At 38.9% G+C, this 495,228-nt stretch overlaps 16 protein-coding genes across 21 annotated transcripts; 9 read left to right on the top strand and 7 right to left on the bottom strand.

The window, feature by feature from the left end:
- Positions 1-4,602: 4,602 nt before the first annotated feature.
- Positions 4,603-9,836, bottom strand: zbtb42 (zinc finger and BTB domain containing 42). Of its 2 annotated transcripts, none has more exons than XM_063007626.1 (2): positions 9,678-9,836; positions 4,603-6,341 (listed from the first exon to the last, which is right to left on the bottom strand). In XM_063007626.1, the coding sequence occupies exon 2, from the start codon at positions 6,325-6,327 to the stop codon at positions 4,792-4,794; it is 1,536 nt and encodes a 511-aa protein (XP_062863696.1). In that variant the 5' UTR covers positions 6,328-6,341; positions 9,678-9,836; the 3' UTR covers positions 4,603-4,791. The 2 variants fall into 2 exon arrangements, with proteins under 2 accessions (XP_062863696.1, XP_062863697.1); XM_063007627.1 differs by lacking the exon at positions 9,678-9,836 and adding an exon at positions 8,920-8,989.
- Positions 9,837-33,251: 23,415 nt separating this feature from the next.
- akt1 (v-akt murine thymoma viral oncogene homolog 1) lies at positions 33,252-109,093 on the top strand. Of its 2 annotated transcripts, XM_063006959.1 has the most exons (14): positions 33,252-33,398; positions 46,303-46,441; positions 81,541-81,669; positions 86,783-86,894; positions 87,189-87,318; positions 89,442-89,573; positions 89,814-89,879; positions 91,334-91,402; positions 91,501-91,626; positions 94,310-94,438; positions 102,438-102,652; positions 104,104-104,191; positions 105,217-105,319; positions 107,597-109,093. In XM_063006959.1, exons 2-14 carry the CDS (start codon positions 46,396-46,398, stop codon positions 107,674-107,676), a joined length of 1,425 nt encoding a protein of 474 aa, XP_062863029.1. In that variant the 5' UTR covers positions 33,252-33,398; positions 46,303-46,395; the 3' UTR covers positions 107,677-109,093. The 2 variants fall into 2 exon arrangements, with proteins under 2 accessions (XP_062863029.1, XP_062863030.1); XM_063006960.1 differs by lacking the exons at positions 33,252-33,398; positions 46,303-46,441 and having other exon boundaries at positions 81,548-81,669; positions 86,785-86,894.
- An 11,787-nt stretch (positions 109,094-120,880) lies between these two features.
- cep170ba (centrosomal protein 170Ba) lies at positions 120,881-152,101 on the top strand. The gene is made up of 18 exons (XM_063007781.1): positions 120,881-120,985; positions 125,977-126,066; positions 127,853-127,931; positions 129,416-129,474; positions 129,655-129,793; positions 135,999-136,109; positions 136,704-137,177; positions 137,991-138,532; positions 138,617-138,787; positions 143,905-144,028; positions 144,115-145,635; positions 146,550-146,784; positions 148,093-148,222; positions 149,533-149,658; positions 149,756-149,844; positions 150,351-150,444; positions 150,528-150,579; positions 150,686-152,101. The coding sequence occupies exons 1-18, from the start codon at positions 120,881-120,883 to the stop codon at positions 150,856-150,858; spliced, it is 4,314 nt and encodes a 1,437-aa protein (XP_062863851.1). The 3' UTR covers positions 150,859-152,101.
- Positions 152,102-153,622: 1,521 nt separating this feature from the next.
- LOC134325337 (5'-3' exonuclease PLD4) lies at positions 153,623-161,283 on the top strand. The gene is made up of 11 exons (XM_063007499.1): positions 153,623-153,640; positions 153,768-153,828; positions 153,943-154,118; positions 154,306-154,489; positions 156,497-156,617; positions 156,701-156,828; positions 157,959-158,159; positions 158,815-158,954; positions 159,038-159,203; positions 159,318-159,414; positions 160,564-161,283. Exons 1-11 carry the CDS (start codon positions 153,633-153,635, stop codon positions 160,764-160,766), a joined length of 1,485 nt encoding a protein of 494 aa, XP_062863569.1. The 5' UTR covers positions 153,623-153,632; the 3' UTR covers positions 160,767-161,283.
- Positions 161,284-163,228: 1,945 nt separating this feature from the next.
- srp14 (signal recognition particle 14) lies at positions 163,229-169,410 on the top strand. Its single transcript, XM_063007827.1, has 5 exons — positions 163,229-163,316; positions 165,764-165,836; positions 166,595-166,707; positions 167,356-167,388; positions 168,065-169,410. The coding sequence occupies exons 1-5, from the start codon at positions 163,293-163,295 to the stop codon at positions 168,152-168,154; spliced, it is 333 nt and encodes a 110-aa protein (XP_062863897.1). The 5' UTR covers positions 163,229-163,292; the 3' UTR covers positions 168,155-169,410.
- Positions 168,952-180,900, bottom strand: xgb (x globin). Its single transcript, XM_063007826.1, has 5 exons — positions 180,731-180,900; positions 173,637-173,744; positions 171,363-171,483; positions 171,137-171,217; positions 168,952-169,145 (listed from the first exon to the last, which is right to left on the bottom strand). The coding sequence occupies exons 1-5, from the start codon at positions 180,898-180,900 to the stop codon at positions 169,023-169,025; spliced, it is 603 nt and encodes a 200-aa protein (XP_062863896.1). The 3' UTR covers positions 168,952-169,022.
- Positions 180,901-184,727: 3,827 nt separating this feature from the next.
- On the bottom strand, positions 184,728-256,823 carry LOC134325453 (pleckstrin homology domain-containing family G member 3). The gene is made up of 19 exons (XM_063007651.1): positions 256,737-256,823; positions 235,168-235,238; positions 209,862-210,280; positions 205,271-205,371; positions 202,839-202,908; positions 202,696-202,742; positions 201,011-201,161; positions 200,521-200,652; positions 198,687-198,869; positions 197,527-197,619; positions 197,344-197,430; positions 196,557-196,590; positions 196,365-196,466; positions 196,181-196,222; positions 192,036-192,046; positions 191,483-191,854; positions 188,666-188,770; positions 185,820-187,305; positions 184,728-185,704 (listed from the first exon to the last, which is right to left on the bottom strand). Exons 2-19 carry the CDS (start codon positions 235,217-235,219, stop codon positions 185,055-185,057), a joined length of 4,137 nt encoding a protein of 1,378 aa, XP_062863721.1. The 5' UTR covers positions 235,220-235,238; positions 256,737-256,823; the 3' UTR covers positions 184,728-185,054.
- Positions 256,824-262,196: 5,373 nt separating this feature from the next.
- On the bottom strand, positions 262,197-283,386 carry spint1a (serine peptidase inhibitor, Kunitz type 1 a). Its single transcript, XM_063007272.1, has 11 exons — positions 282,990-283,386; positions 279,516-279,676; positions 278,421-278,562; positions 270,238-270,408; positions 270,065-270,075; positions 268,587-268,623; positions 266,735-266,866; positions 264,763-264,813; positions 263,257-263,439; positions 262,879-262,938; positions 262,197-262,731 (listed from the first exon to the last, which is right to left on the bottom strand). The coding sequence occupies exons 1-11, from the start codon at positions 283,384-283,386 to the stop codon at positions 262,544-262,546; spliced, it is 1,533 nt and encodes a 510-aa protein (XP_062863342.1). The 3' UTR covers positions 262,197-262,543.
- A 10,595-nt stretch (positions 283,387-293,981) lies between these two features.
- On the top strand, positions 293,982-313,789 carry ppp1r14d (protein phosphatase 1 regulatory inhibitor subunit 14D). The gene is made up of 4 exons (XM_063007273.1): positions 293,982-294,294; positions 307,305-307,385; positions 311,956-311,988; positions 313,382-313,789. Exons 1-4 carry the CDS (start codon positions 294,121-294,123, stop codon positions 313,448-313,450), a joined length of 357 nt encoding a protein of 118 aa, XP_062863343.1. The 5' UTR covers positions 293,982-294,120; the 3' UTR covers positions 313,451-313,789.
- Positions 313,790-317,391: 3,602 nt separating this feature from the next.
- On the bottom strand, positions 317,392-327,501 carry zfyve19 (zinc finger, FYVE domain containing 19). 2 transcript variants are annotated; one of them, XM_063007814.1, is made up of 12 exons: positions 327,439-327,501; positions 326,766-326,831; positions 325,383-325,504; positions 325,239-325,292; positions 323,469-323,629; positions 323,237-323,379; positions 322,209-322,311; positions 321,798-322,025; positions 320,666-320,742; positions 320,355-320,462; positions 318,691-318,848; positions 317,392-317,746 (listed from the first exon to the last, which is right to left on the bottom strand). In XM_063007814.1, the coding sequence occupies exons 2-12, from the start codon at positions 326,817-326,819 to the stop codon at positions 317,665-317,667; spliced, it is 1,290 nt and encodes a 429-aa protein (XP_062863884.1). In that variant the 5' UTR covers positions 326,820-326,831; positions 327,439-327,501; the 3' UTR covers positions 317,392-317,664. The 2 variants fall into 2 exon arrangements, with proteins under 2 accessions (XP_062863884.1, XP_062863883.1); XM_063007813.1 differs by lacking the exon at positions 327,439-327,501 and adding an exon at positions 327,416-327,430.
- Positions 327,502-327,826: 325 nt separating this feature from the next.
- Positions 327,827-335,020, top strand: bub1bb (BUB1 mitotic checkpoint serine/threonine kinase Bb). Its single transcript, XM_063007678.1, has 9 exons — positions 327,827-327,889; positions 329,956-330,130; positions 330,346-330,405; positions 330,493-330,637; positions 330,743-330,939; positions 331,612-331,766; positions 332,981-333,162; positions 333,643-333,743; positions 334,266-335,020. Exons 2-9 carry the CDS (start codon positions 329,991-329,993, stop codon positions 334,570-334,572), a joined length of 1,287 nt encoding a protein of 428 aa, XP_062863748.1. The 5' UTR covers positions 327,827-327,889; positions 329,956-329,990; the 3' UTR covers positions 334,573-335,020.
- A 5,465-nt stretch (positions 335,021-340,485) lies between these two features.
- Positions 340,486-372,036, top strand: LOC134325342 (serine/threonine-protein kinase PAK 4). Its single transcript, XM_063007505.1, has 9 exons — positions 340,486-340,816; positions 357,811-358,039; positions 359,382-360,035; positions 364,100-364,636; positions 364,880-365,013; positions 366,522-366,648; positions 366,809-366,934; positions 367,625-367,759; positions 371,686-372,036. The coding sequence occupies exons 2-9, from the start codon at positions 357,836-357,838 to the stop codon at positions 371,851-371,853; spliced, it is 2,085 nt and encodes a 694-aa protein (XP_062863575.1). The 5' UTR covers positions 340,486-340,816; positions 357,811-357,835; the 3' UTR covers positions 371,854-372,036.
- Positions 372,037-397,635: 25,599 nt separating this feature from the next.
- On the bottom strand, positions 397,636-415,810 carry plcb2 (phospholipase C, beta 2). Its single transcript, XM_063007190.1, has 25 exons — positions 415,727-415,810; positions 412,118-412,195; positions 411,353-411,421; positions 409,345-409,485; positions 407,682-407,761; positions 407,202-407,255; positions 407,037-407,112; positions 406,795-406,895; positions 405,871-406,031; positions 405,610-405,756; positions 405,258-405,415; positions 404,828-404,910; positions 404,623-404,707; positions 404,291-404,453; positions 403,278-403,399; positions 403,065-403,161; positions 402,774-402,858; positions 402,409-402,533; positions 401,836-401,987; positions 400,975-401,139; positions 400,789-400,888; positions 400,045-400,149; positions 399,892-399,947; positions 398,455-398,518; positions 397,636-398,336 (listed from the first exon to the last, which is right to left on the bottom strand). Exons 1-25 carry the CDS (start codon positions 415,808-415,810, stop codon positions 397,828-397,830), a joined length of 3,060 nt encoding a protein of 1,019 aa, XP_062863260.1. The 3' UTR covers positions 397,636-397,827.
- Positions 415,811-425,151: 9,341 nt separating this feature from the next.
- On the top strand, positions 425,152-425,972 carry LOC134325768 (putative transmembrane protein INAFM2). The gene has a single exon (XM_063008003.1). The coding sequence runs from the start codon at positions 425,373-425,375 to the stop codon at positions 425,916-425,918; it is 546 nt and encodes a 181-aa protein (XP_062864073.1). The 5' UTR covers positions 425,152-425,372; the 3' UTR covers positions 425,919-425,972.
- Positions 425,973-459,666: 33,694 nt separating this feature from the next.
- On the bottom strand, positions 459,667-479,617 carry LOC134325541 (coiled-coil domain-containing protein 9-like). 3 transcript variants are annotated; one of them, XM_063007778.1, is made up of 8 exons: positions 479,439-479,617; positions 479,151-479,281; positions 469,801-469,908; positions 469,123-469,224; positions 468,401-468,544; positions 466,541-466,687; positions 462,612-462,689; positions 459,667-460,012 (listed from the first exon to the last, which is right to left on the bottom strand). In XM_063007778.1, exons 1-8 carry the CDS (start codon positions 479,455-479,457, stop codon positions 459,824-459,826), a joined length of 918 nt encoding a protein of 305 aa, XP_062863848.1. In that variant the 5' UTR covers positions 479,458-479,617; the 3' UTR covers positions 459,667-459,823. The 3 variants fall into 3 exon arrangements, with proteins under 3 accessions (XP_062863848.1, XP_062863849.1, XP_062863850.1); XM_063007779.1 differs by having other exon boundaries at positions 459,667-460,009; XM_063007780.1 differs by lacking the exons at positions 479,151-479,281; positions 479,439-479,617 and adding an exon at positions 474,744-474,912.
- Positions 479,618-491,427: 11,810 nt separating this feature from the next.
- On the top strand, positions 491,428-492,406 carry si:dkey-248g15.3 (holotricin-3). The gene is made up of 3 exons (XM_063007976.1): positions 491,428-491,475; positions 491,568-491,578; positions 492,043-492,406. The coding sequence occupies exons 1-3, from the start codon at positions 491,463-491,465 to the stop codon at positions 492,265-492,267; spliced, it is 249 nt and encodes an 82-aa protein (XP_062864046.1). The 5' UTR covers positions 491,428-491,462; the 3' UTR covers positions 492,268-492,406.
- The last annotated feature ends 2,822 nt before the right edge of the window (positions 492,407-495,228 follow it).

Below are 495,228 nucleotides of genomic sequence, written 5' to 3'. Positions count from 1 at the left end.
ATACTTCTTCTAAACACAAACGTCCTTGAACAGACTTTCTAGAGCAGCGGTTGTCAATGTTGTGGTCAAACTTCACATAAGGGTTGCCTAAATTTCAGATGGGTAAAACTTAATATGGCACTTGTGGAATCCTACAAGGATTTTTCATATAATATTGAAATGTTGATCATGTTGATTTACTGAACTTAAGGCCAAGAATGCCCTGTTTTGTTTTTCTCTTTTTTGATCATGTGCTGAAATACAGGATGTGTGACAAGTATTAATCACGCTGATTTGTTAATATAACCAGTTTTAATCCTTAAATGATTAATAATGCTATTACTAAGCTATTTATTGTGGATTATGCCATTGTTTACTTTAATACTAATAATACTAATGATAAATAATAGTAAACTATACTAATAATAATAAATAATAAACTATACTGATAATAATAATAAACTATACTGATAATAATAAACTATACTAATAATTAATAATAATAAACTACACTAATAATTAATAATAATAAACTATACTAATAATGAATAATAATAAACTATACTAATAATAATAAATAATAAACTATACTAATAATAAATAATAAACTATAATACTACTACTAATAAACTACTAATAATAATTAACTATACTACTGCTAATAAAAACTATACTAATAATAAATAATAAAAAACAATACTACTACTACTACTAATAAACTATACTAATAATAAATAATAATAAACTATAATAATAATAACAATAATAATAAACTATAATAAATAATAAACTATACTAATAATTAATAATAATAAACTATACTAAGAATTAATAATACTAAACTATACTAATAATAAATAATAATAAACTATACTAATAATAATAAATAATAAACTATACTGATAATAATAATAAACTATACTTATAATAATAATAAACGATACCAATAATTAATAATAATAAACTACACTAATAATTAATAATAATAAACTATACTAATAATAAATAATAATAAACTATACTAATAATAATAAACTTTACTAATAATAAATAATAAACTATAATACTACTACTACTAAACTCTACTAATAATAATAAACTATACTACTAATAATAATAAATGATACTAATAATAAATAATAATAAACTATAGTAATAATAATACATAATGAATAATAAACTATACTAATAATTAATAATAATAAACTATACTAATAATTTATAATATAATAAACGTTACTAATAATAAATAATAATAAACTATACTATAATAAATAATAATAATATATACTAATAATAAATAATAATAAACTATACTATTAATAATAAATAATAACTGTACTAATAATAAATAATAATAAACTACACTAATATTTAATAAGAACAAACTATACTAATAATAAATAATAATAAAGTATACTAATAATAAACGATACTAATAATAAATAATAATAAACTATACTAACAATAAATAATAATAAACTATAATCCCAAAAAGTCAAACAAAAACACACACACTCAGTCTTCTCATAAAATTTTCTATTTATTCTATACAGAATTGAAATGAAGTTCTAGCTCAAGATTGTCACGTTTTCACAGCACACACAAGTACATACCAAAAAGGGCCAAAAAAAACATACAATTAAAAATCAAAATGAACCGAAAAACGTTTCAAATTAAAGATTGTCACCTACGTTGACTACAACACTAATATCAAAGCATTTGTTTCCTATAAAATATACGATTGTTATCAAAAAATTATATTAAATCTAATAGCACTTCTACAAAGTCTATTTAAATGTTCTGTTTAGTAGCATTTCATACCTAAGCCAAAGTCTTTGCACAAGAAAGAAATCAATAAATATTATAATGATTATACAGTTTCACAGTCTGAACCTTAACAGTATTCCAATATTCATGTTTACATCTGGCTTAATGCTTTTGTAGTGTTTAAACTATTTGTGCCTGTATGTAGTAACTTGATTTGTTTTATTACTATTGCAATATCAATACCATTATTATTTCATCTATAGTGTTTAACACTGGCTCACTGCTGGTGATATGGCTGCAGCTTAACAGTTTACTTCATATTATTTTAAGCCTAATGCCAGTAATTCCCAGTAATTTATATCTACAGGGCTGGAACAGGTATAAGTTTAATACAGTAATTACTACGTTGTTTGTGCAACAGACAGCCCACATTTCATACACTGAAAACCACTAATATACAGTTCTGGATCATAAGATGTGTAGAAAGAGTATTCTAATAATGGCCAATAATTTATTACTGTATTAACAAGGCACATACTTCAACATATGAATCCCAGTTGAGTTAGATTCACCTCTTCAATAGTTTAATGCACATATTTCAAGTAGAGCACCTACAATTCAAAAGCGATAGCTGCATTAAATAGGAAATCGTCCACACTTCAGTGAAAAACCTACATTCCCATCCGAAATAACGAAATCATGACATTGTACGAAATTCTGAAAGAAGGGCAGTTCAAATTTCCAGCAATTTCCAGTGTTTCACAAAGCATTTTACAGAAAACCCTTGAACTTACAGCAAGCTGGATAAAAAATAAATTCTAATATGTTTCTCTTAAACAGCTGCCCGACACATGTGCAACATAGATGAAATGATTAGAGATCGTGGTCAGTACACTTAACTCACTCCACCATCTTAAAAGTCTTTAGTTGTTTTTTTTTTTCACGTTCATGCATGTTGTGACCAACATCCCGAGTCTGAAACCCTCCACGCCTCAGTAGTTCAGGATTGAGTGATTTGTGATGCTTTATTCCTTAAAAGAAAACCTGGGAACAATATTTTATTGTAGTTCTTAACCAGCGTTTAACAGTTTAGAGTCTTTGTGATAATGTGCTATTGAACTCTGCTGGCTTAAAAACAGACCAAGCCGAGAAAAAACAGGGAAGACTTCATCTTCACAGGTCAGATTAATGGGAAAAAACTGGATAAATAAAATGCATATATACAATAAATATACAGTTAGAAATAGCAGCCTACAGAATATCAGTGTTGTATCTACAGCACAAAGCAAGTGCATCTCAGCTCTTCTGGAGTCAGTTTTTAACAAACAGTAATAATAAACATGGCTTCTCTGTACGAGTTACAGCAATTGATTTTACAATCAATTCATTGTCCAGTATAACCGAAAACGTACCGACGTCAGGGACTCGACACACTTCGTACATACTTCATTTATCTAGACTAGAGTAAACCCTGAACCAAAGAAACTAATAAATAATTCTAATCAAGTTTCCTCAGGAAAAATAACACATACAGTAGTATAGTGCTTCCCACAGATCTGAAATGTACCTGGGAAGGATTACCTGGGTACTAGACTTTTACAGCTGTTATAGATTTTAGTGAAAGCAGAAGTGTTTTCTCTGAAAGGACTAATAAATACAATTTGGGAGGAAATTAATTGGAGCAAAATACACTTCCCAGCGATAATCAATGTGTGGGAAACACTGCCGTAGTAAATGGACTTTGTCCTTTTGCGTTACAACCGAACAATCAAAACATGAGACTTAAATGTTAACAAAAAGTAAAAAGAATAAAGTTAAAGAAAAGAAATAAAGAATTTTCCAGCAGTCATGTTAATTGTTAGTGTGTCCAGTTTCACAAAATCGATTCAAAACAATGACCCACAGAAAACAATGTTTGCTAATGAACAAAATGAGTCATTTGAGGTCCACCTACAACCTGGCCTTCATTTCAAATTGTTCAGAAGTTGTTTGTTAAAGAAAGAAAACAGACAATTCAGTTCATTGTTTGAAGAACTACCTTAAAATAAATATTATAAATGCATCAGTGATAGGGTGACCTAAATGTTTAAGTGAAGGAAAACAAAAGAAAAACAAAGCTGCATTTTTGCCCCTTCTTGTGTTTACTGGTTTATACTTTCCGGTCACTTTTATTTGTTTACCAAAACTAGTTTTTTTTTTTTGCTGTTGTTAGGTCCTAGGTCCTTCTAGGGACAGTAGTAGCCTAGTGGGTAGAGCTTTGAAAGGTTGGTAGTTCGAATCACAGCTCTGCCATGCAGCCACTGTTGGGTCTTTGAGCAAGGCCCTTAACCCTCTCTGCTTCAGGGGAACCGTACAATACCTGACCCTGCGCTCTGACCCCAACTTCCAAAGAAGCTGGGATATGTGAAGAAAGAATTTCGTTGTACTGTACATCTGTATATGTATATATGACAAATAAAGGTATTCGTCATCTTCTTCTCTTTCTAGAATGTGATGGGAACTTTATCAGTATAAAAAAAATTATTTCTTTTCGCCGACCCTTCATATACCATTGTCTATTATACAGATTGCACTTTTGTTGCTTTTAATTTTTTTTATTTTTGATGCCCGTTAATTAAAGAAAACAATGACCCCTGATTCCCAGAACTAATAAAGAAAAAAAATGCATCTACTTATCCTTTAGGAACCTTCAAACTCATGTTAACCAGCACTACTGGTGTTATAGCTTAGCCTATTCAAAGTGTTTAAATGACTTATTTCAATACAGTGTTTTAACCATTCAGTACAAAGCACACAGGACTTCACTCATATGAACTGCCAGTGACTGACCAAGTGCATCAAAAACCTTCTATCCACACCAATCCACTGTGTGACGGGGCCTCTCGGGCCCTTCAATCTTTAAAAAAACAAACAAAATAAAAACATCATCCAGTCAAGTGCATATTTACCAAACCCACTCACTGAAACCTCACTGACTTGAATACTTTCTATCTGCAAGTAGGAAGCAGCCTTTGGGTGGAAAAAGCGAGTGGTTTAGGAGGCTTATCCGATAGCGAGGGTCTTAACGAGGGCGCAGTGGAACTTTCGGATGTGGCGGTACAAGTCCCCCGACTGCGTAAAGCGCCGCTCGCACCACTTGCAGGCGTGCGGCTTCTCGCGAGTATGCACCACAGCATGCCGGCTGAGGTTGTGCGAGTACTGGAAGCTCTTGCCACAAGTAGCGCAAGTGTAGGGCTTTTCGCCCGAGTGCGTGCGCTCGTGTCGCTTTAGCGTGTACGCACACGAGAAGGTCTTGCCACACTGTGCACAGGTGGGCACTGAGGCATCGGGCGAGAGCTTTGTACGTGCTCCCTCCCGCTCACGGAAGTGCGAGCTCAGATGTGGCTGTAGCGCATGTGGAGATGGGAATGCCTTGCTGCACAGCGGACACACACAGACCGGCAGGGTGTCCGTCGGGGGCAGGAGCCTGCTGATGTCCGAGGAGACCAGTTCTTCATCTTCCTCCTCCTCTTCGCTGTTAACCCTCCCTCTTCTCTGAGCCTCCTTGCTCCCCTGGCGGCTGAGACCACATTCTTTTTGTCCCGACAACACCCCCATTGTTCTTCGCATTCCCTCCTCCTCTTCTTCATCCAAGCCAACCACATCCTCCTCCTCTTCATCGTCCATCATGAGGTGATCCTCCGGGGGCAGCAGAGTGCCATTCTTACCCCGAAAGAGGGCATCGAACTCTGTCATGGGCACGTTATTCCCAAAGCACGCACCCCCACCCTCCTCCTTCACTGACAGCGCATCGTGTTCATCTCGAGCAAGCATCTCCATGCCCTGCTGCTGCCTGTCGAGGGCCAGCTGTCCCACATCTCTGCTCGACAGTGCCTTCAAAGATAAGTCCAGCGCACTGTCCGTGTCGTCAGGCACCCGGGACCTCTGGGAGGCACCGCTGACGTCCGCGTTAGTTTTTCCAGCTGTTCGCACACGGGCCTTGGCCTCGGCCGACACATAATTGACACCTACAAGATCTGGGGACCCACCGAGGTGACCATTCGCCCTCTGCCTCACCAGTGTCAGTCTATTGCAATCTGTGATGTCATACATGTCATCTGCCACTTGGCCTCTTAGGGGCATTTTGCTGGGCTGCATCTCACAGTCAGACAAACTCCCCCTGTCCAGGCAACTTAAACTCACGCTGTCAACAAGTTTCTCTTCCAGAGAGCACAGCTCCTTTTCCTTCAGTCGGCCCTTGCACACTTTGACAATGTCGTACATGTGCAGGTAGCTTGCCGCGGCCAGAACGTCCTCCACAGGTAGCGTGCTGAACTCCAGCTTGCCCTCGTACATGAACTCTAGGAGCAGGCCGAACGCCGGCGCCGTTACGATGTCGCTGTTCAGACGCACTATGTCTCGCGTGTCCAGCTGGTCCCGGTAGAACAGGTGGAAGTACATGCTGCACGAGGCCAGCACGGCACGGTGCGCGCGGAACCGGGCCGGACCGACCAGGATGGTGCAGTCACACAGAAAGCCCTGGTGACGCTGCTGACTCAGGCACTGAAGCAACTGGCGGCTGTGGTCCGGGAACTCCATGCTTCTCTCATAACCTGTAGAGAGAAACAGGAAAAACCGGATGTTAAATAAATGCAGGGCGAGGCATTCAAACTCCAAAGACGAAACAGGCTTGGCAACGGGCTAGAGACCACTAGGGACAAACAAAAATGAACCTTACCTCACCCTGAATGGTTTTTAAAATGCAAAAACACTGATCATTTTAAACCTTAGTTTATCAACATAATGTGCTTTAATCAATGGGGCATTTCTGCCAAATTTGCTGTACTAAATGAAAACTTCCACTTGGGATGCTTAAGTATTAAATAATTATATAAGTCCAAGTAGAATGCTTATGTATTATATAAACAGTTTACTGCTTTGGGTACTACTTCTAGACATTAAAAAAGGTAAAATAGTTCCACATAGACCAGTTTAAAAATCCATCCCTGGAAACACTTGGTGCAAGGCAGGAATGCATCCTTGACAGTGATTTAGTTCATCACCGGTTCATTGCAGGTCAAAGATAATTTAGAGTAGCACATCCACCTACTGGTGTTCAACATAACAGTTTAAATCAACTAAATCAGAATTAAGCTAAGTCTATGACCAACATAACTAACCCTGGTGAGTACATTCTCTATAATAATGGATTACATTTAGCTTGGGTGTACAGAAAACAGTCATTGCTGAGTAAAACTATTTCATAGCAAATATATTTAGTGTAGTGACATGAAAAACAGGACCTCCTAAAACATGCAGAAGGTGGGCTGGCCACTTTGCATTAGGGGCTGCCTACTTTTGCATAAAGGTGCAAATGAGTGAGTAAATGTGCAACTTTGTAAATTTGCTCTGTCCAGGGTGTATTCCTGCCTTGCGTATAGTGTTTTGAGGTGGTGTGGACAAACCCCACCCTCACAAACCCTGACCTTGATGGAGCGGTTAGTGAAATAAAACAAATGAATAAATAATTTTTACTATACAAGCACAAATATTGCATTTATTCCATCAAATTAATCAATTAATTAAATTTAACACCACTTAAATAAGAATTTGTGCTAATTTGTTCATGTAATGTTGCTCAGTATAGAGAACGCATGTATTAAAAGGTGAAAAGTGGAGGAATTTTAATAACGGATTAATAGTCTTAACTAAGACTACATTAATTCCAATTAACACTGCCAGAGTTACAGTATACCAACCGCCAGTGTATGTTGAACTGGTCAGATTTGCAGAAATGCATGTATTAAATAAGTGAGTAATGTATTTCATACAATACAATCACTGTTAGGTAAAAGATGCATTTTAAAGGTGCAAAGATGTACCCCTGGAGGGCACTACTCAACCACTGTTAGTACCATTTCCTCTGACTATAGGACCTGTAAAAGGAATCGGTCATGCCTGGCGGTACATGGATTTCCGAATGTCTCTCACTTAAACACTATTACATTGTAGAGAGTGATTTGAAACGCAGCCCTTCAGCTCAATGGTTGCAGCAGCGCCTCTCCTTCCTGCTTTAAATGTGCTTTATTATGATGTATATTATAATAAACCAGAATATATTTTTTGCTGAATTAATAAATGCCTATTTATATTTATTTGTTATTTAATTTAATTATAATTAATAATTAATAATAATATAAATAATAACAAATAACAAACAATTATAATTAATTAAAATACTTGTTTATTTGTGGACTCTGTTCGTGCATTAGACATGCACTATTATTTGAAAATAAGACAGTCAAGACTTAGAAAGCCAAATCACTGTATGTCAGAAATAATCCATCAATCTGGGCTGTTTTAGCTGTATAAACGTATACTACTGTTTTGTTACAATTTTAGAAATCCACATACAATGTCCCAGTGTTGTAAAAGTACTTCTGCTAGGTGGATCTTCCCTCCTACTTGAGGCTGGATCCTGGATGTCATAGAAAGTTGTACTGACTGCAACCACATTCAGATAATGTCCAGAAACTCATCACTAGACTCAATTTTCTAACTGTTCTACAACTGTCGCCCTAGTCTTGCTCTTTAGAAGTTTGTGTTTGTTTGTTGGTTTGTTCATTGAGATTTTAACGTCATGTTTTACACTTTGGTTACATTCACGACAGGAACGGTAGTCACTCATTACACAAGATTCTTCAGTTCCCAAGGTTATATAGAACACAGTCATGGACAATTTGGTATCTCCAATTCACCTCACTTGCACGTCTTTGGACTGTGGGAGGAAACCGGAGCATCCGGAGGAAACCCACGCGGACACGGGGAGAACATGCAAACTCCACACGGAAAGGACCCGGACCGGACCGCCCCACCTGGGGATCGAACCCGGGACCTTCTTGCTGTGAGGCCACTGTGCCACCAGAAGTTTGTGTAAAGCTGCTTCTAGTAAAATGGCTTAGAATTAAAATGTGAAAAGCTACATTAAAGCATGTACAGTACTTGAGTGCTACTTGACAGAAAGTTACTAAAAGATTACTAAAAGAAGTACAGTATATGTGTCTAAATAAGCCTGAACTAGTATGTTAAACATATTTGGTCACTGTAAAGCTTTCACATCATATTAAAGACACGTAACAGAACAGCTTAGTTTAGTCTGTGGTACTGACAGGCAGGAGAACAGTAGCGTACCTGTGTTGCGCCGGTTAGAAAAGTCGCAGTCGCAGTCGCAGTGTAGTCGGTGCGCTTCTCGGGTTTCTCGGTTCGCGTCCGCGGAAACAAGCGACTGAACTGAGCGAGGTGACTGCACGAAGTGAGTGAATGAAAGGAGTGAAGTAAACCGGTGGCCCTGTGCGCTAATTATCCCACAAGCTGTGGAGTCAGCTGCTCTGACATCAGCTCAGTGCAAACGCAACCTCCAGCTGTGCTCGCCTTTCCGCCATATGTTACTCCCGATCCGGAGAGTGTGCAGAACAAGCACACGGGTTCGAACCAACTTCACTGAGACGCACTGAGAGCACAGAGCTGATTCTGTCTGAGTCAAGAGGAAAGAGCAAGGTTTATCGCGCTTAAAACGAACTTTTAAAAGAAGGAAAAAGTTTGTGGAGTCGATGTGCGGCTTTTATGAGCGAAAGATCCAAAAGCAGACGCGTTTCTTACGAGTCAGAATCGTTTTTATTAACCGATTCGCGTTTAAATTGATCGACACACGTAAAACAGTGGAAAAGACACGAAGGGACACACATTCTTACCCTAATATAAAGGATCTTAATTAGTAACACCTAAAAAACGTTCACATTTTGGTCAATAAATACACACAGTGCATTGCAGCGAGTGTGTGGGACTTCGACTCCGAACCAACTCGACAACCGAACCGCACCGCGCTGCACCGGCGGACCCGCACACAACTTTAAACCCGGGCGATCCCTCGCTCCCGAACGCGTACTCACATTTACCGATCCGCGTTCCTGCTTGCTCAGATGTTCCGTCCTGGTTTCATGATGTGTATACAGATGTCGGTGTGTCCCCGGTGCGGTTTGTTGTACTTCTCTGTGTAGTTCAGCTGCACTCTGTGCGCGAGTATCAGCGGCAGCGGCGGCGGCAGCGGCGGCCAGCAGCGCTGCACTGCTCTGTTCCAGTCAGTCGGGTCTCTCACTCCGCTAATCTCGCGATAACGAGACTTCACAAGCTGTATTTCTGCTTCAGCTCACAGCGCGGCAGCAAGCAGCTAGCGTTCAGTGCGTTTCTAATGTGTTCGTTTTCAGAGGCGAGGAGAGTCACCAAACACCTTCTTATGTACAATATGGTCACGTTAAAAGTATTACTGAGGTAAATGTACAAATAGTGGTCAAAATAACGACTCTAATAAGTACAGCTGCGGCCGAAAGTTAACATACACTTGTGAGGGACATGTTAGCCATGGCAGTCCTGGAATTTCAAACATTCCTGCAACTGTTACTTTATGTTTGTTTGTTTGTCATGTTTTACACTTTTGGTTACATTCATGACAGGAAACGGTAGTTTATCTTCACACAAGGTTCATCAGTTCACAAGGTCATATCAAACACAGTCGTGGACAATTTAGTGCAGTTGTGGCTGCTGGTCTTTCAAAGAGGGGAAGCTCATTGTCGGCTTACATCATAAAATTTGTCAATTTATTTACACATAAATTCTGCCGTCTGTTCCTTTTACAAGACAATGGCCTGAAATGGGTTGCAGTTTGTCTTTCGACTTCACTCGCAAAATCCGCGATGGGACTCAAGCTCCCAGTCATTAAGTGACTAATGAAGTGTATCGCTTTGGCAATACGAATGTCCCTATTTGTCATGCCAATAAAGCTTCGTTTGAGTTTCGAGCTGTCAATCAAAACGGGATTCAGCCTTTCCACTGATCCTCCGATCATCTTGCAGAAGCTCAGCGTCCAGACCCGCCCACAGCCCCATTCACCCCCAGAGACGCTCAGTGTCCGGGGGCGGGACAAAATCGAGGCATTTATCCAATGACCGGCGAGTTTCGGAGCATTAAAAAAAAACCTCAACGCAGTCCCATAGAAGTGAAGAGACGCTCAGCTTCTGCGGGCAAATGCATTGACGCTACGGGAATGTATGAGTTAAGTTAAGAAAATCGATTCGATTTGTGATAAGTAGCTGATTCTGAACGAACCCGTCTTCGAGATGAACGCGTTCTAACGCATTTGTAGTCGATGAAATGTTAATACAACTGTACATATTTGACCATTTAATTTTGGACATTTTAGGGGAAGCTGAGCTTCCCTTGCAGTCTTAGAGAAATCGCCACTGATTTAGTGTCTCCAATTTACCTCACTTGCATGTTTTTGGACTGTGGGAGGAAACCCACGCAGACACGGGGAGAACATGCAAACTCCACACAGAAAGGACCCAGACCGCCCCACCTGGGGATCGAACCCAGGACCTTCTTGCTGTGAGGCGACAGCGCTACCCACTTAGCCACCGTTACTTACCAAAGTATACCCTTACTGTAATTTGAGTTTTGTAAAATTATATTTAAATTTCCTGGGTCACACATACAGCACGAAAAGTCAGTTAAATAGTAATTTGTTGGTGTGGGAAGTTATCTAATGTTACTTAACTTTGTGACATTACCTCCTAATTTATCATTTGATATTAGGAAAAGCTACAACTGATGCGTTCATTCTATGTGCCTAATTAAACAGCCCTTGTTTGCACCTCTACGTGTCTCAAAAAGCAGATCATACACTTTCAGGAATGTCACAAATGCCAGTTCAGGTCCTTTGATTATATAGTAAGAACAAATCACAAAGTACACCAAACAGTGGTCCTTTATGGTCAAACTGAAAAACCAAACCAGACCCAAACCAGAAAGGAAATTTGTTAGCATGGTCAGACACAGGTCTTTTCAAAACCAAAAGTTGTGGGAACACAGGTGATACTGTAGACAGCGGACTAGCTTTTTGTGGCCATGGGCAAAGTAGCAGGAAAGAAACCTCTGTTCTAAAACCAGCCCCTCAAAGCCTGTTTGAATTTGTTGCTTATCAATTAAACACCATATGACAGACTTTTTGTAGTCAATTAAAACAAAGACTTGTATGTTTTGGCCACAATGACTAGAAATATGTTTAAAGGAGAAAAGATAACATTTAAACCCAACAACACTGTACCTACTGTCTAGTATTGTGGGGTTAGTGTTATGCTCTAGGGGTGTTTTGCTGAGAGTGGAACTGGTACACTGCAGAAAGTGGACACAATAACGATGATGGAAGATTACCTAATATTTTTTTCCACACAACCAGGGGGTTGAATCTTATTTCATGGTATAGTAAACTTTTTGAAATGTCTAAAGTTTTTCTTTTGGAAAAGCCTTTTTAAAGTTTTACCTGATAAGTATAATTCTTTTTTTCCCTCTGTTTTATGTATGCATTTTTCTCCCAATTTCTCCCAATTTAGCATAGTCAATTTGTCTTCTGCTGCTGGGGGATCCCTGATTGCAGTCGAGCGACCCCTTAGCAGAACCCTTTTTCACCTATGCATTCTGCACAGGCGCCTCTCTATCTGCTAATCAGGGTCCTTACACAACGTTTAAAGACCCCACCCACATAGTTGGTCATCCTGCCCTAGCAGAAACGTGTCTGCCACCGGCACTGCCAATTATGCCCGCTAGACGGCACCCAGCTAAACGGTTCGAACCGAGGAGTTCAAAATCTCGGCGCTGGTGTGCTAGTGGAATATCACGCTGCGCCACCTGGGCACCTGATTAGTATAATTAATGTCAGAAAACCAATAAATCCCAAATACAGTGGTACCTCTAGATACGAGCTGCTCCACATACAAGCTTTTCGAGATCCGAGCCGAGGCTCGGACAAAATTTCTGCTCTGGATACGAGCCCAGATCCAAGATACGAGCCGGGCTGGAGCTTCTGGGACGCTACCACTAGTTTGCGCGTCGGCGCAAGGGAGTCGTTTCAAAGGAATTTCCCAACTACTACTACTACTAGTACAGTACTCGCTCCCACAATCCTCGGTCCCACAATCCTCTAGCATCCCCTCATCCCGTTCTTCTCATGGGTCCCAAGAAAGTAAGTGCAAGTGACAATGGCGAGAAGAAGAAAAGGATGATGTCGATTGAGTTAAAGCAAGAGATAATAGAAAAGCATGAGTAAGGCGTGCTTTTTATAATAATACTGATTATTACGTATTTTATACATTTTTCTTACTGTTCTTTATAAATTTTTCTTTTATTTATTTATTTTGTTATGTTTTATATGTTTATACATGTGTTTTTCTTAATTAAAAACGTGTATTTTTTCATAATTTACGATATTTTGGGGACTTGTCAGAGGGCTGGAACGGATTAATTCTATTTCCTTTATTTTAAATGGGGAAAATTAGTTCGAGATACGAGCTGCTCTACTTACGAGCTCGACTCTGGAACGAATTAAACTCGTATCTAGAGGTACCACTGTATTGCCATTTAGCAAACTCTAAGCATGCTGTCATATGCCTTTCACCCAGCCGTGGTTTTTAGTCTGATTCAGTGCTCCAGAGATGGTTGTGTAACCAACAGATTCTCCTATCTCTGCACATGACTTTTGGAGCTCTTTCAAGTGACCATTTCCTTCTTACTTCCGTGGAAACATCTAAAACCCTAGATGTGTTTTATGTCCTTGCCACAATTTAATAACGGAGCTTCAAAGACTGTTTCTTTGGACTTTATGGCTTGGTTTTTTGTCATGTCAATGCAGTGTACATTACCTTTATAAACCCAGATGTGTGCCTTTCAAATTTATGTCCAATCTTTTTAACAGGTGCATTTCATTTCAATTAAGTTCTACACTGATCTTGAAGATTAAAGCAAGCAAGATGAACCTGATCACAATTCAGAGTGCCACAGCAAAGAATAGAAATATATAAAATATATATAGAAGTAAGTAAGTTATTGATTTTTGACTTGTTTTATTATTGTATGTGATCAAGTGTTTAATCCACATATTTTACAACGAAACTTAAATGTTTTAATGTTTTCAGAATGTGTTTACTGTGCAAATGTGTAGCAGTCACTCCAATTATGTCGTTGTACCAAAATACATTATGATCAGGGATCATTCTCAATTATCTTCTACTAATTAACAAAAAAAAAAAAAAAAAAAAATATATATATATATATATATATATATATATATATATATATATGCACAGCCTATTCAAAGTATAGGCTCAGTGTATGTTATGCTCCAAGCTTACATGAATTAAGGTAATTTAATCCCCTGCCCTGGTCAAACAGGGGCCCCAAGCAATGGATGTCAAACTGAGACTGCTGTACATGAATGACTTTATTCACAGAGACTTGCTTGCCTTTCCTCACCAAAAAGGTTTAAGGAGGGCTCAGTGAGAGAATAACACAAACCATACTGTTACATACTGGCAACTCTAGCTCATACTACACTATAATTAAGCACCCATTAAACTTTAGTTTAGCAAATAAAATAAAATTGGACAACCGCTAAGACAGACCACAATGAGGCCTAGTTTTCCTACATACATGCAGGTGTCATGACCTATGCTAAAGTGTATAGGTCTGTATATTGTAGAAAGCTCCCAACAGCTGGAAACAAATTCCTTGTATATGCAAACATGTTTGGCAAATAAATCTGATTCTGATAAGTGAATGGAAAGACAAAATTGTGAACAAAGAGAATTGGAGGGGAGTGGAAATACCCGAAAAGAGTAAGTACAAGTCAAATTCAGTTCTTTTAGAGTTTATTGTGTTAATGTTAAATGTTCTTGACAGGATCTGAAATAATACTATAAATACTATAATACTATAAATAATAATGTTATTAATAATATAATAATAGATAGCCATAATAATAATACCATTGTAAACAAATGCTTTACAAAAGATATTCATTTGAATGTAAAATAAGATTAACAGAAGATGAAGAAGAAGAGGAGTAGTACACTTATAGTTTGTTTGCTGTTCATATAGCCTGTTTTCTTCAAACATCTGTAACCCTTAGATTTTGCGCTAGTTTCAGCTTTCGAAGGGGGAATTTAGATAGCTATTGGACTAGATATTTCTGCTGGACCTGGCAACCCTGTGTGTCGTTATTTACAGCAAGGATAAGAATTGCTGTGTTTAGTTGAAATTGTTGTGTTTGTTGATTGCTGCTAATAAAGCAACAAATTAAACATATATATATACAGTGTATCACAAAAGTAAGTACACCCCTCACATTTCTGCAGATATTTAAGTATATCTTTTCATGGGACAACACTGACAAAATGACACTTTGACACAATGAAAAGTAGTCTGTGTGCAGCTTATATAACAGTGTAAATTTATTCTTCCCTCAAAATAACTCAATATACAGCCATTAATGTCTAAACCACCGGCAACAAAAGTGAGTACACCCCTAAGAGACTACACCCCTAAATGTCCAAATTGAGCACTGCTTGTCATTTTCCCTCCAAAATGTCATGTGATTTGTTAGTGTTACTAGGTCTCAGGTGTGCATAGGGAGCAGGTGTGTTCAATTTAGTAGTACAGCTCTCACACTCTCTCATACTGGTCACTGAAAGTTCCAACATGGCACCTCATGGCAAAGAACTCTCAGAGGATCTTAAAAGACGAATTGTTGCGCTACATGAAGATGGCAAAGGCTATAAGAAGATTGCCAACACCCTGAAACTGAGCTGCAGCACAGTGGCCAAGATCATCCAGCGTTTTAAAAGAGCAGGGTCCACTCAGAACAGACCTCGCGTTGGTCGTCCAAAGAAGCTGAGTGCACGTGCTCAGCGTCACATCCAACTGCTGTCTTTGAAAGATAGGCGCAGGAGTGCTGTCAGCATTGCTGCAGAGATTGAAAAGGTGGGGGGTCAGCCTGTCAGTGCTCAGACCATACGCCGCACACTACATCAAATTGGTCTGCATGGCTGTCACCCCAGAAGGAAGCCTCTTCTGAAGTCTCTACACAAGAAAGCCCGCTAACAGTTTGCTGAAGACATGTCAACAAAGGACATGGATTACTGGAACCATGTCCTATGGTCTGATGAGACCAAGATTAATTTGTTTGGTTCAGATGGTCTCAATCATGTGTGGCGGCAATCAGGTGAGGAGTACAAAGATAAGTGTGTCATGCCTACAGTCAAGCATGGTGGTGGGAATGCCATGGTCTGGGGCTGCATGAGTGCAGCAGGTGTTGGGGAGTTACATTTCATTGAGGGACAAATGAACTCCAATATGTACTGTGAAATACTGAAGCAGAGCATGATCCCCTCCCTCCGGAAACTAGGTCGCAGGGCAGTGTTCCAGCATGATAATGACCCCAAACACACCTCTAAGACGACCACTGCTTTATTGAAGAGGCTGAGGGTAAAGGTGATGGACTGGCCAAGCATGTCTCCAGACCTAAACCCAATAGAACATCTTTGGGGCATCCTCAAGCGGAAGGTGGAGGAGCGCAAAGTCTCGAATATCCGCCAGCTCCGTGATGTCGTCATGGAGGAGTGGAAAAGCATTCCAGTGGCAACCTGTGAAGCTCTGGTAAACTCCATGCCCAGGAGAGTTAAGGCAGTTCTGGGAAATAATGGTGGCCACACAAAATATTGACACTTCAGGAACTTTCACTAAGGGGTGTACTCACTTTTGTTGCCGGTGGTTTAGACATTAATGGCTGTATATTGAGTTATTTTGAGGGAAGAATAAATTTACACTGTTATATAAGCTGCACACAGACTACTTTTCATTGTGTCAAAGTGTCATTTTGTCAGTGTTGTCCCATGAAAAGATATACTTAAATATCTGCAGAAATGTGAGGGGTGTACTCACTTTTGTGATACACTGTATATATACATCAGGCATAACATTATAACCACTTTCCTAATATTATGTTGGTCCCGCTTTTGCTGCCAAAACAGCCCTGACCCGTCGAGGCATGGACTCCACTAGACCCCTGAAGGTGTGCTGTGGTATCTGGCACCAAGATGTTAGCAGCAGATCCTTTAATTCCTGTGAGTTGTGAGGTGGGGCCTCCATGGATCGGACTTGTTTGTCCAGCACATCCAACAGATGCTCGATTGGATTGAGATCTGGGGAATTTGAAGGCCAAATTAACCCCTAACCCTAACCCAGATTCATTTACACAGTATATGATCATGTGAAAGACAGGAGACAACTGTCATTCTTACCCAGGCTATACACTATGTAGTTCTGTGTTGAGACCATCCCCTTTGAAAATGTAAGCACAACAGTGCCGAGCACATCCCCAAAAGCCACCAATCACAATGCTAGCAAGCTTTAATCAGTGATTGCTTACTGTACTGCTCATGTATTTTGTTTATATTTTAGATTTATAGCTCACCAATTAAAGACCAAATCTTTTTACTGCTGCTTTTAAATGTATTTGGGTTTTGCACGCCTGCATATGCCCTGGCTAACACCTCCCCAAGACTGACCTCCCCCCACCCCAATTCACCAAGCTTACCTTCCTTCCTCCCCTACTTTTACAATCACTAGCCACCACTGTCATGGTGGAAATGTATCCGGTCTTCTTCAGTCCAGGCTTTGTCAGCTGTCATTGGTGTCTTATATCAGTTAATTACGCCTGAACTGTTTTCTATTCACGCTATTTACATTGTTGTAACATCCTGACCCTATCACTGAGGGAGGTTTTTATAACATTTGGCAAAATTACATGTTATCACACTCATACATTCTTTTTTTTTTGCTGTTTTATTTATGCATTTTCTCCCTTTTTCTTCTAGTTTAGTGTAGCCAATTTGTCTTCCGCTGCTGGGGAACTCGATCGTGCCCGAGGAGGGTATATTTGCCTGACACTTGCTCCTTGTGACGCATGCGCAGTACACGACCCCTTCTTATTCCCCCGTACATCTGTGGATTCGCGCGTGAAGCCAATTTCCGTGCACAGAGAGTCACTGATCTCCACGTTCCTCCACTTCTGTACAGGCGCCTCGGGCTTCTAACCAGGGTCCTTACACAGCATTGAAAACCCCGTCCCCTTTTAAGCCCGGTCTTTTCCCACCCAGCAGACCAATTTTAGTCTGCTGCAGGCACTGCCAATTGTGCCCGCTAGGGGGCGCCCAGCTGGCTGGTAACAGAGCTGAGATTCAAACTCAAGGAGGTCAAAATCCCGGCACTGGTTTGCTAGCAAAATATCCCGGAATATCCCAGGTGACATTCTTTATGTAATATGCCAATTATGTTGATTTCCTTCGGGTACTCTCAAAACATGCCAATAGTTGCATTGGCCACTTTAAATTGCAACAATTTGCAACACTAGCTATTAAATATTAGTAATGGACACGGGTGGGCAGCACAGCGGTCTTTTACTGTTGGGATCCAGGGTTTTTAATCCCCTGATATTTATTTCATCTTTTACATTATTAACATTATTGATTTTGCAAATATGGATCATCCACCACCCAAATAGTACCTGCTCTGTGTTGGTCCTGTGGGGGTCCTGACCATTGAAGAACAGCATGAAAGGGGGGTAACAAAGCATGCAGAGAAACAGATGGACTACAGTCAGTAATTGTAGAACTACAAAGTGCTTCTGTATGGTAAGTAGAGCTGATAAAATGGACAGTGAGTGTAGAAACAAAGAGGTGGTTTTAATGTTATGGCTGATCAGTGTATTTTGGGCCATTGTATAATAGCCTAGACCTGGTCACACCTCTGTTCCCACACTATCCAAGTTAAACCAATCTCCCTAATCTACTTGACCCAAAGCCAGGTGCCACCCTTTAATAGTTACTGAGCGTAGTTTTGCACAAAAAAAACCAGTGTCACAAACCAGTGCATATTAAAGTGGTACACATCTTCACATAGACCACTCAAGCAAGACTGAGTGGCGACTCGAGAGAACCAAAATAAGAGCAGTCTCAGTCTCGAGCAAATCAAGTGCCCACTTAAAGGAGGTACTAGATGTTTAGCAGTGAAGAACTTGCCTAAACTGTTTTTAATGCACTAAATTGTAGCTACCATCAAACAAACCTAGCCAAATGCATTCCTCTCTTTTTAGTACATCTAAGTGTATAATTAGAGGCTTTTTGGAGAAGTTCTCCACCTCCTTTTCTGTACATTGTTGTGAGGGAGTGAAGTGCTGTGTGTGTAGGGAGCGCTGGGATCTCATGGAGGACGGTGGGGGCTAATCCCGATCAGAGCCGGAATGCTTTGGCACTGACTCACTCCTCAGTGACGCCAGTGTTGTCCCACGCTACACACACAACAGTTCATATTTCAAAATTGTCAAGAAGACTTTCTCTATGACAGGTAAAAACATGTAAGCCAGAGGTCTGATATTCTTCTTCTGCATTTATGTGTTTAGTTTGTCTATGGGGAAAAGTGAGGTCAGTGGGAAAGTTCTCATACGCTCAGGCTTAGAAATGAATTTTGATTTATTTATTTTCCGACACTTTGGTTGCTCAGTGGTTAAGGTAGTGGACTAGTGATCAACAGATTAATGATACACACCCACTACTGCCAAGTTACCACTGTTGGGCCCTTGAGTAAGCCCCTTAACTCTTAGTATAAAGTGTACATCGCTTTGGATAAAAAATGTCTGCTTAATCCCGTCAATATAAATCTGCACTGGATTCAGAACATGGGCATGCACTATTAATGCACTATTAATGTAATTCTTAAGCAGTTTGTGCAATGGTAGCAGTTCCAGAATGCAGTGTTTGTGTCAAGACTAAGATAACTCAAGACTTAGATTTTTAATGATCGAGATCTAGACAAGACCGAGACTAGAGTATAAAACCAGAACTAAGATCACTCACAGTTTACTGTTTAGTTAAAAAGTAGATATTTTGGATTTAGAAGAATAGATTTAGAAGAATATTCTCACTGTTGTAGTAGAAAATACTACAACCCCAAATCAGAAAAAGTTGGGACAGCATGGAAAATTCAGAGTTTCTTACATTTACTTGGACTTTTATTTAATTGCAGACAGGATGAACCTGAGATATTTCATGTTTTGTCTGGTCAACTTCATTTCATTTATTAATAAACATCCATTCCTGCATTTCAGGTCTGCAACACATTCCAAAAAAAACTAAAAAAAAGTTGGGACAGTAAAGCATTTACCACTTTGTAATGTTGCCATTCCTTTTCACCACACTTAAAAGACATTTTGGCACCGAGGAGACCAAGTGATTTAGTGTTTCAGCTTTTATTTTGTCTCATTCTTCTTGCAAACACGTCTTAAGATGTGCAACAGTACGGGGTCGTCATTGTCACATTTTTCGTTTCAAAATTCTCCACACATTCTCTATTGGGGACAGGTCAGGACTGCAGGCAGGCCAGTCCAGTACCCGTACCCTCTTCTTCCGCAGCCATGCCTTTGTAATGTGTGCAGCATGTGGTTTTGCATCGTCTTGTTAAAAAATGCATGGACGTCCCTGGAAAATCTCAATGTACTTTTCTGCATTAATGCTGCCATCACAGAGGTGTAAATGACTTTTGCCAAGGGCACTGACACACCCCCATACCATGACAGACCCTGACTATTGTTGAGTGGCGGTTCTTGATGCAGTGCCGTCTGAGGGATTGAAGATCACGGGTGTTCAGCTTAAGCTTGCGCCCTTGGCCTTTACGCACTGAAATTCCTCCTGATTCCCTGAATTGTTTAATGATATTATGCACTGTAGACGATGAAATATGCAAATCCCTACCAATCCTTCTTTGAGGTTCATTGTTTTCAAACATTTCAATCATTTTCTCACGCTTTTGTTGCCAAACTGGAGATCCTCCGATCATCTTTGCTCACCAAAGATTTTCCTGGATGCCTTTCCTGGATCACCTGTTTGGAATCACATCATTATTTAGTTTTTTCACCTCATTACTAGCCCTAAATTGCCCCAGTCCCAACTTTTCTTGGAATGTGTTGCAGGCCTGAAATGCAGAAATGGAGGTATATTAATAAATGAAATGAAGTTGAGCAGACAAAACATGAAATATATTGGGTTTAAACTGTTAGCAATCAAATAAAAGTCAAAGTAAATGTAAGGAACACTGCATTTTTATTTTATTTGCATTTTCCATTCTGTCCCAACTTTTTCTGATTTGGCGTTGTGCTATTAAGTTTTTTTTAATGAAAATTAGCTAAATCTACTAGGTCAAAAATATATATTTAGGAAAATTAATATTTAATCCTTAACGGTCAATTTACGTTCAGGGTATGGTTTTATCAAGCTCAGTCTCACAAACTGCCCCTACCATGTACCAGTATTATAAAAAATAAACATGAGAGAAATATTTTTTGGGAATTACACACTTACAGTATGAATATTTATGAGATTTTTGGCTGCCTTCCACATTCTTGGACAAATTTATTCTGGGAAAGCACAGGGGAAAACAAAAATAAATGCTGGTTTGTAAAAATAAACATATTTTAACAGAACTCTTGGCTAACTCAAGATTTATTCATATTTAAAGCTGCATGAATTGAGTAGTAAAATTATTATAAATGTATTTCTGAATTGGAATTACTTACAAAATTCAAATATTAAGCAACTCTTTATTTTTCATTTTCATCAACCCCTTTATCCTGATCAGGGTCGTGGTTCTACCGGGAAACACTGGACACAAGGCAGGAATGGCCTAAACAGGGTGCCAATCCAGTCCATCCAGCCCAGCCAATAGCACAGGTGAGATTTAAACCCAGATCTAAGTATTGGTGGTTCTGCATAATTGGCCGCTGCACCACCCGAGCGCCATTAAGTGAATCTGTCATGTGAAAATGCCACAAAGAGAGCAAGTATTGCCAGTAGCACTATACAATTTGTTTGTAAAGCACTAAATGTAAAATTGTTTATCATTATAATAAACTGAATTTGTTAGCATAAATACGTATTTTTCTCAGTATTTAGCTACATCTTTGGACTAATGGCTATTCACATGAAACCCCATCCTGTGTAAAACTTCCACTGATTTTCTCTTCACTTTAAACATTCACTATACTGGGTAGAATACCATGATGCAGGTATGTATTTCTCCCCTCTATTTGATATTTTGTTGAGCCACCTTTGGAAGTTTTTGCATTAATGTGCTTTGTAAACAGACTCTAACATACTGATAGGACTTACACAGAGGATTACTGTTTATACACGTTTTAACCGGCAACAAAATTAAGGTAATAAAGTGGATTCAAAAAGTATTCTAACCCTTTTACTTTCTTGTGTTGTGGATTTGATTTTGAATGTAAATTATTGGCATTTTTACCCAGCATCTGTAAAGATAAAAGGTAAAAATCTGTAGAGATTCTGTAGAATCTCTTATTAACATCCTTGTTTAATACTTTATAGCCCCTTTCACAGCAATAACAGCTGCAAGTCTTTGCCTGATTTAGGCAGTTTATCTCATTCTTCATTGTAATTCCTTTCAAGATCCATCAGATTATATAGTGAGCATATGTGAACTGCCAGATTCAGGTCTCTCCACAGATATTTGATGGGGTCTGGGCTTTGGCTGGGCCACTCAAAGCCACTTCGTTGTTGTTTTGCTTCAGTCTGAGTTTGCCTGTGCACTGGAGGAGATGTTTTCAAGAATGTTCCAAAAATTGGCTTCTTTATCTGTCCCTCAATTCTTCCTAGTATCCCTGTCCCTCCATGCCACCACCATGTTTCACTGTAGTTAGCTAGGTGATGTGCAGTGACTGTTCTTCACCAGATGTGTGTTGCAGGCATCAAATTCTAAATGTGTTTATATATACAAAATACAATGAAGTTGATCAGTGGAAATCTTTTCTTTCTACTTCTATCAGTTAAATCAATATTCAAGAGAATTAACAAATTACAGATTGTTCTTTTTTATTGTGAAAATGACCTAACTTTTCTGGAAATGGGGTTTGTAACTTGTAAAATAAGTATTAAACACTGTGGCCAGTTTCCTCTACAAAGGTTATTGGTATACCTGTATGTCAGTGTACCATGATAGGAAAATGTGAAATATGCTCTGAGATCAGCATATCATACTGGGAAACTTTTTAGAGAACAATTATATCAGATAAAAATAAAGAGAAACCTGTATTTCCACCATGTTATGAAAGACTATTGAAAACGGAACGCTATTTCATTAAAATGTTGTCTTGCTAAACTGTTGTATTTAACTGCTTTATCATTTATTGTAACAAGATAAAATGTACATAGATATTCCTAGACTATTAAAGTATTGTTAAAAATGTAAACCAAAATTAGCTGTACTGCAGGTTAGTTATTTTAAAAGTCTATTGGTCTTAAAACTCAAAAAGGTCCATTAATAGAAAGGCCAGCAGCTTGGACTTACTGTGTCCTGATTGTGTAGCAGGCTGATCAGCATGGGTGTGACGATTTCCTGAGGACGACGTTGTTCTAAGGGATGTAAATGAACCTCCGATGGTGGGTCAGGCCCCTGGCTTTCCCAACCGGAGAGAGGGAGGTTGATTGTGATCGGTGGGGTGTGTGTTTATGTACGAAACAAAGCAGTTGTTGTGCACCCTGGGACCGGAGCTCCTGAGAGAGTCTATGACTGGGAGAGGTTCTCACAGAACAGAGAGACAGAGAGCTTCCAGGAGACTCACTCTTTCACTCTGCACTCATCAATGGCATTCCCCAACCCTCTCTTCACTTGGACAATAGCAGCACATTCCTTCGCAGACCTTTGCTCATCCCAGCCAAAGTTTCACCGTGTCATTCGTTCCCAGCTTCAGAACACACAGGAAATCGGATGCTCCGCACACTCACAGGCGACATTTGGGCAGCACTGAATGTCTTAATATATTCAGAATGAACAAAGCCAGGGGGAAATAACATACTCTTTGCATAATAATAAAGAGAAACTTGGGTTATATGTGTATATCACATAAATACAAGTGTTTGAGAGCTTCAGGTTGTAATTTTCTCCTGTTCCTTTGGTTGCTGCTGTTGAGCACTTTAAGAAAATATGTACAACCTATTTGATCAAGGGTTACTACCAGCATGGACCCTCTGTATCTGTATTTGAACCTTCTAGAAAACAGTTTCAGAAATGTGAACTCTTGAGACATGCTTATACTGGAGAGAGCAGATCTGATTTTGTAGTTTTCAATGCAGAATGCTGCTCAAATATAAGCTTTAGAGGAATAGAACTTTATATCATTTTTATATCTTGTGAAACCTTTAGTATTTAGCTTTTGAGTGGTTCCTAAAGTAATAATGCAAGTGTATGTTCTGTTCCTTCATTATCGATGTTCAAAATGACCTCCAGTATTTAAGACTATATGGCTTCAAAGCTATTACACAACTAATAGCTATTATACTATTATACAAGAAAAGCCAAACTAGTACTGGATCTTATCCTTATTGATGTCCTAACAGCTTTTATAAGATTCTTTTGTCCATCCTCAACTCTATTGAACATATTTTGGATACATTTGGACTGAAAGAGCAAATACCTACAGATTCATTTTGGTGGAAAGCTGTTATAGAAGCAAAAGGGGGACAAAGGCCAAAGGTTTTACAACCCCAAATCAGAAAAAGTTGAGAAAATATAATATGGAAAATGCAAATAAAATAAAAATGCTGTGTTCCTTACATTTATTTTGACTTTAATTTGATTGCAGACAGATTGAACCTGAGATATTTCATGTTTTATCTGCTCAACTTCATTTCATTTGTTAATATACCTCCATTCCTGCATTTCAGTCCTGCAACACATTCCAAAAAAAAGTTGGGACAGGGGAAATTTAGGGCAAGTGATGAGGTTAAAAAACTAAATAATGATGTGATTCCAAACAGGTGATGTCAACAGGTGATTGTAATCATGGTTTGGTACAAAAGCAGCATCCAGGAAAGGCGTTAATGAGAAAAGATGATCAGAGGATCTCCAGTTTGTCAACAAATGTGTGAGAAAATTATTGAACAATGTACCTTAAAAAAAGATTAGAATGGATTTGCATATTTCTCCCTCTACAGTGAGTAATATCATTAAACCATGTAAGGAATCAGGGGGAATTTCAGTGCGTAAAGCCCAAGGGAGCAAGCTTAAGCTGAAGGCTCATGATTTTCGATCCCTCAGACGGCACTGCATCAAGAACCGCCACTCAACAACAGCTGATATAACCACATGGGCAAGGGATTGTCACTTTGGCAAACCTTTATCAAGCACTACAGTACAGAGTTACATGCACATCTAGGCATCTAGGATGGACCATCACATCGCATTTACTTTTGCCAAGGGCACTGACACAGCCCCATACCATGACAGACCCTGGCTTTTGGACTTGTTGCTGATAACAGTCTGGATGGTCCTTTTCGTCTTTGGTCCGAAGCACACGGCATCCATTTTTTCCTATAAAGACCTGGAATGCTGATTCATCTGACCACAAGACACGTTTCCACTGTGTGATGGTCCATCCTAGATACCTTTGAGCCCAGAGAAATAGACGCCGCTTCTGGACATGGTTAACGTAAGTCTTCTTTTTTGCACAGTGAAGTTTTAAGTAGCATTTGTGCATGTAACTCTGTACTGTAGTGCTTGACAAAGGTTTGCTAAAGTAATTCCTCACCCATGTGGTTATATCAGCTATTGTTAAATAATGCAGTGCTGTCTGAGAGATCAGAGATCACAGGTGTTTAGTGTAGGTCTGTGTCCTTGCCCGTTACACACTGAAATTGTTCTAGATTTTTTGAATTTTTTTCACACATTTGTTTACAAACTAGAGATCTTCTGCCCATCTTTGCTCTCCAAATACACCTGATTGAAATTTTTTTTTTAAACCTAATTACTAGCTTTAAATTGCCCCTGTCCCAACTTTTTTTTACAATGTGTTGCAGGCCTGAAATGCAGGAATGGAGATATATTAACAAATAAAATGAAGTTGACCAAACAAAATATGAAATTTCTTGGGTTCAATCTGTCTGCAATCAAATAAAAGTCAGTAAATGTAAGAAGCACTGTATTTCTTTTTTATTTTATTTGCATTTTCCACTGTCCCAACTTTTTCTAATGCACCCTGCCAAAAGAAATCAAGCTAGTTTTCTACCGTTCTTGTCTGTTTCTCTGTTCCTGTATTTTGTCTTACATAGTGCTACATAAATGTTACTAGACCTAAAGACACTGATTTGGTCCCCTCATTGGTTGCAAAATGCTATAGATAGGACCCTAATAAATTCACGGGAAAATTTGCTTAATTTTATGGACCTCATTTTTCAATGTGCCACATTTTCACGGCAGTCATTAAATACCACTCATAAACTGACTGATAGAATAAATGGAAGCTACAATACACAGCACAACCTACCTTAACGGTTTAATGTAAACCTAAAACATTCAGTGACAGTGTGAGTCTCCGTCTCAAATATGAAAATTCTTGTTTGTGTTTTGACACCCCCCTCTGCGTCCACAAAATTGGTTGGGAGTTTTCCAAACTCAGTTACCTGAGTAGTGTTTTCAGACATTTTGACTAACCGATTGCTAACTGAATTGCCGTAGGATTGCTAGGACCGCCTCATAGTGCAAATTATCCAGTAAACGTGAGCCACTTGAACGTTACACAAATGAGAAATCGCTAAACACAATCCTTACATTTTGAATTTCACAGCAGAAAAGGCTCATTTTGCAGTTGGTGACACGATATTCACTCCTTGAATTACAACCCTAAATCAGAAAAAGTTGGGACAGCATGGAAAATGCAAATAATAAAAAACACAGAGTTTCTTACATTTACTTTGACTTTTATTTAATTGCAGACAGGATGAAGCTGAGATATTTCAGTTATGGGATAGTTTTATGTAGAAATTGTACATGTTCTTAAATGTGTATAAAGATGTGTCAATCCTGTAACACTGGAACACAAAATAGAGAATGTGATGTAATTAAAACCAACCAATTGTTGGCCGCTCACGTGGCGCAGCAGTGAAAACACACACTGTTCACCAGAGCCGGGATCTCGAATACATCGTATTGAATCTTGGCTCTGCCTTGCCGGCTGAGGATGTAACTCTAATTCGTTCTGGTATGTTGCTCCATTCATGTGCTCCATTCATTGCTCCTGTAATGGTATGTAATCCTCGCAGGGCAGAGCACTGTGTCCCTAATACTGTTTGCAGACAAGCAATATCATGTGATCATGTTCCAACCTACATACTTCATTGTTGGTGTGTTGTTGTTGGGATCATATGCACAACTCTTCTTTCCTTAAACACAATTAGCTGCATTATTGCCAGTTTTAGGTGCAAATATTGAGATTGTTGTCCCTGCTGTTTTCAGGTTGTCATGCAAGTCTTTTTAAGTGATTGTGGCTTTTCTCCTTACTTCCTTATTTTAAGTCTAGGAGCATTTTTGTGAAATGTTGAATGACATACCTGTCTGTGGACAATTTGTGGTTCCATAAACATTCTACTTGCAGCTTATCAAACCAGTTGTTGTGACAGGGATGTTTAAGGTGTTTGCTAATACTCTTTAGCTTTTTCTATTTAAGTGTTCTTTCTGAGAATTTTAGAAAACTCCATGAACATGATCTCTCTGAACATGATTATTTACCCTCTACTGCACACAAAATTATCCCATCATGGAAATTTTTTTACAGTGTTTTGTATCACTTAAAATGAACCTAGATTTATATATTTAATTTTTGTTTTTTTTTAAGGTTTTTTTTGGTACAGTGCCATATGGTAACTGTGCAACAATGGAAATGGTATATTCATATATTTTTTATGTAAAACATGACATTTTATAGATCATACAACTTTTATGGATTTAGATAGATAAATAGATAGATAGATAGATAGATAGATAGATAGATAGATAGATAGATAGATAGATAGATAGGTAGGTAGGTAGGTAGGTAGGTAGGTAGGTAGGTAGGTAGATAGATAGATAGATAGATAGATAGATAGATAGATAGATAGATAGATAGATAGATAGATAGATAGATAGATAGATAGATAGATAGATCGCTGTCCGACTAACAGCTCATGAAGTGGGTGTGATGGGTTGTCCAATATGGTTTTGAGTTTATTCAGTGACCTCCTTCCAACCACCAACTTGAAACTGTCCAGTGAGCAGCCCAACACTGAGCCAGCCTTCCTGATCAGTTTATTGAGTTTCTTTACATCTTCTGCTCTGAGGCTGCTTTAATTATTTTTAAAATAATTAAAAATAATTTAATTATTTTTGTTCACTGGAAAAATGTTAAAACCATCAGAAACTGTCTGTGTACAGTGTGAGAATAACAATTTTATTAAAAAATGAACTGATTGTCTTTATTGAAAATATACCAAAAAGGTGCATGCATGCATATGTCACTCAGTGTGAAAGCTCTTGAAGTAGTTTTTCCTCCTTGGTAGGGCAGAGGTACACTCTACATTTAGAGCAATTCACCCTGATGATGCCTTGGCAGCCAGGATTTCTCCCTCTTGCTGTGACCATCTCTGGCCAGTGGTCAGTACAGTCCAGGCCCATGCTTGTTTGTTTGTTTGTTTGTTTATTATGATTTTAACGTCATGTTTTACAGGAACGGTAGTTACTCATTACACAAGGTTCATCAGTACACAAGGTTATATCAACACAGTCATGGACAATTTAGTATCTCCAGTTCACCTCACTTGCATGTCTTTGGACTGTGGGAGGAAACCGGAGCACCCGGAAGAAACCCACATGGACACGGGGAGCACATGCAAACTCCTTACAGAAAGGACTGCCCCACCTGGGGATCGAACCCAAGACCTTCTTGCTGTGAGGCGACAGTGCTACCCACTAAGCCACCGTGCCGCCCCCAGGCACATGCTGCTTTGTGGAATAGGCGCAGCAAGTCACCTGTGACACTTCTACTTAAGACAGAACTCAACACTTTGAGATGGTCTCCCTTACACTTATCTTGAAGCCAAGCAATCTAGACTCACTCATCAGGTGGAATAGCCACTTGTGCCCTATTTTCAGCCCTGTTTCCAGCCTTCTTTTTAGCCTTGCCATAGAACATTGATGGGTTTATGTTCTAAACAAAAGAATACATTTATAATTATATATATATAATTACAAGTGTAATCATTAATGCATTTTCTCCCCTTTTCTCCCCCTTTAGCACGTCCAATTGCCCAATTGCATCATGCTTCCTCTCCGCCTATGCCGATCCCTGCTCTGACCAAGGAGATCGAAGCTAACCCATGGCCCCTCTAACACGTGGGCAGCAAGCCGTATGCATCTTATCACCCACACATTGACGAGTGTTGTGCCACCTAGCGTTGTGTACGGAGAGACACACCCTAAGAGCACTCTTTCCTCATCTCTGTGTAGGCGCCTCTAATCAGTTAGCAGAGGTCATAATTGCACCAGTCTGACAGAGAGAGACTCATATCCGGCTTAGTCCCACCCATCTGAACAACAGGCCTATCGTTGTTCATGTGACTGCTCATCCTCCGCTGAGATCCGATACTATGTATTCGAGATCCCAGCTCTGGTTGCAGCGTGTGTTTTTACCACTGCGCCACCTGAGCGGCACCAACATACCTAATTTTTTGAATAAAAAGCCAGTCAATTACTTTAAACTAGATTTGCAAGATCAAAACAGGCCATAACTTACCACAGATTATTTAAGTATTTTTAAATGCTGCAAAAATATGCATAATTGGTAGAAATCTTTGCAGTTTCAGGAGCCCTTCAGCAGGTGACTTAAACTCATCAGAAGTGTGGGAAAGAGTAAGATTTTGGGGTGTATAAATGTCAAGTGATGCCATCCAGGTACATAACTGGTTAAAACAATGCCCCACCTTCATGTAAAGGCAAATCAAGGTTTAAGTTTATTTTTAAATATCGGAAAGTTGCAAAGAAATGGTATGTTGCCATATGGCAACACCGTGCAGTAGAGGGTTAATAATAAAATCAGGTATTTGGACACTTGGGTGGCAGTGGTCTATTATGCTAGCACAGCAACAATGAGATCTGAGTTTGAATCCTAGTGATGCTATTAGCTAGCTGGGCATCTACATAGCCATGATTGGCTGGAGGTGTGTGTGGGAGGGAGTTGATTGATATATTGGCGCCCTGTCCAAGTTATTCTGCCTTAAACTAGTGAAACCAGACATGCTGCAACCATGACCAGGATAAAGCGGTTGATTAAATGAATTGCAAAATGATATTTTTGTTGCATTCACATATAGAACTTGGTTTATTTTTTACATACCCTCATATACAGTTGAGACAAAACATTAGAACCACCCAATATGATGTCAAAACAGCTCTGACCCAGCCAGACGTGGACTTCACAAGACATTACCAGCACGTCCTTCAACTTGTATAGGTTGTGGGGTTGAATTGTCCTACTGTGCATTCTGGTGCCACTTCCTTTGCTGGTAATCGATGCACATGTACCTGACAGTCCTAATTATCTTGGAGCCAACCCAGTTGTTCTTCTTTCACTGCTGTGATGTTCAGTTCCAATGCCAGTGTGCTCAGTGTAGGTGTTTTCCAATGGCGGAAAGGAATTAGCATGACTACTTTGACTGGCCTGCAGCTACGCAGGGTTCAATGAACTATTTATTGTAGCACACCCACCTCAACACCATTTGAGCCACAGTAACCCTTCTGTTAGTCAGTACCAGACGCTATAGCCTTCATGTCCTCTGGAATCAGTGAGGTGCCCAACAACTCGTCCACAGTTTGTAGTTTATCTGTGAGCACTGCTTGCTTATTCAACACAGTCATCATGGCCATAACAATTCAGCTATTTTAAAGTCATTCATATTTGCTGCATCCAACACGTGACTACAAGTAATCATTAGTCTAAAATTCAATATATTCTTGACCGTTACATCCACAATTTCTATGAAATAATCACCGCCACACACATTTTAGCAAGGTGGTCCTACAATGTATATACAACTATGTTTATGCTTATAAATACATTTTTAAATGTCCAAAAGACCTTTTGTCTTGTTCTTAGGGTAGTATTGGCACTTCGTACTTGTGCATGTCTTTGACTGTGTTGGAAAAATATTTAATATATGGCCAAAAGTATGTGTACACTCCCATTTTAAAAACATGGACAGCAATATGCCCCCTCTCCTTTTGAAACATATAGTTAACTGCATTACACGCTACACATCTAAAGTAGCTACACCAAAGCAGCATTTATTACCGATGTTACTACTTCTCCCAATACAAATTATTAAATAAAGCTATAGGGGGACAAAATATACATTTTATATTATTGAATAATAATAGTTTCTTCTTTTCATGGTTTCTGCAATAACATAAATGGTTAAATAACTATATTTGGTATCAAATCATCTTATTCAGCAAAAAAACAGTGAAGTAAATGATTAACTTTCTGATACTGGTATGCAGTGATTGGTATGCAATCATTGTACTCTAAACTGGATGTACATCACTGCTGTAGAAAGAGTTACTAGGGTAACTTGGCAATGTGTTGGGCATAAACTGATAACTGATACCACATATGTTATCAGTGTCAGTCGCCTTAAAATAATTTTACCATTCAGTGCACTATTTTTACTTTTGCCGGCTCACTGCTTCTTATAAAACCAGTCTTACGCTGCACAGCTGGCACATGTCCAGGTGAATACTGGATGGTATCTATTCACGTCAATCTGTTAACTGTTTATTTTTAGAACTACTGAATGCTAAATTGTTTTAGCTGAATGCTATCTTTACTAAAACCAGTTTAGTGTCAACTGTGTCAACTTTTGATTTCCAAAATCTTTTATTTCATTTTCATCAACCACTTTCTCTGGACTTGAGACTGGTCTCAGGTACTCCAGTCCTACCCTGCTGCCCAACACTGACTATCTGTTCTGATTGATCTATTACATATGTACATTCAGTATTTATAAGTTTATAATGTATATATACGGTATATATATATATATATTGCAATTTAGTGTTTCAGGTTTTATTTTGTCCCATTCTTCCTGCAAACACGTCTTAAGATGTGCAACATTACGGGGTCATCGTTGTCACATTTTTTGTTTTAAAATTCTCCACACATTCTCTATTGGGGACAGGTCAGGACTGCAGACAGGCCAATCTAGTACCCGTACCCTCTTCTTCCGCAGCCATGCCTTTGTAATGTGTGCAGCATGTGGTTTTGCATCGTCCTGTTAAAAATGCATGGACGTCCCTGGAAAAGATGACGTCTTGAAGGCAGCATATGTTGCTCTAAGATCTCAATGTACTTCTGTGCATTAATGCTGCCATCACAGAAGTGTAAATGACCTTTGCCGTTTATCGTTTAATGATATTATGCACTGTGGAGGGAGAAATATGCAAATTCCTTCCAATCTTTCTTTGAAGTACATTGTTTTTAATCATTTCAATAATTTTGTCACACATTGGTTGACAAACTGGAGAGCCTCTGATCATCTTTGCTCATCAAAGGCTCAGCCTTTCCTGAATGCTTTCCTGGATCACCTGTTTGATATCACATCATTATTTAGGCTGTAATCACAATACATATTCAAGGGGACAAATCCCAACAACACTTGAATATTCCAAAAATCCCCCCACCCTATACTGATGTAAAAATGATAACAACTTTTCACTCACTTGCTTTGCATAGTTAGGATTAGTCATTTTTCCCATCAGTTGTGTTTTAGAATGGCAGGAAAACTTGTACCCCCCCACCCCCCTTACCAATATTCAATGAATGGCTACAGCCTTGTACCAGAATCAGTGGCGGTTCTAGACCATGTGAGGTGGGGGGGCAGGCAGGGGCCAGAGGCTATGTTAGAGGGGCCAGTTACTTTCTGCCCAAATGTGCATTGTGGGCATTAAGAGGAAACAGTCGATATTCAACAGAATTCAACATTTTATTTATGCAGTTTTCAGTCTACATTTTCTTCAGTTTGATGTAAACAGATCAACAAAGAATCACCATTTAAGGCATTTGCTCTGCTTAAATGTCATTTATTCAGTCCTTTTCTTTTTCACATTCAATTTGAGTTACATGTACTGTATTCCAGGGCACCGCCGTGCCGGTGGCTGAGTGGGTAGCACTGTCGCCTCACAGCAAGAAGGTCCTGAGTTGATCCCCAGGTGGGGCGGTCCGGGTCCTTCCTGTGCGGAGTTTGCATGCTCTCCCCGTGTCCGCGTGGGTTTCCTCCGGGTGCTCCGGTTTCCTCCCACAGTCCAAAGACGTGCAAGTGAGGTGAATTGGAGATACAAAATTGTCCATGAGTGTGTTCGATATGACCTTGTGTAATGAGTAACTACGGTTCCTGTCATGAATGTAACCAAAGTGTGAAAACATGACGTTAAAATCCTAATAAACAAACAAACAAACTGTATTCCAAGTAGGGCCAAGCTGGTTGTCAAAGGGGCACTGGCCTCAAAGAACCGCCACTGACCAGAATATAATCCCTTGTACCTGAATAAAATCATGTAGATTCAGAAGTTCTGCTGTTCATGTAAACCGAGTCATCGAGTTCATTGGGTCAGTGAGGCCTGTAAGAGATACAGGGTCGGCGCTAGGACCGTGGTGTGTGTTTGTGTGTGAATGAGTAGCAGCAGCGGTGCAGACTCAGAGCCGTTTGGAAGGCGTAGTGGAGCAAAGGCGAAAGAGAAGCGTGGTGAATGAAAACACTTTACCTGCCCTTATTCTGTGGGATTTAACTAGCAGCAGAAAGCGCCTGACGCTACCTTAAGCAATGCTCCGGGGACATTTTTGATCTTTGGTTCAGGTAAGGTCTCATTTGTGTTGTTTTCGCGCCGACTACACGTCCGACTGTTAGACAGAGGGAAGGTCTGGTGGTGTTGTTGTATAGGATGCGCTTGTGCTCACACTGCCCGTCTACAGGCCTCTGCTTCTGTCTTTCACTGCTGCTTATATTCATGTGTTCCGAACAGCTTCGGGTTTCATTAAAGAGTCGGGTTATCTATATGGACGCTTAATTTAGTGAAAGAATGAAGGCTGACATGTGTAAAGCGGAACCGTGTTTGTGTAGGGCTGAACCGATCCGGATGCTCTATTGATCTGTCATTCAACTATATCGTGTCTTGTCGGCTCGAGCTGACCGCCGCGTGGACGCTTCAGGCCTACTCTCTGTTCACCTGAAACTTTTCATTTAAAACGAGAATTTGTTTAAAAATAATGTCAGGAAAGATGTAAACGTGAGTCGGCCGTATTTGCTTGCTAGCTGCTGAGTTTTCCTCCTCGGCTAGGCGGGCACACCCGTGAGAAACAGTGGTCATTTAAGGTGATTTATCTTCCGCTTTTGGGTTGCTCACAAACTGCTACATGTGTGATGTGTAGGGCACTAAGAAGCGACGTGCATGTCACAATTAGTCATTTACATGTAGTGCGCTTGTATGGGAAATGGGAAGGTATTTGGGACTGGGTTTACTCCCACGTTGTTACTTTGAACCTTGTCTGTTTTGACTGTAGGAGGAGCACAACCTGGGCATAACGTTTTTTTTTTGTACATTATTTACTATGATTTCCCCTCCTACAATAATAAGCTGTACCTTTTAGTTCTGGTATTTTAGACAAATATTGGGGAGATGCATTGTAGCATTTTATTTATGCATAGGTAATGTACCTATTAGAAGGTAAACACGTTTAAAATCTAAATATTACGTTGTTTTTAATAGTACAAAAGGGGGCGGCAAGGTGGCTCAGTGGGCAGCACTGTCGCCTCACAGCAAGAAGGTCCTGGGTTCGATCCCCAGGTGGGGCGGTCCGGGTCCTTTCTGTGTGGAGTTTGCATGTTCTCCCCGTGTCTGTGTGGGTTTCCTCCGGGTGCTCCGGTTTTCTTCCTACAGCCTAAAGACATGCAAGTGAGGTAAATTGGAGATTGGATCTTGTGTAATGAGTGACTACCGTTCCTGTCATGAATGTAACCAAAGTGTAAAACATGACGTTAAAATCCCAACAAACAAACAAATAATAGTACAAAAGGGGGTTTGGAATGTCACACCATGACACATGCTGAAAATCACTCTCTGGTAGTATTTAAAAAGGTTAAAGGTGTTTCTTAAAATTCATGTTTGAGAAAAATGGTTTTAAATAAAGAACACATCTGCAAACATGCCAAGCACTTCATTAGATACACTCATCTTGTGCTTATATTCATTGATTTTTTTTTTAAACCACAACACAGATGAAATTTGTGTGTATACAATTACTGACTGTCACTAATCTTTTGCTATGTTCATTTTAAACATGTACCCCGTTTATGAATTAAAATGACCCCCAGGACCCCAATGACCAGTGCAATCACACTAACATGGTAGTGTGTCTTGCTCTTGTATGAATGTAGCAGGTGCAGCAATGTTGTTGGGGTTTTAAAATACTGGTTAAACTCTTTGTAAGGAACACATACGCAGTTACCATTGCTCGTAGCTGTACAGCCAGAGACTAGAGCTGTGTCCTTTATTAGCGGACACCTTAACACACTGATGACAGGACGCTGTTGGCTTCGTATTTCTAGCCGCAGCACTATTCTCCACCCGGCACTGACAAAACATCCCAACAACACTGCTGCACCTGCTTCACTTGTACAGGTAAAACACACACTACAATGTTATTACCATGTTGGTCATTGCAGTGTTGAGAATGGTCCATCACCCAAATAACATCAGGTTCCTTTGGATTTCTAAATGGGGTAGAGGGGTGACAGTGTCAGAGCATCAGATGGGCTACAGTCAGTAATTGTCCTAGTATTGTGTAGTCTTTGAGCATGCGTTCTCAGCCATAGGCGCAGTAATTAAAGGAGTAAAAACACCCTCTGAACTTTTAATGCAGACTTAATTAAAACTTACAAACATGGTGGCTTTGCATCACACAGTGACAACCATTCCCAAGTTCAATAAGGTGGAATATATATGGAATAGGATGAAACACAACTGTCAAAATGATTAGTGGAGAGCTCCAGTCCCATCTTTACTCCCCACAATGGACTCGTAAGATCTCAAGATACCTTGTACCCACTAGAGCTGACCTTTTACCCCATGTACCTTTAAACTAAGGAATTTAGGGCAACGCCTTTTCAGGCAGTGTAGTTAGCTATTTACTGTCGTTTGTGCTGTTTCAGATACTTTTGTGCTTCAAAGACTTTTCCAAAATTTGAAGACTGTATTGTAAACTGTTTATTGGAAATGGCCAAAGAACTCTGCGGTGGGCTGCATGTGTTTGTACTGACCGCTTTCATTTATGAGTTGAAAATGCTATGGTACTTTTTCTTTCTTCACCCTTTGTTCTGTCTTCTTATCCATTACTATGCGAAAGGTCTACAAGTTCCTCCTGGTCCTGTTGACGCAAATGGCTCGTCAGTGACATGCAGAATCCCAGGAATGCTGCTTGAAATATGCCCACACACAGTTGGGTTTATTGTGTGTGTAGATGCCCTCAGGAATTAGTTTTAAAAATCTACCAAAAAAAGACCCCAGTGCTGCTGATCTTGTGATATGACTGGCCTCGTCTTGCGTTAGGGTTTTCCTTTTTTTAATTAGCCTTGGGTTTTTTTGAAGGGGGGGGCATGTAGCATTTCCCATGCTGCCTGTCTCAAGTGCAGTGATGCCATTTAAGCATAATGTAATGCAGCTGTATATTTCAGCTTTTATTTTTTATTAACTAGTTTTTATAGATCTAAAAGACTGACATGGATCACACTTACTTGTCAGTCTACCAGTGTTTTTTTAGTCTGTGGGTGACAATGTGACTGAAGGCTGTTCTCTGTCCAGAATATTATTTAACACTCTTAAAACAAGCACAACAAAGCTCTCCACACACCTCGATGATTTGCTGAAAATTGGTTTGATTGAGGGCACAAGTGACCCTATAATGTTGTGTGTGAACTAGATAACTCGGAGAATAAAATTAGGTTAATTGCCTCATACTAAACCCGACATTCTCTGCAAGCTCAAACATGCACAGGCTTATTACACCTCGTTCAGCGTATGTGCATCCAGACTAATAATCTGATCACCATCAAAGGTTTTTAGTTATCTTATTATTTAAGTAATGTAGACAGAATACTAACAACTGAAACTTAGCAGTGAGGTGCTATTTCTAGTATCAAGTCCAGTTTTTCTGCATGTATGTACTAAAATATTTGTATAAACAATTTGAATTGGTTTATGCTTTTACTTTTTTCTATAATATACTAGATGTGCATAATAGTATATACATTCACACCATATTGATTAAAACAAGGCAATCTAACTAATAACCTAAGATATGAAATCTTCAATTGAAATGCACAGATGTTGAGCATATACTCCAACACACACAGATGCATTAAATAACTACATGGGACTACTGGGAAATGTTGTACAATGCAATAAAAACGAAACTTTGAACCATTAATTCAATGACAAAGGTACAAATAAATGACTTAATGTTTCAGCTGACCAACTTGATTGTGTTTTGTAAATATAGACATATTTTGGTGTTAATGCCGTCAACATATTTAAAAAGTTAAGTGGACAAACTAAGTTACAGCATATTACAACTGTACAGAATATGCAGGTGAATCTGTAACAGGTGAGGGTATCGTGTTTGGGTTTAGCTTTTATTCATATAAAACATTTCTCAACACAGGATTGCAAATCATTTAGCTCTGTCACCACCTACCGTACATAATATTTGGAAGGATGCAGAGAATCTTTAAATATGTCAGTCTGTGTAAAGCAAGGCCAGAAAGCGCTGTTGAATGTGTTTGACCCTTGAGCCTTCGGACAGCATGAGAAACCGTCATGCTACTGCGATAAATATAGCCACATGGGCTTGGTGGTACATCGAAAAACCGTGGTCATTTAACCCAGTCCGTCGCTGCATGAAGAAATGCAACCGGATGCACTGTTGGACAAAAAGTTCTGTGTTCTGAGTTCTCTGCTTTCTCTGACTTGCTTACGTGTGAAGGTACCATTGATGCGGAAGTCCGTTGGAATTTTAGAGAGACATGCTGCCACCAGGGCAACACATTTCTAGAAAATGATGTGATCAGAATAAGAATTCCCCTTCTGTTTTGTTTATGCAGACAGCTGTGCAGTACAGGAATCATGTGTGCATCTGTTGATGTTTATCCTGCACTGTTGTTTTCTTTTGCTTTGACTACGGACTATACATCACCACCTCCAAACTAGATAACTGTTGTGATGTCAGCCCAGATCATGGTTTAAAGAGGCTGCTTGAGTGTAATGTACTGTATAATGTGATAAAAACTGGTCTAGAAACGCTCCAGTGTTGCACATCTGATTCACTGAACTAAATATAAGGTCGACATTTAGTAACAGTGGTGCTATCCGTTTCAGCCAGTGCAGTAGTAATACCGTGCGCAAGTAAATCCAGTCTTTCCCCAGCTGTAACCCACATCTACTTCAGCACATTGCACTACTGATGACTCACTTTTGCCTTAAAACTTCTTCCATGTTGTAGCGGTGGCTGATGACTGTTCCACGAGGACGTGGTCGGCTTCTCGGCCATGAGGCTCCGATTCGCATCGGATGGGGTCGGCCCTGCAGCCAGAGCTGGAATGATGAATGATTGGAGAGAGGGCGAGTGGGCGGAGGCCCCGGCGCTGCACAAACCATGTGACCCCAAGTTAAGGCATCGAGTTCATTCAGTTGTTGCTGGCTGGCTGCCAGCTATGCAGGCATTTCTCCCCAGTTCTGAGGAGCTGCCCGTAGTGCAGAGACTGCTCACGTTTATCAGTAGCACTGTTTTGGTTTCAGGTCCATCGTGGACTGATGTCATTGCTGCTTACTCTTTTTATCCAGCTTTTTCTTTTTATTTCATTTCGTGTCCTCAGTGACCTTGTGTGAATGTGTTATTTTGGCTACATTTTTTCTGATGCACCAGAATGGAAGCTGTGTGAATATTCCAGTTTTCATTCTAACTAAAGGTATCTGGGTGGTGCTGAACTTACTTGCTGCCCTGACCTGAATAAAGTAGTAAGTTTATAATAAATAAATTAAATACTTTATTGCTGCATATGGCATGGGAGTGCAGAATTGTCAGTAAATTCCACCTGCTAAGTGACTGTTTTTTGTTTGTTTATTAGGATTTTAACATCATGTTTTACACTTTTGGTTACATTCATGACAGGATCGGTAGTTACTCATTACACAAGATTCATCAGTTCACAAGGTTCATTAAACACAGTCATGGACAATTTAGTGTCTCCAATTCACCTCACTTGCACGTCTTTGGACTGTGGGAGGAAACCGGAGCACCCGGAGGAACCCCACGAGGACACGGGGAGAACATGCAAACTCCACACAGAAAGGACCCGGACCGCCCCACCTGGGGATCGAACCCAGGACCTCCTTGCTGTGAGGCGACGGTGCTACCGACTGAGCCACCGTGTCGCCCCGAGTGATTGTAATGTGGGCAATAATTCAGTGTTATCAGGCTAATCGGTGTATAAAACACAAACTATACTGTTATAAGTACATAAAATATAAAACATTTTCATTTTCATATTTGATGAAATGTTGCAATAAATACAATTCGTATTGCTTAAATAATATTTAAGTATTGTACAATTTCCCTTAGCTCTCCCTTAAACAAATAAAACGACGTTTGCAAACTCCGCTTGACCACAGGTCTGTTGTAGAAAAGTGTTCCAGTTCACTTATAACGTTGGTTTAGCAACTGACCTGAAGTATTTTCGCCCAGTAAGACAAACCTGGAATCCACTGTTTTAATTATTGCTCTGAAAGCTTCTTTCTTGACTGTCTATAGAGCAATCGTTTCCTTGCATATTCGTAATACCGTTGTTTGCAACAGCCGTGGCTTGACAAACTGTTTAGTATGTAGTGTTTTAGTCTGTTCTGAACTGTCGACACAGCTTATTTCTTTGGCAGGTTCTTCCGGTGCATATTTGGTCTTCCTCTCTTCATCCTCCATCTGTTTTTGGTTTATTTTCTTTCACCATATCAAGGAAGCCTTTCATCTGTTAACTACCTGGCTAACTCGTGAGCCGTATCTAATCTGCACAACAGAGCTATGGCATGGTGGTATTTGAAAAATCCATTCAGTATGAGGAATCCAAGAAGGTATACCTAATGTACCGTCATACCGCCCAGCGCTAGTCTCCTGCTCAACTGCAAATACTGATGCTGTGAAGGCCAGATCTTTCCCTTCATTCATTTATTTGTTTATTCATTTTCAGTAAATGCTCTTGAGTGTTTTGTTCAATTAAATTGTGCAGTTCCGATGTATGATGTGCAGTTGTGCATAACAAATAGTACAATGTGCTGTGTTATTATCAGTTCAGAGGACATGTTTCCTCTCACTACACAAGAGTGAGACTTTATAAATTGCCACTGCAGTGGGCAGGAATGACCTCCTGTAGCGGATCCCTGTTACAGTGGAGTTGGTGGACCAGTAGACCAGTACTGTCTGGTATATTTGTACTATATTTGCCCCTTTGTTGGCTAAATGAAGGTTAAAGAGTGAACAAATAACAGATTTTTGTGTTCATTGCATTTACAACATGTCCCAACTTTTGTGAAATGGGGTTTGTAATACTGATGTACTTAAGAGTGTGTAAAAGTTGTATATTTGCAATGATGGTGTGACTTTTTACACACTATTTAGTAATGACAGGAATGATTAGAAACACAGCAGCTGTTACTGAAATTCCTCAATAATGGCTGCAGAGACCAAAGCAGAACAGTAAGATGAGCATAAACATTGTGAGCAAAACCAGTTCAGCATTCACAAGTTGGTGATTATTAGAGATTCAGTCAGTATGTTAAAGCTCTTCCTGACTGATTATTAGTGTAGATATTAAGATGATAAACAGAATTTTACCTTCACACTAGAACATAATGCAACATTTCTACATTGTTTATGTTACACACAGATTTGTATGTGCAGTTTAACATTTAGTCGGACTCAATACAGACTTTATACACGATCAGGCATCAACCTGTTAGTGGGTGGGATATATAACATTTTATCCTCAAAGTTGATGTGTTAGAAGCAGGAAAAATGGGTGAGGATTTGAGCGAGTTTAACAAGGGCCAAATTGTGATGGCTAGACGACTGGGTCAGAGCATCTCAAAAACTGCAGCTCTTGTGGGGGGTTCCCGGTCTGCAGTGGTCAGTATCTATCAAAAGTGGTCCAAGGATGGATCAGTGGTAAACCGGCGACAGGGTCATGGGCGGCCAAGGCTCATTGATGCACGTGGGGAGCGAAGGCTGGTGTGTGTGTGGTCCGATCCAACAGACGAGCTACTGTAGCTCAAACTGCTGAAGAAGTTAATGCTGGTTCTGATAGAAAGGTGTCAGAATACACAGAGCATCACAGTTTGTTGTGTATGGGGCTGCATAACCGCAGACCAGTCAGGGTGCCCATTTTTGGGCAATGTTCTGCTGGGAAACCTTGGGTCCTGCCATCCATGTGGATGCTACTTTGACACGTACCACCTACCTAAGCATTGTTGCAGACCATGTACGAAACGGTATTCCCTGATGGCTGTGGCCTCTTTCAGCAGGATAATGCACCCTGCCACAAAGCAAAAATGGTTCAGGAATGGTTTGATGAGCACAACAACGAGTTTGAGGTGTTGACTTGGCCTCCAAATTCCCCAGATCTCAATCCAATGGGTGTCTCTCAGCAACATGGTTTCTGGGGAACTGGGTTTTATTCTCACCTTTGGCTCCTTTTTGTGAGAAGTTTTGTATGTTCTCTCTGTGCTAGTTTCCCTCGAGTTTCTGCCTAAAGTCAGATTGGATGCTATAAATTGTCTCTTGGTGTTTGGGTGTAATTAAACGTGATTGGATGCTTCCCCTCAGGGTGTGTTTCTGAACTGAAGGTTTCTGGGTGGTGCTGAACTTACTTGCTGCCCTGACCTGAATAAAGTAGTACGTTTATGATAAATAAATGAAATACTTTATTACTGCACATGTCCTAATATCTGGCATGGAAGTGCAGACTTGTCAGTAAATTCCACTTGCTGAGTGTTTGTAATGTGGAAAATTCCTGCACAGAAATGGTGGTTCTAATCAGTGTCATCAGACTAATATGTGTATAAAACACAAACTATACTTATTTAGTACATTTTTTTGAGTGTATTCGTGTGTAAGTGGAGACACAGTTTGTTTGTTTATTAGGATTTTAACGTCATGTTTTACACTTTGGTTACATTCATGACAGGAACGGTAGTCACTCATTACACAAGATTCATCAGTTCACACAAGGTCATATCGAACGCACTAATGGACAACTTTGTATCTCCAATTCACCTCACTTGCATGTTTTCGGACTGTAGGAGGAAACCGGAGCACCCGGAGTAAACCCACGCAGACACGGGGAGAACATGCAAACTCCACACAGAAAGGACCCGGACCGCCTTGCCGTGAGGCGACAGTGCTACCCACCGAGCCACAGTGCCGCCCAAATGGAGACAGCGTTATATCTTGTTAGCTTATTGGTCAGATGCTTTGGCACCAGTTTGTGCGTTTTTAAGTACTCTCCTTGTGTCATTGGTGTTCCATTTAATTCATAGAGGAGTGTACAGTGGTACTCGATGTCCCCTAAACTCGAAATCTTTGAAACTCGACGCCCTTAGTCAAGAAATCTGTACCCTTAAACTCGACGCGTGTGCGCCTGTCCAAACTGCGTTTGTGCACCTAACTAACGAAAACTGAATCTGAATTGGAAAGCTCTGATTGGTTTATACAGCTGTTTTTCAAGGCTTGAACCACGACTGAATCTGAAACAAATGCACTGATCCATGGAGTCGTTGACACACGGCACCATAAGGGAATAGAGTGAGCAAAACAAATGAATCTTGAACCACAGATAAGAGCACAGCTTTCTGATTCAATTCCTGATTCATTGGAGACCAACATGGATTCTTTTTACTCCAACTTCAATAACTCCAGATCAGAATTAGTTAGAAGCGAAATTTTGTATGGTGGTAGTAAACAACATTTGCCCCAGGAATAAATTAAATATGTTATATTTATGTATAATATGTTATAATGTTATAATATTATTATTAATATATATCATAAAATGAAATGTATGCAGTTCCTCTGGACCATTAAAACGAAGGTTTCCCATACATCCTTATGGGAAAACAGATCTTGAAACTCAACAACTTTTAAACTCAACGCAACTCCCAGAACTAACTGATGTTGAGTTTCAAGGTACCACTGTGTTATGGTCTGAGTGTTTGGTAATGGTGTGAATGTGTCATGGTGAAAGTGTTTGGTGCTGATGTGAATGTGTCGTGGTGAAAGTACATATTCCTCCCATCTTGTACATTCCCCCCAGTCATGTATACTATGCACATGAGAACAGGAATGTCTAGATATCAGAATGGGATGATTTTCAGCTCTGATTCGCGTCCAGCTGTCGGGTGATATTTTGCGACAGGGTATGTGTGCTGCTCTTCTATGATCACAAAAAGAAATCATGTGGTGTGAGGAGGACGGTTATTTATTGTCTAGTGTGCACAAGTTCACAGAGAACCAGAAGTTTTTTTGTAGAGAGATGAATTGTTTACGTGTGTAAAAGCTGAAGTTGCGGGCTGACGTGAGTAAAACTAGCCAGTAGTGTAAGACTGTGGAGAGTTGGTGGTTTCTCAGGAAGTCCAGTTTGTTCAGTGACACAGTAAGGATGAAAGCCTTATTGTGCATTTTTCACTGTTCATTAGCTCCTCTTGAATCTTTGCCATTCCTGATAAAATATTGAAATACATTGTAATTTTGAACTTTAAAAACCTTCCGATCGTCCGACGGCTGCTTTGGACGGACACAGCAAAAATTCTCCTCTAAAGCAGAAGCACCTGTAACTATTTGGCCGGCAGGTGAAGAGTATGCACAGATTTGAAAAGGTCTGTCCTTGAGATAATTGACGAGCTCCTCCCGTGTAATTCTGGACTGACCTCACCTTTCTCAGAATCATTTTTACCCCACCAGGTGAGATCTTGCATGGAGCTCCAGAGCGAGGGTGATTGACTGTGATCTTGTATTTCTTCCATTTTCGAATGATCGCACCAACAGTGGTCTCTTTCTCACCAAGCTTCTTGCTGATGGTCTTGTAGCCCATTCCAGCCTTGTGCAGGTCTACAATCTTGTCCCTGACGTCCTTTGATAGCTCTTTGGTCTTGCCCATGGTGGTCGAGAGATTTGAACGGAAGAAACTGATTCTGTGACAGGAGACTTTTATACAGGGACAGGACTAATTTGTGTGCCTCATGGGCACATAACCGGTCTGTGGGGGTCAGAATTCTTGCTGGTTGGTAGGGGATCAAATACTTATTTCCCTTAATTAAATACAAATAAATTTATAACTTTTATTTACTGTTTTTTTCTGGGTTTTTTGTTGATATTCTGTCTCTCTCTGTTAAAATAAACCTTCCATAAAAAATATAGACTGTTCAAGTCTTTGTAAGGGGGTAAACTTACAAAATCAGCAGGGGATCAAATACTTATTTCCCCCACTGTAGGTACACGGAGGGGCATACGATGTATTCAAAATCCCAGCTCTGGTGTGCTAGCGTATTTTACTGCGGCGCCACCTGAGTGGCATATCAGTTATTGTATTTAATGCATCACCTCATTTCACTCCATTAATTGGTTAAATTTTCACAAAGAAATCCATCATACAAATTATATTCATCATTTCAGGCAAATTCACAATGACATATTTTGTATGTTTTTAAATATTCAGTGATAAATATGAAATATATTCAAATAAATAAAGGAGGATTCTGCACTGCTGAGCATGTCAGGGTCACGGTGGGTCTGGTTCCACCAGGAAACACTAGGCGCAGGGCAAGAACACCCTGGTCAGCATGCGGTTCATTGTAGAGAATGTTAAGGCCTCAGTGTGTGTATCACAAGTGGAACCTCGGCATGGTGCAGGCTCTGCCCATTTCAGAGTAATGACTTCCTTTTAGGGAGCAGCCACTCAACACGTCTGTGTTTTTGCTCGTCAGCCGTTAAAGTTTTCTTCCTTCATCAAAGGAAATTGTATGTCATGGAGTGCCGCTCTGTCCACACCACTACACTACTGACTACTGCCAAAAATGAAAGCCATGTCTAAATACGTAATTTGGATGATTCTACCAAAAATGTTAAATATAGTAACGTTATTGTGCTGCTCTTATTATTGCTTTTTTTATTTCATTTTAATTCACCACTATTTTATCCTGGTCAGGGTACACTGAGTCCAGCTTCCCTGTAATAGAATAAAGTTTAATAAAATACAACAAATGTAAGCTGCATGAATATTACATTAGAAATGACATGATTGTTCCGCCGTTCATTGTAATTATGTGGTTCAGTTTCCCCAGAATTTAGGAGGCTCAATGCAGTGACACATCTCAGGACACCAATCTACACATCTATTGCTGGGCCTCGGCCAGACCCTTTCTCCCCATACATAGCCAGTCATGTCTGTTTGCAGATGCCTGTCCGGCTGATAGCGCTGCTGTGTTCTGAACCTTGGAACCCTGTTAGTTTATACACCGATCAGCCATAACATTAAAACCACCTTCTGGTTTCTACACTCACTGTCCATTTTATCAGCTCCACTTACCATATAGAAGCACTTTGTAGTTCTACAATTACTGACTGTAGTCCATCTGTTTCTCTGCATGCTTTGTTAGCCCCCTTTCATGCTGTTCTTCAATGGTCAGGACTCTCCCAGGACCACTACAGAGTAGGTATTATTTAGGTGGTGGATCATTCTCAGCACTGCAGTGGCACTGACATGGTGGTGGTGTGTTAGTGTGTGTTGTGCTGGTATGAATGGATCAGACACAGCAGCGCTGCTGGAGTTTTTAAACACCTCACTGTCACTGCTGGACTGAGAATAGTCCACCAACCAAAAATATCCAGCCAACAGCGCCCCGTGGGCAGCATCCTGTGACCACTGATGAAGGTCTCGAGGATGACCGACTCAAACAGCAGCAATAGATGAGCGATCGTCTCTGACTTTACATCTACAAGGTGGACCGACTAGGTAGGAGTGTCTAATAGAGTGGACAGTGAGTGGACACGGTATTTAAAAACTCCATCAGCGCTGCTGTGTCTGATCCACTCATACCAGCACAACACACACTAACACACCACCACCATGTCAGTGTCACTGCAGTGCTTAGAATGATCCACCACCTAAATAATACCTGCTCTGTGGTGGTCCTGTGGGGGTCCTGACCATTTAAGAACAGGGTGAAAGCAGGTTCAGAAGATATGTAGAGAAACAGATGTACTACAGTCAGTAATTGTAGAACTACAAAGTGCTTCTATATGGTAAGTGGAGCTGATAGAATGGACAGTGAGTGTAGAAACAAGGAGGTGGTTTTAATGTTATGGCTGATCGGTGTATATATTTATCAGTTTATATATTTAGTTCATATATCTGTTTTAAATTTACTTGAAAATTAATTACTGTGCAATTTTAGCTCCTTCTTTACTGTGTCTGTTGTTCTTGCTGCTTTTGGGTCATCGTATATCTGCAGGTTTTAAAGTCAAAAGGACTTTGTGTATATGTGAATTGTGTTTATGCTCACAATGTGTATTCAAACAGAAAGACAATGAGGTGAATAACTTGTTTTCCTTCACTCTGTAGAATGAGACTGATGAGGTTAACATGTCTTCTTCTCGTGGTTTTACAGGTACCTTTGAGGAGAAGCTCCTTGCCCAGGTGAAGAAGATTGTGGGCGTCGGAGCTGCTGCTCTCACTCTGAGACTGTCTCTATCTTCCCAGCATGACCGACGTGGTGATTGTGAAGGAAGGATGGCTCCACAAACGAGGTGGGTGTTGCCTTGTTTGATTTTCTGATGACCACCCACCCCAATTGAAAACGACGTCATAACCCGGGGGGCTCCGGGGTTCGAATCTCGACTCTGCTACCGGTCGGCTGAGCACCCTCTAGCAGGCACAATTGGCTAATACCTGCAGCAGACAAAATTGCCTTCCAGTCTGCTGGGTGGGAAAAACCGGACCAAAGGGTGGGGTTATCAATGCTGTGTAAGGACCTTGGTTGCCCAGGTCTGGCTGCCAGTACAGAAAGTGAAGGAGCATAGAGATCAGGGGGGCGTGGCGCTCTGCAAAGCTGACCTCGCGTGCGAATCCACCAAAGGATGGGTGAATAAGAATAACCACTAGCGACGTTGTAGCCTAGTGGTAAAGTGACTGGACTAGTAATCAGAAGGTTGCTGGTTCAAGCCCCACACACTGCCCTTAACTCTCAATTGCTTAAACTGTATAATGTCACAGTAATGTAAGTCGCTCAGAAGTGTGTGAGGACAATTCAGTGTGTCTTTCATGGAGATCAGAACATCACTGCCCAAACTCAGACTGACGTACACTCTTAACGAAAGGAATCGAAGATGGGATCATGTGTTGGAACACCATGTTGCATCCTTTTTGACTGCTGCTTGTTTAAACCTTGTTCTTTATACTCTGTAATGTATTGGCAGAGTTGGGTCATCGTTGCAGCATGGTCAGTGGATTTTAGAACAAACGAAGCTGGGAAAAGAACTCGTGGGCTGACTGGTCCGCTCTCAGATCAGCTTCCGTTAACGGTTCACTCTTTGCATTTCTTTCGGTTTGTTTTTCCTGTGTGCTAATCGATTGGCTTTGATAACGCGAGTCAGACGGCTAGCGTTTCATTCGGTCGAGGGAAGAGACAGAGGAAGTGAGCACAGACGATGTGTGAGAGAGTGCAGGCAGAGAATAGAGCAGCTCAATAGATCTCTGTAACAAACACAAGCCTGTTTACAACACAGTCACATCCTGTGCAATAAAAAACTGGGGGGAGGCTTTATTACAGTAAACTGATTCTCTTACACAAACACACTTGGCCTCAGTTCAAATTAAGTGGGTCAGATGAAATGCACCAAGTGATGTATTGCTACACTTGCATTTCTATTCAAATTAACCAGTATTTGCCAAGTACCAAAAGTGTTGATATGAAAACATCTTTTCTCATTTATACATGTGTTGTAGCTTGCACTGAAACAAAGCCAAAAAATTTATTTGAAATCTTGCCCCTTTTACAAAGACTAAAAATTATTAGGACCCTTTTAAAGTTGTAAGAACTAATTGCGAACACGGGGAAAAGGGCAAACAGAAGGAAAAAGTCCAAAAATTAAAAAGATGCCTACTGTGAAACATGGAGGATGCTCTGTGATGTTTTGGGGTTGCTTTGCTGCCTCAGGCGCCTTGAATCTGTGCAAGGCACATTGACTCAGACTCCCAGCAGAGAAGTGCAGAAATCTTATTTAGTAATACACATGCTGGATTGCATCCCAATGCTTTCAAGGGCTGTTCCTCAAAACAAGTTAATGCTATTTTTGGGGGCAGCTCAGTGGGTAGCACGGTCACCTCACAGCAAGAAGGTAGTGGGTTCGCTTCCCAGGTGGAGCGGTCTGGGTCCTTTCTGTGTGGAGTTTGCATGTTCTGCGTGGGTTTCCTCCGGGAGCTCCGGTTTCCTTCCACAGTCCAAAGATATTCATGTGAGGTGAGTTGGGGATACAAAATTGTCCATGACTGTTTGACATTAATGACTTAAACTGATGAATCTTGTGTAACCAGTAATTATCTGTCCTGTCATGAATGTAACCAAAGTTAAAATGTAACATGACGTTAAAATCATAAATAAATAAATAAATAAATGCTATTTTTGGTTTTAATTTTTATTTTAATGCAGTGTTTAAATGTCAGACAATGGACAGTGGTAGCCTAGTGGGTAGAGTTTTGGGCCTTAAACCTTTCTGCTCCAGGGACGCCATACAATAGCTGACCCTGCGTTCTGACCCCAGCTTCCAAACAAGCTGGGATATGTACTATACAACTGTATATGTATACAGTGCCTATATAAAATCTTCATACCCTATCAAAATCCTTGCCTTTTGTCACATTATACCCTGAAAATGAAAATAAATGATGTCTAACTTTTTCCAGCTGTATTTACACATTATAACCCTCTTCATCAACGTGAAAATTACACTTTAAAAAAATCTGATAAATTATTATAATTTAATTAGTAAAATACCTGGTTTGGATAAGTAACCAGCCCCTTAGAGTGAACATTATAAACTTGCTCAGGTACAACCAATCACCTTCCAGATCATACACCAGGCTAATTGGCCCACACCTGACATCAATTGTACTGGTTTTGCTTACTTCAGAATAAAACCAGCTGTTCCACTAGTAGTAGTGCATGGTAACACCATGGTTGGAAAGGTGCTTTCAAAAGAGCTCAGTGATAGAGTTGTGGAAAGGCACAAGTTAGGAGAAGGATACAAAAAAATTTCAGCAGCTTTAACAATCCATCTGAGTACTGTTCAGAGCATTATCAAGAAGTGGAAAGTGTATGGCACCACCAACACCTTGCCAAGACCAGGCAGTCCCTCCAAACTGGATGACCGAGCCAGGAGGGCATTGATCAGGGAAGCTACCAAGAGGCCAATTGCAACTTTGAAGGACCTACAAGGCTGTATGGCTGAGGTTGGTCGGCCTGTGCATGTGACAACAATCTCGCACGACGCTTTACACAAAGCCATGCTGAGTCTCGTTTGCGCTTTGCCAAAAAAGACTTGGAAGATTCTAATGACATGTGGCAAAAGGTTTTATGGTCAGATGAGACCAAGATTGAACTTTTTGGACTGAACTTCAAGCGGTATGTTTGGCGAAAACCAAACACAGCACACCACCAACAATACACCATACACCAACATACCTACTGTGAAGCACGGTGGTGGCAACATTATGTTATGGGGGTGTTTCTCTTCAGCAGGAACTGGGCAATTGGTCAGGATTGAAGGGAAAATGAATTCTTCCAAGTACATCCAAATTCTTGAGGAACACATGCAGCCCTCTGCTAGACAGCTGAAGATGGGTAGGAGATTCATCGTCCAGCACGACAATGACCCTAAACACACTGCCAAAAAAACAAAGCAGTGGCTTAAGGATAGGAAGGTAAATGTCCTTCAGTGGCCAAGTCAGAGCCCTGACCTAAATCCAATAGAAAATCTGTGGATGGACTTGAAGAGAGCAGTGCATTGCCGGTCCCCACAAAATTTGATTGAACTCGAACAATTGCAAGGAAGAATGGGCAAATATTCCCCAATCCAGATGTGCAAAGCTGGTAGAGACATATCCAAACAGACTCATGGCTGTAATTAAAGCAAAAGGTGGCTCTACAAAGTACTGAATCAGGGGACTGATGACTTTTCTAACCCTGTTATTTTACTTTTAAATTTTTTGTTATTAATTTTCAGTTTTATTTTTTCTCATTGCTTGAATGTTGTAAGGCAAAATATGTAAATAAAGCTGGAGAAAGATTTCTTTGTTGTGATTTTTGATTTCAGGCTGTAAGACGTATGAAGGGGTATGAAGATTTTCTATAGGCACTGTATATGACAAATAAAGGCATTCTTCTTATTCTGCTTCTTAAAAGTAAAATGTTGGTTCTATTCAATGTGGAATGAAGAATAATGGATATAATACACTTTTGCACATTTCACCTTACTTTAGAAAAAAACTTTTTTGGATGAAGGGTACCACATCTGTATGTATATGCAGGAGGTTGGACACTGAAAGAACATTTCAGTTGTTCCACAAAAATTGTCTATGCTATGCCTATGATTGTGGGGGGACAGGTGGGCTAAAGATCTGCGATGCATGGGCACCCTGTCCTATTCCTGCTTTGCGGCTAGTCTTTCCCATTTGAACTGGACCTGCCGCAACACTGACCAAAATAGTGCAGCTGTGGACAATGAAATAAAGTGAAAAAAAAAAACAAGTGCATTGTATTAAGTATTAAAAGATGCTGTTAAAGACTTCTTTGTCACCAAAGTTGGCATACTATTATATGTCTAATCAATCTGATCTATTAGGTTATTAAATAACTCGCCTGAAATTGTTCCTGATGTGTTTTAACCCAAGTACTGGGTGGCACGGTGGCTAAGTGGGTGGCACTGTCGCCTCACAGCAAGAAGGTCCTGGGTTTAATCCCCAGGTGGGGCGGTCTGGGTCCTTTCTGTGTGGAGTTTGCATGTTCTCCCTGTGTCTGTGTGGGTTTCCTCCAGATGCTCCAGTTTCCTCCCACAGTCCAAAGACATGCAAGTGAGATGAATTGGAGACACTAAATTGTCCATGACCGTGTTTGATATAACCTTGTGTAATGAGGAGCTACCGTTCCTGTCATGAATGTAACCAAAGTGTAAAACATGACGTTAAAATCCTAATAAACAAACAAACAAACCCAAGTACAAGTTATTCCATCATTAGCCACTCTCAGTTGGGTTGCCAGATTTCATCCCTGGCAAATCTGGACAGGATGTTTCAGAATTTTTAATTTCAAACCGTCCAACGAATTAGCATAAGTAACCAGACAATTTGGTCGGTAAAGTGTGTAAACCTTCCGATCTGTCTCAGGATAAAATAATACATATTTACATGTCTAAAAACACCCTGAATATGAAGTAAAATAAAATTACGTCATACATGTTGCATTCAACATACTGTACTAGGTGGAGAGACAAAAAATGTGGCATGAGCAAAAGTGGTGGCACATTTGACCCTATCCCCAATTTAGCAAATATAAAGTAACTTTCAGCTAAAGAGAACTTGACAGCGAAGAAAAGAGAACTTGACAGTGATGTGACCACCTCTCACTGCGCAGGAGGCCAGTTCAGTGTGACGTTGTTTTTTTTATGGTCACTTTAGTCTACAGCAGAAAACCTTTTACCAGATCATTTGTAGTGGTAAATTTCCTCAAGGCAAATTAGTAAACTATATTAATTATTAAAAAAATCTTTTATCATAGAGTATAAAGATTCATTATCATGGCTTCTCTTTAGAATGATGGTCCATGTACTTTTGGCCATGTAGGGTAAATATATACGTTACTACATACACAGCTTTTCTCCAGGTTTAGTTATTTATATTAAATTTGCTGTCGGTGGAATACATGAGCTTTTTAAAAATCCACAACAGATTTGAATTTGACCTGAGGGTTCCACACAATTGAATTGCAATTGAATTTCTTAAAATAAAAATAAAATAAAAAAACTAAAGCTGAAAACTTCCAGTTAATAACACTTATTCATCAACCTTGTGTCATGCCTGCCCCTAAAACAATGTTTTAAACCCGTTTGAATCTAATACTCATCCTCGTTGCGATTTGAGACAGCTTTTGCTTGTGTGGTTAGAGCAAACTCTAATGTGACCATGGCTAGTTTTTTGGTTATGCAGAGCAGGAAATATTGGGCAGGGCTGAGAAGAAGGAGGTTTGTTTGTTTGCATGCTATTGGTAGTCAGCAGATCTTTCTATTCATGTTTTTACTCAGCAGGAAACAACCTTGATCTTTCAATCTACAGTTGCAATCAAAATGATTTAACCCCCAGTGCAAAATGTACAAACTTTCAGCAGAAAGTTGGCTTAAAAAAAACTCCTGAAGGTGCCATTCTAAATTGCACATTGGTATAAGACTGTCTGTGTGTCATACCCTGGCACCCTGTACAAGTTACATTACTTCCTTGCGATGAGCATTTTTAGGGGAACTTCTGGATCTGATACTGAACGTAAAGATAAAGTGGTTTCTGAAGATTAACAAATGCAATTTGTTAAAAAAAAAAAAATACGGCATGCTTCACTGGTTGTAATTCTTTTAGGACATACTCATGCCCTCACCAACCAGTCCTTAATGTGTACAGCTGCTGCAGAGAACACAACACTGAGATGTCACCAGGCATTGGTGGGCATGATTGGAGGGCAAAAGGCCTCGCAGCAAGTGTCGCGTCACTGTCAAGTTCTCTTTTCCTCAGTCTCCCACTGCGCAGGGGGCCAGTGTGCATGACATTGTTTTTCCATGGTCACTTTGATCCAAGGCATAAACAAAAGCAAACTTCTCTCAAAATCTGTGCTTTTAACAGTGGTTTTCCTGTTTTACATTTGCTTGAGAGAAATAAGAAGACTATATGATAAAAGATGATGGAGACTGAAGTTTGGGATTTTTAAGAAATAAATGATTATCAAAATTTATTTTTAGTTCATGACTTCTTGATTATAATGATTGATTATTATGACGATCAAGATTCTCATGGCTTCTCTTTAGAATACAATGGACAAGTCCACATACTTTTGGCCATGTAGGGTAAATACATACCTACCTACATACAACTTTTCTCCAAGTTTAGTCATTTATTTTCATATCCACTAATGCCAAGTTCACACTACACGACTTTCAAGTTGTTCAGGTCGCTGTACAGTTACGCTGTACACTACACAACTGGGATCTCTTGTAATCTGGAGTCTTTTCAGTCGGTGTGTATTTCACACTACACGACTGATCGGCGATAGGGGGTTTCACACCACACCATCTACCATCATGGGGAATCGCAGGCGAGTCCATCTGGTCTCCCAAACTACGTTTTGTCACAAAAACACACACGAGAGGTGACGAGGGGTTTAATGATACCATGTCCATAAATGCACGCCAGCAGAAGCGAGTGATCAAAGTTGTTTGTGTGGTGATGTGCAGCGTAAAGTCAAGGAGAAAAAATAAATGAATCCGAGTGGATTGGGCAACGCGATCAGCAGGGATTGTGTGTTCTGTAGTGAGTTGGAGGTTAATAAATATTTTTTGCAATGCAGCGTTGGTATTATGTGTTGGTATGTGCCGATGTATTCCGATAGAAACTATATTATCCCCGTCCCACGTTTTTACAACTCCTCCCCCGGGTTTCCCCTCACCCTGTATCTTGTGTTCTCATTGGCTGTAGTTCGACACCGCACTCATTGCCAGTCGCCCGACTGATCCAGATATTTAGCCTGCTAGATATTTTTCTCGAGTCTGCGAGTGCTCAGCGAGCCGCTGTGAGTCGTTGAACAGTTCACACATACCGATCGAGTTTCGATCCCTGAGCGAACGCCGAGTTGCTTCCGAGCTGCCACATCTAGCAGTGACCAGTCGTGTGAACTTGGCACAAGTCTTAACTATTCTGCCCTGCTAACAACTTTTAAAGGCACAGGCTATCATGTGCTTTCTCTGAGACACATGTAGCCAGGAGGCACCCTGTTTCACTTGCTTCAGGCCAGCTTGTGGAGAGTGTCACCTTTCTGATTCCACTGTTATTAAAACCATCACCCCTTCACCCATTATATATATATATATATATATATATTAGGGTTGGGCGATATTGCCGATTTTCATACCTTTAAAATATGAATGTAAATGTTCATGTTGCGATGACTGTGATGTAAAATAATGTTAAAATAATTCAAAGTCCAAACATTTGAGTGGTTAACGAGAACGCTACCTTACATGTCACACAAGCTCAGTGCAAAACAACACGAGCACAGAAACGGTACAAATCCGATCTCTTCCCTACACACTCGCTCCCTACGCCCTATAGTGCGCTTCACTTTCATAAAGGGCCAGACAATATATTTTATAATTCACATTACACGACAGGTGAGACGTTCTTTTTCTCCTAATATAGCGCTTTTATTTAGGAAAAAATAGTTCTTACATAGGCAGGAAAATCTATGGCAGACACAAGAGTCAGAACAGCGCATTGGGCGTAACGTTATTATTACTGTTTGCTCCTTTTTCTCAACACTCGATTTACACTAAAGATATATTTAGTAAATAAGTACATGTCCGCGCATGCACGCGCTTGTGTTCATTTCCGGTTGAACTGATAAAAAATGTTGATTTTGAAAAATTACAAGACGAGCCGTTTTTCAGTTTCTGCTTGTTAGCTCACAGCTAACGCTAGCCAGTGTGGCTCTTCACTCGTCTCTCTGTGTTATCACCAGTGAGCACCCCACAGCCAATCAGTGAGCTCCAACCGCCTACCCCTCCCACCCCTCCCTCACTGTGGATGCGCGCATGTCCTAAAGTCTCAGTTTTCAAGGTAAACCTGAAGCAGAAATTCGGCGCTTCACATTTAAAAAATACCGTCACCATTTTTAAATACCGCGGTATACGGTAATATCGTCATACCGCCCAACCCTAATATATATATATTTATATTTATATAAATTCTTTTTAAACCATCATACACTTACTGTATTTGTTCAGGGCTTGTTCACAAAAAGGTCACTAGTGTCTGGATTTAACTTGTGACCCCTCTTAAGGTTGAACCTCTAGGTTTCTGCAGGAATTTGTGCCCATTCAGTTAAAAGAATAATACTGAGGTTAGACACTGATGTTTGATAAGAAGGCCCAGTTTAAAATCAGCATGCCAATTTTGCACAAGTGTGTGTAGTGGGGTTGAAGTCAGGGATTTGTGCAGGCACAGGAGTTCCTTTGCGCCAAACTTTTTTTTGAAAGCAGCTTTATGTGCTGATTTTTAGACATCTAAATGGATGTCAACAGTACAGTACTTTACAGTAGTTTGATCCCAAAAAACTTGATGTTTTTGTAAAATGTACAGTGTTTAGCAGCGTTTAACTGCTCATCTACAACCCTGGACTGTATTTTGGGCAGTTTTTGTTGATGACTTTGAATTAAATGGTTGGCTGAATGTGGTTGGAGCCAATTATATTAATGCTATATTTCAGTTCATGGGCAGTTCTTACATGTTGGAAAATATCCCGTGTCCATATAAGCCTAATGAATATCAAGGACATGAGCCTGGAAGAAACGACACCGAATCCCACAGGAAACATTAAAACTAAGAACCATGTAGTTCACCGCGGTGCTATACTTCGAGCCTGCGCTGACTTTCGGCGGATTCTGTGCCAGGTGATAAATGATGCTGAGTCTGTGGGAACGTTTCTGGGAGTTTCGTTTAGTCCTCCTCTTAGTTGTTTTTACTTAATGAGGACAGTGGTTTCCTCTGGTTCCTCTGTGTTTTGGCTGAGTGCTGATGTCACACACATACCTAAGCAATGCCGACATGAAGAGACGAGGTGTCTTTCCACAGACAAAAATATGATGCCACATTATCCAAGCAGCACAACGGCTGAGAACTTCTTTAAATCTTCAAATCATTTCGTATTTATTGAGGAGCTAATTGGATAAGGAATGGACAGATTTATCACTAAGTTCAACACTTTTTTGCATTTACTCTCTAATAAACATGCACCACTCCTCCTCTTCACTTAGTCTTCTTTTCTCTTTCACTTTTTTTATTACATCCACAGCACCGTCCCGTGGTGACACTGTTCCATGCAGCTGTCAGTGCCGCGGCCAGGACAGACCCTCTCTTTACTTGCTTCTGCTCATTCATTAGTAAACCCACAACCTTCAGTTATGGGATGCTCTTTAGGAGAACACACAGTGGATTTTTTATAGTCCCTGTAATCAGATTTCTTATTGTCACAGTTATCAGATTCCTTATAAACCCAGTAATTAGATTCCTTATAGTCTCAGTCATTTTATTTCTCCTAGTCTCAGCCATCGGATTCCTTATAGACCGAGTTATCGGATTTCTCTCAGTCCCAGTCATCAGATTTCTTATAAACCCAGGCATCAGATTTCTTATAAACTTAGGCATCAGATTTCTTATAAACTTAGGCATCAGGTTTCTTATAAACCCAGTAATCAGATTTCTTATAGTCCCAGTAATTACATTTCTTATAGTCCCAGTAATCAGATTTCTTATAGTCCCAGTAATCAGATTTCTTATAGTCCCAGTAATCAGATTTCTTATAGTCCCAGGCATCAGATCTTATAAACTCAGTAATCAGATTTCATATAGTCCCAAGTATTAGGCTTCTTATAGTCCCAGGCATCAGATCTTATAAACTCAGTAATCAGATTTCCTATAGTCCCAAGTATTAGGCTTCTTATAGTCCCAGGCATCAGATCTTATAAACTCAGTAATCAGATTTCATATAGTCCCAAGTATTAGGCTTCTTATAGTCCCAGGGATCAGATCTTATAAACTCAGTAATCAGATTTCATATAGTCCCAAGTATTAGGCTTCTTATAGTCCCAGGCATCAGATCTTATAAACTCAGTAATCAGATTTCATATAGTCCCAAGTATTAGGCTTCTTATAGTCCCAGGCATCAGATCTTATAAACTCAGTAATCAGATTTCTTATAGTCCCAATTATTAGGCTTCTTATAGTCCCAGGCATCAGATCTTATAAACTCAGTAATCAGATTTCCTATAGTCCCAATTATTAGGCTTCTTATAGTCCCAGGCATCAGATCTTATAAACTCAGTAATCAGATTTCATATAGTCCCAATTATTAGGCTTCTTATAGTCCCAGGCATCAGATCTTATAAACTCAGTAATCAGATTTCCTATAGTCCCAATTATTAGGCTTCTTATAGTCCCAGGCATCAGATCTTATAAACTCAGTAATCAGATTTCTTCTAGTCCCATATATTAGATTTTTTATAAACCCAGGCATCAGAATTTTTTTAGTCCTAGGTATCAGATCTTATAAACCCAGTAATCAGATTTTTTTTTATAAACCCAGTAATCAGATTTCTTACAGTCCCAAGTATTAGGTTTCTTATAAACCCAGTAATCAGATTTCTTACAGTCCCAAATATTAGGTTTCTTATAAACCCAGTAATCAGATTTCTTACAGTCCCAAGTATTAGGTTTCTTATAAACCCAGTAATCAGATTTCTTACAGTCCCAAGTATTAGGTTTCTTATAAACCCAGTAATCAGATTTCTTACAGTCCCAAATATTAGGTTTCTTATAAACCCAGTAATCAGATTTCTTACAGTCCCAAGTATTAGGTTTCTTATAAACCCAGTAATCAGATTTCTTACAGTCCCAAATATTAGGTTTCTTATAAACCCAGTAATCAGATTTCTTACAGTCCCAAATATTAGGTTTCTTATAAACCCAGTAATCAGATTTCTTACAGTCCCAAGTATTAGGTTTCTTATAAACCCAGTAATCAGATTTCTTACAGTCCCAAATATTAGGTTTCTTATAAACCCAATAATTAGATTCATTATGAACCCAGTAATCAGATTTCTTATAAACCCAGTAATTAGATTTCTTATAAACCCAATAATTAGATTCATTATGAACCCAGTAATCAGATTTTCTTATAAACTCAGTAAACAGATTTCATACAGTACCAAGGATTAGATTTCTTATAAACCCAGTAATCAGATTTCTTATAGTTTTATACTGTTGTATTTTTTAAGTCACTTTACTATGAGACTATAGTAGCACATATTCCTTATAGTCTGTCATTTTATTTCTCCTAGTCTCAGCCATCGGATTCCTTATAGACCGAGTTATCGGATTTCTCTCAGTCCCAGTCATCAGATCTCTTATAAACCCAGGCATCAGATTTCTTATAAACTTAGGCATCAGATTTCTTATAAACTTAGGCATCAGGTTTCTTATAAACCCAGTAATCAGATTTCTTATAGTCCCAGTAATTACATTTCTTATAGTCCCAGTAATCAGATTTCTTATAGTCCCAGTAATCAGATTTCTTATAGTCCCAGGCATCAGATCTTATAAACTCAGTAATCAGATTTCATATAGTCCCAAGTATTAGGCTTCTTATAGTCCCAGGCATCAGATCTTATAAACTCAGTAATCAGATTTCCTATAGTCCCAAGTATTAGGCTTCTTATAGTCCCAGGGATCAGATCTTATAAACTCAGTAATCAGATTTCCTATAGTCCCAAGTATTAGGCTTCTTATAGTCCCAGGGATCAGATCTTATAAACTCAGTAATCAGATTTCCTATAGTCCCAAGTATTAGGCTTCTTATAGTCCCAGGGATCAGATCTTATAAACTCAGTAATCAGATTTCATATAGTCCCAAGTATTAGGCTTCTTATAGTCCCAGGGATCAGATCTTATAAACTCAGTAATCAGATTTCATATAGTCCCAATTATTAGGCTTCTTATAGTCCCAGGCATCAGATCTTATAAACTCAGTAATCAGATTTCCTATAGTCCCAATTATTAGGCTTCTTATAGTCCCAGGCATCAGATCTTATAAACTCAGTAATCAGATTTCTTCTAGTCCCATATATTAGATTTTTTATAAACCCAGGCATCAGAATTTTTTTAGTCCTAGGTATCAGATCTTATAAACCCAGTAATCAGATTTTTTTTTTATAAACCCAGTAATCAGATTTCTTACAGTCCCAAGTATTAGGTTTCTTATAAACCCAGTAATCAGATTTCTTACAGTCCCAAATATTAGGTTTCTTATAAACCCAGTAATCAGATTTCTTACAGTCCCAAGTATTAGGTTTCTTATAAACCCAGTAATCAGATTTCTTACAGTCCCAAATATTAGGTTTCTTATAAACCCAGTAATCAGATTTCTTACAGTCCCAAATATTAGGTTTCTTATAAACCCAGTAATCAGATTTCTTACAGTCCCAAGTATTAGGTTTCTTATAAACCCAGTAATCAGATTTCTTACAGTCCCAAATATTAGGTTTCTTATAAACCCAGTAATCAGATTTCTTACAGTCCCAAATATTAGGTTTCTTATAAACCCAGTAATCAGATTTCTTACAGTCCCAAGTATTAGGTTTCTTATAAACCCAGTAATCAGATTTCTTACAGTCCCAAATATTAGGTTTCTTATAAACCCAGTAATCAGATTTCTTACAGTCCCAAGTATTAGGTTTCTTATAAACCCAGTAATCAGATTTCTTACAGTCCCAAATATTAGGTTTCTTATAAACCCAATAATTAGATTCATTATGAACCCAGTAATCAGATTTCTTATAAACCCAGTAATTAGATTTCTTATAAACCCAATAATTAGATTAATTATGAACCCAGTAATCAGATTTTCTTATAAACTCAGTAATTAGATTTCATACAGTACCAAGGATTAGATTTCTTATAAACCCAGTAATCAGATTTCTTATAGTTTTATACTGTTGTATTTTTTAAGTCACTTTACTATGAGACTATAGTAGCACATATCTGGCCAAAAAGATATTATCATTAATACAATGAAACTTAAATTCACACCTATTTTGTCAGTTTTTTTTCCATCCGCATGAATATCCTGTTCAAATTGAAAATGACGTGTGTACATCTGGGAAAGCTGAGAGTGAAAAGGAAGTTCAATTAAAGTGCAACGTTTCCATTCTTATTTCATCTACTCTTAATAAATATACGTTTACATGTTGAACCCACATCCTTTTCTTTCAAATTCTCCTCACGTCTCCAAATGACGACAGTATCATGTTCTTTTTTTAAACTAAAATACATTTCACACAAATGTATATGTGAATAAACCAGCAATACTGTCGGTCATTGTTATGTATTGTTTCTAAGCTCTCAGCTCAGCAGAAAGCCACTTTGTATTGCCGTGTATCACGCGAAAGGTGTAAACACTACAGTAAGCAGCAGTATGCACCGTGGTGAACAAAGCACGAAACGCTTCTCAAACACTTAATCGTGCACCTTAATTTAACACGGAAGGAACGTCATTAGGGAACAGTAGCGGCTCCACTCAGAAAGTGCTGACTGTTGTTTTTATTTTCCAAATCTCTCCAGAGGAAGAAGAACTCCCTGTGATGAGAGCACTCTGTCTGCTGTCTGGAGGCCAGCGGGGCCTTGAGCGAGAGCAGACGGGCTCATGCTAAATGTGCTGGAGAGATGTAAATTGCCGGGGTGTAGCTGTAGAGAGGGGGAGTCTGGGGATGAATTGTGTGCTCGTCTATGTGAACGCCAGCGAGTTCCACCGCTGTCGCAGCCGTCCTGCTGTGTGCTTACTTTTCTGTGCAGAAACCTCCTGCTCTGCAACTGTGCTGCAACTCAGGGCCATTTTTCTTTGCGCTTCCTTTTGTTGCTAATGTTGCCACTTCATTATTTTACCCGCTGACAGGCTTTCTCTCACTTCTGGTCTGTAATGTGCCTCTTTTATTCATCTGCTACTTTTACTCTCTTCCATCAGTTCTCTCCACCGATCCTCCCGATCTCTCCTTTTGCAGTTTGTAAGATTCGCTAACTTTACATGAGTTTTCATGAGATCTGCTAACTTTCCATTCAAGCCTGCTTTCATTTCTCTTTACCTGATTAAAAAAGCAATTTCTGATTAGCCGATATTTCTTAGGCAGATACATAAGGGCTTCCATATATATATATATATGAGGGATCTTCAAAAAGTTTCCACACTTTTATAACAGTGAGGGCGGGAGGAGTAGTAATTGGTCGTGTCTGAGAGACTGAGAGAGAGCTTATAGTCTGGATTTAGTGCCATCTAATTTCCTCCTTTTTAGAAGCCCAAAGAAGCTTTAAGTGGAAAAAGATTTTCGAGTGATGATGTGAAAGCAGCGGTGCATCAGTGACTATGTGCTTAACCAAAAACATTTTTTGCTGATGCATTAATAAGTTGGCACGACGCTGGGAAAATGCTTCGGAAGATGACTGTAGAAAAGTGATGTAATTTGTCTTTGAAATTCTTAATAAATAGAGTTAAAAAAGTGTGGAAACAGGCCGCTTTCACGACGCAGTGGTAAAAACACACGCTGGAACCAGAGCTGGGATCTTGATTACATCGCATTGAATCTCAGCTCTGCCTTGCCGGCTAAGGCTGAGCGGCCACATGAAAAACGATTGGCCTGCAATCTACAGGCTTCAGTCTTATGTGGGTGAAAAGCTTCACGTCAGAACCATGAGTAAAAACAGAATGTGTAGATAAAATATGGAATAAAAACATTAATAATTAATACGATTTTTGTGCATAATGTAGCACGAGATTCCAACATCTTTACTACAGCATAAGCAAAAGGAAGAACTATGATGTTCCACAGGTATGAGAGCTTTCACAGGAGTGGGAGCGTTTATCTTCCCCACTTTTAACAGCATCTCTGATCACTGCAAATCACTATGACCATGAGCCTCCAAGCTATGCTCCTTTGTCCAAAGCCAAAATTGACAGTCCCGGTCCTAGAGGGTCAAATCCCAGCACAGCCAGATGACCCAACGTAACACATTAAACCAGGTCAGTAGGTAGGACAGACCATGAGTGCACTAAACTTCCCAGACCCCAAGGACAGGGGCCACACTTACCTACTAATCTGGATTTAAAGATTGAGACTTCGTCTGGGACCCAAATGGAGACGGAGATTATTCTAAAGTTTTGGGGCTCTTGTCTTTATTTATTCATTTTAGCACCAGCAATCCAATTGGTTGTGTATGTAACTCATAAAAAATAAACTAGTTAGATGTTTGTTTTAATGGAAACCATGGAAATTAAAAACCAATGCCTGATTTAATGATTTTTTTAAAATCCATTTTGCAAATATTTTTGTCTATTTACATTTTTTTTTGACCATTTGTGGTTTATTTGGTCCTGTGTTCCTCAATAAGTCCTTCAAGAGCAAGGCTAGCCTTCAAGCAAAATACCCAGCAAGCAGTGATTACGGAATTCCGTTTCCCTCCTGTTTGTTTATTTGTTTCCTGCGCAGTAGCCCATTTAACTAATCCGCCAAGTGCTTGTTTACCAAAAGAAAAAAAGGTGGGGGGGGTAAAACCAGAGGGGGAGATGATGAAGGAGGGCTGGGACTTCACACAGCGTCGCTATGGTAATCAGCAGGTGCCTCTGGCCGACGAGAAGAAGCGAGGGCTTTCTTACGAGCGTGAGAAACAGGGGCCGACTCCTCTCTTCATCCTCCTTCCCCCCGTTTTCTTCTTTCCTGTAGCGGTGGCAGCGCCCACCCCAGTGGCAGTGGCAGTGGCAAAAAAAAAAAAAAAGGATGGGGGGGTGAGAGAACGGGGCTAAGTGCCAAAGGTTCTGTCTCATCCAGCTGCAGGGAAGAAAGAAAAGAGGCCAACAAAAGAGGGGGAGAAAGGAAGGACATAGGAGGGGAAAAAGAGAGAGATGGAGGCGGAGGCCGAGCGTGCCATACGTCCGTGGGTCGCCCAGACCGGCGTATCATAGGCGCGATGGGGGGATGGCATGGACAGGGATCGCTGGTGAGCGACTGCTCATTGAGATGCTGGGAGCAGTGGTGGCTGGCACAGCTGCAGGATGCCAGCGCTGAGAATACAGAAAGAGAGTGAGAAATTAAAGTGGGGGGAGACCAAGAAAAAAGGCAACAAAAGCCCCCCACGTCCCATTCCCACTTTTTAGAATTTAATTCCCTAAATCCTCTACCTTACTGGCTGCCTCCCCCCCAGCCCTAGCACACTCTCTCTTTCTATCCATCTTTTTCACACAGTGTTACCATTGCCTCAGTCCTCTCGCTTGTCTTCAGAGATGAATGAATGGGACAGAATGCAGCGGCTTCCCCCTCAGGAAGTTCTTTCCTCTGGGCGTGGGTGGTGCACTAAAAAGAATCTCTTACTACTCTGGCTTCTCTCTCGACCTTCTTCTTTTTATTTTAATACAGTTGATTTGATTACTAAAAAAAACACTGCAGTTCTTGACCGACTGTAGATATCATCTATCTATCAGTTTATCTGTCTGTCTGTCTGTCTGTCCATCTGTCCGTCTATCTATCTATCTATCTATCTATCTATCTATCTATCTATCTATCTATCTATCTATCTATCTATCTATCGATCTATCTATCTATCTATCTATCTATCTATCTACCTACCTACCTACCTACCTACAGTAGTGTTCAAAAAAATAGCAGTGATTTTAAAAAAGTGAATAAAGCACAAAATCATTATAATAACTTTTATTTCCATAAATGCAAATGCACTGAAAATACTACACTTTTAATTCTAAATCAAAACATTAACAACATTTAGCCAGTTTGTGTTCATCCTTTACAGAAGGTTAAGAAAAATGAATATTAGGCTGTTCAAAAAAAAATAGCAGTGCCAGCATTTTTCTTTAAAAACTCAAAAAATGTATCTATAAACTGAAAATGTTTGAGGTTTTACTTTACTTTAAATTACTGAACTAATATTTAGTGGCAGAACAATTGTTTCCGAGATCTGTGTTGCATGGAGTCGACCAACTTCTGGCACCTCTGAACAGGTATTCCAGTCCAGCATGATTAGACGACATTCCACAGTTCTTCTGCAATTTTGGGTTTTGCCTCAAGAAAACGTGTTTCAGACGTCAGCCCACAAGTTCTCTCTGGGATTGAAGTCAGGGGATTGGGCTGGTCACTCTATTACCTCAATCTTGTTTGTCTGTAACCAAGATGTTTTGGGTTATTGTCATGTTAAAACACCCATTTTAAGGACATTTCTTCTTCGACATAGGGCAACATGATCTCCTCAAGTATTCTGATATATTTAAACTGATCCATGATCCCTCGTATGTGATAAATAGATGTAACACCATGGTATGAGAAACATCCTCATATCATCATTTTGTACCACCATGCTTTACTGTCTTCACAGTGTACTTGGGCTTGAATTCAGTGCTCGAGGGTCATCTGACATACTGTCTACAGCCACTAGACCCAAAAAGAACAATTTTGCTTTCACCAGTCCACAAAATGTTCAGCCATTTCTCTTTGGACCAGTCAATGTGTTCTTTGGGAAATTTGAACCCATTCAGGTCGTGTCTTTTTCTTAACAACGGGACTTTGCAAGGAGTTCTTGCTGGTAAATTGGCTTCACTTAATCATCTTCTGTACTCACTGGGAACTTCAGATGTTCCTTGATCTTTCTGGAGGTGATCACTGGCTGAACCTTTGCCATTTTGGCTATTCTTTGATCCATTCAAACAGTAGTTCCACGCTTCCTTCTGCATCTTTCAGGTTTTGGTTGTCACTTTAAGGCATTTGAGATCATTTTAGCTGAGCAGCCTATCATTTGCTGCACTTCTCTGTATGTTTTTTCCCTCTAAAAATCAACTTTTTAATCAAAGTACGCTGTTCATCAGAACAATGTCTGGAACAACCCATTTTACCCAGTATTTCAGAAGGAAATGCGCTATGACCAACCTGTGCAACATTTGCCACCCTCCTACCTTAAATAAGGGCCAAAATTGACACCCGTTCTTCTGCAGAATGAATGACTTCACCATCTGAACTCCTCACTGCTATTATTTTGAACAACCCCCTTTCATTCAATGCTTCAATTACTCAGAATGAACGGCATGCATGTCCTAATTGTTGGGTTTGTTTTGTTTTCAATACTCTACTACACTTTCAAGTAAATTTTTTGCTATGTAGAAATAGCATTTCTACTAAAAACTTTGATTTATCAAGTTAATGGTGTTGGACTGCTATTTTTTTTAACACCACTGTATATGTCTGTCTGTTTATCTATCTATCATACACTTACTGTTACACTCACTGAAGTAAATTATCACAACAAAAAAGTTGTTCTTTCTTCAGAATGTAGCACTTGCGCTCCCAAATAATCCACTGTGCCGAAACATCTCTGTTAATGGCAACTGACTGCAGTCAGGGTGGCCAAATTTCAGCCGTCCGACCACTCTGTGGCGACTGATGCCTTGGATTCCTTAACCCCCAACCCCAAATCCACAATAACCTAACCTACCGTGGTTTTAAAGCCATGGTCCTACACCTGTCAGTGGCCAGTGTAGTTCAAACCCTTAAAAACCACATAACGCCAAAAAGAACATTTGGTTAAGAATGCAGCAGATTAATGAAACAGTTCAATGCTTCAGCTGAAGCCTGTAGTGTATTACAGCTGCCAGCTTTACACAGTACATATAGCTGGGGCAGGAGTAGCTCAGCGGTTAAGGTACAAGACTAGTAATCGGAAGGTCACTGGTTTAAGCCCCTGTCAGCTTGCAACTGTTGCCCCCTTAAGCAAGCCACAGTGAAATTGGTCCAGCACGACTGTGACCAGGATAAAGCATTAGGAAAGCATTTCTCTGACTATTCTGTGGTCTAAATTAGAGTTGGCAGTAGAGTCGGCAAAATGACCTGGCCGGGCGTCTACACGAACACAGTTGGTCCGGGTGCCTATGTGAGTGCTGGTGGATAACAGACCGGGGTTGTGCAAGCGGCAGCAGGTTAGCAATTGGGAACTGGAAATTACGAGATTGGGTGATAAAGTGGGGAAAGTCCAGAGAGAAGATAAGTTTGGATATTCAGACATTTAAAAACTCCTGACTAGCCTTAGTCTGGTTTGTACTCTTCTCACTTCCTTACACATTTCTTCCACTGGTTTGTTTTTACTTTTCATGTGGTTGAAATTTTGATTAATGAAATAATGTTTACTGAATGTGTAGCATTGTCTCGGAAAGACCAACCTATCCCCAGACTCCAGTCTCCCTTCCTCGTGAGGGGTTCCTTCCTTTTTTAATCCGCTCAGACAACCCGGGCCTCTTGAGATGGCCACATAGTAGAAACCCTCAAACAGTCATAAGTTCCTCCTAATCCATAGCAAGCTTCTTGTGCCCTGGTATTTGGCTATAATGAGACGCCAGTCTCTGGTTGGGAGCTAAAAGGCTGGTTGTATCCAAGACCAGCTGCACTGTTCGCTTTTCTTTACAGCCAAACACAGAACACCTTCATGCTAATTCACCCGGCTTCCAGTAGATCCGCTGGCAGTAGCAACAAAGTGACACATCTGTACTCAGCAAATCGAGCCACCTGATAGTTGAACAGTTTGGATTTTCACGCGGTCCGCCAGTCCAGTTTGAGGACAGTGTGTTTCGAGTGCTGCGCAAGCATTTCTGTCTGAAAGATGTTTTCATATCTAGCTGACTCTGCTCGTGTGGCTTTACTTTTTTTCGACTTTTCGGTGTCACACTTGGATGTTGGGGCTGGATGCTGCCGCCTGCGCTGAATGTAGATCCGCGGTGAGACTTTTCTCGCGACTGTGCCGTTGTAGGAAAGATGCTTTAAGTTAGCTCTGAAGCAATTTGCTAACCCAAACACTTTGCTTCTTTTTTTAATTTGTACACACGCTAAGGAAGTAAGGCGTAATTCTAAACACATTCGTCCCTCAATAGGGGGATTAAGTCTCTACGCTTCACAGTGGGTGGCAACATTTCAGCGCCGGATCACACAGACGCAGCCGGACGCCGCTGCTAATAGAATGCGCACTTTAAGCATGTCTACATAGGGCTGTTTTGTGTCATAATGCTAACAGTATAGAAAATAACTTGTTTCTCGCTAGTCCTTTTCCTTTTTTGGATGGCTAGCCGAAACAAATCCATCTTTCTCCGCTGTGGCAGGCTAGCTATGTAATTCACAAGCCAGTCGCACATTTGAGAAGTCATTTACATCACTATAGGGCCGTGCCTCGCGGCCTGTGTTAAAAATGTTTGCTCTAGTATTAGGGGTCACCGCCACAGATCATTCTGGACGGTATATTTTATTTTATTTTCACATTTTAGCATCGCTTTCTCCTGGTCAGGGTCAGAGTGGCTCCAGTTTTCCCAGGATCACTGGGAACAGAACGGCAATCCATTGTAGGGTCTCGTTCAGCCAGTGTCGTGGATGCTCTGCAGGAACTTTTTAGTGAGCTTTTAGATTTGTAGGCTGAACACGTTTTCTCTTAATATTTTAAGTTACGTGACACGTAAATAAGAATCCAAATGGGATGCATTATTCATTGTGGTGCAATTAAGGGTTATCTAACAGTTATTACACCTTTACAGTGGAGTGATACATACTGTAATTAGTCCCAGTGATATTATACTGTATATCAGCACTCCTCGGATGCTTCTTGTCCAATCAAATTACATGGTCAGAACAAACTAGTGCCTAATAGTCATTTTTAAGTGTATAAAACTACACTACAATATCATTTCATCAAAAGAATAAAAAAGGAACACCATACAGTAAACATTCTCATGCTGTACCATCACTTTATCCTGGTTGTGGTGGGCCCGGTTACTCAGGAATAAACACTCCTGGACAGGACGCCGATCACGGGGGTGTTGGAGTGGGCGCCTGGCTTTCTAAGGCCCTCCTCAGTCTGAGGTGTGTGCAAGGAACTGGATATGACTAGATTTGGGTGAAAAGGGGTGAAAATTAATAAATTAAAAATTAAAACAACAGAAATTACTTCTGTAATAAGGTTTAATCGATTTGTTGTGTTTAAACACAGTTGTGGTTTTAACACACTTTTTAGTGCAGCGAAGACAGTATTCCAGTTGTCAGATTGTCAGAGATGAATTACATATAAAACAGTAGGTGGGTGTGTGTGTGTGTGTGTGTGTGTGTGTGTGTGTGTGTGTGAGAGAGAGAGAGAGAGAGAGAGAGAGCAGTGATATGTCAGATAGAGATGAATTCTCTTTTGAGTGTTAGTATTGTGTTCTTCATTATATTCCACTTTAGCATCCCTGAGCTTTGCAGCTGTTCTGCATGTATTAGCACTCTATCAGGCCTGACAGATCCACACACTCACACTCTCTCTCACACACACACACACACACACACACACACACACACACACACACACACACACACCGGTGCACACACCCCACACAGTCATTTAACTGTAATTTATCTCTATCTGACAACAGCTGCAGTACCTAAGAAACAGCACAACTCCACTTTATACTGATAAATATACACACAGAAACACACATCCTTCCTCATAACTGCATCTGTCCTTCCAAACTTAACTCCACATGCACTCTAACTACACTTCCATTCACCACTTCATCTTTTGCCTCTATATACACTCTAACTACACTCCCATTCACCACTTCATCACTTTCCATCACCTTGATGAAGTGGTGAATGGGAGTGTATATAGAGGTGAATGATGAAGTGGTGAATGGGAGTGTATATAGAGGTGAATGATGAAGTGGTGAATGGGAGTGTATATAGAGTTATATAGAGGTGAATGATGAAGTGGTGAATGGGAGTGTATATAGAGTTATATAGAGGTGAATGATGAAGTGGTGAATGGAAGTGTAGTTAGAGTGTATATAGAGGTAATTGATGAAGTGGTGAATGGAAGTGTATATAGAGTGTATATAGAGGTGAATGATGAAGTGGTGAATGGGAGTGTATATAGAGTGTATATAGAGTGTATATAGAGGTAATTGATGAAGTGGTGAATGGGAGTGTATATAGAGTGTATGTAGAGGTAATTGATGAAGTGGTGAAAGGGAGTGTATATAGATTGTATATAGAGGTGAATGATGAAGTGGTGAATGGAAGTGTAGTTAGAGTGTATATAGAGGTGAATGATGAAGTGGTGAATGGAAGTGTATATAGAGTGTATATAGAGGTGAATGATGAAGTGGTGAATGGGAGTGTATATAGAGTGTATATAGAGGTAATTGATGAAGTGGTGAATGGGAGTGTATATAGAGTGTATGTAGAGGTAATTGATGAAGTGGTGAATGGGAGTGTATATAGATTGTATATAGAGGTGAATGATGAAGTGGTGAATGGAAGTGTAGTTAGAGTGTATATAGAGGTGAATGATGAAGTGGTGAATGGGAGTGTATATAGAGTTATATAGAGGTGAATGATGAAGTGGTGAATGGGAGTGTATATAGAGGTGAATGATGAAGTGGTGAATGGAAGTGTAGTTAGAGTGTATATAGAGGTAATTGATGAAGTGGTGAATGGAAGTGTATATAGAGTGTATATAGAGTGTATATAGAGGTGAATGATGAAGTGGTAAATGGGAGTGTATATAGAGTGTATATAGAGGTGAATGATGAAGTGGTGAATGGGAGTGTATATAGAGGTGAATTATGAAGTGGTGAATGGGAGTGTATATAGAGTGTATATAGAGGTAATTGATGAAGTAGTGAATGAGAGTGTATATAGAGGTAAATGATGAAGTGGTGAATGGGAGTGTATATAGAGGTGAATGATGAAGTGGTGAATGGGAGTGTAGTTAGAGTGTATATAGAGGTAATTGATGAAGTGGTGAATGGGAGTGTATATAGAGGTGAATGATGAAAGAGTGTATATAGAGTGTATATAGAGGTGAATAATGAAGTGGTGAATGGAAGTGTAGTTAGAGTGTATATAGAGGTAATTGATGAAGTAGTGAAAGAGTGTATATAGAGTGTATATAGAGGTGAATGATGAAGTGGTGAATGTGAGTGTATATAGAGGTGAATGATGAAGAGGTGAATGGAAGTGTAGTTAGAGTGTATGTAGAGGTGAATGATGAAGTGGTGAATGGGAGTGTATATAGAGGTGAATGATGAAGTGGTGAATTGGAGTGTAGTTAGAGTGTATATAGAGGTGAATGATGATGTGGTGAATGGGAGTTTAGTTAGTGTATATAGAGGTAATTGATGAAGTGGTGAATGGAAGTGTAGTTAGAGTGTATATAGAGGTGAATGATGAAGTTGTGAATGGAAGTGTAGTTAGAGTGTATATAGAGGTGAATGATGAAGTGGTGAATGGGAGTGTAGTTAGAGTGTATGTAGAGGTGAATGATGAAGTGGTGAATGGGAGTGTATATAGAGTGTATATAGAGGTGAATGATGAAGTGGTGAATGGGAGTGTAGTTAGAGGTGAATGATGAAGTGATGAATGGAAGTGTAGTTAGAGTGTATATAGAGGTGAATGATGAAGTGGTGAATGGGAGTGTATATAGAGTGTATATAGAGGTGAATGATGAAGTGGTGAATGTGAGTGTATATAGAGGTGAATGATGAAGTGATGAATGGAAGTGTAGTTAGAGTGTATATAGAGGTGAATGATGAAGTGGTGAATGGGAGTGTATATAGAGTGTATATAGAGGTGAATGATGAAGTGGTGAATGTGAGTGTATATAGAGGTGAATGATGAAGTGGTGAATGTGAGTGTATATACAGGTAAATGATGAAGTGGTGAATGGAAGTGTAGTTAGAGTGTATTATTTATCACTTCATCCTTCACCTCTATACACACTCCCATTCACCACTTCATCATTCACCTCTATACACACTCTAAACACACTTTCATTCACCACCTCATCATTCACCTCTATGGTAAGTGCTGAATGTGTATATAGAGGTAAATAATGAAGTGGTGAGTTGAAGTGTATTTATGTAGTGTACATAGAGGTGAATTATAAACTCTACACTCCCATTCAGCACTTCATTTACCTTTATGTACCTTGATCCGTGGTTATGTATAAAATTGTGACTCGGACTGTGTTCACTTTGTGAAATACTGGGAGTAGTCAGACTCTCAACACTGCTTCCTGTTTGTGAGAATCTTGCTCATATACCACACTGTATTGAAACTGTACTGTGGTGGACTAGCTTGATCGTGGCCACTGTCATGATCACTGTATGCAATCAGCAATGGGGAAGTTCTTTCTTTAGTTAGGCTGATACATAGGAGCATTTCAACACACACACACACACAACATGCATGTTTTATTTGTTTATATATTTATCTCCAGACCAGACCAAGTCATGTTTAGCAAGGGGAAACAATTACAGTAGCACATGAACCGAAAATCAGGGAGAATCATACATGACAAGTAAGCTTTGACGTAACTGTGTCCAGCCAAATGTTGCCAGTTTCTTTTAACTGATAACCATCTGTCAGACTTACAGCATCCAGTCAAAATAAAAATACATCACAGAGCTTTATATTAGCAAATCTTCCTGCTTTATTAATGAATAAATACCATTCCATTGTGAACATGGCAGTAATGTAGGACGGTCAGATGAACATAAACAATGTACATAGAACCAGTTCAGCATCATGTATATGGATTTTATTTTAGTTGGTAGTGAACAATTCATTACAAGCACTGACCAAACATGCTAGTCATAATGAAGAGAGATGCAGTTGGTATCTTAAAGCTCTTTCTGACATTATTAGTTTAGTAATTAGATGATAAGCAACGTTGTACCTTTATACTGGAGCTGGAGCATGATGCAAAATATCCACATTATTTTTGTAAATGCATAACAGTTTACACAGATCATCATGTGGAGAGATGGAGTCTGACTCCATACAGACACCAAACAGCTTCTGTTTGTCATTTTAGTGTGTAAAAGCTTTGTTCATGATTGAAATAATATAAAAGTATGTGTGACGAGAAGTTTGGATTAGAACGGCAGTGCTCTTTCTGGGAATTAGTATGTCAACATGTTAACTGGGGCGTGTGGGTGAGGGGCGAGTCTCAAATCAGCAGCCTGAACTCTCAGTACTGCATGTGTAAAGGTCTGTACCTTCAAGCGTCAGCTGTTGGATATGAAATGATTTTTATTTTTTTTTAACCGGCAGCATTAAATAAACACAGATCAGTTCACTCTAAGTGCTGGTCCCAAGCCTAGATTAGTAGGAGGGTTGCACCAAAAAGCGCATCTGGCATAAAAACTGCGTCCAATCGAGTATTCAGTTGAGTGATCCACTGTGCCAACCCTTAGCTGGAGCAGCTGAAGGAAATCACATACTGTCAGTTATAACAATTGTGTCAAGTTGTGCTTTGGGGCTTTTTTATATCCTACACAACTAGCAGTAATCATGCACAGTGTGAAGCTAACTAAACAGACCTCATACTTTCATGAGTGAGTGCAAATGATTTTTTTCCTGCATTATTTTGCAGCTTTCCGGTTGCTCACGCTGCACAGCTTGAAACCTTCAATTTATACCATGCAAAATGTAATGAATACAAAATACAATGCTGCATCTCATGAACCTGGTGTTAAGAAACCAATTAAAATAGGTTTTTTCGCCTGTTAAGCAACAAGATTTCATCACAACCTCCCCGTCCAGAAATCGAAACCAGTGATCGATTGATCTTTCTAAAGGATGATTGACAGTCTGAGTCAGCCTCAAAAAAAGCTAGTCGGTCCAGCTCTGTCCACCACCTTAACCCTTGAGCAACCACTGCCCACCACTATAGGCCACTTAAATATGCTGCACTATTGTGACCTGATCCTGAAACCCATGGCCAAATAGAGTCAAGTTGCAGCCTATCTCTGCACATCGTTCCTTGTTTACAGTCTTCAGTCCGAGAAACAGGAGCTGAATGTAGAAAAGTGGAAGCGATGTGGGTGAAAAAGAGGAAGAGTTGTTGAAAAAACAGGAAACGTGGGTGGATGTGGTGGCTGTGTGTGTAAGGGGAGAATTCACAGAACTGATTTTATTAGAAACTGGCTGATGTGAAAGGGAGGGTGAACAGCACAAGCAGACAGTCAGACGGATGTGGTTGACACAGTACAGCACTCGGCTCACTCACTCGGTAGTAAACATGATTTGCCAGTGGTGTTGTTCTTACAAAGTGCGATAGGTGATGATGGTACTGTAGTATATGCTGCAGCTCAGCTGGGGAACACCAGCAGCAGCAGTAAATTATAGGGAACAGTTTAGGGGAGATAAACCAAGTGCTGTCTAATGTCATTGGTGTTTCTGGTGTTAATGTTGACTGATCACAGATCATCTTTGTAAACACAGGACAATTTCACATAGTTCTGCTTTGCCACTGAGAAGATATTGCTGTTGGTAACAGCTACTATAATGTATCATAAAAAAGCATCTGAAAATTACAAACATTTTCTTTTCTTTTTTTATTTATTTATTACATTTTCCCTCTTTTCTCCCCCTTTAGCGCATCCAATTGTTCAATTTGCATCATGCTTCCTCTCTGTCTATGCCGAACCCTGCCCTGACCGAGGAGATCGAAGCTAACCCATATCCCCTCCGAAACATGGGCAGTAGCCGGATGCATTTTTGCCACCCACGCATTGATGAGTGTGGCGCCACCTAGCGTTGCATGCGGAGAGACACACCCTAAGGGCACTCTTCCTCATCTCTGTGCAGGCGCCTCTAATCAGCCGGCAGAGGTCGTGATCGCACATCCGACCCACATCCGTTTCTTTGTCCCGCCTCCCAACTGAGCAACCGGCCAATCGTTGCTCATACAGCCACTCAACTTCGAACCGGTGAAGCAGAGCTGGATTCGATACGAGGTACTCAGAATCCAGCCCTGGTTGCAGCGAGTCTTTTTACCACTGCGCCACCTGAGCGGCTGAAAATTACAAACTTTATTTTCAAAAAAGTTGGGACATTTTGTAAAATACAACAAAACCCAATCTGTGAGTTGTAAATTTTCTTGAACCTTAATTTAACTGACAGAAGTACAAAGAAAAGATGTTCGTCCAATGTTTTTACTGACCAGCTTTATTATATTTTGCAAATAGAAACACTTTTAGAATTTGATGCCTGCAACACACTAAAAAACTTGAAAAAGCTTGAAAACCATGTTTACCATGGTTCTAATTGTTGCAGTTTTGCAAGTAATTATTTTTGCTGCTCATCAGTCTGTGGTCAATGTTGTCTGATCTTCCTCTCCATCTTCAATAGGAGACAAATCTGGACTTCCAGCAGACCAGTCGAGCACAAGCACTCTTTGTTACTATGAAGACATTGTTGTACTGTGTGCAGAATGAGGTCTGGCATTGTCTTGCTGAAATAATCATGGACTTCCTGGGATAAGACATCTTAATGGCAACTGTAACAGGCTTAGTCTGTACAAGCAATGATGGGTCTTGGCTCACCGCTTTGTATCAAACTTTATTGAAAATATTTCTAAATGCAAGATTGCAAATCATTTTTTACCATCTACTGTACATAATGTTGTGAAAACATTTAGGGAATCCAGTAAAACAAGGTCAGAAACGACTGTTGAAAGTGTGTGACCTTTGAACTCTCATACGACACGGCATGAGAAACCATCAATGCTGCTATGCTTCATATATGGACTCAGGTGTATTTTGTAAAACCATCGTTACTTAACTTAGTCCATCATTGCCACCTGAACTCTTATTACACAAGGATAAATCCAAATATCAGGTCTGCATATATCAGTTCAAAAGCTGAAGAGTTCTCTGGGCCCAGCTTCATCTCAGATGGACCAAAAGACCATCTAAGATGTGTCCAAATTTCATCCAGACGTAAAGTTCGCCATTCCAAAGACTAAAACAGCCGATTAGTTTATCATAGAAAGATGCAAAAGCCAGCAACTGTCATGGTATGGGAGTGCATCAGTGCCCTCAGCATGGGTGACTTGCAGTACTGTATGTGTGAAGGTACCATTAATGCATGGTACATATATTAGGATTTTAGAAAGACACATACCATCAAGGTTAAGTTCAAGGTCTCAACAGCGAGGCTTCGTAGACACAGAGTGCGTGTGCTTGATTGGTCTGACTGCAGTCTATTTATCTGGGATTGGGACTCACACAAAAAAGTGCACTGATGTGTGTTCCCTCAATGGCCAAGTTTGTGTAACGCCCCAGATTCGAACCCCCAGAAGTCGGGCACTGCTGTTCTGTTACCAGCATAGTAGATTTATCATACAGTAATGCGTACTTCTGTTATGAGAACGAACTAGATCAGGAACGAGTTTATTAAATCACAGGTAGGATGTTTTAAGACAGAGTTAGGGAGGAGAGATTGAGACGGTTTGGGCATGTGCTGAGGAGGTGCTGAGGATTGAGCCACCAGGTCGGGGGAGGTTGATGTGGGATGGATGTGGTGAGGGAGAACATGCAGGTAATTGGGGTGACAGAGGAGGATGTTCAAGACTGGGCAAGATGGGGACGAATGAGTTGCTGTGGCGACCTCTAGCGGGAGGAGAGGAAGAATACATATACTTCTGTTACTCAGGGGTTCAGGTTTTGTGCTTCTTACATCAGGTTTAGTCACTTCAAGGTTTCTGAATGGCAGCCTTGAGATATTTGGGAAGTTTTGCAATTGCCCTGTAAAATGCTCCCAGTCCCTGTTGCAACCACTGTTCCTCTTTGCTAATAATCGATGTGTAATAAACTCTATGATGACTTGTCAGACATTCGTTTGCCTTAAAAAACAGAAGTAGTATCTGGTTTATTTTGATTATTGCTCCTGCATTGTTATTGTGTTAGTTGCCTCGTTTTCTTTCAAATCTCACGTATCAAGTTACTACTTGTTAGAACTGATTTGTAGCTGAAACGTGCTTCTAATAAGCGATCTGATAGAAGAAGTCACCTGTGCAGCTTTCATTGTATCCCTGACTGAATTACTTCAAAGTCAAGCTTCTTTTTCATGTGGTGTTCACCAATACAGAGGCTACTGGGTAGATACTGTACTATAATTTTTTCCCCCTGTTAGCTGATACCATATTTAGAGCTGGCCACGGTAAATCATTTTGGTCCGTATACCTGATTCAGCACAGTTTTTATGACAGATTCACTTCCTGAAGCTGCCCTCTTTATTTTAACTGGGCTTGGGACCAGCACTGAGAGTGCACTGATGGCCCTTAATGACAAGCCTGTTCAGTCGCCCTCTCAGACATAGCCAGTCATGCATGTGAAGACGAATGATCAGCCGATAGCAGTGCTGAGATTCGAAGCCCACATCCCAGCAGAGCACCCAGGGGACTGTTATATACTACATCCACTAAAACCCATGAATTGTCATGTATTTCTTTCAGAGTAAGGATTTATTTCATTCTAAATCAATTTATGTCCTTTTTTATGCTGTTTCTTATGAAATAGTAATACGTGTTATCAAAGTAGATGCACACGTCACTCACTTTCTTAACCGCTTATCCAATCAGGGGGTGCTGGAGCCTATCCCAGCTTTTCAATGGGCGCAAGGCACACAGTAACACCCTGGACAGGGTGCCAATCCATCGCAGGGCAGACACATACCCACACATAGACACACTTATTCACCCATAGGGCAATTCAGTGTCTCCAATTAACCTGACTGCATGTTTTTGGACTGTGGGAGGAAACCCACGGGGAGAACATGCAAACTCCACACAGAAAGGACCTGGCCCGTCCCGCCTGGGGATCGAACCCAGGACCTTCTTCTGTGAGGCGACAGTGCTAGCCACTGTACCGCCCACGGGGGGGTCACTCGGTACATTTCAATCCATAAGTTTGTTGGCCATCCTACTTCAAAACTTTTCCACCAAATTTTGGAGTGTGGAGATTCCTGGCTAGCAGTTGACTTTGCCGGAGGTGTTTCATGAAGTTGAAGTCAAGGCTTTGTGCTGGCCACTGGAGTTCCTCCACACCCAACTCGTCAACCCATGTCTTAATGGAGCTCACTTTGCGCTCACGGGCACAGTCATGCTTCAACAGGGCCCCAAACTGTTGCCTGAAGGTCTGGTGGTGGTGTGTTAGTGTGTTGTGTTGGTAAGAGTGGATAACACACAGCAATGCTGATGCACCAACCAAAAATTTCCAGCCAACAGCGCCCCGTGGGCAGTGGCCTGTGACCACAGATGAAGGTCTAGAAGATGACCGACTCTGACAAACAGCAGCAATAGATGAGCGCTCGTCTCTGACTTTACATCTACAAGGTGGACCAACTAGGTAGGAGTGTCTAATAGAGTGGACAGTGAGTGGACACGGTATTTAAAAACTCCAGCAGCGCTGCTGTGTCTGATCCACTCATACCAGCACAACACACCACCACCATGTCATTGTTACTGCAGTGCTGAGAATCATCCACCCCCTAAATAATACCTGCTCTGTGGTGGCCCTGTTAGGGTCCTGACCTTTGAAGAACAGGGTGAAAGCAGGCTAAAAAAGTATGTAGAGAAACAGATGGACTACAGTCAGTAATTGTAGAACTACAAAGTGCTTCTATATGGTAAGTGGAGCTGATAAAATGAACAGTGTGTGTAGAAACAAGGAGGCGGTTTTAATGTTATGGCTGATCGGTGTATGTCCACAAGTATGTGGACACCCCTTACTGTTATACTGTTACATTATTCTGCTCTGTACCTGAGATTCGAAATCCACCCATATATAATTCAAGGCTATTTGGGCTAGTTTTTTTTCCTTTTGGTGATTCAGATAAACACCAATATTACACAACAGAAGGTTTATTTTGGAATTGTGGAGTGAAATCTGTACTGGTACATATTTTCCTACCGCTAGATTTTATATACCATCATAACCCAACTTAGATTCCAACTAGGGCTGGAGGCTAAGTGTTGGCGCATGGACAGAGCGAGAGATTGTTTACTGACGGTGCTATTACAGTCTTAGTGGGTGGCATTGCTCGTCATCACAGGCAACGTGGCCAATGCATGCCAACTGAGGTGGTCACTGTGCGTCAGCCAGACCGGCATGCAATATCCAAACACTCTGTACCCCTCAGGAGAGGTCAAGCTTCCGGCACTGACGAGCTGCCTTGTACAAACTTGTGTATACACACAAATATAGCTTTATAGTTCTGCACTTGTGCATGCACACACTACATTACATACACACAAGAACACACACACTCATCCAGGCTATTATTATATTACAATCACTCGACTCTTTAAGCAGCTGAGAGCACTTGCACTTGGCGGCCACACAACCAGATGTTTGTTGTGATCGAGATGGTTTATAGAGTTAAACGAGTAGTGCAAGACGACTGCGTGCACTTGTTTTTGTAATCACTGTTGTGGGTCCTCTCACTACCTCTCTTCTTTCTCTTTCATTCTGATGTCACCATCACACTGACCATGACGGGGCTACGTGGTGTACATACTGTTCTCGGGTTCTGTTGGCAGTCGAACAGCTTTGGAACACAGACAGGGATTACAGAGTACGGTAGTTTGGGGGGGGTCATTCAGTCGGAGGTCTGTTGGGCTCCTGTGTAAAACTGTTACATATAGCTGGGCTTCTAATAAGGCCCAAAATTTCCATCATATAGTATATGGCAAAATATGTGCAAACTTGAAATTTGCCTGTTGAATGACATGTTCCAAAAGGGGCTTTCCACAAGCCATTTGGAAATTCTGCGCCCATTTAGTAAAAAGAGCATTTGTGAGGTCAGGCACTTACATTGGAGCAAAAGACCTGACTTGCATGTCAAACTGGGTCCTTATAGGCATTTCTTTGTACACAGGGGGTCATTTTGGGCAAATATTAAATTCCTTTATAAGCAATGAAGTTGTTAGAATGAAGAGATTTACTGAAAAATACCCCTTTACCACCCCACACTTCCCCCCACAACCTAGTCCAAATTCCTACTATAATCCCTCTGCTGCTTAATCCACCCTGTGTGACCAGGAAGGGACATAGACCTCTACATCAACCAGCACCAGGTTCCCACACAGAGCAGTATTGTGCTTGGAGAGTCGTGCTATGGTTTATATAAATCCCCCCACCACTTGTATTGGTACCTCCACCAGTCCCAGAGATCACATATCACAGCAGGATCCCATTGACCTTCCATCGCTCAGGCATGTCCAGTTGTATCTTTAGGTCACCCAGGCAGGTTGGTAGATCTGCTGAGATACACCACAGTGATGTCCTACTGTATTAGACTGATGCGCTTACTGAATCTGACAGCTGGTGTTTAATTGATTGCATGCATAATACATTAAGAGCTTCACTCTCAAACACACTTTACATGCCTTATCATGGGACAGACTTGCTTTACTTTTATATATATGAATTTTTTTCTTTATCTCCCAATGTCATCATGTTTCCGATCTGTAAATGCTTCTTATCACCTGCTAGTGTTGTATCGCATATGGAGAACCAGACCAAGCACTATGTGACTCCCCCTAACTTGTACAGGCACTCGTCCTAGGCAACTAGTCCTGAAGATCGCATATTGAAGTGGAGCTAGAAGAAACCCCGTCCGACCCTCCCCCTCTCAAACAAAGCCAGCTGTGTTTGTGTGGTCCAAAATCGCATACTTAAACAGTATGTACTGAATTTGAGGCAGTGCGCACTACTTGGCTGGTAAAGCAGTACGCCCTTTCAGTGTGCAAGTGTGCAGTATGCACGCAACCTCGGACGTACTACGCCATCTAACCAACGTCACGTGAAGCCCCACTATTCATTAAAAGCCCCACTCACCAAAATTTTAGGTATTTTTTGTCTTTTTTGTGCCACTTACACTTGTAAACAGCCGCTTCCGCCATCTTTCCTCGCCCGCTTCGAATGCCTTTGCAGCTCCAGTTGATTATAGATTATTATATATGGACCGCAGTGTGCTGTGTTTGCGTGCTCAAGAATAGCTGCCCATGCAGTAGGTCATCCGGGTACTGTTTAATGAATACTACGTATTCAGACATACTACCTGCTTTTGCGTACTGTTCAGTATGGAAGTATGCGATTTCGGGTGCAGCACTGCTCAGGTCAGTGCTAGCACGTTAGACCACTGCACCACCCGAGCTCCTTCATGGGGCAAGCTAGGAGGAAAATTCGAAATTCAATGGCAAACCCTTTGTTACCTTGGTGTGCTTAATTGAAATGATGTTTTGAAATGATTAAACGTCTTGGATGGTTGATTTTGATTGCCGTACTCTACGAACATTTTATAATCATTTAAAACCGACACTTTCAGAACAGTTTGCCAGTTGGGAGTTGTGACAGCATCAGTTCTTATAACAAAGTGTCTTTTGATTGTAGAACCTCCTTACTTTGCAAAATAGCTAGCTGTGTGGGAGTCCTCCTCCCCTTGATGCTATGATGAAAAATGATAACAGTCGTGATAACACATTGGACATCTGGTGCAGAATTGAAACTGGTTAAGTGTGCAGAGCTGACAAGAGGATGTTTTCTCGTACGCACTAGTTCACCCCCAGTTGTGAGTCAGGTGGATTATACTTGGCGTGGAACAGTGTTTGTATAGAGGACTGCTGTAAAATCTTTCTAGAGGAATTTTGACCATCTGTGAGGAATAATTCATTTATTGATTGATTACATTGACGCTAAGAGACGTGTGCTGATTTAAAGCCAGGGATGTAGACGGAGTAAATGCTGCCTCTTGAAATGTAAAAATCTTACAGGGATAGTTTAGAGAAATTCAGTTTCAGCCTCTTTGGACAATCTATGTCTGTCATTATGGCCAAATCCATATTTTCCTCTTATTCAATGTATTCATCAAAAGGTTTATGTGTTATCCCTACAGAACCTTGCCTTCATCATACTGTGAATATTTAATATAAATAAAGTCCCTTATTTATTTCCTTATTGATGGAAATGATGAGTTTTACTTGCTGATTTATAAAGAAATGGGACAGAGCTCAGGTTCTGATCTTTAGCTAAGTTCACTGACAGGTCTGTTACTATAAGAACAAGGCAGATCTCAGTTTATAGCAGCAAAGCCGTAGTTAGTTCTGTCATCCTGACTGATTCTGCAAGTGCCAGGAGGAAATGGGCCAATTAGGGACAGCTTGCTCAGCCACTGCATGGGGTTAATACCCCTCTGCCGTAATTAAAAATGAATTCAGATCCTCTGTCCTGTAAAACCATTCCATTCCATCTTCTTCCTCGGTCCCAGCTTCTCCCTGAGATCTTCTTCAGGTGCTTCAGTTAGACCCTTTTCTAACGTGTAAGCTTTTTTTGTTTTGTAACATCTGCACATGTGCTCATTCTGGTCCTCAGCAGAATAGAAATGTGCTGTAAATGGTAAAGGTGGTCAGGTATGGCTTGATGAGAAGCAGTTATGTGTGTATGGAGATGAATCCACACTCTCTGCTTAATCAGGTAGCTGCTTTTGTAAGGTCTGTGGATGTGGGTTTTGTAAATGAGATTCATTGCATCAGTAGTGGGCGGTTGGCCAACGACTGGAAAACACTTTGTACATTTAAACGTCTTTTTTTGTCATTAACATTAATTTCAACCAATAAATTACTGGCAAGTATCTTAACAGAATCCAACTCAATTCGTGTGTACTGATGTATGAGGAATAAAAAAAAAGACATTGACTTTAACTTTGTCCTAGTCAGGTTTGTATCCAGTCTGGTTCCACTGGGAAACACAGGGTGCAGCCAATCATGTCTGTGTAGCCGGGCCGGCCTATAGCACCACTGACGTTCGAACCCGACTGCTGCACTGGCTGAGCACCTAGTTGACTTTAATGAGAATGGAAAATTGGTTTTATCAGAACAGACATAAAACATGAAGGACGGTGGCGCAGCGGTAAAACACGCCAGCACATCCGAGCTGACATTTCGAACTTAGTTTAAAACTCGGCTCTGTCATCTGCTGTTCATGCAAGCAAGAAAGCAAGAAAAGCAAAGATTCCACTTGCAAAACTGCAACGATTAGTGTCATTTATTTGTAATAGAATTAAACCTGTACAAGACTATAAGAAATAAGTATTTCATATAAATAATAACGGGTCTGTTTATTTTCCTCTCGGTTCTGCAGGAGAGTACATTAAGACATGGAGACCACGATATTTCCTGCTGAAGAAAGACGGTACGTTTATTGGTTACAAGGAGCGGCCACAGGATGTGGACCAACTGGAGACGCCGCTTAATAACTTCTCTGTGGCACGTGAGTATCTTCCTTTTTCTTGAATTAATCAGTGGGTCTGTTCGAAAACCTATCAAGCATGTCATCCTACATGCGCTCCCAAGAAGAAGACTGCCTACTAAAATGCTGCCTACTGAGGTGCCTTATTTCGAACAATAATCTGACTGAATATCGAGGGAGCATCCGATGCTTCCTTAGCGGTGAGGCAATCCCAGCATTCAGTGCGGTACTTTTCTCCCAAAAAAATTACAAATATGGTGTATAAATGTGGAGCAACAAACGAGTTCTTTTCAAATGTAAATAAATTCTCATTGATTTTTATTTTGTGTCAGGGTGTACAAGTGCATTTATTTGTAAATTCGGGCCTGTCAGTGACAGTTTAACTGTTTTCGGTACACGGAGGTAGATGTTAGCTGGCATGCTAGCGGGTTGTTCCGCCTCAGCCCATTGGTTTGAGTGGCCTGAGGCTAACTAATAAAAAACCTCCAAACTTTTCCCGTTTGTGAAGTAAAGCCTGTTAGAAAGCCAATTAAGCGTTTCATTGACACATCATCTGTGTGACGCAAACACATTAAATGCAAATAACAGCATTTTTACTAAAAATTAAAATCTGATTGGTTCAGAAAGCGGTCTTTCAACCATTCGTGCCAATTCTGTAGGAGCGTTCCATTCACCCCAGTTGTTTCTGTGAAGTGCACTATGTAGACTGTAAACATGACTCGAGTCCCCATCTCTAAATCTATTGTCTTATTTGTTGTCTTATTAGAATGTTCTCTACTCAGGCAGCTGCCTAGGTAGGCAGTAGGCAGCAAGGCGGCTCACTAGGTTTTTGAACAGACACATTGATGAATGGAGGAAGTCTCTCACTGTCTTTAAAAGATGATTAAAGACCCACATCTTTACTAAGCACTTAGGCTGAGCAATAACATGCACTTTCTAACCTTCTATAGCATCTTATTTAAAAGGTTTTCAGCAGATTTGTATGTTTACTGTGGAAGCACTTCTGTAAGTGGCTCTGGATAAGAGCGTCTGCTAAATTCCGGAAATGTAAATATAAATATAAAGATGCATAAAGATTTGCAGATTGCACTTTGTCTAAAGCATTAATGGGTCAGATAAGGAGGCTTGTGTTATTTAATTAGCATAACAGCAATATATGCAAATAACATGCATAAAAACAAGATTGCTTTTAAGATTTATACCTTCTTTTATAATTGTTAACCACTTTATTATGGTCAGGTTTGTGGTGAGCCCATCACAGGTCCACTGGGTGCAAGGCAGGAATACCCTGGGCAGGGCTTTGGGCATTCCTCATTGTCAGACATAGCCAGTCATATCTGTGTAGACACTCTGGCAGACAATAGTACTGCTGATATTCAAACCCAGATCCCAGTGGTGGTGGGTTAGCCCTTGTATAATCGATTAAAATAGTGTGTTGTAATGAATCTGTAAATGTAATGTGAGCTCATCCAGACACATCTACTGCTTTTCTCATAGACTGTGGGTGTGTGCACACTGATAGGATTTTGCTATTGGCCCGACATCTAAAGAAATAATTGCCCACCACATTTGTAGGCTCATCGAATTCACCTGTATCAGCTTTTAGCTGATCCGTAGCATTTCCATCGCCTCTCTCTTAATTCAGCGGAACATCTCTCAGTCACTGCCAGAAAGCCTTTGAGTGATTGAACAGGCCAATTAGACAGCCATATTGTTTGTTAAAGGAAATGCTTCCACCCTGACACTCGTGAGTTATAACGGTTATTAAGTGCCTTATTCTCATTATTTATCTCGGCTCTGCTCTGAAGCGGCAGCAGCAGCGGCACCAGCAGTTGTCCCCGGCGTCAGATGCAGTCAGTCGTATAACAGCTATAATGTCGTCGTACGCCGATGACACGGTGCTAAGCATCCCGGGCTGTTGATGAGCCCTGCTGGAGCGCAGTGGTGGCCTCCGCTCGAGTCCTCCATCTCTTCGACAGGTCTCTTATGTCAACCCTCGCCCCCCCTCTCCTGCCACAAATGGCTCTGTGATGCAGCTTCCTCTTCCACATATGGCTCCTGATGCGACTGCAACTGTGGTCGACCGTTTTGTGCTTCGTGGCTTCAAAAAACACAAGTCATGTTTTTTTGTCAAGTTGCTGCTGCTGATTTTTTTTTTTTTCATTTTCAGAAAAGAGATGAGTGTTAAATTATTAAATGCTGATGTTATAGCATTTTTGCCACTGCTGGACTTTGCAGTCTAAGCACAGGTAACAAAAAAAAGTGACGATTCGTGCGAGAAGAATCACCATGATTCATTACTTTGATCTTATGAATGTTAACCCTGAATATGCAAATCAGGTAGCTCAGCAGTTAAGGTACCTTACCAGTAATCGGAAGGTTTGTGATTCAAGCCCTACTACTGCCTGATAGCCACCGTTGGGCCCTTTAATAAAGCACTTAATCCTCAATTGCTTAGATACATGTACAAGACATGTCAGTCACTTTGGATAAAAACGTCTGCTAAATGCTATAAATCATACTATCAGCTGCTAATAGGATGATTTTTACAGGTAGTGGTGCTTTCCTGTTGCTAAGAGGCATTTCTCAAGCTACCTGATCCAATTTTAAAAAAGCAAACTTAAAAGTATTAGCCCATTAATTAGAGATGGACCGATCGGGGTTTTTGGCACCGATTCTGATCTCCGATCTCCTTTCAGGGACATCGGCCGATAGCCGATTCCGATCGGGGGGGGGGGGGGGGGGGATTAGCAGTAAATAAACTTAAAAAGAGCCTCACAGTAAAGATACACCGGAGCAGTGTGTGTGTGTTTGTGCCTTTGGAAGAGACGCTTTGTTCACAGTATCGCTATAAGTGATTCATTGATTCATGAGTTGATTCGTTTTTATGTGAAGCGTAAGTTTCTCTTCTCAGTTATCTCTCCGTGTTTACTGTTATTAATTAAATGTCGTGGTTTTAAATAAACACCAGCTACTACAGAACATTTTGTGTGACTCTCTTACATTAAAAAGCTTCATTAAAAAGCTTAATTAAACTGCTATTACCACAGATCTGTAACCGACCGTCAGACTCGTTCCGTCTAAGGAGCTAAAAGTTTTCTAAAAGTTCAGCAGATGATCCTGAACTAACGAATTTGGTAATGAATAAACTTTTGCCTCGGATTGGCTCTGTAACGTTTTCTGTTCTCATCTACATCACAAGTAAGAACCGCTTACGATTTACCAAAGTGAACCAGGAGTTTATATAACGTGCTGATAGAATCGACTCAGATGTGACCGGGTTGAATTATCTTTTTAAAGTAAATATTACAATCAGCAAAATTACATCGTAAGAGCTTTCACGATGGTTTCTGTACGATTGTTGATGAATGGTGATGCGATGGTTGGTGCTTCGTAGCTCAAAGTCTGGATCAATCCACTGAGCTGTTAACTTAACATGGTCTTTATATATCACACGATCGGATCGGCTACTTTTAGGAAATATCGCCGATAGCATATTTTGATAAAAAATCGGCCGATACCGATTCGTAGCCGATCGATCGTCCCATCTCTACCATTAATACTATCTGAGATTATTTAAAGACACATTTAAAACCACCATATGGCCATCCTTAAAATATTGTGGCTTTTTGTCTTTTACAATCAGATTACTGCAAAATAGTATTACATAGGTGCCCAGGTGGTGCAAGGGGATATTCCACTAAACACCCTGGTTCGAATCTCAGCTCTGCTACCGGTTTGCTGGGCGCAATCTAGCAGGCACAATTGGCAGTGCCTGCAGCAGACAAAATTGGCCATCAAGTCTGCTGGGTGGGAAAAAACGGACTAAGTGGGTGGGGTCTTCAAACGGTGTGCAAGGTCCCTGGTTAGCAGGTGCCTGTGTAGAAGTGGAGGAGCCCCATGTGCAAATCCACCAAGACATGAGCAAAAAAGTAGGGGTCGAGGGAGGGAACGTAATCAGGGATCCCCAGCAGCGGAAGACTAATTGACTCCACTAAATCAGAAGAAAAAGGGCGAAAATGCATAAATAAATCAGAAAAAAATAGTATTACATGCATTATTTATATATGATTAAAGTATGGGGATTGTAGCTGACCATCTTATGTAGCATGTGAGGTTTCCTGTCATTTATTTAAATGAATTGTGTCCACACTGTTGCCTTAGTAGTTTAGCTAGAATTAGGACTAAAAGCAAAAATTTTTACTATTATTACTTTTTGCAGTTGGTAAATATTAGTGTTTTAGCTCAGGTCGTGTGCCGTTCTAGCAGACCCCTTCTTATATGCCTTATTTGCCTCAGTCTGCTAACCAGGATCCTTGCACAGCGTTTTAAAGACCCCACCCACTTAGTCAGACACAGTGGCCAATTTTTGTCCGCTGCAGGCTCTGCCAATTGTGCTAGCTAGATGCCACCCAGCCAACCCGTAGCAGAGCCGAAATTCGAACCGGCTTGTTCAGAATCTCTGCACTGGTGTGCTAGCAGAATATCCCGCTGCACCTCCTGGGCACCAGGTAACATTTTTTGATATGTTTGGTAACCAAAGATAACTAATATAGATGTATGCTAATTAACCACATTATTGGGCTAAGTTTTAAGTCCAGCAATTGCTTTAATTTCGAACATTTACCCAACTATTGGCAAAATGATACAGAAAAAAAAGGTCTAAGTATATTGAGGCTCTGTCATGAAGAAATGACAGTTCAGAAGAGCTTGAGACTAGGTTGTTCATGCAGCTTTGAGAGGTTCTGAATATGGAAACCATGATTTAATGGACTCATGTTTTACCAGTATTATTTTTTCATTTGCTGGTACACAATGTTCATTGTTCACCAAACACTATGACATTATACAATATTTTCCACTACCGAAAATATCAAACCCCAACATTTCTCTTTAAATAGAATTTCTGGACCAGAGTGTACTGAATGTTAAGTGTGTACAATGCAAGCTGGGCTGAATACGCTCGCTGGCCCACAGTGCACCTGTTCAGCCGCAGCCGCACTGGGGAGCTTCCCCGCCATGTGTGTTTAATGTAGTGCAGGAGATAAATGCAGATAAAGATAAATGGCTGACTTACTTTTTCTTTCTCTCTCTCTTTCCCTCTCCCTGTGGGCATCCTCCTGGTCGTGTCCAGAGTGTCAGCTGATGAATACAGAGCGACCAAAGCCCAACACATTCATCATCCGCTGCCTGCAGTGGACCACTGTCATTGAGCGCACCTTCCATGTGGATACTCCAGAGGAACGGTCAGACTCCCCAGCTTTCTAAGTTGATCAGTGAATTTTATGTTTTCCTTATCATAAAAATACATTTTTAAAATGGTAACAGTTGAGAGTTTGATGCTCAAGTGTCTCAATATCCAAACAAATCTTAGTTTTGGTACATTTGATCTATTTTTCATTTATAGCATTAATAATTTGCATTGGTTTGATAAAACTTAATCAGTAGAGCACAACTATTAGATACTGTGACGTCAAGGTCATACTTTGTTGTGGAAGCAGACTTTTGAATGCTGTTGTACGTTACTTTAACTATTACAGGGAGGAGTGGACCAAAGCCATCCAGGCTGTGTCTGAAAGTCTTCAGAAACAAGAAGAGGACATGATGATGGACTCATCTTCCGACCACATGGATATGGAAATGTATCTGACCAAACCTCGGCTCAAAGTGGTACGCTACTCTGTTTCAAATATCAGACTTTTATTCTGATCAGATTTAAGTTTTTAGTATATGTGTTTTGTGTTAAAGGTGAGTGGGCACAAACATTCTTTAGGAAGAAAACCAACTCTGTTTAAATCGTATAAGCTGATCAGTGCCTTCTAAAGACATTTAAAGCAGCTGGATTGCATATTGCATAGTACTGTACTAAACTGCATGTGTAATTAGTGCACTTTAAATGGTTTAGTTTCACACTATGTAGGACATAGCATGAGGTTTGGAATACAGTCTGGAATTTCACTGGTAAATCGAATCAAAGTCCACTTTATTAAAAATCCCCAGATATATCGATTATATGTAAAGTTCAGTCTTGCAAGTAAAATTGATGCCGTTAAAATAAATACAAACTGCAGACCATTCAAACCCTGAATATTTAATGCTTTCTTTTTGGAGAAATGCCTCTTTCTCACCTCCTCCACTGTCAACAAACCTGAGTGATCGTATGTGAGAGACAGAATGACAGCAGCCCAACATCTCTGATCACCACAAGTCTATTTGTCTGACTCTATGTCTAACCAAGCTCTGCGCCTTTGTATAAGGTCAGGGTGGACAGACCCGATCCTTGAGGGCCGAAACTCAGCACAACCAGATGTTGGGGCAGTTGGGACAGACCATAAATGCACCAGACAGCTCAGACCCCCAAAATATCATGAGATAATGAAATGTCTAAATATGCAGATATCAGGCTAAGCAAAAAAAAAAAAAAAAAAAAAAGTCATGTCCTCTAAAGACATGAGGTCATTCATGATCTTGTACATAAATATTATTCATGCACAGTAATTTATTGACCCTTAACCTCTTTACAGAAATCTGTCAAGTAGGAAAGTGTGTGTAGCTTAGCAGCCCTTGGCAGCTTTCTTTGTTTTAATATCAGATAGCCGCCCCCCCTTCTCTCTCTCTCTCTCTCTCTCTCTCTCTCTCTCTCTCTCTCTCTCTCTCTCTCTCTCTCTCTCACACACACACACACACACACACACAGACACACACACACACACACACACACACACACACCTACACACACACAATTCTTTACTTGATTTGGTAGTAGTGCTGGTGCTGTAACTGCTGCTTGTCAAATAAACTGTCAGATATTTTAGGAACAATGAGTTTCTGCTGAATCATGAGAATAAGAGTGAGATGTTTAATATAATTGTCAAGTTACACAGTTTTGAAACATTCCTCAATAAGCAGGTGAATTAGTAAGAGGTGAGGGAATCATGAGTATGACAGGAGGATCCATCAAAAACTCAGTCTTTGCAAGCAAAAATTGTGCCAAACTTTGAGATTACCTAAATATTTTCACAATAATATTAATGGCACAGAAAAGACCTACATTTTACTCAGTCTGTCTAGGGCATGGTCAGAAACCACTGTTACTTGTAAGCCCTTAGATGGCATTGTTTAAAAAAAAAACCATCATGCTGTTGTGATAAATCTAGCTACAAGAACTTTGTCACTTAACCTAGTCCACTGCTACATCAAGCATTGCAACCTTAGTCTCTGTTACGCAATGAGAAAGCCATATATAAGATCTATGCTGAATCACTGCCAGTGTATCTGTGACCAAGCTTATCTTAGATGGATGGGAAGACAGTAGAAATGTATTCTGTGGTCAGATAATTCAGCGTTTCAGCATATTTCCTGTAAAAACGTGTATCATTATCCAAGACATGGGTGATTTGCAAATGTGTGAAGGTAACATTGACGCAAAAGTAGTATATTGAGATTTCAGAGAGACACGTTCTGCCATCAAGACAACATCTGACTGCAGACAAGGGTGCGCCTTTCTTACCCACATGCAGTCACCGGTCAAGGGTGCACTCTTTCAGAAAGTTGCATCGTGTCTGGAGAGCCACGCTATGTTTCCTGCGAACCATCTATTACTTGTGCAGGCACCTCAACCAGCCAGCGAAGGTTAAATTTCCAGCAGCAATAAGAAACTCTGTTGACCCTCCTTCCCTAGGCATTGCTTGTTGTTGTGCTGTGCCACCTTGTAGCACATTGACACGGTAGTGCTTCCGTTCTGTGTTCATTTGTAAAAGTTTGTTAACACAGTTTCTTTCTGTACTCTTCAGACTATGCATGACTTTGAATACCTCAAACTCCTTGGGAAAGGCACTTTCGGCAAAGTCATCTTGGTGAAGGAAAAGGCCACTGGGAAATACTATGCCATGAAAATCCTCAAGAAGGAAGTGATAGTAGCAAAAGTAAGTAAGAGGGGAAGTAATGCAGTATGAATGGAACAGTGATCAGTAATGAAGGGTGATCTGGAAACAACGTTCCAGTTACTGTGCGTGAGAGGGTATGGAGTGTTTGTGTGTGGTTTTGGCTGTCTGTGGATTTATATAGCTGAGAGTTGTGAGTGAACTATTTTCAAAGCTGTGTGTGTGAGAGGGAGCTCATATAATCAAAGTACACTACAGCTCTTTGTGTGTTGTGTCTCTCAGGATGAAGTGGCTCACACACTCACTGAAAACAGGGTCCTCCAGAACTCTAAGCACCCCTTCTTGACGGTAAGGGAATCTACACACGCACACACCCTCTTACACAACGTTCCCAGATTTGTTGTTTTTGGGAAGACAAATGTGTGCAGCCCTGTACGCTGTGTGAACATGAACCCATAGTATATAAAACACCACAGGAAAAAGATACTTGCCTTTAAAGTGATTATCACTATTACAAACACAGCTGCACGAGTGTGTCTATGTCTATATCAGTCTCAACAAAAACTGTTGGTTAAAGCTTTACACAGCTGGAATTTACGTCAGGGCAGCATTTCCGAAACCTTTTGTATCAAGTCCTAATGTGCACACAGGTTAGTGTACCCCTAATCAAACATCACATGTTTCAACATCTTATATTTTCTAGTCTAAATGATAGCTGCTACCAGCTAGCTGTTCAGTATAACAGAATATTTCATACCAGTATAGGCATCATCATCTGGTCAAATGGCTGTCAATTATCCCAACCATGCCAACCAATATGAAGCTGTTTACAAGGCCAGGTGCACCCTGTGGTGCAAACACTTTTCCCTGATGTTTCCAGAATAATACTGGCCCCATACATGCTAAAATCAGCATTTGACTAACACCAGAGTAATGAAAGGTTGTTTTCATGGCCTTTCTAATCCCCAGATTTACACATTACAGAAGCTTAATGGAAAGTATACCAATTAGATCCTCTCATCCTTCAATAGAACCAGATGTTTTTGATCCAACATCCCACCACAAACCAATCAGGACTTTTTAGATAACAGTTAAAGCTGTTTTAGAGGCAAGATCCATGTGGATCAGCCAAAGCTTCAAAACTGATTGACTCCCTTTTTTTTACCATCCAAGAAGTCAATTACCTACTACCATGTTTGGTACCAGCAGGACCTACGAGTTCTTTTGAGTGGAACGAGTGGCACAATGTTTTGTTAATTGATTAAAAATACCACATCAATAAAGTGGACACCATACACAAAAAATGCTGATTTTTTGTTGGTGCTTGGTTGCTACCATTATAGACTTAATTGTTCTGTTTAATGTGCAGATTCTACACACAAAAAAAAGTAAAATAAATAAATGTCCCTTGCAATATGTTTCTTTTAAAATAGAGTTGGATTTTGACAGATGAAACAAATTGCAAAAACTCTGTAACTTAAGCTTATCAAGTGTGAAAAATACAGGAGGCGCAGTAATGTTTTGGGGTTGCTTTGATGCCTCAGGCTTTAGTTGCTACCATTTTAGACTTAATTGTTCTGTTTACAAAAAAAAAAAAGTAAAATAAATTAATGTCCCTTGCAATATGTTTTTTATTTTATTTCATGTTTTGGATGCACTAAGCTAAAATAAAAGTAAAATCATAGTTTCATTATAATAACGTTATTTGATTGTCACTACAGTTTATAGAATGTGTGCATTTATTTAAATTAAACATCTGTGTTGGCTGATTGTTAATACATTTGTGTGTGTTCCACTGTCAGGGGCTGAAATACTCATTCCAAACACATGACCGCTTGTGCTTCGTCATGGAATACGCAAACGGAGGAGAGGTGAGAATGAGTTTTAAGCCATTGAAACCAGCTAGTCCATATTAACAATACAATGGTTGAAAGTTCTTCATGCTTGAAATCTGTTGTCCTTTTATTAGCTTTTCTTCCACTTGTCCCGGGACCGCGTCTTCACTGAGGATCGAGCGCGATTCTATGGAGCAGAAATTGTATCAGCTCTGGACTACCTGCACTCGGAGAGGAACGTGGTGTACCGTGACCTAAAGGTAATCAGGTTTTTGAGTTACATGATGTCGTATTATGTTTAATAACTTATGCGTAAGAGTTTTGTATTTGAGCTTGATCTGAAAGTAGTAGGTGTTTGGATTTTGTGTTTGCTCATTTTTTGCATTTATCACTGACTCCACCTTTAAGTCATGGTTCTGAGCCTACACAGACTGCATTTTTAAATAATGTCTGGACTTCCCCTGGTAGTGAAATTACTCTATTTGCAGTGTAGATGCCCCATACACTATTTCAAATCATTTTAGGTGTTCTGTCTGACTTCAAATGGGCCAATAGGGACCACATTTCTACAAGCAGAACATACAAAAGCCAAACTGGACTTGTCCAAAATTCATGTTGACAAGCCACAGTACTACTAGGAGAATTGGATTTTGACAGATAAGTTACACTTATGAAGTGTGAAGAATAGAGGAGGCTCAGTAATGTTTTGGGGTTGCTTTGATGCCTCAGGCACTGTTTTAAATATGATGAACGATAAGCTATTCTGAATCATATTAGGGAATATTTCATTCATGTGTATCTTAGGAACAACTGACAGACCGTATGGTTTTATCAGCTCGCAGCAAGAGAAGACAGGTCACCTGACCACACTTTCTTTCAAGCATTCATTATTTATTTCTGTTAATATTGTTCTCTCCTATGCTTTCTTTGTCCTTCTCGTTTTGTCTATCGTTTGTCTCGGTTGCTCCCCCCTCTTCCCTGCCCTGGTTTCTCCCACTCAGAGGTGTGCTAAGGTTCCTCTGAAAATGCCAGAGTAGCAGGATAGGGCAGTTTGTGCTGACTGGTGTGCCTGAGCCTGTGGCCACGTGTGAGCTACAGCTGCCAGGTGACTTTTAGCAGCCCCAGAGACAGAGAGAGGACATGCTGATATCAACCCCCTGCAGCGCCCACACACACACACACACACACACACACACACACACACACACACACACACACACACACAGAGTGCTTACATGCCCTGTGCTGAATATTTAGGTAGTGTTTTACTAAAAGGGGTTGTAAATTGGGTGTGGAATACACCACACCCACAGACCTATTAAACACTTAAAGGTTTTAATTGTCCAACCTTTGTGAACTTGATAAAGGACAAGAGTCAGAAAGAGAGGCTTTGAAGAGATACAGTGAGGACTTTACCTTGAAACTCGATGTCAGTTGGTTCTGGGATTGGCATTGAGTTTAAAAGGCGTTGAGTTTCGAGGTATTTCATTAGTGGAGAGAACTTCGGAGCAGTAATAATTAAGAGAGGTTTAGTGTTTCTATGTTGTTTTTTTTAATACATGAAGTCACATTAAGCTTTTCTTTTTTTAATGATACGCGTTTTAGACTCTCTGGAAAGCTGATTCTCACCATTTCTCCGAACCCTAAGCATTAACACAAGTTTAAAAGTGAAACAGGAGACAAATCCAGCTAAACATAGATGTACAGTATATGAATGCTGGGAGTGGATTTGACGGTTATTCCACACAAATGCAGATTCGTCTTAGGGGACGTTGAGTTACAAGGTACCATTGTACTTTACTTCAATCCCTTTACAGTACAGGAGAAGAATCAGTGCTGTTAGGTTGGCAAAGCTTGAAGTGGGAATCATTTCAGGGCTGACTGTATTTTTCTTTTTGCATGGCTTGTCTATTGTGTAGCAAGAAGATAAGTGACCATCTCAGTCGTTGGATTTCAGTGCTTTAATAGGTTTGTGGGTTTAAAAAAAAAAAAATAGGCTGTTTCCTGTACAGTAGCGTAGTAGGGCAGTAGACTAATGAAAAGTTTTTGACCGGACATCATTTAAAAAAAAATCTTTTTTCTTAGATTACACTTGACCATCTGGGGCATATTTTGTCTCAGCATAAGCTGACAGTCTAGGGTTTCTTCGGTTAGGATGGAATGTGAGGTTAATGTTATTATCATCACCAGTGTGATTATCAAAAGTAGAATCTCAGATGTTGCTCAGATATTTTTTTGTGATTAGAAAGACATTGACTCTAAAGGATCATTGACCATGGCTCTTTGCTGACATTATGTAGTGATAGATAAAGAACAGGGTCATTTGGGATTTTGTCTAAAATAGTGCTACAGGATGTGCTACACTGTAAAAAATGTGGTGCTTTTTTCCCCTCTATTTTCTTCCCAATCTAGTCGTATCCAATTACCAGATTGCATTATGCTTCCTCTCTACTGATGCTGATCTCCACTTCTGATTGAGTAGAGCGAGACTGACACACGCCCCTCCGACACGTGTGCAGTAGCCGACTGCATCTTTTCACCTGCATGAGTCGAGTTCATATGCGGATCAGCTTTGTGTACGGAGAGCCACACCCTTATCAATGCATTATTCCTCAACTCTGTGCAGGCGCCATCAATCAGCCGGCAGAGGTCACAATTACATCAGTTATGAGGTCCCTATCCGGCTCCCTCCCTGTATGAACAACAGTCAGTTGTTGTTTAAAGATGAGTTTGAAATGTCAGCCGTCTTGTGCTAGCGTGTGTTTTACCGCTGCGCCACTTGAGTGCTTTTTTTAACCAGTTACTTCTGCCTCCAAGCTTAAAAGAAAACTGTTCTGAATGTAAAACATTTTGAAATGCTTGTTTTCCAGTCACGCTTCCTCTGTTGTGTCTGACAGTCACAGTTTCACAATACATGTCCTTGTCTCCTTCTTTCCTTCTCAGCTGGAAAATCTGATGCTGGACAAAGACGGCCACATAAAGATCACCGACTTCGGACTCTGTAAAGAGGGCATTACAGATGGAGCCACAATGAAGACTTTCTGTGGCACCCCAGAGTATCTGGCTCCTGAGGTAAAGCTCCCACACATCTTCTCCACAGAGGTGTCAGAATAAGACAGTTACTTCCTTTCAGGCCGAATTGTTCAGTTATAACTAAATTATTTCACTAAATAGCCAGCCACAACTTGAGGGCAAAAACAAGTCCATCTTGCGTTGTAGTGCATGTTGGTGTTGCTCGGCTCTTTAAGAGTGAATACATGACCCTGGCTGGGAAACTGAGCTAAAGAGCAACTGGATGTGGGTACAGGTGCTCATGTATATAGTGGCTGTTGGGGTGTAGCACTCATCGTTGTGTGTGGGTGTGATCGTGTTATTGCCTTGACCCTCAGTGTTTGTAGCCCACCAGTTTGGTATTTCCTGGAGGATCAAAATGCCACGTGAGCCAAGCACAAAGCAGCGTAAATCACCTTAGCTGACTCACTTATGCAACCAAGTGAAAACAAGATTGGCTGTTTATAACAATGTTCTTTTTTTATATTAAGCAGACACTTTTATCTACAGGATCCAACTGTTGTGATGTAATACAACTCAAGCATCAGGGTTGGGTTCCTTACTTAGTGGACCAACCATTGCAATCTGACATTGGTAAGGCATGAACCAGCAACCTTCTGGTTACTGGTCCATTACCTTAACCGCTAAGCTACCACTGCACCCACAGTGAGTAGAAAATAACAAGTTGGTTGGCTGGAGATAAGTAAATAATTAAATATAAATTGCGTAGTCAGTAGTGACAGTAGGGCTGCACGATGGCTCGGTGGGTAGCACTGTTGCCCTAGAAGGTCCTGGGTTCGATCCCCAGGTGGAGAGGTCCGGGTCCTTTCCGTGTGGTTTGCATGTTCTCCCCGTGTCTGCGTGGGTTTCATCGGGAGCTCCGGTTTCCTCCCAAAGTCCAAAGACATGCGGTCAGGTTAATTGGAGATACTGAATTGTCCATGACTGTGGTGTTTGATATTGAATTTGTGAACTGATTAATCCTGTCCTGATGTCATGAATGTAACCAAAGTGTGTAAAACATGACATTAAAGTAAAAGTAATGGCAATTTTGGGATTGTCTAGGAAATCTGGGATTGGTCCATCTGTAAAGGATTGTGATTTTACCAGCAACTACCAACCTACATTTTTGGGCCACTTCCGCAGTACCACCGGTGCAGATCCCGACCCATGTGTGGTTCATCCCTGTGTTAACCTGTGAAACTTATTTTGTGTAACTGAGACGTGTCCCGAAAGCCTTCATCAGAACAGAGCTGCAATGTTTGTAACCTGCATTCCCCTTTTACCCCTGTTCCTCAACTCGCTTGTACGCTCCCCCCACATCGGCATGGCAACACAGCACCAGCTCAGGAGACTTTTGGAAAGGGGGTATCTCCGTGGAAACCGAGCGGCCCCTCCGGTGGGCAGTGTTACAGGTTGTTCCGCTGTAAACAATGAGCTCGTTGTTTGTGTGCGGGGCTATGGAATGCTTTCCCGTCTGGGAATATTCTGCCCGGCTGGAGAGAGCGAGAGAGGCTCGGGGGAAGAGAAATGGCCAGTCAGGATACACTCACAGACTCACTGTTAGTAACGGTTTGCTTTGAAAAATCATGTGGGGGTGTGCGGCTCATCATGGATATTTATTTTTAACCAATTGGTTTTGATCATTTATTTAAAAAAACACTCAACTGGCTTGGTTGCCCTGTGTTTGATCATTTAGAGTGGGTTGTATGCTTGCAATTAAACATGTGCATGTACACCTGATAATTAGCCTTTTGGACAACCACGGGCATTGATCCAGAGTTGATTCCCGCTCTTGTGGATATACCAGCCTCCACTTTTCTTGGAATTCCTGACAAAATATTAGAGGAGTGTGCCTGTTCAATCAAAAGGTCAGGCACTGATCTTGGATGCCAGGGCCTGGCTGGCAATTGACATTCCAGTTTATCCCAGAAGTGGTTCAAAGAAGTCAAATCTGTCAAAGCCCTAGAATCACTGGGCAAAGACAGGAGTGCTTGGGTGGCACAGTGCTAAATCACTACTGCTGGGATCCAGGGTTCCAATCCCCAGCTGTGCTATCGGCCGGTCAGGCGTCTACATACAGACATGATTGGCTGTGTCTGAGGGTGGGTTGTAAGGAGGCTGAGGCCCCGTGATGGATTGGCATCCTGTCTGTGGTATTAAACAAGTTTAATACCCTCACTGCAGTACTCATTGCCCATCACCAGTGTTCAAGTATTCCTAGACAAGTTTGCCTTTTGGTCTGCCTTGTAGCCCCTCCCACCACACCGCAGCCTACCACCCTTCCCGGGGGCAGTTGCTGTAACCGTGTAAGCTTGGTGTGGTTTGGGCTTGTGTATGTGAGGGATGCATTTTGGCTCCTGGACTTCTGGCAGCTCCACAGCTGTGCTTCTTTTCTACATATATGGGGCAGCTGCACACCCAGCTGTCTGTCTCCCTCTCCACATGAGTCACACGACAGCAGTGCTGGAAATAGAGAGCAGTCAGTAATCCAAGCGGCACACCGGCTTCACCTTACCACCAGTGGCCTGGCCAACCCCCTCTGAGGGTACAGTGTTTGCCCTGCCCTGCTTACTCAACCACAAGATTCAGCATACTGGCATATGCATTCTCGGATGTACACTCACCCACTGTACACACACCCTCACTGTGGAACTACAGCCGCTCAGCTGGACTCCCGCATAGAACAACATACAGTAGTGATGTGTGATTTGTCAACAGGTTCAGCTGAATTGAAGACTTTGTAGCTTCCACTGAAATGTTATCTTCTAAAACCTATTTGGCTTTCTTTTTATTATGTACACCTCAATCCACTTGTGATTGCACAGTGGCTCAGTGGGTAGCACTGTTGTTCTCATGTAGTTTGCATGTTCTCCCCGTGTCTGTTTTCCTCCCACAGTCCAAACACATGCAAGTGAGGTGAATTGAAGATACAAAATTGTCCATGACTGTGTTTGACATTAAACTTGAACTGATGAATCTTGTGTAACCAGTAATTAACTGTCCTGTCATGAAGGTAATCAAAAGTGTGCAAAACATGACGTTAAAATACTGATAAAATAAATAAAAAATAATCCACTTGGCACCTCTTTGTATTTAAAGTGATTCTGACATTGTTGGTAAAGTTTAAATCAGTCCAGACTAGTTCAAACTGACTCATCAGAACAACTCACTGACTTGGACCTCATGGTTAAGGTACTTGAAACTCGGATCAGTGCAAACCAGTTTTAAACCAGTTACGTCCAACTAAACACCAGGAGCCAGTCCAATCAACATCTGTGACGGAACTTTGTTGCAAATTGCTTAGAGTAGTATAGTCACAGCAATTTTTTATATCTTTGGCTTTTTTTCATACCTTGAATGCCAGCAACAAAAATAAATGTAAAAAATTTAATTGCGTTTTTTAATAATACAATACACAGTGGGCACTTAGGTGGTGGAGCAGTTTAATGCACTAACCCATATTCAAGTTTGAATGTCAGCTATGCTATCAACTCCAGTTAGATGATGTATTTATGCTAGCTGTTAAACAGACAGTTTTAAACAGACAGTTTGGGCGCTTGGGGTGACATATCTATCAACATTATGACCACATTCCTAATACTGTGTTGGTCCCCCTTTTGCTGTCAAAACAGCCCTACAACTGTGATGCACTGTGTATTCTGACACCTTTCTATCAGAACCAGCATTACCTTCTTCAGCAGTTTGAGCTACAGTAGCTCGTCTGTTGGATCGGACCACACCGGCCAGCCTTCGCTCCCCACGTGCATTAACGAGCCTTGGCCGCCCATGACCCTGTCGCCGGTTTACCACTGTTCCTTCACTTGCTGCCTAATATATCCCACCCACTAACAGGTTCCGCGATGTAGAGATAGTCAGTGTTATTTACTTCACCTGTCAGTGGTCATAATGTTATGCCTCGTCGGTGTATATATATCATCTTATGAAATCTCATAAAGCATAGCGTGGATCACCATATACAATACGTCTCTGTGTGGAAACCCAACACTGGCAGGTGATAAGAAGCGGCCACAGACTGGACACATGTCGAGAGGATGTGTGGTGATCCAGCTCTCCTTGGTCATATCGGGAATTGTGCGACGTTGCATTCACAGTCAGGAACGGGAAACGCCTAGATTAAGGAAGATGAAGAAGGAAAATCCAGAAAAATGCAATGTTTTTCAATAAATATTTAAATATTAATATGTATTTATTTTCCAAGTAAAATTCTGGTGGTGTGTCCGGTCAGGTATGTATCGGGGGCGGCACGGTGGCTAAGTGGGTAGCACTGTCGCCTCACAGCAAGAAGGTCCTGGGTTCGATCCCCGGGTGGGGCGGTCCGGGTCCTTTCTCTGTGGAGTTTGCATGTTCTCCCCGTGTCTGCGTGGGTTTCCTCCAGTGCAAGTGAGGTGAATTGGAGACACTAAATTGTCCATGACTGTGTTCAATATAACCTTGTGAACTGATGAATCCTGTTAGATGGTATGACCTAGCAGAACTTTATTTATTTAAATGCAAGCCAACCATGAAGTGTAGGCTAATAATCACAATGAAGGAGAAGTGTTATTTTTTTTCCCCACAAGTCATATATTCAAATTTTGTTCCTCACTAAAACACGTGTAACACTGGTGGTTGTCTTTTAGCGTACTGAGGGTGAACATTTGTGGAAGTAAGGTTCTTCACCTTAAATGAAAGCTTTTTTTGGTTTTCACACCAAAGTGTGCTTCCTTTTTTAATCTACTCAGAGTACACTAAGGTTCTAGTTCAGGATGTAAATAAATGTCAGCTGTCTTTTTGTGCAGTCAAAAACTGAATTAGAATAGTACTGTGTAGTTGTTTAACCCATTATACTGCTACTTGTTTCCACTGGTTTCCACTGGTTTCCACTGTTAGTTTTCTGAATGAAATCTAGCTTAAATCAAGACATTTCAATAATAAATGTAATAATACTGGACAAAGTGGTTTAGATATGTATATGCTCAGTGCTTGAAGTGGGGCGGTACTCACTGTACTAGTGTCCTGGATTTTTCCCCCCCTTTCACTTCCAATCTAATTATGTCCAATTCTTGATTGTGAATCCACTGCTTCTCGCAGCACCCCTGATCTAATAAAGGGGAGCTGAATTGCCACACGTCTTCCCCAACATGTGTCCAATCTGCGGCCGCTTCTCGTCACCTGCCATTGCTGTGTTCCCAATTTATCGTCATGTTTTACACACTTTGGTTACATTAATGACATGACAGGTAGTTACTGGTTACAAAGATTCATCAGGTCAAGTTCTTTTTAAAATGGGGAGAACTCCACACTGAAAAAACCCTGACCGCCCCACTTGGGACCTTTTTGCCGAGCCACTGTGCCCCCCGACCCCAAAACACACAGAGAACGTGGTGTGCTAGCACGTTAGACCTCTGTGCCACCCAAGTGCATTTTACTCTATGGCGTATCGTCATTTTTTCTTGGTCCACTGGCACTTCGCACAAGATGCTGATATATTTTTTGCTGTCCCCATATAGGGTTGTAGACGATTCATAATAACCGTATGTAAACCATATTACCCAGGGGACACTATTTAATGCTCACCTGTTCTCCTTTTCTCCAAAAGTTTGTAATGTTAGTACAGAATGTAAAACTTAATGATTTGCTGATAGTAGCTGATACACATGCCAACATATGAATAAGGGGAGTACCAGCACATCTTTTTCCCACTTCAAGCACTGCATATGCTTGATCCAGAACTACTTAGCATTATCCAGCTTAGTTAAACAGTCTAGCCTTGCTTAGACAAAGAAATAAAACCCAACTCTTCCCAACCCAACCAGTTAGTCCTGCCAAATTTGGGTACAACTGTCAGCTTATATCTGAATGACACTGTGGGCTCCTGAGAGAAATATTATCTCCTGCCCCTGGTGCCTGTTGGGAGTTTAGTCCCACCGTATGTACTGTACTCTGGGAGCTGGAATGGAGCTACCTTAAGCAAATTAAATCCAATGTCTGTAAGAGCTGTTAACCTCTCGCATTATTGTACTGGAGTGATTCTCCTAAAGACTTCTTATACTGGTTAAGTTTTGCTAAGAGTTTATAATTGTGTTTATATATTAGTGCTTGTAAAAGAAGTGCATGTCAACATGTCTTGTATTTATCACAACGAAAAAGCAAAACGTCATATAATTAATATTAGAGGTTTATTAGAGGGACTGTGAAGGTAGTAGGTTTGGGAGAGAAGTTAGGGAGGCAAGATTGAGACAGTTTGGGCATGTGCAGACAAGGGAGGGTGGGGATGAAGCCACCAGACAAAAGAGGGAGAGGAAGGTCAAAGAGGTTTAGGGATGCAGTGATCATGCAGGACATGCAGGTGGTTGAGGTGACAGAGGAGGATGTTCAGGACAGGGCATGATTGGACGAATGTTTCACTGTCGAAAAAAGGAAATAGGGTTTATTGAGCATGTGACAGAACAGTATCTGAATAACACAGGTCCAGGATGGACTCCTTGTTTTGTTTACATCTCTGTTATCATTCAGATAAGAAGTTTGCAGCCTCCCCGGTTTGAAGTGTGTGCTTGTTTTAATTTTATTTAGGTTGTACTGTGCATGTGTCAGTGTGCAACAATAAATCACATTTTATTAAACTTGAGTGAGTAGGAATATCTTTAAATAAATGATCAGTGTGTCATTGATATGTTTAGCGTCTCCGTGTTCTCGTACATCATGAATACAGGTGCCATGCCAGTGTTGTTTAGAGAGCAAAACATTTGAAGCTTAAAAATTTAAGTAATCATGCATTAAAGGTTGTATGCCCAGTAAATCTATCGTTCAGTATGCAATAGCATGAGCGTTCAGATCTGGCACGTATCACAGTGCCCCCCAAGGACCCTGCATTGATGGGGTTAGCAGGGAAACCCATTACCTATTATCGATCTCTCCAGTGATTCCAGTGACCTTTAAAGAAGCATTTGTAGACACCTTCATGACGAGAGTGATGTTTTACTTTGAATGAAGAAATTGTATGAATTAGTTTATCAATCACTAAGACAGCATTTTATCATTTGTGCAATATTTCCTGCTCCCACCCTCTGCTCAGCCACAATGATGCCAAAATGCTAGTAAATGACTATTTTCTCCTGCTTGGATTATTTCAACCCCCTTGGGGTTTTTTTAAGCAGTCTTCTTGCTAAATTGCTCGACCGGCTTCAGTTCATTCATAAATCAGCAGCCAGAGTCCACCTTTTTACCAAGTACTCTGCACACATCACTTCCATCCTCCATACGCTTTACTTTGAGCCTTTCATGGACTCGCCTCTACATAGCTTAGTGCAGGACTGTTCAAACCCTGGGTCACAACCCTTGGGTGGGTCGCAAACCCAAATTAAATGAACTAATTTTAACAGGCACATAAACACAAAATGAACTTGTACACGACCGCCCCCTTGTGGCTGTACATTACATTTTGTAAACCACAGTGGGACCAGATTGCCACCATTCTTAATTAAGTATATTTTGTTTTGTGTTTCGTTTTGATGCATTGTTTGTGTTGCCTGGGTCATGATAAAAATCATGGACAAAATGATTCCTCTCCCCTATTGCTGTTTTTTTATTATTATTTTTTTTTTTATGCATTACATTAGACACGTGATACAATTTCATTGTTAATTCTAGTAAAGTGTTGTGTTTTGTTGTTGATATGCTCATGGCCAGCTTAATATTTCTTCAGTGTAAAGTGTACAGGCTGAGAAATTTGAAACTTGTGTGGTAAAGACTGATTCTAACTGCCCGAAACTGTAGGACCTTTTTGGCTGAGCAGTGGTGGGCACTGAATTCGTGTAACCACGTATTACAGCGCCCCCAAGTGGTGCAGTTAGTCATTTCACATTGGTAGAGCTTGCAATATGAGATCAAATTAAGTCGAACTTAATAAGAATAAAATCTCATTAGACATGAGTGTTTGAAAATTTGACCAACATGGTTACAAAATACATTTCTGGTGGGCACAAATGTATTAAATGCATGTGGTTGTATATTGCAGGTGCTGGAGGACAACGATTACTGCCGCGCTGTAGACTGGTGGGGTTTGGGAGTGGTCATGTACGAGATGATGTGTGGACGCCTGCCGTTCTATAACCAAGACCATGAGCGGCTGTTCGAGCTCATCCTTATGGAGGACATCCGCTTCCCTCGTACTCTCTCGCCTGAAGCCAAGTCGCTCCTCTCCGGCCTCCTTAAAAAAGACCCCAAACAACGGTGAGGACACTCTGTTTGCTTTTGCTATTACCTGTTCATGCGTAAATTACATATCATGTTCCTACAATAAGTGTGTAGTTATCATCATGCACTTCATCACATGTATATCACATCATTAAAAAATGTCCAAATATCTAAATAGTATGATCTGGTTTGACTACATGTGTGTGCACACCCTTGTTTGGGTGCACAACCATTTGGAGCAGCACTACCTTGCATACCTTTTGTGCATCAGGAGGGGCAGCATAATAAATAGCCAATTTAACAACAGTGACATTACCATTTGATGTGAAGTTTTTTAGTAAGTTTTATGTGGTTTGGCATTATTTTAATGACTGCATGTATGTTGACAGGTCTGTTGTTGGATGTATTTGGATATGTTATTAAAATATTCTAATGGTACAAGTTGGTACAAATCCATTTATTTCAGAACATATCAGCTTTTTGTACTGAACAATCAATGGTGCCAATTACGTTAAACGCATCTGCATTAGCACATAAAGAACATCTGTGTTTGTAAATGTTGTGCTTTTATGAAACATTACCCACTTGGTGGGAAAATTACATAATAAAACATGTGCAGGGGCGGCACGGTGGCTCAGTGGGTAGCACTGTCGCCTCACAGCAAGAAGGTCCTGGGTTCGATCCCCTGGTAGGGCGGTCTGGGTCCTTTCTGTGTGGAGTTTGCATGTTCTCCCCGTGTCTGTGTGGGTTTTCTCCAGGAGCTCCAGTTTCCTCCCACAGTCTAAAGACATGCAAGTGAGGTGAATTGGAGATACAAAATTGTCAATGACTGCGAAATTAAACTTGTGAAGTGATGAATCTTGTGTAACGAGTAACTACCGTTTCTGTCGTGAATGTAACCAAAGTGTGTAAAACATGACATTAAAATCCTAATGAATAAATATGTATGATATGCACAATAGTTAGGGGGCACTGACTCTTGGCTGTTATTCCAATTCCAATCGTCTTGCAATGCTGGTACTCCTGAGGCACCTGACCGTCGGGCGGCTTATCACGGATGGCAGTGGCTGGTTCTCCACACTCAATACTGTACTGTGGCAGGAGAAAAGAAGCATGTACATGTTCTGAAGGTAGCAGGTGACAACCACAGTCCTCCACAATCTGGGGTGGGGGTGCCGGCAGCAACAAGAGAAAGAGAGAAAGGCTCCAAACTGACATGACTGGTTTGGGTGAAACAGTGAAAATGAATAAACAGAAGATAAAGAAACAGCTGTTTTTAGAAATTTCCAAAGCTATTAAACTCTGGATTTTAATGGATTTGGTCCTTTAAAAGTGCAACAGGTCAGAATGCTTACTTCGGATAGTACCTAATCTCTTATTTGGATGTTTCCAAGTACTTGATTACAAAATGTCTCAAAATGTTACTCAACTGTTGCTTTAATTTCATTATTTTCTAAATCGTTTGTTTGTATGTTTGTGTTTTTTAGGTTAGGCGGTGGTCCTGATGACGCAAAGGAGATCATGCAGCACAAGTTTTTCGCTGGAATTGTGTGGCAGGACGTTTATGAGAAAAAGGTAAATAAAGTTCTGTAATAGTAGGCACACTTTATTTCAAAGCAGTGCTGCAGCCATTTCATCAGTGACATCTAGAAATTGGTATATCTTGGGTTAAAGGTAGTTTTTGTATTTTAGTACTTTGGTGCAGTAGTGTGTGCATATTTTAGTGTACAAATGTGTTCACGTGTGTATAATTTTAAATTTAATGTGTTTTTACAACAAGGACGTAGTCATAAATTGAACATGGGGGGACCGAAGCTAATGGGATTTGCATTCTCAAACATTCCTGCCATATTAACAACTGATAAACTCTTGACAGATCCCAACATTACACAAAGCTAGTTAGTGGAATATGTTCATATGTTTACTATGTTTCTAATGTTTAAATCATTATATTGGCAGGGGGGCATTTTGAGTATTTAGAATATTGCGGGGTTAGGCCTCCTCTCATATATATTCTGATTACGGCTTTGATTTGCATATTGTGAGGAACTGCTCACCTAAGATTTTTACTCATCTGTACACTTGTTTTAATGTGATGTGACTAATTAAATTTAGGTTACCAATCAAACAAAGTATTCAGACCCTTGACTTTTTGCACACTTTATTGTATTGTGGGTTCGATTTTAAATGAATAGAATTGCCATTTCTACACATCAGTGTACACTTAAACATCAAAAACTAAAATATTTTATTCATGTCTGTATACAGACATTTCGGCAGCAGTTACACTTGCAGGTCTTCTAAGATACGTCTGTACAAACTTTGCACCACACAGAACATTTTAAGGTCTACCAAATTATATTCCTAACACAGTGGCCCAAATGTTTTTGTCAATCAAAATAGTTAACTTGTATTTATCAAGAAATGTGGTCTGTCTAAGTGCACAGTCATGAGAAATAGATTCCACTTAATGTTTGTATTGGGTTTCTATTGGCTTATTTTAACATTCATTCTGGTACAGAAAACAAACACAAAGTGAGCAGTTTAGCTTAAGTCTAAGATTTTAATTTATTATTTCTGTCCTTCTCTTTCTGTTTTAGCTGATCCCTCCTTTTAAGCCCCAGGTTACCTCAGAAACTGACACAAGGTATTTTGATGAGGAGTTTACTGCACAGACCATTACCATCACACCTCCTGGAGAAGGTACTTGCCTAAAGAATGAAATGTGATGTTCCTTATTATTATTATTATTATTATTAATAATATATGTGTTGTCATGGTGACCACATGGATGGTGATTTTCAAGAACATCCTGACTTCTGTTTGGGTCATCAGGCTTCTGAGTGGCTTGTTCGTATATATTTTTGCTGGCCGTCCTCTTCATCTTTTACCTTTAACTCTTCTCTGCATTGCCTGCATTCTTCCTTTTGTTCTCTTTGTTTTTTTGGCTGCTCTTGTTAAGGGTCACCACAGCGAATCATTCGTCTTAATCTTTCTCTGTCCTGAACATTCTCCTCTGTCACCCCAACCACCTGCATGCTCTTCCTCACCACATCCATAAACCTTTTCTTTGGCCTTCCTCTCCTTTACCTGTCTGAGGGCTCCATCCCCTCTCTGTGCATGCCCAAACCATCTCAATCTTTCCTTTGTAAATTTATCTCCCAAACATCCTACCTGCGCTTATAATGTACCTAATCTTATCCAACCTTATCACTCCTAATGAGAGTCATAAACTGTGCAAATTATCAGCTACACTTGTCAAAGCCTTATATTTTATATATTTTTTTTCTGATCCATAACGATCCCTTAGAAACTTTCATCTCCCAGTATACCATTAAAGTTTTTAAAACTTCGATATAAAAAAAAAAGTCTGCCCCCTGCTGGACTGCTAATTCCAGTACATTCCTGTAGGTTCAGTACGACCACTTCTAATGCCAAGTGTTGTGAAAGATCACAGACATGATGTCAACTTGCTTTGAAACAATTACATAATTGCACATTGTCAAATCCAGAGAAAAAGGCAGAAGCCTTTAAACAGTTTAATAAAAACGACGAGCTTCTGTCTTATGCATGCTGGGTGCATTTAAAGAATGAACGCTTCCTGTAGCACTTTTTACCCAGACACAAAAATTGTGTGTACAACATGCACACTGCTGGTTTTACAGCAGATTTATTTGCTATTCATCTGCTGGGCATTTCTTGGTAGCACAACTGGACAGGATCTTTACCATTTGCCATTATATGCTTAATAATGCATAATAACTGTCCTATACGGCAGGCAGGCAGCCTGGTCTAACACTTGCACTTTATTTGTACCAAGTGAAAAAAGGTGGCATTCTAGAACGATTTATTTGATTTAATGGTGCAAATATGTAGTTTCACCAGGCCTTTGATGCCCTTTTAATGCCCTAACCCACCACCACTTAGATCCCCAGCTCTATATCGGTCAAGTTAGAATCGACCTGGCTGGGTGTCATTGCCGCTGTGACCTCTGCTGTCTGATCAAGGCACTTGCACCCAAAATACCTGCTGTGCCACTATGTCACCCATCACTGTAAACATAATGCTTTAGTGCAGGGTTTTTCAAACTTTTTTCAAGCGACCCACATTATGTCCATGATTTTCTACATGGCCCAGGCAACACAAACAATGAATCTGGTTTCACTGTGGTTTACAGGATGTATCGTAGAGGCTCCACGAGAGGGTGTTCATGTACAAGTGTATTTAATTTTTTTTTTTTTTCTACAACCCACTTTGTCAACTCACGACAAAAATAAAGGCTCCACAAGGGGGAGATCACGTTCAAGTGTATTAAATTTACATTTTCAGCATTTAGCAGACGCCTTTATCCAAAGCGACTTACATTACAGTTACAGTATATAGTCTGAGCAATTGAGGGTTAAGGGCTTTGCTCAAGGGCCCAACAGCAGCAACCCTCTGATCACTGGTCCAGTACCATAACCACTAGGCTACAGCTGGCCTACAAACTTTTATGACATTTACATTTTTGGCATTTAGCAGACACTTTTATCCTCTGACAGTATACTGTTTAAGCAATTGAGGGTTAAGGGCCTTGCTCAAGGGCTCAACAGTGACAGCCTTGCCGTGGTGGGGCTTGAACCAGTGACCTTTTGGTTACTAGTCCTGTACCTTAACCACTAGGCTACAACTGTCAGATGTAATTATTATAATTTTTCTCTACAACCCATTTTTTGTCAACTCACGAACTTTAGGGTTTGAAAAACCGTGCTTTAGTGCCCCACTGGTGCTACATTTCTGACTATTCAGTATATTCAGTATGTGCAGTAGTGGTATGCAGATAGTCTGCTGGTAAAACTGGTGAGCATCTGATTTCTGTTTGTTTGGATATTTCTTGCAGTTTTGAAAAGCTGAGTATGAACGAGACACCAACAGATATTAACAGAAATAACAGAAATAATCTTCTCTTCTCTTATTTTCTTTTCTGTTTTTTCCCCCCAGATGAAAACATGGAGCCATTCGACAGCGAGAGGAGGCCTTACTTTCCTAAGTTCTCCTATTCAGCTAGTGGAACCTGTTAGACTTTTCCTATTTCTGCCTCTGTGCCACTGAGTCCAGCGCCCCTGCTGGGTGCTTCGGGTAGCTGTTGCTCTTTTGCACCACTGACCTAGGACACGTTTTCCTTTACAAACACCTCAACAACCAAAAAACCGGCAAACGAGGAGTTTACCCACCTGGACTTCACACTCTTATTCAAAGTCTTTTTTAACTATTTGATTTGCCTTAAATGTCATGTATCTGTCACAAGGCAGACCTTTTTTTATTTTATAACATTTTGCAAAAACACCAAGCCCATTCTTTAATGGTTTGATGTTGGTGCATTTAAGGCGTTTTAGTAATTGATTGTTTTTCTGAGGCTGTGAGAGGAGACACTACACCACATTCTCTCCCGAACAAATGAACATATGAAACCATACAGCTCACAAGTTGACAAAAGTCAAGAAAGTATTTATAAATTTTATAGCACTTCATCAATCCAGCCAGGTATTTGTTCTAGCTAAACTAATAAAATGCCAAATACTCTAATTTAACCTAGGTTTAAAAAGACCAATCATTCGGACCAACTGAAACTTTATACCAGAATTTTCTACACTTAAAGACTGAAATCAAGAAAATGGTGATAAAATAAAATATAATATTATTATTGTAACATTTCAATTGAGCAGGACCCAGCCTGTATAAAACCAGTTGACCTTTTTTGACTGGATATGCTTTGCTCTTGGGCACAATAATACCCTGAATTTGTCTTTTTTTTATTATTTTTTGTACTGAATGTGCAATACTGTAGCAAAGACAAGGCGTGTAGATTTATTTTAGTTTGAAAAAGGACCAATTCAGTTTTCTCAGAACTGGAACTGTTTCTTCTTCAGTCCTCACAGCAGTGTGGAGGAGTTCTCATTTCAAATAACTTATAAGGCGCAGAAATGAAGCCATCCTGGACTTGTTGCACCACAGATGATGCATTTTAAAAAACCATTTCAATATCCGGGTACTCCTCCTTCATCCGCTTTCACTTTGTTTTCTGTGTTTTCTGCATTGAGTGCATTTCTTTCAGTGCACTTTGCACAGCCTCAGTGAGGTACTACAGCTAGATTTAAATTAACAACTTTAGGGATGGTCTTAGTAATATAGCGTTGAATTTAAAGGACTCGAGTGGCAGAACCAGCTTGTAATCTTTTGAAAGGGTTTTCTTTTTTACCTTGGGGTTGGTTTAATATTTATGTAAAATAACAACATCCGATCAATGTTGCAAGATAAGGCATCTTCCAGCCTTGAACATTTATGGCAATACTCATGCCATAGAGGAGCGACATGTAAAATTACATCAATTATGGTGCTTTAGCTTGCAAAGTTGCCAGTGTTTACAAACTAAAGCCATTGAGAGTATTTGAGTCCATGTCATAACTGTGTTTTATTACTGCGCTTTAGACACAACAGCATTCTTCATGGTTTTACCAACTCGTGCTTAAAATGCTCATTCAAAAACAATGGCCTTTATTTGTCAAAGTTGCATATCACACACCGAGCTTGTTTCATTAATACTAATTGCAGAATCCTGAGCGGGATCTGTAAAGTCAGTGCCTACTGGAAACATTGGCACAAAGCAGGAATATACCTTGGACAGTGTGCCAATCCACTGGAGGGCAACACACACTCACACATTTACTTACACCTAGGAGCAATTTAGACAAGCCCGTTCACCTTCTGCATGTTTGGGAGGACACGTGAACACACAAAATGTATTACAGACAGTGACCAAAGGAGAGGATTATCGATGACCTTCTTATTCAATATGGCCGTATTTATTCATTTTCTTTTAGTATCTGTTTAGTATCTGGTCAGATTCAAGAAAGTTAATGAGCTGAATGATATAACCAGCACATACTAAAACTAAATGGTAGGAAATTTAATCCATTCATTCGTTTAACTTCACTTATGCTTGATCAGCATTGGCATACAGTCTGGAGCCTAACTGGAAACACTGGAAACACAAATAATGCCAGTTATAGATAAAAGGTACTGTAAAAAAAAGATCCTCTAGGTCTCCTTTTCTGTCATGGTGCTGTGTTGACAGCTGACTAATTTATCCCACGTGTTTACCAACAAATACATATCGACTAGCAACCGCAGACACAAGCAGCTACACTGATCAGCCATAACATTAAAACCACCTCCTTGTTTCTACACTCACTGTCCATTTTATCAGCTCCACTTACCATATAGAAGCACTTTGTAGTTCTACAATTACTGACTGTAGTCCATCTATGTCTCTACATATTTTTTAGCCTGCTTTCACCCTGTTCTTCAATGGTCAGGACCCCCACAGAGCAGGTATTGTTTAGGTGGTGGATCATTCTCAGCACTGTAGTGACACTGTGTGTTGTGCTGGTATGAGTGGATCAGACACAGCAGCGCTGCTGGAGTTTTTAAATTCTGTGTCCACTCACTGTCCACTTTATTAGACACTCCTACCTAGTTGGTCCACCTTGTAGATGTAAAGTCAGAGACGATCGCTCATCTATTGCTGCTGTTTGAGTTGGTCATCTTCTAGACCTTCATCAGTGTTCACAGGGCGCTGTTGGCTGGATATTTGTGGTTGAAGGACTATTCTCAGTCTAGCAGTGATAGGGATGTGTTTAAAAACTCCAGCAGCATTGCTGTGTCTTATCCACCACCACCATGTCAGTGTCACTGCAGTGCTGAGAATGATCCACCACCCAAATAATACCTGCTCTGTAGTGGTCCTGAACATTGAAGAACAGCATGAAAGGGGCTAACAAAGCATGCAGAGAGACAGATGGACTACAGTCAGTAATTGTAGAACTACAAAGTGCTTCTATATGGTAAGTGAAGCTGATAAAATGGACAGTGAGTGTAGAAACAAGGAGGTGGTTTTAATGTTATTGCTGATCAGTGTATAACTCTTTACTAAATATTACTTTCTTTACTTGTACTTCCATCTTGGGTGACCATCGTATCAGGGTCTAGTCATAAGCTCTAATGCGGGATGTCACTGGATAAGTTAGCTTTGTGACTTTCTTAAACCCGCCCCTGTTTAGCACCTATAGCACAGTAGAACTTCAGTTTCAGTCTTCCATGACTGCAACCAACTGCATGGTCTAAATAGTACTTCACAGAAACAGGCTGCACCATTACTTACTTTTATGTGATCTGGTGCTTTTGAACCATGCAAACTTGGACTACAGAATGTTGAACTATGTTATTAGTGTTGCGCTTATTGGATGTACATTTTAAAATGCAAGGGCACATTTGGTTTAAAGGTGCTGCTGTATTTCACCTTCACCTTCATGAGGCAGAGATTGGCTTTAAGTTTTGTTCCCACCTATGTTTAAGAAAAATGGTACACAAGTTTCTCCAGAATGTCTCTGAAACTAGGACATACTAGCATAACCCCTACCTCCATATATTAGGGTTTCATGTAAACAGAGTAAAATAAATGTGTTTGTTCCAAAGCATTGTAAATAATAGGCAAGTGTTTCTCACGTAGCTGAAGCTGATTCACCAGTTGCACTTTTATTGCTGATTATCGGTGCTGTTAGACAGTTTTCTGAGTTAGGCTTGGAGTACCTGGTACTTCATTCTGGGCAACTTTGACTAGTAAAGGCCACTAAGAAAAGGTAAGCACACACATGCAGTCGTTTAAAAGTAATTTATTGTTTAATTTATGATGAAAACTGTTACCTGGAGCTCTTTTCCTGGTAAATGAACCAGCATTCCTTTTCATTCATGTGTTAAGCTGTAAATACCATAAAATATAATCCAGTCCAGTGTGTTTATAAATACCGCACCATCAATATGCTTTTGAAATGGACTTTTTTTATAGTCAGTTATTTTTAAGTGCATTACTTTGCTCAGTGTTCAGATTTAACATAGTAATCACCATGCAAACCAATGAATGTAAATGCTTTTTGCCCTGTTCACTTTTTTACCTTAATATCTTAACTTTTGTATCTTTTCAGTTTAAAGAAGCAATAAGTACATTTTCTTTTTGTTGCATGCAAGTCCTCACATGTTTGACTTGCCGTGACATTTTAATAGAAAGTAACCGTCATTGACTGGATCGCTGTCTAAAAAAAATACCATTGCTTCAGCTCATTGCTACGGTGTATCATTTCATATTTTATACATCTTCTCCCTAAAAGTCTACTTATTGCTTCTTTGAAACCAAATTGTTACATATGAATAGGTTTTCTCATACTTTCCTGTTCTCTTTTTAAAATGGGGCGCGATTTAGCTGTTTTATCTACCTTTTCTCAACTCAAGACGAACTTTAGTATTCGAATATTATGAACTTTGTACACACGTCTGTTTATATCGCTTCATTTTTTCTGTGGAACTCAGCAAATAAAAAGGTTTGGCTAAACACTGCGGCTATGGGTTTTATTTTAGGACGCGTGGTATCTATAAAGCCTGGGTTCAGCTTTTATATGAACGTAGTTAGTCTGCAGGTGGTTGGAGAGGCACTTTGTATTGATGCTTGAGGCAGCTAAATCATTTTCCAAAACAAGCATCAGAACTGGCAGTCTGACTCCACAGTGACTGGCTACTTGAGCCTGGAGAACTTGAGTGGGTAAAGTTTGACCCTGCAAAGAAGAGATGTGTGTGTTTATGGCAGTTTTACATACAACAAAACTACTTACTCAACTGCAGTCGTCTTAGTCAAGACCAAACCAGGACCGTGATTTTAATGAGACCTAGACCACTTACAGATCTTAAAGTAGAGTCTAGTCTGTTTTCATTGCACTTTCGAATACTGTCAGTGTGAAATCTATCACTGAAAATGCAACACTACAAACAAAAAATTACCAAAATATAGGATGCATTCCAAACAAGACAATTAAGCAAGTTCATCAGACATCTGTTTATAAATGAAAGTTGCCAATGATTTAACCTTATTATTAGATACCTTGTTTTTCAAAATTCACAGATTTCACGGATTTTTTAAGAAAAGTGCCAGATTTCACAGCAGTCATTAAATTACACTCATAAATTGAATAATAGAATAAATGGAAGCTACAATACACAGCACAACCTACCTTATTAGCTGAATGTAAACCTAGAAAATCCAGTTACCTGAGTAGTTTTTAGCTGCTTTAGACTTCAACATCTTGGACATTTTGACTAACCGATTGCTAACTGAATTGCCGTAGGATTGCTAGGACCGCCTCATAGTGCAGATTAACCAGTAAACGTAAGGCACTTTTGATTGATACGCAAATTGTTAAATTGCTTAACACAAACTTTAAATTTCGAATTTCACAGCATAATACACGAGAAACGGCTCATTTCAGGGTTCATGGCGTAATTTTCATGGCCATGAATTAGGTAGGGCCTTAATTATTATCTATGCTTTTGAGTGAAAGCTGTCTAAGAACTGTTAGTTTAAGGGACAAAATACAAAGTAATTACTTTTAAAATTTTGGCTGATCAACTCAATTAAAAACTGTAAAAATATAGTAGTTGCTTTCACCATCTACCTTACATAATATTGTGGAAAGATTCAGGGAATGTGATAAATATAGTCAAATGGGCGTCAGGGTACTCTAGAAAACTGTTGTTACATCGTCCGTCACTGCATCAAGAAACGGACCCTGAAACAATTACGCAATAAGAAAGCCATACATCAATTTACAGAAACACTTGAGTTCTCTGGGCCTGAGCTCATCTTGGCTGGACCAAAAGTCACTGAAACTGTGCTGTAGTAAACTTCTCTATGCCAAAGACAAAGGGGACCATCCAGGCTGTTATCAGCAAAACATCTTAAGGTATGGGGGTGCATCAGTACCCACAGCATGGCTGACTTCATGGGTGACATCAAGGTAATATGTTTTCCTGGAAAGTCCATGGTTATTTCAGCAAACCAATGCGGACCTTATTTTGATCACTGCCTTTATAGTCCAGAAATTATTAAAGTGTCTAGCATACTCTACAGTGGAGCTACTCACCCAGGAGACCACCACTTGGAAAAGACACCTGGCTAAACAAACACCAAACAGGCAGCTTCATCCATTAAAAGTCCTGGGCCTCATTACAAACAAAAGCCTGTTCTGGTCTTTTCTGTGCAGTCTGTTATAAAGGTAGACACCCAGGTACCTGCATGACAAGTTACAAAGATTCCCCATCATGCTTGGTTCTTTAGGTGCACCTCAAGACAACAAATATTCTCTATGGTATGTTAATTTCTGCATTATTATGTTCCATATGGTCAAGGAAAAAGTAAAAAAATAATAATATATTAATTACTGATTGTGTACTTTTAGTAACCCTTTAACATCTTTTTAATCTAGAATTTTCAAAGGGTTGTGACTGTTTCTGTAACCAATTTAAAATGATTTCTTGACGTGTTCAATTAGCTCAATAAATTTAAATACATTTGGCAAACTGTTTGGGCAGAATGTGGCTTATTTAGACTTCCAGACCATGTTTAAAGTAATTAATACAACAACAATAATTCTAATAACATTTTTCTTGCAACTATACCTCTTTAACTTTGTATACTGTACTTAGAATCCACCAGGACAACACAGCTCCAATGTTCTGGGATCGATCCCCAACTCTGGTCACCTTCTGGTACCACAGTACTCTATTGTTCTTTCAGTTCACAAAAACCTGTCTATAGGTAAAGTACCTACTTTAGATAGCTGCTTAAGTAAGTAACAGTGTGTGTGAGAGTGAGAGATGAATTGGTGCCCCGGTCCACTGTGTATTCCTCCTGCCTTGTGGCTTGTGGGATCCTAATGAGGATATATGGGAATGAATTCATGTTGAGGATAAGTGATACGAATAGAAGGACATATGGGAATGAATGAATCATGTAAATAAAAAAAAAAGTGCAATGGCGCAGCTTTAGGTTTTATCCTGGCCTCAGGTTACTGTTTGTATAGAGTTTGGCATGTTCTCACAGTGGCCACAAGGGTTTTGTTTCAAACATGTCTGTGAATTTGACATACATACCTGAGCTGAATTTGTTACATTTAAGGTGTGAATGACTAAATGTGTTTATTTTAAACAGGATAAAACAGTTAATAAAAGAATAAATTAATGAGTGGCATAAATATATAAAAGAATATACTTTTATTATGTTTTATTTTATATGATAATGTGTCGTGTGTATATTCTTAGTTATTTTGTCATAGCTTTTAGCATTATGAATAGCCTCGTCTATACTATACTATACTATCGTACTAAATAGTGTCCTGTTATAGGTTACCGCTTGATCAAACTCAGGATTTATTCATACTATGTAGTAGAGTAGTATGCAGTTTAATGAGCCGCAGTCTAACCATGAAATCTGGCTTTTCCTGCTAGTGACAGTCAGACAGGTACCTCCGCCTTTCACTCGCTTACGTCATCAGGTCACAGAGACCCACCTAAACCTGACGCATGTTGCCAGATTGGTGATTTATATGCGTGTAGAATATCATTCATTCGAGCTATTAAAACATAAGCTACCTTTTACTAACAGATACTATTTGGCCAGAAGTACATAAACACCAACGTTAGCGTGTTAGATTTCCCATTCTAAAACTATATTAATATAGTTTAATTAATATAGAGTTTCTTCTTGTTTGTTTGTTTTTTAGGATTTAAACGTCATGTCATGACAGGAACGGTATCATTACACAAGATTCATCAGTTCACAAGGTTATATCAAACACAGTCATGGACAATTTTGTATCTCCAGTTCAACTCACTTGCATGTCTTTGGACTGTGGGAGGAAACCGGAGCACCCGCAGGAAACCCACGTGGACACGGGGAGAACATGCAAACTCCACACAGAAAGAAAGATTTTGGACTGTCTCTGATGAAACTGATGTCAATTCAGTCAAAAAAAGCCATTTGTAGGGCTAGACACTGATGTTGAACAAGAAGACTCACAATCAACTTTCCAATTCATCCCGAAGGTGTTCCGCAAGATTAAGGTCAAGGCTTTGTGCAAGCCATTGAAGCTAATACACACCAAAATCACCAAACTGCCTTTTCATTGATCTTTGCTTTGTGCACCACTGCACAGTCATGCTGGAACAGGTAAGAGCCATAATTCTCATTCAAGAGAATTATTCTGTCTGATTTTCTGTTTCTAGTGTTTAGTATTAAATAAATGAGTTTGGATTATTTGTCGTGGGTGGCTTAGGTACAAATGTTTAGGGTTATGACAAAAGGTTTCATTATGGAACAAGTAAATTGAATACACAAATACAGCTGTTCTGTAGCAGTTGAAGTAAACATTGAAAAAGCATTGAAAGCTGACAATTCCCAGAAATGTCTGAAAGTTTACTGATTACTTACAAAAGCTGTAACAACACCCTCTGGGTCAGTATTTTGACACGACCGCTCTGCAAGATATAGGACACAAACAAATAAGAGAATTAGACCATTCTAACCTTTAAAGGTTTCAGTCTTTCCTATGGAGAAATTGCAGGTGTCAGTAAGTACAGTGTCCTACAACGTCAAAAGACACCTAGAAACTAAAGGAATCCATAATTGCATCAGACTTCAAGCTGCAGGTTTGTCAGGTTCAGTCATTGCTAAGATGGCGAAATAAGAAAAAAGTGCCTTGCATAAGCCATGCAGTATAACCAGTGGATGACTGTGGATTGAAAGAAGGTTTAATGAATGATGATTGAAAAATTGAAATCTTCAGTTTATTTGTTGTTACAAAGTTTAACAGATAATACTGACTAAATAGATATTTAGACTAGATAGTTACACATGTTAAGAATTGAGAAATAATACATTTTTAAGTTTTGGCTTTTCTGTAGATGAAAAATTATTTTCTATGATTTGTCTAGAACCCAAGTGGGTAGCACTGTCCCCTCAGTATGAAGTTCCTGGGTTCGATCCCCAGGTGGAGCGGTCCGGGTCCTTTCTGTGTGGAGTTTGCATGTTCTCCCCGTGTCTGCGTGGGTTTCCTCCAGGAGCTCCGGTTTCCTCCCACAGTCCAAAGACATGCAAGTGAGGTAAATTGGAGATACAAAATTGTCCATGACCGTGTTTGACGTTAAACTTGTGAACTGATAAATCTTGTGTAATGAATAACTACAGTTTCTGTCACGAATGTAACCAAACCGTCAAGTCAACATGACGTTAAAATCCTAATAAACAAATAAATTAATTAATTTAGAACTTAAGCAGGGTAAGTCACATGTCCAATGTTTATACTTAGGACAAGAAGGCTCTAAACGCTATACAGCAATTTGCAAACTTGTACTCATGTTAAGGACAATCTAACCCTCATCTAAAAATAAAATGCTATAAAAGTTTAAACTTGTAAAACGTTTGTACATTTTTGGATTAAATTCAGAAAAAAAATCACTCAAAATGCCACTGAGTCATTGATTTAATCACAAAAACTGAGGCAGCAGTATTTATCCAGTTCATTTAAATGAAGCACGGGAGCTACCTTAAAAACAGTAGGTTAGCTTGAACAATCTGGCAACCCCTGCAGTTGAAGTGAAGTTGGCTGAGTGAATGAGTGGCTGACTGGAATATCTGGGAGTGAGAGTTTGTGTTATTTTCATCCACCTGAATGATTCTGTTCGCTCTGAATATTAAACGTTTTCAGCTCTCGGTTGTAAATGAAGCAGAGTTCAGTATCAGGACTGTATGAGAGGGAGAATGGAGGCTCGGTGCTGTAGTAGTAGTAGTAGTAGTAGTTGTTGAACATGTTGTAGTTGGGAATGTCACATTCGTCCTGTACTTGGAGACGCGGTTGCTAATTTCCTGTTGCTGAGAGCTGAGCTGGACATTTTAAATCTAAGTTCTTGATTTTGGGTAAGTCTGAGACTCTTGTATGATTAAATTATTACAGAACAAATTCCTTAAACTTGTGAAGTGGTTAAACGAGGTGGAATTTTTATTGTATTGTATTGTTTAATTTGTATACATACGCTGCTTCAGCGTGTTATTTAGCTAAGCTAGCTTACACAGACAAGCTGTTTGATTATCTGTACTGTTGATAATCGTACTGAGTTCTACTTTATACGACGTGGCTTTTATATTAAACTAATGCTCATGTGTACTACAGTATATTTCCTCAGATAAAAGGCTTTGTGTCAGGGATGAACTTCCTCTGGATTCAAAGTAGAAAAGCAGATAATCAAATTAAAGAGCAGGATGTTCTCACAGTTTCTTAACACGCACTACTATACTAAGTACCATGGTCAAATAGTGCTCAGACTGGTTCTAACTGGTACCAATTTTTAACTTGTTGGATAACTGGTCTAAAACTGTTGGTGAAAACGAGAATATTTTTATTTACTTGTCTATGAATTGACTAGAACCCAGTCAAGTCGAGTCACATGTTCAATGTTTATTCTTTGGACAAGAAGATTCTAAATACTATAGTAAAACAATGTAAAATTGTTCTCATGTTAAGGACAGTCTACCCCCTTATCTAAAAATGACATGTTTTACAGCTGTAGTAACAAATTTGTACATATTTGCATTCACAAATTGTGGTTTGATCACCCAATTGTCAAACGTTCTCAAAAGTTGGGAGAATTTTGTAAAATGCACTAAAACTCAGTAAATTTTTCATTCTCTTGAACCTTTTTTAACTTATTATTATTTAACTTAAAAGTACAAAGAAATGACTAATGTTAAATGTTGGGATGACAGCAAAATTTGATTGAAATGTTCTTAGAATATTCACGTTTAGCAGTTTTATGACATTCTACTATAGACGGTTTAACTGGTAACAGGTAAGAAATCATGCTTGGTTTAATATGAGGATACACCAAAATCTTTACAAGTGAAGATGGGTCATGACTCCCCACTTGGTGTCAAACCTTTATCAGTGGTACCTTGTAACTCAACATCCCCTAAACTCAAAATCTTTGAAGCTCCACACTCTTCGTTGAAAAATGTGTACCCTTAAACTCAACGTTTACCTTAAACTTAATGTGTTCAATTTGAAAAAAAAAAAAAGATTTAATCTCAAATTAACAATGAACAGCAGCTTTGTTCAGCGTTTCACTTGAGCTGTGCTGTAAAACGTCATCAAAGTGTGAATATGAGATGAATCTGCGTTTGTGTGGAATAACCGTCAAATTCACTCTGAAAACTCCGCATGTATCTGTGTTTATCTGGATTTTTTTCACTGTTTCACTTTTAAACTTGTGTTACAGCTCGGAGTTCTGAGAAATTATGAGAATCAGCTTTTCCGAGAGAGTCTAAAACGCTTGTCGTTAAAAAAAAAAGCTTAATGTGGTTTAATGTATTAAAAGAACGACACAGGAACACTAAACTTATCTTAATTATTACTGCTCATAAATTCTCTCCACTAATGAAATTCCGTCACGTGAAGCTTTGTGCATCGTCACACTCCATTAAAAAATAATGGCACAGCCAGCACAAAAGCTATTGTGCCACTTTTCACATGAACGCGCCTTTACTGAATGGAATATGGTATTCCAGGACCAAGCATTTCCACGATTAAGAAGTATAAGGAAACAATAAAGAAGTAAAGGTGAATTGCAGGTTTTCTTGTACTGATTTTTGATTTTTAACTGTTTTCAATTGTATTTCCGTGTTTTTATATTATATTTGTGTTATTTTTAGTGTATAAGTATCAGAAACAACCCCATTATTTTACATTAGCCTAAAATATATGCAGTTCCACTGGACCATGGAACACATTAACAGGTTTCCCATACATCCTTATGGGAAAAAATACCTTGAAACTCAACGTCTTTTAAACTCGATGCCACTCCCAGAACCAATAGATGTTGAGTTTCAAGGTACCACCGTATTGCAAATAATTTGGGTCATTCACCATCTGTCAAACATAGTATTGTAAAAAGATTCAGGGAATACAAAGAAATTCTTAGTTCATGTAGGGAAAGGTCACAAACCACTATTGAACCTTCAAGCCCTTAGATGACAGTGCATGAGAAACCATCATGGTACTGTGATGAATATAGCCACATGGGCTCAGGAGTACTTTGTATAACCATTAGTAATTAACACAGTCCGCCACTGCATCAGAAGAAGCAACATGAAACCCTGATAGGTAAAGAGAAAAACACACATCCATGCTGTGCAGAAATGCTGTAGAGTTTTCTGGAAGAAACACAGCAAGACAGTGGAAAAGAATGTTGTGCTTGGATTAGTTCACATTTCAGCTTGATTTGGGGAAAAACGAATGTTGAGCTCTCTACGCTAGCACACCAGAGCTAGGATTTCGAATACATCGTATCGAATCTCGGCTATATGAACAACGTTTGACTGTTGTTCATCCAGGGAGGGAGACGTATAGGGACCTCATAACTGATGCAATTACGGCCTCTGCTGGCTGATTGATGGCGAGAAATAATGCAATCAGCGTGTGGTTCTCCGTGCACAGTATGATGCGCATATGAACTCACCTCGTGCAGGTGAAAAGATGCAGTTGGCTACTGCACAGGTGTCGGAGGGGGCGTGTGTCAGTTCGCTCTCCTTAATCGGGGCGGTGGTCAGCACCAGTAAAGAGGAAGCATAACGCAATTGGGTAATAATTGGACACGACCAAAATGAAAAGTAAGAAAAACCAGTTTTGTTTGTGCTAGTAATTTCTTGTGTTTAGCCAAATTCATTCTAATTCATTTCACATTGTTTGCCATGATCTAAAACATGCTGTATAAGAAGAAAGATTAATCACATGCATACAAGGTTAAGTAATTTCACTTGTATTGCCGATACTGGGCTAGAGATGTGCATGTAATTCACTTTTCTTTGCTGAAGGCAAATGTACACAAGGTCGTAAAGAACATATTTGCATTGATATATCTGTTAGAAGAGTTTGCAGACTGCCTTTCTATTCTGTACAGAAGTGGGCTGTTTAGGACTCAGACTCATAGTTTTGACTGCATTTATCTCAGTCTGAATTTGACCACTGATAAGTGGTGCCAGTTTTCTGTTTTGCTCTGCCTTTGATATGTAGATGTTGACTAGTTAGCTAGTTCTATTTTGGTTGTGACACAGGCTTTGTTTTGCCTCTCTTTTGACATCAGATTATCTAGATTGATTGAGAGGCACTGTTGATCCGTTGATACATCTTAAGAACTGGACTTTGTGCAGTTTGAGCAGGATCCTAAACTGTGTTTTGTAGTTGATGTTAAAGCTGAGCTTTTTTTTTTATCTTTTTCTGCGAAAGTCAAAACGTCTGTCACTTTGTTGCTTCTCTCTAGGATGCCACGAAGGATTTAACAAAGCGTGTGAAAATGAGTGTGACCTCATGGTTCTTGGTGAGCAGCTCGGGCACTCGCCACCGCCTGCCACGCGAGATGATCTTTGTCGGTCGAGAGGACTGCGAGCTGATGCTGCAGGTGAGATCTCTCTCTTTTTTCCCCCCCTTGATTCTCAATCTAGTCACTTCCCATTCCCGATTGTGAATTTTGCTGCTGCTGATCAAGGAGAGCCGGATCACCACACCCCCCTCTGACACGTGTCTTAGCACCTGCCAGTGTTGGGTTTCCACACAAAGCTGCATCACATATGGAAAGCCACACTAAGCTCCATGTGAAAACCCCCCACTCGCACAGGCACTTGGATACACTGCTTCTTTGGGATACGTCTGTGTCATGTGAATCAAAGCATTTTTAAACATGTACTTGTATGTCTACTGAAGTTGCTAATGAGTATATTCCGTATAACACACAACACATGACCCAGGTCCTGCTGAGGTACACATTAAAATAAAACAAAAGTCGTTGGAGCTTTAACATTAACGACATATCACAATACAAGAATTTCATTAGGACACATAGATTAAAACAATGAAGTACTTTAAACATTTGATGAGTTTCAGAGGTTTTGACACTAAGCTGCAGTTACATGCTCCAAAATGGAAACTTTTTGTATTTATAGCTTTTAATTGAATTAATAAACATTGGCCAATTTGGATATAAATAAATGGAATCATTATCAACCCTGAATATTATTTTTTTTATCCAGATTTTTTTCCCCCTTTATCTCACAGTCTAGTCATTTCCAGTTACCGAATGAATCCACTGCCACTTGCACTACCCTGATCTGGTCGACGAGAGTCAGATAACCACTCGCCCCCACTGAAACATGTCCAAATCTGTGGCCGTTTCTTACCACCTGACAGTATTGCGTACAGAGAGCCACGCTAAGCTCTACTTAGGCAAGACACTGTCTGCCCAACACACAGTCTTGCCAGTGTTACTTTATTAATTACCAGTGATACTTAATTCATTGTTTCATTGTGCTTGTACACTGTAATTGCGCACTATTGGGTTTATTAGAATACTAATTTAATTGCCCGGTTGTGAGTGGTTCAGCCTTTTAGTGTTTACCAATAGTAGTACAGTGTTTCATGTGTGTTTCATGTGCTTGTATTGTAATTTAGTGGAAATATGGGGGCCGAAGCCTGTGACGTTTTATATACCATTGCATCTTTAATTCACTTAATTTAATTTCTGCACAAAATGAACAAATAAATTGGAAGTAGACTGGAAAACTTAATCGAAAGTGTCAAACATTCATTGTGCTTAAGTGATTTTTAAATGAGAATTTAAAACTCATTTAGAACTGTGTCCACCACCAGGTTCTTACTTCATCTCCTCTTACTCCTCTGTCTGTAAAGGTCACTGTAAAAACAATCTGCCCTTTAACACCGTCTTTTTCACTTTGCCCTGTAGTGTAGTGTATAATGCTTCTGTAATCACCTGTCGGCTTAACTCAAAAGCTCACCATCCGTATCTATACACACTGTTACCCTAACCTCAACTTCTTTTCTTTCTCAAAATGAGCCAGCCTCTGATCTGTCTGGCTAAATACATGCTCGTTCTGTCTGTTTACGTGAACACTGATATTTCTATAGCGCTTCTCACTGAATTGAATCGTTCTAAATAATGTCAACACAGGAAACCGTGCAACCAAATCTCTAACAGTAACTGTGGCTTTCAGACCCCCCCCCCCCCCCCCCCCCCCCCCCCCTTTTCTCCCAGTCTAGTCATTTCTGAGTCCCAATTGTAACTCTGCTGTTTGCAGTACCTCTGTTCTGGCCAAGGAGAACTGTAGACCATCACATGCCCAGCCACCAGCTGCTTCTTGTCACCTGCCAGTGTTAGAGCTGTGTTGCATGCTCTATATGACCCTGCCACCCTCTAGCGCTGTGCTATTGACTTGCAGTGTAAAGCAAGTTGCTTTTGATTATTGAGCTACTGTGTTATCTGTGCCGTTAGATTTGAGAGCTAATGAGCAGCATTTCAACGTGACTGAATCAAAGTTGGACTTTAAATGAACTGCACTTTCAAACCTGTGCTTATGCGTATGTTGTGATGTAGCACAATGAAGCTGCTAATGAGAGCATATTCCATTCTACACATAACACACGACTCAGGAAGTCCTGCTGAGCTAACTTTAAAATTAAACAAGTCAACAGAGTTTTAACAAGAAGGTCCTGGGTTCGATCCCCAGGTGGGGCGGTCCGGGTCCTTTCTATGTGGAGTATGCATGTTCTCCCCGTGTCTGCGTGGGTTTCCTCCGGGTGCTCCGGTTTCCTCCCACAGTCCAAAGACATGCAAGCAGAGTGAATTGGAGATACAAAATTGTCCAAGACTGTGTTTGATATAACCTTGTGAACTGATGAATCTTGTGTAATGATACCGTTCCTGTCATGAATGTAACCAAAGTGGAAAACATGACGTTAAAATCCTAATAAACAAAAAAACAAACCAGAATTGAATATCATGTTGCATGCTCTATGTGACCCCCACCACTCGTGGAGGCCCCCAAACCTCAGTCTTGGAGATTCCATATTGCAGCGGAAGCATGAAGGGACCCTGTCTGTCTTTCTCTCCCTCAAACACGGCCATTTGTGTTTGTGCGGACACCCGGCCTGTATCCTAGATTGTATTTGCTGATTTCCATGATGTGGTTGCCAAGAAACCAAATGATCTATGCTTAACACTGGACATCCTTGGCACCCCCCCACAAATCCAAAATAACAAAACAAATGGTAATGGAATTTAATCCATCTGCATGGTGTGTTTTTCTATTGCAAAATATGTGGGGTTTAAAATGTACATCAACTCCTAATTAATGACAGATTGACATCTATCTATTCCAAGTTTCCTTTAGTGCAAAATTGACAGTTTGTGTTTTGTTTTCCCTGATATTGACAAAGATCTTTGTTGTTCTTTTTACAAGGAAGGTCTTTGCAGGCAAACAACTGCGTATGGGCACAGAGATGTAACTAGCTGTAGTTCATTATTATTGCTACAGAGAAATTTAAAGACTAAGCTACAGTGAACTGACGTTATAGAACTATCAACCTCACCGAAGGAATAATCTCATTTGGCAGGGAAAATGAACACATTGCAGCTAGTGCAGATAAACTTACCTGTTTTAGAACCAGTGGAGTCACTGTTGCAGCTACATGGGGCCTGAACTTTTTCCAGCCTTCCCTTTGTCAGACACAGGCAACTGTGTCTGTAGAGCGCTAAACCAGACCAGTGACACCACTAAGATTCAACTAATGGTGGGCTAGCACATTAAACTGGAAAAAGAGGTAAAACCACAATTTAAATAAATGAATCTACTGTAGTCTTGTAGGGTGGTGTTTATTCACTTTAAAATACAAAATACTCCCACATTCTGGTCCTGCCCCTCTCTATTCCCGTTTTGGTCAGAGATCTTTAAATCTTTATCAAAGATGATAAAAAACCTCTTGAGCCCAATGCTCTTACAGCTTTGTTTGGGGTACCTCCTATATCAGCCCCGGTTTCATCTACAGAGGCCTATTTGATATCTTTTGTCACTCTCCTTGCCAGGAGATTGTTATTGCTCAAGTGGAAATCACCTATACCTCCTTCACATACTATGTAGATTGTTTAGAGAGATTGTTTATGTAATGAAGCTGGAAAAAATTAGGCATCTTAGGAATGGCTCAGTAAGCAAATATTACAAAGTTTGGGACCCTTTCTTAGATCATATTAGAAATATATCTACATTAGACTGTTCTTAATTAGCTGAGCTGGTTGTTCATTCACCCCTCCCCCCTTTTTTGTGATTTCTCTGTAATTATTTAGATTCTGACTGTAAAATTTGTATTTGGACTACATGCTTCGCTCTGTTTTAGGTGTGACTGTCCCACTCCTTTTCTATATTTGGTTTATTTATGTTTATTTTTATTATTTTACTCTTTTTTTACTATTTTTTCCCCTGGTATTGCTTTGTAATTTGTTTCGACTATGTACACTTTGATATCCAGAATGTTTTGCTGTTATTTAAAAGTTAAAATAAAAAATATATATATATATAAAAAAAAAAAAAATACAAAATACTTCCACACACAAAAAGAAGCAAGCTGTTATGATTAGGATAAAACACCAAAAAGCTTTTAGTAATGATGGTGTTGTGTCGTGAGCTGAGCTTTTCAGTATAGTAATTGGGGCATAGCAAGCAGAAGCTTGTAGAAGAACCTCTGATGAGCTCTAATGAGGCTGCAAATGAACCTGGCTCCAGAGCCCTGCTTTTTAAAGTGTGGGTATTAAAATTAGTTTTAAAAGTTTTTTTCTTTTTTTCTTTTGTAATTTCTGCAACTTAAAGTCTCATGCCTTTGTTTGTATCTGCCTCACAGTCTTCATGTAGTTGCATGCATGTACTTGCACAGTGCCTCTTCTAGTTCATTCTGATTCATTTGGAATAAATCCACTCTCTGTGTCGAACTAATGCCTGGGCACCAGACAGTTCCACAGTTTTAAAAATGGGAAAGACAGATTCTCTGGATTTTGGTACCTAAATCATTTACCCCATCATATGACAAGATTTACAAAAAAATACACATCACTCAATGTATGGTCTTAAATTGAACACTCAACCAGGCAGTCATTGTGGCCATTGTCATTAAAAAAGAAGCTGCTCGTGTTTTTCGACTGTAACAGCCCCCACTCCTTTGGAAAGGCTTTCCACAAGATAGAATAGAGACAGTTTAGAGTGGAAATTTGTGTCCATGTAGTCAAAGAAGCATTTCTGACCTCAGGCACTGATGTTGGATGAAAAGGCATAGCTCACAATTGCATAAGGTGTTCATTGGGATTAGTGTGTCTCCACAACAAACATCTCGATAAACCGTGTCTTAATGAACCTCGTTTTTGCACTAGGAGCCTAGTCATGCTGGAACAGGAAAGAGCCTTCCTCAAACTGTTGGATACATATTTCTGTTGTAAAAACTGATTTTGTTAACCTCTTAGCAATGGATGTGTGTTAAACCCTGGAACCTGTTTTTTAAATGCACCTCGTTTCTGATTTTGTTTCTTTCTTTTGATTGGCATGGTTCTTTTTCCAGTCTCGTAGTGTGGACAAACAGCATGCCGTGATCAACTATGACCCGGCTACAGATGAGCACCTTGTTAAAGATCTGGGGAGCCTTAATGGGGTAAGTAATATTAACACATGATGTTCGTTAATATTTGTTAATATTATTATTTGCTGATATTTTTTGAAAACTGTTGGTGTTACCTTGGCTGCTATTGTCTAAACTCAGTATGAAATGTTAGTGCTGGGTCAGTAGGCCTATAGTCTCATAAGACCAGTCGGTGTCTCTTACTGAGATGCGATGTCTTTGAAAGTTGGCTCGATTGGCACCAATATCAAACTCGTCTATGGCCACACCAATATTCGAATGAGTAGCCCCAAAACATTAACTGACCCGGTCATATCTAATACAGCTTTTTAAGGAAGGTTTTCAAGAGCCTTAAATTAACTTTGCTTTTACTTGATAGAAGGGAGCAGCAATTGAAAGCTGTCATTCTGCCACCACCTTTCACCTCCAACTACGCCATTTCAGACTGAGTAGGACAGTGTCACCAGATGCACCTCCATACCTGGCTTCAGGAATGGGTCCTGGTAACCCTAATCCAGGCATAGTACAAGTACCTTTTATAGAGGTTTTCTGGATCATACTTTGCATGTGCTGACCTTCTCAGCCGGTTGCCACCTTGACCCCCACCAGGAAAAGCGGATTAAATCTAAACTGCCATGTGTTTTTACCACCTCTCTCCTGAACACATAAGCTGCGTCCGGAATCGCATACTTACAGAGTACGTACTAGTTTGTAAGAAGTATGCACTACTCGGCCGGTAAAAAAGTACATACATTACAGTACAGAAGTGTGCAGTATGCACACGACACCGCTACGTACTACATCCGCCATCTTACCAACGTCAAGTGATGACGTGGGAACGTGATGACGTAATATCACCATAGTTACAGACTCCTTACAAACTCCACTCGCCAATATTTTGGATATTTATCGTCTTTTTGTTATTTATTCGTCTTTAAAAAATGTATTTTATTTATCTTACTTACACCTGTAAACAAAGGACTCTCCGTTTTCCGCTATCTTTCTTGTTTCTTATTCCGCTTTGAACGCCTACACAGCTCCAGTTGCATTATGGGATACATTAGCGGCACACAAGTGTGAATCGCTTGCATACTCAAACATGGCTGCCCAATAAGTAGGTCATCCGGGTACTTCTCGCGTACCTCTTTGTGTATACTATGTATTCGGACATACTAACTGCTCTCGCGTCCTCATTTCGCGTACTATTGAGTATGGAAGTATGCGATTCCGGACGCAGCCATAGTTAACAGCAAGTATTGTTTCTTATAAATGTTTTTCCCCTTGTTTTTGACAATTGACAAAGAGTATTCGGGTGCTTTTTGTAACAGACAAAAATACTTTCTAATTCCTTATATATATAGGAATATATTAAAAAAATTTTTTTTGTAATTTTATCTTGAAACACATAGAAGGTTTTTAAGTATAACTGCAGCAATACAAGATAAGTAGTTTTCTCCTCAGAAACCTCTTTCAGCTTCTCTGGTACCAGAATCCCATTGTGTACCTGCCAGAGTCTTATTAATGTCTGAACTTGTAAAACAATGTTCACTGTTGCTAAAGCAACTTCAACAATCCCTACACGCCCCACTCTTAACGTGATTAAATGCTACTTCATTCAAAGACTTGATTAACCTTTAGCTCATCTCCTCGTATGCATCTACTTGCTGTTCACCTAAACAAAAAAATAGAACGCTTTGAAAAACGTACACTGTATGGGTAGGTTTATATGGATGGACTGTATTATTGATCTTGAATAATATTTGCATATTTATGAACAGCTTTCTGCATGCTTTAATATGTTTCTGTCATCTATCCACAGACGTTTGTAAATGACCTCCGTATCCCTGACCAGACCTATATTACCCTGAAGCTCTCTGATGTTGTTCGCTTCGGATACGATATCCTTTTGACTACCAGAAGAATACAGCTGTTATACATAAACTCTGTCCTTAATGTTAAGCTTTTTTTTTGTTTGTTTAATCAGGCATTTAAGGTTATTATTATTATTGAGGGTGATTAGATGGAAAAGCCCAGTAGCTTCCCATCTGATAGCACTTTTTCACCAGCATGGTGCCAGTGCTGGTGCCAAATTCTCAAACGCAAAATCACAGGCTTCAGACGATGGGCGAGTAAAGTTTTTGTTTATGAAATAGTATGGGCAATTGTACCACTCACAGCTTCCTAGGTATACAAGAACTATAATGTACAACAACCCCACTCCAAAACTCCTTGATTTATCTTGAGTGCAGCCCTAAAACTTGTTTTGTTTCTGTTGTTAATTTGGTAAATGATGTTTTTCTAGTATCTTTGAGAGAATTGAGTGCATCTGTACACATTTTATCATGGCTGACCTTTGTTACTTGTTTTAGAATTGTGCAGTGTTGGCCTGGTAAGCCGTTCAGCACAGAAGTAGGAGACAGTGGCTGCTGGAGGAGGGTAGCCAGCAACCTTCATTTCTTGATAAGCTGGTCAGGTGTTGTTGATACTTGGTGATACTTTAGTCAGCTGTTGATGAGGCACACCAAACAGGCTACATTTAGACAGACAGTTTAATTGGATTTAAGCACAGATATTAGACTTGCAGCTCAGTCTGACCATGAAGATCTGATTTCATGGTGGTTTTTTACAGGATCAGAGATGTGCAACCACACTAGCAGCAGCATATGCCATTTTTATCCATTTTTTATCCATTTTAAACTGTGTGCCTCACTTCTGTGCATGACTGTGACTAGAAACTGCCCTCATGTAAAACACAATCCACTGTGGAATGTCCATGGTGGGAACAAGCCTCCATCTCTCACTATTTGTTGTTACCATAACAACCAAGCTTTGGGAAAGACATCCGATTTGGCCTGCAGCTCGAGCATAAAGAAATAAACATTCATTCATTGTCTGTTTTACAACCACTTTATTCTATTTAGGGTCGCAGTGGGTCCAATTCACTGGACAAAAGGCAGGAAACACCCTGGACAGGTCGTCAGTCCATCATAGGGCAGAGAAACACACACACACACACACACACACACACACACACACACACACACACTTATACCTAGGGAGACTTTAGTATCTCCAATTAACCTGACTGTAAGTCTTTGGACTGTGGGAGGAAACCAGAGCACCCGAAGGAAACCAACACAGACACAGGGAGAACATGCAAACCCCACACAGAAAGGTCTCGGACCTCTCCACCTGGGAATCGAACCCAGAACCTTCTTGCTGTGAGGTGACACTTCTACCCACCAAGCCATTGTGTCACCCAAGAAATAAACAGTGAAATAAAAAGGTTCTTGAAAGAAAACTGGCATGTTATTGATTGTTGAATATTAACTACAAACATTAATGTTCTTCAGTGATCTTTTTTTTCTTTGACTCTTCTCACATTCTCACGTTTATATCATGGAGCAGAGTCAACACAAAGTCCCAGAAGAGGCTCTTAAGGTATCTGTATGAATTTGCTTGTTTCTAAGTGATGATGTTAAGTAATTCTGGCTAGTCTAGTTTTCGTCTGTTTTGCTGTTTTGATATTTAATGAGCGTCTGTGTACTGGTATGTATCTGTTTCTACCCAAAAAGAATGACATGTATACTCTGGCTGTTACATGTGTTTCTTTGTTTTTAGCATGAAAAGTACACCAGTCAGCTGCAGATGGGTATGAACTCTGTGGAAATCAGGAAGCAGGAGCAGCTGGATGAGAAGAGCCGTCCTGGCGAATCGGCTCACTCAAAGCAGGAAAAGAACGAGCGTAAATCCAACACAGGTAATGTAAAGTGTTTTGCATGTGTCCTCTGATTGTATCTGAGCTGCTGAATACTGGGAGTTAAGAATGTGCCATCGTTACATTTTACAAGAGATAATTACAAGACATTTACATTTTCAGCATTTAGCAGACGCCTTTATCCAAAGCGACTTACATTACAGTTACAGTATATAGTCTGAGCAATTGAGGGTTAAGGGCCTTGCACAAGGGCCTAACAGCAGCAACCTGGCAGTGGTGGGGCTTGAACCAGCAACCTTCTGGTTACTAATCCAGTATTTTACCACTAGGCTGCTGCTTGCCAGACATACAGTTTATGAGCAAAAGTATGTAGATGCTCCGCATAATTATTTTTAGTTCAGGTGTAGGTCACACTCATGAGCTTGTGCAGGGTAATGGTATAACAGCCATGCTGCTTGAGTTCTGGCGGTTTGAATCCTGGCCATTAAGTGGTTACACATCAGTGCTCCCTTAGTGCCAGACCCAAGCATGGATTAAATAGCAGGGTTGTGCCAGACAGGTCCTCCAGTGTAAAAACTGTGTCAAATATGTTGTCCCCTAATGGCAGCAGCCCAAAGGATTTATTCATTCAGGTGTTTGCCATGCCTGTTGCTAACACATGTACAAAATCAATCATTTAAAATAAATTGTATGCTTCCAATAAAGTGAGACCCCACTAAACACCTTTGTGATAAATTGGAATCAATTGCAAGCCAGGCCTTTTTGTCCAGCATCACACTGAAAGTCAAAAATCTAATGGAACGCCTCATTAAAGAGCTGCTAACTCTACATTAATGTCTATGTTTTTGGAGTAAGATGTCCAATAAGCTAAAGGTCAGGTGTCCACAAACTTTTTGCAATGTAGTGTTTTAACAAAGGTAAAATTTGGTAGTTAATAGAATTGAATCCAAAGCAGCTGGTTCCTCATCCATTGGTTTCATAACATTTGCTTTGCATTCTCATCTGCCCTCTGGTTCTTAGGTAATACTAGCCTGCTTCATTTGCATGTGGCTAGTTGTCAGGGAATGGCTTTATGGTTTTATTGCTGCTCAGTGCACAGATGCTGGTACCTGTGTAGGTTTGTCACTGGTCAAAAGAACATCAGCAAGGCAAGGCAAGGCAAGGCAAGTTTATTTGTATAGCACCTTTCATACACAGTGGCAATTCAAAGTGCTTTACATAAGGAAGAAAAAATTAATTAAAAGCATTAAAACATTCCTGAGATCTAAAACCTCAGAAAGACTTCTTGCAAACATTTAGTTACAATTAAGAACATGAAATTCAAACAAGAGAGATAAAAAAAATAAAGGACATGAAAAATTAAAAGAAATTATTGTAAAGTATAACCTACAATTTAGGGAATATGAAATTAAAACAAGAGAGATAAAAAATTAAGAACATGAAAACTAAAAGAAAATATAGTAAAATATACACTACAATTTAGAAGAGCATGAAAAACTAAAAGAAATATGATAAAATGAGCTCAATCATAGGCACAAGAAAAAAGAAAAAATGTTTAACCTGGATTTTTTTAAAGATTTCTACATTTGAGGAACATCTAATATCTCCTGGCAGTCTGTTCCAGTTATATGCAGCCCAACAGCTAAATGCTGCTTCACCGTGTTTAGTTTGGACTCTGGGCTCAACTAGCTGACCTGAGTCCATGGATCTAAGAGATCTACTGGGTTTATATTCTCTAAACATTTCTGAGATGTATTCTGGGCCGAACCCATTCAGTGATTTATAGACCAGTAGCAGCACTTTAAATTCTATTCTGTAACTAACCGGAAGCCAGTGTAGAGATTTTAGAACTGGAGTGATGTGCTCAGTTCTCTTCGTCTTAGTTAAAACTCTAGCAGCAGCGTTCTGAATGAGCTGTAACTGTTTAATGGTCTTTTTGGGAAGTCCAGTTAAGACACCATTACAATAGTCCACCCTACTGGAGATAAAAGCATGGATCAGCTTCTCTAGGTCTTGTTGGCACACTAGACCCTTGATTTTGGCTATATTTCTAAGATGGTAGAAGGCTGTTTTGGTGATGGTTTTAATATGGCTGGTGAATGTGAGATCTGAGTCTATTAGAACGCCAAGATTTCGGACTTGGTCTTTGGTTTTTGGTTTTGGTCTTTGTGTCATCTGCATAACTATAGTAATCAATGGTTTTACCCTGTAGCATTTGGCCGAATTGCAGCATATAAAGATTGAACAGAAGAGGTCCGAGAACTGATCCCTGGGGGATTCCACATGTCCTAGCCATCCTGTCAGATTCACAGCTGCCAATAGTGACGAAGTAACTCCGGTCTTCTAAATAAGACCTGAACCAATTAAGGACTTTTCCGGAAAGTCCAACCCAGTTTTCCAACCTGTCCAGCAGTATTCTATGATCTACAGTGTCGAAGGCTGCACTAAGATCCAGTAAAACCAGAACTGATATTTTACCCGAGTCAGTATTCAGCCGTAGATCATTTAACACTTTTATGAGAGCCGTTTCAGTGCTGTGGTGAGCTCGAAAGCCTGACTGAAATTTGTCAAAATAACCACTGGAATTAAAAAAACTGCTGACTTGATTGTAAACAACTTTCTCAATGATCTTGGCTATGAAAGGAAGATTTGAGGCCGGCCTGTAGTTGTTTAACACAGACGCATCCAGAGTTCTCTTTTTTAGGAATGGCTTAATGGCAGCTGTTTTCAGTGACTTTGGGAAAACGCCTGATTCTAGTGAGCCATTAACTATTTGTTGCAAATCAGTTTTTACAGAGTTAAAAATAATTTAAAAAAATTCAGATGGCAGTATGTCGAGACAACATATCGATGATTTAAGATGCTGAACTGTTCTCTCCAGTGTTTTTTGGTCTATTGTATTAAATTGTGACATAATAGTCATGTTATTTCTAAGTGTCTGTAGGGGCAGCATGGTTTCATCATTTGACTGAGTGGCGTTGATGGTCAGTCTAATAGTTTTGATTTTTTCACAGAAGAAATGAGCAAACTCATTACATTTCTCTGTGGACAGAAGTACTGGTGTGATCCGTTTTGGAGGATTTGTAAGCTTGTCGACCACGTTGAATAGAGTGCGGGTGTTGTTGATGTTCCTGTTAATGATCTTAGAGAAGTGCAGCTGTCTAGCCCTGCATAACTCAGAGTTAAAACTACAAAGGCTTTGCTTATAGAGATCATAGTGGATTTGAAGTTTAGTTTTCCTCCACTTACGTTCAGCTCTCCGCTAATGTGGGCGTTGTTGGATAAGAAACGTGTAATATCTTGAGAATGACAAGGCAGAATTCATTAGGATTAGTATGAGTCTGTCATTATGTGTTTAATCTTACTGAAATTGTGGGCTGGTGCTGGTATATTGGCATCGACACGATTCTGGCATGTGGGCTGGTGCGAGTGTGGCCTTAATGACTCGCTCTCACTAGAATTGGGGTCGGTGCCAGTCTGCCAGTTACCACTAGGATTGGGGTAATAAACCAAAAAATGTAAGTTTTGATGCTCCATTGGATTGTACTTTTGATCTCTAGAGCTATACTATATGTCCAAAAGTATTTGGACACCTGACCATGAGCTTGTTGGACATTCCATTTTAAGTATAAAGCCAATTAAGCAACCAGAAATAAAATGTGTCTAAAATTATGCTATTATGAATTATGGCGTTTGTAAAAATTAGTGGTATTTAGCCACTGTATAATAATAATTCATGTACTTTTTCATCATGTAAGGTGGACTAAAAATATTAAGAAAAGAAAGTATAAACAGACTCGATCATAATACCCAGATAATGCCATAAATTACAGGGAACATGACATTAGATCCAAGTAAAGTTAATAATCTTCATGAAAGGTGTAAGGTCATTACACTTGGGTCTCTCTCTTCAACTTCCACTTCGATTTGTTATTTCATAAGTATAAGTCATAATTCTAGGCATTGTCCAGTAGCATTAGTGACAAACGTGTGGAAAAATAATCCTTTCCGAATAGCATCTGTGTTACTCATTCAGCATCTTAGCCTGTTCTATGAGCATTCACCAAAGACAATAACCTCAAGATGAATTTTTCCTCTGATTGAATGAACAAGGTGTGGTTTTGGGCAAGTCTTTTGCTCATAAAGAATATTCAGAGCTTGCGTGCACTCAGTGCACATTTGTTTCCCGAGCTTAACGCATTCATCCTTCCTCTTAAACCATGCATATTTAAATGTTCTATTTTAGTGTTCTGCACCTTAGCTACCCACCTAGCTTTGTCTAGTCTAGCTTATAATTTAATAGCACTCCCCCCACACCCCCTTTTAATTTTTTTAGTATTTTAGTTAGGTAATCTAACAACTTCCTGTTACTTGTGCTCTAAAACACAGATCTGATTCATTAAAATACCATTTGTGTATTATGTGTATAAACAAGTCACTTTGACACAGTGCAGCTACATCACCGCCTAGGGTTGTTAATAAGATTGCCATTTGTGTTGATATTGTGTTGATTAATAACAATTGCTGAAGGAGAACCCTAATAAATTCTTATTTACATTTAAAATAATGCATAGTTTGCACTTGGTTTGTGTGTCTATTTTAGGCTTTTTAAGCTTTATTTGTCTCACATTTAAAATGTGAGACCTTTGCACAACAGACTATAAAATGGTAGATTTGTTGGTAATAAACATTTTATAAAAGACCTCTAGGCATTCGATTCTATATAACATTTTAATTCAGTACACAAACAGCCAATAATAAAGTGCAAAACTACAACCAATTAAACTAATTCTTGAAGAGATTTTGCCCCTCAAACCATCCTCCTCACTGCATATGGCCTAGAAAATACATGTTTTATCTTCCAGGCAGGTTTATTACATTTCTGGTTGTTGTAACCTTTTTAATTAATGCCATAATAACAGTCTTAGTGTCATCTCATCTATACCTTGCTAAAAGTATCATTCTTAAATGCGTGAAGATTTTTCAAACATTCTTTTTATTTCTTTACATAGAGCTGAACTAATAAAACACTAGCATACATGTGCAGCTTTCAGTGAGCTCAGATATACTTCCAGGCCCTCTAAAAGACTGGTGGTGTATAAAGCCGAGGTATTAATGACGGGGTTTTGCCTGGTCCTGCCCAGCTGCTAGCACTGGACTAGATTAAAACCTGGATTAGTAAATAGCAGTTGGCAGTTGTCTCTTGTGTATCCAACATGCTTCACTGGAATGACTCATAACAGAAAATGAAACAGAAACACCAAATTGCCACTGTTATATATACACTAATCAGGCATAACATTAAAACCACCTCTTTGTTTCTACACTCACTGTCCATTTTATCAGCTCCACTTACCATATAGAAGCACTTTGTAGCTCTACAATTACTGACTGTAGTCCATCTGTTTCTCTGCATGCTTAGTTAGCCCCCTTTCACCCTGTTCTTCAATGGTCAGGACTCTCCCAGGACCACTACAGATTAGGTATTATTTGGGTGGTGGATCATTCTCAGCACTGCAGTGACACTGACCAGCACAACACACACTAACACACCACCACCATGTCAGTGTCACTGCAGTGCTGAGAATGATCCACCACCTAAATTATACCCACTCTGTAGTGGTCCAGGGTGAAAGCAGGCTAAAAAAAAGCATGCAGAGAAACAGCTGGACTACAGTCAGTAATTGTAGAACTATAAAGTGCTTCTATATGGTAAGAGGAGCTGATAAAATGAACAGTATGTGTAGAAACAAGGAGGTGGTTTTAATGTTATGGCTGATCTGTATATAATTGCATATACTGTTTCAATAAATAAATATCCTTGTCATTGTTGGTAAGCAATTGTTTTATTTTTATAATGACCATGCTTTGGCGTATTAGCTATGAGTGCCTGCACTCTCAAAGCCATGCTGTTTTAACACGTGCAGAATGTAGCTTGGCTTTGTCCTACTTAGACAAGCAAAGACGACACTGAACAACATGTCGCTTGAATGGCAGCATACGTTGCTCCAAAATGTGCATGTAGTCACTGCCAGTAATGGTGCCTTCACAAATATGCAAGTTACCTATGCCATTGGGAGCAACACACCCCCATACCATGAGTTCCTGACTTTGCATTGGTAACAGCACGGATTGTACTTTTTCCTATTTGTTCTAGAGAACATCATGTCCTTTATTTGCAAAAACAAATGTGAAAGTTGTAGGTACAGTTTATTTTAATCTTTTTTGTCTCTCTCTTCTGCTACAGAGGCTCCAGTTTTTAAGCCCACCCCTTTGTATGGCAAACCTTCATGGTGGGGTGATGCTGATGAGGACAAGGGTAAATCCAGCGAATCAACAGCCAATCACACAGCAACAGGTATCTACAAACTGTAAAAAATAAAATAGTAATATTGTCTTTGATGTAATAAAGAAATAAATCTCCTTGTTGGTAAAATGAGTAGTAAAAAGGGGTCATTAAGTACAGAAAGTTCTGCTTTTTAAAGGCCAAACAGAAATGACTCGGGATGGATTACGAGCTCACTAAGCTGAAATAAGTGGGTCTATTGTTCTTTTCTCTGTGGTAGACCAAAATCTCCCTCCTCTGGCTCAGCGGATTAAATCTGATCCAACTTTGTGTTCCAACTTAAACTTTAAGTGCAGTGAGCTCTCGGTCCTCTCACTATGGGCTTAATAGAATAAGATTTAAGGTTAAGCAGCAGATAAGGTGCTCGGGTGATGCAGGGGTAAAACTCTTAACATGCACAGTCATCTACAGACAACACATACCAAGGGTGATATGAGTGTATAGTAACTAAATAAATACTGTACAAATATATTCTAGCAAGTTAATATGTAATACGTTCAATAATGTCAAATAATTTATTGCAAAAATCTGAATGTGGGCGATTACTTTTACAGTTTTTTGATATAGAGATATCACACCAATTTTATGTTCTATATCTTGTCACAGAAAAACAGAGGGAGGATTCAGTGCAAGAGAACATCATCCCCTCCTCTGAACATCAAGAAATATCAGCCTTTCCCAGTCGAAAGGATGCAAGTTACTTTGAGATTAGCACTAAGGAACTGCAGTCCAGACCCAAAAACTCAGAGCAAGAGATTCAAGTCATTCCCACGAAAGACACTGACAACAAAGCCCCCCCTACCCCTCCTGTAGTGCAGAGTCATGCCTCATTCACCATAGAGTTTGACGATTGCACTCCAGGAAAGATTAAAATCAAAGACCACGTCACAAAATTCTCCATCCGCCAGCACAAGAATCCCAGCAAGGACTCGGTGGCCACTCCGACAGAGGTGCTATCAGCCGAGAGCAAGGTAGCTGATTGGCTTGTACAGAGTGACACAAGCATGATGGGAGTGAAGTCCAGGTCTGGGGATCTTTACAGCACCGAAAGTGACCTTTGCACTAACAACAATCTAAGAGGTAAAAATCAATGCAGATCTGCATTAAACAAATCTGAGTGGTAAAATATAATAGAAAAGATTTTACAGTAGTAATGTGGTTTAGAAAAATACATTTGTATGTGAAGGTCAATTCATATTCATATAAATTCATTCACAGGCAAAGTGCCTTCATAAGAGATCGTTGAATCAGTAAAACACGCTAGCACACCAGAGCTGACATCTCTAACTTGTTAGTTAGAATCTCAGCTCTGCCCCATGCAGACTGGGCGCCTACACGAACAACGATTGGCTGGTTGTTCAAGGGCAGGATGCCAAAGGAGATTCCTCATTATGACCTCTCCTGGTTGATCGATGGCACCTGCACAGAGACGGGGAATAATGTGATCAGGGTGTCACACAAAGCTGATCCACATATGAACTCGCCTTGTGCAGGTGAAAAGATGCAGTTGGCTATTACACATGTGTCGGAGGGGGCATGTGTTAGGCACAGTTTTCTTCAGTCAGAGTAGGGTTCAACATCAGTAGTAATGCAATTGGGTAACTGGATACAGCTAGATTGAATGAAAATGTAATGTAATGAAAAAATTGTAGTGTGTGACAAAAGAAGTGGTCTGCGACTGTATGCTTGTCAGACGGGGTGTGTGGTAGTCTGCGGGTTTGCTCGGTCAAAGTGTGGCTCTGCAGCATATGAGGATGTTACAACTGGGGAATTGGATATGGCAGGGAATGGGGAGAAAATGCAAAAATAAAATAAAAAATAGAGACTTTAAAGGAAATCATTTACTTGGTCATAACATTTAGTGTTAATGCACTACTTTACTGTCTTTGTTAGATGGACTACAGAGTGACTTGGAGAATCCTGCCTCTCATTCTGAAGAGCTTTTAACAGAGCCCATCCCACTTCGAATTTTGACTCCCCCCGAGAGAGAAGAACCTCCTATGAGCTCAACACCACGCCAGAGTCAAGCCAAAAAGGAGCCCCAGCAGGCTTATGTAATCGAGTTCCTCGATGAAGATATGAGCATGAAGCATTCACAACCTTTTTCCAATCACACGTCTCCTCCAGAATCTCATGCTGTCTCCAGGCGGAGGTCGGAAAAGGCTAGAAGTTTAGTCCAGTCTGGAGAACAGTCGGTCTCATCATACCACACTCCCACTCACCGGTACACTAGAGGTTTGGATGGTCCTCAGAGAGCTACATCTCTGAGAAGGGAGAAGAGTGACCTTGAAGCCAGCACCTTAAACTTTTCCTCCCGCTCAGCTACCTCCAAACCGTTCGGTAGCGTGGGTCGCAAGTCCAGACTGGCAATGGACTTTGTAGCCGAGTTCCTCAAAAACAATCCCACTGCCACCTCAGAGAAGCCCTCCAGCTCAGTATGTATGCCAGCAAGTAGTCCTCCTTCTTTGTCTCAACCTCATGCCATGGATCAGACTCATGTATTGTCACCTTCTCAACAGCAGGGGTCCCTAGAACTTTTGCTTACATCCACACCTGCCGGCAGCACAGACATCAAGACTCATAGCTCCAGGCAGGAAGAAGAGGACAGTTTGAGTGATGCTGGAACCTACACGATCGAGACAGAGGGTCTTGATAAAGAAGTTGATGAGGCGCGTAAGATGATTGATCAGGTATGTTTCATTTTTTTGCTGTGTAGGCCTGTCCACCTTACCAGACAGCTTTTAGGTTTTTTCTAATGCAAAACATGTTAGAACAACATTGACTCATTTGAGAGATGTTGTTTCACAGGGTGCTTTTTTGTAGTCATAGTCCTAGTGGCTGCTGGCTTGGGTTCTAGTTTTCTCTCTGCTTTATAGAAGTTGGGCATTTATCCCTGTCCTCAGGAATTATTTTTAACAGTGCTTTTTCGTAGCAGCCTATCAAGCGAGCTGCTTTGTCTGACAAGCTTGCACAACTTTAGGCAAAAAGCTGTAGCTTTGCATCTTAAGCTCTCAAGTTTGAATCTCAGCTTACTATCTACACAGATACACAATTGGCTGTGTCTCTGTAAGGGAAAGGACAATGCCTAAAACAGGGTTCCTCAATGTTGGGGCAATTACGATCTCTGCTGACCAGCACAAAAACATGCACAGCTCACAACAGAGAATGTGGAACGAACAGGGATAGCGCAGAAATAATAACTGGTTGTCACAATATGACACGCTGCTCAGAGCGCCTGTGATAACCCAGTTCTTAGAAAATGAGGAAAGAAACTTAAAACAAGCCAGGGACAGTAATGTGTGATCGGCGTCCCACCCCACCAACTGACACAGCTATTTCCCAGAAAAGGGCAGCAGCACCTGCTGAGTTCCAAGTGTGCTGGTCACATGCACCAGCAAAAAAATACTGACCAGATTGAACCCAGCATCACGGTTTCAATAAAGAGGCAGGTTGCCAAATGAGACACTTAGACCTCAACAGGATGAATGTGGGACCCCAGTCATCGGTGCCTCTATGCTTTCTGCCAGACATATTTGTCAAAGCAAAAATACCCGATTCTGTAACCAAGCCATCCCACTGATCTCCATGGCAGGTGGGCTTATTATAGAACGTCTCTTAAATTGTCTGACATGCAAATAGGAATACAAGTCACATGTTTGGGTTTGGACTTCCCTTTCAATGAAAATGTAAACCAGTAAAAGTTTACATTCATCCTTTCAATCCCCCCAGACTAACACTAGTGCAAGGTGATTTTTTTTTTACTCCAGTCAGCAGTGGATTCTTACACCCATATTGCACACAGACGCTTACACCACGCTGTGGGTCTGTTTGAAAACCTAGTGAGCTGCCTTGCTGCCCACTGCCTACCTAGGCAGTTGCCTAAGTAGGGATGATTCTAATAAAACATCAAACTTATAAGGCAGGTTATTTGGACACACAACTTAGACAGCAATTACATCACTGCAGTTTTTGCTTACTAAGCTAACACAGTTTGCTTCAGGACATTCAAACCAATGAGCTGAGGCGTCACAACCCACTAGCATGCCAGCTAACAACTCCCTCTGTACCCAAAATGGTTAAATTGTCACTGACAAGCCTGAATTTGCAAATAAACGACACTTGTATACCTTTACCCCATTTGAAAAGAACTCCCTTCGTCTGCATGCATCAGCCACATTTGTAACTTTTTGTAAGAAAAGTTGTGCCACATTGAATGCTGGGATTGCCTTCACCATTAAGAACGCATCAGCTGCTCCCTCATTATTCAGCCAGATTATTGCTTCAAAATAAGGCACCTTAGTAGGCAGCATTTTATGGCATCTAAGAATCCAACAAGTCGTCTTCTCAGGAGCATGCAGAGGTTGACACAAAATGCTGTCTATGTAGAGAGCTCAGTAGGTTTTCAGACAGACCCCGTATGTTCCTCCATTACTGAGTTAGCTTAACTATTAGCTGATGGGCTAACATATTAGACTGCTGTGCTACCTGTGTGCTCCCAACCCCTGCTCGGGTGTGTTTAGGTGATCATGATGACTTGTTGGTTTCAAAAAAAGTAATAGTGGTGGTGTTTTACTGTGGGTGGTGTGAATGTATAAAGCAGTCTGTACATTTATTTAAATGCCTTTTCATGTATGTTTTCCTTTTTATTCCTGATTTCAGCAAACATTTGCTAGCAATCTCGCTGCAGCATTGAAACCTGATTGATTATGCAAATCATGCAGGTTGCTCTCAGCTCCCAAAGCTTTCTGCTAAACCCAGCCATGCATGCTTTGTTCCTGACAGGTGTTTGGTGTTGGTGAGTGTTCAGAGTACAGCAGTCAGCCTTCCGCAGCAACAGTGTATAAGCCTGTGGAGGGTGACAGGCAGGACCATGATAGACTCACATTAACTGAGAGTAGTCCTGTCCCAGCAGTGGGCCATAATCCAGGCTTAAACGACCCAAGCACGGGTCCGGCACAGGTAACATTACACCTGGGCCCTAAATTTTGGTAGTATGGGTCTGTCTCTGTAAACTAACCAATCAACCACTGGCTCAAATGCCTGATGATTTTTCCATTAAAAGTCAAGCGTGTATTAGAAATGTCGGTGTCTGTTTACATGAAGACAACAGGTCATTCTGCATTTTTGCTTAAATTGTGGTTGATCTGAACTGTATGGTACCGTGACTGACTCTAATCTTAGTCTTTAAGACAGTCTGAATGTAATGTCATCCATACACAAAACGTCTAGGGATTATAAATGTTAATCTGTCCAGAACCAAGACTTGTGCATTCCGACATGGTCTGAAATCCCCTCAATTTGTATATAATGGTACGTTATTAGTCTTAAATCTTAGGCTATATTCAAATAAGCAAAAATTAGACTTATTTTAAGAGAGCATCTGATGAGATCTGATAACACACGAGTGTTTAACAGGAGGTAACATGCAGAGTAAGAGGCACAAACATTATGCAAATTTCAATCCTATTTTTTGGCTAGTTTTCACAGATGTTTTGGCTTCTGCCAGTCGCCCTAGAGCAAATAATTATTTTTTATTAATTCACATTTTTAATTTAGTTTTCAGTAACACAGTTTATGTTCATAAAACATAATGGTATACAACAACAACAACAAAAAAATCATATAATAATATATCATTTTCCTAAAAAAGAATATTCAAATGCTTGCATTTTAAATAAAATGTGGTTGCTTCAGCAGCTGAAGCTCTACTCTAGTGTTGGCACTGTTGTTGCACCAAAATTACAAGATAATGGTGGAGCACATGAGATGTATGATCTAATCTCTGCTAAAAATGCAAAACTGTAATTTTCTTAGTGCTGTGCAATGTAATATAATATAATGTGGTTACAATCTACCAATTTCTTTATCAGTATTAATACTGTATTGCAAAAGCTTTTTTGTTCTCGGGTGCTTGGCTTTCGTTTTTGCTTTTTGCAGCAGCATTTCCTTAACGCTCCTAACACTGAAAGCTGTTTCTGGTATCTATAGTAGACCTTTACCTTTTTTCCTTTGGGATCTTTGGTGATGGGTAAAGAAAATTAGTTCAAGAAGAATCAGGAATAAGGATTTCTTGTTTAGGTTGGCATTTGTTTTTGAAAGTGACCACACAGGGCACACAAGGCTCACTTAAAATTTTTTTGTTAAAAGAAGATCTGTCAAACCAGGCTAACAGTAGAGCATAATATCTTACATTGCCCCAATTCGGCAGACCAAATTGTGGGCAGACCAAATGAGAGACTTTTTTAAATGCATTTTCTCTCTTTTTCTCCTGATCTTTAGCACGTCCAATTTTTACCCAATTGCGTTATGCTTCCTCTCTACTGGTGCTGACCGCCGCCCTGATTGAGGAGAGCGAACTGACACAAGCTCCCTCTGAAACGTGCGCAGTAGCCGACTGCATCTTTTCACCTGCACGAGGCGAGTTCATATGCGGATCAGCCTTGTGCACGGAGAGCCACACCCTGATCAGTATTATTCCTCTACTCTGTGCAGACGCCATCAATCAGCCAGCAGAGGTTGTAATTGCATGAGTTATGAGGTCCCTGTCTGGCATTTTCCTTCCCTGGATGTACAACAGCCAAACGTTGTTCATATAGCCGCCCAGCCCAGCCAGATGGCAATACGATGTATTTGTATACGATTCCATATGATGTATTTGAAAGCCCAGCTCTGGTGTGCTAGCGTATTTTCCCACGGCGCCACATGAGCGGCCATGAAATCATTAAATCTAAATCTATTTTTTCTGCAATTTTATCTTATCTTATGGGAGACATTTTTGAAAAAGTTGAACCTAATAAAGCATTGGGGTTTGTAGATGCAGCAAACAGAAAACCACTCATGTAGAAAATGAACACTGCATTGGCATTTCTCAAGACAGATCAAATGCATGGCTATTTAGGTGCTATAGAAATTGTAAATAGACTTTTTGAAGAACCATGTGCATGTCATATAAACAGCCATAACTGCTAACATTACATAAAATATAACAAAACAAAATCCAAAACATGCCAGCCTAAAGCTGAATTCTTTAACATTGGCTAGGCCTTTTTACTTTGATTCAGCTTGTGTTCACACCGGCAGTGACACAGTGTGGTAAGCCGCAAGTTGTTCTTTTCAGAAAACGTCAGTGATTTACATTGCCAGGAGACTGAACGACTGTGGGCAGTGCAGTGTGGCCAGAATTGGATGCTCTTAGCAAAGATAAAGTGGAAGTTTCTAGACTGTAAAACATACTTGGCTTGTTTTATTCCAGATGAAACACCAAACGCCATGGTAACTGTGGTGATTGTACCGTCTCTAATACATTGAGGCAGTTCAAGAGATCTTGAGAAAAAACATTTATAAAATGTTTGATTGGCACTGTAATGTGTAAACTTTGCTTCTGTGGAAGCAGAAACTATCTGTTTCCACATTCTTTTGCTTTAAATAGTCAAATTGGAACTGTGTACATACTGTATGTACATAGTATGAATTTTGAAACGCAGCTTTTGTTAGCACGCATTGCTGCAAAGTATTACCAAATATTTTTACTGTTAAAGAATCAATTTGCTTACGAATAGTTAATTTGGTTTATTCATTGTTTTGAATGTGGTCGTAAATTTCAGACAGTACCACCTGCTTGCGACCAGCAAAGCAGGACAAAAATCGCTGCTGTTGTGAACACAAGATCAAAATGAATATGCCTGCCTGATATAAAAAATGACTGATATAGTATATAAATATGTATCAGCTACAACTGACCTGGTTGTACTTGCAAAACTGAATGTTCTTGGGCATCTGTGCAGTTCTTGACCTCTGCACTCTACAGGTACAGTCAACATCACTGACTACTGGTAGCACCAAGTGGGTATCTCGCTGGGCTAGTCTGGCTGACGGCTATTCAGATTCAAAGTCGGGACTCACTGACAACCCAGGACAGACGGATCTTTCAGGTAATAGCAAGATTTCTACATGATGTTTTGCATTTATGTGCTGTGTTTGAAGCAGAGTCATATTTATTCAACCTCTCATTCTTCAGTCCCTCAGTCTACCTTAAATCAAAACCACAATAGCACAGAATTGGAGAGTGACCAGATGTCCAGAGCAAGGCGAATTCTACCCCAGTTGCCCTCACGAGAGAACACGATGGAAAATCCACCTAGCATTCACATCCAGTCAGACTCTTACTTGACTTATGATGATGTAAATAAGAACATGCATGGTTCACTGCAGAAGGAGGATCGTCAGAAGCTGTATGTTCAGGCTGATCTAGATCCAGACAGTCTGAGTGATGCCAGCCGGTCAGACGACGGATCGGTCATTGAGCGGAGTAGAAAGTCTGGTACTGGAAGAACTGAGAATGCTCATTCTGAAGTTAAAACTAAGACAATATCCAAACAAGAAGTCCAGTCGGCCTATCATGAAGATGTCACTGATTCAGACCAAGGTTTTACCACAAAGTTCTCTACTTCAACCTTAACCAGACAGTATGGCAGACACAAGTCGGGCCGTTCAGACCGAGATGACTCTGCAGGCATGGAGAATTCAGCCTCACTTATCAGACAAGAAAGCTATACCAAACCTCGATCTAGTGATGACATCCATTATATGAAATTGCCCCATATTTCAGGTTCAGAATCCAGCAATAATGCAAAAGCATTCGAAGGTGTGGGCAACCACGACACCCAGTCTTACCTTAAAGAGACTGAGAATGTGCTTGCTGCTTTGGAGTCCAAGCTTCAAGAACAGAAATATGACCAATCCCCTTGTCCTCGGGAGGAATCAATTTCTGGGGAATCTGATGTAGACACATCCAGTACAGTCAGTCAGCCTAGTGGTAAAAATGTCTCTAAGAAGCCTACGATCCACACTGACCTGCTGAAGGAGAAGAAAACTGCTAGTCAGCGTGCTCAAGTTCCAAACTCTTTTCAGTCACCTGGCGATTCTGGCAGGTCCTGCCAGCTACGTCTTTTTACAGGAAAACAGGAATCGCAGGACAATGAACCTCCGAACTCCAGGATTCATCACTGGTCTGGAGGTATGTCGGACCAGGAGTCAAGTTCCAGACCTGTTACGAGAAAGTACACCATCCCCCTTCAGAAAGATGGCTCCAGCAGGTCCACCAAAAGCTCTGTCTCTCAAGCATTAGCCCGCTCTAACAGCCTTTCTGCACCAAAGCCTACTAGGACATCCATGCTGCGCCGCGCTCGCCTTGGCGATGCATCTGACAATGATGGTACGGAGACAGACCGCACCTCACAGAACTCTGATGGAAACCCTTCCTCCAACAGACCACAGGAAACCAAGGGACTTTCTCGACTGGACAGGTTGGCTCTGCCAAGAAGGAGAACTGGCTCATTCACTACGCCCAGTGACTCTGAGTCCTCGGCTGTGAAGACTGGGTATTCTAATCGCAGCAGCGCCGAATCTGGTTTCCCAGTGAGGAAGTCTTCAGTGTCAGAAATTAAGACTGGTGTACAGAAGGGTCCGGGGATGACAGGCAGACAACCGATTATTCGTGGACGGTCCAGCAGTGCAAAATATGCAAGCAGTACAGCCAGTAAGTGACACGTTTCGTTTTATTTTTTATAGCATTTCTGTAAGTAAAGTGTACTTTGACTTCTTGCTCATCATACAAAGATTTTGTATAGAGGACATATGTAAAAAAAAGTTGGTTCTACATTTGGTGGATGAATATAATTTACAGTGCCCTGAAAAGTATTCAGCTTCCAAATTGCACATGTTGTAAATGCTAAATTTTTTCTCAGTATAAATCAGTGTGCATTATGTCAAATCAAAAGCCTTTTATATGCTAAAATTAAAAACAATGGTGATGGTCAATGTTTAAAAACATTTATACGTTTTGTACTTGGGGGATAAACTTAAGGTCAAGTAAAGAAAACTACTGCCATGGTCAGGCCATCTTTTTAACTGGGTTGCAAAGGTCAGTGGCTGCGACTGAAGACATAGCCATTCATGATTTAAACTAGTGGGGTGTGTGGGGCAAATCTATGAAAGCATCTTCAGCCAGGCAACAATAATCAGGCAGACAGGATCAATAATAATAAAATAATAATGGATAAAATTTGATTTCGTTTTTCAAGGCACTGTATGCTTTTTTTTCTTCTGTACCTGACCTAATGATTACTGTGCAATGAGTGGTTTGGTACAGCTAGACCAGGGACTTGAGCTAACAGACCAGTTACTAGTGTTCTAGTTTTCTGATTAAACGGATCATGGTTATGGTTAACTAAAATCCTTTAACATATGTTTACCAGCTAAAGTGCTCATTTAGTAAAATGTTGTGTGACTATGTGAGTACTTTGTGGTCACCTTTATCCCTGTATACTAATGGGACTTGGTATCCTGACTTGGGTGTCTTCTCATATTTGGTCTCTATTTTCCTTTTTCATTGGTGCGCTTTCCTTTCCACTGATTATCTTGGGGCTCTGCAAACTCACCTTCTGGGGTAAGGCTCCAGGAGACGTCAAAAGAGCTCAGACTACGCTTCCACGTCAGACGAGGACTATGAGTCTAACTATAGCACTGCTAAACATAAACGCTCCCACCATTCAGGAGTCTTGAACACCTCTAAAACCCACACTTCTGACCTGGGACGACCACCATCCAGAGCCAGAGACTCTGAAGGAGAAGGACATGAGAGTGACACCTTTCAGAACTGGACGAGCCACAGTGCTGAGATTGCCAGGTAACGCCAAGCAAAGTTATACATGATATCAGACAGCTTTACTCGAAATAGCTTCTTTAATGTGATCATACGCATGAACATTTGGTTTACAGATGAGTGCATGTGTGATCAAGTAATTAATGTAGGTTTACGCTTGATCATGCAAACGTTGTGTCAGGAGTTTTGTTAGCATGAGTTTTGTTAGAATTAGCTTTTTTTTTTGCATTTTCCCCCCTTTTTACTGATGTTGACCTCCACTTTTGTCCGAGTAAAGCTGTGACTAACACACACCCCCTCAGACACGTGTGCAGTAGCCGACTGCATCTTTTCACCTGCACAAGGCGAGTTCAGATGTGGATCAACTTTGTGAACAGAGAGACACGCTCTGATCCACATTATTCCCCGACTCTGTGCAGGTGCCATCAATCAGCCAGTAGAATTGTGTATATGTACAGAGAAGGAGAAGTAATACCAAAAACTGAATACCTCACTGTACGTTCAGGTTTACCTTTATCGACCAGTAATCGCAACAGCCCTATGTACAATATAAACCCCTTTTCCAGAAAAGTTGGGACACTATATAAAAATGCAGTAAAAATTAAACACTGTAGTTTGTTAAATCCCTTGAACTTTTATTTGACTCATAAAAGTACAGAGAACACATTTTCAGTGTTTTCACTGACAAGCCTAATTGTATTTTGTAAATATAAAAAAATATAGAATGGGATATCTGTAACACTTTCAAAAAGGTAATAGCAAAAGTAATTCTGTCTCAGAAAAGACAGAAGCAATATAAGAATAATGTTATACAGGTAACACTCTATAGGCTTGTTTTGGTATTTTTGAGTGCTGCTGTCAAGATGATGTCTTTTCCTAGAAACTCTTTATTTAAGCAGGACAGGCAAAATTCTGCATGAGTTACAACAGCACGGGTTTGTTTGTGTGTGTGTTTGACTGGCCTGCAGTCCACATCTGTCTCTTATTGAAAATGTATGGTGCATCATGGAGAGGAGAATAAGATGACAGCGACCACAGACTTTTGAGCAGCTCAGATCTTGTATACAGCAAGAATGGAGAAGAATTCTACTTGCAAAACTTTTTTAATGTGTTGAATTTCTAAATTAGTGTATTTTTTAGTGTGTCATTAATTTCTAAATAAGTTTATATTTAACAGATTAAAACACTAAAACATTTAGTCTGGTCAATTAATGTGAATTAACAAATTACAGATTTCAGTTTTTACTGCATTTTTACAAAGTGTCCCAGCTGTTATGGAAACTGTGTTTGTGATGCTTGCGTTTTAGCTGATTATGTTTTATTCTCTGGTAGGTTGAGTCAGGATCTGGCTAAAGACTTGGCCATCCTGGCCCAGGAGATTCATAATGTAGCTGGTGATGCTGAAACTCCAAATTCTTCATCTGCCGATGCTATAAAACCAGCTACATCTGCCTGTGAGGAGGTATGATCATTTTTAGCATAATCCCCATTTTTTTCTTCTTCCTACAGTTGGAGACTGTAAGTAAGAAAGTACACAATGTGGCCAAAAATTGCAAACTCCCCAGAGAAAGCTATATTTTGCTTTAAATAAAGTTTTATTAGGTAAATAATACTGCAAATAGACAAAGAAAATGAATGAGTAGCAGGATATATTGTTAATGCTGCCATGTCGCAATTATTCAACCCTTACATAATGTTGCTGGTCTTAAAATCTACTGCTAGTCTGTATGACTTATAGTTGAGTTACAACATGATCAAACCATTGGAAACTCAATAACAACCCTTAATTTGCTTCAACTGTGATTTGCTATATAAGCACCACCCAGAGACTCTAGTGTTTAAGGTGGGTTGCAACCATGGTGAAAACTAAGTCACTGTTACAAAAGCTTAGAGGAATCATTTCATTGCACAACTGGGCAGTGAGTGTAGGATGACTTCCACTCCTAGAACACCACTGGTAGTATTGTCCAGAAGTTCCAAAATTATAGTGCAGCTGCAAACCTGCCTGGCTTTGGGAGAAAGCCCAAAATGTCATCCAGAGGTCTGAATGAACGAGAAATGAAGAAAGACTGAACATGACTTACAGGGTGACCTGATGAAAGCAGGGATAAATGTGTTGGTGGCAACCATAAGATGATCACTTACTGGCTGCTTGTGTAACAACTGTGCCAAATCAAACATGCAGACGAAAGATCTGATGTGGTGACCTCTAACAGGAGCAGCCGAAAGGAATTATGCCTTCATTTATTCAATAATACAGTATTATATATACTACAGTAACATCCTACAATTTGCAGTGCACTGTATGCTTAATATGTCAAACATTAAAATGTGAATTAAAACTACTATTACACATTTTTTAATTCAGAGAGTTGTTTGTGTAAACTGGTGAATGTTTTTGAGAATGGTAGATGTTCCTGAGCATGTACACTTTACATAATAATGTGGGTAATCAGTGACTGTCTGTAGCCCATTTGTTAATCTTTACAATTTGTCACCCCATGTACCACATTGTTAAATCAGTGGGAACCCCATAGGACCCCCACTGACCAGATATTATTTGGGTCTTGGTTTGTCTTCAGCATTGCATTGTACTGGTATGAGTGTATCAGGTGCAGCATTGGTTGTGCTAAACCTAATTCTTAGACCTGTGCATATTGTTTAATATAAGAAATGATGACGAGTTTTTATTTGGCCTCATGGCCTTGAAACGTCATGTGCATTACACACGATTAATTCTGAGTGATGCATCACACTGTTACTGGCTTTTAGGTACAGCATCAGATTCCTGAAACAAACAGCTACCTGAAAGTTTCCCAAAGTTCAACTATGCCCAGGGGTCCAGACCAGATGATTCATGATCACAGCCTTAGACAACAGATTAGAAACCAGGACCAGGTATTGTACTGTTCTTAGTTTTCTTCTTTTTCTTACTGCTGTTCCACAGTAGATGTCTGAATGCCTGTTGTTATTATTTTCTGTTTTTTCTCCTCAGGCTGCTCTGGATAATTCCATGCTCAATCCTGTGTCCCAGCTTTCCATGGCTATCAAAGACAATGCGGAGCAACTGACTGAGAAAATAAAGTAAGTTCCTAAGTGTGACTGAATACAATTCAAGCAATTAAGGAAAAAGGGCTTTGCTCAGAGGCCCAATATGGCAGTTTGGTGGCGGTGGGACTTGAACACACACTGGACAGGAAGGCAGTCTTGGTTATCCCCCTCAGACATAGCCAATTATGTCCATCCATTTATGTCCATCCATTAGCCTTGCAAGGAGTTCAAACCCTAGATCTGAACGGTCATGGGTTAGCTGATTTACCTTTGTGCCATCTGAGCACCTTCATTTAAGATATTTGCATCTAACCTTTGACAAAAAACCTACTTACACTTACAGCATTTAGCAGATGCTTTTATTCTATGTGACTGTAAGGACCTTGCTCAAGTGCCCAACAGTGGCAATCTGTCGGTAGTGTGGATTGAATCAGTAGGCTTTTCACTAGTCTGGTACCTTAACCACTGAGCTACCACTGCTACTTGAGTATTGATAGCTTTTTTCATTTAAGCATTTGTTACTGTTTTTGTGCCTTTAGGCTTTTGTTTCATAATAAGGCAGAGTCACTGGATGAGATTGAGGCAATGATTAATGCTGCTGATGACTCTCCACCGTTGGAAAGTCCAAGCAAGGTTTGCTTATGTTTTTATCTACTTCTTGTAAAGTAGTTTCTTATATTCATCTTAATTTTTAACCCAATACGTCTCTGCTTTAGGAAATAATGACAATCATGCGGAACCTTAAAGGAATTCAGAAACGGCTAGATGGTGAGTGAGATCATATGACGGCTCATATAATGGCTTGGCATGTAATTAAAGGATATGTATGAAGCAGTAATGTCAATATAAAAAATTCTGTGTGTTTCATCTGCAGTCATCAACACTATTATTGAACCCAGTGGAAACCAAAATCCGACCAGGTCTGTCCCTGCATCTGCTAGCTCTTCAGTGGGTGTAAGCAGCTTAAGATCTTCGCTCAGGAACTGGCGAGTCTCCTCCTCCCAGCGCAGTGTAGGACCTTCAGCCAGCAGTCGGCGGGTTCGGTAGGGTGTTTGAGAGGCAGGGTTTTTGATGGTTTGAAAGAGATGACATCATTTCCTACCTCATGATGTGTCATGTTAAATGAAGCTGCTTATTTAAACACTGGTGACCAAACGTTAGGGCATGTAGATCTAGAGCATTAAGGCTTAGGTTTGGTATTATTAGACCCATTTGCACTGTGTGTGTGTGTGTATGTGTATATATAAGAATATAAGAATGAGTATTAAAGCAGATAAATGATTCACATAGCATTACAAGAATAATGCCTGGTCCAGACTAATGCAAATACATTTGAAATATCTGGTCTTATCTGTTGCATTTTCAGTCACACAATAATGGTTTAGTTCAGATTAGTTATGTTCATTCTATGAGCGAATTCTATTTAACAACACTATGGTCTGCTTGGGATCATGGGGTACATTTTGGTGTAATTGCAAAGGCCAGGCATCGAGTTGTCCTCCACTTCCACTTTTTTCTAGAATAGAGGAGCACGAAGTAAGCATGCATCAGGTGAATAATTATTGTAAAGAACAATCAAGGTTTACCTTTATGTCCCTGTATAGCAGACATGATGTCAAAACTGCACAATCAACAAATTAAATAGCATTTTTCTGTCTGAAAACAGACGTTTTGATGACGCCCCAGAAAACTGACTCAGATAGTGTGAGAATAGTTACCACATAACCAGGCCTACATGTTATTGCCTAATAATACAGGCAGAATAGAATAAATATTTACGCCTATTGAAGTTCCCTGTTCACATGATCTGTGCAGTGTCCATCACATGCATTCACAGCAGAAAATGGCTCAGTGAATCAGATCTGAACATAATTTTTATTCCAATATATTATAGATTCAGTGTTTTGGGCTAGATCCAGCCTTAATAGCAACATTCAGTTTGGGATTAGTGCGGTTCTAAATACAGTAGAGCTCGTTGGGTGCCTTACTTGTACTGTAACTTATTTATGATGAAATGACTGCTTTGATTTTTGCAAAATAATGACTTATATAATGAAATATGTGGAGAAACAGTATATAATTATTAATAATTCCTGGGGTGTTTGTGGTTACATTCTTTTATATGTGGTGATTAAAGAATGTGTAAATCAGTTGAATTTTTTTCTTATTTCACAAATGCCAATGTATGCACTTTAATTTCTTTTGATTTATTTGATGGTGTTGTTTTCTGTTTATACTTTAGTTTGTGTAAATACATGGATATATTTAGCAGAGTAATTATTCTGTCTGTATGCATAAATTGATATTTGTTTAAAAACAGAACTAAAATTTCATGTTATTGAAATATGGCATAAAATCAATAAATATTCCTATTAAAAATGTTTACACATCTTTGTCACGAGCAATTTCTAAAAGCAGCAGTGTATTGCAGTTTGGAAAACATATTTTTAGAGGCTATTTATTTATAAGAAATAAAAAAACGTGTACACTCAACTTGGAGGTTCTTTACAAAAATTGCTGTAGTTGCATCCATTTGTATATTTCAATGTCAAATATCACACATGATGACAGATAATTGACAGCTGCTTAATTTCTCCAGATTGAAATGTTAATAGACAAAAACCGACTGTTCTTGTTGCTGCTTTTTTTTATTTTGCTTTCTTCAGAGGTGTAAGCAGGTTTCCTTTTGTCCATGCACATGTGATGACAATACAACCACCTATTTACAATTGAAGTAAATCGGTTTCAGTTTGGCATCAGCCGGTGTTGGGAAACAGAAACTTACAACTTAGGACAGAAAAGAAATTTGAGCCTTTCTCTTGCTTATACACTGATCAGCCAAAACATTAAAACCACTCCCTTGTTTCTACACTCACTGTCCATTTTATCAGCTCCACTTTCCATATAGAAGCACTTTGTGGTTCTACAATTACTGACTGTAGTCCATCTGTGTCTCTGCATGCTTTGTTACCCCCCTTTCACCCTGTTCTTCAATGGTCAGGACTCTCCCAGGATCACTACAGAGCAGGTATTATTTAGGTGGTGGATCATTCTCAGTCTTGCAGTGACAATGACATGGTGGTGGTGTGTTAGTGTGTGTTGTGCTGTTATGAGTGGATCAGACAGCAGCACTGCTGGAGTTTTTAAATACCATGTCCACTCACTGTCCACTCTATTAGACACTCCTACCTAGTTGGTCCACCTTGTAGATGTAAAGTCAGAGACGATCGCTCATCTATTGCTGCTGTTTGAGTTCAAGGTCATCTTCTAGACCTTCATCAGTGGTCACAGGACGCTGCCCACGGGGTGCTGTTGGTATATATCTTTGGTTGGTGGACTATATGTGAGTAAAAATAGACAAGCTGTTTAGAATAAAGGGCGTGGCTACGCAAATGTAAACACTAAAACTAACAAAAAAAAGGGGCATGATATGTGTATTATTAAACATTGCTGTGTAGATACATAATAATAGCAACACTGAGATTTGCCAGAGTAGCCGCTCCACCCGAGTGCCCTCATTTTATTATTATTCCTAATTCTGAACAGTGTTTTAATATAATTTGATCACCGCTCTGTGAATCAATCATTCGATAAGTTGTATTTTAATTTGTAAAATTCACAGAATTTTTAGGCATCATGTTTGCTAGCTTTTTTTAAATTGGCATCGAAAAATAACAGCTGTATGTTGAAACCAAGCCTATTAATAGTAGTTCAAATGTTTCGTTTTATAGAAAGAGGAACAGGAACCTAAAGCAGAGGCTTTAATAATTACTTTTGCAATGAACCGGCTCATTAGGCAACATCAGACACCTGCAGTCACCATGACCTTGTAAGTTTGGGTTACATCTTTCTTCTTACTTGAAGTAGTAACTAATAGAATTGGAATCAAGTTGGTTGTTTTTTTTACATTACAAATAAACTGTTTATCTACAGATCATGTTAATCTTTTTGTTTAGGGAGGTTAATGAGATCTCTCCATACAAAAGCTTACATGATAGTTATGTCTCCAACAGACGGGTAAGGACCCTATAATAGTTTTGTACTGCATTAGTTTCTGTGATATTTTATATTTATTTCTTGGTAATAGTTGCACACTGTCAAACTGCTGTTGACTTCTGAATAACTTTACAGGGCAGAACCAGCATAAAGACTTTGCTGCTGATCATGGGGTGCTTGACTATCCTGGGTTGCTTACTTGCCATTGCTTTGTTAGAGGACCTGAAAATGAAGAAAAAGATAAACTATGCTGTAAATGTAAACCAAACCACCATATCAGAGCCAGTGCATGTTCAAACTGAAGACAGCAGGTGAGGTAACTGACATTCCAAATGTATCACGGTCCATTTTAGTATTGAGAGTTTGCTGGAGGAGTTTAATTATTAGTCATGTAACAAAATCAAATCATAACTTCAAAAGTCACTGTACTTTTCAAGTTATTTTTCTGTGGTATTTTCCAAAACTATGAAAATGTGACCTGCTATTCCAAATGAACAGGGCTGTTTTGGTGGAGAGTATTCCTTTCTGGATAAACAATGGGACCAATGCCACTTTTGGAATATCTCTGTACAATTCATGGAAAGAGCTTCTCTCTACAGCGACTAAGCAAGTTGATATAGCATCATTTTATTGGTCTCTTACTGGTGAAGACATTGGTGTCAAGTCCTTTACTGACCAGCCTGTGAGTATTTACTGTATCTTTTTGGTACGCTATGTAGACATATGGACAAATCAAATCTCATAAATCAAATATCTTTCCATGCAGTCGGCCTTTACATATAAAAATCTGTCATTAAAAGAGCTCACATAATTAGACTATTGAACTGTAATTTGATGCCACTGTTGCAATAAGTCTGAAATTTCTTCCCTCCAACATATTCCACGATTAACTGTGAGTGGTATTATTGAAAGTGAAGGCATTTAGGAACCACAGCAACACATCCATGAAATTACAGAGTGGGGTTGCCTAGTGCTGAGCCAAAACTGTAGAGCTCTGGCATTAACATCAGCACAAGAAGTGCACTGGTAGCTTTATTGCCAGGTATCAGATGGACTCTGGAGTAATGGAAACATGTTCTGTGGAGTGATGAATCACGCTTCTCTATCTGATGGATGAATCTGGGTTTGGTGAATGCCAGGAGAACGTTACCTGCCCGACTGCATTGTGCCACTTGTAAAGTTTAGTTAAGGAGGGATAATGCTAAGGGGTTGGTTTTTTATGGAATTCCAGTAAAGGAAAATGTTATATTTTCTGTTCCAGCGCGACTGTGCCCCAGTGCATGGGCATTTTTGTTGTTGTTGTTGTTGTTGTTGTTGTTGTTGTCTTTTTCCACAATATAAAATTGTCTAGAAATGTGTGCCCATTCACCCAATGTAGCATTTGTAAGTTCAAGACTGAAAAGGCCAGTGCGCACAATTTGCATTCCTATTTATCCGACTGATGTTCAGTGGAGTTGAGGTTAGGGCTCGGGGAAGGCCACTAATGTTTCTCCATGCCATTTTTTTTTTTTTTTATATTGGGTCAAGTTCTATTACACCAAATGCAGCAAGCCATTCCTTATGGGTCTTCCACAATGCACAGGTCATTGTCATGACAAAACAGAAAATTCTGTATGGAATGGCAGTGTTGGTCTATGGAGTGAGCGTGGCAATTTGCTTTATGTACATTTTATCAATGAGTGTGGATTAAAACTCAACTAGATAGCATAGCATATTCCAAATAAGAATACTGTACATCAATTTTAGCTTCTTTTTAATTGGAGTTTAACTGAAATCAAGGTTTTGCTTTTCAGTTTTACTACCAGTTCTACATTTACTATGTTTCACTACCAGTGAAAATGTCTACATTGCACCCATTGTGTTAGCTTGCTCTTTTGGGGTGGAGAAAAATAACAGAAACCAAGAACAACAGTGATAATAATTAAAGCATTAGTATCATAATACATAAAAAATGTCATTGGAAAAGAATATTTGCACTGTATGGTGTACCCGTTGTTCTGTAAAACTGCCTTATAACTGTTATACAACAATGCAAGGCAATCAATGGACCCAGTGACTCACAGGATGATGGCCCATACCTTTAGTGATTCCCTAATGTAACATTTGGTCACACATTCAGGCTTTTCAACAGCTATTCCATGAGTCCATTCCATTTCTGTTAATGAACTTAGGCCACTGGTTGCCTATGCTCATGACTTTGTCCAATTGACTTGCATTATAATTCCCATACTTCTTCAAATATTTAATACATTTCTTTCAGGATTTTGCACTGATGTATCTGCAATTTAGTTACCTTGTATTTGGCAGCTTTGGTAGGTGAGACTACAAGGCTGTATTGGGCAACTAATTAGGTATTGGTGGCTTAGCACTCTTTAGGGCTCCAGGCTATCATTTGGAAAGTTGGCTCCACCAAGCTGCTACCGTTGGGTCCTTGAGTAAGGCCCTTAATCTTCTCTGCATTAGCGGCACTGTATCATGGCTGACTTTACACTCTGATCCCAACTTTCAAATACACAGACACAAAATAATTGAATTGTACTGTAATGTGTATATGTGTGTTTCAAATAGCTGATACATTTCACTATGCTATTAATGTGTGCACATGTTCATATATAACAAAGGTGCCATATATTCAGTTTGCACTATAATAATTAACATAATGTTGTGTTACCTTGTGTTTGTGTCACAGGGGAGGGACATTTTGGAACAATTAAAAACACTGCCAAAAAGAAATGTGTCTGTCCGAGTTGTGACCAGCATCCCATCTCTTGCCACCAACTCAACAGATCTGCAAACCCTGAGAGACAATGGTCATAAAGTTCATTTGTTAATCAGAACACTATATATCATTTAATTGTGGCTGTAATTGTATTTATATGTTTCCTTTATTCAGGAGTACAGGTCAGAAGAGTTAACTTTGGTCGTTTGACTCGAGGGATTCTTCATAGTAAATTCTGGATTGTGGACAGGAGGCATATTTACATTGGCAGTGCCAACATGGACTGGAGAGCTTTAACTCAGGTATAGCTATACCACAATTCAAATTTTAGCATTATGCATGTGCCTTTATGCGTTTCAAGTATTTGAAAAACCTTTCTGAACCCACTTTAAAGAAGGTTCCCTAAAATGTCACTGTAGGTTGCCTCTTGCAGATTTAAGGGAAATTTTGGTGATTTATGAGGCTGCTTTACATCTGCGTATACTAGTTTAGAATTAAACCTGGGTATTTTTAATCCACTGATGTGGTTTGTTCATGTAAACTGTGTTTAAAGACTGTAAAGCGCTCAGACTTTTCTATCACTGACTGTTAGTAAGTAATACACATTAACTAGGAACACTTCTCTTTCTGTGTGCGGAAAGTGAAATGGTGGTTAAATCCCATTATTATATGTGTAGACAATTGTTCAGTCTGCAAAGGTGGTCATTGGTAAACAGCCTTCTAAAACTAATGAGGGCAGTTTGTTGACTCAGTTGGTAGCACTGTCACCTCACAGCAAGAAAATCTGGGTCGTTTCTGTGTGAAGTTTGCATGTTCTTTCTGTGTCTGCGTGGGACATGCAAGTGAGGTGAATTGGAGATACAAAATTGTCTGTGACCGTGTTTGACATTAAACTTGTGAACTGATGAATTTTGTGTAACCAGTAACAACCTGTTCTGTCATGAATGTAACCAAAGTGTGTAAAACATGACATTAAAATCCTAATAAATAAATAAAACTGACGAATGACTAGCTTTTACATTTGCAGCTTTGCTCGATTACAAGTTTAGAAATTATATTATTAGAAATTATAAGTGAATATGTTTAATTTTGGGTAAGAACAAATTTTGTCCAAGCAAAACCATAAAAAACCCATTTTGTTTTATTCTGATTCTGAAAGTGGACTGTTTTATAAGAGACTTTTGGCTAAAGCTAAAAAAGTTAAATTTATTTATTTGTCAGCTTCAGAAATGTTAGGAGAACTTATAGAAAATATTTCTTTAACATTTTTTCTTGTTTGTTGATCATGCTTTGGGGAACTCTTTTATGGTTGGTATCAGTCTGTGTAGCTAATGCTCAGATTTTGCATATGTTTGTACAAATAGTACAAGCTGTAAATAACCCCAAATACATAATGTTGGTTGTCTTTAAATGTATGTCCTTTTAATTCAAGGTCAAAGAACTGGGAGTGGTGATTTACAACTGCACAAGTCTGGCTACAGATCTTCATAAAATTTACGAGTCATATTGGGTAATGGGTACACGCAATGCTACGATGCCAGATACCTGGCCTTCCTCTTACGACACTTCCATTAATAAAGAACAGCCTCTTCATATGAACCTAAGTGATGTGCCCAGTAAAGTGTACATCTCGGTAAAGTTACTATTCTGTTTTTATATCCAGAACGTTTCTTTACTTGTTGCTGCATTGTTATTGTTTTTAGATTACAATCATGTTACTAAGCTGCTTGATTCCATGTGGGGGACAGGCTACTTTTGTATTGAGTGAGTAATAATAATAGGGCAAATGTTTATACAAGAGAAAGATTCCTAAGGATTGACCAATACAAATTCATTGCTATGTTATAGACACATCTGTATTCATAAAAGTTAGCTTAGAATTAGCTCTTAGCATTATTTGTCCACTTTATTATACAGTTAGAGAAAACAAGTAATAACTTTGTTTTTATTTAGGATAAATTAGCCTTCCTTGCAGATGAAATTAAATACTTCTCTGGTATTTTTCCAGTTCATTGCTTAATACAAGTGAAATAAAGTATAACAGTATAATTAACTTGCACTAGTTACAAGCTACTGTTTTCTTTCTTAGTTTTTTTTTCCTTATAAGGTAGTCCAATTCACATTCTAACTGATTAAATGCCTGTTTAAACATTTCTAGATGTACGTATATTTACTCAATTATTTGGTATGTCTCTTATAGTAAAGCTTGAAATACACAAGAAAACCAGCAGACACTGTAAAATGTTTAGTCTCTCTTTTTGAATGTTCCTGTCTTTTACCTCACTTAGAGTTCCCCTCCTGTCTTCTGTCCGGATTCTCGAACCCAAGACCTGGATGCAATTCTGACCACAATTAGCCAGGCAGAGCAGTTCATTCATGTAGCAGTTATGGAGTATCTTCCTGCTTCCAAGTTCTTTTACAATCACAGGTAAATTAGATTTTTTTTTGTTACCTCAGCAGTTAAATAAATTTTAGTTTCTTTGGAAAACTGCTAGATCTTTGTTTGTTTAGGTTCTGGCCAGTTATTGAGAATGCACTAAAACAGTCAGCTTTCGAGAGAAATGTTACAGTACGTCTTCTGATCAGCTGCGGCCGTGACAGCGACCCCTCTGTACTGCCCTTCCTCAAATCACTCGATGCCCTAAACTATCCAGCTTACAATATCAGGATAGAAGTGGTGAGCTGCTAATTCAACTACAATTCACTTATATTTAGAATCCTTAATTAAATTTGACTTTTTATTATGGCTTTGCTTAAGACAGTGTAAATGTTATATATCCACTTTCTGCAGAAACTCCATGTTATTCCTGTGGGTAACCAGACTGACATTCCTTATACCAGAGTAAACCACAATAAATATATGGTTACTGATAAGGCAGCATACATAGGTAAGTTAGAGAATAAAAAAATACTTTGCACTTGTGAAATAAATACAGTGCTGACAAACTGAAAAAACAGCACAAGCCACGAAAACACACTTAGTGCATCTTGGGATTAATTCTACATGTTCTTGATACTGCACAATATGTTTCTCCATGTATTTTTAATTTGCCATTCGTCTGTAGTTTAAAAGCCAATGATATCTAATTTTAATCACTGCCAGTACAGGTCACCATCTTTTTTTCTTGGCTTATAGAATGACATACTGCATATACACTGATCAGCCATAACATTAAAACCACCTCCTTGTTTCTACACTCACTGTCCATTTTATCAGCTCCACTTACCATACAGAAGCACTTTGTAGTTCTACAATTACTGACTGTAGTCCATCCGTTTCTCTGCATGCTTTTTTAACCTGCTTTCACCCTGTTCTTCAATGGTCAGGAGCCCCACAGGACCACCACAGAGCAGGTATTATTTAGGGGGTGGATGATTCTCAGCACTGCAGTGACACCGACATGGTGGTGGTGTGTTAGTGTGTGTTGTGCTAGTATGAGTGGATCAGACACAGCAGCGCTGATGGAGTTTTTAAATACCGTGTCCACTCACTGTCCGCTCTGTTAGACACTCCTACCTAGTTGGTCCACCTTGTAGATGTAAAGTCAGAGACGATGGCTCATCTATTGCTGCTGTTTGAGTTGGTCATCTTCTAGACCTTCATCAGTGGTCACAGGATGCTGCCCACAGGGTGCTGTTGGCTGGATATTTTTGGTTGGTGGACTATTCTCAGTCCAGCAGTGACAGTGAGGTGATTAAAAACTCCAGCAGCGCTGCTGTGTCTTATCCAATCATGCCAGCACAACACACACAAACACACCACCACCATGTCAGTGTCACTGCAGTGCTGAGAATGATCCACCACCCAAATAATACCTGCTCTGTAGTGGTCCTGTGGGGCTCCTGACCACTGAAGAACAGCTTCTATATGTAAGTGGAGCTGATAAAATGTACAGTGAGTGTAAAAACAAGGAGGTGGTTTTAATGTTTTGCCTAATCGGTGTACATCTAACCTGTCATACAAAATAAGTCTTATAATAATGTTTACATAATAATGTAAAATCTAAATATACATTTAACAGATTTATTTTTCACAGGAACCTCTAACTGGTCAGCTGACTACTTTAACACCACTGCTGGAGTGGGGCTTGTGATTTCCCAGGATGCCTTACATTCTTCTCACATAGACACATTAGTGGGTCAGCTGAGTGCTGTATTCAACAGAGACTGGGAGTCTGGTTTTGCAGTGCCACTTGAAAAACTGGGTCAAAACCCTGATTGTGCCTTCTCCAAGAGATAGATTAACGATATCATCTCAATATTAAGGCAGTTTGTAAGAAATTTATGTAAATATAAATTATGCACATTCTATGCTGCTTATACTTAAATCTTGTGCTCTAAGGATTTGTTTTTTTTTAATCACATTGCATTTTTATAACAGTAAGAAAAAGGGAAGAGAACTATGAACACAGCTGGCACTGCATTGAAGTAAACATTAACCAGCCTGCAAGCCTACTCTCTGAATACACAAGTACATACCTGCTGATTATTACAAAATAGAATAATGATGCTTTAAATCTTCCACTGATGTTTGCTAACTTTAATGTTTGACATTACTAAACAAACAAAACCAAGAATAATGTGAGTGGGGACTAGAGAAAAGCTCAACCACAGATCACACTGATGGGAGAATTTTAACACATTAACCTATGTTAAAATCGTTCATTATAATGGGTTACTATGGAGAAAAAACATAAGAATGATCAACGTCTGTCTTATTATTCTAATCTGATTGAGTTTTACTAGCTGAAGTAGAGAGTGAAATAAAAATAAATGAAAAAAGTAACGTCTGCACATTCTTTGTAGTTTAATTTTAAGTTGTTTATTTTGTTCTATGATAATTTTCTGTTATTTAGCCAAGTTAGCATTAGGTGCTGACTAATACAAAATGATACCTATGGATTTGACAAAAAAGCAAATCAGTGAAATGAGGCTTGTAATCTTCAAATGCAATATATTTTGTTTAATAATTCACATAAAGCTTTGGCCGCTTCCTCACAGTTATTCATATTATTTTAGAAAAACAGTGCTGTAATGGAGATAAAAGAACTGAAAGTACATATTTCTAATCACTGTAACAAAACGGAGAAAAGGTCACACAGGTGGAGGCACACTTCTCATTTTTAAAGCAAACAGTTTCATCATTAAAGAAAAAAAGATCGGTTCTGTTTTTGACACTCTGCTGTTGAACTTAAACTTAAAAAGATATTTGTAGCCCCATGTTATGTTATTAAATGTAGCCATGGTTGTGTTTAACCACCTATATTTTTCCATAGTGAAAATAGAAGTGACTGACAAGGTTCCTTTCCATAATCAAAAGGTGTACAGCTAACCAAACTCCATCCAGTGCCAGAGTAGGTCACTGTCTCAGAAAGTCGTTCCTATGTGGGTTTCCACTGGGAAGTTTGGTTTTCTCACCCCTTCCAAAACTAGCAGAAGGGTCAATTGTAAAACCGAGGAGTTCAAAATCTCAGTGCTGGTGTGCTAGCGGAATATCCCACTGCGCCATCTGGGTGCCTCTCAGTATCAAATTTCAGCCCTGAGAGTTGATCAAAACCAAAAGTACGTTTTTCAAAAAAGGCAAATTGCCTCTGAAACTTTTTAGTTGATACGTTTAGTTGATTTTAGTCACCTCAAATTTACATTGAACATATTATACACAAAAGAACAGACATGTTTGAAACTTTTTAATATTAAAAGACTGCTTAATGCCAGAGCATTTAAAAAATATTTAAATGAACAAGAAAATAAAAACTTGGCCCATTACATCACTGTGGCTGTCTCGTGGAGGAAGAGATAGGGTGTCCATACGTCCAGTTTTAGGGTGGACTGAACGGTTTTTGTTCTGCCTGTCTGCAGTGCCTGGACAGACACGTATTTGTCCTTTTTGGGGGTCTGGTGTCCTCGTTTATGGGGTTATGGAAGTGTCCACCCTAGGGAGAAATACATTTATCTCCCAGAATCATTTCATTTTATCTATTTTTGAATCTATTTTCCCCTACTTTTCCCCCCAATTTTTCTCCCCTAATCTAGTCGTGTCCAATTACCTTGATTGCGTCCTCTATACTGATTCGACGCTTCGCCGCTGACTGAGGACGCCTCTCAACTGACTTTCGCCCCCTACGGCACCTACAGTCAGTACAGACTGCATTTTGCATTTTCGAGTCGAGTTCATACACTGACGAGCACTGTGTACGGAGGGCCACACCCCCATCAGCATTACTCCTCAGCCCTGTGCAGGCGCCATCAGTCAGCCAGGAGGGGCCGCAGTCGCACCAGTTATGAACCCTGAACAACAGCCAATCGTTGTTCATGCTGCCGCCCAGCCCAGTCGGCGTACTTTACCGCTGCGCCACCTGAGCGGCTGGAAAGAAGGTTTATAATTTATTAGGTGAGAGGCAGACTGGGAGTGTTTACACTGCTTAATACAGACATGGTGGTATAATTGATCTGGGTTTCACTATGACTCTGAGAAAAAGTACAAACTCATTAGATTAAAGCTCTGGCATCTTTTAATAATATTGAAAATATTGAAAATAAATATTTAAGCATGGCTTATGTTTCTAGTGAACAGGAGTGTCAGATGTAGATGTAATGCTTTGGTACCGGCAGCGGGCGCTAATGCTTAGCTTAGCTTAGCTTAGTTTAGCTTTATCTTTCGCTGATGATGGGGGCGGCGCTTCGAGCGGAAGTGCTGTAAGCGACGTGTGCTTTCCAGTGGAGCTTTTCAGCTGTTTGTAAGCTGCGTTACTTTTTCAATTAAACCATGGTGCTGCTAGAAAACGACGCGGTGAGAAAACATTATAACACGTTATTATATTTATTTAGCCTTAGATAATGTTTCTACTTAATGTTTTGGACGCACACGTGTCACATTCATTTGAAATGAGTGCAGTAGAGCTAAGCTAGAATGCTACATGTAGCTGACCGGCTGATTAGCGTTTGTGTGTTGGTTGAGCTTAAAGGTATTATTTATTTTATATAGTTTATTACGTGTAGGAGTCCGGATTTGGGGGGTTGTTTTGGAAAAGTAAGTGAAGTTTTTATTTATTTGATTGTTTTGTCTTCAGTTTCAGAATGTATAAGCACTTATGAAAGGTCTGAATTAGTATTTAGATAATGGTGACTAATGTGAGAGAATTCTATAAAATATCTAATAAAAACCCTGGCAAACATTTAACCATCTGAAACATTTAACCGTCTGAAAATTGTCCGGAATGGTTTGTGGTGGACAGAAAATCTTCGAGCTGTAGGGAAAACGGTTATTTTATTTTTATTATTTAAATACACAGGACATTTTCCATAACACGGGATGAAAATACTCTGTGTAGTGATACATCTAAATATTCCTATTACCGCTTGGTGTTCTAAGTTCGACTCCTGGCGTCCATATGGATAGTGTGTCTCCAGAACATCATGTCTTTATGTTTGGGTCTTCAGGCTTCTAAATGCCGCGTTCATTGTTTCTCTAATTTCATCCATCCATCTGGTTGCTGGCTGTCCTTTTCCAATCAACTGCTTATTCTCATAATGTGTCCAAAATAAGAGATCTTGAGTCTGGTTACCTGCACCTGAGAGGTTAAGTTCAGGTTGGTTGAGGATCCATTGGTTTGTCTTCGCCAGCACTAATGTTCAAAAGCATCAATATTCTTTCTGTCCAGCACAGAGAACATTGTACACTACCACACAGTAATAATTCTGCACAATCCTCACGTAATTTAAACAGATGATGTTCTTATGAGTGTGAACAATTATGCCACATCAAGTAAGCTTAAATACATGTTAAATGGTAAGAGAATTCTTAGTTATTTTAAATATGCATTATGGATATTCCTATATTGGATATTTAAATATCACTAAATGTTTTCTTCACTAGATGGTAGAGGAATTTAAAATGGCAATGGCCAGTAATGTAATACATGGTACATGTAAATGTAATAAAAGATCAGACACTGGACTGAGGTGAAAGGTTTCTGGTTGTGCCTTACAGATTGTCTGAGACTGCTCTCCACAACATAATGTAAAGATCAGTACATTTACAATTAATTATTCAATCAATCTCATGTATAAACTTTTTATGAAAATATTTGGGGTGTTTTGTATAATGTAGTAAAACATGAATCTGTGTTTTGTGAAAACTCAATTGTTTAGCTGACAAAGAGTACATGTTTTTACAGTTTTTTGTAAATATTAACGTTTACATTTACAAGGCATTTTTAGTACTGTTGCATCACTATTTTTATTGATTACCCTTTTTAATAGGAAATCGAAGATGCCATTTTTTGTGGTTTTGCATATAAAAATTTCGCCCACTTCTGCTTCGTGCAAGACTTTTGTCTATTGTCTGACTGTCAGCTTCACGATATGCCATACATTTTCTATAAGAGACAGATCTGGACTGCAGGCAGACCAGTCAAGCACAGACACTTTGCATCTACTAAGCCACATTGTAGCATGTGCATAGACCACAGTACATGTTTCCACTGTATTTTGGTTCATGCGAGAGAACTTAAATGGCTATTCTGCATATATTTCGCTTTGGTTCACTTGGTAGGAATTCTTGTGTCTTTATGACTAACAGCACCACGTGTTTACAGCTTGGATAAGGTTAAAATGAATTAATTAACACATTAAGCAAGACAGTCTGACACACTTAACACATTCAATATCTTTATTTGTATTACTTTAGTACTACAGCTGGCTGGTTTGCAATTTCATAAACCAGGCACACATTCACTCCTAAATGATACATAAAATACATTAAATACAGTGGTATTTAAATTATAAAACCTTTCCAAAGTGTATGGGTTTGTTCAAAACACAAGAAGTGCACAGCGGCCCTAGTCCTTTACAGACTTGGATCAAGCTGTCTGTTTTTTTGTTAATCTTGCCGAAAACACACCACTGTAATGCTGCACTCGTGGTTGTGTGTACTTCCTCACTACTGTGCTTAAACAAAAACAAAACTAAAAATATGAAATATTTAAGAACTATTTTATTACTAGGAAAGTTTCACAGCACTTTAGGGTGTCCACATGCTTCATCTCATTAAGTAAAATTAAAGCAGTGCAAGAAAGTCTTGGAAATGTAGTCTGTAATGCACCGTCGTGTGGTAGCTGTGAAACAGCAATATTTAAAATACACATTTATTTATTTTGTTGGTGAAACATTTTCTTAAATATAAGTATTAATGTTTTTTGGACAAACTTATTCTTATTCTGTGACTCTGTTTTGCAGTTTCTGACAGAGCTCACTCGCCTGTTCCAGAAATGCAGGACCAGCGGGAGTGTAGTGATCACCTTAAAGAAATGTAAGTACTGCACACAGTTACTATGTACCATGTACACTATAATGGTGGAACTGTGTCCACCAGTAGAAATGTAACCTCTCCACTGTTGCAAATATACTGCTAATGTCACAGAATTGCTTTCTACAGCTTTCATGTGAAAGAAAGCAACAGAGGACAAAAAGTCCATATTTGGGCATTTGCTTTATCTACACCAATACTTATTCATATTATTACAGTCATATCATACATGACACGTTCTATGTTATAAGAGCTCTAAGTGAAATAACAAAAATTATTTTGGTCATATAGAGACCATGCTTAAGAGAGGCTTGTAATGCCAACTTGATTTTATGAAAAATACCAGAACATAAAAAAGCAGTCTTATTTTAGAAAAAATACAAGCCCAGTTCTGATAAAATGCAAATAAAAGCAAAAATCATGAATCATGGGTTTGAAAAGTTTACGAGCAGGGATGAGTTGAGGTTTGCCACTTCGTTCCTACTGCTGGACAGTTTACTTAATTTGCAATGTTTTTGCATTATGCTTCATTTAACACAATGGATTTAGCTTGTTTATTTACTTTTTTGCTAAATGTTATTTTAAAGGTCAATACATTATGAGAAATATAATTAGTTCTTTTTTGAAAGGCTGTCTATTCAGTACCTAAAATCTTTTGTTCAGTATCCTATGCCCACTTAATTAAGCAATATTTAATGCATGTCTGGTCCTTAGTGACCAATAAGTGAAGTTATTCTAACATTTTTTTGGTTTATTATCAGATGATGGTAGGACAAAGCCAGTACCAAGGAAAGGCCAACCAGAGACGTTTGAACCAGCTGACAACAAATGTCTTGTCAGAGCATCAGACGGCAAGAAAAAAATTAGCACAGTGGTAAGTGCTCTCTGTTTAAACAAGAACTGGACATCAAATCAAAACAGACATACAATGTTGAACTCACAGTTCACACTCTAGTGGTGTTTCCTTTGCCAAGCAATGCTGAATCTGGTTCCCTTTATCAGACCTTTAATAGTCCCAAACAAAACATATGTGCAAACCATTAAAACTTAAAATCTCTCATTTATATATTTTGGAAACTGTTCAATGTGGTTTAGTGGCCACTTAAACTGGAACCCCTATACACCTGCCTATTCATGTAATTATGCTGTCAGTGGCAGTATCTAAAATCATGCAGACATTAATTCAAAAATGACCTGAAGCTCTTGACCAAACATAAACAGTTAAAACTGAAATGTGATCTGAGTGACTTGTGCTTGGCAGACTGATCCCTGACGTTTTCACACACAAAAACAGTAATCTGGGGCTACAGTGAGCACAAGCTCAGCAAAACTGGAGAGGTAAATTTTGAAATCCGAGTCTCTGAGCGCTTTAACAATAATTAAACTAAAATGGGTGCAGGACAAGGGTGGATTCACTGGTGGAAACCTAGCTGTACCATAGTACTGTCACATCACTACATTTCATGCTGCCAGAATGTTGATTGCCGCTTGAGTGTTTAAAAACCTATTTGTGCAATTTCAGGTCAGCACCAAAGAAGTAATAAAATTTCAGATGGTAAGTAAATAACCCTAGTTAATTTTCTCTTTTGCTTGTTATAGCGTTGCTCATTGGCGTTTATAGGGTGTATAGGTAGTTTAATAAAGGGTTCATTCGTGAGTTTACTAAATAGTGGTTTAGCTGTTCACTTGGATAATATATGACTTGTATAAAATCACATGCATTTATTACATGAAATATCAGTGGAGTGGTTTAAATATAGTTTAATGTTCAGATCAGAATATTTGTACGCAGTGAGGACATTTCTGTCCAGTGGAGAAAATCATTGTTATTGTGAGCCGTTTACAAAATGCTTTATGTTAGGTTTAACAACAATACTCAACCATCATCCAGTTACTGGATGCTTTTGCCGTTTTGTTTAATTTGCTGGAAAATGTACTAAATTAGCTTGTAAATAATTATTCTGAAATGTAATTAATTTTTTTAAACCCTCTTTCCAACATACTGGAAACTGGCCTGCCAGACTGTGTTTATTTTATTTAGACAGATGCGTAAATAAAGTAAATTTGGTTTTGTGGATGTTTAAGCAGTCCTGCTGTAGGATAATAATGTTGTCAAATACTTATTTCACACAACACTGTTTTAGTAAACAGTCTAAAATGTCAGCATCATGAAGGTGCTGGCATTTACTTTGGTTTCAGTAATCGTCTTAAAAATATGTTTTGTTTAACAGGCATACTCAAACTTGTTAAGAGCACACATGGACGGCCTGAAGAAGAAAGACAAGAAGAGTAAAAGCAAAAAGACTAAAGCTACACAGTAAGAGACACTAAAATCTTAAGAGAAAGGGAATGTTGATTAAGCAAGGCCACCTGCAGAGACATCCAAATACCCACCAATGCCCGACCTCTACAACAGCAGTAGGATACTATTATCAACTTTACCTTCCTGTAAGTGACACGTGGCACGTAATAACGGGAATGGAGGTTGATTATCCTGTTTAAGTATTACCTTGACGTCTCATTTTTGATAAAAAAAAAATCATGTCTGTGTGGATGGATATGGTTTTATGGATTTTGCCACCGGGCATAATTTGGTGAGGTGGTGCCATGTGATTTCACTGCCTTTGACTATGGCTTATTTTTAAACTGTATTTTGATTTCTGAAAGTTAAATGTGTTAAGATTAGTGAAATTTAAGCTATCCTTCTCTTCATAACAGAGGCTTCTGTAGATGTCCAGGCTTCTTATTTTCTGTTCATTTGTACAGACCAGGTTTTGTACTGTAAGTGTATTTTTATTTTGGACATTACTTCTTTAAACCAGAGCCAGACAAAATGAATACTGTCTGAAAATCTTCTTTCCATTTACTGTGCCTTGGACAGAACATCCTCTCCGGAATGGATTGCACATCTGTAGTTAGGTTTGTCATCCATTTGGCTTAAAAGGTATCACATTATTTTTGAAAAGGTTGTAATTTATTAAGTTTAAAATAAGATCTGTCTAGTATTTGCCATATGCGTATGTGCGTAATATTTAGTTAGTGTATATAATTTCAACAGAATATATTAGTTAGAATTTGGCTCTTTAACTTACAAAGAATGCAATGCAATGTAAACCCCTCAGTTGGAAGAAATAAATACATTATATACACAACTACATCATGTGGAAAGTGATTCTAAAGCTGATGTTTTTAAAGTACAGTGTTCCTCTTGTCCGGTTGCTCTCTGGTAGAGCCGAGTGTAGCGTTTCGTTTAGCCTCCTCTTCCATCGCGTAGCCCTGCTGCATCAGCCGAGTTACGTACTGGAATAGAGTCTGTAAAACATGTACAATGCTCAGAATTTACTGTAGTACTTTTAAAAAGCAATCAAAGCAACAAATCCCTTTTCTTTATAAAATATGTATGTGGTAGTTACAGTCCAGGCTTTAGTAAACCCATTTATTTAGTATGCACAGTTACACAGTTATTTATTAGAAATGTGTCTGACTAGTTCATTTGTAAGACAGGTATGTCTCGGCCCGTGCCAACTATTAACAATATCACGTTAATTTGCAATAAATTGTTGCCATTTTTAATTAACCCAACTAGTCTGTGTCAGTTTACATTTCATTTTTATACTTGTGACAAACAGCTGAATTATTTCATAACATTTAAATCACTGCGCTACATATTTCACTTTGGGTAAATGGGTAAAAGGATGTTAAAAAAAACTTGAACAATAATATATTTCAGTAACAGTTTATATACTTAAGATGATAATGTGGATGTTTTTTACAATACAAATGTGATTATTAAAATTCCTACCCTAGTGGATTATTAAGCTCAATAAATAATCAAAGCATTGATAGTGAAGTCCAGTTATATGTTAGGGTTTATAGTTTACCCCATGTTTTTCTTACATACACTGTACAGAACTGCTAGCAACCTCAAACAATAATAACAAGCTTCTATTCCAACGGATGTCATACAAATACAACAACTTACACTGTGGTATTTAGAAAAGGCTTTTCCTTTGAAGAATATGATAAAAGTGAATGCTAACAGGTAAACACAAGTGCATGGTTTTGGTTTTGAACAGGATGCCATGTTATGCATGTCGTACATATGTAAATCATGCATGGTGAACACAAGTTCGATTTTGAATATCTCAAAACTAAAGATACATCTTACCACTAGTTAGTAGTTCAGGGCTATAGAAATAAAGTGTTTTAAGCTCTTATTCTCCATGTCGCTGCAGTAGATACAAACCACAGAAAATAACAGCTGTTTCACTAAGCAATAGAAATAAGGTTTCTCAACACACTTTTATACTTACTACATATTACGCTACCAATGATCCTAAGTAGCTCTTTGATTCCTATGAAATCCACTATCATAAATCTAATGCCAACTTGGGCTCCTAATCAAGGCCCTTAATCCTTAGTTGCTTGCATTGAATTCAGTCACAATTGTAGGTCGCTTTGGATCAACACGTGTACTGAATACTCTTTATTTAATACTCTGTAGAAACCTCTTTGGCAACGACAACTTGGCTGTATGTTGTCTTGAAGGTCTATTGATTTGGGCAGTTTATCACATACTTTATTAAGAGCCTCTCAAACTCAGTCTGATCTGTATTAATTCTGTTCGTAATTGCAAATTGTAGACATTCTGATCTTATTCGGCAAATTCATACAATCTTCGGTAGTTTTCTTTTCTTGTGTACTTGGTGGTACTTTCTCCTGAACTGGTCCCTCCAGCTTAATTGTTGTACAGCTGCTATTTCACCTCCGTGGCTAAATAAGCTCTTTTTTTGAGTAATAAGCTTTAAGAACGGTGCTTGTTATTTAGCGTAAACAGGGCGACATCTGGTGGTACAGCATCAGAAACGGCATGTTGTAACAGCCAGTACACACTCGCAGTTTGGACATCCACAAACAGTTTTAGCCACAGAGCAAACAGTTTGCTAATTTTTGTATTAATAATTTATATATATATATATATATAAGGTGCTTATTACCTCAAAACTGTAGTGTAAGAGTTTGTTTTGCAAAGCAAATTTTATCTGAAGTTAGCTGCAGTTATTTTCAATGAGAACACAGATTCAAATTTTAATGTAACAATATCTACGATCTAAGCATCAACAAAGCTCTTGTGCTTTACATAACCATCTATTTATTAACCGCCTTGACTTGGTTTGATTTACCCCAAGAGTAAATTGAAACATGTCAAAACAATCATCTGTAGTGATCACAAAAGCTACATGTAAAAATAACAAGAGCTTGGTTTACAACGACTCATAATGCATTATTACACACATACTCACCTTCCATGCCGCCTCTAGTTCAGCAGTCCATTTATCTTTCAGGATGGGTCGAACTGCACATATGAACTCGGCTCCAACATACTGCAAATAAATAAAGCACAAGTGCATGAAACAGAGGAATCACCAGTTCTTTCTGATTTCTAAAGTGTGTGGTTAAAGGTGAATTCTGCAGTGAGAGTACTACTGAAATTCATTGGTAGTGTAGATTGCTGAGCAGGATTCTTACCCCGTAGTATTTGGGAGGTGCATTATAACGGTAATGGCTTCTTCCAAGCTCCACAGCCAGAGAGTCCAACCGCTCCAACTGATCAAGTCTGGCTACACTTTTCTCAATAAAAGACATCACTCTGCCCAACAACACAACACAGCACGGTAATGTTAACCAACAAAGTTTCATAACTTTCACATTTGTTTATATTACAGAAAAAATATTCAAAGGAAAATAAAATAAATTTTAACTGAATAAATAAGCTATTGTATGCACTGTTATTTGTTTTTTATAGCTTCTTAAAAATTGGTAGTTCATTTTTTTAATACTAAACTGCAACAACAAACGTGCCTAACGTGAACTAACCACTCTGAAAAGCAACTGACGCAACTGCAGTAATGGGCAGATCAAAGCATCGGGTAACAGCGCATCACTCATCTCACAATTAGTAAAACAAACTAGTAAACAAATTAAGAAAAAAAGACACAGTCGCTCAGGTGGCGCAGCTGTAAAAACACGCTGGAATCCTGAATGCATTGTGTCGAATCTCAGCTCTGCCTTGCCGGCTGAGGCTGAGCGGCCACATGAACAATGAATGGCCTGTTGTTCATATGGGCGGGACTAAGCCGGATAGGGTCTCTCTCTCTCAAGACTGGTGCAATTATGACCTCTGCACAGAGATTAGAAAAGAGTGCTCTTAGGGTGTGTCCCTCTGTACACGCAGCTAGGCTGCACTGCACTCGTCAAAGTGTAGGTAATAAGATGCATACGGCATGCTGCCCACGTGTCAGAGGGGGTGTGGGTTAGCTTCGTTCTCCTCAATCAGAGCAGAGATCGGCATTGAGAAAATGCGTAAAGAAAATATAAAAAAAAAAGGAAGCCACTATGTCTTAAAATCGGTAAAATAGAATGGTTACTGGTGAATAAATGGGTACTGGGAATGTTTAAGGCATGAAAACAGTCAAAACAACCTGGCAACCCTGCATAAAAGCATAAATGTTACAGCATAATTACTGAGACACAAAGAAAAATGAGGCAAAATGGCCTAATTCTCTGTTAGCCTTGATATATTTTTGGACAGTGTTCATGAGTGATGTTGGAGAGCTACTTGGCACTTGTTTGAGTGCACAGGGATTCCACTTTCTCTTCTCTCAACCGCTTCAACAAGACACATGAAGTGCTTCTTTCGTTTTTGGTAAAGAGATGCATTAAATTTCAAACCAAGTGGCAAAATGCTGTTAGAGTGGAGGTACAGAGCCACAAGCCCAGTGTCTGTTGCTAATCACAAAAGCTCTCATTTGCATCAGTAGCTATTTGGCATACTGGCACATTTGCCCATGGGAAAATTCCCATTTTCATGTTTAATTCTATGCCACAGCAAACAGTAAATTACAATAGTGATTTTTAGTCATGCCAGTGTGTTTTCACATTTCACGTTACATGGGTCGCATGAAATGGAATTCTAATATTTGTTTAATTCTAATATACAGTAAGTATAAGCTTGCCAAAAAGATAATAAAGTCTTAAGACAGGCTGAAGCATTTGCTTTCCACTACACTTCTAAAGTGTTTTAGTGGTGTGCACATGAAGGCCGTTAGAAGTGAGCTCTGTGATAGCGTGTTGATAATTTGAAGTAAGTAAAATAACACATTTATTTTGTGTGTTTAAACAGGCAACTGAGGCTTCTGCATACAAAAAATAATGTGTGGGTCAGATTTGTTTTATTTATCTGTATTTATAAAGCTGAGTTATCAAGCCTGAAAGTTATATTGAAAAGGAAGAATGCATCTTTACAGTAATACAACTGAATGGCAAATACTAATCTGCTGCATTTTTGCATCATGGCTACATTTACTGTTAGGTAAATGAGACTATATAAAAATTCACAGTTTTAAAAAATCTTGAACGTCCATTAGATACCAAAAGAATCATCAGATATGCCATACTTCCCCACCACTTTAAAGATTTATGTCTTATTTTTTCTCTTTCTGATCATTGTTGTATTTAGTTTATTTTATAGTTATAAAGCACGTACAGTACACATGCAGTCAATTAAAGAGCAAACACAAATGAACACTGTTAATCTGAGTTGTTATTAAATTAAGACTCTTTGTTAGACACAGCTCATTACAGTGCTGCACAAATGAATGTTTTCCTTATTCCAGTGAGCCTATTAAAACTCTTAACCAGACTAATTAGTCGCATCAGACCAGAGAACACTGAAGTGTGTAGTCGTGATTAGCAGGGCTGTAAAACTCTATTATACATTTACTTTATACCACTAGCACTGACCTGAGGCCATGGGCTCGTAGCTCCTTGCTGGTACGTAACCTCTCCAGGTCCGCTACGTCACGGAACAGGAAGAAGACATCTTTGCACTCTGGATGAGTCTCGAATAACCTGTTGCAAAGACAACATGCTTTTGTCAGGTTCCAGGTATGAAATTCAGAAATAAAGTATTATTTATTTAGCTGCAATGTATTTAAGTGAACTGTGAGTCAAGTGCTTTTTACACAGCTCATTAATGGACCTGATTAAATGTTACAATTCCATGATGAGTAACCTAATAGCCTGAAATAACCCACAAGAATTCCACTGTCTGATTTAGAAGACACCTGGACTGCAGGCAGGCCAGTCAAGCACACACGCTGTGTCTATAAAGCCACACTGTTGTAGCATGTACAGAATGAGGCCTGACACTGTCTTGTTGAAACAACCACAGACTTACTGGAATAAAGACAACTCCTTGATGGCAGAATGTCTCAAAAAAAACAAAAAAACACCAGTGCATCAATGGTACCTTCACACATATACAAGTAACCCATACAATTACAACTTTTGGCTTTTGCAGCTTCTGCTGATTTCAGTCCAATAGGAATTCTGTCTTTGTCATGGAGAACTCAATGTTTTTTTTTCCAGAAAACACGCTAAAACGTGGAATCATTAGATACAGAATATTTTTTCATTGTCTTTCTGTCCATCTGAGATGAGCTCAGGCCCAGAGATCTTGTGGTGTTTTTGCACAGAAGCATGTAGCATGTAGCATGTTTCTTACACAATGTTGTCTGAGGGCACATTCAGTAGTGGTTTCTGTTCTTGTCCTACAGATAATAGATGGTGAAAGACCTAAATGGTTTGCAATCATGCATTGAGAAATGTTCTATTTGAGCCGATTGACAATTTTCTCATGAAGTGGAACACGGTGGTGAGTCATGACCAATCATTGCTTGTACTGATCCTTTGGTGGATCCTTCTTTTATACCCAATTATGATTCCCTCACCTATTACCAATCCAGCTGCTTATTGTGTAATGTTTAACTCTGTACTACAATATTCCAAATGTGTTCCAAATTTTTTCTACTTCTGTTAATTCTCTTGAATCTTTATTTAACTGACAAACTAACAAATATTACAAAATGTCCCAACTTTTTTGGAAATATGGTTTGTATTATAGTGAAAAAAAAATCAGTGGCAGAAGAAAAAGTCATTGAAGATCAGATTAATGATATCTTGCTGGGAGAAGAATAGCCATCATGTACATTGGGGACTTGAAGTCAGTGCATCAACAGCATCAGTAATTAACAAATGCCATCTCATATAAGCACACACTAAAAAAGATAATAAAAAACTGAGATTATACAGTTGGGATTCATCTGTAAAACTCACTCACAGTTAGAAAGGTACTGAGCACATTCAGATCTGTTTTGAGATTGAAAGTTAATTAGGTTATTAGTCTTGACCTGGTTTGTTACCCTGGCATATTTAAATGCTAAAGATGCATTAGAACCACTGATGTCAGTAACGTGTTACTTAGTAACGCGTTACTCTAATCTGACCACATTTTTCAGTAACAAGTAAGCTAACGAGTTACTATTTCCAATACAGTAATCAGAAAGTTACTTATCCAAGTTACTGTGCGTTACTATTTTTGCAACTCGGAGAGTGACGTCTGGCCTATGTGACAATTAAGTCATGAGCTGCGTCCGAATTCGCATACTTACAGAGTATGCACTAGATTGGAGGAAGTATGCACTACTCGGCCGGTAAAGAAGTACATACTTTCAGTACAGAAGTGTGCAGTATGCACACAACACCGCTACGTACTACACGTGGGGACGTGATGATGTAATATCACCATAGTTACAGACTCATTACAAACCCCACTCGAATTTTGGATATTTATCGTCTTTTTGTTGTTAATTTGTCTTTAAAAAATTTATTTTATTTATCTTACTTACACTTGTGAACAGAGGACTCAGTTTTCCGCGTCTTTCTTGTTTCTTATTCCGCTTCAATCGCCTACGCAGCTCCAGTTGCATTACGGCAGCTGCTGAATGTAATTAATAAAGTAACTTGTAATCTAACTTAGTTACTTTTAAAATCAAGTAATCAATAAAGTAACTAAGTTACTTTTTAAAGGTAACTATGCCATCATTGATTAGAACATACTGTATATGTAACTAAGGTAAAGCAATCCTACACCCTACCATGCTCTGTGGTGCATATATAAATGCTCAGTAAACCCATGTCACTCAGATTTTAGATCAATATGACGAGGTGAAGACAGTGACAGTGAAAGATGGTTCATTAGTGAGACACGGATAAGAGGAGTTTAAATCAAACAGAATGCTCAGTGGTGTGTTCCAACAGAAACAACTGCATTTTTAGAAATGCTAAAATTAAAAGCACTGTTCTTAGGAGATGTAAAGAGGGTCATACGGCCGAATGAGTGGTGTAAATCAAAGGAATGGAACAGACTTGAATATTTGACAAAGAGTAGGGAAAGTGACATTGTTGTGATATTGAGCTAGCTTGATTTGGGATCACTTGTCGCCTTAGGGGAAAGGAACAATGTACATCAATACAAAATTGCTGTTATTGAGTAATCAACATGATGGAACATGTTTAAAGGGCTCACAAACTTTTAAGCAAAGGTTGTGAGAATTATCCAGGCACGTAATTAAGCCAAATGCTTAATTAGACATACATGATGAGCTAGTCCATTCTAATAGCAGAACGGCAAGAAGAAAACAAACTAGCAACATATTAACAGAGCCCATAAGGTTCAGCTTATAAGGTGTAAAAGGAAGGGTGACTTGACTGACACACACTCCCTCCAATGTGAGCGCAGTCTACTGATGCCTTCTTATACACCCACACCTCGGTGGATTTGTGCATGAGGCCGGCAGGTGTCCTGGGTAACCAGGATCCATACACGGCCCCACCCCTCTGTTAACTCCGGTCATTTCCCACCCTAGCAGACTGGAGGCCAATTTAGTCTGCTGCAGGCATTAGCCAATTATGCCTGCTAGAGGGCATCCAGCCGACCGGTAGCAGAGCCGAGACTCGAACCTGGGAGTTAAGAATCTTGGCGCTGGTGTGCTAGCGACTTATCACGCTGCACCACCTGAGCACCCCAACCCATTCATTTTTTAAATTAAAATCTGAAAATTAAGCCCTTTTTGTTGAAAAAAAAAATCAACAGGCAAGGCATTATTTGTCACTATGTTTGAGGCATGCATTCAGGGTTTATGTCTCTCATATTTTGGTTTATAATAACTTTTAATATTAAATATTATCTAACACGTTTAAAATTCGGTGCCTGCAATACACTCCAAAAAAGTTTGGACAGAGGCATGTTTACCCGTGTTCAATTACCTTGCTTATACAGACTGAGCCTTTGGTGGATCCTTCTTTTACACTCGGTCATGATTCCCTCACCTGTTACTAATTCACCTACTTATTGTGAAATGTTGTCCTTTATGTGTACAGTTTTTGGCCACTTGTTTCTACCCAGCAATGGCAGACTGATAATTAATTGCCATCATCTTGAATAATCATGATTAGCTAAAAATCAAATCATAACTGCAACTAGGTAATAATATAATAGTGACATCTAGCCTACCATGTCAAAAAAATAAAATGAAAATTAGGGAAGATTGTTACCAAGTGAAGAACGCAGTTTTCACATAGGCCTATTTTTATATAGGTAAATTAAATTGTATTTAATTAAATTGTGAGACGCTTGTGTTATAATAGTGGAATTCATGTACATTTTTGCTCAAAATTAATGTATGTCACTAATAATATTTATAATTAAAGCACTGTTTTAGTCTTAAAGAGAAATAAAGCAGTATTTTAAATTTGGCATGTATTTATGATTATGCATGTATTTATGATATTTGATTGCATAATGGTAGTGTTTAAATTGCACAATGCAGTCTTTTGCAAGGAATATTGCCTGGTGTGTTGCAGGATGATCTGTTTTACGAGAACCAATCATAACTCGTCATGACTTGATGACCAAAGAGTGAGTAAAGCAAGAACAAGACTTATGCAGGGTTTCTATGTAAACAGAGCATTATTTTAACTAGATCTCACTCCCACAATGGTGAAAGAGCTTTTGTCTAAGCTAATGTCAAAGCTACTGTTTAGAGCCATGGATATCCATGCAGACTCACAACTCTTCTGGCCTTTCAGGCAAAATGCTTTTGCAGAGCTGTCTGTCATGCATGCAAAGTATTATTCCAACGTTAAAATGTAGCACTTGTAGAAAATATGTAAGGTGATGGAGAAATGAAAAGAAAAACTCACTGTTTAAATTTACACACAATGTATTTTTAACTGTGTACTTAAACATGTAAACAAAGGTCCAGCAAAAAAAATGTTTGAGCAAAAAAACTAAAATAAATAAACAAATAAAACTACATATACAACTAATATTTAATATATACAAAAAAACAAATCTAGGCAACAACATATGAGGTCAGCAATAAATTGCACGAATATGATGTATTTTGGCACTAAGGGATGTTTTTTTTTTTTTTTTTTTTATGATTTTAGGTCATGTTTTACACACTTTGGTCACATTCAAGACAAGACAGGACAGGTTACTGGTAATTACTGGTTACACAAGATTCATCAGTTCAAGTCTTTAAAGACGAACACGATCATGGACAATTTTGTATCATCAATTCACCATACTTGCATGTCTTTGGACTGTTGGAGGAAACCCAGACAGACACAGGGAGAACATGCAAACTCCACACAGAAAGGACCTGGACCGCTCCACCTGGGTATCAAAACCCAGGAAATTCTTGCTGTGAGGTGACAGTGCTACATACTATGTCACCCAGCACAAAGGCAACCCTATATATGCATATTTAAATCTAAAAAAGTCTCTGCACCCCTGTGGCATTCTCAAAGCGGTAGCTATTCAGTTCTCATTTGTGTAATGTCTAATTCAACATTTAGGAATGACAGTTATAATCTAATTAGGGTTTTGTAAAAGGTTACTTTTATGTCTTCCATCCTGTTCCTTCATTAATTAAGGAAGGATTTCCTCCTATGATTACATTTTGTCCCAATGGCACCTGGGTGTGACCCTTTTCTGGACAATACAGACAGCTACTTGTCTGGCCATAAGAAAACTAATTTTCTTTCTCTCCCTGTCCTTTTTCCAATTTCATGACAATATCCCTGACGCCCCCAGATCACTGCTTGAAACACAAAGCCATACTGTTTAAAGGCATCTTATTCTTAAGGGACAATTTTAAAGCAGGGCTCCAAACAGAGAATGTGTTTTCCCCTTTCAGTATATCAAATTCATCTCACAGAGCCCCTGCTTATTATCTGGTGTATTATAGGATGAATAATAGGGGAGGACAATATTGCATGTGTGAACCTGGGTTCGATCCCCAGGTGGGGCGGTCTGGGTCCTTTCTGTGTGGAGTTTGCATGTTCTCCCCACGTCTGCATGGATTTCCTCCCACAGTCCAAAAACATGCAAGTGAGGTGAATTGGAGATACAAAATTGTTAATGACTGTGTTTGTTATTAAACTGGTGCACTGATGAATCTTGTGTAACGAGTAACTACCTGTTCTGTCTTGAATTTAACCAAAGTGTGTAAAACATACAGTGTTAAAACAGTGTGTTAAAATCTTGATAAATAAATAAACAATCATAACTATTAATAAGGAATTAGGAGGCCAGGCCACAAAGTTAAATGACATATTAGAACATAATAAAAATGACAAATCCAAGTCACTATAAGTAGATATTTTCACTTAGATTATCGGAAAACCACCAAAATCTTTTTATTTTAATAACTTGTAAATGTGTTCCATCATTCAGGTACAGGGAAGAAACAGTTGCAGAAATCTTAAAAATTCATACATGTACCTTACTGTAAAAAACTGTATCTAATGTAAACGTAAATATGTTTAATATAGTTTTTAAATAAAGAATAAAAGATTATGGATTTAATTGCATTAAAAGTATTTGTATAAATCATTGATACAAAAATCAGTTTTTATTTTGTCAAAATTATAGAATCTGATAATAAAACCTTTTTGTAAATTATCTAAGAATAAACACTATAGAGCCAAATGTTCGGACACCCTTCTAAATTATTAGGTTCAAGTCACTGATAACAAATGTATGAAATTATACCAGTTAAATCAAATGCATTTTTTGCTTCCAAGTAACAATTTAGGAAAGACCCATTTCTGTTTTCTGACTGCACAAAGCAAGGTCATTAAGACATAACTTTACAAGTGGCCTTTACAGAGGATGAACTAGATAAATTAATAAGTCAGTTGCAATCCAGGCCTTCTCGCCAAACATCAGTGCCTTGCCTGACAGATGGTCTTTTGACAGACACTCTAAAGCAAAAAATCTTGAGGAAAACCTTTTTAAAGTTGGATGCTACAGCCACAAAGAAAAGAGGCTGGGAAGGGGGATGACAGGCAATTCCATATAAATGCCCATGGCTTTGAAATGAAAAATGGGGTGTCTACTAAGCTTATGGTCAAATGTCTACATAGTTTATGTATATGACAAGTTAGACTCTTCTTGACAGATGATGCAAGTGTTTTCAATGCTTTTTTTAATGTTTTTAATTCAGCTGAGAGTCCATAAAACCCCTGATCAAACCAAAACCCCCAACTACCATGTGATTAGTTATTTCACTGGAAAATGTACACCACTCACACATTCCTGTAAGGGGTGTCTTATTGATAATTTTAGTCATCCCAGTCCTTTCGTCCAAGTCCTTAGACTGCAAGTCTTAGAAAAAAAAAAACATCTCAAAAGTACAAAGACTGGAAAACGGCACAGGTGATGAAAGGTAAAGTGTTTTACACGTTTTATGTAAATGGAAACATGAAAACATTTTCTCTAGTAAAGTAAATTTTCACTATTCGAGTAAAAAAACCAAACAAACTAAAACTCAGTAAAATGTCAAATGAGTTCTATTCTGTAAACACAACCGTATATTTTATGTGAGAATAAACTTAGAGCCCAAGTGTAGGCTATTTCACTATATTAATCGATTCAGTCCCATTACAAACTGCTAGTAAACTATCCGAAATAAGCAGCTTATTACCTGACAAACACGATGATTCCAACTTTAGCTATGTCCTCCTGAATAACTTTCCACGACTCTTTAATCATGTGGATTTGCTCAGTGGTGAGATGCTCTACAGAATCCTCTTCAGTAACAGCGTCTCCAGCTTTTCTTTGCGCCAAACCCAAACCTGAGAGAGCGCAACCCATTCTGAACCACAGACGCATCCGCACTTCCACAGGACTTCAATCTAACAGCCGCTTTGCTGCTTTTGTGTTATTCACACAGTGCTGAAGCCTTTTGTATAATCAAGTGTAGAGGCACTAGCGGCCGCTCTCAAACCCATCCATCCTCCCTCTCACTGCACACTTACAAGGTCTCAACACGAAACCTGCCAAAACATCAGCATGGCATGGGAGGAGACTGACCTAAAGTGGCAGATATCATGAACACTAGCAACAATACCCCCCCCCCCCCCCTATATCTATAATAAGATAAATATATCTTATTTATATTTAGTTGCAACCAATCATCAATTTAGACCCTCCTCACCGAATTAATTTACTTATTTGTATACAATAACATAGATGGCTAGCTGAGAGAATGGCTGCTACACATAAGCTGGGGTCACATTAAGAAGTTTTACACATTTTCCCTGTGTCTGTGTAAGTTTTCCCTGGGTATGCCATTAAGTGGACTGGCTGCCCCTAATTGAGTGAGTTAGCAGTGTTAGTAAAAGTGTGTTGTGCCCGGCAGATGATTGTGGCCAAAGTTTTTGTGTGGTGCCAGACGAGTTCATTCCTCAGTAAAACATCCTGATCAGGGCTGCAGTTGGCCTTATGCTTATCAAAGAAACACTGAGTGCAAGGTGGACATACAAACCTTCACCTGTACCCATCCAGGGCAGAGCATCACATATTTGCCAGTTTACATAACTCACTGACACACATAAGGCAGGCGTGGCACGGTGGCTAAGTGGGTAGCACTGTCGCCTCACGGCAAGAAGGATCTGGGTTCGATCCCCAGGTGGGGCGGTCTGGGTTCTCCCCGTGTCTGCGTGGGTTTACTCCGGGAGCTCCGGTTTCCTCCCACAGTCCAAAAACATGCAAGTGAGGTAAATTGGAGACACTAAATTGTCCATGACTGTGTTGATATATCCTTGTGAACTGATAAATCTTGTGTGAAGATAAACTACCGTTTCCTGTCATGAATGTAACCAAAAGTGTAAAACATGACGTTAAAATCCTAATAAACAAACACATAAGGCAATTCAAAATGTCAGTTCCACCAAATGACATGCTTTCAGGAGATATGTGGAAATCAATACCTAGTAAAAACAATTCCTCAGTAAAACATTCTGATCAGGGTTGCAGTTGGCCTTATGCTTATCAAAGAAACAGGGTGCAAAGTGGAAATACAAACCTTGACCAGTACCCATCCAGGGAAAAGCATCACATAATTGCCAGGAACAAAAACATGCCAAAACTTAACACAGAAAGTAACAATTTATGAATTTTAAAGATAAATGTTTAAAAAGAATTTTAGACATCAAATTGTTTTGACTTGAATCCCACTTTATCAGAAACATATGTGTAACCTCTTGTAGCATGGACCACACGTGCGGACATCTGATCAAAACTTGTTGGACATTCTTATTGGACCATGATCTCAATGTGCAATTGACAAACTCCCATCCACTCCAGCTACTAGAGTTTTCACTCTTTTGGAAAGTTTGCAAGGTTTATACGTGTTTTTTTCCCCAGTTTGTTTTAGTTTATTCGAGAGAACATTTGTGAGGTCAGTCACTGATGTTGGACGATGCATTTGATAGTTTAATTCATTCCAAAGATGTTTATTATTTATTATTAAGTTCTTTTAATTTACATGTCTCTGGTTAATAAATAGTGAAGTATGTCATGAATGCAGCAAAGTAGTGTAACAGTAAGCATTAGGATCTTGAGTTGATGGCATCAGCATTAATGTTGTCCTTACCTGTCCTTGACTGACTGTGGGGAGTTTCAATCTTTCTCTGTCCGAACTGTTTTTTATTTTCCTTCTCTTTAGTAACATGGCAATAGGTGGATCGGCTACTGTATGTGTTAATTAGTGGATGTTTATGAAATAGTTATGAAGATAAAAACTTAAATGTTGTTACATACTGCACATACACTAATTAGCCATGACATTAAAACCACCTCCTTGTAACTACTCTCACTGTCCATTTTATCAACTCCACTTACCATATAGAAGCACTTTGTAGTTCTACAATTACTGACTGTAGTTCATATATTTCTCTACATACCTTTTTAGCCTGCTTTCACCCTGTTCTTCAATGGTCAGGACCCCCACAGGACCACCACAGAGCAGGTAATATTTAGTGTGGTGGTGGTGGTATTCTCAGCACTGCAGTGACACCGACATGGTGGTGGTGTGTTAGTGTGTGTTGCACTGATATGAGTGGATCAGACACAGCAACGCTGCTGGAGTTTTTAAATACCGTGTCCACTCACTGTCCACTCTATTGTCCACACTCCTACCTAGTTGTTCCACCTTGTAGATAAAAAGTCAGAGATGAACCACTTATTTAATACCCCTTATATACACCAATAATGTATGTAGCCTGTGACACCCATTTGTAATTCACATTATATATTTCACATATACATTTTCAATCCCAAATCAATTTTATAGTTAGAAATAAAAGATTTTTTTTCATTTTCCATTGTTGTACACTATGTTTAATTTGGAATAATCCATTAGTCGAAACATTAGGCAACAACTTTACAAGTGTATGCTTTTTTTTGGTGCGTACATAGATACATACATCGCTTTGCACTTTAGCAGGTACACCCAATTGCAAGTATATGCATTGATGATTTCATAGCCTACACCTACCATACAGATGAACACTGCAGCCCATCTGTTGCTCTGAACGTTTTGTCACCCCCCATACCCCATTTATCAACCCTATAGGACTCCTAATGACAAGATGTTATTTGGATGGTGGACCACTCTCAGCACTGTAGTGACATGAACATGGTAATACCATGGTAGTGTGTATTGTATTAGTGTATAAATTCCACTGATAAGTCTAAAAGAACATGAACACTTTTTTAAAAAGAAAAAGTCCTAGTCTTTAACTGTACACCTACAATAAGTGGTAACAGGGTATATGTTCGTAATAAAGAGTCCAGTAGCTTTAACCAATGTTAAAAATCCTAACAACACTGCTACAGTCATACAAGAACTACACACAAAACCATGTGATCACCATGTTATGTGTCAGTGCTGAGAATAGTCCACCCCCCAAACATCAATTAGTCAGTGATGAGAGCAACAGATGGGCAACATTCAGTAACTGAATATCCAGAAATGTTTATGTAGAGGGCAAGTATGTACAGATAGTGAATGCAGACAGAGAGGCAATTCCCCAAAATATATACACATATTTCAGATTTACATGTTAAAAATAAGAATACTTTTACGTTCTACAGTACAATGTTTTGTACCACTGATAATGAATTTGAACTTGTATTGTATTGCACTTGGTTTAAGACAACATTCATAAGGCCCTATGCATTATATTTACAGTACCTTTAATATAAATGTCTTTGGATAATAAACAATGTAGTATGGAATGTAGGCAGTACAATGAGGCAATAGGTATCTGGTGCTTTCATTCTTACCTCTAATTATTGTCTGTATTGAGTTTGGCACATTTGTATCTCTTCCATAAAAATAGCAGTAGTTGGATTGGCCAATATTGTGTATTACCCTTATGTGATGAATCTAATGCCTTGCAATGTATTGCATGTGTTGACCTATATGGGTTATATTTTTAATATATGTGACCCATGTTTCAGTGACAGGCTGATCAGTATGAAACCTGAATTCCCAACAGAATGGCAAGCCATCATTATGGCCCCAGTACCCATAAAATACCTTAACTGTTGTGAAGGGTGAGCGAAATGACCTTTAAAAAAAAAAAAATCACTAATTTCCCAAAATAGCACACGAGAGGTAAAAGTATCCTGAGTAAACTTAGCAGTGTCACTTTATACAAATGCACTCGTACATAAAAATAGAGAAATGTAAGGAAATTCAAGAATACCTTTAAGTACACAACAAAGATCCATTTTATAAATATTTAAAGAAAGGTTAGCTTAATTTTCCCATTAAGCTCAGCTAGTGTAGCACAGATGTATGACTGGGACCAGGCACAGCATCCTTTACATACTGTACATACTAGCAAACCTGCATAAGCAAAATCTGGAGGGCATATTGCCACAGCCCCTTAAGACTTTGTACTTAGCTAACCTCTGCAATCCTGTGCAATAAGAAAGACCCCAATATAAATTTTACATTATGTGTATGAACTGAGGTTTTGAAATTTCTCCCGGAGATTTTTGACCAAACTTTGCTGGCTGTTCCTTGACTTTCTGTTCAACCCTAGTAGACAATCGGCATCACTGTCCATCCATGGCAGTTGATTCTTATTGAGTTGAGTCTCCTCTTTCCCTTCTTCTTGTACAGATATTGGACCATTCTCTGCTTTTGTCTCAGGAATCCTTTCCACCACAATGACTTTGTTGTCATTAGGCAGAGTGGCCTGACCAGAAATATAGTAGCTACTCTGAGCGCCTAGTTTAGCCAGTTCTTGGTCACATGGTCCCAAACATGTTGTGTCTTTGCTTGCTGTTGTGACTAGTACCAAGTTGTCTGTGTCGGAATCGGAGAAGCTGCATCGGTCTGTGGAATGACTGGGTCCAGGCTCTGGGACAGAGTTACTACGAATAATGGGATGTGGTTGAGGATTTTGTTGGGAGTATTTAGAACGAAGCACTCTTACATCTGGCCAGTGGAATGTCTCGTTGTAGACTGGGCTTTGGGGACCCTGAGCAGGCGATCTGGTTGTGGACTGTGTTCGGGAACTGACCGTGGAGCACGGGCTTAGTAATGGACTGTAGTCTATGTGCTCACATGAACCAGGTGACAGTGTTGGGTTCAGTATACCTGTGTGTAAATATAAACAAAAGTTGTTAAAAATGAGGTAAAAATAGCACTGGCTAGAAATATTTACACTGTATTTTTTGCTACTGATAGGAAGCTTTCAAAAAGCAGTACCTACCCCTCTCACTCACAGGAGAACTGACCTCCATGACGGAAGCCAACTGGTTGTGGCACTCTATCTCTTTCGCTCTTTGTCTCACTAGAGGTCTGTTCTTTTTAATCCGCTGACTGTATTGCCTAGCAAGATGAAACACTTTATTCTTCATCTTCTCCATATCTTGAAGAATCAGGTCTTCCTCTGAGCCTGACCTCAGGGAGATGATCTTGGGTAGAGGAACATGCCTGATATTGCATGTCTCTTTAAAGTTCTGATCACTGTTAGGGCTGATCTCCAGTTCATGCTTCTTGGCTCTAACACTGTTATCTGGTGAAGGTGTAAGGGACTCTTGTCCAGCATTGTCCAACTCCTCTAATATAAGCAGGGGTTCACCAGGGTCACCATAAGAACTCTTTGGTCCATTTTGTTCATGGCTGGGACTGGCATCATTGGACTGAAAACCTACAGCATTGTTACTATCACAATCATACTGAAGGTCCCTAGAAGGTCCATTGATATCGACTTCCATGTCTTGCCAAACTTTAATCATCTCAGATGAAGGTCGGAAGTCATTATCTTCACCAAGTGGCTTATCTACTACCTCAGTTCTATCCGTACCACATGTTTCAACTACAGTTTGTGAAATCTCTGTGTCAGAAACCTGGTTGGCGCATTTCTCTTTCTGCAGACCTGGGAGGTCAAACACATCCCAAGACGTTGGTCTTGTATTTAAGGAGTCCTTTCTGTGTACAGCTGCAGATTCTTCTGTGGAATGGTCATTGAGCTGTTGTCTCAGATTTCGGACTAGCCCTGCAGGGATATAGGAAAGGCTCTCCCTGCGTCTAATGCTAAAATTGACATCCTGGTCCTCAGCATGCTCATAGTACTGTTTAATCTTGTGGATAAGCATTCTGTCTTTTTTGGACAACGTATCTTGTTTTGGTTGTGGTCTTTGGTCTGGTTGGACAAGCCTGTCTGCAAGAGTGTTTGTGGTACACTGTTCAGGTACGAGTTGTAAAGGAGGTAACTCTGTGGAGGCACAGTTTAAGTCTTGAGATTTCTCATTCTCCACCGGTTCAGCATTCAGGCTGAGCACACTACTCCTCCTACTAGATAATGTGCAGCCAGTGGAAAACATATCATCGGTTGCTAAACTGCTTCTCCTGGAGAGGCTGCTGGTAAACTGCTCAGCTATAACACTGGCCTTGTCTAGCACAGATGTTGGCAAGATGCCTGTAGGTTCGGCTGAGGGCAAAAGTTCATCATCATCTTCATCTTCTATCTCGCCGTGGTCCTCTGCATCCTCAGACAGGTTCATGCTGGTGGAAGTAATCTCATCCTCCAACTGGATGCAATTGTGGGCTGAAGAAACTGACTCCACACTGTCCTCCATGATTTCTTCAGTCTCTTTGCTTTCATCCTGAGGTGAAATATTCCATTGTTCTTTTGCTTTGTCTGCTTCTCCAGGCAGAGAAAATGTCTGAGAACAATGATCCTCAGTTAAGTCCTAGAGGGCAGAGGGAAAATCTATTACCGTTCTAGGAAGTGACTCATCAAATTATGGTAAGCAGGATACAAATAGGACTTTAATCAATATCCATTAGTTTGATTAGCTTGACAAGGCCAACAGGATAAACATACACAAATCATTAGTGTTCTGTTCAATGTGGAAAAGCAATGACATACATTTAATTTGTTTCCATTGGGCATTAGTTTGAGATGTCCCTATGCGATTCCAAATATAGGTTTTGCGGCAAATCCAGGCATGTTGTAATAAAACTAGATATATTAAGCCATTCATATACTGGCTATATTAAGCCCAATTTGTTTCTGCTTTTACCATGTTGTGTCTGGACATCTGTTTATGCTAGTAACAGTATGGACATACACTGATCAGGCATAACATTAAAACCACCTCCTTGTTTCTACACTCACTGTCCTTTTGATCAGCTCCACCTACCATATAGGAGAACTTTGTAGTTCTACAATTACTGACTGTAGTTTATCTGTTTCTCTGCATGCTTTGTTAACTTGCTTTCACCCTGTTCTTCAATGGTCAGCAGGTATTATTTAGGTGGTGGATCATTCTCAGCACTGCAGTGACAATGACGTGGTATGTTAGTGTGTGTTGTGCTGGTATGAGTGGATCAGACACAGCAGCGCTGCTGGAGTTTTGAAATACCGTGTCCACTCACAGTCCACTCTATTAGACACTCCTACCTAGTTGGTCCACCTTGTAGATGTAAAGTCAGAGACTTTGCTCATCTATTGCCGCTGTTTGAGTTGGTCATCTTCTAGACCTTCATCAGTGGTCACATGACGCTGCCCACATGGTGCTGTTGGCTGGATATTTTTGGTTGGTGGACTGTTCTCAGTCCAGCAGGGACAGTGAGGTGTTTAAAAACTCCAGCAGCGCTGCTGTGTCTTATCCACTCGTACCAGCACAACACACACTAACACACCACCACCATGTCAGTGTCACTGCAGTGCTGAGAATGATCCACCACCCAAGTGGTCCTGGGAGAGTCCTGACCATTGAAGAACAGCCTGAAAGGGGGCTAACAAAGCATGCAGAGAAACAGATGGACTACAGTCAGTAATTGTAGAACTACAAAGTGCTTCTATATGGTCAGTGGAGCTGATAAAATGGACAGTGAGTGTAGAAACAGGGAGGTGGTTTTAATGTAATGGCTGATTGGTGTATGTTTAGCTGGTTAAGTAGTATGTACATTTGTTTACACTGGCATTTGAAAAACAAAGTCATGGACATTTAATGGAAAAGTATCGTCTTATCTTAAACCTGTCTATCATCACCATGCCTTTAATCAGTCTATACAATGAAGCATTATTGTCAAGGTCATTAATACTTGTTCATTTGGAGCCGATTCCTCTTCTTGCTCTTCAGAGGGATGTCGGATTCTCTTAGGCTCCACCAGTTCATTCTCCTCAACAGCCTCTTCCCTTTCTCTGTTCTTAAATAAGAAACACAAACAAACATTAAAGATTATAATGTGCCAACAAAATAAAAATGCACATATCTTTACTGACCAGAGTATAAACACTGGAAATACATATGAAAACTTCTTTGGTTTTGGCTTAGCTTTATATACTGTTTGGTGATTAGATACAATCAAACGAAGATCTCTGGAGAAACTGATTATAGAAAACAAAGAGCTAGTCTTTAAATACCACACTCCTCTTCTCCATCTCCCACCTCCAACATTTGACATTGAAATTTTCCTTTGAAGTCAAACTTCAATCACAGAATTCAATTCACATGTGCTGAAAAGCATAATTAATTATTCACTTTAAGGACAAAGATCAACACGGCACCAAGGACCCCTGTATTATTATTCTACTATACTCATGTATTATCAAATTACAAAGTTTCAAAAACAATGCAAATATTTATTATGTTTAAATCGTAAAATGATATAAATTGTATTTCTGTAAGAATAATTTTTTTTAGCAAGCATAACATTTAATTTGTACAAATTAACATTTTACTTTTTCATTCTGTTTTTGCATTTTCTCCTTTACTCCAAATCTAGTCATACCCAAATCCCAAATTGTAAGTTCCTTTTTTGCTGCAGACCCCAAACCTATCCAAACAGACTTTCACGCACCCCTTCTGAAACTGCGGCGTCAAATCGTGTACAGATAACCAAGCACTACTATTTGTCTAAGTTCTGTGCTGGTGCCTCAACCATCCTGCAGAAGCTGCAATTGCTGCAGCAATGAGGAACCTGTTCGTCCTTCCCCAACTCAGACACAGTCAACACTGTCTATGTACTGTAGGTGCCTGGCTGGCCGGTTCCATAGCTGATATTTGAAGTTGAGAGTTTGAAATCTCAACAATGGTGAGCTGATGCATTATACTGCTGCACTACCTGAGCACCCCACTTACACATCTCTTAACAGTTTATGTAATTTTGTTTTTACTTCAAGCACACAGTTAACATCCTTTTTAAGGCCCTACTGTTGCTGAAACCTTTAACAAGCCAGGAGTGCACCAACATATTGTAGCTGTTATTTAAAAAGTGACTACGTTTCTACAGTCAAAATCTACTCAAAAGTACAGTAGAACTACAAAAAGAAAAGAAAGTGTGATGCAGAGATCAGTAAATATGTAACATGAAATTTATTAGTGATTATTGCTCACATGGTGTTTCTCTTGCTTTGTATGATGGTAGCCTAGGTTTTGTGAGATGAATTGGAACTTCCTGACACAAACAGTATTTCTTTGCTCTTGAGAATTTAGTCCAAAACTTAATCCAAATAATGACTCCTACCATAGATTGAGCCCAGCTAGATATTTTAGTAGTGTAGTAAGCAGCAACTACTATGTTTTACAGTGATGTTTATTTCAGGTTTTGTGCCATTTACCTGCACATACTTCTAATAAAATAATAATAATACCAGTACTATAACTACTACTAATACTACTACTGCTACTACTATAATGCAGCTACAACAACAACTACTACTACTGTTAATAATAATAATAGTAGTAATACCGCTACTACAACTACTAATAACAATACACCTACTACTGCTACTATAATATTAATAATACAATTACTACAAGTACTACTAACAATACTCCTATTACTGCTACTATAATATTAATAATACCGCTACTACAACTATTACTAATAACAATACTCCTACTACTGCTACTATAATATTAATACAATTACTACAACTATTAATAATACCACTACTACGAATAACAATACTCCTACTACTGCTACTATTACTAATAATATTAATAATAAAGCTACTACAACTACTACTACTAATAATAGTAGTAATACCACTACTACAACTACTAATAACAATACTCCTACTACTGCTACTATAATATTAATAATACAATTACTACAACTACTACTAATAATATCGCTACAATGATAGGCATTTGTACTTGTTGTCTTTCCTTGATGTATTTGAGGCTTTCTAATAGGATGTGCTTTATCGTAACAGGTGTTTGGCAAATTTTGTTGGGGGTCTTTCTCCATTTATCAGGTGTTGGTGGGTTATTCTGGTGTGGCCAATTCTGCTCCCTGTGTGTATGACTTGGTCTATGCATTGTCTGTGGTGTGTTCTTGGTTTAACGCTATTGTTTGGGTATATTTCACAGAGTTTGTTGGAGGTCTGAGTGTTCCATTCAGTTTGCCATTTTCCTTGATGTAGATTTATAATTGGTTTTATATCTGTTAAAGGGATTCTGATGTTTGTTGTATTTTGTCTTGTTTTTTCTCTGGCTAGTTAATCCACTTTTTCGTTAAAATAAATAAAACACCCTCTTGGGTTACATGAGTCTAGGAATAGTGATTAAGCAGTTCATCATGTTTTATGAGCTCCTTTACACATATAGAAGACATCTGACCAGTGGTAGATTAAGATCATACCACATGTCATTTTCAAGCAACAAAAAGCAGGTGGGAAAGCAGGTGGGAAAGCAGCTGGTAAATCCCGGTAAATGCACATGCATAAGAGATGTAAACAATGCACTGATTCATGCAAGAAAGCAACACAGACCCCTTTCAGCACCATTGTTAAAAGACGTCAGAAGCATCATGCAACAGAGTAATTAAACTGACACAGTGCACAACATGGACAGTGGGGTAAAGAGACCTTGCACAGAAAAAAACAGAACAGATGGTGACAGTATGCCTCACCGTTGGGACCCAAGTGAAAAGCAAAGCCCTCGCCCTATAGCGCCAGCAGGAGATGGCAGCCATAACTGAGCTGGCAAAGTCAGCTACCTGCTCATTCTTCACCAGACTCTCCTCATCTTCCTCTACACCACTTCCACTAAATTCTTCCTCCACCTCAGTTCCTCTCTGGAATGCCGTCTGTAGCCGACAGACTTCCAGTCGGTCCAGGGAGTACGACCGGAGGCTGAGACGCTCAGACCTGCTCAGCTCCTCTGCAACGGTTCTCTCTGGCTCTGCTTCATCATGACTGGAGTTCAGGGTGGAGACGCTTGCTGTAGCTTGCAGGGAACACCGGTTGCTGTCCGACAACAATGCACCAACGCTGTCTGCATGCTGAAGCATAAAGTTATACAGAGTTATCAGAATGTTATCTAACACTGAAGCAAATTTCAGCTACTGCATATAAACTCAGATATGTTATTAAAGCCATTAGTTGATTCCTCCTAGTTACATACTAGGCACTAAAACAAAGTTGCTGTTATAGGCAAAAAAGTAATAATAGATCAGAGCTTACCTTGAGCATTTCTACAGGTTCATGTGAAAAGTGAGGAGAAGCAATAAAAAAGAAAGGGAAAAAAGTTAATCAGCAATTATGTTTGAGGACTTAAATTACAATTAGCAAGTCATAAATCGGATGTCATGTATGAACACAAACAGTTGTGGAATTCTTTGAGCTGCACTCACACGTCGCCTACATTACCAGCACGCAAACTTCAAGGGAAACAGTCTGTGTTTACATCACAGCTCTAGTGGTCTTAAAATATTGGGATATGATTTACACAGGTATTTTTATGACACAGTTTGCTAGGTTAGAACCATGGACTTTCCTGTTACAGTGTTTTCAGCTACTGCAGTATCTGTATCAGAGTTTTTATACTCTTTTTACATTCCCAAGCTCTTGATAGGTCTGCATCCTAACAACTTGACCAAGTGCTCAATTCTAGGGAATAGGGTGCTATTTGGGACATGGCCTTCTGTCAGGCAGTATGACATAACTGTAAAAGTGTGCTGGTTTGCTAGCTGCAGGAAACAATAAACACCAGGTACTTTTGCTTAGTGCTGATCACACAATGCCACCACAGTATTCGGTCAATTTAATCCAGTCATGCATCAACACACAGACTGTTGTACATACATACTGATTAAAGCATTGAACCTTTCCAAGAAGATCTGGAGCACCGATTGTAAAGTACCTCATTCATCCCCTTAAAAATGTAAAGATTTTTCAACAATTATAGCAGCAGAGTGTTTTATTTTCCCCCCGACCTATTTCTAAGCAAAGAACGAAAACAGCCAGGTACAATTAACTCCTTCATTTTCCGTTAGTCACAAAATCAATTACACATGTCAGAGTTAAAGACAGAAAGCGATGTTTCAGGGAGGGGAAATTAAAAATTGTGAACATAAAAAAGGAAAACATTTTTTTTCATTATCCACATATTAGAATGCATAATAGGGGAGCCAGTGATCAGAGGCCAAAAACAAGTCCACCGACTGAAAGAAAACCACGCATGACAAAGGCCCCTGCTGATGGGCTCCATAATTAACATTATTATGTGTGAGGGCGGAGAATAGGGGCTGCAGTCTTTGATCTAGCGCAGAGACCACTTGGATACTGTAAGGCTTTGAAGCAAAGCAAAGCAAGGGCAAGACAGTACGGGCCGAACACGCATCTCCTGTATGACCACAGACAAGCTGAAGGTCTTCTTATAGCTTTAAGCTAATAATGAAGATGAAGGACTTATTCTTTTGAACCTCTTATGTTTGCAATTCACGGCATCAGTTTGTCTCATTTAGGTGCTTTTTTAAACATGATCGGAACATTCTGGTCTTTGTACTGATGCATCAAGAAGCACTTAATATACACTGATCGGTCATAACATTAAAACCACCTCCTTGTTTCTACACTCACAGTCCATTTTATCAGCTCCATGTACCATACAGAAGCACTTTGTAGTTCTACAATTACTGACTGTAGTCCATCTGTTTCTCTGCATGCTTTGTTAGCCCCCTTTCATACTGTTCTTCAATGGTCAGGACCACTACAGAGTAGATATTATAAGAGCATGAAAGGGGGCTAACAAAGCATGCAGATAAACATATGGAGTACAGTCAGTAATTGTAAAATTACAAAGTGCTTCTATATGGTCAATGGAGCTGATAAAATGGACAGTGAGTGTAGAAACAAGGAGGTGGTTTTAAAGTTATGGTTAATCGGTGTAAGTGTGAAATAATCCTAAGCATTGATATTGACATGATTATTTTAATAAGTTACAAAAACTTTTTATAAAATGTCCATATCAACAAACTCTTACATTTGTTAAACATATGGGGCAGTTGTAGCCTAGTAGATATGGTACTGGACTAGTAAGCAGAAGGTTGCTGGTTCCAACCCCACCATTGCCAGATGGCCCTTAACCCTCAATAGCTTAGACTGTAAGTCGCTTTGGATAAAAGCGTCTGCTAAATGCCGAAAATGTAAATGTAAATATGGCCTGCTCATTAATGTAATTTATTTACTTACAGTAAGGAGAAACAAGTAAAAAATAAAATACATTTAAGTTGCGATGTGTTTTTTTTTAATTTAATTTGGTAATTCAATTTGGTTTAGTGACAACTGGGTATTCATGCTACTGATGTTTGCTCAGCCTGTGCCAGTCTAAAATTACAGGCTCCTGAATATTAAAATTCAGTCTGTGGCTGTTGTTATAGCTGAAAAGATCACATAGAGGTCACTGAGAGCATGTGCGGAGCAGCTGACTGGAATTTTTACGGACATCTTCAACCTGTCCCTCGCCCAGTCAACTGTACCAATATGCTTCAAATCCACCTCCATCGTACCAGTGCCGAAACACTCCAGCCCGACGTGCCTGAATGACTACCGCCCTGTAGCACTCACACCCATTGTTATGAAGTGCTTCGAGCGACTGGTCCTGGCACACCTTAAGAACTGCCTCCCACCCACTCTGGACCCACATCAGTTTGCATACCGCAGCAATAGGTGTACAGAGGATGCAGTTTCCATGGCGCTGCACTCTGTGCTCACACATCTGGACAACAGCAACACATACGCACGAATGCTGTTTGTTGACTTCAGCTCAGCATTTAATACTGTAATTCCCTCTAAGTTAGTCACTAAACTTGGAGATCTGGGTATTAACACCTCCCTCTGTCACTGGATCAAGGACTTTCTGACCAACAGACCTCAGCGTGTTAGGTCAGGCCACACCTACTCCATCACCATCTCACTCAATACAGGGGTACCACAGGGCTGTGTGCTGAGCCCATTCCTCTACTCCCTTTTCACCCACGACTGCAGGCCTGTGCATGGATCCAATTCCATCATTAAGTTTGCTGACGACACCACGGTGATTGGACTCATCAGTAACAACGATGAGACAGCCTACAGGGAGGAGGTACAGCATCTGGCCACATGGTGTGAGGACAACAACCTGCTCCTCAACAACAACAAAACTAAAGAGCTCATCGTGGACTTCAGGAGGGAAGGAGGAGGCACGCCCGACCTCATTCACATAGACGGAATAGCTGTTGAACGTGTCTCCAGCTTCAAGTTTTTGGGGACCCATATTTCGGAGGACCTGTCCTGGACCACCAACACCTCCAGCTTGGCCAAGAAGGCTCACCAGCGCCTCTTCTTCCTGAGGACACTCAGGAAACACCATCTGTCTTCGGCCATCCTGGTGAACTTTTACCACTGTGCAATAGAAAGTATCCTGACCAGCAGTATCACAGTCTGGTATGGAAACTGCACTGTTGCGAACCGCAAGGCACTGCAGCGAGTGATGAAAACGGCCCAGCGCATCACAGGGACTTCACTTCCACCCATTGAGGACGTCCAGAAGAAACGCTGTCTGCGTCGAGCTCGCAGCATTCTTAAGGACTCCTCCCATCCTGCACATGGACTGTTTGCCCTTCTGCCCTCTGGCAGGCGCTTCAGGAGCCTCCGGACAAGGACTACTCGATTAAGGAACAGCTTTTTCCCCAGAGCTGTCTCCATATTGAACTCTGTCCCCCGTTAACCCCCCTCACATCTCTCCTCCTAGCTAAATGCACTACAAACATTCTATCCTTTTTCCGCTTAGTATTTCATTGGTACATACCTCATTTGTACATAAATCCCATATATACTGTATACATCTGTTTACCATGTTTTTCACATATACATTCCTTAATCGTGTCCATAGCACCTTAATCACTTTAACCGGCATAGCACCTTAATATTAATCTTCACCTTAATATGTATATTGTTTTTAGCTACATATCCTGTTTATAGTATAGTTTATAGATCCTGTTCATACCACTGCTATTTACCCACTGTAAATAATGTATATCATAATACTGTATATCCTGCACTTTCTGCCTATTGCACTTCTGGTTAGATGCTAAACTGCATTTCGTTGCGCTGTACTTGTACATGTGTAATGACAATAAAGTTGAATCTAATCTAATCTATGCTTTAATACTATTGTTTTTTGAGGTAGGATGTCCAACAAGCTCATAGTCAGGTGTCCAAATACTTTTGACCATACTTTTGACCTAACTGTTAAAATGTCACTTTAAAGGCAGCAAGATAACTGTAGTTTTAGCTTTTGTTTGTTGTTTGTTATTGGTGTTGTGAATGTGTTAACAACTAATTACCTTTTGACGTCATCATGCCTGGTCCGTCTCTATTAAATGGCTCTATTAACAAAAAAAACAAGGTTTTGATTAACAGTAATTATAATAACAAAACTATAAAACTGTTGACATTATACAATCTACACCTTAATTATAACAGAATGAATTTGAACAGAACTGAATCTGTGTGCAGTTTAAAACTTACCTGATTGCCTTCGACCCTTTCGTCCTTTGAATTGGACGTCCTCACCCTTACAGGACACGGGCTTATTTTGTCTATCAGGACTGAAGCGATACTTCACTGGACCTATATCAGCGAGCAGATAGAAAGAGTGCATTAGAACAGAGCTAAATGAGTGTCTTCATTGCAATACTGTATAAAAAAAAACACACTTACAGGGAGAGCTCATGTCCAGAATGGCATCTTTGGCCTAAAAGTATTAAAACATCAAATTCAATGCTCTATATACACTTGTGAGACACATGTTTGTAACTGAGGTCTTGGGTTTCAATTACAGTTTTTTTACTTTTCATGACAAAATTTGCCAGGTCAAAAATATACATAAAGCTCACTTCACCTTCACCATTAGCAAGCTTTTGATACCCCTATTGTTGGATCTTTGTCCACTCGCCTTGTCAATTGTGATGTGTCGCTTTTCTGATCTTAGGTGACATTTCTGATATGCTCTGAAGTTAAATGACATCATAGAACGTTCTACACCACCAATAATCGAACTTGCAGTATGTATGTACACAGATGAGCCAGGACAACAGGACTGTCGAAACAGGACTGACCCGCAGTCTAACTTTTTCCATTGGTCTGATATTCATGTCCAATAGCTGCATGCCCATGGATTGCTTTTAACTGTGAGCATCACTTGCTGTTTCCTGAGACACTTCAACCCAGTCATTTGGCCATAAGGATTCAATCCTTATTAAAGTTATCCAGATCTTTATGCAGGATCATATCCGCTGCATTAAATATGTTTACTACAAGTACCCACTATCAACCCAACATGTAATATATCCCTAACCATGACATGCACATGTTTTAACTTATCAGTGTAGATAAAATTTTTGACCTGGTAAATTTTGTTGTATTAAAAAAAAAAAAAAAAAAAAAAAAAAAAAAAAAAAAAAAAAAAAAAAAAAAAAACTAAAATACAGAATAAAATACTGTGTACCGTCTGTGGTATAATGGCATGATGGTTTTCCAGTATAAGGCGCTTTATGTGATGAGCCCACAGTTTTCTCTCATCCACAGTTTTAGCCTGGTTTGAGGTCACACACACACACAAATATGCTGACATCAAAATACTGTTGAAAGTTAGATGCTTGGTTTGCACAGAGACCAGATTAACACATACCTGCATCGTGTGAGGTTGTTTGGGACGCTTGTAGTGGGTCACACTGAAGCGGAGTGAGTCCTTGGCACTTTCAATCAGCATTAGGGTGGAACACTGAAAATAATACAGAAAACAGTGGAAACAAGGCAAAACCTGTGAGGTAAAGAGGCAATTTTAGGATTTTCTCAGGTTTTTCGGTATTGTAAAGGCAAATGAACTCTGGCAAACTGACAAGTCAATTTTTCTAGGGGCAGAAAAGTAAACAAGTTTTTTCTCAAATTAGCAATAATAATAATGTTCTACATTAAATTACAATGAAGAAAAATACTGGACGCTGAAGATTTCTGTACCAGCCAGTCTGTTTTTTAGCTAAACTATCTAAGATCAGTTAAGACATGCTATGTTTTGGTTGGGGTTGTAACAACAAAGTAATTGAAGCATCAAAGTTCTGTCAAGTCCAGTTATCAAAGTTCAACTTCTTCCAAGTCTAGATTTATTATAACTAAGATCTGGCAACCCTTGTGACAGCGGCTATTAACAATACTAAAAAATATGGTAAAGCAAGCTCATATGGAGATCATGTATCACGCTTGGGGAGCCAAGCACCAATCTCTATTATCCCTCGTCTCTGTGCAGGCAACAGAGGTCGTAATTGCAGCAGTAATGAGAAATCCCCTCTGGCATTCCCACCCTCAGACAAGCCATTCATTGTCCGTATGTGCCGTAGGTGCCTGGTCTGCTGGTAGCAGAGCGGGTATTTGAATGTATTTGAGTGCTTTATTCTAATACCAAATGTAATAATATTCATATAATAATAATAATATCTGGAAGGGCTTTTCACAAGATATCTATGGTAATTTGTACCTATTCAATAACAAAAATAGAAAGTTGTACCTCTAACTCACTATTAACATTCTAATTTATTGCCAATTTATCTGGCCAAATTTGCCAAATTATCGTTCTATAGATTCTCCTTTGTGCACAGGGGCACAGTCATGCCTGAACAGGAAAGAGCCTTTTATAAACCGCTGCCACAAAGCTAAAAGCATATCACTTATTTTCTATGATTGATTTCAAACAACTGTTAGCAACGTGTGGCTAAAACAACTACATTTTAATAACTGGCCACATACTTTTAGAAAATAGTGTACGACTAAATCAAGGCATGAATTACTTAGTACCATTATATGGGTCTTATAGACGTAATGCTCTCCTCTTTTTTTGGTGATGAGAAGCATCTTCTCAAACAGGAACAGTGTTCTCTCATTCTTTGCCCGTTGGACATGAAAGGTTCCCTCGAGGACCAGTTCACCATATGTGGTGAGATCAGGTCCTTTCCAGTTGACGAGCAGAGACTGGATCTCCTGCAAAAACACACCACAAGTTCCTATTAGCTAGTACTGCAACCACAGGCAGAGACAGAAGTAAAATGTGTATCCAGTATCCGTTTTCACAAGAAGTTCCACAAAGATTTGGACTTTTTAGCAGCAACTGAGTTATGTAAAGCACTTGCTTCTAAATAAACAGGTATTATTTTGCCAACAAAAATCTGCACCACATTTTGGTAAAAACAGGAAGAAACAACAGAACACTGAGTCATAATAAAATATTTCATGATTATTTTTGCTAACTCTCCAAGTTAAAAGGAGTGTTCTTTATCTGGTATTCACCTCCCAAAACTGAAAGTGAGTGGTGCCCTAAATGTATTGGCACCCTGGCTGTCTTTTTGACCCACACCTAGTGTTTCCTTGTGGCACCAGACCCACTTAAGCTTTTATTAGAATAAAGCATTTTAAAGATGAATAAATATTTGATTATCGTAACGCACTATAATATAGGTCAAAAAGAATTGTAAAGCTGGTAAGGTGGGTGTTGTACATCAAGGACCTGGGTTCAAAACTTACCTTTAGTCTCTGTTTGTAAAGCTTAACATTTTTTTCTGTGCCCATGTGCTTTTCCTCTGAATAAATGGTATATAAGGTGAACTGGCTGCACTAATTTCCTTCCTAGGTGTAGTAAGTGAATGGGTGAGTGTGGATTAACACCCTGATGTATTGCTGCCTTGTGGTCAGTGTTTCCGAGAGTGACCGATCGTGACCCTGACCAGAATGAGCAATTATTGTAAATGAATTAATAAATAATAATATAATAATAGTTATATTATTACATTTGGCAGCCAAAGTAATAAAAAAAAAAAAAAAACAATCAGTACAATAAGTTTTTGAGCAATGAAACAAATTGTTATGGGTTAAGTAATACAAATAGCATAATCTTTCTTTTAGTAGCATAAATACTTATTATATTATTACTTATTTCATACTTATTTTATTTGTAATGATATAGCATGTTCTGTGCTAACCCAATTCCTAATAATAATTTGTATGCATTAACAATTAAATCCATGTACCAAAAACCATACATAAACCTTTGGCACTAGACCAGTGATCAGTGGAAAAGCATAGTTCTAGGCTTTGGGTGCTAAACAGTATGGCATTTAGTGCAGTGAACAACAAAACCCTCCTTTAGGTGTTCCATTCATAGCCAACACACTTACTACCCACAACTGCACCCCAATAAGAACACCCTACCCCCATATGTGAGTGATTTCGAAAAAAAGAGGAAGCCTGATATACTAGTGTAGACACAAAAATATTTTACATGTTGACCCAAATACAGTCAATACAGGGGGACAGTGGTAGCCTAGTTAGTAGAGATTTGGGCTATCAATTGGAAGACTGCCGGCTCAAATCCAGGCTCTGCTATGCAGCGACTGTTGGGACATTGAGCAAGGGTTTTAACCCTGTTTGCTCCAGGGGTGCTGTACAATGGCTGACCCTGACCGAAGCTGGAATATGCAGGAAAAACATTTTATTGTACTCTACACACGTTTATATGACAAATAAAGGCATTCTTCTTATTCTTCCTCTTCATACTGCTTCTTCCTCACTGAGTCTTTCAAAGTCAAATTTTATGTTTTGCTAAAACATAAAATTTAAAAGGCAGAGAGTTAATCACCTGTAGTCTCACAGCATGCTCATGCTTTCTCTTCATGTCATTGATGTACCAGGCCACCCCGGTCATGGTCTCAATAGCCTCTTCCACCAAATCATAACCTTCTTCCTCAGGATCAAAATGTTTTGCAATCTCCTACAAAAAAACAGAGCAGGAAAATACAGCCCGAGATCAAGGGAACATTAGTATTCAAGGACTCATCACATGTGACGTTGTCTAACAGACTTGCATATATACATTTTTTGTATTTGAAGCTTTTTTTTTTTTTAGACATGTTTACTTTAGATTGTAGTGTCTGGCACATTAAAAATGAGTTTCATTTTCCTCTGCTTTGTTTGAATAGACATCTATTCTCTTTTTGTCCTAGCAAATTCAGAAAATGGCTAAAAAGATTATTTTCATTTTTTAGCCATATAAATATATAAAAACTCCAGTTTGAGCACTCTGTTTTTTGTGTGCCTCGGCTCTGTGTGAAATGTGAGGTGGTACATGCCTGTAATAGAAGATGGTACTTCAGGATTCTCTGTACAGGCTTGAGCAGGTAGGCACCCAGAGGTAGGGAGTGCCGTAGAGATGCCTGCCGTTCCCGAAAAAACTTGGCCAACGTCTTGTTCCTCATACAATCAGTGAGTGTAGCTACTGAACTAAAAAAACCCCAGAAAAGTCAGAGATTGGCGGGAGCTTAAGAAAAATAAGTGTAAATAGACATCTGCGCTATTAGAGACATGTTGGCAGCCATTAGGGTTTGAAACTACCAGTAACATTCTGATACAAAAAACTAAAGGAAAACTAGACCAAGAGGACACATATGGGCATTAAAAAGCCAGCACTACGTGTGTTTACTTGTCTGCTTATTATCCAATTATTACTGAATTTCTGTGGATCTTGACTAGTTAAGTAACAGAGATGCATGACACTACAAAATTAAAATGACAACACAAGCCCTTTTGGCAGTAATTACACCTGCAGGTCCTCCAGAATACATCTCTACAAACTTTGCATGCTGGATTTGGTCAGATTATCCAACTTGTCATGGCAGATCCTTTCAAGCTCCATCAAATTGGACAGCAAATATATGTGAACTGCCATCTTCAGTTGTATCCACAGATAATCAGTGGGCAGCATGCCGTATCAGGCAGCATCTTGTCACCTACACTTTGACGAGTGCAATGCGGATCAGCACTGTGTACAGAGAGACACACCCTGACAGCACTCTTTTCCCATCTCTGTGCAGGCACCATCAATCAGCCAGCAGAGGTCGTAATTGCATTAGTTATGAGAGAGACCCTATCCGGCTTTTTAATATTCCACCCCTATCTGAACAATAGGCCAATCGTTGTTCACGTGGTTGCTCAGCCCAGCCGGCAGGCAGAGCTGAGACTCGATAAAATGTATTCGAGATCCCAGCTCTGGTTCCAGCGTGTGTTTTTACCGCTGCACCACCTAAGCGGCAGAGATGCTTTAATTCTTAATTGGTTTGACCAGTGCATAATATAAATTGTTTACTGATTGTTGAAATATTAGGTCACATATTAAAGAAACACTAAGAAAATCCTTGTTTGAAGTCTGACGAACCTAGCTTAGAGGATTTCCACAGTATGAAAAGCAAATTCATAGACATTTGTGTAGTGGGTTTTTGTAGTGAGTAGCAACGTTAATTGCATACTGTAATATCTTATTATATCAGTATAATGGAAATTATTAGGTAGTTTTCCGGTACAGTCTAAGTCTTTAAATCAAATAGATACAGCTAATAAAAAAGAATGATCATAAAAATATACAACAATGTTTACAACACATTTGATGCTACTTAAAAGCTAGTTAAAAAGTAGTAATGCTACCACCCTGGAAAATAATTCAACTATTAAATTGACCAACCAATTGGATTTTTAACGTCATGTTTTACACCCTTCGGTTACATCTACGACAGAAACGGTAGTAACTCGTTACACAAGAGTCACATGCAAACTCCACACAGAAAGGACCTGGACCGCCCCACCTGGGGACTGAACCCAGGACCTTCTTGCTGTGAGGTGACAGTGCTACCCACTGAGCCACCGTGCCGCCCGACCAAATACTTGTAGAGATACTGTTAAAATAAATCTAAAAAGACAGGTTTCTTATTATTATCAGATTATTCTTGTGCATGTAAATCAATGTATATGTGATTATACTTACTTGGGATAGTTTGTGCAGTACTGAGTGTAGATCTGAAAATATTCGCTCTGCTCATGGAATAAAACACAAGTAAGAAATGTGTAGAAGTAGCAACAAGTAAAATGTAGAATAAATTATTGTGTTCATTAAATTTTATTCTGCACCTTATCCACAAAGCAATCGGCGATGGCCACAGGATCATTGTCACACATTTCTAAAGACTGCAATAACTCACTGCAGAAAGACAGACAAAACCCAAACAACAGAACATCATTTTTAATCCAGCCTGCTACCCAAAACGATCTAACACCCATGCTCTAGGTTTACAACCCCCCCCCCCCCCCACAAACCCAAACAACCTTAAAAGAAACACTGAAGTTGAACCACTGAACATTATACATCACCAGCAGCTCAGTGCAGTGGTTTACAATCCCAGTTTAAAACATCCCAGACCAAAACATGTGTTTAAGTGAAAGGTCAAGCTGCAAGTTTAGTAATTGTGCAGCTTGATGATGATGACCCCAAGAATTACTTCTAAAGCCCATTTAATCTGCTGTAAATAGATCCCCGGCCAAATCAAACCTAACCAATCACTTGAAGTCCTGATAACTAAACTCAAGCTCTCTTATTTTGGACATATTATGAGAAGAACCAATTCCTTGGAAAAGACAATTATGTTTGAAGGAGTTGAAGGTAAAAGAGGAAGAGGATGGATACAATCAGAGGAACTTTGAACAAGCCATTAGAAAGCCTGAAGACCCAAGTGCTCAAGTGCTTCATGTGAGGAAGTACCTTTAAAGTGCAGTTAAATTGTTGGTGGTTAGCTGATGATTTGAGTGATTACATTAAAAACACAGACTACCACAGTTTAACTTAGATTACAGCTGTTAACCGATTCCATAAGACTCCTGCATTTTGTCCTAATAATAACATTACGCTACTTTTGATTTGATATATACAGCTCTGAATAATCTGCACAGTAATCTCACTCTTAAGTGCTATTCTATTGGTCATATTATGCACGACATACACAAGAATGGTGTTACATTTAAGCCTTTAAGCCAACATGTCCAGTGAGACATAGGAAGAAGGATTTGGTACTTTTAACAGATGTTCAGCAAAAAGTCTTTCATGTTAACGACTTAAATACAGAGAAGCAAAGTGTTTAAAGAATATGTTCATAAATGAGTATATGAGTTTACATGTGTAGCATTGTTTACACAGCTTGTATGAGTGATTCATTGAATGTTCCAAACTGCATTATGAGTTACAAAGTGTGTAATTATATAAGTGCGAGTGCACTATTTAGACATGCTACAGTTGCAACTGGAAATATTCATTATCCCAAATAAAATAAAAGATTTAAAACTTAAAACTTTTTTTACAGAGCAAGATTTTAATGTAGTATTTTAGAGTAGCGGGATATTTCATTAATACTGGAATGTCACAGTTATTTAACCTACACAATATTGCTGATCTTAAAACACCCTACTTGTTAATAAGACCTAAAGTTGGGTTACAACATGATTAAATCATAAGGAATTTAATAAGCACCTTTAATTTGCCATAGCTGTGATATGTTACATAAACACCACCCAGAGATTCAAGTGTTTAAGGTGTGTTGCAACCATGGTGAAAACAAAGGAGCTTTCACTAAAGCTGATAGAGGAGATAATTTCATTACACCAAAAAGGCAATAGGTATAAAAAGATTACCAAGATCTTAAGCATTCCTAGAGACACCATTGTCTGAATGTTCCAAACTTACAGCGTAGCAGCAAACCTGCTCGCCTTGGGGAAAAAGTCCAAAATTTCATCCAGATACCTTAACAATCTCACCAGGACATTATAGAAATCCTCTATATTACTAAAAAAGACTTACAGGATGAGCTGATGATAAATGTTTACGTGGCAACCATAAGATCATCACTTCACCAAGGACTTTATGGCCAGGATTTCATGACATGGTCCACTCTTAACCAAGAATCACAGACAGGATTGACTGGAATATGGCAGGAGGAATTTGGATAGGACTGCAAAGCTCTGGGACACAGTTGCGGTTTTGAATAGTCAATCTATAGAACTGTTTGGCCATATGGATCAGCCGTTTGTCTGGTGCAAGACAAGCAGGAATCTTGACCGTACGACTGACATCATGGATTGACAGAAACACCTAGGAGTTAAAGAATCAGTCCTGGAATATCATGAAGTGGCCATCAAACCTCAATGAGCAGGAAGGTTATCAAGGCAAAAGTACTGATGCTGGGGATTGAATAATAATGCATATGAAAATTTGTCATGGGAAGTAGATGCTCAAAATTGTGTCAAACTATATTAACAAAATTATTTGTATATATCAATAAATATTATTGCTATTAATATACAGCATCTTGCTGTATATATTAATGCAATTTTTTTACACATGACCATAATTTTAGGGTGAGGGGTTTTAAATATTTCTCATTGCAACTGTATGTGTGTACAAATATATAATGTACTTTATAAGGTAGGTGTACATGACAATAAATGCACATACAAGTGTATTCAGTAATGTATAAATATAACAATAAATAAATAATTTTAAAAAATATTCTTACCTGTTAAACTCATAGATGACTTCAATGTTCCCAAAAAGAGAAGACACCTGTTCAGGTTTAATGGGTAGGTCTCTGGTGTCTATGATGTGAGCTAGGTAGTCCTGAAAAACAGCAAACAGACATCGTTTCTTCTTTCAGCACTTTTAATAATGCAACTGTGCATAAATCTGGAAATTGAATACTAATACTAAGTATTGAAAATAAGTATTCAAAATCTATTTATACAAAGGCTTCAGTATCTATGTAAAACTGCATTCCCACAAGATGCGTCTGGTTTTTCCTTTATGAAGTGTAAAACTGCAGTTTCTTTAAAGTAGTGTTACACAAAAATATAATTTAACTGGCAAAAATGCTGTGGTACACATAACCACTGTGCATGTATGTTCAAAATACAATTTTTACTACACTTAAACCAAAAAGCACTTTATAGCCAGATTCAGCCAATTCATTAAAATCATGGTCCCCATTCTTTTAAAAAGGCTTTTCACCAGAATTTTGAAGTGTGTCTATAGTAATTGGTCCCCATTTAGTCAAAAGAGCATTTGTGAGGGCAGCTACAAGAAGGCCTGGCTTGCACTTGACATTCCAATTTATCACAAAGGTGTTTAGTGGGGTTGAGGGCAGGGCTCTGAGCATTCTTGAGAGCAAACCGTGCAATTATGGAGCTCACTTTGTGCACTGGGGAACAGATTGGATAGAAGAAAGATGTCCTTCTTAATTTGTTGGATGCATGTAAGTGAGTTTATACAATGGGTGTGTCTGAAACACCTGAACCTGAACGGAGCGTGCTTGCTAAACCTGTGTTTACTACAGAAACTACCCATAGAAAGTCAGAACTAGGATTTAGGAATCAGAACTTGCAATGCTGAAATCATGTCAACAGAGGGCAGTAATGTACTTCGTGAAATGAGACCAGTCCACTTGCATTGTTGCCCTGTTCTGTGGCTTCTTCTAAATAAATAATTGCTAATTAAATGATTAAATAATGTAATAATTTTTATTAAATCTCTGCCCTGTGGGATCCAATGTTCAGAAAACTACAAAAGCACAGTTACAGTCACTTGCTTTAATCTAAACTTTGAGGTATTTTTCTAGAAACTATTTTTCACTGATGTGTCTACAATATGGTACACAATATTCCTCTCATTAGCATACCTTTTTTGTATTTGTGTGAACGCCTAAGCTCAGCGAGAGAATTTTGTTCTCTAATAAGGAAACAGGACTACGGTGAAGCTTGTTTCATGTCACGTAGACTGCTAAAGCTAATATACTGTAGAGACTTACCATTATTTTACATTTTGAAAGTCAGTCGGGATGAGAGCCCTCTCTATACTGTCATATGTTTCAAATTCACAAAGTGCACACTCAAAACAAGCCTACTGAGAAAGTGAAAAGTAAGACATTTCCAGATTAGAGAACCTCTACTAATTTTTTATAAAACCATTTGAGGTTTTTTGATGTTAAAGGGTGTTAGAGGGTATCTGTGTAAAGCTGTGCGCTGGCTTAACAAAGCTGAGATTTAGGTTCGAATCTCAGCTATGTTAACGACCTGTCAGGTGCCTACACAGACATGTTTGGCTGTGTCTATCGAGAGGAATGATCAGTGGTTTTTGTCATTAATGCTGCATTTGTGGCCTCTGCTGGCTGAACATCAGCACGCGCACAGTGTGTATTGGATACAACTAGATAATAAGAAGTAGAATTTTAAAAAGGGGCATTAGCCAGCAGTCATTTCCAGGATAGTACCAGATAAGTCAAAGATTACAATTAAGGAGGGGTTCAGGGTTCCTCAGTGCTGGTCTAAGTGTGGCCATTGCCGGCTGCTCAAGGCGCCTGCACAGGGGATTTCTGCAACTCTTCTGTAAAACTGAGTTTTTCTCCCATTACACCACCTTTCACAGAGCTGCAACCCTGACCAGGATAAAGCCATTGACAAAAAATGTTAAAAATTAGATCAAAAGGTCAAAAAGAAACTGTCACAGTGTGATGACGGACAATTCCTTTGGATGTTCAGAACCACCTGAAACCAGATTTATGCTTTAAGGCTGCTAGAACATGGTTGACTGTCCACAGTCAGGTAAGATTTACACTGCCATGGGTTATGAGGCTAGACAGCAAGAAAAAAGCCCCTGCCCCTTAAGAAGAAAATACATTCACCTTATGCTTAGATGAAACTGAACCGGCCAAATGTAAGCAAAGAACTGCAAAAAAGTCTGCCATGAAATAGATGCTTCTAAAACATGTAAAACGTTTTGCATAAAACTGTAGCTGATGTATGTCACGTGACATTGTTCACATTCCCTTCAACACCAAATAAAACAAATCATAAGTTTTACTATAAGGTGGTTGCTCATAAAAGCTGTTGCAGACTAAGAAATAACATTGGTGAGTTCAGAAGTTCAGCCAAGCACCAGACATGATGATCTACAGAGTATATGGACCAGGGGAAAGTCCTGACAAGTGGATAAATATAGGTAGATTCTGTATGATAAAGAAGGCTTTAGATACATCGTATTGTTACCTTTTCCATCTGTGGTCCAGACCAAACAGGAAACAACACAGAGTTGCGGGGTGGAAAGCAATAATTTAGAGCAGCTGCAAAATTAGCAAGCATATGCACATTCCTTACAGGTCACCACACCTGCAGAAACCTAAATACCCACAAAATCAGCAGCAAAGTGCTCCTGCTGACACAGCCATCAATCACAGCTAATTCTCTGGTACTGAATAGAAGGACTGTTAGAAAATAACAGTGGAATAGAAGAATGTCTGGTTCGCTCTGAAATTAGCTCTTTTTGTGGGCAGAGCTGAAATGATGGGGTGAATTAAGAGACTACACTACACCTGTACACTTAGCATGATGTGTGCAACTAGCTGTGGTTAGACAAGGTGTATTCTTGGCTTTCAGGAACATAATAGGGCACAGCACAGGGCTTACAGACAAAGCCCTTATTAAACCTAGAACTACTTAAAATGTACCGAGCAGAATCACTTACGTATTTAGTACATTACATCAGACTTGAAGACTGCTATATTTATAAAAATTTCAATATTGTTACGCATTATTATTATTATTATTCAAAAGCAAAAAGCTGGACCACCAGCCAATCACTGCAGATTCACATACAGAGACGGCTTCTTTCTTAGCCGATTAGATTGTGGTCCGATTAGTGATTGCACTTGAAGGTTGTGTGATTCTGTGACATAGTAGCCACTAGTGTGAGCGTGTGTGACCCTTAATTCTCTGTGTTAGTTCTGTGTTCTTAAACATCTGTTAAACATAGCAATTGTAAATTTTTTCTCCACCACCTGTAAGTATCTTTTCACTTTATTATATAAACTGGTTCAGATATATTTTGTGAAGACTCATGTTGATGTTCATTTATTCATTCGTTTACCTTTCATATTACTCATCAAAGCATCTAAAACACTGGTCATCTCAACTAATTAATCCACCCCTCCCACACCCTGAAGTGTTACGGCTTTTCCCCTCTAGAATATATCGTAACAATATTCATTTCACTTGTGTACTATTTAACCGAGCCTTTTAAAGTATTACAGAGTTTTTCAACTAACTGCAGTTTAGAGTTGGGGAGCACTGGTAAAGTGGTGTTTAATGGGGTTAAGATCAAAACTCTAACTGGGCTACTAAACTGCTAAAAAAGCATCTCAATTACATGATGTTACCACCACCGAATTTTACACTGAATATGGTGTTCAACCCACACACACAAATAAAATTACAGCTGAAAAGTTTACCACCCCTACTTTTAACCACAGCTGTTGCTATAGTACAACATTTTATATTGAATAAATGATTTATAAAAGTTTATAAAACTGTTTATAAAACAGTTTATAAAAGCCGGAAACTGGGTCCAACATGACCAATCAAGGTCTGTTGATAAAAGTTTGCTATGGAGAAACTTGAGTCCTGACATTGATCCCACTAAACCACTGTAAGCCAGGCCTTCCATCCAACATCAGCACTGGACCCCACAAATGCCCCTTTGACCCTTTATGAAATCCCTTTGGATAAGATGGATCCATGATTATCACCTTCATTCACTGACTTCTGCAGCTCAGTCAGAGTGACAGTGATGCAGCTGATGCCCTTGATGTTTACTGAATACCTATAGAGGAGAAGCCCGATTTAGGCAGTATGGCTCTAATTTCACATTTTTTCCAGTTCTTTTTTATAGATTGACCTGAGCTACAAGATACAATCAGCACCTTTATGATGGTCTTGTATTCAAGCCAGGTCAGTTTTTTTTATTTTTTTTTTATGTAGACAGCCTGTACTATACCGATAGACCCCACAAAGAGATTAATATTTATTCTTGCAAATTAACAAAGAACCACTAATCCACAAATGTTCTACACAGGTTGTGTAACTATGGCCCCAATGCTTTACTACAGCACCACTTGTAAGCCAAACATTTTACCCCACCACCCCATCAATTACAAAAAGTAATGCACTTAAAAGCTGGCAGTATTTAAACAGCCTTGTGCTGTTATGTGGTTGACTTTTATTGACTTCTGTAAAATTAAGTCTTTAAAACTGAGCAGAACATGAATCATGGAACCTACTTACCTTGACAATGCTGTGCAGGTCGCTTACATACATCCTTTCAGTCTCGATGATCTCCATGACCACTCGATCCTTGTAAGTTAGTTGAGAATTGGGAGCCATCACCACAGAGGCCACAGGCGATGGTCCGTTCAGTCGTGTGGGTATGACTTCAGCGGTGCTAGCGTTATTGTTAAATTGGCACTCAGCAGGACTGAGCTCCAGACTAATATCAGTGCCTGTGGGTGGGTATGGCATTGAGTGGGCACAGTGAGAGGCACTGAACAGGCTGCACTGGCCCTCTCCAGAGGAGCCGGATGAGATGGTGGACACAGTACTCACTGGACGCTCGCCCTCAGTGTGCTCTGTGGACAGCGAGCAGTAGTCTGCAAGTGTGGGGTCATGGCTGCTTAGTGAGGAGTCCGTGCACAAGCGAGGAGATTCTGTAATAGTGAAAAGAAAAAGAAAAATCAGTTCTGTGTTTAGGTTTTAATATGATTACGTATTTTATGTGTTACACGTCAGAGAAAAGCATGCAAAATTGCACGGGTATTTAATGATTGCCACCGGTCGTCTGGGCACCATCTAGTGTGCATAATTGTCAGTGCATGCAGCAGACTTTAATTGGCTACCATGTCACATGTCGGAGGGGGCGTGTGTCAGTTGTGAAGCTCCTCAGTCAGCAGTGGAGGGTTGTATCAGTAGTAGGGATGTAACGATGCACCACAAGACAGTTAAATGCATATGTGCCACAATTCGAATCGGTTATTCATTTAAGATTAATCGATATTTACTTTAAACAGCAGAGGGCACTGGCGCTATTCACTTCGCCTGGTTGACGGCACTTCACAAAGTTGCCAGGTAGGGGATTTTCCAGCCAAATGTATTTATGTGAGGATACTTTCTTTATTTGTATTATTAATTTTATATATTGTGAACCCAGTATCGTGAATCATATCGCATCGTGGGTAGAGTGTATCATTACATCCCTAATCGGTAGAGGTGATGTGTAACGCAACCAGGGTAATTGGATACAGCTAGATAAGGGGAGAAAATTGGGGGGAAAAAAAGAAGACTGAGAAGGCCACTCCAGGAGATTCCAGGATTGATTCTTTACCTTTCCAGTTTTGATTCATCACTCCATAGAAATGTGTCCCAGAACTCTGCAGAACTATCCAAATTCCTTCTAGCATATTTCAGTCAACCTATTCTGTGCTTCTTTTTTAGGAGTGGTTTGCGTTGTGTAATCTGGCAATGAAGTCCTTGGTTGTTAAATGATCAGCTTATGGTTGCCACTGACACTTTTGTTGCAGCCTTTATCAGGTCTGTAAGTCTTTGGCAGTTTTTCTTTATTGTCCTGATAAAATTGCTCAGACCACAGGATAAAATTATTGGCTTTCTCTTGCAGCCAGAAATAGAAATCTTATCCACTTGCCCTTCTAGAACTTTTAAGGCAGATTCTTGGTTTTCACCCTGGTTGCAATACACCTAAAACACTTAGGTCTCTGGCTGGTGTTTTTATAACACATCATAGCAGAAGCAAATGAAGGTTGGTTATTAAGTTCACTAAAGCAAGTTCACTTGCTTTAAGGCTTCACTTAAAGCCAAAACAAGCTCTGCAAAAAAGTTTATAAATGCTTACTTTCATTTGGAGGTTAAATATGTCTGTATACTGTATATGGGTGAAGTTGATGTGTGCGCATACTTTTGGTCACACAGCATATACACTGTAAAAAATATTGTTTTTCACGAGTTTGCATGTGCCCAATGAAATAAGGCAATTTCTAATATAGTATATTTGCTTTCTTTGCTTAGATATTATAGTATACTTTGAATATCATATTCATCTCAGATTATTAATGATTTTGAATAACAAAGAAGGCTTTAATTGAGTAGGGAAAACCCAAAATGTGAAGCACAACGCCACCTTTCCAACATCAATTTCTCAGCTCCCATAAGCTAAAGAACCCATGACAGTTCACAGTGTAGTAGTTTTAAAAAATGATTACGGACAAACCCTAATAACAGTGCACTGCACTCTGCTAAAAAGTCCCGCTGTCATTTCCTCTTCACTCAGTAACTGATGCAAATTAAAAGTTGAGGGGGATTAAGGAAAGAGACTTGGGAACGTGTGGAGTGCTGGGATATTGGGGTCGTGTTTGAGTAAAAACCAGAGCTCATGTTTCTTATAAACAAAGTGAGATCATCTACTTGAGGCTGTGTGGAAAATATAAAGACCGGGACGTGTTCATTGCCATGAATTTCCGCATTCATTTCATCCTTCTTAGTTTCAACTTTCCCACAATACTAAACAGCTTATGGACCTGCAAGAACATCTGTCATGTAGTTACTGTTATGTCCAATTTTACATTTTAACTTGGTGGACTGATGGAATTTTAGACAGAAAAGATGAAAACATAAACCTGTTTAAAAAGAGCAGTTTTGATTAGTTAGGCAGATCTGTTGTAATTATTGTACCAAATTGCCTGACCAGATTTTTTATGTTTACACAAGCTCGAACAGAATTGAATCACAGCATTTGCAGTTATCTTTGAGTAAACAGAAAAAAAATTAATTTCAGCCATCTTTTAAAAAAAAATATTTTTGTTTATGCATTTTCTCCCCGTTTTCTCAATTTTTGCGTCCAATTGCCAGATTGCTTCATGCTTCCTCTCCACCAATGCCAATCCCTGCTCTGATTGAGGAGAACAAAGCTAACCCACGCCCCCTCCGACACACGTGCAGCAATTTTTTTCATTTGTTGAATGTTGAGGACTAAAAAGGATGTTCATACAGTAAAGTGTACCACTGTGCTCATTCTTCTGACTTTATATATATTAAATGTAACATTACACATTAATATGGAGCTGAGGTGGTGAAAGTGGATGTGTTTACATCCTGTGTGGGGACAGTGGTAGCCTAGTGGGTAGAGCTTTGGGCTATCAACCGGAAGATTGGTGGTTCAAATCCAGGCTCTGCTATGCAGCCACTGTTGGGTCCTTGAGCAAGACCCTTAACCCTCTCTGCTCCAGGGGCACCGTAAGATGGCTGACCCTGCGCTCTGACCCCAGCTTCCAAACAAGCCGGGATATGCGAAGAACGAATTTAATTGTACTGTATATGTATATATGACAAATAAAGTATATCTTCTTCTTCTTCTTGTTTAAATGCTTGGGGTCGAGTGTACAAAGTAATGGAGATTGTGTTAAAGAGATGAAGAAGAGAGTGCAGGCAGGGTGAAGTGGATGGCACAGAGTGGTGCGTTTGATTTGTGATAGTTAGATATCTTAAGAATGAAGGGAAAGTTTACAACAGTGAGGATTGCTATGTTGTACGACCTTGACGCGGTTTAACTGAGAGGGATCTAAAGGTGGCAGAGATTGGACAAGGTTAGGTACGAGTTCATTAGAGGGACAGCACAGGTAGAAGGTTTTGGAGAAAGAGTTAGGGAGGAGAGATTGAGATGGTCATGGCATGTGCAGAGGAAGCATGGAGTTCTATTGGGAAAAAGGTGCTGAGGAGAGCAAGGACAAAGAGGAGCAAAGTTGCCTCCAACCAAAGCAAGAAATATTTAAAATGAGAGATATAGGCTAGTAACATACATTAAATATCAAAAAGTATGTGGATAACTGACTATATTATTGTCTATGGTTTTTAAAATGGGATGTCAAATCATCCCATACAGTCCCAGATCACCTTTTCCAGCTACCCAAGATTTTAAAGTGTGCCTGTAATAATTTAAGCCCATTTAATCAATAGAGTATTTGTGAGGTCAGGCACACATATTGGACAAGTTTGCCTCAGTCGCATTTAACATTGCATTTTATCCTAAAGGTGTAAATAAAGGTGTTGTCAGGGTTGTGTACAGGTCACTGCAAATTCATCAGACTATGTCTCTATGGACGTCACAGTCATGCCAGAACTGGAAGCCTCCTTCATTAAATGGGTGTGGCTACAACACCTGAACTCATCAACATACATCCAGCCATATATTGTACTTGCACTTTATATTAGAATTGTAAAATAGTCATCAGTCTGCTGTGTAGGAAAGACCGGACTAATAAGTGGGTTGGGTCTTCAACACTGTGTAAGAACCCTGGTTAGCATGGATGCGTGGCTCTCCGTGCACGATATCCAGCCTCACGTGGAACTCCACCAAAGTGTAGGTGATTAAGACGGGGTTGAACGCGTCAGAGAGAGCGTGGGAAGGTGAATACACCATCCTCGGATCAAGGTCCACAGCAGCGGAAGACTAATTGGCTTCGCTAGAGAAAAAGGAAGAAAAAAAACCTCATGATGGTGCCCTGTATTGACTGCCGACCTGTCCGGAAGTTTCCTGTTTTTCACTTAATGAATCAGACCCACCACGACCCTGACAGAATACAGCGATGGTAAAACAAACAGTTAATGAATAAACATCATGATTGTGATAGCAGTTACTTTTGGTACCAAACAAAAGAAAGATCGCTTAGAAAACAGATCATTCCACCTAGCACACGCCTTGTTTTTAACAACCAACTGATTATCCAGGTAGCGGTGTACAGACATGTAGACAGAGGATGCCAGTGTAAAACCTGTATCTGTATAACAATGGCCAGGTTGGCAAGCTGACTCAAGTCTGCACCTGTCATCCACTCTAGCTATCCATGACTCAGATATGAGCTCACTGCCAGTTAGCTGGCACAGTCGTGTTCACAAAGCCTCCCTAGTATCTTCAAATTGTGTATTTTAAGTATGAAACAAGGTTAGGTTAGGATACAGGGTGAGACGTTGTGCTTGATGTTAGCAAGTTCCTTTTCTAATTTCCTTCCTGTCGTTAGCAATGTGCTGGCCAGGGTAAGGCATAAACACTCCTTAACAGTAAGGTGAAGAAATGCTGTCTCTCTCTCTCTCACACACACACACACACACACACACACACACACACACACACACACACACACACACACACACACACACACACACACAAACCATATGAGGGTAAACTGTGAGCTACAAGGGAAGTTTGAGGTGTGTGGTCCTGTCAGGCCCTGTGCAAAGTAAAACAATGTAAATATTTAGAGGTTTTACAACCAGGCCTGAGCCAAATTAGCAAGTGACCTTGCAAGACAACTGTTTTATATGAGTTCTTCGGATTACAAACCATCAGCAACATGCCAATGTATAATTCAGTGGATGCTGACTAGTGAAAAGGATTGTGCATACTACTGTAAAAATACTGATGGCTGCATACTGAATACAGAGTACTACGTGCTTTGTGGTATATTCTGTTAAAAACGGAATTAAAAAAATTTAAAGCATACCTAAATTTCATTAAGAGCAGGCACAAGTAGGACCTTTGGAGGGTATACTGGTGTAAAAGTATACTGGATTTTGCCAGATTATAAAGCCTAAATACAGTTAGCCATAAACACCCTATTTACAAAACATATAAAACACAAGATTAAGCAGATTACAAATTATACAACTTTAAAAGACAAACAAAGAATAGCATAACATGAGTGTTTGAGCTGAGCGGCCACATAAACGATTGGCCTGTTGTTCATATAGGTGTGGGGTATTAAGCCGGATAGGGATTCTCTCATACCTGATGAAATTACGACCTCTGCTGGCTGATTGATGGCGCCTGCACAGAGTCGGGGAAGAATGCGTTGATCAGGGTGTGTCTCTCCATACACAAAGCTGATCCGCATATGAACTCGCCTTGTACAGGTAAAAAGATGCAGTCGGCTACTGCACACGTGTCGGAGGGGGCATGTGTTAGTTTTGTTCTCCTCAATCAGGGTGGGGATCGGCATTAATAGAGAGGAAGCGTAATGCAATTGGGTAATTGGACGCGCTTAAAGGTCGGGAGGAAATGCATTAACAAAAACAACAACTACAATTTATACAACTATAAAAGACAACAAAGAATAGCGTAACATGAGTGTTCAACCTTTACGCAACTATTAAAGAACTAAGCACGCATTCACATGACAAGTGTCTTGCGCTTCGCTCACCGTGAGCCTCAGTGCAAACTTCCGCTTTGCTTGGCATGAGCGTTGTGGTAAAACATCATCTAAATGCGCATATGAGAATATTTTTTTATGCAATAACCGTTCAAATCCACTATGAAAGCATCCACATACATCTATGTTCAGCTGGATTTCCTCACTGTTTCACTTTTAAACTTGTGTTATAGCTCAGGGTGCTGAGAATTTGTAAAAATCAGAGTCAAAAGCGCTTATCGTACAAAAAAAAAAAAAAAAAAAAAAAATTAAAAAAACACTTTTTGTGGCTTAACATATTAAAAGAACGACATAAGAACCTTAAACCTGTCTATTAATGGTCATAAGTTCTCTTCACTAATAAAATTCGTTGTCGTTGTTTTAGTACAATAAGTCCAGTTATGCTTTGTTTACGTTAAGTGTTGTTTACATTAAGCTTTTAAGCACTGTGAAGTGTACATCCCAATATCTAGGCTGTTTGGCAACCCCCCTCCCAGGACATTAGCTAATTACGTCTATGTAGACACCCAACCAGCTGATAGCACTGCTGAGTCTAGAACCCTGCTTCTAAATGTGTGGCAACCATTTCCTAAGTAAGGTTCGTGTTGCTGCATACAGTTGTACAGAGGTGTGCTGGTATGTAGATGGACACAGTAAACAAACCAGTGTAGATAAGCTTGTTTGAGGGGGGAGAACATTTGCGTCAAAATGGGATAGTCTATAAAAGTCTGGATTTAATGGAAGTAGAATGAAGACAAGTAATAGAAGGTCAAATGTCAACACATATTCAAAACCATTCATAACAGGCATTATGCTATTAACAAAATATGTGGTAGTGATGACTTATGTAGATTTTAATCCCTTGTGTTTTGCATCTATTAGAAGCCACATGTTTGAATGAGTAAATTCTGCAACCAGGACACTTGGTTTCTTAGCACATTAAACCATATTAGGAGATTTTGCACCCTGCTACTTTTTATTTGTCTTTGTGAATTGTAGATGTAATTTCAACATTACTCACTGATTTCACAATGTGGCTGTTCAATAGATGAACACACTGTTCAAATGGCAAAATAATTGGCAAAGCAAAGAATTTAGACAAATATATAAAGTGGATGTTTATAGCTACTGAAGGTAAATGCATGTTTGTAGTATGCATAACCCAGTCAACAACCAGCTAACATTTTAGATAACTACCCAGACAGTGAACATCTCTACAGGGGCAAACAAAAAAAAACCCTAAGCACTAATAATGAAACAAAACTGTTAAAACAGTACAAAAACTGTGAAAAAAGCAACTTAATAATTAGACCATGGCCATAAGAAACCGCTAAAAAGCTAAAACAAAGATATGCACACCAGAGCTGGGATCTCGAATACATCGTATCAAATCTTAGCTCTGCCATCCGGCTGGGCTGAGCGGCCACATAAACAACGATTGGCCTGTTGTTCATATAGGGGTGGGGTATTAAGTCGGATAAGGACTCCTCGTAACTGATGCAACTACGACCTCTGCTGGCTGATTGATGTGCCTGCACAGAGGCGGGGAAACAGTGCATTGATCAGGATGTGTTTCTCCGTACACAAGGCCGATTCGCATATATGCTTTCGCCTAGTGTGGGTGACAAAATGCATACAGCTGCCCACGTTTCGGAGGGGGCATGGGATAGCTTTGTTCTCCTCAAATCAGAGCGGGGGTCGGCATTAGTGGGAGCATGACGCAATCGGGCAATTGGATGTGCTAAAAAAAATTGAATGTGGAAAACAAAAAAATAATAATAATAATTATAATATATATATATACACACACACACACACACACATATAGACACACATATAGACATACACATAAAGAGATTAATATTTTAGTCTTGCATCCAGGTTAACAATTTTGGCTGCTGGCAATTCCTTCCCAGGCACAGATTTGTTAATTGTCTTAAACCTTTAACTGACAAAAGTACAAAGAAAAGATGTCCAGTGTTTTCACTGACCAACTTTATTTTCTTTTGTAAATATAAACACATGTAGAATTGGATGTCTGCAACACAGGACATCTGTCCAACTAATCGTAGTTTTTAATTGTTTAGGAACTAAGGATGCTAATTGTTGCAATTTTGTAAGTGGAATCTTGCTTGATACGAGACATCAGATGCTGAACAGTTTGTGGCCACTGTTGTTGGATTCTCCACTTCATGATGCGCCATACATTTTCAATGGGAGACAGGTATATACCGCAGGCAGGCCAGTCAAGCACACATATGTATTTGCATCACTGTTGTAGTGTGTGCAGAATGAGGCCTGTCCCGGTGGAAAAAAAAAACAGACTTCCCGAGACAAGACGTCACCAGTGTTGTCATATGTCTCTAAAATCCGAGTCATCAGTGGTACCTTTACATATATGCAAGTCAACCTTGCTGTGGGCACAGACATTCCATAACATGACACCAAGGCTGAATTGTAACCTCATCTGTCCATAACACACGTTTCCACTGTCTCTTGTTCTGATATATGCTCTGGCCCAGAAAACTAAGCTGCATTTCTGTATGGAATCGATTGATGGTCACTTTGCATAATAGAGTATCAGTTTGATTTTTTGATGTGGTGGCTGATTGCTGAAAAACTGTTACCACTTAATTAACACAATGGCATCTGAGGGCTTGATGATCATGCACAATTAACAGTAGTTTCCACCCTTGCCCTACACAGACTGAGGTTTCTCTGGATTCCCTAAATCTTGTCACAATATTACGTACAGTAGATGGTGAAAGACCTTAATTATTTGCATTCTTGCATTGAGAAATGTTCTTTTTAAGCTGATTGTACCAAATGTCTTGAGATAATTGTCAAAGTGGTGGATCTTCCTTTTACACCCAATCATGATACTCTTACCTGTCACCAAATTACATAATAATTGTGGATTATTGTGTAGTCATCACAGCATGAACATTACAGGGATTAACCACTCTTCCAATGTCTTTTTGAATCAGTAATCTGAGAGTTGGAATGCTTTAGGAATCTAAGGCTATACTGGGCACAGGCTCACTTAAACAGGGCAGTTAAAAATGGAGAAGATTTCTGCTGTGGCAATAGTAGTGCAAATGGTAGGGCCATAATTAAAGTCAAGTGAAAACAGTATCAGTCTTTGCACCTAATTAACCCTGTTCCAACAGTCTAGGATAATTTTGTTACGTATAAGATTTAACTTATCTTATAAGTAGGCTATGGACCTTAAAGAGGAGTTTCCAGCACCTTGTGTGATCTATTCAAAAAAATTAAGATGTTCCAAGAGAAAATCTAGGCTACTGTGACAGTATTGGTAAGGTGTTCTTGATATTGTGGCAAGTAAAGAGGTTTTTGCATTGCAGAAGGACATAGGGTGTCTTAAATAGCACGGAGCTGGGATCTCGAATACATCGTATCGAATCTCAGCTCTGCCATCCGGCTGGGCTGAGCGGCCACATGAACAACAATTGGCCTGTTCAAAAAAAAAATCTCATGTTAAGATCAGTGTTTTAAGGAAGTACATTTTTATCTGAAGCTCTTAGCTAAACAACTTTGTGACTCTGTTTTGTAAAAATGCTTCAACTGGTGAAATAAACACATTGTCCTGCTCTGTTTCTTACTGGTATACAGAGCCTTCACTAAGTCCAGTTCTACTAAAAGTTTGTTCATTGTCAACTCCAAAAATGTGAGAATAGCTAGTATTAAAAAGCCAAAAATGCCTTCAAAAGCAGGAAAAATCCCAAAGCCATCCTGGAAAATAGCAAATAATCACTTTACTGTTAAAAGAAGCTAATTATTAGCCAACATGTTTTGAAAATGACCTTCCTTAGCAGGTGGGCACATTCCACCAGGATTCCAGTAACAAAATCCCTCATACCGGGACAGAAACAATTTACATTCTTTCACAACAAGAACCAATTCCAACGTTTTTCCTCATTCTTTTATTTGACAAATATGTAAAGTGAAACTGCAAGGTACAAGGATCAAGAACACTGTCCAGACCTCTGACTCAGACATGCATTGACGGGCAGAGCTGACACTTACTCAGATGAGAAACAAACACGTCAGAGAAGTGACTCAGTGAGGGTTGCGTTATTCCAGCCTACAGGTGTACAGCTAATAACGCAATGTTCTTCTAAAGCCAAGTAAGGTCACACCTTGATCACTTTCACACACTGATCCCGACCGTCTCTGTGCAGCCACTTGCAACCAGACCTGCAGGGGCAGCAGTTGCAGCAGCAATAAGGAATTTGTTCATCTACCCCACCCTCAGACATAGCCAATTATGTCTGTATATGTCTGTACATGCACTTATTAGACAGCCACACGAATACAAGAGTAGTCTGTATCTCTACTGGATCTTAAACACTGAAGCTGACAATTTACTTATAATATGTTAATGTAATTAATTTATATGAGCGTTCATTTATTTATTTATTTATTAGTATTTTAACTTCATGTTTTACACTTTGGCTACATTCATCACAGGACAGATAGTTACTCGTTACACAAGGTTCATCAGTTCACAAGTTTAATGTCAAACACAGTCATGGACAATTTTGTATCTCCAGTCCACCTCAATTGAACGTCTTTGGACTGTGGGAGGAAACTGGAGCTCCAGGAGGAAACCCATACAGACACGGGGAGAACATGCAAACTCCACACAGAAAGGACCCATGCCACTCCACCTAGGAATCGAACCCAGGGCTTTCTTGCTGTAAGGTGACAGTACAACCCACCGTGTCCCCCAATTTATTTGAGTGAAAATGAAGAGCTCTTTGCAGGGCTCTAGAGTGCGACCAATTTGGTCGCACATGCGACCTAATTTCTCAATGGTGCGACTAAAAAAAATCTCAGGTCGCACCGGTGCGACCAGGCGTCCGAGGGGAAAAAAACAAGACACACATTAGGCCAATATCATGGTCTAAACCAATCAGAGATAGCGAAGGGCGGGACAACATTGTAGCGGTGATATGTGAGCGACATTCAGCTCAGCCAATCAGAATGCAGCATCAGGTTTATACACGTGCGTTCGGACGTTCTGCAGTAAGTTTAGTTTTGTATATGAGACTTGCCGGATGTCCCCAGAATGGAAGTTCGGGTTCTGGAGCTTGACGGTGTAAAGTGCTGTAACGCTCACTTAAGTCCTGACTAAACAGTTAAAGTGACTCTACAATGTCGTGTGCCTTAATTCCCACACCTCCACCACCGCACAGCAAAAGACCCGCAGCATCCCCACCGGACAGCGGCTAGGTGAGCCGACCCTCTACAGTAGCAAGGGGCTAATGCTAGCGGTAAAGTGCGACGATAGTGAAAGTAAAAACACGACAATATTTTCGTTAAGTAAAATATAAAAATAACTAAAAGACCAAAATATATTACAATACATGTAGTCAAAATACACAGTGAGTGCACCGCAAGCGATTTTGGGAATCTGTGTAAAAGATCCAGTAAAGCCGATAATATAATGCACTGCATTTAAGATTACACTCTAACACTCTAGAGCCCCATACACACACACACACAAACATATACATATCATTTTAAATATACACACACACACATAAATAGATATACACACATACATACACATTTACTCTATTATTATTTTTATAATTTTTATAAGTGTGCTATAATTAGTCTATAATACTCTAATTAACTGTAAAGAGCATGGGAAGACAGTGGCCGGCAATAGTATATTTGTGACTGGTTCTAATACATTTCGAATTGAAAGGCTGAAAAAGCACAATGCATCTATAAAACACATTACATGCCTCGATAAATGCACTGCCCAAGTGTCCCCTCTCCCCGCTGCCTTTCAGTGGCAGGCAGCAACAAACAGATCATCAGACGAGGCCATGTTGACCAGATTGTTAGTTATTTACAAGTCAATATTGCCTGTATGGACAGTGATTTAAAAAAAAAAAAAAAAAGTGAACCTGTAAAACTGCGGTGTTAAATGTGATGCGGTCGAAAATTTGGGTGCACCTAACTTTTGTGCTGGTGCACCTAAGAAAAAAAGTTAGGCGCACCAGTGCAACCAGTGCAAAACGTTAGTCTAGAGCCCTGTCTTTGTGGTACCCAGTCCCTCTGGGCATGTGAACCCCATTTTCCCTGTAAACAGTATAACATGTTTTGGAAGTATCAGATTCTCTTATGTGCATGACCCAAAGACTGGGGTTTGTTTTATGCAGTTTTGGGTGTGGCGGTGCTGTGTGTGAAAGTAATGCTCACAGGGACGATAATAAAGCGATGTTCTTGGCTGAATGTGTTTTTGTTACTTTCTGTTTCTTGTAAAATTCTAGTAATCACCACTTCCAGGAGTGAATTACCCTTGTATGTAACAATCAGTTTGGACTAGTCTTCATTCCAATGGAGGATCAGGGCAAGTAAAGTAAAGGGACTACATAAATTCTCAATGCATTAAAAAAAATCAGTTATAATAAGAGAGTTTGTTTCCAAGTTGTGCAGTCGTGCCAGTGTTCAGAAGGGCTGTGTTTGAACACAATCCTGCAGTGATGGCACTCTCGCCCAAGCATTCCCAGATTAAATACTGAGATTAACATCCGTACCTAGAGTGAAAAAGACCACGGCAGTAACACATTTATAAAAAAAAAACCACATATTGCAAAGCTAAGGAGTAGCATTCTTTTGTAGCATTTGTGGATATACTATTTAGCCTGCAGTACAGTGTTTGAGACACACAATGAAGCAATACGGTTGCAAAACGGTTTTGCCTCATTTTCCGATAGAACAAGGCAGTAGCTTTGTTCTATCTTATATTTGCTAGTAAAAGGTAAACAATTATCGATTAAATTAGCAACCAAGTAGCAAAACAGTGCTGATATGCTAGCTCCTTCTTTTTTAAATATTTAAGTCAGTATTTACGACTATTGTGTAGTGTGTATTTAAAGCATTCCATCCAACACTGCTGCTAAAATTCCATCAAAAAAAGTGCTAAATCTTTATCTCTTTATATTTTATGTTAAAGTTTACTGGTATTTTGTTTCTGAATGAAACACCTGAATTAAATGATTAAGAGCACTGTCTCAATACTATATAGTGAATAACAGTTTGCAAACACTTTAGTCAGCTAGGAGTCTTTTATGTCCTTCTAAGGAGTTTTTACCTACACTTCCAGGCAGAGCTCTTGCATTCTAAAAAATACCTTGGCCACCATCCATGCACAGTACGTTTGAAATCAGTCACTCAAAATCTTTAGCATGAGTTGTCCTGTTATAGAAAAAGCCTTGTTTAGCTTTAGTTTTTTTGACTGAGTCACAATTTTACCGAAATCAGTTTTTTATTTAAAAATGCAATATTTCCTGTCTAACCATTGGCAAGGTGTTAATTTCATGATTATTTAATTTTAAATGGTTTTTACAGTTTTAGATTTATTGGATGTACCGTGTTTTTATTACTTCTATTAATATATTTACCAGACACCTGGCAGCCAGACAGAAAGTAAGATGGCGATGTCATAAAACTATATCTATATCCTTCTCTTGGGGTCTGTAAAAACCACCATTTCCTAATGACAACTCATACACTAAAAACTGCAAACTGGAAGCACTTTTCAGCAATTTCATTTAATTTCCTGCTTCATACAGATAAATAATCAATAAATCAAGTCCTGTACAATGAGGTCCAACACACAGGTTTAGGTCACTTAATTAAAAGTTGCAAAATATAGATTACTTTGGTCAGTGGTGTCGCAACTTTAGCAAACAACTTTACATAAGCATTCCTATTTAGTCTTTAAATGAATGTTTTTCCTGAAACAAAAAACAAAGCTTTATTTCCATGCTTAAATATTTAGGATTCCCCAATAATCTTTCCTGAGACCCCTTAAATCAATCAGTTAAAGATTAAAGAAGCTTCTGACCCTGAAAGGTTACAGCGAACAGCTTTTGCTTCTTATCACCAAAGCAGACATTCCAGCATGCTATCATTTGTAGCAGCCTTTTTTTTAAATTGTAAACACTGCGTTAAAATCTTTCACAGACCCCAAGAGAAGGATAGAGATATAGTTTCATGACTATTCTCCATCTTACTTACTGTCTTGCTGCCAGGTGTCTGGTGAATCTATGAATAGAAGTAACTACTCCCATTGTGCTCACTTTTGTCCAGCATAAATTATGATCAGACTAAGGAGGAGAATTTTTCATATGTATAAATCAGAAAGGCTGGAGAACTTACAGCAAAACAGGATTTTGTGAATGTTATATAGTAATTAATTGTCTAAAATGACAAATATTAGCTATAATATTAGCAAACTGATCATCCCATTATATGTAAAATTAACCTGAAAAGTCCTAATCAGTGTCTACTGGTCTTGACCCATTACATAAACATACACCAACAAGTCAAAACCTGACGATAACCCCCACCCCCAGTGACTTAGATAAGAGCCAAGTCAGTACAGACAGATGACTGGATTAAAGTATTACTGAAATTGCAAAAAAGTGCTCACAGACAGGCTTGCTGAGTACCTACAGACAGTGATCCAAGAAGTGACAACCCAAAGATGTGTGGTGATCGAGATTTATTAAGAACAGAAGATGTAAAGACTATGGAGCCTTGTACTGACCAACAAAAGGGCTACTGTGGCTCGAACTGCAGATCATTTTAATACTGGAGATGAGCTTAATGTGTCACAACACAGTGTATCAAACCCTTCTGTGTATGGGGCTGTGTAGTCGCAGGCCAATGCTAACTCCTGCACACTGTCAAAACCACCTCCAACAGGCATGCCAACGTCCAAAGTGGACATCAGAGCAATGAAAGAAGGTCGGCTGGTCTGACAAATCCTATTGTCTTTAATATGATGTAGACAGCTGGGCATATGCGGTCAGTTTACATCTGAAAGAGAAGGCACCCGGATATGCTGTAGAAAGATCCAGCTGGCAATGTACAGAGGTTGAAGGACCTGCTGGTAAGGTCCTTCAGATTTCTTGCAAACATGGCATAATAGATAGGTGGTCCGGATGTATTGGCTCACTGCTGTGTCTGTAAAGGCTCAGGGGAAGGATGGCCGATGCCCCGCAATGGATTGGCGTCTGGCCTAGGATGCGTTACTGCATCATGCCCAGTGATTCTAGGAAAACCGTACCCACTGTGACCCTGGGGTGACCCTGTTTTGGTTTTACATGTGATTTTGGGTATCAAAAAAAAAAAAACAGTTCAGCAAATATTAGCATGTCATATATGACCTTGCATGGATGTGTGCCTGTGGACAGGAGTATATTCCAATATTAGTGGACAAATGTTTTAGGTTTTAATCTCCACCTCAGGCACAAAAACACATCCAGAACAAACTAAAGACTCAGAAATGTCAATGTCTCCAGCTCGCTCCAGGATGTTTCATGTCTGGCTAGCTGTGAACACATTTCAGTCTCGGTGTAATGCAAATTTCAGCTACACCTGAAGGCTGGCTAAATTTTGTACCATGAAAACATGTCGGAATTTAAACATTAAATGTCCTCAATACAGGTTAAAACTACTTTTATTAGATTATTACATCAAGCTGGACCTAGAAAAAATAAAGTCAATTTCAGAATCCTGCCAGTAAGTGGAATGTTTTAAAATCCACTGCATAAAACCTTGTTTATTTGTAGATTAATATGGACACATTAAAGTGCAGAAAATCTGATGCACTGAATAAAAAGATAAACATACCTGGACAGTTATTTGACTGGAAAAGCTTTGTCTGTAAAATCCAGGTATTGCAAAATTCTCTCAGGATAACCACAGTAACACAAAGGGGAAAAAATTCTGTCAGGTTACAAGTTACCACCCAAACATTGTAGTAAAAGTCATCAGAGCCAATACAGTGACAAATGCCACTCCCATACAACCAGGACACTCCTTTGGCGAATTCACTCATTAATTCACACAATTATTCTCTAGAAGCAGATTGCGCAATTATGTTGTAAAAGTGAAATAAACCACCAAAAGATGAACTAGTAAATACTATTAATGTTTACCTTAGACTGAGAAGACTTCATTTTCTAGTTATGGTGAGTTAAATCTGGTAAATATAATCCACACACCAGCAAAACACAGTTCTTTTGAAGCTGCACCTTATAAACTTTTCACAAATGTTTCATACAGGAAGTTCACAGTAGCTCTTTCTCTACTGTCAAGATTAACATGTGTTTGCATGGAAATTCGAGGCCTGGGATTTGGCATTATGCAAAAGTCCTGTCGGTAGCTATTGTGGCACACGCCTCTATTCCATCTCTATGGCTTTGTAAGGAAACAGTTTACTTCCCTAATGTTCCCCATGATATCATTGCAAGGCCATTCGACTCAGTGCTGGTCTAGAACCTACGGCCAATTCCACCTCTGCTATGAGACTCGGTACAAAACTGATAGCATTTATGATTTTAAACCATCACAGGGCAACAAAAAAATCAGATGATTTGTTCTTTTTGTGTCCAAGTCAATACTGTCAATACTGAGCCTCAAACATGATCAGCCACACATCAGTAAACCCTCTGAAAAACAGGGTTAACCTAATGTCAGCAATTTCAAAGTTCTGAGACTTTAGACTTTAGAATCTAGAAGTACATCACTGACACATTCACAGTTTTGCAGTTTTTTTACTTTATAATATAATGCATGCAAATAATGCATGACTCTTACTGGTTAACTGTCGACTCATGGCAGTCGGTTGTTGGTTAAAAGAAACTGGCAACAGCTGCAACCCTAATAAGAACTGATATGAGTGATGAACATAAACCTCGATTAATCTCAATGGGGTTTCAAGGGGAAACTGTATGGCTACAAGGGCTGGCCAGCTTTACCAGAATGAAAAATACAGAACTTGAATTTAAATGCGTCCAAGGACATGGTTCGAAATTAGATTAACATTAGACAAACGTTACATTTTTTTAACCACTGGTAAAGGTACATGAGAGGCGCCCAGGTGGCGCAGCCAGATATTCCGCTAGCGCACCAGTGATGGGCTACTGGTCGATTGAGTGCCCCCTAGCAGGCACAATTGGCAGTGCCTGCAGAAGACAAAAATTGGCCACTAGTCTGCTGGGTGGGAATAAAACAGATGAATAAGGGGGTTGGGTCTTCGACGCTTTGTAAAGTCCCTGGTTAGTAACCTGAGGCGCCTGTACAAAAGTGGAGGAATGGAGAGATCAGTGAGTGACTCTCTGTATGAGTGAATAAGAAGGGATCCAAATAGTGTCAGGCAAATATAGGGTAATACAGGGATGCAATCGGGGTCCCCAGCAGTGGAAGACTAATTGGCTACGCTATATTGGGAGAAAATGCATAAATAAAATAGTAAAAAATGTGATTAAAAACTCAGTTATAATAGTCAAACACTGGAAACAAATTTCTAGCTCATTTTCTCCATCAGTATTTGCGTACATGAGTAAAAAACAGTTTTCCTTCAGAGCATGACATATAAGAAATGTACATTTATGTTACTCCTGCAGTGCAGACAATGCCGGTTTGCTGTTGTACACAACTGTTTCTAGTTAAATCGCAACTGCTATTTATCCAGGCAAATTGTGCACAATGTGGGTTTTACAACATCATTATGTGATAACTAAAGAAATGTGACTATATAATGACTAGACATCTTGGATTTATGTATACACCAAATTGATAAACAGCAAGTGGTAAAATGACACTAGAAGTAAATAAACACCTCATTTTAAACAATAACGTTAAAAGAAAATGCGTCAGAACTGCACTGTTAGAACTGACAGATTGAATTACTTATGTAGCTGTCTGCGTATCCCTTTAGGTCATTTGGTGGGGGTTAGCACATAAAACAAGTAAAGACTCTTGGCATAATCTCTATATCTCTATAATGATCTATATGACTTAAATACACTAATTTAAACATCTATTCCATATAATCAAGGTGCTAGGTATCCGACGTCAGACGGAAATGACATGTCTCTAGGGTAAACAAGTGTTGTAAGGAGACGTGTAGGAGACAGCTCTGCATACAATTATCACAGAGATCATTTTCTAAAAAGAGATCCTTGTACTCTCTTACAGATTGGAACAACCCTCTAATTTGGCAGTTAGCGTTTTACTTTCAATGCCTTAATCGCTCTCAGGGCTGCCAACAAGTAACACACTCCTTCATTAGGACAGACACAGACTTAATCACATCTCATTTTACATTCCAACAACAGAAGCACAAGCCTCAAACAAGCAAAAGCCCAGCTCCTTCAGGGTTCGTGAGCAGAAAAGGGACAAAAAAAAAAAAAAGTTCTTATTCGGGGTGCAACAAAAGACGGTGCTCATGAAAGCAGGAAGCAAACCTTTTTTTCTGGTGAATAGCCAAAGCATGGAAAAAAGCAGCCAACAGACAACATCAACAGCATTACTTACTACTTAATATTAGGTCTTTGGTGAAATGAAAACTTTTTATATTCTATGATCCTTTGACAGTAAAATCATCCACAGACATATAAAAAGTCCCAGTAATACAAAAATAACATACTGTGATATAGGTGAAACCGTCAGAATCTTAAAAAATACTGTGATACAAATTTTTGGTCATACTGCCCAGCCCTACTTAATATTTTAGGTCACATAGGCCTACTTACTTTTCTTATAATGTAACATGGAATATTCATTATTATAAAGTCTCCAATGAGGTTAGTCAAAGCTAAACATGCTTTAAATAAATCAAATTTCTTTCTTATTCTGCATTAGTAATATACCAGGGGTGCCAAAATGACCCGTAACCATTTTTAAATGGTGAGATATATTAGAAATGAAAGTTGGTCTATATGCGCCCCATCCCTTTTCCCCTAACTCAAATTATTAATGACGTCACACCTACATTAATACTCCCGAACTTTTGGATAGACATGGTGTCTCCAAAGTAACTCCAAAGATTTCAGGCACGTTAGAAAATTTTAGAGGGAAGTGTGTATGTTTAATTTGTTAGTCATTACAGCAACTGTTTCTCAAGTGTTATAATGTTTTCATTAGGATTAGTCACTGGTAAGCAAAATCTTAGTTGACACAACACTGTCAAAGAAAGATCGATAAAGTTCGTCAAATAAATAGGTGTGTTGTTGATAGTAATTGAGTAGATCTATTATCTTTGGTTATTATTTGTTTTATTACACAGAGCCCGTCTATGCATATTTTTTCTACATCTGGTCCCCAACAATAAAAGTTTGGACACCCCTGTACTATACCAATGCTGCAATTTGAATAAAGATGTTAAACTGAATTTCCGACACCCGAAACTAGGAGATAAAACATTGAAAATGACCTTAACTGTAATACTGTAAAAAAGGAAACATATCCTCTAACCCAACATGACATCACATCAACATGGTTTATAAAACGGTCATCAGTAGTATTACTTTTTCCTCCCTTACCCCCTTTTTGCTACCAATATAGTCATATAGATTGAGATTAGCCAACAAGACTATCATGCGTCCCCTGCTCTCCAGATTATCAGTCATGAGTGCAGGTGCCCCGGTCCGACAGCAAAGGCCACCGTTGTACAGAAGCAAAAAATTTGACCACCTTTCCTTTCAGGCACAAACGATTGTGCCTGTGTGGGTGCCCGGCCTGATTGATAGCATCCGAACTCGAGATCTCAATGGTGGTGGGTTAGCGTGTTACACCTCAGCGCCACCCGGGCGCCAACCTTTCTACTTACTGTCTATTACAGATCACGAACCAACATGTTAGAAAAGTTTTCCATTACCATTATCAAAACAGCAATTTAAAAAACTGAGGGAAGTTCCAGAGATTTGAAGAATATATGCCAATGTCCTTTAAATCTAATCTAATGAATAGTGGTTCTATAATTTGTCACCCATTTGATTCCTGCTGTTATGTTCTTTATGCAAACCCCACAATTTTTGTCTCCACTTTTGCCTTCTAATTTGAAATAAATGTAGGGTTGAATGTGGAACAAAGTATTTCTTAAATATGAAGACTGCAACATACAGGATTCAGAAATGAAAAGCAAATCACAGAAAATTAGCGGATAAATAAAATATATGCAACACACTATCTTCAAGAAAGTTAAATCAAATCAGATGGCCTATAACCAAATAATCATTATCTTGCAATGCAAGACTGGGACTAAAAAAAGATCTCAATCTAACCTTGCCTGACTCCATGTCGTCATTGTAAGGTCTTTGAAGCATCAAGCAGTCCACACATCAGAAGGAATGCCATTGCTGAATTTCCCCCAAAAACATTCAGGATCTCATTTAAGGGTTCGAACTGGAATAAGCCTTGCTTTGCACAAGAGCAGCGGGGGTCTATACAGCCAATTAACCCCAATGGCATTACACAGACCCTCTTGCCCTTTCTAAAGTACCTCTATTCAAATCTCCATTTCCTTGCAACAACATAGGCCATCTGTCGGGAGGGATGTCCGAGGTGTAAGCCCATTGTAAACTTCACCACTGAGGCTGAAAATCCACATTGGAGTCTGTGACCCTGTTCGCAGGTCAGCATTAAGTGAAACCAAAGTGATAGCAGAGTATGCAAATGGACATGAGGTGTGGAAATTCAACACGGCTTTAATGTTGTTTTAGAGACTCTGCCACAATTTGGCAGAGCCATGCAACCGGCCACGTGACAATTTCCTAGGATAGTTAAAAAAAATCTCCATGGCTACCTGGAATGCCTCATTAAGCTAATGTTCACTATAAGTACCTTCCCTCGTGCACAACCCCACCCCCCACTCCTTGTGACAATGTCAATAGATCTTTTGCTATGCAATCGCTAACAGTTTCTAAAAACTGAGCAACAGGCCAAAAGACAGTCAAACGCTAACCAGAGTAATTTACTGTAAGAGTGAATGCCAGTATTGTGATGGAAAAATTACAAAAAATATAGTTAAATCCCTGAGAGAGGGTGGGATGTGCAAGGGTGCAATAAAAAGCTCAAGTAAATTCCTGCCAGTAACCCACTTTCTAGGCTGCAGCATTCATGCATGGAAAAGCTATTATTCTCCAGTTGCATCTGAAAAGAGATTTTACACTTCCCTAGGCCTGAGTAAGTCCTGAGACAGAGATGTGCTGAAGGAGTCTTTAACCTTCTTTTAACATCATAATCTACAACTGGGTCACTACAATCAGGCTTACTAGTGACTAAAGACTTCTGTCAGGAGTTGAAAATGAACCAGTAAGGATACTGTCAAAGTGTCAATGAGCAAGTTATAATAAGCAATCAAAGGAACAAACAACTCTTAAACAAGATAGAAAATATATTGGAAAAAAATTGGCTGGAAATGCTGCAAATGCAATTCAAGCAACTTTAGGACCATCAAACCACACTGAGGGCCAACAACCCCAAAGAGAGGAAACTTGAAACTTAAAAAAGTAAAACACTTAAGTATTTTTCTTAAAAAATGGTCAGCCAGCTTAAATGTTTTAAAAAGTGCAGCTATAACCCATCTAAAAAGTAGACATGTTGAGCCTTAGCCAAAGCTAGTGTTCATGATTGCACAATACAAATATAAAAATAAGATAAAAATCTGACTTATATAAAAATAGAGCAAAAATGAAACCGCAGCTCTGATTAGAGGAAAAGCACCTTGATAAACTTTTGTGATAATGTTCCATGGACAAAATCTTTAAAATCTGGATTAGTCAGACCTGGTGGCACATTGGCGCAGTGGGCTCACAATGAGCGCGGTCGCCTCACAGCAAGAAGGGCCAGGTTAGATTCCCTGGTCGGGTGTCCAGAGTCTGTTCAGTGTGTACTCTATTAGCATTTTTCTGTGTCTTTGTGGGTTTCCTCCGGTTATATATATAGCCTTACTTAGTAGGGTGTTTGATGGGGTAGAGGTCAGGACTTCCACACCAGACTCACCAAACCATGTCTTTATAACCCTTGCTTTGGCACTGGGCACAGTAATGCTGGGACAGAAAAGGACCTTCCCAAAACTGTTTCCACAAAGTTTGAAGAAAACAATGGTCTAAAATGTCTTGGTATGCTGAAGCTTTTAAGATTTACTAAGGGGCCTATGCCACCCCTCAAAAACAACCCAACAGCATTGTACCTTCTCCACCAAACTTCACAGTTGGCAAAATGTAGTCAGGAAGGTAATGTTCTCCTGGCATTCACCAAACCAAGACTTTTCTATCAGATAGCCATACAGAGTGTAAATCGTTGCTCCAGTGTCCAGTGGTGGTGTGTTTTACACTTCTCCATCTGGTTGGAGATGTATGGCTAGCATGCAGCATGCAGGTGAACAGTATTTGTGCAGATGTTAATGCCAGAAGTGGTTTTGAACTCAGCAGCTATCAAATCAGCATGGCACTGGCGACTTTTATGCACTATGCGCCCCAGCACTCTGCAACCCTGCTCTGTAACTTCAGGTAATCTGCCACGTCCAAAACGCTTACACTTTTCAATAATACCACTCACAGTTGATTGTGGAATATCTAGGAGGGAAGATACTAAAAAAGTGTGAGTGTGTGTGTGAATCATTGTGTGTGTGGTGACCTGTCTGATGTGTTTCCTGCATTTTGCCCAATTAATCAGACTCATGGCAACCCTAACAAACACTGTCAATAATGTCTGTGTAAATGCCTGACCAGCCAGTAGCACAGCTGAGATTTGAACCCTGGATCTTAGCGGTAGTTGGGTGGCGTATTTTACTGAAGTAATAGAGGTCAACAAGGTAACAAGCTACAGAGTTTCTGGGGACCTTGTTAATATTGGGGAGATTGAATACTGGATGGTTTATTTTATGCCAGACGTAGTCGGTTAAGTTTGTTTATGTTGTTTGGTTCATGTGTATTTTAAGCTTCAGACATATCTGAAAGATCAAACATTCCTCAAAGGGTTAATTATTATTTTTAATCACTGCAAACATACTCATTCTAATATAAGAATCCAAACTTTTACTACGTTTTTACTACAACTGAGTAATGAGTGACCAAACTAATCAAGACATTACGTCAATTAACCTAAAATTGATGGTTAGCTTAACCCTCAGGGTAACCCTCTGCATTCCTTCCTATTCTGCAGTCTTTCAGAAACCCAACATTCCAATATTTCCTCTCAACCTGTTATTTTTACGATGCTGCCCAGAGCTCGAGGTATCCAGATACGGTGCTGAATGAAGCCGTCATCACCCCCAGGTTCAGTTCTGAAAGACGAGCTTGTAGTCTAGATGGTCTTGTGTAGCAGACTTGCTGAAGTGAACCACAATTGAAGACACAGACGGCAATCCAGAAAGCACTGGAATGTGTAATAAGAATGGACAGAACTACACAGAGCTATTATCTTTCCCTTCTCAGCTTCTTCTAGTGTTCTTGTTGATTTTGAAACCAGAGAGAGGCACTGACATGCCATTTATTGGTGTTACTTCAGTGCCAAGCAAATTCACCAGCAGGGCAAAAGCAATGCCAAGAAAAAGGAACATATTCAGGCTTGTCAAATTACTTTCCACGAGAATGCTTCATCCATTACTAAATATTTCCACACTGACTGTATGGTTACCCAGTCCAAACAAAATCAAACCAAAGCTGCCAAGTTCTACAGATTTCTTTGTTAAAAACCCAATTCAATCAGATGGAAAACGTCTGGAAAACGACTCTAGTTTCCCTGAAAAGGCCAAAAAATTATTTCACGCTTAGGGCTGACTTAACAGATTTGCTGGGAGTTTTGGGGTGCATATGTCAAACATCATATTAAGCTATTTTTGTATGCAGCATTCCACACGGGAAATGATACTTAATCTATTACGATTTGTTCTGATACATAAATTCAAATACAATTTTAAATACACAGCTGACCCTGATTAACAGTTAAAAGTTTCCATACACCTTTATATACACAAGCTCTTATCCAGAACAACTTACAGAAGTGCTTCCATAGTAAACATTACCTTACTTAATTTAAGTAGACAGTAGTCCAAGAATTTTTGGCGCAAGAAATGAAGAAGAGTGTAAGTAAGTACATGTACATGGTAAGTAAAGAGGTGATGAAGGTTTTTAATCGTCTTTTGAAGACAGCGAGAGACTCAGATGTTCGGACAGACAAGGGAAGGTCGTTTCACCACTTGGGTGCTTGCTAACATTGATTCTGAGAGGCAATATAAAGGGAAATGTGACAGCATTGCTGCCTGCCTACTGACTATCTAACCTAAGATAGAAAAAAAAGCTCGCCCAGTTATTTGAATGTTAACAGGGCAGCGTGTGACAGCATTTCATGCGAGTTCATAACGATTGGATCCAGCGCATTCAGCTCTGTGTTCAGCACACATTGAACACCTCAAATAGCTGTGCATCACAGGGAACGTTCCCGGTTGTTGTTGCAAACTTCTGTGTTGATAACTTTTGAACCACAAGATATATTGTAAAATGATTGCGGCAATCGATTTCGGAGAAAATTCTGGTCTTCTCTGATATGCTACATGACCACCTTCCCATTAGAAAAACTTGCCCTTGATCCAATATGACGGCTTTCAAGATGGCGGCCATGTTCCGGACATAGCCTAAAAGATAGGCCCCCTCACCCATTACTTGCTGGGGTATTCAGATATGTCATTTTCCCTTTCGTTTCTGAAATAAAAAAAGTGTCCTGCGACTTTTGACTCACCCTGTAGATCAGCCAATAAACTGCAAATGTATGAACCTTGGTGTACCCATTTTACAAATATTAATTTCAATTTTAAACAAATTTAAATTGCCAATGCTAAATTATACGTTAACTACAACTCAAAAGCAAACTATTTGAGCAAAGTGTTACAAATATCAAAGAAAATTAGCTAAATAGCTACAAAAAACATCTGACGTCCATTTTTACATTTTTAAAATCTAGCTGTTGTTAATGTTTGTTTGGTTCTTCAAGCTTGGTCAAATGCAGACAACACAGTTTTTCTGTTCTCCTGCTGTACAATGCTACACAGCATGGCACAGCACAAAAAAACAAAAGAGCTAGCTAGTCAGCTAATACTACGTATCAAGCTAAAATACAGGCTAGGGTTGGACTACACTGGATGAACAAATTACAGTTATCAGATAACAAAATACAAACAAACTGTAGCTTACTCTTGTGTTCCTCCGGGCTGCAGGGCACAGAACAATCAAGTTTTAAATGAATTCAAGGCCAAGAACGGTTAAGGGCGAATAATTAGGCCTAACTGGTCTTCCAAATGAATCTGTACTGGACAGGATGGTGCACCACAGTTCACATTAAGAATTATGAGTTACAGTACGTGCAGTAAATAATTTCTTTTTTTAGTTTAAACACACCAACATACAGGTTTAACTTAAACAAACCACAAAGAATTAAGTTATTAGAAACTGTACTGAATTATACACACACACAAACAGTATACAAAGAACATAGAAATGTCTTACCTTCACCCATCAAGCCCTGCTGATGATGACTGTGATGGGACTTCTCTGGCATGTCACTCAAGCTTCAGAGCCTGCAAAATAGTAATGTACATTTACAGCATTTATATAGAACTTTTACAATGGACATTCTAAGCAATTGAGGGTTAAGGGCCTTGCTCAGGGGCCCACCAGTGGCAACCTGGCAGTAGTGGGGCTTCAACCAGTCACCTTTTGATTACTAGTCCAGCACCTTAACCGCTAGGCTACAACTGCATAAACAACAACAGCCAATCGTTGTACATGTAGCCGCCCAGTCCAGCCGAATGGCAGAGCTGAGATTCGAAATGATGTGTTCGAAATCCCAGCTCTGGTGTGCTAGCATATTTTACTGATGCGCCACCTGAGCAGCCTTTCATTGTAGTTTATTTTAAGTTGTGACCAAATCTTCTGGGCCAGAATGGGCCTCTGGGCCTCTATACACAGCAACACAAATGATTTACACAATCTCATTGTGTAGGAAGTTGCCATTTGACCGTGTTGCATGGTCTCCTAATTCCTTGTTAGTAATTAAGATGGCTGTGTCCATATAAATAGCGGTAGTTTGACTGCATTCATTAGACCTCGATTACAAAGTCTGGGAAGCTCTGTAAAGATCCCAGAAATTCCTAAGAGCATCTGTACAAACAACTGTCCCTAAGTTAAAAGGACATTAAAAAGCCTTTTTTGCCAGAGTAAAGAAAAAAAAAAAATATCTGGATGGTCAGATAAAATTCAATGATTATGACAATTCTGTCATAATTAGAAGCTTCTAAAACACAGGTGTCTGCAGTCAAGCAAGCTTTACATTAACAGTCCTAAAGGATGCTATGTAAGAAGGAAGACCCTGCTTGGTTCCTTGAGGGTGAAATAAATAAACAACTTATTTTTCCTTTATGTATACGATACTTAAAAGCTGGATTAGTGTTGGACAAGATTTGATAGTTTCCTTTATTTTGTGTGCATTTTCCTGACTTTACCAGACTTTGACTAACCAGAAATGGAATTACAGTACCCCAACACATGACATTTAGTGTAATTTAGCAACAATCGCATACAAAGAATTGACCTGTTACCATTAAATATGTATGTATCTGGTACAGCCAGTTACCAAAGCTGTAAAATCAGCATTGAAAACAGTTTGCTTGGAACATTACATTTACATTTTCAGCATTTAGCAGACGCTTTTATCCAAAGCGACTTACACGATGAGCAATTGAGGGTTAAGGGCCTTGCTCAGGGACCCAACAGTGGCAACTTTGTGGTGGCGGGGCTTGAACCGGCAACCTTCTGTTTACTAGTCCAGTACCTTAACCACTGAGCTGTCACTGCCCCTGAACATCAAGTAATGTATTCAAGTAATGTATTCATACATTGACGTTTCCCTAAACATTCTGCAACTGTTCTGGCATATAATAATAGTTAAAGCTCAGATCCATCTTATTTGAGATCTAAGCAAGCTTTAGGAAACAAGTTGTTGCACACTTTGCATCATTTAGAAGCCAGCAGCTGTCTATAATTATGTGACTGTATTTATGAACCATTTGTAACTTTTTGGGCCATTTAAATTAACATTTTCGGCATTTAGCAGACGCTCTTATTTAGAGCGACTTATAGAAGTGCTTCCATAGTAAACATTACCTTACTCTAGTTTAAGTAAACAACAGTCAAAGAACACAAATCTGCTGAAACCCTGTTAGAACCCTGTTTTTTCGCACAAAAAATGAAGGAGAGTGTTAGTAAAGAGGTGGGTTTTTAGTCGTCATTTGAAGACAGTGACAAACTCAGATGTTCGGACAGACGAGGGAAGCTCGTTCCACCACTTGGGTGCCAGTACAGAGAAGAGCCTTGATGCTTGTCTTCCTTGAGTTCTGGGTGGAGGATCAAGTCGAGTGAGACTAGTGGCATGGAGGTTGTGTGGTACAGAGCGGGGTTTTATTAGACCTCTAAGGTACCTTGGGGCTGGTCCATTTTTGGCTTTGTAGGCGAGCATCAGTGTTTTAAACTGAATGTGTGCAGCCACAGGAAGTCAGTGAAGAGAACGCAGCAGTGGGGTGATGTGGCAGTGTTTAGGTTGGTTAAAAACCAGGAGAGCAGCTGCATTTTGGGTTTAATAGTGGACATATGAGCACCTGCCAGGAGGGAGTTGCAGTAGTCCAACCATGAGATTACAAGTGACTTGACAAGAAACAGAATGGCTTTCAGGGAGAGAAATGGCCGAACCTTCCTGATGTTGTAGAGGAGGAACCGGCACACTCTCGTCATGTTGGCTACATAAGAAGAGAAGGTCAGCTGGTTATTCAGGATGACACCAAGGTTTCTTACATTATCAGATGGTCTGATCTGGGAGTCATCAAGAGAGATGACTAGATCCTGAGTTGGAGATTGATCTCCAGAAATAAGCAACAGCTCTGTCTTGCTGGGATTGAGTTTTAAATGATGACCTGCACTTTTTAGATTACTGCACTGAGTGCACTCCTTTACTTTCTATGGGTGTGCTAGATTCTGTGAGACAAATGCCTTTCTTAAGAATCAAAAGCTGAATGATACCAGGATGCCTCTAAACAAGTCACAGTATCTTAAAGGTATCTTTGAGACCACAGCCTTACTTCTTAATCTTCTTCATCTAATACAACAACAACTGTAAACCACAGGCCATGAAGGATGACAAATCTTATCAAAATATTTTGCAAGGAATCAATGAGTTAATGTCCAGACATTCTAACCCATAAAACTGCCTCACAGCCATGCATTCCAGCTGCCCCCTGCTTTTGCCCTTCACAGAGGAAAATGGCTATGTAGTGTTATCTGACTTTGAAAGGGAAATTCCTGCCATTCCAGTGCACACAGTGAAGCAGTGTTCTGTGCAAGCTTGTGCCAGCCACTTGCCATCTCAGTGTATGCTGTGGGCAGAGGAAACCCGGGTGCTGGTAGGCACTATACTGCATCTGTGCAGTTTACAAAAGTCAAGCTGATTTTCTCTTGTGGTTGTTTCAATCAAAATGCTTAGGTCAAACTATTATGCACCGCTTCCACTATGAGCGGCCATTTGAAGCCCATTTGTTTTCAGAACAGGTCAGTTCTGGACAAGGGTGACTGCAAGAAGAAGCTATAAAACCACAGTGTGGGATAAATTACAGGTGTTACAGGTGATTCCATGAATGTCAACTGTACCAAAGATACAACTGGACGCCAGCTGTTAGCTGGAGATGTTATGATGCAACTGCTTTTTGACATTGTAATCTAGTTAAAAATACAGCGGTTTTATGAAACCGCAATATAAATCTACCATTTAAAAATATTCAAGCTGGTAGCCAAAATTAAAGAAAACCTTATTTGTATACAGCTAATACATAAGCTTGTATTAGAGCTTTTTCTAATTGAGTTTGTGTATATGTAGTTTTAAAACAAATTGCAAAATATCTGTGTACTAAATTGGACTAAAGTTGAAAGCAAGATCTGAGACACCTCCTATGGGGAAAAATGGATTATTGCAGTAAACTGGTATTTTTTAAGTGGTGCTACCTTGCACTGACATGAAGGACTGTACATGTGGAGTGTTTTCTGTATATTCCAGTCTATGACATCAAGCAGCCTAGCCACTGGGGGTGCACTGATCAGTACTCTCTCAGTGCCAGTCCCAAGGCCAGATTAAAAAAGGGTTGTGTGGGGTAGGGCACCAGACAAAAAAATCTATCCATTCATCCATCTGTCCGTCCATCCGTCTATCTGTCCATCCAGTTGAAAAGTCATCATCATGACATCATGTGCATTTGTGTCCAGTATTTTTTAAGATAAAATTAGGAACACTAGTACCATTCTTAATTAGTGCATTCCCACAAAAGCAATCATGTACATTGATGCTTTGTGGCCTACCCTCTGTAGTTTAAAGAAAAGTAAAGGTTAAGGTCATGTTTTGTTTGTTTGTTTATTAGGATTTTAACATCCTGGTTTACACTTTGGTTACATTCATGACAGGAACAGTAGTTACTCATTACACAAGATTCATCAGTTCACAATGTTAAATCGAACACTGTCTTTGGACAATTTAGTGTCTCCAATTCACCTCACTTGCATGTTTTTGGACTGTGGGAGGAAACTGGAGCACCCGGAGTAAACCCACGCAGACACGGGGAAAAGGACCCGGACTGCCCACCTGGGGATCAAACCCAGGACCTTTTTGCTGTGAGGCGATAGTGCTACCCACTTAGCCACCGTCGTAAGGTAATGTCATAAATACCACTTTGAAACGAGTGCAGGACAATCAAGTGTTCTGCCAACATGTAGCAACACAAATCAAACCTTCAATAAGACCATAGATTTAATACTGGTGATTCGAATGTGTTTGCATAGCACCCATAGGGTTCCACTCAGCCTCTGTGAGATAATGGACAAGCGTCTCGTGGCAGGTGATTTGACAGAGCTCTGCTATCACACAGAGGGGAACACTGCAGACCATAATCCCTAAAGAATTTCAGCAGCTCTGATCTTGTTCTCATTCGAAAAGCAGAAGCTCAGTGGAACAGAAGAAGATAAATTCATAAGTAAGCCTATTCTCCAGAATTAATTTGATTTAAGTCAAGAATGGAGAACTAATTTGCAGCTGCAAGAATTCCAATGTGAGAAAGTCAGGAGCTTTCCCTTTCACAGCCCCATTAAAGAAACAACCAGCAACACTTTAGCCATCATGCCTGAAAAAGTTTTTACATACTGTATATAATTACTACTAGCTTTTAATCTAATGTCAATCTAATGTCTTTCTGTACACAACTATGTTCCATAGAGCTCATTTTAAACTTATTAAGCTTTTATATATCACCACCATGCAAATAATGGTATTTTTTTTGTGATGCGTCATGCACGTTCTTCCCATGTCCATGTGGGAACATACATACACAAATTGCAAGTAAGTAAATAAGTGAGTCAGATGAGTGAGAGTGAATGGCTAAATGCAAAATAAACTCAGATGGACTTCCGCCCTGTTCTAAGTGTATTCTTGCTCTGCACTGTTTTTGGATTTGGTATTTGGTGGCACTCTGGCGGGCAGCATGAACCATCAAGCCTGTATGCATTAGGAAATTTGAGCAGCAGTCCTATAAACAGAATTGAGTTACAGCATACTAGGTTTTTAAAAACCTGGTCTGAACTCAGGAGGTGATGGTGAGATCTCAGTTCTAAGGTTAGAATCTTCACTGTGCTTGCTATTGACCTTGCCAGGCATCCAACACACAATTGGCTGTGTCTGAGGGATAGAGGTTGATGGAATTGCTTCATGGCTACAGCAAATGTAACCTCTGCTGGCTGGTAGAGGCACTTGCACGAACAGTGGTCTGGTGTCAATGTACATTGAGCAACATATGCTGCCTTCAAGACGTCATCTTTTCCAGGGACGTCCATGCATTTTTTAACAAGACGATGCGAGACCACATGCTGCACACATTACAAAGGCATGGCTGTGGAAGAAGAGGGTACGGGTACTGGACTGGCCTGCCTGCAGTCCTGATCTGTCCCTAATAGAGAATGTGTGGAGAATTTTGAAATGAAAAATGCAACAACGACAACCCCGTACTGTTGCACATCTTAAGAATGAGACAAAATAAAACCTGACACACTAAATTGCTTGGTATCCTCAGTGCCAAATGCTTTACTGTCCCAAATTTTTTTGGAATGTGTTGCAGGTCTGAAATGCAGGAATGGATGTTTATTAATAAATGAAATGAAGTTGAGCAGATAAAACATGAAATATCTCAGGTTCATCCTGTCTGCATTTAAATAAAAGTCAAAGTAAATGTAAACTCTGTGTATTTTCTTATTATTTGCATTTTCTATGCTGTCCCAACTTTTTCTGATTTGGGGTTATAATTTAGGGTACATTTATTAAATAATGTTAAAGTTGCAAAATAAAACAGAAAGTGAAACAGTTTGGGAGTTACCACAGAAAATGTTCTTACAGCTTTTGACAGGAAATTTCTCCAGTCTCTTCATTACTCTGGCTGTATGACTAAGAAAACACCATGTACCACACACACATGTGATTACACACCTGGCACAGAGTCAAACACAACTGGAGAGCATTTGTTCTCTCAGCTGATAAAACGCTCAAACTAAAATGACCTGTGAAATGACTGCCACCCCCACAAAAACCACCGCTGAGCTAGCGGGTCCCGATATCAAGGCCATGTTCTCTAATTGGAGACAAATGTAGAGACCAATTATTTCTGCTTCTAATCTTGTCTATGTTTCTCTACAAGCGGAACTTAGCAGGTCAAAGATAAACAGGTACTGTTCCCACACGGAGCACTGGGGTTTAGTCCCAATCCTCAGGGCAAGAATGGGAATAAAACAGCTGTTCTTAATAAACACTTACTGATTTAAGATTTTACCTTTGAAACTGCCTAAATAAAGCTTTATTATCAGAAAGTAACAAAAGAGATACTGATTTTGTAAAGGAATTTTGAAGAGAAAGGTTTCATGCACTGCATCTTTACCTCATCACCAGTATTCTTAAAATGATCAGAAATTTAAGTCTTTATGTCCTTCATGACCTGCTGACGGTTTGTGGCTTGTCCTACCTCGGACCACTGTTGATGGGTACACACTATGGCTGTCTGTAAGCACTCCTGGCACAGTCATCTGGCCATAACGATTCTTATCACTCAGGTCTTTATGCAGGTACATATCTGCTGCATTCAACACGTGAACTATGAGTACCTACTATCAGCCCAAGAAGTAACAGATCCCTGATCATGACATGCACAATTGTTACTAAATGGGTATTGTCATGTAATCAGGGGGTGGTTCTAATGTTTTGGCTCATCTGTAAACAGTGTATATTGTTATATACACTGATCAGCCATAACATTAAAACCCCCTCCTTGTTTCTACACTCACTGTCCATTTTATCAGCTCCACACCATATAGAAGCACTTTGTAGTTACTGATTGTAGTCCATCTGTTTCTCTGCATACTTTATTTAACCTGCTTTCACCCTGTTCTTCAATGGACAGGACCCCCACAGGATCACCAGAGCAGGTATTATTTAGGAGGTGGATCCTTCTCAGCACTGTGTATTTTGATATACCGTGTCCACTCACTGTCCACTCTATTAGACACTCCTACCTAGTTGGTCCACCTTGTAAATGTTGGTACTAGGTACTAGTGTTCCTATTGGCTGGATATTTTAGGTTGGTGGACTATTCTCATTCCAGTGGTGACAGTGAGGTGTTTAAAAACTTTATCAGCGCTGCTGTGTCTTATCCACTTATACCAGCACAACACACACTAACACACCACCACCATGTCAGTGTCACTGCAGTGCTGAGAATGATCCTCCACCCAAATAATACCTGCTCTGTAGTGGTCCTGTGGGGGTCCTGACCATTGAAGAACAGCATGAAAGGGGGCTAACAAAGCATGCAGAGAAACAGATGGACTACACTCAGTAATTGTGGAACTACAAAGTGCTTCAATATGGTAAGTGGAGCCGATAAAATGGACAACGTGTGTAGAAACAAGGAGGTGGTTTTAATGTTATGGCTGATCAGTGTAAATAAAAATGTCAGTCTTCACCAGCAGGCTCATTAGGGTTCCTGATTTCTTGATTAATACATCTTACCAAAATAGCAACCTTTAGCAAGGCCAAAAGCTTTACAAAATCTCTCTAACATGAGAAAAATGTCCGGTATCTGCCTTGTTGCCCAAGTCTGAGCATTTATCTAGTGGGGGCATTCCATCCATAAAACATGTTTTTAATCAGATATAATAAAGAAAACAAAACTGTAATTTCTAGTATGATAAAGTCTAAACATAGAGCAAAAGGAGTGAGAGTTACCCAATATGCTGAGAACGCTGAATATTTTATTGTTCAAAAAAGGTACACGAGGAAAGGAAATGACATCATAGCAACTGAGATGTGAACTGATGAAAATTACTCAACACATGGACAATTTACATTCCCTGACAGAAAATTCCATTATATGCTTTTTTTTCCTCTCAGAGTTGGTAAAAGTATGCGACTGGTCAATATTTCATTCAATTTTCATGTTTTACTACTGCTTTAGCCTGGTCAGGGTTGCAGTGGGTAGGATATACACCGATCAGCCATAACATTAAAACCACATCCTTGTTTCTACCCTCGCTGTCCATTTTATCAGCTTCACTTACCATATAGAAGCACTTTGTAGTTCTACAATTACTGACTGTAGTCCATCTGTTACTCTGCATGCTATTTTAGCCTGCTTTCACCCAGTTCCTTAAAGGTCAGCACTGCAGTGACACTGACATGGTGGTGGTGTGTTGTGCTGGTATGAGTGGATCTGACACTGTCCACTCACTGTCCACTCTATTAGACACTCCTACCTGGTTGGTCCACCTTGTAGACGTAAAGTTAGAGATAATCAATTGAAGAACAGCATGAAAGGGGGGTAACAAAGCATGCAGATAAACAGATGAACTACAGTCAGTAATTGTAGAATGACAAAGTGCTTCTATGTGGTAAGTGGAGCTGATAAAATGGACAGTGAGTGTAGAAACAAGGAGGTGGTTTTAATGTTATGGCTGATCAGTGTATATATACACACTAATGAAATGCTCCATATGAAAAAATAATATATTTTATTTCCACTAACAGAATAGTGCTTAAATTGTATTATTTTACAAGATTAAGTTGCTTTAGAGTTCTTATTCGTTTAAGGTCGTAAACCAGCCTATATTCATTAAACTAAACAAGTGGTTTTATGATGTAAATGATGTAAATAGGTCTGTGCTCTGCCCTCACCCGGCATTTAAATGCTGCTGTTACAAGTGAATCAATGTCATGTCAGTTGTTTAAGAATATTTTAAGGTGTTACTAACTTTTACAGTATTATTTAATATTATATTGATAATGACCTCTTGTGCTAAAAAAGTTATCTATTCCTGATAAGAATTGGATAAACATATATATAAAAAAATCAGCTATTGCCAATTTGGCTAAAAAATGCACCTCCAGTTGGAACATACTTGCCTTAATCTACATTTACATTTATGGCATTTAACAGACGCTTTTATCCAAAGCAACTTACTGTTATGACTGAATATTATGCAATGCAAGTTTAGGGGCAACGAAAGTGGCAACTTGGCAGTGTTAGGGAGTAAATCAGCAACTTTGAATTACAAGTCCAGTATCTTAATCACTGAACTACCAATACCCTGACCGATCTCTTCTAAGGGTGAGTAAAATCCTATCACATCCTATCACAGTTGAGTAAAATGAGAAGTTGAACGTTGCATTGTATTATAAGAGTGGTGCAAAAACAAAAGGCTTTGTGCACCCATTTCATAAAATCCCAATTTTATACAAGAGCATACTAATATAACAGTCCTTTGTTTTTAACTAAATGTGCATGTTTGTAAGCCAAACCTTAGGGCCTGGAAATACATAGTATTGGGCATTGTTACACTTCCACTGCTAACAACAACAGACTGGACTCATTCAGCAAGAGAGTGACAATTACTTCCTCAATTACAGCACTTCCTACAGCCAAACTAACAAAGTGTCTAATCTCTTTAAAATCAGCCCCGTTCAACCTTCCTTTTTCTCTAGCAGGCTGATGTCTGACCCCACATTTCAAGTGCACCCTTGGGATCAGTCAAGTACTCCACAGACCCCTAAGGATCATGAGCAGACAAGGACAGCTCACTACATGTTAGTGCACAACAACTAACAAACTGGACTTTGCTCTGAGCTGTCTTACCAGGACAGAGACTTTATTATTTCAGCAGTATGGTGCTGTCTTGGATGACCTTGTTCTTACCCCTGGAGCCCCCCTCCCCTTCCCCCCTTTTAAAGAGAACATTTCCCTTTCCACTCATACATTTACACAATACAAGAGGAGTGTCCACTTTCCCACATTTCCCTTACAGCAGCTCGGCCCCGACAGAGCTCAGCTGTTCGCCGTCTGTCCAAACTCAGAGAGGGGGAGGCCAGAGAACATCATTCACTAAAACAACAACACACTCTCAGACGCCCACCGTGGCCTCGGTGGCCCTGGTTTTTTACAGATTTGTGAACCGCATTGGGTCCCAAACCGTTAAACAGACAGCCTAGTCATTCTGTCGCCCAAGGGTGCAGGGTCAAATTCAAGATGAAGCCGTCTGAAAAGACAAAGACAGGATAGCCAAATTGCTCTCTAACTGTCATTAAACTGTACTTTCTCACCATAGGATACCATGAGAAGTCATTTGGTTCAGACTTTTTGTATGTTAAAGCACATTTTTACAAGTGAATAAGCATAATAATCCTAGTAACATGACTTTTAGCACAGCTTTAATTGGGACTGGAATGATTTGGATTACGGCAACAGCAAATTAAATTAGAACATTGCTGGTTATAATCACAGCTGTTCCTAACTGGCATTGTTTTTAAATTTTCCCAGTCCTACAGCTTCCTTTCTCTAATACTATTGACTAGTGGTAATCACAAGATGATTAGATGTTAAAGAAGTAATTCTCATCTGAATATGTTTACTTGCACACAGATATTACTGGAGTTGTATAATTATTTAAGGGAGAATATAAACATCATATTCAGATGGGTGCTCAGGGTGACCATACACCAAGTCACTAAAAATGTCAGGAATTTGGCTTTTGTAGTCTGAGTGTGCTATTCTTTGTGTGTTTTTGCATTTAATTTTCCTTTCTCTTTAGATCCTGCCTTCTCTGTGTTTTTGTCTCTGTTGGGATCTGGCAAATTAGCTTTACTGATGGACTATTTTATTTGTTATTATTATTGTTTAGGGCTAAACACTGAATTGAAAGATCTGACCATAAATGCATTTTTGGTTATTGATGGTTATTGGCAATGGTTATTGATGCATTTGTCAAATATTTCAACCCCTACTTTATAATAATAATAGTAATACATTTAATTTGTAACGCACTTTACATTTGGTACAAATCTCTTTTATACACATTGCCATGGTGTCACCAACTTCATGAAACTACCAATCCAACCTATTCACCCGAAAACCCAAACTGAACCAAACCATCCAGCCAGTGCAAATGTCCGTTTGGCCCATGCTGCGATCCTGCCAAGTGTTACCCTAGACCACTACCCCTGAGACCCGCAAATGAGGAGGGCTGCGTCAGGAAGAGCACCTGGTGTAAACTGTAGCAAATCCCAGTTACATCTCTGTTTTTATCAGCATATTATTAGGCCTTGTAGGTGTTTTCCACTGACTTTAATTGAAATCTGAATTTAGAACTGATGAACTAGTTGTACTGGCTGTTCATATGCTACATACAGACAGACTTTGCTGCGTCTGTGGAAGGGGATGTGTTTGGGATGTGTTACTGCGCTGTGCCTAGTGATTCTGGGGGAAACCGTAACCCACCATGACCCTGACCAGGATAAATCTGTGGTAAAACATGAAAAAGAATGAACAGTGTTTTTGCTCATCTGATTATGTTCACCATTGATCTGTATGGTCATTTAATAAAGTAATGTGTTTTATTTTTGATGGGACGCCTATTGAAGCTTACCAGTTTCACTGTAAAAACATGGTCACATCCTGTCTAAACTGTCAGAACTTGAAAGCAGTGGTAATAAACATTCCTCATTCTGTTGCAACAGATCATGGTTAACTCATGCCAAGTTGTTGACTAAACTACCTAAATGAGAAATGGAAAAAAACTGTCAATAGTTACAGAAATTCCAATACAACTTGCCCAAATAGCAGGCTTATGCTCACTGATACCCTGACACCACTATTTAATATGGCATTTTTGCTATACATTCACAAATCTCCAATGATTAGAGATTTACAGTTTTTTTAAAGCACACATTCACCCCCACCCCCATCCCACCTACCAGTCTGTAATGGGGTAAATAATGATTTCCTGTGCTGGAATTAGAACTCCCAGTTTAATCTAAATAGTTCCAGAATCATTAGACTCTTTTTTTTTTAAGTTAGAGCTGGAACATCTATTAAAGGATCCTTATAGAAATGTTGGCACTCCATGAACGCAATATCCTAACCCACTAACCTTGAGCTACAGCCGACATACCAGAGACATTTCAGTCTTTCTGCAGTATTTTTGTTTTACCAAACGTCTGGGAGATCTTGGAGCAGACGATTAAGAAAAGTTGCCTAGTCAAGCAGAGTTAACACACTAAATATAAAAGTGTATGTTAAGAAATGTTTACATTATGGCCATATTGAACAAAAGGACAATATAGTGAACCAAAAGTAATTTTAAGTAGAATATTTGAAGATCTATGCATTAGACACATTATTATTATAAATGTAGTGCAGTGTTGTAGACACTGGCACCAAAAAAAGTCATTAGTTTTAGGAAAACATAGTAGCATGGTTATTGGTGCATTTGTCAAATATTTAAACCCCTACTTTATGAAACCAACTTCATGAAACTACCAATTTAACCTATCCACCCGAAAACCCTAACTGAACCAAACCTTCCACCCAGTGCAAATGTCTGTTTGGCCCATGCTCTGAAAACCAAAATATGGTCACCCTAGGTAAACCACCCTAGCCCACTACCCCTGAGACCCGGGGTTTGAATCGCAAATATGGAGGGCTGCATCAGGAAGAGCATCTGGTGTAAAATTTCACCAATCAGCAGAAACATTAGGATCGCCCCCCAAAAACTGTGCATGGCAATGCTTATTTCATACCAATTATTCATGTCATGATCCAGGATATATTCAATGTGTTTCTGATGGTAGTTTCTTACAGTTAATGTGTTTATACAGCAGCATAAAGACCTGCGTGGGCTTCATGAAGGCCAAATTGCCAAGTCAGGTGACTGGGTTGAAGAATCTTGAAACAAAAAGTCCTCACAGTCAGCTGTGGTAAATAACCACTGACAACGGCCATAAAAGAACAAGCAATGAACAAGCCGAGATGTTGCTGTTGCAGATCATTTTAATACTGATGTAGTAATAAATGTGTCACAACACAGCACATTAAACTCTTCTGTGTATGGTCTGCATAGTCGCATGTCAATCAAAGTGTCAATGCTAACTCCTGTCCACTACTGAAAGTGCTTACAGTGGGCATGCAGACATTGGAACTGGACATTAGAGCTGTGGAAGAAGGTTGAATGGTCTGACAGATCCTATTTTCTCCACGATAATGTGGGCGACCTGGCACATGTGCATTGATAACCTCTGAAGGAGATGGCACCAGGATGCATTGTTTGACGATCTACCTCTATTCATATAGAAGTTGAAGGGCATGCTGCTAATGTCCTGGTACCAGATATTACAAGACTGTCAAGATGTAAGATGTCAGGGTGTGGACATCCCCAGCGTGGTACATTGTAAAGCACAGCCCGAGTGGTATTGTGAACCAGGGAGGAGGCTGCAATTTGTAACTGCTAGTCCTAAAGTAAATAAAAAGCAGCCAAACCGGACATCTGATGTGTTTACCCTTTGATGTGTTTAACCACATGTATACACTGGACTGTGTATTTCACACGTATATACCGGACTGTGTATTTCACATGTATATACCGGACTGTGTATTTCACACCGGACTGTGTATTTCACACGTATATACCGGACTGTGTATTTCACACGTATATACCGGACTGTGTATTTCACACATATATACCGGACTGTGTATTTCACACGTATATACCGGACTGTGTATTTCACACGTATATACTGGATGTATGTTGGACAAATGAACCACGTGCCTTACATTTCTGAACAGCATGAAGCATTTTTTATGTTTATGTTCATTATGTTTGCTTTAAAAATGAAATCCTAACAAGAAATCAAGGAGCTATGGATGTTAGAATGCATCAAATGTTTATTCATGCATTCTTCCAAAATCAATACTGCTGGTCAAGATCAAAGTTCAACAGTCAGACATGTTTTCCTTTGTAAAAGCAAACATGCATTATCAGTCCTGAAACTTTCGGCCTTGCCAAATCTGTGTGAACGTTCTCTAGAGCCAAGCTCCAGCGCCTGATAGAGCACAGGGGTGATGATTCACCTAGTACCATACTTGCAAAGAAACCTTTTCTAACTTGTGGTAAAACTGTCCTTATTTTATGAAACAACAAAACAAAACAGAAGTAAATTCAGGACATTCTCATGTCAAGCAAACCATAACGTGTGATCCACACCCACAGTTCACACAGTTAAAATTCTACTAAGTGAAATGAAGTGCATTAGTGTAGTATGTTCACTAATAGTAAGACTTCTCTTCATATTTTCTCATAGAAGTATTAATATTAATCTATCTAGAATGACTGACAGACATTGCAAGTGATAGAGGAATAAGCTAATTATTATTTTGAATGTCAATAGTAATGACACTGACCAGCTTTTAACATGGCTTTTCTACTGCAACACAAAGAAAGTGAACCCTCTAGAATTTCCTGGATTTTACATTGAACACTAATGTGGTCTGATTGTTATCCAATTCTATATAGACTATAGACAAACACAATCTAACTACACTAGTAACACACAGGTGTACTGTTATTGGATTTTATTGAGCGCATTGAGTAAACATCCACAGTGCATGGAGAAAAAGTGAACCTTTGATTTTAATAACCTGTAGATCCTGCTTTAGCAGCAATCACATCCATTAAATGTTTCCTAAGCCTGCCAATAGGAGTGGCACCAAGCAGCAGTCAAAAACCCTCAAAAGGAAAATAAGGTTTATTATAGAGATGCTTGAGTACCGATACTGGTATCGGGTATTTGCCCGATACCGCGCTCATTAACTTGTACGAGGCTCAGATACTAAACATCCGATACCGTGTGCCTAGTGCACGTTGCTGCGTTATGCCTAGTTCACACTACACGATTCTTGCCCTGATTTTCGCTCGGCGACTGGTCGGCGCTAGATTTGCCGGCTCGGGAGCAACTCGGCGTTCGCTCGGCGATCAAAACTCGGCTCTCGATCGCCAAGTGTGAACTATCCAACAACTCGATCCGACCGGCTCGTCGAGCGCTCGGCGACCGGATCGAGTTTTCTAGCACATCAGATATCTGATCCAATAGGTATTGGTATCGGTATCGGCAAGTACAAAAATACATGTACTTGTACTTGGTTGGGAAAAAATGGTATTGATGCATCCCTAGTTTATTGGCAGCTAAAAACTCTCAAATTTCATGCAGAGCTAGATTTTGCTTTAAGTAAAGTCTTAATCTATTGAATGATGCAGCAAATGAACAAAGAAAATAAATATTTATAGGATTTTAGAGAAGCAGGATATTTTGTTAATATGCTAGTCTGTATGGCCTTTAGTTTGTTAACAACATGATTAAACCATTGGGAACTCAATAACGACCCTTAATTTGCTTCAGCTGTGTGTTATATAAACACCACCCAGAGACTCAAGAGTTCAAAGTGGATTGCAACCATGGTACAAATAAGGGAACATCACAAAAGCTGAGAGAGATCATTTTATAGCTCCAAAAGGACAATAGGTATAAGACCTTGGAAGTTTCAGCAAACCTGCTTGGCTGTGGGATGAAGCCCAAAATTTCAGCCTTAGCAATCTCATCAGACCAGTGAAGAAAAACCCTAACAGGATGTACTGATGAAGCCTGGGACAAATGTGAGTAGCAACCTTAAAATGATCACTTAACAACCAAGGACTGGCCAGACTCCACAATGCACACCACTCTTCACCAAGAGGCACAGAAAGGGTCGTCTGAAACACTCCAGAAGGAATTTGGATAGGCCTACAGAGTTGTGGGACACAGTTCTATGGGGTATGGAATTGTTTGACCATATGGAATCAGCTGATCGTCTGGCTCAAGAAAGGCAATTATGAAAAATAGAATACTGTCCCCACTGTCGAGCATGGAGATGGATCAGTGATTATGTGTGAATGGTTTTCTTCTAAATGAACTGGTGATCTTGCTGTGTGACCAAGTCATTCTTAGGAGAAATCTTATCCATTCTGTGGTGAAATTGAACTTTGGTAATAAATGGACTTTTCAGCAAGACAATGATCTTAAGCACACTTCCAGCTTAACCAAGGCTTGATTAAGGAATCTGTCCTGGAATCTCCTCGAGTGGCCTTCTCAATCTCGAGTTTTAAATCCCATAGAAAATCTTTGGTGGAATTTAAAGAAAGCAGTTTCAGCTCATAAGCAATCAAACCTCAATGAGCTGGAAGCCTTTGCATGAGAAGAATGAGCGATTTTTTATTTTTACAAGAGAGGCGTCAGAACCTTGTTAGCACAATTAATTAAAAAAGTAAAATAATAAATACAGTTTCCTTGACAGTTAGGGATGCAAATATTTCCAATTTCTTTACTGATTAATAATCAGCGGAACATAGTGGATGTTAAGTAACAGCAGAACAGTAAGTGGATTATAAACACTGTGACGAGTTCAGCATTCATAAAATAGATGTACAAGGTCAGCAGCAAACAGGTCATTACGAGGGCTGACTAAACATGCTAATCAAATAACAGTAATGCAATCGATATCATAAAGCTCCTACTGACGTCAGAGTAGTTACTTAAGTTTGATTTTAAACTAAATTGGGTAGATAATAAACTTTAAACAGATTTGTACAATTACCAGCAAGCTTTTCACCAAGCAGCATTGTTATAATAATTAAATGTTGGCGATTAGAGATATAAATGATCAACTGACAAAGTCATTGTTTTGTTAATGCTGTTGATGAAAAGGTCATCAAAATTTAATTCCAACAGTTGAGGGTTGATCTGAATTGAGGGTGGAGTAATGGATCTCTAAATGGTGCAGTAGCAAAGGTAAGTTAAGACTAATCCTCACCCACCCTTAATGAGCATGTGCCAGTTTTGTTTACAGTGAGTGCTGCCATTCTGAACCAAACATCACAAACTTTTTACATACACAGATCAGCCATAACATTACACTCACTGTCCATTTTATCAGCTCCACTTACCATATAGAAGCACTTTGTAGTTCTACAATTACTGACTGTAGTCCATCTTTTTCTCTAAATATTTTTAACCTGCTTTCATGCTGTTCTTCAATGGTCAGGACTCTCCCAGCACCACTACAGAGCAGGTATTATTTAGGTGGTGGATCATTCTCAGCACTGCAGTGACACTGACATGGTGGTGGTGTGTTAGTGTGTGTTGTGCTGGTATGAGTGGATCAGTCACAGCAGCACTGCTGGAGTTTTTAAACACCTCACTTTCCCTGCTGGACTGAGAACAGTCCACCAACCAAAAACATCCAGCCAACAGCACCCTGTGGGCAGCATCCTGTGATCACTAATGAAGGTCTAGAAGATGACCAACTCAAACAGCAGCAATAGATGAGCGATCGTCTCTGACTTTACATCTACAAGGTGAACCAACTACGTAGGAGTGTCTAATAGAGTGGACAGTGAGTGGACACAACACACACTAACACACCACCACCATGTCAGTGTCACTGCAGTGCTGAGAATGATCCACCACCCAAATAATACCTGCTCTCTGGTGGTCCTGTGGGGGTCCTGACCATTGAAGAACAGGGTGAAAGCAGGCTAAAAAAGTATGTAGAGAAATAGATGGACTACAGTCAGTAATGGTAGAACTACAAACTGCTTCTATATGGTAAGTGGAGCTGATAAAATGTACAGTGAGTGTAGAAACAAGGAGATGGTTTAAATGTTATGGCTGATCAGTGTATATATGTATATACAGTGTATCACAAAAGTGAGTACACCCCTCACATTTCTGCAGATATTTAAGTATATCTTTTCATGGGACAACACTGACAAAATGACACTTTGACACAATGAAAAGTAGTCTGTGTGCAGCTTATATAACAGTGTCAATTTATTCTTCCCTCAAAATAACTCAATATACAGCCATTAATGTCTAAACCACCGGCAACAAAAGTGAGTACACCCCTAAGAGACTACACCCCTAAATGTCCAAATTGAGCACTGCTTGTCATTTTCCCTCCAAAATGTCATGTGATTTGTTAGTGTTACTAGGTCTCAGGTGTGCATAGGGAGCAGGTGTGTTCAATTTAGTAGTACAGCTCTCACACTCTCTCATACTGGTCACTGAAAGTTCCAACTTGGCACCTCATGGCAAAGAACTCTCTGAGGATCTTAAAAGACGAATTGTTGCGCTACATGAAGATGGCCAAGGCTACAAGAAGATTGCCAACACCCTGAAACTGAGCTGCAGCACAGTGGCCAAGATCATCCAGCGTTTTAAAAGAGCAGGGTCCACTCAGAACAGACCTCGCGTTGGTCGTCCAAAGAAGCTGAGTGCACGTGCTCAGCGTCACATCCAACTGCTGTCTTTGAAAGATAGGCGCAGGAGTGCTGTCAGCATTGCTGCAGAGATTGAAAAGGTTGGGGGTCAGCCTGTCAGTGCTCAGACCATACGCCGCACACTACATCAAATTGGTCTGCATGGCTGTCACCCCAGAAGGAAGCCTCTTCTGAAGTCTCTACACAAGAAAGCCCACAAACAGTTTGCTGAAGACATGTCAACAAAGGACATGGATTACTGGAACCATGTCCTATGGTCTGATGAGACCAAGATTAATTTGTTTGGTTCAGATGGTCTCAAGCATGTGTGGCGGCAATCAGGTGAGGAGTACAAAGATAAGTGTGTCATGCCTACAGTCAAGCATGGTGGTGGGAATGCCATGGTCTGGGGCTGCATGGGTGCAGCAGGTGTTGGGGAGTTACATTTCATTGAGGGACACATGAACTCCAATATGTACTGTGAAATACTGAAGCAGAGCATGATCCCCTCTCTCCGGAAACTGGGTCGCAGGGCAGTGTTCCAGCATGATAATGACCCCAAACACACCTCTAAGACGACCACTGCTTTATTGAAGAGGCTGAGGGTAAAGGTGATGGACTGGCCAAGCATGTCTCCAGACCTAAACCCAATAGAACATCTTTGGGGCATCCTCAAGCGGAAGGTGGAGGAGTGCAAAGTCTCAAATATCCGCCAGCTCCGTGATGTCGTCATGGAGGAGTGGAAAAGCATTCCAGTGGCAACCTGTGAAGCTCTGGTAAACTCCATGCCCAGGAGAGTTAAGGCAGTTCTGGGAAATAATGGTGGCCACACAAAATATTGACACTTCAGGAACTTTCACTAAGGGGTGTACTCACTTTTGTTGCCGGTGGTTTAGACATTAATGGCTGTATATTGAGTTATTTTGAGGGAAGAATAAATTGACACTGTTATATAAGCTGCACACAGACTACTTTTCATTGTGTCAAAGTGTCATTTTGTCAGTGTTGTCCCATGAAAAGATATACTTAAATATCTGCAGAAATGTGAGGGGTGTACTCACTTTTGTGATACACTGTATGTGTGTTTTGTGGGTTTGTGTGTAACATTATTTATTGATTTAATTAAAAATAATGTGGATGTTTTGCATCATGTCTCAGCATAAAGCTATAACTTTTCGAATCAGTGTCTAGTTCTAGTTCTGCTTAGTGTTTTTGCTTATTTTACTGCTATTTTTGCCATGCTAAGCTGATTTTTTAATAAAAGAATGCAAAAACGAGGTTGAAATAAAATCTGTGATTGAACCGGTAAATTATGTTAAAAATAAATAAGCGAAACATCTCTAGCAGCAAACAGGAAATAGCTTAAAGCAAGCTCTACAAAGTTTAAGAAGCTTTTATTCTGCAGCATGGATGAAGGTTGCATACTTTATTAGACACTATGGAGGAATGGCACTCTGACACATAACCCTCTGCAGACAAGGACGTGCAAGTCATAATCCATCTTCCACGCTCACATCTGTGAGCTAACATGTGGAATGTGATGGAACGATCTCACTGCACATCTCTCCCTCCAAACAAACCTCCCGGAATGAACATCCAGCACTGAATGAACCTTCTGTTCACTAGTGGTTTCTGGGGATTGACGCATTGGAAAGGAAACAGTTTTTGCATGTTGTCTATTATTCTAACCTTCAAAACAAACCACACAAGTAAAGAAACATACTTAAATATCAAACAAGCTATATTATCTGCATAAGTCTTAAACTAATTTTGGAATTAGCCATCATTTATAATGTTTAACCTAAAAAAAGTCATTTGTTAAAAGGTCTTACTGAGGTTTGCAGTGCCAAAATAACTCCTACAAGACATAATCTTATTTTAAAGGTGAATAGAAATTAAGTGTTATTAAAGTGAGAATAAATTTAGTTTTTTGTGCCAATGTACTGTGTAACTCCTGAAGGCAGGGCTCAAATAACCAGCAACATCTAAAACAAACTGTGTTCCAAACTACCTTATTAAACAGAATGTCTAATACGTGTTCTGCTAACTGTATACACCGATCAGCCATAACATTAAAACCACCTCCTTGTTTCTACACTCACTATCCATTAGATCAGCTCCACCTACCATATAGAAGTACTTTGTAGTTCTACAATTACTGACTGTAGTCCATCTGTTTCTCTGCATGATTTGTTAGCCCTTTCCCAGAACCACCACAGAGCAGGTATTATTTAGGTGGTGGATCATTCTCAGCACTCTCAGCATGTTGGTTTTTGCACTTTTCACTGATAACAGTCCGGACATTTTTATCTTTGGCACAGGAACTTAACATCCATTTTTCCTAAAAATCTGACCACACCACAAGCTTCCACAGTCTTTGGACCATAAGAGATGAGCTTTGGACACAGAGAACTTGAAGATGTTTTTGCATAAAACTCATGTACAGCTTTCTCTTTGTATAACAGAGTTTCTTGATGTAACAGCAAACTGTGTTAAGTGACAATGGTTGTGTGAAGTACTCCCAAGCCCATGTGGCTATGTTTATCACAGTAGTAATGCTGTCTGAGAGCTAAAGGTCACACACATTGGTTTTTGATTTTGCCTTACACAGACTGAGATGTCTCCAGATCCCCTAAATCTTTTTAAATATTATGAACAGTAGATGGTGAAACAGTAAATTATTTACAATCTTGCGTTGAGAAATGTTTTGTTTTTAACTGACTGGCAATTCTCAACTGGATTTTGACCAAGTGGTGAGCCATGACCCATCATTGCTTGTTAAGACTGATCCTTTGGTATATTCCTTTTATACCAGATCAAAATTCTCTCACCTGTCACTAATTCAGCAGCTTAATGTGGAACAATGTGACTTATACTGTATACTACGTTTCATTATCACTTGACCATAATGATAATAGTTGTGCCACACTATTTTTAAGTGTTTTGCAAACATCAAATTCTAAATGTGTTTGTATTTAAAATATACACTGAAATTCATCAGTAAAACATTGGAAATGTTATCTTTCTACTTTTATCAGTTTCATAAATATTTAGGAGAATTAACAAATTACAGATTCTTCTTTTTACTGCGTTTTACAAAAAGCTGGAAATTTTCTGGAAATTTAGTTTGAACAGTGTACTAAAGTACCATATGGAAACTTATATATATAGAAATAGAAATATATAACAAAAGCATGACAAGAGCTAAAACTCCAAAACAAAGTAAAGCAAAACCATCGGGATGGGAATCCTCGTAAACTTCATGAAACACCAATCTGCTCACACAAGTCATTAAAACACGAATTAGTTTTTTTTTTTTTATTAATTGAACTTACCAGCCGCTGGTTTGGTTCTGCACAGCGAAAGGAAATCGATTTCAGGGTTCACACTCGGCAAACATTTAGTCTATCATTCGGTTTAAATCCTTGGTTCATTCAGGGTTCCGTACAAATCTGTGTGCTGCATGAATCCACATGTAGCGGTAAACTCAACTTTACGTTCTGTAATCAGAGGAGCAGCTGAACACGCCCAGTCAGAACCGCGTCACGATGTTTTGGGGGGCGGAACAGAATCGCTGATGTACATACTAACAACAAGGCTTCATTTCCGGCAGAGGTGATTTGGATATCGTTGAAATTGCACACGCGTTAGATTTCCTTGGCAAAGTAGTTCTTCTTGTAGAAGGTATAACCCAAGTTCTTACAGCGTATATGCTGTAAACAAGTTGAGTTAAAAACAGTACAGTGGTACCTTGAACCTCGACGTTAATTGGTTTTGGGAGTGGCGTTGACTTTTAAGGTATTTTTTCCCATAAAGATGTATGGGAAACCTGTTAATGTGTTCTATGGTCCTGTGGATCTGCATATACTGTATTTTGGGCTAATGTAAAATAATGGGGTTGTTTTTGGCACTCACACACTGAAAATAACACAAATATAATATAAAAACACCGAAATGCAATTGAAAACAGTTAAAATAATATAAAAAATAAATTCAAACCTGCAATTTGTTTTTTTTACGATAAGCGTTTAAGACCCGGAAAAGCTGATTCTCACGATTCTCTCAGAACCCCGAGCTATAACACAAGTTTATTAGTGATACAGTGAGGAAAGTACAGCTAAACACAGAGTGGATTTTATGTTATTCATCTCATATTCACACTTTATTTATTTATTTTTAATGCATTTTCTTCCCATTTTTCTCCCGATTTAGCACACTCAATTTTGCCTTCTGCTGCTGAGAGATACCAGATTGCATCCGAGGAGAGCACATCGCTGTACACGCCTCTTCACACGTGCTCAGCCCTCCTCTTCTCACCCCTGCATTCTGCACAGCCGTCTCCTCCGCCAATCAGGGTCCAGCGTATGAAGCCCCACCCACCCACCCACACATAGTCCGGCCCCCACCCTGCAGATACGGTGGCCAATTAGAGTATCTGCTGCAGGCACTGCCAATTACGCCCGCTAGATGGCGCCCAGCCAACCGGTGGAAACACCGAGTTTCGAACCGAGGAGTTCAGAAACTCTGTGCTGGTGTGCAAGCGGAATATCCCGCTGCGCCACCTGGGCGCCTTCATATTCACACTTTGATGACGTTTTACCACACCGCTTAAGCCAAGCAAAGCGGCTGTCCATTGTTAATTTGAAATAAAAAATTGTAACTAGCTGAACACTTTAAATTTAAGAGAACGTCGAGTTTAAGGGTACAAATTTCTCCCCGAAGTGCATCGACTTTCAAATATTTCGAGTTTAGGGGACATCGAGTTACAAGGTACCACAGTATATTCAATTGCAAAAATGTTGATTATTACATCACAATAGTAAAAATCTACTTTTCTGCATGGTTTTACTTGTGACTGCACCAAACATCAACAAGTGTTATTTTGGTTCCATCCGACCACTGAAAGTTCCAGACAAGTCTGTCAAACAAGCCTGTACACTATAAGTTTTCCAGTCTTTGAAAGCAAAGTCTTTGTTCTGACAATCTTTCCAAACAACTTTTGGTTATACAGTTGGCATCTGATTTTAGGAAGACATTTTGACCCCGAGACCTAATATCTGCAAAGCCACTCAGACCATCTTTCACACTGTGTGTGATCAGATTAGACATGTAGTAGTGTGTATTGTACATTAGACATGCATCCTCTTCTGGACTTAAAAATCTCTAGTAGCTTTGAAATTCTGCATTATTGCATTTCACCTGTTTAGCTATTTTCTTGTAGCCATTTTTTTTTTACTTGTGCAGTTTAACAACTTTGATTTGCTGTTTTCTTTGCTCTTTCTTAGTGATCAATAAGTAAGAGAATTGTGTCTGTATATCATCCCATATTTTTACTCCAGTGAGACAGTAAGTCATGGCTGAGCATTTAATTGTGCTTAATTCTTCAGGTGAACTTTAGAAACTAAAATATGAATGGGAATATGCTTAAGTTATTGGGGTGCCAATAACTGTGAAACCAGAGAATTTTTTTTATTATCAATCATTGCATATCTAATAATGAGAAGCTTTTTAAGAACATTTTTGATAAAGGATTAAATAATGTTTGTCAGGAGTGTCAGTATTAGTGAAGGTAGTGTATATTGTACTAGTATAAGTATACCGAATGCAGTAGCAATGGTTGAACGGTAATCCCTACCATTAAGGGTGGTTCAGGCAAGCAGACAATTTGTACATATTAACTCCAATTAAGGACCGCCAGTCAGTTATTGCTAACAACAAAGTACAGTATATCTAAATGGAAGGAGTACCTGATAAAATATCCAATTAAAATATACTGTATATCTTACAGCTTTGCATTGTGAGTATACATTTACTAATTTTAACTATTTTACTTTGGTCATGGTCACCTGCCACAAACTTTGGGTGAAAGCCAGTAATAGAATATAATACAATCTTTATTGTCACTATACACAGGTACAATGCAATTTAAAATGGCATCTCTCCAATATATCCTGGATAGTAATACATCCTGGATAGCACACTGTTGCAGAACAATTACATGTTCACTCACATCTACAAGCAGTTTTAACAAACCAGTCCACCCTCTACATTTTGGAGCCCAAAAGTCCTGACAGTCACATGAGCTGAAAATTTAAATCCAGGAGCCATGTTGCTGTGTGGCACCCACTTTACCAGCTGTGCCACTGCATTGTCCATTAGAAATACATGTCTTTCTAAAGCATTGAGATGACGTATTTGACATCCAAAGCATTAGTATTATTTTGAACCTTGTAGTAAAAATCTTTATATAAAGAATTATATCATAAAATCCTGAAATGGCTTTAAATTGCAGTTTAAGTTAGAAGGTAATAACAGTGAATCATTACAATATAACCAATGGAGTTAAGAATATGCAGAGTCTATAGTGTCTGCATACATTAACTTTTATTTAAATATTTATGTAAAAACGAAAAAGACAAAATCGATTTCCAGCAATGCCCTCAATTTTACTGGTGTATTGGAGAGAAAAGGCATGCCAGACACAAGGAAACCATAAAACTAATGTCGCCCCCTGCTGGTGAAAAAGAAAGCACCGCATTCTTTTACTATAAATCTGGAGATTCATTCACTCCGATGATTTTAAGTACAGTATTCGATTCAGTATTCGAGTCAGGGTCACTGTGGGTCAGGCAACAACAGAAAAAAATGGACGAGAGGCAGAACTATACCCTAGACTGGACATAATGCTTGAACGCACGTTTTTGGATATCAAATGAAGTGTAATCAAAGTTTATTTGTCACATAAACATACACAAAATGCTGGGTTGTTTTTTCTACCCAAACCCTGGGTTGAGGCAGTTGGGTTACACTGCTGGGTTATTTCTCACTCAAATTACCATGTTCTGTTGCCATAGTCATACACAGTACACAGTGGCGTAACTACAGGGGGTGGGTTTTTTTTGGCAGGTGCACTGGGGCCCATGGCGGGGGGTGGGGGTGGTGGGTCCACGACATGAACTCAACCACCCACATCACTGCCCCCCCATTGGCTGCACGTATTAAGCATGTATTATGGCAAGCCAAACACGAAATATATAGCAAACACTAGGAAAAATATAGCATATATATAATGTAAAAAGTAAAATTAAACATTAGAAAATAGAAACTTGAAATATAATTTAAAAAATAGAGGCAATTTACAATAAACCAAATGTGCAAAAGTGACAAGGAGGAGCAAGAACTGAACATAATACTGATATTTTACTAAATAATATATTTTAATTTACTAAATGGGGTGGAGGGCGGCACGGTGGCTCGGTGGGTAGCACTGTCGCATCACAGCAAGAAGGTCCTGGGTTCGATCCCCAGGCGGGGCGGTCCGGGTCCTTTCTGTGCGGAGTTTGCATGTTTCGTTTGTGCATGTTTGCATGTGGGTTTTCTTCTGGGCGCTCCGGTTTCCTCCCACAGTCCAAAACATGCAGTCAGGTTAAATGGAGACACTAAATTGCCCTATAGGTGAATGGGTGTTTGTATGTGTGTCTGTCCCCGCGACCCTAATTGGATACGCTAAGAAAGTGAGTGAGTAAGTAAATGGGGCAGAAAGGGGGCATTTGGATGGCCCCAATCTTTGATGAATACTTTCAGTATAATAATGTGTATGTAACAAACCACAAGTTATCAAAATATGTCTCAATGAACACAACAATGACTTCTTTAATGGCCCCCGGTCTCTGAGCAAAAGGGGGTGGGTCCTACCTAGTAATAGTATGGTGTTACTCAGTTAGCAGTATGTTTAAAAGAACATTTACGTTTTGAGTTACTTTGATATTTGCTGTCTAAATGAACAGACTTAACTACACAACACAAAAGCAAACACAAATACTATAGTTTAAACATCATATTTTATTAAAGCTTTAAAAACAGATAAAAAGGCATGAGAGATGTAATAGATACAGTTATATTATAACTATGTACAAACAGGAGTACCTTTCACATGATTTTTTTCCCCTCAAAGCAATAATCTTACATAGTGATGCACTGATTCATTCCTTCCATTTTTCATCTTAAACTATCAGCAACACTTGATACTTTTCAAAACAAACCTCTCACAGTGACCAAGCTGACTCTTTTCATTGCTTCAGGTTTCAAGCAATGAAACTTGATCTAGGTGACCTTTGATCTGAGTTGTGTCATAGGTTAGTGAATTTGATTGAAAAATGTCAAATGCAATCTTGCTGCTGGTAACAGGAAAGCCTGAGTTACTGGGTTCAAATCCCAAGCTGGACTTATAAGTACTGGTCCCAAGCCCAGATAAATTGGAGGGATATGCTTGAAAGGAAATCCGGTGTAAATAAAACTGTACCAAAACAAACATACAGACGAATTATCTGTTGTGGTGGGAGCAGCAGAAAGGAATTATATGTTTAATCTGGTACTCGGATCAGTGCATCTCTAATCTTAGGTTCACAGAATTGATTACTTCTTAACAATTGATTACTTGTTAATTTATAACTACAGACCCTGCGTGTACAAGTTCAATGCACGAGGAAAAACATCTACATCTACCTCGCCTATTAACCTGTAGCAGTTTTCTTTCTTTAATGAAGTATAAGATAATCTTGTCATAGTATCTATACTTTTATTTCTGAGTTTTGGTTTGTGCCAGGCAATCACACTTTCCTTAAATCAGACCTGAATATTTTATTGACTACGCTTTTAACCCTGAGTACAGAGTTGCTGACCAACAACTTGATAAAGAATAACAATAAAATAGCTGATAAAAATGTTTTAAAATATGTTTTTGTACACAATGTTTAAGAATAAACCAAAAAGAAGGAAAAAAACCAATAACCCATCCTATTAAAATAAAACATTATCAATAAAACATTTCCACAGATTATCTTAAAGTGTCTGTGAGTGAGGTGCGATAGTTTAGTGGTAGTTTTGCAGTCTCAGTCCTGGTGTGTATGTTTTTGTACACCAACACATTTAATTCATGTGCCGAAAGGCTCAGTAATTGGCTAACAGGCTACATCAATGGTGTTGGTGCAGACAAAACATTAAACCTCACTGAAGTGCAGTGGTTCCCTATTCCAGATCAACGTGCTCCCCTGACTACTCTGCTGTTAACACACCTGATTCAAATCATGACACAATGCTGGAATTGAGAACCACTGCTGTAACAGAACAAATGTGACGGGGATCAGATGGGTTTGGTGGTGCTGTTGTAGACGAGTTTCTCCGTATCGTCTACAGGCACCATGTGCGAGTTTGCAGCGACGTACTGGCGCCTCGGCTGCCGCTGCTTCTTTCTTTTCAGGAGGCAGTAGCCAATCAGAATCAACGTGATGAGAATGGCCACGCCCAGTGCCACAGCTATGGCAATGGAAACTAATGGAATGAAAGGGGAGAGAGGAAAAAAGATTTTAATTAGAACAGAAACAGGTTTGAATCCATGTAGAAATTCAGAGTTTATGAGCTGATGATGTGTACAATGTAAACACACTCAGACATTTCTTAGAGTTTAAAAGCACTCACTTGACTCATTCTCGTCAGTAACCCTTTCATAGTATCCTCGTCTGCCGAAGGCGTCTTTCTCTGTAACAGTAGGAGAAAAAGGAATTATATTTGTATATATCGGTTATACCTGGGTAGACATTGAACATTCCTAGAGACACCATTGGTAGTATTGCCCAGATGTTCCAAACCTATAGCTGTGGGAGAAAGTCCCCCTTGTTAAAGCAAAACACTTAAATGATGACCTGATGATGGCTAGGACAAATGAATCAGTGGCAACCATAAGAGATAACTTAAAAATTTAGAAATGTATAACTAACTCCACAATGCACACCACTCTTCACCAAGAAAAACAGGAAGTTAGTAAGTAAGAGATATTATTATTAAGATTATACTCACCACTCACTCCTTTACAAAATTTAACGCATTCATCATTTTTCTCAAAGCGGTTATCATTGCCGTCACAGCCCCCATAATTGAAGCGGGAGCACTGCTGTTGATATGGGTTGTAATACCAATACGTCATGCTGGCACGGCAAGGGCCTGTAACTGGAGGTTGTGTGCAACGGATAGCTGCAGCATCTTTGTAAAAAAAAAAAAAAAAAAAAAAAAGAAGCAAATTAAGAGAGATTGACAAGGACAACACCAATGAATCTTTAATTTTATGGATCTATAATTTCCTTCAAAATTAGTAAAGTATCTATCTGTCTGTCTGTCTGTCTGTCTAAAGTAATCCCCCCAAATAACCTAGAGGGTCTACTCCAGGGGTGCCCACACTTTTGTGGCTTGGGATCTACAATTTTAGTCGACAGGTCATCACGAGCTTTAAAGCTTTTTAAAATGTGCTTCAGTTGCCGATATTAATATTTAGCATTACAGGGCGAGTGACTGAAAAATGACACAAACCTTATTCTGATGATTTGCCCTGAATGGTGTCAGCCAGGTTTATGTAGTCTGGACAATAGCTGCTGATGCCAATTGTGTTTTATTTATTTAATTATGTGGAAAAAGGCTGGTTGATCCAAAAATGCTGTCAAATATGTGGCACATGTTCTTATGTTTGGATATTTTTCCCCAGCCAGCAAGTTCCAAAAATGTCTAGCAGAGATGTCAGATTGTAGGGTTAAAATTTCTGTTTGTAACATAAAAAACCCTGAATATTCGCCTTCAGCTTCTTCCACGTATGAACGAAACAGATGTCTGTGCCATGTTCTTGCCCGAATCGAACAGTTTTTGGTTTCTTTGTGCTTGGTTGCGCACTCATCTTTACAAACAGTGTAGGTTACAAAAGGAAAAATGCAAAAAATGGTGCGAACTGGCTACTGATGAATGAAAACTTTCTAGATTTGCAGTGTTTTAGGCGGGCTGAGGCATAGCTATGGTAACAAACCGCAAATTAAAGTAGCCACATTTCATGTCAATCACGCTGACCTGTTTAAATGAGGTGCAATCTACCAGCGTGCACTGTGTGATCGACTGGTAGATCACTATCGATGTATTGGGCACAACTGGTCTACTCTGTGTGGGACTCTGTTTAAGAATAAATTGGTGAAACACAAATGCACAAGAGGAGAAAATAAACATTCGATCTGCTGCTGAGTAATGTAAAAAAGTAACAGGCAGTTTAATAAGTGTAACAGGAGGTGTGCTCTAGCCTGCGTTCCACTTTGGCATTAAGGGTGTTATGTGAACGGGAGGGGGCGCCAAAGTACCCAAATTGAGACAGTGCAAAACGGACAGTAAAAATCCTAAAGATACTGTACTAATATGAATTTAATGTGGTTATGTAGTATTTTAATAAAACGTCCTTGTGAATGCAGCAATTTAATAAAACTCACTGTGAATGCAGCAAATTAATAAAACTCACTGTGAATGCAGCAATTAAATAAAAGTCATTGCACATACCTTTCTTCACATCCGAATTCTGGTTAATCAAGTCATTAAACTGTGGGTACACTGAAAATAAAGGTAAAAAGAAACTTTGTTTCAGCACAAAATCAAAAAGAACCAAGTTGGACCTTAACAAGTCATTAATATTTTTTTTGTGTTGCAATTATAGGGTGCTTATGGAAACAGAGGATTTTTTAACAGTACGTGAGAAGACAAGTCACACAGAATATGTAAGTACACAGAATTATACAGTTTATCACCACCACATTTCCACATCCTGAATTCAACTTCATGTTGAGGCGTGACATTTTTATAGCATGAGAACCTGTCTAAAAATGCTGCGGTTTTACTGCGTCACAGTATCAAGTGACTCTTTAAAACATATAAAGACGGTAGTACAGGTTACTCAAAACCCTAAATAACCATCAATCAGAAATGTGTTCATTCTCTGAATTTTATATTTTTTTGTATTAAGTTTAACACTGCAACGTTTTTATACATTCATGGGTAGAAAGCAAAAAAAAAAGAAAACTTAAAAAAAACAAAGAATTAAAAGATTAGGACAACTAGAGTTATACACACTGCCTGGCCTAATGTATTTGGACACATGACCATGAGCTTACTGGACATTCCATTTCAAAAACAAATGGTATTAAAATAAAGTGACCTCCCTGTGATCTTTTCTGCTGTAACAACAGCCACTCCTCTGAAAAGGACTCATAACACTTTGAAATATGTCTGTGGTAGCGTGTGCCCATTTAGTCAAAATAATAATAAGGGTTTGCACTGTTTTCAGACTACACTAAACCACAAAACAGAGGTAGCTTGTAACAGTGGAGAATTTACCTAGAAGTGACCAGCCTGCTAAGGATTCTTTCATTATTTCCCCTCACCCATCAAATTTATTTCTAGAATATAGTTGTTATAACTTATAACTACATATTTTTAAAACACAAACACTGATCAACCATAACATTAAAACCACCCCCTCGTTACTACACTCACTGTTTTATTAGCTCCACTTCATATAGGAGCACTTTGTAGTTCTACAATTACTGACTGTAGTCCATCTCTTTCTCTACATACTTTTTTTAGCCTGCTTTCACCCTGTTCCTCAATGGTCAGGACCCCAACAGGGCCACCACAGAGCAGGTATTATTTAGGTGGTGGATCATTCTCAGCACTGCAGTGACACTGACATGGTGGTGGTGTGTTAGTGTGTGTTGTGCTGGTATGAGTGGATCAGACACAGCAGCGCTGCTGGAGTTTTTAAATACCGTGTCCACTCACTGTCCACTCTATTAGACACTCCTACCTAGTTGGTCCACCTTGTAGATGTAAAGTCAGAGATGATCGCTCATCTATTGCTGCTGTTTTAGTTTTAGTCAATCCAGCAGTGACAGTAAGGTGTTTAAAAACTCCATCATCGCTGCTGTGTCTTATCCACTCATACCAGCACAACACACACTAACACACCACCACAATGTCAGTGTCACTGCAGTTCTGAGAATGATCCACCACCCAAATAATACCTGCTCTGTGGTGGTCCAGGGAGAGACCTGACCATTGGAGAACAGCATGAAAGGGGGGTAACAAAGCATGCAGAAAAACAGATGGACTACAGTCAGTAATTGTAGAACTACAAAGTGCTCCTATATGGTAAGTGGAGCTGATAAAATGGACAGTGAATATAGAAACAAGAAGGTGGTTTAAATGTTATGGCTGATCAAAGTACAAAGTTAAAGAACATTGTGTAAATTTGAAGTGAATAAGGTGGCACTGACAGTATATACAATTAAAACAAAAGTGCTTATAATAGTAGCAAGAAGTTAACTAAGTCACTGCGGTGTAAAAAAACTTCAGTCAATGGGGCGATGACTGTCAGACCTGTTATTGTGACACTATACCAAGACTAGCCACAGGACAGCATAACCAAACTGTCTAAACGTAAGCTGGTACTAAGTGTTCTGAGCAGTATGGTACTTACGGTTTTCACACGGCTCTTCATCAGAGCCATCACTGCACTGCTTCTCAGAGTCACATTCAAGCTCTTTGTCTATGCAACATTTATTAGCACAGGTGAACTGTTCTGGTCCACAGGGGGCTCCACACTCCTGATCTGTGACAGACAATAATTTGGATTATTTTGTGAAGCATTATTAATTGAAATAACAATTGAGGTGAAAGTAATCATGCCAAATTGTAAATCACTAGATGGATTATTTGCTTATGTGATTATTGGAACAAAGACAAGCCTTGACCCTTGAATCCTTGCACCCTTGACCCAAGCATAATTGCATTTTTTACCCAAGCATTATTGCATCAAATGTTTGAGGTGTTTTCACAATATTCCTAATCTTAAATCATCCCCTGTCACAAAGTATTATGTAATGTGTGGCATGCATCAATTAAGCTTGTATGGAAAGACATAAAAAAAAAAAACATTTAAAAATACAAGGTTTTTAAAAATACAGGGTGAACTAACTTTACAAATGTACAATTTTCACAAATCTATTTTAATGAAGGTTTGGAAAACCCACCAGAATCCAGAGAATAAAGGGGATAAATACAACAAACTAAATACAGTGGTACATTGTAACTCGACGCCCCCCAAACTCGAAATATTTGAAACTCGACACAATCGGGGAGAAATTTGTTCCCTTAAACTCGATGTTCCCTTAAACTCAACATGTTCAGCCTTACATTTTTTAAAATTTTATTTAAAATTAACAATAAACAGCCGCTTTGTTTAGCGCTCTGCTTGAGCTGTGCAGCAAAACGTCATCAAAGTATGAATATGAGACAAATAACATTCAAATACACTCTGTGTTTGGCTGTACAGTATTTTCCTCACTGTATCACTAATAAACTTGTTATAGCTCGGGGTTCTGAGAAATTTTGAGAATCAAAACGCTTATTGTTAAAAATGAAGCTTAACGTGGATTAATGCATTAAAAGAACAACACAGGAACACTAAACTTCTCTTAATTATTACCGCTCATAATTTTTCTCCACTAATGAAATTCCTCGCCCGTTGTTTTAGTACAATACATCTATATAAAACACTCAAATACAATTGAAAAATAGTTCAAATTAATATAAAAATACAATAAAACCTGCACGTTACCTTCACTTCTTTATGATACCATATTTTGTTCAGTAAAGGCGCATTCACAAAGCACAAAACTTATCGTGGAAAAAAGCGGAAAAGCGCAAAAGTTATCTTGTCCCTTCTCATGTGAATGCGCCTTTACTGAACGGAATACGGTATTCCAAGAGCAAGCATCCATGATTAAATAGAGAGATAGATGCTTTATTAATCCCAAAGAAAGTTAGGAAGCGTAAGAAAATAAAGAAGTAAAGGTGCAGGTTTCAATTGTATTTGAGTGTTTTTTTAATATCATATTTCTGTTATTTTCAGTGTATAGGTGTCAAAAACAACCCCATTATTTTACATTACTCTAAAATATATGCACTTCCACGGGACCATGGAATGCATTAACGGGTTTCCTATACATCCTTATGGAAAAATACCTCGAAACTTGATGCCTTTTAAACTCAACGCCACTCCCAGAGCCAATTAACGTCAAGTTTCAAGGTACCACTGTACATTCTTAAAATCTGAGTATGTTCAAAACTTAATTTTGGTTATTAGAATATACTGTTTACATGACCATTCAGGTAATAACTGCACAAATCTGTTCATGATAAAACTAACAAAAGCCTCTGTATAGTTTTCTTCATACAAAACTTTCTAATGTTTACATAACACACCACTCTAGCTGGCCAATTTTCTTCAGATTAACCAGAAATACAGGAGAAACATTTTATGGACTTACTGGGAGAACCAATTGGACCAAGTCTTCCTGATCCAGGCTGGTTAAGAACTGCAATAGAAAGAAGAACAAAATCATTAATAGTCAGCATATGCCGTGGCCTTTTAAAAAAATATATTTATTGGGACAGCTCCCAATATACAAGGCCTTGAAAATTCCTCAGTCCCCAACCTGTATTATTATTATTTTATTATTTTTAGATAAATGGTTGTCACCCAGTGGTCCAAATGTTTGGATTTAAATAACTATGCTTAACCTAACTGTGTTAATGTGTTTGAACTTCTTATAGTTTAGAGCAGGGGTGTCAAACTCATTTTCACCGAGGGCCACATCTGAATTATGGTGGCTGTCAAAGGGCCTTTTAAGTCTTGAACAATTTGTTGTTTTTCTTGGAGGCTAAATTCTGTGTTTGGTGTCAAAATGCCAAATTTATACTGTATATTTTTAATGTATATCTACATTTATATTGTACTCCTTTACCACAGACATGGCCGCATAACACAGAAGACGTACCGTTTTTTCTTCTTGAAGCACAAACTCGTTTTCACTTTCCTATCTTCCATTAAATTACTTCCTTCTGCTTCAATTTTCTTTCATATTGGGATTATTTGTAATTATTTCTCAACATCACTTGTTGGAAAACCGCCTCAGTTAAATGCTGATGTGGAAACACTGCCATTTAGTGGCGGGATGTGGTCACTTTGCATTGTGGGAGATGTAGTTTATGTATGATTTTACAGTGTATATTAAGACAATCATAGGTCTTTTAAGCTCTCGCGGATCACATAAAATGACGTGGCGGGTCGGATTTGGATTTGACACATGGTTTAGAGTTTCTGGCAAAGAGAAGCTTGTTTTTATCAGTAATCCACCTGTGGAAACATAATGACACTTCTAGTCTCTGCTGCTGAAAAATGCCCCACACCAAAATGCTACCACCACCATATATTGCAGTGAGAGAAGTGTTCCAAAGAGAGGACTTTTAATTAACATATAGCAAGTTCCTTTAGAAGAGGATTCTCTAAAAGATGTGTATGGCATTAATGTTCCAGTTCATTCCAAAGCTGTTCAGTGGGGCTGAGGTCAAAGCTCTGTGCAGGCCACTGGGTTTTCTTAAAACCAAGCTATTCTTTATGTCTTTATAGACCTTGCTTTGCAGGAACAGTTTAAGGAAGGCTCTTTCCTGTTCCAGCATGACAAAGTTGAAAGCCTACAGCTTCCTCTATATCAGAATCAGAATTTTTCAGAATAAATAGAATATAATTGATTTAATACACCTGTTAGCAAGTGTTGTGGATGAAACACATGACATTAAACATGAGAAGAATGGGTGTCCCAATATTTTTGTATATGGGGTATCTTGTGTGCCATTACTGTTATTCCAATTTGTTCTGTGAATAGTCTTTAACCATAGTAATAGACCTTGGGCTTTTTTTATCTTTAGGAAGGAATTTAAAACAGCTGATTCCCAAACTTCTCACAAAGGTGTTAACTAACAATAAACTGAGTGAATTTGCAAGGTGAGTCTAAAACTTTTAACACAGTAAAATATAACTATACTGTAAAATGATGGCAACAACAGAAAAATCATCAATATACGAATGTTTGATTGAGCTCTTCTGATGTTCTTCTAAGGTGGTAAATTTTTTTGTACCTGAAACCTTGTCACAGGCTTTATTGCAATCCTCCAGAGTCAGGTAGTTGTTTCGGTTTTCTTTGCAGCCCCCATAGTTGAACTTTTCGCACTTCTCTGATGCCGCATTGTAGTGCCAGCGAGCGAAGGAACCCCGACAAGGTCCCTCCTTCTTGGGCACTAGACAGTGGTCTAAAAAAACAAAAACAAATTAAACATACAATGTATTGAAAACTGTGAATTGATTACCAGGTCTTCCATTTTTACATTTTCAGCATTTAGCAGATGCTTTTATTCAAAGCAACAAACAGTATACCGTCTAAGCAGTTGGCGGTTAAGGGCCTTGCTCAAGGACCCAACAGTGGCAACCTGGCAGTGGTGGGGTTTGAACCAGCAGTCTTCTGATTACTAGTCCAGTACCTTAACCACTAGGCTACAACTGCCCTACATTTTTCTGTAAATGAGCTCTATACAGTAAAACTACACAGCAAAAAAAAATTTATTCTATTTCCATACTAAAGGTGTGATGTTAGGAGCCTTACAATAGAAAAGTGGGTGGCACACAGCACCCAGGGTGTCATGGAGACCAGGGTTTGAACCTAGATTCATTAAAGTTTGTTTTGGTCTTTGAATGCACAGTAATTACAAAGATTATTTTGATAATTGTCCATAATAAACTCATTTTGTTTTAAAACATATTTAAACCCTTGACTTTTATAAGTGGTAAAACCTCTGTCAGCAGCAGTATTGCTTCCTGTATCTGCTTATCATCATTTCTTAGGCAGTAAGGATTAATTCTACACCACATGAGATTTTGTGCATTAACAGCCATACAGGTCATGCAGTATAAACTGGGTTTGGTTTGGACTCTAATGTGTAAGAATATTCCTATTTTTAAAGCATGGTTGTTGTTGTTTCACTGTTTTGTGTCACTGTTCATTTGTTCAACATTTTAGCGATTGGCTTTTTGGTTTCATGTATCTCTCCATGTTCGATTTTTACATAGCTTAATCAGATCTTATGTAAGAACCTGTACATTTACATTTTTCGTCATTTAGCAGACTCTCTTTTCCAGAGCAAGTTATACAGAAGTGCTTCCATAGTGAACATTACCCTACTCTAGTTTAAGTAGACAACAGTTCAGGAAATGAATAAGAGCATTAGTAAGTAAGTACATGTCAGCTCAAGTGCTTAGTAAAGAGGTGGGTTTTTTGAAGACAGTGAGAGACTCAGATGTTCTGACAGACATTGGAAGTTAATTCCACCACTTGAGTGCAAGCATCAGTGTTTTAAACTGAATGCTTGCCGCTACAGGAAGCCAGTGAAGAGAACGCAGCAGAAGGGTGATGTGGCAGTGTTTAGGTTGAATGTGGCAGTGTTTAGGTTGGACCTGTACAGTAGCCCAAAAGTGGTGTGTATAATGAATACATAAGAATAACAATTTATGTTAATATTTTAGTTAGTGTCTGTTGGTATATTATGATCTGGATTAAAATTTGATCATATTTAATATGAAATAATGCTAAAAACCTCTAAATCACTAAACTTTTTCATGCAACTGTTTTTGCAATACTATACACATGTATGATGTTAACATGAAAACACACCACCTTCAATTTTATATCATTACATTAGACTAGGTTTACAATGGGATATCAGTATTAGGTATTGGTTAATTCCACAGCTTTGATACTGTATCCAGAAGTGAAAATAACATGATTCCCTTCTGATAAACACGCCTGTTCTAAGAGGTTCACCACAAAACTGCTTAGAATGTCAAAAACAAACCAGGTTCCCTTTTGAATGACAGTAGTGATGAGATTAAACTTCAAATCAGCATTAATACCACATGCAGCAGCCACATTGCTAAACATCTTTCCTAAACACAAAAGCATTAATGCTACAAATGCTATTTTCTTTTACAGTTTAACTTAAAAGTTGTACATTTATAGCTGGTTTGTCAAGTTCTTTATTAAACAGGCAGCTCTGCATTCTTTATACGATGATGAATGATCTGGTGATAAACACACCCTTTCCATGATAGATTAATAATTGGTGTAGAAATTTTTTTAAGCTTTTGTTTAGTTTTTTTACAAATCCTATTTCCGGAGAATTGGGCTATTTTGTAAAATGCAATGAAAAGACGAATCTGTGATTTGTTAATTCACTTACATTTTTATTTAACTGAATAATTTCAATGTAATCGATGACCAACTTAACGGTATTTTGTAAAAATGAACACATAAATGACTGCAACAAACTCCAAAAAAGTTCAAACAGAGGTATGTTTACCACTATGTTGCATCAATATTTCCTTTTAATTACACATCATCATAGCCATGCAGCATGAGACCTTGCATTGTGTTGCTGGAATAACCATGTATTTTCTGTCGGTAGAAGATGTTGCCTTGGTGGCTTATGTCTTTCTAAAATCCCAATATAAGCCTCTGATGCACCCCCATACCATGACAGACAGGTTAGTTTTTGTACAGTGTATCACAAAAGTGAGTACACCCCTCACATTTCTGCAAATATTTTATTATATCTTTTCATGGGACAACACTATAGAAATAAAACTTGGATATAAGTTAGAGTAGTCAGTGTACAACTTGTATAGCAGTGTAGATTTACTGTCTTCTGAAAATAACTCAACACACAGCCATTAATGTCTAAATGGCTGGCAACATAAGTGAGTACACCCCACAGTGAACACGTCCAAATTGTGCCCAAAGTGTCAATATTTTGTGTGACCACCATTATTATCCAGCACTGCCTTAACCCTCCTGGGCATGGAATTCACCAGAGCTGCACAGGTCGCTACTGGAATCCTCTTCCACTCCTCCATGATGACATCACGGAGCTGGTGGATGTTAGACACCTTGAACTCCTCCACCTTCCACTTGAGGATGCGCCACAGGTGCTCAATTGGGTTTAGTCCATCACCTTTACCTTCAGCTTCCTCAGCAAGGCAGTTGTCATCTTGGAGGTTGTGTTTGGGGTCGTTATCCTGTTGGAAAACTGCCATGAGGCCCAGTTTTCGAAGGGAGGGGATCATGCTCTGTTTCAGAATGTCACAGTACATGTTGGAATTCATGTTTCCCTCAATAAACCGCAGCTCCCCAGTGCCAGCAACACTCATGTAGCCCAAGACCATGATGCTACCACCACCATGCTTGACTGTAGGCAAGATACAGTTGTCTTGGTACTTCTCACCAGGGCGCCGCCACACATGCTGGACACCATCTGAGCCAAACAAGTTTATCTTGGTCTCGTCAGACCACAGGGCATTCCAGTAATCCATGTTCTAGGACTGCTTGTCTTCAGCAAACTGTTTGTGAGCTTTCTTGTGCGTCAGCTTCCTTCTGGGATGACGACCATGCAGACCGAGTTGATGCAGTGTGCGGCGTATGGTCTGAGCACTGACAGGCTGACCTCCCACGTCTTCAACCTCTGCAGCAATGCTGGCAGCACTCATGTGTCTATTTTTTAAAGCCAACCTCTGGATATGACGCCGAACACGTGGACTCAACTTCTTTGGTCGACCCTGGCGAAGCCTGTTCCGAGTGGAACCTGTCCTGGAAAACTGCTGTATGACCTTGGCCACCATGCTGTAGCTCAGTTTCAGGGTGTTAGCAATCTTCTTATAGCCCAGGACATCTTTGTGGAGAGCAACAATTCTATTTCTCACATCCTCAGAGAGTTCTTTGCCATGAGGTGCCATGTTGAATATCCAGTGGCCAGTATGAGAGAATTGTACCCAAAACACCAAATTTAACAGCCCTGCTCCCAATTTACTCCTGGGACCTTGACACATGACACCAGGGAGGGACAACGACACATTTGGGCACAATTTGGACATGTTCACTGTGGGGTGTACTCACTTATGTTGCAAGCTATTTAGACATTAATGGCTGTGTGTTGAGTTATTTTCAGAAGACAGTAAATCTACACTGCTATACAAGCTGTACACTGACTACTCTAAGTTATATCCAAGTTTCATGTCTATAGTGTTGTCCCATGAAAAGATATAATGAAATATTTGCAGAAATGTGAGGGGTGTACTCACTTTTGTGATACACTGTATATTTGCTTAACAGCAGCCACCTTTCACACCCTTCAAAATAAAAGACAAAAATAAACACACCTGATCAGAGCACATTCCCATTGTCTTTCGGCTCATCTAAACTGAGCTTGGGCCAGGAGAACTTGGCATTGTTTTGCATAGAACTGATGCACAGCTTTCTTTTTGTGTAAAAGAGGTTAAGCTTGCATTTCTCTATTCCCTCTAAGTCACAGTGGTTTTCAGAAAGGTTATGTGGCTAAATAAATTGCAGCAGTAAGATGATTTCTCATGCAATGCTGTCTGAGGACTTATAGGTCATGCACATTCAACAGTGGTATCTGGCCTTGCTCTAAACAGCACACACAACGCCTCAAACTTTGAATACAAAGAGTCTTGATTTCTGATACAACATGAAAACTGTTGGTCAAAATGTAGCATAAACTGCAGGTTTTTGTCCCATAGGAGTAAAAACTGATGTGGGCTTCTGCTCTTGTTTGTTTGTTTATTAGGATTTTAACGTCATGTTTTACACTTTGGTTACATTCATGACAGAAACGGTAGTTACTCCTTACACAAAATTAATCAGTTTACAAGGTTATATCCAACACTGTCATGGACAATTTAGTATTTCCAATTCACCTCACTTGCATGTCTTTGGACTGTGGGAGGAAACCCACGCGGACATGGGTAGAACATGCAAACTCCACACAGAAAGGACCCGGACAGCCCCTCCTGGGGATTAAACACAGGACCTTTTTGCTGTGAGACGACAGTGCTACCCACTTAACAACTAGCTCTTGTAACCCATCTGCCTCAAGGTTGCTCTGATAAGCTGTCTTTTATGTACCATGGTTGTAAGAAGTAAGAAAGTGAGTTAGCCTTCCTACAAGCCTGACTGGCCCTGCCATTTCTTTAGGGCTCTTTCATTAACAAGGTGCTTCTATATATATAAAAAAAACTTCAATGCCATTCTTCCAAAGACTGTTCATATTTTCTTCTATTATGATGTTTAATTTGAACATTACCTGATGTTTACCAGTGTCTGTATGATATGCAGTGAGCTGGCAGTTGACTGGCTAACCAGATGTTTAAACCAACCAACAAATAAAAGTTAAGCACAAATCTACATGACAGTTTATTAGAGTAAAATAATAACAATAAAAATAATCTGACTATGGGTGGCATGGTGGCTAAGTGGGTAGCACTGTCGCCTCACAGCAAGAAGGTCCTGGGTTTGATCCCCAGGTGGGGTGGTCCGGGACCTTTCTGTGCAGAGTTTGCATGTTCTCCCCGTGGGTTCACTCTGCTAAACGCGTAGTTCTAGTGGTTCTACTTACCACAAGACTACTTTGCACATCAGAAAAACTAACAGTTGTTCCCTTTTACATGATAATTGTGACAACTGAGGCTAAACAATGTTTCACATCAGCATAGCTATCACATGCAACAGTCACATGGCAAAGGTTAAATGACTTAGGTTCTTTATTTAATTATTTCAATATTATTTAACCCTTTCAGATCCGAATTATGTTTCAGTGATGGAAAAATAAATGAACGTTGTTTTCTGTCTGTAATGCACTCAAAAAGGCTCAGTAAGAATAAAAATCGAATATAATATTTTTATTGTTATTTTTTATTTAAAATGTCCATTGCAGTGGACGGTCTGTCTCAACAGTCGTAAAGTAGTGCTATAAAAACTGAAGTATTTCATCAGCAAGAAAAAAAACTATGTTTAACAGTTAACCATGGAGAAAAATCTGTCACTAACTGATCACTGTTTTAGTGGTTGTATTTGAAAATAGCATTTTTAAAATAGCATTTGATAAAGTAATCATTGTGGTTAAAATAACTGCTTTCATATTGTTCTAATTTTTTGTAAAATTGCATTTTTAAAACAATCCAAAGTATAACAGTCTACTGAAAATAGTCTTTGGCACTCCTTGTACTTTGCCACCCTTCGGTGAAATTTGAATGGACTGGCCACTCCTTGGAAGGTTCACCACTGGTTCAGGTGTTCTTTATATGTGGATAATGGCTCTCACTGTATGTTCCACTGAAGTCTCAGAGCCTTAATAATGGCTTTACCACTTTCCAGGCCAAATTTTTGGCATCTGTGTTTTATCTGTACAGCTGCATCTTTTTAGAATGTGGCATCATGCACTGCTTTTTGAGACCTTCTGGTCTGCTTCACATTGCCAGACAGGTTTTATTTAAGTTGAAGTGTTTAGATGAAGCAGGTCAGGCAGTATTTATGTATGGGTGTGGTTAATAAAACTGAACTCAATTGTCAATTCAATTTGGTTGACTTGTTGATTTAGAGGGCAGGCAGGGCTAAAAAGCATTTTTCCTTTAATTAATTAAATCATCATTTTAAAAAAGCATTTTGCATTTGTGTTCTTTGCCTACTATTAAAAGTAGTTTGACCAAAGCATATAACTTGGCATATACGAGTGTTCTCCAAAAAGTTGCACTTTTTTTAAACTCTATTTATTAACCATTTTAAAAACAACTGACATCACTTTTCTACAGTCACCTTCCAATGCATTTTCCCCAGTGTCGTACCAACTTTTTAATGCCATCAGCAAAAAAATGGTTTTGGCTGAGCGTGTAGCCACTGATGCAGCGCTGCTTTCACATCATCATCACATGAAAATCTTCTTCCCATTTAAAGCTTCTTTGAGCATCCAAAAAGAAAGGAAATCCGATGGTGCTAAATCCGGACTATAAGCTCTCTCAGTCTCTCAGACTTGACCAATTACTACTCCTCCCGCCCTCACCGTTTCCAATGATGAAAATATATTGATATCAAATGCCCTCATTAATCATTATAAAACATTTTTCTGATTTGTATTGGTTTCAGCATAGGGGTGCCCCTGGTACTTTATTTTTCCCTTACATTTGTTGGCTGTTATGTAATAACGCAAGGACTTTATTACCAGTTATTGGAAATATAGTAGTAGTATTCATTAGACAATATTGTTCAAGGGTCTAGACTTCGTGCTTCATTCACCTAGATATGCGTCTGTGATCACTGGCCCTTAGACTTTCTGAATTGCATATCAGATTTTCACCTTTGTCAAGTGTCCTTTTTAAAAAAATCTAAAATACGATTTTGAAAAGGTTGAATTTTAAATGCAGTTCATTCATTTTGTTTCATTCATACAATGTTTCAACTTTCATTGTTTAAGAACACTTCCCAAATATTTCACTACTTATATATAACTCGTGCCTTTACATTTACATTTTCTGCATTTATCAGGATTTGGATTTTTTATCCAAAGCGACTTACATTAGTCACAGTATATTGTCCAAGCAAGAGGGTTAAGATCCTTGCTCAAGGGCCCAATAGTGACAAACTGGCAGTGGTAGGGCTTAAACCAGCAACCATTTGATTACTAGTCCAGTACCTTAACCACTAGGCTACAACTGTCCCTTTAAGTGCAGTTAGTCACAGTTATATTTTTAAAGTTTCAACGTTGAGTAAAATTCCAGCCGCAAGGAACAAAAGACATCAGCACCTGACTTTTCCTTCTCATACTCTGCTTGTGAAACTAAAGCAGAAAACCAGCTCAACCAGTTTCATTACCCTAGAGGAGAAAACTCCAGTTTAAAGCATTTCCTCTTTCCATTTGAATTCTTATTTAGTACGGCTTTTTACTTTAACAGTGTCTCATTTTTAGAACTTTTAGACTTTAGACTTTTTATAGTGGCTTTTGTATCACGGTTGATCTATTTTACACAATAAACAATGATTAAGTAGCATTTCACTTATTAGTTGTGCTGTAGTTACTGTTGTTTTAGGCTCAAATATAATTATGTATTTTTTTCATAGTAATACTCATGTTATAGATTACAGCCTTTTCCTTCTAGTTTCACAGTTTTTACAGCAGCCTCTATGATTGATTACTTAAACATGTTCTATTTAGACTCAACAACCCCAAACATACTAAGCAAATCTTCTGAGCTGTCAGCTGTGGAAGTTAAACTGTCTCTCAGTGAAGCCTGTTAGCCACTCTTAAGCTGCTTCTGTGCATGCGTGGTGATTAGTTGGCAGTTCAATACTGATGATCACTAAATCTATCAATGATGTTTTAAGTTTCAGCTGAGAACAGATGAACATTATGTTAAAACAAATACTCACGATGTGATTGCTCAGGTGTGAGAACCAAGACGATGACCTCTGCTGAATCAGAATGGCTAGAGTTGTCCTTGACGGTTAGTCTGAATCTATACACACCAGGAGACAGGTTGGAAACCATCACTTGATCTGGGTAATTGGTTTTCTACAAAAAAAACAACATAAAACTGAACTTCAAAATACATAAAATTTAGACTTAAATCAAAAAAGTTTAAAGCATATTACAACAAATAAGCCACAAAGCAAAACAAAAATAAAGCCTGACAACATAAAATAATAAAAAAGAAATAATAATAAAGATAATAATAATAATGAAAATTAATTTTAAGATTTTCTCATTCCAATTACAGATTAATATCGAGGTGTTAATGTGTACACTCTACTCAACAATCTGATAAAGATCTTTGTTTTATATATATATATATATATATATATATATATATATATATATATACAATTAAAGCAATAAAAAAACAAACATGCTAAATGAAAATTCGGGTAATATAATGCTGCCCCTTTTCTCTGACTGAACTCATGTGATGCTCGCTGTCATGGTAACACATACACCAAGTGGTAATGCATCATTTTGGATTGGATTACTTGTAGCGTGCATGTAAATGAATATTTTAGCAGATTGTTGAGTGGAGTGTAAATATAAACACCTCAGTCTTAATCTGCAATCAGAATGAATTCAATCAGATTGGAAACAATCTTTGGATGTAAACACAGCCAGTGATTCTGATCTCTCACTACCTTATTTTATCTTCTTTCAGTAATAACCACTGTTACTAGTTTCCCTCACTAAACACAGGTTTATTATGGATATAAGATAAACATAAGAATAATAAATGACCTTAAGTAACAGATGTCCAGAAAACTATTTAATTTGTCTGGTTTTGTGTGGGGTGCGTTTTTAGCAGTCAGGTCAATAAGATGTTATACTTATTGAAACTTTAAAATTGCATGGAGGGACTCCGATATCAGCATTATTTTAAAAAATAACATCAACTGCTTGTTTTGGCCAATTCCAATTACACACAGTCTAATCTTCCCATCACTAGTTCAAACATTAAATCTAGTTTTGAAAAGCTAAATTACCTCCATGACAATTGTTGATTTTCCAGACACCAACTCCCACTTGAAATCCACAATTCCATAGTCATCTTTGCTCTCCACGCCATTGAGCATCACCGTCTCATGAGGCTGCACCACTTTATCCAGTCCTGCGTGTGCCGTAGGAGGGTCGTCCACCTCCTCACCTGCCCCAGGTAGAAAAGCAAATAGCAAATATTACTCCCTAAAATAAAAGCAATGAACGCCTGCAATATCACAGTTCAACACTGAACAAGTCAGAACAAGTTTGAGGCATGTAATCACATATACTTGGTGAGAATTTCCTCAGGAAAGGAAGAGAGTCTTGAAATACAGGAATACACTCTCTGCATTCCAATTTAGCTAAGGCAGCTCAGTAAACAAAAGCTATTTAAAAAAAAAAAACTTTACTAGGGTTGACACTGATACAGTTACACTGTGGTCAATGACAAGGTAAGCTACAATCCTCGGGCATAATATAGTGGTCAGGTAGTGAGATCCTCAGCAAACAAGCTCTTAAGAAAACTTTGCAGGCAGGCTTTAAGGCCTAACAGTGATTAACTTCACTGGTGGAGCTCTTTATACATAACATATTCAGAATGAAGAAATTTTTACTTATGTTTTACTAGCTTAGCAGGTTTCGGACTGATTGCCTATAAATACCATAAGTATTTGTAGCCAGTGTTGTAAAGTTGGATCAACACTACAAAAGAACACCTTTGGTAAGACATTTTTATTAAGCCTATTTTACAGCTGGAGTGGCTCTACTACATTTTTATTTTAAACACTGTAAAATTTGTAGCTTCCAGTGTGTAATTTCAGTCAACATGTGGCAGGAAGTTAAAGCTACAGTAAGGCAGATTTCTTGGTTTTTAAACAGATGACATAGCACTGATCAATCAGCAGGTAACAAAATGGTACACGTTGGTCCCTGAGCTGCTGTGAGCCTCCTTGGAAAACTGTCAGGCAGGATTTGTCTATCAGGTGCAAATGTCATATATAGTTGTGATAGGTTTGGGCAGCATGGTGGCTAAGTGGGTACCAGTGTCGCCTCACAGCAAGAAGGTCCTGGGTTCGATCCCCAGGTGGGGCGGTCCGGGTCCTTTCTGTGTGGAGTTTGCATGTTTTTCCCGTGTCTGCGTGGGTTTCCTCCGGGTGCTCCGGTTTCCTCCCACAGTCCGAAGACATGCAAGTGAGGTGAACTGGAGATGCTAAACTGTCCATGACTGTGTCCGATATAACCTTGTGAACTGATGAATCTTGTGTAATGAGTAACTACTGTTCCTCTCATGAATGTAACCAAAGTGTAAAACATGACATTAAAATCCTAATAAACAAACAAACATGATAGGTTTAGATGTAGTCACAGCCCAATGTTATGCAAAAGGAACATCTGGCTAATTAGCTATACAGCTATCAATATAATAGACAACACAGCTGTGAACCTCTTGTGTCTAGCTTACAGACAGTAATGGAGTAAGTTTGATCTATGTGTACAATGGACCTTTATGCTTGGTTTATTGACAATAGCAGTTTATCTAAACTGGCTAAAACACAGGATGGTAGCTGCTGTGCCACAATTCCAACGCAACCCTTCAACTACGCCATCAACTATTTAAAAAATGTTGTTGTGTAACTACCACAGCAGGCAATAAAACTTTTACAAAGTTTGTACAAGGGTTACTGCTGCGAAAATTTCATTTAAATGAATTTCCAACAGCTGACACTTAATCTGAATTGAGATCTACAGATCTATCCCAAACAGGACAAGTTAATGTATTTATGTTAAGTCTGATTGTATGGTAAACTCTGCACATGTGGATCTTTGTGTAACTTTATTTGTTCACAAAAAATTATAAGGATAATTAGCATTATCCATGGTATTAAGGTAGAAACTTTGCCTACTATCTTATAATAACGAATGTTTTCAGAAAACAGCTTTAATATACAGACTGCATATCTGTTATATCATGTTTGTATTCTACATTACTGCCCCTTTCACTGTTTTACAATGATTTTCATTAAAATCAGTATAAAAACATGTTTATGTAAAAGTTTTATATTTTACTAGGAATCTACATGCTTATTTATTTGTTTATTAGGATTTTAATGTCATGTTTTACACTTTGGTTACATTCATGACACGAACGATAGTTACTCATTACACAAGATTCATCAGTTCACAAGGTTGTATCGACCACAGTCTTTGGACTGTGGGAGGAAACCGGAGCACACGGAGGAAACCCACGCGGACATGGGGAGAACATGCAAACTCCACACAGAAAAGGACTCGGGCCGCTCCACCTGGGGATCAAACCCAGGACCTTCTTGCTGTAAGGCGACAGTGCTACCCACTTAGCCACCGTGCCGCCCAGAATCTATATGCTTAGTTAATAGTTAACAGTCAACTAATGATAGTCAGTTAAAAGAAATTGCCAATATTTGCATCCCTAGTTTAGACTAAAGCTTATTTATAATCAATTTATAATTTAGACCAATCAGTAATCAATTTATTTATTTATTAGGATTTTAACGTCATGTTTTACACTTTGGTTACATTCAGGACAGGAACGGTAGTTACTCAATACACAAGGTTCATCAGTTCACACAAGGTCATATCACACACAGTCATGGACAATTTGATATCTCCAATTCACCACTTGCACGTCTTTGGACTGTGGGAGGAAACCGGAGCTCCCGGAAGAAACCCACGCAGACACTGGGTCCTGGGTTCGATCCCCAGGTGGAACAGTTCGGGTCCTTTCTGTGTGGAGTTTGCATGTTCTCCCCATGTCCACGTGGGTTTCCTCCGGGTGCTCCGGTTTCCTCCCACAGTCCAAAGACATGCAAGTGAGGTGAATTGGAGATACAAAATTGTCTGTGACTGTGTGCGAAATAACCTTGAGAAGTGATGAACCTTGTGTAAGGAGTTACTACAGTTCCTGTCATGAATTCTTGCTGTGAGGCAACAGTGCTACCCACTGTGTCACCGTGCCGCTTTCGAGTAATTATGAAAGAGGCTATAGTAATCATTTAAATGAGTTAAAAAGTAATGATAGTAAAAACAGTAAATAAGAAAACAGAAATAAAGATTAGGAGTTTAGCAAAACCAGAATTTTCCCTGTTTTTAATTATTTAGTATTTTACCATTTTTTATTATTTAAAGTGATTCTTTTTTTTATTTAATGTCTTATAGTGGCACATTTTACATGATCTTTAATAAAAATAAACATCCGCTTCAGGTTTTTAAGTTTCTGTTCTATTTCTATAAGTCTGTTGTTGAGGACCCTTATACAAAGGCTACAGACAGAGACTAAGTGAACACTAAAATAACTTACATCTGCCTTGAAGTGTTAATTTCACACTAACACACAGCATAAATACATTTTTCTTTCAGAGATGAAACCACTTTCTAAACCATAATAAATCATCTTATTAAACCACTATTTCCACACTTTCCACTTTGAACTCTACACTTACTTGGAATGGAATCATCCAGAATATTCTTGAAATCAGTTGTTAGAAGGTAGTTGTTAAATCCCTTTTTCTGGACAAAGCGGCATACATTCTTCTGCTTGTATAAACAATTGAAGAGGAGGCAGGATTTAATGGTTCCCGGCTGAGCACCATTCTCCATTAAAGCTAGATTACAGTTGGGTCTGTTGCAGCAGGCAGTTATGCAGTCTTTCTCTTGAGTGACTGATGCAGATGTGAGAAACGTTGCACCCGCATTTACAGAGGAATTTGTGTGCAAAATAAAATCTTCTTTTCCTTTAGTAAACTTTGCCATGCATTGATCGTCGGGGTTCTGAGCAACGGCTTGCAGTAGCATCGTCGTGCCAACTAGCAGACAGATTTGATAGGGAGCCATTCTCATCTTGTTAAGGCTCCTGACTCCTTTCTGCATGCCCCAAGGGCAAATCTGCACACAAAAATATGGATGTCAGACGTATTCAATGAAGTACCAATACAAAGGTTTAAAGCATGTATTAATCAAGTTGGCACAATAGGTAAAATGTAAATAAGAACAGAACGCAGTAATTTGTAAAACTGCCCTCCATGTGTATGTAATCAAAACCAGAACAAAGGTATTTAATGTTTTGCCTTGTCAACTTTATAGATTTTTTCTAAAATATGCAATTTTCTAATCAGATGCCTGAAAACTTTGTGGTGCTATGTACTAATGTTTGTTATTATTTGACAGTATTTTTACCGTTTTAATAATATAGTTCACAAATTAAATATGGATGACAATACTTGTGGACCTTATATAGAAAGTTACAAAACAGAGTGAAAAATGGAACTTAAGCTCAATATAAAGAAGGCAAATATCATGGCAACTTTACTACTGATGGAGATGTCAAAGTGGTGTACAAAGTTGTAGATCAATTATTTACAATAAATGATCTATCAAACAGGAAATACTACCAAAACATGCACTTGGCAGAACAAAAATGAAACACAAAGATCAGAATTGTCCAGATTTTGCTATTCCCTGTGGTTCTTTATGGATGTAAAAGCAGGACAGTAAACAAGCAGGACAGAAAGAATAATAGTTTTAGAATAAAAGAATAAAAAGTCTTAAAATGTTGGTGCTGGTGAAGTTTTTGAGTGTACCCTGGATGTCAAAGAAGACAAACAACAATTAAACGCACCTCCTTGTTTATACACTCACTGTCCATTTTATCAGCTCCACTTACCATATAGAAGCACTTTGTAGATCTAAAATTACTGACTGTAGTCCATCTGTTTCTCTACATACTTTTTAAACCTCCTCTTACCCTGTTCTTTAATGGTCAGGACCCCCACAGGACCACCACAGAGCAGGTATTTTTTAGATGGTGGATTATTCTCAGCACTGCAGTGACACTGACATGGTGGTGGTGTGTTAGTGTGTGTTGTGCTGGTATGAGTGGATCAGACAAAGCAGTGCTGCTGGAGTTTTTAAAAACCGTGTCCACTCTATTAGACACTCCTACCTAGTCGGTCCACTTCGTAGATATAAAGTCAGAGATGATCGCTCATCTGTTGCTGCTATTTGAGTCGGTCATCTTCTAGACCTTCATCAGTGGTCACGGGACGCTGCCCACGGGGCGCTGTTGGCTGGATATTTTTGGTTGGTGGACTATTCTCAGTTCAGTCAGTAGTTGTAGAAATGGACAGTAAGTGTAGAAACAAGGAGGTGGTTTTAATGTTATGGTTGATTGGTGTATATAATACATTATATAAATTTTATAATTAATATTATATATCTAATAAAAATAACAATCATTAAAAATCTGTTAGCAGCAAAATCATAGTGAATGAACTTTTATTTCATACATTTTTCATTTCAAAAATTTAAACCATATGGAAGACATGATCATATATAGCCTATATATACATCATATATATAAAAAGTCTTCTTTATAGGACAAGATTTTTTTTACTCTGAACAACAAACCAGTAGTATCTATAGTATCACATGACATCAGAATTTACTGTCCAACCGTCATGATTTTAAAGGTTTTAGACATAAAAAAATATGTAGATTATAATGTTAAATGGTTTTCTTTATGTAAACATTTTATTTTTTGCTTTGGAATGCAAAAACCTTTACAAGGATATTTTTAAGAACTACAAATGTGAACATTTAGAAGAATTGAAAAAGATATTTGTTACATTATTTTAGGGGAAAAGGGAAACACTTAATTAATAAGCAGTGCTCTAAACATGTAAAACACATATAAAACACATTCTAATAAGCATTAAAGGACTGATTGTTTTTATAAAAGCCTGTTACCAGGCCTGGTAAGTGAGTTGAAGGGGGGTTCTCTCAGTAGGCCATCTAAGATGAACAGAAATGTAAACACGCTCGTCTTACCTGTTCAACCGAATATAAACTGATTCCTCCTCAGCCGCTGTTCTTCATCTACTGTGATCACGATCCAAAATCTAACCCTGATCTCTGTAAACTCTCGTTAGGACTTCGTCCAGACTTACTTTAACTTTTAGGTCGGTAAACGAGTGACGTTCGTCCTTTTTTACCGCAGGTGTGTCCCGATACCTGCGAAACAGGAAGTGAAATCCGATGCCACACCGAAAGTGCCCAAGCCTTCTTATTCTACCCAACTACATAGTGTGATGGCCATGATGTGCGTGATGTGTCATAGACTACTATTCAGTGTAGCAGTATGCGCTTTGTGTGATCTGTTGATTCTCATGAATCTTAAATGAACTAACAAATGTACAAAGAAAAGTCTGTTGATGCATGCTCAATAATCCAGGTACACAAATCCACAAAGTTGAATCAGTAGAGACAACAAACTTTTGTCCAGATGAACTGATTCAACTTTGTGGGATAAAAAGAAAAGATTTCCAATGTTTCACTGATCAACTTCATTGTAGTTTGTACAAATTGTTGTTATTAGTTGTATTATTACGTTAGTAATTTTTTATACTTTAATATTTACATGCATTATTAATTTAATTCTACTAATAGTAAAGAATACAAACGTACAATGCAGCTAAAAGTATTTTCTCTTTCCTGATTTTAAATATTTTACATTTGTTCCACTTTTCAATCGTTTCACATCTTTTAACTTAACATTATACAAAGAAAATCTAAGTAAACACAAAAATAAAGTTAATTAAACTAAAAACTTATCCAGTTCAACTGCCCCTGTTTGAATAAGCATTTCTTGGTATAAATAATCATTAAACAATCTACAGTTATTTATAAATTAAGTATCGGTCAACACAATTGTTAAATTATGACAATTATATTAAAATAAATATCTCTACTAAGAAGTCTTACCAGACATGTGGATAGCTCTTATAGCTGTTAAGTTGGTGAGCCAAGTCTATGGTTTATAATGGGATGTTCAACAAGGTCACGTGACCAGTACTGGGCAGTGGAATCCAGCTTAAACCAGACACTTTATGAAGTGGCTCTATATTATTAACAACATTAACAATTAATGTTGTAATGTACAAAATAAAAAAAACACTTTTGTGTATATTGAAAGTATGGAAACATTCCTTTCCAAGACCACTGGAATTGATATGAAATTGGTCACCCCATTGCAGCTCTAATAGTCTCCACTCTTCTATAAAGGGTTTTCTACCCATAAAAGTAGGTATGTGGGAATTGTGGCCATTCAGTTAATTTATTTATTTATTAGGATTTGGTTACATTCATGACAGAAACGATAGTTACTCATTACTCAAGATTCATCAGTTTAATGTCAAACACAGTCATGGACAAATTTTTTTATATCCAATTCACCTCACTTGCATGTCTTTATAATCAGAAATATATGTAAACTTTTGCTTTGACAGTGCAAAGTTTAAACACTGTAGCATGAACTTGTTTTGTGGGCTAACAGACACTAGATGGCAGTCATGCATAGTCATTTTTATCTAGAACTTCTTAGCATGCAACATTTTAACGACGCACGTAAATCCTGTGAAACTACAGATAACAGTTTAATCACATTACTAGTGTTAAATCTGATTTACTGTCTCACTAGCAGTTAAATGTAAGTCACTGTTTTCATTGTTTGTTGTTGTTGACGCCATTAACCACACGTACACAGGCAGCACACAATTTAAAGGTGCAGTACATAACCGTTTTGTTGTTGACATGAAGTAGCTATACGAGTTAAATCTAAAATACTCTTTTAGATTCAGAGCTGTAGGGTGAGCTGTTGGCATGAATAATTTAGGCTCAGTTTTGCAGACATAAACCACAAAACCACTATTTGAACACATGTTAATGTCTACTAAATTTCAAGTAGCTGCTGCCCAAGGAAGGGAATGGCAGAAGAGACATTACACATGTTCTTCAGTGTGCTGCTTGCAAAAAATAAAAAATGATCGAGGCTAAATGACTGAATGTTGATAAATTTTGATACATAGATGATTTGGAATTTTAGTTGCTACTGAGTTGTCTATTAACATGTAAGATTACCTAGCTAAGATGTAGTGTCCAACAAGCTTATGGTCAATTATATATATATATATATTTTATGGCAAGCCAAGCAGGAAATATATAGCAAACACTGATATATATGGAATGAAACTCGATATATATGGAATGAAACTTGATATATATTGAATGAAAAATATATATACTGTATATATACGGTATATATATATATATATATATATATATATACAGTGTATCACAAAAGTGAGTACACCCCTCACATTTCTGCAAATATTTCATTATATCTTTTCATGGGACAACACTATAGACATGAAACTTGGATATAACTTAGAGTAGTCAGTGTACAGCTTGTATAGCAGTGTAGATTTACTGTCTTCTGAAAATAACTCAACACACAGCCATTAATGTCTAAATAGCTGGCAACATAAGTGAGTACACCCCACAGTGAACATGTCCAAATTGTGCCCAAATGTGTCGTTGTCCCTCCCTGGTGTCATGTGTCAAGGTCCCAGGTGTAAATGGGGAGCAGGGCTGTTAAATTTGGTGTTTTGGGTACAATTCTCTCATACTGGCCACTGGATATTCAACATGGCACCTCATGGCAAAGAACTCTCGGAGGATGTGAGAAATAGAATTGTTGCTCTCCACAAAGATGGCCTGGGCTATAAGAAGATTGCTAACACCCTGAAACTGAGCTACAGCATGGTGGCCAAGGTCATACAGCGGTTTTCCAGGACAGGTTCCACTCGGAACAGGCTTCGCCAGGGTCGACCAAAGAAGTTGAGTCCACGTGTTCGGCGTCATATCCAGAGGTTGGCTTTAAAAAATAGACACATGAGTGCTGCCAGCATTGCTGCAGAGGTTGAAGACGTGGGAGGTCAGCCTGTCAGTGCTCAGACCATACGCCGCACACTGCATCAACTCGGTCTGCATGGTCGTCATCCCAGAAGGAAGCTGACGCACAAGAAAGCCCGCAAACAGTTTGCTGAAGACAAGCAGTCCAAGAACATGGATTACTGGAATGCCCTGTGGTCTGACAAGACCAAGATAAACTTGTTTGGCTCAGATGGTGTCCAGCATGTGTGGCGGCGCCCTGGTGAGAAGTACCAAGACAACTGTATCTTGCCTACAGTCAAGCATGGTGGTGGTAGCATCATGGTCTTGGGCTGCATGAGTGTTGCTGGCACTGGGGAGCTGCAGTTCATTGAGGGAAACATGAATTCCAACATGTACTGTGACATTCTGAAACAGAGCATGATCCCCTCCCTTCAAAAACTGGGCCTCATGGCAGTTTTCCAACAGGATAACGACCCCAAACACAACCTCCAAGATGACAACTGCCTTGCTGAGGAAGCTGAAGGTAAAGGTGATGGACTAAACCCAATTGAGCACCTGTGGCGCATCCTCAAGTGGAAGGTGGAGGAGTTCAAGGTGTCTAACATCCACCAGCTCCGTGATGTCATCATGGAGGAGTGGAAGAGGATTCCAGTAGCAACCTGTGCAGCTCTGGTGAATTCCATGCCCAGGAGGGTTAAGGCAGTGCTGGATAATAATGGTGGTCACACAAAATATTGACACTTTGGGCACAATTTGGACATGTTCACTGTGGGGTGTACTCACTTATGTTGCCAGCCATTTAGACATTAATGGCTGTGTGTTGAGTTATTTTCAGAAGACAGTAAATCTACACTGCTATACAAGTTGTACACTGACTACTCTAAGTTATATCCAAGGTTTATTTCTATAGTGTTGTCCCATGAAAAAATATAATAAAATATTTGCAGAAATGTGAGGGGTGTACTCACTTTTGTGATACACTGTATATATATATATATATGATTGTTAAATGTGGCACCTCAAGTGACTTGGTGCACCAGCAACATGGTGACCTGGGCTCAAAAAGGAGTTTGACATGATCTTTCTATGTATGTGTTAGTAATTAAAAAGTGGATTGGCTGCTCTAAATTGTGTCCAGGTATAATAAAGTCCATTGCCCTGCTATGGAATTTTCCAGGGTGTGCTTTTGCACTGCACCCTTAGGTTTCGGGTGTTGAGTGGCCTTTTGTGACCCTGACCAATTTAACGTGGTAAATGAAAATTAATACATTTAAAATGTAAATACATATTACTTAAAAAGGTACTTGCAGCAAATAGTGTAGGTGCTGTACAGCACTAGTGCAATGGGGACCTAGGCTTAAAACTTGTCATTTTTTACTCTTCCAAGGAGACTTCTCATAAGAACGTTGTAGTATGTCTGTTGATCAAGGAAGTCTGAAGTTCTTTCCAAAGCTGTTAAGGGAGGCTGAGATCAGGGCTATGTGCAGGCCACTGGGGTTTATTTAAACCAAGATTTTTTTTTATGGCTTTGTTTACAGGAACAAAGTCCTGCTGGAACTGGAAAGAGCATTTCCTAAACTGTTGCTGAAGAATATAAGAATATAATTTTCTTTATATATTTATATAGTTCTTTATATAGTTGATTTATTTCTCCTGCTAGCAATTTTTTGTGACAAACACATGAATTTAATAATTAGAAGGGGTGTCATCATATTATTGTCCATGTAGTGTTTCATGTGCTACATATACAGTAGACAGTAGGGTGAAAAGTCAGATCTTTAAGTTGAATGAATCCTTAAGCTTTACCTTTTTTTAACCTGAAGGGGAAATACCTGCTGCCAGAATTGGAATGAATGGATGTTGTTGGCTGTGAAAGCTGAGGAGCCATAGTGCTCAATAATTCAGCGCTTGTAACAGACGGTGCATCAACGTGGTGAACCAGTCGACTGATATGCTCTGCCAAAACAAAAGAAAAATGAGGCAGGTATTGTTGTTATCGTAATCGGATATTCTCCATAGTGGCGCTCTGGACCTTGTCAAGTCTTGTGTTCTCTTTTGTAAAATTGATTGGCATATGAATGCACTCTTAACTCTGTTTGAAAATCTTGAAATGATATTTGTGTTTTAATTTAAGAATGACCTATATATGTAGATTTATTCGCTCACAACCCTGGTGCATAAATGTCACCCACTCTGACTGGGGAGAACCGCAGGCTAGCACAAGCCTCCTCTGATACCCGCGCAGCCACAGAACACTTCATTTTACAGTCAAAAACAGATTCACACAGAGAGCTTTACATGCACCGGAATCAAATCAGGCATTGCTTTGCATCTGTGTCAGCGCTTTGACCAGACAGTAGGTGTTGCTGTTGCAGTGACATGGATGTGACCCCCAATCCATCCATCCTGACATGACTAGTTGTATCTGTGAAGTCTCTGAATCTAGGTCTCTGCAGTCAGAAAGATTACATTTCGACAGATTGTTTGAGTACAGTAGTTGTTTTACATACATTATTTATTGAACTCTTACCATTACCCTGTTTTTGTGTCCAAGTCAACGTTTGATATCAGCTGAAAATAAACATAATCTAATCATAGCAGCTAATAAGGAAAAAGATTAATGACCAAGCATTACTAATCTGTAACCTTGCAGCTGATACAAAGACTCGAGAGGCACATCACCTCATAAAAAAAGCATATTTGTATTTGTGTTCTGCTTGGGTGACCAGCAGATTGTAGGTAATGTGCTACATTCACTTAGTTCAATTTACCAAATTTTACATGGGGTAGAATTTTGGAAAAAAAATTTACTGGACAAATTTACAATCAGAATTACATTTCCAGAGAAACAAATAAATTTAAAGACAAATAAAAAATAATCTGAAACATTTAATTTTATTATAAATTTATTATGATATGGGCAGCATGTTGGTGCAGCAGGTAGTGTAGATGCCGCAATGCACAAGGATTCTGAATACCTGGGTTCAAACCCTGCCTTCAGTTTGCCATATTTTTATGTGGGTTTGCTCTTTGTCCTTTGGTTTCCTTTTTAAATCCTATAGAACAGGGGTGTCAAACTCATTTTCACTGAGGGTCACATCTGCATTATGGTGGCCCTCAAAGGGCCGATTGTAACGTATCCTGCTGTGATTGCAGTCTGCCTTTTAAGTCTTGGACAATTTGTTGTTTTACTTGGAGGCTAAATTCTGTGTTTGGTGTTTGTTTCTGTATATTAATAATGTATATCTACATTTATATTGTACTCCTTTACCACAGACTCGGCCTCATAACACAAGAGACGTACTGGTTCTTCTTTTTGAAGCACAAACTTGTTTTCACTTTCCCATCTTTCATTAAAACCTCCTTCTGCTTCAGTTTTCTCTTCTTGTACATTTTGGCATTATTTGTAAATATTTCTCAACTACACTTGTTGGAAAACCGCCTCAGTTAAACGCTGATGTGGAAACACTGCCATCTAGTAGTGGGATGTGATCACTTTGCGGGTCACAAAATCGGCATGCATTGTGGGGAATGTAGTTTATGTACAATTTTACAGTGTATTTTAAGACAATCATACGTCTTTTAAGCTCTCGCTGGCCAGATAAAATGATGTGGTGTGCCGGATTTGGCCCGCATGCCTTGAGATTGACACATGTGATATAGAAGGTGACTTGGATACTCAAAATTTCCTCTTAGGTGTTTGGGAGTGGGTGAGTGTGAAATGTACTAAAATAGACGGGCGCCTGCCCACAGTTTATTCCTGCCTGGCACTCAGTGTTTTTGGATGGCAACAAACCACACAAGTCAGAACAGCATGATACTGCAGCTGGAGATAAATTAATTAGCTTTTGTTGAGTCATACAAACATTTGTTAATGAGCCAAGAGTTGGAATCCGCAAGATGTCGTGTCTGGTGTCAGGACTTTACCAGCAGGTTATTCAAATTCTGTATGTTGTGTGGTGGATGGTCCTAAAGTGCATCTTGGTGCCATCTCTACTGCAGGTAAATAACACCCAATAAATGCCCAGCTGTGATGATATAATTAATATCAATATTTTCTGTCTAATATTGCAGTAATATTAGAAGATTGATCATAAATATATGCTGAAAAATAAACCTGAATAAATAAATAAGTTGTTGGTTTATGCAAATTTAGTTAATGCACATCTAACTACAATCTTTATTTCCGGAAAAGTTGGGACATTTTTAGTAAGTGAATTTAAAGGAAAATCCTAAATGAAATGGATTATTTGGCTGTGTTGTGATGTGTAGTCAGTTTAAGGTTTGTTTTGAAGTATATGCTTCATGGTATCAGATTTTATTTACCACTGTGATGATTTTGTAGTGTTGTTAATCAGATTATGTAAATAATAACTGACAGTGTAACTTATTACTTCCTCTAGGTAAACCAGATGCACAGTATAATCAATCTCCCCTGTTTAATAAAAACAAAGCTAAGCTCGACCCATTACTCTGTAGTGTTTCCTGGCACAGGATGTTAAACCCACATAGAACACTATTAGTTCAGAAAATAGAACTAAAAACCACTAAAGTAATTTAGAATTCCCAGGGCTGGGTGGAAAGACAGAGTGGGTAAACAGATACATTGCAGCTACATGCAACAAGGAACCCCCGATATAAAGCCCATTAACTATGAAAAGCAAGATTGTTTCTGACTGGTTGGATCCTGTTGTTTTGGCAAAACAGCACATAAAATAAAAGAACATCTCTTCGAAACCAATTTCCAAAAAAGTTGGGACATTGGTTCAGCGTGAAGAGGAGAATCAAGTGACAGCAACCATGTCACTGTGCTTATACACTGATCAGCCATAACATTAAAACCACCTCCTTGTTATACTCACTGTCCATTTTATCAGCTCCACTTTACTGACTGTATCAGACCACTTTACTGACTGTAGTCCATCTGTTTCTCTACATGCTTTGTTACCCCCCTTTCATGCTGTTCTTCAATGGTCAGGACTCTCCCAGGACCACTACAGAGCAGGTATTATTTAGGTGGTGGATCATTCTCAGCACTGCAGTAACAGTGACATGGTGGTGGTGTGTTAGTGTGTGTTGTGCTGGTATGAGTGGACCAGACACAGCAGCGCTGCTGGAGTTTTTAAATACCGTGTCCACTCACTGTCCACTCTTTTAGACACTCCTACCTAGTTGGTCCACCTTGTAGATGTAAAGTCAGAGACGATCGCTCATCTATTGCTGCTATTTGAGTTGGTCATCTTGTAGAGTAGACCTTCATCAGTGGTCACAGGACACTGCCCACAGGGCGCTGTTGGCTAGATATATTTTTGGTTGGTGGACTATCCTAGTGTCACGCCTAAAAAAACTTTGGAGTGACACTAGGATTGCCAAGTCAAGGATAGCCAATAACAGGATACATTGGTTGGATAGGATAGATAGCACAACATTCCTGTCCTGTCACTCATCTTAAACTCCTCATCTTATCAGTGTTTCTGTGACCTGTGCTCTCTCTCATAAACCACTCTAAGGAACAAACTGATCACACACACATACACACCCACACTCACACACATACACACCCACATTCACGCACACACACATACACAAGGCTATCTTTCATTACAAGCCTCCAAAGGCAGCAGGCAGTGAGTGAGCACGGAGCAATAAAGGAGGACGAGAGAGAGAGAGAGAGAGAAGGAGAAATAGACAGAGAAGACCTGTAATCGAGAGCCAGCTTGAGTAGCTGCTGCAAAGATCGTGAGGAGCAGTTCTCAGAGATCGAGGCGAAGGGAGATAACTAGAGGGAGGGAGAGAACTAGAGAGAGACGGCTTGCCGATTTTTCTCCCTGGTTTGTGGCAGGCATGGCGTCAGAACCAGGCACCCAGTCCAGGGTGATGTTTCAGACCAAAGAACAGGAGCCACCTCATCGCAAACTGGGCAAACTAACTGTGAAATACAATCGCAAAGACCTCCAGAGGAGACTGGACATTGAGGAGTGGATTGATGGGCAGCTGCACCTGCTCTTTGACTGTGAGGTGAGACAGAGAAGGGTCACTGCTGGTTTATATTCTATTGTTTGCTCTAGATGTTGTTTTTTTCAGTGTTTATTCTGATATGACCCAGTTTTGTCAATAATCCAGCATGATAAGAATCTATATAATTACAGAGTGTCATTCTTTGCAAATGACTGCAAGTAATAACCTGCTATTTTAAACCAGTTTAATTACTTAAAAAAATGTAGAGATACTAAGGGACTGATTCAGTTGATCCTAAGGGCAGATCTGTTAATCGTGATAGGATAATTACAGCTAGAATCGGACACATCAAATGACACGTCATGTTTGTCACTTGAGCGACACTACCTGACCTTATGTATCCTTCCTCTGGGGCAATGATCTATCAGCATGACACTAACCTGATAAATTCCACTAGAATACTCTACTCTAGTGTTCCAGGAAATGTTCAGACTGGACTGCTATCTACAGCATCTCCATATGTGCAATAACAATAGACAATATACACTGATCAGCCATAACATTAAAACCACCTTGAATCCTTGTTTCTACACTTACTGTTCATTTTATCAGCTCCACTTACCATATAGAAGCACTTTGTAGTTCTACAATTACTGACTGTAGTCCATCTGTTGCTCTATATGCTTTGTTAGCCCCCTTTTATCCTGTTCTTCAATGGTCAGGACCCCCACAGGACCACTACAGAGCAGGTATTATTTGGGTGGTGGATCATTCTCAGCACTGCAGTGACACTGACATGGTGGTGTGTTAGTGTGTGTTGTGCTGGTATGAGTGGATAAGACACAGCAATGCTGATGGAGACCTCACTGTCACTGCTGGACTAAGAATAGTCCACCATAGACCATTGAAGAACAGCATGAAAGGGGGCTAACAAAGCATGCAGAGAAACAGATGGACTACAGTCAGTAATTGTAGAACTACAAAGTGTAGAACTATATGGTAAGTGGAGCTGATAAAATGGACAGTGAGTGTAGAAACAAGGAGGTGGTTTTAATGTTATGGTTGATGTATTTTTGCTCATCTTTACCAAGGTTGCTAATAACTCTGGGGCTAACTGAAGTCCACCATGCTGGATGTAGCTTCCTTCTCCCCATATGGCTGGATCTATTATATAATTAGTTTTGCCCACACATTGTTGGATTTACCGTGTCCCTTTAGAACTGAAGCAGCAATGCGGTTGTGTTATTGGTTACTGTATACAGCCATTCTCTTTGCTAATATCCAGCAGATCTGATATACAGTCAGTCAGTCTTTATCAGATGATTGGCTATGTCTGAGGGAGGGAGGGCTGAGGGGATTCATTATTGCTGCTGCAATTGTGGCCTCTGCTGGCTGGTTGATGGTGGCTGCACAGAAATGGTGAATAATGGAGATCAGTGCTTGACTCTCAGTATGCAATACAGATCCCTGTGTGAACCCACCTCGTGCATATGAAAAGAAGCATTGGCAACTACACGTGTCAGAAAACCTGTCTGCTTCTGCTAAAAGGCTAAAATTTGGTCATTGATGCATGTTTCAGCAGAATAGAGTTTAAAAAATCTGCACAAAAACTACCTGATAAGCACATAATCAAGTTTTTGTCATGAGTGTCCCAGTTTTCTGACCTAAATCTTATTGAAAACCTGTAAAGTGGGCTGAAGAGGATAGTCTACAATTAAAAGTTTCTGGAATTCTGGGGCCGCTCAGGTGGCGCAGCGGTTAAAACACACACTGCAACCAGAGTTGGATTTCGAGTACGTCGTATCGAATCCAGCTCTGCCTTGACGGCTCGAGGCTGAGTGGCTGTATGAGCAACGATTGGCCAGTTGTTCAGTTGGGGGGACGGGACAAAGAGCCGGATGTGGGTCTCTCTCTGTCAGAATGCGATTATGACCTCTGCTGGCTGATTAGAGGCGCCTGCACAGAGATGAGGAAAGAGTGCCCTTAGGGTGTGTCTCTCCGCATGCAACGCTAGGTGGCACAATACTCATCAATGTGTGGGTGGCAAAAATGCATCCGGCTTGCTGCTTATATGTCGGAGGGGATGTGGGTTAACTTCGATCTCCTCGGTCAGGGCAGGGTTCGGCATAGACAAAAAAAAAAAAACGATGCAAATTGGACAATTGGACACACTAAAGGGGGAGAAAAAGGGGAAAAAATTCAAAAAACAAAAAACTAAAAAAAGGTTTCTGGAATTCTGTAATCGTATCGAGCATTATAGGAGACAATTCAGTGATATTATGCTGGCAGACAGATGTGTTAACTTTCATTTAAGACGGAACTCATTGACTACAAAACATTTAAAAGTGTTTGTCTTTTATATCAGTGGTATCTTACCTCTAAAGCTGTATGTTTTGGCGATAGATCCCGAGTTTCATTTATTATCAGAGTTTTGGAGGCCGAAGCACCAGTGTTTTTGGATTTGTAAAATCAGCTGTCTGCCATGGGATACCATGGCAACAAGGCTCTGGCTATGTGACATAGACAAAAAAGATGCAGAATCACAGAGAATGAGGAAGCATTATGACCACTGATGCAATTACAGTACCAGTCATTAATATAAAGCAAGAGAAAGCTGCTGCAAAAGAATAATACTGCAAATCTGCAATATTCTGCACTATAATAGTACATGCTGTTGCTATTTGCTATTCCTAAATTGAAGTTAACACTGTAACAATAGGAGCAGCTTTGTATGAACATATACACACAATATAACTCATGTTTAGCTTAGTTTTAAGTTGTTAACACAGATTCCCATCTTTTTGCCTCCTGTTTCTATTCTACTGATTACCAGTGCGCTCTCGGCAGTGACCAATGCCAGACGGCTGCTGCCCACAGTAGGCTGCCAGGCAATTATAATGCGATATTGTTTTTAACACTTAGAATAAGTCTTTATTCTTCAACTTCAGTGGCTTAATTCTGATGTTGAATCTAGAGTCATGTTGAAACAGGCACATCTGATAAACAAATACAGACAATATAACTCATGTTTTGCTTAGTTTCAAGTTGTTAACACAGATTCTCATCTCTTTGCCTCCTGTTTCTATTCTACTGATTACCAGTGCGCTCTCGGCAGTGACCAATTCCAGACGGCTGCTGCCCACACTAGACTACCAGGCAATTATAATGCGATATTGTTTTTAACACTTAGAATAAATCTTTATTCTTCAACTTCAGTAGCTTAATTCTGATGTTGGATCTAGAGTCATGTTAAAACAGGCACACTGGCTGCAAGGCAGATGTACACCCTAGACAGAGTGCCAGTTAATAGCGGGGAATAACACATCACAAAGATCATCTTCTGTATGTTATTGTTAGATGGTAGAAGAACTGGAATACACAAGAGAAAATTGCAAATTGCTAAACTACTCAAACAGTGACTGTTGATAAGGGTCAAACCCAGGTCAACAAAAGCTATGCTGTTGTGTGGCACTTACTACTTTACCAGCTGTGCCATCATGTCACCCATTATTAGATTTATTTCACTGAAAGGAAGAAAGAAAAAGTTTCAGTTCATTTAGTAATTCATTTACTTAATTTGAGTAACTGTTTAGTTTATCCTGATCAGGGTTACAGTAGGTCTAGAGCTGCCTGGGGAAAGACGTACTGTATGTAAGACGTACAGTATGTAAGGTAAAACACCTCAAATAATGAGAGGCAAAAGGCTCTGGGCTTGCTTTAAAAATGTAGACATGGCCATTGAGTGTTGGCACAGTGGTCTAATGCACAAGTTCATCACCGCTGAGATCTTGAGCTACTGAGTTTAAATCCCAAGTGGTGCCTTTGACCTGGCCTGGCGTCCAAGTCGGGCACAATTGGTTTTGCCTAAGGGAGGTTGAGTGGACTATACTGCTTCTGTACAATTGTGATCTCTGCTGTCTTGTCAAGGCACTTAACAGAGAGTCTCCGTTAGATGAAAAAGATGTGACCGGCAACTCTGTGTGTGTCTGACAGGGCATGTGATAGTCTCAGATAATCTACAAAAGGGGGAGCTCCAGTGGCACAGCCATGACTTAGCAATTTAGCTGTGGGTAACTTCAGACTTCATAATTAATTCTGACTTTGGTAGGTAAATAAAGACTAATAAACTTTCTAAAAGTAATAAAAGTGTACTGATACCTACAGAAAGTTTTGGAGTTTGTTGGCCAGTCAGAGTCAGTTGCTAGATAGCTAGATGTCTATATTATATTTCCCTTTTATCCCGATTTTTAGCGCATCACCCAATTGCATTATGCTTCCTCTCTACTGGTGCTGACGCCTGCCCTGATTGAGGAGAGCAAACTGACACACGCTCCCTTCGACACATGAGCAGTAGCCAACTGTATCTTTTCACATGCACAAGGCGAGTTCATATACCGATCAGCCTTGTGCACGGAGAGCCACACCCTGATCAGCATTATTCCTCTACTCTGTGCAGACACCATCAATCAGCCAGCAGAGATCGTAATTGCATCGGTTATGAGGTCCCTATCTGGCTCCCTTCCCTGGATGAACAACAGCCAAACGTTGTTCATATAGCCACCCAGCCCAGACGGATGGCAGAGCTGAGATTTGATACAATGTACAGTGTATCACAAAAGTGAGTACACCCCTCACATTTCTGCAAATATTTCATTATATCTTTTTATGGGACAACACTATAGACATGAAACTTGGATATAACTTAGAGTAGTCAGTGTACAGCTTGTATAGCAGTGTAGATTTACTGTCTTCTGAAAATAACTCAACACACAGCCATTAATGTCTAAATAGCTGGCAACATAAGTGAGTACACCCCACAGTGAACATGTCCAAATTGTGCCCAAATGTGTCGTTGTCCCTCCCTGGTGTCATGTGTCAAGGTCCCAGGTGTAAATGGGGAGCAGGGCTGTTAAATTTGGTGTTTTGGGTACAATTCTCTCATACTGGCCACTGGATATTCAACATGGCACCTCATGGCAAAGAACTCTCTGAGGATGTGAGAAATAGAATTGTTGCTCTCCACAAAGATGGCCTGGGCTATAAGAAGATTGCTAACACCCTGAAACTGAGCTACAGCATGGTGGCCAAGGTCATACAGCGGTTTTCCAGGACAGGTTCCACTCGGAACAGGCTTCGCCAGGGTCGACCAAAGAAGTTGAGTCCACGTGTTCGGCGTCATATCCAGAGGTTGGCTTTAAAAAATAGACACATGAGTGTTGCCAGCATTGCTGCAGAGGTTGAAGACGTGGGAGGTCAGCCTGTCAGTGCTCAGACCATACGCCGCACACTGCATCAACTCGGTCTGCATGGTCGTCATCCCAGAAGGAAGCTGACGCACAAGAAAGCCCGCAAACAGTTTGCTGAAGACAAGCAGTCCAAGAACATGGATTACTGGAATGCCCTGTGGTCTGACGAGACCAAGATAAACTTGTTTGGCTCAGATGGTGTCCAGCATGTGTGGCGGCGCCCTGGTGAGAAGTACCAAGACAACTGTATCTTGCCTACAGTCAAGCATGGTGGTGGTAGCATTATGGTCTTGGGCTGCATGAGTGTTGCTGGCACTGGGGAGCTGCAGTTCATTGAGGGAAACATGAATTCCAACATGTACTGTGACATTCTGAAACAGAGCATGATCCCCTCCCTTCGAAAACTGGGCCTCATGGCAGTTTTCCAACAGGATAACGACCCCAAACACAACCTCCAAGATGACAACTGCCTTGCTGAGGAAGCTGAAGGTAAAGGTGATGGACTAAACCCAATTGAGCACCTGTGGCGCATCCTCAAGTGGAAGGTGGAGGAGTTCAAGGTGTCTAACATCCACCAGCTCCGTGATGTCATCATGGAGGAGTGGAAGAGGATTCCAGTAGCAACCTGTGCAGCTCTGGTGAATTCCATGCCCAGGAGGGTTAAGGCAGTGCTGGATAATAATGGTGGTCACACAAAATATTGACACTTTGGGCACAATTTGGACATGTTCACTGTGGGGTGTACTCACTTATGTTGCCAGCCATTTAGACATTAATGGCTGTGTGTTGAGTTATTTTCAGAAGACAGTAAATCTACACTGCTATACAAGTTGTACACTGACTACTCTAAGTTATATCCAAGTTTTATGTCTATAGTGTTGTCCCATGAAAAGATATAATAAAATATTTGCAGAAATGTGAGGGGTGTACTCACTTTTGTGATACACTGTATTTGAAATCCCAGCTCTGGTCCCACCTGAGCGGCCCATCCCTTTTTCACTAATGAACATAACATTAAGGAGTGCCAAATTGCCACTACGAGGTTTGACTGTTGGGTTTGCCAGATGTAATGAGACCATCGTTGTCCAAAAATTATTATGGCATAATAGTCCTATAAACACTCTAATGTAACTGCTTGATTTCGGTGGCAAGGTTCTAAATTTATTTTCTGTTTTAAGGCTGTTTAAGGTTATAACTATGCTTAAAAATCTCACCCCAATGACTACAGCATACAAAATATTCAATTGGATAACCATTTAAGGCAATACATGGTCATGACTAGTTAGTTTTATTTTAACACCATTCCATCTATGTCTTAACCTCTAACAAACCAATTTGGTAGATGCTAGAGTAGGTGATGCCTTTCTTGTGGAATCTTGGCCCATTTTTCTAATGCAAACGCTTCCAGCTTATTAAGGTCTGATAACTTTCATACTGCAACTGCTTTGCTTAACTCCCACCAAAGATTTTCTATTGGAATGAAATCTAAAGACTTTAAAAGCCACTCCAGGATATCCCGGTAATGATTCCTTAATCAAGCTTTGATTGACTTAGAATAATTGTCTTGCTGGCATCTTCAAATTCAAGTCGTTAACATTACTTCCTAAATGCCTGTGAATTCATGATGCCAGTCACACAATCAAGATTGCCAGTTCCAGCAGCAGAAAAAAAACATCCCCACATCAGTACTGAACCACCTCCATGCTTGATCATAAGCTTCACCTTTCTTGCAAGAGAAAAAGCATCACTGATCCATGTGGGGAAACAGTTCCTGTTTTAATTTGGTACTTCATAGAACTGTATACCAGAACTTTGCAGGTCTATCCAAATTCCTTCTGGTGTATTGCAGTCTACCATGCTTGTGCTTTTTGGTTAAGGGTGGTGTGCATTATGGAGTCTGGCCATGAAGTCCTTAGTTGTTTGTCACTGACACTTGTTTTCATTGTCCTGATGAGATTGCCAAGGCCTCTTCGACAAAGCTTTGGGCTTTCTCCCACAGCCAGGCAGGTTTGCTACTGCACCATAAGTTTGGTACTTCTTGACGATACTCAAGTCTTTAGTCTTTAGAGTAATGAAGTCTTTAGGATTGTTCAAGATCTTGAAAAGCCTCTTATACCCACTGCCCTTTTGATGCACTGAAATGATCTTCTCCATAAGCTTTTGTTACAGATGATTAGTTTTCACCATGGTTACAGCACACCTTGAAGTCTTGAATATCTGGATGGTGTTTATATAACACATTACAGCTGAAGCAAATTAAGGGTTCTTATTGAGGTTTCAATGATTTAATCATGTTGTAACCCAACTTCATGTCATACAGACTAGCTGTTTTTAAGATCAGCAATATTATGTAGGGGTTGAATAATTTTGACATGGCTGTTTTAACACAATATCTTGCTCCTCCTAATACTACATCATTCATTTTGTTTGTCTAATTGTTGTACTTTTTAACTGATGAAGACTCTATTCAAAGCAAAATCAAGCTCTGCAGAAATTGTTAGAGCTATAAATACTTATTTTTTAAGGGGGTGGGGGCTGAATATTTCCAGTTGTATACCATAGGTGCTATAAGAAAATACAGGAGTGACCATGCCTTTATCCACATGGTTGATAAAAAGCCTATATTTTACATGGCCTGGTTGAAAGGTCATTTAAGGTATATGGTAATTCCTTGCATGGCAGTGTTCACAGTCAGTTCCCTGTGTCACCCAATGAATTATTCATGTTCATAAGTAATGCATGCAGCCACTCATTGGATCCTGAAGTGGCTCTGTGCATCTCGGGCTATATTATCATGTGTAAAAAAAAAAAGGAATAAATAAATGATAAAAATCATGATCACTTCCTGCTGACAGGGTTGTTGGGAGTAATGGTGTAATGAAAGCATGGAAACAGCTTGGTGGAGTGGAGCTCAGTTGAAAAGCACTTTGCTTGGACTAATGAAAATCATTATGGGGTCATCTCTAAAATGTGATGACTTGCTTACGACAGAAACAAGGAACATCAAGTATTTTAAACTGTATTACTGTCTGCATTTAGCTGTGCAACTGGTGCATATGTATACGAAATGATTAGTATCAGAACACTTATATCAGAGATGTTTTTATACTGTTGAAAGAAAGCAACCTATGTGTCTTAACATGTTTCAGTAGCAACAGAAAATTTCAAAACACTTCCCTCAGGTATCTATCTATCTATCTATCTATCTATCTATCTATCTATCTATCTATCTATCTATCTATCTATCTATCTATCTATCTATCTAACAGTCTGTGATTCTCTGGCAGGAAGTGCAGGAAGAACTGCATGGTCAGTAACTAATACACTTTAGCAAATCACTCAATCTAGATGAACAAGTCTAGTGCTAAGACTTGTTTTCTTGATTTGTTTTATTTTAAAAAATGACGTGAATAACTGGCCACTTCGATAGAAAAGATATGTCGACTGATATACAGAGAAATTCTTCCTTATACAGACTTGTTATACACAGTGTTGTTGATTTTTTGAGCTATCCAATTACCCAAATGCATTATGCTTTCTCTCTACTGATGTCGATCCCCGCCCTGATTGAGGAGAGCGAGACTGACTCATGCCCCCTTCAACACATGTGCAGTAGTCGAAAGCATCTTTCCACCCACATGAGGCGAGTTCATTTGCGGATCAGCTTTGTGTACAGAGAGCCACACCCTGATCAACTCATTATTCCTCGACTCTGTGCAGATGGTATCAATCAGTCAGCAAAGGTCGTAATTGCCTCAGTTATAAGGAGTCCCTATCTGGCTCCCACGCTGTATAAACAACACCCAATCGTTGTTCATGTAGATGCCCAGACCAGCCGAATGGCAGAGCTGAGTTGCGAACTGACGAGTTAGAAATGTCAGCTCTGGTGTGCTAGCATATTTTACCGCTGCGCCACCTGCTGCGCCACCTGTGCCAGTCTTTTAATAGTTATGTAGTTTGTATGTTAGTATATTTCTAGAATTAATTTGTCCCAACTTTTTTTGGAATGTGTTGCAGCCATCAAATTCATAAATCATTTTCTTAACTTTTAAGTCTTAACTTTTTGGAAATTGTATTTGTAATGATTTTCATTAGTCCTAGCAAAGTGCTCTGAAAGAGCAGGGAGTGCTCACAGGCAGCCATGCTGAGTACCCACCGACAGTAGTCTGAGGAAGAGCAAACCACAAACCACCAACAGGTTGTTAAGTAGTCGAGACTCATTAATGCCAGATGACATGAAGGCTGTGGAGTCTGATACGACTCAAGAGCTATTGTGACACAAATTGCAGATCATTTTTATACAAGTGATGAGGTGAATGCATCACAACACTTACTTCTGTATATGAGACTGCCCATCACCAAAAGCACCTACGATAGACATGCGACATTAGAACTGGACATGGATGCAATGGACGATGGTCAACTGGTCTGGCAAATTATGTATTCTCCAAGATCCACTGGTCCCAGCTGGGCCCATGTGCATCATTTACCGGTGGTAGAGATTGCATCAGGATGCACTGTAGGACTGTTGTCGGGTCCATGTCTCGATGGATCAAAGCTGTTTTGACAGCCTATAAGGCAGGTGTTCTTAAAGTTTTGGCTTATTGGTGTTATCTTTCACTAGAGCTTTTTAGGGTAAAATACGTTTGGCACTTTGATGAAGATGATAAATGGGTTGAACACTTAAAGTGTCTTTAAGAGATTTATGGAGGCAGTAACATCTTTTTCTAAAGTGCCAATTCTGGGATCACAACAACTATTATCTTATAATATTAGAGTTCTCCTCTTTCTTGTTTTCAGATTAAGCCCTTAATAACAATAAATACCCCAAATTAGCCAATAGCATAAAGAATGTGGTTTTCATAGAAGTTCCTGTTTTTCCACCAAACCTATTTTGTAGTTAGTTGATAATATATTTAACAGAACTGATATTTCATCAGCTGTGATGCTAAACCGATATGCGACTAAAAGCTTAGGGTAGCATAATAATTGCTAAAATCATAATTCTTCAATTTAATGCTTTTATTAGTTAGATGTCTAACTATTGAATGATAAACATTATTTATCAATTACAATATAGAAACAGATCAATAAAAAATAAAGTATCTATTTGTAACCTTTTGCTGATGTAACATTATTGCTTTTATGTAAAATAGTCACCAGCCACTGATACAGCTACCAAATAGATGCACTGTTATTGACTACAGCCCAGAGATGGCACACACAGTGACTTCAGACTCGACTCGGACTTGTTTCAAATGACTCAGATGCGACTAAAAAAAATGACTCGTAAACAACAAGAGTCCCTAGCGTCAGCATGTGTTAACATTAGTTACTACTGAGTGCCCTTGTGTTCCCTACTCACTGATCACGTGATCTTGTCCATGTCTTGTCTTCATTCGGACGCCCTGTGACGTCATCACGTACACGCCAGCGTCTTGTTACCGAAATTTCTTTGAGCGTTTGAGCATTTCTTTACTTTCTAAACTATCAAACTAATGAAGCTCAGCTGTCTATCATATTGTGATGTCATTTGGGAATAACCCTGATCTTATCATCGTACAGCCGCTTTGTGATGTCATCACATGGTATTTTATTGTTTGTGATTAACGGTGTAAAAGTTATCGAGCTACATTTGTGTTTTTGGTGGATTGTGCAGCATTTCTGGACGTTCACTGGTTATTCTCACATTACTGCTAGTTTTTATTAAAGATGAATAAAACATCGATCCGACATCATTCTGATCGTGTCATTTTCTGCTCTCTAATAACGCTCCGGCCGCTTTAACCCTCAACACACGAAGTGGGTAAATGTTACAGCCAGCTTCCAGCGTAGTGATGAAGCGTCGCTCCCTACACAGTTTGAAGTTCACTTCATTTAAACATTTTCGTTACCTTTGGATTGGAATCTCACTTAAAATGGTGGAATACCCTATGTAGTGCACTTCACAAGAACAACTGGGGTGAATGGAACACTCCTACAAAATTGGCGCTAATGGTTGAAAGACCCAGTCAGGCTTTCTGAACCAGTCATACCTTCTGATTTTAATTTTAAGTAAGAAAGGCTGTTATTTGCATTTATTCAGTTTGCGTCACACAGATGATGTGTCAGTGAAATGCTTGATTGGCTTTCTAACGAGTTAGTGTTTGGTGGTTTTTAATTATAATCACACATTTACAAATAGATCATATATTTCTAATGGGACAACACACGGTTATAAATTTAATAGCATCTGCTAAGGTAAGCAGTGGTTATGATTTTTTTTTTGCTGTGTTTTGGATTTTGGCCGATGCAATGAAAACAAAACGTATCAGTTTAAGCTTTTAACTGGTACCTTCTTGTTATGGAAATTACATTCATTTGCACAGTGAAGTACAGTGAAGTAAAATGGCAAAATACAGTTACTAATCTGTTGGGTTTTTTTTATCTGAACTTACATATTATTGTTTATTTCTACGCTACATTTCCAATATATGTTTTGTGTATATTATATTGATTTGTGACTGGACTCTGACTCTAGTCTAAAGACTCGTGACTTGACTCGGACTCTAGCCTAAAGACTTGTGACTTGACTCGGACTCGTATTTTGTGACTTGTGAACATCTCTGCTACAGCCTATCTGTTATTCTGGTTGCTCTTGAGGTTTCTTTTATCCCAGTATTGCCATTTAGTTGTTTACAAAGGTACAACACACAACCATGTCAACACCATGTTAGTAGTAATGAAGTGTTGAGAATGGTATTTATTTAATTTTTTTATTTGTGCATTTCTATAAAGTAACATAGGTAGGTGCAGACATAGCAATCAGACCCTAAAGATCCATCATTTACTGTTCCCATCAGAGTAAACAAGCACACCTGTAGTCCAACGTGATCATTTATCAGCTTGAAGGACAAACCGGGTATTATAGAACTCTCAGATTGAGTTCTGCTTCACTGAACCAGAAAAGCAGCAAGGTCAAGCTGGAACTGCAAAATAAATATTCATTTCTCATGGGTCCATTAAGGAGGTGTGCTAAATATTGGAAGTAGTAAAAAAGTAAAAAGATCTGTCACTGTTGTCAGTAGTCAGTAGTAGACATACAATCCAGATCTTTTTACATGTTATATTTGTTACCTAGGTTTAAATCTTGAGGTCTTGATAAAATGAAACAATTGATATACATTATCAACATATGATGTCAGTTACATCAACTATGCTACATTACCTGGTTTTCAACATAGCTATTTGTAGTTTTCTGCAAGCCAAATCTTAAATTTCACTTTTTGGGCTGCATGTCTAGGTCTAAACATCATTATGTTAAATCCCTATAAAGTGGAAGTAATCTGGTGTTTGGCATGTGTCTTCAAACACAGTCCTAAATAAAAACATGTGAAAGAATAGGGCGGGTAAATAAATTAATAGAATGTAAAACATTATTAGCTTTATATAAATAGGGCTTCACATGAACCATAGTATAGACAATTCTGATCTTTGTTTGGAGGGACAATTTGTTACATCTGAAGATCTTTTCCAGTTCATTCATCAATGTATATATTGCCCTGTAATTCCTGTCCCAAGTATTTCTAAATGTCAGCAGACTCACCACAACCCTGACTTAAATTACTGATGATGCAGTGGCAAGCATGTAGTGTATTGGTGAGACAGATTTAGGGTCTTGTAGACCTGGTTGTGGGTTTCTTCATAGTGCTCAGGTAACATGCCAGTAAATTCATCACCTGCTCTAAACTGCCCCCTCTGTGTGAATATCCCAAAGCAAATTATTATTTGTAGAATGAGACATGGCCAATGTCTTAAAGCATGTTACACCCACTTTTTCAACAGGAGGAAGAGATTCCTGAGCTGGAGATAGACATTGATGAACTTTTAGAGCTAACAGATGAAGAACAGAGGACCAGACTACATGTAAGTTATGTCTTTTTCATTCTGATTTTACAATCTACAGTAAAACATGCTTTCATTAGTGTATAAAGATATGCAGCATGTATTTACATTAGACTTGTATTGAGGTCTACAATATACTCTAATTCTAACTGGGTGCTCAGTTGGTACAGGGGTCTTTTACGCTAGTCCAGCACCACTGAGATCCAGGTTTGAATCTTGGTAGTGTTATTGGCTGGCCAGGAATCAACACAGATGTGAAGTCTGAGGGCGAAGGCGAGTTTGAAACTATGTGATCATTGGTAACCTGTGCAGGGTATTACTACCCTGTGCGCAGTGTTTGACCTTGACCAGGATAAAGGTCAGAGTCAAACTTTTATATGTAAACTTATCTGGTAGGAACATTATTTATTTTTATTATATAACTATACCTACTATACAAAAGAATTTTGTGCGTATAGAAGTATAGAACCTGCTGAAAGAGAGCTGTCACTGTTTACAGTTAAGAAGCCTTTTTCCATGCTATTTTGGGTTTGTATCTCGTACTTGGCAAAGAGACCAGTGTTTCATTTACTTCAAACTTTCTGACAGCAGTTTGTACTGATCAGCTTTTGAGATTTGTTTAGAGCTTTTTTTCAGACTTGATGGGTGTAGTCTAACAATTTATATTGGTGCGGAGAATTTACCAGCCACTGTAAAAAAGTGCATTATGCATTCAGGATAGCCCTGCCTGTACTTGTACCAATCGATGGTTGTAAAATGCTGCTAACTACTGTGGTTTGTGCAGACATGCATGATTCACTCACTCACTCACTCACTTTCTTAACCACTTATCCAATTAGGGTCCTGGGTGGGTTGGGGTAGGTGCTGGAGCCTATCCCAGCTTTTCAATGGGCGCAAGGCACACAGAAACACCCTGGATGGGGCACCAGTCCATCGCAGGGCAGACACACACACACACACACACACATTCACCTGTAGGGCAAGACTGCATGTTTTTGGACTGTGGGAAGAAACCAGAGCTCCCGGTGGAAACCCACACAGACATGGGGAGAACATGCAAACTCCGCACAGAAAGGACCCGGACTGCCCCACCTGGGGATTGAACCCGGGACCTTCTTGCTGTGAGGCGACAGTGCTGCCCACCGAGCCACCGTGCCTCCATGCATGATTCATTGACCTGCATATCATTGTAGAAATGCAGTGTAAAATCTACAGCAATTTATTTAATTTTTCTTTTCTATTTTAAAGGTATTTAAATCAGTCAGTAAGATCTGGTTCTTTCATAACTTAGGTTTTCTTTTTAATAACAGTTTAAATCAGGTGTTGTGACAAAGATATAGTTAAACAGTAAAATCACTGAGTAAAAAAGTCTGACATTTTTTAAGTTAATTTATACATTAAAACATTCAAGTAATTACAAATCCAAATTTACATTGGAAAATATTTTAGTATATAATAATATATACAACATACTGTATATATTGTATCTTAATAGCTAATATAAACTGACACCTAGCTACCTAGCCAGACTCCAGTCAGACATTTACTTTCATTAATTATTTATTAAACAGTCATTATTAATAGTATATTAAGTTTCTCTGGCCACATCTGCCTATTTACTAATCCATATGTAAGATTTTTCAAGAACACTAACTCATCATTTGGGAACTGAGGACACCAACTGATTCAGGACACCATCTGTAACCAGATTTTTTTTGCCATCCTTTCATCATGCAAGTCTTTGGCTGTAAACTATATGGGGGTGTGTTGTCATATTTTGCGTGTTATAATGCATCACACACTTTCACTGGCAGACAGCTGTAGACTACAGGCACACTAGCACCAACACTCTCTGATTACACAGTCTGGCTGGTATAGCACATGCAGAATAAGGCATTTTTAGTTCTTCTTGACATATTGTCCAGTTGCTGTGCTGTGCATAGTACAAGCTTAGCTTGCTTTTGTAGATACAAATGACAACAGTTTGTCAAAATATTCCTAGCCAATTTGGTAATATTTATCCCTTTAGCATGTCTGTTTGTAATGCAGTGCTGTCTAGGGGGATCAATGGTCACATGCATTTACTAGTGGTTTATTACTTTGCTCTTTATACACACATATTTTTCCAGGTTTTCTGAGTTTTATGAGGTTAGTATATGCACTATAGACATTAAAATAAGCAAAATACCTTAAATCATTGCAAAACATTGCTATGTCCTGCAGACATAAACCCACAGTAAATGTGATGAGGCAAAACATAAAATGTAAAATGTCTTTAAATTCAGCTTAAAGTGATTTTAAAATCACTACTTTCTGTTTTTATTTGAATTTCACATATTGTTCTGACCTCTCTAGAAGGTTTGAAAATGCCAACAAGATGGTAATAAAACTTAGTATTACAGTTATATGTTTAATTTTAAATAAAACTAATTATTGAGCAGTAGTAGGTATTTTATTTATAGATGATTCACTGATTTAATTTAAATTTAATGTGTCTAGAAAAAACATAAAATAGACCCAATTATTTGTAATAGCCTGGGGAATCTCACTGTTAAATATAGCATTCAAACACTAAACAGTATTTTTTTGTCTCTGGCCTTGAGCACATTATATTTAAATGAAACAAGTACAATAAGAAAGTGCAACCAGCTTTAATTAAAGGTTGCCACTTTTTGGCACAATCCTCCAATTTTACTACCAGAAAAAACAAGCAACAGTCTTCACCAATAAACTTGTTTGAGCATTCTTAGATCTAGATTTTATTTCTTTTAACAAATGTGGAGTTTTCGCTGTTGCAACAAAAATAGAGTATAAAGTATAAATTCTGCTCTTTACCAGAAAGTCTTAAATGTTCATCGAACAGTCCATATACAAATATTAAGTGTGACAATTATGTAAAAACAGGTTAATCAGGAGTAATACTATTTTGATGTACTGTATTTACTATAAACATAAAGTAAAAAAAATCATCCAATAGAGGATTTAACACATAATACAGAATTTACCCTGATAAGCTTTAGTTAAAAAGTTCATGTAACACTTTGTTTTGAAATACATAAACTATGGGGGTTATGGGGTAAGTTTTATTGCAAATGGGACAAAGATTAACCTGTTTATGAGTACAAGCAAGAGAAAAAAGGATAACTCCTGTTTTAAAGTTTAAAGCTCATAATTTTTTTAAGTTGGTAATAAACCAAGCATGACCGCAGCCCCCCCTTCCTTTCCTGCACACCTCCTGAAGGAGTTTAATACACTACCTGTGTAAAACGTCTCAAACTTAGTAACCAATACCAATGTATGGCTTTAGACCAGTATCAACACTGGAACCGATCTGATCTCAAATACCCCTTTTCCACAGATGATGATCCGGCTCCATTCCGGTTCACAAACTTGATTTTGAACCGGTTTCACGTGTTTCCACTGAAAAAAAGAGGTTCCAGTTTGCGAACTTGCGTTCTAATCTGGCACCACAGAATACTTGGTTTTTCAGCGCGGACCGTGACGTCATCTGTGGACGTGTCAGAGTGTAGAGGTTTGAGAAGCTGCAAAACTGCGTTTGCGCTGCACTTTCATTTTTTAACGTTCACCAGATACACGTGGACCTTGTAGAGTGGATTTTTGGTTGTTTCACACAAATGGATGTTCGTGTCGTGAAACTTTAATTTGCTTAATTAGCAGAGCACTAAGCAAATCGGCTATTTGTGCCAAGGGTCGCGATGAGAGCAAAGCGCAAAACCCTTCTCATGTCAATGATCTAAAGAAAACAACAACTGCGACAAACACATCTGTCTTTTTATTACCAATAGTTTAATGATGCTTTTTGCATAAAAACGAACATCTGTAACAACAGCACAAATGCTTGCACATAATCTACATACTCCGCCATCACATTACTTTACTTTCGTTGCACAACGCCCACCGTTGATGACGCAGGCTTGGTTCCCAAAAACTGGTTGAAACGAGGGTCGATTCTCTACAAAACAAGGTTCCAGGAAACCTGAACAGAACCAGTTCAAGAACCAGAGTTCTTTTGGTGGAAAACTGAACTGGAACTTAGATGATCCCTATTTTAAAAATGTAATTATTAATAACCGTGTTATAACCATACAAACAGATTTTCCTTGGTATACATAGTGTGCACTTTGTCTAGCTTAATCATTTACTCCTCATGACATTTTCTTTGTGTAAAAAGCACTTTTGTCTAAAAAAAGATCTTTAATTATTTTTTATTTAATTATTCATTATTATAAAATGTGACAGTGTTTACTTTCATTAAATTGACCAACACATCCAACATTTGTTTTTCACCTGACCAGGACCAGGTCCTATTGGGCATACATAATTAAATTGCCTGCATGAATAAGCACAGGAAAATGTCACTATAGGAAAATGTCACTATAGGAAAATGTCACTATAGGAAAATGTCACTACCTCTGAAAACTGCGATATATTCAATAGGACAGCGGCTGTTGTTAAATGTAAACAATATTATGAATATATTAAAGTTAGGTTAATCATAATCATTTAATAGTGTGCTATGCTTGTAAAGCAAATTATAAGTTGGAATAATTGTTTCTATTTTCCTCACCAGGAGCTATTGCAAGAATGTGGAAAGCCGAAAGAGGTACAATAAATACTTTTAAATATGATAAATATAGAAAAAATATATAGTAAATACGTATATATTTTGTTTAATTTTTCAGTCATTTTTATGTTAGTTTCTGTGTTATTTTATAATAATGAGGTGCTGCTGCAACTACACTAATTAATACTACAGAGTTGGGGATTTAGGTAATGATATTTTGTTCTAGAGTGCTTATAAATGAGGAAGCACAGACATTAAGTGGCCACAAAAAAACAATTAAATATGCAATGTTATGGTGGCCAGACTATTTGATTTGATATTATTGCAGCACACATAACCACACCTCATAATATATTCACAGCATTACAAATCAATTACAAATATACCCATCTGCATTACTTTACTACTGGCACCAGTAGTTATGAAAATACATATATCATATACATTGATCAGGCATAACATTACTGTATGACCACCTTCCTAATATTGTGTTGGTCCCCCTTTTGCTGCCAAAACAACCCTGACCCATCGAGGCATGGACTCCACTAGACCCCTGAAGGTGTGCTGTGGTATCTGGCACCAATATGTTATGTGATTCATCAGACCAGGCCACCTTCTTTCATTGCTCCGTGGTCCAGTTCCGATGCTCATGTGCCCATTGTTGGCGCTTTCGGTGGTGGACAGGGGTCAGCATGGGCACCCTGACTGGTCTGCCGCTATGCAGCCCCATATGCAACAAACTGCGATGCACTGTGTATTCTGATACCTTTCTATCAGAACCAGCATTAACTTCTCCAGCAATTTGAGCTACAGTAGCTCGTCTGTTGGATCGGACCACACGGGCCAGCCTTCGCTCCCCAAGTGCATCAATGAGTCTTGGCCGCCCATGACCCTGTCGCAGGTTTAACACTGTTTCTTCCTTGGACCACTTTTGATAGATACTGACCACTGCAGACCGGGAACACCCCACAAGAGGTGCAGTTTTGGAGATGCTCTGACCCAGTTGTCTAGCCATCACAATTTGGCCTTACGCTTGCCCATTTTTCCTGCTTCTAACACATTAACTTTGAGGATAAAATGTTCACTTGCTGCCTAATATATCCCACCCACTAACAGGTGCAGTGATGAAGAGATAATAAGTGTTATTTACTTCACCTGTCAGTGGCCATAATGTTATGCTTTGTCGGTGTATATGAAACATCTCTATGATGATATATCTCTGTCTGAAAATAGAGTCCTAAGTGATGCTGGTGTGGTGTTGAACATGACGTGTTACAGAAATGCATTCTTTCAAATCATAAAAACAGAAAACAGGTTTCTTTCATGTTGTAACAGTAAAAGTCAAATTAAAATGCATTAATTAATACAAAGGCAATTTAGAAATGTGAAACATTGTGAATATAGCACTAACTTGTATTTTTCATAATCTTAGGACTTTATCAACGGGTTGCTTTATCGGATGAAGGGCCTTCGCAAAATGTCCGGACCCCTCAAGAAATAATCCTAGGTCAAATTCCACAACCAAAATAATGTAAATGACTGCATCACTAAAAATCCAGTTTTATCTGTATGAGTTGGATATTTGTTGTCAAATTATGTAGAAACACTGAATACCCTTGAACTAAAGGGTCAGTAAGAGAGCTGTCCATAAATGATGTTTTTTGTGTAATTGTTTATGTACAGTTCTGACACTTCTTCCAGCAGACACAACACTGCATCATGGATAATATTGTATTGTGTACTACTTCATGTTTTTGTGACTTGAACATTTTGGTTGTATATTTATATGTTTTTGTTCTGAAACGCATATGTGACCATAAACAATAACTTTTCAACTGTAGTCTGTTGATGTTAAACTATGGGCTGTACTCTTTTCTGTCTTGGTTTAGTCATTAACTAGTAAATGCCACATTTTGGTGGCATGGTTTAACATGGTCTACTCAAAATACCTTAAAATAATTAAAAAAAAAACATCAAGAATATCTGTCAAAACTATCTGCACAGACATATTGCAGGAAAATAAAACAACACACAATTATTATTATTATATCTGTAAATTATTCTTGCTTTTTGTTGTGCATTGCTGTATCAGCAACCATTATGCTCTAAAATTACAAACCCACTATTGTGAGCTCATAAATGGGTAATTGTGCTAAAGACGTCACAGAATGACTCTGACCACTGTTACAGTTTTCAAGACGGTTTATTGTGGTCAGTGTGTGGTTGTCTAAAGACGTCTTGTCTACATGTCTGTTTCTTAATCATATTAGACAGATGTAAAGGCGTGTTGATACCGGTCTCCCAAAACACATACACTTCAGTCTTTAGGAGCTTTATTTAATCTTCACATCAAACCTTACAATGAAAAAAAAAACTGATGTGACTGATGTTATCTGTGGCGTGATTATTAGTGCCAAACAGACTGGTTTGAGTATGTCAGAAACTGCAAATTTACTAAGGTTTTTAATGCAAAACAGTCTGTAGGCTTCACACTGGTGAATGACCACAATATATCATTTGCATAATGGTTATGTGGAGCATGAGAATGTGCCATGTCACAAAGCACAAGTCATTACATTGAGTTTTGTGTACTTTAGTGGTTTCTTCAGTCTAAATTCATCAGGTCTAAATAGAATATGCACCCCATTAATGATTTGTTCAAAGATGTGTACACTGCCCATATAACTGACACCAACACCCCCCGTATCATGACAGATGCTGGCTTTTGAGCTAAGTGTTTATCTGAATGCTATTTTTCACAACATCTAATATGAGCTTGAGGCCAGTGAAGTCTGAGGTGAATCTGGATATTGTTGATCTAAGGCTTCCACTTTTCAGTCTTTTTTTTTGTATTTTGTTTATGCAATTTCTGCGTCCAATTGCCTCTCCACTAATGCCAATCCCCGCTCTGATTTGAGGAGAACGAAGCTCACCCAGGCCCCCTCCGACACGTGGGCCACAGCCGTGAGCATCTTTTCACCTGCACTAGGCGAGTTCTAATGCGGATCAGCCCTGTGTACGGAGAGACACACCCTGATCAACGCACTCCTTCCCCGCCCCTGTGCAGGCGCCATCAATCAGCCAGCAGAGGTCGCAGCCGCATCAGGCACAAGATGACGCTATCCGGCTTACTACTACCTCACCCCTATATGAACAACAGGCCAATCGTTGTTCATGTGGCCGCTCAGCCCAGCCGGATGGTAGAGCTGAGATTCGATACGCCACTTTTCAGTCTTAATCTGCATTTGTAGATGCATCAACAGAGCTCATGTGCTTTTATTCATTACAAAGGCATTTTTAAAGTTTTAACAGCCTTGCCTTTTTCAGAGATTTCTTCATTTTTGTGAATGGTGAAAGGCCTAAATTCTTTGCGATCATGTATCGATAGACATTGTAATTAAACTGTTGGATTATTCATTTACACCGTTTTTCATTGGAACCATCAGTGATCCTTTAGAACTATTAGAAGTATTAGAACTAAGCAGTCATAAAATTTGACATGAGTGGAAGCTCCTTGTTTAAAATTCAATTTATAAAACACAACAAATTCATGCACTTTTAGAAAAGAGTACTAAACTGCACCTTTACTTGTCTCTGGGTGGTGGCCTTAAGGGTATGCACTTCTACCTTGGGAATGCAACTGTGTATTGTGTACAATTGAAACCATATAAGATGCATTTTTCTATAACCATTTATGAGTATGTTTAGCATTTATAATGTAACGTTTAATAATTTTTTAAAATATATAGTGCTTGAACTTATTAAAGGTGCTGTTTGCAAGGTAGACACAGCCAGAAAGTTTAAAAACCTCATCCTATTTCATCAGTTAATGAGTATCTCCCTGAATACAGTTGACAATTATACCTTAATGGATCACTTCTGGATTACTTTGTATGGTCAAGCCCTGTAATTCCAAAGCACTTGCTAAAGCTGAGGCACTTCCGCTCCACTCATCTCTTCCACTTTCGTTCATTCTGCTTCTCCATGATGGTCATTCAAGTGACTGTTTGTCCCAAGAGTCAGTCAGTAATGCCTGCTAATGCACCCATCTACCCCCCTTACATTCATTCTTTCTATGATGAGCATCTCACCGAGTATTCCAGCATGGCAGCTCACTTTCAAAGCCTCTTTCTTTCATTTAAGCAAGTACAACAGAGGCAACATGCTGATACATCACATTACAATGTAGTTATGCATCTAAGATGTACAATATTGCACCTTGATGGGTGTCCCTGTTAAGAGTCCTAGTAATTACTGGTTTACTTTTACTGGGAATATAATGTCTTTGCATTTTACCTTTCTGTGTCATGTGCAGTGATCTTCTAGTGGTCAAGTATAGACACTGAATGAAATGTTCTAATTAACTTGCTCAGTAAATTGGGTGACAATAGTTTCACTTTTATTGGATGTTAGCGGTTATTTAAATACAGTAGACGCTTGGATTACAAACCGAAATTCGCGAAACACGTGACGTCACGAACAAGTTGACTCCGAGTGTCTCTCTCTCTCTCTCTATATATATATATACAGTGAGTGAACATTCGAACAGTGGATGGTGTTTTTTCGGTGTTTTCTTTATATTTTGTAAAATTCTATATTAAAATGTCCCCAAAGAATGTGCAGAGAAAGCATAGTGCTGAGAAAATAAACAATCCATTACTATTTGTTGTGTTATATAATTACTCCTGCCAGTAGATTTCACTGTGTATCAGACAGAGGGGACAGTGAGTAAAGTATTCTTTCTTTCGTGCATTTACACCTACAAAATACAACACTTGAAATAAAGAAGAAAATAATAGAAAAATATGTGTTATTGTTGTTTCTGGTAGATGCATTTTATATAAAAAGAAGGAAATGTATTATGGTGTATAGTAAAGCACAGAACTATCATAGGTAAATGAAGATGTCTCCAAGCCTTTTAGTTCACTAATTGAAACGTATTACCACTTTATTTCACTTGCATGCAGGTCTGGGCATTGTGGTGAGTCTGTGCCATACAAGGGCTTCATACAATTCTACAAATTTTTCAGTGTGTGACACAAATTACATCACGTCTCAAACGTGCTGTCTGAGACAGAAACAAGGAAGTCTGTTTAAAACAATAAACCATCACTCCTTTCATTTCTATCACTAATATGGAGGAAGTGATTGATTTTAAACCACAATTGATTTCCAACTATATAATAGAAGGTTTTAAATGGTTTTATTTTTTTTTAAGTTGTGGGTAATACATTAAAATTTCAATTTTATTGACAGGTGAATCTTGCTGATATTATATAAGCTGTTTTAACCATTAAATTAAATTAAACTTCATATCTGTAAACATTTATATTGTGGAAATTCACTTGCAAATTTGTCTTACATTTGACAGGCTTTCTTTGAGGAGTCGAAGGAGTCGAATGGCCTCTACAAAATAAACTTTGGCCAAGGAAATGCAAAGGCTGTTTTACTATGTTTATTAAAGAGTTATTTATTCACCCAATTTAGTGTTAACACATCACTCAACTACACAACATGTTAACAATTATATTCATTCATCCCAGTTGCTGGTGCTGTATAAAATTCCTAGAAGAATTTCAGTCACCATGTTTAGATATTTGAGTGAATGAGAAACCCACATTTCCTTTCTTTGTCAATGAGAAACTGCACCGACTGTGAAATGAGTTTGCTTTACAGACACAGTACTACAATTATCCACAGAATTTAACTTTAGGGTCATGTCGTCTTCTTGGCTTTCTTGGGTGCAGTGTAACTGGATGTCCGATGTTCTTTCCGATCATACTCATCATGTCCTTCCCTTTGGAATTAAAACAAACACAATAACACTGATCAAAAGAAGAGGTTCATCATATACATGTAGATAAATACAGACCAATTCACTTGATAGACTGTCAAATGAGTACACTACCAAACCTGTGATGTGTTTTGACACAGTTCCTTAATTAGTTTAGCTAAAAAAAACAGGTTAGCTAGCCATCTGCCAGTAAACTAGGTTGCATTAGTCCTGGGTAGACAAGAGCAGTATTTTAGCATTGGACTCTGAACCAGAATCTTTTTATTTTTATTTTTTATAAATATACATAATTTTCCCCCAATTTTCTTCCCTAGTCTAGTCGTGTCCAATTACCCTGTGTGCGTCCTCTATACTGATTCAACCCTTCACCACTGACTGAGGGCCTCTCAACTGACATCCTTTCTCTGGCACGTACAGTCAGTACAGACTGCATTTTTCACCTGCACGAGTCGAGTTCATACACAAACGGGCACTGTGTACGGAGGGCCACACCCCCATCAGCATTATTCCTCAGCGCTGCTGTCTGATCCACTCATACCTGCACAACTCACACTAACACACCACCACCATGCCAGTGTCCCTGCAGTGCTGAGAATGATCCACCACCTAAATAATACCTACTCTGTGGTGGTCCTGTGTTGGTCCTGACCATTGAAGAACAGCATGAAAAGGGGCTAACAAAGCATGTAGAGAAACAGATGGACTACAGTCAGTAATTGTAGAACTATAAAGTGCTTCTATATGGTAAGTGGAGCTGATAAAATGGACAGTGAGTGTAGAAACAAGGAGGTGGTTTAATGTTATGGCTGATCAGTGTATATATATATAGTCTAAATAATGTTTTATGTTTAAAAACTTACAAAATATGTGCTTATGCTACAAATTCTATTAAAAAATAGATTTGAGAGGTCATAAATAGGTCACTAAAAAAATGCAAGAGTCCCTACCTAAAACAACGGTTGCAGTACAGGTCCCGGTCACACGTGTGGCAGCGAATGGTGGCATCCTGATTACAGATGCAGCACCAGGGCAGCTCTTCATTATCTTCATCATCGTTATCACTATAAGCAGCTGGAGTGTTGGGTTTAGATGGCTTAAATGAGATCTGAGATTAAAATGATAAAAAACATACATTTATTCTTTATTCAGATCATACAGAGAATAATTAATACTATTACGGTACGGGAGTTTTGCATGTTTTTCCCTTTATAGGTTTCTTCCTGACATGTTCGAAAACATGCAAAATGCTCCTATGTGACAGTTTATGACAGGGCACCCTGTCCAGGGTGTGTTCCTCCTGCCTGGCGTTGTTTCCAGAGGGTGCTGGACACACCATAATCCCCATTAGGATGAAGCCATTAGAAAAATGAAAAGATAAATTAAAAGAAAATTACATGCCACTATGTGCTCCTTTCTTTAACGTTTGCCGTAAAACAGACAAATACACAAGCAGTAATCAGGTTGTAGTGCCTCCTTGTGGCATAAATGTGAATTGAACACTATCTGTAATAGGCCCATCTGTCAAAACATAAGCAGGGGCTACAGAATCATGCCCACCTGCCATGTAATTATTAAGACTGACAGGGGCATTTTTTTTTATCAGACAGTCTCTGCATCTCATCAGTGTTAATTTGCTGCATTTTGCATCATTAAAAAATTGTATTGCAAAAAATGCTATGATTGTAAGGTTTAACATGTTCTGCTGCATTTGTTCAACTTCTCATTACTAAACCAAACGTTCTATCCAAAGCACCTTTACTGAGGCAAAATGTACAATGTAAAAATGTACCTATAAAGTTTAAACAGTGAGTTAAGTTCCTCCTCAAATTAACCCTGAAACAATAACATCACTGGCCAGTTATCTTCTGCTAAGCCCTGGCATTTTATTTAATTATTTTTAGTAACTACACAATCATGGTTTAGGATCCTGATTAGGTTCATGGTAGGTCTGATGCCAAATTACTGACATTTTTGAAAATTTTATTTATTTATTTTCTCCCTTTTTCTCCCGATTTTAGCGTAGCCAATTAATCTTCCGCTGCTTGGGATCCCGATAGAATTCGAGAAGGGTATATTTGCCTGCCCCACGCCCCTTCCAACGCATATGCAGTCCTTCAACCCCATCTTTTTTGTCTGTGCCTCGGTAGATTCACACATAAGGCTCATACACTTCTGCTTAGGTGACTTGGTTTGCTAACCAGGGTCCTTGCACAACGTTTGAAGACCTCACCCACTTAGTCTGGTCTTTTCCCACCCAACAGACTCAGTGGCCAATTTTGTCTGCTGCTAGATGGTGCCCAGTCAACCGGTAGCAGAGCAGAGAGTCAAACCAGGGTGTTCAGAATCGCAGCGCTGGTGTGCTAGTGGAATATTCCACTGCGCCACCTGGACACCCCTACTGACATATTTTATGGGTGAGAGGAAACTTGAATGCCTGAAGAAAACTTGCATGTAAATAAGAACAAAATGCCATCAAGTTTACGTCACACAGCCAGGTTTACATAACAAGTAAACATAATAAGAATAAGAACTAGAGTGCAGATGCCCTAGTTTGCTTTGTGTTGAAACAAATGAAGTGTGTAGATCAGGGTGCATGTGGGAGGTTTATTACCTGCTTCTTATTAAGTTTGGGTTTAGAGTTGTCTCTATTTTCTGGACCACTGTGCTCCGGAGGGATGTTATAACCACTGGCTTCATCTAAAACGGCTTCTTCCGACAACTGTAAGACAAAACAGTATTGCTAGCACTGAAAGAAAAACTAAATTATGTATTTTAAATAAATAAAAACTGTGGGCAACAATTATCTAAATAAAGTATTTAAGCTGGGTATTAACAACATCAATAATACATAATGAATTGACATCAAATATCTGAAACAGAACTTTACGTTACTTGTATTGCTTATTATGTATAAGTACACACCCTTTTCAAAATCCTGGCAATTGCTTCCTCCTCGGTCTCATCATCACTGTCAGGCTGCTGAAAATCTGCCATAGTAACTAAAATACACAACATATTAGAGACGATTGAAATTAAAATATACAGACGAATATATATAGATGAAAAAATATAATTAATCTGCTGTATGCAAATAGGCAGCACGAGCTGCCTGGGCTGCAGCCTGCCCTAATACTTGAGTGATTACACAGCAAAAAAAACATACGGCAAATGAAATGTATATGAAGCATTACTATATAAGATTGCAAACAGGGCAGAGAGAAGCTGTTCTGTTCCAAATACTATCCCATATATATGACGAGTTAAATTAGATCTCGATCAATGATGAGGCTACTATTTCACGCACACTGTATAGAATTTTCTGTGTAGATTGATACATAGCCTTCCAGCTTGCTGGCTATGTTGTCAGACTTAGTGCACAGTAAACAGTCTGTATTCAAATGTCAATTCGCCTTCCACTGCTGGAAACTCTGGTCGTGTCTGCCTCACCCTCCCTCAGACGCGTGCGCAGTCCACACGGCATGTGTGTGTGTGTGTGAGTGTGTGTGTGTTTGTGTGCACACTATTTCAATTGCGTTGCCACACAATTTTTTTAAGTGGGCAGCTTCACCCCACTTAAAACTTCCTCCAGTGTGCCAGCAAAACACTAGAAGCAAATAAAAAAATATATATCATACCCACAGTTACTGAAAGGAAACTTAATTGAAAGGAAAAACAGAGACCTGGCAACAGCTTTAAACAACCTGGCTGAGGATGACTTACACATGGTTTTGGGAATATGTAATGAACTGCACTTCATGTGAACTTTCCACCTTTTTATGACACTTCTTTATGTATACATGGATGAAGATAGAAGGCTACTATTTCTGTTGTAACGTAAACACGTAAACAGCATTTATACTTGTGCAAAACATTCAAGAAAAATATTTCACTTATCCCCCTCGGAGATGAATGAGTTTTGTGTACAGGTGCTGTATTAGCTTCATACTGACCTATGTATTATAGATTAATCAGCTTTGAATAAATCTGAGAGCAGTAACAGTGTTTTTGTTTACATTTCAGTAAGTCATTTATCTAAGACCTAGCATCTAGTTACCTTTGTCAGGATCTCGTCCCTGCAGCACAGCCATTCTCTTGGCCATCTGAAGAAGCTGCTCTTGATTGTGCTCATCTTGTTTTAGTTCCTCCATGGCTTTAGCTAGCAATCGACTCTTCTCCTCCTCCATCTGCTTGAGGGACAGCTGGTAATCATCTAGGTTCTCATCCACTGTCCCTTGCTTGTTGAGATTATTTAGAGGTGTTTGTTGATCCCCCAAATTGTCACCTACATTGGATATTAAGAAAATTTTCATTACTGAAACAATGCTAATGCATACCCTGACTGATTCTAAAATATGTAATATAATTATTGATTCATAGTTATAACAGAGTAATAATGCAAAGAAAGGCTGAATTAAACTAATTTGGATAACTGCTGCACAACAAAATAAAATAGTGAAATAAATACCATCAGAATCTTGTTGTCTGTCAATGGCAACTTCGTCCGTCATCTGTGTGATCAAGTCATTGGTCTGTTCTGTTTGGGTCCTTCTATCAGGCGCCTGGTGAACCTGCATAAAGCAGAAACATGTTTAAAATCCACATAACATACAAACCCAATTCCCAAAAAGTTCGTACAGTAGGTGAAATGCAAATAAAAACAAAAAGCATGTTTAGATGACATCAAAAGATGTTCAATCTTATTAATTTTATACATTTTTTGTGTAAATATATGCTTATCACCAACTAAATGCTTGCAAAACATTCCTATAAGCTAAAACAGGGCCAATTTAAGACTGTGAAGTTGTGTGGAATGATAAAAAAAAAAAAAACCTTGTTTTTTTTTTGTTTTGTTTTTTACAGGTAAACGAGTTATGTAAAATGAGCAAAAAAGAAGGGTTAAGTTGTTTTGTGAGTAAGAATGGTTTAAGGTTCGCCACATTTTAAAAAATTAGTTTAAGAACCATGTTCCTCCAGGCATGATAGCATGGAATTTAGGCATTTAACCATCTAAAGTCTACAATAGGACGACACAGTGGTCGGTGGGTAGCCCTGTTGCCTCACAGCAAGAAGGTCCTGGGTCCAGGTCCTTTCTGTGTGGATTCTACATGTTCTACCCGAGTCTGCAAGGGTATTCTCTGGGTGCTTCGGTTTCCTCCCACAGTCCAAGACATGCAGTCATGTTATTTGCAATACTTAAGTCTGCCTAGGTGTGTGTGTGTGTATCTGCCCTGTGATGGACTGGCGACCTGTCCAGGGTGTTTCCTGGCTTTTGCCTAGGATGGTGGTGGTGGTGGTGATGAATTAATGTCCACAATACTATTAAACGATTGACCAAAGGCAAGGCCAAAATTTCTGTGACCTTCACTGTCTTAGGTGGTCTAACCACATACTTTACAAAAGCTGCAGATGTGAAATTTTAAACCCTTTTAAAAATGTTGTTTCACAAGCAGAACTTCACATCCAAACACCCATCGTGACAGGGGCTTTACTTACCGGAGGAGGAGCTTGGGAAGGAGGTGCCATTCCTTTCAAAGCAGCCAAACGATCCTCCATCTCCTGCGCTGAAGGTACCGGCTTTACAGAGGCTTTCAAAGCAGCAAGACGAGTCTCTATGTCTTTCTCAGATGGTATGGATTCTTTATATTATGATAAGGGAGACAGAGATGCATGAACATCTGTGGAAGAGCATGCTCAAATTACATGAATAAATATGCAAAATTCTTACTTGGTTTAGTTTCCTCTTTAAGCTTTTGCAGTCTTTGTGCTATAGCCAGGTCCTTCTTACTCAAACCTTTGGTTGATATAGGAGCTGGTGTGTTAGTTGTTTTACATGCATTTTGTAGAGGCTGCTTTTGTAGCTGTTTGGCTTCAAGAGCAGCAACACGTCTGAAAAACAAGTTAATAAAATCTTAATTTATGACACAATAAAACATGATGTTAATATAATGTTTTACATATCACTGTGGTACAACAAGCTTGGCTCAATTCCATCGTTTACCTGTAGATGTCACTATTTACATACACTGATCAGCCATAACATTAAAACCACCTCCTTGTTTCTACACTCACTGTCCATTTTATCAGCTCCACTTACCATATAGGAGCACTTTGTAGTTCTACAATTACTGACTGTAGTCCATCTGTTTCTCTACATACCTTTTTAGCCTGCTTTCACCATGTTTCACACTGACATGGTGGTGGTGTGTTAGTGTGTGTTGTGCTGGTATGAGTGGATCAGACACAGCAGTGCTGCTGGAATTTTTAAATACCGTGTCCACTCACTGTCCACTCTATTAGACACTCCTACCTAGTTGGTCCACCTTGTAGATGTAAAGTCAGAGACGATCGCTCATCTATTGCTGCTGTTTGAGTTGGTTATCTTCTAGACCTTTATTATTGGTCACAGGTCGCTGCCCACAGGGCACTGTTGGCTGGATATATTTTTGGTTGATGGACTATTATCAGTCCAGCAGGGACAGTGAGATGCTGTGTCTTATCCACTCATACCAGCAGAACACACACTAACACACCACCATCACGTCAGAGTCACTGCAGTGCTGAGAATGATCCACCACCCAAATAATACCTGCTCTGTAGTGGTCCTGACCATTGAAGAACAGCATGAAAGGGGGCTAACAAAGCATGCAAATAAACAGATGGACTACAGTCAGTAATTGTAGAACTACAAAGTGCTTTTATATGGAAAGTGGAGCTGATAAAATGAGCGAGTGTAGCAACAAGTAGGTGGTTTTAATGTTATGGCTGATGGGGACATGTGAAATATTATGTTTGGCGACATCTGCTGGTAAGTTAGTGGAAAAGCATGTCCGTCACTTCACCATTAAAAAAACAAACAAAACAAAACAAAACAAAACAAAAAAGAAGCTGTACAGGTCACACTTTAACACTCAGCCCCGTTGCTGAATGTCATTTTGGAGTCATAGTATGGACACTCACGTGACTAATTATTTAATGTATTAGTCACGTGAGTGTCCATACCCAAACCAGTCTATCCCTCAAAATAAAAACATGACACATGGCAACATTCATTCACACATCACTCCCCAATACACACCCAGGGAGAATTAAGAGCAGTCAGTCCAGCATGCTACTGGTACTTACCTGGTGTACCTAGAAGGAACCCAAGTGAGCACAAGGAGGACATGCAAAACTGCTTACCAACAGTGACTGGAAACTAGCTTTGAACCATCCTGTACCTACACTCCCTGCTACAGCACCATGCCACCCTTTCAAAGCAGCCATACAATCCTCCATCCCTCGCACTGAAGTCACTGGCTTTACAGGAGCTTTCAAAGCAGCAAGACGAGTCTCTATGTCTTTCTCAGATGGTATGGAAACTAGTTTTGAACCATGCTACACCTACACTACCTGGTACAGCACAATGCCACCCTATTGTGTAAATTCATTGGAATATTTTTGCCATACAACCTAGCCCTGATTCAAAAAGGATATAAAAAAAAAACTCAAATCTTACTTTTTGTAGTTTTGAGGTGGAGACCATCTTGCAGCATCATTCTGTTTTTTGCCACTGTGTGAACAGAAAGGCAAGTTCATTGTACAATTTATCAACTGAGCAAAGATTGTATATATTGGTGTATAGCAAAAAAACCATGCACACCCTGTGAGACTTTCATTACACTGCTTGCAGACCTTCTGTTGAGTGTTACCATAGCGTGGCACCAATGCACTGAAGGTGAGACATCCCGAACAAAAGGAGCGTCCACAGTTTTTGCAGCCCATCTGCAATCGTTTAACAATTAATGTCAATTACATTATGATTACACTGGATAAAACATTACTACACTTTGATGAACTACTAAACTCTGTATATTTAAGACAGTGGTAAAAGAGACAAATTAATAAATTGTGCTTGAAATACACTATAAAATATTTTAAAGCATTAAAGTAGTGACACATTAATAAAGTACACTAGCCCAGTACCCCTGAGATCAAAGTTTTACATTTCAGCAGTGCTATCAGCCAATATGGCATCTGCACAGACATGATTGGCTAATGTCCAGGGGGTGGCCGAAACAGCCTAGCCACTGGGAGGTACATTTGTCACCTGTGCCAAAACTGGATACAAATAGAAGGATTGTTTCAGGAGGGTTATCCGGCATAAAAACTGTGCCAAGTTATGGCACATGAACCAGGTACGTGGACCAGATCTGCTGAGGTGACCCTTAAATACAGGAGTAGCGGAAAACAAATTCCAGCAATAAAGTGAATTTAGATTTACTCATTTTATTATCAGGAATGTCAAAGAATATATACCAATATTTAATACAATTTTATCACATAAACATTATGACTGTTTCAAATTGAATAGAAATAGAAAAAGTGGAACTACATTCATAATTGTTACATAATCGCCTATTTGTGTTTATTTGAGATTAATTGCCAGGTTTTTCAATCCTGCGTTTTTGACACTTGCAAACAGGTTTGTTTCAATTACTGAATGAATATAATAAAATCATTGTGGCCTTATATTTAATGCTTATGACATACAAACCCAAATTCCAGAAAAGTTGGGACATTGTGTAAAATGGAATAAAAACAAGAACCTTGATTTCACTGACAAAATACAATTAACTTAGTCAGTAAAAACATTGAAAACATTTGACAATTGACAATTAAACATTGACTTCTACAAAATATCCCAACTTTTCCAGATTTGTCTTTATAAGATAAGTAATTGTGTTTGGTTTAACCTAGTAACATTTGTTTAAGTTCTCTTAAAACCCTTCTTCCCAAATTGGGGTATGGGTGTACCCTGGTACAGAGTGATGCTGGGCACACTGCAGCCAGTCATAATGAGACATCACAATCCCAAATCCTTTAGAAACTACAGTCTGACAACAACTTATTAACTTAATCATTCCGATTTATTTTAATAATTTTATCAGTGCCTATACTTTCACACTAATATCATTCACTTGGAATTTAATAAAGGTAATATACAACTGTATGCCTCTTTGTTTATAAAATAAAACAAACAGACCTCTTTTCTGAAGAGAGTGAACTTTGAAGCACATCCATAGCAGCGTTTATCCATAATCACCTTCAACTGGAAACACTTAATTATACACACTAATAATCACTAACTAATCTCTACAACCTGACAGATATCTAATACACCAGTTCTTCACTGTAATCAATAATACTCCCGATCACCCGTATGTGTGTATTTTAAAACACACAGCGTATTTCTTTACCATTCCCATCTATAAATGATTAATACAACTAAACAGTTCGCTGTTGCAGTATTAGATCCAGCTCTTACACTCCCACCTGGCTGGTAAGCAAACCCAGGAAGAGAAACATGTTGGGTAAGGCCACGGGAAATGTAGTGAAAATAATACTAATAACTGGTAAATGTTTGCGCCTGTTAAATTAGTTTGAACACCCTCTTAAGTAAAACACCCATTTTAATACCAGTCCAAAGTTAAACACAATGTAAATATATTATTACATATGCATCTATACGTATCTTCTCGATTATAACATCGTAAATATTAGCCTCAGATTTGCTCTGAAAACTACATTTCCCAGCATGCTTTCAAACAGGGCAGCCGTCGAGGTAAAATCAAAGTTTAAATTTAAAATGTCAACTAAAGATTAAAATAAGTAATAAAAGACATATGGACATACACGATACAACATAAAAAAAAAACCTTATATTTAAATGTAATGTGCAGTTAAGATTTAGGTCTGTATTACAGCAGCCCACCGCTGACACCACTGATGTGACCGTTGTCTGTGAGTCGACTCTTTCAGTCGGTTCTCTTCAGAACCGGATCTTTCTGTGGAAGAACGGACTATATTTTAGTAGTTTATTTATCCACAAGTTGTGGATATTCTCGTCTGATTTGTGATTTCATTGCACAGTACACAATCACCCAATTCACTGTTCTTTGAAGCGTATACTGTATGTGGATATTTGTGCCCATTTAAACAAAAGTGCATTTGTAAGACTACTAAAAGGAAAAGTAACGCCCATCACAATAAGACGCGATCAGGTTTGGTCACATGACAGGATCAACCAATCAGGACTGTTTCCTTCTGCTGGCGTTTTCGTTCAAACTTACCACAGCAGATATTGGACGAGGAGAGACACACTGAACGGTAAACACAAACAATTAGAAATATATATATATATATTTATGATATAGTAGCTCCAGAAAACACGCATAGCAGTGAGGCAATTATCGTTTGGTAAATAAATATTTTGCATATGGAATGCAGTTTTGACTAATTTTGGTTTTACGAACATGGCGAGTCATTTTAGCTTGATAGCTAACGTAGGTTAGTGGGATTTTCTTTAAATTGAGCTGAATTCTGAGTCGAATAACGTCTTTCATTTGATTCATCTGATTTAATCTAAGTGAAGCTACAGATCACACTTGTGTACGGATCCTGCACACCTCAGTGGCATTGTATTATCGAGAAGTGTATAGCAATACAAATATTTATTTAATCATGTTCTCTAGTCAGACCTAATAAAGGATTAAGGTCAATTAAGTGCATGAAAAAGACCTACTGTTTTTTTTTATGTATACATGCAAATATATACATACAGTGATTTAAATGTATTCATACAGGATAAAAGTCATTGGATGGGCGTGTGTAAGCAAATGCACATGGCCTTTTATACCAGCAATGCTATGCTGCCTTAATCCAGCTTTATACTACTCTACACTCACTTTTCTATTGCAGATTAAAATTGTAAATCATAAAGGAACCTTTGGCTGTTAAGTGGATAGTCTTAATACATGTTATATAACATGATCATCAGTGCATGATTAAGAGCCAATGCCAAAAATTTTGAAACAGTTTTGTTGCTCATGTTATTTAATATACTTACGTACAGGGTGTCCCTAAAGTCTGGACACATAGACAAAATGCATATTGTCAATAAATTCATTAGAATATGAATCAATAACATCTTCATTGTGTTTTCCACTATTTGTAATGCAATATGTATGTGTGTGTTTTAGTAAACATATAGTAAGTGATATTTGTATTTTTGTATATATGTGTTCACCCTGTATAGTAATGGGTTTCTTTTTGTACTCATTAGTGACCTAAAATGACATTTCTATTACACAGGTAATGGCCAGAAAAAAATTCTGTCAGTGGACAAAAAGCATTATTTTACCCCTCCACAAATGGTCAAAAGTTGGTGTTTTGTTTTTTCTTTTTAATAATTATTTTTAGATATATTTATTTATTAATTATGTAACAAAAACCTACGTCGTTCGTGAATCTTGGGCCTAATAATGTGTAACTTATTCTAATTTATTCTAAATTATTTTGAGCAATTTAGTTGTTGTTTTCTAGACAAATTGGATGTTGGCCAACGTTTAACATTTATTAAAATTTATTTTATGTTACCTTATAAAATCACAACCCAGACTGGTTAATTACAAATAAATTTGTAAATTTTTTGTTTTGAGCAACCTTTTTATATCCAGTTGTTGGGTGGGATGGATGTGTAATGATATACTTCTAATATTGTAGATATTGCCAGGTTTCTGAAACTCTGATTAACCAACTTTTAGTATCAGTCAATAAGGGTACTGAGCCAATACTGGCAATCACCGATCAGACTTGCCACAAGCAATTTATTTAAATGGTTTGTCTTAGTGTTAATATGTAATTGTATTTGTTCCCTATAAATCGATCAGTGGAATGTATAGTAAAATCTGATAGTGACTAAGCATTGTAGGCCACTGTCTGACCACTACTTTTTGGTACAATGTTTATGTTTAAAAGCACTTATGTTAGGTAGACAGTTTGATAGTACTGTTCCTTATTAGTTAGGGGAATTTTGCAAAATTTGCCTCCCTCACTTCTTGTTTGCTGATTTATGGGTAGTTTATGGGTAGTAAGTTTTGTATGTTTTTTAATCTAATGTAAAAACACATGTAATTGTATTTTTCATCACATGTAATTGTATGTCAGGACTGTATGTTTTGGTATTCTCTTTTTATAAGATTATATATTATTTATTAAAATCATAGACCACTCTACTAAATATCGTATTGCATTAACACCACTAAATATTTATTTCCTTATTCAAACATGTGGTTTGGATGGTTGTATTTGCCTCCAATGCACTTAAGCCCAAACTATACAATGCTTTACTTTTAAAGAGAGTTTAATAAATGACAGACATGCTTGCTTTCTAGTATTTTACTGAAGGGCAGTGTTGTAACATCAAAAAATGGCGGAGTGTGAGGCAGACTGGGAGTTGTGCAAAGAAAACATTCAGCCACTGAGACGTGGCCGTGCCATCTCAGCCCTGCATCAAGCACTCAGCCAGCAGCAAGAGGGTTCCAACAGTGTCATTAACCAACAAAAACAGTAAGAATGCTTGTTTTTATATACTTTTACCAATTTGTTAAATTGTAATTGCTTGCTTAACAGCATCAGGGTATTAATAAATAAAACTGGTTATATAACGAATACTGATTGTCGCAACCTGTATAAATTGTGTTTGACTAGGTTTGCTCAAAAAGCTGAGTTATAATAGCTAGCTGTTAAAGCATTAATATATCGCCAATATTTATTTATTTTAGGGCATTTGAGTTAGAGCTGCGCATGTATGATGGTGATGATCCTCTTGATGTCTGGGACAGGTAAGATTGTACATATTTTCCTGGTTATTATACTTTGCATCTTTTTGCTTTTTATACTTATTTAATCTGACACTGTTTGATTTTAAGGTACATTAAATGGACAGAACAGACATACCCACAGGGTGGAAAAGAGAGCAGCTTGAATCTTCTTTTGGAGCAAGCAGTCATGAAGTTTACAGAAGATACAAAGTATCATAATGATTCGCGCTATGTTGATCTTTGGATCAAATTTGTAAGTAGTAGTGTTGTATTTATTTATTGACTTATTTTTGCCCTAGTAGATGAGATTATTCCTGTAGTCTGTTCTTATATGTGTGTTTTCTGTTTTAAACAACAGATGGAAGGTTGTTCAGACCCTTTGGATGTTTACCGATACATGCGAGCTCAGGGAATTGGTACAATGCAGGCATCGTTCTATATTGCATGGTCTGAAGAATATGAGAAAAGAGGAAACTCACGTATGGCTGACAGTGTATTCCAAGAAGGTTTAAAGTGTGGTGCTGAACCTCTTGACAGACTTCAGCAGTTTCACAAGTATGTCATCTTTTCATATAGTGGCCTCTTGATTTATTATTTTTAATTTCCCTATTTAAGTACATACATTTTTGTTACCTGCTTATATTAATAATGGCTCAACATTTACTTTATATAAAACGTTTTCCCTAGGTAATTAACCAAGGTGTGTAGTTTTCTTGACTTAAAGTTACGAACCCTTAATAATTATGTTGGATAGAAACTAAATGTTGCCACAGGGGTCATTTATTCTTTTTTTGTAATGAAAATAGCCATGAATTGGCTATAGCCATGGCCATGAATTTCTTCCATTCTAAAACATTCCTGCCATATCAACAATTAATGGAAACTGACGGATCCTAACATTACGTAAAGCTAGAGAATTGTAAGGGGGTGTGTCCACCCAATATACATTGTGATTATGGCCTTGCCATACAAATATAGAAACACTGATTTACTCCATTGTTTTTCCCGCTAAATAATTCCACTGCGTTCATAAGACATCGGTACTGCATCATCAGAATAAGTATGTCTGTACATATGACTCTCTAGCATTAAAGACAGGACATTTCTACTTCTGATGCTTTTTTAATCATCTGTTGAGATTAAAGTTGATTCCTATAGCCTTCAATATAATAAAAATAGCTGTGGATATTTAGGGCTTAAACTCAAACAAGATTTGTCAACCCACAGGGCTTTGCAGGCACGTGTGTGTAGACAGATGATGGCACCAGTGGTTGAAGAGGAAAAAGAAGATGAGCCACAAAGAATTTCCCTGGTGGAGCTGAAAGCCAAGGGAAAGAAAAAAGCTATTGCTCCAATCAACAGGGTGGCTGGCTCAATTGGCGGTGAGTAATTATTCTGTTTGATTTTTGTGCAGACAGCAACATGAATGTTTAATGGTTTCGAAAGCCGAAAATGCACTGTAAATATTACAGTACCCCTTCTCTGTTGTACCCTGAGGTACAATACAAAACACATTCACTGTAAAAAAAATTTTTCTGCTGTTAACAAGTGTATGCCATGTATGTAGCCATACATGTGCTAGAGTGGCAATAAACAACATTAACTAACTAACAGTATGCATCAAATTCTAAAATTGACCTTGCTGTACCTAACATGCTATTGTCCTTTTATAATTGTACAAGGGTACCCATTAAAACAACCAGAAGATTTTTGATTTGCCCTGCTGAGGTTGTTTGGGTTTTCTTTTTTTTTTTTTTAATCATATGCATTGCGTTCTCTGTGAAATAGTTTTTGAAACATTTTCATTTTGAATTCCAGACTCGAGGTCACTCTGTACTTCATCTGTTTTTCTAAAACACTATTGAGAAGCTGACCAAAAACACTTCTTAATATTTTCTAGTGTTTAGCACTAAATATATTAAAAAGCTCTGTTGCTCTAGTAAAGTAAAAAAAACAAACTTTTACTGCATTTGGGTTTTAAATAGGCTGCTTTTATTCTCAAAAGTCCAGTTCTAGGCCTATTACCAATGCATTTGACCAGTTAACAATGTGCACTGTTTCTTACTTCACTTATACAGCCTACACTGGTCTGCTTGACTTTGGTAAAAAAGGGAAACTAAATTTAGCACAGCTTAGGTACAGGTCACTTGGCAATGAATGTAAATACTAAATCTTTTTTTCCTTCGACTGCACCCTTATTTAGAAGTTGCCATAGATTATCATTCTGCTCTGGCACAGTTTTTAGTCTGGATGATCATCCTGATGCAACTGTTTTTATTGAGGCTTGGGACCCGCACTGAAAGTGTACTGCACCTTACAATGGCTAGAGTTGGCATTTTTAAGATTTGATTTAGAGACCTACTTCAGAGTATTTCAGGTCTTTTGAAAATGGATGTTGTAGCCTATATTTTTGGTATTAACAATAAAAAAAAACGTACAAATTTATCATTATTAGACACAAATATTATATTGAAATTATGCATCAGCCACGTATACAGTGATCAAATAATTTTCTTTGAAATGAATGAAAAGTAATGCTATGAGCTAAAAAGGTTATGTGCTAATGGCATGGCAATGTCTACTTTTGTTTTTGCAGTTTCCCGAGGCCTGCAGTTCAAGCAACCACTTGGGCCAAGCCAGAACGGCAGACTTATGATATATGATGAGAATAAAGAGCACTTTGAACCTCAGGAGCCTACACCTGAAAGTTGGTCAGCCCATCCAACTGCTAAGGCTAAGGAGAATGAACGGAAACCAGATAAATGGACCAATGCCAAGGTATATGAGACCATGTAGAAAATCAAATCTACAACCCCATTTTCGTAAAAGGTAGAACGTTTTGTAAAATGCTGCAAAAATGAGAGACTGCTCTTGAACCTTTATTTAACTGATGAAAGTACAACAGCTTTTTTTTTCCACTGAGATGTTGTGTAGTGTAATAGCTATAAAAAAGGTCTCCTGAAGTATAAATATTTTATTTACAACTCTGTATAATAATGTCTGGCTTTATTGTTACATGCACTGGTTTAGCTATTTTCGATGGATGTATGGAATCCTAAATTTGTTTATATTTACAAAATACAGTGAAGTCGGTCAGCAAAAACACTTAACACTTGCTTTTTACATAATGTCCCAACTTTTCTGGAATTGGGGTTTGTATTATTGATGTCACCAAAGAAGATTTAATCATTTCTGAACTGTATTTTTTGTACTGCATTCTAAAAATATTTTTCTCCACATTTTCTCTCCTGTCAATAGTTGCCACAGAAGTCCAGGTTTGGCCATCCTACGTTGGTGGTTCCACCACCAAAGCCGACTTTCCAGCCATTTGTAGAGGACAGTGATCAGCCTCCTGCAGTGTGAGTACTCAGATAAACACCTACCTGTTTACAACTGTGGATATTTGTCCATCTTATTTTTTAATAAAGGATTTTTTAGAGAGTATCCTAAAGGACAAGGTGCCCCAAATTTACACTTGTTTCCAAACATGTCATATTAAAATTAACATTTAATTTATTAATGTAAACTTTAACATAAAACAGTCAAATAATAACAAAGTAAAATAATAAATAAATCTTACTGGTCATTTAACTGTACAGTAGAATTAGCTAATAATTTTATTTGTGCATGTTGGATGTAATTGGTTCATAATTACAACAAGATAACAACAAGAAGTTGGATAATCTGCCCTGCCTCCTCTATTTCTCCTTCTGGTTTAAATTGAAAAATATTGCATTATTCAAAGTGTTTTTTAACCTCACAAAACAAAGACATTAAAGGCAAAACCCTTTTAAATGTCTTTATTATATTGGCTTCTGTTAATAATTATGATATAATAATATATAGCCTTTTTAACCCAATCACCATGTTTCCTTCTTCAGAACTCCATGTAAAATTAACCCAGCAGTGAACACAGTGCTGTCTGCCAGAAAGCCACGTCGTGAGGAACAGACTCCGCTGAAGAGGCTGCAGGAGAGGCAGCAGCACATGCAGCTGCAGCAGGAAGATGAGCCCAAGACTGGAGAGAAGAGCATGTACTGTAAAGAGCTGCTGTTTAGCGGTATTACAGAGTTCTCTTTTGAAGAGCTGCGAGCTGAACGGTACCGTCAGAAATGCAGCCAGAGAGTAGAAGCAGCCAGCAGTGATGCTAACAGCCCAGAGGAGATTGCTTCTAGTCAAAATGACTGATCAAAGAGTGGCTAGAAGATCTAAATATTATCATTTCAAATGGGCATCAGTGGGCATTTTTTGGTCTTGTGGTTGATACAAAGAAATAGAATCACATTTGAAGCGAGATCAGACAGAAGCAATACTACAAGCGGTTCATTGGTTGCTTCTCTTTAGCTGTTACTGTTGCACTGTAGCTGTGAATATTGACTATATACAGTGCCTGATTGATGAAACCTTTTGGACTTTTGTAAATATTTTCCCTATAATATTTTTACACCACCATATTCTTTCTCTGTTTTGGCAGTTGTATTGTACTTTTATAGTTTATTAGGGTCGAATGTGGTGTGGAGCCTTGTAAGAATTTTGTGCCACTTTGTGCACATTGTTTTTTATCCTTTTAGATTTACACTGGCCACACATTGTAAGAACTGTCTAGTTTGTAATAAACAATCATTTTGGAAAAAAAGTTTCATTAATTGGTACAGCACAGATAGAATATGAAGGCAGGAAATAAATACAAGGAAAAATTTAAAAATGTGTATTTATTATATAGGGCTTAAATACACTGATCAGCCTTTCTTTACATACCTTTTTAGCCTGTTTTCACCCTGTTCTTTAATGGTCAGGACCCCTACAGGACCCCCACAGAGCAGGTATTATTTGGGTGGTGGATCATTCTCAGCACTGTAGTGACTATGACATGGTGGTGGTGTGTTAGTGTTCTGTTGGTATGAGTGGATCAGACACAGCAGCGCTGCTGGAGTTTTTAAATACCATGTCCACTCACTGTCCACTCTATTAGACACTCAAACCTAGTTGGTCCACCTTGTAGCTGTAAAGTCAGAGACGATCGCTCATCTATTGCTGCTGTTTGAGTTGGTCATCTTCTAGACCTTCATCAGTGGTCACAGGACGCTGCCCACAGGGCGCTGTTGGCTGGATGTTTTTGGTTGGTGGACTATTTTCAGTCTAGCAGTGACAGTGATGTGTTTAAAAACTCCAGCAGCGCTGCTGTGTCTGATCCACTCTTACCAGCACAACACACACTAACACACCACCACCATGTCAGTGTCACTGCAGTGCTGAGAATGATCCACCACCCAAATAATACCTGCTCTGTGGGGGTCCTGACCATTGAAGAACAGGGTGAAAACAGGCTAAAAAATATGTAGAGAAACAGATGGACTACAGTCAGTAATTGTGGTTTTAATGTTATGGCTGATCAGTGTATTTCTAATGAATATTCCTAAACAATATACTAAATAGATATTAAGTCGTAATTGAGGGTAAGATGTGGGTTTATAACACTATATTCATTTACATAACTCATGAGCTTTTATGGAAAATAGTTACATTGACATTTACCTTCATTTTTTGGACAATCAGCATTTAGACTGTACAATCATTATTGCAGGCACTGCACACATCTGTGTGCTGGCTTCTACACACTAATGAAGATAACACTCCACATAGCTTACTCCCTCACCTTATATATCCTACACAAAGAGCTACAATGACCAAAATACTAAAACTGACTGTTACAACTCTCATGGGTCTAATTATGGATTGCAACATGGCAATGTCCAGATGGGGTGGACATTTTAAACTTAGTATACGTAAAAGAGAGATTAGAAGCAATGCATATTACAAAATACTGTTCATTTGGCTGAGAAAATCATCATTAGTTGGTAGGACGGTGAGTAAGTCACGACCAAGACTGTTTAGGTCTCAAGCTAGACTACCACGCAACATCTTAGATAGCATGTAGGTAAATGAAAAACTGGACAGAATGGTTAGCATTTCCCTCTACTTATTTAAGTGCTCCCTAGTGCATTGTACACCAAAAAGTCTTGGGTAAGACCATCTGTTGAAAATGGACTTCTATTCCAGTGAACGTTAATTTAAGCCAATGACCTTTTATCAAACACTTCTAAATTAATTTAAAAGAACGAGTATACAGAACACGTAAGCTTATGTTACATTCTGTTTTTAAAGAAGACTAGTGGTGACAATAATTGTGCCACATGGCTTTGTTAAACATAATTATTCTTAAAAATAAAATTAAAAACAAAAAAGCTAACAGTGTATTAGGTGGGTGGATTCAATGTTATGGCTGATGTTTTCACTGTTAGATGTTGCAACAGATTGTGTTTACTGACAAATACATACGTATATACAAGCTCATTAACTTATAGTTATAACAGAGGAATAAAGGTCAGGTGATGTTCACTATTGGTTGTTGGCCTTGCCTACTGCTGATTTCCCTGGATTCTTTAAATCGGTTTGCATTTTGCTCACTGTTCCCATTTAGGTGCAAACAATAATTCAACCACATTTTTTGTTATTTAATATAAATGAGTTGTATATATCCACAGGACTCAGTGTCAGATTTCTAGTTGATGCCACCAAGCACACTAAACTGCTTTGAAAAGGCATTATATTCCAACTAATTTTAATATAAGATAAATACAACACAAGTAAAAACAAAATCCAGCATTAAACTAGTCATTCTGTTTATTGAAAATGTAATTGCCCCCTAAACCTAACTGGTTTTGCCTTCTTTGGCAATAACAACAGGAAACAAATGTTGGGATAACTTGATGAGTCTTTTAGTATTGATTTAACTTCAGACCAGTATTGTTTTAATTGAGCATAAATGGGATTTAAGTCAGGACTTGATTCAACCAAGCCATTCAGAGGTGAACTTGCTTATGTGCTTTGGATCATTGTCCTGATACATAACACAACTGCACTGGAGCTTTAGGTCACATCCTAATGTACAGATATTCTCCATCAGGATTTTCTGATAAAGAGAAGAATTTATGGTTACTTTGGATTATCTTTGATCATCTGTAACAAACTTACTGTAACTTGGGACATTTAAACAAGAATCCAGTGTTCCAGTTTTCAGTGTTTTCAAAGGATCTGAAGAAATCTCAGTCAGTGTGAGGCAAGAACACAAACCACCACTGAATGTGCATGACCTTTGAGCTCCCAGACAACATTGCTTGAGAAACTGTCGTGCTATTTTTGCTGCCTACAAAATACAATGAAGTCGATCAGTTTCAACATTGGAAATATTTTCTTTCTTTTTTTCTCAGTTAAATAAAGATTCAGTAGAATTAACTAAGTATATTCTTCTTTTTATAGCATTTTACAATATGTCCAGTTTTTTCTGGAAATGGCGTTTGCAGAAGAAATTGAAGGGGGCAAATACTTACAGTAGTGTATACCCACAGTAAAGTATGACAGTCATTATAGGCAACTACTTCTCTGTAAACTGTACAAGGCAATGCATGGTTTCAAAATATCATCAATGAAGAGACACAATGCTTGCATGGCCTAGGCAGTTGCCTGATTTTCAGAGAGACCTTCATAACCTTGAAGCTCTAACTGTTATTCATGTTTCTAAGGAGTAGTCATTCTTATTGTCAAACCAAATGTTATTTCATGTGCTTGACCTCTAACTGTCCACAGCCTATTTTAACGGTCTTCCTCTCTATCTTCCTCTCAGTGAAAGGGGTCTAATCCTGCATCACAATAAGCTTAATGGCCAACTGTGCAACTGCACAAAGGTCACCCACTAAGTCACTTGCTGTCAGGTCTTTATTAAGCAAAATGACCAGCTAACTTGAATTCAGTACAATCTTTGTACTGACATTAGAAAATCTTTATTTAGCATAAATATTATTGGATTCAAGTGCAATGCATCATAAAGAGAGTTACCAGTGGGAGCTGTAACAACAATAGCACAAGATTCAGTGCTTTATTTTGTAAGAGGGTCAGAGGAGTTCACAATGCCATGCTTTTTACAAGAGAGAACGTGGTCATTAAGATGCAAATGAAAAGTTCTTCCCCTCTGTAATTGAAGCTATTGATTAAGTGGCCTCTTTCATTATTAACTTGTCTGAGGTGTTAGGATCACAATGTGGAATTGCATTTATTATAATTGGCTACTATTAACTAAAATTGTAAGAAAAAAACATTTGCTTTTAAAATTATAATAGTATAAATCACAAAAACAGTGTGTAAATCTGTAACTTGTGGAGGTTTTATGTTAGATCCACCTCTGTAGGTCATTGGAACTATTAATCTGGATTACCTTTGTATAGTTGAAGTAGTGAGAGAAAAGTCAAAACCCTTAGAATATAATGATGTGCCTGAACAAAGTAACTGATTATTAGTGAATGTAGGTAAGTATTAAGAACATATTCCACAGCTTCATGTATTTAATCTTATATTCATTCATCTTTTGTAGCTTCTCTATTCTAATCACGGTCATGGGGGGTCTAAAGCCTGTCCCAGGAACACCAGGTGCAAGGCAGGAGTACTCTCTGGTTTCCAATAAAATTACTAATACAGGCGCCCAGGTGGTGCAGCGGGGTATTCCGCTAGCACACCAGCACTGGTTCGAAACTCGGTGTTGCCACCGGTCGGCTGGGCGCCATTTGGCGGGCATAATTGGCAGTGCCTGCAGCAGATACTAATTGGCCACCGTATCTGCAGGGTGGGGGCTGGACTGTGTGTGGGTGCGTGGGTCTTCATACGCTGTGTAAGGACCCTGATTGGCGGAAGAGACGCCTGTGCAGAATGTATGGGCGAGAAGAGGAGGGCTGCACGTGCAAGAATTAATTAGACTAAATATTTACACAAAAACATATTGTATTTTTTTGAATACTCATAGATTGTGGATGTTAAACCGTTATCAGCTGCTATCAGGAGTCTAGATGTGTGATGAGAAAACATTACTCACATTATACACCAGCATAAGTAGCTTGAACTGTAGACACAAGGCAAGTTGGGTCCATAGACATGCTATATATGCCACATTTTGACCCCACCATCCAACTTCCCCATTTGGGGGATCATGTACCCAATGTAGATTTGGATTACAGCTCTTGGCAGACTGGAATTGTCTGTTCTTATAGCCTTAACCTGTACAGTTGCTGTAAAGAGAGGGTGCTTGAGAGTTTTCACACCTCAAACTGCTGCTTACTGGATGTTTTTTTTTTGCAACATTTTGTGTAAAATCTAGGGACAGCTGTGGATGATAATCCCAGGAGATCAGTAGTTTCTGATGTACTTACACCAGTCCATCTGGCACCAACAACTATGCCACGGTCTAACGCTTTTGACCTGTCTGTACACTCTTATTCGTTGTGCTGCTGCCACATGACTATACATATATATAAATATATCTGTATATATATAAATATAATGTTCTTATATTAATTTTATGATAATACAAGGAATCAAAAAAGAAAAAAAACTGTTGTCCATGCATATTCCAGCATCATATTTCAGCTGTTTAAAAGCATGAGGGCAAGAATCCTTCCCCTACAGCTTTTTAAACTGCTACATTTGCTTGCTGTACCAAGAGGCCTAATATGATTGGGGAGGAGCACTAACTGCCCTATTTTGTAAATATGAGATCACAGATACACACACTTAGCTAGGATTGCTTCAATTTACATGAATAAGAAGAATGCCATTGGACTCAAACATGTACAATTCACGCAATAGTGCATTATTTTGGTTAGAAGCAGTGCCCATTGTTAGTAATACAACCTCTTTGTGTTGCATGCATCAGCAGCCTCAGGTAACCCTAATCATTGCATAGATTATGTATGACCTGACCGGGTCTTTGGCACACAACCCCATCGATGGCAGGCTGCCTTCTCAGCATTAACACTAACATAGAAAAGCTTTAGGGTGGAAAGCAAGGTGAGGTGGCTATTCTGGCTTACAGGTGACGGTACCACTAGCCTCTCCACTGTCTGTGAAGCAAACGCACATGCTGCTAATGCTGAAAGCGACTCAGCCCACAAGAGGGAGAAAAGAAGGGAGGGAGGGTGGAGAAAGAGAACAAGAGGAGGGGGGCTGGGAGAGACAGCACAAGAGAGTAGGGAAGCAAAGCACAGAGCCATCTCTATGAGGCAGATGAGTCTTCCAGCCGTGGACGCCGTTTCCTCTCCTTGTCATGGCTGTGTTCGTCGCACTGCCTCTCCATGCAGCGTTTGGACTAGAAGCTGATGAAAGGGGGTGCACATCATCTCCAACAAAGAGGCTCTGAGATGGATGCAGGTGCCTGGAGGGAGAATCGCATCAAGCTTTTGCATCCAAGCAGCAGCCTGCAGTACGAGAAGGCTTGAGAGCTGGCCCTGCTTGGTGTGTGTATATATGTGTGTATGTGAGTGTGTACACGGCTGCACACTCACAAATCCTTCACCTGGAGGAGACAGTACTCACCCATCATTACGAGGTAAGCAGGCTTTTTTTTAAATCACCCCTGACAACCCCCCTTTTCTCATATTGAATGCTTTCTAGATGGAAATGAGGGAAGACACGGCAGGGGTCATTGATGGGTAGTAAGGTTAGTCAATAGGCAATAGAGACACAGGATGAACCAAACCCAGGTGGTCATGAAGGACCAAAATAAAGAACTAAATGAAAGCTGAAGGACCGCAGCACCGTGAAAGTGCTTTCACCTCCCCCTCTCTGTCTCTCCCTGGTGCTTTCACCTTAATTCTACCCATCTGTGGTGCTTCAAGTTCCTGCTTTTGGGTACCCAATGAATCCATCTGCTATCTATCCTGTGCAGTGTGCTTAAAAGCAAATGGAGATCCACAGGGGGACTGGGAGAACTGGGCCAGTTAATGCTGTCATATTGTGTCTGTCATCAGCAGTAGGCAAATAGCTCAGGTGAATGGATCTCTACACATGCTCCATGCTGCCTTGAATCAATCAGACCCTGTCTATGATCATGGCTTGTAGACTAGGATCAGTGTAAAGCTGCATATTTTAACTGGTGTGCTGGTATCACTGAGAGGAGAATATTGTTTGCAAAAGTTTGGTCTGATCACACAATGTGTGGAGGGATGTGTGCTTAGGTGACATGTGAATGGATATTTACGAGAGGTGAGAGCGTCAGATGTGCAACCACACGCCAGGTGCTCAAGTCACAAGGTGAGAAAACTGAGAAACATCATGTGATGTGTTTTGTATGTCTGGGATCATTAAGGCTACAGTTAGAGTAAAAAGTTTACAAACAGCTGAATGGAACGTGTGTCATGTCAGTTTTGGGATTTGCAGTATTAATGCAGCTATTCTTTTTCTGTTACTGAACAGTTGGGAGCATGCTTCTATACTATAAAACTTTTATTTGTCTGTTGGGTCAGAAATATACATAGAGCACATCTAATATCTGACTGGACCCTTGACCTACAACCTTGCAGTTGATGACCCCCAGGCTACGCTAGGCTACCACTGGGCTACCACTGTCCCTACTTTGTTTTACTTTGGCAAATTGGTCTTCATGCAAGTTGGTTTTCTGACACTTTAGTGCACATATTCTTTATAGAATTATGGTCAAGACCTTAGAATTTTGCCTTTAAAACATTTAAAACATGCAACTGCATTCAAGATGTCCTTTTTCGGCTTATGGTTTGAGTTTGTACTGCAACATTTTAAAATATTTATTTTTCTTAATTATTTCGTCCACCTTCAGCAATGCACCCCTAATACAACCACCATCAAGCTTTACAGTAGGTACAGTGTTTTTGGGTTTGAATGCCTGGGCTTCCCAATTGTTTTCATTTCCATGTATGGATTGATGTATGACTTTATCTTTACATTGTACATTTTCAGATTGCATTTCTTTTTTTTTTGCATTTTCTCCCTTTTTCTCCCAATTTTTTTCCCAATTGCATTATGCTTCCTCGCTACTGGTGCTGACCCTCGCCCCGATTGAGGAGAGCGAGCTGACACACGTCCCCTCCGAAACGTGAGCAGTAGCCGAGTTCATTTCACCTGCACCAGCCGAGTTCATATGCGAATCAGCCCGGTGCACAGAGAGCCACAGCATTATTCCTCCACTCTTTGCAGACGTCATCAACCAGCCAGCAGAGACTGTAATTGCATCAGTTATGAGGTCCATCTCCGGCTCCCTAACCCTGTATGAAAAACAGCCAAACGTTGTTCATATAGCCACCCAATCCCAGCTCTGGTGTGCTAGTGTATTTTACCGCTGCACCACCTGAGTGGCTAGATTGTATTTCTTGATGCAGTGGTAAACTGTTTTAAGTGAAAATTATTTTCCGAAGTACTGGCCTAGTCCTACCTGAGATTTTTCCAGATTTCCTGAATGTTTTTACTAAACGTTTCACAATCTTGCATTAAGAACTGTAATGTTCCAGCTGGTTCTTTTTGACAATAATCTTACAAAGTTTCGCAAAAAGTGGTAACCTTGATGATTCGCTTTCCTGTTCCCAATTCACCTGCTTATTTGCAGGAACGTTTCAAAATGGTAAAAAATTGAAAATTCTATTAACTTTTGCTCTTACTTTACCTGTTTGTGTGTGTTGTAAGCGAGTGATTCTATGTTTATATTTACAAAATACAATTTAGTTGGTCAACCAAAACATTAAAAGTAATTTCTTTGTACTTTTGTCAGTTAAATAAATGCTGAAGAGAATTTACAAATTATACTCTTACTGCATTTTACAAAATGTCCCACCTTTTCCAGAAATAGGGTTTATGAAGTACAGAGAAGTTATCAGCTGTAGACTAACAAATAGTGTTCTAACATATCCAATTTTAGTTTTGTTGTCTTAATTATAAATGGCAAAGACCACATGTAGCAGATCAAATTATGTGTTGCAATGTATAATTTATGACTTGTGGTGGTCTAGAAGGCAGTGTAGTGCTACACAGCTGCCATAATTTCCCAGTGTCTGAGTTTTTTCCCCCAGTACTCTGATTTCCTTCATCTGGAGAAACAATACCCATATGGTCACCAGGAATCAACTTGATGGTACTAAATGATGGTACTAAATAATAATAATAATAATAATAATAATAAATCGTTGGATGGGTCTAAAGATGCCTTGAATTGATGCCTTCTCAAAACATACAATAAAATGAAGTGGGTATTCTATATTGCCCCTGGGTATGAAGGAGTAAGACTGTGATACCTTGCAGTGGACTGGTGTCTTATCCAGGATGTATTTTTCTGCATCCAGAGTGCCTAAGATCTATTACAACTAATAGGAACAGATAAGCAGTTACTGAAGATGATTGAATAAAAAGCTCATACTAAAGTTGTGGTGTATAAATTGACTTGATGGGCTCTCTTATCCCCTTGGAGTATTGACTAGAAAGGTTTAGAATTAATTAAGACTTTAAGGTAACATTATAAAGTAGGCCACCATTGTGTAAATACTGCTTAACCCACCTATTCCTTTAACATAACCGTCAGGGTTTAATTAATTGTCAATAAAGCTAACATAACTGACAGGACTTAATTAATTGTCAATAATGCTAAAGGTGTCTGACCTGTCCTTTATGATGAGAGGAGCTAGGGAAAGTGCAGCTTGAAACTGAAGCAGAAAAACACAGTGACAGTGAAGGATGAGCAGAATCGGTGAGAACCACAATAGGCATGAATACCCCTGACTGAACCTTCCATACACATAAAGGTTTTTGTCAGAGCTGATAACTTACTGCTCCCCAGAGTGTCTACAGCCATGCTTCATGACCCATGGCATCAGTGGATTGTGACTGTTGGTTTAAGATCACATCCAGCTTACCTACAGCAAACAAAAGCTGCTAATAGATAAACAGGCTGTCCTGTATCCTTCTCTGGAGAAAAGTTCCATCTTTTTACCCCTTTACAGGGACTTTCCAGGACATTAAGCACTGGACTAAATTGCACTGTCAATAGGCTTTTATTTAAAATCCATTTTGGATGAGGAATAATATTGTTTAGAAAATTTCCCCTTATCATAAAATTGGAAATATGGTGCACAGGAAAAAGCTTTTAATGAAACTGTTGCATCTTCGCCAATAGTGAGATTTTGGTTCCCCACTAAAGGCTTCCCATCAGTGATAATGAGCATGCTTGGTTTTTGTGCCCCATCAATGATGAATCCATTAGGCACCAAACAGATGTTGAAACATTCTTGCTGTTTCTCCCATGAGAAGGCGGATTGAAGAAATATAATAAATTAATCATGAACCTTAGCCTGGAACATGCTAATTTACATCCAGGGGGGAAAACTCACTATCAGTAAATTACAGTTTAAAAACTGAAGTGGCCTGCTGTATTAAAGAGGTGTTGTGTCTTTTTCACACTCAGACAAGAGCGTGAAAAAATCAGATTAAAATCACAGACAATATGAGCTAAATGTTGAATGATATTCACTACATGTTTTGTCAGCTAGTTTCTAGGTCAGACGATACTAATTTATAAATGTTTTAGATCAGAAATTGTATTTCTCAATGTCGTATTAAATACTCAATTCCTCTACACAGGAAAAAGTGTTTCATTTGGAAGACTTGTAACTTGGGCAAGGATGAACCCAGGTTCATAGGATCCATGTCTCTGTGCAGTTAAGTTATTTAGACAAATGTCCATGTACACCATTATTCAACCCCCAGTGACAGTACTTAAAAGATCCTTTAGCTTTGATAACCTCTAATAACCAATTTCGCTAAGTGCTATCAATTATTGCCTAGTGCATTGATGGCTTTCTTTAAATCCCACCAAATATTTTCTATTGGGATTTCAATTTAAAGATTGAAAAGTCCCTCCAGCATGTTCTAGGACTGATTCCTTAATCAAGCTTTGGTTGACCTGGAAGTGTGCTTGGGATTATTGTCTTGCTGGAAAGTCATATGATAACCAAGGTTCAATTTCACCACAGAAGGCAAAACATTCATTCATAAATTCTCACATCCCCACATCATGACTGACCAAACTCCATGCATGTCCATGGAGATTGATATGGAATGGAGTATTCCTCTGGCCACAAGCCTTGCCTTTCTTGTGGCAGACAAACCCTTTGGTGGCCTTTTCTGTGCTTTTTGGTCAAGAGTGGCATGCATCTTTGAATCTTGCCATGAAGTCCTGGGTTGTTAAGTGATCTTCATATGGTTGTTACTGACACTCTTGTCACCCAGCCTTTATCAGGTCATCCTGTAAATGTTTTGGTGTAACGTGAGCGTTTTTCTTTATTGTCCAGATTAAACTGTGTTTACCTCATAGCCATTGTGCCATAAGTTTGGAACTTTCAGACAGTACTCATAATGGTGTCAGTAGGAACGTTTTAAGGTCTCAGAAATCTTTTTATACCCATTGTCCCTGTAGCTTGAATATTCTATAAACTTTTCACTTTTATTTTGCCTCTGTCCCAACTTTTTTTGAGTGTGTTACAGGCATCAAATTCTAAATGCGTTTCTATTTACAAATTACAATAAAGCTGATCAGTAAAACACTGGAGATCTTTTCTTTCTACTATCAGTTATATAAAAATTCAAGATTATTAACATATCACAGATTCTTTTTTTTACTGTGTTTTGTATTATTGCATATTTCTCACTTATTTATTTCAGATCATCAATCTCCTTTTAATATTAAACAAAGTTATTACCTCTTGCCTGCTAAATCATCATAATATCATGTCTTCTGTTTTGGTCTTCAGGCTTCTCAATGGTTTGTTTATTGTTTTTCTAATTGTATTCATCTATCTTGTTGCTGGCCATTCTTTCTCGTTTACCTTCAGCTCTTCAAAGCATAATCGTTCTTTCCAAAGAATTGCTTCATCTCATAATGTGTCGAGAATTAGAGGGTTTTAGTTTGTTTATCTGGACATAAAGTGAGAGGTTAAGTTTGATTTGTTTTGTCCAAGGCACTCTCAAAAGTCTATGCCAGTAACAAAGTTAAAAGGCATTAGTATTCCTACTGTCCCACTTGCTTTCACATCCATAAAGAACCACAGAGAAGACCACAGTTTTAGTCTTCTGCGTCTGAGGAGGGTATATTTACCAGCCCCACACTCCCTCCAACATGTACCCAATCCCTCTACCCCTTCTTATTTGTTCATACTTTGGTGGATTCACATGTGAGGCTGAATATCGCTCATGGAGAGTCACATACCATAACTTGCTTCTCCACTTCAATACAGGCGCCTGAGGCTACTAACCAGGGTCCTTACACAGCATTGAATTCTTTGCCAATTGTGAGCTCTGCAGAAATCTTGTTCAGAATCCCAGCGCTAATGCTTCAGCGAAACATCCTGCTGTCCCACCTGGGCGCTCTCATAGTCTAGACAATTTTGACATTTGTTTGACTACATCTAAAGATCTTCTCCAGTTTCTTCATGGTTGTTCTGCTAATTGCCAGTCTGTGTCATATTTTCTGTCTGCTGGATTCTTTGCTGTAAAAAATTCATCCAAGTAGGCAAAACATGTCCACCAATTGACACCCCTTCCATGACTGGGAAAGTTTGTGGGGTTTTATGACTTTTTTGCTATGAGTGTTGTCATCCAAACAGTACAGGATATTACTGCTTCTTTCACCAATATTGAATCCTTGATCATCTTCCTCTAGTCCTAGTGTACATGTTAAACAAGAATTGTAACAGAATGCAGCCTTGTCATATTCCTTTGACAATGTGGAACCAGTCTGTTTAATTTCTGTCATGACCTGTGTAGGGATTCCTAATTAAAATGATGAGACGCTCTGGTATTCCCATCTTCCTTAGGACATTCCATAATTGTGTGTGGTCAACACAGTCAAAAGCCTTGATGTAATCAATAAAGCACATGTTAACTTTCTTCTTGAATTCCTAGGCTTTTGTATAATCCAGTGTACATCAGCAATGATCTCTTGTACATCTGCTCTTTCTGTGCCCTGCTTACACATCTGGCAGATTTCCTCCAGTGTGAGACTCTAGTCTGTGTTGAATAATCTTTAGCCTCATTTTACTGGTGTGTGATATGAGGGTGCACACTCTTTATTGACTACTTTTTTTGGTAGTGACTTCTTCCAATCTGCCAGCAGAGTATCATTCAGTCAGCACTGTGATCAAATCTTCTTCAAAATCTTGAAATATTTCCATTGCATGTTATTCATTTATATGTGTTTTTTTTTTTGCTGATCTTAGAGCAATGGCTGTCTTGTTTGTAAAGGTCTTTAGTGTATTCCTTCCTTATTCCTTCCTATATTCCTTAATAGTGTATTAATGTTTGATCATTGTTTGGTCAGTTAAGACCTGTCCATGGACATTCCTTAGAAAAACTACTGGAGATTTATTTCTGATCTCATATATAAGTCATTGATATTTTAAATCATCAACCAACCATCAGTCCTTTAATGCTAGCATTTATCATCTATAAAATATGACAAAAAAATCTTGAGAGGACCAAATGTCAAGGTTGGATCCATTCTCCTTGGTTGGACTAGACACTATTTGCATTCAAATATATTATAAATAAATGATCAGATTAAAAAAGAAATCACTTTAGTTAAAGCTGACATCCAGTTGTAAGTTTCTGGGCATTGTACCCAATGTGGGTGCACTCAGTGCTGATGCCAATAACATCCAGTACATCTGAAAAGGCTTTAAAATAGAAGTCTGCCTTCCTGAATGCTATAAATAAAAGAGAATTTTAAATGAACAAAAACAAACACTAATACCCAATTAGTGAGGATTCCAACAGTACAAGTCTGTGCTAGCATATTAATGAGATACTAATGTGTCTGTGGGATAAGTTAACTTGCTATATCTGCTTAAAGATGTTGTACTTCTTTAAATATTTATCATAAACATCTAGTAACTTCATCTCAATTTAAATTCCAGGCCACTGGAAAAAACATGTTTGCATTTGCAAGCATTGTGAGGAACATTCATTTAAATGTACTTTTCTTAGGTCTATTAAAAGCATACACTGATCAGCCATAACATTAAAACCACCTCCTTGTTTTTACACTCACTGTCCATTTTATCAGCTCCACTTACCATATAGAAGCACTTTGTAGTTCTACAATTACTGACTGTAGTCCATCTATTTCTGTACATACCTTTTTAGACTGCTTTCACCCTGTTCTTCAATGGTCAGGACCCCCAAATGACCATCACAGAGCAGGTATTATTTAGGTGGTGAATTATTATCAGCACTGCAGTGACACTGACATGGTATTGGTGTGTTAGTGTGTGTTGTGCTGGTATGAGTGGATCAGACACAGCAGTGCTGCTGGAGTTTTTAAATACCGTGTCCACTCACTGTCCACTCTATTAGACACTCCTACCTGGTTGGTTCACTTTGTAGATGTAAAGTCAGGGACGATTGCTCATCTATTGCTGCTGTTTGAGTTGATCATCTACTAGACCTTCATTGGTGGTCACAGGACACTGCCCACAGGGCGCTGTTGACTGGATAGTTTAGGTTGGTGGACTATTCTCAGTCCAGCAGTGACGGTAAGGTGTTTAAAAACCCCAGCACTGCACTGCTGTGTTTTATCCACTCATACCAGCACAACACACACTAACACACCACCACCATGTCAGTGTCACTGCAGTGCTGAGAATGATCCACCACCCAAATATTACCTGCTCTGTAGTGGTCCTGGGAGAGTGAACCAAATTGTGTTTGTTGAATGTTAAGAAAGCATTTGCACCTACATACATACACAGACACTGCAGTCTTATTGTACTTAAAGGGCAAAACGTCCACAATAATAAATGAGATAAATATTATAAACTACTCATTTATTTTAGTTTTCTGCAAAGCCATATGCCATGCTATTAATCAATCCTAGTTTTGTAATTTATCTGGGATTATGCTTAGTCCCGTCTCAGCTGTCAGAAATACAGGATAATCCAAAGTCTCTACCAACACTTTACAACCTGACATGACATTTTGGTAAGTCCTAAAATTGGATCAACAAGGAGGTGCTTTCTGATAATCCCACCACTGCTACAGCACCTGCTTGCATCGTAAAGAGCTAAATCTCAATTTCTGACTCTTCTGCAGGATGGCATAAGGATTTTAATGAAATATGCTGCCCCATAGAAGCAAACAGAAGTGGATTGTGGGTTTACCTAGTTCTTTACCATGGTTAGGATTGCTATTAAAGTTTTGATGCATCAGCGGAAAACTGAAGTCTGAGTATTGTTATCATTAAATTTACAAATTATGCATTCATATCTTCATATTTAGAGAGACTCTTGTGCTTTTAAAAGACTTGTGTTAAGTTCCAGGGCGGCATGGTGGCTCACAGCAAGAAGGTCCTGGGTTCGATCCCCAGGCGGGGTGGTCCGGGTCCTTTCTGTGCGGAGTTTGCATGTTCTGCGTGGGTTTCCTCCTGGAGCTCCGGTTTCCTCCCACAGTCCAAAAAACATGTAGTCAGGTTAACTGGAGACACTGCATTGCCCTAAAGGTGAATGGGTGTGTGTATGTGTGTGTGGGTGTGTGTCTGCCCTGCGATAGACTGGCGCCCCGTCCAAGGTGTTGCTGTGTGCCTTGCGCCCATTGAAAAGCTGGGATAGGCTCCAATATGGTTAAGAAAGTGAGTGAGTGAGTGTTAAGTTCCACAGGGTATGATATGCCTAAATATATACAATACTATGATATTTTTATCCTGGTGTGGCCTTCATTCATAAACCAGGTATAAAACATGCCATACTTCACTGGTTTTCAATCTTTTTTTTTTTAGACCCCCTGTAATAAAAAAAAAAAACCTTCTCAGACCCCCGTAATACAAGTTGTGGTATTCCTACACTTTTTTAACAAGGATGGCATAAGATATTGTCTTCTTGGTTATGAGAAATGTAATGAATCCTTAATGAAGGTGTACATCTTGGTATTTTCTAATTTCGGTTGATGTAGCAAGTGCCTGCAGAGCTTGTGTACCTATTGGTGGGAGCCTCCTCACCTGGGTCAACAACTGAATCAGAATGTTGGCCATCTGTTGACCTTTGTGCTTTTGAGGTGGGTGAATCAAATATTTGTCCATTCTCAAAGACCCAGTGTATACTATAGGTAGTTTAAAATAGATTTTTATAATTTATATGAAATCTTTATGAGATCTCCCGCATGCTTATATTTGATTGCGTTTTCCATCCCATCATGTGTGATTGTTTTCTGTTAAAAAATAAAATAAAATGCAACAGGCCCCCTCCTCCCCCTGGGCTCACTAAAGCCCCCTGGTTGAGAACCATTGTTATGCTTTATCCATTGGTGTTCTTATCTAGACTAATTTGCACCTTTGTAGAACAGAGGCAATTGTTTAGTGCTTTTACGTTAAGCTTAGTTGCTCTGTTGGATTTCTTGTACATTTTCCCAATAGTTATTATACAGTGCATATGATTGTGTTGAAGTGTTTAGAGCTGTGATTTATTGGTGAAGATCTTACGTACCTGGTGTTTATAAAGCTAGCTTATTAGTATTCAGAGCCGTAGGAGATGTTCACAAGTTACAAAATACAAGTCAGAGATAAGTCACAAGTCTTTAGGCTAGAGTCCGAGTCAAGTCACGAGTCTTTAGGCTAGAGTCTGAGTCAAGTCACGAGTCAATATAATCTACACAAAACATATATTGGAAATACATAGAAATTTCAGAAAAAAAACAACAACAGGTTAGCGACTGTATTTTGCTGTTTTACTTAGTGTCTTTACTTTCTTAGTCATTGTGCAAATGAATGTAATTTCCGTAACAAGAACAACAAGTTAAAAGCTTAAACTGATACGTTTTGTTTTCATTGCAAAACAAAAGCGCGCGATAAATCACAGCACAGCGGCCAAAATCCAAAGAACAGCAAAAAAATCATAACCACTGCTTACCTTAGCTTATGTTCTTCCAGATGCTATTAAATTTATAATCGCGTGTTGTCCCATTAATAATATACTCCGTTATTTTGTAAATGTGTGCTTATAATTAAAAACTTAAAAATTATCCCATCATCTATCATCAAAAAAACTATCCCATTATTTTTTTTTGCCATTTTTCCCAATTTTCATCCCAGTCTAGTCGTATCCAATTACCTGATTGCATTACACCTCCTCTATACTGAAGCTGAACTGCTAATTGAGAGGAGCGAGACCCCCGCCGACATGTGCGCAGTAGCCGACTGCATTTTTTCATATGCACGAGGCGAGTTCATATGTGGATCAGCCACACCCTGATCAAAGCATTATTCCTCGACTCTGTGCAGGCGCCATCAATCAGCCAGCAGAGGTCGCAACTGCATCAGGTATGAGGTCCCTATCTGGCTCCCACCCTGTATGAACAACAAGCCAATCTGTGTTCATGTAGTCGCCCAGCCCAGCTGGATGGCAGAGCTGAATTTCGAACCGCCAAGTTCGAAATGTCAGCCCTGGTGCGCTAACGTGTGCTTTACCGCTGCGCCACCTGAGAGGCCAACTATCCCATTATTTATTATTTATTATTTAAACTGTAACACAAAATGTGAATTAAAAGACTGCACCGTCTTGCTTGGGTGGTGCAGTGGTAAAATATGCTAACCCACCAGTGCTGAGATCTTGAGCTCTTGGGTTCGAATCTCAGCTCTGCTATAAGCGTGTGTCTGTGAAAGGTGGAACAGTGGCTGAACAAGTTTTTCTCATAACTGCTGCAATTGTGGTCTGCAGCAGTACAGGTGAATTATGATCAGGTAACTGAATATAGTTTAATTGGGATAACCCCCATTATAATGTCATCATGTAAAGAACACTCATTTTAAAACAAGATTATGTTGAATCATGACACAAACAAACTGACAATTTACTTACACTGTATGTAGGTCGGAAATATAAGACATGAACCATAGCTGTGCTTGGATAGTCATGCTTTTAAAAAATCAATAGCAGTAAGAAGCAAACCACAGTGCATTTGGAGAACACAGATCCTGTTTGAGTTTGTTCCATTTAGTAGCTGTTATCACTTCCAGCCCAAGACCAAACTGGCTTAGATTTCATCCTCCAGTAAGTACACATTGATCTGCTTGTGCGGGTAGTGCAAACCGAGGCAAAACATTCTGTCTGACATCACGCTGGACATAACCACTTCTGGCAATCTGTAGCCATCTGGCTAGCTGGGGTAAATGTAATTTGCGAATAGTTCGGGTCATTTAAAAGTAGCAGTTCTTCATAAAAGGCTTTACAATTACTGCAACTTTATGATTTCAACTGAATAAATAAATTACAGGTCAAGCAAACCAAAGCAAACTATTTGGTCTGAGAGTGTCTTGGGATGATATAAGGCTATCATGAGCCTCCTGAACAGCGTCAGACTCTACAAGTCTCTGAACCTGAAGTGAAATGTTGAAATGCCATTTTTGTAAATTATATTTTTCTCAGTTATTTCCTTCACAGTGCAGTAAACCTTCTTAGAGAAATCTGTACTTGTTATACTTAACTATTCTTTTAATTTTTCATGACTTATATTCATTGACTTTGGTATGCACACCTTGTGTCTTTGTGGGTCTCCTATGGATCCACAAACAAATGGAAATCAATCAATAAAAATCCATTGCTGGAGTTTGGTCTGTGTGGGATTTCTTGGGGTTTACTTCTGTTTTTCTTCACTTAGTAAAACATACTAGAAGGTGGCTTGGGTACTCTTAATTGGTACTAAGTGTAGGTGTGAATAAATGAGTGAGTAGTGCTTTGTACTGTTATCAGACTTCACACAAAAAATAAATAAATACAAATACCAAAATGAGCTTCCAAGAAAATTGCAGTAATCAAGTGCGTTCCCTTTTAATCATTCACTTTATTGCCTTTATAAAAAATTAGTATGTAAATTACAGTTAAAGTACTAGTTATAACTCTGTGATAATATTATAATACTATAATGCATTAATATTCTAGTATTAAGGTACTTTGAGAATTGTAAAGCAAAAAAATCCACATTTTCCAAGTTAAAAAATGTCTGGAGGTCTGTAAACTATACAAAGCCTCCACAACTAGCCAACCTTGTGTAAGTTAATGGAAAATGGTAAATAATTTTATGCATGATAAAAACTATGTAGGTAGCAAGGGTTTGTGCACTCTACTAAGTGGTAATTAAAACCAAATTATCAGAATCTTGATCTTTCGGTTCTTGCTCTGTCCTTCACAATTTTTGCCTTTTCTTAATTCCACTTCAGACAGAGTTGCCTTTCTTTGCTATGTAGGCATCAGTTATTTATTTATTTTCCAGTCAGCTGCTTAGAGAGGAGCCCATGAGTGTGTTATAAAAGTTCTAGTGAGTCATTTAAGGCCTAATAACTATGACACAACTGGAATGGTGTCCAAACTTGTCATAGTTACAATTTTTTTTATTAGTTTTCTGGGTTTTTTGTATGGCATCTGCAGCTGTTTGTATAGGGATGTTATTGTGTCAAATATAACGTTTGGCTGTTGTTCTTTTACGCTCTGTGAAGTATAATGGTTTTATTTTTGATCTATCCATGGAAAGGTCGTTGTAAGAAAAAAATATGTCATGTGCATGCTTTTGCTTTTGCTTTTACCCAACCCCCACCTCTCTCTGTGAATAACCCCATGCCATCATGTCCCTGTCTGATGTGATTCATTTTTTTCTGCTCCGCAGTGTGTACATTTAGACAGCACCAAGTCATGTGCTCATGCAACACTTATATTAGCATATTATTCTCTTATTAAATTAGGTTTGCTCTTGTGGATGTGCTGGACACTTGATACTTAATATACAGTGTATCACAAAAGTGAGTACACCCCTCACATTTCTGCAAATATTTCATTATATCTTTTCATGGGACAACACTATAGACATGAAACTTGGATATAACTTAGAGTAGTCAGTGTACAGCTTGTATAGCAGTGTAGATTTACTGTCTTCTGAAAATAACTCAACACACAGCCATTAATGTCTAAATAGCTGGCAACATAAGTGAGTACACCCCACAGTGAACATGTCCAAATTTTGCCCAAAGTGTCAATATTTTGTGTGACCACCATTATTATCCAGCACTGCCTTAACCCTCCTGGGCATGGAATTCACCAGAGCTGCACAGGTTGCTACTGGAATCCTCTACCACTCCTCCATGATGACATCACGGAGCTGGTGGATGTTAGACACCTTGAACTCCTCCACCTTCCACTTGAGGATGCGCCACAGGTGCTCAATTGGGTTTAGTCCATCACCTTTACCTTCAGCTTCCTCAGCAAGGCAGTTGTCATCTTGGAGGTTGTGTTTGGGGTCGTTATCCTGTTGGAAAACTGCCATGAGGCCCAGTTTTCGAAGGGAGGGGATCATGCTCTGTTTCAGAATGTCACAGTACATGTTGGAATTCATGTTTCCCTCAATGAACTGCAGCTCCCCAGTGCCAGCAACACTCATGCAGCCCAAGACCATGATGCTACCACCACCATGCTTGACTGTAGGCAAGATACAGTTGTCTTGGTACTTCTCACCAGGGCGCCGCCACACATGCTGGACACCATCTGAGCCAAACAAGTTTATCTTGGTCTCGTCAGACCACAGGGCATTCCAGTAATCCATGTTCTTGGACTGCTTGTCTTCAGCAAACTGTTTGCGGGCTTTCTTGTGCGTCAGCTTCCTTCTGGGATGACGACCATGCAGACCGAGTTGATGCAGTGTGCGGCGTATGGTCTGAGCACTGACAGGCTGACCTCCCACATCTTCAACCTCTGCAGCAATGCTGGCAGCACTCATGTGTCTATTTTTTAAAGCCAACCTCTGGATATGACGCCGAACACGTGGACTCAACTTCTTTGGTCGACCCTGGCGAAGCCTGTTCCGAGTGGAACCTGTCCTGGAAAACCGCTGTATGACCTTGGCCACCATGCTGTAGCTCAGTTTCAGGGTGTTAGCAATCTTCTTATAGACCAGGCCATCTTTGTGGAGAGCAACAATTCTATTTCTCACATCCTCAGAGAGTTCTTTGCCATGAGGTGCCATGTTGAATATCCAGTGGCCAGTATGAGAGAATTGTACCCAAAACACCAAATTTAACAGCCCTGCTCCCCATTTACACCTGGGACCTTGACACATGACACCAGGGAGGGACAACGACACATTTGGGCACAATTTGGACATGTTCACTGTGGGGTGTACTCACTTATGTTGCCAGCCATTTAGACATTAATGGCTGTGTGTTGAGTTATTTTCAGAAGACAGTAAATCTACACTGCTATACAAGCTGTACACTGACTACTCTAAGTTATATCCAAGTTTCATGTCTATAGTGTTGTCCCATGAAAAGATATAATGAAATATTTGCAGAAATGTGAGGGGTGTACTCACTTTTGTGATACACTGTATATAAAACAGATTTTGCTGTCTAATGATGTATAGGGTTAGATTTGGGTTAGTTGAAGCTCATTCTTGCGTGCACCTGACAGCCTTCAGGGCTTTAACTAGAGAGTCAATTACAGATGCAGCATCATCTGCAGGGTAGCCACTGTCTCCCCTCTTTAGTGGCAGCAAGGATAGCCATGTCTGTCTGTTTAGTCACGGGTCCAGCTCATTATCTGTGGTTTGTTAGTGTGGATTCTGCACCAAGGATACTAACTATCTGTCTGAATAAGCATGAGATAAAATTAGAAATTAGTTTGACATCGTCTAATCCTAATTCCAAGCTCTTTCCAGACATGTAGGTGCCAGCTTTTTTTGTAGACATTTTTATAAATCATAGACCATCACAATACAACTTGCAATGTGTCATTCAGTAAAGTCGCAAACTCTCGAAAGTGGGTCCAAATCTGAGCTGTGCTATTGACTATCTGGGAGCCCACACAGACTTGAGTGGCTGGCTGTGTCTGAAGGGTTTATGGTTGAATGGGCTCTTCATTGCTGCTGCAATGTTAGCCTCTGCTGGTTGGTCAAGGAACCAACATGAGGGATGGTTCATTCACAGTAGTAGTGCAAATGTTATACTGCTCTCTGTGAGACTTGACGATACTGATACTCTGCTTACTCAGCGTTGGGGTCTGCAATGGCAGAGAAATTTACAATTGGGGAATTGGGCTTGACTAAATTAGATGGAAAAAGAAAAAAATGCTAAAAAATTTATTTAAAAAGCTTCATGACAGAGTATGTCAAAATTGGACAAACATTATTAGTAAAAACATTGTGGTCAAAAGTTGAAACTCACTGCCAAGAACACAGGGACACTCAACAGACTAGCCCCCACAAACTCCAACACATGAGCACTTCTTTATACCAACCAGCAGTGGATTCTCACTGAACAGAGAGAGAGAGAGCGGGACTTTTATTGATTGTTTAGCTTCACTATATCACCTCGACCCAGTTCGCAGGAGTTGCTGTTGCAGTAGCAATGATAAGGAAACCCTATCCGAACCATCCCACCTCAGATACCACATTTGTGTCTAGTAAACTCCCAGCAAGGCTGCAATCATTTACTTCTCATGAGACCAAAGGATGCCATCAACCCACAATGTCTGATACCAATCTGGCTTTTTATGATCATATAACGGCAACAAAATATAAACTAATTTAACAGGAGTCTGCTGTTGCTTGATTCCATTGTTATGCCATTTTACACAATGCTTAAAACATAGGGGTTAATCATCTTTCACAGCATCCTCAATCATTCGATTTAAACATGATGAACCTATATGGGTAGCCTTAGAGTGCAAACTGTAAAATAAATACGTACCTCAGTTATCCTGAAAAGAACTAAAAGAATTTATTAATATACCTCCACGGACCATTTAGGATTTTTATGTCAGGATTACATGTGTTTAAAAGCAAACGTTGGTCCTGTTCCATCTTAAAATTAATGTAATGTTTTGATAGAACATTAAAAAAGAAAATACATTAACTGCAATCCAAATGTACCCATTATCTTCATTTACATATATAAAGTGTGAAGAAGCTGATGTTTCTTTGATAGGTCCTCACAAAATAGCACTAAAACAAAAACATAGCTGAAGGTCACTTAGTCATTTTAGCTGGTACAAGTCTTAATGAGAAAAAATAAAAAACTCTCAATTTTCCTGGAGGTCAGAGTAAAAATCAGCCTGCAATTGCTATCTGACATTCACTATTAGAAAAGGTTGGCTTCTTTGCATCCTACTAATGCACTCTTAACCCTGAGGCAGAAACCATTTACTCCTTACACAAGGTTCATCAGTTCACACAAGGTTGTGTTGAACACAGTCATGGACGATTTAGAATCTCCAATTTATCTCTCTTGCATGTCTTTGGACTGTGGGAGGAAACCGGAGCACCCAGAGGAAACCCACACAGACACGGGGAGAACATGAAAACTCCACACAGAAAGGACCCGGATCGCCCCACTTGAGGATCGAACCCAGGACCTTCTTGCTGTGAGGCGACAGTGCTACCCATACAAAGAATCAAATTGAGACACAAATCTTCACAAGTCTTCAGCAACTGAAGTAACAACTTTAACCATTATAACATTGTATTATTTTAATTCATGTATCTCTTCTATCTTTCTTTTGTTAGCAGGTTGCCAATCCACGACCTAACAATGTTCCGCAAAAAGAAAAAGAAGAGGCCAGAAATCTCTGCACCAAAGAACTTTGAACACAGAGTCCATACCTCCTATGACACCAAGCTTGGGATCTTTGTTGGTCTACCAACACAATGGCAGAGTCTTATAGAGAACCTGAAAAGACCCAAACCCATGGTGGACCCCTCCAGAATAACACCAGTGGAACTAAAACCAAAGAAGGTAGGTATCTTTGCCTTTAATGTCATCATAGCATTTCTATTCTGTAAAAAAATCAGTTACAGTGGTGAATATTGAGCATCCTTATGTAATAGTGTGTTTTTATCTATAATCATATTCCTTGTATGTATACGCTGAAGGACAGAATTGCTTGGAGGGCAACAATGATTTATTACTCCCTGCTGGTAATTAATAATGATCCAAGCAACCTTTCACCAGCTTCAGAACTAAAAACTGCAACTCTAAGCAAAGGGAAGACCACAAAGCACTGGAGCCTGAACAAGCCAGATTTCCCCTTGTCTCTAATGTGAAAGCTTTTCAAACATGCAGTAATCAAACATTGCATAAGTAATAAATGTTTATTTTTCCTGTATGTTGGTGATTTTAGCTTTGGAATAAATGGATAAATAAAATCATGAACATTATTGAATAGTAAAAACCTTACTTCATTTTTATTCTATTGATTTCCACAAAATGGTATTAGTTTCATTATAATTCTATGATTTCTTACAGGTACATGTCAGTTGCATCATTTAATGTATTTATGTAAAGGGCCATTACAAGTACATGTGTTGTAAAACGTAATGTGTGATACAATTTTGTATTCCTTTTATTATAAACAAATGCATGCTGTCTAAGTCATAAAGGACCAAAGCAGTTTTAAACCATGATGCTTCCTCCACCACTTTACCATGTGTTACAGTTGCAGTGCTGAGTTGGATATTGGCATGCAGTGACATTCCTTTAAACATAGTGTTGTGTGTTTCTGCAATGTTATCTGACTGCATAACACTGCAGTACAGATTGGCTGCCATGACATTATGCACTAGCAAGTGGGTTGCAGTGGGCTGCCATGCGATATCCATCCTGGATGCAGATAGCGTCAGCCTGATTTATAGACCCTGTGTTTGGTCTTATAAGAAAAGTTGGGTTGCCACTGGCGGGTGGATCGAGTAGCTGGCATGAATAGTAACTCAGCTTTTATCCTTTTCTATTTACCTATCTTTTTATGCTTCTTTTGTGGTCATGTGTTGTGCTAGAGCTTATGTCCCTATAAGGCAAACCCCCCTTTTCTCTTGTTACAACCCATCTAGGGTTAGGCTGTAACATAAGGGTTGGGTGTGGTGTGATGGGGAAGTTCTGTCGTAAACAGGGATCTACATATATTTACATTTTCTGCATTTAGCAGACGCTTTTATCCTTACAGTACTGTGACTGTCTGAGCAATTGAGGGTTAAGGGCCTTGCTCAAGAGCCCAGCAGTGACAACCTGGCATCCCCACTGGAATTTTTACTGCCTTGTTGCCATTAATCAAAATGTCTCTCTGTCTCTCTCTTTGTCTCAGACAATTGTGCGAGGAAGCTTCGTTGGGCATGGCGACTACATCTCAGCCATGCTATCGGATATGAGCCGCCTGTCAGTGACCAGCTCCAACTCGCTGCGCAAGAGCAGCCCCTCGGCCCGCAAGAGAGCGCAATCTTTGGGCCGCCTTGGTGAGGTGATGGAAGGTGAGGGCTACCAGTACGAGGACCTGGAGCACACAGAGCTCGACCCAGATGCCCAATGGAGGGACCATGCAAGAAACATTCACAGTGAAAGTGGGACACCTTACATGGGGATGAAAAAAAGCATCACCCTGGAACCCAATGGTGTGCTCCCTAGAGCTGAATCCACGTATGAGGTGAATATTAACTCTGTGGAAAGACGTCCCGCTCCACCAGTTTTACCTCCTCCACCGCCAATCCCTGTGCCACCCAGGCCAGTGTATGTAGGTGTAGATTTGGGAAGCCCTAATGAGAGATTAATGATGAGAAGGGAGTTTCCAATCGTGCTGACTCACAACCCCAGGCCTTTCACTTGCTTCTATAGTCCAACTATGCCCATGCATCAGGGTCAAAGAGAGACTGGAGGGTTCTGCAATGATCTGAGAACTGCTGACAGGCTAATGGTTCATCCACAGAACAGTCCAGGTAGACCATACTCCTCCTATGACCTTAAGGTAAGTTACTTTATGATGCATGAAATTGTTTGCTCTACTGCAGCCAGTAGCATATGAGTAATTGCCATGGGCAATGAGAAGAACAAAAAATTTAACTGTATTTGTAATGGACGCCTAGAGGCTGATGTTGGATTCCTGTAATAAACGGATGAAACTTTAAAACCACAAATTATACAGTCTAATAAGACAGACACAGAGGTCAGTGTTGCCAGATTTCTAGTATAATTTAACTCCTCTACACTGGAGCAGTATGCAGTGTAAGCAACTGATGGGTAAAGGTCTTGCTCAAGGGTCCAACTGTGGCAAGCTGGTACCCGCAACCTTCCAAATACTGTTTCAGTACTTTAGGCTGCCAACTGCTTCTAAAATTACTTACAATTGTTACATAGAAAGATAATATGCAAATAATTATAAATGATAAGATTCAATACAAGTACGAAAAGTTAATGGAACCACAATGGCTATAACACGTCCCAAAAAAGTTGGGACGGGGGTTATTATTACCACTGTGCTACAACACCTTTCCTTTTAACAACATTCTGTGCTTATTTGGGAACTGAGAAGTTGGAAATCGTTTAGATTTGATTGATTAAATGGATTTTTACCAATTCTTGCTTGATATAACACAGCTCCGTAACAGTCTGGGGTCTCCATTGTCATATACAGTGACCAGGCATAACATTAGGTGAATTATGACACTGATTATCTCTTCACCACGGCACTTGTTAGTGGGTGGGATAAATTAGGCAGCAAGTGAACATTTTATCCTCAAAGTTGATGTGTTAGAAGCAGGAAAAATGGGCAAGCGTAAGGATTAGAGCGAGTTTGACGAGGGCCAAATTGTGAGGGCTAGACAATTGGGTCAGAGCATCTCCAAAACTGCAGCTCTTGTGGGGTGTTCCCGGTCTGCAGTGGTCAGTATCTGTCAAAAGCGGTCCAAAGAAGAAACAGTGGTAAACCGACGACAGGGTCATGGGAGTAAAGTGGGGAGTAAAGGCTGGTCCGTGTGGTCCGATCCAACAGACGAGCTACTGTAGCTTAAATTGCTGAAGAAGTTAATGCTGGTTCTGATAGAAAGGTGTCAGAATACACAGTGCATCGCAGTTGCAGTGCTGTTTTGGCAGCAAAAGGGGGACCAACACAATAGGAAGATGGTCATGATGTTATGCCTGACTGGTGTATTCCCCTTCATAATGCACCACACGTTTTCAGTGGGAGACAGATCTGGGCCACAGGCAGGCCAGTCTAGTACCTGCAGTTTCTTGTTGAAAAGCCACACTGTTGCAACACATGCAGAATTTGGCTTGCCATTGTTAAGCTAAAACAAGCAGGAGCATTCCTAAAAAAGATTAAATGTCAGCATATGTTGTGCCAAAATTTGTACGTATACCCTTCAGCTTTAATTGTGCCATTGGCATTACCACACTGCTATGACAGGTTGTGGCTTTTTAACAACTGGAGGTCCTTTTCCTCTTTGGCCTAGAGAACACAACATCATTTATTTCAAACAACAATTTAAAGGTGGACCTGTCAGACCTGTCGCCATTCCTGGATGTTATTGATATATGGTTTTTGCTTTGCATACTAGAACACCCCCTTCATTTCCCAATCTAGTAATCTCCAGTTCACCATGCCCACTGCAATCCTTTGTCGCTTTCACCACCCCACCCTTGCTAGAGATTACGCTTACTCCCTCTTACATTTATGCAGTTATATCCAACTGCTTCTTATTTACTGGCCAGCAGTGAGAGCTTTATTACATACTGAGAGTCACGCTAGTCTCCCTACAGCTCAGCTGCCATCTCAGTGATAAGGATGGCAGTATGCAGAAGTAGATTGGAGACATGGTCATTTGTGTTTTTGTTCACTCTTTAGAGTATTGTCTTCAGTTTTAACTTGTAGAGACTTTGTAGATGCAACAACAAGCTATCAGGTTTTTCAAAGTTTTCCTGAGCCCATGTGTTAACAAGTCAGTCTTTAATGCAGTGCCATCAAAGGATCCATTGTCACAGGCATTCAAAATTCTTTCTTAGCCTGGCCCTTTAAGTACATAGATTTTTGTTTTCTTTTATGTTTTATTAATGTTATGAAATTTAGATTAGGCACTTTTGTGTGGGATAACATTGTTTGTAAAATATTGCTCACACAGTTTTTCTTTTTACAAAATGACAGATTTTATCCCATCCTTGCTTGACAGCTGACCCTTTCGGTGATACTCCTTGTATAGTCAATCATGATAGCATGGCCACAGCAGATCATTCTGGTCTGTGTAATTGATTTGGCAAATTTTTATGCCAGATGCCCTTCGTCATGCAACCCTCCTTATTTTAATAAGAGCACCTCTCAATGGATAGACGGCAGATCTGTTCGGCCATCCCACCCAGGCCAAACATATCTGTTTAGACACCCGGCCATCCAATAGCACCACTGAGACTTGAACCCCAGATCTCAGTTATAGTGAGATAGATAGATAGATATACACTGATCAGCCATAACATTAAACCACCTCCTTGTTTCTACACTCACTGTCCATTTTATCAGCTCCACTTACCATAGAGAAGCACTTTGAGGTTCTATAATTACTGACTGTAGTCCATCTGTTTTTCTACATAGCCTGCTTTCACCCTGTTCTTCAGTGGTCAGGACCCCCACAGGACCACCACAGAGCAGATATTATTTAGGTGGTGGATCATTCTCAGCACTGCAGTGACAATGACATGGTGGTGGTGTGTTATTGTGTGTTGTGCTGGTATGAGTGGATCAGACATAGCAGCGCTGCTGGACTTTTTAAATACCGTGTCCACTCACTGTCCACTCCTACCTAGTTGGTCCACCTTGTAGATGTAAAGTCAGAGATGATCGCTCATCTATTGCTGCTGTTTGAGTTGGTCATCTTCTAGACCTTCATCAGTGGTCACAGGACGCTGCCCACAGGGCGCTGTTGGCTGGATATATCCTGACCAAAGTCCTGACCACTGAAGAACAGGGTGAAAGCAGGCTAAAAAAGTATGTAGATAAACAGATGGACTACAGTCAGTAATTGTAGAACTACAAAGTGCTTCTATATGGTAAGTGGAGCTGATAAAATGGACAGTGAGTGTAGAAACAAGGAGGTGGTTTTAATGTTATGGCTGATCGGTGTATGCTACCCTACGTCTGTGCACAAACTGACTTCAAAATCATTTTCATCACATAGAAGAACCGTCTTAGGAAAAACTCTTTATTGCTTGGTTGTACCACTAAGCTTCATGCAATTGTGTCATAACATAATAACATGCAACTGTCCATTACAAATGTATCACTGGGAAGTAGGTGGGACTGCACAACACTCAGAAATAAAAGTACCTAAATGTAGCTTTTCTTGTTGATTGAGTGGGACCCTTAGGGGTACATCTTTTCTACTCTTCTATTCCTATGATTATGAATGTATTTTTTAAATCACTCTGTTGTTGGAATAATTAACTCAGCCCTAATGCAGTAAAGTAAACCAAAACCATAATGCACCTTTCACCATTCTTCACAGTTAACCTGGGAATTACAGTGTTGGTGTGTTATGCACTTTTCCTCATAGAGTGATATACATTTTCTTTTATTCCAAAAAGTGTTTTTTGCAGGCTGGGCACATGAAGCAAAGTGTTATAAATAGCAGTGGTTTGGTCTGAGATGTAATTCTTAGATTTTATAAGCTGTATCAGGTTTTAATTTTAGCCCTGCAGTGTTTTGCTGGTAGCACAAACACTGCAGATAAAGTGTGTTGGCACACTTCCAGATCTGTGAAGCTTGTGTAATGAATTTAGATGATATCCTGAGGTGATAAAACTGATGTAAAGCACTTAGACCTGCAGTATTCCTGTGGTGTGAGAAGCTATTTTTAGAATGGCTTGTGCTCCTGGGAGTAAATGCTTTAAGTAGGTGCAGCAGGATGGTTATGATTGATAGAACGGCGGCTTTTATTCTTCCATGGCAATAAATGAAGGGATGGCAATTTTGATTAGCAATAGAGTACTTTGGCACTAGAATAGCAGCCATCTTGATTTTTATTTATTTATTTTTTTAAGTTACAGGCAGACACTGTCCTTAGGCCTCAGCCAGGCTTCTATCACAGCGGAGCCAGCAGTCCCCTTGTAAGTGCCACCAGGCCGCACAGGGCCGTGCGCTCATCCTCCAGCTACACAATCGGCCTCTCACCCAACATTAGCTATCGACCCACAGGACCCGATCCCTTCCTAAGACACTCAGGTTGTCCCAATCCAGGCTTCTACCCAAGACAGGACAGCCCATCCCAGCCCCGGCCTTCACCCACCGGTTCACTGGCCACCAGCCCGGCAGGAACATATTCTCCTGCATTCAGGCCACAGCAGCACCTTTCACCTCGACCTCCACCTGACCCACCCAAGGTCACTCATGAACAGTTTAAGGCAGCGCTACAGATGGTGGTGGACAAGGGTGACCCACGTTCCTATCTGGAGAACTTTGTGAAGATTGGCGAGGGTTCCACGGGGGTGGTGTGTATTGCACGGGAAAAGCACAGCGGCCGGCTGGTGGCAGTTAAAATGATGGACCTGAGGAGGCAGCAGCGACGAGAGCTGCTTTTCAATGAGGTAAACCATTCTTATATAGAACTCTCTCTCTCTTTCTTGCTCTCTCTCTCTTGCGCTCTCTTGCAACTTGAGATGGACAACAGTCAGTAATTGTAGAACTACAAAGTGCTTCTATATGGTGAGTGGAGCTGATAACATGGACAGTGAGTGTAGAAACAAGGAGGTGGTTTTAATGTTGTGGCTGATCTGTTTATGTGTACACAGTGTCTAAGTGTGTGTGTGTGTGTGTGTGTGAATTTGTAGGTGGTGATCATGCGGGACTACCAGCACAGGAACGTGGTAGAGATGTTTAAGAGTGCACTGGTGGAAGAGGAGCTTTGGGTCATTATGGAATATCTTCAGGGAGGAGCTCTCACTAACATTGTGTCTGAAACCAGGTATACCAGCACTAGGTTAAAGTCAATAGATGCATTATCCACTTTATTAACCCAATCTCTTTAACTGCTTCAGTAACATATAAGTAATTACATTAACCTTTTTTTGGACATTAAAATTTCACCTTACAACAACCTCACTTTCTGCACCATATTCTATGCATTCATGAAAAGTAAAATATTAGTTTTAAAATGTTGTTAGTATTATAATAAAATATCATTTTCCACCACATGCAGAACCTTTCATAGCAGATATCAGAAATATGACATTAACTTCAAATTAAATTAATAGCTTAAGCCTAATGTATTATCAATGCTAAAGAAAATTTTTATTAATAAAAAAAAAAGATTTGTATGCCTAGCTCTCTATATTAACAGTTCAGTCATACCATTTGTATCTCAGGAAACCCCTAGGGTGATTTAAAACAGTGATTCCAAAGTTTACCTATCATGAAAAAGGATCTAAAAAGTATTGATTGACTTGATTTAATAAAATACATTTCAAATATGTAAATATGAAATGTTTAACAAGGGTGGCATGATGGCACAGAGGGTAGCGCTGTCGCCCCACAGCAAGACGGGCCTTGGTTTCGGGCGGTCCCCGTTGGCCCTTGTGTGTGTCTGCCCTGTGATGGACTGGCGGCCTACTTGTCTGGGTTATTTTCTACCTTTCACCCAATGAATTGGACCCACCGTGACTCTGACCAAGATAAAGCGATGGTAAAACATACAATGAATGAATGAATAAAACAAATTTAATCCTAATTTTCTTCCCATTGTAGCAGCGTGTTTCAGCCACACGGGGGCAGTATAATGCTGTCTCAATTTCTGCAATATGTGACGAATACCACGCTAATGAAAATCTGTTCTGAAAACAAATCTTAGATGTTACATTTCATAAAAGTGACGTGGTATTTAAACGTTCCAGAAAATGCTTTAGATAAATGTCCCTATATGTCTGTATATAAGTCTCCCAAAACAGTAATTTCCAATGTAAAACAAAATCAGTATGATTATTCATTTTTTTATTTATTCCACCTTAGTAACTCTTTCATCCTAATCAGGATTCTAGCAGGTCTTGCACCACCCTGAAACACCTACTCCAAGGTGGAAAGACAACCTTGACAGGATGGCAGTTCATTGTAACACACACTCAGCCATCCACTCATCACACACACACACACACACTTGGGTGGAAATCCGATTACCCTGAAAAAAACCCAGGTTCAAACCCAAGTCCACTGGACCCTGGTATATTTATTATTCTAAAATTGATTTACGTTCAGTAAACTTTCTGTGACACCCACAATCAGATGTCAAGTCACCCTTTCATACAGTGCAGTATTTCTTCTAAGATTAAAATATTTACTTAATACATCTGGAGGTATAAAACACTTAGCCACCTGCCTGCTGACCAGTTTGAGACTTTGTAAGCACTGATAATAAAAAAGACAATAAAGCTGATGTAGGATCAGTGGATGTACGTATTTTAACTTTTTGTGATTGTACAGGTTAAGTGAGGAACAGATTGCTACAGTATGTGAGGCTGTCCTACAGGCCCTGGCTTACCTTCACTCACAAGGCGTCGTCCATCGAGATATAAAAAGTGACTCCATCCTGCTGTCTCTGGATGGAAGAGTAAGTGCCACCTTTCTGCCCCCCCCCCCCCCCCCCCCTTTTTTCAGTGCGCTTTACATGCTTTAGATGCTGTATGAGAAATGCACCATTTGAAAGAAGTGACATTGATTATACAGTGTAGTTGAAGTAAACTATAACGATGTTTTTCTTTCCTATACAGATCAAACTGTCAGACTTTGGGTTTTGTGCCCAGATCAGCAAAGATATTCCTAAGAGGAAGTCACTGGTGGGGACTCCATATTGGATGGCCCCTGAAGTTATTTCAAAGTCGCCATATGGGACAGAGGTAATAATAAATACAGTTAAAAAGTTAAATTAATTATGAATGATGACCGTTCTGGAATTTCAATAATCTGTGCAGCTGATGTTTTTCTGTAAATGAATGATTAGATGGATAGATAAATAGATAAATAGATTGATAGATAGATACTTTATTAATCCCGAAGGAAATTAAGGCCTCAGTAGCTTTTTACATACATCAAAAATAATAGTACACACTATATACTGTAGATTCACAGTATACAAACAAGTGCCTGGGGCAGCACGGTCCTGGGTTCAGTCCCCAGGCAGGGCGGTCCGTGTCCTTTCTGTGTGGAGTTTGCATGTTCTCCCTGTGTCTGCGTGGTTTTCCTTCGGGAGCTCTGGTTTCCTCCCACAGTCCAAAGACATGCAGTTGAGGTGAATTGGACACTAAATTGTCTATGACTGTGCATAAATGTGACATTTATGTGCATTATTGGTGTTCTGTTAACTGTCACCTTATGCAAAGAGGAGGTTTGTCCAACTGGGCAGATGTTATCCAAGAAACGCCAAAAAAACCTAAGCTGGTCCACAAACCAGTGTCAGTAGTTAAATAATGTATACTTAAAAGGATATCTCTATCCTTTTTGTGGTTAGGGCGCTAGACATGTTAGAATAGACACAGTGTAAACTTGAACTGTTTGTAAATTTGCTGTGGTGTGAATTTGAATCCTAGGTGGATGTGTGGTCTATGGGCATCATGGTGGTGGAGATGGTGGATGGAGAACCTCCTTACTTTAGTGAAACGCCTGTGATTGCAATGAAGCGGCTGAGAGATGAGCCTGCCCCAACTATACGAAACGTTCAGCAGGTAAAAACGTGCACATTTACACACACACACACACACACACACACACACACACACACACACACACACACACACACACGTGGGGATATCCTAATAGACTTGGTATAGTAGATATTCTAATAAACACCACAGTATAGTATGGAATCTGTGGAGGGGATATATAGGAGTTGTAATTACCTTAACCTAAGTGTAGGTAAATTTATGATTTCAACTGTAAAAAAAAAGTAAAGATTTTGTCCTTTACGACCATTGACAGTCTGGGCAGCCGTAATAATAGAAAATTATTGTAGTCAAATTTGGGAAATTCTTGTAGTCGAACATTGAAAAATTGGGAAGTTTCCAGCTGTAGTTAAATGCAGTTCTTAGTTATTTGTTTTCTTTAAAAACACAGGAATTATCTTTGTTAAGCACTAGAATGAACACTGCTGCACTGAAGACACTTATTTGCTTCTGTTCTTCACTTATGTATTAGCACTTACTTCTGTACCTGACAGTGCCTAAATTTGCTGGTATCCATAGATACAGACTAATTTGCACTAGCACAAGGATTTGTGTTTCAAATAGACAATCAAGCACTTTCTGGACAAGACCATCTGCCAAGTGGCGTAAATGTAAATGTATATGTAAATCATGTTGCCTGTGGGTTTAGAAAGTTGTACTTGCCCTCCCTTGCATTTAGAAGCTCTTCTAAGAACAGCTTGCGTGCTTAAAAGTAGTGCATTAGAGTGGACTCTAAAAGGAGATTTGTATTTGTTTGGTTTTTAATTCTTGCCATGGGCTTTGTGAAAATGTCCAAAGTCAAGCATCAAATATATTCTATCATGCAGATACCTTTTTACATTAGAAATATGGATTCATCTGGAAATCAAACTGTACACGAATCATAGTTTGGTCACTTAAGCCTAATAATCACTAAATCAGTAAAGGGGGGCAGTCAAAAACCTAAATAAATAATTAAATAATGATGAAGTACTCAAAATATTGATTAAAAATGACTTATTGTAGGTTGTATTTTAAAAAATAATTAGTTAAAGGTATTTACATGTTCACTGACCACTTCATTGGGAATGCCTGCCTAAAAAAGTTTTTTAGCTATTCAGGAAGCAGCAGCATCTACAGTTGATGTTTACACCGAACATCAGAATGGAAAAAGTTATCAGTGATTTTGAATGTTTCATGGTTAATGGTTCCAGATGAGCTGGTTTGACTATATGAGAAAATGCTGATATGCTGGATTTAATAAAGCATCGTATAAAGCATTTTATATAAGCATTTTAGAACACACAACATTTCTAAGGTGAATAGACATTGATTGGAAGATTGGAAAAATGTTACCTGGTCTGTCGAATCTTGATTTCTGCTGACATTGTAGAGTCAGAACTGAGTTACTGGTTCAAGCTGGTGGTGGTGAAGTAGTAATATGGGGATTGTTTACTTTACACATATTGGATTCCCTAATATCAGTCAAGTTTATTTTACATGCCACAGCCTGTCTAAGTTTTGTAGCATGCTATATGCATTCATTACTGGTCATGATTTATACATTATATAATAGTAACCTCCAGCATTGTTACATGTCTTATTTGTAAAATAACTAAAACAGTAAAGCCCCCTTCCTAATATTATACACTACTGCCCTTACATAAAACCATATATTGTGTAATAAGAGCATTTAATTGTCCCTGATTTACTGGTTAAGGAATTAGTTTTTATTATTAAAGTATACTAGCAGTAAAACATGCAGTTCCACCACTTCACCTGCAGATGGTGCTGAACATTGGAATTTATCGGTCAGTTACGATTTTCCAGAGGAGCAGTGGATTAACATGTCCTTCAATTACATTTGCTTAGTGTGATGCTTCATAAGTAAATAATAACACCACTGTGAAATGGGATGTATAGTGGATTCAGGAATTGCTCAGACTTTTTGCACAGTTTATTGTGTCTATTTAACTAGCCATAATGACAAAATAAAAACATTATTCACAAAAGTATCCAGACCCTTTGGCACTCCAGATTGGCACTCCATGACTGCATCATGTTTGCTTAAATCATCTGTGAAATGTGTCTGAAACTCCACCTGTTGCAATTTGAATTATTTGCACATAGTTTGGAAAGGCATACACCTGGGTCTATACGAGCAAATTACACTGCAAAACAATATCTAAATGCCATGTAAAGGACTACATTAGAACATAGATTCTGTGTTTTGGTACAAATGTAAATCTTTGGGTAGAACAGTCTGGTGAAAAACAGGTACTGCACATCACCTGCTTAAATATGGTGGTGGCTTGACATTGGAAGTGAAAGGGGGACTGGTATGCATTGAGAGACAGATAAAAGTAGCCAAATATAAAAATCCTCCTCCAGAAATCTTCTTTTAGGTTTTTAGGTTCTTTAAGGTATTAAAGAGACTGATATCTACTCTGTGCTTCTGATTTACCAACAAATCTTTATCAGCATGTGTGTTTATAGTACAGTATTGTCAAAGCATTACGAAAAGAAATGAAAGAAAAAAAAAACTAAAATAACAATGTAAAATAAAAAGAGCTGGCTGAATAAATATGGTTGGTGGAGAGGAACTGAAATCATAGAAGCTCATCTTGGTGCCCATTAAACAACTATTAAATAATAAAGTAGCATATATGGAAGCATTCTCATCTTAAAGTTTGGGAACAAAGTCAGGAAAGAATCTTTACACCATATGGTGCACAAGTCATAACAAATTGCCTAATATGTGTAAGCTGTTACACAGCCATGCGTAGCGATCATTACACTTAATGATTTTTTGAAAATATTTTGGTTTATGCATTCTCTCCCCTTTTTTTTCTCCTGACTTTTATCGTATCCAGTTACTCAATTGCATTACGCTTCCTCTCTACTGATGCCGATCCCCTCGCTGATCGAGGAGAGCCGAAACGAACACACACGCAGTAGCCGACTGCATCTTTTCACCTGCACTAGGCAAGTTCCTATGCGGATCAGCTTTGTGTACAAAGAGACACACCCTGATCAATGCATTGTCCCTCGACTCTGTGCAGGCACCATCAATCAGCCAGCAGAGTCGTAATTACCTCAGTTATGAGGAGTCCCTATCCGGCTCCCACCCTGTATGAACAACAACCAATCGTTGTTTATGTAGGCGCCCAGCCCAGCCGGATGGAAGAGCTGAGTTTCGAACCGACAAGTTCAAAATGTCAGCCCTAGTGTGCAAGCGTGTTTCACCACTGCACCACCTGAGCACCAGACACTTAATGATTTTTATAAGATGACTGCAGACTTTTGCTTTCCAAATGGTGAAATCTGTTAAATTGGTCTTTGAAAAAAGAGTTGGATAGAAAGTTGAATAGAATTTCATATGCTCTATCAAGATGTACTGCAAGGTCCTAAAATACCCTTGGGAAAGACCATTTGGATTAGCAGACTTCCTTAGTTTTGTTGTTATGTTCAGTGTAACTTTTTTGATAGTTTGCCAGTCAGTGATACCACTCAAAAACTCACAGACTTACACTGTCACCACACAGTACTCTCTGCAGGCCTCAAAAAGACAGGAGGCTTAAGGGAAACCCCTAGTACAAAGTTTGTATGGTGATGAGGTTAGGACACCACAGTAACCCTAATTTCTACTGTTTTTTATCAGAACTCAGTTGCTTGTAGGAATACATTGCAGTGGTTTTGGCAGTTAAGAGGTCAAGAGCAAGATGAACGTGACATATTGAAATGACACATTAAAAAAACATGACAGAACGGGATAAAAGTACATTTTTGTCTTTAAAGTATATGAAGAATGAAACATACACATTTTACTATTAATTAAAATGGTTTTAAGCAAACAAATGAAGCTAAATGAAACTAAACATATGAGAAGAGAAATATTTAAAACAAAACTTAAAGCATAAACTGCTTCCACTTGGTAATTTTTTCCTTAGGTGTCACCCATGCTAAAGGACTTCCTGGACCGCATGCTGACTCGAGACCCACTGGAGCGTGCCAGCGCCACAGACCTCCTGGAGCATCCTTTTCTCCTGCAGAGCAGCTCTCCGCAGTGCCTCGTGCCTCTCATTGAGCAGTACCGCAAGCGTATGTCTCACTGCTGAGCTTCCTTTCCACCCTCCCCTGCTTACCACTGTACGGTCTTGCGCTGAGGCTCCTGGAGTTCAAAGCCTGGGCGCCTATATGAATATGGTCCAGGTGCAAAGAAGATGTTGATGTGCAGCCGACATGGACTTGTTACAAAAACTATATGCACTTTTTTCTTGTGCAGCAGGATAATGAAAGCTGATAATGGAATGGCAGTTTAAGGAGTAATTAACCTCATACATGGGTTGAGTGCTGAAATGGCGTGTCATGTTTTTAAATGAAAGTATTAGTCATTCTCTCTAATTGAGGAATATTAAGTTCACATGACTAAGTAAAATGACACTGGATGGCCTATGATTTACCAGTATTCTTAGCACAGAGAGACTACTGCACCTTGTCTAGGATTTGCATGCCATTGGCAAATATAGACTGACTTTAAGCTAAAACCGATTTAAGATTTTGACATTTGACTGTCATTAACTACTGTGGTAGTGACTGTTTTTAATGAGCCATTGGAACCAGCTGTATATCCTAACGATTTATCCATTTATTATGTTTGAAAGTTTTTTTGTCAACAGGCCCACTGCTTTTCAGATGGGTGTTCTGAATTGTTTGTAAAATGTTTAATATTGTAAATAGTGCACCCCTAATGGGTTAAATTTTAAATAAGTAATGGAGAGGGAAAACGTATGTACATACAATCACATACAAGAGTCGGCACTGTATTTGCATTGTTATCATTTTTTATTGAAAAGGAAACCTCACTCATCCAGTTTCAGTGTGTTTGTCTATGATGTGTGAGAACGTAGGAAAGAGTGTATGTTTACACTTGGGATGTGATATTCATTGTGGCATTTTCACATCCAACCTGTCATACTGTGAATTATTTTCTTACCAGGTCATGAAGTTGTTAGTGCGTGTGTGTATTTGTGAGTGTGCGTGTTGGTTAAATGAAGTGATTTTCTATGTGAAGGTAAAGCACACTGAAAAGTTCATGCTGAATGGTCTCTCACCAGCTACGTACATTCTGTACATCATCTTTAAATTCCTTTAGCAACCTGGGTTAGTTTCATTGGGTTGTTACTGTATGTCCGTTCATGTTAAGAGCTATTAAACATAATTTTACTTTTATAAAATAAATAAAGGATGCATTGTGAATGTTCAGAAGCACTGCATTTGTTATCTCACACACATCTTGTTAAGTGCATCATAAATGAGCTTTATTAAAGGAATATGAGTAATTACATTCTCAATATGCATAGTAAAAATAAGCAATATGCCACTTCACAGAATCACAGCTAGGCTGATACATTTGTTGCATGTATTTTTTAGTTATTAACAGCTTTTACTTACAATATTTGTCATCCTTGTACATAAACAACTAAAACACACATGTGAAGTATAGGCACATTAAGCACTTTTCAGTCAAAATGTATTTATATATTTGTTCATTGGTAAAATTCTCCTATTTTAAAGCTGGCGATAAAATATAGTTTATGGCAAAACAGTAATAAACTAAACAAAAACTGTATGTTTAGAATATACATATAATACACAGTATAATTTTTCCTTTATACATTTCAGGCAGTCAGTCCAAATCAGCAGTCTACTTGCCTGTCAATCATTTAAACCTATAAATGCATGTGTCTCCGTTTAAAAAATATTATCTTCATCTAAAAAGTTTCTTCAAAAGTCAATAATATTCTCTATAAGTGTTTTGTTTATTAGCTTTTTATGGGCATATATGGGCATATGGGCATATATATATATATATATATATATATATATATATATATATATATATATATATATATATATATATATATATCCCATTACCACTTAGCTCACCACAGACAGATGACAGATCCGTTCGGTTTGATTGCTTAGTATTAAATATTCTAGATTTACTAGAAACTAAAAAGGTAGCTTATGAATCTTATGTTTCCTTATGTCTAGTGCATAAAGCATCAGTATGTTTGACACTGTCTTAAATAAATGGTTTCTTAATTATTTTTCACATGATTAACTGTCCTATTAGAACAACTTCTATTGAAAAAGCCTTTTGATACATAAATTTTCTTTATAACTAAAATGGATTTCAAAATGACTTCTAAATAAAACATATAAGTGTTACCCTTGTGTACCATTTCGGATACTACAACAGAAACCTTTTCTTTAAGACTATAAACATTGTATTTCATTGGCCGATGCTTATTAATACAAGAGATCTGTGTATTAAAGACTAATAACATTAATGATTTTAAATAGCAATAAGGCTATATCACATAAATAACCCAAGTACATAACACAAAACAGAGCACATAAACAGCACATTTATGTATTATTAAGACCATTTATGAGATTTATAAGCACTGTTTATCCATTTGAACTGATAGCCCTGAGGAAATGTATTAGTTATGAGTGATTGTACCTCTTTCAGTTAATAGTGGATTAAGAAAAACATAGTTCTTACATATTTTACATAGATTATAACTACCTAATTTAATTTAGGTAGGATGGGACAGTACAGTATATAATATTGTGACTAAATGATCAAGACAACATTTTTACCCACAAAGAAATACATTACTTATTTACATCTTATGTCTGTTAAGTTTCTAATATTATCTGATGTCCCATACCAACTGAATTTGTCACATCCATTCCTGCTCTTGTTAAAGCTGTGATTTCTGAATAACTCTTTATGAAACTACACATTTAAAATATATAACTCTGGATTAAGCACGGCTAACTTTAGGACTGCTTTCAAATTCACACCTCACTCCACTTATGCTGTCTACACTGGGCTGGCTGTTAATTAACTTATGAGTGTAAGATAAAGGAAATGTCTCTGATCGAGCAATCTTGCCTTTGTTCAGTGAAATACATGGCCGATCTCTCACCAGTCCCATGAATTCAGGAGCAGTGAAGCGCCGTAGCAATCTGGTTCCCAAACCTTCAAAGCCTGGAGGTCGTATTTTGATTCTCTCGCGTGTTGTTTCCTCCCGGTTGAAGAGCAATCTACTCGGCCTTTCGTTTTTAATGACACTTCCACGTTTTATTGAGTTTTTCTTCTCCTTTGGGATGTCGTTGATCCATGTTTTGGCTCCAGTGTCATCATGTTCACACAGAACTGGATCCATTCCATTTAGCTCCCTACTTGTTTTAGCTGCTTTATCAGAGTCAGAGGGGTTGTGGCAGTAAAGCCTAGGAGGCTTCTCATCCTGCAGAGAGGCTCTTTTTAATTGGCTGGCAGGCTGCAAGACTTCACGCATGTCCCCCTGGTATGATTGTTTGCGACCAGTCCTCAGATCCAGGTTAAATGACTTTGCTTTTCCCCACTGAGGTGGATTCTCCATCATCTCTTGCTTGTTTTGGTCTGAGTTAAAGTTGAATTTCCTAGTTGTACCTACTTCTCTAGTGTTCTGGAACTGTTTGGAGGTAAACAGGGCATGTGGCTCATTGTCAGTGAAATGTCTCTCAGGATACTTAGGCAAACTTTGGTAGCCACTTGAAGTGGTCCTGGTGGGTGACTGCTGCTGTCTGAATCGTCGTTTTTGGTTATTATCATCACCAATCCACACATGCCTTTGAATCAAAGTCGGCAGTACATCTTCCTGCTTGCTCTGGATCTGCTTTGAGAACTTCTCCAGAATTTGCTTAGGCAGGCGATTAGGCCAAGGAACTTCTTGTGGTCCAACTAGTATTTCTTCAGGGTGCTTAATGCCACTGAGCCCTTTTTTTCCTGTCCCACTGAGCACCTGAACACAATTCCCATGCCCCAAGTGTTCGGCTACTTGAACGGCTGAGTGTCCGGCATAATTTGTATGGTCCAGTCTCAATCCAAGCCTTTTGAAAGCCCGGATCAGAAAGTCAAGGACTTGACTGTGCCCCCCGTAGGCTGCGTACATCAAGGCACTGTTCCCCCAGGTGTCGGTGAGCTCGGGGTTGGCATTAAATTGCACCAGGAGCTTGACAGCGTCCAGGTGGCCAAGCTCACAGGCCAGACTGAGGGCAGTGCGACCGTTTTCATCCCGGCTGTTTACGTCTGCGCCTTTCTCCAGAAGCAGCTGTGTAAACTTAGACCTGGTGCTGTGCTCCTGCAGGCAGACGGCTAACATGAGTGGCGTGCGACTGCTTTCTGTCTTTGAATTGATGATGCGCCCATCCAGTGCATCTAACACAAAGCGAGCCAGGTGGACCTTGCCGCTATTCATGGCCTCCAGGAAGGTTTTGGTGCCAGAGCCCTGGCACAGATCCTTCGGCCTCAGCATGGTTAAGGGCCACCTCTCTGGGAGAAGTCTCGCAGGAGTAAAATGTGCTTGTCAGTTGTATCAGAGGTTTCAGAGTTTCTGTGTCTCAGTCAGAGACTGTTGGCAGTTTTATACCCCCTTTTCTGCATGCCCGCCCCACGTTGCTAAGGCAACTGCCATTTGAGGCACAGCACACTTATAGCATCCATTCAGAATCTCATCCTCTTCTCTTAGGCAGGAGAGGCGAAAGAGACACCATTCTGAAAAGGCATAATTGCTCAGGGGAGAAGAATAAAACAAAACACAGTGCTGTGTTTCAAACTCCTGGGTTTGTATAAAGGACTAATGGACTCCTCTCATTAGTATGCAATAAATTTTCCATCTGCAACCACTCAAGGTTAAGACAAAAAGGGCTTTGGATATATATTTTGACTGCGTCATTCTGTACGGACTTCTTAATAACACAAAATAAATAACACTCAATATTAATCTTACTTTCTAAATGACATCTTGTTGACATAAACATAAAGCCTCTATTATGACAGAGTGTGAAATCAAAATATTCATTCATTCATTGTCTGCTTAGCCACCACTTTATCCTGTTATCCTGTTCAAGGTTGCGGTGGGTATAAATCACACTCAAACACACACACACACACACACACACACACACACACACACACACACACACACATGCAGGTATTATTTAGGTGGTGGATCATTCTCAGCACTGCAGTGACACTGACATGGTGGTGATGTGTTAGTGTGCAGTGATGATGGGGTTTTTATACACCTCACTGTCACTGCTGGACTGAGAATTGTCCACCAGCCAATAGCGCCTAATGGGCAGCGTCCTATGACCACTGATAAAGGTCTAGAAGATGACTAACTCAAACAGCAGCAACAGATGAGCGATTGTCTCTGACTTTACATCTACAAGGTGGACCAACTAGGTAGGAGTGTCTAATAGAGTGGACAATGTGTGTAGAAACAAGGAGGTCAGTGCAGTGGTGTCCTGGTCCATTAGCCCACTGCACCACTGGAGTGTCCCAGGCCATACATTTGCTGTAAGAACTATGTCTGGTCTACCGGCAGGCCAGCCAAACAGATGCACTCTGTATCTATAAAGCCAAACTGTTGTATCTCATTCAGAATGTGGCCTGGCATTGTCCTGCTGAAATAACCATGGATTTTTAGAAAAAAAAAGACTTGATGGCAGTGTATGTCTCTGACAGATTTCCTATTAACATAAAGTGCCTGTTTTTTTATTCATGACCTTAGCAAAGAGACTACTATTCCATCTACTTTATTTATTTACAGACATTTTTATACAAATGATGATCATGTTTCTTAGAATTTACTTTGTATTATATATGACCTAAAATTGTGTCAAAAACCCTGTTTATATGGACATAGAGAATGTAGTCAAACATGATTACTAAGTAAGTACTATGTAAGTATAATACTGTATGTATATATGTATGTACATATGTATGTATAAAAATACTGTATGTATATATGTATGTACGTATGTATGTGTGTATGTATGTATACATGTGTGTATGTATGTATATATTTATGCATGTACCTTAGATATGTATGTATGCATGTATGTATGTATGTATGTATGTATGTATGTATGTATGTATGTATGAATGTACCTTAGGTATTTCTGTATGTGTGTGCCTTAGATATTTATGTATGTATGTATGTATGTATGTATGTATGTATGTATGTGTGTGTGTATGTATGTATGTATGTATGTATGTATGTATGTATGTATGTATGTATGTATGTATGTATGTATGTATGTATGTATGTATGTATGTATGTATGTATGTATGTATGTATGTATGTATGTATGTATGTATGTATGTATGTATGTATGTATGTATGTATGTATGTGTGTGTGTGTGTGTGTGTGTGTGTGTGTGTGTGTGTGTGTGTGTGTGTGTGTGTGTGTGTGTGTGTGTGTGTGTGTGTGTGTGTGTGTGTGTGTGTGTGTGTGTATGTATGTCCCTTAGGCATTTCTGTATGTATGTATGTATGTATGTATGTATGTATGTATGTATGTATGTATGTATGTATGTATGTATGTATGTATGTACCTATGTACCTTAGGTATTTATGTATGTATGTATGTATGTATGTATGTATGTATGTATGTATGTATGTATGTATGTATGTACCTTAGATATTTATGTATGTATGTGTGTATGTATGTATGTATGTATGTATGTATGTACTGTATATACTGTATGTATGTATCTATGTCCCTTAGGCATTTCTGTATGCATGCATATATGTATGTACTCTATGTATGTACCTTAGGTATTTATGTATGTATATACTGTATGTATGTATATACTGTATATCTTTTTGTATATACTGTATATATTTATGTATATATACACTGTATCTATGTATGTATATACTGTATGTATATATTGTATGTATGTATGTATATATTGTATGTATATATTGTATGTATGTATGTATATATTGTATGTATGTATGTATGTATATACTATATGTATGTATGTATATATTGTATGTATGTATGTATGTATGTATGTATGTATGTACATACTGTATGTATGTATATACTGTATGTATGTATATATTGTATGTATGTATATATTGTATGTATGTATATACTGTATGTATGTATGTATGTATGTATATATATACACTGTATGTATGTATATACTGTATGTATGTATGTATGTATATATTGTATGTATGTATGTATATACTGTATGTATGTATGTATATATTGTATGTATGTATGTATATACTGTATGTATGTATGTATGTGTGTATGTATGTAAATACTGTATGTACTGTATGTATGAATTTATGCCATAATTTCATAAAACACAATAAACCTATTAAAGAACTCAAATTTGAAAATCAGAAAGTAACAATTTACATAAACATAAGCATATTTTTTGAAACAGCTTCAAACACCATTATGTTTCTATTTATGACACAAAATATGAAAAGCAACTATAACTGAGTCATTTATGGTAACATGCTGAATATATACAAAAAGAACAAAAACGCCTGATTCAAGAGGTAATTCTGACTTTTTATATGTAATTATTGCAATTCATGGAAAGGGAGATTGTGATTACCAAGTTTTAAAAATAACCCTCACATTATGCAAACTGGGTGCAGAAGCAAGCGCAAGGGAGATCAAGGACTAGGTAATTGAGCAGACGTATGTGGAAAGGAGAAGTGTTACCATAAATACAACAGTTTCTATTTGCTGTTAACCTCACATCCAAGACCAGCCTCACAGAATAACTAATAAGAAATTAAACCTCATGATGTTAATGTTTGATCCTCTGTTAGGGGTGTGTGTGTGTGTGTGTGTGTGTGTGTGTGTGTGTGTGTTAGCCCAAGGGGACAATTTTGCTTAGCAATTTGGATGATTGTTTTTGAGGACATAGAACATGGAGCTTTAGGAAACTTTCTAGAAATATCATGTTGCTGAATGTGTTTTAGTAATCAGGCCCAAAAAACAAACACAGAACACGTACATACATTCTACTACCCAGTAAACATCTGTAGGCCTAAAAATTGCTAGTTGCTTATTTTTTCTTAATTTATTGTAATGCCATTGATGAATATGATTGTCATTGATTTAATAAATTATTGTGATTGTCTATTTCAAGTCATATGTGAGTTAAAAAATAATTAACTCAACCCAACTCAAAGAAGTAAATTGCAGATTATAGCTGGATCTCAGGGTGGCACAGTGACTCGGTGGGTAGCACTGTCGCCTCACAGTAAGAAGGTCCTGGGTTCGTCCTGTATGTATATACTGTATGTATGTATGTATGTATGTATGTATATATATACTGTATGTATGTATGTATGCATGTATGTGTGTATGTATGTATATACTGTATGTATGTACTGTAGGGAGTATTCAGTAATCAGCCATGAATATTAATTTAAAGTGTTCCATCAAATATTATTTTTATTTTAATGCATAACTACAGTATTTTTTACAGTATTATTGCAATAAAACAGGTCATAGTGCGGTCAACACTTTTAAAAGTGACACTAAGCTGTTGTTTAGTTACTTAATTAAAAAAAGAAATAAGATTCTCAGGCCTTATGCTTAACATGTCTGCGTTATTCCCTTGGCACTTTCCTTAAAGCTAACAGGGAAATCCTCCAGAGGAGCTGTAATTAATTAGGGTTTTGTTATTTTAATTAATCACACATGCTGAGTGAGTGTTATAAAAGGCATATGAATTTTCTTTTCTGCTTTAGAATACATTTCTTGCTTGGGTAATTGTTATAATTTGAGGTGTTCGTAATGACTAGATGTAAGTATATAATTCAAGTTATAGATAGCAAAAATATTTTTTTTCTGCTTGCCGTCTTGCTTCCGCTCATGTGATCTGATCTGTAATAAGGACAAGCAACAGCTTGGGTTCAACAGAAGATTTGCACCCTGTCATTTGGATCAGGGACAAGCAGCATGACATCCCTGCGGTACCAGCCGGTGTGTCCTCACAGGAAGTTATATGACTCAGAAAGCTTAGGACAGCATGACAAGGAAAATGACTTTTTCTGTATAATTTGACACTGACACACTTTGTCATGTCGCCATTGCAAACTGCATTTTAATACTTCGCATTTACTCTTCTGGGAATTGGATTTCCCTTTTTTGGCTAATCAAAATTAATCGGTTACTAGTTAAACAAAACAAAATGTTAGTAATAATGAAGCAAAATCTTTGTTAGGCAAATATTAATAGATAAAATGCTGTATAAAGCTGTAGCTTACTTCATCAAGTAATAACTTATGTAATAACAATGTGTATATTGATACTTTACATTATACTGTACATAGTCTTTTACACCATATTGTATATAGCAGTGCCCCTGTATATCCTTCCCTTATTGTTTTCTATATTGTATGGTTGTGCAATACGTGCAGAGTTCTGTGTCTTTGCTGCTGTAACGAACCAATTTTCCTCAGGATTAATAAGTTAATTAGGTTTCATCTATCTATCTATCTATCTATCTATCTATCTATCTATCTATCTATCTATCTATCTATCTATCTATCTATCTATCTATCTATCTATCTATCTATCTATCTATCTATCTATCTATCTATCTATCTATCTATCTATCTAACAAAGTAACATGGACACTAATGTTGGTCAAGAAAGCCTCAATGGATGTTCTGGTTCATTCCGAAAGAGACGTGTTAATAGTTAAATTCCATAGCAAATACATAATATGTACTAGGTCTTGTTAAAGACTAAAAGGATGGTCCTTTTAAAAATCTAAAATATTTAAATAGACATTGCTTTAGACAAGCTTGTGTAGAATAGACTTACTGACATTAACTTAAGACATTGGAATCCCAGTGTTTACAAAATGAATTTGATCTGCGGTTTTGGTTTTAAAGTGTGTTAACCATCATTTCTATACACCACTTTATTTTCTCTCTTGAAGGCTTTTCATTTATAGCTGAAGCCTAAGAGCACAGAACAACAATGACAATCCTCAGAAGTCCTCAGCAGTCAGCCCTGAACCACTGAAAAGATTCACATGGCCTTTAATAAACGCTCCTTCTTCACTGCTCACATTTTACACGTGACGCAGCCTGTTGTGGAACTTGTGTATGTGCTGTATACAGATGCAGGGTATATAGGGTGATATCATTACAGGTTAACTACCTAAGTGTTGTTGAGCCTCTCTGGTTGTTTTGTTCCTATTACCTATGGGAATACTCAGTTGTTTTTAAGGAACATGCAGGTGCTGATGAAACTAGAAAACCACTTAAGGGACAGGCGTGACAAAAGAAATATAGAAACAAAAAAGTCTGTGCAGGGTATTAAATTGCATCATATAATACCAGATTACTGTATACATTTCCAAATGCAGGTTTTATAATCGCCATTGTTTTTATCTGTATGTTTTTCTGTAATAGATTTCCAACTACCTTTTTTCTCATAATGATTAATAATGATGAACACAGTGCTGTCACCATAAATAAGGTAATGTTGTAGAATAATTAAAAAGCAGTAGCCTATATTACCATGTAATCTTTAGCAAGTGACTGTTTCACTTATTTATTAGAGAATAATGACTAAACACAACCTGGTATGTTAAACCTATCCCCAAACTTTCTGTTTAAAAAACATCTGAATTGGGCGCTCAGGTGGTGCAGCAGTAAAACACGCTAGCACACCAGAGCTGACATTTCGAACTTGTCGGCAGGCTGGGCACCTACATGAACAACAATTGGCTGTTGTTCAAAAGGGGTGATATACAGGACATCATGACTGACGCAGTTGCGACCACTGCTGGCTGATTGATTGCGCCTGCACAGAGACAAAGGATAATGCTTTGATCAGGGTGTGGCTCTCCATACACAAAGCTGATCCACATATAAGCTCACCTCATGCAGGTGAAAAGATGCAGTCGACTACTGCACACGTGTCAAAGGGGGACCAGTGTGGAGATCAACATCAGTAAAGAGAAAGCATAATGCAATCGGGTAATTGGATACGACTAGATTGGGAGGAAATGAATTAAACTAAACATATGCATGAATGTAATTACACTTCTTGCTGGGCTCACATACATAAAGGAAAGCAGATTTTCAACAGCTTGGGTCTGTTTGGTGCAGTGTATCCCACCTAGGTCCCACTTTTGCAGGAACTCAAAATCCAGTTTCATGTTTTTAGGGCTTTGTATTAGCTGTTAGTCTCATTGGCATAGAGTTACATTAAGTGTGTTGACCCATATGTATTATGTCACCAGTCCATGAACCTCTCCTAGCTTCACACCCCACACATCAACCAATGAGAAATCAGCCCTTTTTTATGAATCTATACCTTACCAAAGCAATCTGCCCAGTGCCACGTAATTTGAAGGGTATTTTTGCACAGTGAACCAGTAAGTAGAGTTGATGCAAGCGATCAAGGTACAAGCCATGTCTGAGGCTAGTATTTCTGTTTATTACTTTCATGTCTGACTTTGACCAAATTTACAAAAAATAACACTCTTGTATTTTTAGATCATCCACCAATGCTGTTGTCATGGAAACATTTTGTTAGTTATATTTTCTTCCTTTTATTTATTTTTAGATTCATTCTGTATCAATGTATTGAAAGATAGAAAGAGAGGCACTAATGTGTGTTTTTAAATATAACCCAACACGCATATTCACAAACTGTAAGAGATGTAAAAGTAACTACATTAAATTCCTGCAAAGATTAAAGGCTAAACATTTATTATCTCCAAGGAAGTTGTTTTGGTAATCTAAACTTTTAAGGTACATACAGTTTATTTAAATAAATAGCACTGATTGGAACAAAAATATAGTGTTTTTACCATGATTACACTATTTTTGGTTAGTATTGTGATTTTTCTAAAAGACCTTAATGTCTGTATGCTGGAATACAAATGTGGAACTAATACAAATAATGAAATAATAATAATCTTTTTTCAGCCGTTTTTTTCCCCGTTAGGGGGTCGCACAGAATTTTATTCTTTCTGAGCATCCTCCTCTGTCATCACAACCACCTGCATGTCTTCCCCCACCACATCCATAAACCTCCTCTTTGATCTTCCTTTCCTCCTTCTTTCTTGTGGCTCCATCCTCAGCACCATTCGTCCCATAGAACTCTCATCCCAAAATAACAGTACACTAACACTATTTAGTTTAAAACTCCACTGCCATTTCTCCATCATCGTCATCTGGGCCAACTGCCCTTCCACTCCATTCTCTTTACAGCTGCTCTGACAAACTTGCAAATCTGAAAAACAACCCTTAACTTATATATAAATGCTAGTAAGTAAGATTACAACCCTAACTTCTGTTGTAAACTTCATTCTTCAGTAGCTGCCCTTATATTAACATGTTAAGTACAAATTACATTTAAACTTAAAAGAACATAATTTCCTGAAGAATCATTTGAGCTTAATTTCCATAATAGAGAAACACCATCATCTGGTATGACTTTTTCCGATTATTATTCAGTTTGTCATCAATAGGCAACCCGTCAGGCAGATGGCCCAGGGGCGGTGAGAAAGGGTATCTCTAATAGACAGGACAGTCCTGGCAGCCAATGCCATGATGAGTACATCACCTGGCAAAATGCACTGAGTTAGAACTTAGTCAGTCACTACAGCACTGAATCAGACAGGAAAGTAGGGAATGCCAAGGGCAGCAGTTGGAGGTGGAGAATGTAATGGAGGAAGCAGGCGAAGGTTTTGGATATAAAATATTACATTGTTATGAATGATTTAGCCATCAGTAGCACCAGATTGGATGTGTTTATCAAAGTAACTAGAAGGACTGTAGAATTAGTACATTGCTTCACAGACCAGAAAGCGATATACACAGAATAGAATGTACAATGCATTCTAACCTGTTTTATACTAATGGAATGGGCATTTTAGTTTTTTTTTTACTTGGATGACTTAACTTGGACTCTGGAGCTTTGTTTGATCGCACTGTTGGCATGGGATGTTATTGTTTTGTACTGTTAATGATCAGAATCTGTAGCATACAGTGCTTTTATTTATCTAAATAGAAAAGTTATCCAACAGTCTTATTACACCTCTGTTAGTTATTTAATAACCAATTTTAAAGTATCCACTAAACTGGTAAGCCAAGGCAGCAAACTGCAAACAGCTAAGCTTAATTTTACCCAACATTGTCAAGTAAGTTTTCATCATGTTGAACATTACCATTAAAGTCAAGCAGTTACCTGCAACTAGCTACGCCAAAATAAAATGTTAAAATCTGGAAAGGGCTATTGTTCTGCCCTTGCTAAGAGTTTTCCCCTTTTTTCTCAGCTAGACAGACAAATAACTCCCTCCTAAATACATTAAGTTAAGTTGGATGTCGGTTTATTTATGTCCCAACTGTATACTGTGTACATCAGAATGGAGTGAAACTAGAAAATATAAACAATAATAACAATGAGAAACTTAATACAGTACGTGCACATAACTCTAGTTAAGTATTACATCTAGTAAAATATGAAAATTAACCAGACATGAAATAGCACTAAAAAGTTAACATTTGTGCAATATACTAATCGCTATAACAATAACAACCGTATTAAATCACTTTCACAACTGGAAACACTGAAAACAACTCATATCCAGATATTTAGCAAGCTAGATATATATTAGAAGATCACATAGAGAAAAATTCATGCTGACCAAGAGAAACAGTGTTTGTCAAACATAATCAAAAAGTCCCTGGATGATCCCCATCTTCGCGTAACAATTTATGAAAATTGAATTTTTTAAAGGATACATCATTTTATAGAAATAACTTTTTATTCAAAGTCATAATGTATTGACATTTCCCATAATGCTATCTATTTTGTGAATTACACCAGCCCCTGATGCTGCCATACACTTGTTTTCACTGCATTTTACAAAGTGTCCCAACTTTTGGAACTAGGGTTGTACATAGATTGGAACCCCAAAAACCATATCAACATTGTGTTAGCTGTGTTTTACTTCCTGACTTCTACACTCAGACATCCTGACAGGAACTTCTCAGCATGTTATTTGCCAAAATGACTACAAGTGTTTACCAGGTCAAGGACTCTCCTTTACCACCAGTCTAGTGAGATAATGACGATTCGACAAGACTGAAAGTGACTTACAGTGACTGACTCATGCCCTCACACCCATCATGATGTGTGAGGACATAGCAATTACACATCAACCCATCTTCCAACAGAAACAAACACTGAGGAATGTGATAAAAAGCTGATGGAAGCCATTAAACAATATTTCTAAAAGCAACAATTTTGTTTATCATTCAGTATCAGGGTCCCTGATTCTCCTAAAAATCTGCTAAAACCTGTTAGAACCAAAGGTTTTTTTTTTTTTAAAGAAATGAAAAGGAAATGAATAGATTAAGTGCTTAGTAAGTCAGATTAAGTGCTTAGTAAAGAGGTGGGTTTTTAATTGTCTTTTGAAGACAGTGAGAGACTCAGATGTATAAAACATTTGAGTTTATATTAGGGGTCCCAATAATGTTGACCACAACTATAGATATATAGAATAGTTTAGCTACATACAAGCTTCTTGATTCTAAAAACCAAAACTTGTACCTCCACAGTTCTGAGAAATTCACTCACTCACTTTCTTAACCGCTTATCCAATTAGGGTCACGAGGGGGTGTTGGAGCCTATCCCAGCTTTTCAATGGGCACAAGGCACACAGTAACACCCTGGACAGGGCGCCAGTCCATCGCAGGGCAGACACACATACACACCCCATTCACCTACAGGGCAATTCAATGTCTCCAATTAACCTGACTGCATGTTTTTTGGACTGGGAGGAAACCGGAGCACCTGGAGAAAACCCACGCAGACACGGGGAGAACATGCAAACTCCACACAGAAAGGACCCAGACCGCCCCGCCTGGGGATTGAACCCAGGACCTTCTTGCTGTGAGGCGACAGTGCTACCCACCGAGCCACCGTGCCACCGTGCCACCCTCAGAGAAATGCAGTAAAACTAAAACTTTTAACTTCTGAGCTTACGTAGGTGCTTTAAGTAAAGTATTACCACAAAATTAGAGCAGCATTTCAAAGCATGAAGCATGTTTCATAATTATGAGTCATCCAGCTTTTCAGTGTAACTTGGTCAGCTTTGTAGCTTATAATATAATATCCCAGTCATGCTTTTGTAGAATGGCATCAACAAAATGGCCTGAAAATAACAGGGTAGGGAGAAAAAGAATGAAATGAAATTTGTGTGTGTGTGTGCACAAATGTGTGTGTGGATAGGGGGATAGATTAAACTGCAATTAATTAACACAGTTTGTACATTTAGTGTATATTTGTTACCTATATGAGTTTGTGTAAGGTTGAGTGAGAAGATATGACTTCTTACACTGTTTTTCATCAATAATGTACATTTATTTACTCAACCTATTCTATATTAAGCTTTCATACTTCTCATACTGTGTTGCAAGACAATGTATTAAAACACATACTGTGTTACATGAAAATGTATTGATATTTATGAGCACACGAATACATTTTATATATTGTTCACATTTTTTGAATATTTCCTAAACATAGTTAAACATACACAGTTAGTTAACAATGAAATAGAACTAGATAAAGAGATCACATTATTATTCATAGATAACTTTTTCTATTGTTAATCAGTTTATCATTTCTATTAAATTAAACCAACTTATTTTAACACATAAATAATTCCATATTTACTAAAACAATACTACAAGTGCTATGTTCTTTTAATAACTATATAATACATGACACCCAAAAAAACAACAAGAAACCCCACAAATGACAATTCTCTAACAGCACAGTATAGCAGGTGTTAGCTGTTAGGTCACAAACATTTATACCATAACAATTCTAAAGTGACAAATATAAAATTTGCTATATTTAAAAAGATACCAGAAGCTGCTATTGTCACACATTGCTCCTCCCCACTTCTACTCAAAAACAACAACAACAACAAATTGCCGCTGACTTCCTGTCGAGCAATATTTCCTAAAAAAAAAAAAGTCAGCTCTAGAAGACACATTAGCCCCGGTAAACCTGGCCAAATTGGGCACCCTTTTCTGTTTTGTTGTCTCCAGCTTTATCAACATGCTCAGGAAAATGAGGGCTCACACAGGTGTTTATTGCTTCAATAATCTCAGCGGGCATGGTCCACATCTTTTTGGCATGGTCTGCCACTGCTTCCTGGTTCAGCTGAAGGTGAGCAGAAGTGAAAAAGTGTGAGGGTATTCCATAGTGATTGGCTTTAAGACACTATAATAACTTCATGTTTTCTGGGGCTAATTTTAAACTTATTTTGCATTACGCAATCTACATTAACATTATTTTATACATTATGCAGTAATTATACACTGATCAGCCCTAACATTAAAACCACCTCCTTGTTTCTACACTCACTGTCTATTTTCTCAGCTCCACTTACCATATAGAAGCACTTTGTAATTCTACAATTACTGACTGTAGTCCATCTATTTCTCTACATACCATTTTAGCCTGCTTTCACCCTGTTCTTCAATAGTCAGGACTCCCAAAGTACCACCACAGAGCAGGTAGGAGTGTCTAATAGAGTGGACAGTGAGTGAACACGGTATTTAAAAACTCCAGCAGCGCTGCTGTGTCTGATCCACTCATACCAACACAAGACACACTAACACACCACCACCATGTCAGTGTCACTGCAGTGCTGAGAATGATCCAACACCTAAATAATACCTGCTCTGTGGTGGTCCTGTTGGGGTCCTGACCATTGAAGAACAGGGTGAAAGCAGGCTAAAAAAGTATGTAGAGAAATAGATGGACTACAGTCAGTAATTGTAGAACTACAAAGTGCTTCTATATGGTAAGTGGAGCTGATTAAATGGACAGTAAGTGTAGAAACAAGGAGGTGGTTTTAATGTTATGACTGATCAGTGTATTTTGGCCACTTGTGATGTATGAAATTAGAGATATAGAGTTTACCTGACTCGTCACTGATCTGATGTCAGCCAGAGTAGCAGCCTGCTTCTTCTTAAGTTTTTGTTCCAGCTCCTGGGCTGGCTGATCCCCAGCCTGAATACAGAAGTGACATGTTAACATGGTTAATGTCGAATGCAGATTTCTCACAGATACAGTTATCTAACTGAATACATACTGTACATAGACATTTCTCAAGGGTACTTATCAGGACATTATCAGCATATGGCACTTTTCGTACCTTATATTAGCGAGGATGACAAAAGGTATTGAGTACTTGATTATGGGAAATTTGATGAATCCATGATAAAGGTAAAAATCTTGGTATTTGCAGCTTCCTCACCTGAGTGTATTTCAGACCCAAAGTAGGCTATATGCAGTTTAAAATAAATCTATGACATCACAACAAATCTCCCATATGCCAACAGCCTATTGATTTTCTTGTCCCATCACATGTTTTTTTTATACTTTTATACTTTAAATTAAATGCCAGGGACCCCCCTCTAGGCTTACTGAGGCCCCCTGATTAAGAACCACTGTCTTTATGAGCAGAGTTCAAGCTCTATGTAAATGTGCATGTATTTATTCTTTCTCTTTATTTTTCTCATTGTTTGTTTGTTTGTTTATTAAGATTTTAAGGTCATACTTTACACTTCAGTTACGTTCATGGCAGAACAGGTAATTACAGGTTACATGTGATTCATCAGTTTAAGTTCCATGTTAAACACCATCACAGGCAGTTTTGTATCCCCAGTTCACCTCACTTACATGTATTTGGGTTGTGGGAGGAACCTGGAGCTCCCAAAGGAAAGCCAATACAATACTAACACGCAAATGTTTAAGCTTCAAAAACATTGATCTTTTACAATTCACGTAGGCTAATAAATAAACTGAGATTAGTTGACAAAATACCCTAAATATCATCCATTCAAAAATAGAAAAATTTATCTGGATTACATTTTTAGACCACTGTAAAAATATTTATTAAACAGTTAGTGCAGGGGGCGTAACTTCCGGGTCGGCGGGAGGGTGTGGGGGGGGCTCCGCAATATGAACTCAACCCCCCCCGAACCCCCGAACACCCCCATTGGCTGCAAATAAACTAAAAAATAACTAAAAGACAATGAAATATCAGAATATATATATATATATATATATATATATATATATATATATATATATGAGCATATAGCATTTATGTATATTTTATATATATTAAGGGGGCCCAATTTTTATATATTTTATATAAATTATATATTTTATATATTTTTATATATACTTTATATATTTTATATATAGGGGGCCCAATTTTTATATATTTTATATATATTTTATATATATTAAGGGGGCCCAATTTTTTTTTTTTTTTGCACTGGGGCCCATAAGCTCCTAGTTACACCACTGAGTGGGTGGTAAGTTATTTTTTAGAAAAGGGGAATTAAATATACAAAATGATTGACCAAAACACAGACAATCCAAAAGAAAAAGTCAGAGAACTGCATCCACTAACAAACCCAGTTATTCCAGTCCCCCAAATAAAACTAATTCTGTCTAAATAGGAGAAAAGTCAGTAATGCTTGAGCAGTTTTACATACTCTGACATGTAAATAACAATGTTAATAATCTTTCATATAATGATGTATAATAATATCATAATTATAGAATCATTAGACTATTCAACATTTAGACAAATGTCATTCACAATAAAAATTCTCAAAAAATAAACTATATAAATATAACCTCGATATAATTTCTAAACCCAGGTAGAGCAAAGGACTGTAATAACATTTGCATATGTGTTACATTATTATGTTAATGCTAAACATACTTGCAAATGAAAAAAGGCAACTGCCACAGATTTCCAAGTAATGGTTTAGTGACAAATTATGTGAATGAATTGATAAGCCAATATGTAAAAGAGGATTAGTCAGATCCCTCATGTTCAGCCCACACCACTGCTTAGTCAGGGTGTCAGGATTGTGTGTGTATGAGAAATAGAGAGCGAGAGGAAGAGAGAGCAAGAAAGAAAGAGGAATGCAGTAGTGTGCATGTGTTATTGCAAATGTGAGGGGTTTTTGTCTGCAAACATTCGACAGTAGCCATGGTTACTGGTTTGAGCACTTACTAACTCAATCACTGTCTTTTTTTGGGCAACATTTACTTCTTCCCATCAACTCGTCACTCACTCATTCACTTTAGAACCAGTAATAATGTTTACCTGTGCTTCGTCATCCTTGTCGAGCTGATCAGAACTCTGGCTCTTCTTCAAGCTGAAACACATAAGAATGAAGTTAAGCTTCACAGCCAAACTATGTCAACAAAGCACAGTATATACTCCGATCAGCCATAACATTAAAACCACCTCCTTGTTTCTTCACTCACTGTCCATTTTATCAGCTCCACTTACCATATAGAAGCACTTTGAGGTATTATTTAGGTGGTGGATCATTCTCAGCACTGCAGTGACAATGACATGGTGGTTGTGTGTTAGTGTGTGTTGTGCTGATATAAGTGGATCAGACACAGCAGCACTGCGCACTGAGTTTTTAAATACCGTGTCCACTCACTGTCCACTCTATTAGACACTCCTACCTAGTTGGTCCACCTTGTAGATGCAAAGTCAGAGACGATCGCTCATCTATTGCTGCTGTTTGAGTTGGTCATCTTCTAGACCTTTATCAGTGGTCACAAGATGCTGCCCACAGGGCGCTGTTGGCTGGATATTTTTGGTTGGTGGACTATTCTCAGTCCATCAGTAACAGTGTGGTGTTTAAAAACTCCATCAGCATTGCTGTGTCTTATCCACTCATACCAGCACAACACACACTAACACACCACCACCATGTCAGTGTCACTGCAGTGCTGAGAATGATCCACCACCCAAATAATGCCTGCTCTGTAGAGCCCTGACCATTAAAGAACAGCATAAAAAGGGGCTAACAAAGCATGCAGAGAAATAGATGAAACACAGTCAGTAATTGTAGAACTACAAAGTGCTCCTATGTGGTATGTGGAGCTGATAAAATGGACAGTGAGTGTAGAAACAAGGAGGTGGTTTTAATGTTATGGCTGATCAGTGTATATGTTATTTATAAGTGTGCATGGTAGCATGACATTTTATCAAACAATACAGCCTGAGACCTCAGTGGTCACACACACATTCAGCAGCGGTTTATGCCCCTGACTCCCTGGATCTTTTCAAGATATCATGTAACTGTAGATGGTGAAACACCTAAATTCTTCGCAAGCTTGCACTGAGAAACGTTGTCTTTGAACTGACTGACAATTCTCTCACAAAGTTTGGCACAAAGTGCTGAACCACAACCCATTTATCAGTGAAATAAAAGTTCAAGTGATTCAATAAATTACAGTTTTTAGTAATTATTGCATTTTTAATGTTCAAGTTTTCTAGAAATGAGGCTTCTATATATTCATGAATATGTGTCTTGTAATGCAACTTTGAGTATGTGAAAGACACTCTAGAAAATTATTATTATTATTATTATTATTATTATTATAAGCCTACATTAAAGCTCATGTGAAATAATAAAATGTTGGGAGTGCATTAATTTTATGGTGCAGTTTATGTTATAAAATGATCTGTTTTTGGGGGGTTTACTTGGACAGAAAATGTTTGGGAAGTGTAGAGTCTGTGACATCTATGCAAAGTATCATGATATTTATTTGGTATACTTGCTGGGTAAATCAAACTCTGCAATGTGAAAGTAGATTCTTGTTGTTATTGATGACAAAAGCAAAACAGAGCTCAAACCGCCTGGCCTTTTAATTCATTTTTCCCAAATCTCTCTATATATACAGTGTATCACAAAAGTGAGTACACCCCTCACATTTCTGCAAATATTTTATTATATCTTTTCATGGGACAACACTATAGAAATAAAACTTGGATATAACTTAGAGTAGTCAGTGTACAACTTGTATAGCAGTGTAGATTTACTGTCTTCTGAAAATAACTCAACACACAGCCATTAATGTCTAAACGGCTGGCAACATAAGTGAGTACACCCCACAGTGAACATGTCCAAATTGTGCCCAAAGTGTCAATATTTTGTGTGACCACCATTATTATCCAGCACTGCCTTAACCCTCCTGGGCATGGAATTCACCAGAGCTGCACAGGTTGCTACTGGAATCCTCTTCCACTCCTCCATGATGACATCACGGAGCTGGTGGATGTTAGACACCTTGAACTCCTCCACCTTCCACTTGAGGATGCGCCACAGGTGCTCAATTGGGTTTAGTCCATCACCTTTACCTTCAGCTTCCTCAGCAAGGCAGTTGTCATCTTGGAGGTTGTGTTTGGGGTCGTTATCCTGTTGGAAAACTGCCATGAGGCCCAGTTTTCGAAGGGAGGGGATCATGCTCTGTTTCAGAATGTCACAGTACATGTTGGAATTCATGTTTCCCTCAATGAACTGCAGCTCCCCAGTGCCAGCAACACTCATGCAGCCCAAGACCATGATGCTACCACCACCATGCTTGACTGTAGGCAAGATACAGTTGTCTTGGTACTTCTCACCAGGGCACCGCCACACATGCTGGACACCATCTGAGCCAAACAAGTTTATCTTGGTCTCGTCAGACCACAGGGCATTCCAGTAATCCATGTTCTTGGACTGCTTGTCTTCAGCAAACTGTTTGCGGGCTTTCTTGTGCATCAGCTTCCTTCTGGGATGACGACCATGCAGACCGAGTTGATGCAGTGTGCGGCGTATGGTCTGAGCACTGACAGGCTGACCTCCCACGTCTTCAACCTCTGCAGCAATGCTGGCAGCACTCATGTGTCTATTTTTTAAAGCCAACCTCTGGATATGACGCCGAACACGTGGACTCGACTTCTTTGGTCGACCCTGGCGAAGCCTGTTCCGAGTGGAACCTGTCCTGGAAAACCGCTGTATGACCTTGGCCACCATGCTGTAGCTCAGTTTCAGGGTGTTAGCAATCTTCTTATAGCCCAGGCCATCTTTGTGGAGAGCAACAATTCTATTTCTCACATCCTCAGAGAGTTCTTTGCCATGAGGTGCCATGTTGAATATCCAGTGGCCAGTATGAGAGAATTGTACCCAAAACACCAAATTTAACAGCCCTGCTCCCCATTTACACCTGGGACCTTGACACATGACACCAGGGAGGGACAACGACACATTTGGGCACAATTTGGACATGTTCACTGTGGGGTGTACTCACTTATGTTGCCAGCTATTTAGACATTAATGGCTGTGTGTTGAGTTATTTTCAGAAGACAGTAAATCTACACTGCTATACAAGTTGTACACTGACTACTCTAAGTTATATCCAAGTTTCATGTCTATAGTGTTGTCCCATGAAAAGATATAATGAAATATTTGCAGAAATGTGAGGGGTGTACTCACTTTTGTGATACACTGTATCTATATATTTGCATCAGCATTATTGCTGATATGGGTGTAGATTGATTGATAGAATGGCAATAATATCCATTCAAAAGAAATCCACAACACAATACAGTGTGCAAAAAGTATATTATTTATAAAGTACAATGGACTTTCTGAATCCATTGTACTTTTCAAAAATAGAAAGTGTAAAAAATGGCATGTGCTATTTCAGATGTTTACCATCAAAATTACAGTTTAAGGACTTTCAGACCTTTCAGTTGTGTGTGTGTGTGTGTGTTTGTGTGTTGCTGCACACTGTGTCAACTCACCCGTTCTTGTCTGAACCCGAGCGCTTGGATTCCTTCTTCTTTCCACCCTTACTGTCACTAAAAAAAAAGAAAAACAGTATAGTAGTGACAGAAAGCTGTATCATTTGCAGTCTAAAGATTTACTTTTCACAATTTTGTGTCATACACAGTAAGATACACATAACCGGATTTAATTGGTAACACAGGTCAGCTTTTATTAATACACATATGTCTATACACCGAAGATCAAAGCCATTAAACACACTTTAATCTCCAAGGCTTTTCTTTTAACATTGGCATTATTTTAACCAACACAAATACATTTACAGACAAAATACAGCTAGATTGTGTGGCTACATCAAATGACAGAGAACATCATTTTAATCAAAACATATACAGCCCAGAAATAATTGTGCACACATACCCAGACATGCACATACACACTCACATGAACACAGCACTTTAATCCATTAGGAGAATAAGAGCTAGATATGCTGCAACACTAGATGACTCATCACTCATTTGTGTGTTTTTCTGCTTTGCGAAAGGTCAAGGGCACACCCCCACACCCCCACACAAAAACATACACATATACAAAATTCACATGCACAAACCTGTTTAGTGCCTTCAGTTCACTGCCATGCTTTTCTGTAGCCATCTCCAGCAGCTTGGCCAAACGCTTTAACACAGGACAGAAAAAAAAACACACACATGAAGTTGCGCATCACCCCCGCAGCACTCACCAGCTGCCTTGTCTGTATGCTGCCATACTGCCATATATTAAAGGATTTCGTTCCAAGTAATAGATGTCTTTAGTATATGTCGTATACGCCGACCAGGCTTAACATTATGACCACTGACAGGTGAAGTGAATAACACTAATTATCTCTTCGTCATGGCACCTGTTAGTGGGTGGGATATATTAGGCAACAAGTAACATTTTATCCTCAAAGTTGATGTGTTAGAAGCGGGAAAAATGGGCGAGCATAAGGATTTGAGCAAATCTTACACCTGCAGTGGTCAGTATCTATCAAAAGTGCTCCAAGGAAGGAACAGTGGTAAACCGACGACAGGGTCGTGGGGAGCGAAGGTTGGCCCTGTGTGGTCCGATCCAACAGACGAGCTACTGTAGCTCAAATTGCTGAAGAAGTTAATGCTGGTTCTGATAGAAATGTGTCAGAATACACAGTGCATCACAGTTTGTTGCGTATGGGGCAGCAAAAGGGGGACCAACACAATATTAGGAAGATGATCATAATGTTGTGCCTGATCGGTGTATGTAGTATATATCATCAATCTGTAGCCTATATCATGGTTGGTCCAAAACTTAGCTAGAAAAGCTAGAGGAGCTAGAAATATATAGTCTGGATAGGGCAACAAAGCATCACAGGCCATTAAATGTTCATTATTTACTCATTTGTTTTACATCTAGGAGCAATTTAGGTGTAGGAGTAGACAATGCACCTACAGGTATGATTTTCCTGGGCCATGAAGCTTAGACTGGAAGTCTGTATAAATACTATGTTGATAACATGTTTGCAAAAAAAACGTACAAACCTTTAATACGTATGTATTGTTAGACCTACAAAACAATACAGCACAGCAGAATTTATAGCTTTTGTCCTGCTGAGTGAAATAATTTCTGCCAGGTCAGTACAGGGTTAGAGATACAGGTAGAATCACTAAGCTGTTTGAAAATGCATTAGAAACAAAGCTTAATTCTTGTGTACCTCAGCAGCATGTTGTTCTCTCTTCTTCTTAAGTTGATCATTTTGGTCCACCCATAGTGTCCGCAGCTCTGTTTGCAGTTTCTTTTTAAGCTCAGCAATTTGCTCTGCTGTGGAATCAGCACCATCCCTGAAGAGCAACACATTGTCAGCTTAACAATTAGAAAGTAACACATATACAACCAAATATGCTTTTAAGAAATAGTTTATAGGAAAGTAATAGAGGAAATATAGGAATACTTTAACCCAAAGCCAAAACTACAAAAAAAAACAAGGTTAATTACCTTGTATTTTACAATGATTGATGGTAGAGACCTGTAAACTGTTATTATTCACAGTGCAAAAGTGTAAAAAAATTTCTTAAAATGATCTTATATTCTATTGATGATGAAAATATTCTATTTCAATAATATAAAAATGAAATATTTGTCCAACATAATTTTTCCCATTGTCCTAGTTTTAAATAAGTTAAAAAGATTTAGCAATGATGCATGATGTATGACTGATTTTTTTATGATGTAAATTCTGGCCGTCAGTTGTTAGGCTTCTTAGAAGATTTTCTAATACGTTGAATGGAGTTACAGGCAATTTGGAATTAGCTATTAGGAAATTTGTATATTATTTCTTACTATTACAAAATAATATTCACATATTTTAGTTATACCATAGTGGCACAATTAGTGAAATCCAATGCATTAAATAAATTGTTATAAATTAAATTATCTGATATTTTAAGTTTGTTCTTGCTGTGTCATTTACTGTATATGCAATGTAGCCTATCTTTGAGTTGTGCAGGCTGCTAAGTTTAAGGTTTACTCTAGGCCAGTGGTACTCAGACACTCAAATACATTCAAAATAATTGCCATTCCTAGCAAATATAAGTAATTAGAAAATACTTAGGCTAACAAATCTAGCTGGCAATAGTTATACTTTCAGGCTGTTCAGTTTAAGCATGGCATTTGTCCTAAAGGATTTTTATTACTAATTGACATTTTAGAATTAAACCTGGATCTTGAAACTTTTGTTTCAGTTTCCTCACTTGCTTAAAGACACACTTTAAATCAGCAAATCAAAGTCTAAATTGCTCTAAGCATATTTGTTTAGTCACTTTAAATGTGCAGCTTTGCAATGGGTTTAAATTCTGACCACTTCCAATAAGAAACCACCAGCACATCACAGCACATCACAGCACATCACAGCACATCACATCACATCACGGCACAGCACGGCACACAACAGAGCACAAGACACAGTTTCAAAGTAATTTCTATGCCCTTTAGAGAAAATAGAGATTTTCAATAGGACTGAACAAAGAAAAGCAGCAGTAGGTTGCTGTTTACTCGTTCTTCTTGGCTGAAGTCTTCTTCTTGAGGGACTTGAAGAGGTCACTGTATTTCTGAGTAATCTCCTCTGTCTTCTTCTGAAACTTCTTTTCAAGCTCTTTCAGCTCTTTCTCCTGCCTCTTGGTGACCTTGGTGAAGTTCTTTTGCTGCTGTAGTTCCTCACAGGTCACAGAGGCCAGCTCTGTGTGTGTGTGTGAGTGTATGAGGTTGTGAGTGTAAGTGTATTTGTGTGAGAGACAGCAGAGAGACAAAGACGGTGAGTGAGACAGAGGAACTTTTAATAGGTAATTTGTCAAGAAATGAAATACAGTTTTAATTCATGCAAGTACAGATTTGTTTTAACCGTTAGCCATAAATATATATTTGACAGACAATATACAAGTAAAAGTGCAAAGGTGCTTATTTTCTAATAGGTGACAACTACTTGTGTGTGCACCAATGAAGCCATTACCCTTGAATTATGAATAATTCTACTCTGGTTCACATTTTACACAGCCTACCCAGAGCTCCACAAAGACCCCCATTTGCTGTACCGGCAGTGTCTGCAGCAGCCTCAGGTTTAGCGTCCTGCTCCACAGTAGGAGCCGATTCGGATTTTGGAGGTTCCTCTGCTTTGGTGGCAGGCTCACCAGAATCTGCCTCTTCAGCCTGTGCAGGGGCCTCCTCAGCTGCTGGAGCTTCCTCTGTTGCTGGGGGTGCCTCGGTGGGTGCAGGGGCTGCTTCTGCAGCTTCCTCTGTGGCTGGAGGCTCCTCTGTGGGTGCAGGGGCAGCTTCAGGTGCTGCTTCTGGAGCTGGAGGCTCCTCAGCAGGTGCAGGGGCTGCTTCAGGTTCCGGTTCTGTGGCTGCAGGTGCCTCGGCAGGTGCAGGGGTTTCTTCAGGAGCCCCTTCTGTTGCTGGAGCTTCCTCAGCGGGAGCCGCTGGTTGATCGTCTGACTTAGTTTCTGAAGGATTAGCATCGCCCTCTGCTGGTGTCTCAGTGGCCTCGGGAGCTGTAAATATATTGCAACAGAAAGAAAGATTTTTACACAAATGAACACAGAACAATGGAATTTTTGGTATACAACATCCATGTCTGACTCCTAGAAAGTAGTAATGCATAGGTCTGACCTGCAGCAGTAGCAGCAGCAGCAGCAGCAGCAGGCATCTCATATGGGCTTACATAATCAGTGCTCTGAAAACACAGAACAGATCAAGACTATTCATGCACACAATTCAATGCACTCTGTTTGTCTAATGTATGTATTTGCAGTGATCTCTGCACAGGGCTTTTAAGGTCTTTCAGAGTGGTAATTGGGTTCATTCTTACATCCCTGGCCAAGGCCATTCTTTCTTGGATGCACAGTTTGGCTAGATGGCTAATTCTAGGAAGGTTCATGGTTGTGCCAAGCCTATTTCTCTTTAAAATTATTGAGTCCATTGTGGTTCTGGGAACACTTGAAGCTTTAAAAATTGTTTCATATTTAATCTATGCCTTGCCAGAATTTGATCAGGAAGACTCACAAACAGTTCCTTGAATTTCATGGGTGTTTTTTTTGCCCTGACAGTGCAGTCTAATTTGTGTGTTTTTATAGATCCAAATCCAATGTCAAATCAAATGAAATTGCAACAGCACTGTCGCCTCACAGCAAGAAGGTCCTGGGTTCGATGCCCAGGTGGGCCGGTCCGGGCCCTTTCTGTGTGGAGTTTGCATGTTCTCCCCGTGTCTGCGTGGGTTTCCTCCGGGTGCGCCGGTTTCCTCCCACAGTCCAAAGACATGCAAGTAAGGTAAGTTGGAGACACAAAATTGTCAAAGACTGTGTTTGATATAACCTTGTGAACTGATGAACCTTGTGTAATGAGTGGCTACCGTTTCTGTCATGAATGTAACCAGAGTGTGAAACATGACGTTAAAATCCTAATAAACAAACAAACAAATTTGATCTCTGTACACGTCAAGGATAATTAAAGAGAAGGATGCACGTGACCACAGTTTGGAGTGCCACAGCAAAGGTTCTAAATTCAGTAAAGATGTTTTTACCTCATCACTATGGTTGATTAACTGAAATTATCTAATTTTATTTATAATAAAATGTCCAAAAGGTCAAAGGGTCTAAATAACTACTAAGTCCTATGTACATAGTTATTAAGCAGAAACTGTTATTAAAACTAAATGAAATAATTCAGATTTTCACTATGCCATGCAATGCTATGCTAGCAAACACTATAAATCATTTTTTGTTATTCAAAACTCCTAGTGGTGATAGTAACCCATAATGCCAACAAAGTAAACAAATATAGACAGTGATTACAAACAATCCATTAAAATACTTTGAAATACTTTACTGAACTACCTAAAGCACTTAACTGGCTATGTACCACTTTGTGTTATTTTGTAGTAGCTACACAGAATAATTACATAGATTAGAATAAGTTAGATAGTAGATGAGAAAATAATTGTGTTTAATGGCATTTTTGCTTTTGCCATAGTGTTTCATATTTAGGACTGATTACAGAAAAGTACTACTTTAGTTTTGTGTATGATTGGGTGCTGCAATTAAAACTTACATCATGCTTTGCAGGCTTTGAAGTCTTCACTGGATTAAACAGAGCATCTGTGAAATCTAAAACCCCAACAACAAAGACAGTATTACAGCCCTGACTCTAATTGGTTGATCTAAGTATCATTTTTTTTTTTTTTAAATAAAGGGTTGTACATACCAGCAAAAGCAGCAGGGATATAATCCTTCACCTCAATGTAGACAAACAAAGCAGGAAGCATCAGAGCCATATTGCTCTCACTTCTCAGACAGATGTGGTGGAATCCTGAAGATTGCATGAAAAACAACATGACCGCACACACAAACACACACAATATTAATAGGCAAAAAAACAACAACTTTGTGCATCTTAATTCATACATCCAAAGTATAGATTAGTGGCAAATTTAACTAACAGACTAAATAAATAAGTGTAAAGGAATAATGAGATATACATATTTATACATGTTCTCTATAACAGGAAAAATGTGAGTAAAGTACTGAAAATGGACACATACTACTCAACTGCTAAAACTGGTGTTATGAAACAGTAATAAATGTGACATGAAAAGGGCAAGTTAGGTTTGAAATTGTGGTCAAAATCAGCCTGTGCATCTTGATTCTTTGTTTTATCAATAATACACATTAATAAACATTTTACAGTGGTTAGTTAGAAGCTTTAGGGCCAAAAACCCACTTGACAAGTGCAAATGTTCTTTAGGTAACCAAGAATACAATGATCAGACCTTAACCTAACTAAATGCCTTGGAAAGATTGTACACTGACATGTTAGAAATTACTCTCCAGCGTCATCATCTCTACATTATTCTATACCTCCAATAACAATTCAGTGACTTATACATAGTGTATAAATATATTTGACACCTGTCTGTTTTTGTGAGGATTTTAAAGACCATTGACTTACCTGACTGTATGGCATCAATGGGAATAATTCTGTGCCCAATGAATTTTCCACCTTCTTCATAGGCTGCTATTCTGACAGAGGCCAATTCAGTCAACAGAATCTGTTCACAAATCATTACAAATTAGACATGTGCTCATATTTTTATCTGCTTTTTTTAAACTACTGATATACCTAACCATTAAATACCTTCTCAAACACAAAAGGCTCCTCAGTCCACACAGGGTTGATGGCATTAGGTGTGGCGGTATATTTGGTGCGGAATTTTTTCTTGGGGTCTCCAGGCAAACCAATGATCTCAACCTCCACTGCTGTTTTCACATTTTTATCAGACAGGAATTGGCCAGAGTAGATCTGAATTTAAACAGATGAGAGGAAAATTTTAGAAACCCTTATCAAGTCTGTATCATATCAAGAGCACTTAAAGCCCTGGATAGTTTTTAATTTTCTTGCTCTGAGGCCTTAACACTATTAATGCATAGATCCACATATAGTTCTTTAGATTTCTTAGCGGGCGGCACGTTGGCTCAGTGGGTAGCACTGTAGTCTCACAGCAAGAAGGTCCTGGGTTTGATCCTCAGATGGGGCTTTCCTGTGTGGAGTTTGCATGTTCTCCCTTTGTCTGCGGTTTCCTCCCACAGTTCAAAGACATGCAGTCAGGTTAGTTGGATATACTAAATTGTCCATGACTGTGTTTAACCAAAATGTGTTAAACATGACGATAAAATCCTAATACATAAATAAATAATACATGAAGTACAGCTTTAGTTTTAGACACCATGCATTCTTTTATTGGTTAAAGTGTACCATAAATGTGCCTGAAACTAAACACAATGCACTCAGTACATCTAAGCCTAAGCTACCAGTGTATTAGATACTGAATAGCCAAATAAGTCAAATAAATTATCAACTTACTACATACATAAATAGTGTTCAAATAGATTGTAACTGTGGACATTTGTGTTCAGCCAAACTACAGCCCACCTCCCAACAAGACTAAATAGTGCTCATGTTAAGTACCTGATCTATTAATGTGGCTTACTGACTTACCTTAATCGACAGAGTGTTGGGCACGCTGGTGTCAATGTGGTCAGTGTAAGGGTCAAACGTCTTGTCATTTCTCCGCATCACATCATGTTTGAGCAGGTATCCTGTCCGTCCATTATACTCAAACAGCGCCATGTTCAGTTGCATGGGAAAATCTACAAGTAAAAACATATCCATTACACAAAGCTGTATATTTTTCCTGGATAAAGAATATGTCTATAAATTATAGAGAGATTTCTTACAGATGGTAAATTCAGTATGTATAATACAAGGTGTACAATTATAGTAAAAATTGAATTCATTTGAGTCATCTATTTCTCACACTCAGAATCTCGTGGGAAACAATTTTAAGAAAATATTGTTACTATTATATATTACTTTTGGTATATCTCTCAGATGGATTAATAATAGGGTACTTGTTATTTGTTATTGTTATATGTTGCTTTATTATGGCCCATGTGAGTTATAAGTTATTGGATATTGTTATAATTAATGCCCTCTCAGTAGAAGGCAGTACTACACCTACCACTGCAGGGTGACTGGCAGATTATTCTAATAACAAATCAAAATCCTTACCCATGGTCTGGTAGTTAAGTGCTACAAACTGGCAGCCTGCATTCCAGAAAGGCTGAGGGTTGTAGTTGGAAGAATCCATACGTGTTCCTTTTGGGTAGATTCGGCTCATCTGTCTCTTGTTATATCTAAATAATGCAGTCAAGGAAGGTAACTTATGCTTCCTGGAGGACTATTGTATATGTACAGAAACAAACTAAGTATAACCCTAGATTATAATGATCTGGCTGTAGTTTTATAACACGGTGCCGTTCAGATCCTTTCTGAATAGATACATTTGCATGGACCATGTTTTCTTTAGCTGACAAATTGGTCATTAAACTAAGAATTGTTAAAAATTGGGATTAAATGGAAAGCCAAAAGGATACTCCACAAACTCCACAGCACTCTTGCTGATCAGAGCTTCCGCTTTGGTTTCCACAAATGAGGAGATAGCAAAACTTTTGTTCTTTTCTGCACATGAAAAGAAGCAAGATTAGAATAGACAAGTCTTTATATTTTAAAAAGGTGCTTAAACAATCACAAAAGTCACAATTACAAAAAATACTTGACTTATTTGTGATGAACTAGCTTGAAACTAGCTTAAAATGATTGAAAACATGAAAATAAATCTGAATTATTCATACATAAAAATATGAAAACAACCAGACATGACTCACTTTTTGAATTTTCAAAGGAGACGAATTTGGTGGGCTGAATGTAGTTGACGATTGAAGACATAGCTTCATATGCTGTTACTTCTTGACCAGCAGTACCCTAAATAAAATAAAAATTTAAGAGTATAATGTATGTATAATAATGAATAAAACAATGAATATTTAAACTAATAAATAGGTTTTAGCATAAACTAAGTACAAATAACACATGATTACTTCATCTGAGTTCTTCATTTTCTCCTCATCCTGTTCCTCCTCATGTTCATGGTCATCATGGTGGTCATCGTGTTCTTCAGGATGAGCCTCAGTGTTGTTCTCAGGATTTTCACCATTTTCACCTTTTTAGGAACACAAAGCACATTACTTCTTATATTATATCGTTAATGTTGACACTGCAAATATAAAAGTATAATTTTTTTAAAAACATTAAGTGATTTTATTACCTTTTTATAACAGGGATAACTATCTTATTTTATTTTATCTTATTTACCATATTTATATCATTGCATTACATAATTGCTGTAGATTTGTTAGCTGCATATTCATGCTGCAAATCCCAAAAGTGCCTGTTTAATTTATATCTGGTAACTAGGGAGCCTGTTAAAGAACCCTGAACCACCCTGGTGATTGGGCTTTGTGACATGGCTTGTTAAAATACAACAGTAGCCATTTGTTAGACGTGTGCCATAAAATACTTTACATATACTCTGTGCTCTCAAGTTAACATGCCCCACATGATTACACCACTAGCAGTCTGAACTGTTGACACAGGACTGATGCTGTTTATGCAAAATTATGTTCCTATCACCTGTAGCCTCAGATTTCAGTCCTTGCCTGGTGGAATTGGGACCCAAATCATTCTTTTTCTTGATGTGCATACTGGGATGCATTAATTATTAGCACACAAAATTTTTTTTTATTTAAGTTACTGACCTTCTGTGAGGCCTTTCTCACTCTTTTCCATATTTTTGACTTTAGAGAAAGTTGTGTGTAAAAAAATTAAGAGGATCAAATTTACAAACCAACCTGATTACCAGCAACAACTATCCCACAGTTAAGATCACTTAACCCATTGTGATGTTAACTGTAGCTTTTAACCCATGTCTTTATGATTTTATGCACTGAGCTACTGCCTCATGACTGACTGATGATTACATAAACAAGCAGCTATACAGAAGCTCCTACTAATGTGGCCCGTAAGTATGAAAGCTTTAAGTAAAAACACTCACCTGGTGCTGCATTCTCAACCTGGCCCTCTGGATTGGCTTCACCAGTTGGCTGTTCTGGTTTCTTTGGTGCTGGTTTGGCTTCGGGTGTGCTGTTCTTCTTGTTTTTGATCAAGATTTTTCCCATCAGCTCAGAAGGACTTGGGATCTGCTGGCCTGCTTTTAACTGCAAGCAATGCCAAAAACATTACTTTTTCCCCCAGCAAACAGTAACAAATCTGTACTGTTATGTACAGTATATTTATACAGTTGCATGTATGGTATCAACAAAAATCTTCATAACAAATAATCTAACATTGTTTAACATCTCAACATTATTAGCAAAGATTACTTACAGGATACTTTTCCAAGGTGTCAGTGAGTAGCATGTCTCCAAAAATTGTTCTACAGTAATTAGCCATTTTCTCCTGCTGCTTGACTCTTAAGAAGACACAGAAAATTTCATCATTAATAGAAATATTCTGTGCAGGGGTAAAACCAAAATCTAAAGTTTGGACTATATGATAATAATGTTAATATTGCATAGGAAAAGTATCTTACGAGTCAACATGGTTCTCAAATGAGAGAACGACTGGGTATTTGGATGTTTTGAATGCACTTTCTGCAATAGCTTCAATCACATCCTATAAGAGATAGGCATTAGATTTAACAAAGGCTTATATGTATTATATGTATGCTTATATGTACATATATGTGTATGTATTATTCACATAGTCAGCAAGTTGAATTAAACTAACGTTATACAATGTCCCCCTTCAATGTTCATTTTACAGTCATGTTCTTAACAATTATGCACAAAACCAACCTAGGCTACACAACACATAACAGAGCTTTCTTAATTCAAAAGGTTATTTAAAAATGACTTATCTAACCTTTAAAATATACCAAAAATGATTACACTTTGTATACTCAATGATAACATATTTAAAAACACAATTACAACTTTAACTTTGACTGAAGGAAACCTGACCCTGAAAAGAATCTCAGTTGTCATGGTGAAGCCATGGGTAATGATTGGGTCTTCATCTGGTGGTTTGCCCTTCCAGCAGTCCAGCTCCAGACAGCGGCATCCAGAGAGCAGGCACTGGCGGTACATCTCAGGAGAAGAAACACCAGAGAACTGACCGGCTGTGGATATGCACACACACACACACATTGGGATAACCAACCCAAAATGCAACTAGTACACATGCAAATAAAATGGTATAAAGTTCATTTTTATTTATTTCAACATTTAAAATGATAAACAGCAGTGTCTGTATTGTTATAGCGGAAGTTCTTAAAAAAATAATGTTAAATATGATTCTTTTAGGTCCTGTTACCAGTGAGATAGGTGTTGTGGGAGGATTTGATGTAGTAGTGAGGAAGTGGTTGGGTCATGTCATGACATTGGGCCATTTTGTCCAGCATTAGAGGTGTTGTCTCAGGTCCCATTAGGAAGAAGAGCAGGCCCTCTGGACTTATCTGACCTAAAAATCACAAATCCAGAAATACGCAAGTTACACATTCTGGTTCAAACACATTATTAACATTAGATTATTCTTTTTATGTTAGTTCTGTTGATCAAAATACTGTCAACTCACCTTTGCTAGAATTAGCAGAGGCAGGCTCGTATTTGTCGATGAGGTTTTTCACCTGATCAGGTCTCAGTGGAGGGTAAAGTTCCTCATTTAGGCGGGAGTCTCGCTGCTTTTCATACAGGAACTTGCTAAAAACCTCCTTGGTCATGTAAGGCTTGTTCGAACTAACAGTAACACAAACAACACAAATATAGAAAGTTAACAAAAAAAATTCTGTTTATCACTTTTTATGTTTATTGTTTGATTATTTTATTATTATTTCTTAGTGAAGTTGACATAATTAATTAAGTATACAATGTATTTGAGATCCCAGCTCTGGTGTTCCAGCATGTGTTTTTACGGCTGCACCACCTGAGTGGCAATAAAGTATATTTTTTTATTGATGAAATTAATAACCATGCCCCCACCTACTTGATTAGTCTAATTTGTTCTCTATAATATAAATTCAGCAGTCACCTTTGTTATTAATTGCAGTTTATAAAACATTAATGGACGGATCAGCATGCTTGTGACAGAGTTGTTACAGTCTTATTTTAGACACCCTGTCCTATTTAATCAAAAGCCTTTGTTTGGCTGTCATTAAATAAAACATGATATTCGATATTCTTCGCACAGTCAAATGAAAATTGAAACCACATATATCACATTATTGTGAGTCGTAAATACAGCATTTCGTAGTATATACATGATTAACCATGGTGGTGGTAGTGTAATAGTGTACTTTAGATCCTGGAGAGCATACCATTGTAAAAGGAACAATACATTTCATTTAAGCTTATTTAGCAAGATCACAGTATCTAGACTATGGAAGATAAATTAATTTGAAATAATTAATAACTAAAAAGTCCGGTAGGGTAAAATTTACTTTTTATAAGGATGATATGGCAGATGAATGAATTTTTCTCTTTACAAAAGAGGGAGACTCACTAGGAGCTGAAGATTTCATAGATCTCTGGTCTGGGGCACAGGGTAGTCAGGAAGGTCTTATAGGCAGCTTCAGTGAACACATCAAGCTTTATGGAGTCAAACTAAAAACAGATATTTATTAGCTATATACCTCACAAATATACACTTGTAGTATGATATATTAGACTGTATAGACAGTATCACTCACATTGGCAGAAACAAATGACACAAAGTACAAACATACACCCTTCAAACGTTCTCACCTTTCCTTTAGGTAGTTTTGCTGCTGTCAGTGCACTCTCAACCCTCTTCTTGTCAGCTGGAAACATCTTATAGATGCTACGGACAAAGTTAAAAGGTTTAAGATTCATGGAAACCATTTAAACGTACATCCCAATATGGTAAATTTTCACAAAAAAAAAACTTACTACTTAACAGGGATCTTGCCATCTTTGTTGGTTTGCAGTGTGAGGCGAATGTACCTATTCAAGCCCAAAAAAATTGAAAAAAGTTAAAAGCAAGTTTCCAAAACACAGTATACAATTTAAAATGTCTTCAAATGTCTTCTTATGGCTTCAGCCACCCCTTCCCCCCAAAGACATAGCTAATTAAATCTGTAAAGATGCCTGTCCAGCCAATAGCACAGCTGAGATTCAAACCTAATTAATGATTAGGTTAGTCATTAACTAATTAATAATAATTTTATATATTTAAATGATTTACATCTAGATCATCTTACTTTTTGTCATTTGGCATTACCCCACCTGACATGGAAAACTGGCATAAAAAAACAGACTAGCTTTGACCCAGCTATGAACATCAACACCAAAACTACATACGTACATACACACAGTTACAGATGGACTTATTAAATGACCAAACATGACACCAAACAAAAATGTCCTTACAGCTTGTCCAGGTAGACTTGTCTGCAGCTGTTGGCCCGGTGAGGGTTGTAGGCAATGGCCAGAATATCTTCAGCCCAGTTCTACAGGAAAAACAAAAGGAAAAAGTGTATTTAGCTGCATTTATGTATTCATGGTTGAGACCAGCATATGATAAATACTGTTATTATCTTGCTAGGCAATGGTTTTGTAACATGCCCACCTGCTTTACCCATGCTGGCTGGCAGGGAGGGTGGAGATGCAAATTGACGGAAGGTGTAATACTTCAAAGCATTATTTGTGCTTAATCAAACATTTTCAGCTATACATAGACTTAGTGCTTAGAAAGTTGTTTGTTGTTTTTCAGGTTAGCATTTGTGTTGTACGTAACCAGGAGACTGTAGTGTTCTTTTGCTTTCTATTACTCCTGTACCTGTGTTTTCCATGTTTCAGTGATGTAGTCACCTGTCTTTTTTCTCGAGTCCCACTTGGGGCTGTGGAAAACACAGGTACAGGCTCAAGAGGAAACACACAATAGTGCTCATGTGCAACTCCACCAGCTAATCAATTCAAGATGAGTTACAACCCAAAGAAACAACACTTTTGTGCGTGGTGAGAGGGCAACTGCTCTGAAAGCTAGTAATTGACTGTCAATGGCCGCGATGTAAAGCAGGACCTCAAGAGGCAGAATGGACAGCCCCAGGGCCCTGTCCGGAGTCCACAATAGGGTCTTTTCTTGCAGAGCCCCAAAGTAGGTGCCTCAACCTACAGGGATCCCAGGGTCTTCTTCACTCTTGAAGGTGGTTGTCTAGCCAGCCTGATGGCCAGATTGTAGAGCAGCTTCAAAGATGGTGGTGGGTCTTGAGTAGCTAACACATCTCTGAGTTTTGAAGACAAGCCCCACATAACCTCCCTGAGTTACATACACTTTTAGCTGCCATAGTGCAGAACTTGTAATATAATTGTTTAATAAATGCATGAATGATTGTTAGTGGAGTACTAAGAGGAAAACTAGGACATAAGTTTTACAAATGTGTATTTCTTTAAACGTTTGTGATACTGTATTTGTTGTCAGTGAGTCCTCCAGCAGAGGGCATTAAAATGACCATCTTAAAATTGTGGACATTGTGATTCAGCCTTAATTTTAAACATGTTGAAACATAGCGACATATTGACCTAGCTCAGAGGATGTGCATCACTGAGCAGGATATTAGAATCGTAAAGCCATAAAATAGAATTTGCCTAGTTACAGAAACCAGGGCTGCTTTGTTTTGCTTATTAATTTGTTTTTGTCCTCAGCAGAGCTTCTGACTGTCGGGTAGACAGTACAGCTTTAGTGGAATCTAATTGAACTGCTAAGATTTACAAAGGTGTAAACTTAGCATGGATTTTAAAAAGAAAGTTTTAGAAAAAATAAAAGCTGATTTAATGTTTGTCATTTTATTATAATAAAGATAAATGCTTGAGCATAAAGCTATAAATCTACACTTCATTAATCTCAAGCATAATGTAAAATAACACAGTTATAATGTTGTAATTTAAAAGGTCGTAAGAACGTACCAGATACAGATGTTCTTTTTGTTTATAAATTTATAATCAATTTCATTTATGAATAATTAAATTATTTAAATATGTTTTAGTCAGCATAATCATATATGGTTGCTTGGGGCTTAAATGTATAGCTTACCTGTGCGACTTTGTCCTTGGCTGCAAAGAAGTTGTAGTAGGTGAGATTGACTGTGTCCGGGCCAGTCACGACCGTAAAGTTCTTGGACAGGTAATTGCTGTTAGGTGCATCTACGTCAAACACATTGCGGACTTTCCGTTGCTGTTGGCAAAGAAGGCATTATAGGTATATAAATAAATCAAGAACATTCATCTGAAATTTACATTTTTGTGTTTGATCAGCCGGCACGGTGGCTCGGTGGGTAGCACTGTCGCTTCACAGCAAGAAGGTCCTGGGTTCGATCCCCAAGCTGGGTGGTCCAGGTTCTTTCTGTGCAGAGTTTGCATGTTCTCCCAGTGTCTGTGTGGGTTTCATCCAGGAGTTTCGGTTTCCACCCACAGTCCAAAACCATACAGTCAGGTTAATTGGAGACACTGAATTGCCCTATATGTGAATGGGTGTGTGTATGTGTGTGTCTGCCCTGCGATGGACTGGTGCCCCTGTCCAGGGTGCTACTGTGTGCCTTGCGCCCATTGAAAAGCTGGGATAGGCTCCAGCACCCACCTAATTAGATAAGCGGTTAAGAAAGTGAGTGAGTGGTTGATCAGCACTCTTTTTCACAGTAGCCTCTTTTTTCACTACTTTTTATTTTTAGGCCTGTAACTTTAACTGGCAGCCTTACAAACCTTTGGTTAATTAAGTTCTTTAATCATATAATAATAATAATAATAATAATAATAATAATAAATAATAATAAAATGTTATTAGTAATGTTTTATATAGGTTTTGTTTGTATGCAATTGGAGTGAAACGTTGAATTTGAAAAATACATAAGGTTGAGAATTGTTTGGTATTTGGCACTACCAACAAGTAAGTAAGCACATTTGTAAAATTGAATAAACTGGCCAATTTCTTTGTATTTGGCCAGATTTCCTTCAGTCTTATTATTTTTCTTGAAGCACATGCTCAGATCATTTGGAGAATGATCTATGGAATTGATCTATTCATAAGAAGCTCAGGAGTTCATAAATTTGGAGATAGTGTTTATCTGTTGTAAATATGGCTGTACACAAACACATGTAAATTTTTATGAAAAGCAAATGAGAAAATGCAAATACAATAGAAGCTAGTGGTCTTACAATTGTGTCCCTCCATTGTATGTCAAACTGTTTGGATTTTACTGGACATATTTATTTAGGAGTATGTAAAGTGGAATGTACAGTAGTATGTGAACACCACAGTTTTAATAGCAACACAGACTATGGCTAAACGAATTATGGTATTAACAATTTTTGTGGAAAACCTACTTTTACAACAGATTCAAGTGGGTTTATTATTTATTACACATATATGTAACTGTTCAAATAAACTGAATGTGTATTACAAAATATTACAAAATATGTGTATTATACATATTATACGTTTTGGGTGTGGTTAAAGTACAACTCGATTTTGAAAGAAAACATATTAAAACATCAGCAGTTAACATAATGCAACATTCAACACATTTAGAAAGGACTTAAGGAAACACAATGATTTGTTTGGGTGAAATGAACAAATGCCAACTAAATAGTGTTTATTTAGGGCTCCAAGTCACTTTCAAATAATAGCACTAAATAGAACAATCAGCTATCCATTAGAAGGGCTGATTTCAGTTCATCAGTTTATCTCATCAGTTTATCTCATTTTTCATGTTGATTTGTAGTGATAATAGACACAACTCTCTGTCAAACACTGCTGATTTATTTACTGATTTATTTTTCTCCCTGGCTCTCTAAATCAGTGTGACACTGGCCATGAGCATTGAAACTCACATCTGCTTTCCATGCAAAGGATATTTGTGAATACAAGTCATGCCAAGTAAGCAAATCTGGCTTTATGTAAATTTGAAACACACGAACCTCAGCTGTTTGTGTATGTACGTATCCATGGTTTCAGGGCAGAAAGATCTAGAAAGAACAACCTAATTACCCTGTTTTAGAATGAGACAACACACAATGTGTGCAATAGCATAAAATAAAATATTTACTTTGGGTATTTTTCCATATTTCCCAGTCCTTGTGTCCCGTATGGTGGCAACATCCACTATTTCCACCTCCTACAAAAAGGCATGACAAAAAAATTACAATTTAAAGCAGAGGTCAGTGGACACATTTTTATGGCATGCGAAAAGAGCATTTGCAATGTATAGCTTAGCATAATAGTAATAATAATAAAAACATAATAATAATTAATTTTGTAATAATTATAATAATAACAACATGTTATAAGTTTTTGAATACATTGCAGATTTTGGGGCACAAATAAATGTCACAGTACCCCAGGGTACAAAAACATATGTAAAAAAACCCACAATGGTATGTAGCACTTTAGATACAGATCTTTTTATTATTTCTGTTCAAGTATTTTTTACTGTAAGGTGCCGAAGGCAAGTATTCATCACTGAGCACAGTACTGCACCCATCACTTCAATCAATAGGTCAACTCAGAGAGTGAGAAGTAGAGAAAAGTGTTAGAAATATTAAAAAGAGAAAGAGAGAGTAAGACAGAGAGAACACTACAACTATGACACTCTACATTTTAAAAATGTAAGTGGATAAACCGGTGGTTTATTTTTTATACACCATGTCTGTACAGTAAATACTATACATTTGGGCATGGTGGTCTTACAATTGCGTCTGTCTTCCCAAAAATATTATTTTTAATATATATATTTATGAAAATTGTCTAATATGTTACCTGATGTCCTGTGATTTTAATATTGGAGATCACATATTATAGATTTAGAGCTTACCTTGCTGTTGTTTACCCAGTAAAGAAAGTATCCTTTTGGATCTATCTTCATGGTGACAGGTGTCGTTTTTGTTGAGTCCTGAAAATACACATTAGAAAAGCAGCATTAGTTCAATGTCCTATCAAAATGGAAAAGAGTTAAAACAATATAAGCTTTACCAACATTCTGCAGATTTAAACAAACATTGAGGCCATAAATAGTAAGAATTAAATTTTTAATTATAATATATAATTTATAATATAATTTATAATTGTAATATAAAAAATATATATTTGTATTTAGAATAATACAACTAGTAACTAATAATACAACAAGACTTGGTGTATAATCTGCAAATATTGTACATCTATAAATATTGTTACTTTGCCTTTCATCAAAATCCACAATCAGCACATCATATTTGGTGTTGGCATATATGTATCAAATCATCACTTAGTCCAACACTAAAAATTGGGCATCACTGCACTGTAGATGATTGTAGATAATCTACAGATAATTATAAATTGTGTGTAGTTATTACTGGACTGTATAAAGATAAATATTATATTATATATTACTGAATATTAATTCAATTAGTATATTTATTACAGTTTTTATGTACAGTTGTTTTTATACTTAGTTAACTATTATAGTTTTATGTGTTTAGCTGTTAATAGACTGTATCGTGTCAGACTGTGCATATTAATTAATTGACTGTGTAGTTATTCAATAACTACACACAATGTTTATTAAGTATAGTTATACATTGTGTGTAGTTATTTATTAACTGTGTATGATTATTTCTATACTGTGTATAGTTATTTCTGTATTGTATACAGTAATTTTTATATTGTGTATAGTTATTTCTGTATTGTGCATAGAAATTTCTCTATTGTGTGTAATATTTTCAACATACTGTATAGTTATTTTAATATTATGTATGATTATATTGTATATTTCTGTATTGTGTGTAGTTATTTTTATATTGTGTATAATTATTTCTATATTGTGTATAATTATTATTATATTGTGTGTAGTTATTTCTGTATTGTGTAAAGTTATTATATTGTGTGTAGTTATTTTTGTATTGTGTATAGTCATTTCTATATTGTGTATAATGTTTTCTATTTTTTGTATGTTTTTTTATGTTGTGTATAACTATTTCTATATTGTGTATAGTTATTATTATATTGTGTATAGTTGTTTCTATATTATGTATAATTTTTCTGTATTGTGTATAGTCATTTCTATATTGCGTATAGTTATTTTTGTATTGTGTATAATTTTTTCTATTTTATGTATAGTTTTTTTATATTGTGTATAACTTTCTATATTGTGTATAGTTATTATTATATTGTGTATAGTTATTATTATATTGTGTATAGTTGTTTCTATATTGGGTATAATTGTTTCTGTATTGTGTATAGTCATTTCTATATTGCGTGTAGTTATTTTTGAAACTTGAAAGTTTAATATTGAAAAACAATCTGTAAATGTTTTCATTGCTTGGTCAGGGTCGTGGCGGGTCCAGTTCCACTTGAATGCTCTGGACGCAAAACACGGATGCCGACCAATAACAACACTGAGATTCAAACCCAGAACTGTGGTATGCTAATGCCCTAGACTGCTACACCAATCAAGCTCCTGCAAATGTATTTGTATTATATTTTTTGTAATCAGTTTTTAGATCAGTACAGTAAACCATGCATTTAAGTTAGCATTAAGGCTAGAGCTCAGTGCTGTCAGTATAAAGAATAAGAAATACATTTAATGTTAATAGATGTGTAAGCAGTCTATTAACAGTAAACCTGAAAAGTGTTTAATGAGTCTTCTATGTTTAGATATTTAGTAACGGGCAAAAAGAATCAGTAAAATAATTAACCAATAAAAAGACCAAGCAACCAACCAATTAGTTATTCAACAAAAGATAGAAAATAAAACATGTTTATTTAGTTTAGTTTGTTTCTTACTTATAACGTATAAACCTGTACAGTAAAACATCTACATCATTTTACTGTTGTGAAGACGTAGACATGAACACCTGGTATCGCCTCCATTTGCAAGCAAAAGGCAAAAGCAGCGGCCATCTTATGACCAAACTAGCAACGTGACATTTACAAACAAAATCCATGGCCTAATTATAAGGGGCAAATGACTAACCAAATGAAAATTTCAACATCATTCTATAAAAACATGAACTGTATGAATTTTAACTCTGCTGATTAGTAAAATACAGCTGACTGCTATAAAATAAAAGCAAGTTTTAACAGCCATTCAGTTCTACATTGATAAATATTGGGGTTTGTGTGTGTGTGTGTGTGTGTGTGTGTGTGTGTGTGTGTGTGTGTGTGTGTGTGTGTGTGTCTGTGTGTGTGTCTGTGTGTATGTGTGGGTGATTTTATTGGTATGGACAATCGTAATGACATGGGCTTAAAAATCAACATACAACTTTAATCAAATAACCAAAAAATCAGTAGATCGATCAAATACACTAAAATAAAAATAAGCATCTGCAGTAAGTTCATTAGTTAGTTAGTTCCCTAGTTTGTTAACAAACAAAATCAGGATAAAGTTTGAAAAGCAAAGCCATTTATGTATAAGAATCAGTTATTTCTAGAATGTGTATAGTTTACTTTAAACAGTCTATAAAAAGTAACAAAATTGTTTTAAAGTTAGTTATTTAGTTGGTTGCTAGATTAAAAATACAGTTCAACACCTGCGTCATTAGTAAAAACGTAGACAAAAAGACCTTTTACAAGTCAAATTTTAAACAACAAAAGCTGAAAATGCCACAACATGCAGTAAAAACCTGCATCACTTTGCTTTTAGAATGATGTTACGTCTGAATACCTGATTATCTATTGTTTGTAAAGGCTAAAAAGAGACAATTATATGGACTATAACCAAAGCAGCATCCTTACACTTGCAACTAAAACCAACATACTACAAGTCAACAATAAATCAACATACTAATTAACCAACCATTAAACTAGAAAAGCTGGGGAAGTTTGTATTTATTTATTAGGTCAGTTGTTATAAACCATTACAATATAAAAACGCATTATTATATATTCGCTCATGCATGCATTGCCATTTATAAATCATTTCAACTCTGTGTCCTAATTTTTTACAGAACCTATAAAAGACTGGAATAAAATCATCCAATGATAAATCATTCAATCATTTACATCAATCGTATAATCAAAACAAACTCATTTAATAACCAATCAACCAACCAATTAACAATCCACACAATCAATTTGAAAACCAATCAAAAAAGACACAAAATAATTTTTAAGTTAGTTATTTAGTTGGTTGCTACATTAAAACCATGAATCAACCAATGAACCAATGAACAAACCACAGACAATTAACCAACCAATGAACCAATGAACAAACCACACAGTCAGTTTGAAAAATAAAAGCCAAAACAGAAGTATTGATTTATTTTGTTAGTGTTAAGTTTAGTGGTTAGTTTTTCAGAAACAAGTGACTCAATATCTCAATTATTATTAAAGGCAAAAAAGTGACCAGCTAAACTTAATCCATAATGACCACAATGGACAAGAAGACACATCAAATACTGGAACAGCACACATGATATGAAAAATCAAAAATGTGAACACATACCTCCTTCCATTTTGTAAATCTCTCTCCTTTCACCAAATAGTCTTTAATCTCAACTTCATTAAGAATATAGCGTTTCCTGATCATGGTGGCCTAGTCAGCTTGCTCCTTCGTGATGGAGCATTGGAGCTGACATACACAGTGACAGCAGCAAACTCGGAAACAACTCCACTAAAAACCACCATGGCTTTAATATGAATTGCAAATGAGTATTTGGAAAAGGTGGACCCAACTAGTGCCACCTTTCTGGAATGCTCTGAGAGGGATTTTCTTTTATTTAAAAATGCATTATATGAAGATAAAAACTGGATTTCAGCAGTACAACTCATTTCTAATATATAGAACTTGATAATAAGTGTGACACTGTGGGCTGGGTGAACACTTGAAGAGTCCCAAATCTGTTTAGGTTTGTACATGACATAATGTAACACAAAATTTAAAAAATAGTAATAATGTAGCAACATAAATATGTTGAACTTAAAAGGTTTTGAAGTCTTTTTTAAAAAATGATCAGCTAGAATCATTTTTTAATGGTGGGGCTAGTCCTGAGCTGTTTTTAAAAAATTACCCCTGAATTTACAATGCAAATTCCTATTGGCCTTAAATTCAAACAATCAAAATGTCTCATACACATAACCTAAAGTAAGATTTTAAGTATGATTTTAAGACTAAAGCAAGTTGGGTGTTGTTGAGTTAAATCAAAATATGCTTTAATAATCTAGCTCCGAGTAGTTTGGGTAATAGTCAAATGCCAGCCAGCCAAACTAAACATATGTAAATCCCTGAGACGCTGTTAGCATGGAATGACCTCTGCAAAATTCTCAGACATGCTACAGCCAGTCATTATAACTATAAGTTATTTGAAAAAAGAGATTAAAACAGCAGACTGTTGTTGAGTAGTGTATTTGTGTATATAGACTATATGATTTAAAATATGTGGACACTGTAGCATGAGCTTGATGGACATTGCATTCAAACAAGTGCCCTGTGTAGGATGTATTCCTGCCTTGTGTACACTGTTTTTAGGATGGGTTTGGATCTTACTATTGTCTGACCATGAGCATGATGATGAAGCAGTTAGTATAGATGAATATATGAATAACTTTACTACAAACCAACATTTTGGACTTATTTGCATTATATTAAGCCAAATATTCTGATAAATCTGTGTATTGTTGAAAATAATGTTATATCCCAGTTTTGTTTCTTTTATTTACAAAATTTTGATGTGTCTCTGTGCGAAATTGATTTTATACACCTAATTATCTAATTATGGGTGTAAATAAAACTCAATAATACAGTGTACCTCTGTTGTTGGGCCAGACTAACAAATCACAACAGCACAGTGTTATAAAAAATACTTTGAACACCTTTAATTAGAGCGAGCAAGCTGTCAATGTAGTTTCGTGTAAACTCGGAACACTGCTTTGTTTTTAACGTCATTCGGACATTTTAACTTTTGCTTAACTTTTGTGTGTTGGGAACATGGCTTTTGAATTAACATTAAAGGGTGTGGCCGTATTTGTTTGGATTTTGAGTTTCAAAACAACTAGCACTAGCAAACTTCTGCTAAATTACTATACAGTATGTGCACCTTAGAATTCACATAGCCAGTTTCCCTGATAGCCTACGATCAAAGTCCACATTTTCTTTTTTGTTTTGTACAGCATCGAAGGATCATAGAACTACCCTAAATGGGAACTACACAGAACCTGGTTTGCATGACTACAGCACTGCATGAAGTATGACTTTATGTAAACAGAAGTGACACAAATCTCACATGGTGGAGGTTATGACCAGAGTTTTTTAACTCTTTATTTTATTGCGGATGTTGCAAAAAAATATAAAACCAATCAACTTTTTGTTGGGATGTGTATAAGCTCATTTTATTGTGCTCGGGTGGCACAGAGGTAAAGTACACTAGCCAGGTACTGCTGAGATGTGAGGCTTCAGGGTTCAAATCTTAGCGGTACTATCTGTTGGGCATCTGGTCTGCACGATTGGCTTGTGTACCGGGGGGAAGGAAGTTAGCCTAGCCAGAATAACTTTATTTCGCCAGGTATGTTACACATACGAGGAATTAGTTTTGGTGATACACATAATAGTACATATAATAGTACACACATTACACATGTATGACATGTAACACATTTAACAGACCAGACAGCACACAGACTGTTAACAAGTATTCTTAGGGAACAACTGTGGATACAAAGTGTTACAGCTCTGGGGGAAAAGCTGTTAGCATGTCTGGTAGTGTTTGTTCTGATTGTCCTGAGTCTTCTACCAGATTGAAGAGTTTGAAAAAGGTGATGTCCAGAATGATTTTGCCTCATGCTTCAGCACTCTGCTGTTGTAGATGTTCTGGAGTGTTGGTAGACTACATCCAATGATCCGCTCCACTGTCCTGATTATATGCTGGAGTTTGGCCCGTTCTTGTGATGTGATAGAACCAAACCAGATGGTAATAGATGATGTGAGGATGGACACTGTGGCAGGTTGAATTTCCTCAGTTGTCTCAGGAAGAACATTCTCTGCTGAGCCCTCCTGGCGATGGATAGTGTGTTCCTTTCTCACTTTAGGTCCATGGATAAGGTGGTGCCCAGGAACTTAAGTGAAAGGTGTTTTTGTCAGTGCACAAGCCTATATAAATTCAGGAGGGTTGAGTTAAGAATGGTATCCAGCATGAAAACTAGACCAGATCTACTGTGCCCACCCTTAAATACGGGAGCAGCAGAAAAAAAAAAAGTTAATTCCAAATGTAATGGTTGCAACATGTTCCAAAAAGTTGGGACAGAGGCATTTTTGTTAAGTCCAGACAAATGTTTCCTCTGATTCATAGAATCTTTTAATAATGTTATGTTCTGGTGATGCTAAAAGTCTGCGTCTTTCGTACCTGTTACTTACAGGAAATTACAGGAAACTGGCCTTGGATTCTTTTGTAAGACTATGAATAACTGTGGATTCCAAGAAAAACCAAGGACCTGTAACACACTGTCAGCTAGATTGCTATGCTGTACATTCTTTCCTGATGGTGTTATGCCTGCAAATAATAGCTGGCATAACTCATTCATTCATTCATTCATTTTTTGTTTAATTTTAAACTTTATCCTAGACAGACTGATTCTGATTCATTGGGTGACAGGTCACCAGGCTATCATGGGGCAAACACACACATTCACACACACACAATCATACTTGGATCAATTTTGGATCAACAAAGTGTACATTTATTATTGTAGGTTGTTAAACACTGCATGTGTTACATATGCCGATTAATGGCACATTGGTTTTATCAAATAACCAAACGTACTCCCAGAGAATCTACAATATGTACAATGAACTCATTGACATTCTCATGGGAATTAGCGCCCTCAGTGGTACTTCCAATTACCCAATACATTACTGCATGTGTTAATGTAAGTCTGGGAAATGTGCTTGTCTAACTACATGAAACACAGTAAATACTTAGAATTAAATGGTATAATAATGTATACAGAAAAACAAACTTTGAATTTTTTTATTTTGTAGGACAGCAGTAAAAATAAAAAAGTGGTTAGAAAAGAGTGGAATATTTGTCACAGTTTGTATTTTTTGGTTTTATTTATGATATACATGTAGTATATCTGTCACTGTCTTAGTCGTACAGTAGAGCACATGGTCTCTTTGTGTTTGTTTTGTGTAACACACCCTCCTTATATCCATCATGTCTGCATTAGAATTTAGTGTATATAGGTAATTTGTCTGAAGTTCTCCTTTGGTCTGTGATATTTACCTGCCATTTTGTTTTGTTTTGTACTAGCTTAGCATAGCCATTAGCGTAGGTGTTAACATTCCTAATTTTTGCAGTTTATGGTTAAAGTAGCTTTATTTGTTAGATTAGCATTACCCATTAGCATAATGTAGCCTTAGCTTAGTCTTTGTTCTTTACAGCTCTGCCATGCTTGTTGTCGCTGTTATAGTTTGTATTACCCCTGTATTACCCCTTGTACTTGATCCTGTGTCAATTTTATAATGCTTTATCATTACCTATAATGATTCTGAAAAGAACACTGTTAAAGTCAATACCATCTGCCAAACAATCGTAGTGCAAAGTCCTTAAAATATATCTAAACTGCTCCTTCTAACATATACGTAGATCAGTAATAGTGATAATAATAATAATGATGTTAATTGATTAAATTAAAGCTCCTAGTTTATGATAGATTCTTCTTTTCTGAAAAAATTATTGCTGTAATTTACAGGATTTTAATATTTTTGGAATAAACCAATTGTTTTTAGTGCAATGTTCCTTAAAAGTTGCCATTGTGCCTAACACCTTATTATTTTTTTTATTTAATTATATAGGTGCTGTGAGGTCAACTGTTGGACAATTTTGTTCTGTGTATGGTGAGACAAAGAATTACATATGAAGATATTTTCCTGTTTTGTCATTCTTATTCTAACTGCAGGATCATTTTAATATATTATAATGTTCCCTAAATTATATAGAAATGCATGGATTAAAGTTTATTTAATTACTGATAGTTCATAAATATATTAAGGTTTAATAATTAAAAAAATTTTGTGCATCAACTGGTGTTGTGTGCTCTCCAAGGTGCTGAACTGATGTGACCTTTCCTCCCTTCAAAATCTTAACTGTTGTTTAATAAAGGTTAAAACACATGTTAACAATAAATGCTTCTAAAACACCTGATTTTAATCAATAGGAGAAGTCTCCACATACATTTAGCCATATAGTGTAGTCCCCACAAGCAAAACAGCTCACCATGTCGAGCAGTCGATCAGTATGGTGGAGACAGACCACAGAACAAATACAAACAAAAGTATTCAGACCCTTTGCTGTGACATTCCTTGTAATGTGTCTTGATACAACCTTGATACAACTACATTGCTTAGGTCAGGCTTCTAAATTTGCCAGCAAAATAGAAAGATACACATTAGACTGGCTACTACGACACCTGAAAAACTAAAGCTTATGTATCAACCACATGACTCAAAATTGCTAAACTCTAAGCAAAATTCTATATATATATATATATATATATATATATATATATATATATATATATATATATATATATATATATATATATATATACAGTGTATCACAAAAGTGAGTACACCCCTCACATTTCTGCAAATATTTCATTATATCTTTTCATGGGACAACACTATAGACATGAAACTTGGATATAACTTAGAGTAGTCAGTGTACAACTTGTATAGCAGTGTAGATTTACTGTCTTCTGAAAATAACTCAACACACAGCCATTAATGTCTAAATAGCTGCAACATAAGTGAGTACACCCCACAGTGAACATGTCCAAATTGTGCCCAAATGTGTCGTTGTCCCTCCCTGGTGTCATGTGTCAAGGTCCCAGGTGTAAATGGGGAGCAGGGCTGTTAAATTTGGTGTTTTGGGTACAATTCTCTCATACTGGCCACTGGATATTCAACATGGCACCTCATGGCAAAGAACTCTCTGAGGATGTGAGAAATAGAATTGTTGCTCTCCACAAAGATGGCCTGGGCTATAAGAAGATTGCTAACACCCTGAAACTGAGCTACAGCATGGTGGCCAAGGTCACACAGCGGTTTTCCAGGACAGGTTCCACTCGGAACAGGCTTCGCCAAGGTCGACCAAAAAAGTTGAGTCCACGTGTTCGGCGTCATATCCAGAGGTTGGCTTTAAAAAATAGACACATGAGTGCTGCCAGCATTGCTGCAGAGGTTGAAGACGTGGGAGGTCAGCCTGTCAGTGCTCAGACCATACGCTGCACACTGCATCAACTCGGTCTGCATGGTCGTCATCCCAGAAGGAAGCTGACGCACAAGAAAGCCCGCAAACAGTTTGCTGAAGACAAGCAGTCCAAGAACATGGATTACTGGAATGCCCTGTGGTCTGACGAGACCAAGATAAACTTGTTTGGCTCAGATGGTGTCCAGCATGTGTGGCGGCGCCCTGGTGAGAAGTACCAAGACAACTGTATCTTGCCTACAGTCAAGCATGGTGGTGGTAGCATCATGGTCTTGGGCTGCATGAGTGTTGCTGGCACTGGGGAGCTGCAGTTCATTGAGGGAAACATGAATTCCAACATGTACTGTGACATTCTGAAACAGAGCATGATCCCCTCCCTTCGAAAACTGGGCCTCATGGCAGTTTTCCAACAGGATAACGACCCCAAACACAACCTCCAAGATGACAACCGCCTTGCTGAGGAAGCTGAAGGTAAAGGTGATGGACTAAACCCAATTGAGCACCTGTGGCGCATCCTCAAGTGGAAGGTGGAGGAGTTCAAGGTGTCTAACATCCACCAGCTCCGTGATGTCATCATGGAGGAGTGGAAGAGGATTCCAGTAGCAACCTGTGCAGCTCTGGTGAATACCATGCCCAGGAGGGTTAAGGCAGTGCTGGATAATAATGGTGGTCACACAAAATATTGACACTTTGGGCACAATTTGGACATGTTCACTGTGGGGTGTACTCACTTATGTTGCAGCTATTTAGACATTAATGTATATATTAATATATATATACAGTGTATCACAAAAGTGAGTACACCCCTCACATTTCTGCAAATATTTTATTATATCTTTTCATGGGACAACACTATAGAAATAAAACTTGGATATAACTTAGAGTAGTCAGTGTACAACTTGTATAGCAGTGTAGATTTACTGTCTTCTGAAAATAACTCAACACACAGCCATTAATGTCTAAATAGCTGGCAACATAAGTGAGTACACCCCACAGTGAACATGTCCAAATTGTGCCCAAAGTGTCAATATTTTGTGTGACCACCATTATTATCCAGCACTGCCTTAACCCTCCTGGGCATGGAATTCCCCAGAGCTGCACAGGTTGCTACTGGAATCCTCTTCCACTCCTCCATGATGACATCACAGAGCTGGTGGATGTTAGACACCTTGAACTCCTCCACCTTCCACTTGTGGATGCGCCACAGGTGCTTAATTGGGTTTAGTCCATCACCTTTACCTTCAGCTTCCTCAGCAAGGCAGTTGTCATCTTGGAGGTTGTGTTTGGGGTCATTATCCTGTTGGAAAACTGCCATGAGGCCCAGTTTTCGAAGGGAGGGGATCATGCTCTGTTTCAGAATGTCACAGTACATGTTGGAATTCATGTTTCCCTCAATTAACTGCAGCTCCCCAGTGCCAGCAACACTCATGCAGCCCAAGACCATGATGCTACCACCACCAAGATACAGGCAAGATACAGTTGTCTTGGTACTTCTCACCAGGGCGCCGCCACACATGCTGGACACCATCTGAACCAAACAAGTTTATCTTGGTCTCGTCAGACCACAGGGCATTCCAGTAATCCATGTTCTTGGACTGCTTGTTTTCAGCAAACTGTTTGCTGGCTTTCTTGTGCGTCAGCTTCCTTCTGGGATGACGACCATGCAGACCGAGTTGATGCAGTGTGCGGTGTATGGTCTGAGCACTGACAGGCTGACCTCCCACGTCTTCAACCTCTGCAGCAATGCTGGCAGCACTCATGTGTCTATTTTTTAAAGCCAACCTCTGGATATGACGCCGAACACGTGGACTCAACTTCTTTGGTCGACCCTGGCGAAGCCTGTTCCGAGTGGAACCTGTCCTGGAAAACCGCTGTGTGACCTTGGCCACCATGCTGTAGCTCAGTTTCAGGGTGTTAGCAATCTTCTTATAGCCCAGGCCATCTTTGTGGAGAGCAACAATTCTATTTCTCACATCCTCAGAGAGTTCTTTGCCATGAGGTGCCATGTTGAATATCCAGTGGCCAGTATGAGAGAATTGTACCCAAAACACCAAATTTAACAGCCCTGCTCCGCATTTACACCTGGGACCTTGACACATGACACCAGAGAGGGACAACGACACATTTGGGCACAATTTGGACATGTTCACTGTGGGGTGTACTCACTTATGTTGCCAGCTATTTAGACATTAATGGCTGTGTGTTGAGTTATTTTCAGAAGACAGTCAATCTACACTGCTATACAAGCTGAACACTGACTACTCTAAGTTATATCCAAGTTTCATGTCTATAGTGTTGTCCCATGAAAAGATATAATGAAATATGTGCAGAAATGTGAGGGGTGTACTCACTTTTGTGATACACTGTATATAGTCTAGTAACGTTAAGCAGGTTACACAGATTCCCAAAATCCCTTGCTGTGCACTCACTGTGTAGTGTGATTACATGCATTCTGATATTTTATTGTCTTTTAGTTATTTTTATATTTTATTTAACGAAAACATTGCCGTGTTTTTTTTAACTTTCGTTATCGCGGCACTTTACCGCTAGCATTAGCCACTTGCTACCGTAGAGGGTCAGCTCACCTAGCCGCTGTCCGGTGGGGATGTTACGGGTCTTTTGCTGTGCGGTGGTGGAGGTGTGGGAATAAACACACACGACAGGGTAGAGTCACTTTAACTGTTTAGTCAGGACTTCAATGAGCGTTACAGCACTTTAGTTCGCCTAGTTCCAGAACCCGAACTTCAATGCTGGGACCATAATGTGAGTCTCATATACAAAACTAACTGCAGAACGTCCGAACGCACATGTATAAACCTGGTGCTGCATTCTGATTGGCTGAGCTGAATGTCACTCACATACTAGCTCTAACGTTCACGTTCAGAATTACGGCAGCTCGTTTATCTGGCAAATCAACAGTCAGAAATATGAATAACGCGTAAATGATTTTGTAAGCTTCCCCATTCTTATTAACCAAAATAACTAACAAAATAAATGAAAAATAAAACAGCCAATCTGGGGCCCTCAATTATTCGGGGCCCCTGTAAGCCCGTGCATTAAATCGCCCCTGCCCATAACAAATACAGCAGCAACCTGGCAGTGGTGGGGCTTGAACCAGCAACCTTATGATTACTAGTCCAGTACCTTAACCACAAGGCTATGACTTGCGATTTTATTTATGGGGGAAACTGTTTTGCACTGTCATTCAACATGAGCAATTTTTTAAAACATAAAATTAAGTATTTACCCAAAATTCAACCCTAATCACCTCTAAATTACCTAGTATTTAGAGTGCTAACAGTGGTTTTAAATAATCAAACCAATAACCTTTTGTGAGCAAACTCCTCTGTCAACCTTTATTTCTCATGACCTAGAGCATCATCTTCTCCATATTCTTCATCTCATCTCACTTCTGTCAAATCCGTCCCTTTAAGAGCCCTCTCCTCTCCCGCCCCCTCTGCTGTATTTTTTAGCTGAGCAAGCCTCTCCAGAAGGTTACCAGAGCTTGCAGTGGTGCTTGTGCCATCTGTGATCAGACCTGAATCGGTCCAGCTGTTAAATGAGGCTTGTACCAGTCTGAAGTCTCTCCTCCGATACCGGTGCCAGCTGGAAGTACCGGGCTAAATGCTGCTGCAGGAAAACAAGACCCTGTGAGTGAGTGAACGAATGAGGAGGACATGATGTGATCCGATTCCTGATTCATTTCAGACCTCCAGGAGCGAAGATGGACGAAATGAAATTGATGTAAAGCTCAGCAGCAGCAGCAGCATTGAGGCCTGCGCATTCTGTGCGTATTTACAGTGCGGCACTTTCTTCAGATCAGAGCTCCTACAAAAAGGGTTCAAGACGGACGGCGTGGTGGAACACCGAGCCAAAAACCGGGCCAACATGCGGGAGAGGGACTTCATGCCCAACATGGAGCGAGGGAAGCCGGCCACCTATACGGGAGACAAGAAGGCAAAGATGGCTGCGAAGACCAACAAGAAGTGGGTTCGACTGGCAACCGTGTTCGCCTACGTGCTGTCGGTGTCGCTGGCTGCCATCATCCTGGCTATTTATTACAGCCTTATATGGAAACCGACTCTGGCATCTGGTGGGAGACCAGAAGCTACAAATGCGCCTATAACCAGCAACAACGTTTCAACCGGCGTTAATGGCAGCAGCGCTAATATCACACAAGCTGGTAACGGTACAGGCGCAAATCTTACGCAAATGGACTTTCCATTCAATGCGACCGGAGCTGGAAATAACAGCGCAGTGGAGCAGTCACTGGACCGCATCATGTCTTATGGATTCACCCCTGCCAGGGACAACATGGATCAGGACAAGTATGAACATTATGGATATGATCAAAATACACAAAACCCAAAGAGAAGAAACAGTAAGTCTGTACAAGAGGAGCAAACAGGACAAGAAGAACCTACAAGAGCTTAAAGCATCACATACTAGCTTACAGCACTAAAAAGTATGGTAAACAATAGGGTGATATTACTACAGTGGGATACTGTCAAAATACAGTAATTATTATCCTTATTAGTGTCATTATATCTAACATGATATACAAGCTTTATACAATGTTTAACATCTTCATACTGTATTAGGGACAATTACTAACTGTATTAGGTTGTAACAAGGCTTTCCTCATCATTAAATAATAACCATTCAAAAACTTCATTATTAACATAGTGATCTGTAATGTTATATTTAACTATATTGACTGTATTAACTAGTTGTCAATCAAGAACAATTAAACAGTTCGTAGTACATTTTATTCCCTTTCCACAGGTATTTTAAATATATCTAAGAGTATATGCAGTCACCCACCTTTAATCACCATAGCTATATAATTATAGCTTAACTTTTTCTAAGAATCCTTGTTACGCAATAGCATTACAAGCTTCTAATTATGCTGATACAAGTGACAAGTTTCCAGAATGTACCAGACAGGTGGACACAAAGGTGTTGTACATAATTTGTTGGTTATGTTGGCACCAAACAGCAGGATTCATATTGGCATAAATTTCATGTTAATGTGAAGTATACACTGTAAGATTTTTGGGAAGTTGCTTGATGTTGGCGCCAAACTAGTCTCAAGTTGTGTGTTTGCCGGGGTTAGCCTGGTACTTTAATTTTAATTATTTTTATACGGTCTTTGAACGATATGATAATTGACTTTGACAGTACCTGCATATGACTTCTGTTTAATTAAAAATCATTTATATTAATCAAAGGAATTTGGATGTATATTTTACACTGAAAATTAACAACTTGAAGTAACTTAATTAAAATCTTTACATCATTTTAACATAAATACAATGTATAAATACAATTTCTGTACAACACTGTGGCTAGATCAATAACCAACTAGCATATAGCACCCCATTATAATGTTAAACACATCACTGAGTGTTAATATCAACAAGTCTTTATATTTTATTTAATCAAAACAGTGTAACATAGTGAAATAGAAAATTAAGAGAGTAACACTGTGATCAGAACCAGTTCAGCAGTCAGAAAATAGATTTTAGATTTTAAACAGTGGTCAGTAGCAAACAGTTAATTACAAGTGCTTCCTAAACATGCATTTTTCCCCTGCAATGAGATATATTGCAATAAATTGTACATTTAAATCAAACGTGTACATCAATTGCACATAATTAAAATAGTAAACACAATTTTTACCAACAATATTTAAAGTAAATGTCAAATTTATGTTGATACATTGTATTTATGTGACGATGATGAAGAGTCAGATCTGAAACATTTTCTTAAGTAAACAATAATCAACAATATCATTGGTTTTGACATAAAGATTATCAGTTATTCCCTGTGCAATTTAACTAGTAAGGCATTGGTTGGCCTTTAGTCTTGTTTTTATTATTCACTCAAGATTATACAGATCAATATACAGAGGTTCGAGTTACAATGTCCTACTTTATCCATTGTCCCACTTTACTAATATCTGCCCTACCATAACTATTTAGTATGGTTGTAAGCTATGTGGTGTAGGACGCATGCAGAGTTGCACTGTGCATTTGCTAAGGACACAAAACGATGGAGTAAGGAGGAATGTTTTCCTTTTGTTTGGTGCATGGACTTGATCCTGACCTGATTCTGCTCTTGCACAGCTTAAAAAGTGTTCTATTCTTCAAATACTTGTAACATAAACAATCCAAAATGTAATATTCTGTCACGTTTTGGGACCTGTTTGATGGACTCGTGAATGAATTGAATTCAGGGTTGATTGACATCCTGTAAAGCATCCAGATTTAGAAGTAATTTCGTTGCTTGCAAACGTATGGACTTATTTCTATGAACTGCAGTGCAGCACAGATAATTACCTGCATCACCATTTTAGGATATGTTTTTCAAACCATTAAAGATGTAGAAGAATGTGAATTAAAGGAAACAATGTGTATTGACATTTGGGGATTTGAAGGAAACGATATGTCTATATATTTAAACAGGAATCCTAATTCAGAGGAACCTGTGTCGAGTTCTGCTCAGGTATGTGCAAATATTAATGTAAATGTATTGTGTATTTGATACATATATAAATCTGAATGTATATAATACACATGTAGGTTATTTGGTAATGTATATAGGGCACATGCTTTGGCCGTGATGTTCTCTGGCCTTATAGTAGATTCCTTTCTATGAAAATCATGTATACTGTATAGAAATATAGACTACCTACCACAAGGCCAATAAACATCCTTGTAAACAACAAGCATGGTTTCAGTATTTCTGTGGAGAAAAAAGCTGCAGTATGCAGGATTTAGAGGCAGGACTATTAAGTTGCACTTGGTGTGTGTTTTGCAAAAACATCATTGTATTATTTAAGGGAATGTTGAAATGATGCTTGATCTTTTAATAGTACAGCAAAACAGATATTGGATAAACTTTTTACATTATTTATTCCAATAAGATATTTTAGGTTTTTAAATTGAGATAGATAATCCAAAAGCCCTATGTATTTTTGTTGCTTATATGAAGACCAGAGCTTATTGATTTTATCCCCTTCATGTACTTATGTAACCCTGCCTTGTTTTGCGCCCAACACACCTGATTTTACAGCTAATAAACAAGCCAAGCTATGTTGAACTGGGTGTGTTAAAGCCAGAAAAGCAATAGCGTGGATTAAGGAACACTTGTCCTGCAAATGACATTTTAATTTATCCCAAATGTGTTTGGTGGAAGTCAGAGCTCTGTGCAGGCCACAGAAGCTCCTACACATCGAACTCATCAAATTTTAACTTTATGGACCTCACTTTGGACATAGTAAGGCTGAAAGAGAAAAGTAAATTCTAAAGAAATCCAAAGAAGTCTTACATACTATCACACTAAATATCAAATGAGCAGGCTGCTATTTTGACGTACTATTTATTGTTAGGCTTTTCTTATTGAAAGTCTGTAGAACTGAGCAGTGTAAAAGGAAAAAAATTGGTTAAAACAGACTACTATAGGCAGTGCTTATATTGTGTATTTGTTTTAGTTTAATGTTATATAATCAGGTAGTTAGAGACCACTTACCCTATTTAACAATAAATGGGAATACTTTTTACAAAACCACAATTAATTAGAAAAAGCATGGAACATGAAACAAGCATGGTATGCAAAGGGCTACTTAAATAACATACAGGCAGTTTTATTTAAAAAAAAAACCCTTTTAGATATGTTGAGTTTTATGTTGTTGTCATGAGTGTAGGATGGGTGGGGTCATGTATCTCTTTATCAGGAACTAATACCACCCTAACTGTGGAAATATGTGACTATTTTATTTCTGTGTAGCTTTGACTGGTCTAACTGAAGTAAAAGTCAAGTTTTTTGTGTGTACTAAGGTAAAGTTTAGAGTTATATGTAGGTATAGGGTTGTTTAGATACAGTAATACATGTAAGTGCTTTGTTACAAACATAAGGTATACATACACCGATCAGCCATAACATTAAAACCACCTCCTTGTTTCTACACACATTGTCCATTTTATCAGCTCCACTTACCATATAAAAGCACTTTGTAGTTCTACAATTACTGACTGTAGTCCATCTGTTTCTCTGCATGCTTTGTTAGCCCCCTTTCATGCTGTTCTTCAATGGTCAGGACTCTCCCAGGACCACCACAGAGTAGGTATTATTTGGGTGGTGGATGATTCTCAGCACTGCAGTGACACTGACATGGTGGTGGTGTGTTAGTGTGTGTTGTGCTGGTATGAGTGGATCAGACACCTACTCTGTAGTGGTCCTGGGAGACAACAGAGAGACTACAAAGTGCTTCTATATGGTAAGTGGAGCTGATAAAATGGACAATGTGTGTAGAAACAAGGAGGTGGTTTTAATGTTATGGCTGATCGGTGTATATGTGTGCACTAATGGAGCCACAGTACTTAAGTGCACAAGCAAATAAACAGCATCCAAGTTCAGTGAGATCAGATGATTTAAATGCTCTGCAAAGTAGTACCCTATATGTTATACATTTAAGAGAGAGGGAAAATGGCTCTACAGACATTGTTTTCAGTGATAATAACATTCACATTCGACCCAATCTGTTATTTTTAACAAGGCATAGAGCTGTCATGGAAACCATAATACTATAAAACATGCAGGTGGTGTTGTGACTGTGTGGTGATGCTTTGCTGCATCAGGACCTGAAAAACTTGCTGTAATTAAAGAAAATAATAAATTTAACCCTGTATTGCATGTAGAATTCTTGAGAAGAATGTGGATTTACATCTAAGTGGCTAAATAGTTTGAAGCAGCCGAGACAAAGTCCTGACTTTGGTCCAAATGAATCTTGGTGGACCTACCATAAGCAATTTGCACCTAAAAACCAAGCAGTTTACCTCATTAAAAGCAAATCAGTTTTGCAAAAGTATAATCAACTTCCATCATGATGATGTCAAAAGACTTCATAGAAAATTTCATCTATTGCTGCTAAAGGTTGTATATACTGGTATCAGACTACCTACTTCCCTACAAACTAATAAAATTGTATAGTACTTTATGAGCAACGCCATCAATACAGTAATGCTTTTAAAAGAGACAAAATGTTAATTGTATAATGGGTTTTTAACTGGCCACAGAGGCACGACAATAATGTCCATTACTGACTAATTACATTACTGTGAAAGAAAACTGGGAATAGAGGGGAAAGCTCAAAAGTGCTGTAACCATTACTGGAAACCAAAAGAAATGTAAGTGCCAGACAGAACAATCAACTAAAATAAAGCATTTGTAGAGTAATTTACATTGTCTGCATTTATGAGATGCTTTTATCCAAAGTGATACAGTCCAATCAATAGATGGTTAAGGGTCTTGCTCAAGGGCCCAACAGTGGCAACCCGGGTAGATGTGGGGCTTGAACCAGTGACCTTCTGATTACTAGTACTGTACCTTGACCACTGAGATTCCACTGCTCTTGGGACCTGAACAGATTGCTATCATTGAGGGAACGTTACATTTTCTCCCTGATAAAGAAGCAATGGGAAAAAGTAAGGTCATCTGTCCATAAGCTAAAGCTGAGGTGCAATTGGGTAATACAGCAGGATAGTGACAGACAATGACCCCATTCAGATTTTAAGGCAAGTGAGAGAATTTCATTAATTATTTCTATTATTTGCCAAATCTGCCCATTATTGCAGTGGCCAATTATAGAGGTGACCCCACATCCGAACTAGGTACGCTACGGTGGTGAGATGGCACATTAGACTGCTACACCATTTGAACACTCTGTAAATTCTAATATATATCTGCCAAGACAAATCTAAATACCCAGCCCAAAATAAGCTTTGTAGCACAGATCTGAAAGAGCAGCAGTAAAGTGACTCTGCACTGTGTGTGTATGTGCATGTGTTTTCATGTTCGAGCAGGACCCAGGTGCAGCTCAATAATGCAATAAGTGTCAAGAGACCAGCATTAAGCTCACATGCACAGACCTATGTTTAGAAAATACATCTTGGAATTCTTGGCACAATTACTCAGATATGTTGAGTGTTTTTATTGAACACAGGGTTTTTTAATCCAGTTGGAGAGCTGCTGTAATCTCACAGGTTTTGGGTTGGAAACATCCGTGTGCTAATGGCTGCATTAAGCTGTGACCATAATTTTCTAACTACACAAAACAGCACAGGTCAGCATTAGCGGGTGGCCAGTCTGAGCTAGTTTTTGCTGCAGAACATTGACCTGTTATAGGTTTGAACAGGTCATTGCTGTATTGTTTTTTTTACTGAAAGTAAGTGGAAGATTATATGTGTGAAGCTTTACGATGGATTGTCGCTCCTTGCACACTATATTCCTGTCTTGCATCCAAGGGTTATTGGGTGATGCAGGAACCCCCATGACCCATCTGTGAAAATACACCAATTAGGCATAACATTATGACCACCTTCCTAATACTGTGTTGGTCCCCCTTTTGCAGCCAAAACAGCCCTGCGATGCACTGTGTATTCGGACACCTTTCTATCAGAACCAACATTAACTTCTTCAGCAATTTGAGCTACAGTAGCTCGTCTGTTGGATCGGACCACACAGGACAGCCTTCGCTCCCCACGTGCATCAATAAGCCTTGGCCCATGACCCTGTCGCCGGTTTACCACTGTTTCTTTCTTGGACCACTTTTGATAGATACTGACCACTGCAGGCCGGGAACACCCCACAAGAGCTGCAGTTTTGGATTTTTCCTGCTTCTAACACATCAACTTTGAGGATAAAATGTTCACTTGCTGCCAAATATATCCCACCCACTAACAAGTGCAGTGAAGAAGAGATAATCAGTGTTATTTACTTAACCTGTCAGCGGTCATAATGTTATGCCTAGTTGGTGTAAATACATGGATAAATTACATTGTACACCTACAGTAGAACAGTGGTGCACACAGTGGAGCTGCAGCAAAAAGCATGAAAAAAAACAATGCAGTGTTAAGTCCTTGCTATAGTGCCTAGCCGGGTTTACTTCACCATAGCCTAAGGACCAGGAAGTTGTTTAGAGCTTAGAATTGATTGTGGAGAAACATCCTGTCAATCAATACACAGCATTTAATCAGGAATCACAAAGCCTGACCAATCACTTTTGCCATTATCTTCTCCACAGAGACCAAGAGTTCAATTTAAGGATTGGTCATGTAGTAGCTGAGTAAATGAAAGTGCTGATGATGCTGTTCACTGTATTGTTTTTTTATACACATGTCTTTAATAAATTTCAAGTATTATCAATATGATATATTGGTCAAAGCACTATTGTTCAGTACAAAATAAATAATACATTAATTGTAGAACCAAAATGATATGATTCTGATTGTTACTTAAGCACACTTTTAATGCAAAAAAACAACAAGTGGGGTGGTCTGGGTCCTTACACTATATACACTATATGGTCTAAGAAGTATTTGGATTTATTTAATTATGGATCGAGTGAGCACAAATTCTCACAGATCCATTCAGATCTTGTGAAAAGTTTTTCTAGAAGAGTGTAGGCCATTCTAGCTGTAAAATGGATGAGGTTGTACAGTATATGAATGCCCATTGGGTTGGCATTGCATTTGGATGTCCAAGAAGCACATAATCAAATGTCCACATACTTTTGGCCATACCATGTAAGACATGTATAGCTGATTAACACTCAGTCAAAATAGCATTTGTAGGCACCCAGGTGGCACACCGGGATATTCCGCAAGCACACCAGCGCTGAGATTCTGAACTCCTCGGTTCGAAACTAGGCGTTGCCACTGGTCGGCTGGGCGCCATCTAGCAAGCATGATTGGCAGTGCCTGCAGCAGACACGTCTCTGGGGCGGGATGACCGGACTATGTGGGTGGGGTCTTCAAACACTGTGTAAGGACCCTGACTGGCAGATAGAAAGGTGCCTATGCAGAGTGCATGGGTGGAAAAAAGGGCTGCGCGCGGGTCGGAGGAGGTGTGAGCAGCAATATACCCACCTCGACTGCAATCAGGGATCCTCCAGCAGCGGAAAATAATTTGACTACACTAAATTGGGGAGAAAATGGGAGGAAATGCATAAATAGAAAAAAAATAGCATTTGTAAAAGTCAGAAACTGCTGTTTAATAAGAATGGCCTAGTTCAGAAGTTCCAATACCTCCTAAAGGTTTTTAGTGAAGGTCCTGTGCAGACCACTGGATTTCCTTCACATCAAACTGAAGAAACAGTCGTGCTGAAACAGGAAAGGGTCCTTCCTAAATTGTGCCACAATGTTAGAAGGATGAGCATTATTTTATACAATTGCTTTAGATTTGTTAGCAATTGGTGTGGCTAAAATGTGAACTCAATAATTAGGAGGGGTGTCTACATATTTTTGGCCATATTGTCATCATATGAGTATTGCTTACAGGCCTTTAATAAAGAGACATTTTATTGGATGTATTATTTTATATACACATGACAATGATTTGTTAGACCTCTCCCACCCTTACACAAACAGGAAGGATTTTATTTACCCTACCAAAGTATGTGCACCCATCCACGTGACAGGGACCTTGCTGCGGAACACCTCGTCCCCTAGGAAGAGGCTGCCCCACTGAGAGCCTGCTGGAAAATGTAATTAAAATGTAACAGAATGGAAAGCGCTATTTCCAGAGCAACAGGCCTCGGGGACAGATCATTCAGCATTAATAAGAGCTTAATCCCACATGAACGTGGCCGGCACCAGTCAGCAGGAATCCAGCTTCAAAACATCTTGTGTTGTATGTTTCTTCAACAGCATTAATCACCACTACAGCCGATAGTTTCAACAGGGCGTTGCTATGTTACAGCAGCCTCCTCACTTTTAAATCATGTTTAATTATAAATGAAGCGTCAAATGAGAGACGCACCATCAATCCGAATACACATAGAGGGCAGAAAACATCTTTATCTCCATTTATCTTGAATGTATTAATTTAAATAAATAGTACAGTAGTAATAATACAGTAATTTCACCCATCCAAATCATTGAATTCAGGTGTTCCAATCACTTCCATGGCCACAGGTGTATAAAACCAAGCACCTAGGCATGCAGACTGCTTCTACAAACATTTGTGACATTTGTTTATTAATCTGACATCATTGGGTGACAACAGCGATAAAGGCAATATTGTAAAATACTGTAGTCAAAAAACAACCAAACTCAGAAATATCAACCTAATTGCTTTATTATATCGTACACAAGGGTCATTTAATTCTCGCTGGACACAAAGTGACAGAGGCAGCGGCAAAGTAAATTACAGCAGTTTCAAATATTGAATGTTTTACCCAACCAGAAACAAACAAAGCTGGTTTAATTATTAAAGTAAAAAAAAAAAAAAACAACAACAGCAAACTAATAAAGCAATAAGTGAACACAATAACTGAGACTGCTTTGAAAGAGCAATATTTAATTATAAAAATATAAATTTTTACAAATGTATTTTATATCAATACATTTACTGTTTTCTTCAGACATGAAAAACTGTAAATATAATTAAATTATAAAAACGTAATGGTAGCATGTACTGTAGTGTAGGACGAGTGTAAACTTCAATTAATATATTGTCAAATTGATTCTATCAATCACTCAATATATCGTTCAGAATATGTGCAATTCCAACAAGTAAGCAGTCGAACCTTCACAACTAAACAAGATCCCGCTCAAGTGGCTAAACTCTGGACATGTTCGGTTTTAAGAGGTTTGATCTCAACAATATTAAACAATATTAACCAACTAAAAACTGAACATCTGTAACAATTCTATTGTAAGTAACATCCATACAAAATAAAGTGCTCATAAATATACTTCAGAAGCAGTAAACAATGCCTGAACCATCAGTGCTTAACATTCCACTTTCCAAAACATGTGCATACAAAAATACACGTCATCTCTAAAAAGCCAATCAGTAGCAAAACGTACTGTATTGTGATTAAACGTCCTATATGTAAAGAATAAAACAACTTGAGTTAGACATTCAGTATGCTGTATAGTGCTTTTAGCAAAATGTGCACGGCTTTTTTCAAAGCAAAAACAAGGCTGCTGGTAATCGTAGGCATTTTGTGCGTAAAAAAAATAAATCAACAGTAGCACAGGCCTGTCACAATTTTACATTCTTACTTAATAAAGATTATTTAAACCTATTATTATTTGAGATTTAAATGAACCAATTCACAATCCCACACTTGTTTGTGAATATTAAACATAAAGATTTTTTAACAATGACTTCATTAAAAATGAAAATCATATTATAATCCAGGAATATTCCAGAATCCCCATTATTTACACCGATCAGCCATAACATTAAAACCACCTCCTTGTTTCTACACTCACTGTCCATTTTATCAGCTCCACTTACTATATAGAAGCACTTTGTAGTTCTACAATTACTGACTGTAGTCCATCTATTTCTCTACATACTTTTTTTAACCTGCTTTCACCCTGTTGTTCAATGGTCAGGACCCCCACAGAGCAGGTATTATTTAAGTGGTGGATGATTCTCAGCACTGCAGTGACACTGACATGGTGGTGGTGTGTTAGTGTGTGTTGTGCTGGTATGAGTGGATTAGACATAGCAGCGCTGCTGGAGTTTTTAAATACCGTGTCCACTCACTGTCCACTCTATTAGACACTCCTACCTAGTTGGTCCACCTTGTAGATGTAAAGTCAGTGACGATCGCTCATCTATTGATGCTGTTTGAGTTGGTCATCTTCTAGACCTTCATCAGTGGTCATAGGATGCTGCCCACAGGGCACTGTTGGCTGGATGTTTTTGGTTGGTGGACTATTCTCAAGCCAGCAGTGACAGTTTAAAAACTCCAGCAGCACTGCTGTGTCTTATCCACTCATACAGTACAACACACACTAACACACCACCACCATGTCAGTGTCACTGCAGTGCTGAGAATGATCCACCACCTAAATAATACCTGCTCTGTAGTGGTCCTGTGGTGGTCCTGACCATTAAAGAAAGCAGGCTAAAAAGGTATGTAGAGAAACAGATGGACTACAGTCAGTAATTGTAGAACTTCAAAGTGCTTTTTTATGGTAAGTGAAGCTGATAAAATGGAGTACAGTGAGTGTAGAAACAAGGAGGTGGTTTTAATGTTATGGCTGATCAGTGTATGTGTCCTGTGTTAATGATGTGTTACACAAAATCAGCACTAAATATGTCAGTGTTTAAACAGAAATATATATCAAATCCATAGTTTAGTGTATTCATGAAAGCCTTGATACTGTACATTATTTAAAAGCCAGTTACTTTGCAGCTGTTTCAAAAATCTAAATGATAGAAGTTTTAGATTTGAATTCTCATATTCTACATATCCATGTTTATAAAAGGATGCTCCTTATTTAGTATTAATGCATTTCTAGTTATGCTAAAAATGTCGTAATCTAACAAGAGTATGAAATTGTTTCATGCAATTGTGGCAGGCCTAACAGTAGCAACTAAAAATAGGCAGCATAAAAGACTACTCACATAAATAAAAATATGTTAATCAATACCATACTACGTGGTGTCAATCAGAACATTGTAGATTCAACGTCTTAAAAACAAATACAATGGCACACTATGTTTGCCTTAAAAGGTTTATTGTTGCAGTACAAAAGTGGACTTTGTCAAAATGAAGGGATTTCTCAATTTTGCTGGACTTAAATAATAACTGACTTCTACTGCTGATTTGTGGAAGTTAGGATAGACCCAAAATTCATACTCAAGAAGAAATATTAAAAAATGCATACTTTTTTAATTAGTAAGCAAGTGTGTAGTTAAAGTAGGACTTAAGAATTACATTACTTATTAAACAGGATCTAATGATATTTTAGAACATGCAGTAATGGTGATCCAATCATTGAATAAAAATGTGCTTAAAAAAACACTATAATTAATTAGTCCAAAATATTGCACTTCTCTCACGTGTTTAATTATACACATTAGAATGTGAAATATCAAAATAACGTATTATTTTAGACCATTTCTTTTAATGTTTATATTTGCAGGGGGTATTTAAGTGCAATTCTGTACATTGCGAAGTCTTTTTTTGTATGTACCAATGTAAGACGGTAAAATTCTTGAGAGGCTTGATCCTCTACTAGCTGTAATTGCTGATTTGTCTTGCCTAAATAAGCTTGAGGTGGAAAATGACTCACTAACACTTGTATTAGAATAACAGCACCATGCTGACCAGTGTTATCATAGTGAAGTCAAGACATGAGCAGATCATGACATGATTTAATTAACATTATATTTAATTTTTAATTACTTTAATATATTATTTAAGGGCATTAGACTATTAATTACTCCTAAATAATCTTTTAAAATGACTTTTTATGACCTGTGATTACTGTATAATGGTTGTCTGGACACTACATATTGCACTTGATAAAACACCATATTTCAAGAAGAAATTGTCCTAAAATGTAGCCAGATATAAAAAAAAAGTACAACCTACCCAGGTTTACTTTCCTCATGACTGCTCTTTTGCTCCACTTTCTCTGAAACTGCTCTGGGATAACATCTACCAAAATTGAGAAACCCCCAGAAAACACTTGCAAACTCCCACTTTTGTTCTGCAGAGACCCAAGTTCTATAAAACTAGAATAAACCAGAATAAAATACTGTCCACACACAGTAAGCACTGTTATCGTCCTATTTATCTCACAGGCTTTCTGTGAATTTCAATCTTCACTCAGATACAAACATTCTTCATTTTTGCTCTCATATGAAACACACAGTATTCAAGTCAATCTTATCACTTACAAATGAGCAAAATGTGCTCAAAACCGTAAGTAAACATCATTGTGCTACCTTTCTATTAGTTCCCGACATAACCAGTTTTCAAGTTGGAATATGCCGAAAGAGACAAACTAGGTCGTCTGTGCTACAGACTGTTGCCTGTTTTGGTTTCAGTCTCGATCCAAGTGCTACCATGAAGAAACTCTCGTCTAAACAATTTTCCCGTTCTCTCTAGCCTGGTGGAAGAAAGAAGAAAACAAACAATTGATAAATCACAGTTCATACAATAGCTTTATAAAATCATGACCTTAATATTATAAGGGTTAATCTACAACCCCAAATCAGAAAAAGTTGGGACAGTATGGAAAATGCAATAAAATAAAAATCCAATGTTCCTTACATTTACTTTGACTTTTGTCTGCTCAACTTCATTTCATATACGTATATGTGTCACATATATATAATTGTTGTTTGTCCTGTTGCCATATTGAACTGAAATTAACTGAAATAAGGCTTCCGAAGAAAAACAATGACTGAACATTTTTATTCTGGGTGGCATGACAGCTGGCACAGCACCAGCGTCATGGGGACCTGGATGCAAATCCTGCCTCTTTGTTACTGTCCCCCTAGGTGAAAGAAAGTAACCAAATAGTTAAGTTTGTGGTGCTGTGCAATGATTAACATCCCTGTCCAGGGTGTTTTCTTGCCCCGTGACCACGGTTGCCAGGTGACAACCATGGCAACCACAATCTTGTTCAGGATGAAAATGTTACAGAAAATAAAAGACTGCTTGAAAGAATAAAATGCCCCATCCACAGGCTGTTGGGGAAAACTGAAAATTAAACAGATGAATGAATTGTGAAGGATATGGTCATTCTACGTAGGTATACCTGTGACTAACTAGATTTACCTACATTTATAGGATGTCAGAAGGCACATCTTTGTTTATCTTCCCAAATCCAGACTTAGCAGAAATAGCAAAGGCTATTTAGGTAGATTTAAATGACAATTTTAGGGCTGCATTGAGTATAGCTATGTGCATAGCCTGCAGGCCCTCTCAGGTCTTCAGTGAAGATCCATGGCACTCACGGGCATATACATCACTACTATGGATTACACTTCACTTTTGCTGGCAGCAGCCCGAGTCCTACGCACACAACCGCCAGTCAGTGAGCAATGGCTCAGAAATATAGTAAAGTCTTTGACTAATCGCTGAAACAGAAATGTAAATCCCAACACTAAATTTAAGCCTTAACATTACATAATGCACACACTTTTATTGGAAGAAAAAAGCAAAGAAACAAAGCCCCCGCATGTCTTTCATGCAAATGTAGAAAAGGTGAACATAAACACGACTCCAGAAAGCTGGAAAAGTAGGACAATTATTACAGAAGGTAAACAGACAGCAATTATTTGTAAATGCTGTTTAACCTAAACACAATTAAATACAGTAAATAGACAATGTACTTAATGCTTCAACTAATTATTTATTTACTATGATTTTAACATCATGTTTTACACACTGTGGTTACATTCATGACAAAAACGGTAGTTACTCATCACACAAGATTCATCAGTTCACAAGTTTAATGTCAAACACAGTCATAGACAATTTAGTGCCTCCAATTCACCTGACTGCATGTCTTTGGACTGTGGGAGGAAACTGAAGCTCCCAGAGGAAACCCACACAGACACAGGGAGAACATACAAACTCCACTCCACCTGGGGATCGAACCTAGGACTTGTTTGTTTGTTTAATGGGATTTTTTACATCATGTTTTACACACTTTGTTTACATTCATGACAGAAACGGTAGTTACTCATTACACAAGGTTCATTAGTTTACAACTTTAATGTCAAACGCAGTCATGGACAATTTTGTATCTCCAATTCACCTCACTTGCATGTCTTTGGACTGTGGGAGGAAACCGGAGCACCCAGAGTAATCCCACACAGACACGGGGAGAACATGCAAACTCCACACAGAAAGGACCCCGACCGCCCCACCTGGGGATCAAACCCAGAACCTTCTTGCTGTGAGGCGGCAGTGCTACCCACTGAGCAGCCCAAAGTGATAAGTTAAAACATTAAATATCTCTTTTCTCAGCTATTTTTAAATAAATACATGTAAAAGAGTGTCATAACTTACTGCTTTCTGCTTTTTTTTTAATTGGGGTCATACAATATCAAGTAAGACTGCTTTATGCTAGCATTTATACAATGCCTCCAGGAAGTCACAAAGGTGCTTTACAGTGATGTATTAGTAAAGATTATTAGAAGAATGTGTGTGAGTGATGCATTAATTACACCGCCTAACTAACCAGATCGGTCTGTACATGAGCATGTTTAAAGCAGATACAGAAATTGCAAATTACATAAAACTGAAGTAAATGATATACCAAAGTAGCACTTCAATAAATAAACAAATATAATTAATAACTAATAAATATAATTAATAAATAATAATTAACCTCACCTACCATTTACTCAGTACCATGTACTGACCAACACTTGTCTCTAGTCTTGTCTCCCTTAATTATTTTTTATATTAGAAATGTTTTTTTTATATTTATTTTAGGCCTTTTTGTATTTATTGTACTGTTGTTTATTTGCACTGTGTATTGTATTGTCTTGCACTTTTTGTTCTATGTTGCACCCTGGTCATGGATATATGTTGTTTTGTTTCAATATGTACTTGTAGCTGAAATGACAATAAAGCCTCTCTTGAACTCTTAATAGGAAAGATGATAAAGTTTGGCATCGATCCGATACTCTGTATCGGTATAGGTCCGATATTGGCCCAAATCACTGGATCGGATATCGGAAGGAAAAAAATTTGTAATCCGATCCGATACTGTTGTTGTACTTCAGAAATTAAAACACACTGATCTACTACTGCCGCATCTAAAAACTGCTTTACGGCATGTCGTTCAAAGTGTCAGTCAAACGCGATGGACCAATTAGAATTGACACAGAGTTTGGTTGAGATTTTCCATTAAAGTTCTGTCACGGTTTAGATGATTAAAAACCAAAGCGTGCTTATTAAAAAGCCTGCTGGATTTTGAAGAGGACATCTGTGGCTAAATGGGAAACGTTGTAGTTAGTTTTATTTCATAACACTAATGGGTTAAATTACGTTGAGGATGTGAGAGATCTCCAAGCCGGGACAAGATAGATACATTTGTTTATTTTTTTTTATTATTTAATTGTTTCATTTTTATTGTTTATAAATAATATTTTTTATTATTTATTTTATAGATACAGATAAAGTTGCACTTTAAATGTTATTTTAAATGTTTGTACGGTGCTGTTAAACAAGCCAAAAATGCTGCTAAATGTTCTGTGTGTAAAAGTTAAAATAAAAACAGCAGTTTTGCATAAGTGTGATGATGTAGGTTCTGTATTTATTCCTTTAGAATATTTTTCACAGTCTGAGCATTGTTATTTAGATAGCTAGTTTAACCATGGTGCATTGAGACATGTGCTATTACTGCTTAATTGTTTGAGAGGAGAAATGTAGGTATCGGATTTGTATCGGTATCAGACATAAAAAAAGTGGTATCGAGCCAGCCCTATGATAAACATGCCTTTATCCCAACTTTTTTAAGTGTGTCGCAGGCAATAATTTGTTTGTCATTAAAAACATAATTAAGTTGATCAGTCAAAATTATTGGGAATGTTTTCTTTGTACTTTTGTTAATTAAATAAAGGTTCAAGAGAATGAACAAATCACATTTTATTATTATTATTACCATATTGTACAAAATGTCCCAACTTATCCAGGAAACGGGCCTGTATTTAAAGCCCACATACTTTTGTTCATACTGCTAAAACATTGTTCTGATGAACTGAGTGTATAATGCTGAAAAAATAGCCCACTCAGTATGTACAGTGCTACTTTTAAACCTCTCGTTAAACCTCTCGAACTCTCTAATGGAGCTTCAGTGAGCTGCTCAGCCACACAGGACCAAGGCTCTTCACATTTGCAAGTCAAATAAGCAGTTCACATCAGCATGCAGCCAGCATGCAGTGTTGCTAAACCCAGCCTCTCTCTGACGCACTAGAAGAAAATGACTCATTTGGATTTGAAATGTGCTCTATCTTGACTTGAACCCGAAACAAACATCTCCAAGGTGAAACTATTGCCTAAGAGGCCACATATACGCTGTATATTCACTGCAGGACCTATGGTTTAGTTCATCTACACATCAGAATGTTCAAATATAAATGCACACTTACTGCTGGGTTCTATAGATCCTATACAATGCCATTAACAAAAAATCAAGGGTTGTTATTTTAAAAAATAAGCCCATTTGTTGATTTATGGATTTAATTTACTGAAAAGATACCCAAAAAGGTATTGCTGTATCTGAAGTTCTACATTAGTACAACTAAATAAGACAAGACCTGATTGACATAATTACCACAATCAAACACATACACAGTGTATTAAAGACTTAAAGAAATAGCCCATATAGATATTGCATATTAAACAAGAATGACAAAACAGGCTGTGGGCAGCCTAGTGGTGATTAGTAAAGGTGATTAATCACTTTATTTTGTTTAATAAGAAGTTATAATATAGCAGTTATATATAGATTACAATATCTAAAATACATTCCAGTAAAATGTGGAAGTAAAAGATGTGTATGTTTGTGTCAGGGGGTACTGCAGAAAACTTTTGGGAACCACTGGAAAAACCTAGAATCAGGATTATTTAACAAAAAAGCAAAGGGTCAACTTATTACCTCCACACCAACCAACTTTGTTTTATTAGGATTTTAACATCATGTTTTTCACTTTTGGTTATATTCATGACAGGAACGGTAGTTCACACTTTTCGACAATTTTGTATCTCCAATTCATCTCACTTGCATGTCTTTGGACTGTGGGAGGAAACCGGAGCTCCCTGAGGAAACCCAAGCGGACACGGGGAGAACATGCAAACTCCACACAGAAAGGACCCGGACCGCCCCACCTGGGGATTGAACCCAGGACCTTCTTGCTGTGATGCGACAGTGCTACCCACTTAGCCACCGCACCGCCTCACCAACCAAATTCGATATATTACAAAATGGATATACCCAAATCAGACAGACAAGCCATGAATCAACCTTCTACCAACTGACCTTCAGTTTATCAGCCCAATACTCAAACATAAAGCCCAACTACAGAGCCTGACAGCTTCCATAAAATCATGAATTTCTTAATCACTTCAACCATCTACAGTCACATACTGTATGAACCAACCCAGAATTCCTCATGAATAAGCAAACTCTTAACGCCACTTCATGGACTGAAAAGGGTAGCACATGCTGACAGAAACACCTTAATATCTTTGTAACATCAAAATTCTATTAGTTTTAGACTTTATCAACATCACATATAAAATGTACAAATCAATAATATATAAAAAGCAAAACTGATTTAACCTAGCAGAAAGTTAGTTTGTTTGTTTATTAGGATTTTAACGTCATACAAGATTCATCAGTTCACAAGTTTATTGTCAAACACAGTCATGGACAATTTTTTATCTCCAATTCTCTCATGTTTTTGGACTGTGGGAGGAAAACGAAGCTCCCATAGGAAACCCACACAGACACGGGGAGAACATGCAAACTCCACACAGAAAGGCCCCGGACCGCCCCACCTGGGGATTGAACCCAGGACCTTCTTGTTGTGAGGCGACAGTGCTACCCACTGAGCCACTGTGCCGCCCCTACTAGAAAGTGGGGAGAAGAACATCAGTAACTCCCAATGTCATTTACTGGAAACAAACATGCAAGAACATTGTTCATATGAGCACCAGCCCTAGTTAAGCTATTACACTATAAATAATTCATTGTATCCACTACATTGAACAGCTGATGTTCAGAACATGATTCAGCAGCACTGACATCCGTACACACAGCACATAAAACATACCAGGCCATTACAGTCGTGCATTATGGTCCAGCACTTCCGTTCAATTACACTGGCAAGAAATGATCAATTATCTGTCTCGCTGCCTCATCATCACTTCGCTTGCTAGGAGATGTAACAGTAATTTGAGTAATGAAACCACCAGAGCACTAACCATCCACAAGAAAGCCATTCTCATAAACATAAAATATAGAATAAAAATTTCCAGCATCACCCACTGGAAACATTTATTTATGGACTATATATCAATGGAATAGTTATCCTCCATAAAAATGATATCATTGAATCTGACATTGTCTGGACACCCTTCATCACATCTCTACTGCAATAAATAACAGTCTAAAAGAACTAATGATGTACAAACACGAATAAAAACAAGAATCAAGCACTGGATTTACCACATATCCCAACTTAATGAAAAATGATGTTGAGGTTATTTCCTACATTACAACCTTTATGTCTTTTTCTCCTTATTATTTTTTCTTTACGTTTTTACTTTTTGTACCTTGGCCACTTATTAGACACCTTGTTGTAGCAATAAAATACAAAAAAATCCCTTCATTATAGATGACAAAATCTATCAAATCAGTCAAACACTGTGAATCAAAGTAAATGTATTGGACTTGTATTAGGAAGTACATCCCAGCAGCACTACTACAACCTTCAGTTCAATTCCAAATCCAATTCATTTGTATTAAAAATGACTAAATATGCTCCCATTTAGTATATTTCAGAATATGTTACTTAAATTATTTTAAATTAATCAATATTACTTATTATTCTCATTTTTATTCATTAATTTGTATGTACACAGTATGGAAACCTGATCATGACCTAGTTGGACATTGGACTTATTGCATTATACTACACTGCAATGCATTGTATTCTTTCACATTTGTGATGCTTTGGTAAAAAATGTCTGCTTAATGCCATATATGTAAATATAAATTTAAATATTGGATGAGGTCTGGCTCCCTTTTGACATTTCTATTCAGCTCAAGTGTGTTCAAAAGGATTAAGGTCAGGGCCACTGGAGTTCTTACAAACCAAAATCATAAACCATGTCTTTGAGAACCTTGCTTTGTGCAGCGACAGTCATGCTGGAACAGGAAAGGGCTTTCCCCAAACTGTTGCCACAAAGTTTGCATGTTATCTAGTTATATAATTGATTTTCTACACCTGTTAGCAATGGGCGTGGCTTGAGCACCTGAACTCGGCACAAAGGTGCCAGATGGAGCCCTGTATGTGCAAGAATGGATTGCAGGATACTTGACCATGGTAGAACAATACTGTGGGTAAAGAGCCAGCTTTGTCCTGGTCAGGGTAGTGGTGGGTCTGACTCCAATGGGAAACACTGGGTATAACCTGGACAATTGCATGGCTTTGGACATCCCCCCACTTCAGACATAGCCAATCACTGTTAAAATACCAGTTTTTTGTAATGTAAAAAAATCAAACCAGGGTAAACCATTTTAGATGGAAAATTATAGTTTTGGAATGACCCAGCCAGTGACCAGACCTGAATCTAATTAAAAATATGTGGAGTGCCCTGAAGAGGGCTGTGCACAGGAGATCTGACAGATATAGAGTGGGCAAAGATTGCCAAGTGAAGATGTACCATGCTGATAGATTCCCACCCAAAAATACAAATGCTGTCATAACAGGTGCTTCAACAAAGTGTGTTCATATTTATGCAACCACATTATTGTACATTTTTATACTCCCCACTAAAAGATTTTAGTTTGTTTTTAAACTGAATTGTACAGATTAGTCAGGTTAAGCTAATACGGTATGTTGATCCATTAATAAAGCATTTATATTCGTACCTTTTCAGTGCTGGTGCTGTGATCTGGAAGAGAATCTCCTGATTCCAAACTCAATACAGAGAGACTGGAGTCAATCAGCTCCTCTGTAAGAGAGTGACAGCTTTCAATAAATATCTTCGATAGGTTTCAGCTATCAACAGAGTCGTATCAATTTTACTTACATACACATAACAACAGAAGGTAAAGGTTAAATAACTAGTGCCCAGGTGGTGAAGTGATATACACCGATCAGCCATAACATTAAAACCACCTCCGTGTTTCCACACACACTGTCTATTTTATCAGCTCCCTTACAGCTATCTGTCTGATCCACTCATACCAGCACAACACACACTAACACACTACCACCATGTCAGTGTCACTACAGTGCTGAAAAAGATCCACCACCCAAAAAATTCCTACTCTGTGGTGATCCTGTGGGGATCTTGACCATTGAAGAACAGCATGAAAAGGGGCTAACAAAGCATGCAGAGAAACAGATGGACTACAGTCAGTAATTGTAGAGCTACAAAGTGCTTCTATATGGTAAATGGACCTAATAAAATGGACAGTGAGTGTAGAAACAAGGAGGTGGTTTTAATGTTATGGCTGATCGGTGTACAGTATTCTGCTTGAATCTCAACTCCAGTTGCTACTGGTTGGCTGGGCAACTTCTAGCAGGCACAATTGGCAGTGCCTGCAGCAGTCAAAACTACCCACTAGTCTGCTGTGTGGAAAAAGACAGGACTACAAAAAGTGGGTGGGGTCTTTGATGCTGTTTAAGGACCCTGTTTAGTAGCACAAAGTGCCTCTACAGAAGTGGAGAAATGCGGAGATCAGTGCGTGACTCTCCGTGCACGAGATTGGCCTCATGTGCAAATCTCCAAAGTATGGGCGAATAAGAGGGTGTCGGTGGACTGCACACATGTCGGGTTTGAGCAGGTGTCAGGCAAATATACCCCAGCAGCGGAAGACTAATTGGCTACGCTAAAATTGGGAGAAAAGGGAAAAATGCATAAATAAAATGATTAATGTTAACCTCTTAGTGTTGTTGTCTAATACGCTAGCCTGCCATAGCAGAGAGCTCAAGCTTTCTAATTCAAATGCAGGTTTAATTGCTGCTGCACAAATAAGCCCTCTACTGTCTGGTCAAGGCACCTGTGCAGGTGGTGGATGATTTACCGAGGGCATAGTGTGACTCACCACAAGAGATACAGCTCTTTGTGAGACTCCACCGTTGGCAGGTAAAAAGAGACAAACAGGGACTGTACTAGAGAAGGCATGTGATAGTCTGCACGGTGGTGCAAGAAGCAGGGGACTGCAAAAGGAAATTGGAGGCTAATTTTGTTTAATTTACTTTTGGAGTCAGCTTCTGTGCTGCAGCTTAGTTTATATCATTGAGTAGGCCAATGCGCTTGTAGAAGTGCACTCCCTGCCCACTACTAATAGCTCACAGACTCACAGGCACTGATCAGCCAGTGTTGCAACCCACACAATATAAATTCCCAGTTAACTGCCAGGTAAGCACACATATGAGTCCATACATACATTGAGGAACAAGTGAAAAGTTTGAATATTTGCTTATTTGTGAAATATAAGGGCAACAGCTCAATATGCATGCTCACATACCAGTATTTCTGGACATACTGTTCTTCAGATGCTCCACAGGGTGAAGTAGTTCCTGTTCAATGGATGCACAGGCATCATGGCCATTTTGAGAACCAACGTTAAAGCAAAGCACGTCTTCAGTTTTGTTTTCATTTCCTTCTATTTGGAAGCCCTCTGGTGGCTCTGGAACTTCTGGAACGCGTATCTCCTGGCCATCAAACTGGTCTGGCATCTTAGTTTGAAGATCTGTAAGAAGTGTACCTGTGACGTCTTGTCCCTGGGTATTTTGAATGCTTTCCAGGTTGTGCTTTAAATCGTTCTGGGAATCATAGGCTTTTTCAGGGTTCTTTAAAGAACTGACCCTGGTTTCTGATGTGCCAGGTTTAGAGTTCTTCTGTGAAGTTTCCTGAATAAGGTCTTCTGAAAAACGGACTTTTTTCTCAGCACTTCTGGAAAGAGAGCTGTCCACATTGGTGGAATCTGTAGAAATAAACTGACTCTCAGACTTCATATCTGTAGAAGAAGAAGCACTGGGTTCTGCTTTTAAGATGCCTTCCGGATTTTCAGGGTCTGGAGTGCTGATGTTGTCTTCCGGATCACAAAGTGCATCTAGTTCCTCCAAAAACTCTTCTAAACTGGTGTCATGATGCTCCTGCAGATTTGGTTTATAACAGATATAAAGTTAGCCTGTATATCACCACATGCCACACAAGTAGCACTGTCCTTCAAATTACATTACATTACAGTTTTTCTTTCTGGCAAGTAGATAATGGCCACTCCTTTAGGGGTTATTACTGTTTATAACTGTTTTACATGATTATTGTGGTTAAAAACTAAATACTACAAAAAATTTACATGAACTACAACAGGTACAATATGTAAACACCTGGAAATATTACCTCCAGAAACGGCAGTACAATAAGAAACATGTTTCATGTTAGTAAGTTACACTACATTAGTGAACATACTACACGATTAGGGCTAGTAAAAAGTCTTCCAAATGCTATAGAAGCAGCTGAGGCCAGAGCTGCTACTTGATGATGAAAAAACGCAAGAAGTGACAAGGGTTTTAATGAAACTGTGTCCAAAAATGCAAGTCAACAATAAGCGAGCGATCATAGTTGTTTGTGTGCTGATGTGCAGCGTCAAAGAAAAGAGGAAAAATAAATGAATCTGAGTGGATTTGGCAACACGACCAGCAGGAATTGTGTGTTCTGTAGTGAGTTGGAGGTTAATAAATATTGTTTGCAATGCAGCGTGGGTATTATGGTTTGGCGTCGACGATAAGTTTACAAATACTGTAAAGCTTGAGTGTATGCCTATGTGTTCTGATAGAGACTATATTATGCCCCAGTCTCGCGTTTTTACACTCCTCCCCTTGGTTTTCAACACCACACTCACTGCCAGTCGGCCGACTGATCCAGATATCTATCATGCTAGATATTTTTTCCAGCGCTCAGCGAGCGATCAGATCGAGATGTTAAACAGTTCACACATAGCGATCGAGAGCCGAGTTTCGATCCTCGAGCGAACGCCAGGTTGCTTCAGAGCTGCCACATGTAGCAGCGACCAGTCGGCGAGCGAAAATCTGGGCAAAAATCATGTAGTAAGAACTAGGCATAAGTGGCACAACAATCTATTAAGCTAGCCTGCCACCAGAGAGAACCAAGTTTGAGTCTCAGCTGTGTCACTGGTTTATAGACACCACTGGCCGGCTCTGAGGGAGGGACACCAAATGACGGTTTTACCATGTTTACGTGCTGCAAAAGCGACTACTCCTCTTATGAACATGAGTCTTTCTCAGTAACTAATTCATGATGTAGGTAAAAATGTAAGAGAAACTAACAAAACACCAAACCTGAAATAACACTGCCCCCACATGGTTTTACTAATGGTTTAATTAATACACTGAACTGAGTTTATTAATAAAAAAACAACACCAAACTATACAGGGCAGAGGTACTACAGGAACAGAAGGAGATTCCACAAAGCAAGCTTATAAATGCCATATTTATTAATAGCCTTGCTCGACTTAGTGTGACAGTTCACTCCAGGCTCAATATGTTACATGAACAATGTCCAAATATGGTCAACAAGTTTACATGCATATATAGGGGAAAATATTTCTCATACACTATATGTGTATGTGGACACCTGATGAACATATTGAACATCCCATTCCACAGCCTTGGGCATTAATATAAAGTAGTCTTTAAGGCTATAACAGCCTCCACTTTTCTAGGAAGGATATTGAAAGGTGTAGGAATTTGTGCTTATTTAGATCAAAACATTTGTAAGGTCAGACACTAAATCTAGTTTGCAATCCACATGTTTCAGGTAATATCACATAACACAAGGTGTTAAATTCAGAGCTTCAGTACAGTTTCCTCTTTTAGCCAATAAGTGTACGTCTTTGTGTTATTATATACATATTTTTTTTAAACTGCACATTGGTTAGATCATAAATTTGGTTTCATAGAAAGTTGTATAGTGTAATTTCATTTTGGTTATTTGTTAGTAATTATGACTGACTACAGCTGGTGACTTATATAAACAGAGCTAAAAGTACATGCAACAGTGGTCACCATATGCTAAAATAATTTTCTAATTTTTAAGAACCACTAAAAACAGGTCTGCAATAAATAAACAGTTGCTAGAAGAAGAGGCCATGACAAAGTTAAATTATGGTAAAGAAATTTGACCACCAACTTAACAACTTTAATCAATATAAATAGGGCCCTACTAAATTCACAGGACCTCGTTTTTTTTTTAAATCAAAATTTTTACGGATTTGTAAAGAAAAATGCCACATTTCATGGCAGTCATTAAATTACACTCAAAAATGAAATGGAAGCTATAATAATCAGCACAGCTTTACCTTAACAGATACAAAAATACAGTCAGTTAAGCGATTTTCATTGCTGTGAATTAGAAAGGGTCTTAATTATAAAGTATGATTTAAATTAACACCTGACCCAACCAAAGCTTGCAAACCACATTCATCTTTTTATATTGAATTTGTCTATGTTTAATTTACTCCTTAATTAATACTAGTTAAGAGCTGCACTGGGATGTAGGTGGCAGCCCTTGGCTGTTATGTCTGAAGCAGCTGTAGCATCATAATGAAGCCTCAGCTGGACCAAAACACTATTAATTAAGCTTTTGGGAAAAGAAACTCAGCTATTTACTTTTTGTCTTGCACAAAACTAACCTGTAATTGCTCCACTTCCTCTTTAGTATCCCATCTGTAAAAATAAAATAGTGAATAGTTACTTGGTCTGATGACATTTTAAACATTCTAGACAGCAGCAATCTCACACACGGAGCAGATTTTATTTGGGTGGTGGAAGGTAACAACAAGGTAGTGTGTATTGTACTGAACTGTGTATAAATGTAGCAGATGAAGCATTGTTGTTTGGATTTTAAAAGACCTCAAAGTCAATGCAAAGTCACATAAAGCAAACAACATATGACTGCCTGCTTGAAGTTTCCTAAATGACATATAAAGACATATGGCAGAACAGCAAACACTATGTCGTCCAATACCACTACTTTGTTAAAACTACTTTGTTGTGGTAGCATTATCATGCTATGAGAGTGTTTCCTTAGCAGCATAGACAGAGAGACTGGTATGAAGTGAGATAATGTGCAAGGTAAGGTACAAATACAGGAACATCCTCCTCAAGAGCGCACACAAACTAATGTAACCTTTAACAGCATGCAGCCAAAACAACACTGAAGTCTGTTCCTAATGTCCTTAAGTGGCCCAAACAAAGTCCAGGATTTAAGACTTGTTTGGAATATACACAGTTGTATAAAGTATACAACCTGCAATGAAATGTAAAACCCGGCCTGTCGCAAATTCAAAGTAGAAACAAGTATAAAGAATAAAATGTAAGCTAAAATAAAACAAAATAAATCTAATTAAATAAAACCAGACTGCAAATGGAATGTTTGTTTATTTGTTAGGATTTTAACGTCATGTGTTACACGTTGGTTACATTCATGACAGAAACGGTAGCCACTCGACACACAAGATTCATCAGTTCACAAATTTTAATGCCAAACACAGTCATGGACAATTTTTCATGGAAAATGAATCTCCAATTCACTTCACTTGCATGTGGGAGAAAACCGGAGCTCCCGGAGAAAACTCACGCAGACACGAGGAGAACATGCAAACTCCACATAGAAAGGACCCAGACCGCCCCACCTGGGGATCAAACCCAGGACCTTCTTGCTGTGAGGCGACAGTGCTACCCACTTAGCCACTGTGCCGCCCCTATGTATAATGGAATGTGAAAGTTCAGGGCAGTGTAAACATTCAATTTGGCAAGGCTAAACATAAGTTTAGTGGTGTGCATGTTTGAATTGGGGAGTCTGGCAGCCTGCGGGAGGAAGCTCTAGAACATCTGGAGAGAGGCTTACATGGAGATGGCAGACCCTCCAAAGGCACTTCTATAAAGTACTGAATAAAGGGTCTGGAAACTTCTGTGAATAAGAAACTTCAATTTTTGATTTTTAAGATTGATGGGTAAAATGGCCAAAACCCACAACACAAAGTCAAAATCAGAAGACTTTCTATATTCACTGTATATTAAATGTATTTATTCTTTTTTTTTAGTTGGGCAGAGAAGCTTCTCTCACCTTCTGGCTCTGCCTGTCAGACGATCCTTTCCTGTTGCTTTGCTGCCTACCACGTAAAGATTCTTCCTTCTCTTCTCACGCTGTCCGGCTCCACCTTTAACAAATGAACACAACTAGTTCATGAAAATATTTATTTATTAGGATTTTAACATCATGTTTTACACTTTGGTTACATTTATGACAGGAACGGTAGTTACTTGTTACTCAAAATTTATCAGTTCACAAGTTTTAACACCAAGCACAGTCATGGACAATTTTGTGTTTCCAATTCACCTCACTTGCATGTCTTTGGACTGTAGGAGGAAACCGGAGCTCCCGGAGGAAACCCCCACAGACACAGGGAGAACATGCAAACTCCACACAGAAAGGACCCGGTCCACTCCACTTGTGAATTAAACCCAGGACCTTCCTGCTGTGAGGCGACAGTGCTACCCACTGAGCCACTGTGCCACCAATGAACATAAACTGAACATGACTCATTGAAAGCATGTAACTTGACTTTTCATCTCATATGAATTTATGGTATCTAAAATGTTGATTCAATAAATAATTATTTTTTTAATGCAGTATACATTATTCAACATTTTTATCATAGGCACTGTTCAGTAGTCATTTAAACACAGGCAAAGCTTACACATTACTAAATACAAATAAGACAGAATTAGAAGGAGTAAAAACTTCTCACTTCTCAAAGATGAGACAAAGCCACTAAATTAAAGTGATTTAATGTAGATTTAATGTAAAACTGATATCCTACCTTGTGATTCTGCTGCTGCTGATCTCGAATGGCCTTTTCTTGCATTTCTTACTCCTGTTCAATAAACAAACAATTACTAGTTAGTAAAAAATAAATACGTGTTAAAAAATTTTTGTACACACTATTAAGAAACATGATATTTTAGCAACTGTTCTTTTGTAAAGAAATCATTGGAAGACTCACCGCATCCTGTCCAATTACCGGACATTTTATAAGCTATACCTACCAGATACACCGATCAGCCATAACATTAAAACCGCCTCCTTGTTTCTACACTCACTGTATTTTATCAGCTCCACTTACCATATAGAAGCACTTTGTAGTTCTACAATTACTAACTGTAGTCCATCTGTTTCTCTGCATGCTTTGTTAGCCCCCTTTCATGCTGTTCTTCAATGGTCAGGACTCTCCCAGGACCACCACAGAGCAGGTATTATTTAGGTGGTGGATCATTCTCAGCACTGCAGTGACACTGACATGGTGGTTGTGTGTTAGTGTGTGTTGTGCTGGTATGAGTGGATCAGACACAGCAATGCTGATGGAGTTTTTAAACAACTCACTGTCACTGCTGGACTGAGAATAGTCCACCAACCAAAAATATATCCAGCCAACAGTGCCCCATGGGCAGTGTCCTGTGACCACTGATGAAGGTCTAGAAGATGACCAACTCAAACAGCAGCAATAGATGAGCGATCGTCTCTGACTTTACATCTACAAGGTGGACCAACTAGGTGGACACGGTATTTAAAAACTCCATCAGCGCTGCTGTGTCTGATCCACTCATACCAGCACAACACTAACACACCACCACCATGTCATTGTCACTGCAGTGCTGAGAATCATCCACCACCTAAATAATACCTGCTCTGTAGTGGTCCTGTGGGGGTCCTGACCATTGAAGAACAGCATGAAAAGGAGCTAACAAAGCATACAGAGAAACAGATGGACTACAGTCAGTAATTATAAAACTACAAAGTGCTTCTATATGGTAAGTGGAGCTGATAAAATAGACAGTGAGTGTAGAAACAAGGAGGTGGTTTTAATGTTATGGCTGATCACTGTATAGACCTAACAGTAGTTCATCTGTTTCTCTGTACACTTTGAAGCGCTCTCCACTTCATCCACCAACTAAAAGGTACCCTAATTAAACCCCAACTGCCCACTGTAATGGCACTACTGTGGTAGCTGCATCTGATACACCTGTACTAGCATATGTCACTACCATGATATCGTTGTTGCTGTGGTAAAAATGGTCAACCAGCCGATTAGCATTTGGTCTATGTCTGTTCTTTGTGGGCCCCTTTTTAGATGGAGGTAACAGAGTGGGTGTGTAGAGCAACAGATGAGCTACAGTCAGTAAATACATTTACTTTATTTAAGCAGTGGATTCACCCTTTCACTCTAAAAGAACTGCAAACATCCTGTGCAGTGTTGAAAAGGCCTGTTGGCCAGACAAACATCTTTGCAACACAAATCAGGCCATTATGGTAGACTGGCAAAACTGGTGTGATAAAATGAAAGCTCTTTAGGCAGAACAGTAAGTGCTACATCTGGTCAATATCATTTGTCTGTTAAAGCACGGTGGTGGCAGCATTTATGGGGATGCTCCTCAGTATCAGGGATAGAGAGTTTGTTTATTGTTTGTTTATTAGGATTTTAACATCATGTTTTACACTTTGGTTACATTCATGACAGGAAACGGTAGTCACTCACCACACAAGGCTCATCAGTCCACAAGGTTACATCTTAACAGTCATGGACAATTTAGTATCTCCAATTTACCTCACTTGCATGTCTTTGGACTGTGGGAGGAAACCGGAGCACCCGGAGCAAACCCACGTGGACACGGGGACAACATGCAGGGATAGAGAGACGTGTAAGAATGGCGGGACTGATGAATCCCACAAAATACATAAACAGTCTTGAAGAAAACCTCCACCAAAGTGCACCTATACTTAGACTGGGGCTACAGTTCACAGTTTACCTTTCACAACAATGACCCAATGCATACAGCTAAGCCAACACTGGAGTCGCTTTGGGGCAAGTCTCTAAAAGATTCAGAAAGACCTAGTTTGTTTGTTTGTTTATTAGGATTTTAATGTCATGTTTTACACTCTGGCTACAAGCATGACAGGAACGGTAGTCACTCATTACACAAGGTTCCTCAGTTCACAAGGTTATATCGAACACAGTCCTGGACAATTTAGTGTCTCTAATTCACCTCACTTGCATGTTTTTGGACTGTGGAAGGAAACCAGAGCAACCGGAGGAAACCCACGCGGACACGGGGAGAACATGCAAACTCCACACAGAAAGGACCCGGACCGCCCCACCTGGGGATCGAACCCAGGACCTTCTTGCTGTGAGGCGAAAGTGCTACCCACTCAGCCACCGTGCCACCCAAAAGGCCTAGTCAAAGCCCAGAATATCTGTGGAGAGACCTTAAATTGTTCACAGATGTTTAGATGTTTGTCATTCAATCTGACAAAGCTTGTGAAGACCTGCCATGACAAACATGATAAACTGCTTCAGTTGAGGTGTGTGAAAGCTTGTAGAGATGTATTCAAGACTTGTCAAATGGGCTTCAACAAAGTATTGAATAAAGGGTCTGTATACTTCAGTGAGGAACTGATTTTAGCATTCTCATTTATTAGTTATGGGTGATTATGAGTAATGCAGTGCAGACTGACTGGTCAAAATAGCAACTATATCCAACACAATGAAAGTGCGGAAAATGTCAAGAGGTCTGACGCCACTGTATTCTGACTATACAGATGTTTAGAACACAAACACACAGCACCTTTGAATAATAATGTGGTGATGTACAAATCTACATAACTTTGTGTTATGACCTCCTAATTCTATTCTATTCTATCAATGAATTCATTTGACAGCTGTCATCAAAAAAACATGGAACAGTGGTCTCTCGACAAGTTTGAGAGGAAAACCAAATCATTAACTTGTAAAGCATTGACAGGATGGGCAGCTGTAACCCAAGAAGAATTGAAAACAGCTTGCCATAAATGGAAAGCTACTGCAACTTGAGTGGCACTGCCCACAGTTAAGCAAGCTTTAAATTAGCATGAGCTTAGAGTCTGTTATGCAAGGAAGAAGCCTCCACTTCAGCTTTCTTTTTATTCATATCATCAGCAACAAACTTCAGTCGTACTTTAGGGTGTTCATTTGAGGGGCTTTTTGTTCTTACATGGTCATAATCTCATGTTAACCCAATGCTTTTAATTGGTTTTGGATTTCCTCTCAGAATAACAAGACAGTTTTGGTTTTCTACCCAACCTTGCCAATGGACAAGTTTTCTCTAATTCAATTGGATTTATTTTATGCTTCACCAGCAGGTTAGTTTGGTTAAACGCTGTGCCTTTAATTAAGTTTCCTACCTCTGCTCTGAGATGCTCTCTCTGATGTGCCTTTTTCAGAAAACCTGTGAAGATTATTGGTCAACAGAAAGACAAACCAAATACAAGTAAATGCATCAGGTCAGTCAGTAATACACACACATGCTTGCTACAGTGTTAACTACAGAGATGCAATAAAAGCTGAGATGTTAGTGTTAGAACATCTGGAAAATGTTTCGACCCACTTATTTATACAGAAAAAAATATTCAACCTCCAGCCTGTGACTGCTTTTTTTTTCCCCATGTGTATAAATTATGAATAAAATATAAAATGTATTTTTATTTATTTGTTGTTCTAACACAAACATTTTGTAGCAAATTAGGGAAGAACTGCATCTAATTCTTGAACGAGGCACATGGCATCTACATAGACATGGCATGGGAAGGGCATGTGGTCTAAAACGGTGCTAAATCAGGTCCGCAGACCAGACAATCCACTGTGGCAACCCCTAAATACGGGAGGAGCCGTAAAAAGTATAAAGTTTATAAAACGTTTGTGTACTGTGAATTATTCCTTTTCCAGTCCTGTACTGCTGGGAAAGAACTCAGTGATATGAAGCTACTAGGACATTTTCCAATGCAGACCACATACACACCGCTTGAAATTTAAGCCAGTCCAAAAAGAGCATTTTCATCCAGGATTCATCCTTGCATCTTTTCCATAAAGGCATTTTTAGGGTAATATCTTAAACACAAGTTTCAGTTGCAGCCACAGACTTCTGTAACTTGGTCAGAATGGCAGGTGGTTTAACAGTAGACTGTGGTTCATTAAACAAATTGAACGGTTTGAGCTGGGCCAAAACTGGGTCATGCAATGATGAACAATCCCGAGAAATCCCAAGTGTTTGAATTCCAGACCTCAAACCTATTGAGATGATGTCTTAAAGCTAAGCATAAACAAATCCCTTTAAACATCAATGAACTAAAGCAATGATGGAAATATACGTTGTCCAAAAGTTCTCTAAAACAATATGACGGACTAATTAACTTCTACAGAAACTGGTTACTTAGTTATCGTTGCTAAAGATAGTTTTATATGCTACATCCCCTAAACTTGAAATCTTTAAAACTCGAAGCACTTTGTGAAGAAACTTGTACAGCTTGTACATGTTCAGCTTTTTAAAATGAATTAATTCATTTAATTTCAAATGAACAATAAACCGCCGCTTTGTTCAGTGTTTGGCTTGAGCGATGTGGTAAAACGTCATCAAACTGCGAATATGAGACGAATCAGCATTTGTGTGAAATAACCATCAAATCCACTCAAAAAAGCATCCGCATGTATTTGTGTTTAGCTGTATTTTCCTCCTGTTTCACTTTTAAACTTGTGTTATAAAAAAAATCAGCTTTTCTGAGTCTAAAACACCTATCCTAAGAAAAAAGCTGATGTGACTTAATGTATTAAAAGAACGACATGGAAACACTAAACCTCTCTTAATTATTACTGCTCATAAGTTCTCTCCACTAATGAAATTCCTCACTCGTTGTTTTAGTACAGTAAGTCACGTTAAGTTTTGTGCACCGCCACACTTCATAGGAAACAACGGCACAGCCAGCGCAAAAGTGGTTTTGTCAATTGTGATGTGAATGCGCCTTTACTGAACGGAATACGGTATTCCAAGATTACGCATCTCCACAATTGAGAAGTGTAAGGAAACAATAAATAAGTAAAGTTAAAGAGCAGGTTTTATTGTATTATTTTCAGTGTACAGGTGTCAAAAACAACCCCATTATTTTACATAAGCCTAAAATATATGCAGTTCTATGGGAACATGGAACGCATTAACAGGTTTCCCAAACATCCTTATAGGGAAAAAAATACCTTGAAACTCAACGTCTTTAAAATTCCCAGATCCAATTGATGTAGAGTTTCAAGGTACCACTGTGTTGGTTACTAAAAATGCTACAAATTAAAATTGTCTATAAAAGCTGGTTAAGGACCCCACAATTATTTAGGTCCTGATAAATAAAAATATAGAACTGAAGAAAGGTGTATTTTCGTTTTCCCCATGACTGAAAATCTACATAATGGCACCAGTGTTTTTTTTTTCTGGTGAACTGTGTGTGTATCCAGCTCTCAGAAAATTCTTCACTCCTGAAACATTTGTCTTCAACTCCCTTTAGTTTACATTGTTTGCAAAATCTCCCAAATAAGGCAAGGCATCTGAAACCAGCCTAAATATAAACTCTCTTCTCATACAGTATACAGACAGAGAGTCTCTCACAGGGGAATAGTTTTAGTATATTGAGCACAACACTGCTGAGGATTTCCAGACAAGGAGTGCATTAGGAAAGACTGGGTACAGTAAAAATAATAATAATAAACACATGAGCACAGAAGCCTGGGCGAGCAGCTGCAAACAATTTACTGTGGCCCTGAGCAAGCAGCAAAACCCAAAGCACTTTATCAAGCTATATTTACAGTACCGCTCAACATGTATTAATACCCAAGGAACTACTGAAATAATCTCTACACACTTTCAATCTTTAGAAACACCAAGAATGGACACTTGGGTGGCACAGCGGTCTAATGCACCTGCCCAGAACAGATGCTTTCAATCTAGCCAGAACTGCAACCGGCCGAGCTGTGCCTGAACGTGGGGTTTCATATCGGGGCTGCATTTAAGGCCTCTGCTGGCTGGTCGAGGTGCCTGTGCGAGAGATGCATGATTTACAAAAAACAGTTTGTGAACCCGTTCGACGTGTGTAAAAGCCAACTGCTTCTTTTTACCTGCACAGGGCACAGTATTGTTTGTTTATTAGGATTTTAATGCCATGTTTTACACTTCGGTTACATTCATGACAGAAACGGTAGTTACTCGTTACACAAGATTCATCAGTTCACGAGTTTTAACGTCAAACGCAGTCATGGACGATTCTGTATCTCCAATTCACCTCACTTGCATGTCTTTGGACTGTGGGAGAAAACCAGAGCTCCGGACCACCCCACCTGGGGATCGAACCCAGGATCTTTTTGCTGTGAGGCGACAGTTCTACCCACTGAGCCACCATGCTGCCCGGGCACAGTATTGCATACAGAGAGTCACGCACTGATCTCCGTTGTTCCCCTAGACATAGTCAATCATGTCTGTGCAGGCACCCGGCCAGGCGATAGCAGAGCAAGATCGAAACTCGAGTGCTCAAGATTGTATATAATTTATGTCATTTATGTGTTAAAAGTAAGGGTGGTTGAGAAATCAGATACTCAGTTAACCTTATAATGTGCCTGTATCTGAATACACAAGTGGAGCATTTTCACTTTGTTTAGAGAATTGTGTGTGGTTTAGGGCCTTTAAACATTTCCCATCTAAGCAAAATAAAAAAAGCACAGAACAGCCGGCTTCCACCAAAAAACATATTTATCATTTAGAGCAGTACTCACATGGAAAGAGAAATCACAACACAAGGAAAAGACTCAGAACAAGACAAATGTGTAGACAGTGTGTAGATAAGGCATTCAGAAAACATAAATCATGCGGGGGTAGCGACGGCGAGGTCTTACATAAACTCGGTTTTGTCCAGATCCCAGGCTCTCCTCCACTGACCCTGAGAGTTTTTATGACGGGCTACACGTTCTCGGTCGATAAGCTCCCGCTCCTGTTTCCACCGCAGGTACTCCAGCTGCTCCTCACTGGACGTGGCGATGTTGAGGTCAGGGTTGCACAGTGCATCAGACCCCTCGCTCTGCTGAAAGGAGAATGCACCAAATCAACCATAGTGAATGAGATACAGTAGACTTGTTACAACAGCATAAGGATTGATTTCGCCACAAATTCATCTGTAATTGAACGACTGATATGAATTCCAGGTTGTCACAATTAGAATTTTGGTATCTCTTTAATCATCCTCTTCATTGAGAGTAATATGCAAATATACACTGACCAGGCATAAAACACTGATTATCTCTTCATCACGGCACCTGTTAGTGGGTGGGATATATTAGGCAGCAAGTGAACATTTTATCCTCAAAGTTAATGTTCGAAGCAGAAAAAATGGACAAGCGTGAGGATTTGAGCGAGTTTGACAAGGGCCAAATTGTGATGGCTAGACGACTGGGTCAGAGCATCTCCAAAACTGCAGCTCTTGTGGGGTGTTTCCAGTCTGCAGTGGTCAGTATCTATCAAAAGTGGTCCAAGGAAAAAACAGTGGTAAACCGGCGACAGGGTCATGGGCGGCCAAGGCTTATTGATGCATGTGGGGAGCGAAGGCTGGCCCGTGTGGTCCGATCCAACAGACGAGCTACTGTAGCTCAAACTGCTGAAGAAGTTAATGCTGGTTTTGATAGAAAGGTGTCAGAGTACACAGTGCATCACGTTTGCTGTGTATGGGGCTGCAAAAGGGGGACCAAAACAAAATTAGGAAGGTGGTCATAATGTTATGCCTCATCGGTGTACTTGCATCCAACAAATACAAACCCAATTCCCAGAGAAGTTGAGACACTTCGGGGCTGTGATTGAATCTGTGATACCAACAACAATCTGTGATTTGTTAAATCTCTTGAATCTTAAATCACCTTGAATTAAGTGATATAACTGAAGTACAAATAAAATCTAGTCTTTTTTTCACTGACCAAACTAACTTTCAATGTAAATTTCAACTACGATACTCGAAAAAAGCCGGGACAAAGACACAGAGGCATGTGATATAAAAAATATCCATTAAACACATTTCTTTCACATTTACACACAATGTCTTTTAAATATAACAAAAATGTATTGCTGTACATGCTAAAATAAATATCGTGTGGAGGGATATTTGGTCACTTTATTAAAAACATATACATGTAGGGCTCTTGGGTGGCACAGAGGTCTTGAGTTTAAATCTCTATGGTAGCTGAAGGAGGAAAGGTCAGAAGAGACCTGCTGTGTGAACTGCTGTGGTAGAGGATTCACATGGAGACATAGTGCGACTCCCTGTACACGACATAAGTCCACAATTAATCACAATGCTGCAAAAAGCTAATTATGACCACAGCTTACCAAAAATACCAACGCTAGAAACCAAATTCCTATGTGGAAATGCTCCTGCTCCTATTAATTAGCTTTGTTTTTATTTAATGTCAATGAATTAACTGAAAAATACGTTAAAATATCAAATAAAAAGTCACTGAATACTAGGGCTGACTCTTGTGTAACGAGTAACTACCGTTTCTGTCATGAATGTAACCAAAGTGTGTAAAACATGATGTTTAAATCCTAATAAATGAATAAGTCAATAAAATGATGTGAAGCCCTGTAAGATTCGTGGGAACACAACTGGGCACAACGCATAAATACGCTAGACAGAGCACCAATCCATAGTTTAGCTTCAGGCTTCTTAAATTACATTCACGTCATTTTAATAGTACTTTTTCTGTCTCAAGAGTCTTACAGTGGTGACTGATACAGTGCAAGCAATTGAGAGTTATGGGTCTTGCTCAGGGGGTCCTAAAAAAGTCGTTATGGTTCTAAATTCAAGTGTTATGGTGTTTAAATTCAAGTGTTCGCAGCTGTGCCTGGTATCACTTTCTCCTTTAATACACATATATCATTTGTGGTGACAGATTACCCGTAATGACCGAAAATAATTGTGTGCCTGTTATATGTTAAATATAAGCGTATTGAACTAAAGTCAAACTACTTATACACCAATCAGGCATAACATTATGACCACCTTCCTAATATTGTGTTGGTCCCCCTTTTTTCTGCCCCATACGCAACGAACTGAGATGCACTGTGTATTCTGACACCTTTTATCAGAACCAGCATTAACTTCTTCAGCAGATTGAGCTACAGTAGCTCGTCTGTTAGATCGGACCACACGGGCCAGCCTTCGCTCCCCACTTGCATTAGTTAGCCTTGGCCGCCCATGACCCTGTCGCCGGTTTACCACTGTTCCTTCCTTGGACACTTTTGATAGATACTGACCACTGCACACCGGGAACACCCCACAAGAGCTGCAGTTTTGGAGATGCTCTGACCCAGTCGTCTAGCCATCACAATTTGGCCCTTGTCAAACTCGCTCAAATCCTTACGCTTGCCCATTTTTCCTGCTTCTAACATCAACTTTGAGGATAAAATGTTCGCTTGCTGCCTAATATATCCCACCCACTAACAGGTGCCGTGATGAAGAGATAATCAGTGTTATTCACTTCACCCTCGTCGGTGTAGATTAGGGAAATGCAAAAATGCGACCTCTGCATCTGCAGAGCAATTCTGGCTGACGATAATATACAGCATGCAGAATTGCAACTAGTTAGTTACTGTTTTCTGGTGTTTAGTTTGAAAAATTAACACAGAACGCTTACCTGTGAATAGCCATCATACTGTGTGGATCCATGATGAGCCCCATCACCCCGGCTCTTCAGCTCATGCTTTCTTCCAACCTGAATAAACAGGCACAAAAATGAGAATCTCAGCTGCAGTAACAAAGATTCGTCTGTTAAATGCCTACTAAACATTGCTACACGTTTACCATAATTACAAATATAATGAATGGCACCAGGAATGTAAACAAATCAAGCTCTGTGTTTTTCAGATGCAGTATTTTGGTTCACTTGCTTTGACTCACTTAAAGTAAATCTACGTTCTTCAGGTGTTTAAATCTTATTTGCAATAGTAAAACAATTCAAAACTAACAGGTGCCCCCTTTATATACTGTAAAAAATATTACATAACACATATTACATAAGAGTTTAAAGTAATAGGCACGTTTGTAAACAGGATTATGCTGCCCTCAACTGGACAAGAGGAGTTCCTACTGAAACACCACAAAAACATTTGGACATGAGTAAAACCCAGAAAACCCATAAGGGCAGTTGCAGCCTAGTGGTTAAGGTACTGGACTAGTGATTGAAAGGTTGCTGGTTCAAGCCCCACAACTGCCAGGTTGCCACTGTTGGGCCCTTGAGCAAGGCCCTTAACCTTTGATTGCTTAGACAATATACTGTCACAGTAATGTAAGTCGCTTTGGATAAAAGCGTCTGCTAAATGCTGAAAATGTAAATGTAATGTAAATGTAAAACTCAGAGGATCAAATAATACTGAAACATTGATAACTATATGCTACATTTTTTAAGCAGTAGCACACACACACACCATACTTCTCTTTGATGCTGCATAAATTATCCTTCACAAACAAAGTGTAGCTAAATGTTAATTACAACACAAACCTACAGTTCATTATTCTGGTAACAATGCACTAGAGAGTGAGAGCAAGAGAGAATAATGACCAATCAGCCACTCAATCTAGCTATTTTTCTCTTCTGGCTGTGTCTTTGTGCATCAGCGCTCTTACTCTACCCACGCCAAGAGCCCTAAAATCACCTTTAGCGCTACCATCTAGCCTCTGACTCAGCTAGGAGAAAGGAGCAATGCTGCACTGCCTGTGTTTACTCTAAAACTGCATCATACTTGTGCTAATAAGCTACCCTGGAGTGTACAGCAATACAAAGTGACCGATATTTCAGTATGGATGTGCTATATGTACAAGACACCCGTTCGAGTTATTGAATTCATGCGTTTTAGCCAAAATAGGTGTAATCGTTGGGCGGCACGGTGGGTGGCACTGTCAGCTCACAGCAAGAAGGTCCTGGGTTCAATCCCCAGGCAGGGTGGTCTGGGTCTTTTCTGTGCGTGAGTCTGTTCTGTGTGGAGTTTGCATGTTCTCCCCGTGTCTGTGTGGGTTTCCTCAGGGAGCTCTGGTTTCCTCCCACAGTCCAAAAACATGCAGGCAGGTTAATTGGAGACACTGAATTGCCTTACAGGTGAATGGGTGTGTGTATGTGTGTGTGTATGTGTGTCTGCCCTGTGATGGACCGGCGTGTTACTGTGTGCCTTGCGCCCATTGAGAAGCTGGGATAGGCTCCCATACACATACATATTTTTATGGTTTATGTTGGGTTTTCGACCATTTTAATGATAGTGGCAAATATTCTGATTTGTTTGGTCTTTTTACATCTCTAAAATCTTTATCATTAGCTGTGGTAAAATGATTATATTGGTTGGGCCCTACAGAATAAACTGTCTGTCCATCATTTGTCACTCGCCTGTCTGCAACTTAACTTGTGCATGTTATAAGAAGGTATTATAAATCAGGCAGTGTTGGCTGTATTCGGCTTCTAAGCCCATTTTGTCCTGCGTGTATTCCATTTTGAAAAAAAATAATAATTAGAACCAAAATGTCATGGCAAATGTCTAGGCTTTGTAATTGTGGAAGAAAGGAGGAGGATGCTTGGGAACAGCTGAACAACAGCATTCTCTAGAGCAGTGTCTAGACAACACCGATTAAACCCTGATGAATATTCAACAGTGCAGCCATTGAATGTGCTGGCATTAACTGGTTATAGGAACACTGGCCCAGTGCACAACAGTCTGGATATAGTGGAGTGTCGTGTCTTCATGTCTGATATTTATTCAAGCAAACAGGGCATGAGAAACAAGCCAAGAAAAAAGGAATGAGAGTCAGATACTGAGATCACTGAAAAATGGAGGAGTGGGTAATATATAAAGGAGGGAGTGGATGTAGAGTAAAGGGTAAAGGGTGCAGTACGGATGTTTGTGACTATAGTGTCTGGGCCTTTATGTGCATCCTGCTGACTGGCTGGCTTAGCAAAGGCAGCACCAAAAGAAATACTGATGTTTTCCACTAGACTGAAACATTAATAAAAATAAAAAATAGTAAGTGTTTAAAAAATGTAAATGCACTTTGGTACTCAGGCACCCAAACAAATCTTCATAGCATGTAATCAAAATACAACTCAAATACAAAAGATAAGACATGTGAGTAAGAAAATGGTGACAATTTCTACTGAATTCTTTTAAGAATCCCAGAACAGAACGTTGTAATGAGCTTTGCATTTCAGTGCATTTACACAAAACTTCTGTGCACTAATGACAGGGAAGAGTGGTGCACTGGTCTAGCATGTTAGCAAACCACTGAGGATTTTGACCCTGTGTCCTCAAATCCCAGCCAAACCAACAACCTGGTTGGGCATCCACACAAACCCAAATGGAGGTAGGAAGGGGTCGATATGCAATGTCCGAGACTAGTTTGGACACAGCGTGTCTCTGTGTGGGAGCCCGACAATGACAGGAGACCGTCCATAGCTTCCCATGAAGTAAAGCAGAATTGCTTACCTTGCCACTGCGCTACATTAGGCATTCAGCGCTGCTCAGATTTGCTGCTTTGACACTCATTTTTATCATTCAATCTGTTTAAACTGTGACCCAGTTTGCCACTAACTTTGACCAATGAGAAACTGTTTATATGATATAAAAATGAAGCACATAAATGGTGGAGAGAAACTGATTCTTAATGTTTCACATAACCATGAACCATGAGTTTGACCTTATATCTAGAAGGGCATTGTGAGCACAAATATGGCATAGCAGCTAGTGAGATGTGAAATGTGGTTTGCCTAGCAAATTTCATCATCCTGGAATAACTTGTCTAGGCTTTGTAGCTCTTCAGTATAATTAAATCCCTCGAATTAACAAACAGTGGTAGCTTAGTAGGTAGAGCTTTGAGCTATCAATCGGAAGATTGTCAGTTTAAATCAAGGCTCTGCTATGAAGCCACTGTTGCGTCCTTGAGTAAAGCCCCTAACCCTGTCTGCTCCAGGGACGCCGTAGAAAGGCTGTACCTGCGCTCTGACCCCAGCTTCCGATCAAGCTGGGATATGCGGAAACAGAATTTCATTGTATTGTACACATGTAAATGTATATGTGACAAATAAAGGCGTTCTGGTGGCATGGTGGCTCAGTGGGTAGCACTGTCACCTCACAGCATGAAGGTCCTGGGTTAGATTCCCAGGTGGAGCGGCCTGGGTCCTTTCTGTGTGGAGTTTGCATGTTCTCCCCGTGTCTTGCGTAGGTTTTCTCAGAGAGCTCCGGTTTTCTCTCACACACCGTCATTAGTTTTTTTAAGCTTGCTGCTGAGTGGTACATCCTTGCTGCATTTCAAGTGATAGGCTTAAACGCTGCAGTAAGCAGCATTATGCGCCCAGCCTCATGGTGCAAAAGGCTTACCATGTAAAAGCAGCCTTACTTTTACTACACTGTGGACTGTATTTAAAGTTACTGTTTGTTTCTGCATCTCATTTTACACCAACATTTATCTCCATAATACATTTTAGAGTGAGGGAGGTTGAATATTTGCAACTGCGCAGTAAATTTAATCAAACACTCACATCGCTGACAAAAAGCTACAATCTACACCCTTTGAAAAACACCTTACCTTGGTTTGTGAGGCTCTTCTGGCATTAGGGCATTTGTTTTTTTCTGCAGTAGAATCCCCTTCATCACCCCCCTCAGCTGAGTGCTTGATCTCTGCTAGGCTGAAAGGACTGTTGTTTTCCACACTTTCACTGACCGACCTCTTCCCCTGTAGCAGCAGGACACATCTTAAAATCAGAACTCAAAAAGAACACCAAAGGCAGGTTAAGAAGGGCTGAAGCACATGGTCCCTTTTAACCTGTAGCATTTATTGGTTTTTTTTCTACTAAAACTTTCTGAAAAATCAGGAATAATCAAACAATATACAAAGCATTAGGAACAAAAACACTGATCCACACAGATCTAGTCATAAAAAAATGAGAGCTGCCTAGGGTTTGAAAACCATTGGCACAGCTGTTAAATATGGGTGAAAAACAATGAATGTTTAGCTTAATAATAATAATCTAACAACTTCTGAACAAAACAACTGTCAAAGTAAAACACACCACATAATTTCTGAATGGATCAGATGCTTAATCCTATTTAAAATCAATCATACATACACTGATCAGCCATAACATTCAAACCACCTCCTTGTTTCTACACTCACTGTCCATTTTATCAGCTCCACTTACCATACAGAAGCACTTTGTAGTTCTACAATTACTGACTGTAGTCCATCTGTTTCTCTGCATGCTTTGTTAGCCCCCTTTCATGCTGTTCTTCAATGGTCAGGACTCTCCCAGGACCACTACAGAGCAGGTATTACTTGGGTGGTGGATCATTCTCAGCCCTGCAGTGACGCTGACATGGTGGTGGTGTGTTAGTGTGTGTTGTGCTGGTAAGAGTGGATCAGACACAGCAAAGCTGATGGAGTTTTTAAACACCTCACTGTCACTGCTGAACTGAGAATAGTCCACCGACAAAAATATATCCAGCCAACAGCTCCCTGTGGGCAGCATCCTGTGACCACTGATGAAGGTCTAGAAGATGACCGACTCAAACAGCAGCAATAGATGAGCTGCTCTGACCTGCTTTGACTTTAAATCTACAAGGTGGACCAACTACGTAGGAGTGTCTAAAAGAGTGGACAGTGAGTGGACACGGTATTTAAAAACTCCAGCAGCACTGCTGTGTCTGATCCACTCATACCAGCACAACACACACTAACACACCACCACCATGTCAGTGTCACTGAAGTGCTGAGAATGATCCACCACCCAGGTAATACCTGCTCTGTGGTGGTCCTGTGGGGGTCCTGACCATTGAAGAACAGGGTGAAAGCAGGTTAAAAAAGTATGTAGAGAAACAGATGGACTACAGTCAATTATTGTAGAACTACAAAGTGCTTCTATATGGTAAGTTGAGCTGATAAAATGGACAGTGAGTGTAGAAACAAGGAGGTGGTTTTAATGTTATGGCTGATCAGTGTATACGGTCATGGCCAAAAATATTGACAACCCCAATCTTTTAGAAAATTACAAATGCTTTGGTGTTTACATGATTATTTCTGTTGTTTGCATAAGAACAAAACAGAAATCTTAATATTCTTTATATTCTGAAGAAAATATAGAAAAATATTATTTTTATTATTTTCCCTACTGTCATGAATGGTGCAGGATCTAAAATAGTTATATAGTTATATAACACCCTGGCAACCATCTCATTATGCATGCCACACCAAGTGACAGTGTTAACACATTGCATGTATGTGTTAATGATATAATGAAAAAGAACAGAAATTCAAAATACAAAATAAACCTTAACCACTGAGCTCCCACGGCCCAAAGCAGTAATATCCAACCTTAGTAGTGTTGTGGAAATAAACACTCTAAATAAACCCTCATCTGTACACATTATAAAGACCCTGTCCTAAGCTTACCTTGGTGTTTGCTGGTGCTGTAACTAGAAGCTGCCTCCTTTTGCCACGTCCAGCACTGAAACTGCTGGATGGTCCTTCTGTCTGGTTCTGCAGCCCCTTGGGACTTGTGTCTCCTGAGCCTTTCTTGGTTACCAACCGCTTCTCCTTAAGCACAAGGTAAAAGGACAGAGAGAATGAAGACCATAACAGGTCAGTTTTCTCTTCACGGGAGATTGTAAAAACCTATAACAGCATGAACTTATTAAATACAAGCATAAAATCATTTAAAAAATTCATTCCAAAATACAAATATGATGGTAGGTGAGTGTTCCATATAAAAAAAAAAATACATGCATCTCTCGTTGCTGTCATGGGTAGAAGTACCATGGGGCGGATGGGATCTTCCAGCAAGACATTGCAACATGTCACACAGCTAGAAGAGCATGACCAAGACTTCCAAGTACTACCCTGGCCCCCTTATTCCCCAGACTTGATCTTAATTAAGCATCTGTGGGACAAACTCGATCATCGTGTTCGCTCTATGGATCTTTCTCCACGCACTCTCCAGCAGCTGTGGGATGCACTGTAGTCAGCTGTGACAACCTACCAGGACCTTATTAAATCACTCTCAGCCTGTCTAGCTGCTGTCCGTGCTGCACACGATGGTTACTCTGGATATTAGCTGGTGGTCGTAATAATGTGACTCAATTGTGTATATAAAAGACATACAAAAGAACACTTACAGTCGGGGACTTAATGGTGATGGTCAGATCTTCAACTTTGCCCTTTCGACCCTGCAGTGCCATTCCCTCTTGCTCTGCCCGTTTCTTGTCCTCCTCTACCTCCTAAAGATGACAGCACAAGTTCATACAAACTTAAACCAATCAGTCTTGTAATAATAATATTCAGCCTGTGGTCAAGAACCAAGTTCCTACAGCACCTGTAAGCTACATAACCAAATGCTGAATACTGCTTCAATATTGCCTATTTTTACTAATTGCAAAAGCTTTAAAGACCAACTGAAGACTCTAGGCCACTCTTTTTTTAAAAACAATCAACTACTATACCAATAACATGCAATAAACAGATGTTAAAGGGAAACAGTCACATGTGGCTACTAGAGCTGAAAAACAAGATCTATTAAAATTAATTATTACAACAGCTGCCAACAAATTTCTTAATCAAACAGCTGGTCAATGAAATGAACAAATGAAAAGATGACTCCTTTGGCTGCTCGTGTTAGGGCTCATCACAGTGGATCATTCGCCTGCATCTGCTATAAGACTGCTCTAACCATTATTCAAAGATTATTAAAGTTTAAAATGTAAAAGTTAGTGAAAAGAGTTCAGGTATATTACTGTCAGACATTTTACCATGGTGTAACAAAAGAGAGAAAAACATACAAACAATTTGATCCACACCTGATAGCGCTTCATTAAGGCCTCATTCTTCTTTCTCAGTGCCTCAATCTTCTTATCCAGCTCAGCATCCTTCTGCTCCTTTTTCAGCAGCATCATGTCTGTGGGGCTCTGAAAGAAAGAATGATTCAGTCACTATTCAAACTCTGTCCATCATTTTCTCTTAGAGCTTAAACACACAAAGGTTTTGATAAAGCAACAAGGGATGCAAATTTTGCCAATTTCTTTTAACCTGTAATTGATCATCATAAGTCGACAGTTAGCCGATACCAGACAAGTTTAGAGCATTCCATCAAAATATAAAAGACAGTGTAATGTGTAATAGGTCACAGTGTAATGTAGTAAATGAGGCAGTGATGCAGAACAAAAAGCAGCAGAACCAGTTCAGCATTCAGCATGTGGATTGTTTGAAGTAGGTAGCAAAAAGTTTATTTTAAGGAATAACTAAACAGGCTCATTAAAACGTCCAGGTGCAGTCCATATCTTAAATCTTCATCTGATATTATAAGTGTGGTTAATATAAAAGCAAGAGCAAGAGTTCTACCTTAACAGTTCTAAATATATCATAATCTATACTGAAACATGATATAAACAATCCACATCATTTCTGTAAAAATAATAAAATGTATGCACAGAACCATGTGTGCAAAACTGAACAGGCAGTCAGACTATACATGGATAAGAAACAGCTTCAGTGTTTGTGATTTTAATGCATAACAGTTCTGTCATTACTTACTTATTTACAACATCAATATTTTTTGATTGGATTAGAACTGCAGTGATTTTTACAAAATCAGTATAAAAGAATACACTGGCACATGTACACAGAGTGGGTGAGAGGGAGTCACAAATCAGCAGTATACACTCTTGCAGCAGCTCTGCTCAGTTCAAATTAAGCGTCAGCTGATGATACAATAATATTATGTACAAATTACTACAGTATTATCATTGTTCCAACATGGAATTCGACCAGGGGTGTCCAAACTTGTTCATACGACTGTTATGTATTCATATACACTCTATATACTTGTGACACTTGGGTGGTGCAGTGGTCTTTTACACTAGCCCAGTACCGCTGAGATCCAGGTTTAAATATCAGCAATGCTATCAGCTGGTTGGGCATCTACACAGACATGACTGGCAAGGTTTGGGGAGGGCAATCCCTAAGATTAATTGGCGTCCTGTCCAGGGTATTCTTGCCCTGAGACCAGCCACACAAGTGTAAGGTGTGGATTGTGGCTTGACATTGCTCACTGAAATAAGCAGGTACGTCCCTAAAAACAATGGTGCCTGTATTGTTGCACATGTTGCTATACAATGTGTGAAAAAGCTGATCATGCATGAAATTTCAGACAGAAAGTTTTTAACTGTTAGCCACACACACATGTTAGATACTGCACATGTAAAATTGATAGCATAAGGTCAATTTTAGGTCTGCATTTTGTGGCCCGAAATTAAGAACTGACAGTGGCAATTGTACAAATCATGTTACTCCACTATGCTGCAAAATTAGAAATGTTCACAAAATAAACAAAATAGTTTGAGGCTAAAGGCTGAATCATCTTCTTATGTTTCATTTCTTTATTAAATTCAGTAATAAAGCCATAGTAGCTTTTGTGTTCTGACTCATCGAGCAATTAAGCTTTAGAGTAAATGAATGTTTAGTCTCTTGCTGAGTGGATGCTGCGAGACACACAATCAATGATTCAGTTATTACTAATTATTTAAAAGGTCATTTAATTGTAGTAAGCATTTTTTTGCAATTAGTTATTTAACCAAATTTGATTTCTTCATGTGGAACATGACAGTACCGACAAAACAGTATAAAGTCTTCTTTGGGATTGCAACCCCTCATACAATTTTGTAACAAACTTTTTCATTGGAGTGTGTTAAGAAAATCTGTATTAATACCTATGGTTTTGGAATGGGAAGTCCAACAGTTTTAAATCCAGCCTCCTCTTCGAGTTGGATCTTGCTAACATGTGAGACCAGTGCAATCGTCCTAAAACTACTCCATTGGAGCAAGCCACCTTATCTAGGCAGTGGAACACATTGTCTCAAAGCAACTTTACAGCATCCACATTGTCTCAAAGAAACTTTACATCATCCAGGACAAACAAACCAAAAACCCCAGTTGAACAAGCAAAGGGTGACAGTGGCAAGGAAAAACTCTCTTAAAATTACAGAAAGAAATGTTGAGAGGAACCAGACTCAGCACACTCCTTGGCCCACTTGATCTCTTCTTTCAAGGGTGGTGGTTCCTTTTTGTAAACATCAATCTGTATGTTCTCATCTTTACCAATATACAAATTTTTACCATAGTCTTTCTATTTTTGACACACCTTCTTTGGTTCAACAAGTATTATTCTATCTTTGTCCCTGATGGCTGTAGTTCAAGGCTGAAATGGTTTGGTGAGCTTCTTCTTTATCTGGACCTGGTCTGCTGCTGCCTTCCTTTGCATTTTCTTCCAGCTTACTGCATAAGAATCCAAACCAGCTTGTTTCTCTCTTCTGTCCCTAACATAGAAGTTTTCTGCATTCATTGGGGGACTTCATGCTTCTTTCTTATACACTCAAAGCCGTCCCTGGAAATCCAGTCCTTGCATTTGTTGCAGTTTTTCTGTACTGCTTTCTTAGAAGCTCCACTTGGTATTGCTGCTTGAACTCATCATTTGAGTTGTCAAGGTCCAACAGCAGTGGCTTCCTGATTTGCTTTCTTTTAAATTGAGCTTCATTGTCAACATCACAAGATAGTGATCAGTCACAATCTGCCCTGATGCATGTGCGTGCGATATTAATCAACTGTTTCTAATGCTGACTGATCAGGATGTGGTCAATCAGAAATCCAGTCTCTTGATTTGGACTCGTCCAAGTGTATTTGTGTCTGTTGTGTAGACAGAACAGTGTGTTGGTGATAACCAACTTATTTTCAGCAAAGAAATTCACAAGTGTTTAACAGCCATCGTTTCTCACACCATGACCATCCATGTCCAGCTTTAAAATATCTGCTTGGGAATCACTGCAAGTACATGTTTATTCTCCTTGTAGAATTGTTCAATCTCTATCTTGATTGTAAGCCCAGAAAGCAACTCTCTGATGTTTGCAGCCATCTTTGCCTGAGAACAGCACTGTGTGTCCATCCAAAATCTTCAATTGTCCAGTGCCTGACCACTAAGTCTTGGACAACCCACAAATCATGTTTAGTGTCTCCAATTCACTACCAAGTATTGATAAGCGAGTGAATTAAGACCTTAAACATTCCACTGTTCTCACTTGACACGAAGTCGTGTTTAGCACGTCACTGCATATTCTCTCTCTTGTGCTTTACTGCATCTTCCTTCTGTTGCAAACTTTGAAGAGCCAGTAATATACTTCTCAATGCCCTTCTGACTCTCACAGTGGGTACCAAAAACCTGGGTGATCAAACAGACTTGCTCTTTGTTTGGAACCTACTTTTCGTCAAGGCTGAACCTGTTGGAAGCATAGATCCAGGCAGTTTCACTCAGGTTCATAGGTACGCTCAAGCTTCTCCACCACAGTCAGGTGGCAACCCAAGAAGAGTAACAAATAGATTGGGGGAAATATGGCCCAAAAGCCACAATGATTATAATAATCCAAATCACAAGAATAAATCAATTAAAGCAGGCATAAATGAATGAATAAATGACATTAAAGCAGGTGGGCAAACCAGTTAAGCAGGAGACTAACTTCTGCATATATGAATATGTTGGTATTTCTGAGACGGATTAGGATGTAGTCCCATTTCTGTTTGTTTTAGCTTGAGCAAATGCTGGTCATTGGAACTAGACTTCAGAAGTAACATATCTGCTATGCTAGGCGAAGTTTTTTAACATTCCATAAAGTTTAATGCCATAAAACACTAACGCTACAGGCTTACTGGTAATTTATTACTAACCAATCTGCCAACATTGTTTGCCAAGATCTATATTCTAATCTCATAAAGTCATTCTTTCGGCGCTGCACTAGTGACAGCCAATTACAGCAGCTCTGTCTTTTCTTGTTCCTTTTTGTAGTTTTTTTAATAAACCTTCTCTTATTTTCTAGTTTTTTTTTCTTATTATTTCTTTATGCAAACCTGTAGTTAATTTCCCCAAGAGGATCAATAAAGTCCTATCAGCGTAGATAAAAACCCTTGAGTGTACAAGAACTCTGCGTATAGGACAAAACTCCTATACTAAAAAAAAAAAAGAAAGCTATGATGGAGAAGTGAACTGAAAAGCTGCACTTGCCCTTACATCAGGTGTCATGCAGGAGAACCCCCTACTAGTCCATGTGACAACCCACTTAAAGTAGACTGAGTCACAGTAAACATGCTCTGCTCAAAATTCTTACAATAATTACTATGGTGCTTGCAGCAAAGCCAGGAGGTAAAAAATACTTGACATTACAAACATATGGCCAACTCATGAAATCTTGTCGCAAAACTATCACAGACTAAACGTCATAATTAGCGATTACATAATAAAGAGAAACGCTGGGGTCTGGAGGTCTTGCAGGCCGAGGTACTGGAGCTCTGGTTGTCGGGCTAAGCAAAAACACAGCAAGCCACTGCACAAAGCAGGAGGACGGAATGACTCGCTGGCAGTGCCAAAAGGAGTCACTGGCTTGCAAAAGGAACGAGAGTACATAATAATCTCAGCATATGCTCCCCACCCCCGGCTCAGACTCAAAATACCAACACATATTAGACCAGACGATCAGCTGACAGCAGCTTCTGTGCCTAAAAACAGAGGCCTCACTCCCAGCAACCATCTTTAGCCGGACAGCACAGAGATATTAGGACAGGGAAGAAGGGAAGAAGAAGAGATTAAAAAAAGAAAAAGACGCAGATAATCTATAAGGCTGCAATAATAAGTTACTACAAGATAGACAGAGACAAAAAAGGACGAGAACAGAGATCAAGAGAAGAGAGTTGAGCCACTCACTGCTCGGTCCATGTCAGTGCTGAAAGCTGGATTCCTTCCAGGCAGAAGGCAGCCGAGTAGGCAGTGAGAATTCTGTGAAGTATGCAAGCATGCCTCGGTTGCAAATCAAAACCCGACCAGAGAGAGTACAGCAAAATCAGAGAGCGTCTCTGCTTGTATTTTCCAGCAACAGCCCACTTACTCAAGCGCACACACACTTTCAGGCTCGGTCTCACTGTGTCTGTCTGCCACTCCCCCCTCCAAACCCCCTGCCACCCCCTCCACCTCGCTCTATCTCTCCGACTCGCTCACTTTCCAGCACTTGCTGACAATAACCCTTCATCCACCCTCTATGCTCCCATTGTGCAGGACTCCGACAAGAAACAAAACGCCCCATTACTCTTTCCTGCTCTAAAAGCCAAAAACCCTTAATTTGGCATACTGACTGATATATGGTCCAACATTTTTTTAACAGAGCAGGCTACTTCACTGTTTAACCAGTAACTCCTTAATTTAGTCCAAGACAGAAGAGGAACAGCGGTAGGAAATGAGTCTTTTTTAATTCCCAAAATCTGCTCTATAGTTTGTCTTACTGTGAGCTACCTAATGTTAGCTTATATATGCGTCTTCTATCAAGTACTGATATCATCATGAAGTCCCGGTTCCACTGGAAGACACTGGGCGCAAGAGAGAAACACCCTGGACAGCACGCCAAACCATCACAGGGCTCTATCCAGCCAATCATGTCCGTGCAGACGCCCAGTCGGGCAATAGCACTGCCGAGATTCGAACAGGGTCTCAGCGGTGGTGGTCTAGCATAACAGTCCACTGCACTAACTCACTCACTTTCTTAACCGCTTATCCAATTAGGGTCACAGGGGGTGGGGGTTGAGTGCTGGGCGCAAGGCACACAGTAACACCCTGACTGCATGTTTTTGGACTGTCGGAGGAAACCCACACAGACACTGGGAGAACATGCAAACTCCGCACAGACCCGGAGCGCCCCGCCTGGGGATCGAACCCAGGACCTTCTTGCTTGTGAGGCGACAGTGCTACCCACCGAGCCACCGCACTAACTGATCATTTTTAAAGAAAACAACTTTGACAACTTAAACCATAAAAAGCATTATTGAAATTGTAAACAACAGATACCACACTGAGATGGCATCATGTCCACTTCTATTTTTCTGCCAAATCCTATTGATTTTATTAGAAAGCTCTGATAGATGTGACCTGAGGTGTTTCAGCCACAAAGCAAATGTAACAAACTTAACCCTTGTGCGGTCTTCACTTTTGGGACCCTGTGGTATCCCTCGGGTCAAACTGACCCGGGACATTTTGATTTTTTAAAAACAATTTTGAAATAAAATATTAATTCATAAACCATTAACATATATCGTCCTTATCTCATTTTCAAACAATAGAGTTACATATGTTTAATGATTACAATCATTACTCTCTACTAGAACACAATTAACAATGGAAGTGTTAATTTTTTTTGGTCATAAGTTTGAATTACAATTTTTTAATATACGTTATAAATCCACTACACTCAAGACTTGGGTGTCATAAATCATGCTTATCCTGGAAAAAAATGAAGTGGGACAATGTTTTCATTAACATTTATTATTTTGAACTTTTTCACTTTTATATTATGAAATGCAAATGAACAACTGAGGCATAGTCCCAAGCAACAGGGGTGGTGCTTGGGAAAAAGCAACCTCTGTAATGCAGAGGTGTTTATCTCTTTTGTCCCACCCCCTATTTGATGTGGTTTGCAGGTGGACACATGACAGAGGGTGAAGAGTGCAGGAAAGTGAGAGCAAGCAGCTTCTCTGTGCATAGATTATAATAAAATGTAAAATTATGTCGCCTCACAGCAAGAAGGTCCTGGGTTTGATCCCCAGGTGTGGCGGTCCGGGTCCTTTCTGTGTGGAGTTTGCATGTTTTCCCCGTGTCTGCGTGGGTTTCCTCCGGGTGCTCCGGTTTCCTCCCACAGTCCAAAGACATGCAAGTGAGGTGAACTGGAGATACAAAATTGTACAAGACTGTGTTCATTATAACCTTGTGAACTGATGAATCTTGTGTAATGAGTAATGACCTGTCCTGTCATGAATGTAACCAAAGTGTAAAACATGACGTTAAAATCCTAATAAACAAACAAACAAACAATGTGTGTGTGTGTGTGTGTGTTTGTGTCTGTGGGCATGTGTCTTTGTGTCGAAGACCATATGAAGGATGTAAATGTGTGGGGTACAGTGGCATGTGTACTAAATTACTTTTAGTTTATCACAGAAAATAAGCTAAGGCTATTGAGTCTCAGATAGAAAGAATGTATACTTGTACCATTTTTCTTGTAAAAATTTGAAACGGGTCAATTTGACCCGAATACCACACAAGGGTTAAACTGGCACAATTCAACCCACCCTCTCATCTACAGCAAACTGGATTAAATCAGATTGAAAAACGAGCATCAAAGCAATAAATCTGTGCAGCGGCAGGGTAAGTGACACCACCTCACTCTACAGGAAACAATGGCACTGCCAGCACAAAAGCATTTTTGTTGCATATCAAGTGAATGCAGACTAAGGGAGAAAAACCCAAATGCAGAAACGACTCCTTCACTCCTGCAACAGCAACTTCTACTGTCTGGTCAAGGCACTAGCACAAGAGATGGAGGAATAGGTGTCAGGGATCCCTGTTAAACTCTCCAAGGTATGCACTTTTAGCCTTACAAGTGCTGCACACCTGTAGTCACATTCACACTTTGGTAGATGAAATGACCTTTTCACTGACAATGAAGGCAGAATGTGGGAAAAATGCGACTGCATTAGAGATGGGGACTCGAGTCGCACACAAGTCGCACGCAGAAAAAAATATGCAAGATGAATTATTTGTAGTTAATAGTGTTATTATTCAACACATTTGTGCCTTTTCGGCTCCAAAGCTCCGTCAGGCTCTGTCAGTCTGGGAAAAATCTAACTGAATCACTGAGTAAAATCCAGTCAGAAACGACTCGTTTCAAATGAATTATTCATTGGAATCGAATCAGGGAGCTGTGCTTTTATCTGTGGTTAGGATTTATTTGTTTTCATTATGATGTAATGCGTACAAACTTCAAGGATCTGTGCTCAGTGGTTCAGTAAATCAGTCATCAGTCAGTTTTTCCTCTAATCCAAAGCAATATATGCTATTTTTTTTAGGATTTCTCCAATGTGTGTCATTTAGGTGAGCTGGCAATAAAAACTCTTTCTTTATTGGTTGTGGAGGTATAAGTGACAGTTTAGTTAACAAAATACCACTTTCAGCTTTTTACCGCGAAAATTGAGAGAATAAATTATCCAGTTTTCATTAGTTTGGTGGATATGAATTTGTATATTCTGGAAATATTCAGGAAACATTCTGGAAACATACAAGATGACCACCAAGAAGTAAAACAAGTGGATTATATCCCTAATGGATCAACACAGAGATATAGATTTGGTCTCAATTGGAAGAAGAGAAACTCAGCTAAGCAGCGGTTATGATTTTATGCTGCTGTGTAACTGAACTGGGTCGCAACTGGGATCGCGCACACACGTCAAGTTTAAAGGTACAAATGTGTGGACGAAGGGTGTTGACTCAAAGATTTTGAGTTTAGGGGACATCGAGTAACAAGGTACTACTGTATTGTCTTTCTTGTAAATAAATGACCTTTAGCTTCTTAGTTTTCACCATGGTTGCAACACCCCTTGAACACTTAAATCTCTGGGTTGTGTTTATACAACAAATCACAGCTAAAGCAAATTATAGGTTATTGAGGGTTATTGAGTTCAAAATGGTTTAATCATGTTGTAACCCAACTTTAGGTCATACAAACTAGCAGTATGTTTTAATATGTAGTAGTTAAATAATTATGACATTGCAGTACTAACCAAATATTTTGCTTATTATATATTGAGTTATTGCATCATTTAACTGATTAGGACTTTATTTAAAGTAAAGTATAGCTCTGCAGAAAATATTAGGTTATAAGTCCCTATTTTTTATTTGGAGTTTTCAACTATAACTGCATATATGTATATAAAGGTTAATAGTAGCTTTAAAAGCTCTGTTAGTGACTGTCCCTGTCTCCACTAAAATCAAATAAAATGTATATTTGAAAATAGAATGATAACATAAGCAACTGGACATTGTTGGTTTGTTTTTAGGTGGAAAGTTGTACTTTATTTATGTAGCCCAGCTGTATTTTAACAGGCTTAGAAACTAAATTGTTGACTAATTTCTATAAAAAGTAGTTGGGTTATATTTAGGTATTTAAAATATTTAGTAGTATTATTAGCAATGGAAAAAAAACCAAATAAAAAATAAGCATTTAGATATTTACCAACACAACTACAGCGTTATACTGTAATAAAATAACATGCTTTGTAGAAAACGTCTACTTACCTCCAAATGATCATTGTAATAAATGTACAAATGTTGAAAATAATCCTCAATAGGAAAGTGATAATCTGCATCTCCACATGCATACTTCTCATTATACAGGCCTGTGCACGTCAACGGTTCATCCATTTTACCTACAAAAACACAAACACCACTTTTCAGTTATTAATTAAGTTATTAATTATTAAACTCATGTTATATATTCAGTTCATAAACCAAACATAAGTTCCTGACGTTCTTGTTTAAAATTTACGTTTTATTTGTTAGCACAGAAGCAAATAAAAACATCACCTGGTATAAAGTGTGCCATTACCAAGTACCACACAGTCAGTCCAGGCCAAGGCTAGTACACACTACACCTCTGCTGCTTTTATTTATTTATTCATTCAAAAATCTATAAATCTGTCAAATTACACATCCAAAAACTCTTCTTTATCAGTAAGTTCAAAATTCTGATACGTTCTTACTGACATACTATCTAGTACGGTAGTATGCGGGCATGACCCAGGTCTGGGTTCGTTCCAAACCGCACGGTACACTAATTAAGGGTATTCTTTAAAATAGTGCTATGCGGTTTGAGACGCAGCCCGTATAATATTATTTACCACTAGGTGGAGACATTGAGCTACGTTTTGTTATTATTGCTATTCAAAATCTACAGCGCGATGTTTTAGCGTCATGTCAGGGGTGTGTGTTACTGCATTGTACCCAGTATCCACCGCGAGTTTGACCAGGCAAAAAGCAGTGATAAAACATAACCCATACATTTATTTATAACCCACATATTTATATTTATTTTTTACAATTTGTTTAAAATGTAAAGTGAATTAAGAAGGTATTCAAACCCCTTGACTTTGTGCACATTTTATTTCTCTACATCTGTCAGTCTACACTTAATTAGCAATATGAAGTGAGGTATATATATATGTATATATATATATATATATATATATATATATATATATATATATATATATATACCGATCAGCCATAACATTAAAACCACATTCTTGTTTCTACACTCACTGTCCATTTTATCAGCTCCACTGACCATATAAAAGCACTCTGTAGTTCTACTTTCATGCTGTTCTTCAATGGCCAGGACCCCCACAGGACCACTACAGAGCAGGTATTATTTAGGTGGTGGATGATTCTCAGCACTGCAGTGACACTGACATGGTGGTGGTGTGTTAGTGTGTGTTGTGCTGGTATGAGTGGATAAGACACAGCAGCGCTGATGAAGTTTTTAAACTCCATCAGCAAGCTCTCTATTATAGAATTCACGATGAATTCTTCACTGTATCAGAGGGTGATTGAGGAAAATGTAAGACCATCTATCCAAAAACTGAAGCTGAAGCGGAGGTGGACCACGCAACATGACAACGACCCAAAACATTCCAGTAAATCCGCCAAAGAATGGCTCAAAAGAAATAAATTGAGAGTTCTGGAATGGCCAAGTCAAAGCCTGGATCTTAATCCTATTGAGATGCAGTGGGGTGATTTGAAACGGGCTGTGCATGCAAGAAACCCCTCAAACCTCACACAGCTAAAGGAATTCTGCATGAAGGATTAAGAAAAACTTTCTCCCAGTCGATGTCAGAGACTGGTAGATGGTTATAGGAAACGTCTAATTGAGGTTATTTTCAGTTTTATTTGTTTAGTTATATAAGCTCCATCTCTCAATACCATTCAAATGAAGCTCAAATGTCCATATGTTTAAATATGTTAAAAAAGACAAAGGTTCTCATGGGGTGTATTAACTTTTTGACATTACTGTATATACACTATATTGCCAAAAGTATTCACTCACCCATACAAATCATTGAATTCAGGTGTTCCAATCACTTCCATGGCCACAGGTGTATAAAACCAAGCACCTAGGCATGCAGACTGCTTCTACAAACATTAGTGAAAGAATGGGTCGCTCTCAGGAGCTCAGTGAATTCCAGTGTGGTACCATGATGCCACCTGTGCAAGTCCAGTTGTGAAATTTTCTCACTACTAAATATTTCACAGTCAACTGTCAGTGGTATTATAACAAAGTGGAAGCGATTGGGAATGACAGCAACTCAGCCACGAAGTGGTAGCCACGTAAAATGACAGAGCGGGGTCAGTGGATGCTGAGGCGCATAATGCGCAGAGGTCACCAACTTTCTGCAGAGTCAATCGCTACAGACCTCCAGACTTCATGTGGCTTTCAGATTAGCTTAAAAACAGTGAGTAGAGAGCTTCATGTAATGGGTTTCCATGGCCGAGCAGCTGCATCCAAGCCTCACATCACCAAGCGCAATGCAAAGCGTCAGATGCAGTGTATGCAACAGCACTGTAGTTACAAGGTTATTATACCTGATTACTAAATCTTTGTATAATCACTCTTTGCTGAGATTACAGAACAAACACTGAGGAGAAAGTGGTACAATATACACCTGACACATTCAAACAACATGTCTCTAATAAAAAGTAGCCGTTAAGTATTTTAAGAGAGTTGGTGTTACAGTGTAGACACAGTGTCATCTCAGGATTAAGCTTGTGATCAAACTTGTAATGACTCAGCAAGACTACATAGATGTCTTACATTTATGTACCGTTAATAAAATAATAAATACTGGTAAGATAGGACTTACAAAAACAAAAGGCATGGCTGCTTTAGGAAGCAATGCTTTAACAACAGAATAAGCTTTTCACTAAACCAGCGATCATGGATGAAAGGGCACTTAAGGACTGTATGGTAATATTTTGGTGTATGAAGCTTTGTAGTGATACGGCACACAAAGACTTAGCAACAAAACAACAGTCAGGCCCTGTCCCACCCATATTGTCAGTCGTTAAGATGAACACAAAAGTAAGTAATAACTGTAGTTGCGTCAGTCACACCCTATCCTGTTTTAGCAGCTGTGCACAAAGCAAGGTCTATAAACACAGTTCAAACAGTTTAGTCTGGAGTCCTGACCCAATCAAACACCTTTGGGATGTTTTGGAGGGTCAGTTGTGAGCCCGGCCTTCTTGTCCAACATTAATTACCCTTTTGCTAAATTAGCACAAATTTCCACAGACTCACAAAATCTTGTAAAAAGCTTTTCCAGAAGAGTGAAAGCAGTTATAGCAAAACTGGGAGAAGCAAGGTTTTGGAATGCTGGAATGAAATGTCCAATATGCACACAGTCAATTGTCCACATACTTTTGCCTGTATAGAATACAACACAATATGCAGTTCACTAATGGGTTGCAGACAAAAATAATAATAATAAAATAAACAATTTGATTTGTGAGAGACAAATGTTAATTTACACTAGAAGTATAAATACATAGTCAATCACTACATAAAAAATTTATAGATTTTGCAGCACAGTGGTAAAAACACACACTAGCACACCAGAGCTGGGATCTCGAATACATCATATCGAGTCTCAGCTCTGCCTGCCGGCTGGGCTGAGCAGCCACATAAACAATGATTGGTCTGTTGTTCATATAGAGGTGGGTTAAGCCAGATAGGGACTCTGCTGGCTGATTGATGGCACCTGCACAGAGACGGGGAAAGAGTGCGGATCAGGGTGTGTCTTTCCATACACAGAGCTGGTCCGCAGTTGATCTCGTCTGGTGTGGGTGACAAAATGCATATGGCTGCTGCCCACGTGTCGGAGCTGGACCCCCACAAGACTGGACCAATGGTCTGGACCCCCACAAGACCATCACAGAGCAGGTATTATTTAGGTGGTGGATCATTCTCAGCAATGCAGTGACACTGACATGGTGGTGGTGTGTTAGTGTGTGTTGTGCTGGTATGAGTGGATCAGACACAGCAGCCCTGCTGGAGTTTTTAAATACTGAGTCCACTCACTGTCCACTCTATCAGACACTCCTACCTAGTTGGTCCACCTTGTAGATGTAAAGTCAGAGACTGTTTGAGTTGGTCATCATCTAGACTTTCATCAGTGGTCACAGGTCGCTGCCCACTCTCCCAGGACCACCGCAGAGCAGGTATCATTTGGGTGGTGGATCATTCTCCGCACAACACACACTAACACATCACCACCATGCCAGTGTCAGAATGATCCACCACCGATTGGCAACAACGATTGGCTCTTGTTCAGGGTTAGAGGGTAAGAAAGTCGGATCATAGGTCCTCCTAACTGGTGCGACTGCAGCCCCTGCTGGCTGACTGATGGCGCCTGCACAGGGCTGAGGAATAATGCTGATGGGGGTGTGACCCTCCATACACAGTGCCCGTCAAGTGTATGAACTCGACTCGTGCAGGTGAAAAATGCAGTCTGTACTGACTGTGCGTGCCGGAGGGGGTGCAAGTCAGTTGAGAGGCGTCCTCAGTCAGCGGTGAAGGGTCGAATCAGTATAGAGGACGCATTCAGGGTAATTGGACACGACTAGACTGGGGGATAAAAATTGGGGGGGAAAGGGGGAAAAAAGAGGGGCAAAATATATATTTTTTAAAATGTTATGATTAAGTACAACCCTGAATAATGGTAGGAGTAGCTTTGTGGAGAACGACAGAATTAATTGTTATAACATATATTGTGACAACATGCATCACATGATGTGAGTAGTACGTACTAGGTTGTGTGTACACTGCACACTTGCGTATTGAAAGAGCTTACTGCTTTACCGGCTGAGCAGTGCACACTGCCTTGAATTTAGTATGTACTGTTTAAGTATGTGATTTCGGGCGCAGCCTATGTCTTAATGGACCTTGTTTTGTGCACAGGGGCACAGTCCTGCTGGAACAAAAGAGGCCTTTCTCCAAACCACCTAAGTTGAAAGCATTCATTTATCTAATTAATTCTTTCATGTTTTTTTGTACTTGTTAGCAATAGGTGTGGCTAAAACACTTAATAAATGAGAGGGGTGCCCATATACAACTGGCAATAAAGTGTATTTCAAACTTTAAAATGATAAACAATTTTAAATTTATTGTTTCTTTAATGACTGCAAGCTGTCCAAAACCTGACAGGTCAAAACATCCCCAAACCACGACATTCCCCTCCATCATGGTTCACAGCTGGTATGAGGTTTTAGTGTTCGTGTCCAGTTCCTTTATTCTCCATGCTCAGTGTTGTCCATTCATGCCTTAAAGTTTCAGCTTTTGTTTTGTCTGTCCACAAAACATTGTCTCAGAAGCCATAACATTAAAACCACCTCCCTGTTTCTACACTCACTGTCCATTTTATCAGCTCCACTTACCATATAGAAGCACTTTGTAGTTCCACATATACTGACTGTAGTCCATCTGTTTCTCTGCATGCTTTGTTAGCCCCCTTTCATGCTGTTCTTCAATGGTCAGGACTCTCCCAGAACCACTACAGAGCAGGTATTATTTAGGTGGTGGATCATTCTCAGCACTGCAGTAACACTTTCATGGTGGTGGTGTGTTAGTGTGTGTTGTGCTGGTATGAGTGGATCAGACACAGCAATGCTGCTGGAGTTTTTAAACACCTAACTGTCACTGCTGGACTGAGAATAGTCCACCAAACAAAAATATCCAGCCAACAGCAGCCTGTGACCACTGATGAAGGTCTAGAAAATGACCAACTCAAACAGCAGCAATAGATGAGCGATCGACTTTACATCTACAAGGTGGACCAACTAGGTAGGAGTGTTTAATAGAGTGGACAGTGAGTGGACACGGTATTTAAAAACTCCAGCAGCACTGCTGTGTTTTATCCACTCATACCAGCACAACACACACTAACACACCACCACCATGTCAGTGTCACTGCAGTGCTGAGAATGATCCACCACCTAAATAATACCTGCTCTGTGGTGGTCCTGTGGGGGTCCTGACCATTGAAGAACAGGGTGAAAGCAGGCTAAAAAAGTATGTAGATAATTAGATGAACTACAGTCAGTAATTGTAGAACTAAAAAGTGCTTCTATATGGTAAAATGGACAATGAGTGTAGAAACAGGCTTTAATGTTATGGCTGATCAGTGTATAATGTCAGGGTTAGATGGTCATTTCAATAAATTATCTTACTGTCTTATGATGCATTTTTTTATGTATTACAAATACTCAGATGAGAAACAAGTGAATACACCCTTGTAAAACAGACGGGTGTCGGCTTGTCAGGTATGAAGAATGCAAGTAAATACATAATTATAATTCCTGTCTTCAGCAGTCGGTTTACCTGTACAATTATTATAGGCGTTTCCTTCATCTATCACCATATCACAGCACTACTGTTAAAACTCACTGTAGAGTAAAATTCGAGATCTGAACGATCATATTTTTGCTCATCTACTCCACCTCAATTGTACGACTCTATTACGATGATACAGCGTGGGAAATAAGTATTGAACGCATCAACATTTTTCTCAGTAAATATATTTCTGATGGGACTATTGACATAGTTGACAGATGTTGGTAACAACCCAAGTAATCCACACATATAAAGCAGTCAAAACAAATAAGTCCAAAAATTAAGTTACAGTATGTGTAATAAAGTGAAATGACACAGGGAAAAAGTATTGAACACGCTTACTGCAACTTATTTAATATTTAGTAGAAAAGCCTTTGTTGGTAATGACAGCTTCAAGACGCATTCTGTATGGAGAAACTAGTCGCATGCATTGTTCAGGTGTGATTTTGGCCCATTTTTCCACACAAACTGTCTTCAGATCATGAAGGTTCCAGGGGCCTCTTCTATGAACTCCAATTTTCAGTTCTTTCCATGGATTTTCAATTGGATTCAAGTCGGGTGATTGACTGGGCCATTCTAGCAGCTTTATATACTTTCTCTGAAACCACTTGAGAGTTTCCTTGGCTGTGTGTTTGGGATCATTGTCTTGCTGAAATGTCCACCCTCGTTTCATCTTCAGCATCCTGGTAGATGGCAGCAGATTCTTATCAAGAATGTCTCGGTACATTTCTCCATTCATCCTTTCTTCAATTACGTGAAGTCTACCAGTTCTACCAGTACATGAAGTCTAAGAAGTTCCAGGTCTTTCTGAAGCTCTCCGCGAGTGGTCCTTGGCTCTTGGACAACTCTTCTGATTATTCTTTTGACTCCTCGGTCAGAAATCTTGCGAGGAGCACCTGGCCGTGGCCGGTTTATGGTGAAATGATGTTCTTTCCACTTCCGGATAATGGCCCCAACGGTGCTCACTGGAACATTCAGAAGTTTAGAAATACATTTGTAACCAATACCATCAGTATGTTTTGCAACAATAAGGTTGCGAAGGTCTTGAGAGAGCTCTTTGCTTTTACCCATCACGAGATGCTTCTTGTGTGATACCTTGGTAATAAGAAACTTTTTTGTAGGCCATCAATTAGGACTAAACCAGCTGATATTAATTTGCACTGATAGGGGCAGGATTGCTTTCTAAATACTGACAGATTTCAGCTGGTGTTTTGGCTTTCCATGCCTTTTTGCACCTCCTTTTCTTCATGTGTTCAATACTTTTTCCCTGTGTCATTTCATTTTATTACACATAACTTAATTTTTGGACTTATTTGTTTTGACTGCTTTATATGTGTGGATTACTTGGGTTGTTACCAACATCTGGTGAAACTTCATGTCAATAGTCCCATTAGAAATAAATTTACTGAGAAAAATGTTGATGCGTTCAATACTTATTTCCCCCGCTGTATACTGTATGACTCCAATGTTTTTACTGACCAACTTTATTGTGTATTGTAAATATTTAATGTTGATGCCTGCAACACTCTCGAAAAAGTTGACTACCCTTTCTATTAAATGTGTTTAATCTGTTTAAAAAATTACAAACTTGGCCACTCAGGTGGCACAGCGGTAAAATATGCTAGCACACCAGAGCTGGGATTTTGAATACATCGTATCGAATCTCAGCTCCGCCATCCGACTGGGCTGGGCGGCCACATGAACAACATTTGGCTGTTGTTCATCCAGGGAGGGAGCTCATAACTGGTGCAATTACGACCTGTGCTGGCTGATTGATGGTGTCTGCACAAAGTAGAGGAATAATGCAAACAGGGTGTGGCTTTCTGTGCACAAGGCTGATCTGCATATATGAACTTGCCTCATGCAGTCGGCTACTGCTCACGTGTCGGAAGAGGACGTGTGTCAGTTTGCTCTCCACAATCAGGGCGGAGGTCAGCACCAGTAGAAAGAAAACATAACGAATTGGGTTAAAATTGGATGTGCTAAAAAACGGGAGAAAAAAAATTACAAACTTGTATGACGAGGTTTAACGCAGAAGACATGAAGCCGTTATATTTACACATTAACACGTTAATAATGTACTTTTTAATGATTTTGGAACTGAGGACACTAATAGTGGATTTTTGCCCATTTTGCCTCAATACAAGACTTCATCTGCTGAAAAGTCTGTGGTCACTGTTGTCTGATTCTTGACGATAGGGCATACCTTTGTTATTAGTAGACAGATCTGGATTGCAGGCAGGTCACTCAAGCACACACACTCGGTTGCTATGCCTGCACACTGTTTTAGCATGTGCAGAATAAGGCCTGGTATTGTCTTGCTGAAACAATCATGAGCTTCCAAAGGTAAGACATTGTCTTGATGGTAACAAGTGTCTCTCTAAAATTTCAATATACATCTTTACATACATTTGCCAGTTGCCCATGCTATGGGCACATATTTCCATTGTTTTTTGTTTTTTTTGACCGATATGAGCTTGGCCCCAGAGAAGCCCAGATGCTTTTTCTTTGTAAAATACAGTTCCAGGTTGCATTTCATGATGCAGCGACAGACTCTTTTATGTGACAGAAGCTTTCTGAAGTACTCTTGAGCCCATGTGTCTTTTTTATCACGCTATCAAGCCAGTTTGCAATGCAATGCTGTCTGCGGGATCAAAGGTCACATGAATTTAGCAGTGGCCTTTTCCTTAATGCTAATTTGATTTCTCTAGATCATCGCAGGGCAGACACACATACACACACACACATACACCCATTCATCTATAGGGCAATTCAGTATCTCCAATTAACCTGACTGCATGTTTTTGGACTGTGGGAGGAAACCGGAGCTCATGGAAGAAACCCAGGCAGACACGGGGAGAACATACAAACTCCACACAGAAAAGACCCGGACCGCCCCGTCTGGGGATCGAACCCAGGACCTTCTTTCTGTGAGGCAACAGTGCTACCCACCGAGCCACCGTGACGCACTCATTCTTTTTAGTCTTTGTATATATTCTATAAACTTTTCATTTTTATTTTGCCCCATACCCATTCTTATTTTGCCCCCTGTCTTTACAAAATACAACTAAGTTGGTCTGCCAAAACATTAAAAGTAATTTCTTTGTAAACTAAGTTTTTAAAGGATTAAGAAATCCCAAATTCTTGTTTCATTGCATTGTACAAAATGTCCTAACTTTCTGGAAATGGGGTTTATATAAAAAGTAAACTCATTTTGCATTGTAACTTAATGTAGTCTTATTCTACTGTACATTGTTTGAACATACAGTATATTCCATATTTTGGATTGTTTGTATTCAGTTCTGTTAGCTATATACAATATGCAAAAAATAGCCAAAAGTATGAGGACAACCCTCTTTATTATTGAATTCAGTTGTTTCAGCCTCACTCATTGCTAACAGTTTTTTTTTTTTAAAGTTTTTTCCCCTTGTGGACGTTCTTATTTTCACACCTATGTGTTTTTAATGCTTGAATGAATGTATTTCGAGGCACTGATCTGAACAGAATTAATCAGACAGACATATGACCCTTATTTTTAATGAGATGATGTTTCTTCATGAAGTTACCCAACTTCATACTTTAATACAATAAAACACTGATTTATTAAAATGCAAATAAGCAAGGCTTAATGTGGCAAGATTTATAAAATGACAACTGTTATGATGTAATAGGTCATATCTGATGTCTGTCAATGATGCAATTATTATTTTTTTAATATTTAATGCCATCCTCTGGTGTGATTAACCACTTCTTGGCTGCAGCCACTGGTTTTGGGGATTGGTTGTCAAGACAAAAAAAACTTGTTGCAGATTGTTGCAGGAATGTTGAGAGGTATGATTAATGCACTCCTGTTCCAAACTGCTGGACAGTTATCAGGGCTTTTATACCAAAAGGCGTTGCATCTGACCTTATTACATGAGTCATGTTGTTCTCAAGAAACAAAAAAATAGAAAAACAAGTTATAGAGGAGTGGCATAAGATGTGTGGGCAACATGTTACTGTACGTGCCAACACATGAAAATGCTTACAACTCAGAACTGCAAATCTAGTAGATCACATATAGCACAAAATATAAAATCCCATAAACATAAGACTAGACTAAAAATGATTAGTTTAGGTGTGCTCCTGTGCTCCTGTGTACAAGCAAAGCCAATAAATACATTTCTTCTACCTACCCAAAATATGCCAGTGGTTGGATTGGCTGTTCTTATTGGCTCCTACACCATATGGCCAAAAGTAAATGTACATCCTTTCTAGCTATTGAGTTCATGTGTTTATGCACACCTATTGTTAACAGATGTACAGTATAAAGCACATTATGCATTTTTTATGTTTTTTTTTTCCAGACAGCGTGACTGTGCCACTGTAAACACAGCAAAGCCCATAAAAATGTGTTTGGTGCGGAAGAATTCCAGTTATTGACTCAATTCCACTGTGGGATGAATTGCATTTTGTTTAATAGTGAGCCAGACTTTCTAATCCAGAATAGCTGTCTAACCTGTTGCTCTTTGGACACTAGGCAAAAAAGCCACCATACCAAATATTGTGAAAGCCTTTGAAGAGGATTAGAGGCATTTATAGCCCAAAGAAGAAGAAAACATACAACCCCAAACCAGAAAAAGTTGGGACAGTATGGAAAATGCAAATAAAATAAAAATGCAGTGTTCCCTACATTTACTTCGACTTTTATTTGATTGCAGTTTGAACCCAAAATATTTCATGTTTTGTCAGGTGATTGTAATCATGGTTTGGTACAAAAGCAGCATCCAGGAAAGGCTGAGTCTTTGATGAGCAAAGATGATCAGAGGATCTCCAGTTCGTCAACAAATGCATAAGAAAATTATTAAAATGTCAAGCACTACAATACAGAGTTACATGCACAAATGCCACTTAAAACTTTACTGTGCAAAAAAGAAGCCTTATGTTAACCATGTCCAGAAGCGACGTCGACTTCTCTGGGCTCTAAGGCATCTAGGATGGACCATCACGCAGTGGAAACGTATATTGTGGTCAGATGAATCAGCATTCCAGATCTTTTTTGGAAAAAATGGACATTGTGTGCTCCAAAGACAAAAAGGACCATCCAGTGCCCTTGGCAAAGGTAATTTACACTTCTGTGATGGCAGCATTAATGCAGAAAAGTACATTGAGATCTTAGAGCAACACTTGCTGCCTTCAAGACGTCATCTTTTCCAGGGAAATCCATGGATTTTTCAATGCAAAACCACATGCTGCACACATTACAAAGGCATGGCTGTGGAAGAAGAGGGTACAGGTACTGGACAGGTCTGCATGCTGTCCTGACCCGTCCCCAACAGAGAATGTGTGACTACCCCGTACTGTTGCATATCTTAAGATGTGTTTGCAGGAAGAATGGGACAAAATAAAAGCTGAAACACTAAATCACTTGGTATCCTTGGTGCCAAAACGTCTTTTAAGTGTGGTGAAAAGGAATGGCAACATTACAAAGTGGTAAATGCTTTACTGTCTCAACTTTTTTTGGAATGTGTTGCAAGCCTGAAATGCAGGAATGGAGGTATATTAACAAATGACATGAAAAAACAAAACATGAAATATATTGGGTTTAAACTGTCTGCAATAAAATCAAAATCAAAGTAAATGTAAGAAACACTGTGTTTTTTATTATTTGCATTTTTCATACTGTCCCAACTTTTTCTGATTCGAGTTGTTTATACATGTCCCTTAAATGTGTATTCTTTTGACCTCAACTTCACAACATGCGTTATTAATTTGCAAAATCTTTAGTCCACCTGCTTTAATTTTCAGGCTATCATTAGCATTTGGGTATTTGCTCAACATGTCTGTCTTGTTCCTGTCTATACCTGTTTATCTGCTTGTGGGTGTGGTTCTTCCATAAATTCACCCAGACTGCAGGATTTTTGCACAATTGACTTGTCATCACAGCAGGTAAGACACTTGAAAAATGCTCTGCTTTATTTTAGTTTTATGTTTAATGTAATGACTTTACAGAGAGTGGTTTGAACATCTTAATTATTGTTGATGCATAGCAACTTAGACAGGAATTGTTACTGTAGTAAATGCTGTACAATGTTTATTTAATTAATGCATAATTGCTATTGTTATCTAATGTATTGATGCTTTTATGCAGTTTTTTCTCTCTTATTCCGGACAACAATCCATCCAAAATGAGTGATCCAGGTATGTTTTAAAATTATAACCTCTATTATTTGCAAAAAAGCTTTTTCTAAATTACTTATTCCTGTTTGTTCTCTTTTTTGCATGGACAAAAGCAAAACCCGAGGTAAGATCTTTCACTGATGTCCTTTTAAAACATAGATTTGTGTTGATGATGTATAAGTAATCAGAGTTGAAATCACTGTGGTAAACCCAGCCTAGCTCTTACCAGACATTTGGCTGTGTCTGAGGAAGGGGGGGGTGGATGAGGAATTTCTTCCTTGCCACTGCAACCATGATTTCTACTGTTTGGTTAAAGTACCAGCAGGAGTGGTGAAGGAAAACAAAGTTTCCCCGTGCATGTTAAATATTCTCATTATTGGCTGGTAAAAAAGAGGCTTTCAGTGGCTTCACGAGTTGTGATTCACAAGCTGCAGGCATGAAGTAGACTGTGGCCTTTCTTGGCTAGTGTGGGCGTGGTGCGTGCAATAGAAATATGTCAATAGGTGCAACAATGACAAAAAATTGGAAAGAAAAAAAAGCATTATAACTGAGTGAAATATCTAAACGAGCTATATATTCTTTTTGCAGGAAAAGCCAGGATGCCAAGGAGAAAAGGGCAAAGGAAAGAGCCAGGATCATGGCCAAGGCCAAGGCCAAGGTAAAGGCCATGGCCACGGCCACGGCCACGGCCAAGGACACGGACACGGACAGGGACAGGGTAAAGAGGGTAAAGAGGGTAAAGAGGGTAAAGAGGGTAAAGGACATGGACATGGCTCTGAAGAACACGGAAAAGAGGGAAAATGCAAAAAGTGAGCGAAAAGGAAAGTGAGCATGCTGAAAGAAAAGACGAGACGTCCAGCCTCTAGTTTTGCTCGGTTAAATATTACTAAAAAAAATGCAATGTGTTTTTGACTGTATAAAAAGACTTGAACAATAAACTTTACAGTACTAATATTGTTTGATTTGTTTATTTATTCATGTTTACTAATGCCATCCTGGTCGCAGTTGGTCTGAATGAGCCCAGGAGCTGATCTGTTGCAGAATTACACCCCTCCACATTTGTTCACCAACTCACACCTACTGTACAGGCAATTTCAAGCTGCCAATGTAACTTCCGCATGTTTGGGTCTGTTCGTGAAGAAGGGGAGGGGTGAAAAAACCAAAGTACTCAAAAGAAACACACAGACAAGGAAAGCAAATAAAACGTCCTCTCAGACAGGAAATAAGGGTGAAAATCCTGGCCTCTTACTCTTAAAACATTAAATAAAAATAACTTGAATTAATCATTTATAATTAGTAACGAGTCAGAGCAGACGTGAGCAGCAATATAGAAAACAGCAAACACTTATTATAGGAAGGATTTTAAAGGTGATTTTATATTAATAAAACTGGTACAGCATTAGACATGCTGGATGAGTCAAGGTGAGTTTTACTAAGTAACTCAAAGAGCATGAACTGGGACCCGAAAGCAAGGGAGGGTGTTGAAAATCTAGAATTATAAAAACTGGTTACATACAGAGTTGTTGAAGCACTTAAAACCTTTTAATGGATCTTCTTAATTCATGAATTTTGATTTCAGTAATTATTAAAGCTAAATGCATGAGCTCTGTCTCTTATTACATTAAAAACTTGTACTATTACACGTTATAGTCCTTCATCCTAAAGTTATTCAAGCTGATCTCATGCACAAACAATAGTCTTATGAATGCCATTGGTTTTGGAATAGGATGTCCAACAAGCTCATGATTACTGATCATTGTCCACATACACCGATCAGCCATAACATTAAAACCACCTCCCTGTTTCTACACTCACTGTCCATTTTATCAGCTCCACTTACCATAGAGAAGCACTTTGTAGTTCTACAATTACTGACTGTAGTCCATCTGTTTTTCTGCATGCTTTGTTAGCCCCCTTTCATGCTGTTCTTCAATGGTCAGGACTCTCCTAGGACCACTACTGAGCAGGTATTATTTAGGTGGTGGATCATTCTCAGCACTACAGTGACACTGACATGGTGGTGGTGTGTTAGTGTATGTTGTGCTGGTATTAATGGATCAGACACAGCAGCGCTGATGGAGTTTTTAAACACCTTACTGTCACTGCTGGACTGAGAATAGTCCACCAACCAAAAATATCCAGCCAACAGCGCCCCATGGGCAGTGTCCTGTGACCACTGATGAAGGTCTAGAAAATGACCAACTCAAACAGCAGCAATAGATGAGCGATCGTCTCTGACTTTACATCTACAAGGTGGACCAACTGGGTAGGAGTGTCTAATAGAGTGGACAGTGAGTGGACACGGTATTTAAAAACCCCAGCAGCATTGCTGTGTCTGATCCGCTCATACCAGCACAACACACACTAACACACCACCACCATGTCAGTATCACTGCAGTGCTGAGAATGATCCACCACCTAAATAATACCTGCTCTGTAGTGGTCCTGTGGGGGTCCTGAACATTGAAGAACAGGTTGAAAGCAGGCTAAAAAAGCATGCAGAGAAACAGATGGACTACAGTCAGTAATTGTAGAACTTCAAAGTGCTTCTATATGGTAAGTGGATCTGATCAAATGGACAGTAAGTGTAGAAACAATGAGGTGGTTTTAATGTTATGGCTGATCAGTGTGTATATAATGACCGTGGCTAGAACAATGACTGCAGTCAGTATGCAAGAATGCTTTTCTAGTATATACAGAAATGTGGACCACTTCTGTCCTAAATTGGTTCTGCTCAGCCATGACACTCTTTTAAATTTAGACCATTAGTACTTACACAAGAGGGTAATACCAGCCCAAGTTGGGGAAGACCCAGCCGCGGTACCCATGCTTTCGGAAGTGCATGAACAGCCAGTCCAGCCATGGCTGGAGTAACGCCATCCTTGACACTTGGGTGAGTACCTACTGTGTTCTAAAGGTGTTGGAGTGGTTGGGTAGGCCACTGGGATGACCCTTGGGTGTGGGTGGTTTCACTGGCTGAGCAGAACCAACCGGTTTAGAACAGGAGTGATCACACCCATTTGGTATTTACTAGAGAAGCATACATTAGCATGACTGCAGGCATTGAGTGCTAATGTCCAATATTGCATCCCTGACGTTCATTTGTTCTGTTGTTTTAGCCACGGGCATTGCAACCGAGGGTGGGGGTGTCAAGCAGGGCCAGCTCGCTGAGTTAGTGAAAGCGGGTGTGGCTATTTTGGTGCTTCCAGGACGCCTTGAGCCACTCTCAGTGTAAATAATTATGTATCATCATGTAAATAGCAGTGTAAATGTTATCCTTACAAACATGTTAATGTACCCTCACAGCAAGAAGGTCCTGGATTCGATCCCCAGGTGCATGCTCTCCCCGTGTCTTCTGGAGCTCCGGTTTCCTCCCACAGTCCAAAGACATGCAAGTGAGGTGAATTGGAAATACAAAATTGTCCGTAACTGTGTTTGACATTAAAACTTATGAACAGATGAATCTTGTGTAAAAAGTTACTACTGTTTCTGTCATGTATGACGACTGAATAACGGAGGTCCTAGTATAGAACCCTGTGGAACTTCAGTGGTACACTCTTTGTTTGATAATAAAACAGATGTTATCTGCGCACAGAGTGTATCCAGGTGTGTGTATCTGTGGAAAGCATATATTGGACTAATGTACAAAAAGATGACATTATTTACAGCAATCAAGAAAGACTGCAACCAACATCCCTCCTCTATCCAATTTAGCCCTAAGAACTTAAAGTTAATAGCACCATGCGGTTTGTATAATAGGTTTTTCTAAATCCA

The sequence above is a fragment of the Trichomycterus rosablanca genome, chromosome 13, assembly GCF_030014385.1.
Source record: "Trichomycterus rosablanca isolate fTriRos1 chromosome 13, fTriRos1.hap1, whole genome shotgun sequence".
In the NCBI taxonomy this organism is placed as follows: domain Eukaryota; kingdom Metazoa; phylum Chordata; class Actinopteri; order Siluriformes; family Trichomycteridae; genus Trichomycterus; species Trichomycterus rosablanca.
The sequence above is the reverse complement of the archived record's forward strand: the minus strand, read 5'-3'. Positions and strand labels throughout refer to the sequence as shown.

What these genes read in the sequence shown, in the direction of transcription:
- zbtb42 (XM_063007626.1), bottom strand. Translation starts at nt 6,327, where the DNA reads ATGGAGTTCCCGGACCACAGCCGCCAGTTGCTTCAGTGCCTGAGTCAG.
- akt1 (XM_063006959.1), top strand. Translation starts at nt 46,396, where the DNA reads ATGACCGACGTGGTGATTGTGAAGGAAGGATGGCTCCACAAACGAG. An exon ending in GTGGATACTCCAGAGGAACG is followed by an intron (nt 86,895 to 87,188) that starts GTCAGACTCCCC and finishes TAACTATTACAG; the next exon opens with GGAGGAGTGGACCAAAGCCA. An exon ending in CAGAGTATCTGGCTCCTGAG is followed by an intron (nt 94,439 to 102,437) that starts GTAAAGCTCCCA and finishes TGTATATTGCAG; the next exon opens with GTGCTGGAGGACAACGATTA.
- cep170ba (XM_063007781.1), top strand. Translation starts at nt 120,881, where the DNA reads ATGAGTGTGACCTCATGGTTCTTGGTGAGCAGCTCGGGCACTCGCCAC. An exon ending in CGCGTAAGATGATTGATCAG is followed by an intron (nt 138,788 to 143,904) that starts GTATGTTTCATT and finishes TGCACTCTACAG; the next exon opens with GTACAGTCAACATCACTGAC. An exon ending in CGTTGGAAAGTCCAAGCAAG is followed by an intron (nt 150,445 to 150,527) that starts GTTTGCTTATGT and finishes TCTCTGCTTTAG; the next exon opens with GAAATAATGACAATCATGCG.
- LOC134325337 (XM_063007499.1), top strand. An exon ending in CCAGTAAAGTGTACATCTCG is followed by an intron (nt 158,160 to 158,814) that starts GTAAAGTTACTA and finishes TACCTCACTTAG; the next exon opens with AGTTCCCCTCCTGTCTTCTG. An exon ending in TGATAAGGCAGCATACATAG is followed by an intron (nt 159,415 to 160,563) that starts GTAAGTTAGAGA and finishes TATTTTTCACAG; the next exon opens with GAACCTCTAACTGGTCAGCT.
- srp14 (XM_063007827.1), top strand. Translation starts at nt 163,293, where the DNA reads ATGGTGCTGCTAGAAAACGACGCG. An exon ending in TGCTGCTAGAAAACGACGCG is followed by an intron (nt 163,317 to 165,763) that starts GTGAGAAAACAT and finishes TCTGTTTTGCAG; the next exon opens with TTTCTGACAGAGCTCACTCG. An exon ending in AGTGATCACCTTAAAGAAAT is followed by an intron (nt 165,837 to 166,594) that starts GTAAGTACTGCA and finishes GTTTATTATCAG; the next exon opens with ATGATGGTAGGACAAAGCCA.
- xgb (XM_063007826.1), bottom strand. Translation starts at nt 180,900, where the DNA reads ATGGGTTGCGCTCTCTCAGGTTTGGGTTTGGCGCAAAGAAAAGCTGGA. An exon ending in GGAATCATCGTGTTTGTCAG is followed by an intron (nt 173,745 to 180,730) that starts GTAATAAGCTGC and finishes TCTTTGCAACAG; the next exon opens with GTTATTCGAGACTCATCCAG. An exon ending in CTACGAGCCCATGGCCTCAG is followed by an intron (nt 171,484 to 173,636) that starts GTCAGTGCTAGT and finishes GTTGTTGGGCAG; the next exon opens with AGTGATGTCTTTTATTGAGA.
- LOC134325453 (XM_063007651.1), bottom strand. Translation starts at nt 235,219, where the DNA reads ATGCCAGAGAAGTCCCATCACAGTCATCATCAGCAGGGCTTGATGGGT. An exon ending in TCTGGACATGAGCTCTCCCT is followed by an intron (nt 196,467 to 196,556) that starts GTAAGTGTGTTT and finishes TCGCTGATATAG; the next exon opens with GTCCAGTGAAGTATCGCTTC. An exon ending in TTTTCACTTGGGTCCCAACG is followed by an intron (nt 188,771 to 191,482) that starts GTGAGGCATACT and finishes TTCTTATTTAAG; the next exon opens with AACAGAGAAAGGGAAGAGGC.
- spint1a (XM_063007272.1), bottom strand. Translation starts at nt 283,386, where the DNA reads ATGAGAATGGCTCCCTATCAAATCTGTCTGCTAGTTGGCACGACGATG. An exon ending in TCTGGATGATTCCATTCCAA is followed by an intron (nt 279,677 to 282,989) that starts GTAAGTGTAGAG and finishes TACCTGGGGCAG; the next exon opens with GTGAGGAGGTGGACGACCCT. An exon ending in ATTTTGTAAAGGAGTGAGTG is followed by an intron (nt 262,939 to 263,256) that starts GTGAGTATAATC and finishes CTACTGTTACAG; the next exon opens with AGAAAGACGCCTTCGGCAGA.
- ppp1r14d (XM_063007273.1), top strand. Translation starts at nt 294,121, where the DNA reads ATGGCGTCAGAACCAGGCACCCAGTCCAGGGTGATGTTTCAGACCAAA. An exon ending in ACCTGCTCTTTGACTGTGAG is followed by an intron (nt 294,295 to 307,304) that starts GTGAGACAGAGA and finishes CTTTTTCAACAG; the next exon opens with GAGGAAGAGATTCCTGAGCT. An exon ending in AACAGAGGACCAGACTACAT is followed by an intron (nt 307,386 to 311,955) that starts GTAAGTTATGTC and finishes TTTCCTCACCAG; the next exon opens with GAGCTATTGCAAGAATGTGG.
- zfyve19 (XM_063007813.1), bottom strand. An exon ending in TCACTCTCTTCAGAAAAGAG is followed by an intron (nt 325,505 to 326,765) that starts GTCTGTTTGTTT and finishes AAACGATTGCAG; the next exon opens with ATGGGCTGCAAAAACTGTGG. An exon ending in TGTAATGAAAGTCTCACAGG is followed by an intron (nt 325,293 to 325,382) that starts GTGTGCATGGTT and finishes CTGTTCACACAG; the next exon opens with TGGCAAAAAACAGAATGATG.
- bub1bb (XM_063007678.1), top strand. Translation starts at nt 329,991, where the DNA reads ATGGCGGAGTGTGAGGCAGACTGGGAGTTGTGCAAAGAAAACATTCAG. An exon ending in TTGATCTTTGGATCAAATTT is followed by an intron (nt 330,638 to 330,742) that starts GTAAGTAGTAGT and finishes TTTAAACAACAG; the next exon opens with ATGGAAGGTTGTTCAGACCC. An exon ending in AGACTTCAGCAGTTTCACAA is followed by an intron (nt 330,940 to 331,611) that starts GTATGTCATCTT and finishes GTCAACCCACAG; the next exon opens with GGCTTTGCAGGCACGTGTGT.
- LOC134325342 (XM_063007505.1), top strand. Translation starts at nt 357,836, where the DNA reads ATGTTCCGCAAAAAGAAAAAGAAGAGGCCAGAAATCTCTGCACCAAAG. An exon ending in ACTCCTCCTATGACCTTAAG is followed by an intron (nt 360,036 to 364,099) that starts GTAAGTTACTTT and finishes TTTAAGTTACAG; the next exon opens with GCAGACACTGTCCTTAGGCC. An exon ending in AACATTGTGTCTGAAACCAG is followed by an intron (nt 365,014 to 366,521) that starts GTATACCAGCAC and finishes GTGATTGTACAG; the next exon opens with GTTAAGTGAGGAACAGATTG.
- plcb2 (XM_063007190.1), bottom strand. Translation starts at nt 415,810, where the DNA reads ATGATCAGGAAACGCTATATTCTTAATGAAGTTGAGATTAAAGACTAT. An exon ending in CAACTGAGATTCTTTTCAGG is followed by an intron (nt 404,911 to 405,257) that starts GTCAGGTTTCCT and finishes TATCTCTTATAG; the next exon opens with GATGTGATTGAAGCTATTGC. An exon ending in CCAACACTCTGTCGATTAAG is followed by an intron (nt 401,140 to 401,835) that starts GTAAGTCAGTAA and finishes GTTTAAATTCAG; the next exon opens with ATCTACTCTGGCCAATTCCT.
- LOC134325768 (XM_063008003.1), top strand. Translation starts at nt 425,373, where the DNA reads ATGCGGGAGAGGGACTTCATGCCCAACATGGAGCGAGGGAAGCCGGCC.
- LOC134325541 (XM_063007778.1), bottom strand. An exon ending in TCACCATTAAGTCCCCGACT is followed by an intron (nt 468,545 to 469,122) that starts GTAAGTGTTCTT and finishes CTTGTGCTTAAG; the next exon opens with GAGAAGCGGTTGGTAACCAA. An exon ending in CAGCACCAGCAAACACCAAG is followed by an intron (nt 466,688 to 468,400) that starts GTAAGCTTAGGA and finishes CTGCTGCTACAG; the next exon opens with GGGAAGAGGTCGGTCAGTGA.